At 46.7% G+C, this 576,716-nt stretch overlaps 8 protein-coding genes across 43 annotated transcripts; 2 read left to right on the top strand and 6 right to left on the bottom strand.

The window, feature by feature from the left end:
* Positions 1–148,927: 148,927 nt before the first annotated feature.
* MICALL2 (MICAL like 2) lies at positions 148,928–182,904 on the bottom strand. Of its 5 annotated transcripts, none has more exons than XM_043494169.1 (18): positions 181,655–182,904; positions 172,499–172,547; positions 167,565–167,706; positions 164,995–165,182; positions 163,744–163,865; positions 163,546–163,614; positions 162,475–163,119; positions 162,026–162,222; positions 160,886–160,964; positions 160,376–160,506; positions 158,597–158,734; positions 155,254–155,309; positions 154,754–154,877; positions 154,016–154,106; positions 153,484–153,557; positions 152,870–152,984; positions 151,005–151,051; positions 148,928–150,916 (listed from the first exon to the last, which is right to left on the bottom strand). In XM_043494169.1, exons 1-18 carry the CDS (start codon positions 181,795–181,797, stop codon positions 150,819–150,821), a joined length of 2,508 nt encoding a protein of 835 aa, XP_043350104.1. In that variant the 5' UTR covers positions 181,798–182,904; the 3' UTR covers positions 148,928–150,818. The 5 variants fall into 5 exon arrangements, with proteins under 5 accessions (XP_043350104.1, XP_038274810.1, XP_043350103.1 ...); XM_038418882.2 differs by having other exon boundaries at positions 160,886–160,961; positions 162,026–162,246; positions 181,655–182,902; XM_043494168.1 differs by having other exon boundaries at positions 162,026–162,246; positions 181,655–182,901.
* A 13,920-nt stretch (positions 182,905–196,824) lies between these two features.
* LOC119862329 (paired mesoderm homeobox protein 2-like) lies at positions 196,825–208,559 on the bottom strand. 5 transcript variants are annotated; one of them, XM_043494166.1, is made up of 4 exons: positions 203,185–208,559; positions 202,292–202,551; positions 200,121–200,278; positions 196,825–199,000 (listed from the first exon to the last, which is right to left on the bottom strand). In XM_043494166.1, the coding sequence occupies exons 2-4, from the start codon at positions 202,515–202,517 to the stop codon at positions 198,677–198,679; spliced, it is 708 nt and encodes a 235-aa protein (XP_043350101.1). In that variant the 5' UTR covers positions 202,518–202,551; positions 203,185–208,559; the 3' UTR covers positions 196,825–198,676. The 5 variants fall into 5 exon arrangements, with proteins under 5 accessions (XP_043350101.1, XP_043350102.1, XP_043350100.1 ...); XM_043494167.1 differs by having other exon boundaries at positions 203,777–208,559; XM_043494165.1 differs by having other exon boundaries at positions 202,292–203,962; positions 204,073–208,559.
* A 10,187-nt stretch (positions 208,560–218,746) lies between these two features.
* Positions 218,747–258,833, bottom strand: INTS1 (integrator complex subunit 1). Of its 7 annotated transcripts, none has more exons than XM_043494160.1 (48): positions 258,498–258,833; positions 257,343–257,439; positions 256,646–256,936; positions 255,671–255,867; positions 254,039–254,176; positions 253,002–253,161; positions 252,433–252,538; positions 251,919–252,105; positions 251,626–251,771; positions 251,175–251,316; positions 250,604–250,780; positions 250,022–250,130; positions 249,261–249,381; positions 248,380–248,457; positions 247,677–247,831; positions 246,309–246,405; positions 245,584–245,675; positions 245,139–245,199; positions 244,524–244,721; positions 244,059–244,188; positions 243,569–243,748; positions 243,331–243,480; positions 242,217–242,396; positions 241,903–242,007; positions 240,572–240,739; positions 240,330–240,441; positions 238,719–238,877; positions 237,004–237,150; positions 236,504–236,602; positions 235,935–236,059; positions 235,014–235,268; positions 234,386–234,545; positions 233,247–233,387; positions 232,623–232,803; positions 232,420–232,543; positions 231,516–231,646; positions 231,279–231,366; positions 230,325–230,551; positions 229,142–229,265; positions 228,454–228,587; positions 227,833–228,025; positions 227,465–227,592; positions 222,752–222,864; positions 222,047–222,160; positions 220,855–220,925; positions 220,162–220,253; positions 219,892–220,001; positions 218,747–219,349 (listed from the first exon to the last, which is right to left on the bottom strand). In XM_043494160.1, the coding sequence occupies exons 2-48, from the start codon at positions 257,398–257,400 to the stop codon at positions 219,234–219,236; spliced, it is 6,570 nt and encodes a 2,189-aa protein (XP_043350095.1). In that variant the 5' UTR covers positions 257,401–257,439; positions 258,498–258,833; the 3' UTR covers positions 218,747–219,233. The 7 variants fall into 7 exon arrangements, 6 of the variants coding, with proteins under 6 accessions (XP_043350095.1, XP_038274797.1, XP_038274795.1 ...); XM_038418869.2 differs by having other exon boundaries at positions 258,441–258,632; XM_038418867.2 differs by having other exon boundaries at positions 238,719–238,880; positions 258,441–258,558.
* Positions 258,834–259,868: 1,035 nt separating this feature from the next.
* LOC119862325 (lysosomal alpha-glucosidase-like) lies at positions 259,869–288,249 on the bottom strand. Of its 6 annotated transcripts, XM_038418876.2 has the most exons (21): positions 284,494–284,509; positions 283,993–284,101; positions 275,983–276,523; positions 275,540–275,685; positions 274,054–274,219; positions 272,553–272,649; positions 271,109–271,228; positions 270,692–270,810; positions 270,472–270,603; positions 269,071–269,181; positions 267,871–267,984; positions 267,248–267,332; positions 266,604–266,721; positions 265,904–266,037; positions 265,171–265,322; positions 264,752–264,900; positions 264,200–264,341; positions 262,778–262,876; positions 262,190–262,354; positions 261,591–261,737; positions 259,869–260,845 (listed from the first exon to the last, which is right to left on the bottom strand). In XM_038418876.2, the coding sequence occupies exons 3-21, from the start codon at positions 276,511–276,513 to the stop codon at positions 260,783–260,785; spliced, it is 2,790 nt and encodes a 929-aa protein (XP_038274804.1). In that variant the 5' UTR covers positions 276,514–276,523; positions 283,993–284,101; positions 284,494–284,509; the 3' UTR covers positions 259,869–260,782. The 6 variants fall into 6 exon arrangements, with proteins under 6 accessions (XP_038274804.1, XP_038274807.1, XP_038274805.1 ...); XM_038418879.2 differs by lacking the exons at positions 283,993–284,101; positions 284,494–284,509 and adding an exon at positions 288,131–288,249; XM_038418877.2 differs by lacking the exon at positions 283,993–284,101 and having other exon boundaries at positions 284,494–284,603.
* Positions 284,632–300,410, top strand: MAFK (MAF bZIP transcription factor K). 8 transcript variants are annotated; one of them, XM_043494163.1, is made up of 4 exons: positions 284,632–284,791; positions 294,881–294,904; positions 295,440–295,519; positions 296,791–300,410. In XM_043494163.1, the coding sequence occupies exons 3-4, from the start codon at positions 295,484–295,486 to the stop codon at positions 297,223–297,225; spliced, it is 471 nt and encodes a 156-aa protein (XP_043350098.1). In that variant the 5' UTR covers positions 284,632–284,791; positions 294,881–294,904; positions 295,440–295,483; the 3' UTR covers positions 297,226–300,410. The 8 variants fall into 8 exon arrangements, with proteins under 8 accessions (XP_043350098.1, XP_038274821.1, XP_038274824.1 ...); XM_038418893.2 differs by lacking the exon at positions 294,881–294,904 and adding an exon at positions 294,510–294,636 and having other exon boundaries at positions 284,642–284,791; XM_038418895.2 differs by lacking the exon at positions 284,632–284,791 and adding an exon at positions 292,834–294,636.
* A 10,019-nt stretch (positions 300,411–310,429) lies between these two features.
* TMEM184A (transmembrane protein 184A) lies at positions 310,430–329,007 on the bottom strand. Of its 8 annotated transcripts, none has more exons than XM_038420646.2 (10): positions 328,976–329,007; positions 322,380–322,576; positions 319,860–320,117; positions 318,115–318,280; positions 316,282–316,372; positions 316,113–316,188; positions 314,989–315,080; positions 313,816–313,985; positions 313,460–313,657; positions 310,430–311,843 (listed from the first exon to the last, which is right to left on the bottom strand). In XM_038420646.2, exons 3-10 carry the CDS (start codon positions 320,115–320,117, stop codon positions 311,593–311,595), a joined length of 1,302 nt encoding a protein of 433 aa, XP_038276574.1. In that variant the 5' UTR covers positions 322,380–322,576; positions 328,976–329,007; the 3' UTR covers positions 310,430–311,592. The 8 variants fall into 8 exon arrangements, with proteins under 8 accessions (XP_038276574.1, XP_038276570.1, XP_038276572.1 ...); XM_038420642.2 differs by lacking the exon at positions 328,976–329,007 and adding an exon at positions 328,815–328,903; XM_038420644.2 differs by lacking the exon at positions 328,976–329,007 and adding an exon at positions 328,338–328,467.
* A 1,768-nt stretch (positions 329,008–330,775) lies between these two features.
* Positions 330,776–334,728, bottom strand: PSMG3 (proteasome assembly chaperone 3). Of its 2 annotated transcripts, none has more exons than XM_038419389.1 (3): positions 334,600–334,728; positions 332,835–333,067; positions 330,776–331,316 (listed from the first exon to the last, which is right to left on the bottom strand). In XM_038419389.1, exons 1-3 carry the CDS (start codon positions 334,688–334,690, stop codon positions 331,164–331,166), a joined length of 477 nt encoding a protein of 158 aa, XP_038275317.1. In that variant the 5' UTR covers positions 334,691–334,728; the 3' UTR covers positions 330,776–331,163. The 2 variants fall into 2 exon arrangements, with proteins under 2 accessions (XP_038275317.1, XP_038275318.1); XM_038419390.2 differs by lacking the exon at positions 334,600–334,728 and adding an exon at positions 333,155–333,872.
* Positions 334,729–335,038: 310 nt separating this feature from the next.
* On the top strand, positions 335,039–576,178 carry ELFN1 (extracellular leucine rich repeat and fibronectin type III domain containing 1). 2 transcript variants are annotated; one of them, XM_043493536.1, is made up of 7 exons: positions 335,039–336,190; positions 339,052–339,239; positions 339,769–339,925; positions 401,009–401,286; positions 401,815–401,978; positions 499,306–499,477; positions 573,049–576,178. In XM_043493536.1, exon 7 carries the CDS (start codon positions 573,530–573,532, stop codon positions 575,918–575,920), a length of 2,391 nt encoding a protein of 796 aa, XP_043349471.1. In that variant the 5' UTR covers positions 335,039–336,190; positions 339,052–339,239; positions 339,769–339,925; positions 401,009–401,286; positions 401,815–401,978; positions 499,306–499,477; positions 573,049–573,529; the 3' UTR covers positions 575,921–576,178. The 2 variants fall into 2 exon arrangements, with proteins under 2 accessions (XP_043349471.1, XP_038276802.1); XM_038420874.2 differs by lacking the exons at positions 335,039–336,190; positions 339,052–339,239; positions 339,769–339,925; positions 401,009–401,286; positions 401,815–401,978 and adding an exon at positions 407,629–408,431.
* The last annotated feature ends 538 nt before the right edge of the window (positions 576,179–576,716 follow it).

Genomic DNA, 576,716 nt, shown 5'->3' with positions numbered 1-576,716 from the left:
TTAAGCCTAGTCTGTTACAGACCCCCAGGGGTCTGCAGACCAAAGGTTGAAAACCACTGTGATACAGTATAGTTGTAGTTCTGCTTTCTTAAGGCATATATTTAACTACACACACACACACACACACACACACACAAATGTTTTATTATTAGGGATGGACAAAATAACTTCCCCTGAATTATGAACATCTCGGGTTAGGACCTGAATATTAGTAGGCTACATAGGAGAGGTGGTAAAAAGAACAGAGAGGACCACATCCAGTGAAAGAGTGTGAAAATGGAGCAGAGAGGAAGGAGGGTAAAATAACAAATACAGAAACAGAGAGAAACTTGTGGTAGAAAAGAGACAACATGCCCTCTTGTGCCAAGCAAGCTCTGAGATGGCTCTTCTCTTCATGACAAGGTCCTTGTGCGCTTTGGAGAGCACCCCTCTCTTTGTTGCCTGAGCTTGATAATGGAAATCAGCTGGGAGACTGGCACTGACAGACCCTTGATTTGTATGTCTGCTGGCAGGATACTCTCAGCGGGGGCTTTGGAATTCACTCCCTCTTCCCCCTTTGGCCCAACACAGTCCAATGCTGTTGACCATGAGGCCCATTTACCCAGATTTTTACTGAGGGGGATGCCGGAGTGGGGCTTGGCGGCAGAATGTTTTTATTTGTATTAATGAAGATTGGTTGGCATGATGGAGCGTATTTTTGTTTTTGTTGTAAATACGCCTAGAGGGCATCTTATAAATGGAATTAATTACAGTAGGTAATTAATTAATTTAATTAAATACAGCGCACCGGTTTTCCTTTTGCGAGACAAACAAAATGGGCTATCTTCAGTGCTGGCTCACACCATGTGCAAATCGACAGAGCCCAATTTATCCTGCCTGCGACCCCGCTGCAATCAGCAGGGCTCCACCTGGGAGCCTGTGTTGCCAACTCCTGAGATTTTAATCATGCACCTCGCGATACTGGGCATGTTGGAAATAATTTTCCTAATAAGTTTATTAAGGTTTATTGTGACTCAGCTTCCCCATAAGAATTCCTTTATTAGTCCCAAAGGCCACTTGGGGTGTTGGTTCCACACAAAATACAGACATAAGCATACACACCCATTTTCTATACCCTAGGAACAATAAAGTTATAGGCATTGGCCAAAATACTTACAACAAGTTCAGGCCTGGGAGACCCCTTCCCATCATGGCGCGGCTCCAGAGGGGGAAGGAAAAGCTCTTCCAAGAACCCCTAGAAAAACCTTGCTTTTTTATACACTATAACAAACAAGTGATGTCATTGCCGGTTACTGGACCTTTGCTAAAGTCAGCTGAAGTGCTTTAGGACGGCACTCTGCTGCTCTCCCTTATCTCCCGTTGCCATATTTCCCTCCAACTACTGGACTAAGCATTTCTAACCAATTATTTACTGCACCTGGTGCCCAATTAACCATGTTTTCTTTATTTCTATTGCTTAGCCAATGCTTTAAGTAAGATAATACTGGAATTTCCAGGGTCACTACAAATTTAACACAAACAACTTCTCTTTCTCATGATTTCATTCTTTTTAATCACATGTTTCGGGCCTATCATGCATGCTAAAATCCAAACTCAATTTAAAACCATAGTTCACTCAGGCCTAATGTGGGCCTGTATTCATACATGGCACTTTTCCTAAAGCCTGAGCTCATGGAGTCATGTGATTATGTGAGAAGCTCAGCTTTCATTTAAAAATGAAAGCAAATTTCTTGTGCTCACGGTTGCTAATAAAAGCTTGAAAACGTAACCTGAGTGCACCCTAATGGCTTAAAAAGCAGAAGGCCAATAGAAAGAATGCCATTTATTTATTTATTTATTTATTAAAAAAATCATGATTTTTAAGCCAATCTTTTGAATTTTGGAACCTGACTTATGATATTTGAATGTTGCTGTTGATAACACACAAACTTGGCCCAGGGATGTTGATGGAAATGCACAGCAATAACTCGCCCTTCAAAAACCCACTGGAAAGGAAGGGTCTGGGAGCTCGGGCTCCTGTCATTCTACAAAACCACGCTGAGAGGCTCTGCCTCTTCCAGCACCATTAGCTTCATCCATGCCCAACAATCCCCAGATACAAAATGCACTTAAGTGAGCAGAAAGGACTGTCTGACTCCTTACCATGACATTTTTTTTCTGGAGGCAATTGCTCAGGCTAGGGGCAGGCGTTTAACATAGGAATAGGAGCCCACATCCACAGGCCCTCTCAGAGATGAGCGCATGGGAGACTGGGTGTCTTCAAGGGAAAAGGGACATATGGGTGCATATGTGAGAGCACGTGCACTTATCTCAGGGGGCATTGCACCTGGGGTTGGGTGTCTCATGGCACCTGTATGTTGGAGGGCAGACACAGTTGAGGGATGGGTGTGGAAGCAGCTGTTTGTCTCATGGAGGAAGTGTGGGTGGGTGGCATTTCCTGGGGTTGGGGGAGCAGGGATTTGTCCCTGGGGTGTATGCAGGGGGAAGAGGGGCATGTATATGGGAGAACAGGTGGCTCTATTACGGTGGAGGCAACCCAAAAGGTGGCCCCTGCATAGAAGAGAGCATGTCACCAATAGCCTCTTCCCAACCTTCCCATGAGCCAAGCTTGGTGGCCAACCCAGCCCCTGCGACTATCTCATTTGTGTTGATGCTTTGCAAAAAATGAAAGGTTTGTAGAAGAATTGCTGGATGCTTCAGAACTCCGGTCTGTGGAAATCACCTCCCAGCTGTCCCCTTGCCTCAAAGGCTTTCTTCCCCTTCCATCCATCATGGAAACCACTTCTCAGCTGTCCCCTGGCCTCTGAGACTTTCTTCCCCTCTCATCTATGCCAGGCACACAGCTGATTTTCAAGAGCATGGCAGAGTCAGCCTGACTGAGGCCAGTGCTGCCTTGCTCATAGGAATGGCACTGCTTTCCTCAGACCCATAACACATCTGAAAAAGCAGAGTCTAGGCATCACAGGGCACAACCATGAAAGGAAACACAAAGGTGGGACAGGCATGTGCAACCATGAAAAGGAAACACAAAAGTGGGACACGCCAGGAACTCTCCTGTGTCAGACACAGGGGCAAACCCCACTTCCTTTACTCCTGTCAGTCACAAGCATTCCTGGTGCTGAGAATCCTTCTGGCCTGAAATCAGTGATCATAGCCGTAACTGTGGATGGGATGTGGGTTCATGTGAAGAAAGGAATGATGTCAATGATTCTGTGGACGGAGCTCAGCACAATGAGAGCCTAGCACAATGAGAGCCTCACCTCTTTCAGGGCCTCAAAGCACTACCCCAATACAAATAGTAACTGTCACCTTTGAACTGCTGTCCACTGCACCAACTTCTATTTCATTCAGTCGAGGGCTAATCTCATACTACCCCCCAACCCCGAAAAGCTACTGTCACAGATCACTGGGGTTCTCAGATGACCTGCAATGGAAACAGCAGCAGGGAAGGAAATTTGAAAACTGATGACGAAACTACAAGGCATAAGCAGGCAGGCTTTTAAGACAAGAATTTCCCACAATCCTCCTCCACAGCTGTGGTAGCAGCCAAAGGATCATTTTTCTCCTGAATCGTTACAGCTGCTAAATCGCAACTAGCAGAACTTTTCAGGAATGTAAATTGCACCATCAATCCCAATCGCCTTCACTCTGCTCCAGAAGCCAGCATCCCACGCTGTCAACCCATTTCACAAGCCACCCGTATCCAGAATGACCTCTCCAGACACAGGAAACACCCTCCTCCCCAGTAACTAGAAACACCTCTTCTCTTTTCCCAGGCCTAGTTATACAACCAAAGGCATTCCATGTGCTACCAGAAACTCAAGCCACTTCCTGTGATCTAGATCTACAATGAGTAAAAGGTACCTGGGAAGAAATCACAACATAGTTAATGCCACCTTTCAAGAGGGAAACTTACCACTCACCCTAAACTAGCAGTTCTCAAACTGTGGGTTGGGACCCCAAAGTGGATTGTGACCCCATTTTAATGCGATCACCAGGGCTGGCTTAGATTTGCTGCGGCCTGGGCCGAAGACAAAGCTCAAGCTCCACCACCTGGGGCCAAAGCCCAAGACCAAGCCCCACCGCCTGGGGCTGAAGCCGAAGCCCGAGGGCTTAAGTCTGGAGTGGCAGGACTCAGGTTACAGGCCCCCTGCATGGGACTGAAGCCCTGAGGCTTCGACTTTAGTCTCCTCACCAGAGGCGGCGGGACTTGCGTGAGCTCAGGCTTCATTCCCCCCTGTGGGGTCATGCAGTAATTTTTGTTGTCAGAAAGGTGCAATGAAGTTTGAGAAGCCCTACTCTAAACCATTAAAAGGTTTGGCCAGTACTCCACAAAAGCCAAAACTGGATCCTACCAATCTAGCAAATTAACACCTGGTATACACAATTCTTTCCTGAGCAAACAAATAAAATAAAATAAAAAAAAAACCAACCACCGAAATCAGTCAAAAGACAGTTTCAGCTGCACCCATCCACTGCCAAGATGTTGGTGCCCTCCCGACCACATGTCAAACCTGGCTGTAGCATGGAAATGCATCATTTGTGTTGTACTGATAGGTCGTTTCCTCCTGTCCTTTGGTATGGAGTGGAAGTCAAGTCTCCTGTTCCTCAATCTTTCTGTGACATTTGATAGAGTAGACAACAGATGAAACATTCTGAAGATTTAACCATCACCATAACTTCTCCCTCTACTGAGGGAGTCTACCCTTAGGTAGTCCAGTCAGCCCTTACCCTGGGTGTTTTGATTCCTTATTGTTTTGGGAATTCAAATAGCTAGTTCTGACAAAAGAATGCAACAAGTCAGTAGGCTGACATGACCACAGCAACCAAAGTATCTAAGACTTCCAGGCTAGCTTACTCTAACTCACCATACTTGGGAATGTGCACCCAGGTCTTATACACCAGCTGATCCAATGGACAGAGGCCTGGCCCATGAACACCACCAGCTCTAAGAGCACATTACCATAGTGCTCCAGTCACCACAATGGCTTCCCATAGAATGGTAGGTTAATTCTGAGGCATTGGTCCTTATCCTTCAGGCCACCCATGGCATTGGATCAAACTGCCCAAAAGACTGCCTCTTGCTAAGGGATCACAACCTCCCTTGGCAGTTACATTCCATGGGAAGAATGAACCTGTCAGCTGCAAAGGGCAGGACAGGGATTCTTTGGCATCTGGCCCAAGACTTTGGAACCCTCTTCTGAAGGTGGCAAGAATGACCATGAGGCCCCACTGCTTTCAGAATGAAACACAAGACTCCCTTAGCCTAGCATTCCCACAACAGGAGCAACTCAGGAAGGGAATGGAAGGGGGAAGAGGAGAAGCTCACACACACAAAGAAAAAACGGGGCGGGGGGATTAAAGACTCCAGCAAGACTCTTAGGGAAGAGGTAGAAATGTACCCCACTCATTGGACCCTGTTAGTTCTGTTTTTTTAAAGGGTTTAGATACTAAAGAGATAAGTAAACCCCTAGAAGCTTAGACAAATAAAGAGATTGGATAGACAGGATCAAAACATTTGTATTAAACATACCATAACTTCCACCCTTATTCTGATTGCTGTAGACCAGTGGTTTCCAACCTGTTGTCTGCAGACCTCTGAGGGTCCGCAGACTATGTCTAAGGGGTGTGTGAAGAACAGTGGCTTTCAACCTGTGGGCTGCAGACTATGTCTAAGATTTCCAAAGGGGTCTGCACCTCCATTCAAAATTTTTTAGGGGTCTGGCAAATGAAAAAAGGTTGAAAACTACTGCTTTAGACAAGCATTAAGGTATGGTTTTAGAGGAGGTTACCATTTAATTAATATAGAAAATTCAGAATGAGATGGGAGGGGGAAGGGTGACCAGTGAAGGCTCATATGGTAATAAAAGATGACTGTAACTAACAGTTGTTACTCAGACATTGTTAATGACATTATAAGCACTACCATGTGCTAGGCAAGCTGTGACATGCACCCTAGTGGACATATGGATGATAAGATCACATGCTTATTTCAATCAAAGTGGTAAGTATGAACTCAGTCTGAATCAGAAGAAAGCCCTGTGTATCAGTGACTGGGGATAGGCTTTGGAGACTGAGGAAAAGGAGTCTCCTACAGTTAAAAGGGAAATGAAAGCACAGCCCCCAGCATAAACATTTTGGCACCAAGTACTGAGAGCACATGGGCCAAATTCTGAAATCCCTACCCAGGGCCCACTCCTTCTGCCTTTCCTGATTCAGGAAGAGCTACTCAATCCCAGTCTGCACTGAAGAACCAGGCCTTCAGTTTTAACAAGGTTTGGCAGTCTTTATTCATTAACTTATTGGGAGTTTTCCCTGACTAAGCACTTCAGGATGATAACGAAGAACAACATTCTCAAAGCCTCCATAGAGTTTTTCCTTTACTCTGATGTACCGTGTATTCACCTGACCCTGAAGTCAGGGATCTTGCTGTAAATGTATAGTATATTTTAATTAATCAATTCTGATTCATGTATAATAATATATCATGCTCAATACATTATGTGGGGGCACTTGCAGCTCCTCTTAACTTGCCCCTGTACCTGAGCACAGGCAGACAGAGTACAGGCAATTCATTGTCATTAGAACCACTGAATATAATCACCAAATTTAATGCTTTTATCATTGCTTAATGGATCAGTGAACAGAGGAGCTAAGGAAAGACAATTAGAAGCATTCATTTATGCTCAAAAATTTTCCATTGCCTTGCTTTTGTCTAAAGAGTTATTCATTCCCTAATTGTGAAATGTAATTTTGTTTGGAGACTTTTGTTATATTTGTTTTTTTGTGTGATTAATGCGGTTATTTGCTGTACACAGTTTCTTTTTCAGATCAGCCCATGTAATGGAATTCTCCAGCTGCTTTGATTCTTAAGTGGATGGGGACATTTCTTTAAGGGTCTCAGGTCATTTCCTGGACTCCTGAACTGTCTCCAGTGGAAATAATATTTCACTGGCAATATTCATTTCTTTAAATAGTCTCATGATGGCCTGCAATCCTGCATTCTTAGGGTCAGTCTTTCAGAGGGCAATGGGTCAAAAATGAAGTCATTTTTTCAAACTCCCCCACTCTGAATTTGGATACATGGGACCCCGACCTAAATCATCTCCCCATGCTTGGTTTAAAAAAAACCTCCACAACTGATAATGTACAAATCACAACCAGCCCCTGAGTCTGCCCAGCTGTCTTTGAAACCAGCATGAGACAAGATCAGAACCACTTCTCTGAACTGCTTCCCATTAAAAAAGGGTCTGTGGTGGGGTGGGGGACGGTAGGATAAGAGGGACCCAAGGCTTTAATAACTGCTGGATCTGATCAACAAGGTTTAGCAAAGTTGAAACTAGACCCAGTCTGGCCCAGCTCCAGTTGCGGGTGTTCCCACTTGCCTGCTCTTGCTCAGAGACATTGCATGCCGGGCAGGCTCATGGGAACTATTTTTGGTAGGTCGTAATAAACCACACCTGAAAGTTGTTTTTTCCACTCTAAGTGTTTAACTAGGAGGCCACCTGCTGTTCCATAGCCCCGCTGAGCCTGGACGCCGAGGCAGGGAGTGAGTAAATTGCCCTTTTAGCACGTTCTCTCTGACGGCAGGGTCTGAGTTCCAGGCCCCGATGTGAAATCCAGAGTGAATGAGAAAGATTGATTTTAACCAATCACTAACACTTACATAGAGCCCCTTATTCAAGCCTCCCAAACCTTGTCTTAGACTATTGAATCAATCCTGTCTTCACTTTCCCCCTGCCTTAAGTAACAAACCAAATCAGATGCTGGCACGGTCTTCTCTAATTGACTGAGCTGAACAAGTGCATCCTTGTCTCAGGATGTGGGCATCAGAACTGCTACATTAGGGAGAGACTCAATAAATTCCAGGCTATAGAGGGGAACAAGGAGACGTGCATGAAAAGAGATGCATACTTCAGACACCAAGATCCACTGCTTTGCTGGGATTACAGTCTGGAAACCTTTGAAGTGGTAACACAAAAGCCCAAGAAGGGTCAAAAGAGGGGGGTCGGCACTTTCCTAAGTAGGTCTGTCATAACATAGTTGGAGACTCAGGTGTTTCACGATTGACAATACTGCCCTTTTCCTATCCCTATGGGATAAAAGCTGGATTGTAGTAAGTGTGTAAGCTCCTCCAACCTGAGCTAGCTCCTGATGGGCGCCTTCGGGAATGAAGCGACTTCCCTCCCAGAGGGATTCCCTCTCCCAGAATTCCCTACATCCATGTCAGCTGGGAGATGCTAGTGTCAGAGCCATGTTGCAACCGCATGCAATTGGAGCACCTGTGTAAGAGGCACCTGTGCTGTGGATGCCTGTGTTCTCTGAGTACTTGGGGTAGGGGATGCTAGAAAGACCAGCAGCATGTGGTTCCTAAGTGTATCTGGATAGGAACATGTCCCTACCTATCCCTCTGCGCAAGCTTCTGGCTGGAGAGCTGCACTGGCATGGAGCCATGCTACAGATTTTCCAAAGGTGCAGCAGAGACCAGCTAGCGTGCTCCCAGTCCCCCCACACGTGGATTACACCTCCAGCCACCAGCTCATGCGAGGTTCACTTCCCCAGCCCAGCCCTGTTCCTAAGTCATGGGCACATTTCTTAATTCTCTCAAATTCTCCTTCCTGAAATCAAATACCCAAGGCTGCTGTGCTCTGCTAATGCAGCCTGGTTGCACTGCATTCTGGTAGCTAATGGACATGGCACCCAGAGTCCCTCTACTCTCACTTCCTTCATTGCTTCCTCCCTGTGGGTGAGAAGCAGCTCACAGATGGCTTTGCTTCTCCTTGAAGCCTTTGGGCTCGGTTCTCTGCTGCAGGTGGGGAGGAAAAATTGGGGAGATCCTCAATCCTGTGACACCCAGACCCAGTTAAGTTGGAGCAGCCTCTCAGCAGCTCTAACATCTACCATGGACATAAGGTTCTTAAGGGACCTCATGCTAGAGGAGACTAGGCATATGCATAGCTCTGCCATAGACTATTCCCACCCCCCACTCTGCTCCCATAGTGCTTTCGTATGCCCAAGGCAGGGGTGAGGGACAGCTGGCACAGGAGGTACCCCCACACGTAAGGAATTCTCGGTGGGCTACTTCCAGCCAGCATATGGCACTTTGCACTGCTTGAGCAAAGCAGCTGCAGTGGACTGGAGAATATGTCCCTTTATTTGTCTTATATATTTTCAGAAGATGGTTGAGGATACATGGCTGTATTTGCTGCCCAATAGTTACCTGGATAGCTGAAACCCTCCAGAACGATGTCGTCTCAAGTGCCAGAAGATGCGGCCCTGGACATTTTTTTGTTCCCCTCTGGCTCTGGTGACCTGGAGCGGATACCCACAATCACTTCCTGGTCTCCTGCTAACCCAAGGAATTTCCCCCCCACACCCTTCATGGCCAAAGAGCTGCTCACTGGCATCAGAAATGCTTTAATCATGTGACACCTCCTCCTCTCCTTCCCTTCCCCTCTCTCCTCCATGATGCTGGTGCCATCCCACCGGGCCACACACACCATCCTGACCGAACAAGCCAGCTTCTCCTTCTGTTGCCCATGCACTATGTGTTTGTGGGCAGATCCTTTCGGGCATGAACACTCTTCACACTTCAGCTTTTTGTGGGGGGTAAAATCATGTGGCTGCTTGTCATGTTCAGTTTGAAAACCACCACAATGAGCATGGCTTTTAACAGCATGGACCAGGAGCTGCTTCTGCTTTACCTTGGAGTGCTTTCGTTGTTAGCTGGACGAGGTCTCCACGAAGCTATAAGTAATAGCTGACAAGACTCGAAATACCTGGTCCTTTGGTTTTAATAGGGGCATCATTAAAATAAAAAATCTCCGGGCCCTCATTCATCTAACCTTCCCTGTTGCTCTCTCTCCTTCTTTACACTCCTCCCCCTCTCCACTCTCTCCGCTTCCCCCCTGCTCCACTCTCCTTCTTTTGCAGATAGGCATTAAAGCTCATAAACATGTGTTGAAGACATGCCAGATTAACAAGCTCCTTCAAAAAGAACAAAAGAAGGGGTAAGGGGGAGAGATAATGAGGAGGAGGAGGAGAAGCTAAACAGAGCAAGCATCCTTACAAATGAATTTCCCCAGCGGAGTCTAAATTATGCAGCAATTGCTGTGGTCACGAAATCCAGGGGAACTAGGGGTCCTGCCTGTCATGCTTTCCTTAGAGGAAGTGCCTGCTGTGAGGAGCTGGGACAGGAGTAACTATTAACTCTCTGGGAGCTGGCATTCCTACAGCACTCTCTGCAGGGGCATGCAGTAGGTGCAAGCTTCTCCTTAGCCTGCACCCCTGAACCATCTCTAGCAGTGCAATCTGGGCCTGATTCGCATTGGTACAAAGGCCCTTTTACACTGCAGTGCAAGTTACGGTACTAGAGTGGTGTAAGGGAACATTAGTATACAGGAGAATCAGGCCATCCCTGCTGAGAAGCTATGAGTTATTCCTTCTGGGATTAGTTTAAGGGAAAACTCTCTGACGGCCCACTTTTCAGAAGTCAATGTGACCTAGTGGATAGAGCACTGGACTGGTGTTCAGGAGACCTATGTTCTACTCCTGGCTTGGAGACTGGCCTGCTGGGTGACCTTGAGCAAGTCATGTCACCTGCCCGTGCCTCAGTTTCCCCATCTGTAAAATGGGGATGATGCCAGTGACCTCCTTTGTAAAGCGTTTGGAGGTCTACTGCTGAAAAGTGTGATAGAAGAGCTAGGTATTATTCTGTTATTTAACATCGGGTGCATAGATCAGAGGCACAGACAAAGGCAGCAGGTTGTGGCCCATCCCAGGCCACAGCAGAAGAAGTGTGGAAGAGCACAATCAAATCTGCTGGGGTTTTTTTCAATTTTTTTTTTTTTTTTTTTAAAGAGCAATCTTTCCCAGCTGCTTTCTGTTGGCAGCTGTGCTGAACCAGAGCCCTTCCTGGCATCCAAGGGGAGGAAATGCTGACTCAGCCCAGCATGAGGTCTGGACCAAGTGGATTCATCTTGGGAAGGACTGCACAGGGGTGGGAGCAAAGGGCTTTTTTTAACCCTTACACTGCTAGGTTTTCCAGTCCACCAGCCAAACGGGAGAAGTGTGTGTGTCTGTTGTCTCTTTAAAGCATTAAAATATGAGGCTAACAATGTGATGAATGAGAGGTGGGGACACTATAAGCTCTTTGGAGCAGGGACTGTCCCTTACTCTGCGGTGGTACCACACCTAGCGCAGTGGGGCTCATTTGGGCCCTAGAGGCGCTACCATAATCCAGTTACTTAACAGCATGTAGCATCCTGGAGATGAGGAGAAAAGCATCAGATTCACACTCCCTCTTCTCACCTAGAAACTTCTCTGCTCGTCCCCTTCACTCCCCCTCACACACTCTTCACTCAACCCAAGGTATTTGCTTGACGCTCCCTTCTGGGTCCTCTTCCCCCTTGCAGCCCCTACACTTGGAGTACCTCTTTTTCCTGACCCATCCAACATGGCTCACCCTTCTCCTTCTCAAAATTAACCTTTCCAAGGAGGCTTCTAAACTGTGCAATCCTCAACACGTGCATATTAAATTAACAAGCAATCCCATGACCATGTGACCTTGACCTTTCTCCTCCCCATGCTAGTCATCTCCAGCTGTTTACATTTACGGCCCTGTTTGGCCGTTGAGTAGTACCTTAGTCCATGAGTTCTCCCATTGAAACCACCAGTCAGTGAGCTGCTCCACCTGAGTGAGGGTGGCAGAACTGAACTCTTACACGAAACTTGTGGGGTTTCTTCCAACTCCCTCTGAGGCATCTGGTGCTGGTCACTGTCAGAGACAGAATACTGGACCAGATGGACCTTGGGTCTTATCCAGCCTGGCAATTCTTATCTTCTCAGGTAAGCTCCTTGTGGCATGGCCTCTATCCTTCTTTGTTTTGGACATCTAAGTCATTAAGTTAATAGTAATAATAGCAACTGAGAGATTACGTGAGACTGGGAGAAGAGGAAGGAGAAGGGAAGATTGTTTACAGCATCCCCCAAATTCCTCCTTTGCCCCACTGGTTCTGGAGTATCAGAAGCGAGGCATCTCCCCATGTTCATGGATTGTTAAACAGCAGAGGAAATGCTTTTCATTTGCCTCTCCTCAGAGTTTCCCTCTGCAGTAGTCACTACAGATCTGGGCCTTCCATGGGCCCTGGACTGTGTACTGCAGGCTGAAGTATTGGTGTTGACAAATCAACTCCACTTTAACAAGCAGACACTTCCCTTTCTTGGCCAAAGAACACACTCTGTTACTAGCTTGACTAATGCATATTGAGTACAGATCTGTAGGTTTGATGTTTCTGAGCAGTTTGTTGGACGGAGCTCCTCCGAGAGGAGTCCAGAAAATCAGAAATCCATTGGGAATCATGTCGTGAATAGTCATTACTTAAAATTTCAAACCTCTTTAAACCTTTAAAAAGGTCTCCTGATCCAAGCCAGGCAAGCCTCCACTTGCATCCAGTGCCACCACCCAGGGGGAGCTGTAGCAGGCATGTGTGGTTCCCAAAAGCAGAACCTTAATGATTTAAGTCTTAGATCCGAGAGAGACATGCCACTGGTGGAGTGAAATCACTTACTAGGGCTACACAGCCAGAAACAGGTGTGCAAAAATCAGCACCCAGACACCAGTTAGAACAACATTTTTTCCCCCTTGCATTCTATAAATCAACACTCTAATCTTTCACTGTCCAGCAAGATCTCTCACTGGGAGGGTGATAAATTGCCCTCCAGCCTCTGACAGCTGCTGGGAAATCACTCATGGCCTGAGACAAACCTCTAAATCTGACATTATAGAGTGTTGAAAGGAAGAATGTCTGTTTTTATAACCTACCTCAGTTATAATAAATATTTAAAATCCACATTAACATCCTCTTATAGTTACAATCTGCCCTCTATGGAACAGTGTCCAACTTAGATTTAATTAGCAGTTGAACCTTTCCAGCCCAAGCTCCTAGTTACACTGAAGATCCAAGTCTCCAGTGAAATGCCTCTGTTTTCTTAAACTACCTGCACCATAATAAATATTAGCCATGTCGCCAAGCAGCCCTGTTGGAGACAGTGCTCTTTTTGTCTTCTCGAAAGCTTACGTTTAATTTAAATGATAGGGTCTTTCCAGACTCCAAGGGGAATTTCTTTCCTGCTCTCCAGAACTTCGCCATACTTCACTTCCAAAGGCTGGTATATTCCTTTAGCACCAGGAGAATACAGGAATGGAAACATCTTGATGCTGGTAAGGAATCAGACAAAACCAAGCCTACTACTGTGATAGTTGCTCTTTGGGCTGTATCAGAACCACAGATTAGAGCCCCCTCACCGTTAAACTTTGGGGAAGTTCAGATCCAGATCCAAACTTTTGCAACTGGAGAGAGGAGAAAGATCTGGCTCTGAAATGTTGGCAGAGGAAAACTGAGCACTTTTCCATCTGACTTTACAATTTGTTATTGTTTGTTGACACTGTCGCAGTCTTTTGATGCAAGTAAAACAACTTTTTAAAAAAAATTTTTTTGATGCAAGTAACACACTTTGAAAGTAAAATGAGTTTGTTTGTTTTTTTTAGTTTCCTTCCCCTCAGAGTAAAAGTTTCTTTTCATTTGTGGCAAAATCTCACAAAACAAAAGTGGCAAAGAAATAAACATATGATGATTTCCTTCAGCTTTAACCAAATAAAGATCCCAAATGCTCCCATTTTGATACCTGTGCATGGTTCTCCCAGTCCTGCCTAGATGCAACCTCCTTATGACCATGATGGAACCACCAAATATAGACTTAAGGCTAGAGATGGGCCTGATCCAATCTCATCAGTGCATATACCCTTTGGGGAAGCTTGGATGTGGTTCTAGACCTGAACCCCAGAACTTGGACTTTACTATTCCTGTTTCATTATTAGGTATTTTTAAAGGTGTTAATTACTGTTGTATGTAATGGTAATAATAGCTAACTGTTATATAGTGCTTTTCGTCCATGGATCTCAAAGGACTGTAGAGAGGAGGCCCAACCCTTCTCTTTATGATGTGCTGAACTAAAATCCCTCAGCCCAAAACCCATGAACATTAGTGAAGTTTGGATGCAGACCTGAACCTTGAAACTTGGGCCCATCAGATACAGTGGGTCTAGTTCATGAGTGCCACTCGTTCATTTCTGCAGGAGTTGCACCCGTGTAATGGAGAGCAGAATCGGGCACACGTGGCTTCCTCCGAGTCTGTCTTGAGTTAGTAGCTGCCCTTATTCAGTTGCTGCACCTTTCACCATGCAAGCCAAAGAGGAAAGAAACTAAATCCTAGGAAAGCGTAGCATGTACACAAAGCTACCTCGGATTTGGCAAGGAGGGATGATCTGCAGTGCTTTTCTTGTGAAATGGTAACAGGACAATGGTTTGCTAAAGAGCCTCAGGTGGGCAACCCCCCTAAGGTTCTATAGTTAATAGGACAGAGGTCATGAGGCCTCGTATTGAGAAAGCATGATGGGCCAGCTGCCAGATATGCACATTGCCACCCTGCTTTTATTCTGTGAGCCCTCCATCCAGCTCAGCTGCCACTGAATCAATAACACCCCATCAATGGCAAATCAAGTCCTCCCAAATGGCACCCACTGCCCAAATAGAAATATCATACATTTCCATTACACATTTCATGAAGTGCACCAAACGTCTATGCACATTGTGTAAATAATGGGTCAATGGGTCATTTAGTAGCCAGATGCAGTCAGATTGTGCATTTCAGACTATTGCTAGTTTTCCAATTTGTGTTAAATTTATTTTATTAGATTGTCAAACATACATACACACACAAAGCTGCAGCCACAGACATATGTTAAATATACAAGCAAAAGCACTTACATTTCCTGTCCATCTCGTCAAACTATGGAAAATGCCCACAAGGACACGTAGCCTTTGAAATGTGTGCCCCAAAATATACAGCCTTTAGAATGTGCTCAGAGGTGTCAGCTTCACATTGTGAATTTACTTAGATCCACTGTTATTGTTCTTCCACCACCAGTGAAAAGGTAGTCCCTACAAAAACAGAACTAATAAACAGTGATATTTTCTATTATTGATACCCTGATTTTGCTGGAATTGAACCAGCTCTCTTATAAATTGCATCAGATTTCTTTTGTTTGAAGCTCTGCATGAAAACCAAAGTCCACTATAAACAGTGAAAGCCAATAAGGATAGATCTAAAATCTGTCTTGTACAGTGTTTACCTCAATGGGCTCCTGGTCCTTGACTAGACCTCCTAAGCACTATGCTAATACAAATAGACATTAAAAATAATAATGTTGAATCAAATGATCATGTGGGTTCTGGAAGGGAAGCTGCTCTTCCCCTAATTTATGGTCTGCGGTTGGATGGTGGGCAATTAGTAGCTTACTACCCTTCATGATCCTGCTCTTTTATGGATGAGGAAAAGGCTGCTGGCTCTTACCCACGCACAACCCTACAAAAGGTCAGAGCTGGCTTCCCGTTTTTTTACAACTCACCCCCAAAACTCTAATGGCCTGGAATCTGTTTGCAACACCCACCTTCTGTGTATCTTAGTCTACTTAGTACAGAGACTATCACCCCCATGCAGAAAGGGCCTGCGTATATACATAACCTCCTGTTTTATAAAGGGTTTACAGTCAGTGCATCCTACTTGCAAGAGAAATTACATTCTCGGGTGTTTAAGGTTTAATTTCAATGAGGAAAGAAGTGGTGTGTACAGAATGGAGGACATGTGGTCCCTTGGGTAGAGAGGTTACATGAGCCCCTGTTAGCTTTTTTAACTTTCGCTTTTCCAGATGTTTTCAGATTGTAAGGAGAAGCTACCATAAAAGCTCTCAGTTACACAGAGCCTGGGATGAAAGGTTACGAAACTGCCTCATTCTTCACTCAGTATGTGAGTCTGCATCGTTCATAGGACCAAGGGTGTAAATATAGTTTATAGATCTTGCTGCTCTGGCTCATTCTGGAGAATCAGCAGAGAGGGGACCTCTGTTAAAAGAGGACTTGGATCACACATGTGGGGGACAGAAGGAAAGCAGAGAGATAGTTCCACAGTCCTTGGCTAGAATATTTAACCTAGAGACTGATCAAGTCCACACCAGCTTAGAGGCCCATCTCTCCCACTACAGGATTCAAATAACTCCCTGTTGTCATAAATAGGAGTTATGCAGATCTCATGGCAGATCTTGTGGCAGGGCTCTGACACTCTTACCCCAGCAGCCAGAGACTATATGAAGGCAACACCAGCACTTCCATTAAGTTTGGCAGTCGTAGTCCAAACCAAAGTACTTCAGGACACTTAACACAGCAAGCAGAGGTTACTTCAGAGCCCTTGTAAACCATGGTCAAGCCAGGTGGAGTTTTTCTGTTCTTGTGAAAAATGAACACGTTGCTGGGTTAGGTGCTTGGCTGCTGGACCATTTACACTTCCATCATGTAGCTGGGAGAAGCGTGAGACTCATGCCTGGCCTGTTGTGGGGGGTAGCTAATCATTTACACTCAGAGGAGAAAGGGAACAAAAGAATGAAACAAAGTACAGACGCTCAAGACAGTGGAGATAGATCACGTTTAGGTCCCTATCATTGAGACCATTTTTGAGAGATGAAGTTTAGAGAACAACAGCATAGCCCTGTCCAACAGCGTAGCAGCTTTTCCATGAGTGATGTTTTCCCAGGCAAGGCCTCTAAGGGTATGTCTACATGACATTGAAAACCTGGGTATGTAGGACTTGAGCTTGTGGGACTTGATGTTTCCAAGCCCATGCTTGAATGCCCATGCTGCATTGTAAACCTGGGGTCACAATTGTTGGAGCTGGGCCTCACAGCTGTACTAGCGTGTCTATGCTGCACTATGCAGACCTCGGACTCAGGTCCGTGGCTTGAGCTGCATTCACAGTGCAAAATGACAGGGCTTGGCCTGAGTCACAGTGGGACTTGGCCTCTGACCCACTCCCCCAGCAGGGTCCAAGAGTGCTTGCTGACCAGAGTCAGACTGATGGGTGTGTATGGACAGAAGGGGAGCTTGGGGCTCAAACCTGAGTCAAAGCCCAAGTTTCAGGTGCAGTGTAGACATACCCTGTGTCTTCTCATTTTACAAATCAGACAGTGTTTTGAAAAATTACTTTTAAAAATCAGTTACCATAGACTAGGGACACTTTGTATCTTTCTAAATCCGACAGCTATGGCTAGAAAAAGTCCAGTCAGAGGGTGGTGAAAGAGTTTCAGGGATGGCTGAAGGGAAGAAGCTATCCACAGGGCTATAGGAAGTGGAAACACAGGCTTCCCATGGGATAATAAAAGAAGTGATATAGACCACATGGAGATAAAAGAAAAATGGAGATATGGGGTATTCATGGGATTAGCATATGATGGGATATAGGCTTCACATGGGGTAACAGAATGTGGGGACAGAGATTTTTCATGGGGAGAGAAGAAAGCACACAAGTTCTCCATGCAGATACTAGAAGCTAGTGTATAGACTTTCCATGTGGCTATCAGTAGGAGGGGCCAGAAACAGATTTCTCACGGAGATAACAGAAAATGAAGACACAAGCTTTCTCATTTGGAAAACAGGAGATGAACACTCAGGCAAATGGGCTTTGTAAAACCCTAGGGAGGGACACAAGCAAACCGTTTCCAGGTTCCAAAAAAAGAGCAGCAGAGATTGAAATGGGGGGGAAGGCAGGGAGGGCTGAACCCCCCCCCCCCCCCGAGAGTTCAATGTAGGAGGAGAAAGCTAGGAAGGTAGAATCGCTGGAGGAGGTCCTAATGGGCTGCCTTGTTATAGAGGAGGTCAGACTAGATGATCAGAACAGTCCCTCTTCTGGCCTTAATAGTCTATGAAAACTGAGGGGAAAAATTGCGACCATCGTACAAGGAGGGACCAAAATAAACTGGCGGAAGGGCTGGTCCAAAGCTTCCCACCATGGAATGAGGAAAGAAAAACACCAGAGAGTGCGTACACAGTTCGGTCTAAAGTGAGAGCAAGAGCTAAAATAGGTCAATCCCAAAGAAGGGGGAAAACAGCTGGGGAGTGTATGCGCAATAGCCTGAAAGGGAAAGAAAAAAAAACCCAAGGAAAAAAGCGATGTGAAGATAGGAGAGTGGGTGATAAGAGGTGGCTGGCTGGGACGAGCTGCTGGTTTGAAATTGGCAGGAGCTGCTTGCGAGTTTCACCTCCCAACAACGTCTCCTGGACAGTCAGTGATTTGCTAGCTGCAAACAGTGGCACTCAGTTCCCTTATATACAGCTATTTCCTGCAGATTGTATAAACTGAGTTGCTCCCCAGCAGGAAGTAGATGTGTACTTTCATTAATCAATGTCATGCTTCAAGAGAAATGCTGAGTTCATGCTCATGTGTCTCCTCAGCCTCTGGAGACCACGTTGCCTCTAGCCAAGGCTGGTAGTCACCTGGAACAGTTTTCGAGCCCCCCTGAGCAGCAGGAGTGTCCATTAACTACCATGGATCGGTGGGGATGGTTTGTAAACTCCGGATACATACAGAGGGGCCTGGGCACTTATTGGCCACTGCTTTCCGCTCTCAGAAATGGGTCATTTAAACAGAAAACTGTAAAGTGTTCATGCCTTGAAATGCACAGAAACTATCAAAACAAGCTCCTGTCTCCATGCCACAGACTCAGCATTCAAACAGAAACTCGGGGCTTGTTATACTGGAATGAACCCAAGGGCTCCCACAGATTCCTTTCCTTTTTCTGATGTTTCACACAATAAACATTTCATTTCTCCAGCATGAAAATGGACACACCCCAGTTACCAGGACAGCTTGTTTTGTTTGGAGTAATAGTTAAGGGCCTAATCCTGCCTCACCGATGTCAATGAGAGTTTTGTCATTGACTTCAATGGGATCAGGTCCAAAAGAGTCAAATGGTGCATTAGAAAAATAACCACAATCTTTACTATGAGAGACTATTTTGACCGCATGAGCAGATGGAGCCAGAGCATTCTCTCCAAAGGCAAAACCAGTTCAGACAAGTTGTCACATCGCTCCACCCACACAAGTGAGCGACAGCATGCTCAGACAGTGAAATACGAGAGAGAAGCATTGCATCACCAGAACGTGCTAGCATCGGCTGATCTGTGATCCACAGGGTAGGACATCATAATCAACCACAGCTGATTGGCCTTTTGTGGGTGCTATATATTCTGCACACAGCTGCAAGCCAGAGTGCAGCAGCATGACTGTAAGATAAGTAGCAGAGCTAGAGTTTGGCAAATTGGAGAGAAGAGGGGCTGGGAAATTGAAAATTAAGCAGCACTTTAAAGGCACCAAGATTATGATCTAGGAATCACAAAGATCTAAATAATGTCAACAAATCACTAATTATTATACTTAGCTTTATATTTCCAAAGCACTTTACAAACTTTAACTAATTGATCCTCACAAATCACCTGTGAGTTTGGTAAGTCTCATTATCCCCATTTTACAGAAGGGGAAACTAAGTCACATAGCGGTTAAGTGATGTGACTTGCATAAGGTAACACAGCAAATTGGTAGTAGAGCCAGGAAGCTGGGAGTTACTAGTTCTGTGCTCAATACACTAGTCCAAACAACCTGTCAAATCCAGGTGGTAGAGTCAGTGATTGAGGGAAAACTGAGGAGCAGTCACAGGGCAACGTGAGTTGTATAACAGAATCAGGCCTTGGTGTGTGGGGCAACACTTCCAGGACAGACTGAATTAGAAAGCAGCCTAATCAAGCACAATTCCAGGGCAAAGGGAGCACAGTACAAATACAGTGAGTTAGGATGTAGCCCTTTAAGTGCACCAAGTTAAGGAGTAGGTCTCAAAGCAAAGTAGTTTGAGTGTTAGACCTCAGGCTTCTTCAGCTAGAGACCAGTTCCTCAGTAGTTGCATAGACTACCCAAGAGAATAATCTGATGAACAGCCCAGAACTCAGTGAGCAGAGAGCTGTCCTAGCACAGGCGAGGTTACATATTGCAACTGCATGGTGGGGATAATTTTCCAGTCTCTGAGTGAAGGGTGGCTCCATCCTTGAAGCAGCATCACCTGTTGGCTGGTAAGCATGCCATACTGCTACAGATAAGAAGGAAAGTGCTAGCAGAGAGCTTGAAAATAGAGGAAAAATACACCTCTCAATGCCCTCTCTTTCCACCTGAGCCATCTGAATAGCTGCAAGGTTTTACCACAGAGCCCATGTGGGGCTTATTCCCAAACTCCACCTGAACCCTGCCAGGTAACTCATAAGTACCCTGTTAACTCCATCTGTGTGTTATCACACAGACACACACACATACATATTATATATACACACACTTACTTGTGCCACATCAACTGATTCCACCTGTTCCCTACTAATTAATGCTGCTTCTGTATTAAACTATAGATACCCTCATATTGGAGTGAGATATATGCCTGTCTGTGCATAGGTGGGATGTATGGCCAATCAATGAGCCCCACAGAGAACATGTATGGTCAGAGAATGGATTGAAAGTATACAAACCCCAAGGATAAAATGTGTTGCATATATGCCCAGCTAGAGAGATTCTTAGCTGGAAGCATTTATGCCAGCTAGAGAGACTTGGGGTTGGAGTGAGGGGAAACTCATATGCTCAGCTATCTGAACACTCCAGGGTGATGTGTTTCAACCCCATGCACAGAGTTTTAGCCATGCCCCCTCCTTGACTTTTAGGGGAAGTTACATCATTAAAAACTTTTTCAACTCTGAAAATATTCCCCTTGGTGGGTAGTAGGCATGCCTAGCAAGAGAGATGTATGGGTGCCTCTCTGTGATGATAAATACCCTTGACAACACTTAAAACACAATTTACAAATTCATCAATTTCACCAAACTCCCATAACCAACAATGGCCAGGCTAAAAAGAGACATTGAAAAATCCTCCCCTACCCCACTCACCATCCTCATAATTCTCCCCCAATCTCCAAAATCCAGGGACAATAGAGTAAGCCTCAAGCCAGCACCACACCTCCCCAACCAAACACCAGATAAGGCAACTGTCTGCTTGGCAGAGTCAAATAAGCCAGCAATATAGAAGAGGGTGTCATCAGCATATATATCACACACCTGCAGGAACCCACCCTCACACAGGAAACTATCTCAGCCTTTGAAAGGTCAAGAGCTGGCCTGTCCAGTCTGCTATGGTCTGCAGGGAAGTCAACACTACCCCATGATCAATCGTACTGGATCTACCTGGTATATCTTGCAGTGGTTCTCTGCCTTTTCTACACTGTGTCCACATGTTACAACAGAAAATAGATTTAGGATCCTTCCTTCCCATCACTTTCAGGAACATCCTCCTATCTCATGCGGCTGAGAACCCAGAATCTCTCTGTGGATGCCTGACTTCCATGCATCATCAAGACGAAATCATCTGTCTGTGCAACTAGAAGAGTTGTTGTGATGTACTCAAGTTGGTTCCCAGGTAAGCAAGTGTCAAGGCAAGCTGAGATAGGTAGACACTCTGAAAGTTCTCTTTTCACAACCTGTTACAAAGATATGAGGTAACTGCTGGCTAGAGTGTTGGCATCAAGTGATTATTTCTTGAGCAATGGCCTAACATCTGATTTAAAGGATGGTTGGCAACGTGCCCTCCTGAGGAAGGGTTGACAATCTCTATCAACAATGAGCCCTTTTTTTCTTCACTGGCCTTCACCAACCAGAAAGGACGTGAGTATTCAGTACAGGTTGTTGATCAGGGTGGAGGAAAAAAACAATCAGATTTTAAGAATTTAAATCAGATTTTTTAAACATTTAAATTAAATACAATTTTCAAATAAACCTATTTAAAATTAAATTTGAAGTTTACAACCTATGTTACACAACCTAACATAACTTATTACAATCTATTAAAATAATTTAAACTAAATTATAAAAAATATTAAATAGTACATGTTTGCTGCCAAGTTTTAAAGCACGTCACTGGTGTAGCACCTGGAACCACAGGTTTGTGAAAGTGCTAAACCAGCTTTTGACAGCAGCAGCCGCCTCTCTAAGTGCAAAGAGAATATTTACTTCATTTCAGTTTATTCAGCTAGTTCAGTCCAATTACTAGCTCATTCATTCAAAGTTAAGAAACATGTTGGGAGCTGAAAAAGCAGGAAAGCTTGTTATCCTCTTCCAATCTATGAATAAAAACTAGGTTTGAGAGGATGAGATCCACCAGTTCTAAAACCTTGAAGGGCATGGTGATCGGAAACAATCAGTTTAATCCATAAGTTACAGATAATACTTGTCTTATTTAAAAATCTTTTAGTTTTCAATGCAAAATGGTTGAGACATATGAAAACAAAGTTTATTAAGCACATATATATATTTTTATGTAGTAAAATATTTTAAACGTTTTTCTTGTGCATTTTTAATTTATTTGAATTTCTTTCCAAACAGAGCTTGACACAAATCACAAGTAAAAAAAAAGTAATCATCTAGTACATAGGAAATGCATCAATCATCATTTTCTAATACAATCCAAATATATAAATTCAGAATCTGAGTAAAGGTAAATTAAGTTATATAACTGCTTAAATAAATGTATATAGAGAAAGTGTATACTCCTGATCAGCAAAATGAAGCACCAAATTCAGTGCAAAGATTGTATTTAGTTGCAAAACAACATGTTTTAATGGTTACTAACCAATGAGAATCAACCTCTCTTTAGGAAAATTACTAAAAAGTACAAATGTAAAACATGATTAAAACTGATGATTTATATCAAGGTTTCCCACTTGCCAATTTAAATCATGATTAAAACCATTTATTTCAATCACTTTGATTTAACTCAATCTACTGATTAGACACCACCAGTTCCTCAGTGTGCATCACTGTCTGAAAGTCAAGGAGACAAGATTTAGTGTTTGTTCCCTTATGATATTACTGCGACCCACAGAGGCAAGACAGCTCCTCAGAATGGGAGGGATTTGAATCAATCACCAAGTGTAGACAGCTCAATCAATCAGGATGCCCGCCCCACAAAACAAATCCACTGTTCTAGACTTTGTAAGTGCTAAAGTGGAGACACAGAAACTTTTGTGTCTCGACAGCCATGGCTTAATACTTAAAAAAAAATCTTTATGTTGCAGTGGATCTGTGTCAGTCAGAGACTTCTGTCACTGGTGCTCAAGAATTCTTTCCTCTGTTTCAGGTGTCTCCGGCCTTTTGTAAATCAAGGTGACCTATGCAGCCGAAGCTAGAGAAGAAGATGCCTACGGGGCCACCTTATGAATGGTAAAGGAGAAGAGCACATTATAAAATCCCATCAAACCATTGATAGAGGGGTCTGTCAGGAGGGCAGTCTTCTGGAAATGCTCAGGTTCCATTAGTGTTTAAGGATGAACCATCACCCCAAATGGAGATTGCAAATCGAATGAGGCAATGGTCAGTCCATGATATGGGGATAATTTCCTAACTCCCCACCACCAATGTCAACCCACGCATGAGGTAGACAGTGTGGTTAAGACATAAGAGCAACCACCTAGAAGGGTCTGTCGGCAGCTTTGGTGGCCATGAAACCCTGAGCCGGTCCAGAAGAGTCATCATCCATGGGGATGTTGAAGTCACTAAGCTCCATCAATACTGGCGCCTCCATTCCCAACCCAGTGAGCACCCTCACCAGCTCACAGGGGGAGATGTGGGCACTCAGGACTTCTGAATATCTACCAAGGTGTTTCAAGTTGACCATAGAAAAACCAGGGCACAAAATCTGGAGCCATTTGAGAAAATGTGGGGCTTTCTTCTCTGCAGCAAAAGAGCTTTCAGAATGGTCTAAACCGCAGCACACCTCCTGTGATTTTTTTTTTAACTACTTCCCTGGTGGTTGGGCAAGTGTCCACTCCCTCAGCTGGGGTGCCCTAGCTTTGCTGATGCTCCGTAAAATGGCACCATTTGTTACTCATGGGCTTCACTGTCCTTCCAGTCTCTCTGCTCAGGATGTGGAAAAGGGTAAACACAGGACCTGGATGCATTCATAGCTCAGTCACCTATCCTGGAAGACCATATGGTGCAAGACACTGCTTCATACCTCGGTCCTTAAGCCACCATACACCCCTTTGGCCTCATGCACGGAATCTGAAAATGAAAACATCTAACTTAGGAAGGACTGTGATTGGCTAAGCAAGTGAGCGAGCAGTCTGCCTGCCTGCCTGTATGTCTGTCTGCCTGTGTGTACCTTCCTCTGTGTGAGCAGCGATTCCTGACAGCTAATATTTCACAGGAACCAGAGCCAGCTCTCTCTCACGCTCTCTCTCTCTCTCCTATTTATGAAGCCGAGGGTAAGTGTTTAATTAGTTGCCTAATTGCCTGGGTAATTGGTAGACATACTCAGCTCTCCAAGTAATCAGTCTGAACAGGCCTTGAAAATATCTGGCCCAATATTCATTAGTGCAGTTAAATCGTTAAACAGTTACTATGTTTGGTTCCTGACAAAGACCAGCTAACAGCTGTGTTCAGCACATCTCAATTGCATCCTCTCTGCATGGGACAGACAGACAGACAGACCACAGTGAAGCGGGGGGTGGGGGGGAGGGACACGACAGATGGAGGGGCAGAGCCCTGAGTGTAGTGGCTCTGGCCATAGAGATGTAGGTGCTGAGCAGATACCCACTGCTGCCTGGAGCCCGTCTCACATCGTACGGCCTCTCTCTTTGCCCCTCCGCTGGCTTGCTAACATCTGACAGCCACAAACAGAGGCCATCTGGGGAGGCCCAGGGGCGTACTCTATTGCAAGACACTGAGCTAGGAGAGGGGCAGGGAGGGTGAGTATTTGGCTAACTAGGCAGTGCCACTTGGCCCATATGGACCTGCTCTGAATGTTCTCCTTCTCCTTTCCCTGCCCCACTCTTCCGGCTGCTTTCTTCTTCCCCCTTGCCTTTCCCCAGTGCTAGCTTGGCAGTTCATCCCCTCCCACTCCCTTGACTGGCTGTTCCATGGATCCACCCCTCTCTGCTGCTGTTTAGGAAGCTGGTTTTGCCATTAGCAGGAGTATCAATGTGATTGTTGTCTCAGCAGTTTAGGAGGCTGCCCCTGGCCAGAATAATGCATGAAAGGGACACAGCCTGTCCTCCTCAGGCTCACCGACACTGGAACCCATCACAAAGAGCGTGCTTCGGGACATCATGGCCAACATGCCTTGGAAGGTGAGAACAGATCATGGTGTGGTCTTCCTTGCTCCCTGGGCATTCACAAGTTAGCAGCGAGAGACTCGTTTTTCCTGGGGAGAGAGGGGTGGTGGGGAGCCAAGTTCGCAACCCAAGCACAAAGCGAAGTGTCCAAAGGGATTATCCCACACACATCTAGGCTAAAGGTGAAGGCTTCAGTGTTACAACCCAAACTGCATTGTCACAACCAACAGGGAAGCACTTACTCAGAAGCTCTGTGCACTAAAGACCTGAGACTCAAAGCAAGAAGACTGCACTGGTGTCTCTCCTTGCCAGAGCCCCTCACATGCTGGAATGCTGGTTTCCTCTTGCCATCAGCTGGATAATCTGCACAAGCTTCCACAAAGTGTAGAGTAGGAATTAGCACAAGCAAATAACAGTGTCTATCTTTCCGAAGGATTAGCAAGCCCTCCCTTTCCTTCTGTCTCTCATTCTGGTTCCAGAACAGGCATTCGAGATCACGCAGTAGGACCATAGACAATAAGGCTCTAAGCCCAGAAGCCTTTTAGTATATTTCTGTGCTTTTCCAAACTGTGGAAAGAGTAGTTTCCCCCAAAACCATGTAACAGCCTTGCTCACATCAGCAGCCGGCTGTGGGAGGCCAGCCAGGCCGCATAACTTTCAAGACAGAGTTGGTGGCAGCATCCACAAACGTGTAAAGAAGAATGCACCTGTTTCGAACGGGACACTCTTTAAAAGATATCTGGCTGGAGAGACCTGTGCAATTAAATGCAGAAGGGATGGGAATCAGTGCTGCATGGTCTCAAGTCAATATGCCCTTCCTCCACCCGCCCACACTTTCTTCTAGATAGTATCAGAAGACTGACTGTATCAAGCAGTCCTACATGCTTCGTTTTCCACAATGCTGACTTGTTCCTGCTGCTGTAGGTATCCAGAGTTCACCTAGCTGGTGTGTGACTCCAGGAGCATATTGTTCCCTATGGCACTGATCTAGCAAAGGAACCTTAATCCCGAGGCAGAATTAGCTCCAGAGCAGGGAATGCACTGTCAATAGAAGTGGATTCCTAATCAGATTCTGCGCCATAGTTTTTCCAGTTGAACAGTTGGGTTCTTAGCCAACGGGCACCTCCGCCTGAAAGCAAGCACAGAACATGCTCTGTAAGGGACGAGGGAATCCAGAGCTGCCTTGTTCCAACATCTCAATTTACTAACATCACTGAACAGAAGGGAAGGAAGAGGCAATGTGGAAATTAGAGGAAGCCAAGGAAAAGATCAAAAGAGAGCAAGAGGGTAATTTGGGAGAATTTGGGTGTGTAACGAAGAGATGGAAGGATGGGAGATCAGAAAGGGGCAGAGGGGAGCCAGGACATGGAGGGTTGAGAAGGAGATAGAAACTGAAGCTGTCCCAATAGAGATCAGGAGCTTCCACATGCTGTACCGAGTTCGCACAGCTTGGGAGAGAATGACCCGATATGCACAAAGAGAGGAGAGAATGGGAGATTGGACACTATGGGGTGGGCAACCAATCATGTTGGTAGATAATGGAGGAAACCGAGAGGATGCATATACTCGATTTATGCACTACTATTGGAGCCTGTCTCAGCCCAATCGTGTGCACTTCACAGCCACTTGTAGTCAGAGTGCCCAGGCTATGCCCCATGTGTTAATAGTCTGGAGGGACAGAGAAATGACCTAGGAGCTGAAGCAGCTGGTCCTTGAATAGGCAGTCCATGAGTAGCAGTGGCCTGCCCCGCTTTGGCAGTGGTGGGCACTAATCTTAGAGGAAAACAGAGGGGGGAAAAAGAAAGGACCTGACCCATGAAAACAGGGTTTGTCTAGTAGCGCTGTCATGTTCCCCGTTCCAGAAGGCTTACAGATGCTATATGAGAATATTCCAGCCCTTCCTGCAATACTGGGAATGTAAAGCATTCAAGACCTCTAAGATCAGAGAATTGGGTGTGAGGAGGTTTCTGGAGCACCAGGGAGTCTCAGCAGATCATGATGTGCCTCCTGAGAAATCTGAAATTGGGGAGGAGCATGTCAGGGGTAGTTAATAAAAAGGCTTATGTCTATTATTCTGTTGAACAGCCCTTTGCACTCGGTGGTTTTGTTCTCTCCAACATCTGTAAGAGATTATGGACATCTTCGTAGGGGAGAACATGGTCAGAATCTATAAACACCCAAACGCTGGGGTGAAAGGGAAGTTCCACCTGGGTGGCCTATGTGACAGTGGTTTTTCTAATTACGAACAATAAGCGTTGGGAAAGTGGCCCCTTCCAGATGGTTACATCTCAGGAAGAACTGACAGTTTCATGGAGTACGCTTGTCATCAGATTCTCCCTGGACTGAAGTGCTGTGAGTCTAGCAACAGACCAGGCTGCAGCCCATAGTCTGAGCATGAGTTGGGGACTCTGGAATTCCTAAATTCTAATCCCAGCTCTGACACTGACTCCCCTCTGTTGCCTTGCACATGTCATTGCACTGCACTTTTCCCCTTCTGCAAAATTAGGATAATGACTTTTGCCCACTTCCCAGGGGTGTAGCCACTGATTGGGTAGCTTTTGCAAAGTGCTTTGAATAGCCTAAAAACTGGAGTGTCTGGAGGTGCTCAGATAGCATGGTAATAGGTCTGATGTAAGAACCTGAATAGAACAGAACTGCTAATAATCACTCCTCCTAGTTCCTCCTTCTTCAGCCCTGTTCTCAGAAGGTCAGCTTCTTAATTCCTCAAAAAGAAAAGGAGTACTTGTGGCACCTTAGAGACTAACAAATTTATAAATTTGTTATAAATTTACAAATTTATAGGTGCCACAAGTACTCATTTTCTTTTTGCGGATACAGACTAACACGGCTGCTACTCTGAAACCTGTTATTAATTCCTGACTCTGTCCTGGCCTTCCCCCCCTCCAGATGTCCTGGGTCCTCACTGAGGCTCCTGCAACAGGTAAAGCTGCCCAGTACAAGAAAAATTCTCAGGTGACTCATTGCCATCTCAGCTTGTCTTTGTTAATGCTGCATTTGCCCCTGAAAAAGGATCCTGGTTTTATAAGCTGTTAGAAGCGTAAAGATCCAACACTGTCTTAATATGCTGTTAGCAACAATTATCCCCTTCCCGACGAGGAGTTCTTGACTGGAGCTTTTGCATCGTCATCTGCAGAATACTTATAGCCTGGCTTTGTTTTTCAAGGTCAGGGATTTGTCTTCTTTGTTCTCAATGTCCATCATAGACACAGCTTACAAGACAGACAGAGAGTGAGGAGGAGACTGAGGTTCTTGGAGGCCATCAAATCTCAGAGGGTTCAAGTCTCCCCATATCATCCACAACATCCACCTTGTACTAAGCTGCCACACAACCCCAGACAGCCAGATGACCTTTGTGGGATGTTAGCTATTGCTGATTGCACTCTGTTTCAGCCTGAGATATGGGGACTTGTATTTTATTATCAAGAGGTCACTGGTTAGGATGGTGGAGTGGGGAGATGCATGGATAGGAGGAGGATGGTCCTTCATTCCTCAAATCCGAACAAGCCCCAAAAATCCAGACTTAAAGAACCCACATTCTGCATCCTCCAAAGGCCCTTCCTACCTCTCCCCTCCAGAAAAGATGGTGTCAGCAGAGGGGTGAGTGAGGAAGGTAGACAAGAAGGGATTTTCACTGAGGCACTTTAACTGCTCTCCCCTGCTGATTTCTTCACTTAAAAAAAAAAAAGAAAGAAAAGAAAAAGAAAAAATAATTACTTTTCAGCCTCTAACCTTTCCAGCAAGTGACTTTGTAATAAATAATCCACATGTCCCTCCAGTGCAATCCATCAGCAGGAGCGCCTAATTACTTTAGACTCACTTTGAAAACCCTTCCAGTGCCACTTTCAAATAAATAAAAAATTAACATGGAACTTGAGCAGAAACCCAGAGAAAGTTTCCCATTTTCGCTCATGTTACTGCAATTCAAAGCTGATGGGCTGGCAGAGAGACCTCAGACACTTAGCTCCCATGTTGAAAGGGGAGCTCAGTGTGGAATTCAAGGCTCAGGAATTCACCGCCTGGCATCTCCATAGGAAATCCACATCCCAACATTTGGATGCTCAGATCAACAGTAGGAGATGGATCAAAACCAAACTCCTGGATCTGAATTTGGGTAAGAGTTCAGATCTGGATTTGGGACCTTTTCTGATAGATTTCCACTGCATGCTCCTCAGTGTTCATTTTGAACATAGGTAGGATGGGGCTTTCTTCAGATGTCCAACAAGCTCACAAGGGTCTGGCTAATGGGTTCAAAGTTGCATTAACCTCTGGATCCCTTTTATCCAGAGGGAACCAGTTTAACAGAGACCGGCCTCTGCACAGCTGGGTGGGAGAGTCTCCAACACAGCAAGACTGGGAGAAAGGTTGATCAACCCTCCCACCTTCCAACAGCAAGGTGGCCATGTGGCTGAACAAGACACTACCTGCCCATATCGTCTCAACGTCCAACTTTCCCCCACTCCTATACCTGAGCAGAGAGCTCTAGGAAAACGAGCCCCAGGTGCCCAAAACTAGAAACAAAGCCAGCCCTATCTGCATCCATCTCCTCCAGCCATCTTACTTTCCATACATTGAGTCCCACTGTACCTCATGCAGCACCCGGCATTGGATCTCAGCTGGGTTTAAGCTACATCTGGCCTATGACCTCTCTCGTCTCAGACCCCTGAATGTTGGTCGCTGTTGCTACTGCCTGGGCAGTCTGTTGCACCAAAGGCCCAGCCGCGGAATGCAGGGAGAACAGCCCGTGAGACATTATCTCTGTATCAGACTTCATCCTGCACTGGGGAGATAGGAAAGGGACGAAGTAAAAGCTACATTGCTGACATTCTTCAGATCTCTCCTTTCCTTTCCAACTGTCTCCATGGATGGATTGCCAGACTGCCACAAGTATTCTATCGATTTAGGAATAGCTGGGCTGGGGTTAAGATTCGAGTGAGGGTTTGGGCTAGTGGCAGATAGAGGGTCTGAGCCTGAAGCTGCTGCACATTGATCTATAGGAGGGCTGCCTGCAGTGGCTGTACAATCAGGCTCAGGGTGGCACAGTAGGGAGCAGGTGAATGGTGTTAGCCAACAGGGGCTGGTGTACCGTACCAGTGGTTCCTCGGAGGTACAACAGAGTTTCCTTCTTGTTCAGATGAAAGATTAAGCTGAGAAGCAGGAGAGGTGTTCATAGATATCCTGTTGCTCAGAGGTGTCCAGGGGTTGGGGGTTAAAGAATCTTGTTGCATCTAGGGGCTCAGAAGTGATGGGCACTCAGAGCATTCAGGGATGCAGGAGCCGTTGAGTGTGGATGTTATTCCCCTGCCCTCCCATGGCACAGGAATGCTAGTGAAGGGCACTATGTTCCATTGCCCAGGGAGACCAGAGTTGGGTTGTGAATGGGATACTGGGGGTTATAGGGACTCAGAGATGAAATTATCACCTAGTAGGGCAGGCTTCCCATGCATTTGGATTAGCTATTACTTTCACTTGGCAGCTGTGTCTTTTCTGTCATATAAGCCAGTAATTAAGACACAAGAGTTGATGATTGGAAAGGCACATTCACTACCAGGATGAATCTCTTTGCTGGTGCCAGTTAGCCCCTGTAAGGAGGGGTCTGTATGTGGAAAGACAGCTGCAACCATATTGTTGCGGTATCATTGTAATGATAGTTATTTATTATTAGCCAAAGTTACCCCCAAATCCCACTAAGCAAAGCCAGAGATAGTTTAACAGCAGCTCACCCCTCTGGTAGCAGAATGCAGGAGCCTTCTAAAGAGCTCTCCCTCCTCTTCTTATTCCTTCTTTTCCCCCTTTCTCCATCCCTCTTTCCTTCCCCTCCCCTCGTCCCTTTGTGCATTCTGGATGGGACCAAACAATAAAAAACTAAAACAAAAGAAGCAAAATTAAGTATCTGAGAAAAATAGAACAATCCCTAGAACCTAGAAAGGTCTGATTTCATTGTAGGTTACCAGAGCCCAGGCAGAAGTGTGTCAGGGGAGGAAGATGCTTTCAAAACCTCCACAGGAGAATTAATTAAATGAATTTCACTCTGCCAATTGTTTGTTATTTTTGCTGACCTCACCAAGTGGATTAATATTTAATTAGCCTTTAGGAGAAGTGGAAAGCACTTATTAACCTGCTATGTCAATCTGTCAGATCTGGGGTCTCTGGACAGATGCTGCCTACCATGAAGCGATGGAAACAACAGGTTTGGTTTCTCATACATCCTGCCACCGGTCGACTTGGAAAAGGGGAGTTCCCTTGAAGCTGTTACCCTAATGTGAAGGAGTAAGGGCTAGAACCTGAAACAGATGCCCTGAATCCAAAGCCCAACCCAGAGCCACAGAGCACAGGCCGGCTAGATGCAGTGCACTGGCAGAATGGCCTTCTCAGATGCCGTGTGCAAGACTCAGGGAGAATGTGCAAGGCCAGCTGTATGCATGCAGCATGCACAGACATAATACCCCTTAGAGGGTCTCCTGGTTCCAGAGGCTAGTTGCCTATTACTAGGATGCCCCTAATGACTTCTCCTTGTGTAGGAGCGAGTCTGGGACAATGAACCGTCTATCTCCCTCCTCCCTAGTCAGGTCGCAAACATCTTTTCTCCTGCCATCGAGAGCCCTCACTGTCCAGATGCCCTGCAGTGACATTCACTTATCCATTTTAGATGCTTTGTGCAAAGCCCCAGGGCCTAATCTATTTATTTCAAATGCACCCAGGGCACCGCTGTGAACTTGGATACTTGCGCTCCTCGCACGAGGAGCTTGCTGTGTGCCTCATGCTGAGATGGTGCCCCCCAACTCCCTTCAGGCAGAACATAGGGGAATTGATCTTCTAGTAGCACTGGAAGGGCTTCAAGGAAATGAAATGGCACTGCATGACTGGCATTGGTTATTAGGGCATGACTGCCACTCCGTCTCACTTTCACTTTTGCTTTCAAAGTGGGACTGGCACAAAGCTATTTTGGTGCCCCTAAATTGGAGGAGGGGAGGAATGGCCCTGAAAACCTTCTTCCTTTGCCTGTTGGCACTCTATCACATGGGTATTTACAGTCATGACATATCGGGAGGGAAGGATAGAGCAGGGTGCCCTGACAATAGCAGTTAGGGAGCAACTTGCAGAAGACAGGATCTTTGTTTCTCTTTCCCACTGAATTTCACGTCTGCTCTTTCCAGCAAAGCCTCTGTGAAGCACATTTTACCTTAAAGCTCTGCCTGATTTAACAAAGTGTTTACAGTCATCATAATTATAGAATGTATTCAACCTGGTGTCAGTTTCTCCTAATTGATGTGAAGACATGAGTGGGTCCTGGGAGGCCTGGAGCGCCCCAGATGAACCTTATAAAAGAAACGCTCTGGCTAAATGATAGGAAAATAAAACAACAGTAAAAGGAGTGCAGTTAGAAATGACAAACACATTCCTGTTGGTGGCAAGAGCTCAAATCCATGACCCAGTGAGCCAGGTTCAGAGCTGAAGTAAAGCAGAATTCATCTCAGCTAAAGATGGAGCTGCACTTGCTTACACCGAGAATGGGTTTGGCCCTTTGGGTGCAGAAATGTACAACTTAGGCTCAAACTGCAGCTGTAATTTAGGAAATTTTAGGAAATTTACACACTACTTAACACTCATCTCACTAGTCTTTGAACTAAAAGTTACACTTAGTAAATGAAAGGAGAAGAAAAAAAAACACAGTCTGGAAAGGAAATTGGAACTGCCTTCCAAATTTGGGAGAATTTCTGTAAGACTAAATAGATATTTGGGCACCCATAGCGGCATTCCTTGAAGATCCTGGCTATGCAGCTCTATAAAAATACACACCCCAAGTGTATCTTCTTCCAGTAAAAATCCAAGATGAGATTTTGCTTTGGCCCATCTCCAAACTTCCCCAAAATTTGGGGTATTTGGGCGAGGGCTCTGGGGATGGTAGGAGTCTAAGCCCAAATCTGGATCTCGCTTATTGGCCAAATCAAAATTCTGGATAAAGATACCACCCATTTTGGGGTGCTCACAGTCTGGTTCCACATTTTGAATTTAAGGCAGTGGAGAAAACCTCAGCAGAGGGGGAGATGAAGAATGAACCAAGTCTACGGCAGGAGCGTTGGCTGTAGGCATGGCTTTAGGAACCCTTTAATTTTAGTAGAAAGTAGCAGGAACTACCCCCCCCCCCCCCGCATCAAAAATGGAATAAAGATTTGGGATGAGAGGGAGAGTTGTCCAGCGGAGGACACAGGAGAAGCACAGCCTGGATTCAGTTTCTCACATGCTGCCGAGCTGATCTGTGACGTCACAGTCCATACCTTGCAAACTCTTTGGCTTGCATTATGCTACCATACTCCATGTCTCTCATGCCACCCAGCCAGCACCCTAGGGACAGCCAGCCTGTATAACAGCACTGCATAAGGCTGTCTCTTGGAAGCCAACCTGGTCATTGCAAGGCATTGCCCTCCACCTCTTGCACACGTCCAGCAGTGTCACACTGCTCGTGGACAGAGTCTACTCTGCATTTCCCAAGCCTGGCAGAGGCAGCCTGGGCATTTGGACCGGGCGCCATTATTGCTGCTTTGTGACACAGCATATCATTTATTATTTTTAAATTAAAACCCTCCTGAGCTTTATTAAATAGAGATGCTGATAGGTAATTAAATCACAACTTAATTAAATCTGTCGGTTAAATCCAACCGCAGCAAGCTGGCTTCTCTCTGCAACCCCTGCGAGAGGTGTTGTGAACAGAGGAAGGCTAAACAATTTCAGCGCTGCCTTGTGCTCTACACCGCTGTCTCCCCTCCAAACAAGATGACCACATGCCACTGTGCTTGCCTGTTACTGGATGTGGGAACTAAACCTGCAGAACAGGGACCATAGGGGAACTTGATCCTGCAGAGGCCCCCAATTCACTTCTGCCTAGGAGCCGGAAAAGGCCGAAGAGGGAGTACATAGCACACTAAATAAGACCAGGTCTCCCATCTCCATTTACCTTGTGTACTTACAAGTAAGGCATTGGATCCAGGGGATGGGAGACTGACCACCACTCAATGCACAGGACTGTGTCAAATGCTGAACTCTGCTTGGACCCATACATACCCTCCATGCTCAGAGCGCAACCGGCAAGGATTTGCAGGGTGAAGGCCACAGTGAAGGTGGGCCAAAAAGGTGTGTTTTGCAAAAGCAAAGGCAGGCCAGGGTGTGAATCTGGGTTCCATTCCATCTCAACCCCCAACGTTTGGGTGGGAGGAGGGTTCGCACCAATCAACGCCAGGTTTGCCCTATTCCAGTGGCTTTGGGGTAGGGATGTTCTTTGACTGGGATGCTGTACTCTAAGCAAATCACCACATAACCCGAATGAGCCAAATTCTCCTCAGGGTTATCTAGAGACAATGGGGTTTCACTGGTTCAACTGGGAGGAGATTTTGGACATGTTTGGCCTCAAGGTTGAGAGTATGTTGCAAACCAACCTGTGCTGCCCTGTGACTGTAAAGGGAAAGCATTTTCCCTTTGGTTTCCCAAGTGGTTGCATAGTCTTGTAATGCCCCTTTCCCAGCCGGGTCTTTCCTGGGGGTTTCATAGATGTAAAGCTGTCTGCTAATCAGCCTGGTCTTGGTGACTGATTTAGAAGTTTTCCTCCTTTAAGGAACACCCTGTTCCTTGAATTCCTGTCTCTCTGGCTCAGTTATACAGAACAAGGGGCCAGAAGCCATCAACATGGAAAAATAACCCAGGCAGTTTTGTTAAGTCATCAGTCTGCTCATCCCAAGGAAAACAGAGCTCAGAAAAAATTAGCCCCTTTTTCCAGCTTCCAAACTTCAAAAGCTTCCGTCCTCATCACCCATGTCAAATTGCACTCAGCACTGTGGTTCTCATCAATCTGCATCGCTTGTGGGGAAGAGTTTCGCTGATGGATGATTTTACTCTTTGTGCCCTGGTTTGTATTAGGAGAAATGCTACTTTCTCTGGCACAAACCCCACCCACCGAAGACTCTTTTAATGGATGTTAGAATGAGAGACAACTCAGCTCATTCTGGAGAGATTTTTTCCATCTCTTTTGAAGCTTTGTAGTGGACTACACCTTTTTGGTTCTTTCCTTGGTCCCTATTTTAAGAAAGGCGGGGTCTTTGACCACATTGAACCATTGGCAGGATGAGCGACAACCTCAATTATTGAGACAGATAGACCAGAGCCAACATCCTGAATCTGAACCCTCCCAAACTTTGGACGTTTAGAAGCTGGAACCAAAATTTCTGCTTGGGGCACAGGTGAGTCATTTGTCTCCAAGCTCAAGAAGACTGACACACACACAAAGATCTATGCATCTGCTTCCCTTCCTCCTCCTCCATTGTGAATGCTTGGCTAATAACTGTGCTTAGCGGATTGATTGTTACCCTCAATTCCCCACCTTGACCATGTTGTGTATCTCATCCAGCTGTTGTCTTGTCTTTTAGTCTGTAAGCTCTTTGGCGCAGGGCAGGTTTTTTACTGTATATTTGCAAAACACCTGGTTCAATGGAACCCCAGTTTGTTGGCCTCCATTTGCTAATGCAATAGTAATATTAAAACAAACAATAATGGCACCAAGTTGGTAAGACTATGGACATTCTAAATGAGCTGCTTTCAGGAAGGAATTCAGGATGCTCAATAGAATCAATGAGAGTTTAGAGGATACAAGGAATACTGAGCAGGGAAGAGAAAGAGGTCTTTAGACATAGCATGTTGGGTTGTAGTTGAGGCCAGATTCAGAGGTTTTTTGATCACCTGCTGTTTAATATAATCAGGGCAACAGTCACCTGGCAGGTTCCACAAAGGTGGTGTGGCCAGCAATCTGCCCTGGTTCTACATGGAGTGAGGTTCTATCCAAATTCTCCAGTGTGATGGACAGCAACACCGGGCTGAAATGGCTTTGCCTGGCATGCTTGGCAGAATGGATTGGGGCCGGTGACTAGATAGGTAGTTACCTCCTTACATGGAGCAGCCGCTGGAAGGAGGAATGAGATGTGCTCCCTACACTCCTTGGCTTTTTACTGTCTTGCTGATGGCTTTTCCCAACACAGACGCCTGCTCACTTTTTGTTTCACCTCTTCCCCCTGCATCTTTGATTTGTGGCTTTATCCTCATGGTTGGGGGGTGGGAGGCCTGTACCAGACAAGGGCTCTCTGGAAATCCAGAATTTGGCAAAAGATCCCCAAGCAGAACTAAACCTAAATAGTGGGACTAGATTCTTAATGTGTGAATCTGAAACCACTTACACATTCAGCCAATTCACTCAATAAGTTTTCTGATACTTTCTGCTTTTGATTAGGCCAGAAACACCTGGAGGATGTGTTACAGTGTATATGGTAACACCCATTGTTTCATGTTCTCTGTGTATATAAATCTCCCCTCTGAATGCATTTTTCCACTGAATGCATCCAATGAAGTGAGCTGTAGCTCACGAAAGCTTATGCTCAAATAAATTTGTTAGTCTCTAAGGTGCCACAAGTCCTCCTTTTCTTTTTGCAGATACAGACTAACATGGCTGCTACTCTGAAATCTGGAGGACAGTCTCTCTCACGGTACATGGGCATTTCTGCCCTTAGGTCTGGCCAGAACAGAAAAGAGTTGAGAGGTGAGAATGTTTTATAATGGTAAATGGGCATTTCCAGCTCTTAGAAGTTTCTGGGTTCTGAGCTACTTCATGCTTGCAGTAGATTCCTCTTGTATTAAAACGGACTCAGGTCTCTCTGCCAGTGCTAGCTTTGCCTAGGGTCAGCATTCCTGCTTACAGATGAAGGTCTCCTAGCTGGGTCCACTGCTGCTAGGTATCCTCCAGCTTCACACTATTACTGATGGAGTTAAAGGAAGGGAGAGTCCCTCAGCTGTTTATTACACTAATCGCAACTGTTACCTTGTGCTTCCCTGCTTATCCTATCCCCCTGCTGTCTCTTGCCTTGAACTGTAAGCTCTTTGAGGCAGGGGCAGTCTTTTCATTGTAAGTCTTCCTCGTGTGTGGCACAGTGAGGCCCTGCTCCTTGATTGCGGCTTCACCATAATACAAACACTAAATAACTGTGATCTCTTAGTGCAATGTTTACCAAAACCTTTCCACAAGTGAGTGAAAAAGCAATCAATCAATCTGCCATCAGAACAAAAATAATTTTGCTCAGCATTGACAACTCACAATTTTATCACAAGTCGCTTAGTACAGGGGGGTTTAAGACCCCAGCTGATCCAATGATTCCAGGAGCTTATTGGCTTTCATTTAAAAAAAAGTCAGTTTCTGGCTTTCCTGGTGGTAGAAAAGTGTTTGAAAAAGTGAACCATAAAGGCTTAAAAATTGAAAAACAAAGAGAACCCAATGATACCCTCCCCAAACACCCCCCCCACCCCCAGGATTTTCTAAACCAATCTCATGATTTTTGCGAGCTCTGACTCACGATTTTTGTACTTTTGGGGTTTGCAATATTGCCTGCTGCTCCCATCAACTAGGGGCATTGGATCCTAAGCCCAGGGATCTGAGCATTAAAAGTCTTGCAGAGGATGGAGCAAAGAGAAGAGTGTCTAGGTTCAGGAGAGTGCTAGGCACAGGAACACAGCTCACAGGCAACATGCAGCTCACATTAAGAGCAAGCAGGAGCACATGGGCCACAGGTATCAGAGGGGGTCAGGAGAGAGCAGCACATGGTTTGCAGGCAGCTTGGTTCTTAGGAGAGCAGCACGGGAAAGAATATGCAGGTACACATTGTATACTTGCAGGGAGCTCATGGTTCACAGACAGTGCACTGCTAATGGGCGTGGCACAAAGAGGAATTCATGGTTTGCAGGCTGTGCATTACCTCACAGGGGCACAGAGGACAATTCCTGGTTTGCTAGCATTAGCAGCTAGCACTAGCTGCAAGGAGTGGAGTGTGAGATTTGCGGGCAATGCACTCTTACAGGTGTGGCAGAGGGAAATGCTTGGTTTACATCTGGGCCGTTGTGGTGTAATGTTCTCAGAATCAGTCAACTCTTGTGAGACTTGTTATATCTGGTATTTTGGATAAAGCCTCAGCTCCTGGGATCACAGGAATCTCAGCTTTCATTCATTGAAAAGAAAGTGTCTATTCCTCACGGTTGCAGAGAAAATATTCAAAGTGTGACCCCTAAAGGCAACAACACCTGGAGACAGATCAAAAGACCCTCAGTTATTTTTTTAAAAAAACCTCACACTTGAGTCAGTCTCATGATTTTTGGGGGCCTGAGACCTGTTGAATGTTTGGGGATACACTTAAAATGAGCATGTGGCAGTATCTGAGGAAAGTTAAAGCCCTTTCACTCGGACCAGAACTTTCTCCAGAGGGACAGCTTCCTAGCACTCTGCTGGGCTACTGAGCACAACGTGGCCTAGATCCCCTCAGGTCAGCAGCTATTATTTAAAGTTCACTCAAATATTGAGCCAGAAAAACAGAGGCTGACAGAGCCCAGAGTCCTTCAGTCATTCTGACTTCAGCACAGCAGGGGCTGAGCTGACAGGGCCACAGTCTTCAGCTATCCCAGGAACCTGGCACTGCCTCCTAAGAAGGGCCAGATCATCCCCTACCCCAGAGAGCAAGGCAAGCAGCACAGAGATCCAGAGACACACACCCCCTGTGAGGATAACCCAGAGTCTGTCCTCCAAGGGCCCATAAATTGGTGAGAAGTGAACATGGTGAGACCCCCATCAGGCTCTTTGTCACAGGGCAGCAACTTCGCTCCCAGCTGGTTTTTATTTGATCCCCTACTTATAGCATGTGCCTATTGCTGAACCTCTATTCTGGTCTATCGAGGTTCTCACACTGTCTTCCTCACGCTAGTATCCACTGCCCTGCAGTACTGCATAAAGTCTTGGGACTCCATTCCAGGCACATTAATACTAAGGAATAAACCCCAGCCTGGGCCAGGCAATATGGATTGTGCAGGCCCAGGGAGGAGCTGGAACATCCTGTTTTATAGCAGAAACTATTGAGAAGACAGAATCAAACAGTGCCTTGACCCTCTGAGAGCCTAACAAACTTCACAGGGATGGCGTCAGCCAGCATAAAGCACAGCTAGCTTCAGATGCATGCAATGCAAAGATTTAGAGTGTAACTCCCGGAAGCCACATACCAGAGAGAAAAGGAAAGAGACCCTAGCCCTCTTTGAGCCACAACACATCCCAATTCTCCTCTCAGAGCCCTTCTTCCCTTGCCAGATTTAGCTACTGCTGTCCCCCAGATTAGCCCTTTTATAGTGTGCTGGAGATAATTCATTCATTCCCCACAGCTGGCCCAACCCTGCATTCATCTTATCTCTAGCTGGAGAGTGACAGTTAACCCTTTCTGTGCCAACCAGAATGGTGAGAGATAAGGGACTGTACAACCCGGCACACCTCTACACAAACACATGAGCACAAATCTTTCTCCTGCTTCCTGCCTCGTCCTCCAGACCTTAGAGACCCCTGGGATACAGTTAGGGCCAAAGGTGGATTTTCTAAAGGTTTTAGTATTTTATATATTGGTTTATTTAGATCTTACCCTGCCCTCGCTCAGATAAAACTGCCACTAAAGTAAAAACTGCCTTCAGGATTTGGTCCTTAAAAGAGAATATTGCTTTGTCTCGGAGCTGTGTTATTACAGATGCAGCCGCACTGGCAGCATGTGGGGAATTGCAATGTTTCCTTGGTACCAGCAGGGGGCACTCTTACCAGGTTGAAATGACCTGCTAGCAGATCTCTGCTGACTGTGGAGAATGGAGGTATCTCCCTGCCACTAACTGGGACACCCTTACCAGGTCAGGCTTTGTAAAGCATTAGCTGTGCAGTGTTGTGGTGAAGAGACTACCAGCAAGCACCACTCTGCCCCAGGCCTTTAAGACACCCTGCATTTGGTTCCTTGTGTTCTACACCCCTTCTTGCTGAACAGGAAGCAACTGATTCTAGTGACCCCACTTCCCCGGCTGCAAAGCTTCCCGGCCTCAGTTTGCCATGCTTGGGATGTTGCACTTTTCCCTGCCTCATCTCCCCCCAGCTCAGAGGTAGCAGTGACCCAGTGGAGGGCTTTGATTTACCACCTCACTCTCTGAGTTGTCTCTGCTCATGGCAGCCCCCAGGTCTCTCTGTTAAAGGTGAGCTGCTGCTTCATCATCCACTAATCACTCAGCCTCCCAGTCACTGGATGGCAGGGAGATAGAGGAGTGAGAAGGGAGAGGTGGAGGATGGAACCATCAGACTCTGCCAAGGAACAACCAATTTGTAATGAGCAACTGGTGGTGAAATGGGTCTAGATTAGAAGACAGGGAGGGGCGCGATCAGGGCCAGGGAAGGATACTGGAGAGGGAAATTCAGGGTGAGATCAGCATTGAGACTGGACAAGGAAAGAAGCAGGACAGGACAGGTCCAAGAGCCGGGGGGAGGACATCAAAACCAGGGCAGTGCAGGAGCCCAGAGAACGGAGATGTCAGAGCAGAGCAAGGATAAGACAAAAAGAGGAGACATGGCAGCATAGAGGAGAAGGGAAGAAGCATCACGGGACATCCACGGACAGGAGAGGGGAGGGGACAGAACAATGTAGGGACAGAGGGGAGGGGACAGAACAACCATAGGGACAGGAGAGGGGAGGTGAAAACACAATGTAGTATGGAGATGAGGGGCAGAGCTGAGTCAGGAGGCAAATGAAACTGCTGCGGACTGTAATTAACAATGCCAAGATAATATGAATAAGTTCCACGGTTAGAGATCCTGGGCCTAAGTTTTATTTATAATAAAAAAAAGGGGGGGCCTGCAAAATGATTCCACAAATGTAGAGGGCAGGTTGAGGCCTCACTGCCAAGCTGGTCTCTGAGGAATTCTCCAGGTGCCAGAGGTCATTCTGCCTCCAGGACAAGGAACTTGCTAACTTTGAAGAGATGTTTGTTCAAGGGATGGGAGTAAACAGTAATGCAGCCAGTAGGCACATGCACTGGTCCTAGAGTTCTCAGAGCACTGGATTCTGGCATTATCTGTATGCCATGCACTCCCCTTCCTGCCACTCTTCCAGTACAGAGAGGAGCAGACACTGGGATATAGATAGAAAGTATCTATGAAGTTTCTAATGGGAAACAAAGCCCAGTGAGATGGCCAAGAGACAAGAGCTGGTTTGGGGCCTGATCTGTGCATCACTGGGCTGAAATTGTGAATCCCTAATCTGCTTCCAGCTCACAGGTGGGTGAATGAAAGTTCTGGGATTAATGTTTAATGCTCAAATTGGCAGGGGAGGGGCACTGATCAGGATGTTTGGATTCCCTCAACCCAATTGAAATAGACTTTCACCTGACCCAAAGCAGCAGCCATGCCGGATATTGGGGATGACCCTCGTCTCGGCATCAGCAGAAGGTTAAGGAGGGGTCACCAAGTTCATGATCCCCCCACATAATTTGCTTGGCATTACAAAGCATTGTGCACTGGTGCTGCAATAACAGATGAGTTGTCCTGTCCGTATCTGCTGGGGCGTGTGAAACTTCAAACCTCCTAATTGTTTTAGGGCCACCGAGGTGAGCTATTGGAACTGGGCGTCAGGGAGAGCAATCAAGTGAGAGCCAGGTCAATCCAGGCGCCTTGTTTGTATTTTGTTCCTTGTGAATGTGTGTGTGTGTGTGTGTCAGGGCACCAGCCTGCTGGAATCCCACACTGGGCTGAATTAGCTCCTGTGCTCCCTAGGGAAGGGAGATAGCAAGGCCGGGAGAGAGCGGGATGGGGAGAGAGATAAACAGACGAGGAGAGGCAGAGAGGGAGACAAGAGAGGGACCATCATAGGGGAGGTGTGCACATACACACAGAGGGTGCCTTCTGAGCTGAGAATCTCTATCACAAACAAGGACCATAAACATTAACAATGAAGCACACACAGAAAATCCCTGGGCTGCATTAGCCCTCTTTCTTCTCCTTTTCCTCTGGTGTGAAGAGATCTTACCTGAAATCCTGCCACTAATAGGAGTTGATGGCCTTGCTTTTAAAAGGCTACCTGGCTAGACAGACCAGCAGGTCCACCAGCCTGGGCTGGTGTAGGAAAGTTCACAATATTTGGCTAAAAAAATTAGAGGGGATATCATGGATGGGGGTGGGGGGATGACTGGATTATACAACATGCTTCCTTCACAAATCCCATGGCATCATTTGGATGGGTGCTTATTTTAAAATCATATTTATTCTTGGAAAGGAGCTGTGATGCTGAAACAACTTGGCCGCGTGCTGATTTGCACGTGTGTTTTTGCGTGATGGGATAGTTCTCCTGCTCTCTTGTATGTCTGCTTCTTTTCAGCTTGCAGATTTCACACAAAGCGTCCCAGCACTCTGAAAGTGATCAGCCAGTTGCATCCGTTTTATTTTTCACCGTAAAAGTCACCACAGTTTCCAGAAGTCCAGAGGGTGAGATCATGTTTCCTAAGAGATTCTGTTTAGGATCTGACCTCCTGGCTTTGATATAACCTCTTGCCTCCAGCTCATTAACGAGGCGCAGGTTCTCAGCAGAGATTTTATGAGGAGTTATGCACATAATGATTTTAGTTCACCCAGGAAAGCGATGGGAAATATCCAAAGAGCTGCACTGAATAGGTGGCCTGCTGTGCTTTGAAACCGAGATAGATTCCCCAGATGAACTTGGCTCTCCTATCTTCAGAGAATGGATGTCTTCATAATGTCTCTGTCCTCTAAGGGCCATTCCAGAGAGATTAAGAGCCTTTGGATGTTTATCAAGCTTCATAGTTGAAAGCTTCTAGATAAATATGGGCCCAAATCAGAGCTCTGTATCAGAATGTGCCTTAACTCTAAGAAAGCTCTGATCGGTATCTGACCATCGCTACTGGCCCTATCACTACAATTGGCAAACTAACCCCATCCTGATCCAAACACCCCTGAAGCTAGGGAAAGTTTGCATATGGATCCAGATTTGGGTATGAACTTTAGTGCTTTGGCCCCTCTCCTCTTTTTTTACCGATTCTTAAGGGTGGTTCTGGGATGCCAATCAGGGCAACAGGGTACCTGCAGTTATGGGACAAACTTTTATTTTTAGTATTTCAGCAGGAGAAGACCATCTTGTCCAGTCAGCCTTTCCTTATATAAATCCAGAAAATAATTACCCATTTCTAAAAGTATTATCTTAATTCTCAGCTATTCCCCCCAAAAATAAATCTAGATAATGCTTCCCTTACCCCAGTCTCCTGCCTCCTCCAAAACTGTGTCTAGCTGTGATTCAAACACCTTAGTGCTAAACGGATAGTGGTCCCCATGATTGCCATACCTGTTGCAAAATCCGGTGTGAGTTCTGCTCATATCCCACAATGGGCTTATGTTCTGTACTCTGCAGAAAGTTTTAGAGTATTATTGCTCAGCTTTCTCCTCTTAGTTGTATTTTATATTAGTGTGTTACTCCTAGTTTTCCCTCTGCCCAACTCCTTCTCTTCTGACTTGCAGAGGTGGAGTCATGTGCTATGAGAGATGGGCATGAACCAAATGCTTGCAAACTTCTGTGTCAGTTTGAAATTGATCTCAAGAAATTTAGGCCGCAAAGTCCAAGAGTGTTTCTAAAGATGCTCCCCACTAAATTTTTTAGCAGAAACAAAAGCATTCCCTCCTCCTCCTGGTGCATCTTACCATAATGTCAGGCACTGGGGAGGTGGGACTGGGCAGGTGGCTTCTGGTGCTGGATTCTGCTTCTCCAGTCAGTTAGGATCTTTGTCTTAGGAGTCCTAACCCTTCATTTTCCCTTCTTGTGAAAACAATTAGCGGGATCTTTAAATTTCTCTCTGCTTTGTTCTCTTAACCGGGGGTACAATTTTCAAAAGTGTCTAAGGTCCAGATCCCCAAAAGTATTTAGGTGCCTACTTCCACATCAATGGGAGTTAGGTGCCTACATAGAATCATAGAAATGTAGGGATGGAAAGACCTGAAGTCCAGCCCTTGGTGCTGAGGCAGGCCAAGTACACCTTGACCATCCCTGACAGCTCTTTGTCCAACCTGTCCTTAAAAACCTGCAATGATGGAGATTCCACAACCTCCTTTGGAAGCCTATTCCAGAACTTACCTACCCTTATAGGCAGAAAGATTTCTCTCATATCTAATCAACTCTCCCTTGCTGCAGATTAAGCCCATTACTTCTTGTCCTACCTTCAGTGGACATGGAGAACAACTGATCACTAACCTTCCTCTTTATAACAGCCCTTAACATATTGGAAGTCTGTTATCAAGTCCCCCTCAGTCTTCTTTTCTCAAGACTAAACATGCTCCATTTTTTTTAACCTTTCCTCACAGGTCAGGTTTTCTAAATCTTTTATCATTTTTGTGGCTCTCCTCTGAACTCTTCCCAGTTTACCCACATCTTTTCTGAAGTGTGGTATCCAGAACTGGACACAATACTCCAGCGGAGGCCTCACCAGCGCTAAGTAAAGCGGGACAGTTCCCTCCTGTGTCTTGCATAAGACACTCCTGTTAATACAGCCCAGAATGATATTGGCCTTTTTTGCAACTGCATCACATTGTGGACTCCTTTCAAATTGTGATCCACCATAATCCCCAGATCTTTTTCAGCAGCACTACCAAATACCTTGGAGCATCTGGGCCTAAGTCATTGAGAAGCCTAAATCGCATTGACGTTCATTGCATTTCTTTAACTAACAATGAACTTTCCCTCCAACTTGGCAAGTGGCCTCTAACCTGCACTTTACTCTCTCTCCTTTCACCCCTTCTGGTTACCCTTTAACTAACTCTTGCTGCCTGTTTCTCCAATGACGCTCACTCCTTTTAGGGCAGGTATTTGGTGTCTTTCTTCTTCATGCACCTACAGCTCTTTACAATGCCCCCTGGTGATTCCAACAAGAGCTCTTTCAACCCACCAGCCTGTCCAGATGCTTCCATGAGCCCTGCATCAAACATACCCTAAGACGAGCAGGATGGAAAGTGATAAATATTTTCATGAAACGTTTAGACTGACTATTTTTCATTTTGCGGGGGAGGGGGAAATTTTTCACAGAAATGTTCTGGTTTCTCAGTGAAAAAATGAATCATTTTCCATTTCGAGTAAACATTTTTCAACAACAGAATAATATTCAGGTTGTCCATTGGAAAAAAAAAAAGAAAATGTCAAATGAAACAACCAATTTCAGCGGAAGTTTTCCTTTAAAAGGCCAGTTTCCGGTGAAAAAAGGTTTTCACCAGGAAATTTTCAACAGGCTGTGACCAAATCTGATCCCTAGGGAAATAAGCAAGACAGTCAGGAACATGAGAAATCTCAAGGGTCGAAATCAATCGGAGTTTTGCCATCAACTTACATGGGAGCAAATTAAAAAAAGTCAGGCATAGCTGCCTCCTCCACACACCATCCCCATTGCCTCGGTCAGGCACAATTACCCACCATGTGCATCTCCCACCCATCCCCACTGGCTCTGGTCAGGCACCGCTACCTGCCACATGCACCTCCCACTCATCCCCACTGCCTCTGGTGAGTCTCCTCAGCTCTGTTTTTGTTTCATGCCACACCTCTTCTGCCTCTCCTCATTTAGAATAACAGCTCTTCTGACCCAGCTCAGGTGGGCTTTCCAGGCCCAGCAATTTGGGGACAATTAGGTCAATGTGGAAGCTTGGAGGAGAGGAAATTTACACCTCCTGCTGCCCCTGGAATGAATTACCAGGGCTGCTAATGGGCTGGTGCCCCAGTGCCTCATAAATCGTGTGATTGAGGCTGAGCAGCAATGTGCTGCTTTGATCTGGACACGCTGCCCTGCCATGAACAGGAAAAGGAAGAGGTGATTTTTCATGGATTACTACTCACTCCAACCTACAAGTTTTCCACTCTGCTGAAACTTTGACAGTGCCTAATAATCAATCAATGGGGCTTTCCTCTCTCCTTGCTTGGCTTCCACTCCCCTGCCCAACCCCCAACAAACCTCCACCACTACCACCTTAATGTTCCCATTTCACACGGACCCCCGGAAAGGTTTCCCATCCTCCCGCTCTCCAAGGCCAGCCCTGGGGGTTGTCTCACACATTCCCCCGGAAGAGAGAGGAGTCAAAAGGTGAAATGCAGGGGGAAGGGAGGGGACCAGCCAACGCATGCAAAGCAGAGAGGAAACTTTCTGCGACAAGGTTCAGTGGCTGTGAGCTAAACATCTCATCACCTGCTGTCTGTGCAGGGAAAAGGGATCAACAGCACCACATCCAAATGCCAAGGCAGGGACAATTCTTCACTAAGCTCATGTGCTGGTGTGTTGTTTCCGCACCCCCTGCCCTTGGCCTGCTTGTGCCTTTAGATCATAAGCCCTGCATGGCAGAGAGAGTCTCTTCTCTGTGTTTGCACAGCACCTAGCACAATGGGATCTCACTCTTGATTGGGCCTTAGCGTGCTACCATAGCAATAAAAGAATAATAATCTTAGAAGGCAGAAGCCTAACAAGAGATGGAAACAGTCTTTGCTCTGCCCCCAGACAAATAGCTTTGCTCATTGTATGAGGCTTCCATTGTCCCAAAGACGAGCAGGATAAACCTGTGACCCAGTGGCCTCTTTGACAGCTTCCTGAACAGAGCTGAGGTTTTTCATTCGAAGTGCGACACCACTGTGTGGTGTGACATGGGCTCTTTATTTCTGAGAAGCGACACTCCATAATCCCTGATCCCCCACCCCATCGTTCTTCTTTGCTCCTTGAATAATGCTTCCCCCTCTTGCAAATTTATAAGATGCCTTAAATGATCTATTAAAAACCAACCAACTAGAGAAACAAACAAAGCCCACCCTGAGGTCCCCAATGAGGTGGAGTGTATTGGCAGTTGAGATGCTGAGATGAAAACAAGGGGGCAAATAGTATTGCTGGTGGACTGTGTAGCCATGGGTAAGTCTCTAAATCTCATTCTGCCTCAGTTTTCCATATGTAAAATGGAGATGGTAACACTCACCCACCTCATGGGAGGGGTGGAGTTTAATCAATTAGTGTTGTTTGTAAAGTGCTGTAAAAGCCTCACTGGAAATCTATGGCAGATTGAAGTATTATCATTACAACGTAATTGCAATATACTGTTGCCAAGTTTGCTCTCTGATCTTATACAGTAACAAAGGCAGTTCTTCATGATGGAGGTTAGTCCTGCTGATCAGATCTCTTTTGTCACCACACATCCCCCTCCAGGGGTTAGCATGCTGATCTATTCCCCATGTCCAGCACCTGTCAGAATTAGCCCTCCCCGTTCACACACACATTCCCTGTATGTTATGCCAACACACTGGAGGGAGGGGGGGTATGGTACATGTTTTGTCCTGTTGATTGAACAACTCCCTGGAAGTTTACTGGTCTTTTCCTAATGAATTCTTTGAATTGAAATGTGTACCAAGTGCCTCAGTAATGAATCCAAATCGTGAAGGCTCGATGTATCTGTTTTTCAGTTCACTTCCACTGCTGCTAGACAGAATTAGCACTCATCTAACACAGAGCACAGACTTGATACAACCTTGTTTAGTACAATTGCTTTGAATCCATTATATTGACAATATCAATTTGTGTAATTCCTGCATTAGGATTTTGTACTAAATTGTTTTTGAAAGGAGCTGCTGACCTTGATTAGCTCTTTAATTGTGGTTAAAATCCAGAGTCATTCAGATACCAGACCTGTCCGTGTTAGAGAGGGACCTTGCCATGTGACAGTGAAGTCAATAATCACCAAGTTCCCAAGGACAGAGTTCCCTTGTTTTATAAGCTCTCGATCTCACCACTGCCTTAGTTTATCCCTGTCCACCTATGTTGATTGTATCCTGTGGGCTTTAACCAGCAGTGAACATCTTAAGAAAAAGACTGCCAAAATAAAGTGAAAATAAAATAAAGTCAAAATGTAATGCATGAACAGAAGTCCTAGTCCTTGGGTCAGGCTGGAATTTATCCAGATATAAATACCTAGATGCCCGTGCAGTTTCAACTGGATACAGGATTTTTCTTTACTTCCTGTCCTACCGGGAGGCAGCACAACTGTGTGCTGTCAAATAGCTGCATTCCATGGTGGGTAGGAAGAGATGTTTCCTGTCTACAGGGCTAAATCTTGCTTGCGTGAATTACAAAAAGTTGTCTCATTAGTTTTGGAGTCTTTAGGCAGGAAAGGGACAATAATAATGTTATTATAGCACCCAAAGGAAAAAAGAGGATCTTCCTTAGATTAATATACAGAAAAGCCCAAATGGGCAATTAGGTGCCCAGATACTAAGTGTAGATGCCTAAATGATTATTTGTACACCCAGAGTGACAATGGACATTCCAGATGGGATAGTCAAAGGGCCCAAACTCCTGCTGAAATTAAACGGGAGCTGGGTGCCTTATTATTTAGGTCTATTGGAAAACCCCAGCCATTTACCTTGAGGTCTAAGTTGGAAGCCTGGTCTCAGAGACAGAGGAAAATGTCAGAGCAATGTGGATGAATGATCATTCCCCATGTTTCCCACTGTCAGAGCTGGTTCTGAAAGGGAGGAAGGGGCACAGTGTGCTGGGATACCAGTTGGTTAAGCAGAAGTTTCAGGTTTTTTATGAAAGAAAAGGAACCAACCCCCAATATTTAAGTTAATAGGGAATGCGGCCCAAAAGGCAGCAGTAGGAGTAGTTTAGAGATCATTGTAAGGGAGGAAAAAAAGATCTGGCAAGAGTTACAGCAGGAAAGATGGAGTATCTCACTTTGGTGAAACTGAATGTTTCAATTAAAAATGATAGAGCCATGTTCTGTTAAGAGCAGCAGATTTTAATGAATTTTGTATGAATAGAAGCTGTTCGCATCCTGAAGTACTGACAAATGATCTGTTCTTTGGAGACCATGTGCTCCCCTAGATCTGTGTCCCATTGACATCAAATGGGGGTAGTGTGCATGGAATCAAGGGGAGAAAGCACTAAAAGATCCTATTAGGGCTTCATGTGATACATGTGCGTGCGGTTTGATGCTGAGTAGAACAATTTAATTACTAGCAAAGTGCAACATCTCTGATAATGTCACACTCACAGCACAGAGAGGGAGGGGCTAATATGTGGGAAGAGAGGGGGGAAATGGAGTGACAGCAAAAACAGAAGGAGAAAAAGAGAGAGAGAGAGATAGTGCGTGTAGAGAAGAGGGGATGGTACGAGACAAGCAAGAGCATAGTAAAAGAGAAGGAGAAAGAATATGAAAGAGAAGACTGACACAGAAAGAGAAGAAAGGGATGAAGGGATAGTGAAAAGAGAAATGGAGTTTGTGAAAGACAGAGGAGTAAAATAATGAGAGAGAGAAGGAGGAAGGGAGGGAGAGAGACAAAAGAGAGAGAGAGAGAGAGAGAGAGAGAGAGGAGAAATGTATTCTCTTTGCTTGAGAAAAAGATAATAAAACCTGAGGACTCTTGTCATGCCCAAAGAGCCCTGCTCTATTTACTGTTTCCTCATTTAACCTGATTAATTTTTAATAATGTTGAAATTTTCATTTTAATAATTTAGGTAAATTATTTATTAAATCACAGGATAAAGGGATCATAACAATTATGAATTGACAGTGTTACCTGAGGCTCATGGAAAGGTAAGGGTTTTGCAAAAGTCCTTGTTATTGGATAAACATGAAATTAGTAACAACTTCACATCAAATTCAAATTGCTTTCTTCCAAGTCTGAGATGGTACCCTCACTCCTGGAAGAGAACACGCTGGACAGAAAGAGTTATGCTGAGGCATTATGTGCTCCTTAAAGGGAGCAGTGGCTGACTAGCTGGCATTTCTCCCAGAGGGCACCAGGCTAGCGATGAGATGCTCTTCCCTCCAGAAGTGGGCAACAAGGTGTTTTACATGCCCGGATAGTATAGTGATAGGTGTTAATACAAAAATCTGGGTGGATGGATGAAGCTGACCTCATTGGTTGAAAATTTTCCATATAAACTTTTTTTTTTAAATAAAAACATTGCGATTTTGACTACACAAAAATTTTCACTGGAAGTGTCTGACTTTTCTCAAAAACTTCTGATTTTTCATCAGAAAACCTCAACCCCCAAAACATTCTCAGCTGAAAACTGATTTTTTTTCAGTTTTCCCATATGAAGTCAAAATTTTCCATGGAAAAGATCCTCGTTTTCTGACCAGCTCTGCTTACTACGTTTCAGAGTTTTCGATGAAGTGAGCTGTAGCTCACGAAAGCTTATGCTCAAATAAATTTGTTAGTCTCTAAGGTGCCACAAGTCCTCCTTTTCTTTTTTCAGAGTTTTCTGTTACTCATTATCTAACCTACAAGTGGTAAACTCAGTGTTATCATCCATGGATTCCCAAACTAGACAATTGTTCAGGAAGACTGAACTGTCTAACTCCAACAAAATACTTCTAAAAAGTTATTTATAATGCTTTCTAACTTTTTAAAGTGTTACATTTTCTTGAAAAAGTTCTTTCTGAAAAGAATATCCGAATATTGTCCTAAATATTTGCACATAAGATGACCCACAAATAAGTTTGATCTTCCTTAATTATTAATCAGTTTATAAAGCAAGTACATTTATAAGCATGTCCCGTTGTCTTGACAAAACTTTCTTATGGTTTTTAAGTCAGCTTGATCAAATTTTCGCAGCATGCCCAATAGCTGATGGTTTAACAAACAGAACACTCCAGGTGGAAAAGTAATGTTGACCAAAAGATACAATACTTTACAAAAGCTTAACTCAGGTTTGAGGTCTACTCATTTTATATTACAATAAACCTGATTGTGTTACAGCAAACTGGAAAAAAAAGTAAAATATAGAATTCTCCAGGGTATATAAGCCCTACATGAGTCCATGATCCTCCAGAGTTTATAAACAGCATGGGACTCTGTAAAGCTTATAAAGTCTCTCCAAGGGGCCTACTTTGAAGAAGTTCACAGAGCGCTCACAGATTTCGAAACACAGCAAATCGCTAAAATATGAATAACTGAGATTCAAATAATTCTCTAAGATGCTGGTCATCACTCAGAGAAATGGCTACATTTGGAGTTTCTAGACCAAGCTGTGTATGAGGATATATTTAAAAAAACAAAACCAAATATAATTTTGACTTTTATGTTAAAAGTACAACATAATACCTCATTCAATTACTCTTAGCCATCCCCAAACATTCTTCCCTTGTGAGAAAATGAAAGTTGCAAAGCCTTTATTGTAAAGGAAATTAATGTTTGTAGAGAAGGGATTAAAGCGGAGCAGAGCTAGTTGAAAATTTCCTGACAGAAAATGCTGAAATCGAAATATTTTGCAAGAATTTGTCAATTTTGTCAAAATTTTCTATGACAAATTATTGAAACATTTCATTTCAGTAAGGTCAAAGTGCTTCATTTTGACTTTATCATTTCAACTGTTATATTTAAAATATAAACGTGACACAGTCATTTCAACACTTTTTGTATCACAGGAAATTTCAAAATTTCAACTTTTGGTTCCGATTCAGGATGAAAGGAAATTTTGAAATGTGAGAATTTCCGACAAAATAGAAATTGGGCATTTTCACCAGCTCTAAAACTGATGTTACAATGGAAAGTTAGTTATCATAACCACAGAGGTAAGCTATCGCAACACAGCAATAACCAGCACCTACTCAGATGATGCAAAAAACAGGGGGGAAAAGTCTAACTTTAAGTTTAACCATTTACTCATAATCTCCTTAACCACCTTTCTCTATAGCATCTCTTCCACTTGAATTAAGATAATTTCACAATTTCAGTATGCCCTGAGAGGAACCCTGTTATACTTATGGTGTATCATGTAACAAAGCTTTTTTCTGGTGGTATGGAGAAGGGACTTGTTCCCTTATTCTGGAACCAGCCTATTTATAAGATGTTCTTTTTCTACAGTGAACTACTTCTCCTGAGGAGGTGGTAACATCCTAAGGTAGGCAGGAGGGTTCACTGTCATAGATCTGAGTGAGAGCATAATATTAGCCTATGTTTTCCCTACTGCAGAACAGAGAGAATCATGTCCTTGTTGAAGCCCACACTGGGATGAATGCACCAGGGCAGGAAGCAATTAATAATGATGTGCATGATCACTTTGAATGTCTCTTCTCACACTCCTTATTGGCGAACTTGTAATAGGAGCCTTCTCTCCCCCCACCCGCTCGCCACCCCTTTCACTTTCACTTCTGTGATCTCTCTACTAGCCCCGTTAGTATTGTTATTTAGTAGTAATAGGGCCTGATCAAAGCTCACTGAAGTTAAAGGAAAGACTCCCATTGTCTTCGACAGGCTTTGGGTCAGACCCACAGAAAGCCGCACGTGCACGTAGCCTGGAGAGGTTAAGAAACCAGGTCCCGGCCATGAGGAACATACTTTCTACTTCAGACAAATGCACCCAGAAATGCATGCTGGGGAAGATGTTTCCCAGCCAACAAAACCCAAGATTCTGCTTAGAAACCCATGTGGGACAATTCCATTGTTCCTGCAGCTCCCGAGCAGAGCGGTCCTACTGTGAGCCTTGTCTGCCATGGGTCTTCCCTGCATGCACCACATCACAGACCCCACCACCCCTTGGCTCCTGCAGGCCAGAGGCAACCCTACAGGAAAACTGGATGTTTGCCTTTAAGTTGCTCGTCACTGTTCCCCCCATTTTTTTTATTAAAAATAACCCCCAAACTTCTCCTCCCTGTCCCTTCCTGCCATGTTCCCAAGGTGCCAACTAATCTCTGATGCCCAGCTTGTACATAGCCACCTCTAATTGCTCCTGCATTTTCATCTGGTGTAAGTTCAGCCATTGCTGCAGCTGCCCCTCCTCCCCCCGGGAATTCACACCTTCATTATCACTCTTTACTGCAGAGCTGTCCGCAGGCTCTCGGCTCCGAACAGCAGCTCTGATAAAAAATAGAGCAGCTTTTCAGTGGTTTCAATTTTAATTACCAGCATCAAGGCAGCTCGCATTCTCACCAGGCTGCTTCGCACTAATTAAAGTGAGGAGGAGTTTATGGAAGGGACACCAACTCCACCTCACTCCCTCATCTATTATTTACAGACAGTAATACAAATAATTTCCAATTTAAACAGTCTGAGCCGGCCAGCAAAGAGGAGGGAGAGCGAGAGGCAAGGAGAAAGTCAAATAAAGAGCAGAAACTAACAGGATCAGAGGGAAAATCGACCCTTAGTGCCCCCTAGCGGGATAGGAATCCCCAGGTCAGAGGTGCATATGTGCTAGGAAGGCCAATGAAATGTCAGACATTTATGTCTTTCAGTGACCTGGCCTGACCTGACCAATGACACCTTGACCTTTTAGTGATGGGACTGACCAGCAGCGAAAGACCATTATGAAAAATTCTACCGTATACTACCGTAATTGCCTAAGACACTGCAGCGTTGCTCTTATGAGCTGTGGTAGTTTGGACCATCATTGCAGTATGCTACGGTACTTTGTCTTTTATAGGGGGAGGCACAAAATGATGACACAGACTTGGAAATTCTGACACGATGGGGCCAATAACTCCAGGTTGAAAGGGACACACAGAGCATTCACAAACAGATCCTGCCCCTACACCTTCTGCCATTACCAGGTTTTACCTGAAAAAATACATGCAAACGCCAGATGTTCAGCGTAGCTCCACAGCTATCAATGATTTATGCCAGCAAGCAAACAAAGACAGAGCCTTTCATTCTAGCAGTACCAGTGTGGAAGGGCGGGAATCCACCTAACTAAAGGGGAGGCTAAGAGGCAATGGGAAGACATCGCCTGTGTGTTTAGACAATTTATGATGCCATCAGAGTCTCCTGGCTGGGGTTGTATCTTGAGTAGATGAACGGGACTCTGAGTTTGATTGTGGTCATGTGTTTGACTAGTGGTAGAGCGGTTGTTGAAACAGCGGAGTATCAATTGCTCAAAAGCTCTGTTGCCACAATGCATCCAGTTCACTGAACACACAAAAGTCCTCATTCCAAAACCAGGCAGAAGCACCACCCTGAGTTAACCAAATACCACGAACCTTGAAAAAACAAACAGCAACAACAAATCTTTGAAAGTAGAACCTGTTTCTGATAGCACCTGGAGATGGTCCTGAGCACCACATGAAGGAACAGACCCAAACTGCCCCAAAGTCTGGGGGTTCAGCTCTAGGGTTCTGATTTGGGCCCTTTTATCTTTCAATGGCACTTGCTATAAAAGAGGGTCTGGAGAGATGTACCACTTTTTATAGGCTACATAAGACTGAGCCTTGTAGCACAACACAAGGCAACTGGTGTCACCTAATGGGATGTGAAACAACGGGAATGTTTAGCTACTGATTTAGAAAAATGGCTTTCTGGATACTGCATTAAAACCACCTTTTATATGCTCCCAAAATGCTGGGCTAGCCAGACAGATGTTCAGGTCACATATTCAATCCCAACAACTCCACAGAGACTAGACCCAGAAAGTTTCCCAAGAATAGCTGGGGTATATTCCTGTTTTGCTTCCTTCTTCTCCACCTCTTCAGTAGCAGGCAATGAGCATCACTAATCCAGAATGGTCTTTGTGTCCCCCTCTTCCCATGATGCACTGTGAGCCTGGAAGCTTTATGAACATGCTGTAGAATAGAAACATCTAACACTGGCCAGTGCTGGGCTAGATGGATCTTTGTTCTTTTCCAATAAAATAGCTCATAGGCTACTTCAAACAGAGAACATTTAGTATTGCTTTGCACAGTAGATGGTACCATGTCAAAGAATTATAACACAATAGTGTCTCAGCTATGTTGTTTGGTTGGTTCTTGCCAGTGTAGATGGGACCAACCAATATTACTGAACTTTTGTTATAGATCTTGTCTTAACAGGGCCCTTAAATTTTGCCATCTGTTGGCCACTCTCTGATCCCAGTGCTAATCTGGAATAACTCTATGGATGACAACAGAGTTATTCTGGATTTTTACCAGGCTTAGTGAAATCAGAATCAGACCCAGTAACTACAGGGGAAACAACTTCTGTGTAAATGAGCTTACTACAGAAAAGCATCTTCACAGTAGCACAGGTGTTGAATGTTTAATCATACAAGGCCTGATCCAACATCCATGTAAATCAATAGCAAAATTCCCATTTACTTCAATGGGAGCAGGATTAGACCCATTGCAGGTAAGTACTCAGTGACTGGTTCTCCTTTCACTTACACTAGCTTTACACATGTGTAACTCCTGTGACTGCATATGAAGATATTCCTGATTTATGCTGGTATGAGTGAGAGGAGAATCAGGCCCTTAATTTCAGTTTATTGGGTGGCTCAAGGGACTAGTAATGGAATACAGAGCCATTCACCTCTAAGTCATTATTTCAAATCTGGGCCACATTGGTGGTGAGTGAAAGTCATTAGCACCTGCCAGCTGCTTGGTGGCCTTTGTGAAATGAGTTGGTAGTCTCACTGTTACGAAAAAAAGTATCATTCCATGAAAACACCAGACATTTTGCAGAGTTGTGGGCAACTTGCAAAGTGAATCAATTGTCACTTTCCTTTTATTAAAACAAAAATTTCATTGTGAAAATGTTGACAATTCACTTTTGCACAAATGTGATTTTGTATCCATTGTGAAATTTCACTCTTGTTCCAGGGGCAGAAATGCGGAGATCATAGACCAGACTCAAGCACTGGAAAAGTGATCACTGGATTTGTTTGCACAGTCTGCCTTTTCCTTTAGTGCATATCACAAAAAGCACCATCACCACTGGCCGGAATTGACACCCTTTTCGGCAATCTCAATAGAGCAACCGAGGACTGAACAGACATGGGGACAAATTGTCTCTCCCCTAACAGCAGGTTCCAACAGATCAGGGTTGAATCCTGTTCGTTGTGGGAACCTGCACTCCTGCTGTCTGAGATCTATGTGATAGAAGACTTCCCCTCCCAGTGCTGCCACCTTCACCAGGACTAAATAAAAAACTAGAGACACATTAGTTTCGCTGTAAACCAGGCCCCAGATTGATGGTTTCATATTATACACTGACACAAGGCAGCATAACTTCTCTTTTACTGCTTTAGTCTCATCGACCACGGGGATTTGCACCTTGTGTACTGTACAGACCATGCTGCTCACAGTGCCTTTGATATCGCTGAGTTAAGGGTGGCGTTCTTGGGTTTGTCAATTTCCATCACAATCAAAACTTTGTTTTAACATGTGTGTAAGATATTATCGGAGAAATCCCACGCTAAGTGTGTGCTACTGAAATAGCAAACGTATATTAAAAGGATGGCAGTGTATGTCAAAAGGGAAAGGTTATAGGGCGCACACCCTTTGCTTTTATGGTTGTCCAATTAAACTCACAAAAGTAAGGATTATAGGATTGGGCCCATATTCTGCACGGGAGAGCAGTACTAACATTCACAGATGAATGAGAGCTCATGTGGTTGTATGTTTATGAGACTGTAAGTGCTGAGCACTGATAAGTTCCATTGACTTCAGCTGGAGTTGTTGGTGCTTAGCACTTCTAAAATCAGATCTGATTCTATAACTTTAGCTATACTGATCTCTCAGTCAGTTCAGGGATGTGAGAATATGTGGGTGGTTTTGTGCAGTAAAAATATTTACTCTCTGTGGCACTTCAGTGGTGCAGCACAGGGTACAGATTCGCACAGACTCTGGCCAAATATATAAGAGGTGAACATGTGTTTTAATTCGGCCGCATGCACAAATGCTTGGCGTATTTATGCCTGCATGTTTATGTGCTCAGAGGAATGTCTCTGTACAGCTCTGTCGTGGGTGGCTAAGTAAACATGTACATTTTTTAAAAAATTAAATAGGATGGATTGCTCATTTTTGTCTGTATTAATGGGAGATGGATTTTGTTACTTTCCATGTAGTGAAAAACGGACATATGAAATGGCAAGCAAACACTGTTCCCTTGGCCCAAATCTCATGATCTCCAGAAATATTATTTAATTGTATTTTTAGATTTTTGATCTTGTTATAAAATGTGCCTACCAATTCTCATCTAGGCACATATACAGCAAATAACTACACAAAACTAATAACAACACAAACTTAAACACAATGTGCCAGCTAAGCCAATGTTAATGAATGCAGACGAAACATAGTCCTCCAAACTTAGTGTAAGCAACTCATCTGTCCTAAGCCTGGAAAGGAAGATCAGCCAAAGTGAAAAGGTGTTTTACAACAGTTCTTGGGAAGAAATAAAAGTGCCCCGGTAGTTAGTGAATAAATGACTTTTCACCAGAGCTCGCAGAAAGACTGAGAACTTGTCTGTGGTGCTGAAAGGTCTTTACACCAGGCCTCACATAGACAGAAAGTGTCTCTCTGAAGAGAAAAAGGGTTTTCTAATTTATTGCTTTTATGGGATTGTTCCTCCACAGAGGCACAAATAGCAGCGTATCAATAAAGCCAGTCGTTTGAAGTTGGATATTTCCACCTCTGTCACAGCAAAATAATTAAAAAAGGATTCACAGGATCATAAATTGCACGCCACCAAGGATGCAGCCTCCTTAACCCTTAGAGTGCCACACCATGCCTACATCTGACCTATGCTACTCAAAGGCAAGAAACCTGTTATCATCAGCTGCTCATCCTCAAGGGGTTTCTTGCCTGAGAAGAGACACAAAACAGACCTGCCTACACTGTGAATGAGCTATGCTAGCTACGACATAGCTGTAGTTGGCATGGTTTTGGCCCACGTTCAGGACTGCGTGTGCATGTGGAGTTGTCTTAAATGCAAGCAAAAGCCATGCTATAGACTAGGCTTGTTAGCAAATGTCTAGCGTGTAACTATGTTGGCATGTGGTCAAAACATGTTGCAACCATGTCAGCTATTATGGTGTTTGGGAAAACAGTTTCAAACACGGTTAAGAGCTGTGGTGTGGAGAGAGACCAAAAGGGCTCAGCGTCAGTCACCGGACCGCTGGCTCCATCAACACTATGGAAAGCTAGGGAGTCCAGGCTGTGTGGACGTGGCTAGATTCTGGAATAACCAGCTTGAAAAAAACACATTAATGCAAAAGTATGTTTTTCAAAACAACTTGATTTGGGTCAAAACAGTGGCCCACAAAGTTGCGTTGTAATCACACTATTCTAATTTACTCCACAGTCCAGGTTAGCAACTCTTATTACATTTGGTGGGTCAGAGGAACTCCACTGAAGGGAGTCATGATATAAGTCTCCAGTTCCAAGCCCCAACAGGTCACGGGATGTTGAACCTGTCCAGTTATGTGACGTGAGCGCTATAGACACACAAGACAGAATGTTGAGCCTTAGGCCTTAGGTGCGGGGGGATACATTTGCGGGTGGAAGGAAGAAAACATTTGTGTGGCAGGTTGTTGTGTTTTTTTAGGTGAGGGGGTTGTTTTGTTTTGTTTTTAAAAGGGCTGCTCTGTTTTGCAGCTTTCGTAACGTTAGAGCAAGTCCCAACGGAGATGAATTCCTGGGTAGAAAGCAAAGGAGATGAGTGCAATTTAGCACAGGGTTCTTCATTTTATTACATGGTGCTGTAATGTATCCCATGTAGCTATGCACCACATACTGTACAAGAAAGGTGGTGTGTGTGTGTGGGGTGGGGGGGAATGTGTCCGTCTGTCTATCGGTGACATAACACAGAATTTGCTAGAAGTACTCAGTTTTCTGATCCAATCCTCAGACAGCACCCCTGGCCTTTCTAATACCTCCGTTTAGATGCAAAGGGTGGGGGTGGAATTTGTCCAGCTGAAGGCTCTTATGTAAACTCCCTTGAGGACAGTGAAGAAAAAGCCTCCAGGCTCCCCACTGAGGTGACGCAGTCACCGGGTTATTCTGAACTTCCGCTCCCCTTTTTTCTGACTACCAAGAATTCAAAAAAAACAGATGCCATCCATGGAGGAAGGATTATGGCAATATTCTCAGCAGTGGGAATGGAAATACTAGAACTCAGTTTCCTAATGGAATAGATGTGGGGATTTATGTCTTTCTTAAAGTCACATGCCTGTGAACTTGGGCCTGCATAGGTAGCTGCACATGCACCAAAGTCTTTTGGGCCTGGTTCTCTCGTGCTGGTTTTACACTATTGAAATGCCAGTTCAGGGGGGCTACTGCTGATTTACACTAGCGCAAGTGACATCAGGATTAGCCCCGTGAGTAGACAAGGGAAGATGTATTACGTTGAAATCCCAAGGTAGATGATCAAATATACTCAGGCATCCTCCTGCAAAGGAATGAAGATTTGCAGGGCATGTGAGAACTTTATAATCAAATAAATAAATAGTATTGGAAAACCCATGGTATAAGGGTCATAACTAAGCCTAGCTGGGTGCAAAGCAGTCCAATGGAGCCAAATTATGATCTCTGTTACATCACTGTCAGCCCAGAGTAACTCAGCTGAAGTTGTTACATCAGATTTCTACCACTGTGACAGAGATCAGGGACTGACTCAGTGAAGGTAATTTAAACCTTAAACCCAGCAGTATCGTTAGAAGGTAGAGCATAAAGGGGTGGGGCGATGCCGTACTTTAACATATCCCTTCTCACATTCTCCTAGTAATGCCCTCAGAGCGTAAGTTACACTAACAGACTCCATTAGACTCGGAGGCGAGGGTGTGTAAGTTACACATCAGTAAGTGAGCCTGAGTCTAAGGGAGTCCAGGCTAATGTCAATTTAGCTGCAGATGGGGTGGGAAGAAGATGCACATTACACCAAATAGAAACCATCAGATGCAGAGACTGTGAACCAGGCCGACAAGACTTAATGGCCCCTCGGTGCAGGAAGAGAAGTGGGTTTGGAGGAGAAGGGGATAGTGAGGGGTACAGAACTCCAATCAAACACAAGCTGCAAGGTCCCAGAGCGGAAGGAATAAATAAGGAGCAAGGCAGCAGCTGAGCCATACTACGTAGCTCCCCAGAGGCAGGTGCCAGATTAAAAAAACGAGGCATGGGCTGAACAGCAGTGTCAGTCCTGGTAAACAGAAGGAATAGAGGGAAGCAATGGAAATGTCCGACCCTGTGACTCTGGCTCTCAGTTACACTGACACCCCTTTGCATGGCTCTGACAAGGACCTGAACGTGAGTGTCACTGTGACCTTACTGTAACTGAGCATCCAGGCCTAGGAAAACCCTGGCAAACGCAAGGGCAACTTGAGTAAAGGAGGGGAAAGGAACAGAATGATAAAAGAAAGAAGCAGACAAGTGCAGAACAGGAAAGGGGAGAGCAAAAGGGGATGTGGGGAGTAGTGTCCAGTGTAAGAGCATCCAGTCCTGCCCCAGCATCTTGTCTGCCTGAGCAAATGAAGGCAAAGGCTGCAGATTGGCAACAAAATTCAGAACACAGTTCAACCTCCGTAACAATCTCGGTTTGTGTGTTTCATTTCAGTTTTTCCAAAAGGTCCCATTTCATAGACTGTTGTCATTTTTCCACTGGAAAAATAGCCCAATTCTCCTAGGAAAACAAGCCCATTTTCACTCAGAACAGTCCTTCTCAGAAGCAAAATTTCCTGACTTTGGAAGTTTTCCTTTGGACAGGAAAAATCAATTTGTCCTGTCAATATGAAGAATTTGAAATTGTGCATGTTTTTGATGTGATTTCATGAAACAAATGGAGAGCTTTATTCTGTATTCTACACCAGTTTTACAATCAGCATAATTCTACTGACTCCTGTGTGAGATCAGAATCAGGACATATGGGGATGATTTTCAAAATCTGTCTAAGGGGTTTAGGAGCACACATTCTGCTGACTTTCAATGGAACTTGCATGCCAAAGTGGTGAACATTTTAATGTGAAATTTCTCAGAATGGTCATCTTGTTTTGCCCAGCTCCATCACTGATTAAAATCCGAGCAAGGAAGGACTCAAGAGAGGAATACAAGAAGCAAAAGTGACCCAATTGCCCATGCTGCTAGGCTGGAGCAGAGAAGGGGGTCCAAGTGATGACACAATAGACAGATAATGGTTAACAGGCAGGAAGGCAATAACAGCTAGAAAGGAGGTGCTGAATATAAAATCTATAAAGAATAAGAGGAGAAGAGGATTCCAAATTCCAACATAAAATTGCAGTAACCAGTCATCTAAGTATTAATAATAATGAACAGTAAAGCATTAACAGGAACGACAGCCCCCATTGAATAGAAAATGGGAAAAAGTAGCCTCCAGGAAACAGCCACAGTATAATCAAGCTTCACTCCCTAAAGTTGAGATGCAGTATAATCAAGCTTCACTCCCTGAAGTTGTCTGTCTATCCCCTTCTCTGCTCCAGAGATGTGGGTAGATAGACAAGCACTAGTTCTGCTCAAGCTAGCATGCTAAAAACAGCTGTGTGGCCACAGTGGCATGGGTTGTGTCTTGGGCTAGCCGCCCAAGTATCTATCCCGGAGGTCAGGCAGGACTGTGCTGCCATTGCCATATTGCTATTTTTAGTGCACTAGCTCAAGCAGAGCTAGCGCCTGTCTGTCTACCCATGCTGGGAAGCGCACTCCCAGCTGCTGTGTAGATCTATCCAATAGCTTTAGCTATACAGTGGGGGCTGACTAGCCTGGACATGAAGGTCTCCAGGTGATTTTAGCCAGAAGAGGGAATGCAGGATTTCTTCGCTGGCCCAACCCTAAACTTCTTTCTCTCACTGAAGTTCATGGTCATTTTGCCCAAGTGTAGGAATTCAGGATTGATTCCCTAAAGTTCAAGGCAGCTGTGAGTTAAGCCTGAATGTGTCATGGCAGCTACATTTCCCTCCACAGTCATTATCCTACCAGTACCTAACCTTTGAGTTTACCGGAGTTTGCCCCATGTTATGCAAACCCAACTCCTGTGTTTCTTTATTCTCCTCCTAGACAGCAGGAAGAACAACAATTGCTGAACCGCACTGTTGCTTGGATAGTCCCTTCACCCCACAGTGTATACCAATCAAGGGAATCTATTTAAGGCAGAAGGAAATGACCTTATAGGTTTAGCTACAATAGCAGTTTGGAGGGTGCTGAGAGATGGAATATTCTGTCTTGTTATGAGTGCTGCAGGTGTGAAGTTTGCCACCAGCTCAGAAGGGCTGAGATGACCTAGCAACCAGCTGAGGTAACTAAAGCCTTGGTGTCATCCCTAATCTATCTGACTAAGGAATTTACAGGACCCCATCACTGTAGTATCTGAGCACCTCATAGTCTTTAATGTATTTATCTGCACAGCACTCCTGTGAGGTAGAGAAGTGTTGTTATCCCCTTAGCATCAGAACAATCAGTTTCTCTGCCTTGTAAGCAACAGCTGAGGAGATTCTTGTGGCCAGTGATGGGTAAAGATCCTTATGTTCAGTGCAGCTCAGCCCAAAAGCCTGAATCCTGATCTGGGCTATCCACAGGTCTTGGATCTGAAAACCTGGACTGGAAATCTCACAAGAACAGCTTTAGATGGCCGCTTCCAATAGTTCCGGAAACACCAAGAGAATGAAGGCATTTTGCATTGCTGGTTCTGGTCTGAGAAAGAACCTGCCAGTGAATAAGTTGAAAAATAATGGGGTGAGGGAGAAGAGGGAAACCACCGTTGCCCCTACTTCCTCCCTGAGAGGTTCTGTTTGGCTTCAGTATGAGTCTGGGGCATTGGCACGCAGGGGAAAGTGCTAATTTTTCCAACCCACTTCGTCCACTGCCACTTGACCAGCAGGGAGATTATTGCTATTATAATTTGTATTGTCACAGCATCTAGGCACCCAGGTTATGGACCAGGGTCCCATTGTGCTAGGCTCAGTACAAACGTGAGGACATACAGTCAGAGTTAAGGGGATGCTACTGGCCTGCATGACACTCATGGTGGTCTCCAGCCCACACAGGAAGACCTTCAGGTTTGTCAGAGCAGAAGTGGGTACGCCACCCCATCTACCTTCTGCAGAAGCCAATGGAGTCCCAAGGCCAAATCCTCTATGAACCGGATTTCCCAAGCTGAGGATTCCCCTGATGTGCCAGAGTGTGCAGCTGATGGAGTGTTGGCACAGCTGTCTCCTCTTTGACCACCCTACATCCCCCATATAGGGAGTGTTTCAGGGGCCCGGCCAGAGTGCTGCTGCGCTCCAGCAATCCCCAGCTGGCAGATGGCCCCAAGGAGCCACTACCAATGGACATGCCTCACAAATGCATACACATGAGCACCTGCCTAAGGATTTCTTCTCAAGAATTAGTCACATGAGCCAGTCCTCAACCGAGCACATTATACTGTGTCAGACATCCACTGGACTCTACAAGCTACCCCCTTTCTAAGAGGGATGGCAAGCAGGTGGGGAAATGTACAGCATCCTGTTTCACGAAGGATCTGTAAAGGTCCCAGTCCTGCTCCCATCGAAGCCAACAGCCAAACTCCCATTGCCTTGCAAAAGGAGGCACCAGACCATCTCTCATTCTCATACCCTAACCATCCAAACTTTGCGCCTGCGTGGAGAGAGAGAAAAACAAAGGGAAAGAACAGAGGGGAAATTAATTCTAGGCAGTTGAGTGGGTTCCTTGCTCAGTCTCAGTTTGGAGCAGGTACACATAATAACAACTTTTTAATAATAATTTAATTTATAATGGGGCCCCCTACCAAGGCACTCAAAGTGCTATGCAAACAATTAAAATATGATTACAATAAATAAACAACAATAATTAAAACATAATAAAACAGACAATATGAGAGCCAAGCCACATGCTAAACAGGAAAACAAAGCAGCATCTTTGGGGGAGAGGGATCCTCACACAATTCATCTTCCAAATCTCCTGTTGATGTTAGATTGAAATTCTCCCGTGAAGCTGTTTCTACATCTGCAAAGATTTTGGCAGCATCACAGTCATTTAAAAAAAATGGATTTTACACTGCCATAAATTAACCAGGGTTTCGTGAGGATGCAATATTCTAAGATCCACTTTAATCAGAATAAATTTCTGTCTGGAGCAATGGTGTCAGGCTTGTGTCATCAGCTCTGACTTGGGGAAAAACACACATCATTAGTTTTGGTTTTACATTGTGCAATGTGCCTAATGAGCAAAACTTGAAGCACAAACACCAAATTTGAAAGAAAAATTTAAAAAGCAGAGGGGGCCAAATTCAGCCTGGGTGTATGTCCCTTGGAGTAAATGGACTGACAGCAAAGATTGGCTTGACTCAGTTTGCACAACACTGAACGAAAAAATTCTTCCCCTGGAACAAACTAAATTCCAACTCACCAGCCCCCCCATCACAGGCAAAAGCCATAGTGAAATGATGGGCCTTGCATGGAGTGCTAATAGTTAACAGAGCCAGGCTCTGTCAGAGCAAGGTGGAAGTGAAATCCAGCTAGAGGACCCTCTTCTGAGAAAGTCTGGCTACCAGCCCCCCAGAGTGTTAAACCTAGGCTCTCTTCACTGGAGTCCCCCAGCTAATATCAACTGTTGTGGCAGCACATGAGGGGAAAATCAGCCTCTCAAACTCAAATCAGACAAGGCTTTCTCCATATTAGTAAAAACATGTTTGTTGTAAGACCAAGCCAGGTACTTTTGCTACCCAGGGACCACGAGACCATTTTCTTTGGTTTGACACACCTGAGTCTGATCTCCCAGGTTTTGCTTTGAGCTTCACGTTCAATCAGAGCCAAAAAGTCCAAGGAAACTTCAGTTGAAACTGTGTGGCTTTGACACAAATTCCTAATCTGGCCTGGGTTCATTCAGAACTAGGCCTGAGATTCTTCACCTGGCCTAAGTTTCCTATTTGTAATGAAAGACAAAACGAGGTGAGATCTATGCAGGCTGGGGCTTTGTTGCCAATATCTGGCACATAACAGCTCTTCACGTGTGCTTCCATTTTCTACTTCCAGAATGCTCTCATTCAAGAATGGAACAAGCCAAGAATATTTGCATTCAGAACTACTTCAAGAAGAGCTTAAACCTTAGCTCCAAGTGTCTGTTGTAAAGCCCTCTCCCAGTACTTACAGGCAGAAAGCTGATTCCAAGGAGGGGATGGTGCTATTTACTTGGGCACAGAATCCCAAATTACCGCATTTGGGCATTGAGTTTCCTCCCCCACCCCATCTTGATTATGAAACAGCAACTCAGAATTTCCGCTTTGCACAAAAGTTCCACCACCGTCTCTAGTGAGATTCCTCCCTTTATTTTTTCCTGCCCAAGAGGAATTCCTCTCGGACATCAGCATTGTGAGTTATTTTTCCAACTGTTCCATATGTCTGTGCAACATGGTACTTTCTTTAATCAGCGTTCCTGTAGTTGCACTGAGCCTTTCCACTCCTGGAGAGCAGTAGCTATGGAAAGTTTAACCTTCTCCTCCATAGACGTGAATGTGAGTTCCAAATCCTTGGTCTGTTGCATGTATACAGTAGGTCTATGTTTTCCTCCAGGAGCCTTAATAGCCTGCAATAATGTTTTCAGAGTAATTGAAGAGCTGCCATCTCCCAGTGGAATTTCTTCTTATTTTGCTCAGTGGTTGAGGTGTATTCAGACTCAGGAAAGCACCTCTTGGCCTGCAGCTCTGCCTCACCTTGCGCCACTCAGAGCTAAGAGGAAAATAATCCCACCCCATTTTACGGCTGCCCTTCCCAAGAGCTTCCCTTTGCCTCCTTTCCACCAGTATGGCACATGGGTTGGAAAAGCAATTATGCAATGGACAGAACAAGCTTTGTGTCAAGCAACATCACATCACCAGTCCTTCCCCCAGAAGAGAAGAAAGGAATTGCAACAGGGTGGCCACAGATCTTCACAGAGATGGAATTAAACCAGAAGTTATCCCCAAGTAATCCTCTTCCCACATAATGAGAAACCTCCCCCGGTCATCATGATAGCAGCATTTGCTATCCCACCCAACAAGGGAGGAATATGACCCCTACATGAAACCACTCTGACACCAAATCCTACACTCTAAAATAAGGTTGGAGGAAGGACGATCCAGTGGTAATGATGCTGGCTTGAGACTCAGAGGATCTACCTTCAATTCCTTGCTCTACTCACAGGCTTCCTGTGTGACCTCAAGCAAGCCATTTCATCTCTCTGTACTGCCATTCTCCATGGGGCTAACAGCATTGCCAATTTCCTCGGTGTTCTGAGGATAAATATGTTAAAGATTGTAAGGTGCTCGAACATTACACTGATGGGGACATATAAGCATGTATATAGCCTTTCTTCCCAGGTTCTCTTGACATCCCAAATGGAACTTTTAGCCCAAGTTTGGGAAGACTCATGGTTCTTGCTGTGGAAAAATTAAATCAAATGAAAAAAAAAAAGCCCGGTGGAGATGGCAAAATCTGGCTGTGAGTAAAATTACAAAATTCTGTCAAATGCACCTGACATTCCATGAGCAAATGGTTAGGTTTGGAAAGTTCTTCTGGAGTCAGGATCACCAGTCCTTCCTCTCCAAGTTGCAGTGACTGGGGGCATCATGTGTGGGACAGTCCATTAGCCAGACAGGATGGTGGCTGTAATGTCACAGGCCCATCTTCTAGAAATCACAGCCAGAGAGCTTCCGGCAGTGTACTTCAAAAAAGGGGTGATGCCAACACAGTGAGGGAATTTTTTCCAACTCCCAGTGAGCCAGACTCCTGAGATAGACTCGCAATGGTGTCACCAGCTCCTCTTCCCGGAGGTAAAACCCCAGGAGGTGCTGGAAGTGTAAACAACACCTCTCTGAGCACTGGCATCTCTGCAATCAGCCCTCAGTTGCCCAAGAAAAGTGCTAGAATCCCAGCTGGTGGAGACATTCAGAACCAGGCTGAACAAAGCACTCGTGAGCAGCCCATCGGGGACACTCCACGTTGGGTGGGGCACAGATACATGTCTTATCCATGAGCTACTTTCTATGGGTCAGTTACTTCCAGCTTTCGCACTCCAAAACAAGAAAGCGCCCCACAGATTCTACAAACTGCCTTGTTCATCAATCTCTGCTTCCAAGCCACTCTCCCCCCCACACACACACACACTGGACTGCAGAGGCCTCAGTTTCTTAGGGAAGCAAATTCTACTGAACCCAACCACCTACGCTAGCTGTCAAGGCCAGTGGCTGTCTGTCAACGTTTGGACGTTCTACCTCACACTCCATCATCATCCTAGTGAGAGGATGCAGGGGGCATCTCAGATGTTCTGAAACCTTGTCAGTTGCTTGGGGTGCAAGTGAGAAAAGGGGGAGATGTAGCTGGAGCAAGGAGAGGTGCTGGAAGCAGCATCCGCAGAACGTAATATAAATATAATATATAATATAAACGGGAAGCTAAAGGTGGTAGAATTTATTTTATGACAAATCCTAAAGGGAAATTATGCAAAGTAATAAAATAAAGAAGAATTATAAATGAGGAAGAGGAATGAGTGGAAATAGTGAATGACTTATGGGAAGGAGAGAAGGTGCAAGAGGAGAACTGAAGCAGAAGTACTGAGTTAAAAGGATAAGTCTCAGAAATTGATCAAAGGGAACTGATGGGCGGGGGGAATCTAGCCTGAGTACTAGCAAATAAGACACTCCACTAGATCTGCTGGTTGATAGCTGCACAGGTTTGTTTGGTGAAGTTACTAAACGCTATCATATAAGACTCCAAACTACCAAGGGGTGTGGGGCAGATGCTCTGTTCTTTTCTTGGTGTCGAGTGGCCAGAAATTTGGGGACATATTTACTCCTTCTTTGGCCCATAAATTCCCATCAAAGCAAGCATGAGCACTGGAACAAAAGGCCCGAGCTCCTGAACCCCCAGTTGATGGTGCTTCCTGAGGAGTCAGTCCCAAAACAGCCAGGGGCAGCCTCTCTGCCTGCCCCTTACATCACCCTTCCAGCCCCCACCTGGATCCTACCCATTGCCTATTCCTGATAACGAGACCATTTCACAACTCCCATCTGTGCCTTGCAAAGCACTTTAAAAGCCGTTCTGTCCCCGGCGTAAATGCATTTCATCTCTGCTCCAGGGACTGCTTTAAAGAGCCTATGACCACAGAAGAACAATTTCAGTACTGCTCATAAAGTTTATCCAGAGAGAGTGAGAGAGAACAGGGCTGCTCTCGGGTTTGTTTCTGGAGAATCCTTCAGAGAGTTCATTAGCCTCAGATGCAGGTGCAAGAGAAAGAGGAAGAGGGAAGCCCCTTGTTTAAGCCAGGGACTCTCGCAGGGTGCAGCCGATGGCAGAAGAAGCTGGTCCCAGGCCCACGGCCCCAGCTGTCAGTCTGAGCGATGAATTACATGCTATAAGAAGGTGTTGACAGGAGCAGCTGGACATCAGAGAGTGATGAAAAGAGAACAAAATTCATTCTGAGTTCAGACAGACTGGCTCGTTAGGGGCAGGGGAAGCAGAGACCAGAGCAGGAGCACTGCTCCACCTTCTGGACAACAGAGGAAGCATCTCCCAACTACTCCAGAGAGCCCTTCACTTCCATCCTCTGAGGTCAGTTTCTCCGACTCAGATCCTGGGTCTGAAGAAGAGCTCTGTGTAAGCTCAAAAGCTTGTCTTTCACATCAACAGAATTCAGTCCAATAAAAGACATTACCTCTCAGATCCTGGATGTCACTTCTGTGAGGAGGGCGTAGGTCCTTCCTAAGACGCTCACAGGTCTGAGAAGCTAAAGATGGAACAGATGTATCACATCACACTTCATTCTTTCCCCTGCACGAGGCAAGGCAGAATTGTTATCCTTCATCCAGTCTAGCCTTGTCCTAAGCCATGGACAGGAGTTAAATTCTAGATATCTCCAAAACAAATCCAGTTAAAGGGTTTTTTTATCCCACTTAGTTAAGGATGTAACTTGCAGGAATGAGAGAAATTGGGGAAATATCATTTGGATTCAAAACAATTAGCTCCGTTTTAATGCTAACTAAATGATGTGCTAAAGAGGAATTGTTTCACATCTGCTTTACATATGTACAGCAAGTGAACATGAAAAACATACAGCTAATAATTAACTGGCGTGACAATGTCCTTGCGCTGTTGAATACACTAACTGTCCCCTTATATTTAATGTATGAAGAAGTTTTGGAGCATCTGAGATTACTCCTAAAACTGAAAACAACAAAAAAGAGATTTTTTTAAAGCCAAGCTACTTCTTGGCATTCAGTGAAGTTGGCAGGGAGAAAAAAGTACTAAAATTTCTCCCTCCTCTACCATCCCTCCCTCTCTCCCCCCTACTTCTTCCTTCTGCCTCTGGAAAATATAAAGCCAAATTCAGAGAAAATTTCATTGAGGTTATTCAAAGAGTTTTCATGGAGTATTTACACAAGTGCTGTTCAAACAGCCTTTGTCTGTACATCCCTTGAAATCTGCACCCAATCTTTTCAGATTCAAAGCAACTTGCTCATGAGAGACAAAGGGGCAATGCTGACATGGCTCTCCCTGGAAAGTAAATTAGCGATTTCGGACTAAATGCAGGAGGGTTTCAGGATCACAGATTTCCTTCCAGGCTCTCACATAAATACTAGCTTGGAGCCAGGCAGAGGAGCAAGGCAAGCTTTCTACAGCTTTCTAGCTGCACCTCTGACCCCTCTGAGTGCAGCAGCACTGCCCCATTCACAACCACAGAAGAAACACTATTGCCTCCTAACTGGAGCAGGGAAAACACAGTTCATGCCACAGTTGCTAAAGGAATATTACTTAGTTAATAACCCTAGATCCTAATCAGTGGCAGAATCCTAAATCACATGCAGCAATGGTACTGCCACTCAGACCAAATGCACTGACTCCTGTGAGTCCTAACAACAGAATAATAGCAACAGCATCTAAATCAGAACAGTAAGAAGCAGGGCTCTCAAAGCAGACAGAGCAGCAGTGCTGCCCGCTAACCAAGGGGAGTGACCACAGCAATGTCCTAACTCACCAGAGTAACAGCACTGACCCCTAGAGTGCAAACTCTCATCTCACCCACATCTTCTGAGACGCTGGGCTTTGCCCTTAGCAGAAGTAGGGGCAATTAAATACCTCCCCCTAATATCCTTTCGTGGAGGAGGAGGAGGAGGAGAGGCTATAAGGACCTTGGTAACGTTCCCTCCGTTGATATACAATTTTCTCCGACTGGCAACCACCAGCATATTGAAAATGGATGCCATGTCCCTATGTGGTACTTGACAGGAGATGCACCACTCATTTAATTAGTAAAAAGCTTTGGACACATCAACAAAACCAAGGTGGGGAAGACCCTATCTATCAGACATTAACTTAGGGGAGCTTTTGCCATTCATTGTGGATGGTGCTTTCGGATACAAAGGGCATGTTTCTTCTTCAGGAACCATTCTCTGTTGGACAGCTCCCCTCAGTGATGCTGAGCATAGCAATAGGAACATCCAATGCTAGGCAAAGCAGGCTGGACCCTTGCATTCAGGCCTGTTTATTACAGACCCTGTGGAAGTAGGACAGCAGAGGTGGGCAGCTTTCTCTTGTCTGTATGTTTGAGTCTCAAGGTACTGAGCTTCCAGCCTAGAAGAGGGGATGGCTCACGACAGTTCACTTCACATTCTGTGTGGCAAAGAGCTGTGAATGGAGAGGGACTTTATTCGCAGCAATGGGGCTATGGTTCATCAGAGAACAGGCCATTTGCACCTTTCTAACCAATGTCAAGCTTCAGTGACATACCAGGGCTTTCTGGTATCCTCATCAAAATGTTTATATTATAGACAAACAGATGTCCATCACCCAACTTTAGTGACTCTCCTAAACTCCTAGTGAATACTATACTGAGATAGCTTCCACAAGAGTCCCCTCTAATGTCTGTTTGAACGAGTATTCTCCCAGCTTTTTCAAATGCACGGACAATTCCCGTTGGAGTGATCTCAGGAAACACAGGAATTGCCAGACTGGGTCAGACCAGTGGCCCATCCAGTCCAGTAGCCTGTCTCTGACAGTGGCCACCAGATGCTTCAGAAGACAGTACAAGAAACTCTTCAGCAGGCAGCTGTGGGGTAACTCCCACTGGGGAAAAGTTTTCCTCTTAACCTGCAGTAGTCAGAGGTTGGCTAAACCCTAAAGCATGACGGTTTATATCGCTTTCAAAATGCTTGGGAGGTTCATTGGTTCTTTTTAAGTAGCCTGTGGCAATGAGTTCCATAAGCTAACTGGGCACTAGTGTTTTCTTTTATCGGCTTTGAATTTGCCACTTTTCAGTTTCCTTCTGATGGGTTTGTTATGGATCATTTAAATTTCTCTGCTTAGACGAGTGACTTCATCTCTAGGAGTTAGTGGAAAGAGAGTCCACTATGAGGCTGCCCTGTTCCTCGAGTCCCACAATCCTGGAGTCTTATTGAATTACCTCCTTTAATTCTGCTGGAGTGATTTTGTTTGTAAGTCACCTTTAGTGCAGAAGGAGTAGCCTCCACTAGTGAGAAGATTAAAATCCCATTATTTGGTATTCATGTGTTATTAATATTTTTTCCATTATGTATTTATTTTAAAGTTGCTTGCACTGAATATAGAGTTTATGTTTTTAATATTTATTATAGATTCCAGTTTGTTTTTCTAATTGGAATGAATATAAAAAGAGAGTGGAATTTTTAATGGGTGTTTTTATACATAGGCATTCAAAAAACCACAGCCTCATAATTTGAATTGCACAGGATAGTGGCAAGAAAGCAGCATTTTCACCACAGGGTGTATAGGAATTGCTGTCAAAGACAACCCTACCTCCAGCTCATGTTCCAGGCTGTCCCTTGAAGCACCCCTATAATCTCCTTGGTAATGACTTACCATCCAGGCTAGGCTGAAAAATCCTCTTCCTTCATACAAAGCTACCCCTCATCCCAGGGACAGTTGAAATGTCTCAGTTCCACTCTGCATAGATATCAAAACAGCCAACCCCACAGATTGCAGTAATACTTTACCAACCCAACAGACAACAGTGACCTGCCATCTTGCAGTGAATTTGGTTCTCTGCAGAATGCTCTCCCTACGGAGTGCTGTGCATGCCACATGGTTCCATGCTTCAACCCTTATCCAGAGACAGCTGCAATGCTGCAGCTGTGGTGGTGGGGTGGGGTGGGGGCGAATAGGGAATGATGCCCTACGCTTACTTCTCATTGCTGTTGGCTGGAAAAATGAGACTGTTAGGAGGGGAAGAATGTGATGAAAAGGTTCCAGTGTGGCATCAATTTTTGGAGGAGGCATTCCATCACTCTCGGAGGGAGCCCACCTGCTGTTTCTGATCCACTCACTGGACACTCTGAGGATGTGGTTCTAAATCCTCACCCCTAGACTTCGATCCTGGATTGATCCCACAGAGTACCGCCCACTCCTCAGGATCCTTCATGTGAGGGGCTCCAGATAATGCCAAGGGGACTGAAACAATACATTAGATCAGTGGTTTTCAACCTTTTTTCATTTACGGGCCCCCCCAGAAATTTGGAATGGGGGTGCTGATCGCTTTGGAAATCTTAGACATAGTCTGCAAACCCCAGATTGAAAACCATTGATGCATGCAGTGCTTAATTTGTGCTGGGACTTGCTGTGGCTGAGTTCTAGGCTTGGCAGGTCATAGCCCCAGCACCTCTGGGCTCGCTCTCCGGCTACCCAGCTCTGAAGGCAGCGCCGCAGCCAGCAGCAGCACAGAAGTAAGGGTGGCAACACACCATACCATGCCACCCCTACTTCGGTGCTGCTGCGGGCAGCAGCACTGCCTTCAGAGCTGAGTGCCCGGCCAGCAGCCGCTGCTCTCTGGCCACCCTGCCAGAGCTTAATTTGTGCCGGGGCTTGCTCGGGCTGAGCCCTGGCACCTCTTTCATTACAAATTAAGCACTGGATATATGGTAACAACAACATTCCATGGACTCCTTAGACACAGTCTGCAGACCCCAGGGATCTGCAGACCACGGTTGGAAAACAATTCCATTAGAAACACGGACAATACTGCTGAGATAAAGAGAGGAATGGAAGGGAGTGATGAAAGGAGGACGTGGACTGGATAGAGTGTGTGAGAGAGCTGGAAGAAGCAGAAGGGGAAGGAGAGACAGGAGGAAAGAGGTGGAAAGAAGAAAGTACAACACGGAGATGGAGAAGAGAGTGATTCAGAGGGGAAGAGGGAGAGGGGCGGGGGCAGGAGAGAGCGAACAAAGAGTCAAATGAGAGAGTTGGAGAGGAACGAATTACAGAGTGAAGTGGGAGAGAGCAAACAGGTGGGTGGGAGAGTGAGCCGGAGGAGGAAGAGAAGGATACAAAGGTGGCAGTGGGTGAGATGGATGGGGAAAAATGGCAGAAAGAGGCAAAAGTGGAGAAAAGGCCAGGGGGGAAGGAGAAAAAGACAAAGGGAGACAGAAAGAGAAGATTTCGACAAACACTGCTGCAGCACATCCCGAAGCACTGGATGCATTTAACAGGGGGCTGGAGGAATCTTCATTTATCAGGAATTCAATTAAGTGGAATAGTTGTTATTAATTTTATGGGAATTATTTGTACGGGGGAGGCTGGAGTGCGGAATGGAATCCAGGAACCATTTCTTCTGTCAACGCCCCAGGTCAGGTAGGCGCAGGCAGTGCGATCTCACCAGTTGAGATATTAATGAGATGCCTCTAGGTGCAAATGATAGTTTAATAGGTGTTACTTAACGGGAGTGCCCCTCATCCACACACGCCAGCCTGCACAGCTCCTGAAGAATTGGCCACCTTGTTAGAATAAGTAATTAGAATGTAGGAACACTCGCTTTGACACTTTAATAAAGTGTCAGTCGTCATCAATTTAGTATTTAATAAAAATAAAATTAAACATTTATTACTTTCTTACAGCATTGTATTTAAAATACATATTCTGCAAATTTTCAGGATTTAAAATGAACTTCTCAGTAGGACTGTGTTCCCGAAAATGGGCCCTACAAGTTATTTTTGTTTTGTTTAGCCAAGTGGGGAGGGATGTGGCTTTGAATTACAAGAGAGACAGAGAATAGGGGTGGTGGGGCTATTGGATTATGGGTTTCTGTGGGGGTCTTGAACAGGTTCCCTCCTCCAGCTCCTTAGCATTCCTTGCATTTTTCTTGGGCTCCAAGCATGGTTTTGAGCAAACCCCCCTGGCTCCCTGACAATGCATATGGGCTAGGCCCATTGACAAGATGTGCATGCCATCCAGTGCAATCATCTATGAAGGCACCATGCAGCTGAAGGAAGGGGAACTCCCTCAAATACTGAGAAGGAATAAGAAACCTAGGACCAGCACCAAAGCTGCAGCACCATAGGGCTGCAGGCCAGGCAGGGGGACAAGAGTGTGTTCCACCCAAGCCTTTTGCCCTGCATTGAATCAGCTGCTAATTTAGGTGCAGATGAGGTGATGTGCTCCTGAAACCGTGCCTATGTAGGTGAAGTGCACCCCCTCCACTCCAACAAAGGCAAGCAGCCGCTCCTGGCAGTGGCCTTGCAGTGGGGTGTGTGTGTGTGTGTGTGTGAGAGAGAGAGAGAGAGCCATCATCTCTGTATCAAACAAGCCTGGAAAGAAGATCCTAAGCCCCGCTCCGCTCCCACACATACCACCCCCCCCCCCGACACACACATAAGTGGCCTGGATGCCTGGGCCAGTTCTGCAGGGGCCCAGCAAACACACTGCCTGTGTTTTGAAAAACAAGATTCGGCAAGTGAGGAAGAACAGGAGGTGCAGGAACTCCCTCTGGTTTAGGTGCCTTGGCAACACAGGGGAGGGACATTCCCTGGATATCAGCCCTACTAACAAGGGATTCCTGTCTTGGAGACTAATGAGGTCACCAACGGAAACCTAGGCAACAATTATTTAAATCTAAGCTCGACGACTCCTGCCGGTGTGGCGTGTGGGGGGGTGGGGGTTAGGGGAAGAGCCTTGGTGACATCTCCCCTATAGAAGTTCCCGTGGAGTCTGTTGGAGGGGCAGAGGGGAATGTCTCAAGTTAGGGAACACCAAATCCTTCCAAAGAGACAGGCAAATGCCAATGACTAACCGAATGGAAACTCCCGGGATCAGGGTCCCATGGAAATCAGTTTCCACAGCCCTTCGCACCCACAACCTTGCTGATAAAGATAATAAATAACATGTCAGTGATACATGCTGATCAGCAAACAGGTCTTCTGAGCCAGAGATGAGGGTCCGATAGGAATTGCCATACTGAGTAAGACCAGGAGCCATCTGGTCTTGTATGCTGGTGTGATAGATCCCTTTCCCCTACACTTCATCCATCCTTGCTAATTAGACTGCAAGCTCTTTGGAAGAGTTGTCCATGTTTGGACACTGCCTAGCACAATGGAGTCAAGCTACCATTTTGAAAGTAGCCGGGTGGGCGTCACAGCTTGACTCTCAAGCCCATGGGTCAGGTGGGCTTGTGAGCTTGAGCTCCAGCCCAAAGCACAATGTCCACATGGCTATTTTCACTGCCCTTGCTCAAGCCCTGGTAGCAGGAATCTGACTAACTGGACTGGGAGGTTGGTTCTCAGCTGTGATGTAGACATACCTTATTTGACTTGTGGCAGAGCTGAGAACTGAAGCCAGGTCTCCCAAGTCCCAGGCTAGTGCTCTAACCACTGTACCATCCTTCCTTTCTGTGCTTGACTCCATCCTTGACTTCAGTGGGAGTTTTGTACAAAATCTGGTTTGTAGAATTCACCAACCCAGCTGGTAAGGACCAACTTTTTCATAAGACATTGACATCTGATACAATTTATAATAATACTTTCCAGTTGTAGAGCTCTTTTCATACAAGGGGATCAAAGCATTTTGGAAGCATAAATTAATTAAGCTTCACAATCTGCTTCCCCACCCCACAACAACAAAGGCAAGATGGGTATAACAACATTGGCCTGGCAAATCGATGCACGGACTCAGAGAAGTTAGGTGATGCACCCAAGGTCACACAGCAAACCAGTGACAGGGCCAGGAGCAGAATCCAAGCGCCCCAGCTCCCAGGCTCCTGCTGTAACCTTTAGAAACAACAATGCCTTCCTTTGACAATTACCCCTTTCTATTCTCTCTCTGTGCGCCCTTCTGCAGTCAAACGGTGGAAGTGGGCAACACCCCACCTAAGCCATGTTCCCGCCTAAACATTTCCCAAGTTCTGAGGAGAGAAAACGTTCCCTTGGTCTGACCTCTCAGGATGGTCCAGATGGTGTCTAAGCATAGAGCTGGTTTCTGAGTCAGAGGATGCTGCTGACTGGCTAGAAAACCTACGTTGAAAGAAGCTCTAGGCAAAACCCAAAGGGCAGGCAGATCAGGCCAAGAAGCATTATAAATAGAACACATATAGGGACATGGGAGCCAAGCAAAGCTCCAATGAGAGACCCGGAGACTGTCACTGGAAGAATCATAAACCTGTAATGGGAGGTACAGTATGAAAAATGCAGCATGCTACAGAATGGCCACAGAAATCAATTCAGGTTTCTTCCCCTGGGGTTTGGTAACAGGGGTGCTGTCAGCTTGGAAAGAGGATGCACTGGGTGGAGGGAAGCTGTGGTGCTGTCACCATCATTTCCAGGTGAACTGTCATTTGCATTTCCGGGCATGAGCTACAAGGTTACCAGGGCTGCAGTGGGAGCTGCATTTGACTGAGATCCAGAGGTTTTGTTTATATTGCCCACTAACGGTGAGTTGGAGTCAGCGGTCAGGGCTTGACACTAGACTCCAGGGTCGGGCTTGGGGAGAGGTTCCCTTAATGGTTGAGAGCTAAAGTGCAGTGCACTTGAAAAGGCTGCCACACTGTGGCTGTGCGCGGTCTGACAGTAGCACTGGCAGATCCCCTGGGAAAACCTCTCAGTGTTGTTTCTTTCACAACATTTTCTCTCCTGGATTCTTCAGCATCCTTGTTAGACCATATTGACTTCTGCTTTTTGTGGGGAAAGGGTAAACAGGCTTCATCTGCCTTCTCACTTCTCTGCTCCTCCCTAGAGTGACCTGGTGTCTTAAAAAGAAAAGGAGTACTTGTGGCACCTTAGAGACTAACAAATTTATTTGAGCATAAGCTTTCGTGAGCTACATAAATTTGTTAGTCTCTAAGGTGCCACAAGTACTCCTTTTCTTTTTGCGAATACAGACTAACACGGCTGCTACTCTGAAACCTGGTGTCTTAGTACGCTCTCTCTATTCACAGCCATCGGCACTTTTAATTCTGAGTTCTCAGGACATCGTTGGTAGGAAAGGACTGGTGGAAGGGATCCTGCACTTTCTGCTACATCAACAGCAGTGCATGGCGCAACCTACAGTGGGGGCAAAACTTGCAGTGATCCCAGCACCAGCAAAACAAGCCTGCAGAGAGCCCTGCAGCTGTAGCACAATTGCCTCTGCAGCAATTGCCAGCACCAGCAACAACCACAGCATCTCAGCAACAGCGGCAGTCACAGCAACAATAGACACAACCGGCATGACTGTGGCAACTCCCCAAGCACCATCAATTACAAACAGCTGTAAAACCCACACACAGAACCAGCAGCTAGAATCTGCAATACTTTCACTTGTCTCAGAAAGAGAAACACTCCCAGCCCTGCCACAACAAACCCACCACTGACTAGAGCTCTGGGCACTAAGACCCATATCCAGATGTGATTCTGTCCCATATGAACTACACTGAGTATGTTTGGACCATGAGTCATTCCTCTCTCCCCTGCTACCAGCTTAACTTGGGGATAGTAATAGGGCCGGCTGCTATTCAGTATTTTTTTCAACGGCCTGGCAGTAAATACAAAATCACTTCTGATGGGTGGCGTGATAAATAATGCTGAGAACAGGGCAGCCCCAGAGAGTGATCCAGATCGTGTGGTAACCTGGGCCGTTTCAACCAAAATGTGTTTTAGTGCAGCCGAATGCAAGATCCTGCATGCAGCAACGAGGGATGCAGGCCAGACCTACAGAATAAGGGAGTGTATCCTAGAAAGCACTGACACTGGAAAAGATTTAGGGTTCAGAGTGTACAAGCAACTGAACCTAAGCTTCCAGTGCAATGCTGTGGCAAAACGGGCTAATGCGACCCTGGGATGTATAAACAGGAGTAGCAAGAAGGAGCAGGGAGGTGATTTTACTTTGTACACAGCATTGGTGAGCCCAGCACTGGAATGCTGCACACAGTTCTGGCATCCACATTTTTAAAAAGATGCTGACAAATTGGAGAGGGGGCAGAAAAGAATCCCAAAAATGATTTGAATGCTGGAGCAAATGCCTGACAGTGAGATGCTGAAAAAGCTCAATCTGATTCGCTTATTAAAAAGAAAATTGAGAAGTCACTTGATGCCAGTGTATAAGTGCCTTCCCTTCATGGGAAGAAATATCAGCAGCACACTACAGCACTACACAGCACTACAGCACTCTTTAATGTAGTGGAGAAAGACAGATCTGGACACTGGAAGTCGAAGCCAGGCACATTCAATTTAGAAATGAGGCACAATTTTTTGTTTAACAGTCAGGGTGATTAACCATTGGAGCCAACTACCAAGGGAAGCGGTGGATTTTCCATCTCTTGATGTCTTCAGTTCCAGTTTGGATGCTTTTCTGGAAGATCTGCTTTAGCTAAACACAAGTGACTGGGTTGAGTACCTAGCTGACAGGGTGAAATTCTGTGTCCTGTGTTACACAGTCCAGCCTAGATGATCTAATGGTCCCGTGTGGTCTTAATCTAGGAATCTATTAACTTAAATAGCCTCTCAAATAAATAATAAAATAAAACCTACAGTGGCTACAGGTCAACAATAAACTCTTCCTTCGTTTCTCCTCACACAGGCTATATCTACACCATAAGCTGGGGGTGTCATTCCCAGCTCTCTCAGACAGATCTGCACTAGCTCTCATTGAGCTAGTGGCTAAAAATCGTAGTTTAGCTGCAGCAGCATGGGCAGCCTTTCGCGGTAACTAGGTTAGCCATGCGGAGTGCAAACTCACCATGTGTATGTACACAAAACGGCTAGTCCGCTGCTCATCACAGCCCACGTGACCAAAGCGACACTATTTTTAGTGGCCCAGAGATTGGCAGAATCTCAGCATCCCCCACTCTACAAATTGTTCCAGTACTCCTGAAGCATCAGCTAAGATATAACAATGGGAGATGGCGTAAGTGACACTAGCGTGAAGTAGAGGCATTGTGGGATATTGTATAATGTGGAGCCAATTGCTCAACTACATTTGTGGTATAATATTAAAGATGTTCAAGAGACCAAATAACCAAGCTTAGCCAGAGTCACTAATTAGAGACAAAGCAGTACTGTGCAGAAAGAAAAGAGTTAATATTTTACCACTCCTCTAGGAAGCTTGTTTCTCATGCAGTTGACCACCCACAGAAAGTATGCTTCTAAACACCCCCACCCACCGCCAACTACCAATATTAATATCATAGCTGTTTGCAAGCTAAACACACTCGATACGTCACCCAAGGCTAAAATTTATCAATCGGCTTTTTACCTTTGTTTTCTTGTACCATGATGTACCTTTCCATATCTCTGGTTTGGATACTACTTTCCAAACCAGTAAAGGTACCTCCTAACGTGTGGCTGGACATAGAACAAATGTTTCTTGTCTTTGACTGGTTTCATATATTCCCAATGCCAAAGCTGACTTCATCTTTGCAGGATGCTTTGGGATATATATCTTGACATGAGTGAACAGCATTGTGGGAAAGACCTAATATAATTTGATTAACATAACTGCCCATGTGCTGGGTATAATACAATATTATAGTGGCATGCACTATGTTTATGTATTGGATAAGAAGGGCCTGTTTAAAGAAACAGTAGTTTTACCACATGAGTTTAGCACAGGAGGGTAGAAGCAATGTGGATTCACAAGAACTGCAGGTAGATGAACACGTGTTCAGGCCCTAACCCTGTGCACCTACAGGAGGTATTATTTCAAAGAGGAGCTTTGAGCCAAAACAGTTCAGTAGCTGCCCATTCTTGATTCGCAACACAACATGGCATCATTTGTCACTGAGAAAAGCATCCACTTCTTGAATTTGTAATGCAGGCAGCCTTAGCACCAGTGACTTCACAGGCAAATGTATACACTTGCCTCACCAGCAAAAATCACTGCAAATGCCTCTACTCTTGTTTACCTCTGCTGGGGGATCCTGTTAAATTCAGAACAAACCCTGTCAATGCTGACGTAGTCGCAATCAATAGAAAGAAAGTATTTGGCAAAAAGAAATAGTGCTATTTTGCTACTGAAAGTTTTAACATTTTTCTTTTTTTCTTTCCTTTTTGAACACGCGGCCATCTCTTTTCATCCTTACACCGGGGCACTGCAAATGTAAAACTGTAAATTGCAAGATTGTGCAAATACCACTAGTATCATTTGCATGAAAATTGGTTGCAGAGAGCAATTAGCACTTCATTAATAATCAATGAAGTGCCAATTTACACATTGCCCAAAAGCAAATTGTAAATTCAATTTGGTCTATAATTGAGAATTTTGGTACTTGGCTGAGATGGCTGCTCCAGCAAAGACTTGCGCAGCAGAGTTTATGAGTCAAGTCTCCAGTGAGGTCAGGTTCTTCAGTAATCTGAAGCCTAAACTGGGACCCTGTCCACAAATGAAATTTCAGATGGAAATTCGTCTCTGTACCCAGGGAAAACACTTGTTAATTTCATTGTCTCTAAATATTCACCTCCTCTGCACAAACACATTGATTACTGTCAGGCAACATTATTATTAATATGGCAGTGGCACTAGGATCTTTCCAAACCCAGAGGAAGCCTCTGTCTCGGCCCCAAAGAGCTCACATTCCAGTAGTAGTCATGGCACAAATGAGAGCTACAACAATAGATGGGGAGACTAGACTGAGGTCTGGACAAGGGGTAACAAGGAAGAGAAGTGGTCATTTAAGCATTGCAGCAGACATAAAGACACACCATCTATTTTGTGCCATCTTCAGCATATCAGTTAATGTCCAGATGCCTCAAATACTCTTCCTTTACTTCTGATTTCCTTGCCATGTGAGCATTCCCTGACTCTTTTTCTCTTTGCATTTGAGCTGGTTCTTTCCTTAGGCAAAGCTCCGTCACCAAAAGAAAGTCGCTTTTATTTTCTCCCAGCATCCTCCCTTAGGAGGGATTGTGACATCTGATAAACAGGTGCAGAAAAGGCAGCTTTCTAGGTCATGAACCCTCCAATGATTCTGTCCTCCATTTAATGCACACTGCAAGTCCTGCTTTGTGAAATGGGTCACTTTCCCATCTGAAGCCTAATGTTGTCTAATGAAACGCTGCTTGGATCTTGTGGATCTTATGAAATGCTGGGTGACCACGTAATAGGGGCATTTTCCGTAATAATTTTATATTATGATTACAATGGCACCTTCCATCTTGGCAATGGATGTAAAGTGCATTGATCTCCCTTCATGTTACTGGTGAGCTGGAGAAGCATTTTTATCCTTATTGTACAGATGTAGAAAGTTGGGCAAAGGGAGGACTTGCCCCAGCCCACACAGGAAATCTCTGGCAGAGCTGAGAATAGAGCACCCATCTCCCAGGGCTCAGCTCCATGTCTTATGCTTGAGAACATCCTTCTCCCCAATCAGGATCAGCACTTCATTGTTCTAGGAACTGGAGATACCCTCTGCAAGGCACATGCCCTTTCCCCAAATTGCTCGCCATCAAAGGCTTTGACCTTACAATTGGATCTGGATGGGGGACCTGTTGCTCATGCAGAATCCCATTGAAGTCCATGGAGTGAGAGGTTCTGATTGCAGGACCAGACCTGAAATGCATTTGCCAATGTGGCTCAGTTACCCCTGAGCAAGTGCTTCTTGAGGGTTTGGAATGCACTCTGAAGGAAGTTCTTTTGCACGTCCAGAGGGAAGGAGGACAGCTCTGTGATCAGTTTCCATCTGAAATGGATGTTATTAGTTGGTGTAATTAGATCCCTGACATGGGATGTACGGGACTTCTCAGCTTTCACCCAGCAACGTCTCTGCACCCTTCTTCCCGCCTGCTCAATCCACCTTTACCAAGAGATTGAATTTACAATGGACTTGAACACATTTAAATCCATTTATTGCAAAATTACTTTTCGATAATTACATCACTGCACTGACTGTGTTGCATAATGAAATTAGCATGAGAGAAATTAGAAAGAATATAAAATTATACAAAATATTGAAATACCTCTTTCCCCGTCTATCTTAGCACAGTCCATAGCTTAACTGGAAAACGAGCACCGCTCCAGGATGGGATTTGAATGCATCAAATGTAATTTTATAATGTCTTTTGTATAAATTAATTATAATGGTTATTGCTGCTTTACATTATTAGATTGAAATTTGCCTCCACTTCAGCGCATTGAAAGAAAGCAGCACCCATTTTTCTCCACAACGTCCTGAAAGTTCTCATGGCAAGAAGCCATTCTTACCGCTTAGAAACCACCAATGTGTGTTCAGGTGAAAGGTCTGGATTAACACTGGCCTGCTTTGGGCCCCAATCCCATAATCAGAGCCACAGGAGCAGACTCTTGTGCCTGTGTGCAGACCCATCCACTTCAATGGGGTACCGAGCCAGTGCAAAGACCTTGCCGCATGGATTCAGTTGTAGGACTGGGGCCTTTCAGGGGAATGTCACTGAATGGTGTTGCCGGCAATAGAGTGGCTCCAGGGGGTTTAACCGTCACACAAGCTTCAAATCTTAGACCCATAATTTTTGCACCCCCAATCAATCTTAGACGTAAAATTGCAGGCAAAAAATCAATGGCCGACTAATGATATAACAGAGGAGTCTAACAACCTGCAGATGCAATCAAATGGTTAAGCATCTATGTGCTATTGTTTGTGCCAGTAACTGATTATTGCCAAATTTGTTTGCAGGCACAAAATTGGAAGCCAAAAAGAGGCCCCTTTGAAAATGGTGCCCTTTAAAAGTAGTTTAAATGCAATGGTGAGGGAAGCTCTGGTGAGGAGAAAGAGAGATTTTGTTTCCGTAATTTTTTATGTCAATGGTTTTACATGCACAGTTTGCTTTATAACTATGTTGTTACCTGAGCAAACTGTATTTGTAAATAGCAGGAGAGTAGTTAGGCAGTTAACTATGCAATTGTTGTGGTGTACAAATCACAATTTTTGCATATACAAAAACTTAGACAGAGTTCCAATTTTGCTGCTGCTTACTCCTTGCTAGGAATTCTAATACTCAATTTGTGATGTTATTTCCACATTGAAGTAATCCAGAAACTAAAGGGTTAATGCATTATGGAATGTAGCACATGACTCAAATGTACTGACATGTGCCTGCCATGTTCCTAGTGGTCAGAAGAGCCTGCTTAGAGATGAAACTTTGTATCAGCTGTTGTACCCTTTACCTATAAAACCAATTTAAGCCTAAATTGGGGTGTGCCTGTAGCCCACTTTGAGAATCTTTTGGAAAACCTTTCATGGTAATCAGCCTATATTTTCCTTTATTTGATTTCAGCCATTATTCCTAATTATATCCCAGAGATCCCTTAATTTTGTATGGAAAAATCAAGGATGAGAAATGAAAAATATATGCAAATTATTGGTTGAATTGTTTCTAAATGGACTAGAATGTAAAACCTTTCACATGAGGTGTCAGCAAGTCTTCAAGCAGAGCTGTTAAAATTTTTCAAATTTCAATTAAATTTCAAAATAAAAAGCAATCGGGGAAACATTTCCATGAAATTTTCACAAAATGTCTCCCTCAGTGCTTCTGGGGCGGGGAGGGGGGTGTCTTTTTGTTCTGTGTTTGTATAGCATCTGGCACAATGGGGTCCCAGTCCATGACCAGAACGCCTAGATGTTACCACAATAAAAAAGAATACATTTGGATTTAAAAGATTTGAAATTTAAAATTTTGAAAAAACAGGGGAAAAAACTGATTTCCTCCCTGCCCCCAAATTTCTCCCCTTTCCCCCCGATCAGCTCTGTCTTCATGTTTATGGCACGAAGGTTCCTCCTGAAACTTTATGTCTTTCTACAACAGAAGGGAGGGAACTAAATGCATGGGTGAGAGAACCTCCCCACACTCTTTTCTGAATCACCCACAGCATATGTCCTATAGTAGTAGTAACAGCTTCCAACTGAAAACAGCAGCTTTCTGTAATGATTCCAAGGGACCTCATGTCTTACGGACTCTCCCAGGAGACATAACAAAGAAGGAAGATAAAAGCCTTCTGGGCTGTATCATCAACCCCCAAAATTCTTCCACAGATCACAGCCTCGTTCATGAGCTGACACTATTTTGGTTGAGAGAGAGCTCTATCTCAACCCCTGGGAAATAGTATCACCATATTTTCCAGTAAATGTCACAGGGTGACTGTTTGCCAGGAATATAGGACAATACGATGAAAAATACAGGAACAAGTCTATATCTGAGGGACAATGCCCTGCACAGAGTTGTGTGTGTTGTCCACAATCACAATTTGTATCCAATGTATAACCCCTTTGTGTGATTGCTGTTGAAGGCTTTGTGAGAAAGTATGTCCTATATTGACTTCATATGGGATGGGGCAATACAGCAGCAAATAAGGGCCATCCCATGGACTAAGAGTTAGGTGGGCATTCTGACTGATGTTCACTAACACAAAACAAACAAGGAGTCTGGTGGCACCTTAAAGACTAACAGATTTATTTGGCATAAGCTTTTGTGGGTAAAACCCTGCTTCTTCAGATGCATGAAGTGAAAGTTACAGATGCAGACATAAATATACTGACACATGAAGAGAAGGGAGTTACCTCACAAGTGAAGAACCAGTGTTGACAGGGCCAATTCGATCAGGGTGGATGTAGTCCACTCCCAACAATAGATGAGTGGTATCAATTGCAGGAGAGGCAAAGCTGCTTCTGAAATGAGCCAGTCCTTTTGATACCAGGAACCAGCTTGCTGCCTTGTTCCAAAACTGTGTCTGGGAAATCTCAGGGACCGGTGCCAGTCCAGAGACTGGTTGTTGAGAAACACTGCACTAACATATCCCATATTACAGGCCTGAGGAATTAGCCCCACATGCAAGCCCAAGCAAACTTTCTCAACTGAGCAACATGCTCTCAAAGCCAGGAATTTCACAACACCGTCTTTCTGTTAAGTTTTCAGGTTCCAAAAACAAGCCTTCCCCAGATCTGGACTAAGAAGAAAATAGTGAAGCCATTAACAATAAAGCACACCAAGCAAACCCAGCTCTGAACACCTAACGGCCTTTTTGGGTGAATGCTAACAAAATTAATCTAGGCCTTAGATTTCCCTGACTTCTCACTTCTGTTTAACCCTGTTCCTGTAATAACAGTGAGACAGATTTGCCAGTCAAGAAGATTGGAGCCCCCAAACCTCAGTTGGGGCTGGAGCCAGGGTAGGAGGCGGGGCAGAAGCCCAGCAGTTTATGGAGCATAATAGAAAAAAAGTTAATAAATCTAAACAGCACCTAATTTATTGATGAAGTAAGAAAGACCATTTAATGTGGAAAACATAAGAAAGATCAATAGGAGAGAACACAAATAAGTGAAGCTATTGACACATAAGTATTTTAAGCCTAATTGCAGGCATATGCACTTTCTAAGGGTATCTCACCTTCTAATAGCACCCTAGAGACTATGGGGTTAATTGATGCAGCTGTTTACTCCCGGCTCACGTGATCTGAATTGGAATTCCCTGGAGGATGTTATTAAACTAAAGTGTTTAATGAAGTGCTAAAGAGCGCAGTTTCTAATATTCTTCCTTTGAATGAAACTGAATAAAAAGAACAAACTTCTCTTTCTGGGATGGAAATTTCAGTTTAGTATTAGGCTAAGCTGTCCCAACCTCATGGTGGGGTGAGACCGGCTGAGGGGTGCTCAAACTGAAAAGATCAGTTTAATTTTTTATTGTGGTGAGGATTTGGTGAAACTCTCATATTGCTATTCTCAGGAAATTTCTCCTCCTCCCCTTCACTTGAACATAGCTAGTCGGGAGGGAGAATCTCTTCTGGAGCATCCGGGTAATTCGCTCTCCATGTTTATTCAGTCCCAAGGTCCCTCAGACACTGCCCCTCCATCCCTGACCCACAGGAGCCATCCTCTCCCAGAGCAAATTCAGCTTCCAAGCCCATTTGACTGTGTGGCCCCTCCACACCCACACAACATTATTACTGTTTAGTGAACACTCTCTTTGGGAGTGGAAAGGGGATTTGATCCTCACCTTCCTTCTCCAAAGAAAGAGAAAAGAAGGAGAGAGTGGAAAGTTGGATGGAAGACAGCAGGGATACAACAATCAGGGGTTGAAACGGTGTCAGCTGGAAGAGATACATAATTATTTCAGACTAACCTACACCCAACAGTGAATTAAATCACCTTTTCATACGCAACTGACAAAGGTATTGCATGTTAGATAAACTTCCAACTATATTAAGAGACACTGAGCCAGATGCTTCTCTCAGTCACACTGGTGCAAATCTGGAGCAACTCCTCTGAAACATCAAACAACCTAGCCTGTGAGTTCAGTGGATTTACACCAGTGTTACAGAAACTGGAATCTGGCCCAATCTTCTTAAACCTCTCAAGCCAAATTCTCTTCCTTTACTCCAGTGTAAATCTACACTAACACCATCAGCTTCAACGGGGTTACTCTGTTATAACTGAGAGCAGAATTTGGGCCTTGCTCTTTTGTCGCTCCCATAAAAAGAAAACAATGAAAATATTTACTGGAGGAAAGTTGGCAGGAAATAGTGAAAGGGGAAGCCTAAAGATTAGGAGAATTTCTGATGCCACAGGCCATGTAAATATTGCTGCAAAACAAGCACCTAGTTTTTCATTTCATTTGAATTTTTTCCCAAATAACACTTCCCATATTCCCACCAATCCTACTTAACACGCGGTGGCAAGGGCAGAGTCCATGCGGCTAACCAGCATGCAAACACCGTTTGAGTACAGCCAGGTTCATGCTGTATTTAAGTCTGATTTAACTCATTTGTAAGCCCTTGGATACCCTAAAGATAGCCACTAGCTTCTTTACCCTGTGATACCTCACTATTGGTTAACTCCCTCCAACACAGATAATATACAGGCCACATCCACCTATCCCAATGGCGCAGAGCTCAGTTTATTGCCCCTCCCCTCTGTACCCGGCACACAGAGAGTTCAGTTTCACCATGTGACGGCCTGATTTGGTATAGGAAGTGGAAGCAGTTAACACTGACACACAACCCAGGAGACTGGAACAAACAGACCTTCACTGCAGCCTCTGAGCTCACACTGCCTACACCCCAGCCAGATCAGGGATTTATTGACTTCCTGGTCCGTGCCATTGCTGGCTCTCTTAAAGGCAACAGCCAAGACGTCAAACTGGGAGCCTAAAGTCAGGCTCCTGAGACCAGATTTAAAACACTGGCCTGATTCTGAACACTGCTGAGCGCCCACTCAATCCTACTGACCTTTGAAAATCAGACAGCTGCCCAAATATGGACGTAGGAGTCTGACTTTAGGCTCCAAGGATTGAAAACTTTGGCCACAGCATCCTTGCTGGATAGGTACATACCAATCTTATCCTGCCCCATGTGCAGTGTTCACACTCATCTCCCCGCCAATCTCTGGGGCATGGAGGTCTCGCCTCTCCTGTCATCTCCCCACTGCACCATCCCACCCTCCCAATATTGTAAGAGTGCTCGCCTCCCTAGTCCTTGTCACATCCTCAGCCCTTGCTCTGTTATCCTCCCACCACACCTGCCCTGTATATTGAGCTTTGACCTCTCACATCCCCACTTTCAGTCCCCCACACCTAATATCATGAGCATGGAGCTTCTAATTCCCCCCTTTCCTGATTCCCCATTCTACACGTGGAGCTCTCCACTCCCCTGTTTCCATTCAGCAGTCCTACACCATGAACAAGGAAATGCTGGCCTGCAGTGTGGAGGGACCCCGATAGGAAATTGCTTGCGCTGTTTGGATTTTGCATTCTGAAAAGGGCAAATGGACAATGAATCTGATGAGGCCATAGGATTTCCCTAGAGCCGGAGGGTCTGTCAGGGTTCAGCAATCAGGCAATAAACTGATTTTTACATCAGAGGCTTAGAAAATAAGAACAAAAGCACTGCCCTCCAAGTTTAACCATGGAATCAGATTCTGTGTAGGGCTGCTCTAAAATTACCTCTGACTCCAGAGCGAGCTCTTCTGCCACAACTTGAGAAATGCTTTAAAAAAAAATCAGTGATCTTAGGAATCAGTGTAGACACATCAGGTCAGTCACCACAAGCAAAAATCCCCTGTTTTCTCCATTCTAATTCTGCCCCTGCCAGGAGGGCGTTGTCCCTTTTTAGAGCCTTCATGCTATTAAGTGCCCAGGACATGGTTCCTCAAAATAAAGATACTCTCCATCAAAGCCAATAAAACATCTGTATTGAATTGATTAGATGAGGTTTAGGAAGACTGGTTTGTCCCCTATATCTATCCCCCATGTGACAGAGCATGTGGATGGGAAGGGAGGGCGTATTTTCTTTCTGTTATTTAGGGGTAATCTGTGACACACGTCCACACACACCTCTTAAAGCTGAACCCTGTTACGATCGTTCCAAGGGATGCTGATGGCGGATCATATTCCTGCTGCCTCTGTCCCAGACCCGGGCTGTCTTGAGAGCAAGGCAGCAGAACTGGGAACAAAACACAAGATAGCAATACCAAGCACTGGATGGGGACCTTTTTGAAAATCCAAGAGAATGATAGCTATTGGGGGTCTGCCTCCTGAGGGCTCTGAGCCTCTGCTGACATCCGCGGGAGCTGTGTTTATGCAGCACCTCTTGGGAGTGGGCCTCTGAGATACAAATGTTTTATTAGCCTGCATAGGTCATCCTCCTGCCTGTGCAGAGAGGGGCCTATGGTATTTCCTAGTGCTTTTGTAACCCGCTGGTGAATGTGGGTTGCTGATCCCCAGAGGGGCTAAATTGGTATAGCTCCCAATGCAGAAGGATTAATTCAGGTTGTAGCAGCTCATGGTATTAGCTCAGGAAGTCCCTGGTTCAATCCCCCACATGTCAGAAGTCATCATGCTTTGTCCAGCAGTATTGTTTTAAATAGCCCAAACACTGGCGCTTCCACCACTTCCCCTGAATGACCAGGCCTCAGTCCAATAAATCCCATATTCCTGATAATCAACCTGAACTTCCATGTCTAGCCTTCCTGCTTCCCCCACCCTTCTTGTGCCACATTCAGCAAAGTCTCTCTTTTTCTGGTGTTTGAATGTATAGATGGTTATGTCCCTGCTTAGCAACCCCTTTCCTCAGAAATCTCTCCTCTGGCTCCCTAATAGCGGCCCTGACTCAGGGAAGCAGCACTTAATGCATAGGGTTCATTTTAAGCATGTGCTTGTGTCCCCTTGACCTCCGTCTGGAGTCAGGTTGGTTGCTCTTCTCTACCCACTTTGTCTCCATCCTTGAACTCCATCCCATTTGACTCCATATTTCTAATACTGAGCTGTCTAGCACAGCCACAGCCACATACAGAGGCACCATTATTTCCCTGTCCCCCCATGGAATTGATATCTCGGCAGATGCAGCCCCAAATTGCATTGCCCATGTTTGCGTTGGAAACTCAGGCCCAAGTAGCTCATCCCTCTCACTGTCCTCACACACTGTCTGGAATACTTGCTCCGAAATGTATTCACTGCCAGGGTTCCCTGCTGAAAACAGTTAGCTATTTCTGCTCACATTTCTTACCGTCCTTTGCATTATTTCTCTGTCCCCAACTCCTCCCAATTTACTACCACCTGTGAATTTTATTGACAAGACATTTTCCTTCTTTTACAGATCAATAACAAAGAGGTGAAATCCCACTAGGCCCAACACTGATTTATGCCTTGAGTCTTATCCTGTGCCTCTCACTGTAGTATCTGGGCTCCTCCAGCAGCTACAAAACTCCACTGCCAACTTAGTGCATGGTCACTGCTCATTACCCTTCATTCATGACCCAGCCACCGGACTACTAGGCCAGATTACATCTTACTCCAGACGTTTATTTTCCAGTGTAGTTACAACTAAAATCAAACTTGCCAACAAGCAATGTAGCATAGAACTAAGCAGCCTCAATCAACCGGGGATCTGTAATCAGGGTGTCAACTTGCAATTGGAAAAGGGGAATCTAGTAAGGCATTCCAGGCAATCTGTCTGCTGAAAGCACCAAGCGTCGTTATTACAAAAAATGATACCGATGAGAAAAAAAAGTTATGGCCAAAAGCAGTGCCATAGAAAAATGAGGAGACAAGATTAGAAAATTAACTATTGAGTATGAAGTCTTGATGTGTATTCGTTGAAGAATATTTATTGGCCTGGTGTGTCTTGCTTGCCTTCATAACAAATATCATATTTTTAAATAACTGAAGTCTGTCTTGCTCTCACTCCCTCCCTCTGTCTCGCTAGCTCTGTCTCTGCCTCTCTCATAGCAACTCTGACAAACCATGCGATTCTGATGGAAAATTCATTACTCGTCTTTTTTTCTTCTCCCATTTTCCCAGTCAGCTTCGCGCCTGATCTGTCAGCCTCTTCCATCCTGATTATCTGGAGACGCCAATTTCAAAGAGACATCTTAATAGTGATGTCAACGAATTAATTAGATGTGTTAATGAGCTAAAAGCAACCCAAATTAAATTAATGCAGTAATAAGCACAGACAGCAAAATTAGCTCCAATTTCTGTAAATGATTCTGAACTGTACACAACATCTCATCCTGCTAGAACATCACCATCCCCCAAAGCTAATCAAAAACTCCAGTGCAATTAACTGCTTAATTACAAAACACACACACAGCTCATAGATCCAGCAGCAGGAGGGGTGTGCTCTGCTATCAGAGCAAGAGAGAGAATTCTCTGAAACAAACAACACAAACCTTCCCCTGCAGTCCTTCAGGAGGGGCTGCTCCTCCAATACAGGGGGTGTGGAGACAGCAAGGTATGGAAAGGAGCCTGAACTGAGCAAGGCAGATACATAGGCAGCTCCTTCTCTTCTCATCCTCTAAGCCAGGTTGTCCTAGTCTCATGCTGCTCCATAGCTGTTCAGTCCACAAGGAGCCCTCTTGCTGGTTGGAACCAACTGTGGCAATAACCTGTGCAGCCAGGTGTACAGCTACCTGAACCTCATCCTGGAGGAGGGGAAGGTCCCTGCAGCACCCACCTTGCTGGAGAACAGCATCCAGGGCTTAGGTTGTTTATGGTTTGTGTCAGAATCTTGAGTTCCAACTAAAAGCCTAATTGTCCAGCACTGCTGATTTCCCAAGGGAGGGGTATGGGGTTGGGGAGCTGCTAATAGCTTTGCAGAGCAGCTAAGGTATCTGATTAGCTCTCATTGTAGCCAGAGAGGGAGAGGGAGAGACAGCCAGGGAAAGGAAAGGAACAGAGTAGTGATGGACACAGAGAAAGAGAAGGGGAGAATGGTGGCAAAAAGCCAAAAGCCAGGGGGAATGAAAATAACCAGAAGAAAGTGATGGAGAGAGACATGAAGAGGGATGAGGAGGAGAGGGAGAATGAAAAGAAAAAAGGGGGAGGGATGAAAGGTTTACACTCAAAGAGGCATATGTGTTTTGCCAGTGCCATGTGGACACCAGTCTGGAATGGGTACACTTGTGGAAACCCCACTCAGTTCTGGCCAGTTCATTAGCCTGCTTCCCCTCCCAGTCCCCACACTGCTGGAATGCCTTGGTGATGGCACGATAAGAAAGTAGCCTTCTTATCAAAGAATGGCAGTATTGATTTGGAGGTTGTAGTCATTAGCCCATTTAGTAAATGAGGAATATTTGAGGTAAAGAGGAGGGTAGAAATTCACTGTGACAAACAGAATCTGTGTTGGGGTTTGTTTGTTTTTTTACCTTTTATTGCAATTAGTTCAGTCTGTTAATAAGCAAAGGATATTTTTAGTTAATTTCAGTTCCAGTTAATTGATTCAAAAGGGAAACCCAGCAACTGAGTTAATTGATCCATGCATCTTGCACAGTAACAGCGAGGTACTCCCTTGGCAACTGTCATTGCAGGGACTCATAAAGGGAAGATATAAACATTGGATGGGGGTCCCATAAAACCACTGCTGAGGATTATGAAGAGACAAAGCATTGGGGTTTGGATTCCACACACTTGATCGCCAAAACTGAACCTTGGAAAACTGCTGCTCCATCACTTAGCTACAATAAATCCTGTACACTGAATATCATTGAGTCGTCTATTATTTCTGCAGACCTGGTATCAGTACTACCTCTACAGATCTGTATACTCTATCTGTACATTGCAGTATATGTATTAGCTCTATAAATCTATGCCTGTTGAATGCTTAGATCTCAGTGTCTCAACATGGATGATCTTTCCTTTTTCTCATTAGTGAAAAACATATATCCTCCTTTTCTGCCTTGCTGTTTTCTATATCAGTCGTTTTCAACCTTTTTTCATTTGCAACCCTCCAACATTTTTTGAATGAGGTGCTGACCCCTTTGGAAATCTTAGACGTAGTCTGTGGACCCCTAGGGAGCCATGGACCACAGGTTGAAAACCACTATTCTATATGTTTTGTGAATGGGCACGTGCACACACACACAGTCACATGTGTAGCCAACAACATGTGCAAACACACTCTCCCATTGGGGAGGTAGCAATTTTAGAAGCCGGGGTGCTGGGCATTATGTACTTTTGTGAGACCATGACCCAGTGGAAACTCCACTTGAGCTGTATTTTGATTGGCACCACTATGCATGTAACACTGTACTAAATTTCTCCTTGGGTCTATGGCTTCCGGAAAAACCAACGCATGTGTGAACAGAGCACAAAGTAAGCCATTTCCACTGAGGATAATGAATTCAGAAGGACACTGTCAACTTTTTTTTAAAGTGACTAATTTAAAAGTCAAACGTTCTGGGAGAGGGCTCTTGAAGTAGATTTTTTTTTTTAATCTTTTAAAAATGTGAGAAGGACTTTTCTGTAACACTGCTGGGTCTGTAAAGGCATTTTGGACCAGTCCAAGACCAACACTGGACATGTTCAGGCTAACCTTCCCTCCCCATTGTTAATATACACACACCTAGCAGCAACCTCTTCCATTTCAGCTTTGTTGCTGCTGTTGTCGTTGGTAAACACCCTCTTGCAGAGTAGTGCATGGGTGATGCAAATATCCATCTACTGACCAGTGAAGCTGACTAGAGACAAAGTGCTATCCAATGCACAAAAACATTTTTGATTTAATGTCTTTCAGTGACCATGACTGTAACTACAGTCATTCCAGCATTTTCCATGATTCATTACTTCAAGTTGACAGCACCCCTTTAATGCAAATAAATACATAGATACAAGCCTTTTAGAGTTGTATTCAGAATTCCCAGCATTGATGCTCTTTCAGCTATAAGAAAAGGAGTACTTGTGGCACCATCTTCCTCTCCAAATTTTTAAATTTGTTAGTCTCTAAGGTGCCACAAGTACTCCTTTTCTTTTTGCGAATACAGACTAATACGGCTGCTACTCTGAAACCTTACAGCTATAGTGTACCTGTGTTTGACAGCAGTTTGCTCCAATTTCAAATGTAATAGAATGCTCTGCACACTCTTAAATCCAGGCAAAGAGACCACATTTTCTTAGAAACTACTGATTGACTGCACCCACAGTTCTTCAGCCACAAGCCCCTGAATCTGCCATTGCAAATTACCTGGTATGATCCGATCGATAGTTAGGTTCCTAGCTATCTGATTAGTATGTGCATGGTGTACACTGAATGTGCGTATTGATAATCTGGGTTAAAGCCCAGTGCAAATCTGGCTGCTGATGTTGTAGGTAATTTCCCCTAACGGGATCCAAGAGCTCATTTCCAATCACCATTCTGAAAAACTTGGTGCTACAGCACTAATAAAAATTCTCATAATTCACTGTTTAGAGACCAATGATGCTTTTCTGAACAATTTCTTTCGATATTCAGATGAACTCATAACCTCCAAATCATTCAAAGGGCAAACCTCTGGTGTGCATCAACTAGAACTATCAAACATGGAAGGAATGTAATCCATAAATGGGATCCCATTGCGATGGGCACTGTGTGACACAGAGTAAAACATGGCCCATGCTCTGAGAAACTTGCGATCTGATTTGAAACAAGAACAGCTATTGATCATGACAACCAACAGAAAGAGGTGGCCAGGTAGAAAGATAAGGATTACCAAAGATAACCAAAATAGCATCACTCAGTTATACAGAAAAGTTGTGCACAATAGTATGGTTCGAAGTCATTGAAGGTTTTGTTAAAAATAAATATCTCCAACTGCTGCATCACCTGGCTGACTTCTTGTAGGCCTCACAGCAGAACCAGGAAGAAGGACGCTTAGGACACTTGCCTTGGACTCAAGAAACCACGGTTCAATTCCCTGCTCTACCACAGACCTCTTGTGTGACCTGGATAAGTCACTTAGCCCTTTGTGCCTCAGTTCCCCATCTGTAAAATGAGAATACTAGAACTGTCCTATCTTCCAGGGGTCTTGTAAGGATAAATATGGTAAAAATTATGGGGCACTCACATACCAGGATAATAGGGACCCTCTAAATACTTTGGATAGACAGAAAAGGGTCTTGAGGTGGGAAATGGCTTTGTGGATTAATTTAGGGATGATGCTCCATGCATGAGGAGCACTGTGGAAGAAGCGGATGTTCAAGGCTGCCATCATTGGCCGAGGAAAGGAAGTGGAGGAGGTGATGTGATAAGAGACAAAGGTGGATACATAGGGAAAGGCAGAGTTTCTTCATCTGTTAAACTGGAATTAAAGCCTATTTCACAGGTAGGTGAAGTAATATCTTTTACTGGACCAACCTCTCTTGGTGAAAGAGACAAGCTTGCTCAATGCACTAAGTTTGATAAGTGATGTGAGGTCTTCATATAGAAGGCAATATTCACGATATTATCTAAGGACTATCCTCATATAGAAGGTGCTATCCAAGGGTAAAATGTTTATTGCTCCTTCATTCCTCCACTGCTAGTTTGCCAAATTCCTCAGAAAGAGGACAGTCCAAGAGGCTAATCTCATTATCTCTGCAAAGCTAACCTTGGAAGGAGCTTTTTATCCCTGTTCCTTTACCAGAGAATGCAGTCCTTGTACACATCTACCTGTGCTTCTCTGAGACATTCTGTAGCTTTGAAGCCAGGTCTTGTGCTATCATAGGTCTCTTGTCCAGGATGTCAGAGCCAATCCCAAGGTTCAGATGTCACTAATGTTCTGATATGTGGTCACTTCTCAGAAGACAGACATGGATAGAATAAGCCGAGGCCTCAGAAGTTTGATTCGTAGTCTGTAAACATGTACATTGGGAAAGAATCTTCTGTCACCATCTGCTTGTAACTTCATGACCATGCAGTGCTTCTATGCTTTAAATCAGCAGTTCACAAACTGTGTGTTGGGACCCTAAAGTGAGTCGCGACCCCAGTTTAAAGTGGTTGCCAGGTCTGGCGTTAGGCTTGCTGAGTGCTGGGGTCCAGAGCTGAAGCCAGAGCTCCACCACCTGGGGCCAAAGCTGACACCTCTGGGCTTCTGCCCTGAGTAACGGGGCTCAGGTTAAAGGCTGCTTTGGCCACACTGGGCTTAGGCTTTGCCCCCTCAGGCAGAGGAGCTTCAGTGAACTCAGGCTTTGGTTCCCCCTCCTGGGGACATATAGTAATTTTTGTTGTCAGAAGGGGGTCATGGTGTAATGAAGTTTGAGAACCCATGCTTTAAACAATCAGTTTCTAGGAAATTTCTGTTTTACCCTTTGCTATGTCTTGCTTTACATAGGCCCTCTTCCCAAACCCTGAAGCTGTTAGGGAAATTTGTGCTGCTTGGAATGGTATGAGGCAGATTCCCACACACATGTGAAAGCTGTTACATACCTCCTGAAATACAGAGCAGTGTGCCACTTACTAACTTCTTTTGCACTATTTCAATTTGTCTTCAAGACTATGGAAAGAAGATCATATTTCCTGTATTTCCTTTTGGTTCAGAAAACTAACATTGTTCTAAAGTGGCAGATAATTGAACATACTTAAAAGACTTTTCGATTAAACAGTCACATCTGTATGCTTGGAAACCATCACCCTTGCTTTTATTTTAATGATACTAGTTAAAATGGAATAAAAACAACAATTTACTTTCATGTGGATTTTAAACAGATTATTTCAACTTATAGAGGCTAGATACTAGGTAGATTGGGGCTAGAGAGAGGGAGAGAGCTTTACAACTGTGGTATAACTAAGGGCCTATTTAAAATTAGATTTTTCAAAAATCACCAATTCATACACTTAGGTCCTGATTCCACAAAGCATTTAAACATGTGCTTAAAGTGAAGCATGTGTTCAAATGCTTTACTGAATTGGGGTCTTAGCATGAAACTCACAATATTAGCAGTATTTAGTTCTTTTGATGCATTTCCCCTCTCCACTCCTTTTTTCTAATGGGACAACATGACACTTTGCCCATGTGGGAAATCAACAAAAGCCAAATTTTGTTAGATGCAGAGCATCTTCAACTCCAGTTGATTTCAATGGGCTGTGAGAGCATTCAGCATCCAGTGGGATCAGGCCCTAGTAGCTTTACTAGCCATCGATGCTAGACATGTTACCAGCAACCAAGACCCATTGCTGGTACTACTCTGAGCATTGGAAGTTGATAATGTTTCTAGTGGCACATGCTAGAACCATTGCTTGCATCTAGCATTGGACATCCTGGGAAAAAGTTGAAGGGGAAAAGCAGAGTGCACTTAAACAATACCACAAGTTGCCCACATTTTAGAACACTGGCCCTCAATTCTGTTGCATATTTTTGAATTATTTATGATGGTTTGGGCAGGTTTCTGTGATCTATAATGAAATACAGACAAAGCACTTTTGAAACTAATATATCTAATATAAGGAGATAATTGTGTGTGTCGAAACAAACCTCAGCCATTGAGGTACACCTATTTCTTGATATACAGGATTTACAAACACAATTCCCATGAAAGCTAATGAGAAATACACATATAAATCTCTACACATCGAGAAGAAAATACACCCCACAAGTGCATTTCTTGAGGTTGTATTATCAATCTGCCATCTGGTTTTATTTATTCATGATTCCTCATTTTAGTACAATAACATTAAATACAGCTTTGGCTTATTAATATTTTTTAAATTAATATACATTTTAACTGGAATTTATCATCAACTTCGTCTTGGTTTGCCCTTTACCTGTTTCACTGTTCTCTCACTATGTTATACCAAGCTCACATGCATCTCACTATGGTTCACTCTTCAGGTCTTGGCTTCTGCTCAGTGTGCCTGGGGAGGTACCATCTTGCTCTTCCAAGTACCATGGAAGCCAGCATTTGTAAGATCCCTTTAACCAATTAGTTAAAATTAGTTCAAACCAAGCCCAATCCACTCACAAGCTAGTTTTATTTATCCCAGAGCCGTCCAGGCTGCCATGCGACTGCTCCAGTTCTCCAGAACTGTCCCAAGAAGGAGGAGCTGGGACATCTATAGCTGTTGCAAGGGACTCACCGTCTCCATCTACATCCTGTACATGCAGATACGTCACCTATCCCCTATAATCACTAGGAGGATCATTACATCCTCCAGGATGGTCAATCTTTACCATGCCGTGACCCCGTTTTTCCACACCAGCACCCGAGACCTCTCTCCCATCTAGCTAGGATCTAGCTGGTAGCCCCCATACACCCAGTTAGCAATATGGGAATGGCGGGATGGTTGCTACCTCTGACACCTGTTCACAACCTGCCTGGAGTCACAACCCACAGGCTGAGTGCTTCTGATGTAGATCGGTGGTGTCAAAAATCTTTTTGGTCATAAAGGGTATGTCTATATAGGCCTCAGCAGCGAACCTCCTGGCCTGGGTCAGCAGACTCAGGCTCACAGGGCTCATGCTACTACACTCCATATTGCTGTGTAGACAGTGTTTTGAAGTTGTGGCTTGGGCTGGAGTTCAAGCTATGAAACCCCTCCCCCTCCGTAGGCTTCAGAGCCAGAGCTCCAGCCAGATCTGCAACATCTATGCAGCTATTTTCAGCATGGCATCGTGAGCCCCACAAGCCCAAGTCTTTCAACCTGGGGGTGGGGGAGCCACCCCAGTGCTGCAGATTGGGTAAAGATTTTTGACACCACTGGTCAACACCCAAAGAGGGACCCTGCCCTTTATAAGGGAGCCTGCCCTTCCATATCTCCCAGGTTTGATTCGTCTCTTCATTATATCACCTGCTTTAAAATTCAGTGCCTTGCATAATGACAGGTTTCAGAGTAGCAGCTGTGTTAGTCTGTATTCGCAAAAAGAAAAGGAGTACTTGTGACACCTTAGAGCCTAACAAATTTACACACATCCGATGAAGTGAGCTGTAGCTCACGAAAGCTTATGCTCAAATAAATTTGTTAGTCTCTAAGGTGCCACAAGTACTCCTTTTCTTTTTGCTTTAAAATAGCACTTCCAGTCTCAGCTGGCTGAAATAAGAAAGGGTCATAATCTGAAGACCTTGCTCAGTTTTCACTCACTCCTTTCTCTGACAAAATTCCTATTTACTTCAAAGAATATTTTGCCTGAAAAAGGATTTTAAGACTTTGTCCAGAGTCTTCTACAGGTCCAACCCTTATAAAAAGTACTGTCCTTCTATAGTATTGATCCATAACTGTACATCCTACAAAAGCAATATTTTGGGGGTATTACTGTAGAGTTCTGCAGTATTTTCTATAGGGTAATCGTCTTACATCCACAGTAATCTTTCTTTTTCCTCCATTTCTATTGAATGCTGTTTTGATCTCCTGCATATCCCTCCTGAGTTTATATTCCTTCCTCTTTGTGTTCAGTTCTCTGATCGTGGCTTCTCTGTCATGTCGTGTGATTCATATTCTTAACATGCAGAGTAGCAACCTGTCACATGCATAACCTCTTTGCACCAAAAATGATCTTCGATCTAGATAAACTCCAAATGATGCCGGAATGCTTGATATTAATAATTTTTGTTTGTGTGTCAGTGTTCTCTAGAATCTAATTAAGCAATGTTTTGAGAGCATTATAGATGTTTGAACAACTTGGCAGAGCAGACAATGAGAGCTATTGACCTGCAAAGATAAATTGTGCTTGCAAATTCGAAGAATTCACACATCCACACTTCTTTATGCTATTTCTTCTGAAAATACGCATTCAAAACAAGGCTTTATTTTGTAATCATCTTGAAAGGCTTAATTGAGTATCTTTTTATTCTCTTCACTTTTAGACAGACACAGAAGGACAAAATAGAAGCACTGATGTGGCTAAAAGAAATGACAAAATAAAACAAAGAGCAGATCTACCCCAGCATTAGCAGCAGAATTATTCAATCCGTTTGACCCTGTTATAACTGAATAGGTTAAATTGGCTTTGAATGATGTAAAGATTGACAGGGTATAGGTCATCCTCATACAGCTACTTACCCTAATTTGACTTTAGTAATGTAAACGGAGGTGTCGGATTGGAGTGATGTCAAGATATATATATATGCTGATGCCAGGTCTGCTGTGGGAAGGTAAGGAATGAATGGTCTATCACATGCCAGTTACAAGAATGAAGTCACTGCAGTCGCCTGCTCTAGCCTGTAGAATAGGGAGGATAAGTGCTTAACACTTTTTGAGAGGATCTGTATGCCCACAATGGGAGCTGAGGGTGCTTAGTTGCTCTATGGGTGCTCTGAGCCTGTTTGCTGGATTGGGCCCTCCAGGATTATAGAAAAAACAAAGGAAGCTAAGCATTAGGGGAAACTGACAAAAGGTTAGATGGACTAGAAGAAAGAGTATAACGTACGAGAGGCACAGAGCTGTGACCAGATGTGGAGTATTCACATCAGCACTGCCCATCCATTAACTACTCAGGCTAATGTTCTGTACCCAGCGCTTGACCCACTAGGGCATCAGGAGCATTGCTAATGAAGGTAAGACAATCAGTTCATATATCGGAATATATCTCATCAACCTGGCATTTGGCCCCTAAGGAACACCAGCCCCCAGCTGAGCACTGTCACTGATTTGTTGAGACAGAATTATTGCGTGTACTCTTGTACGTTCTGCCTTTCTCCAGTCCTTCCCACCAGAGCCACTCGCTGGTCAATGGCCACATGTCCAAAGGGGAAGGGATATCAAGTGCAGGATAGTGCAGGGAGCTTAGTTAGGTCCAAGCTTAATATTTAACATCTTCATTAGTGGTCTGGAAGAGAGGGAAGCAGCACAGTGAGGAAATTGGCAGGTGATCTGAAATGGGGTGGAGTTATACACAGCACTGAGGACAGAGGAATAACTCCAAGAGACCTGGAGGAGTCAGAAATATGAGCAAAAACCAATCATTGAGGAAAGGTTCAAAAATATGGGAGGTTGTGGTTATGGAAAAATTAACACACCAATTACCTATTTAGCAAAAGAGAGAGAGGACAGATAGATACTTAGGTATCTTATTACTTTTTATTCAATACTCCGAGACAGTCCAATTAGCTGGGGGGAAAAGCACACCTGTCCAATTTTTTTTTGACTATTAACATTTGCTAGACATACCTAGTCTGTTAAATATGTGTACATCAAGAGGTCACTCAATTTAATGAAATCACTAGAAACCACATAGGTGTTGTAAAAATGCTCGCTCTGGAATGTGGTAACACCCTGCAAAATAGAAAGATCTGATGACTGTATTCCTGCAGAATGTCTTTTTTGAACAAAAGATAACTGTTGTCATGATTGTTTTGTTTCTGATATTTACATGGCAAGGGTTTGTACACTTATTAAAACTTCCTAAATAAAAAAATAGAAAAGAAAGAACAAACAACAGTTTGGAAAAACACAAAATTTGGAGATAAATCATCCAAAAATGCCAGTGTGATTCTGGTATGCATCACCCACTTATTACTGCAGGCTGCGCTAGATTGTCTACCATCTCTTGGAATATTGAATGCTACACCAGACAAAGCACTAGTACCTGTGAAATAAAGAACAATCTTGCATTGATAGGGAAGTACTAGATGACCTGGTAGGACTTACCTATCTCTAACATCTATGATCCATAGGTAGCCTTACCCCTCCGTTGCCTGAATGCTCCCTGTTCTCTAAGAATGGGAAACCCACCGCTCAGAGCAGCATAGCACAGATCCCTGGGGCTGAAGACAAGCTGAAGATGATGACCATCAGCTGATTGGATTGTCTTCCCAAAGGAATCTACACTGGTTCCTGCCAGGCTGATAGACTGTGAGTGATTGATTGCAATCGATTTCTTGGGAGCAGACACAGATGCAGCACCCAGGGTGTTGCTGTGTTAGCATTTAGTTTTAGGGAGGACAGATTAGGAGCAAATTTTTCTAGCCTGGGTTTGACACCCACTGTTATTGGCCAGGTCTGAGCAGACGGAAGGAAGATTTTTGTATCCCAACATGGTTTTACTGTGGCCCTTTGCATTAACAATTAACATTTCAAGTGAAACAATGCACCAATAATCACATCCTGCCTTTCCTTAAAAGGGTGCATGAGGCCCCCAAAGCACAACCGATGCAGTTCTGCATGGCGGAGGAAGGGGAACAGGCCATGGGAAGCCCACGGCCTGGGGTACTCGGCCCTTTTCCATAGGGCCACCTTCCGACTGCCATCGGGGAAACATTTGCAGAAAAGCTAGAGAGCAGCAAACTCTGTCGATCCACTAGCCAAATTCTCTGTGTCATATCAGGCCGTGGCCCTATTTCATTCCGAAGGAGAATAGCTGAGTTGTTCCGCTATGCCCTAGCTCCAAACTGGGGAAGAATATTCTATCCCCCACCTGCACAGGTTCCTGACACAGGGCTAGTTGCTCTCCAAGCTGTGTTAACGAATACTGTCCTGCAATGTTGGGAGCAGACACCTCCGACTACCCAAAATGAATTGTCATTAGAGGGATTGCCTAAGTAATGCATGTCATACTCCTTGTGAGTACAACCACTTCCTTGACGGTTCTACGGCCTGCGCTACCGCCACCGACACAGCCTGAACTCTCCTTACTAAACAGCTGTCCTCATGGGCTACAGATCGTTCTGGCTGCTCTATCTGATTTGGCTCAGTTGCATGGAGGAAAGGTAGTCGCTTGTGCACATGGTGGACAAGAAGATTCCACACAGCACTGAAATTTCCATAATAAAGTGTTTTAAACATCCCACAGAGGGATGTTTGTAGTTTAGCATTGCCCTGACCCATAGTAGTAGTGGCTCCTCAGTGGTTCTCAACCAGTAGTTTACGTACTCCTGGGGGTATGCAGAGGTCTTCCAGGGGGTACATCAACTCATCTAGTTATTTGCCTAGTTTTACAACAGGCTACATAAAAAGCTCTAGCGAAGTCAGTACACACTTAAATATACAGACAATGACTTGTTTATACTGCTCTATGTACTATACGCTGAAATGTAAGTACAGTATTTATATTCCAGTTGATTTATTTTATGGTTTTATGGTAAAAATGAGAAAGTGCTCAATATTTCAGTAGTAGTGTGCTGTGACTTTTGTATTTTTACGTCTGATTTTGTAAGCAAGTAGTTTTTAAGTGAGGTGAAAATTGGGGGTACACAAGAGAAATCAGCCTCCTGAAAGGGGTACAGTAGCCTGGAAAGGTTGAGAGCCACCGCTTTCAGAAACAGCACAGCGCCATCTGTTGGCTGTCTCTCCTCCTTATTCAATGGAGTGAAACTTTCCTCAAGAGAAAGCTCTGGAAAGCAGATAAAGGCCAAGGAGAAGTGCAGCCTTTGCCCTGCAATTTCCTACCCTCCCTTTTCCAGATGACATGTGATGGGAACGTCCTTTCCTTTCTCTGGCATTTCCCATTCAGTTGGCGTTCCCTAAGGACATGAATATGGGAGTCCAGCTTCCCTATCTCTTTCTATGGCTCCATTACCTCACTTTGGGTTGATTCCGATCCACTTTTGCATAGTTAATGTTTGGTTGTGTCTAGGGAATGTGGGTTTTGTGTGCAGAGCTTGATGTAGTGTTTGGCAGCTGGGCAATTTCAGTAAAATCTGAATCATAAATAGTAAGTAAGACAAATAGTAAATTGTCTAGTGGGCTCCTAAATTCTAACAATCCCTTCTTTACCACTCGGTTTGTGATCTGGGGCAACTCATTTCTCTTCTCTGAACCTCAGTTTCTCCAACTGTCAGAAGCACAGTGATACTTCCCATTCCCACAGGGCTCTAGTGTAGCTGGATGATGCTTCTTCTCTTCTAACAGTCTTTTTAAGACTTTCATGTGGCCCAGACAATGAGCATTCCTACTCTGAAGGGCTGTGCAACCTTGCTTTGTTGTTGTTTTACCCAAAAGTGACTGCTTTTAAGTTGTGCACAGTCTTCTTTCTGTGCATTGTTTGCATATCAGTTGAAGTGCTCTGGGATATTTCAAGATGAAAGGCTCTCTATAAATGTAGAGTGAATCACTGCTCAAGCTGGTTCCAAAATGCTATGTATTTTCTGTGTAAAATTTCTAACGGAATGAAGCATTTTTATTTCATTTGAAAATGTTTGGGCCATGTTGTGGTTTTCTTTTGATTCTTCAATAAAATAGAAACCAAAAGAAAAGCGTTTCCCCACCCCCAACCCCTTGCATCACTCATTCCCCTTCATTTTTCCCACTGGAAAAAGCAGAGGAAAAGGGATTTTTAAAAATGGGCGGAAAATTTCAGATTTTGATGAAAAAGTTGGAAAATTTCAACCAAACTGAATATTTTTGTTTTGGCGAAAAAGCCACTTTTCATTGATATAACCTTTCAACTACAAAAATTTCAACCAGCTTTACGGGAGCTAATCCTAAAAGGATGATTGTGAGACTCCAAAGAGGTCGATTTTCATAGGAGTTGCAGGGGCTCAGTACAGCCTGGTGACAGCCAGAAATTCCCAAATTCTAATCCCACTCTGGCAGACTCCTCTCTGTCTCAACTTCCCCATCTGCAAAAGGAGGATATGTTGAAGTAAAAAGAAAACGGTACAGAGTTTAAGCATAGAAGTTTCTGGTTATCAGGGAATAAGGTACAGATTATCAAGGGGTGTGAATTCGGTTTAGGAACAGGTGTCGTAAGGAATACATAATCTGCAATCTCTCCGATTGGGGGTAAAAGTTTAAAGGGTCAAAGTACAGACTTTGAGATATGGGGGTATGTTGTCCATATAATGGCTATGTTCAGGTGTGGAGTATAATGAGTGGATACGATGATGATGATGGATCTACCCTCATTTGGTGGGATTTAATTTTCAATTGCTTTAGGTTCCAGTTCATATGGTCCAATGGAAAAAGTCTCTCAGTCCCTTTCCCATAGTTGATGCACGATGTCGTACCGGCTCACACCTCCTGGTACTGTCGATGGCTGGTGATGTGTTCGAAGTAGATGTCCCTGGACCATCGGATGGTGTCCGAGACCATGAGGCGCCGCATGAGCCGTGTGTAGCGTCGACTGATCCCACAGCTCCGCAGCACACGCTCGTTGCAGGGGTCCCAAGCGTCCAGGGCTGCGATGATCAGGGCATCCATCTGCACCTCGTAGCCCTTCTCTCTCAGGGTGTCGACCAGGGAGACGTATTTTTCCAGTTTACGAGCTTGGGCTTCGCGGAAGGCCGGGGTCTCGAAGGAGACCGTGATGTCAACGAGGATGATCTTTTCACGTCAGGTCGCAACTGGCTGTCAGTGTCAGGGATGTTTCAGAGTAGCAGCCGTGTTAGTCTGTATTCGTAAAAAGAAAAAGAGTACTTGTGACACCTTAGAGACTAACAAATTTATTAGAGCATAAGCTTTCGTGAGCTACAGCTCACTTCATCGGATGCATCGGATGGCGCAGTTCACGGCGACCTCCCCCAGGCGCGGTGCGATGGCTTTCACCAGGCGGTTCTGGATGGCGTTGTGGTGCAGCTGCCAGGCTCTGGAGTGGGACTTGCAACTGCACAGGACGTGGGGCAGGGTCTCGTTGGAGTAGCTGCACTTCCTGCAACGCTTTTCTCAGTTCCCATGGCGGATGGCTCCGTTGAGCGGGACGCAGTTGAGCTGGGCGCGGTAGATGAACCGCCAGTCGGCGAAACGGGTGAAGCCGCCCCTGGCGTGGAAGTGGTTGCTGGCGTCCCACTTGCTGGTCAGTTCAAAGGCTTTACTCTGGTCCGGTTTATGCTTCAGGGTTTCCATGTACAGTGAACGGATAGCTGCCTTCAGGGTCCTCTCCAGCATGCCCCTGGCGCTCGGGGTGATGATGGTGTTGTCATCGGACCTGATCTGCGGCACCAGGACTTCCAGCTCCTGGCGCTCCTCGCACCAGTCCTAGCGGCAGCTGATGTGCTACCCCAGGCGACGCGTGGCATTGCAAGTGCGGGACCACAGTGAAGCGGTGTCGCGCCCATCCCATCCGAATTCGCCATCCAGGGAACCACTCAGGAAGTTGGCGATGTCTTGGTTGGAGGGGGCTCTGCCGATCTGCTTCTTTGTTGCGTCATGGAGGGCATTTGCTGTGATGTTCCTTACCATGGCGTACAGTACTTATTTACCCACCCCCATCACAGGGGAGGATGTTAATTAGTCAATGGCTGCAAATGGGCTTTGAAGTAGCAAAGTGCTCTATAAATGCTACGTATTATTGTTATTACACCAAAGCAAGAAATGAGAGGAGACGGGGATACAGTTTAAATGAAGCTCTCTGTTTACTGATAAAATAGAGCATCTTGAGCAGGAGGGCACTGGATTCTTAAGAAGTTTACACAGTTTCCAGGGATAGAAACAATTACCATCTAGAGCAGTAGCACTCACTGAATTACAATTAATTGAAATTTATACAAAAGTAGTAAACCAGCTACATTTTATTTTCGGTGGCCTGATGTTGAGAGTTCTGGAGAGATCCAGAATAACATTTATAAACCAGACCCTACTCATCCTAACCCCTCTTAATCCAAAACCTCAATGTTCCAAAATTGGGTTACATTGTATGTTCCCCATGTGTGTCACTTGCATACAGATGTTCTTTGCTGTTCTCTTTGTATAGCTGGAATTCTTCTCCATTCGCAAAGAAACAGCAATGAGCTGTTTAATATAAAGAGGATGTGAGTTTTGACCTAGAAACCTTAGTGTCGCTCTTATTCTGTGGCTAAGGATGACTCTGATTTGACTTCACAGGGATATTCCAAATCATCTCAGCAGGCTTCATCTGGATTGTATCGATCACACAATCTTACCTAGGGCCTCATCCTGTTTTCCAAAGGTTTCATTGAAACCAGTAAAAAGAAAAGGAGTACTTGTGGCACCTTAGAGACTAACAAATTTAACTGAGCATAAGCTTTCATGAGCTACAGCTCACTTCATCGGATTCATTCAGTGGAAAATACAGTGAGGAGATTTATATACATAGAGAACATGAAACAATGGGTGTTACCATACACACTGTAACAAGACAGTGATCACTTAAGGTGAGCTATTACCAGCAGGAGAGCAGGGCGGGGAGGGGAAACCTTTTGTAGTGATAATCAAGGTGGGCCATTTCCAGCAGTTGACAAGAACATCTGAGGAACAGTCAGGGGTGGGGTGGGGGAATAAACATGGGGAAATAGTTTTAATTTGTGTAATGACCCATCCACTCCCAGTCTCTATTCAAGCCTAAGTTAATTGTATCCAGTTTGCAAATTAATTCCAATTCAGCAGTCTCTCGTTGGAGTCTGTTTTTGAAGTTCTTTTGTTGAAGAATTGCCACTTTTAGGTCTGTGATCGAGTGACCAGAGAGATTGAAGTTTTCTCCAACTGGTTTTTGAATGTTATAATTCTTGACGTCTGATTTGTGTCCATTTATTCTTTTACGTAGAGACTGTCCAGTTTGACCAATGTACATGGCAGAGGGGCATTGCTGGCAAAGGATGGCATATATCACATTGGTAGATGTGCAGGTGAACGAGCCTCTGATAGCGTGGCTGATGTGATTAGGTCCTATGATGGTGTCCCCTGAATAGATATGTGGACAGAGTTGGCAACGGGCTTTGTTGCAAGGATAGGTTCCTGAGTTAGTGGTTCTGTTGTGCGGTGTGTGGTTGCTGGTGAGTATTTGCTTTAGGTTGGGGGGCTGTCTGTAAGCAAGGACTGGCCTGTCTCCCAAGATCTGTGAGAGTGATGGGTCGTCCTTCAGGATAAGTTGTAGATCCTTGATGATGCATTGGAGAGGTTTTAGTTGGGGGCTGAAAGTGATGGCTAGTGGCATTCCGTTATTTTCTTTGTTGGGCCTGTCCTGAGTAGGTGACTTCTGGGTACTCTTCTGGCTCTGTCCATCTGTTTCTTCACTTCAGCAGGTGGGTATTGTAGTTGTAAGAATGCTTGATAGAGATCTCGTAGGTGTTTGTCTCTGACTGAGGGGTTGGAGCAAATGTGGTTGTATCGTAGAGCTTGGCTGTAGACAATGGATCGTGTGGTGTGGTCTGGATGAAAGCTGGAGGCATGTAGGTAGGAATAGCAGTCAGTAGGTTTCCGGTATGGGTGGTGTTTATGTGACCCTAGATTATTAGCACTGTAGTGTCCAGGAAGTGGATCTCTTGTGTGGACTGGTCCAGGCTGAGGTTGATGGTGGGATGGAAATTGTTGAAATCATGGTGGAATTCCTCAAGGGCTTCTTTTCCATGGGTCCAGATGATGAAGATGTCATCAGTGTAGCGCAAGTAGAATAGGGGCATTAGGGGATGAGAGCTGAGGAAGCGTTGTTCTAAGTCAGCCATAAAAATGTTGGCATACTGTGGGGCCATGCGGGTACCCATCACAGTGCCGCTGATTTGAAGGTATACATTGTTCCCAAATGTGAAATAGTTATGGGTGAGGACAAAGTCACAAAGTTCAGCCACCAGGTTAGCCGTGACATTATCGGGGATACTGTTCCTGACAGCTTGTAGTCCATCTTTGTGTGGAATGTTGGTGTAGAGGGCTTCTACATCCATAGTGTCCAGGATGGTGTTTTCAGGAAGATCACCGATGGATTGTAGTTTTAGTAGTGATAGACTGCAGGATCAGGGATATATAATGCAATATAGGCCAGATATCGAGGGGTGGATGAACCCTTTTGAAAAAAAAATAGAGTGGTTTTAGTTGTCAACCATCCTTCACACAGAACTGTTCCAAGGAACAAAAAGTTCACCTAACTTTCTTAAAAAGTAGATTTCATTTTCATGTTCATATGACCTTTCTGGCTGCATGTGGAACTAGTAGGGGGCGGCTCTAAAATACCAAGAGACAGGCTATTCTTGTGGCATTCTGGCTTGGAGACTGGAAGTAACAGAAATCTATTTCTCTTAAGATTCATCGATCAGTTTTATAGACCAAAGTGGTCTGGATAGTTCAGAGATGCATCCAAATTTTTTGAGCGCTTATCTGACCTGAATCTCTGTTGCTGCCCAGAATTTCAGGTTATTATAACTACAGAAATGGCAGTGGTGTCTAGGAGTTAAAGCTGGGATCTGGGAATCAGGAAACCTTTCTTTTTATCCTCGTTCTGAAACTCACTCCCCGAGTGACTGTGAGCAAGTTACTTAATCTTTTTGTGCCTCAGTTTTCTATTCTGTAAGATGCAGCTCACATTTACTTACCTTTGTAAGTGCTTTGAGATCCTCAGATGACAGGATCTCTAGAAGCCATTATTAATAATAATGGATTATTATTATTATTATTATTCTTTTTGTATCTAAATCAGCAATAAAAATAATTTTTCAGAGAAACAAAGTACCCTATCTCTCAATGACAGATTATGGTGATGGAAAAATTATTCACAATATGAATCTGTTTCCAGTCTATTTCATTTCAATAAATTATAGCACTGAACACTTTCACTTATATTTTTACCAAAAAGGAGCCAACATGTATATTGACCCATAAACTGGGCTTGCATTTTTGGGCTCTTTTGTAGCCTCTCCTGGTTATTACTTTAAACCCTTTCACATTTCCAGATTGTCTCCAAAATTCAACATATGTCCACTTTCTGTGTGCAAACTGAGTAGTTAGACACACAGTCAACCCATTTGCAGGCCCAAATTGGTGTATGTGAACAATTTCAGTGTGCAACAGGCTGTGTCAATAATGCCCTAGAATTCCGCATGCACAATCATTTGCTTGCCCCATCAAAACTGGGCCATATCCTTTGAAGTGAAGAGCAACTCTCTTGCAAGGTAATTAGCATTTCAGAGGATCAAGTCTATAATTTGCATGAACAAGTTGGATTTATGTGCACAGATAAGGTCATTAGACTTTGTATTTTGCCTGCACAAATTTCTTTTGGACCTGCAAAATGTGTTAGTTGTGTACATCTCATCTTTTAAAGTATGACTCAGCTGGTGTAAATCAGCATCGCTCCACTAAGGCTGGTGGAGCTACACAGGTATATGCCAGTTTAGGATCTGGCCCTAAACATTTAGGTTATTTGATGGCAGGCATTCCTAGGGAACCGAATCTGTGCTTCTCTTCATCAGTTTTGTATGGCTCCATTGTATGGCATTAACACAACATCACTGCACTGCTGAGCAGAGAGCCGGATTTGTACTTTTAAAAAATAAATAATAAACAAATATGGAAATTGGTTGCTGCTCCCCAATTTGTTTGTGTCCCTCTTCCCCATTTCATGGTGAAAACTAGGAGCCCTTATGGGACAATTCCTACAGTATCACCGCAGCCTGTCCTTGGAGCTTGACATCTGATCACAGAGGAATGGTTCTACTCTCCACTACAGCTGATGCAAATGTGTGCTAAGCATTTTCTTGTGGAGGGTAAAATACAGGAATCCCTTCACACCCAGGAGCTGTGCAACTGCTCTCAGGTACACACCCACCTACACGTATACACATACACACACTCTTTCCTATGGTCCTTTCTTTCCCCGCCCTTTCCTCTGGCTTTCCGTAGCTCCCATCTCTCCCACACCTCCCTCTCAACCTACTCTCCCTCTGCTAGGTCCCTTTGCTCACCAGCCTCTCCTATCAGCAATGGTCACCAGCCCCTCCATCTCTTTCTTCTCTTCACTGTTGTTTATCCATTAAATTCACTCCAGATGGGGCTGAGATTTTCCTCTTTCCTTCAAGTCAGTGCCACAAGAGCTGTGTGTGAATTCTACCCATCGACAGGTGCAGGGCAGAGTGGAGCATATGCCATTGGTTTGGCAGGGCTTGCTGCAGAGCTAGCTTCTGTTAGTGTCTCCCAGGGCAGCACTCAGCTGGGACCTGGCACTGCTCACAAACACCATCTGTAATCAGCAGGCCGGCACCAGTGGAACCTTTACCCGAATAGTCAGTGAGGCAGATGGGAGCACCTCGCAGCTCAGCACTGTAACTGCATACAGCAGCCCCCACAGGGCCCCTCTTAGCAGTATAATGTGGGTTTTCCCTACAGTCAGAAGATGCTGCAACACCGACAGGTTACTTGGGCTGAGAGCCAAAGGAGATGTTCCTTGCCAGGGCTCCAGTAACACAGGGCTTTGATGGCAGCTGCAACAGTAGCCACTGGAGTGAGTGGATGCTGACCCAGTTGTCTGACCAGGGTATTAACCTTTTATAGCAGTGCTTCATTCCAGTGCCTGGTGCTCATTTACAGGACAGCACATCTCCCTAGGTTCCTCTGCAACCCTTCCACATTCCCTGGTGCGACGTCTGTTCAGACACTGGGACAGTTTCATAGGAGATGGAATCCCAAGGCCACGGGGACAAATGCGGATGCTTGTCTGGACACCACCCTCTAGAGCAGCGGTTCTCAAACTTCATTGCACCGCGACCCCCTTCTGACAACAAAAATAACTACACTACCCCAGGAGTGGGGACCGAAGTCTGAGCTTGCTGCCCTGAGTTGCGTGACCCAAAGCTCAAGCCCCAACCACCCCAGGGGGACTTGGGCTTCAGCTTTGTCCCCAGGCAGTGGGGCTCGGGCTTCAGCTTCAGACCTGGGCCCCAGCAAGTCTAATGCCAGTACTGGTGACCCCCTTAAAACAGGGTTGTGTCCCACTTTGGGGTCCCAACCCACAGTTTGAGAACCCCTGCTTTAGAGGGAGAGAATCCTGGGTCATGTGTCCTTAGCTGCTAACAACCTTCATTAGCAGGAGGAGAAGGGTCCATATGTAGCATAAAAGGTTAAAACAAAGGCAGAGCTGGGCCCCTTAGCCTGATTCCTAAACCAACGGATTACAGGCAATAGGAAGGGGCCAAATTCAAACCCTGATTTATTGAGGGCAAAATAATATTCACGCTCTCGGCAAGATCTCCCTTGGGCAACACCCAGCCACCCTCCTGTCCCGCGGGGCCACGCTCCTCTGAGCTCAGCTCCCTGCAGTACTCTCCGAAGCACGCGCCTGAGAGGAAATGGAATTCGTCATCCGAAAGAGGACACTCTGCCTTCCCGTCAGATCCCTGTTTATCCGGGACAATGGATCCCACAACGAGCCGTTCCTTACACGAATGGCCAAGACGTGGCCCTGCTCTGGAAGTGTGCAAAGTCTGCTGGGATGGCCCCCCCCAAAAACCCGCACCCCTTCATTCATCACCCTGAGTCTTCTTTTTCCTAACAGCCTCCGCCCACATTTCACTGTACTACAGATAACTGGGGGGAAAATAGCCGGCATTGTTTTCATTTCCCGTTTTTCAATGGCATTCTGACCACTTGTTGACCTCTGCCTCGTCTTCTCTGCCATGTTAGTGGAATTCAGAGCCTGTGCAGTGCCATGGGGCATGGTACGGTACCCACCTTGGAGCTAAGTTTGCCTGAGACAAGGCCTGGCTTTTGCCAGGGACTTCCAGTTGCTTTGCATTTAATGTGGCCTTTTATTCAATTCAGGTATATGGCTCCTCTGTATGCATCACTGCTGCAGTTTTATTGGACTTAACCCTCCCCTTCTCAGGGCTAGTGCCACATCAAATGCAATGCACCCATTGCTTGGGTGTCTGGATTAACCTGTGGGGCAAAAACTGGGCGTATTCATCCTGCAGACTTATCGCAAGTGTGTGCCTCAAACTTGACCATTCAGATTCTAGGGACAGCACTAGCACCAGTAGGACATTCTCCCTACCTGAGTGTTTGGGTCTTGCAGCTAACACCAGTACATTTGGGACTGGTCTTCCTGATCTCTGCATTTGCACTCTAAAAAAACCCTTCTAAAAAAACCAGGACATTCCTTCATCTCCCTTCTCTCCTTTATGAGCTGTTCCCCTCCCAACACCCCCTTTGATTTGTTCTCAAAATACACCAGACTGCAGACCATTGGGAAGGACTAGAAAGACCCATTGTTCCATATAATGTATCTTTCAGACCCTTTTGGATATGGGTTTGGCCTGTACAACTTGAACTAGATTTTTGTAAGGGGCCGTTGTCGGATAACACAGAAAGGCAGGCGGTACCCAGCCCACCACCCAATTTCTTAAAAAAAATAACCTGTTTTAATTGAATATTAGAAACGTAAAGGAGAAGTGTCTTGATTGTGTTGCTGGCAGCACTCGGCAAGCTTACCCGGGGAGTTCCTCTTGTGAGTGTGTCTCCCCTCCCACATGTATCTGACACTTAGCTTTTGAAAACTGCTTGGGGCAATTGCCTTGCTGAAGTGTGACATCATTTGTCACACACAGCAATGGAGACCGTCCAATGTGAGAAAGTCCAATAGCTCTCTCCAGAAATGGGCCCGACTCACCAACACATTGCTTTCAGTAGAACAGTGAGTTCTTACCTTGTGTCAGCTAAGATGTGGTCATGAACAAGAGGTCAAACCCCAATGAAGACACAATAGTTTGTAGCATTAACATGAGTTAGCAGTTCCAGGGAAACCCTGGGCTCTCCCCCACCCCCACAGCCTTTACCTTGACCTACGAGCTCAGTGATTTTCAACCTGGGGGTCCACAGACTATATTTAAGATTTCGAAAGGGGTCTGCACCTCCATTAGAAATTTTTAGGGGCTCCACAAATGAAAAAAGGTTGAAGACCACTGAGCTAGCTCATGTGACAACTACAAACTGCCTTGTCTTCACTAGGATTTGATGTGCTGTTAGCTACCATGCATTAGCAAACACAAGGGAAGAACACGCCTTCTTTCTGAGTGTGAACACAGCCAAAGTTTGAAGTTTGAAATTGGATCCAAGTCTGATCAGCCCCTCTAATCAAGGGTGTTTGGATCCAGGGTTTGGGTTCAGCTCAGGGGAGAGAAAGGCCAGGGCTGTGAAGTTCAGATATGGATCTGGATACACATTTCTTAACATTAGAGAATGTTCAGATCTCATGCTCGGATCCACCCCTTGTTCTCTCTCCTCCTGCTTTCCCACCAGAGCTGCAGACCTTTGTCAAAGATTCATACCACACGAGACCTGTACCAGACAACCTGCTGTGTCAGGAGGACATTTAAAACCTTCTTTGATCCTGTCTAATGGCAAAGGAACTAAACCTCTGCTGCAATATCTCTAACACCTTTCAGAAGATAATGTAATATCCTTGATAGTTACATCCAGCTTACAATAAAAGCACTTGCAGTGCAGAATGATATATATCACATTGGAAACTTAGTAGGAAATGAGTTTTTAGGTTTCCCATTTTGCTATGGTCTTCAGACATACCAGTTCACAGAGGTTTGATAATCTGATAATCCCACAGATTAATATCAATAGTCTTGAACGGGACTCTGAGACTGCACCTTTCGTTTCATGTTGACTCGCCTCTGCACTGAGTTTTCCTCATAGTCTAAACTGTGCTAACCTAGCAGAAGCCAAAGAACAGCTCTGCCCGTCTTCAAATGGGGTCTTTGTTCTTTCCTAGAGGCTCCCCTGGCCGTACCCTGAGTTTCAGTTCATGTTCACTGGGTTATTGGGTTGCAATTGGTCCACTTGCCTCAAACTCACCTACAGCACAGAGAATAGGTTAATTGAGCACTTGTCTATTGCACTCAGTTCCTGGATGCCTGCTAGCTGTGCAGGATGGTTTAGTGCCAGAGCCCAGATGGACACACAATCCCACACCACTCTGCAAAAATCTCATTCCTCTTTTAGCTATTGGCTTCCCCCTGGCCTTTTCACCCCTGGGAGACGTGGCTATGCCAATGTAAGTTCTCAGACCTGGTCTATACTAAAAAGCAAGGTGGAAAAATCCACACCCCTGAGTGATGTAGTTAAGCCAACCTAACACCCGATGTAGACAGCGCTAGGTCGATGGAAAAGCTACCACCTCTTGGGGAGGTGGGTTACCTACACCAATGAGAGAACCCCTCCCATTGGCATAGGTACAGCTGTGCCACTGTAGCGTTTCAAGAGTAGACAAGCCCTCAGTATATACTAGCCTCCACGTCCAACCCATGACCAACCCACGTCCGCTATGTCCAACCCAAATGGGCTGCAGCTGCAGGGTAACTCACAGCCACGTAGTTGGACAGCGCTACAGACAGCCGCTGCAGGTGACTCTTGTGCCTGGCAGGGGAGCAAAAAGCACCCAAAGCACTTGATCCCTCAGGACCCTGAACCCTGACATCTTAAAATACTAGTCACATTCGCTTCTCATGAAATTGTAGAGCAGTAAGAAGAGCATTTTAAATGACATTGCATAGGGTCTATTTCCTTTTAGTATGAACAAATCCTGGTCTCAGTTACACCAGGATCCATCCAGAGAAAGTGTACACCCAATGGAGTTACTCTAGATTTACACAAGTGTAACTGAGATCAGAATCTGGTTTATTCCTCATTGGATGTTTTTGTCTAACTAAAGTATTCTATTTGTTCTTTGCCAAATCCTGCAATCCATACTTAGGCAAAACCTTAAAATCTAAGTAACAATCTAAGTACAACTGCTCTGAGCAGGGGATTGGACTAGATGACCTCCTGAGGTGTCTTCCAACCCTAAAATTCTATGATTCTATGAAAACAAAACCTTATTTCTAATATTTAGACGTGGCAGAATTCAATTTTTATTTTTTTTATAATTCCAACTGATAATATTGATGTTTATTTTTTAAGCATTTTTTAAATTTTTACTGATTTACATTTTCACAGTTGTGGGAAATCATGGGAGTGGATTAGACAATAATTATTTACTGACAGGAGATGTTGAGATTCAAAAAGTTAAAGCTTTGTAACTGTTAAAACACAAATTGTCAACATCGCATGTTAAAATACACAAAGTAAATATCCTTAAATCGAATTTTAGTAAGTTCTCAAGCAGCACTTTTCTTACTTTGCCCTTCTGTAAATTTAGATTATCATCACTGGAAATATTTTTTTAATTAATTTGGGAGTGTGTGGTGAAATTGATGTTTATTGACATTTACCAATAAAAATCTAATCCTTCAAGCCTACTTATATTGTAGTAGCATCTAGGAAACCCAAGCCCTATTGTGCAAGGCATGAGACAAACATAGAACAAAAGATAGTCCTTGATCTGAAGATCTTAAAATCTAAGTAACAATCTAAGTACAACTGCGGTTTAGCACTTTATGATGTGAATATTTCACTACAGCTATATGGCTGGTATTGGGTTGATAGCTGTATCTAATGTATCTATCAAATATTCCATTGAATACATAGTACTGTGTACTATATAACCATGTGCTTCAGTTATTTTGCATGCATCACACATGCATCATATGCACATAGAATCATAGAAATGTAGGGCTAGAAGGGACTCAAGAGGTCATCAAATCCAGCCCCCTGCACTAAGGTAGGACCAAGTAGACTTAGACCATCCCTGACAGGTGCTTGTCCAACCTATTCTTACAAACCTCCAATGATGGGGATTCCACAAGCTCCCTTAGAGGCCTGTTCCAGAGCTTAATTACCCTCACAGGCAGAAAGCTTTTCCTAACATCTAACCAAAATCTCCCTTTCTGCAGATTAAGCCCATCACGTCTCGTCCTACTTTCAGTGGACATGGAGAACAACTGATCCCAGTCCTAACAGCCCTTAACCTATATGAAGACTGTTATCAGATCTCCCGTCAGACTTCTTTTCTCAAGACTGCACACACTCAGATTTTGTAAGCTTTCCACAGAGGTCAGGTTTTCTAAATCCCGTATCATTTTTGTTGCTCTCTTCTGGACTCTCTCCAATTTCTCCACATGTTTCCTAAAATGTGGCACCCAGAACTGTACACAGTACTCCAGCAGAGGTCTCACCAGCACAGAGTAGAGCAGGACAATCACCTCCCATGTCTTACATAAAACACTCCTGTTAATACACCCCAGAATGATATAGGCCTTTTTTGCAACTGCATCACATTGTTGACTCATATTCAATTTGTGACCCACTTTAAATCCCAGATCCTTTTTCCGCAGGCCTACCACCTAGCCAATGATTCCCCAGTTTGTAGCTGTACATTTGATTTTTTCCTTCCTAAGTGAAGTACTTAACCCTAAACTAAGTCCAAGCTCTTTAACACACAGGCCTTTATAATAATATACAGCAAGACACCTACACAATACATCTCACCTGAGATAAAACTATCAAAAAGAGAAAAAAGAATCATAGATGCTCCACACGCATATAGAAAGAAAGAAAGAGACCCCCCCCACACACACCCCTAGTGAGAGCTGTTTGCACTATCGTTTTTTAAATCTTTTGTGAGCTTTGAATGAGACCCAGTTTTCTCTGATAACCAGAATCCTGAAGCCAGTCTCTCTGATAAATATTTATCATGCCTAGCTCTCTAACCTCCATTCTTCCAACAAACATGTCCTGACCAATGCTCCGCCTGACATCCACATAGCCCCCTCCAGCCTCCTTCTCCATATCCCCTGGGGAATACGTTTCCATTAGCTTCAGAGGGAATTTCCCCTCCTCAATCAGAACCAGATTTCTCCCATGCCACGTAAATAATTTAGAAGCACAAGCATACTTGTGTGCAGCCCAGATCCAGTGCCAGGAATCTTGGGAAAAAGGCCCAACAATATTGTACCAGTCCGAAGTAATTAAAGTGCATCATTACATATAAATTTGTAATTAAACACTTTAACGTAATCATCCCACACAGCACGATTCCTGATGAATTAATTAAAAGAACTCCAGAAATTAATGTTTTACTTGTCACTATTGTTGTGCTAGCCTTAGCCATCTCCCTGAATATTCCTGCAGCATGTTGTGAAGTAATTATATAATTACTGGGGAATGGAAAGGCCCAGAGTCCCAACAGAGGAGAAATGGAAACAAAGTGGAAATAACACACTGCAAAAGGCAGAAGCAGATCAGGTCACTGGGCTGGAGAAAAAGCACCCTATTCGCCTAAGAAAATGGGGATGGGAAGGAGGACGGGCCCTGACCTAGCAGACCCTATTTTCCCAGGGCTGAGAAGAATAGGGGTTCCCTCAGCTATGTGAGAGGTGCTCAGCTGTGTGTGCAGGTACTGTTCACCAGGGTGCAGGGGTGTCGATTGGATACTCTTCCTTACTGTGTCTGTTGGCATTAGTGTAGTGTGGGGTGTACTTTGCATTTCTGTAGGACTCGGGGTACATTACAGGGTGTGTTGTGCAATTCCAGAGGCTATGGGTATCTGTGCACATGCAGGGTTCTGGTGTGTTGCTAAGCGCTGTACTGCAGTTGTTCTGTGTATTATTATTTTTACTACCATAACCCCAGTCAAGATTGGGGCCCTGCCATGCTCAGCCCGGTACATTCACACGGTGGAAAGCAGTCCCTTCGTAAAGAGTTTACAATCTAAATAGACAAGACAGATAAATGGTGGGAGGGGAAAGACAGGCACAGAGAGGGGAAATGACTTGACAAAGGTCATCCAGCAGGTCAGTAGCAGAGCTGGGAATAGCCTCTAGGTGTCTTGAGCCCCAGTCCTGTGGTCTATCCATGCTGCCTCTGAATACACACATTCTGAAGGATGCCCTGCATGGCTGGATAGTCTTTATTTCTGGTTCCAAACACAGAGAACAAAATGTGTCTCTTCAGACTAAAGTGACTTTCAAAACAAACTCCACGAGAGAGCCCAGTATGTGCATCTCCTCTGTCACAGGCTGCAGAAGCTCAGAGAACAAAACAAATGCCAACCTCTGCAGACAGGAGGAGTCTGCTCCAATACCTTTTACCGCTGTTCATGTGTGTGTTTCTTTCATCCCTGTTTGTGCAGTTGCCGTGTTGCATGTGTACTGACCGCAGTTGTGGTGCGGTTCATGCCCTGACTGCTAGGGATGGGCGCCTGGAGCAGGGGAAGCAGCAGGGAAGCATCTTCTCCCTGTGCTGTGGAGACAGTTGCTGCAGGGCAGGTTCCTCTCTGCCAGCCCAAACTCACACTGATCTGCTCTGGCAGAAGCCAACATGACCCGTCACAAGTCTGGGTTTCTACTCAAACCAGGTACTGGGCTCTCGTCATTCAATCGCAGCTCTGTTTCAATACTAGTAGTAACACGGATAAACTCAGGGAATGAACACTGTGCAGTAACCCAGATCTTTAGCCCCACGCCCAGTCCATTGGTGCTCGGGGGGTCAGCACTCAGGAGCCAAATTTATTGACCAGTGTTACCCACTTGGCTGCAACATGGCAAGCCAGGAGCCCTGGGACCCTGGAGGCTAACAGGCTTACTGCAGCGGTGAAGTGGTTAAGGCTGAATTCAAATGAAATTCTCAGATGCAGCAGAATCCGCTGGGCACTCAGGACTATTTGGTGGAATCCAAATGGGAGATTTCCTAAAAGGACTGAACCAACAGTTCTAACTTTCTGTCACACTTAATTACAAAGAAAATCTCCTCCTTCCTTCCCTGCACTGCTCTTCCCCTGGTCTCTCCCAGAACATGGCACCTATCAGTATGGATGTGAGGCTGGGCTGCACAGCTGGCTCTTGTAGGTCACTCTGAGGCACATGAACCTGGGCAAGTTCTGGCAGGGCCCAGATCGGGGAAGCTGTTGGAACGGAGCCACATTATTCCTCAGTGGGGTTCTCCTTGTTTTAACATTATTTTCAGCACCGCCCAGACATGTAGTTTCACATCCTTCTACATTGCCACTTGATCTTCTCCATGCAACGGAGACTGTTTGCAGACTGCTAAGCAGCTTTTGGCATGGGTCACATGTTTATTGTGTCTGGATCCAAAGGAGAGACACGCAGCCAGTAAAGAACCAACTCCTCCTGTCACCCGCCTCTGTTCTCCTCCCCTTTTCCAAATTGCAAGCAGGACAGGTAACAAACCTAGCTCACCAGTAGGACAGTGTATGAACATCTCAGAGCAAACACTGGCTGGGTCTCCACTTGGCAATAACACATTGGCCATTGTGCCAACTCCTTAAAGAGCTATGTTGCATCCACCATACTAAAAGTGCAGCCCCTCCGGTATCTCTGCAAGGCAGCAAGTATGCTGGTAAAACTTTCCAAAAACGAAAGTGTGCACCTTATAGAAGTTCCTGCTGCTCCCCACTAGCCTCACTGCTCCTGGGTTACTCCATGCATCTGAGAATGTTCATCCTCTTGGATCTTCCTCCCTGATCTCTCTGAGAAATGGAAGGACTCTAGGTTTTTAGGGTGTTTAGCCCTGGTTTAATTTTAATAGAAATTTCTCCAAGCCAAGAATATTGCTCTGCCCTGGGTATATGTCAGGTCTGGCACTTGCCACACTATGGAAAAATCTACCTGGAAATCTGTCCTAATTGTAGTTAACGATTGGTAAACATTAAAAGAGCCACATGTTCAGAAAAAGCATAAGGGATACCCAGTAAAGTGATATGACTAAATCAAGAAGCAAGAAGAGCCTTCATTGAATTTCCAGGAATCCTGATAACTCTTTTCCCATTAATTTTCTCTCCCGCACATTTCTGTGCCTCCAGCCTCCAGCAGAAAAACCATAATGAGGCTGTTCCCCCAGGGATCCATTGTCATCATTTTGCCATTGATTTCAGTGGAGGCAGGCTTTCCCCACTGGTACTTCTAGCTTAGCCAGACACAAGAAAGATCAGAAATCCCATAAGAAAACCTGTTCTCACGGAACTCCCAGCACAGTTTTGCAGACCGAAGACCAGGAGGTTCAGCTAGTTATGTAAGCAGCCAGACTTGATCACGCTGCCTTCTACATTTTGGAATTAAGCACAGGACTGGGAGCCTGGATTTCAATCCTAGCTTTAACACTCGTAGCACTTAGCCTCTCTGACTCAGTTTCCCCATCTGTAAAATGGGGATCATGATTAATTGAGAAGAAGATCTTAGTTAATGTTTGTACAGCACCTTGAACATATAAAGTGCTTTACCTACTAAATATTATTATTGGGAACATATCAACTAGATTCTGAATGTTTTTCAAGTACTCCCCAATTAATCTACCCAACATCTCTATGAGCTAGAGACCAAGATGGAAATCTAACACAAATAGCCTCTCTCACAAGATTTCTTGTTCTTCCAAGTTCCAGATTTGTCAAGCAGCTGAGACACTGCACACACATACCATATACAGTTTATAAATGTTCTTGCAGAGTATACTTGAAAGGGATCTCTTTTGGACATTCCAAATGGACAGTATTAACATGCAAACTCAATCACCTCCTATAGCTAGACTGTTAGGAGTGGCAGGTTCTGCCATATGTCATTGCCAAAGTAATTTTCTTGTTTGCAGTAAACTTTTTCATTTGACCGGTTACTTTGACAGCACAAGCTATTAATGGTCCCCATATGGGTATATGCTGGGAAACACAGGACTTTTGGGGGCGGGGAAGGGTAGATTAAAATTTTTTATTAAAGCTATTGTTAAAAAATTATATAATACATAGGTTGAGAAAAGCGTGTCTGTACATCTGGGTATAGTGCTTAGATTATCCACAAATACAATGTTTGTTTTTAAAGTCATAAGATACATATAGTGCATAATCAACAATAACCCAAATGTAGGTGAATACATTTAAGAATACAGTTTAGATATTAGCATCCAAGTATTTGTTTATATCACTCATGAAAAGTTATACTGAGGGTTGGTTGTGGAAAGCAAATATATCAATGAATGAAGATTGTCCCTCAGTAATTGAGAATTTAGGGTAGGTTGTCCATTTAGAAAATACAATCCATGAGGAAAGTATTTCAGTTACTTTCCCGACTGCGCTTCTCATCGGCACTCCAGCTCATCCCTCCTGGTATTGCCGATGTCCAGTGATGTGTTCTATGTAGATGTCCCTTGACCACCTGATGGTGACCGACACCATGAGTTGCCACATCAGCCGAGCGTACTGCTGGCCGATTCCGTGTTCTCTAAACACTCGCTCGTTACTGGGGTCCCATGCGCCCAGGGCTCTGACGATCAGCATGAGTTGTTTATGTGGATGAAGTCAATGGTCCAAATTGTTCTCTGGGATATACCTGCACTGAAGTTGGCTTCAGCAAAGTTACACCACCTGTACTCCAGGTATTGAGAGCAGAATCTGACTTAATAGTACAACACATTGTTTTCTTAAATTTAAACTAATTTATACTGTACATACATACACTCTCTCTCTCTCTCTCTATATATATATATATATATAAATCTTGTGGAAAGAGAACTACCAAATGCTCATGGCTGATCAACTGCAAGCTGAAATGAAACACCAATGTAGTGTTGACCCAACAAATGTGGCAGTAACCACGCTTCAGGAAAGGCAAAGGAAGCTGCCTCCCTCAAAGCAGATCCACTCAGAGTGGGACACGCTGGGGAATTCACTGAGCCATGCTGGGTATGCTACGGGTTTGAAGAAAGCCAGCTGTGCAATACAGTGCAGCAGCACAAGTGCAAGAATAGATAATGCCAAAAGAACAGGATGATGGGCATCGAATAAAACAGATGACACCTGTACATTGCCTCTTGCTACAAGCTAGCTTCATCCCTGGCATAAACTTCATTGATTTCATATGCTCACTCATGTGTGTGTATTTCTCTGTATATTCATCTGCATCAAAAAAACTATATATTTCAGGTATGTACACAGACACACATATACACACCGAGTCCCCCTCTACTGGTATAATCACACACATAATGGAATCCATTGACTGCAGGAATAAATTTGACCCTACCCATCTTTGTATGATTTTTAACGCTGTGTATCTTTTAATGCATGTGTAGGCCCATGTTTTTATTTCATTAGATGCAGAACACCATACAATCAGCTATGTGTGTGTGATTATCCAGGTACAGGAGAGAATTCACAAGTAGATACAAAACTCTCTGTGTGTACGCAAAGAGTCATACACACGTGTACCCACAAAAATAATGTTTTGGTGGGATGTGAATACACACAGAAACACACAAAGTGTGTGGGAGAGAATGGATAGGAGTGAATGCACACAAGAGATGAAAGGGAGCATGCAAACAAATACACAAGTGTGTATTTGCAGGTGAATATATACAACTATGCACAGAAGTTTGTGTGTGGATACTGGCATGTGTGTATACACATGAATATATACACTGCATGAAATCCTGACCCTATTTAAGTCAAATGGTAGTTTTGCCATAGACTTCAACAGGGCCAGGATTTTACCCAGTATGTCCAAGTCCAGGGGCCCAATCCTGCTCCCTGTGAAACAAATGGCAAAACTCGCATAAAATTCAGAAACTGTCTGGGGCCTTGTATGTTATAAGGAATAGCCAGTATGGATTTGTCAAGAACAAATCACGCCAAAACTTCCCAGGGTTACTGGGCTGGTGGATGGAGGGAAGCAGTAGATGTGATACATCTTGATTTTAATAAGGCTTTTGACAGTTCCGCATGACATTCTCATAAGCAAACTATGGAAATGTGGTCTAAATGAAATTACTGTAAGGTGGGTGCACAACTGGTTGAAAGTTTATTCTCAAAGAGTTGTTATCAATGGTTCACTGTCAAACTGGGAGGGTGTATCTGTGGGGTCTCAGAGGGGTCATTCCTGGGTCCGGTACTATTCAATATTATCATTAATTACTTGGATAACGGAGTGGAGAATATGCTTATAAAATCTGCAGACACCAAGATGGAAGGGGTTAGAGGATAGGATTAGAATTGAAAATGACCTGGATAACTGGAAAATTGATCTAAAATCAACAAGAAGAAATATGATGAAGACAATTGCAAAGTATTTCACTTAGGAAGGAAAAGTCAAATGCACAGCTACAAAATGGGGAATAACTGGCTAGGCAGTAGTACTGCTGAACAGGATCTGTGGGTTATAGCGGATCACAAATTAAATAGGAGTCAACAATGTGATGCAGCTGTGAGAAAGGCTAACATCACTCTGGGGTGTATTAACAGGAGTGTCATATGTAAGATATGGGAGGTGATTGTCCCACTCTACTCTACACTGGTGAGACCTCAGCTGGAGTACTGTGTCCAATTCTGGGCATCGCGCTTTAGGAAAGATGTGGTTAAACTGGAGAGAGTCCAGAGGAGAGCCACAAAAACTGATAAAAGGTTTAGAAAACCTGACCTATGATGACAAGTTACAAAAACTGGACATGTTTAGTCTGGAGAAAAGAAGACTAAGCGGGGAATCTATAACAGTCTTCAAATATGTTAAGGGCAGTTAGAAAGAGGATGTTGATCAATTGTTCTCTATGCCCACTGAAGGAGGAACTGCAGCAAGGGAGCTTTGGGTTAGCTATTAGGAAAAACTTTCTAACTATGAGGATAGTTAAGCTCTGGAATGGGCTTCCAAGGGAGGTTCAGGACTTCCTATCACTGAAGTTTTATAAGGACAAGCTGGACAAACATCTGTCAGGGATGGTCTGGGTGTACTTGGTTCTGCGTCAGTGCAGGGGGCTGAACTAGGTGACCTCTCAAGGTCCCTTCCCTCCCTACATTTCTATGAGTCTATGTGGAACTCCAGAGCTCTGCCACAGATTTCCTGTGACTTCCTTGGGCAAGTCATTTAATCTTGAAAGGTGCCTCCTTTCTCCATGTGTAAAAAGGGGATAACATCACTTCCCTACCTCACAGGGGTGCCAGGAGAATGAATACATGAAAAGATTGTGAGGTGATCGGATGCTACAATAATGGAGCCAGATAGATAGCCAGACAGATGTTTGCTTAGGTCATGAATATGCACAGGTATGCACACAGGTTTGCATCTGGGTACATGTGTTTGTTTATGTGTAAATAAGTACACCCATGGGTGCACATGAATATGTCTGGGTGCGGGTGTTTGTTATGCAAGTATGCATGGGTGTTTGATTGTGGACACTGGTATGTGTTTGCAAGGAGATGTGTTTGGGTTTGAGTACACAACAGTTCCCCAGAAAGCAGCTGTCTGGATGGAAGTGAGTTTCTGCAGGAATCCACCCCAGTGGCTGTGTGCCCAGGTGAGCGCTATGCTTGTATGCCTGCAACCCTGCCTGTATTTGAGGTTTTTGCCCTGTTTGCCAGAAGCACTTCCCATGGGAGCCACATCCCCCTGGAAGGGCGGGGAGAGCTGCTTCCAGGCCTGAACCCTGCCGTGCTGTCACACAAGGCACAGCTGAGCTGAGGGCCTAGAATACGGCTTGCACTCTAGAGCTGGGCTGCATCTCCCCCTCCCTGCCCCATGCACACTGACTGTGAGATAGACCTTGGAACGGGGCTGAACCTCAGAGACAGGGGGCCTTCCTCACCCTTCCCCACTCCCAGTGGAACAATTTACCTTATGGAGCAGGTCCAAGATATTAATTAAGATAAATCTACCTCAATTTTGAGATTCTCTTATCATGTAATTTATCAAAATTATGTTAATTATTTCTGTAGGGCAGCAAAATTATTACCTCTTCCATGTCTGATTTGTATTAATATTCATAATTTAATAATTCAGCATCCAAGCCATCTGGTTTGGGGAGCCACACTCCTTCCCCTCCCTTTGCCAGAGCCAAAATAGTCCATCCTCGCCGAGTCAAGAGCAACCCCAGTGGTTCTGAATCAAAAATATGGCACTGGCTCCCCCCCGCAGCTACCCTCGACTTTCGCCATGTAACTGCCCCTTCCCTTCCCTCCCCCTCTTCAAGTGCTGTAAGAAGGGCGCGCTCTTCACCTGCAAAGAGGAAGTGGCCCCTTTCCCTGGCGCTTGGCTGCGCCTCCGTCACACTCATTCATCTCAGCCCGGCAGGTGAGCACAGCTGAATTGACATTTTCCACACTTTGTGATTTTTACACTGTAATTTGACATAATTAATGCCTACATTACTGCTGATAATTTAGCTAGTTAATTAAACTCGGAGGAGATAATTAAGGAGAGGCTACTGCTTGGACTGCTAATTGTTTTTGTCATTATTTTAGGGGCCTGACAGCTGCTGGCTGAGTCATCCTCTTTTGTCAGCTGACGGGTCAGGTGACTGCGGCGTCTCCGAGCAGAGGGCTCAGGGCCAAAGGCGAGCGTCTCGAGGTTGTTAACGGAATCGACGGATCTACCTGCCTTCATCTGGAGCCGAGCCAAACTCCAGCATGATGCCTCATACATGCATAAGCAGCTAAGCCAGCCGCTCGGTGCTTTGTGCACAGATGGTAGGTAAATACCATCCGAACCGGACCCAGGATTTCTCCCTAGCCAGGTGAGAGTCCCTCGGTTCTCAGCTGAAACGCGGCAGGACAAAGTGCAGCACGCATTTTCTTTTAACCAGAGAACAACTGCTTCAGTGAGCAAGGCCAGGAAGATCAGCAACGGGGGCACACCACAGCAGAGAGGCCAGGGAGTATTATTTGTGTTGCAGTAGTGCCTAAAAGCCCCAGCCCCATTGTGCTAAGCTCTGTACAAACATATCACCAAAAGACTGTCCCTTCCTGGAGGGCAGCTGCTCTGGGTTCCTCCGAGCCCACTGCCATTCTGCACAAAGCATAGAGACAGAGGCCCGGTAGTCTCTTCTACATATTCTCTATAGCAAGCAGTAAACCCAGCGACCTCTGGAGCTAGCACTGTGCTAGGAAGCCAAGGCGGAGGAGAAGCAAAGACTGCAGCGAGATGCAGGAGTCAGTCAGCTCTTTACTGGTCTCTGGGTTCTCCATTAAGCCAGAGGGCTGGAGCATGGAGCTGGCGTTTTCCAGTGGCTGCTGTAATACACCGTTCCTAAAAGACCAATATCCTGGAAGCGCGTTAATCGCCATGCATAAAAATGAAGTGCATTCATGTGCAATCTGTCTGCTCTCATGGGATGTGAAGGCAGCACACACATAGGGCCAGCTCTAACTAGCTGGCAGAGAGCTGAGAGACACCTCACACTCCACAACCGCCCCCACATGGCCTAGATGCCCCTTCCCAGCAGTGCCAGGACTCTTAGGTAGCCGCTGTCTGGCAGCCTTAAAGGGACACAATAGTCAATTTATTAAGAGTAGAAATTTGATTTAACCTGTGTGTACCTTTGGATTTGAAAACGAGCCTGACCAGAAATTTCCTCTCCCTCTTCCTCCCTTAAATTGGGCAGCTTTATGTTTTTAATTGAACCAACTTCATGTTTAACATAGATCAGAACAGAATTACCCAAGTTGCAGCAGGTGAAAACGAGCTCATGAAGTGGAAGCAAGCCCAGGTGATCACCAACGAGATTGACATACAGAGGAGGGTGCTGTTCTGCAGCAAGACCACAAAGTGTTTGGCCCTGCTTGAGCTAATGGAGCCCTCCAACAGTCAGTAGATTCTTGCACCCTCAGCACTGACCATATGGATCCCTTTGCCTGCCACCAGATCCCAAGAACTTTGTAATAAAGGCTTCAGCAGAAAGGAATCCCCCTCCCCCTAAATACCTAGCTACCCATGAAAGGAGCAGTGACTAACCTCAGTCAATGCACAGCCTACCAAAAACCCATATTACTTAATGCCCAGGGCTTTACAAAGAGGAGGCCTTGTAAAAGGATCACTCACTGAATCAAAAAAACAATCTACTCACTAGACTGCAGGCTGGGAACTTGCTGCTTTAACTGCCTCAAAACTGAGATGTTGGGGGAAGGGGAGAACTCCCACTAACAACACAGGAAGTAATGGAGGGGTGGAGCATTGATCCAACCCATAGAGCTTTGAGTGACCCGATTAACCCCTTGGTGACCTCTTTACTACAGAGGGCTTCCTTTGCGGGTGAATTGGGCCCTCACTAGGTGCCAGTGTGGGTGGAAGTCACCTGATGTGTGTGACTTTACCAACTAATTTGCATCACTGTTGAACTTGTCCCATGGCTCCTGGAAGGTGGAATAAGATCTGCTGCTGGCAGTGGAAGGATGAGCCAATCAGGAAGTGTGTGAGGGCCTTGGGAACACTTGGGGAGGCTGCTAAACAACCCCCTCTGGGGGAGGGAGCATGCCACCCACCACGCCCTCTCTCGGATCCCTTTTGCTGCAGGAGGAAACATAGGCCAGCAGCCATCTCCCAATGCAGACATTCTCTACCAGCAGGGAAATGGGTCAATAGCAGCCTCACCCTATGGCCAGAGCTGATGGTGTCTAAATGGCATTGCTGCTGGGGGAGAAGGAATGGGCTACCAGCAGACACCCACAACAAGCTCTGCTAGTGGGATGCCAGCAGCCATTTGCCTTCCTCCACACACACGCACACAGAGGCTCCCAGGGCCCGGAGAGTAGGTAGGGCCACCAAGGTGCTCTCCTTCACAGCCTGCCAGAGCACAGCCTGCCGACCAATGGCCAGTAAGGCATGTATAGCAACACCCTGGCCTGCGATGGAGGTTGGGCTCACTTTATCCCAGCCGCAACAGGTCTGACCTGGCTGTGATAATACACAGGATATAGCACTCAAGTCACATTAGCACTAGAGATTGGCAAAGCACCCAAACTCTTCCCTGCAGACCCAGCTGTTGAGCAGTTTGGTTCAAAGAGGCTCCATTCACTTCTGGGTTTCTTTAGTTGTATAAATATCTCTCTCTCGTGCGCACACATACTGTTTCCCCCCCGGCTCTGCCCAAATCTGGAAGTGGAGAGTCAAAACACAACACAAAAGACTAGCCACCCTCTTCTTTTCTTCCTGGTTTCTGCTCCTCCTCCCAATCAAGCAGGCATCTCCTTCTCCCAGGCCCCTTCCTCTCCTCCTCCAAGTCACTTCTCAAATTACTCGTCTCTGGGGATGCCTTCAACCCCTAAAGCTTGCATCAAAGCAGTGTGAGCAAATCAGTTACAATATTTATCAAAATTCACAATATGAACTGCAGCATCTTCTAGACAAGCGTTAAACTCATCTGCACAGGCTCTTGGTTTCCATTGCTACTCACTGGACTGGATGCTGCCTATTTAGATGGTAAGGTCTTTGGCCCAATTCTGTTCTCAGACTGGTAGAAATCAGGAGTGACTGTATTGAAGACAATTGAGTTACACAAGTACAAGAGAGTTCAGAATCAAGCCCCTCATTTTTATGCTTGCCTAGGCCCTCTCTGGTGCTTTATTGATAATAAGGAGGATTATACCTGGAGGCCTGTACAAGATGATCATTAAATTATTTAAGATACACATTAGTGAATGGCAGGTTCTCAGAGTGCCAGCACACACCAGCGCCAGAGATCCCTCTGCTCAGCACAGGACCTGGGAGCAGTGGGGCTGTATGCCACAGCACAAAGGCTGCTCTAACTGACGTTGCCCGGGGAATTGCTGGAGCACAGTGCATTCCAGTCACATCCCTCCCTTACCTTCCACTGTGTCGGAGTTGGGGGGCAGGCAGGGATTGGGGTGTAGATTTAGAACCAGCTGTGCCCACTCTGTGCCAACTGGAGATCCCCCATGTTGGGGCCTTGGGGGAATGCTTAGTTGCCCACCTAGGATTTTACCATCTGATGGTGCAGAGGGCCCAAAAGGGGACCTAGGATCTGGCCCAGTACTTTTAATGTTAATAATCCAAGTCCCTTGACAATCAGCAGCCCTTCTTGCTACTTATAACCTGGCCACTTTGAGCATCGCCTGAGCTTTGGTTCCACACTCTGCCCCCGCTGAACGCCAGAGCTGAGTGCTTGGCCCCCAGTGCTGGAGTCCTGCTTGACATCTCAACTGGAAGATTAGGAGGAAGACTGGTCACTTCCCAACTCTGTTGAATTCCATTCAAATAATTTGATTAATCATCTCATTCACACTCCGGGCAATTGGTAGCCTCAAAAATCAAAGCTTTGGCTACAAACGCTGAAAAACTATGAAGTTACTATAAAGGCTCAGCCAAGCATATGGACCAGGCACCAAAGCAGAAGTCTGGAATCTAGAGGCTGTTTGCCGGGGAGGCTCAATAGTCTTTGTAAATACCTGTAAAGCTAGCAGCCAAAACATACCAGACATGTAACAAATTGCACAGGGGCTGTTTTCCTTCTCTAGCTGTTAGGAGTGGATTTTTTCTTTTCCTGCATTTCTATTTATCACAACTGAAAAAAACAAAGTATGCAAAAGTGGGTTTATATTTTTACTTTGCACAAAGCCATTGCAACCTTCCCAAAGATCGTAAGGATCACAGAGTAGTGCCCCTTTCATCCAAGCACCTCAAAGTGCTTTGCAAACATTGGTCCCAGTACTTCAGACACACACTTCGTCTGACATGAGTTAGTCCCATTGATTTCAATTAAACACATGTGTAACTATCTGCAGGAGCGCAGCCATTGGTTGAAGGTGTTTAGCCCCACAGTAACTGAGCACCTTAGAGAGTCATCTAATGTTTCCAATGCTCGTGATTTTATCGTGAATGGCACAATGGTTGATGTTTTTCTTAAAGTCCCTGGAGTCATGGGATTTACATGGGAATCTCAGCTTTCATTAAAAAACTGTTTCTAACCTTCGTGGTTGCAGAGAAATGTCTGAAGATGTAAACCCTAAGGTCTCAGGAACCAAAAGGAAAATAAAAAGAACCCCTAATTTATTATTTTTTAAATTCTTATGATTTTTAAGCCAATTTCATGATTTGGGACCTGGCTCAGGATTTTTTTTAACACTTGAGGCAGGCAATATTGTCTATCAAATATGCCCTTAAGGATAACGCTCTGAGGTTAGCAACTGTTATCTCCATTTTAGAGACGTGTCAACTGAGGAACAGAAAGTGACTTGCCCCAGGTCACACCATAAATCAGTAGCAATGCAAAGAATTAATCCCATGTGTCGCAATTCCCACTCCCTTGCTCTGCCTCCTAATCAACAGTGCCTAGCAAAGTGTGTGGGAAGAATTCTTCAGGGATGACACCAGGGATCAAAGATATATGGCTTCTTTTGAATGAGGGGGTTTTCCACAGTGCAATCACATTTATTGATTGCAATTGATTTATTTATTGATTTATTAATATCCCGGTGCACAATTCACCAGTAGGAGAAGCAAATGGAGTATCATTATTATTATTATTTGAATTATGACATCTTCTAGAGGCCCCACAATCTTAAATTAGAGAGAGCTCCCACCCCCAAACACCCACAATCTAAATAGACAATACAGAGGAAAGAAGGATCATCATCCCCACTGTATAGATAGGGACCTGAGGCACAGAGAGATTAAATGATTTTCCAAGAATCACACACGTGGACTGTAGCAAAGGCAGACTGACCTCAGCTCTGCAAATTCCCCATCCAGTGCTGTACCCACAGAGCCATAATCTCTTGGTGCTAAAAGGCACTTGGCCAAGCACTTGAGTGGGTTTTTTTAACGGTAACATTTGAGAACTAGTCGTTCTGCTTCAAAAAGCAGTTCCACCAGATTGGCATGGGAGGGATGGGTGGGCAGAGGCAACATGTGGAGCTATTGTTACTCAATCACCCCATATCCCAGGCAATCACTTTACTGAGGAAAGAGGTGTGTTTCAAACTCCCAGAATTGCACATCCTCCCAAAGATCTGAGAAGGGCCTGGGCCAAGATCTGATCATGCCCAGGGGTGCTTCCTTGGCTAGGTGAGAGACGCTGGCATTCCCACCCTGTTCCAAAAGGCAGCAAGTACACACCGAGTAGGGTCAAAATTCAGCACCCCTTCCTGGGGATTGGCTGGGTTAACATGAGCCCCAGCCTTCTCCCAACGACTGACTGTCCTCAAGGTTCTTCCCCCTTAGCATAGCTCAGTCCCATCCCCTCACTGCCTCATACACCTCCCTTCTTACTGTCATTAAGGCCTTCCTTCAGGGTGGAGTTAACGAACCACACCTGCCACCAGGAGACAGCAGGAGCCAATTAGCCAACCCGTCCCAGCAGGATTCTGACACCCACCAACCTGGTGAAGAAGTGGGTATGGAACAGCTTCCATATGAGGAGAGATTAATAAAACTGGGGCTTTTCATCTTGGAAAAGAGACGGCTAAGGGGAGATATGATTGAGGTCTATAAAATCATGACTGGTGTAGAGAAAGTAGATAAGGAAGTGTTGTTTACTACTTCTCAGAACACAAGAACTAGGGGTCAGCAAATGAAATTAATAGGCAGCAGGTTTAAAACAAATAAAATGAAGTATTTCTTCACACAACGCACAGTCAACCTGTGGAACTCTTTGCCAGAGGATGTTGTGAAGGCCAAGATTATAACAGGGTTCAAAAGAGAACTAGATAAGTTTGTGGAGGATAGGTCCACCAGTGGCTATTAGCCAGGATGGGCAGGGCGACCGGATGGATCTCTTGATGATCACCTGTTCTGTTCATTCCCTCTGAGGCACCTGGCACTAGCCACTGTCAGAAGACAGGATACTGGGCTAGATGGACCTTTGTTCTGACCCAGTAGGGCCGTTCTTATGTAAGGGCCCTGCTGAGTAAGGCGATGGTTCGGAGAAAGAGTTTCCCTTGAAATGAGAATAGATTTCACAGTCCCTCTCCCTTCTCTGCAAGCACAATGCCTGCTGGGACATGGGGGGGAGTGGGCAGTTTTGTGGAGCCCCTTATTCAAATACTACCATCGTTGAGACAGCTTCCTTTCCAGTGGAGGCAGATCTGCCTTCTTGCACTTAGAGAATCCCCCCCAGGATAGGAGCATAGCACCAGGGGGTAGCAGTACTACTCTAAGGAGGCCAAGCCTAGAGGGCGGGGCCCCTCCAGAGAGCTGCTTTCTTTTCCCAGCTCTGCCCTGGATCCACCCGATGACTTTCAGTACATCATACGACCGCTCTGTGCCTCAGTTTCCTCTTCTGTAAACGAGGGGCCTCTGTAAAGTGCTTGGTGAGCTAAGGATGAAAGCATACTCTAGAGAAACAGTACATATTAGCCCCATGATTAACAGAGAAGGAACACTGGTAGAGTCTCCAGCCATTCTTCACCCTCCCCTCAGCCCCCAATCTCTCCCAGTTATACTAATATCTCACTTCATTCCTTCCAACATCTTCATCCCAGCAGAGGCGCAAAAGTCCTGCCTCCCTCCTCCTCCAACATGCACACAGACACAGAATAGAAGGCCCCAAGCGCTGAAAGGGAAGGAGATGAAAAAGGAAGAGCATTAGGTGGAATGAGAGATAGCGAGAGCACAGCCATATCAGACGACTCCAGGCAAGATAACATGATAAATAATCAATCAATCTGTGCAAAATCCTTAAGTGCTTGATGTATCCTCCTGCAAATTGAATCACTTCTCCTACCAGGAAGTTCTCTCTTGTAAATAAATGAGAGCAGAAATGGCCCATATTGAAAAATAATGTTGTTAAAACCACTGATTAAGTTTTACACAAGCATATGAGAGCAAACTAAAAGGTTTTAGCTTTTTAATTTAAGAAATGAGGAATATGACATAATTTCAATTTGTGATGAGATAAGATGTTCTTGATATTGTGGCTTCAATTGGATTACATACTAATGTACTTTTATAAAGTGTCAGGCTAGCTGCAGATTAAGGTGTATGTATAATATTCTTTATTAACAATTTAATGGACTTGCTTTCACTCTATCTGTCTTAATCAGTGTTTCCAGTCCACCTGGGAGATCTAGTTACTGCAGAACCTGAAACTCCGACCTGATGAAAGAAGAACTCAATGATCTGTCAGTGTCAAAAACAAGAGGGAACCACTGATAAAAGAGTGTGGAGGCCTATCTTTCTGCTCTTGTCAGCACAGCCAGTTCAAAAACTTCACAATAGAACTTCTTGGAGCCACCCAAGGAGATCCAAAGCCAGGCTGTCATAGTGCCACTCCATGATGTGATGAAAGGCCTGAAGGCCAAGGCCTTTGTGAACTTCAAGGGACTCCCCAGCCAAGACTTTTCCAGTGCTAGAATATTACAGGGCCCCATGACAGCAACAGGAATCCCATGTCCAACTTTCCCGCCAGGAATTTCTAGCATTGCAGAGACTAGTAGGTAGTAAGTGGACTTCAAAGCCAGATACTCTCTAGGGTTTTTTGTCTCCAGGGGCTCTGCAGCTGGGTTCTCTCAAGGCTTCTAGCATTTCAGGGAATGAGGGTGATCAGAAGATATGTGTTTTATTGCTAAAAGTATAGCCAATTGCACGACTAGTCTTGTGGTTCAATATTAAAAACATTCAAGACACCAGATAACCCAGCTTAGCCAAATTTATTGTCTTAAGGCAAAGCTGTACAATACAGAAAGGGAAGAGTTAATACCATACCAAAGGGAAGTGGTTCGCTCTCTTTTGCCATGCCAGTTCACCTTCCAGAGAAGGTGTGCTTTGAAATACACCCCCAAAATTACCTATATTTATATCAGAGCTGTTTACAAGCAAAAAACACTCTGTACATCACCCAAGACTAAAATTTACCAGCCTTTTACCTTAGTTTTCTGGTACCATGGTATAACTTTCCATATCTCTGGTTTGGATACTACATTCCAAACCAGTTACCTGTGAAAGGTACCTCCCAGCCTGTACCAGGACACTGAACCAATGTCCTCCCCATCTTTTCTCTGTCTTTGCTATTTGAATTACAAACTCTTCAGAGCAGGGGCTGCCTGTGTTTGTACAGTGCCTGGCACCCTGGGGCCTGCAGGGGCTACAGCACTAATAATAATGGAGGGCTATCTCCAGCAGGACTTTGGTACCACTGCTGAGCCACAGTAAAAAGAACAGGGACTTCCATTCCGAGTCTAGGCCACCTGCACTAACTCCTCATCTCTTCCTCTGTGAGGTATATAGGTTAGGGTAAAACGCCTCCCAAAGTGTTAATGATCAGCAATGGGACAATGAGGCTGTATCACTACCTAGCTAGCCAAAGGCACCTAGCGCCTTGGTGTCTCAGTGCCAGTAGTATCACTGGGATAGTCTCTACCAGCGTGCCCCACCTTGTTCCCATATTAACAGGGTGCAGGTCCATTACTAAGCAGAGGAAACAGGAATGTTCCCAGGGAGAGGGAGCTGTAGAGAACCAGAGTTTAAAGAACATGCTCAGAGAGTTACAAAGCTGGCCATAAACAAGAGAAAGAGGCAGATAAAACCACAGGCTTATCTAGCCTTTTCAAAGGGATGTGTGTGCCTGTCAAAACCCCTGCATCCCCTCTAGGCCAAGATGGGCCATACCCCCAGCTGTCACATCCCTTTGTCCTGCAGCCTTCCTATTCCCAGGTCTGCTGCCTATGGTGTGGATACCCTCCTGCTTCCAAGCTCACCACCACCACTGGAGAGAACATCAACCCTCCAAGCTTTTCTATAGCTGCCCCAATGCTGCTCTCCACCAGTCACCCAGGGCAGCTCCATTTCCCCATGTCCTTACCAAGTTACTACACCCACACCTATCCCTTACCTCCTGCTCGCCAGGCAGCCAGGGAGGCCGCTGTTATCTCCACTCCCCCACATCTTTCTGGAACCTTCCGTAGCCTTCAGCTCAGCAAAGCACATGAGCAAATGTTTAAGTGCAATTAAAACTAATAGAATTTAGACGCGTGCTTCAGTGTTTTGCTGAATAGGGATTAGAGTGACCAGACAGCAAATGTGAAAAATCGGGACAGGGTGGGGGTGGGGAGTAATAGGAGCCTATATAAGAAAAAGACCCCAAAATTGGGACTCTCCCTATAAAATTGGGACATCTGGACACCCTAATAGGGACAGACAGCAGAACTGGGGCCTATTAGCGATGCTGTGTATGTGTGACCCACCATCCCGCCCTAAGTTCTGGGCAGAACTCCCCTCTCCTGCATTCCCTTCCGCAATTATGAGTGGGGTAGAAGAGGAACCTCTGTTTGCCCTCTGCCCCATTGGAGGCATTTTCATGTTGCAAGATCAGGGGAGAGGTGGGTGACTATTTCACACACACCTTCCCCCAGCACTGGTTCAAAACCTCCCCCCTCCCTCCCTTTCACAGTCTTCCCAACTACTGCTGCAGTGGTGGCATGCATGCACACAATGCGTCGATGCAAGAAGCCATGAGCCAGCAGCCTTGTAAATAATGTGCAATCAGGGGGGAAAAAATATCCTCCTTAAATCCCCCTGCGACGTGCATTCCCCGCAACACTACATTTCTGTGAGGGAAGCATCAGTTGGTCATAGCTGCAGGTGCTCCTGCACGGGGGAGGAGCGCAAAAATGAAGTTGTTTGCGGCTTTTGATTCCGTCCCTGGAATTATTTACAGCTGCAGGCAATATTAAACTATGTAGAGCAAGTGTCCTCATTTACATGCTAATTCATTTATACCCTCTGGATTGATTTCTCCAATTCATTTTCAGCCCACTAGCTCTTCTGATATGAATTATATTATCACCTCCAGAATGGAAGGGAAAGTGGGGAAAGTGACTGTAGGAAGCCACCCCAGCCCTTCTGATCCCAGATGGCCTTGGCTGTTCAGATGTCACATGGCCAACTACAGCTTTGGCTACTAGCTGGTAGCACCCTCCTCTGAGAAAGGAAAACCACTGCGGCTGCTCAGAGAGTAAATACATCCAAATCTAAACACACACACCAGGGGAAGTCATAAAACACACAAGACTCACCAACTGGCGGACCTAGGGTTGGTCTCTTCAACAGAGACTGTTTCATAACTCTGAATAGGAGAAGGAGCTAACTAATTTCACAGAGTGAACTTGAGGTTGACCCACAGTCACTGATAGCAGAAAATTCTGGAGCGAGTGAGAAATGGAACTGATTCTAACCTTCCCAAGGATCTTTTGCCCTGAGCTGGACTTTTAGGGCCTGCTGGACATAACATGCTCAGTCCATCACCCTTATGGTAGGAGAAGGAAAGAGAAGTTTGCTGCTGAGTGCTGGCTGATGAAAAGAAAGTGATAGAGCCAGTGAAGGGGAGGGAGGGAATCAGACAGAGGAGAGAAATCAGCCCTATACTAGTCTGTAGAAGGGAGAAAATGGCAGGCCTTTTCCTCTATCACAGTCATTGATAGATGCACATTAAAAGTCTCAGGCCCTTTGGACCAATATGAAATTCGTATTAAGAGATGAGGTTCTGAGAGAGCCCAGAGACAGTTTAAGTTAATAGACAAGGTTCCACTTTGGGACCATTTAGTTCTTCTTTTTATAATATATTTTCTTTAGGAACAATGGTACAACAAACAATATGTTAGATAACATTTCCAGGTCGGTGTTCTGTTGGTTGAGTGTGTTGCCCCTGGATCTGAACATAAGGCATGAACATTTCTTCCCACTATTGGACCCAGCAATGATCAGCCAGGGTTTTGAGATATGGAAGTGGTGACAGGATGGTTTGCTGGGTAAAATACCCTCTTCCTGTCTCTTTGTACTAATTGCATTCAGTAACTACTACTTTGTGATCAAGAATACATCCAGTCATGTAGAAGATGGAATTTCACCAGGTTTTTATGTCTTGAATGAGCTGTTGAGGGGGCCACCTCTGCTCATATCATTTCTGGAAAGTGCTCCACTAGCTCATAACCACTGGTTAAAATGCCTGCAAACCCTGACTCCAGTAGCTGATGGAGTCAGCAGGTGGTGGTCATCGTTAAGAAGAAAGTGTGAAGACAATGGACAAATTGCAATTATTTTGGCTGTCTGAACAGTTCTTTCCGACTGTGCCCATGAGAATCATTCTGTATTGGAATGAAGACTAGTAGGCATGGAGACCAAACAAGGAGGTGGCTATAAATGCAGCCAAATAGGAAATGAATAGACAGACAATGGCACACACATACACATAAGGATTTTGTATTTTTAAAACTACACGAACCCTTGTTTCTGGGGCATCACTCTCTTTTGTTGCAGTAACCCAACCATCTCTATCTTACTATTTAAGCTAATGGCATTTTTCTCTGTGAAACTGGATAGTCAGTGCTGTTGGGATCAAACCCTAAATGTCCGGGCGGTCTTGACACTTTTCCAAGAACTATTTCTGACTCGGACTCCTCAACAAAATGAAAGCTACAGAAACTAAAACAAACTGAAAAATCTCTCCCACCACAATAGAGATGGCAATTATTCCCTTCCAGTTACACCACTAGAGACCATTAACTTGGGAGGGCAGAGACACAGTTTTCCTTGGTACCCTTTATTTACCACTATTGTCTGACTCATGCCCCTGCCTGCCTCAGAGGAGTGTTTGAAAGAAAAGCTCTAGCCCCACCTCTCTGATTGTTTGGGGGTGGGAGGAAATTGTCCTAACTGGAACAATAGACTGTCCCTTCTTAATACTACTTCAAAGCTCCTTAGCCAGGAAAATTGATAATTCAGTCAAGTACAGTTTCTTTAAACTTCATCATTTAGCTCTTGAAACTGGGCTATTGAATTCATATAGTTCTTTGATCAAGACCAGTTAATTAAGTTATTCCCTTGATATGACTCTTATCATTTTAGCTCCAGACCTACATCACACTTACGCAATTCACATATTGGCTTTGATATGCATCCCGTAAGCTTCCTAGACTATAATCACTGAGTTTCTATAGATTCACAACTAGCCTACCCGGTTTCACCTATCACATGTCAAGGACTATTACTTGTAGGTACTTACATGTTAAAGAACCATTAAATGCATCCGATGAAGTGAGCTGTAGCTCACGAAAGCTTATGCTCTAATAAATTTGTTAGTCTCTAAGGTGCCACAAGTACTTCTTTTCTTTTTGCGAATACAGACTAACACGGCTGCTACTCTGAAACCTGAGAACCCAATGTATGCCTTCTGTGATATCACTGAAGTAAACAGATTTACATCTGGGGTGAAATTGGCCCAATGGCTTCTTCCATCAGAGTTTATCTTTAGTAACCCTTATAGTTAAAAAACCATCATATTTTTAAATATTACCTGCTATATTGAATCATTTTATAAAGAACATGGAAAGGAGGCTAAATGTTTATATCTCCCCAACACTTTTAGGCCTGAATGTCACAACTTTATTGCGCCAAGACCGACTAGTGCTTCCCGAATATTGGGAGTGCAGTATAACTATTATAGGAAAAGAGGGCAAAGGTAAAGCTGAGCTGTAAAATGAAAGTTGAGTCAAGAACAAAGGTACGTGCTGTAGGCTCCACTCACCAGTCTCTGAGGGGTATTCAGCACATTTGTTTAACTATTTTGCCCTCCCCTTGTGAAATTCTCCTGGTACTGCCTGGTTCTTTACAAATATTCCTGATGCATCATTCTGGGACAGCACGGATACCAAAAGCCCTTGTTCTGGGAGGTCGTTGGTATCTGTGTTGTCCCAGAATGATGCACCAGGAATATTGGCAGCAAATGGGAAGGCACCATGAGGATTTCAGCAAGTGGCTGGGAAAGAATGTTTCAAAAAGTTAGTTACAGACTCTCTGTGCTAACTGCTCCCCACCCCACATCCCAGCCTGGTGAGTTCGGGGCATTTAGAGATTCAGTCTGTGCTTAACCCTGCTTTCATTTGTTATTCACCAAAAAAAGCCCAACACCATGGACATAATGAGAATAAGCGTGAAGCAGTAACAGTGCCTTGTCTCACAGAAGGATACCTTTGAGATCCAGCAGCTATAAGTATTGAAATATAAATGCCTGGTAGATGATTGTCAGGCTGCTTACCTCAGAATTGCTTCTTCACATAGGACATTTTAAAAACCATGGGGGAACATCAAGAGCTTGATTGTTTGGTTCAGCTAACCATCTGGAAATACAGATGCTGCTCTGAACTACGCTGTCCTCTTGAGTCTAAAAACCTGGGTTGGAAACCTCACGAGAACAAGAGAAGTTCTTTTGTGATATTTTGGCACTTTGGGGCACGAGAGACCAGAGGTGTCTGTAACTATCACTCCATCTCCCTTCACCTTTAGACACACTGATTAAGCACTTTACAGCAGTTCCCCACCTCCAGCCCCATCCTAAATCCTCTCTAACCTGGCTTCTGCCACTGAAATCTCTCTCACTAAGGTTCTCCAGTGGCCTCTTTTAACAAAATCCCAGGACCTGTGCTCCAAAGCCTCACCTCATCCTCCTCTGTCTCAACACTGCCTTTGGCACCATTGCTTTCTCTCTCCTGCTTGACAGCTTGTCCCCTCTTGGCCTTTGTAATACTGCTCGCTCCTTGTTCTCCTACTTCTCTGGCCAGACCACCAGTGTCCCCTTTTGGCAGGTCCTCTTCCTCCCCATTTCCATGGGGATCCCACAAGCTCTGTTTCAGGTCTCTACACCCTTTCTCTGGAGGATGTCATCCACTCACATTACTTCAGCAGCCCTCTTTGTGCTGGTGATGCGCAAACCTATCACCCTCCAGTCAAATCCACATCCCAACCTGCCCCTCTGACGTCTCCTCCTGAGGTTCTCACCATCAAATTGAAATGGCCAAACCTGAGCTCCTAATCTTTCTCCCATGCTCATCCCACTCCTATCTTCACCCTACTGTCATCCAGGTCTTGTAACCTGAGGGGTCATCTTTGTCTCTTCCCTCCCCCTCATATCCAGACTCTGGTTTCTTCCCACGCAACATCACTAAGGTCTGATTGTGTGTGTCCATCTCTCACCCAGACCCTCATCATCTCCCTTCTTGATGTCTGCAATCTCCCCTTGCTGTCCATATAAAATGCAGCTGGCCAAGGTCCTAGCCCATTGATGCAACCATGTCACCCCTTCTCCAGCCCTTCTTTCTCTATTGCACCAAGTAGAACCTTCTTGTTTTCAAGTTCAAACTTCAAGGCCTTGTATAACTCTGCCCCAGACCCATGCAGCTGATCTAGTTCCTTGGCGCATCAGCCCCTGGTCTCAGCTACACAGTGCTAGCCTCGCCCCCCCCCCCATTCATCTGCTTCACCCACTACCAGCTCTGTGCCTTCTTCACCATCAGTCCCCATGTGTGGATCACCCTGCCTGGTCTGATTCCCAGAGCCTCTCCCCTTGCCTCTTTCAAATCCCCCCTGAAGGCCCTCTTCTTCCACAAAACCTACCACAAACCTGATGCTTAGTGGTCTTCTCATTCATTCTCCATTTCTCTCCTGTCCTGTGCTCCATCATATTGCACACAAGTCTCACTGATCAGTCACCTCAGCTTAGGGATGGGATCCCTATCCTCTCTCCTCTGCCCTTCCCTGCCATCTTATTATCCATCAGGTCCAAAATGAGTTTGTCAGCTCCTGGGCCGGGGATCCATGAAAGGCAATTCAACCAGCCACCTCTCCTGAGCTCCTCCCCTGTGCCTCCTGGCCCTGTTTTCCAGCCCACGCTGATTGGTTAAGAACATCTCCGTAGCGAGGGTTTCATCTGCACCAGGTTGCAGGTTCCATGGAGGTTCCTTTAGTGTGTTATAAAGCACTGGCAGTGTCGATACAGAGGAGGAGGAGAAATAGGCATTTGGGCTCAGCTCCTCAAAATGTGTTTAAGTGCCTAACTCCTATAGGAGCCTAATTACCTTTGAGCATCTGAGCCTTGGGCTTAGATGATAAAGAAAGAGGGAAACACAGCCCCAGCTTTGCAGCAGGCCCCTTTCCTCAGCCCTCCTTCAGCTCACTGACTCAGCCTTTCCCTGCTCACCCCCTTGCACCCCAGCTATCCCATCAAACCCCAAAGGGCAGCTATAGTGAAAAATGTAAAACCGCATCCCTTTGTTCTTCATAGACTAGCACCTCTTCCCCCCACCAGCAGCACCCCAACCAAGGCGATACGAGCCAAGCTGGAGTTTAATTTCAGCCTTTAACGTTTATCTGGTGATAATTTGCAAGGCGCTTATTCCAACCACCACCCCCCTCCCCGTGATGGGTGCCAGACCCACACCACAGTCCTGCTCTCAGCTCCTAAGGAAAAATGGTTCAATTTGTCACAGACCAATTATAGCTTCTCATCTGTCCCTGAATGACTCGTGGTGGCTAGCGTCGAGGACAAAGAGTCCCTCTGTGTGGAGATTACACATGGCTATTAACAAGAGGAAAAGTGTCCACTGTCTCACCTTGCTGGGGCTGCTGTCTCCAAAGAGCCAGGCAAAAGGAAAGGTTTGGTGACTGACAGCTGGAGGGAGGGCTCCTGAAATCCCTCCTCTCACTTGGAAGAATAGCCACGACAAACTTGGTATTCAAATAATATTCATGCCTGGCAGATAAAGTCCCAGCTAGAAGGAGCCGCAACATGATTGTCAATAACCTTCCCTCCGTCGTTTGCTACCAGGCATGCTGTGACACTGTGCGTGATCCCAGTCTGGGGGGCTGTGTCGGTTAGGGGAGCTTGCCACGCAGGGTGTGACATGGACAGAGAGTAGATGTGGGGTGGTTTCATGGATGTGTTTCACCAAACTGCGGGGGGGGGGGGGAACCTGGCATTAACACCAGAGCTACCCTTTAATTCAGCCCTGTTCTCCTGAGGCCTGTGTCAGGCCCCTGAGAAAATTCCACCTTCCCATAGAGAGGATGGTTGGGGTGATTCCCCTGGCAAAGAGCCCTTGGTAGAGTCAGTCTCCCTGACACCAGAATAGTCCTGAAGAGCAATGGCCTGGCATTTAGAATGGACCCAGCTCTCAGGTCCCGATCCCCCATCACAGGAACATTGCACTCCCCCCTCCTCACACTTGGTGCTGGACTCTGGGTTTAGCCTTCAGGACCAAAGTGCTCCTGGCCAACAACACCCTCAAAAGTGAAGCTGGTTTGTCCAGTGATTTGGTGTCCCTACTTGCTGATGGTGAAGAGAAAGCACGCGTGTGTGAATGGAGATGAGTCCCTCATCCTTCCCATGGCTTTCTGGGAGAGATTCCAGACCCAAGGGGGATGGAAGAGGGGCTGGTGTATTGCTCAGGCCCTGTGTATGTGAGATTCTTTCGCCATGTTGATCCCAGTTGTGCAACAGGCCCCTGCCACCAAGATAAAAAAAGAAGGGACCTTCCTGTTGAGGCCCTGTCTCTGCTGGGTAACAGCAAGATAAACTGGAGTGCTCTGCTTCTCCATCTCAAGCTGATTCAGGGTGCAAGACAGCAGCCAGCGGGCTCCCTCCTTCCATGTGGCTTTGATCCCAGATCTTCACTGGAAAAACAGGGAGAAGATGAAAGTCAATTTCCCTTTGTGCTCATGGCGAATAATTCAGAGAATTCCCCTTGTTTACTCTGAACCGTTAATGATCTGTCAAAAATTACCTCTGAGATTGTAATTAAAGAAACCTGCCGGGAGGGGTGGGGGAGAGGAGACAGACTGTAGGGAAGTGAGGGCTCCATCTCTAAGTCCTGATTGGCTAGAATGGGCTGTCAGCCCCACACCTCCCCTCCAGAATTCCTATCCTGAGCCTAGTGGAGTTACACACCCAGTGCGGGGCCCAGCAAATAAGGGGTGAAGAACAGCACTGCCGGCGCTCCCCTTTACATCTAGCTACGGGAAAACGAACTGCTGCACCCTGGTTACATGTGAATCAACATGGCAACACACCTCAGCAGGAGCCCACAGGAAATGAGTTCAAATCAGCTCCTGAAATAGCCGCAAAACTCCCCCCCCCCAAAAAAAATTTACCTTTCACCTCCCCCATCCCTGTCATGGGCTCTGGGAGGAAATGGACGTGGACATATCCACACACATTCTCTCTCTCTCTCTGGAGTATTTCAGGTTTCAGAGTAGCAGCCGTATTAGTCTGTATTCGAAAAAGAAAAGGAGTACTTGTGGCACCTTAGAGACTAATCTCTAAGGTGCCACAAGTACTCCTTTTCTTTTTGGAGTATTTCAGACTCCCTCTCCCTTACAAGCTAATGCCTGAGCTCAGAGCTCTGTGCTTGGTGGTAGGTATCACAGACACTAAGTGGAACAGAGTTTGCAGGAAGTTTCTCCTCAGCGTTCTAGTGATTCACAAGAGAGAACTAAAGGGTAACTTGCTTTGCAGCAGATGATAGGAGCGGATGTTGGGTTACATCGTTATTTAGGGGGTGAGAGCTGTGGGCAGGGAATAGCGGGAGGGTAGGAATTCCCCTCCCCTACCTTGCACCAGCAGTCCTGAGGTCGTATCCTGCTCACTTTACTCCCATGCACAGTTCTACTGCAGACAGTAGAACTGCTCCCATCAGACAGGCCTGCAGGGTTCACCCCTGGGATTTTCTCAGCATAAGCTTCTAACTGGAATAAAGCTGTGTCCTTTTTTCACCTTCACCTGTTGTTTGGTTTTCCTGGGGCTGGAGCTCAGCCCTTGGTTAATCAGAGCAGGAGACCTTCAAAGCCCTGAACTCAGGCCCTGCAAGGTAGGAAGAGGAATCACTCTAACTCTCCTGTTTTTAAAATGTAAAACTGCAGGTGTTTGCATTAGCAGAGCCTGGCCAGTCACCGCTGGGGATGATACACAGCTACATTGCATAAGATCCCTTAACCCACCCAGCAATATTGTTAATCTATCCAACTATACTCTTAGCCCAGCAGAAGAATCTGTCCTATCTCGGGGCCTCTCCTTTTGCCCCTCCACCCCCACGAACATGATACAGTTCTGTGGTGACCTAAAATCCTATTTTCGACATCTCCGACTCAAGGAATATTTCCAACACACCTCTAACCAACGTATTAACCCACAGGGACCTTCCTATCAACACTACAAAAAGAAGGATTCTGGGTGGACTCCTCCTGAAGGTCAAAATAACAGCCTGGACTTCTACATAGAGTGCTTCCGCTGACGTGCACGGGCTGAAATTGTGGAAAAGCAGCATCACTTGCCCCATAACCTCAGCCATGCAGAACACAACGCCATCCACAGCCTCAGAAACAACTCTGACATCATAATCAAAAAGGCTGACAAAGGAGGTGCTGTCGTTATCATGAATAGGTTGGAATATGAACAAGAGGCTACTAGGCAGCTCTCCAACACCACTTTCTACAAGCCGTTACCCTCTGATCCCACTGAGGGTTACCAAAAGAAACTACAGCATTTGCTCAAGAAACTCCCTGAAAAAGCACAAGAACAAATCTGCACAGACACACCCCTGGAACCCTGACCTGGGGTATTCTATCTGCTACCCAAGATCCATAAACCTGGAAATCCTGGACGCCCCATCATCTCAGGCATTGGCACCCTGACAGCAGGATTGTCTGGCTATGTAGACTCCCTCCTCAGGCCCTACACTACCAGCACTCCCAGCTATCTTCGAGACACCACTGACTTCCTGAGGAAACTACAATCCATCGGTGATCTTCCTGAAAACACCATCCTAGCCACTATGGATGTAGAAGCCTCTACACCAACATTCCACACAAAGATGGACTACAAGCCGTCAGGAACAGTATCCCCGATAATGTCACGGCTAACCTGGTGGCTGAACTTTGTGACTTTGTCCTCACCAATAACTATTTCACATTTGGGGATAATGTATACCTTCAAATCAGCGGCACTGCGATGGGTACCCACATGGCCCCACAGTATGCCAACATTTTTATGGCTGACTTAGAACAACGCTTCCTCAGCTCTCGTCCCCTACTCTACTTGCGCTACATTGATGACATCTTCATCATCTGGACCCATGGAAAAGAAGCCCTTGAGGAATTCCACCATGATTTCAACAATTTCCATGCCACCATCAACCTCAGCCTGGACCAGTCCACACAAGAGATCCACTTCCTGGACACTACGGTGCTAATACGCGATGGTCACATAAACACCACCCTATATTGGAAACCTACTGACCGCTATTCCTACCTACATGCCTCTAGCTTTCATCCAGATCACACCACACGATCCATTGTCTACAGCCAAGCTCTACGATATAACCGCATTTGCTCCAACCCCTCAGACAGAGACAAACTTCCCCCCTCTTTCCTGCTGGTAATAGCTCATCTTAAGTGATCACTCTCCTTACAGTGTGTATGATAAAATCCATTGTTTCACGTTCTCTGTGTGTGTATATAAATCTCCCCACTGTATTTTCCACCGAATGCATCCGATGAAGTGAGCTGTTGCTCACGAAAGCTTATGCTCAAATAAATTTGTTAGTCTCTAAGGTGCCACAAGTACTCCTTTTCTTTTTTTGCGAATATAGACTAACACGGCTGCTACTCTGAAGCTAGATTGCATGAGTCTGTTTTAATGTGGCCTGATCTTGATGAATCACTACTTCAAACACAGGCCAAGTTTCCCCACTCACCTTTGGCTGATGTAAAGTTAATTGTAGCGCAGCAGAAACGTGCCTGATACTGACCAGACCCGACAGGGCCAGGGCTCTGTACTGCATGCAAACGAGGGCCCTGCTCCCATTGACACTTAGGCGTTGTAGAGCTCCAGGAGGCCGTGCAGGGGCTTGAAGGTAAAAATGTGCAAGAGAGTCTGCAGGATCAGCCCAAGGGCTGGTAACTGGGTCTCCCCCACTGTTCTCTGAAACCACGCATCGTAGCTCTGACAAGATGCAGATAGGTCAGGCAGTGCCACGGGCAGCCATACTCATGCCCACCTATTCCCCCACCCCTTTGTTATCGAAACGAAGGCTCCAGCATCTACGGTTGGGAAAGCAAAGAACATCTGTGCCCAGTGGAAGAACTGCTCACACCCCGTGGGGTTCTTGTTCCAGGATTTCTACAGTGGTCATAGCACTTATGTACCATTTCACCATCCCATCCTTTATCTAGTCACCTGGGTCCCACTGAGCACAATGTAGATTGCTCTATGGTGCTGGGGACAGGACTATCGTGTTTATATCCCCCAAGCAAACCCACCATAGGTGCAGAATGGCAGAATTCATCACCGCAGGCTAGTACCCACCACTGCAGGGGCCACATGGCTATGAACGCTGGCACCAATCACACAAGCGCAAGCTGGAATGAGATCCAGGTTCTCCAGAGGTGACAGCGCAGCCTGCGCTGGCATCAGATTTAGGAGCTGAAACTAAATCCCTATGGCTGGAGATTAGTCATGTCCATCACGGGGGATTTGTAAGGGGAAGAAGGGCCTGGGGTAACATTAGCTGCGAGTTACAGCTTAGCCAGCCAAATGCTCTGGCTGTTGCCCCATCACTAGCCCCAGAGTAGAATGGACACGTGCCAGCAGTCCTACAGGAACTAGCTTTGGGACCAGCTGTTTGACGATCTGGAATTCCATGCAGCCAGTCTTTTCACTTGCTTCTATAACTGCCACTGGGGTAAAGGCAGGGGTCTGTGTGTCCCTCCCTCTTATACCATGCTTTGGAGAAACACAGACAGGATGGCCCATTGGTGCCTGCCCTATTTAGCCGAGCCCTGGAGCATCCAGCTAGGCATGTGATGTAGATAGAGTAGGACCATTGCTAGAACACTGGGTGCTGGAGACTGAATCTGGCATGGCAGATCACATCTGGAATCCGGCCTCTGCTCTGGTACAGTATCCAGTCCAGGCAGCTTCGGGCAGGGGAGTGAAAGGGCACTGCCTGCAGAGGCCAGAGCAAGAGACTCCATGATTCTGGAGAAAAACCATGGGGGGGGGGGGGGAGATCCTGGACACACCAGAATAATCTGACCTAAACACAAAGAACTCTCCAGAATGTTGAGGAAACTGAGACAGGGAAACACATACGGGTGAGTAATATTTTGTCTAGATCTATGTATTTCTGGCAATTGATAAAGTGTAACTGTGCTTACAATCCTGTGCAAAGTCACTCGGTTTGCTTCACTCTCACATTCCCCTGAAGAGGTGGCCTGTAAGCACAGAGTGCTCACATGGCTATGGGGGTCAACACTCATCCCAGGGGCTAGGGAGTTGGACCACAGGGTGTCAGCACTCAGGATGGGGTGCTACAAAGTGTGCTGAGAAACCCCAAGCCAGGGCCCGTGCCTGGATCCTGTCAAGAGCCTGCAAATTTAAAGCACCCAAGGTAGGCCCAAAACACAAGCGCCTGGAGAGAGTCAACCCAAGGGGAGGCCGACCTGGGCTGTGTGCGACCGAACATATGACAAACTGATGTAGAAGCAGCAGCTGTATCCTCCCCATAATATCGTAAACAGTGAAACATGGACACTACACCCCTGAGCCTGGCCAAAGCTGGAGGCTTGCCACACAAAATGCCAATGTTGTTATTGGGCATAAAGTGGAACAACTTCATCTGTAATGCAGATGTTTATGGTCGCTCCGGTCTACAGATTACTGGGGCCTTATGATTTTTGGACATGTCGCAAGAATGCCACCAGACATTCCAGCGAATGCCATTCTCCGGGTGGCTTGTAATATCCAGGATAAAATTCCACCAAGCGAGGGCTGGAGGTGGCCCCTCTATTACATGGGTTCATGAAGTCTGTTCCCATGTTGGACTCTTGGGCCGTCAATCCCTTGTGGCCGTGCAGGAACAGACCAAATGGCGAACGATCACTATGGCTGACTGTTTGGCTAAGCATTGAAACAGTAGCATTACCCTTTGGTTTAGTGATACAGGAGAGCAGGGATCCTACTTCAGCTGCCTTATGCCTCCATTCTCCTTCTTGGGCAGGGCTCCCCAGCTCAACTACTGTCCGTTTTCAACATTGTAGAAGATTAAACAGCAACCGAGCAATTAAGGAATGTGCTGTAGCAGGCAGGGATTTTCCAAGGGCAGGGGGCTGAAGGAGACAGTTGCCCAAGTCCCACTGAAAGCCAGCTAGATGAGGAACTTCTTCGAAAATCCCAGCCTGACATATTTATGAATTTTCTGGAGAAAGGGGGGCGTGAGCCGTAAAATGTCAATGCTTGCAAAGCCCCCAAAATTCTGTAGGTTAGTCATGGCCAGAAAGGAGGAGGACGGACTTTGAAGGGATTCTGCATGTGTGCCCTCTCCCCTTCCCAGGAGACAGGTAAGGGTTAGGGGTTCTTATACTAGTGCCCCAGCTAAGCCCCTTTATGGGGTTAAACTTTTCCAGGGCTGTAGCAGGACAGAGGATTTTTTAATTTAATTGATGCTTTGCAGAAGGCAAAAGCTGACCGTGAGCTATAGCTCAGTAGGAGTTGAGCAGGTAAGTCCATGCCAGCAGCTGGGGTATTTCTATCCTCCAGTATAACTAGGTGTGAATGAAACTTCTTTCACCAAGAGAAGCCCGTCCAATAGAAGATATTACCTCTCCTACCTTCTCTCTCCAACTCTCCTTTCTGGGGCTTGCACAAGCCTCAGCCCTACAAAGACTTAGGCAGATGCTTAATTTTATGCAGTGAGCCTATCTGGAACCATTAAACACTGGCACTACTCAACCTTGTAAAGTACGTGCCTAGTTCTTTGCAGGGTCAGAGCCACAGTCTGTACCGTGGAGCACAGGATCTGGATAGTGGGACAAAAGTCACAGCTGTGGGCAGGCTGTTGGAATTCTTGTGCCTTAATGTGCTCCTAGGGCTATCTCCTAACCCAAGGACTAGCCTCCCATCCTATTATTGAATGAGTATTCACACAAGCAACTTTCATTCTCCAGGAAAGAGAATTACGGCACTTTTCTAGATTAACCTTTCAAGCCCCTGTCATTAACAGGAGATAAAATGAATTGCTTCTATGGAAGCACGGGCTACAGGGCAAGATACATGGCTAGAAATGGACCTACAGGGTTGCATTTACCAGATCTGCTTCATTTGATGTAACCATTTGGCTGCTGTGGTTACAACAGACATAATACATCTCTGGTCAAACAAGTTGGATCCACTTTTGCCTCATGCTCCATCAACCAAAGCGCCAGCTACAGTCTGGTTTCCCAGAGCTTGGGTTTGGGGATAATGGGAGAAGCAGCAAGAGAGCAGGTGTAGCTTTCAGTCTGGGGGTGGAGAAGAGGGAGACGGTGACTTGTAAATCAAGTCAGTGAGGAATGAAGGCTACAGAGATGTGCTCTCCCCCGTTTATGAAAGAGCAGCAAAACATGCTCCAGCCTTGACGAGAGGAGCGAGTTACTATAAAGGCTGTGTTGGACGATGTACAATTTCATTACATGGACTGGCTGATTCCTGAAGAGCAAATGTCTCACAGGCAATACCTTCTCGCTCACTTGTTTCTAAGATCAGTATGAATTGCAGACCATCGCTTTAGTTCCACATGCATCAAAACAGCTCTTCTCCACCCCCTCCCGTTTCAAGTTACCTGTGAAAGGTGCTAGGAGGAGGGAACCCCCTTTGCACAAAACAGAGGCAAGGGCTAGCTTTCCCTTCTCGATCCCGTGCCAGCACACTGTACCCCCATCCCGGGAGGAGGGCCAAGTTCTATCATCACAGGCTATCCAGTCCTGGCCGATAAGGATGTAGTCCCATGTCCCGCAGCTCCACCACATTCACATCACAGGGCTCCAGGTTTTCCTTTAAAATTTTATTTATTGAATAGAAACGTATGCAAATATAAAGTGAATCCCCATATGCCAGCGCTGACTATACAGATACAGCACACACCCTACAGAAAAAGCATTAGTACTTCCTGAGCAAATCAGCTGTTCGCCACCCTGGGCAAAGCAACCTGGTCAGAGGACCATACTGCCACCTGGCGGAGAAGGAGAACATTACACCACCGCACTTCGAGGCACAAGTATCAAGCTGCAGACTTCAATCCCGAGAGTGAGGCGGTGACCACCTTCCAGTGAAAAAGTCTCTCTCGTGCAGGAGCAGAGCATCCAGCGAGATCCTAAGGAGATCTATTGTGATGGAGTAGGGGAATAAACGCAGGGAGATTCCAAGTGCTATAGGGGATCAAAGTAAGATTTGTAACCCCTCCTCCCAATCTTCATCCATGGTGCCCAGTGCCCTGAGTGACAGAGCTGTAGGCCGGATGTGTATGCATGTCGGGTCAGACGCATGGCTACAGTCCTTTTCTGTATGTGCAGAGAGGAGGGGTGAGGAGAGAGGCCTTGACTTGAGACTCCTTCAGCTCAGCAAAGGCCTCCCTCCTCGGCTGTCTTCCCCATCCCAGCCTTAATGCAGCAGACTCGGACCCCAGGGAGCAGCTGGCTCACCATTAAAGGAGCCTCAGAAGACAACTGTTTACCCCGCTAAGAGAATGTGGCTGGGGGAGAGGTGGGCGGCTCACCCCCATTGTCCATGTGGGCTCCTGAGTTACCAGCTCATTGTAAGAGGTTCTGCTGCCACCTCTTGAGTGACGAGCCATAGGCAGCGAGAGCTCCACTTACCAGCCCAGTCTCCAGGACAGCAAGCACTGTCCTGCCCCTTCCTGCGGAAGGCGGCAGGGAGTGTCATGTCATGGAGATGCCTGGCCCAGACAGACAAGCACCTTGTAGTTTGGAAAGTCAAAGTGCTGCTGAATGTCTCTGCAGCAGCCTCTCTCCTCAAAGCCCAGCGAGGGCCTTCCCATCCCTAACCTTCTCCCCATGTGAGCCAGATCCCCAGCTCTGTGCCCGCCCTCCCTTCCTAGTCTGTTCATGCTGGGGCCTGCAGTTCCTGATGCGAGAGGTCCTCTGTCCCTGGTGGCCCATGGCGACGACTCCTGGCTCCGCAGGGCAGGTCTGCACTGCAATAAGACACCCATGGCTAGCCCATGGCAGCTGACTCAGGATTGCAGGGCTATAAAATTGCAGTGTTGACCTTTAGGCTCTGGCTGGAGCCTGGGCTCTGGGACTCTCCCCCATCATGAGGTTTCAGAGCCTGGGCGTCAGCCCAAGCCTGAACATCTACACTGGAGTTTTATAGCCCATGAGCCTGTGTCAGCTGACACAGGCCAACGACAGGTGTTTTCCTGCAATATAGACACCCTTCGAGCTTCCAAATGTTTGTGGAGCAAATGTATGCTGGGAGGGAGGGTGCGGAACAGCTCCCCCTTCACGTACCCATCCTGGGCAGGAGTGCAGCCCATTCAGTGGCAGTGGGTGGTCAGGGAGCGGTCATCAGAACTAGTGTGACCAGAGAGCCAGCGAGCTAGCAGCCAGGGAGAAAATCAGCTCTGCTCAGCGGAGTGGGAGCCAGGCCAGTGCTGGCTCAGTGCAAGGCACAGCGCAGAATTCAAGCAAGAGTTCCCAAGTCCCAATCTCCTGACAGAGACTGCAGCTCTCACTCAGCTGGGTGGGTAACGCCTCGAGCTCCTTCTGGGAGGAGAGGGGAATCATGCTGCCCCAGCAGTCCTCATGCCCTGAATCCCCTTCTCTCAGGGCAGAGGAGCACTGTCTGACTCCAGAGAAGCAGCGCTGGGGAGGGACCATCTCCTGGACGCCACGGCCTTCCACACTGCCATGCAGGGAACTTCACTGCTGTGCTTTCTTCTTGCTTTTCTGCTTCCATATTTTGGACCAGCGGAACTTGTTTTTCCTCTTGTTGGGCTCCTGGCTCTCTGGAGATGCATCTGCGGGAAAAAGAGAGAGCACAGAGCATGAGGTCCTGGTCCTTACTGAAGCACAGAGCTGGTCAGTTACAACAGAGAGCGCCCTTACCCAGCTTCCGGAGCATGTCTGCCAGCATCTGATCCTCCTCTAGCTCTCTGGAAAGGAAGAGGACTGTGTTAGAGACGGGCACCAGGAATGCAGTGAGCCAGTACCCCATACTCCCAGCAGGACAGGGAAAACTCCAGAGCAAGCCACTGAGGGCTGCTCCTCTGCTCTGCCCTGCCACTGTAGGCCAGGGGTGACACCCCCAGATGAGGGCCCTCTCCGTCGCTTGCCCTCGCGTGCCCCCGAGGGTGTGCTCTGCCCTGCCACCCCGCCTGACAGGGGGAGACACCCTTGTAGGCAGCAGCGAGCAGTCAGAAACGGGCAGTTTTGTAATTGCCCAGGTCCCAGCGTATCTGCGAGCTCTGGGTGCAGAGGAAGCTGGTAACACACTCCCGAGGGCCCCTTGGCCAAGCCAGGAAAGGGCAGAGAGCAGACTGGGACTCCAGTCTGCATGTGGAGCGCAGCAGGAGACATGGCTGCAAAGGAGCACACATGGAAATATTGAAGTCAGCAAGACAAGCACCAGATTAACCTCTCGGCCCTTCCCCTGTGCAGGAGAGGGGGGCGCTCCAGGCAGAGAGCCATGCAGCAAGCCAGCGCTTCACAGCCAACCACCAGCCACAGGGGAGTGGGTAGGTGGCAGGCCCTACACAAAGCAGCTTCTCCACGCAGAGCGGGGCTCCCATCAGCTCCAGCGTCGGCCCACAACCCAGTCTCCATCAGGCACCCGCTCGAGGGGTGCTCAGAAAGCTCACAGGAAATGCTCTTCCTCTATCTTCCCCCAGAACAGCCCTTTCCCCCTGTCCCCCAGAAGATTCGGTTTCCTTCCCACTCCACTGCTGCGCTGCTCGAAACCACTCTGAACTTGCCAGAGCAAAAACATCCGGCTACAGCATTTTAACCTGTCGCTCTAAAGTTCCAGGGAAAGCCCCCGCTGCCCCCAGCCAATTGCTGGTTGTGGGCAGAGGCCAGGGTGTTTGAAACCCTCCCTCCCCTGAAAAATCTTCTCCCTGACCAAAACCCTGCCCCCTCCGCAGCCCAGAGATGGAGGTGCCCTCGTTATTAACACCCCCCACCAGCAGCCCTGTGAATCTGCACCAGCATGAAGCGTTCAGGATCCTGCAGCTCCCAGTCAGGTGCTTGCGGGAGGGTGGGGGGTGGCAGGGACAGGGAATGCGAGCGTGGGAGGGGGGGGGTAAGATCATCCAGGCTCAGCACATTCTGGGGCAGAGGTCTCTGTAGATGAGACTCATGGGCCAGTTGTCTTATTGGTGAGGTGCCAGCGGCGTAAATTACAGATCAAGGCAAGACAACTGAGTGAGAGTTACAGGGTCTGGCTCCACCAAGGGCTCCTGGGAGGCCAGGCCGCAAGCTAAGAGGAGCCCCTAGAATCCCAAACATTGCCAAACGAGACATGGGGACTGTTCTCAGTAAAGAGAAACCAAAACCACAAACCCAGCCGCCCGTGTCCCTCCCCAGCTCTGGGATCGTCCAGCTCCCAAGCTAAACTTTACAGCGTGATCCATGCTCTTGGCTTATACAGTAAATGGAGGGTTCCCAGGCTCATGCGCTGGAGAAGGCTTCCCAACTGCTCAGCTCCCTATCCCATCCCCGCCAAATCCTTCCATGGCTCCCGTCTCTCCCTTTCCTCCATCCCTCGCTATCAACAGCTTCCGTTCTGTTCACTGCCCTGTGCCTTTCCCCTCCTGCGCCACACTGGAAAGGGACATGGCAGAGGGGGAACTACGCAGCCTCAAACCTGACACTTTCTAACCTTCAGATCCTATTTGTCCTGGAACGAGGAGCGGTGGGATACAAGCAGCCTCTGTCTTGCCTTCCCCTCTCCCCACTGCCCCAGGGTCCTGTACCTGAGTCTGTCCTCATCCAGGCATTCCACAATATCGTTTCTGTCATTGACAGTGTTCAAATAGGAGCCCAGCAGCTCCTTCTCCCGCTTCTTCTCCATGTAGGTCTTCTGCTCCTCTGTGCAACACAAGGGGAATCGGTCACAGCAACGCTACTCTGGCTCAGTCCATGGCTTGCATGCTTGTTGTGCCAGACACCCTGCCTCTGTGCTACAAGCAAGACACAGGCCTACCTACAAAAGCAATAGGTTCCTCACAAACCCCCTGGTCCCCTCCCCCAGAGGCACTGCTCTCCCCCCTGGGCTGGGTTAGGTGGAGGGGAGGTCAGGAGGCCCTGACAGCCTTGCTCATCTTAATTAATTAGCCTCTTACAGTTTGCATGGCAACTTCCACCTTTTTTATATATATTTTCTTACTACGTGTTCCATTCTATGCATCCGATGAAGTGGGCTGTAGCCCACGAAAGCTTGTGCGCTAATAAATGTGTTAGTCTCTAAAGTGCCACAAGTCCTCCTATTCTTTCTGCAGAGTAGAATCCCAGCAAGATGCAGAGACAAGGGCTGGGACAGAGCTGCTCCCGTGGGGGATGGCAGCCTTGCTAGGACTGCCTCGCTTACCTGGTTTGTTCATTAGGCGCCGCAGCTCGCTCTCGATATTCCACTGCTTCTCCTCCAGCTTCTGCTGTTTCGATCTGCGAGATCCCAGAGAGGCAATAGATGATTCTCTTGCCTCACACTGAAGCAGGACTCTCATACGTGGCTTTGGAGCTGGAGGCGGTTCTCCAAACTACCGGCAGGACTCAGGAGAGGACCCAGCCAGGGCGAGAGGGCTCCTGGGCTGCCCCATGGCACTCGATAAGTGCTCTCTCTCCTAACACCCAGACATGGGGCTAGAGAGGGCCCATCAACCCTTCCCACCTGTGGCAAGCTCTGCCTCACAGCACCCCAGTATAGTACGGATTGCTTCTACTGTAGTGATGCTCCATTAGCTAGTACCCCCAGCTGCTGGCAGATAGACAAGAGATTCCTTCAAGCCTTCCTTGTCCCTCCCCCTCCCCCAGTAAGTCCCATTCTCCAGCCCCCCACACTGCCGGGGTCAGCTCACTGTCTATGGGCAGGGCAGACTGCCCGGCTTTCTGGTTGTACTCACTTGTACATCAGCTCTGACTCCAGTCTCAGCAGCAGCTGTTTCTCGTGGATCAGTTTGAACCAATCCACCATGAGAGCATCCTCTGAATCATCTGCAGACGAGACAAACAGTACGTCTACTCCCAATGCACTGACTACAAGAATCATCAGTGACCGTCCACCTAGAACAGCTCCAGATAACCTACGCTAGTCACAAGTAGCCTCAGATAGTTGGTTATGTATTGTTCCCATCACAGATTGCTCCTGTTACTCAAGCTATGGACAGTGAGCATCATGGGCAGATGCAAGTAAACTGGCCAAGGACTTTCCTCATAGGCTGCCCACTTCACCTTCCATGCAATCTGCCCCTCTGTGCCAACCTGAAAAAGCTTATCAAGTATTCTGACAACAGGGATGGCCCTGGGCAAAATCCATGACAGACAGTCCAATCTGGATTCCCTAAGACAGGTCAGGAGCAGCCTTTCAGTTCCTGAATTTCACTGACCCTTGGTCACCTGGCAATAGAGCAGCAAGTTCCTGGAACAGCGTGCCAGGAAATGGACAGAGCCAGTTGGAATTTCTTCATCCCAGGGTTTTATCTGGCCTCACATCTAAGCCATCTCAAGGATCCTACACACTGCTTGAGCTACTAGGATCAAAGCCACCAGCCCAAATGCATCTGTAGATGGGACACTGACTATGGGACTCTAGACTCATCCCTCCCGACTCTAGCTGAGATGGTCCCTCTGGCCTCCCTTACCTCCCTCACAGTCACGCAGACGCTTCTCCAGATCAACTCCCTTGAGCTCCAGCCCATCCAGCTGCTTTTCGATCTCTCGCACCTTCTCCTGGATTTCTTCTTCAGGGATGTAGTCTTCTTGGAGCTGAGGGACAAAGTCACAGGAGGCTAGAAACTAATACTACCTGCTTCCCGCATGCCACCCATCAGCCTGGGTAGAGCCAGGAAACAACAAAAGGAGACAGGCTGGAATGGACCATCTCCCCCTGGGACCACATCCTGGAGGCACCAAAGTCAGAGAAGATGTGGAGCTGGTAATTCGCAAAACAATGTGCCATGCTAGGAAGTCACATAGATCAGCATGGCACAGCCATCACCAGCAGTAGCATCTACCAGTCATGATGCAGCCCCTCCACCTCATCTATAACCCAGCCAGTGCAAGAAGATCTCAGCCATAAGATCAGAAGTGAAAAGGAGGGGAAGGATCATTATGATAGCCTTGTTTTGCCACTCCACCATACCTTGGTCAGGGATGCCACTTCATTGCTCTGGAAGATTTTTGGAGCTGGCGGTTTAACTAGAAATTAAAAAAAACACAAACACACACACGATATCACCTCTGTAGAGCAGCCACTAGGTGATTAGATAGTCAAAGAGAGACATGGTAGGTGAGATAATACCTTTTATTGGACTCACTTCTGTCTGTCCAATAAAAGATATTAACTCACCTACCTTGCGTCTCTTATCCTGGGACCAACACAGCTATAGCAATGCTGCAAACAGCTATAGATGATCAGAGACAGGAGCAGATCCAGTTCCATCCAATAGAGGGCAGCGACGACACACACACACTTCAGCCAGGACAGTGCAAAAAGCCGCTTCTTGCTATTGTCCATACCCTACTGGGATCAGCCGTTTCTCTACACTGGAATCCACGAGCCCCGTACTAATTCCCTGCTCTCAGTCCGTCAAATCATCGAATGCTGCAGCATGCTCCCTTGGTAGCCAATAGAGACACAGTCCTCTGGAGCTAAACCTGACGTGGTTCTAAAGGGGCCCAGGACAGCCCTGGCCCGGGTGGGGGTTATAAAAGCCTTGCACTGGAATGAGTGCCAAGCTCAGTTCTGAGCAAAACCGAAACAAAATTTTCCCTCAGCCTTGTATAGTTCCCAGAATGTTTATAGTGACAAAGAATTAACAAAGGGCTGGTCAGAAATATTGGACTGTCACCGTGCAAGTGCCACCGTAACCATCTTACTGGCCTTTAACAAAGAAAGCAAAGCTCAGATCAGTGCGCTCACAAGGAAGGTGCGGCAGAGACCAGGATGGGACAGATGGCCCAGTGGTTAGGGCATTAACCTGGTCATCAGGAGACCTGGGTTCAATTTGTTGCATGACCTCGGATTAGTCATTTGAGTGTGTTTACACAGCAAGACACCAAGCCTGGATTTACAGACTAGGGCCCTCTCCCTCTCTCCACTCAACCACTCCCCTCCCTGGGCTTCAGAGCCTAGGCACCAGCCAGGGCCTGAACATCTACACAGCTATTTGTAGCACAAGCCCAAGTCTGTAGACCTGGCTCTGACACTCCTCCCCAATGGGGGTGGCGGGGGGTTGCATGGAACACGAGACCAGGAGGCATGGACGTCTTAGAAAGGCGGGTGCTGCTTAAAATCCACCTGAGGAGAGAAGACAGCTACCAAAACACCTGCCCGTCCGCAGGGAATTGAATCGCAGGCGCCGTTCTGTGGCTGGTGTGAGACTAGCACTCCTAGCTGTCGTCACAGTCAGCACAATGGAGTAGGAAAGGGTGCCCCGTACTGCTGGGAGCTCACTGATTGCTCGCTAGCCCATTCCCTACACCATCGGCAGGGACAGTTTTGACTTGTCGTGTCTCCCCCTGCAAGTTCCAGGAAAGGGTGTTCGTCATCCGAATTTGTTTGTGATTGATTAGTTGCCATCTCCGGCCCCACACACTGCGGTGCTGGAGGACATCTAAACACCTAACCAGACAGTGCAAGCAAGTGGAAAGACAGAGCGACCTATAAAAAAAGCTCATGCCCATGAGCGGGGAAGGAGTGCGAGATTGGCAAATGCACAAGGAGACTGACAGAAGAGACACAATAAAATAGCCTAGGAGACCCCCGAAGAGCAGTCACGGAGCCCGTTACTGGAGCCCCAAACACACAGGCCTGAGACCACAAGCTAGGGAGGAGCTCGAGGGCAGCTCTCAGCCCAGCCCAACCCTCAGTGGCATGGGTTTCCTGGTTTTACTGCTTCTTCGGAGTCAGGGGGGAAGGAGGTGGTAACTGACCCTCTGCTGTCTCTGCACCACTGCTCACTCTGGAGCCGCATTCCGACACGGCCTTGCGTCAGGCGGTTTTCCCTTCTGGGCCCGGCCCCATGCACTGCCTGGCACTCAGCCCTGTATGAAGGTTCCTCTTGTGGGGAATGTCCTGCCGTGGGCAGCCTGCCGGTGGTGCTCCACAAATGAGGTGATCTAGCTTAGCGAGAAAAACATCTCCCAAGCAGCCCCCTTGGCGCAGCCTCTGCTGCGCCTCCCGTTAGGGTGGAGAGCCCCACAAAATCAGCTCTGTCTACGGGCTTGGAGCCAGTGCATGCAGCAGGTCACAGGAAGACACCACATCTGGTTAGCTCGGCTGTCTAATAGTACTGTACACGCTGGAGGCAAAGCTTCCATCCCAGGATCCCAAAGCAAATTCATTCAGGGTCACAGTCCGACTGTGATGCAAGGTTTATGTCCACGTTACAGACAGGGAGACTGAGGCAGAGAAAAGTTAAATGACTGCCCACAGAGAGTTAGTGGCAACGCTGGAAACAGAACCCAGGAATTCTGATTCTTAGCACCGTGTTCTAATCATAAGAGAAAACATTACCTACAACAAAGGAGATAGCATTATCTAGTATCAACCACAGAATGGAGACCTAGAATACTGGGACAGACAGACACGGTTAATGAAGGGGTAATAGAGTTAGCATTTGTGACCAGTCAGCTCTCTCCGTATCAAGAGATTCGGAAGCTCTAAAGGTCTCTTCATCTAGCCTCTAGAAAGGAGGTTTGAACCTCTTCCCTAATTCATAGCTCAGGACAATGGAAAAGGAGCGTGGCAGGGGGTGGTACAGGAAAATGCCATCTGTCTTTTCGAAAGGACAATCCAGAAACTGGCCGGAGCAGAGGCCTGTAGATTGACCTATGCAATGCCATCTCGGAGACTGGTCAATACGCTATTGAAAGGCAGCTGTTCATCATCAGAGTCTCTGTAAGCTCACAAGGCCATCTCCTGGAGAAGAAGCACGACCAGTTCAGGTTATTGGGCTCAATGGGAGGGCTTTAGTGGCCCGTGATGTGCAGGTCAGACTAGATGATCTGGTGGTCCTTTCTGGCTTTAACCTCTGCCTCTAAAATGCATCGTGTCGGTAAGTGGGAGGAATGGGTTTGGGAAGTGGGAGTAGTGGCCACCAAGATGTTCTAGACATGAAAGCTGAGCATGAGCCCGTGCACACTGAACAAAAATAGTATGTTAAACAGGTGCTAGCGGACATATGTTAAAAGCCGAATGAAGACAGGGCAGTTGTAGTTTTAATGCATGATAGCTAGCGAGGCCAACCCTTGAGCCGGGGTTTCCCTCAACCAGCTACCACAGGCTAAAAGATTCGAACAAGTTAGCTAGCTTGTGTTCCCTAACATGTTAGAGAGACAGTTTTTTTCCTAGCAAAGACAAGGCTATGGAGGTAGGCTTGACAGCAGAGCTCTGGACACAGCAGAGAATTAGTATCTCACTCGCAAGCACTGCTGACAGGCTGCCCAGAGGAGAAAACGGCTTTCTTGAGAAGGGCTCTTACCTGGAGCAGACACCCGATTTGTCTGGCCTGACTCCTTCTCCTTGGCAGGGATGGAAGGCTCTCCCCATTTTGGCCAGTCACTGCAAAGATCCTTGTCAGGGATCAGTTTCTTCTTTTGAGGCAGCGCAGCATATGGAACTAAATTAAAAAGCACAGACCTGGTTCTGGGTGTGAAATGCACCAGGCTTCAACTCTCCCCCAGCAAAATGAGCCAATCCCTGTCAATCCCCATCTCTAACCTCCAACTAAACCCTACTGGTAACCCCCTCCTCTGCTCTTAGTTCTAATGCCATCCCAGATCAACAGCAGTACTGGATACACTCTTCACCTGAACTACCCTCCATCTAGTTTCCATGATACATACAGTTCTACAATAGAACTTTTCTCCCCAACAGCTGGATCCCCACAAGGCAGTGTCAGCATTGGGCTCCTCTGCTGTGCACGCCCAGTGTTTGCTTCGGAATAATGGTAGATGTAATAATGTCCCAGACGCTGCACTGATGGGCACGTCAACAACCACGTCTTCAATTGCAATCAAGACAAACCCACAGTGTCACTGGCAGCAAGCGTTCCTTCTTCTACCCCACCCCAGCACACACGTCAAAAAAAACAAACAAACAAAAAAAACAAACAAAAAAACAAAAACCAGGACACATTTGTCAACAACATTTGAACACCCACCCCCAACTAAGAAGCCAGATCCCTTGGCATGTGCGAAGGGTGGAGACGGAGACGGCAATTAATCAATCACAAACAAATTCGGATGACGAACACCCTTTCCTGGAACTTGCAGGGGGAGACACGACAAGTCAAAAAACTGTCCCTGCCGATGGTGTAGGGAATGGGCTAGCGAGCGATCAGTGAGCTCCCAGCAGTACGGGGCACCCTTTCCTACTCCATTGTGCTGACTGTGACGACAGCTAGGAGTGCTAGTCTCACACCAGCCACAGAACGGCGCCTGCGATTCAATTCCCTGCGGATGGGCGGGTGTTTTGGTAGCTGTCCTCTCTCCTCAGGTGGATTTTAAGCAGCACCCGCCTTTCTAAGACGTCCATACCTCCTGGTCTCGTGTTCCATGCATTCCTCCATTTTTTCAGTCCCAGGGACAGCAAGATGGGGAAGGGGAGAAAAAAGTAACAGGGAGCAGGGGAAAAGAAAGGGATGGATCCTGACTCTAGAGGAATGAAGGGTAAATCCCAGCACCATCGGGAGAGTCTCCTTCAGAGCACTAGAGGGTTTACTGTAAACTGCTGCCAGGCCCCAGCTCCTTGCACTATCGTCTCTCACCAGTGCCATGGCTGCAGATAGTCAGGGCATTACAACTCCGGATGCTAGGGCCAACATGAAAGTGATTCCAAAGCAAAGGGCATAACCTCCACGGAAACGGATTAAAACCACCACCCACAGCAAAGACACACCAGAGCATGAAAGAAGCCATGGGACCATGAAGGGAGGAAGACAGTGGCCAAGTGGCTTCATCTTCCCATGCACACAATTATACAACTAGACAGTAGCCAAAACCTTGCCTCCCACCCAGCTAGGAGCGAGAGAGATTACATGAAGACTGGCTCCTCTTCCTCAGTTGAGGCTGGTCCTGCCAAGTGAAGACTGGGACCCAGCCTGGGGTGGAGGAGGGGAAGCCCAGGACGGAATTCTTCCCTTGTATTTCTGGTATCCCACACTCTGGCTGTATCTCCCAACCCATCATGCCACTGCCCTGAACGGCTGGAGAAAAGGTGGGCAAAGCTCCCTCTGTACTATGTTTATAACCCATCTTACCAGTGTCCTTATTTGTTGGCATGGCAATGGATGAAGGTGATTTCTCCTTCCCCTGTGCTGGGCTCAGGGCTATGTTGTTCGTCACCTTGGAGCTGTCCACAGGTTTCTTAGGAACACCCTGGTTGGAGTCTCTGCAAGGGAGAAAGATACAACTTAGAAAGTCACATATCTGCTGGGATTCGGTCTTCAGCAAAGCTCCTGACTCCACCGTCTGTGATCTTCCAACAGAAACGGGCCCCTCAAAGCAGTAAGATGGAAGATTCACCCATTCCAGGTGCAGTGAGTAGGAAGGAGCTCTCCTTCCCCTCAGTCCTGCCCATAAAAGCAAAAGCCAAGCAGCTCTTCCCACTGATTCCCTCACTCTGTCACAGCAAGGATTTAAAAACAGAAGAGTTTAATGCCAGAGTTTGGGTCCTCACGCATGCAGGCTTCTGACTGCGCAGCGGAATGAAGACATTCACACACCCTCATTCGCTCACCACTGAAAACTGATGGCTCTGGGACACTCACTTGTTGGCCACTGGCTTCAATATGGATCGCCAGGAGGCTGGGTTCTCAGACTTATCTTCACTGGCATTCACTCCTCCTATTGGAAGAGGAAACAGCAAGTAAAGAAACCTACAATTGACCCAACCAGCTGATCTGCTACAATCCAGATCCCTTCCTTTGCAGACCCAAAATAAGGGAATTCCAAGCTCCTTGTGGATCTTAGGTCATGACAACCCCTGAGCTGGCTACTTTGATGAAATGAGCCCAGGACAAGACCACACAATCGGAGAATAAATTGGTGCTCTTGTTCCTACTTCGTTCTATGCCAGCTGCCCATGCCCCACAGGTGAGAAATAACCTGTACAACATATATAGCACCTAGGATCCCAAAGCACTTCAAAACCTATACAGAAACCTCTTTATCCATGCAGAAATGCAGCCACACAGGAGATTAACTGGGGCAGCTGTTTAACAGTCTACAGTAATGCAAAACCGACTACTTAAAGCAGGATGTGAAAAATACAGTATCTCACTTGAAACTTCAGGGGAAACTATATGTAGGTGGCATATAATTATTCAGGACAAGGCTCAAAATACAGGTAACTCTTCCAGAGAAAGACATACAATCATAAGGGTTCAGGATATCAATTTTATGTTTCATCCCAAGTACAACACCTGCAGCAGAACTGGGCTTAAGACACCATGCTGAGTTGCTGGTTCAATACTGACTCGGAGGACCGAGTGCCACCTTCTAGACCACAAAATCACCACAAGGGTTCCTGGGAGGTCTCCTGTTCCCAACTAACTTGTGAGATCTCATAAAATCACAAGCCAGTATAGTAGGACAGCTAGGACACTTCAAACCCCAAGACATGACTCCTCAATGAGAGAGACTGCTCACAGGCTTGCCCCGAAAGGGACACCACAGATACTGTTCTCCCGGGGCAGATGGATCCATGTTGTGCTAGCTGTCCCAGAGCTCAGACAGCTGAGTGTGCGTTGGTGACTGGTACAGATGAAAGCGCCAGGCTTAGTGGTCTATTTATTGTCTAGATCTCAGAGAGCAGAGCCCAGAAGCCAAACTTCTGGTACGAGGTGAAATTAGCAGCATGTGTAACACCATAACCTAGCCCCCAGAACCACAAAACAAGTCGCTCTCACCTCTGGTGTCTTTCCAGTCAGGCTTACGCGCTGTGTCGGCAGGTCTGAGGGTGGCCGGGCCCTTCTCTCCATTCTGCGTGGCAGCCCAAACTCCTACCTTGTTTCCTGGACTTTTGGATGAAGGTTCAATGACTGCATGCTCTGTTTTTTTTGTATGGCCTGGTTTGTTGGCCTGTATTTTGTGATCAGGACTCTGCCTGGGGGAGACAGTGGGAGAAAAGCTGCCAAAGCAAACAGGAAGAGTCTTGTGAGCGTTTAAAGAGAAAGTCATCTTTACTGGCCTCCATTCCAAAGATCCTCTGAGGATCCTAACAACAGACTCTCTCCCATGTACCCCGCACAGTTGATGAAAGGGAGGATGGAAAGAGACCTGCTCTAACTACTCCCATTGTTTCTCCCAGCCTCCCCTCCTTCACGAGAACAGATGATTGAAAGACAGAGGTTCTTACCTGCTGGGCAGCGGGGAACCACTGGAACTGACCCCTCCTGGCCTGTTTGCAGTGGCATTTGATCCAGGAAGAGCCAGCATGAGATGTTGACGTGCTTTATCTTTCTCAGTGCCGCCTGAGTTTGCCCCAGAAAAGCATATGCCAAAGGTGGTTTTACTAGCAGCCTGAGAGGGAAGAGAAGGAAGGTCTTGATCTTTAGTAGCCGGTGATTTGGCAGTTGAAGACTCTGAAGTACCCCCACTGGACTCGAAGAATTTCTTTCGGGCTTGCTGCGTTTTTGCTCCTGATGCTGTCCAAGAAGATGAAGTGGTACCTTCATGGCAATCTGATTTATTCCCAGCTGACGAGGACCATGGAGCATTTAGGCTTTTGGGACCAGAGCTAGAATTGCTGCCAGCAGGTAACCTAGATGGCATGATGGAACTGGGGGAATCGGAGGTGGAATTGGTGCCTTTGTTTAACTGACTTGATTTCACCAATACCTTCTGGGGATCTCCCGAGGTCATAGTAGGTTTGTTCTCTATGCTACGTGGTCCAGAATTCCAGAGATTGGTTGGCTGTTGGTGGCTGGTACAGATGTAAGTACCAGGTTCGGTCCCGGTTTTGTAGGCCCCAGACTGTAGAGTGTTGGAACACTGTTTGCACCTATGAACAGTCACCAAAAAACCCCAAACTATTAGGAAACATTCTCCAGAGAATTGGGTGCCACAGAGATGAACTCAGCAGCCAACTGCAGGGACAACATTGCAGCCAACACAGGGGAGACATGGACACACAGTATTGGGAAGGGCCATCAGTGCAAGGAGCTCCACGTAAAAGCCAGACTGCTACCAAAGGGAGCAGTGTGAGTGCCATGCTGCCCCCATATGCCACGCTGCAAAACACACCCTATAAACACCAATAAGAGTGACCCACTCAGATCACCACCTGTCAGAGGTACTAATGACAGTGAGCCAGTGCAATGGGCTTCCCCTAGACGTGGATGGTTTTACCACATCAGGCCCCAAGAGGAGGCTACCAGTAACATCTGAACAAGGAGCAGTGTACATTCCCTAATGCTGCAAGTCATACCCCACCAAGCCGGCTCTGAAGAGCCTTTTTATTGTCCAAGAAGCAGCCATCCTAATCTCCAGAAGTTCACTGTAGGTGAAACACAGCATGTCACTGAGATTAACTACACAGCAGCTGTTGGAGGCTTTCTGTCCAGAAAGAGGTCAGGCTGACCCTTCACTGGGCATGGACCCTGCCTCCCCGCCCCTGAAACTCTACCTGAAGCAGTTCCTATGATAGAGCTTCCCATCGACCAAGTGTCGCTGAACCAGGTGCACGTGATTCCCACAGATGGCACAGCTGCTGCTACGAAGATTACCACTGTCTACCAGGATCCTTTTCTGAGGAAAGAGAAAACAGCAGCAGCGATAGCCATCAGCCCAGTACGAAGCCAAAAACATACCAGGCAGTCTTGTCTAAACTGGAACATTCAACAGCAGCAAGAAAATTGGAAAAAAATTATCTACAGGGGGGACTGGATGGCTCAGGGACTCGGCAACGGGACAAGGAACCTTTTAGCACAAGGTCCCTGGAACAAATCCAGCCTGGATTGACAGCAGCCAGAAGCCACTGCCATCTGAACACTGTTTGGTGGCAAATCTAAAACGATGCAAGTGGTCCCAGTTAAGTTCCTAGAGGTGCTAATGCCATTTAACAAACCCACCACCACAACCAGGACTAATCAGGATCCTTGTTGACAATCTCACTAGCAACACCAAGGACCGGGTGCACCCTGGAGAACTTGGTTATTGCCATGTTTTGCTTCTTCTGTTAAAAGATAAGAGGAGGTGGATTCTCTCTCTCTTCAGGGTTATAAATCTCTCGGTCACTAGCACACCTGTTGCAACTCTGCACATGATTAGGGTCTATACCACCATATTCTAGTGCTTGGCATCATTGTGGCAAGCCTCTAGTTACCCCACCAAGTTTGCTCTTGTATAGACGGTAGCATTTGTCACTGCCCTGGACTCTCGGTACAAATTAACTTATTAGGACATACAGCATTACCCTAAGGGCAGAAACACATCAGTGTTAAGAGATTTTATGCTCCCCCTTCTTGCCACCAGGCAGCATACACCTCTCCCTAGGCTCAACTAAGTCTGGCGTTGATCCCAAATGGGGAGAGAGTCAGCAGCAGGGCTGAATTTAATCACCAGCACAAGAGCATCTAACTCAGGGTACAGAGCCTGGATCTATCAGTTGGGTGGCATAGACACTAAACAAGACAAGTCCAATTGCCATCTGATTGAACATGAGCTTGTTGGTAACCATGCAGACGCCCTCTCACCAGCTTGGGGAGCACATCAGTGGTAAGTAGGGCCTCCAGGTTTAATCCCATAATGGGAGAGTTGGTGGATCATAAATGGTGGGTCAGGACTCAGTCCCCAGCTGGCTGAGGCCTTCTAGCCTGTCATGAGTGTCTCCAACGCCTACCAGCTGGTTCAGAGTAAGAGAATCCTGTTTCCTTACCGATGTCACTGGAGGATTTTCCTTTGGCAGATCCTGCCCTGGACTTGCTGGATTTATCTTGGCTGCAGCTGGTGGATGTGCTGGTGAACTTACAGGAGTCGGCTTGATGGGTTCCGAAATGGCCTTTTTCCCAGGTGGCTCCTCGCTTGATTCAGAAGTGGGACGCTTGATTCCAGACAGGCCTCCAACTGGCAGAAAGGACAAGGGAGCATAAGCCAGAAACATAGGCCTGGAAGTGATCTGTATTACAGTAATGTCTGAAGGTCCCCAGCAGGCCCTACTAGGTACTATATAAACACAGGGAAACCTGGGCTTCTCCACAAGCTTGCACCTGAATTTGGGGCAAGATGCAGCAAGTGAGTGAATAGAGGAGAAGAAGGTGCATCCGGCAGTAGTAGCTGCTGATCCTCTCAGTCTTGGAAGAGGTTGGGACTTTCTTAAAGGGCCATTTCTCTTGGGAAATTTGATGGAGGGAATGTAAAAAATACCTCTTCCCCAGGCTGGGCAAGTTAGTGGCCTTCAGCATATCTATCTTGGGTGCTTATAGAACCCCCATTACCAAAATATCTGAGTGCCTCACAATCTTTAATGCATTTCCTCCGTAAGGTAAGGCAGTGCTGTTATCCCCATTGTACAGATGGGGAACTGAGACCCAGACAGGCTGAATGACCTGCCCATGGTCACACAGGAAGTCTGTGGCAGAGCAGAGACTTGAACCAGGGTCTCACAAGTCCTAGGGTAGGCCCCTAATCACTAGCCCAGCCTTCCTCCTAAAGTCAATAGGCTTTTCCATGACAGCATCACCAGAACTGGGAGGCACCATGGGAGCCACTAAGCAGAAACAAACAGGATTTAATACTCAAAGACTTGGGATGCATTCGCTAGATATGAGAGCGATTTCCTCTCTCTCTTCCTTGTTTGGGGGTGGGAAGGACTCCCTAAGGTTGCAATAACCAGGGAGGGGAAAAGAGAACGGCCAAATGCCCCCAGAACTCCAATCAGGAACAGGGAACAACTGCCGGACAGCCCCCGGGAAGGGCAGGGAAAGACTCTCCCTAAGTTAGCTTTCCAGTTTGGTTATGACAAAGCCTGACTCCAAGTGGTAGGGCTGCTCAGCCATTTAGGCCATCCTGCGAGTGTGTTCTCTTCCCTCCACAGCCCCACCCCTTTTTGAACCATATAGTTCTTCATGCTCTCTGTGAGACGCAGCAAAGAATTATTCTAGCTGCAATTTTGGTTTTAACAGCCAAGTGAAGGAATAGCCATCTGAAAAAAAAGATTCCTGAGAAAGCTGTAAATACGCCACAAGAGAGGGAGAGCAATTCATAGAGCAGTATGAAAGCGGCCTCTTGCAGAGGAGACTCCGGCAAGCTAGCCAAACAAATAGCAAGCGCTATTTCACCGCAGGGACCAGCAGGGCCACAGCGAAAGGTCTAGATTCAAACTTCCCACTCCCAGAACCCAGTGCAAGCAAAGGGAACTTCAGTCCTGCTCTAATGTCAGTGCACAGCCTCAGTACATATCAGCCATTCCCTGGTCTCAGGGCTGCAAAGAATGACTGGCATCAGTGAGGAATATGCAATAAACAAGACACAGAAGTCAAGAGGTCACTGCCGCTGGACTTGAGAGTCTGCTGTGTGTCAGAGGGCACATTCCTCGCAGGCCTGTGGGTTTGGACACACACACTTACCCCAATGTTCTCAGCGCAACTGAAACATTTTGTAGGATGCTGGAGGGTACAAAAATGTGGTGTGTTTAATGATGTGGTAGGCGAGTGCCTCTGGGGATGGGAGGAGACCTCCCAACCTGGCACAAAGCCCACTGTGCTGCACAAGCACTCCGGCTGGCGTTCACTTTTTGACATGGATTTAAAAACATGAGGCAAAGAACGAAGTGGAGGATGGAGAGAACATTCAGCTATTTAAAAAAAACCTGGTTTCATACTCCAGATCCACATTCTCCAGCTGAAGCTCTACCTGCCTAGCCATTCACACCCCAAATGTCACCTCTCCAAAATGTCCTTTGGAGAACCCATGAGTTTGGCTTCTCATATTATTTTATTTGTAATAGTTTAAAGCCAGATACAAACCAGATCTATCATGATGTGCATGTAAATTCCGATGGATGATAGTTAATATACACTCGGTTATGTGAGAATAATATTCTCTGAAGCCCTTAGGCCGAGTCTACGCTTAAAAGTTTTACTGTGGAACTAGGTCAGGTAGGGCTGTGATTTTTTACTGACGTAGCTAAATTGGCCAACGCCCTAGTGTAGATGCAATTATGCCGGTATAACTATGCTTACATGGGGATAGCCTACACGCTCAGCTCCCACAGGAGCTTTTTGCCTAGGCATGTCAACACTAAATTTCAGTCTCTAAGTTTCACATAAGCTCGTTTCCTGGGTGCCTGAGGAAGGTGGGGTGCATGCACACAGGAGATTGTAACAGCTATCTGATTTGCTTAAATGTTGACTGCTTCCCCACTGCACTGGTGGGCCTGGGTGGGAGGACAAGGTGGAATTCCATCCTGAGCAGGGTACCTGGCACACCAGGGGATGGGCTACTTACTTGGTGAGCGTCCATGGAAATAGTTATAATACTGGGAGACGTAAGTGAGGATGCTCAGCCTGTCTGGCACCCTCAGAGACACCATATCCTCAGCATCCAGCAAGGCAGGAATGCCCAGCTGTTCTTCAGCCACTCGAAATGCCTGCAGTGGGAACAGAAGGAAAAGGGTCTGTGCTAGCCCAGTGACCGAAGCTGTCAGCCATCCATTAGGAGAAAGGTAAGAAAGCACTGTAGCACACAGGCCCCTATTCCTCCCCGGGGGAACAGCTGGGCTAGTTCAGCTCCTACATCATACAGCTGTTACGGGAACTCTGACAGTCACAACTTCCAGCCACAAGATTGGGAAATTCAGGCTGACAGCCCAAAATCCAGCCAGACAGGCTGGTCCCAGCTCATTCCACTGGAACTCAGCTGGGTTTCCCCTGCTCTTCCTTGGGACTGTTTCACTCTCTGTATATGTATATGTAGATAGAGAGGTTGCAGCCCTGCTGAGCCAGATGTTATGGGTCTGGACCTAGATGCTTGGCTTGCAGGTTTCAGCCCCATTCTTAATGCTCCCATTAGTAGGTAGTGATACTTGGGTCTTGTCTACATTGCAAGTTAGTGCACAGCAAGCCTGCGTGTTGTAGATTCACACCCTGGCTTACCATGCACTAACTTGCCACATCAACAAGCCCTTGGTGTTTATACACCACTTTTCACTCCAAAACCTTTACAAACATTAAGCTTCACAATCCCCCCCGTGAGGTGAACATCGTTCCCTATATGACCAACAGGCAAGCTACGGCAGTAAAAATGAAGCCACCTGGCTAAGGCCACAGAGGGATCAGAGGCAACATTAGAATCAAAGACTTCCTGGCTCCCAAGCCTCTGCTCAAATCATGCATCTCTAATTCGGATTAACAGCTTTGGTGCTGCCTAACATACCAGGTACTTGGGGCAAAAATTGCTCACCAGTGCTGCCCGGTGTACTAGTGCTAGGGGGACAGAAGGTAAAGAAATACAGAGTGACTTTCTTCCAACACTGAACAAGAGACTTCATTGGACCCAGGAAAAGAGCAATATCCCTGCAGCTACTCTGTCTCTCTCTGCTTCCCCGCAGTGCTTTGGCCGAGGCCCTTCTCCATCCCTCCTTTCTGGCTTAGAGAGAGAGCTCAAATACCCTCTCCATTGGAACATCCCCTTCATAATGCCAATGAGAGATCAGCATTTCAAAGAGCCAGACACAGGGCTACAGCCGAAACAAAGGATGAAAGTCTTAAAGACAGAGTCTAACTCTACGAGAGCCCTTCCTGTCTGGCACAGCAATATAATGGATCTGACCTACAAGCCAGCTGTCCCTGTTTAGCAGAGACAAACGACTTTTTTAACGAGCCAATTGCCCTATTTTTCATTGGGTCTTTCCAAAAAATCTTTAACTGGATGGTCAGAACACATGCTTATAGCCAAGTAGTTATGGCAGCGTCTATTGCCTAGCTTGTCCCAGGACGCACGGATACAGACTGGCCGTGCGATACGTGCGTCTACACTGCTGGTGCACGCTCGTGCTGGGAAACAAAAAGATGCTGTGGCTACACACACCTGTGTTTGTTGGTACTAGATCAGCTCAGAGCATTACAAAAAGATACATAAAGACAGCTGTACTTTGTGGAGATAGGGCCTAAGAGGGAAAAAGGGCCTTCTGCTGAATCAGTGTCATCAATGCCTGTAGCACAGAGGGGTTCCTTGGCCCTCTCCCTTCCTAATACTGAGATCTAACAAGATCACAACCCAAGGTGAGTTGCCACTATTCCAACTAACTGCCTGGGAAATGAGGGGCTTAATAATAATATTTATATAGCACTTTTCACCAGTCAATCTCAAAGCGCTTTACAGAGGAGAGAAGTGTCATTTTAGAGATGGGGAAACTGAGGCCCAGAAGTGACTTGCCCAAGGTCACCCAGCAGGCCAGCGGCAGAGCCAGGAATAGGTCTCCTGAGTCCAAGTCTAGTGTGCGCTCTCTCTCCATTAGGCCGCACTGCCTCCCTGTAGTAGTGAAGGAAAATGAACAAACATCTTCCCCTTATTTACATATTTCACTTCTAGTAACAAAAAAACAGCCCAACAGATCATTTTTGGCATCTGCTGAAAGCCACATTCTTCCTCGCCTCAAGACCTTGTATGGAGAGTTTCAGACTGGAACAGATTTTTCCAGTTGTGTAATAAAGCCCCCGAAAAGAAGCCTGTGAGCAGCGAGGCAGCAGCAGGATCTGAACAACAGGAGAGGAAACAGCTGTGGGAGAAGTTAGTCCCATACGTGTCCCAAGACAGTCACAAGCTCAAGGAGAGCCAGCCTGGTGGTGGAGAGGGCCACGGGTTGCCCACCCCCTCGATGTCTTATTAGCACAGGGACACGTTACCTTATAGCAACAGGGGAAGGAGGGAGGAGAGACTGAAAAATAAAAGGACATGAAGACCGCAGAGACCAAGAAATGGAGAAAAATACAGAGGGGGAAACAGACATGGGAGAGAAGAGACAATATGGACCCGGTGAGCGTACAGACATTTTCATTAATAAAACCAGCTGAGGCAGCCTGAACAGTTCATTTCAAAGACAGACAGACAGATAGCCAAGTTCCTCTGTGGAAGGGAAGCCCTCAGCCATGCACAGGAAGCTAACAGCCCTCTAGAACTTCAGAGCATCCTTGCTGAGCATCTGTAAACGCAGCTTGATGTGAATACTAAATGGGGAGGAGCGACTTCGTCAGCCTGGCACTGCTATAAGCCGGTGGCTGGTACCCAGGAAACCCTGCTCTGGTAATGCACAACACCCACACAGAAACAAGAGAATTACCTGACTTCCCCTACGGGACACATCCTAACGTACAGGAGTGGTGACAGAGAGGAACAGAGGGTGAAGGTCTGATGGAGGGAGATACAGGGCGCGAAAGGTTGAGATGATGGAGTCAAAAGACTCAGAAATGACTTTCAACCCCACATGAGCCCAAAGTTTTAAGGAGAGGACTCTCCATCACAGGTACAATACTGCTGCTAAGTCATAATTGAAACCCCCTTACTAATTCCTCCGCCCCATGCTACCACTTGCAGCCATGCTCCCCCATGATCCCCCCCCCACACACACACAGTGCTTGCCCCCTGCCCAGCAGCTCACATCACACTTGGATGTGGGAGAAACCTGGTGCAAAGGTGGGCAAGGACATCAGGGGACAGTTCCTGGGGGAGTAGGATCAGATACACATCGTGTGGGGCTAGTGACTCAAACCGGACCACCACCTCTGCTGTCCTGGCTGCAGGGCCATGCGTCACCCAAAAAGGAAGTAGCTGCTTGGACTCAGAAGAGAACAAGAGACGTGTTTGTTCACATCCCAGCCTCACTCCAAGCAGCAGTGAAGCGAGCATAGACTAGTGCCAGCCCTGAAGGGAACAGCAGCTGTATCTGCAGCCCATTTTTTATGGAGGAAGGCAGGAAATATTCCTTTCTTCAAGGGCTCATCCCACGCTTGGCTTTTGGAGCTAACGCAGGGAGTGGGTGGGTGACCTGAGCTCTATCCCTTTATGGAGGAAGGAGGGAAAGTGCAGCCCCAGCCTGACCAGTTCCCAAGCTGGAGTAGCAAATCCAGCAGGGACAAAGGCTCTAGAACTGCCCCACCTTCTCTCAGCACATAACTCTGCAGGGAGAGAGGTGGGGGGACCCCCTTACCCTCTCTTGCCACAAGCTACCTACCAAGTCCCCCTCTGATCTCTTGGAAGCAGCACACAGCCCATACATTAATGCATCTCCTCCCCGGAGATTTCTCCCTCCTTCGACCCCCAGCCCTTCTGCCCCAGTCTCTGTGGTCTCCCAGCTCGGGCAGGCAGAAGGGAAGGGGGAGTTTCCAACTCCCAGCAAGGGAGTCCACGGCCACACCCGCCCGACAGACACACATGGGGCAATGGGGAAACGTGGGCTCGCTCCTTCGTTACACAGAGCATACCATCCCTAAAGCCAAAAATCCAAGACGGCTGTGCAGGGAGCTCCCATAGAGGACAGGAACAGGAGCCCTCCTACCAGTACCTTTACTGAAGAGCCTGTGGCAGAGGAGAGCTCAGCCATCCCCTTAATTCTCTGCTCCCATACCCCAGCCCACTCCCCATTGCAGAGTACCTCCTGCGCCACTCCTCCAAAGGCCCCACAGTAGCAAGGCTAGTCTCCACTTGAAGCCTGAGCACTGGCGGGGTTACAAGAGATGTCCTACAGGCCCTGGGGCAGCGCTCCCAGCCCTGGCTGCCCAAGGCACAGAGCACATCCTTAAAACCTGCTGATTCGGGGAGCAGCAACACATGCTGCCATTCCACCACCAGCCCCCCCGCCCCCCCCCCAGCATTCATGTGTCTGCCTCCTCTACTCCTTGCAGTGTTACCTATCAGCACTTCAAATGCAGAGAGCTGCACGCCACACGGCCCTTCCAAAGTGCCTTTCCTCACTGCTTGCTCCATAAAAGAGCTCCCCCGCACTGAGGAGCCGGTGAGGATGGAGAATCCACAGGCTGTTCCATTGCACAAGCTGCCCCGCTTTTCATGGCGAGCTGGCAGAGCACTCAGTGCCGGGAGATGACAAAGCCCTTGTCTGGGGACTCCTGTCTAAACAGAGGTGACAGGGCACAGGCAGTTAAGAAAGCTGAATGGCCTTACGGTGCTTTACAATAGCCGGGGAAGTTGGAAAACGATTGCTAGAGTCACCAGAGCAGATGCACGTAGAATAAGCCAGCGGGTCTGAGTGTCGTATAAACATGCTCCATTCCCTGAGTTACTACCGGTTAACTGTGATCTGCTCCAGGCATGCACGAGTAGTAGAGCACCATGCAGAGAACACCACACCACAGGGGAACTGGGGCTGCCCTGGGCACAGCACACCGTGATTAACAGCAGAAAGCAGAACTGCAAATCCCACTTACTAGAGAGTTGTTCTCATAAACGTTTTCCTTACTCAGGATATTGAAGTCTCTGAAACACAGAAGAGGAGAAAAAAAGTTTAGCTGGGCATCGGTAATCCAGAGCACGCTACTTCCATTCCAGCTCCCCGAGACCCTCACAGCCTGGCTCTTTGGGAAGAGAGTGGCAGCTTCCTTCCCGCTTTGACTGCCACCAGACATACCCCAGCAATTCCATCGGAGGCCAGGTCTACACTACAGACTTATATCGGTGTAACCCCTTTCATGGCTCAGGGGCATGAAAAATCCACACCCCTGAGCAATGCAGTTATACCAACCTAACCCCCAGCGCTATGCTGGCGGGAGAGCTTCTCCCATCCACATAGCTACAGCCTCTTGGGCAGGTGGATTAACTACGCCGACAGGAGTAGCTTCTTCACTAAAGACAAGCCCTGAGGCTCCCTTTGGTAAAGGCACTCCAGTACCTCCTGGTGACAAAGGTGTGAGCTCAGCATGAGAGACTCCACCAGCACAGCTGGGACTTCCCTGCCATCTGCGACTGGAGCACGGTTTCAGCTCTCCGTCTTCCAGTTCTGGCCATGCTGGCCTCCCCACCCTCAGAGTGGGCTATGCCACGCCAGCCAAACATACTGTACAGATTCACGGCTTCTGCAGTGCGGGAGAGGTGAAGGCTTTTACCTCCTGCCTTCATTAAACCCTTGCTCCTTACCCACACCCCCAAGGATCACTGCTGCCAGGCAGAGCACACCTCTCGTATTTGTATCATCATCGCTCCTCCCTGCCGCACATCATTCCCCTAATGGTCACATGCAGATCCCTGTCCCAGCCTCAGAACTACCAGACCCTCAGAGACTTCCAGCATCAGAAGAGCCTTGGCTCAGGTCCTCTCTTCCTCCAGCAGCCTTGGCAGCAAGAGTCATCCCCCTCCTCCAGGAAAGCTGTGAATATCATGCACTTCTATGATACATCCACCTTCTGTGATATCAGGGAGCAGCAGGTCCAAGTTCTGGATTCAGATTCTGTCTCTTCCCCCACCCTGTTCTCTGCTGTTACATGCTCTACCAGACTTGGGCCTGAGCAAGAAATATTTTCACCTGCTGTACAACATGCAGATTAAGAAAGCAGAAATCATTTTAGAAATTGAGTTTGCTTTCTACCAACGATGCTGTTGCTCTTCTCAACCTGGACAGTGGCTAGCCAGTGCCATTTTTATTACTAGTCAGTTTCTCTCCAGTTATCACCATGCTACAGTTTTGGGGCTGAAAACATGCAGCAGAACATATATAGCATGAAGGGGAACTTCTCATTAATTACAAGAGAAAGAATTATTCATGACATCTTGCAAAAATTTAGGACAAAAACTTGGGTTTTCTTACATTCTCAAACAGCCTTCCCTTAATGTATACCAATTCACCCCACAAACTCACGCAACCATTTCTATTTAAAGGGAATAAAGGACAACTATATGAAAAATCCAGGATAAAGCTGCCACACACAGTTCTATTAATAGCACAAATGCATGAGTTTATATCACACACAGGATCATTTGCATGACTGCTACTGAAAATATGGGACAAAGTGTATCCTTTATATACTTAATACAAGACACGAACATTAGGCAAATAAGGGATGTCCCTTAAAATACGTGAAGAACAATCCCCTGCTCCAAACTTTCAGTGAGATTTGTCCTTCAATAACAGAGGGGTTTGAAAAACACCAGTTGCTGACTTCAGATTTCAAACAGATCAGAGTGGGTTGTCTTTTAAATAATTTCCTTTCATCTAAGGCACAAACCGCTACGTCTTCTCTATTTCTCTCATCTGGATCCAGGGTGACACCTTCCACGCAGAACTGAGAGTTCACCCACAGGAACTGGTGAGCTGGGCAGACGTAGAATGAGCTGGGGTTTGATGTTGAAATCCCACTTCTGAACTCCCCCAAGAAGTGCATAAAGACAAGGAGCAACCCAGAATCCTCCACCCGCCAGGCTGGAGAATGGAGAAAGACTTGCCAAACCATCCCATTCATTCCTTGTCCCAGTGGGCTCCTGGGTGGGGATTTTCCTTCCTTACAATAGTGGCTTAAAAGGAGTATTTATTTTATTTATTATTCTGCTTTATTAAGGAAGCAGACTGCATCACTGAGACAACAATTAAAATCATCCTGCTTCACCTCAGACAAACCATATGGGTCCCTCCTACCCCCAGCCCAGGGAGCCAGTCAGTTACAAGCCCTTCTCTCACTCTCACATCCCCACACGAGAGCTTGAATCATGCCAGTCAGTACAACTAACACCCAAAATACCAATGAAAACAACAGGCAGCTCTGTGCCATGGATAGCAGCATGCACAGCCAACTCTCCCCTCACTGCAGGCTGTTTTCTGCTCACACCCCCAGGAACTGCAAAGATAAATGTAAGATGAACATCAAAATCTGTTAGACTGTGGAATAATCTGTCAAAGGGACTCATCGCTTGAGTCATTTAAAGCCAGGCTGGACAAAGCACTTAAAAATATACTGTAGGGGAAAACCCCAGCATGGGCAGGAGTTGGAGAAGATAACCTAGCAATTGTTTTACATCTCCAGCTTCTCTGATTTTAAGGAAGCTTGACATAGTGCTGAGGAGAGAGAGACCAGGAGCTCAAGGAATGTGTCCTCTCACAGCAAGTCCAATTAGACTGCATTGAGCAACAGAAAGCACCACAGAGCCAGGGCAAGCCCAGGCTTTGCTCTGTATCTTTCAACCTGCCAAAGCACAGATGTGGGAAATGCAAAAAAAATATCTGTGCCAGAGGTTTAAAATAATGCCGGATTCATTGATTTGGCATCAGTCACATTCCCCGTCACCTCCATCTCACAAGGCTGCATTTCTGAATTCCATTTACACCAGTGAAAGCGGAGACAAAATCAAGGCCATGTGGGATGGAGCCTGGAGGTAAGAATTTGGGTTTCTCTCTGCTGAAGGATAATTGAAAAATCTGCTTGCAGTTCTCTCTGAAGAGAACGTACACAGCCAGGCTGTTTGGTGATTGTTCCACCTAGAGATCCTCACTAAAAGGCGTCTCTCCTCTTCGTGCCATGTACCCCAAATACTGTTTCCCTCATTGGCTAGTCATCTTAATGGCTAGTCTTATTAACAAGATTATATCAGATTTTTCCCTAGGGAGTTGATCTAGCTAATGCTCTTTCTAGTCTGTAGTATCAGTTGCTCTCTGGATCAACTTACCTATAATCTTAGAGGAACAACATGAATACAAAGGGATAACTCAACCGGACTACAAGATTTCACCACTGAGAAGACAAAGGGGAACTCAGTTCATTGGGAAGTGAAGAGATGGATTTACCAGACCCTGGTGGAAGGCTCGGGGCAGTGGGGAAGAATGGAGTTTGTTTGCTCAGGAAAGCGCAGTTTTAAGCCCCTGAACAAAGTTTTCATTCAGCTGGCTGAAATGGCCCCGCTCCCAAGGAGCTACTCCAGCCCTACCATCTCCAGCTTGCAGCGTTTGTCATGATCCCTCCTTAGCACATGTGTTTCCATAGGGAAGATCCTGTCTGCTCCTGCAAGCCAGCCATAGGATGCAACAGCACAAAGGGATTCCGCAGCTGCTCACCCTGTGACTGAGAACAGGAAGCAACCCAAAGGCTGCCTGTGGAGAAAGGTCCAGACAATGCCCCGGGTCTCTACATGGGGTTCCCTGGGAACAGTGAAACCTTCCCAGTTCAAAGGATCCCTTGCAAGTCGTAAAGGCCCTATGACAGCACAGACCTTGCATAGGAGAAACCTGACCTGTTCCTGCACAAACGGGACCGTCTCTTGGCAGCCAGCTCTTCCACATATGACATGCTTATGCTGGCTACAGCAAGGGCAGTGGAGCCCTAGGTTTATGCCCATGCACAGGGGGCCCCACACACACACACACACACACACACACACACACACACACACACACACACACACACACACACACCCCTTCGATCAGCCACCAAGCAACTGGCAGACCAGCTCAAAGGCCATGGAGAATCGGCTACAGATAAAAAGACATGGGTGAAGTCCAACAAGTCTTACTTTGCTTAGGGCTTCTGTGCAGCCTTGGCAATAGCCCTAAGCAATGGCACCTAAAATGCAAAGCGCAACTTGAACGGTGCTGAACTGCAATCCATGCTCATCCCTTTAGTTTGCTATGTAGAGGGACAAGTATGGGTGAGGTAATATCTTTTATTGGAGCATCCCAGAGAAACTGCTTCTGGGAAGACAGGTTTCAGAGTAGCAGCCGTGTTAGTTTGTATTCACAAAAAGAAAAGGAGTACTTGTGGCACCTTAGAGACTAACAAATTTATTTGAGCATAAGCTTTCGTGAGCTACAGCTCACATCTGATGAAGTGAGCTGTAGCTCACGAAAACTTATGCTCAAATAAATTTGTTAGTCTCTAAGGTGCCACAAGTACTCCTTTTCTTTCTGGGAGGACAGAGTCTGTTAGCCTCTCTAGTCTAGTGGCTCCAGGAATGCTTTGGTTTACTGATTTTCCAGGTAACAAGGAAGACAAGCAAATTGTATGACTCTGCACTTGTATGCAAATTCGCTGCAGCAGTCTGATTGGGCTTCCCTTGCCCAATCCACTCCATTCCTGTCTGCCTCCTAGACTTGCTGTCCCCTACGGAGCAAACTCGCCTGGCTGCTTTCATTCCAGCTAGCTGATAACAACCACGCTAAGGTCTCCTGGAGAATAAGAGCAGACAGATACTGTTCACAGCTCACCAGTTCCAGCTATCCAACTCTACCCAGCTTGCAGCCTGCCTGGAGATTTCATACCCCCTCTAAATTCCTATATGCTGACCTATTAACAGTTAAAAGAACAGGAGTACTTATGGCACCTTAGAGACTAACAAGTTTATTTGAGCATAAGCTTTCGTGAGCTACAGTTAGTTAGCAACCTGAGAAAGAATATCACCAATGGGCAGCAGTGAAGAGGGAAGGAAAGAAGACAGAGCTTAATCAAAACCTTTCCGCCAAAAAGTCCCTAAAACATCTGGAATTAATACCAGAGAGAGTGAATGACAGAGCACAGTTTCTCTGCTTTTCCAGGTTTCATAGTAGCAGTTGTGTTAGTCTGTATTCACAAAAAGAAAAAGAGTACTTGTGGCACCTTAGAGACTAACAAATTTATTAGAGCATAAGCTTTCGTGAGCTAATGCATCCGATGAAGTGAGCTGTAGCTCACGAAAGCTTATGCTCTAATAAATTTGTTAGTCTCTAAGGTGCCACAAGTACTCCTTTTCTTTCTGCTTTTCCAGACTCACTTATCGGTACAGACTCAAAACCCACTAACAGGACTAGCAACATATCACACCTCCAGCTGATGCCAAGGTGAGAACACTGCAGAGTTCACATCTTGGATCCTGCAGCTGGGAAGCTTCACCTTCTTCTGACAAGAATAAATTAATGCTCTGTATTCATTCCCCACTTATCATGGGCACAAACCTGCCTGTAGCGGTGCATGGACTATTTATACGGGACGTTAAGAAATCTTAATCTATTGGACTGAAAGGGGAATTTAATTCCAAATTCATTCAGTCCTGGGTTTCTTTCCTAACAAAGTCCAACATGCCCTAGTCTCTAGAGCACGTGGGGAATGCAGTTCTAGTTGTATGCAGGTTGCCCAGAGCACAGAGAGCATAGAACCTCTTGCCACTGCTGCCTGACCTCAGCTACATTTGGAAGGAGTAATCTTTCCGTTCACATGTTTTCCCTCTTCCTGTTTCCTGCCAGAAAAGACATTATATCAGCCTCCCCCTGACCTATGGACTGCAAACCCCAGAATAGAAAACCGCAATGTTGTTAAAGCTTTGCTGACTGCCTGAAATCTCCTGCTACTCCCCATGCCTCCCGGAGCAAGAAACACCCTCTCCATAGCATACCCCCGGAGCTAAAATATCATCTGTGTAAACCAAGAGAAGAAAACACGCTGCAGAACAATCTCTGCAGATTTACAGATCAACATTCAATCCGTGATTTATAGACACGAATTAGCTCTGTTGCAAGGATACCGAGCTCACAGATTCGCAGGAATTTAAAAGAAAATCCAAGCTTCTGGAGCTTCCCATGGCCTCCTGCAACTTCTGACACTAAGCGTGTAAAGATATCATCTCCACCCAGCAGCACCTTAACCTGTCAGTCGTACACCAGCTGCTTTGTTGTGTGACTCTGCTATTGTTAATATTGTTAAGGGAGACCAGACCCAAAGGCCTTGTCATAATTTCACCTGCACATGTCCGTCTGAGCACAGCGGCACCTGAAATTCTCTGCGGCAGAATTAAACAAAAAAAAAAAAAACAGGGAGAAATCACAACAAGTGTTTGCAGCTTTAGTGAACAGAGAGATTTTATTTAAAGCGTGTCTATCCCCTGCTTTAAGCATGCAGCCTAAGCATTATACGTACCTCCTGGCCTGGCCAACAGGGAATTTCCCTGGAGCTCAGATAGCCAATCCCCTGCCCAAGCGTCCATGTTTGATACGGTGTGACACACATTCAATACAAGGACAGCTAGGACGTGGCTAGGTCCTTTCTGAGTGTCTGGGAGCCACATAATCTGCTGCCACAGGCATTTACCATGTCACTGACTCTGGATTAAAGGCAGGCCGGGGAACATTTAGAGTCCTACAGAGAACCTCCAAGACGGTACACATGGTGAGATGGCAAGAAGTAAACAGAGCAAGGCAATGGCACCTGATGAAATAAGGGAGGAGAAACTAGTTTCAGAAAGATTGCCATGGACCGGGTGGCTGCTCCTGCCAGTCAAACAAGTCATTAATTTGCTAGTGACAGCCTCTTTAAAGCACAGAAGCAAAGTTCAAGGAAACCCACAGCACACAGGAGAGAGGTGAGCGGGGATGGATGACCACTTCCTTAGGTTAAAGCAATAAGTGAGACACCTGTAAGAGAGGCTTCCCCACAGAAAACTGAACAGACCACACAGGACAGCCTAGGCAGGAGGGCACAGTCCAAAGAATCAGAGAAGAGCCCCAAGAATAGAATAGAATAGTAATGCATCCGATGAAGTGAGCTGTAGCTCACGAAAGCTTATGCTCTAATAAATTTGTTAGTCTCTAAGGTGCCACAATACTCCTTTTCTTTTTAAGAATAGAAGAGACAATCTAATTCCTTGCCAGACTGACATGGCCTACCACAGGGGACCCAAGTACTCCCATCAATGTGACAGAGAAATTCTCTCCCTGCCCCTCGGCTTTGTTCTCTCACTTCTTGTGTTACTAGCCTTCAAGCTAAAATTACACAGTAAAAAGAACCCAGAACGCAACTTCAGGGGCAGCATTCAGCCCTTCCTTTCATAATGCAGCTGTTGAGTCTGACACCACCAGCAGCGGAAAAACAAGGCAAGACCTAAACCCTATGGGACAGCGGTGTAACAAGCTGAGCAGCCCGGCCTCCTGGAGATGCCCTTAGCGCATAATGAAGTCACTGGGAGTTGAGGGCTCCTATTCCCTCACAGGATTGGGCTCTAAATCGGCAAACAAGCAATTGGTGACAAGCAGGCAGCTACTGAGCTCTGTTTGTGGTCTGTCAAAGAGCTCTTCTGAAAGCAGCCACTCAGTCTGCGTTTCCATGGAAGAGGCCGTGGGACGGAGAAGAGGCAATCAGTGGAAGGAGTAGTTTCCTTCCAGCATGGCTCCTTTAAGCTCCCCAGCATGGAATCCTGCCTGGAAATTCCCAGGGTTTTTTTTGTTGTTGTTTTATTTAAATAGCATTTATTGGCCAGCTAATAACTGATGAAATTGGCATTTGGCACAGCATGGAAAGTGAAGCCTAAACAAATATTAACTGCAAAGAAGGAAACATTTCCCAACTGGTGTTTAAACTTGTTTAGCAACAGAAGGGACATATTTTAACTCTTTACAGCTCAGCCCCAGCCTTTCGCTACTCGCTGAGGAGAAGAAAGGAGTGCGAACGGGGAGAAACAAGCCATTGGCTTGAAGGCTTTCTGCTTTCATGACAGCACAACTAGTTCTGCTTTGGCACTGAAGACCATCTAACCAGGGCTGGAAGGTTTGTAGCACTGTAGATAGACTAGGTGGGGGAGGTGATATCTTTTATTGGACCGACTTCTGTTGGTGAGGGAGACCAGCTTCAGGTCTGAAGAAGAGCTCTGTGTAAGCTCGAAAGCTTGTCTCCCTCACCAACAGAAGTTGGCCCAATAAAAGATATCACCTCCCCCACCTTGTCTCCCTCATAGCCTGGGACCAACAGGGCCCACAGCTTGAGCATTCTCTTACTCTAACGCAGCTAGCACTCAGGAAGCCCCCAGCCACACAGGCCCCCCAACACGAGGTCACTGCCCTGCAGCAGGCCCAACTGGACAAGACCAGGCGCTGCCATTAACTGGACACAAACCCCTGCGCTAGGCAAATCACACACCTGAACTGAGCTAAAATAGCTGCTAACACCAGAGAGCACCTCATGGAGCTGAAAGAGATGGCACTCAGGACAGCGCTCCCACCCCATAAAGGCCACAGTGCTCAAGGGCAGCCCGAGTCACAGTTAATGCTTTGGGACACTACACTCTGACTCTTCCCCCATTGCCATGGTCCTTGAAACCCAGACTCACATGCCAACCCAGTCTCCCTTGCCCCCGTGCAATAGGACAGGACAGAGAATTAACTCACAACCCAATTTCTTCCAGCAGCCCAGGTGGCACTGAGGTGGGTACTATGCACTGAAGTTCCATGGGAAAGGCCATGATACCTAGCACAGAAAGACATCCCTGCCGCTCCCTGTCCAACCCCCCCTCCCCCCGCTACAGAAGAGAGATCCAGTACTGAGTGTTGAGAAACATAATTGTGCATGGGAAGCCTGAAGCGGCTATTAAGTCGTTCAGTGCATGGCCCTGCCACGATTTTCTGTGGGGCTTTTTTCCAGTCAAGTTTTAAATGACTCTTAATTGCTTTAAGATGAGCAACAATTTTTATAACCTCAGTTCCATGACTGCTCAGTGTTTCTGGCATAAATAATTTACAAGTGAGAGGACACCAGATTTACATGGGAGGGAGACAGAATTTGGATTGAATGCAGGAGAACTTGTAAGGCAAGATACTAGAAGGAACCAACACACAGGAGGAGGAGCACCTGAAGCTCCCTGTTACTCACATGAGATCTGGTTTGTGCCGATGAAGGATGGCACAGAATGCCAGGCCGTCCCGGAAAGAGGTGGTCATGTTGGTGATGCTGACATCCCGGTAGCCTTCACACTGCTGCTTGCACCACAGCTGCAAGTTTTTGATGGCTGCCATTCTGGGTAAGGGGGGCAGTCAGAGACAGGGGTTAGGCAAGTACAGGAGAGGCAAGACAGATCCGTGCTGCGGTGCTCCCAGTGGAAAATCTGACATCCAGAGCCAGCACTTAGCGATGCCAGGAACTGAAGAGCCCCAAACTCCACCAGCTTGGTTCTGTGATAGACCCAGATCCTTCACCTGCTGCAAAGTGCTTTTGCTACCAACCTCCCAGGCTGCTTCTGCAGGCAAGAAAAGGAATGCTGCAAGCAGCCCCCGCCACCGCTGGCACAAGCCCTCCCCCGTCACTGCTGGGGGCGAGTGTAGGCAAGGCTAGTTCCTGCCCCTCCCCCGTCACTGCTGGGGACGCAGGCGATGCTGGTGCAAGACTCCCCCCTGTCACTGCTGGGGGGGGAGCGTGTGCAGGCGATGCTGGTGCAAGACCCTCCCCCAGACACTGCTGAGGGGGTGCAGGAGATGCTGGTGCGAGACCCCACGTCACTGCTGGGGGGGGGGTTTGCAGGCGATGCTGATGCAAGACCCCACGTCACTGCTGGGGGGGGGGGTTTGCAGGCGATGCTGATGCAAGACCCCCCCGTCACTGCTGGGGGGTGCCGATGAAGCTGGCCCCAGCCCGGCTGTGTCTAGCGGAGGGAGCCCGCGGCAGCCCCAGAGGGTGTCAGGAGCTTCCCGACTCCCAGCCCCGGACGCGGGGAGCCGCCGCCGAGCCCCGCTCGCCGCCCAAGGCGCAGCTTGTCCTGCAGCCCCGCCAGCGGGTCCCGGCTGCAGCCTGCTGGGCGGGCGGGAAGGAGCCGAGCCGCGGCCCGATCTGTGGGCAAGAGGCGGGGAGAGCGCAGGGGAGGAGCGGGGGGAGGGATCAGGGCGCCCCCTCGGCCTGGAGAGAGGCCCCTTCCCCGGGGCAGGGAGCCGGCCGCGCTCCGCCGCAGCGCGGGTGAGCAGAGTCCCGGGGCTCGTAGCAGCGCCGGGGGGGGAAGCTCCAGCCCAACGCCCCCGACCGTGTGCCCGGCGGAAGCGCCGAGCGGGCGGGGCGGGAGAAGCCCCAGGGCCCCGACCCGGCCCCGCCGCAGAAGGGGGGCAAACAGGGGCAGTGCCCCGGGAAGGGTCTGAAAGGAGCAGAACGGGGGCAGGAGCGCACGTGGAAGGGCCCCCCACTTGCTCTGGGCCCAGGAAACCTTGATCCACCTGTACAGGCCAAGGCCTGCCAGGGAGAGGGGGTGCTGCTCTCTAGTTCTGCTCATTCGCTGCCCTGGGTGCAGGCCACCTGGCCCAAGCCAGGTGGAGACCATGGAGCTGCAGAACCAGCCCCCGGGGACCTGGTAAACCGACCTAGGGTGGCAAGATCAGGGAGATAGCTCATCAGATCCTGGAGCTAGCACAGCTGCTGAGCTGGGCTTTCTCTAGGCTGAGTTGGGTCAAGTGTAGAACTATCTTCTGGGGCAGCATTGACAGGACTCAGATTTCCACACCTTTATCCCTCCTCTCTCCCCTCATGTGTGAGTGCAGATGACATCTCTGCTGCAAAGCTGCTAGGGGCTATTGTGCAACTAGACAGAGATGTGGGGAACCATTCAGATGGTGGTTCAGAATCATGATATGAGTCTTCTCTTTGTCCTGTCCTCAGGCTGCTTCCCACCATGTCCATGCACATGTGATCACCAGAAAATTGGTGCTCAAGCAGCTGGCATCACAGGAGATGCTCCAGCTTTTTGAAGCTTTCTGCCACCATCACAGGTATTTGGGCCAGTGATTATCCTGTCTCCAACTCTGGTGCAGAGTTGATGAAGGCAATGCCATATAGCTGATGTGCACCAGGTGGTAGATCGACTAGCGGGAGCCAGAGCACATAGGCGACAGGGTCATTCTCAACTCGTTTGCCATAATTGATGACAATGTTAGGGGTTTAAAGGTGGCAAGACAAGTTAGATGAGCGAGGAAACATCTTGAAACCAGTTTCCACATCTGTCCCCTGTTCATACACTAACCCATCTGCCCATACATTTATGCATCCCCCACCTGCTGATTTTTCAGCAGAGTGACACCTGTTCACTCCATACATGTTTCCAATGAAAAGGCATGTCACAGTTCCATATAAACATGCACAGCCTGAGCAGCCCCACTGCAGAAACTTGACTGGTGTGCATCAGAAAGGAGCCTCAACCAATGCTGCAAATCTGAACACTTTGGCTCAAACTTAACTTCACGCCAGCCTATCTTTAGGGTTCAGAGTAGCAGCCATGTTAGTCTGTATTTGCGAAAAGAAAAGGAGGACGTGTGGCACCTTAGAGACTAACAAATTTATTTGAGCATAAGCTTTCATGAGCTACAGCTCACTTCATCGGATGCTGTAGCTCACAAAAGCTTATGCTCATAAATTTGTTAGTCTCTAAGGTGCCACAAGTCCTCCTTTTCTTTTTATCTTTAGGGTGTATGTGTATCATTGCCTTAGCATGCTGAAATCCATGTACGTTTGCTGTTACCACAGTAGCGTTGCTAGTTCAGCAGGTAGAGGCAGCTTGCATTTCTAGTTGAAGAGCAAGCACTCTCTTCCAAACACTACCTGCACCTCCCTGCTGGCTGTTCAGCCTGCAAAACCCTAGTAAACTGGAAGCTACTGGTGACACTGGGTGATGCAGGATCAGGGTAGGAAATTTAGGGAAGAGGATGTAGCAAACAGAAGCAATTTATATCAGAGCTGGGAAGCTACTGCTTCCACAGCACAATACAATTGGGTTTAGGGGGTAGGGTCTAGAATGGGGGGGGAGGAGAAGCTGATAGAATGCTGTAAAAACATGCCATGATAAACAGCTCTAGGGTCCATTCATTGTTACCCTGCCCTTTGTGTTGTCATTTTCGCCAGTGCAGAGTGGATGTAAAGTGACTTCTTCTGTCTTCTTTGCACTGGTGTAAATAAATGAGTACACAAGGCTCAGTACAACAGCAAATGGGCCGGGAGGTCTCAAACCAGCCACCCAAACGAGGCATATGCCAGTCAGCAGCTCCAGCCCCATATGCTCAAATAAATTTGTTAGTCTCTAAGGTGCCACAAGTACTCCTTTTCTTTTTGCATCTCTCATGCTGCCCCACAACTGAATGAGCAGAGCCTTCTCTGCTTACTCAGAGCCTAGATCAGGCAGAAGTGTGTGGGGACAGCAGCCAGAGTGGGCTTGTTGCTTCCCAGACACAGCTGCACACGAGTGCAACTGACAGCAAATCTGTGCCCAGAAGAGAAGGAGCTGTTAGATGCAGGAACATAAAGGCTAGCGAATGAAAGAATTTTACAAGGGGTAGTTGCATCTGAATTTAGGCCATTTTTTACACTCAGTCAGCAGTTAGTGACTTGACCCCCTCGCTTCCCAAAGTCCCAGTTTTAGCTCCACTGTGATCCACAAAACTCCCTCCATCCCCATCAGTACCTAAACTCTCTTGGCATCTAAGTTTTCAGGGTAAAAGTTCCCTAGGTTTCTGCCTTTGGGCATGCATACTACTGCCTCCCTCTAGGCATCCAAATGCTTAAGTCCTGCCTCAGCCCTAGAGTGATTCACAAATGGGGAAGACAAGCATTTGGCTGCCTATGTCACATGTGGGACCCAATCAGCTGGATGTGCTCAGAGGCCACCTACCTGACTGGGTCCTGTTCAAACACAGGTCAGAGGAGGAAGAGGAAGTGGCAGTGCCACCCTATAACGGTTAGCCCCAACCACTGGACTACAGAGCCATTCTCTCTCAATGCCTCTTCCACTGAAATACTTACATCACTGGGCCAGAGAGAGAGAATGGCTCTACAGGCCAACGGTTGGGACACACACCTGCTCCAATCCCTCTGTCCGTATATAGCCATGGGGAACAGCTTCAAGAGGAGCAAGTGAGGGACCTTCCTACATTAGAATAGCCCCTGGCTCAGTGGTTAAAGCACCCTCCTGAGACAGGGCAGATCCCTGTTCAAATCCTCTCTCGTTCTCAGGCTAAGGGGGGAAATTGAACCCAGGTCTCACAAATCCCAGGACCTTGCTCTATAACCAATGGGCTAAAAGTTATAACACTTCCTACTCTATCCATTTTATGTGGCACGAGGCAGGTGCCTAAATCATTCCCACAAGAAATGCCTTCGGAGCTTGATTCCAGCAGACAAGTTCCTGTTTGTGGAGCTCCAAGCAGAGAGAGGTACCTCCCTGCAGTCCAGATTTAGGTGCCTAGGTGAGAGGACAGGGCTTAGTACATTCCACTGCACTGGCATCTTCCATTGGCTAGTTTAGGCATCTCCCTGCATAGCATGCTGGCTTCGGTAGTTAGGCATCTCTCTCTCCTACTTCAGTGTAGAGATGCCTAGGCACCTAATTCAGGTTTTTTGGAGCACAATGGTGTTCCTATGATTTTCTACGTGCATAAAAGTTAGGCACATTACCACTTGGCATTGCAATACTTAAGTCCCCCTTTGTGAATCTGGGCCTTGGTCAGACGCAGAAGGGCACACCTTCAGCTGAGCCTCTGCCCCAGTGTGTTACACCAGGGGTAGGTAGGAGGAAGGGATCATGATCGTTAGCATCAATTAAACATTATCAACTTAAGAAACAGCTGGAAAAACAAGGAACTCACAAGAAACGTATTTGTATAGTTGACAAAGCAGCAAAGGACACAAAATAATGCTTTCGTCTAAGAGCTGCCTATAAATTAGGTATAAAGAATTAATACATCCAGTAGAATATATTAATGGCATTTCTGTGACATGATATGGATAATATACATTAATATATAAATACCTTACAAATAATTCACAGTGCGTTTCCATTTCATCAACAATCACCAGCCAATGTATTTACTTTATGGGAAGGATTATACATTTCATTATAAACAGCTTGCTGGGCATGTCAGCAACTTTTACATCTCCATTCACTTTATTATTAATGGGTTCCTGAACAGTAACAGCACAAAGATGCACACAATGCAGCATCAATATTTGATGTGGCATCTATAGTCTCCCATTTATCATTTATAACAGGCTACAAAAACATAAAACATTTATTACACATTTATAGATCATTTTATACTAAAACAAAGTTGTGTTATAAATACATTATTAATCCTGTGTGCCACTTATAGGAATCCCTTGTAATAAGGCCTTAGCATACGTTGCTCTACAACTAAAACAATCAATAGAACGTTGGGGCTGATAGGAAATATTGCACCCTCTGAGCCAGCTTTCTAGTGCTGCATGGCTTCGGCAAAGGAGCAGAAGGTAAACATCTGTTTCTGCTCAGGTTACGCTAGAAATGAATCAACACTTGATGAGGTCAGTCAGAAGAAATGCGGCATAAAACCAGAACTGTTTCACCCCATTGGACAGGTGTGTGGCAAACAAAGGTGCAGTTTCTGTGCAAATGTTAACAGAAACTTCCATGGCAGAGAATTCTGGCCCAGTTAAATATAGATTATCCAAACCAATTCTTAACCTCCATTTTCTTGCAAACCTGCGAAAGGCAATGGTTTCATTACTGCGGACATTAGGGCATCACACTCAGTCCTCTTCAGGGAGTTTGGGAAGTACAGGTTCTGCCAAAACGAGGAGGAGGGAGGCAGCAGATTTAAAAAATTCACTTGTAGGATTTCTTTTTTTTAATTCAGTGAAAACAGGGTTTTGTGGAGGTGAGCATTCCCCTGCAGTGTTTGCTGCCCAACTACTGCATCATTGGGAATGTGAAAATGAATTTAGCCCTGTGACCCCAGGGCCAGTGGAGCCCAAACATCTACCCGGCAATTATATAGCCCCGCTGCCCAAGTCAGCTGACGCAGGTCAGCTGCAGGTCTTTAACTTCAGTGTAGACATCCCCTTCATCACCTAGTCTAACCTCCTCTATCACACAGACTCTTAAATCTCACCCAGTTACCCATCAAGAGATGGAAAATCCACCACTTCCCTTGGTAGTTGGTTCTAGGCTGTGTGGACTGAGCAAAATTCAGGTTGGAGACACTTATTGGTACACAATAGGCATTGGGTTCCTATTACATGGTAAAGGTGATGGTAATGACATAAGAGATAGTAAGCTCATACCATATTATTACTAATGATTCAATAATATTGTGTATAAGCGACAACTACTTTGCTGTGGGTCTCATTTGTCTCCATGTTCTCTTTTGGTCTAAGTTCCATTTTCCTGGATTTGATGCCAGACCTTTGTAAATGTTGTTTGTCCCTGCTATGAAAGTCCAGTGGTGCCTGACTTCTCCAATGCAATGGAGTTCATTCCACAAAAGCACAACAAACACCTGCCGAGTTCTTTCCTAACACATGCCCATAAACAGTTTGGAGGACTTGGAAACATTGCTGGCTAGTGCAGCAGCAGCAGCCAGCCACAGCACAAAGCTATATATCTGCTGTCACTATTGACCAAAAATGCTTCACTTTTAACTCATCTTCTTAGTCCTAAATAACAGCATGATCTGGTGAGCACGTGCCAAGCATACCCTGAATGTCCACCATTGCTACTGACATCAGTTCCAGGCACTACTGTCTGCTGTCACTTCTTAAACTCATCCCAGTTTCCATACATTTTATCCCAGTGCTGCCTACTCTCCTGATTTTATAATTCGTCTTGCAATATTTGGTGCTTTTGTAAAAGCCCTAGCTCTGGAATCCTGTGATTACCTGAGACCTCAGCTTTCATTATAAAACTTACATTTCTAGTCTTCTTTGTTGTGGACGAAACCTTGGACATGTGACCTGAGTGCATCCTAAAGACACAAAAACACAAGACTACTAAAAAGAACCCCATTTAAAAAAAATCATGATTTTTATGCCCATCTCATGATTTTGGGAGGGTCCTGATTCTTTATTTTTTGAACATTCTGGGTTAGCAATACGGATATCTCGATATATCTCAAGATCTTTGGACCCAGGGTGAAAATTACAATTTGCTGACATGGGTAAGAGGAGTTATCTCAAGGACAGGAAAATCTTATCCTACCCATGTTGTAAAATTACTTGGCATTTAACAAAACTTTGTCTTCTCTCAGTTGGCTTATATATATATATATATATATATATATATATATATATATATATATATATATATATATATGGCTGTTATTTCTCCCAATACTAGCAGGGGCATGTTTTTCTTATCCTTTCAAAATTAATGACTTATTTTAGATTAAGGACTCAAAACAGGAAGGAAGTATCCATGAGAGAAGAGAGTGTGTGCGTCTCCTCTGTAACATAATGAATCATCTGCGCCTTACCAAAAGGCAGCCAGGCTGATTCCTCAGATATTTAAAAGGCCTGGGTCAGAGAAAACAAAGAACAATTTCATAGCTCCGCATGCCACTTGAAAAAGCTTTCAAACCAATCACTCATGATTGAGGCCAGTTTGCGGTTTTACCTGTGAAGTACCTGGAGAAAAATATAAAATTCAAGTTCAAACATGACTTCACATTGAAGGAAGCTGAAAGTGAAATAAGATACACCCAGAGGATGCACTTGTGTCAACCTGTAAATCCCTACGCTGGATGCATTGGGGATGCTTCTCAAGAGGAAATACATCCCCCAACCTTGGAGTAAGGAATCTTGAGCATCAGGAGCAAGTGACGCCCAGTTATTCTGGTGCATAAAGTGATTTCCCTTCAAAATAAATAAATAAAAGTATCTTACATGTGGGGGTGGGTCTCTGATCCTCACATCCCCAGAGGTCCCTCTGCCCCTCATGGTGAATGGGCCTGTCTCCACTCCTCTAATACCATTGCCTCTTCCCATGGCGTCAAGAGACTTCAACTGTTGCAGTGAGGTCAAGGACGAGACAATCACACATTCCATTTCTCTGGGATAGGAGAGTCCTAAAGTATCAGGTGTCCCTGCAAATGAGGTAAGCAGGACATTAAAAGGGTCCAGAAATACATGGTGGGGCTGCCACAGGATTATGTTGAGTCATGACTCAGTGCAACAAGTTTAACACACAAGTTTGACAATTTATTTTAAAAGGTGACAAGCCCAGACCAAAGGTATTAGGGTCCCTCTTTGACGGATCAGATTGAAATAAACAGACAGTGATCTCTGCACCGTCTTAAACAGAAATAACACTTCAGTTATGTGAGCATTCAGAGATCTTACCTCTGCATATCACTGAAACCAAAAATGAAACTTGGGTTTTCAAACCAGAACATGTTAGGTTGGGTGCGGTACTCTCTCCTTATCATGGATCACCATGGGAACACGCCCCTCCCAGTTTTACTCTTTCCTTCAAACTGGTTTGCCACTGCCATCCTTTGATTTTTTCACCTGTTGTCAGTGGAGCAGAGAGTAAAAGTCGGTGAACTGAGCTGATAATGTTTGTCAGTGATTAGATAGCACTTTCCGTCTTCAAGCTATACTACAGACATTAACAAATTAACCCTCACAAGCCCAGGCCATGTGGGTAAATAGGTATTATCCTTGCTTTACATACTGGAAAACGAACTATGGCTACACTAGAGATCTTACAGCAGCCAATTAATTAATCTGACCCCACCGAGCAGCAGCAGCTATCCCTGCAGGAGAAGCCCTCCTGCAGACGTAGTGCTGTCCAAACCAGACCTTAGGTCAGTGTAACTTATGTCGCTCGGGAGGGTGGCTTATTCACACCCCTGAGTGACGTACATTATACCAACATAAATGGTAGTGTAGACATAGCCTGAGGCACAAGTTAATGGACACAGCATTTCCGGTTATGGCTTATTAGAACAATCTATAATCCACCAACCCCCTCTTTTGTCCTGTGACTGCAGAGGTATTAGCAGGCCACTTGCTCTTGAGTCGTCCCTTAGATAATGGGCTAACTACTTATGCTAAACAATCTGTTTCACCCTGCGTTTAGCTGTGAAGGTAGCTGTTCCTTTCCCAGAAGAGCTCTGTGCGGCTCAAAAGCTTGTCTGTCTCACCAACAAAAGCTGGTCAAATAAAAGGTATGACCTCACCCTCCTTGTCTCTCTCCTAGCACATCAGCAGCAGAGCCATCGGTAGACATCAGGATTTCCTGGTCTCCAGTCTGTGGCTGCTTAGGAGACCATCATGTAATTGGCACAATACCAGCTTTAGCCATTTTTTCCCCACGTTCTTTTCTCTACAAACCTCCAAGTTGGAGGCCAAAGTATGAAACGAATTATTTCTAAACCTAACACTGTGCCAGCAGCACAGGTGCCGGGAAGAGCAGACTGGAAACCTCTAGAAGAACTAGCAAAACTCACCTCTTTACAAATACCACATGCCCCTGATGCATTCATCTAGCGGCATTGACACCAGCTTTAGAATGAATTATCTATTTTGCTTTTCCAGGTGGAAGGCGAATGGACATGTGGCAATAATGGGAACTCTGCATTGTGGAATTAGACCAGGGAAGGAAAATGAGCCAAATGCAGAGATATCCAAGTTAAATTTCATTTACTGGTATTCGATTGTCAATTCTTCAAGGCAGCAACTGCCATCATCTTGGGTCCTGTCCAATGCCAAGCATGATTTTAGAGAGACAAGGTGGGTGAGGTAATATCTTTTATTGGACCAGCTCCTGTTGGTGAAAGAGAGAAGCTTTTGAGATCCATAGAGCTCTTCTTCAGCTCCATGGAGCTCGAAAGCTTCTCTCTTCCAACAGAAGTGTGGTTCAATAAAAGATTTCACCTCCTCTACCTTGTTTCTCCCTTATCCTGAGACCAACACAGCTACAACACCACTGCAAACAAGCATGATTTTGACATTTTTATTCAGATTTAAATATCCAGGCATCATCTAGGTTACTAATGAAAAATATATCAAATCAAAACATCAGCAAATCCAAGCCAAAAATAGCCAGACCACAGAATCACAATGAAATGATGATTAATCATAGATTCATGCTTGTTTAAGGCCAGAAGGGCCTGTTACAATCCAGTCTGACCTCCTGCCAGGTCATAAGATATCACCAAGTGGTTCCTGCATCCAGCCCATAACTCTGTCAAGCTAGAGTCTATCGTTTAGAAAGAGAAGTATAACAGAAAGCCCTGGAGTTGAGGTCTACTCGATAAGCCTTTTTTTATTGACTTCTTTCAGTCCATTGCATTTAATAGATGGATAAATCCCCACCACACACAATTAGCAAGAGATCAGATCCAGTACCTTGGATCAACCCTAGCTCTAAACTACATTTCCAGAACTTTCTAGGGAAGTCCTGTCTTTTCTGTTAGGGAAAAGTGCAAGGGACATCTATCAACTTACCTGGCCCCATTATCTCTGAGCACCCTGTAAGGTATTTATCCTCAGGACCCCCTGGTGAGGTGGAGAAATGCTATTATCTCTATTGTATAGATAGAGAACAGAGGCACAGATACACTTAGGCCTAGATCCTCAATGGTATCTAGGTCACCTCAGGGGGAGCTATACACCTAAGGATCTGAGCCTCAGGCCTAGGATAGTCAGGAGTCCGATCAAAAGGGGACCTGACAGTATCCGATTAGATCTACTGACCAGAAACCCAAAGTCCAGTTACTGCGGGCAGGGAGGCGTCAAGTCATCACCCACTCCAGCCCCTACTCAGCCAGGGCCACCTTCTACCTGCGTCAGACAGGTGCAGCTCCCAGCCCTGGCTTTGCAGGCAAGTCCCTCCTGACATGGGCAGAGGTGGGGGAGAAAGGGGAAGAATAAAAGCAATAGGAGCAGGGGAAAAGAGGAGCAAATGGGGGCAGGGCTTCAGGGGAAGGGGCAGGGCAGGGGTGAGAATAGGGTGACCAGACAGCAAGTGTGAAAAATCAGGACAGGAGATAGGGAGGGGTAATAGGCACCTATATAAGACAAAGCCCAGAATATTGGGACCATCCCTATAAAATTGGGACACATAGTCACCCCAGGTGGGAAGGACAGGTTCCAGCACTTCTGCTGGAGTGTCCAGATTTTAAATATTACAGAGTTAGCAACCCCTACTCAGGCCTTGTCTTCACTACGGAAGAAAGGCATGTTCATAACCCAATGTAAAATCCTGGATACCCAAGCACCTAAATACCTTTGAAAATCAGGCCCCCAGCCTTTACATTAATCAGCTAACTCATGTGGAAACTACCAACTTCCTGGTCTTCACTGAGCGCTCACCTCAAGTTAGAGAAGGCCCAGTGTCACACGGGAGAAAGCCTGTAGTGGAACAGTAACCTGAATGCCATTGCCCCAAGTCCTAGGCTAAGGCCCGAATACTTTCTCTTGGTCTCAAAAAAAGAAAAAAATGACATTTTACCAACATGTGCCATGAACCAGACAGTTCCTTTGCAAATGGAAGGCAAAGAGTCCTTGCACTGAGAGCGGAAATTCACTTAGCTCAGGACGTGTCTACACTTAAAATGCTGCATCGGCACTGCTGTACGGATGCAGCTGTAGCACTTAAAGACGCTCTAAGCTGACGGGAGAGCGCTTTCCCCATCAGCATAGTTAATCCACCACCCCGAGAGCTTCTCTGCCGACAGAGCTGCCTACGTAGGGGGTTCAGTCAGTATAACGTCACTCGGGGGGTGGATTTTTCACACCCCTGAGCGACGTAGTTATACCGATAAAGGTCTGTAGTGTAGACCAGACCTGTGTGTGCCCTACCCAATCTCAACCCTGCTCTGCGGATGGCATCATTAGAGGTTTATCTCCCCTTTAAAGGCATTTCCAATAAACCCTGGAGAATCATGATTGCTTTAGATTTTAAAACTATTGATGTAAAAAAAAGGGCAATTTTATTACTTTTATGAAATGTTTTTCATTATTTGCATAATTGTCAAATGCTAATAGGACAATTAGCAATTATTATAACTTAATAATGAGCCAGCAATAACTGGCCGATTGTATTTTAATGAAATTCTTAATTGTTGCTAGGGGGGTCCCGAGGTTCTTTTGTCCAATCTTTTTCCATTAGAGACGCTGTTCACATGAACAAGGCGAGGAATAAGGGGAGATGAGAGCAGCTACTGTGAAGAGGCAGAAGGGAGTTCTTATAAAGAGGTCATTTTTATTTAAAAGGGAGAAAATGAAACCTTTGGACTTAGCAGCTTTAGGATCAAGTTAACCCCTCCCATCCTCCAAAATCCATCTTCATGTTTTGACTTTCAAAAGACATCATCCTAGGAAAACATTGCTGTCAGGTGACGCAGGTTGAAAACGTATTGAGGGGGGCGGACTCAGGATGGTTCATGTGCCCAATGCTGGCAAAAGTATTTACAATGGTAGCCAGCAGTGAATAGATGTCATTCGCTGTGCCAGCCAAGCTGCCTTGATCTTAGATATCACCACACTAGGCTATAGCAGGCAGTGAACAGACCTGTGGGAATAGTTCTCTCTCTCTCTCTCTATATATATATATTTGGGGCATATAGGAAGTGAAAGAGGGGCTCTCATCCCCTTTCTGCGCACACAGAAAAAGGTCTTTTTTTCTCTTCCTTAGGGTTAGAATGAAAATGTTGGTGCCTTTAAACATGAAATCCCAGTTTGCTGGCTATTACCAGTACCAGGTTCCGAGAACAGCCTTTACTTTCCACTTCATCACCTGGCATCTGTAGCCTGTATCACTGATTTCAGAGTAGCAGCCGTGTTAGTCTATATTCACAAAAAAGAAAAGGAGTACTTGTGGCACCTTAGAGACTAACAAATTTATTTGAGCATAAACTTTCGTGAGCTATAGCTCACTTCATCGGATGCATTTTCCACCGAATGCATCCGATGAAGTGAGCTGTAGCTCACGAAAGCTTATGCTCAAATAAATTTGTTAGTCTCTAAGGTGCCACAAGTACTCCTTTTCTTTTTTGTATCACTGATAGCACTGTGATCAAGCAAAGGGAAAGTCATCTTTGTCCTAGTTCCCCTCTCAAAAGTATGCTTCAGAGACAGCTGCGCTCTGAATCACGAAGACACAGACACAGACCCTGAGTTAGTCATTCCCCATCCGCGGTTCCCCTACAGCTCATTCTCTGCAGCCCCCAATGTGCATCAACAAGTTTTGGTACCTCCGGAAACTAGTCCCTTAAGCCGCCACTCCCAGGCTAAGGTCCACTTCCAGTGAAGACACACACCCCAAATACACACCTCAGAGAGTGAGCACAAGAGACACCCTTTGCCAGATACACATGCTAAGAAAGACGCACAAACAGCAAACACCCATGTACACAAGTCACCCCAACATACACAATGCTGAGAATGACAGCACACAACATGTATACTCTACAAAATACACAATATCAGTATTGCCAACCCCAAGGGTTAAAAAACTAAGAGTCAAGCTCCCCCCCATCCCCAAAAGAGAGAATTTTAAATAAATAAATAATTTTGAGGTTTGTTGTGCTTATCTCTTGGTGTTTGAGCCTTTAGGGGTTGTGTTTTCAAGTTTTTCTCCACAGGCTAGAGACTTAATTTTTTTAAAAAATAAAAGCTGAGAATCTCATGCAATAACATGACTCCAGGAGATGAGGCTTTAAGAAAAGTATCATATGACTGCAATCAAATCGCAGGAGCTGGCAACACTTCTCCTGTAATCCCATGACGGTAAAAAGAAAAGGAGTACTTGTGGCACCTTAGAGACTAACAAATTTATTAGAGCATAAGCTTTCGTGAGCTACAGCTCACTTCATCGGATGAAGTGAGCTGTAGCTCACGAAAGCTTATGCTCTAATAAATTTGTTAGTCTCTAAGGTGCCACAAGTACTCCTTTTCTTTTTGCGAATACAGACTAACACGGCTGCTACTCTGAAACCCATGACGGTAGGAGCTGGAGCTTTAGGAAAAATAGCAAATATCATGAGATTTGCAATAAAATCATAAGAGTTGACAACACTACAAAATGTAACATCTCCACACACCCCAGGTACTGTATACCCTTCTCCTGTGCCTATAGAGCTTTCTATGGAACAAGCTAGTATGGGAAAGAGAATGATTCAGAGTGCAGCTTTCAAAGGAGCCTCAGCCCAGTCTCTACTTTTGTACGTCATCACCGACATGAACATTTTGGTTGTGTATTAGCTCTCACACACACAAGCAGCAGAATTTCCATTTGTAAAACCCCTTCTGTGCCGGATGAGTATGCACAGGTGGGATTTGCCTGCCCTTGCCCTCACACATGCAAGTGACTGCCTGGGCACAAAGGGAGGTTAGAATTTGAATATTTGGCCAATGGACAACTAATCAGACAGAATCACCAGTCAAACGGTCGGGGTTGGTCCTGAAACAATGGAGTCGATGGGATCTCCCCTGCAGTTGTACAGCAGCAAACGTAGCTGGCATGAGCATGAAGAAGCAAATGCTTCAGAACAGCCACATAGCAGCACTGGGAATCCAAGGGCAGAAAGAGATGGGGGAAGTAAGATGAGATGTCAACAAAAGGACTGAATCTGAAGCAGTGGTTCCTATTATTTATTAGCTGTATGGAGATAGTGCCCCACCAGGACCCCTCTGTGCTAGGCACTGTACAAACACACAACCAAGAGACAGTCCCTGCCCTGCTGATTGTCGGAGAGCAGCCTTTGGACTGGGAATCTAAGCACTGGGCTGAGAAGAGATTAATAAAGGCAGGGCCATAATAGCAGTAAAACCTGGTGTGGATCTTTTCCCCAGCACAAAGATTCCCCTGAAAGGAGACCCTGAATGGAGACGCTTGCTCATATGCTTACATGTGTGCGCCAGCCTGCAAACATACGAGTACATGCATGCTGACAGACACTCCCCTATACATGGACACATGGGCATTTACATGTGCACAGGTAATGAGCTCTGTTATCATTCAGCCACCTGGCTCTTGGGCACTGAATCCACTCATACAGCATGTGTGAAATCAGCATGTGTATCCTGCAAGTAGCGTTACTGGCTACTCTGTTGTCATTGCTCAGCTCAAAACTTTCCTTTCTCCCACCAACTCTGCCTTTGGAAATGCATTTCTTCACTTCTGCGTGCTGGGCAACTTGGAGACAGGAACACATGATTCTTAGCCCACGTCTGACTCATATTCCTGGCCTAGTGTCTTTGCTCTCTGATCAGTGGGGGACAGAGAGGGAGTTTCCACAATACACCATGTGACTCTAGAACAGTTCTATGAACCAGTTTATTTTCTAGGTCTTATTTGATCATCATCCAACAGGAAGAAAAAGCAAATCACTTTAAAGGCAGCAGCATCTCTAGTAATCTAATACTTCTGCTCCGCATCTGACACCAGCAAGCTGGTGGTAGAGACCATGAATAGGGAAGAGTGCCAACTCATTGAGTCTGGTTGAGCAATGTATTATGCTTCCTCTTTCATCTCTTTTCATCTTACTTTACTTCTCGTACCCCTTTCCATTCATCACAGGATCTAGGGGGTGGAATGGTCACTGGTCCCCACAGCCAACGCAGAATTGGCCCTCAGAGTACAGTCTATCTCCTCTGTCCATGGCTATACTGGAACATTTTGACCAGACTGATGGGAAAGAACTGATGGGAACAAAGGGGCTCACCTTCCCCTGCCCACTAGCCCTATGCTAGGACTAATGACATTGGCTCAGTCAGACTGCAGAGAAGTCAGACTTTTGTTTCCCTTCCTCATCCTCAGAAGCTGCTTCAGATACTCCCCCCAACCCTTTGCAGACAGTGGGCTGACTGGAAGGACAGATGCTATGCCTCTGTAAAACAGTTAGCTCTGGTTAACACCAACCCCCCACCTCACGACACTCCTCTGGAATCTCCCGCACATCAGCACCTCACAGGGTTTGACTAGAAACAAATGTCCAGCCACTGGTGAATTTAGGAATTGTGGTCTCCCCCAGCGCACACAGCTCAGGCACCTTCTAAGGAGCTGTAACACCTGCAGAACCTCAAGGCCCTCTAATGGTTATGGGAGGTATAGAGGGGAAGGAATAGCCAGGAAGCCACAAGGCACCAAGTTGAACACTGGACAGAGACCCTAGCTCTAATGTGACCAGATAGCAAGTGTGAAAAATCGGGACACTTTTTTTCCAGGGGGAGGGATAGTTGCATATATAAAACAAAGCTCCTAATAATGGGACAGGCCTGACAATATCAGGATATCTGGTCACCCTACATGGCTCTGGACAGCAGGTGAGAACTCCACGTGGTCCCAAGAGCCATGCTACAGTGTGAAGAGCAGGAGTCTGCCTGCTTCATACTTCTCCCGTTCTACTGCCTAAGGGCTCCAAGGCCCCAGCTAAGCATCCAACAGCGTGCCAACCATCCAGGATTGCCCTGAACTCTCCAGGAATTAATCTTTAATTAAAGATTATGTCATGTGATGAAACCTCCAAGAATACGTCCAATCAAAATTGGCAACTCTACCAAACACAGGCTCATTGGATCAGAGCCTATGACAAAAATAGCTTAATTTGAAGAAGACAATCCAGAGTAGAGAGGTGACATCCTCCTGCTAACAATGCGCTAATGCATGTGTTCTAGTGAAGGGATCCTGAGAAATAAGCCTGGAGCAGGGGATGGGTCTGTCCCTGCTCAAATATGGAAGTATTTTAACCAGGGTATCTTAGACCCAAAGTCTCTGCATATGCAGTTGTCCCAGTTGAGTGCAGGTGCTGGGAAGTGTAATGCAAACGCCAATCACAGAGAAAGGAGTTCAGGCAACAGCTACCAAACAGGGAGGCACCAAGGGTAATCAAAGATGGACAAGGCTGGACAACAGCCCTCAGTGGGCTTGGGAAGCCCCTATAATGCCTCTGATGCTCCCTGCTCCATTCATGGTGACTATAGCCCCCTGAAGAAATGGATACAGTCTTTGTTTGGGAGCAAAGGTTGAAGGCCCAGAGGCTGGAGAGGTACGGGAAAGGGGATTGATGTCAGGATCAGTTTCAGGCAATATCCGTTTATGCCCAGAGCTCTGCTGGGTCTGGTTCTGAGTCAGGCTGCCCCACTGAGCTGCAGTGGGGGTCAATTACAGCCTCATGCTCTTGTGCCTTGACCCACAAGCTGGGGGTGCTGCAGGAGCAAATTTCCTCTGGCTGTGGCTGCCCCGGTGGCTTCAGCTCCCCTGCAAAGGGGAGGTCTAGGAGGAGGCTGCCCTTTGGGGCCAGTTGTTGGCCAGTGATCTGAGTATCCTTCCAGTGTTCCAACTCTAGAGCTCCTACTTGAACCTTCGATTTCCTGGGGGGCTTGGGGCTTCTTGTGTCCTGAGCCAGACAAGTCCCTAGTGAGGGCTCGGCCCAGAGCTCGGCCCTGCAGTTTCAGTTGTTTCCTCAGCTTCGCCCTGCGGTTCTGGAACCAAACCTAGGGAAACCCAAAGGAAAACAGGCATTAACTAACCATCTTTTTGCCTGCCTGCACTCTCACGTGCTGCTGGCAAACTGGAAAGCATTGGGTTTATAAAGCATCCATCCTGCATCTGTCTCCCCAGGTTCCTCTGGGAGAGCTGTAGCTCCAGGAATGCAGACAGAGATGGTTATACAAGTGAAGGTTTTAAACCAAAACAGAAATTTCAGGTCATGTCACATAATGGGGAAAAAAATCTCATTGCAGAAGTGTCCCTCTCTCTCATGCGCGTGTGCGTAATCTCACAGCAGATTCCCAAGCTGTCAGCCAGTTCTAAAAGGAGAATCCTAATCCCATTTACCCCCTCCTCCACCAAGGAACTGGACACTTTCACACGGGCTCCCTGCGCACCACTCCCTCCCTTATGAGCTGGGACCGCAGAGAAACCGGGGGACGTGAGCAGCTCTCTTACTCTGAGCCTGACAATGGGTCTCAAGCCTCATTTCCCCACCCCAGACCCTCCAGAAATGGGAGGGATCCACCACTCTTGTTCTCCAGAGACATGGTAGACAGTGGTCCAGCTCAGATCAGGGCAGATGTCAAAGCCGAGGTGAAGAGAGGGGAAACACAGGAGAGAGAGCAGGGGCTGTGCTGGGTAGATCCCACAAACTCTCACTTTCCCCCACCATGCAGCTGGGTGACATCCCCACTTCAACCATTTCCCAACCCTGAGAGGAGACTGATCCTTACTCTAGCTCTCCCCCAAGACCTGTGGCTGCAAAGTTACTACCACCAGAGCCAACAGGCAGGCGGAGCTGAGCCCAACATCTAAAGGTTCCCTCCCGCCTCTTACCTTCCCTGGCCCGAAGTGGGTTCCTCGGGCACCAGTGCCAATGGGGCAGGAACATCAATGGGGCTGGGAATAAGCACAGCGAAGATCAGAGCAAACAGGAGGTGATGGAGCCTCCTGCAGCAAAGTCCTAGCCCCCTGCCCAGCAACCCGAGAGGCTGGGTTCAATGAGCTGCCCTCCCGGCCAGGAGGTCGGGGAGAGGAGTTCATTGTAAGCTCTATAGACAAGGGCAAGGTGCTATTGCCAAACACTAGCCTGGAGCGCAGTACCCCATGAGCGTCCAGTACCTGAACCCTGGCCTCTATCAGGTCTAGCCGGAGGGCTAGGGCCTCCCTCATGAAGACGTCAGGGTAGCGCGTGGTCTCAAAGGCTGATTCCAGCTCCTCCAGCTGCCAGCTGCTGTAATTGGCTCGGGCTCGTCTCTGCTTCTGCGGGCGAGCTTCCTCTGGAGAAAAGCCACAGTGACTCCAAATGAGCTAGTACCCTCACCAGACCAGCTTAGGGGCACAAAGCGTGGGCAGCACACTTCACTGGGCACCATGCTAGCCCTTCCCCCTCCACTGGGCACTGTCCACCCTTCCCTCACCACCAGTCCCTGATGAAGAATGAGCCCCGTGCTCTCCCATACATAGCCTGTCCCCTTACCAGGGCCTTTGTCTCTCATCATCGAGACCGAGACCTTTCAGTCAACCACGCGAGGAGAGGAGACCTCTCAAGATACTTGCTGTTCAATTTATTGTAAGTCTAAAAAGCCTTCCACTCCTCAGTATCTAGATTTCATTCAGCTGATTTTGTCTGGGCTATTTCACGTAGTGTCTGAGTGCTTCACGATCTCGAACGTATTTAGGATGGGATGGGTGGCACGGAGGTTCTCATCGGTTTAGCGGTAGTGCCCTGGAACCCCAGCCAGGGACCTAGACCCCACTGTGCTAGGGGCTGCACAAACACGGAACAAAGAGACGGCCTGCTTGCGCTTGGGAGGGTGTTACAGGGTAGCTGGTTCCCATGGATACACTGAGCCCAGCTCCCCTGGACCAGAACAGATGCACCCAATCCAGCCAATTAAAGAGGCTAAGCTAGGCCTGGGCCTATCCAGGGCTGCTTGTGGCAGCTGGACTGAGACAGGCTGCACCTTGGGGAAGGAAAGCCACACCAGAGTGGAGCTAACTCCTGTGGTGGGTCCCCAGAGCGAGGGGTCAGGGGCTCATGGAATCAGCCCTGGGGCTGCTGCTCCAGCAAAACTCAGACTGGGAAACTGCCAGGAGCAAGATAGCCTGAAGCCTGAGGCTAAGGAATGCGTTAAAAGGCTGTTTTCTGGTTGTTCGCTAACCTCTGTTCAGGAAATAACCCCACTTGAAAAGCCTGGGCATGGCAGTGTGTGCTCTGGGGCTGGGCAGAAGCGCTGGCCCAGGGATAGATGGGCGCCTAACGCCACCAGTGAGCACAGCTGCCATCCTTCCACTTGCCACAGTACCCAGGGTCCAGCTAGGTAAGGTCTAGAGCAGGGGTGAGCAAACTTTTTGGCCTGAGGGCCACATCGGGTTTCTGAAATTGTATGGAGGGCCGGTTAGGGGAGGCTGTGCCTCCCCAAACAGCCAGGTGTGGTTGACACCTTCCCCCACCCCATTCCCTGTCCCCTGATGGCCCCCCTGGGACCCCTGCCCCATCCACCCCTCCCTGTCCCCTTACCGTCCACGGACCCCCGCCACCACATCCAACCCCTCCTCTCATTCCTGGTTGCCCCCCCCCGGGACTCCTGCCTCATCCAACCACCCCTTCTCCCTGACTTCCCCCTGCCACTCCATCCAACCCCCCTCTCCTTCCTGACTGCCGGCCTCCCTGGGACCCCTGCCCCCATTCAACCCCCCCTGTTCCCTGCCCTCTGACCACCCCAACCCCTAGCCACGCCCCCTGACCACCATCCCAAACTCCCCTGCCCTCTATCCACCCCGAACTCCCTGTCCCCTTACCGCGCTGCCTGGAGCACCGGTGGCTGGCAGCGCCAGAGCACCAGGACAGGCAGCCGCGCCACCCAGCTGGAGCCAGCCACGCCACCGCGTAGCACCGAGCACCAGGTCAGGCCGCGGCTCTGCAGCTGTGCTGCCACTCAGAGCATTGTGCCAGCAACGCAGTGAGCTGAGGCTGTGGGGGAGGAAGAACAGTAGGGGAGGGGCCGGGGGCGAGCCTCCGGGGCCAGGAGCTCAGGGGCCGGGCAGGAGAGTCCTGTGGGCCGGATGTGGCCCGTGGGCTGTAGTTTGCCCACCTCTGATCTAGAGGGAGGGGATAACAACAAACCAACACATTTTAGAAGTGTCTGAACTCTTCTCCTATACAATCACATCGCAACAATTTTGAATTCTGGTTTCTTGGGACATTCCAGGGGCTCAAAGCAAAGACTGTGCGTCCTGCTGGAAACTGGGAATTTAGCTGGCCCCTGGGGTCCCTTCGTCTAGCTTACCTGAGAAGTCCCCCAGCTCCCCCAAACCTGCGCCTTGGCTTGCCAGCAGCAGTGCTTGTTTGCAGGGCTCCGGAGGGCTGCAGGATTGGAAGAGCTGGTAGCTGAAAAGAGGAGCTGGGAGGAAGAGGCTGCAGACAGGAGTGGATGCGAGCTGGGCTGGGAAAGCAGGGCTGTAGAAGTGAGATGCAGCTGGGAGCGAGGACACCATGTATTCTGAGCCGAACATCCTCCAATTAGGGACACGAGCAGAGCTGCTGCGCCTGGGTGGAAAGGAGACAGGTGGAGGATTCCTGCTCTTCTGGCCCGTGAGAATCCCACTCATCCACCGGTGGGGAAGGGGAATGTGAAAGAGCCTTGCCCATTGAGGAGACCTGACTCCAGTTATGCTGCAGTCCAGATTAACCAGGGAGACATTGTTCCACTACCCAGATGCTGCAGAGAAAGGAGCAAGAAGCCCCAAACAAAGATACTCTGGAATGAATTGTCCATGGGAAACGTATCTCCCTGACCTCCATCAGCTAGAGATGGGTCATGCTCTGAAGCAGGAGGGGGTCTCTTTTGTTGGGGGGTTTTGGATAATGGGGAGAACTGACTTAGAAGCCTGAAGACCACAGGGTTTCTTACTCCTGAAGGAGACTTCAGAGCCTGCTGCCTGGTTTCCCACTCCCACAAGGGAGAGCACCAGCCACCTTCAACAAGACCAGAGGGTTGAGCAGGATTACTGCACTCAAGACTTGAAAGAAGGATTGAGATCGTAGCATATGGCTCATCCTGATGTCCTGGTGAGCTGGCTGGCTCTGCTGGGGAAGCCATAGCTGGCTCCTGAAGTTGGGACAACCAGACTTTAAAGGCTGATGGTCAGATGCAGCCACAATGATCCAGACCTCACTCACCTGAAACTCCTGTGGAGGGAGCATAACCCTGTTCAGCTCATGGCTGCCAGAGAATCATGGCTGCACTACACCCTGCTTGTTTGTCGGCTCAGAGGCAACATCAGAATAGACTCCCGATACTGCAGTATTCAGGGCCCAGCCAAAGCCAGTACGTGTGGAATATTAAAGCTGAAGAGAGATCTCTTCAGCCTCAGAGCACTTCTGGGGTCAATTCAAGGTTTCTAGCAGGGAGAGACAGACAGGCCGGTTCTCTCTCCAAACCACCTTACCCATCCGTAAAGAAAACCATGCCAAATTTTTGTTTGTTACTTACATAGCACCTACAGCGGTCTAGGTGACTACAAATAGTCACTCAGTAGTTTACACGGTGACCACAAAGGAGTCCAAACTCCACCTTCCAGCAAACCCCACTGACATGAAATTTGGAGAGGATAAATTATCAGTGCGATTTTGGTAATTTAGTGGGGGGGAAGAGAAAGAGACAAATGAGTTTGTCTGCACAGGAAGGGGAAAGGAAATGCCCCTCCCCAAAGCTAATTTCACCTCTTCACTCCTCAGCATTAAGTGTACATTGATATTCCTGAACATTTACCATGCTGAGGAGAGTAAAGTCCCACTTCAGAACCAACAGGATCCCCTCTTCCCTTAGCACTGCACTGAACACCCCCTTTTTGAGAGGCTACGTCAGCCCCAAAGGAGGGAACAGCCATTTGGAACATGGCAATCTTGACACAATTTGCACCAGACTCTGCTCCAGATGAGTCCGAAGTCACAGAAGCTGTAAAGGAAGATGAATTTCAATGGGCAGAACACTAGGAATGCCCCCGCCCCTGACCTCACCCCCACTCTCAGAGCACCTTTTCCCCACTGAAATCCTCCCCATCTTACCTGCACGGAGTGATTCAGAGATCTGCAGAGCTGGCTGAGTCTTGGACAGGTGAGTTCAGGTGTACTGGAGGATTTGAGCTGTCTGTTAATCCAGGTATGTCCAGGAACAAAGTGGAGACAGTCCTCACCCTGTTCTCTTTCCCCCACCAAAAGCTAAATGTCAGGTTCCAATTAAATTACTGTGGTGGTCGGGGAGGGGTCTCTGCTGACTCAGACGTCTCCAGTGAAACCGAGAGCTGGTCTGGACTTTCCCAGGTGTGTCCATGTAGGAGGCAAACTGCAGACAGAGTCTCTGATCACCCACTTGTGTCCAGCAGGTATGAAGTAAAGAAACTTCTTACCTGAAGCCTCTTTTCCAAGGCCCTCCTTTCCCCTCCCCTATTCAGACACTAAATTAACTTCTTCACTTCAAAGAAACTCTTCAATCAATTAGAGGGGAGCGTGAGCTGGGATTGAATTTCCAAGTAAATATTCCTACTAATGGCTCCCTAGCAGTGACCCAGAAAAGCTGTCTCACCTGCAAGAGGAGTTCACAGAGCTCTCTCTAAATAGGAGACAGGAAGAACTGCCACCAAGATTCCAGCTGAGCCAAATGAGACATCTGAAGCTACCTCCACTTTACATGGTATCATGTTCATTATGGAGGGAGAGCCCCAAGCTTTCCAGTCAAAAACATGTTCTCCTGCTGCTCTCCTGTCTCCATCACGGTCTCTCCATTTGCACAGATTACTTTAAATTTCTCTCTTGGGAACATGGAGCAAGGAAATGAAATCCCACAAAGCCAGGATATTCTGCCTTCCAGAATTACCCCAGGCCTAAGATTACTGGGCATTTCTCCTACTGTTTATTTCCAGTTGGATTTTGCACAGCTTCTCCAACAGCTACGGTATTAATTTTGCTCTTGTGGATTTGCAGGAAGAATTTAAAAAGTAACTAATGTTACTAATGTTAGTGTGTCCAGCAAGAACAAACAGTTAGTGACTAGAAATGAAGACAAGAGACAGCAGAGACCAGAGCTCATTGGAGCAGGGGGAGAAGAAACTCAGGAGTATGAATAGAGGACCGAGAGCATGGCTGGCTAGAGGAACCAGAATCTGAGAACAGAGGTCACTGGATTATAGAGGCAAAGGCCTGGGAGCAGTTAGAGGCCAGGGTGTGGGTGCAGCTACAGCCCCCCGAAGTGTTTGTGACTAGAGATGGGAGACCAAAAAGCAGCAAGCAATAGAGAACGTGGTTTAGGCTGGCTAGGGCCTAAGACCCAGATGCAGCCCAAGTCTATGGGGCAGACACATCTGGAGACAAAGGAATGGGAATATGACCAGGAAAACAAAGCCTGTGGAAATGTGCCTCAAAATGCTGGGATGGCTACAGCAGGAATACAGGGTCTTGAGCCTGAGGAACTTGGTCTTTGCACCATTTGGGTAGTACAGTTTAAATTCTTGAGTTCTCCAAGATTAAATGTGCCAGCACCTTAGGGAGCACACGAGAGCCTTGCAGGCTGCCTGGTCTCAATCTTCACGCTGTTACGATGACATGCCATAGCTACCTGGACTTCTGGGGCTCCCAGAATTCTAGAGAGGGCTGAGTCCAGGGGCCAGCAGTTCAGGTTTGATTGATCATCATACAAAGAATTACCCCTCCCTTTTATGGCGAAGGCTGTTCTCAGAGAAAGATGAGGCTCTGCTGTGACTCAGGCTTACTTCTCTCAGCTGGCTCCGCTGGGCTAGAGATTCCCTCCAGAACTGAACACGGGCCTCAGAGCCAGCAAGCAGCTTGAGACTTCCCCAGAAAGTCCCCTAGTCACAGGGAGGCACAAGGGTTTGTCTGTCTCTTGTAGCTTTCCCTTTCCGAACTGCCATGCCATTCCACCTCCCTTCCGGGTCCCTTCCTGCCAGCCTTTGAAAGTGGTTGGGTCACATCCCTGGAGCTCGGAGAGTGCCTCTCACTGGGACAGAGTTTGAACTGTAACCGCATCCCAAGTGGCACATAGCTGATTCAATTATTTCCATTTACCAAATTGATGCCTCCCCTCCCCAGCATGGACACCCCATTGCTGACAGACGGATGGCCTCTCTCTGTCCTGCTAACTCCAGGCCACCTAAAAGCAGTACAAGATAGTGCCTGCTTAGAGCACCTTCCTCCTCCCCCCACTTCAGTTCAGTTGCCAAGGAATGAATGACAGCCCTCAGCTGACCAAAGGAAGCTGGTCACTTGCCCACTCTGAGCTCAGCTGCAGGGCTTTAAATGTGCTAGGTGCTAAACAGCCAGGGAACAATTGATTCACCCCATCCAACTAGAGGAAATACATGTGGTGGCCTGAGGTGTAGGCACAAGCCAGGTTGTTATGCAAGAGCTCTCGATTACAGAGAGCTCCCCCTCCCCATCTCTTGGCCCACTCCCCCGTTGTTCACCCCACTTGGCTCCCCCACAACTCCCACTGTATTCAGAGCAACATCTGTTTTCTCGGACACCATAGGCACATGGTTGTGCTATCAGCCTCCCAATAGATCTAAACAACCCACTTTTGGCCATGGGGTGATTTTAATGTTGTACCACATACAGGATTGGGGAGGGGAGTGAAGGTTGGATTCCATTCCTGGCCTAATTAGCCCATAGAATAGTCTCCCAAGGGAAGCAGTAGGAGCTTCCTCATCTGGGACGTTTCCAAGCAGTTAGAGAATGAACTTGGGCATGTTCTGTAACAAAGGATCTTGCAGCAGCAGGAGGAGGAGGGGCCAGGTGACCTAGTGGATTGTTGCCATTTCCCATGGCTAGGAGGTGGAGAACTTTGAGATTTCACTGATAAAATCAGAACAATGGACAATTTCTTCTTCCCTTCCATGGGCAAAGCCCAGAAGCCAGAGCAGCCTGGAGAAGGGAGGAGAGATTATCCTCCTGAGCTATAACAGCGCTTCGATGCAGGGAATACATACTATATTCTCTGCAGCCGCTAGGTCAGGTCAGGCCACTGGACTGACTGCAGTTTAGCTCCTTGTTCCCCTTCACGAGCCTCCTCTTTACTAGGAACGGTGCCTTCTTCAGGCAGGAGGGGATCCCAGCTCTAGCAGAAACACATCCTGAATGCAGAAGCACAGAGCTTGGAAGGCAAAGCAAAGGCCATATAGGTGTGAGAGAACACCAAAGAGCAGAAAGTAACCTCCTCCCAAAGTAGTGGCCCAGAATGACACAGACACAAGTGGGTGGAAGAGACAAGCTTTCGAGCTTTGGTCTCTTCCACCAACAGAAGTTGGCCCAACAGAAGATATAACCTCATCCAGCTGGTCTCATCTCATGTCGTGGGACCACCATGGCTACAACCACACTTGCAATGGATGCAAGTGCTGAGCATGCACCACATTGCGACACCCTAACTCCACACGGGTGCTTTCAGTCAGCTGAAAACGTAGGGAAGCTGCAGAGAAAGCTCTGCTTTGAAGCCAGTAAATCTTTAGAGCTTGAGGGATCACACTCCACCCATTGGGCCTTGGAACCGGCTGGAGGGCAGTAACTGGGGCCCAGGCTTGTATGAAGGGTCAGCCACCAGCACAGTCTGAACTAACACTGTCCAGGGCAATGCCTGAATGATTAGCCCTTGATTTCGTTTGGATCCTATTGTGGGCACTAACATCTCACTCTGAAGCTGCAGTGGGAGTGAGCGATCGAATAAAAGCTACTGTTAGCTTTCTCGAGAAAGAAATAATCACTGTCATGGGAAGCCTTTCCTGCTGCCACCTGCTGTTTGCAGGAGGATTTGTAACCCTGCCATTGCTGCAACAGTGACAGAGCGATACCTGGTCTCCTGGAGAAGGAATTTGCCTTTCTTTGAATGGGGACAGGCTGAAAGCTGAGCAGGGCAACAGGGAGTCCTGCTAATTGGTGAGGCTTTAGAAACACTGAACAGAGGGAGCAGGAATGGGGGGAAAGGGAACAGAGGGTAAGATAGTCAGGGAGGGTGGAGGGGGGATACAGCAGGAAGGAGGCCATGGCAGACTGGAAAGGACAGAGCTGGGAGAAATGGGTGGGGAAGAGGGGAGAAAAGGAGCAAAGGAAGGAGAGAGAGAGAGAGAGATGGGGGGTGCTACAGGACAGTACTGAGATGGATTAGCAGAGCTGGGGCAGAACTAGACGTGCTAAGTGTGATATAGGATTATGGAAGAGTTGGGGGCAGAGAATTTGCACCCTATTTTCCCTATACCCTGGCTGCAGCCCCTCACACCACAGCTCTAAGAGGCTTTAAAAGACAGGAGACGGACAGAGCCAGCCTCGGCTGTGCCCGCCTCAGAGTTTACCATCAAACCTGCTGCTGTTTCCATGTCAGTTTCTCTCACAGCCTCCTTCCTAAAGCTACGTCTACACCTAAATCACTATAGCAGCGCTTCGGTGTAGACAGTCCAGTGACTAGATGGCTTCTCCCATCGCTGTCGCTAGGTCAATGGAAGAAGTCTTCCATCGACCTAGCACTGTCTACATGGGGGCGGGAGGTGGGAGGGGGAGGGTGGGTTAGGTCAGTGGAGCTACAGCTCTCCGGGGTGAGGATATTTTACATTGTAGCTTTGCCAGTGTAAGTTTTTGGTGTAGAGCAGTTTGACTCTACCTGATCTTGGTAAACGGCCAAGAGCATCTGTGCCTGCTCAGGTACAACGAGGTGTAACGGCAGCTACAGGTTGTCCCTACCCCTATCAAAGGGGTATATGCAGAACAACGATGCGGCAGATTTCTGCAACATTACTTGTCCCCAGAGGAAAAGCAACTTGCACAGAAGCCAGCCTGGTGTGTCACCTAGGGCAGTGCTTCTCAAAGTGGTGGTCCGTGGACCAGTGCTGGTCCGCAAGCCATTGGCTGCCAGTCCGCGGCGAGTTTCCAGGAAAGAAAGGAAGAAATAATAGTATAATTTAAAAATTGCACTGGAATTCCACCAAGAATAATCAGTCGATAAAAGTCAATATTAAATAATATTAATGTTTTCAGAAGTACATATAAAATTAATAATTGTGCTACAGCATGTTTTGCATGAGACATGCGAGTGCATGCTTACCCCACTCGTTCGCATAGAAAGATCCCTCCCCACCGGCAGTTACCACTGAGAAGTTGAATAAAGAGCGTCATACGGCTCTCTGCGCCTTTGTCATTTGGGACCCCGTCCAAACCTACGGATCTGAGAACGTAAGCACTAATTATATTATAAATTTTAATAATTATTTTCTATCCTATCCCGCCGTATCCCTTACGAAGTAGATAGAGACAACTGAGCACTACACACCTGTAGTCAAATAGACAGTCCTTTTACGAGCAGGATTTTATAATTGTACTATAAGAATTGATGTAAACTTATTTCATTCTGACAGCCACCCTTTTTGAGTAACAGAAAGGAGTGACCATCTGAGACTGGGATCCTGTTTCCAATATGCATTACAATTAGGACCTGTTATAAAGTTTAGTTAAAATAACAGGAGTACTTGTGGCACCTTAGAGACTAAAATTTATTTGAGCATAAGCTTTCGTGAGCTACAGCTCACTTCATTGGATGCATGCAGTGGAAAATACAGTAGGGGGATTTTATATACACAGAGAACATGAAACAATGGGTGTTACCATACACACTGTAGCGAGAGTGATCAGGTAAGGTGAGCTATTACCAGCAGGAGAGGAAAAAAAAAACCTTTTATGGTGATAATCAAGATTGGCCATTTCCAGCAGTTGACAAGAACGTGAGAGGAACAGTGAGGTGGGTGAAATTTACTGGACACCATTAAATTAGGCTTGAATAAAGACTGGGAGTGGATGTGTCATTACACAAAGTAAAACTATTTCCCCATGTTTATTTTCCCCCCCTACTGTTCCTCACATGTTCTTGTCAACCGCTAGAAATGGCCCACCTTGATTATCACTACAAAAGGTTTTTTTCCCCTCTCCTGCTGGCAATAGCTCACCTTGCCTGATCACTCTCGTTACAGTATGTATGGTAACACCCATTGTCTCACGTTCTCTGTGTATATAAAATCCCCCTACTGTATTTTCCACTGCATGCATCCAACGAAGTGAGCTGTAGCTCATGAAAGCTTATGCTCAAATAAATTTTAGTCGCTCAGGTGCCACAAGTACTCCTTTTCTTTTTGCGGATGCAGACTAACACGGCGGCTACTCTGAAAGAAAAAGTGAGACTTGGAAAGACCAGGAGACAATCAGAAAATGTCCATTGTATCGGATGCCAAACATGTTAGCAGCATTGATGATCTCAGAGGCGAGACTGGCACCCCTGAAGGCAAGACAACAATAGGATATAATGATGGGAAGCCCGACAATAACCTTCAAATGATAACAGCAGAAAACCCCAAGATTAACACCACTTAAGGACTAATGATTGCAAAATGCATGGACTCAAATAGGAATTTACTACTATAAAGCTGGGCTGTTTTGCCATGGAACTCTGGGTTCAGTCCTGCAAAGCCTTGGAGCATCGGATCACAACTGACAATGCCCAGCTCCTCACTCGTGCTCAATCTAACTGGCCGTTAGATTGCCTCAAGCTACAACAGACTGGTAACTATGAACAATAACTGGCAGGACTCGCTCTCTCTCTCTCTCTCTCTCTCTCTCTCTGTGTGCGTGAGAGAGAGAGAGACTGAAAAGCATATGCTAACTGTTGTATTTTCAATAAATGCGGCGTATTTGCCTTTTTCCCCTGAAAAGATCCCATGTGTTCTGTATGAGCATAACATCCTCGCTTCCTCCATATCCTTATATCGTTTCATATATGCTGTCATTGTTCTTCCCCTCTTCTAGAGTCAAACCTACGTGTTTCTGCCAGGAAGTTCTCAAAATTCCTCACTTTCTCACTCCATATCTTTCAGACAGGTAAATCTTATTTTTGATGTTCATTATTCATTCTTTCCACATGTTTAAACCATCTTAACTTTCCAATTATTATCCTGTTTGCAATTTAATTTTAACATTTATATTATCTTCTTATCCTAACATTACTTACCCTATTAATCAATGTTCTCCAACACATATTTCTCAATAAAAGCATTCCCACTGCATTTATTTGGATTTCATCCTAATATCACAAATTAAGTATATACCTGTGTAATGGAATTTATATTAATTATTTTTATGCCTAATTTACAGATGGCAAAGCGAGGCCCAATTGACATATTTATCAAGCAGAGACATCCGGTTGCTGAACACGCAAGTAAACCTGAATCAGACGACAGCAATATAAATGAAACCGAAGTATTGTCAACAAAAAGAATTCGTACTAGCTTTACTCGGAAATAGACGCCTCATACATTCACTTTGGTTTTGTAGCCACAAATGATGGTGGACCGCCAAAACCGGAGTGTGTTATTTGTGGTGATGTGTTGTCTAACGACGCAATGAAGCTGTCAAAGCTTGGTATTTAAATACAAATACAAGAGGTATTTAAATACAAAACATAATTAAATTAGTTCAAAGCCGAAAGAGTTCTTTGAAAGAAAGCATGTTGATTTAAAAGGCCATCAGAAACAGATCTTTGAAGTGTCACACATAAATACTTGTGCTTTGCGAGCTTCTTATAAAGTAGCGCTTTGCGTTGCTAAGGCTAAAAAGCCATACACAAATTGGTGAGACAGTAGTGATACGCTGTATTAAAAGATGTTTGCATGGAAATGCTGGGCGAGCCAGCGGCAAAGAAAGTGGCTCAGGTGCCACTTTCAAATGACACTATAGCTCAACGAATTCACGATCTGGAAGATCAGCTCATAGGCTAGATTAAATTAGCAAAGTACTTTTCTTTGCAGCTTGATGAACGTACAGACGTTGTTAATACGGCAATTCTGATGGCGTACGTGCGCTTTGAACATGAGGGTGATTTGAAGGAAGAGTTTTTGTTTTCTGCTTCACTACCAACAAAAACAACTAGTTCTGAAGCGTTCAAGACTGTGAGCGACTACATCATTAACAAACGTGGATTGGATTTCAAGTTTTGCGTAGGCGTATGTTCTGATGGCGATGCTGCAATGACAGGACGGCATTCTGGAGTGGTTACCCAGATTAAGGTGCTTGCACCCGAAAGCAAGTCAATGCACTGCTTCCTTCACCAAGAAAGTCTTGCAACAAAAAAAATGTCAACAGAACTAAACAGCAAGCTCAGCAAGGTCATAAACATTGTGAACCATGTAAAGGCGAATGCTTTAAATTCAAGACTATTTGCTGCATTATGTGATGATATGGGAGCTGATCATAAACAGCTCCTATTGCATGTTGATGTATGTTGGTTATCATGGGGAAAAGTCCTGTCAAGAATATTTGAGCTCCAAAACGAGCTTGCCGAGTTTCTTCATGACAAAAAACCAATTGGTCACAATTGTTCCGAGATGTGCATTGGATAGCCAAGCTGGCTTATTTGGCCGATATCTTTGCCATCTTTAACAATCTCAACACCTCCATGCAGGGAAGGATGGCTTCGTGTCTTACAATGGCAGACAAGATCGACAGACAGAAACGAAAGCTAAAAGCATGGAAGAGTGGAGTGTCAAGAGATCGTTATGACATGTTTCACAACTTAGCGACAATCATCGCCGATGCAGGTGAATACTCTGATGTTGCATCTCTATGAAATGTCATCAGTGAACACTTGACGAATTTTGGCAGAATGTTTTGAGTTTTACTTTCCAGCAGAAGATGATCCACGGAAAGGGACTGGATGGATCCGAAATCCATTTATTCCATCGAAAGATGACTTAACTGTCACTATGGAGGATAAATTGTTGGAGCTGGCTGTTGAAGAAAGATTGAAGATGAGATTCAAAACTACATCAGTTGCTTCCTTTTGGATAAAAGTGAAAGCAGAATATCCTGAGCTTACTGAAATTGCTCTGAAAACTCTTCTCCCATTTCCTTCAACATACCTCTGCGAGACTGGCTTCTCAACCATGAGTGTTATTAAGACAAAGTACAGGAATAGTATGGATAATCATCCTCCATTGCATATGGCACTGTCCTCAGTTGAGCCACGACTGGATAAACTGACAAAGAAGCAGGCTCACCTTTCACATTAGTAAAGGTTAAGATTTTAACATGCCTATTATTGTGTTAATAATTTTTTTTATAATATCTTTGTTAGGAGACTTTGCTGGTTTGATTTTTAAATATTTTTAATTTGTATTGTAATATTGTATTATTTGTTTACAAAATAAACAAAATTAAAATGTCTGCCAACTTTTATTGTATTCATTATATTGTTTCCGATATAAATTATATTACTACAGATGTTCAAATAATATTTTCTTGGATCATAAACGAATAGTCATTTTATACTATCCGCACAGACACACAGCCTTTCAGTCAGTCTTCAATGTATTTAAATGAGAACATCTCCGCATGTACGCCACACTCCCATTCCAATTAATACAGTGAAGAATGTTAGTTTTTCTGATCTGATGTGCTACATGCCTATGCGAAAATGATGATAATGTGGCACAAATATGGTACCAGTCTCTGGCAAATATGGTACCGGTTCCTGGCACATTGGGGGAAAAAAATTGCCAGTCCACCACATCAGATAGTTTGAGAAGCACTGCTCTAGGGGACAATGAGAAAGCGCTCACGCTCCCTGCTTAATGGCTACACTAGACTGTCTCTTCCCACTAACCTGCAAAAGCAAAAAGGCCTGCAGGCTTTTACAGGATTTCTGCCAGCTGCAAGCAAGGAGGTTACGGGACCACATACTGAGACCCTTGTTCTGGAGCAGACACACAACCAAGCCTAGGTACACGAGCAAACTGGAGTGCAGCCAAGGAGAGGTATGGGCTGCTCAGCCCAGAGTGACATCATGAAGGACGGGGCTGGCGTCCTGAAATCACAGGCATGGATGCAAGGACCAGAAACCACAGGATGGAAAGGGGGCTGGGGGAGGATATGCAGTGAGAGACCTGCAGGGAAGACGGGAGAGGGCTCTCTCAACACAGAGTTTTGCTCCTCAAACAGGAAAGACACACGGAACATCTGGACCTGCATCTCCTTTTCCCACCATTGCCCTTTGGTCCTGACGGACCACATCTTCTCAAATCCACCTGGAAATCCTATGGTCACATGCAATCCTAGCTACTCAGGCTGGTGAGTGGGCGAATCCTGTCCCTGGGAGCCCTGAACCCAGGAGGGCCATGCTTGTGTGTCAGTGAAGGAGCAGGAACTGAGTGTTTCCCCAAGGTGCCCTGGGGCTAATGCTAGAATTGAGCTCCAATCCCAAGGCAGAGCAAGAACTCAGCAGCAGCAGCTCTCTCCAGGGCTTGGAGGCAGGAGAATGAAGCTCTTGCCTCTTCCTCTACCTTCTGCTAGTGTGGGAGGAGACTGGAGACCTGCACCTTAGTTCCAGTCCCTGCTATGATCCCCAGGGAAGCAGTCGGGGGGAGGCTGAGGTGTTTCTTGGCCCTTCCCCTTTGGGCGCTAGTTCTGTTGGCCCCAGAGACAGGTATCCCCCTCCCTGCCGCCAATGCACCTCAGTTCTGACCTGAAGCACCCCCGCTCTGCCAGTCTGGACCCCCAGCTCTACTACTGCTCCTAAAGCCCGATAAGCTTCAGCCCTTGCTATTCCAGTCCAGGGTCTCTCCTTGGGACACTGCCAGTTCTGCAAAGCATTTGCAATGGCAGAGACTAAAACAAGACCACCGCCCTCCTTAGGCTTTTACAACGGTTCCACAGTTAAACCCAGACCCCAGATCAGGTGGAAGTTTAATGCATTAATTCATTGCAGCAGGGAGCCCTTGGAAAGATCCTTATCCACTTCTATATCAGCTCCAGTGTGGGGCTCTTCTCGATGGGTCCCCGGGTAACAAATAGCCATAGCTCTTGGAGACAGTGAAGCACTCCCAGTTGTGTGTTCTCAGACTGTCTGTAACTGGATCCCCCTGCACCAGGCTGTCTGCATTCAGTCCCGGATCATTTGCAGAGTAAAGCTGAAATATCCCTTCAAAAAGCAACTGGGCTGAGAGGGAGGAGGGAGCCCAATCACTCAGGCATCAGACTTCAAAGCAGGAAACACGGCCAGCAAGGGGCACTGGCCTCCGGCAGCGCTTGGCCAGAGCAGCTCACCCCTGATGAAAAAGAGCCAAGGCAGCATGAGGCCAAGCAGGTAGGTGAGCAGGACACACACAATACCCAGCAACTTCTCCCGTCAGGAGGCAGCTGGTTTGCTCAGAATCTGGGCCGGTAAAAAGCCTCCTAGTCACCTGTTAACCAGCAGTTTACGCGTCACTGATACCACGGCACCCAGCGACAGGCTGGACATGACGGGTGACCAGACACCAAACATCCCTGCTTTCCCAGGGCAAGCAATCCAGCTTGGATTGCCTCTCACGGGACAGGCTCAGAAGGATTTATCTACTGAACCGTATGGTTCAGACGCAGTTTCTACAGAAGCGTTCGTGTTTACAGACCTGGGATATACCAGGTAAAATGTTAGTGGTCTCTAAGTCACTGAGCGTCTCTCCCCAGCCCTGCGTGTCTGGTGGCTGCTCCACATGGGAGGGGAGTTCCCTTCTGGAGCTCAGACACTTCTCTCCGGGCTGGCAGCACTCAGGAGGCAGCAAACTCAGCCCATGGGCTTTCAAGGGAGCCATCCAATCCTGAGGCAGTGCCTCCGTACAAGCTTAAGGATGCTGGTTTGGCACCTGTGCCTCTCTCTACTGTTTTTGCTCAGAAGAGACCCTCAGCCCAAGGCAGATGAACCATGGTGGTGCTTCCACTGTGGCCATCCTGGGCTCCTCCATTAACTACCTATCTACCCCATCCCCAACAAATGAAACCATTTATAAACCTCTTCCCTCACTTCTCTACCAAGGGAGCTTTTAGATCACTCTCCCCAAAGCGGAGGAGGGGTTTACAAAGCCTGCAGTGGATAGCGCTGTCAGTTTAGCTCAGCTCTGCTACTCCCTCTTGGAGGAGGGGAGGAGAGAACCAGCTCAGCTGGACGGAGATGAAACACAGTTATAAACAAGCACTGATTAAAAGGCGGGCCAGTGTCATTGCATCAGTAATGCCGTCGCTAACCGTTTTAGAACTGTCACTTCTCCCGTCCCAGATAAGAGGGGTTGTGCTCCAGGCCCATCATCCCTGCATTCCACTCCAGTGGCAACATACGCCCCGCCTCGAGCTGTCTTGGCACTTCAAGGTGCCTCGCCTTCAAACCTCTCGCACAAAAGCCCCCAAATTAAAAGCACCGGGAACTCAACCTGAAAATTAATACTGGCATGCATTAGTGATCCTATTAGTCCCCTGCCGCAGCAGCCACACTGCATTCCCAGCCTCAACAACAGATCGCAGCTGGAACATCTAACTCAGTAATTGTAGTAGGCTCCAGTATTTATAATGTGTCCATCACCGTAGGATCTAGGCATGGGAGGGGTTGATTCAATGGAATGCACAGAAGGCAGCAAGTCGTAAGCGATGCCTCTTATTCAGTGAGATAAAGACGAACTCCAGCTAGGGTAGAGGGGCTGCCGCTGTCCTGCCAGATCAAGTGACTGCACCATTCACATCCTGGCCACCCACGTTTCCTCGCACACTCCCTCCACCTCTGAACTAACTTGCCGGTCTCGAAAGGGAATGGTTCAAAGCCAGGCACATGCAGTGCAGCTGCCCCCCCACTGCACTCTACCAGAAATCTTGTTTGTCCATACACCCATCTCTGCCAATGAACCCAGAGTGTGGCCAGGAAACACCTTCTGCTATTCCAGACTGGGACACCTGCAAAATGGCTGTTTGACAAACACACCTAGGAAACACCTTGTTTTTTGAACAGAGGCAAATTAGCAAATGCAACCAACAACATGGTGTTTGGTTTCGCCCATTTCAATGTTTAATTCATTTGAACAAAGACTTTGAGATCCAACTCTGCATCTGGGATTTTCAATGAACTCTTTCAGCAGGGGGGTTCAGGAGCGGGGTACAAGCTAACCCAGTGCTCGGCCAGTGTACTTCTTACTAACCTCCTCTCCCTCTTGCTGTCACCGTCCGGAGACATTTCCACTCCACCTGACACAAACCACTTTGCAATGGCTCCTCAAATCCTGCCTTGCAGTTCCTGGCTATTCCTGACCTATACCACTGGGGGAGACACCTGCTTAGTGTGATGAACTGTGAAGAGGTTTTAATGATACTCAATAAAGGGACTAAATTCAGAATAGCCAACAGATTTCATCTGTAACCTTTCAGATGCAAACCCAGGGCATTAATCCTACCATCACTGAGACCCTCAGGAAAAAAAACAAACTATTTTTATTGACTTGATCTTCAGCTTGTTTCTTCACTTAATTTATTTCTAGCTACCTGTTACAGCCCCTTCATTGGTTGTAAAGCAGATGCTTTGGAAGACAGGAGTACATTGCATCATGAATTGATGGCTCTAATCTCTTTATTTAAAAGCCCAGGTAAGAGACTGATGGGCTGTGGTTAGAGTTGTCTGGGGTTTTAGATACCTCCCCCTGCTTTAGCCTTCTCTTAGTGGGTTCCCTTCCCCTGTGAACTCCAGCCAGCGAAGAGAATTGGGTGAGACACACCAAAGGTGCCTCACATTTTCCCCAGGGCACATGAAAAGATGCCAGACTAACAGCCGTGGAGAGCGGAGTCTTCTACTTATCCTCAGAACAGGTAGAGAAAAGGCAGTGGCAGTACAGACTTTCCCACTGCTGCCTCAGCCCTGACAGAGGGAGAGTAGTTTAGGTGATGTCTACACTGCAAAAAAAGTGCTCTTAACTCTGGTTAGCTAACTTGGGTTAAGAACACACTTTTTTGTGCAGTGCAGACGTACCCTGAGGTCTTGGCTTCTCTGCTGAGAATGCTAACAAACGAGCCAACTGCGTGGTGCATCCTTGTCAATGAGGAACATACTTCTCCCACCAGCGCATTTCACTGCCCAACAGCAACCAGGGCGCAATGACCACCTCTACCACCTGCAGACCTAGAGGTGAAAGGAGCCATACCTTAGTCATTACTGATTACACTGTGTTAAGCCAAACTGCACTGACACCATTCCTGGGGTACGGCAAGAGACCAAGGGGAAGGAAACAGAACCGCCAGCATATTAAGCAGAGACTAAGAAGATGTGTTTAATTGTAAGGGGAGGGGGGAACCTACTAGTCTCTGCTCCTCCTACACTCCTGCGGTCATGGGTATCCACGCTGAAGGACCAAGCCACACGGCCTGCCCTTCAGATAAGGAGTCTGCCTGCAGCGATACTGGTGCACTGAGTAAATGGCAGAGTCCAAGGGAAAATGATTGTTGGATCATCAAAGATGCTTTCTGTGTATATCTGCTGCCATGGAGGGGTTTCTGTGGGCATAGCAAGGCACCTTTTGTTGACATACAAAAATAGTAATGAACAGCAATCCCTAATATGGCGGCTCTGGCTGCCACGGGCCAAGCACAGAAGGTCAATCTGGCAGAGGCTGGGCCCACCTACTTATCCTCCAGAATGGTTTTCTGCTTGTGCAGCAGAAGGAACAAGGAGCAAACAAACGCTGCTGGCAAAGGGGAAGACTCCACTTTGGCTGTAGAGGGCTGCAACTAGGTTTTCTGTAAAAGTCCCGTCTTGCGGAACAGCCGTCCAAAGGGAAGACGGAGAGAGAGCCTAGAGAGGACTCGGAGAAGGACCGAGCCAAACGCCGAGAAGCAGTAATGCCAGCAGAGAGCCTAATAGGAACTAGAAGAGTTTTAATTTAAAAAGGAATCACAAACAGTAACACTGAGTCTCTTGCTCTGTATAGATTTCTGTGTTCCCTCCAACATGCAAAGGACAATCCAGTGGTCACAAGCTTAGAGAGCCCCATGGCAACTCTCCCTTCCCCTATCCCAAATGCTATGGCCTCCTGGATGTGAGGTGGTGATTGAAGTCATAGCCACTGCCCAACAGGAAGTGGTAAATACCCTCCGAGATCCCAAGGATGTGGTCCCTTGTAATACACTGTGCTTAGAAGCCCCTTTGCTCTCACCGAAGTGATGTCCTAAGTAGGATCTATCCCTGTATTCCTTCAATCAGACCCCAGGTGTGAGCTCTCCTTCTGCTCAGCCTGGCCTTCCACGATCACTCTCTCTTGTCCCCCCAGCCCACCGGCTGGAATACAAAGTGCTTCCTCACAGCGATTCAAGTCAACCGGACAAATCAGTTCCCAGGGCATCGATGTTCACATCATGGCTTCCATATGCAGAACCTTCAAGGCCTCTGAAATCTGCGAGCTGGTGTCTATCTGTCCATACATCCCAACCAGAAAGGCCCTGTGCAATAACACTGCTGCATGCTCTGCGAAGGGGAAAAGAGAAGGGTAAGAGAACTGGTCTAACCAGCCCTGACTTGCCAGTAACAATCATACAGCACAGAGGAAGGGCTAGGACTAGTCCCAGCAAGAGAAACACCAGTGCAGCGGAACTAAGTTTTAAACTCTCCAGATGGGGAAAGGCAGTAACTATACACTATCACTCCCAGGCATACAATTAACACTCCAGACAAGTAACTGATGGGTACAAAGCACCTTAACTCAAAGAGGAAAACTGCTACATGATCAGAACTATTTGAGAGAGAAGCCAATGCTAGCAACATGGGGAGTCCCTGCAATAAATTCCTTCCGTGGCATTCAGAGCGAAGCTGCCACTGGCACTGGGCAGGCCAGCAGTAGCACTGAACCAAGCACCAATGTCTAGCGAGAACTTCCCAGGAAATTCCAGTTTCCAATACAGACAAAAATAAATCCGACACTGAAAGCAGTTGAGAGAGCCTCTGGAAAAATCAGTTTCCAGCCTCTCAGGGCTCAGTGTGCAGCAGCAAACGCAGAAGCCTAGACCTACCTTGGCAGAGAAGGGTGTATTCAGGCAGGTTTCTCAGCGCTGTCTGCACCACCTCAAAGTCTCGGCTGCCAAGGCAGTACATGAAAGTGGGGAGGAAGTCAGCAGCAATGCTGGGAACAAAACATAGCACCGTCTTAGCATCCCCACTCTTAGCATCAAGGGAGCATGAAAGAGTCAGAGCCGTACATAGGACAATGCAGGGCACATGGCTGACAGAGGAGGAAGTGACTCAGGAGAAGCCTGACATTCATGGATATCTCCATTTCTCACCTGGGGTTGTTCTGAATTGAGCGCAGAGCCAGGCTGAAGGCCAGATTCCGGCAGGACTCTTCTGAAGAACTCATCAATCTTTGCAGGTTACTCTGAGAGGAGACAAGGCTGATCAGCAAGAGATCCCATGGTGACACTGAGAACAAGCCCTTCAGACTTACATTACCACCCGTGCGGCACTGCTCCAGCCCGCTAACCATCTATCCAGCAGGTTAATGCGGAGCCAGGGTCACATGCAGGGGATTTCTATCTGTAAGAAGGATCAGCCAGTTGTGAATGCTTTAAGCATCCAGAGTGGTTTTTCTCTTGCTCTAAACAGAGCAATTGGATCTACATCCATTTCCCTGGTCCCTCACAAAGTTTTTCCTGCAGAACTGTTCCCCTTTCTCTCTAGACTGATATTACAGGGTGACGGACCCTGCATAATGGAGAGAAGGAGAGGAGACGAGTGTGTGAGAGAGCACACTTGTAAAAATGGCTTAGTACACACACTCATGTGGCAGTTGAAGGCCTAAACTAACTGAGAAGGTAATTCCTCAGAACTGGCCCACCCAGAGACACCGTGATAATGATCTGATAAAGCAGAGGGAAAGTAATACCTGAATAAACTGTGCAAGATAGACTCTGCTGCAAGGAATCCCCAATCACAGCAAGTGAATTTCCAAAGGCAACTTCTGGGCTACATATACTCACAGCAAAAAAGGAGAGAATTTCTGGTCTCCGTCTGGACATCTCATCAACATCACTCAGCACCTCCAGGATATCTGGGGGGAAAGCCACAGATGGAAAAGGGTAACCTTCCTTTCAACACAGTGGAGTCCACAAAGCTCCAAAAGGAACATTTGTCTCAAACACAAGAGTCCTCTGCTAAGCTATAGTCTTTAACCTGGCATGCAAAGCTAAAAGACAGAGATGATGCTTCAAAGAGGACCTTAGAAGGATGCTCTGTACTATGGATCAACACCTCCAGAACTGCCCCAGCAAAGGCCGCATTAGCTGCTAGCATTGCTGTCTATGGCAAGTTTCAGTTCTGGATCAATTTCTATTGTAACAGAGATTGATCTTTATATAAGGCCTCATACCACAACATCATGACAAGCAAATCTGCAAACCATGCACACGTAGGGATCATGTTCCCTATTTCTGAGTTGGGCAGCAGTAGGCTAACCCCACACTGTAATGTCCCAGATCAGGATAGTGAAGAATACTGGATGTAAATTATATTAAAAGAATCTTAGAGAAGCAAACTGTAGCTCCCTAGGATACTATGCTAACAGCCTGAACTTCTGTGGAGAGCACAAGGGGATTTTTGATAACGTAAAATGGGGAGCCGGAACTTTAAATTTTATATCTCATCCAAAAGACGGCACTTCCAGCAACACAGCACGCCAAATGCTGTGCTGGCACACTGGTTCAATACTGACCCTTAGCAAAGTACCACCCACTGAATCAACCACATCACTTCCCAGAGCACCTAAATTGTCCTGGGAGGTCTCCGTCCAAACACAGAACAGATTCAACCTTGTTTAGCTCATGAGATGCAACAAGATCACGTTTCATCATATTGGCTTTAGGAGATTTGCAGCTTCTCTTACAGGGACCGCATGGTTTAGAAGACTATAGGCTATGGTTTCAATTCTAGATGAAATTGTCTGGCTACTGGTGGCTTCCCTGCACAGGGCTCATGGCTGCAAACCAGCTTCTCCTGTCCCAGCCAAATACCAATTGAGCTGATTTTTGTCTATATGCTTCCTGTAGTTCAGGTCTAACATTCTTGGGAAGTGTGACTGGGAGCAGCTACCATGTTCCAGCCAAGAGGAGGTGGGTAGAGTGATTCCTGTCTGTAAAGTCTATGAGGTGCTCTGGGAAAGCGGTCTCCACTTACCCTCCACAGTCTGGCCCCTGGAGAGTCTCTTCATGTATGGGGCCATTTCTGCTGGAGTGAGGGGAGTGAAGAGGGACACACTGACCAGGGGCAGAGAGCCGGCGGCTGCTTCATCTAGGACAGAGAGAAATAGTTAACTCCCAGGCATGCGCTGCACATTTAAAATTAAGGTGAATCTGGCATTCCCAGCCAATGGATTACATCACTGTCTAATGTCCCCTTACCAGGGCATCTGCTCAGAGAGGGAAGGGAGAGGTAACTATCCTTAGCACCTGTAACACCCACAGAATTTCCTAAGGGACAATCCTATCAGAAGTCGGGATGATGTCTATGAGCAGGGAAGGAGCAGATGTATTCTTAAGAGATCTTCCTGAAGACAAGCAGAGGAGAGCAGTCTCCCTAGCAATATATACCTTTGATGCTGCTATTCCACTGCATTGGGAAGCTCCAAGAGTTATAACAAGTGAGAAGTCAGCATTTACCCCTTCCCAGGCACTGGTTTTCACTACTGCTGATCAGTTCCTCACAGGAATGTCTACGAGGATACAACCTTCACTCTCAGTTCCTTTCCTTCCCCCCTTCACTGTCCTATTAGAGCTGGGAGTGCAGAGCTCAGGTTGAAGTCCACATAGAAGCAACAGAACTCCAAAACATAGCACAGGGGTAGGGATCACTGATCTAGCCTAAAGAGTTACACACACTCACCATCCTTTTCTTCTTCAGAGCCTCTGTCCAAGACACCACTCTTACTGGGCAAGCTCAGCCCAGCCAGGAGAGATTTCAGCATCACTAGGTCACTGTTATCTGATGACAGGTCACTATGACGAAAGAAAAGGCATCTCTGGCGTAAAACAGCAACAATCAGCTCAACATCCGGGTGTGAGGAGAAGGAACAAGCTGAGGGTACATGTATGAAGGTGAATGTGTGGGGAAGAGGAGCAAAGATTAGTTTCAGTCACTGTGGGAGAAGGAGAATCAAGGGTAGAGAAGAAGGAATCAAGCAATGGACAAAGAGGCGTCAACAGATTAGACAGAAAACAAACAGACAGTAGCCAGAACTGCTGAAGCAACATTGCAACTCCAGCTCCCTCCCTCCAAGGGGGGCCAAAATATATTGTCCCATGTACCTGCAGATGGGACCCTGTATCCACTAGTCTGGGGGAGAACTCTGCAGCTGCCTGCCTGGAAACATGCAGTGTCCTATGTGTGCAAGTTAGGAAACCTAGGTTCTATTCCTGGAGTCTGTGAGAGCTGCAGCCAGTCTCTTAACCGTCCTGTACCTCATTTTTCCCCATCAGTAAAAGGGACACTATTGCTCATGTACCTTTTAAAAGCACATGGAAATCTCTAGGGGAAAAGCACTGTAATAAAAGCTAAATAGTAACTTTGCTCTTGTTGACAGGTTTCAGAGTAGCAGCCGTGTTAGTCTGTATTCGCAAAAAGAAAAGGAGTACTTGTGGCACCTTAGAGACTAACAAATTTATTAGAGCATAAGCTTTCGTGAGCTTCAGCTCACTTCATCGGATGCATTTGGTGGAAAAAACAGAGGAGAGATTGATATACACACACACAGAGAACATGAAACAATGGGTTTATCATACACACTGTAAGGAGAGTGATCACTTAAGATAAACCATCACCAGCAGCAGGGGGGGAAAAGGAGGAAAACCTTTCATGGTGACAAGCAAGGTAGGCTAATTCCAGCAGTTAACAAGAATATCAGAGGAACAGTGGGGGGTGGGGTGGGAGGGAGAAATACCATGGGGAAATACAGGTTTCAGAGTAGCAGCCGTGTTAGTCTGTATTCGCAAAAAGAAAAGGAGTACTTGTGGCACCTTAGAGACTAACAAATTTATTAGAGCATAAGCTTTCGTGAGCTACAGCTCACTTCATTGGATGCTCACGAAAGCTTATGCTCTAATAAATTTGTTAGTCTCTAAGGTGCCACAAGTACTCCTTTTCTTTTTGCGAATACAGACTAACACGGCTGCTACTCTGAAACCTGTGATTATGCAAGGCACTGAATTTAGCCGTATAGAGTGGAAATCTGTCAACTTCATGTAATGCATCCGATGAAGTGAGCTGTAGCTCACGAAAGCTTATGCTCTAATAAATTTGTTAGTCTCTAAGGTGCCACAAGTACTCCTTTTCTTCATGGGGAAATAGTTTTACTTTATGTAATGACTCATCCATTCCCAGTCTCTATTCAAGCCTAAGTTAATTGTATCCAGTTTGCAAATTAATTCCAATTCAGCAGTCTCTCGTTGGAGTCTGTTTTTGAAGCTTTTTTGTTGAAATATAGCCACTCTTAGGTCTGTGATCGAGTGACCAGAGAGATTGAAGTGTTCTCCAACTGGTTTTTGAATGTTATAATTCTTGATGTCTGATTTGTGTCCATTCATTCTTTTACGTAGAGACTGTCCAGTTTGGCCAATGTACATGGCAGAGGGGCATTGCTGGCACATGATGGCATACATCACATTGGTAGATGCGCAGGTGAACGAGCCTCTGATAGAGTGGCTGATGTGATTAGGCCCTATGATGGTATCCCCTGAATAGATATGTGGACAGAGTTGGCAACGGGCTTTGTTGCAAGGATAGGTTCCTGGGTTAGTGGTTCTGTTGTGTGGTGTGTGGTTGCTGGTGAGTATTTGCTTCAGATTGGGGGGCTGTCTGTAAGCAAGGACTGGCCTATATGCCACAAGGGGCCACAACAATGGTTCCCGTAACCCACCCAGCAATATTGTTAATCTATCCAACTATACTCTTAGCCCAGCAGAAGAATCTGTCCTATCTCGGGGCCTCTCCTTTTGCCCCTCCACCCCCACGAACATGATACAGTTCTGTGGTGACCTAGAATCCTATTTTCGACGTCTCAGACTCAAGGAATATTTCCAACACACCTCTGACCAACATATTAACCCACAGAGACCTTCCTGCCAACACTACAAAAAGAAGAATTCTGGGTGGAATCCTCCTGAAGGTCGAAACAGCAGCCTGGATTTCTACATAGACTGCTTCCGCCGACGTGCACGAGCTGAAAATGTGGAAAAGCAGCATCGCTTACCCCATAACCTCAGCCATGCAGAACACAGTGCCATCCACAGCCTCAGAAACAACTCTGACATCATAATCAAAAAGGCTGACAAAGGAGGTGCTGTCGTCATCATGAATAGGTCGGAGTATGAACAAGAGTCTACTAGGCAGCTCTCCAACTACAGCATTTGCTCAAGAAACTCCCTGAAAAAGCACAAGAACAAATCCACACAGACACACCCCTGGAGCCCCGACCTGGGGTATTCTATCTGCTACCCAAGATCCATAAACCTGGAAATCCTGGACGCCCCATCATCTCAGGCATTGGCACCCTGACAGCAGGATTGTCTGGCTATGTAGACTCCCTCCTCAGGCCCTTCGTTACCAGCACTCCCAGCTATCTTCGAGACACCACTGACTTCCTGAGGAAACTACAATCCATTGGTGATCTTCCTAAAAACACCATCCTAGCCACTATGGATGTAGAAGCCTCTACACCAACATTCCACACAAAGATGGACTACAAGCCGTCAGGAACAGTATCCCCGATACTGTCACGGCTAACCTGGTGGCTGAACTTTGTGACTTTATCCTCACCCATAACTATTTCACATTTGGTGACAATGTATACCTTCAAATCAGCGGCACTGCGATGGGTACCCGCATGGCCCCACAGTATGCCAACATTTTTATGGCTGACTTAGAACAACGCTTCCTCAGCTCTCGTCCCCTAATGCCCCTACTCTACTTGCGCTACATTGATGACATCTTCATCATCTGGACCCATGGAAAAGAAGCTCTTGAGGAATTCCACCATGATTTCAACAATTTCCATCCCACCATCAACCTCAGCCTGGACCAGTCCACACAAGAGATCCACTTCCTGGACACTACGGTGCTAATAAGCGATGGTCACATAAACACCACCCTATATCGGAAACCTACTGACCGCTATTCCTACCTACATGCCTCTAGCTTTCATCCAGATCATACCACTCGATCCATTGTCTACAGCCAAGCTCTACGATATAACCGCATTTGCTCCAACCCCTCAGACAGAGACAAACACCTACAAGATCTCTATCATGCATTCCTACAACTACAATACCCACCTGCTGAAGTGAAGAAACAGATTGACAGAGCCAGAAGAGTACCCAGAAGTCACCTACTACAGGACAGGCCCAACAAAGAAAACAACAGAACGCCATTAGCCATCACCTTCAGCCCCCAACTAAAACCTCCCCAACGCATCATCAAGGATCTACAACCTATCCTGAAAGACGACCCATCACTCTCACAGATTTTGGGAGACAGGCCAGTCCTTGCTTACAGACAGCCCCCCAATCTGAAGCAAATACTCACCAGCAACCACACACCACACAACAGAACCACTAACCCAGGAACCTATCCTTGCAACAAAGCCCGTTGCCAACTCTGTCCACATATCTATTCAGGGGATACCATCATAGGGCCCAATCACATCAGCCACACTATCAAAGGCTCGTTCACCTGCGCATCTACCAATGTGATATATGCCATCATGTGCCAGCAATGCCCCTCTGCCATGTACATTGGCCAAACTGGACAGTCTCTACGTAAAAGAATGAATGGACACAAATCAGACGTCAAGAATTATAACATTCAAAAACCAGTTGGAGAACACTTCAATCTCTCTGGTCACTCGATCACAGACCTAAGAGTGGCTATACTTCAACAAAAAAGCTTCAAAAACAGACTCCAACGAGAGACTGCTGAATTGGAATTAATTTGCAAACTGGATACAATTAACTTAGGCTTGAATAGAGACTGGGAATGGATGAGTCATTACACAAAGTAAAACTATTTCCCCATGGTATTTCTCCCTCCCACCCCACCCCCCACTGTTCCTCTGATATTCTTGTTAACTGCTGGAATTAGCCTACCTTGCTTGTCACCATAAAAGGTTTTCCTCCTTTCCCCCCCTGCTGCTGGTGATGGCTTATCTTAAGTGATCACTCTCCTTACAGTGTGTATGATAAACCCATTGTTTCATGTTCTCTGTGTGTGTGTATATAAATCTCTCCTCTGTTTTTTCCACCAAATGCATCCGATGAAGTGAGCTGTAGCTCACGAAAGCTTATGCTCTAATAAATTTGTTAGTCTCTAAGGTGCCACAAGTTCTCCTTTTCTTTTTGCTCTTGTTGTTTCCTATCTGGTTAGGAGATTGTGACTCCAACAATTTATTTATTTTTAAGGTGGACAGCAATCCCAACAGATGGCCCTTTGCCTGTGCATCACCAAAAACTACTGAATTTGCTGGCAGCCAATTAATGCCAGGTAGATGGGCAGTCACAGCTGGGAGGCACCATAGCAAAGGGAGCAAGGTCAGAATAGAACACTTACTGGAGCGGGTCAGAATGTTTCTGCAGGAAAGACACAGCAGCCTGGGCATTGCACGTGATGTACTTGTGAATGAACTGGACGAATTTGGTGATGAAGGCAGCCAGGTGACGTGAGGACTTCCTGTAATTCTGGAGGGATGGAGGGAGACCACACTTAACCAAAACCCCTAACACCCAGGGGAAGCCTGAAAGTCCACGTGTTGTCCTTCCCCTCCCCGTTCATGCACACTGCCATGTATTTGTACAAGCACATACAGTATACACACATGTAAAGTGTGACACACAGCACCCCGAGATGGTTAGATACCAACTTCTCTCCCTAGCAGTTGGCTGGCTGTATGTAGTCTGTAAAAGGTCATGTTCTCCTACCAGCAGCAGGCGAATGAAGGAGAGAAGACAGTCCCATAGCGCCCCCTGGTGCTCACTCTGGAACACCTGTGGCTGAAGCAGCTCCAGGATCCCCAGGACATGGATGAAGAAAGTCAGGTGGTTCTGTTGTCGAAACTCCTGGAAATTGAGATGTACCCGCCCATGAAGCAAAGCTGCGATCATTGGCAAGTGTCTGAAATGCAAAAGTAAAGCATTCAATTCCAAAGCCCTCCCAGAGCAATTGTGTAACAGAATCAACTGTAAGATATTCAGCTCATCCCTCTCCTCAGCCTCTGCAAGATTTCATGCTCTGATCCCTATGTCCACGATCAGACAAATCCCCCTTCCCACCACATTTCTCTTCTCTGCTTCCCACCTCCAAGAGACTCCTCTACTAGCAGAGGCATCACCTCATCAGGAGAGACAGCCAGCAAATGGCTTGAGTGGGTCTGCTGCTCATATCATTTCTTCTATACACAGGAGAATGCTCCAGTGTTATAATTAGGTTTGCAATGGGAATGTTGTTCTCGTTCTGGAGTGATTGCTAATACTGACACATGGGTCCAGCTGAAAGGGCTCCAGCCAAAGGCCTGGTGAAGAGAAGGGCCAGAAGGGCAGTACCTAAGCAGAAGGATGGGGTGAGCCACAGCTAGCTTCCTGCATGCCATGTTGGCATCCCACACACGGCTCTCAGCTGACTTGGAATCGCTGGCTTCTGCAAGGAGGGTGATGAATCTGTGAACCAGGGCATCAAGCTAGAAAGAATAAGAGTTAATAAAACAAAGTTCAATGGCTTGAAGCTGGAGGAGCAAGTCTTCAGCCTATCGGTGGGGTTCCAAGTTTCCTTTTAAGTAGGGAGAGGATTAAAAAAAACCTAAATTTGATTTTCAGGTAAGCCATCAACCTTCCAACTAGCAAGGGATCTACAGTCCCAAGTCCCTCATTTTTCCCATCTGTGAAAGCAGGAGCTGCACATTTCTCCTTCTCATATAACAACAAGGTGCCTAACATAACCTGGGAGAATGCATGCGTGTTAATTAAGCCTTTATATCACACAGGAAAATACCTGCAGTCTTTATATTGCCGGGGTTTAGACAAGGACAAAATGTTAAAAGTCCAGTGTGTTCTGGAGTTAAGGCAAGCAAAAGGTGGGAGCTCCACATGAGATCAAGGTGAAAAAGGTTACAGTCCAAGGCAGTGTGTTTGTTCTTTTTGCAACCTGCCTATCAACTCAGCTCCCATGCTCGTCACATGGATTTAAAGAACAGAGAAGCATACTCTGTTGCCTCTATGTCCCTTTACTCCTTACTTTGCAGGTACTGCTGTCTGCAGCCCCTTCCCTGGTCAGTAGCGTCTCAGGCATGGGCATAAGGAGCTCTGGCAGCTGCAGGTAGATCTGCAGGAGAAGGTCCTGGCAGCGTTTTCCCACTGAGCTGAAAGAGAAAGGAAATGACAATGCACGGTTACATCCCTAGGCCAAGGAGAAAGTGTCTGACGCATATCAGAGGCCTTAATATCCACACTCCGCTCCTCCCCAGCTGCACATACTGAACAGCTAGAGGCAAATAACTACAACCATCACCGTACTGCTGACTTAATAGCACTTCACTCTTAGATAGCCTCCTTAGAGCTGCCTGCCTTTCAGAGCAGTTCCACGGAGCTTTCCAGTGAGACTGACTCCGATTCTCTAGCAAAAAGCACTGCAATTGCAAAGCTGCCACTGGAGCATATGGCAACCAGTAAGTCCCTCTTAAAGTCTCAGAAAGCAGAGTTTCTGCACAACAGTGTTAAAAAATGCAAATCCTACCATCAAAGAGTGAATCCCTCATTTAAAAAGTAATCAAAGTAAAAAGTGATTATACAAAATGGCCCATTCTGACTCAGCACACCTGCTCTCCACATGGCTAAGTCACAGCCTGCATCAGCAGGGGGACAGTCCAGATAACCTAGAAAGTCTTTTCCAGCTCTACCATAGATGAGTCCAGGATTTAGATGGGCTTGATTTACTGACATACATGTTCTCTCTTCCTGTTAGCACTGCAGAGCCCATATAGCTATAGAGAGCAGGCTGGGCTCCATTCCGCCTTCAGCACAATCATCAAAAGAGTCAACTCAGTTCCAGCTGCAGAATGGATTACCAGTGATGATTTCACAGGTAGAGAAAACATCACTTGACTTCCAGTTCTGGGGAGATGGGAGGATGGCTGCAGGGCTGGCAGCTAGAAACACTTTTTGATTTGTAAAATGGAGAAATTTGATCTTGAATTACAGGAGAGAGACATACAGATGCCCAGAGTATCACATTCAGAGTCAAACTGTTTCCAAGCTGACACAAAGGTAACATACTGGACAGTTTCTAGATGCATTCTGAAATGCAGCGATCCTAGCAAAGCAGCCTTGGCAAGCCTCATTTGGGTCACGTGGCTGCCCAAATAGCCACCTAAATAACTGCTGAGTGTGAGCCGAGCTTCTGTTCGTTTCTGCATCCTCACCTGCTGCCCCACTGCTGGATACAGCCCGTCAGATACTCTGTTACTTTTTTAATACTCTCTAGGTCTCCATGACAACAGCTGAGCAACAGGGGTAGCCGTGATTGGATGAGCGTGCAGGAGGCTTCCTCTGTATCCTGGCTTCTGGTTTCGGACTCAGCCAAGATCAGCTCAACCAAACTGATCAACTCTGATGCCTTTAACCGGAGCACGAACTCCTCTCGACGTTTCTGTAACAGCACAGACACTCTCAAGGTGAAGCCAAGGGCAAGGGCTGGCCAATAACCTTAGTCACACGCTCTCAAACAGGAAGATAATCCTTTACATGACAAAAACTCCCTTTGTACCTTGCTTAATATTTGCACCATGCCCAGGAATGGGAAACCAGGCAAAATATAATCCCTCACCCCCCCCAAAAATGAGGGGCTTTGCACCTCCTTTCTGTACCCCAATTTTTCACAATGCATCGACTTCCATCCCTTGGCATCTGGCTAGAAAGGAACTGACAATTCATCCACTACACAAACTTGGACAAAGAGCTCCCCACTGGGGGTGGCTTGCATTTCCCAAACCAAAGGGGGAATTATTCTTTCACTCCATCTGTACTTGCCTACCGGGCAGTTAGTTCTGCAAAGGTGTAGCTATGTAGGGTATATTTTCACTATAACTCCTAACAGTCTCTGCAAGAGCTACCGCCAGACACTTGTTTTGCTGCAGTGAAAGTTTTACATCTGGGAAATTTACATTTATTTGTATCAGTTCTGAACCAAAAAACTGTGAATCACCATCTCCATGTGCAACTGCAGCACAAGAGATTACAAATGTGCTGGGGTGCTGGCAGCAAATCTGCTATTATACACCAGGTTCCCCCAAGACACCATGGAAAACCAGGCCAGTGTGAAAAGCACCTCCCCTTCTCCCATCCTGAGAGGGACTATGCAGGATTTAAACCACTACCTGAGGAGTTCTCTGGTCCCTTCCCTGCCAGATCCGAGGGATGTGAATACAGGCCCACAAAAAATCTAAGGATGCAGTCGGGTCAAACCTGCCAGAAGACAGAAAAATTTCAATGGGTTCAAGAGCAAGTTTGAGATTAGAGACATAATAGCCCTTTGTCGATAGATTCTATAAATCTCTAGCGCTTTGGAAGAAGGGAATGTCTGCAAATATAATATTGGTATCTGAAAGACTCACCTTTGCTCCCGGTTTTTGCAAAGCAGAATCCTGATGCACTGGTGCAATGTTGTCCAGCTGGACTGGTGAGTTAGAAGAGCCAACAGATATGGGCGAAAAGAGGGCACCTGAGATCCAGAGTAACCTTTAGTCTGGAGAGAACAGGGAGAGATGGAAGTATGAATCCATTTTAGGACACTTAGGTAGAGGGGATAGGAGTAGCAGAGGAGGGCTCAGATACACTTAGAACAGAGGATACAGATTGTGCATGGAACATGAAAAATTGAGGACATAGGATTAGAGCAGCAGTGAAGTCTAACAGTTAGAGCAAGTGATCAGAACCCAAGACTGATGAGTTCCAGTCTTGACTCTGGCCCTGCATGTTCCTGCGTAAGTAACCCTCTCCAAACCTCTGTTTGTCCATCTGTAAAATGGTGAGAAAAACCTAGCCGCAGGTCTGCTATGGACTAAGTAACTGATAGCTGTACAGTGCTGTGAGAACCTGGGAGAAGGGGGCTACAGAAATGTCAAGATTCCAGGATGGCAGTGATATGGAGTGCAAAATCCCACCCGGAGAAGAATTCACTACAGGCCCTCCTTAGAGACACACTGTCCTGCTCTGGAATTGGCATCACTGTGTATAGCAGTGGTCTCCAACCTTTTTATGCCCAAGATCACTTTTTGAATTTAAGGGCAACCCAGGATCTACCCCGCCCCTAAGGGAGATCCTCTAGGATTAACCAGTCGATCGTGATTAACCAGTTGGTGACCCCTGGTGTATAACGTGCTCTTAGCAGTGGAGCAGAACAGACCTCTTCTCCCATTAGCTAGTCCAGTGGAGCAGACTGAGGGATTCAGACTTGAAGACTGCAGCTCAAGAAAGGGGCTTCAATTTAAGATTCATTCCTGGCTGAGAGATTCGTACCGTGTTCCAGGAGAACAGCAACTTTTGCTGGAGGTCTGGGCAGCTGCTGATTACTTCAGGGTCCAGCATCTCCAGCCAGTCATTGAGAAGGCCCGAGGAGGGCCCTAGACGAGCAGCTTCAGCACTAAGAGCACAGCAGAAATATCAGGAAAGGTGCCACAAAACCAGACAGAGTGACCAATACCAACCATCCCGAGACTCACCTGCTGCTATCCAACTCCTTCTTCACAGGTGTCTCCTCTTTCTCCTGGAGCAGCAGAGAGCTCACCACAGCAATTGGTCTCATGGCAGGGAACCTGGCTGTGGTCTCAATGGTAACCGAGAAGAGGACAGTCAGAAGCTCCTCCATGTAAGGAGAGCGTGTTTCAATCAGACCTTGAAGGACTAAAAGAGGGAGAAAGAGACTTCTCTCAGAGGCTTTGGGAGGCAGCGTGAAGTTGGTGAGCCAGATGATTGTATCTTTCATGAAGCCGGTTCGTATTGCATTCCCTTACAGTGAATCTCAATGAGAGACAGGACAATCTTGGAACTTTCTACAGAAGTTATGGAGACTCTACTGTTCACTATGGAAGCAGCACCCAGCAGTATGCGCTGTTCCTCAGTTCCTGTCCCAAGCAGCTTATAAACCAATATGACAGAATGCAACAAAAGGAGGTAAAATGAGACAGGAGCAACCTTCCAGTAGGTCAGAACCCTTGATCGAGGAGAGCAAAAGCAGTCTCCCCAGCTCTGCACTCCCACTAAGCAGTAGAGCAAGCATGCACATCTGTGTTCTGTCCCCAATACCAACGGCAGTTCCAGAAGGCAAGGCAGAAGGATAGCCATACCTTTGCTGATGAGTTCTGGCTCCACATTACACTTCTCTCCAGATTTCAGGGTTGCAATGATGGCTCGTACAGTGGAGCTGATCACATCAGGATCACGACGGAATGCCAGTGCTTCTGCCAGGTGCAGGAACCCACCTCGAACTGCAGGGAATCACAGCATCAGTACCATTAAGCCACACCAGGGTCCTCCTTTAATCATTCAGCCCAGCCTTGCTGTGGCTTCTTTCATACAAACACTTCACATGACTCCTCTTTTTAAGAGCTTAACACCTGAAACCTGCACACACTAGTACTTTCATGCCCATCAAAAAACCCCAACAGAGTGCTGGTGCCAGTGTCACAAGCATATATGGCTAGAAGACCCTACGGTCTACCCAAAGGCAGTTAAGTCCAAACCTCAAGCTTGTACTTTTGGCTGTGCTCTCCAGATCCCCCAGCCTTGGAACTCTGGCCAGATGATGGACAGCAAAACAAACAATGGCGTGGAACTGTTTCACCTTGCAGTCTCTTACCAGTGTTAAATCAAGGACAACTACTTACACATCATCAATTCTGATATCCACAGTCCTGAGATTTCCCACAATCCCACTTGCCTGCTCTCTAAGAGGCCATCAGCTGATGGGCCTTCACTGCAAATCATCCTAATGAATAATCATTTTGGCTGTGTCCTGTCCCTATTAATGCCATTCGAACAACATGTGGACATGAACACAACCTAATCTCCCCCTTTCTTTTTTACTCTTGGGCATTTCTATATAGCTCACAACATGCTGAAACAATGACAACCCTCTCCATTTCATTCTCAGAAAGGGGGTGGAAAAACAGCCATATTGGACTCAGCATCAGGTTCTGATTTTGACCCTTCTCTGTCCCACTTTGTCCACTCTGGGATGCACACTCTGCTTAATAAGAAAAGGAGTACTTGTGGCACCTTAGAGACTAACAAATTTATTAGAGCATAAGCTTTCGTGACCTACAGCTCACTCCACCAAATGCATCCGATGAAGTGAGCTGTAGCCCACGAAAGCTTATGCTCTAATAAATTTGTTAGTCTCTAAGGTGCCACGAGTACTCCTTTTCTTTTTGCGAATACAGACTAACACGGCTGCTACTCTGAAACTCTGCTTAATGCCTCTTACCATCACTGATCCTATGCCTTGAAGAGTACTGCACAGCAAAGGACTTGAGCTGAGCACGCAGAGGTCCATCTTCCACAGCAGGATTCTCCAGCCATTGCAGCATCTGCATGAGGACTTTAAAGAAGAGCGAGGAGAAGGTGGTGTCTTGGGGTACGCAGCGCTGGGGAGAGAATACCAAAAAGTACAGGTGTAAAGCTAGGGAATGTGCAGCTGGGAGTCCTGGTGGTGGGGATTGTTTGTATGAAGATGACAAGGCGATAACGCCCGCAGCATGCATGGACACATACAGCAGACAAGCTACCTGGAACCCCAGCTCACTGAATATCTACCCTGTGACCTGCATCTCCCCAATGCACATCTGGAAAAAGACTCACTTGCAAGGATGCAGAACAACTACATAGATGGAGTTCAATGCCTTCCTTTGCGAATATAGTATATCTCATAAGGTAAATCTCTCCCTGCTCTGAAGGCTATTCTAGGGTGTTCCTGTACTGCAGTTACTAGTCCCCAAAAGCAAGGCTGCCAGTGCTACAGGCTGCTGGTTTTTTGAGAGGTCTGAGCTTAACTGCTCCCTTCCCCTCTGCCCCCAATTCCATGCTAGACAAGAGCCCACTCCCACATGGCTCACCTGGTACTGGCACAGCTGACGCAGCAGTGGGCAGGAGATAAAGTGGTTTCGGTGCATGGCCATCACCAGAGCCCCGCTATGTGGAGAGTTCATCAATGCGGCCACTGCCTGGAGAAGACGTACTGAAATTCCTGTCACCTGTGTGTTCCCTTGGCGGATGCGAGCCAATTCCTGACCTAGTGCTTGCTGTAACGCCAGGGAGATTGGGCGCGGGTTCGAATTCTGCCACCGGGGATCTGGGTTCAGTGGGAACAGCTAACAGAATATTGAAAGACGGCAAGCTTGTATGAGAACAAACAAACAAAAAAAAAAGGACCATCTGCACAATAACAGCCACTGCTTCAGGGAACTGGTTACATAGGGTTGTTCCCCGACATGGAGAAGTGGCTCTGACTGTGTACACTAGAGGAGACCCAACAGTACCTGCTTTCCAAATACTTTAGGGACCTAGGGAGGAACAGGCAAAGCAGTGTCTATATAGATCAAATAAGACTAATGATACTAATAGCCTGCATTTACACAGCAACTATTGTCCAAGGATCCACAAACACTTCATAAATATTACCAAATTAAGCCTCAGAGGTAGAGCCACACAGATAGGGAAACTGAGGCACAGCAGTTAAGTGACTTGCCCACAAAACTACTAATAGTGGCAGAATTAGGTCTCAAGCTCATGCTCTAACCTTAAGATTTTTCCATCAGTAATTCCATTATCTTTAAAACAGCATGGCCCCCACCACCAAAGATTTATAACTCCCTCCCTCCACGCACTGTGAAAGCAAGTGGCCAGAGTTCATCAAACCAGGCTTAGAATGTAGGTGTTGGGTCTGGAAAAGGCACTGCAGCTGTTGGGCCCAGGGATACAGACGGGAGTAGCTGCAGACAAACCTATTCTCTAAATAACAGATGCAGTAGCAATACCTGAAGGAACATGCCCGCCAGGTCATCTTCAGGACCCAGGACCCGGATCTGAGTCAACGCCCGGATCCTACTCTGTCCTTGTGGGGTCTCAGGACTAGTTTTGGGCTTTGGAGTGTCAGCACCATCTGCAGAGATTAAAGGAACACTGTTATAGGCAAGCGTCACCAATTGGGGCCCAAATGAAGAGATCTACCCCAGTTTTACAGACCCCAAACCAGTAGAAAGGTAAACTGCAGCCTTTTCTCCTTAGACCAAACATGAGGAGCTAAACAACATGGAGAAAAAAAAACAAGGATAGAATTTGTTGTAATAAAATCCTCCAGAGAAATCAGAATTCCTCTCCTAGTCCAGGAGTGGAGATAGGGAAGTTCTAGCTGGGGGTGGTGTCCATTGGTGGAGAAGTTTGTATGAAGGGGACTGATCTCCTTTTTCAGCCTGGGAGCAGCCTGAAGGACAACAAAGCAACCCACACTTCGGAAAGACAGACTGGGTCTGGGCTTGACAAAGGCTGAGGTGGAGTATTGGTCAGCTCTTTGTTGTGAGAGTGATTAGTGTACGTTGTGCAATACCTCGGCATGTTGGCAGGGAAGTGGTGAGCAGAGAGTGGAAGGTCTGCCCCCCCGTAGCTCCTCTCTCATGCTGAACCTCCACAAGATGAGCCATGTAATCTAAAAAAGGACAAAATATGAAGTTGGATACAAGACGCTGCCATGTGCACAGCTCCCATTCTGCAGAGAATTTACACACCCCACCGCATTCCAAGTAAGCAGAGAAACCCCAGCAGGAACAAACCCAGTTTCATAGACAGCCAGAAATCACCCACAAACAATCCCCAATTTCTCATGAGCTAAGCTAGAAAATGCTACACCCTTGAGAAACACATTCCAAGCCTTCTCATACAGGTCCCCATGGACAGCAGTGGCTGCTAAGGTGGCCTTGACAGAGGTCAGGCTGAGCTATCTTGGAACCTACAAGGAAGCTGCAAAATGATTCGAGCTAACAAAGGAGGTTTTAAACAGCAGGTCTAGAAAGAGACAGATTCCTAGACAGCCTAATCTTAAGATCTTACTCTTGTCCATGATGTTCTGCTCCAGCGTCTGTGGGTCGTGAGACACTGCCTGATCCAGGTACTGCAGGAGTTTACTCATACTGGAGACTGGGATCCCAAAGGACTGAACAAAGAGAAGCAGTTGCTGCGGTTCCAGATCCTGCAGTGCTGAAACACGCAGACAGGGCCAGTCAGAATCCTCAGGTTTCTGAGTCACTCACACATAGGAGCAGGACATGTTCGTTAGCAGGTCCATGTGGTTTTGGACATGCCATCAGTGACACCTTTACTAACAGGGCTGCACAGGACCTAAGCCAACACTGACAGCTGCTTACGAGTTTCTCTTTGCCCTGTACAGACACTGCACATATTTTCCTTCTTATTGCATCCTCCAGTTAATTCACTCCGGGGTTAATTTGATCCTCCATTTAATTTGATCAAAACCTCAGGAACCAAATCATTTGTATTAAAAATAACTGCCACCCTCTCTGTTGATGGCCGCAGGCAAGAATTATTGAATAATTCAATCACTGGCAAGAGAGAGCTGTCATTTAATTAGCAAGGAAGGGACAAAACCTCTCAATGCAAAGAACAGACAGCAGTGAAGAGCCACGTGATGCTAAAAGATGCAGCTATCCATTATATTATTCAGGCTTTGCTACTGACATTGTAAGCATTATCATGTGCTATGCAAACTGTGATATGCACTCACCCTAGTGGTCAGATGTATGTTTTCTGCAGCTTAATTCAGTCAAAGGAATAGAAATGGACCTGGTTTAAGTAAAAGGAAGGTCCTCTAATTCCACATCCCTTGCCCCCTTTAAAATAAATGGTAAGGCTCAATAGTCAAGCTGGCAGTACAATCCTAATAAGATTTTAGAGACCGAACGGTTCCCCTGCCTGGTGCAAATGCCAAAACCACAGCCAGTGCAAGACAGGCATGGACAGAGCTCAAAGGTAAGCAGAAAGAACAGCCTGCATTGGGCTGGGGGCTTGATGTTGGAGTGGAGAGCTGCCTAGAGAAGGCTCCTCCCACCCCCCTCAATTGAATGCTGTTGATTATTCACCTTCCACTTGGATTGAACTGCAGGAGCCTGATGCTAGTCAGCCCCAGTCCTTAAATGCTCTATACTAGTCTCCATGTACCAGTGCACCCCCTTCCCCCTCCCTCCCCCACCCCCAGAAGAGAAAGGGATTGAAGGTAGACAACACAGATTAGCATATAAGGAGTAAGTGAAGAGTTTACACCAGTGGTTCTCAATCTATTTACCACTGTGGGCCACATATACAGCTCTCTTTGGGTTATGTGGACTGCATCCACACAATATATATACTACCTGTATGGCCCTGAGGATATCACATGGGCCGCTGCTTTGTGCTGACTGGGCCGCACGTGGCCCGGGGGCTGAAAACCACAGGTCTACACACACTTCCCCGCTTGGACTAGCCCAAAGTCCCTTAGTCTCTGTTGGAGGGCAGTGGAAGTTCTTTAGCAAACAGCCTAGTGAAGCAAGGCAAGAGGCCTGTGTTTGAAGCCTCTCTGCTGCAAAGAAAGAAATCCAAATCTGCTAACAGACAGACACTGCCCTCTATTCCTCCACTCATCTACAGCACCTATGGGATAAAGATGGCTGAGACCTCAAAGGAGCTGGGCTAATTTTTCAATGCAGCATTTCCAAATCTTTCATTGGCTTTGGCAACCCAACCCCAGCACGTGTCCCTTGGGCCCCACTCACCTGCATCCACTAGGCGAGGGACCTCGGAGCGGATCATGCGCAGCTTCAGCCAGTCAGGAAGCAGCAGGGCCTCCTCTGAAGTGTCAACAAGAAAGGCAGTGGGGAGGGGCTTCTTCTCTGGGAACCAAATGTCCAGCAAGGCGCAAAAGTCACCTTCCCCTGCTTACCAGAACAGTTACAAAAGTTATTCCACGTGCATATTATACACAGATATACCCCACCCTTCTAAGTATAAACCAGGTCACTTCCTTGCTAAGAGGCCGCGAACCACCATCCTGCTTCAGCAACGAAAGACAAGCTTAAATTGGATAAGAGGAATGTGAGCCATATGCCAAATGGTCTGACTCTCACGCTACACTGGGGGAGAGAATTCCCAACTTTAAAATTGGATGCTGCCCATCAAAACAATGTTCAAACATAACCTGCTGAACCGAACAATAGATTTGAAATGTTCCCAACAGCTCCTAGGATATTTTGTGTTACTTGCTGAGCAGAGACAAGGTGCTTAAATCAAATAGAGAAAAAAGTAAAACGTACGTTTCTTTATACCCTTAAAAGGCTTGCAACTTGTGCAGCAAAACAAGAATTTGTAAGCCCTGCGCTCCCTGCCCCATATATATCCGCTGGTTGCTGCTCTGAATTGTTGTCTAGTCTAGTATTTAGAATGCAAGCTCTTTGGGGCAGATACATGCCTTGTTTGTGAAGTACCTTGTACGCTGCTGGGCACTCCAGCTATAACAAACTCCTGGCCCCAAAAAGGCTTACAGGAAAAGAGACAGGAATGAAGAAAGGTGGGACATACTGGGACTTGAGCCTGGATAACTTTCAAAGGCCTAAAGGGGGAGTTAGTTAATGGGCATCTCCCTCCCTCTCTGAGCCTTTGAAAATTCCCACACCATTTGGAGTGGCTAAAAGAGCCCAGATGGGAGAAAGAGAGGACAACAAATAGATCATCATGGCTGGCTTGCCTGGCAGAGTGGAGGGGAAATTGAAAAAAACAAGAGGAGAGGCAAACTCTACCTCACACTCCTTAGTCCATGCTCCTTGGTTTCACAGCAAGCAGTGAGCTAGACCTGACCGAGAGGCAATGAACCAGGGTGGGATGCAAGTTACTTCTGCACGTATGCCACATAGCCAGGTATTTGGAGCACCTAGTAAAGATGTAAAGGCAGTACAGAGGTGGGTTTTGTTGTGGCCTTTGATATAGACAGCTGAGGACCCTGCAGGGGGTACCAATCAATATCAGAGAAGCCTCACAAGAAGGCAACTCCTCAAGCACGGGGCATAGGTCACTTGCAGGTTTAAACTAGTGTAAATGGTGGATTCTCTGTAACCTGAAGACTTTAAAACATCATGTGAAGATTTCAGTAACTTAGCCAGAGGTGAGAGGTCTATTTCAGAAGTGAGTGAAGTTCTGCAAAGTGCACGAAGTCAGACTAGATGATCACAATGGTCCCTTCTGACTTTAAAGTCTACGCGTCTAAGTGTCCTGGCTTCCTGAGCAGTGCAGGGTGAGGACCCAGCTGCCTCCTTCTCCAGGATGGTGGAGGCTGGAGGAAGTTACATCAGAGCAGCGATTCATGTGAATCAGTTTCAACACGCATTACTAACCTTGAGGTGGTCCCAGCGTCAGCAGAATGACCATCGCATGGACCACAAGAATGTGCATAGTGGCTGTTTCCCCACTACTCCAGCGAAGGAACACCTGATCCTGGGATTCAGACTACAGAAGAGGAAAGCAAAATAAGTAACCATGAAAGAGAGTACAGAAATATGAACGCTAGGAGAGAGAGAGACACGTAGACAGCCGGAGGGAAGAGGAGGACCTCGATCTTCTTTGGGGAGATGCTTACCCAGCTGTACACCTCCTCCCCTTCCTTGCTCTGGCGCATGCGCTTAACATAGCAAGAGAAGATGGAGAGCAGAGCAACTAGCACTGCCTCTGACTCAGCACAGTACGAGAGTTTCGAGAAGAGATGAGACATGATGGTGGAGCGTTCCACTATGAGCCTGGCCACATCCTGCAGGGAGAAAAGACCTGTGAAAATCTTCACACAGGCACTCCTGCTTCACTCCCTAGCCCCCTCCAGCTTTGATTGTGGAAAAGCTTTTTGCCGACCTGGTCCTGCCCTGGATCAGTCCACTGGTCCATCTTGCTACATAAGGACCATGGGGATGTTACGGGTGGAACTGCAATCTTTGGGAGGCGTGCAACACTGGAGCAGGTGTAGCACAAATCATCTTCCTTACTTACAACTGCCCCCTCTGCTATGGCATATCCCTATTTCCATATACCTATAGCACAGGGAGTGTTACCAGCACTGTGCAGGAGGTCGGACTAGATGATCAGAATGGTCCCTTCTGACCGTAGTATCTATGAATCTATGTTTAAGTCAGGTGTAAGGTTTGTCATGGTTGTTGGAAGACTCAGAGATCCCATGATTTTTTGTTATATTTTAACAATCGTAACTTAAGACACCGGGCACGCGCGCACACAGAGCCTGGAGACACCTCAGCACGCGTGCACATACAGCCTGGAGACCAGCCCACATGACTCCCAGGAGGCAAAGAATGATTCAATAGATTCTCCATGAGACCTATGCCCCTACCACTGGGAGATCACCAGGGCAGCACAGAACCCCCACAAAAGACAAGAAAGTGCTGGCAAGGCACCCTTTAAAATCTGTGAACAATGAAAGATGCCAAGTACCCAAGATGGCCCAAAGGACATTTTAAAAAAATTCAGAACTCCTCTTTGTTTACTACAAAATGCACCTGATTTGTCATGTTGTTATGCCTCACTCCCAATTTCCCAACATTTATCATATACCTAGGTATTAATGGCAAACACTCTCCAGCTGGGTCCAGAGCCTGCACTCTCTATCAGGGTTGGGATTTTTTTTTTTAAACCTATCTATAGTCTCAAATTCACCATCCTACTGCAGATGGCTATCTCCCTCCCAAATCAGAAAGTCATGTGCAGTCTGACTTCCAACGTGAGACACCTGAAAGAAACAAGACACCCCCACGTGTAGCTTGTAAACTCATTAACAGGTGGTTAGTTTGTACAGCAAGTCTCTGGCTCAATTACAACAGATCTCTAAGTTACGAGCCTGTGGTCATTACAGTGCAGAGAGGTGTGAGATACAGTGTTTCCAGGTGATCCCTCAATCCCTTCTCTTACCAGAGAGAGGTCATTGTGCTGCCCCTGATCCTCTATGGGGGCATGCTGAGATAGGTACACCAAATAAGCACTAATGGTCTGAGGATCGGTCTCCATGTGGATGGCCTGGAACGAGAGGTTTTCCAGTTAGTGATCATTAGACAAGAGCAACAAGCAGTAGCAAGTTAGGGAACATCCCTTATCCCAATGTATACACACATCCCTTTGGTTTAGTTTAGCATCAACAGGGCAGAGGACACTCTGCTTTCGGAGCAGGCCATTCCTATCCCTGCCCCACCTCCCCAACACCTCTAGTTGCTCCCCATCACCTTTACCTGTTGCAAGGCAATGGATGTAGTTGCCCTAACACTGTCAAACAACGGCAGCCTCGGCAGGTCTCTCAGCAGCCACTGGTACCCCTGCAGGAGCTCAGAGTCACCAGAATCTTCCTCCATAGGGTGCTCTTTTTCCTCTCTATCACGCAATCCCCCTTCCGACAGCACCAAGGACAGACCCTGCAGGGAGACGTACAATGGACAAGCCCATGTATATAAAACCACCGCTGGGTCAGCATTTTCATACTGAACCATAAACCAAGAACCCAAAATGGAAACAGAGCTTCAAATTCCATCCACTAACAACCTGAAGGTGACGTGTATGCATCACAGAAAGAAACCTGGACTCTGGGTCACTGGGACTGGCCATTTGTGTTTTAGCAGCAACCAAAAGAACTCTCTACTTAACAGTTACCCTGGGAGAGGTTTCAGACTACTGTACCCAGTCATCACAATCAACACTGAACACAGGAGGAGAGCATCTCTCTACTGCCCTCATGGTACCAAGTATTTTCAGGGAAGTCTGCAGTCAACAGCAGTTTCCCCATTTACATTCTATTGGGAGTACCCCAAGGACAACTGATGATGATTTCCCCAAGAGCCCCAAGATCTATAGTCTGGATTCTGCACACATAGGATCTGCATCTTAATCCCAGCTTAAGTGAACATACTCAAAAGGACATAAAAAGAAAAACCAGCTGCTGAACAGAGGTGGTGTTTTAACAGCAAAGAGCAACAATCAACTTGGTACATTTAGGGAGATCTTGAGGTAGGCTACCCAGCAAGGGTGGCCTCCAATACATATTTACTGTATTATACCTGGACAATCTGCTTGCTTGGAAGGACAGGACTCTGCAGCCCTGCATGAGCAAAGGTGATAGCAAAGCACCAGCGTCATTTATGACATCCACGAAACAGGAGAGAAGAGTTCAAATGGACAAATGAGAATGGAGCAAGGTTCTTGCCTTTAGCTCAAGGGCAGCATGCAGAAAATGAGGAACAGCAGCTCCATTCAAAAGCCCCTCCATGCCCAAGTGCTGTCTGAACCACGTAAGTGAGAGACCCTGCCCATCATTCCTGGAAACCCAAACCAGTTACTGTCTGTTCTTCTTACCTTCATGGCCAGCACTCGGGAGGCCACCTGAGAGGAACTGAGGCGCCGCAGGAAGTAGTCCAACACCTCACATGTGGTCTGCTCATCAGCTCTGGGGCCCAAGAGCAAGTCCTGCAGGCGCCCAAGCAACTGCCTCTGCTTCTGCTGTCTCTGGAAAGAGAAGGTATCCATCCAATGAGATCATATCAGAACCAGGCCACTCAAATACCTGAAGCAACCAACCCAGGAGGCCACTTACCTGACGTTTCTTGGCACGCTGCTCTTTACTTTCTCCCTCCTCCTCTTCCTCGCCTGAGGCAGATTCATCAGCAGCATCGTGCAGCAGGAACTCGCAAAGACATTGCACTGGAAGAACATCCAAGGAGCCCTCACTGGACTGAACCAGGTCTGCTAGCCATGGCATTGATTGGGACGAGGCCTAGGGAACACGACAGATACAATGAGGGGCTGGAAAATCCAGGCGCTCCTGCACGTTTCCCATTGCACTGACTGGTAAACATCTCCCATTGGTTCTCAAGCAGCAGAAGGCAACCCCCACACTCCGGGGGAGAGAAATAAGCCACTTTTCCTTGCACCTGATTCATTCTCCTGCTTTCTATCCCTGCAGGTCCCATAAACCCAGGCTTCAGGCCCCTGCATTACTGGGATACCTCCCTGCAGCAGCTCCCACGCTTCCTCAAAGCTCCAGAGAGGCCAATTCCAGTCTCCCGGATCCTTAGGAAACCCACCTGCCTCTGAATGATGTTGAGGAGAAAGTCTGGGTGACGGCTGCGGCACAGGAGATGTCCTAAGTGGAGGGACTGATTCAGGCTTTTCACCTGCTCCAGGACATGTGGCGGAGGTCTGCGTGGGGGGCCCCTGCCAGAAAAACAAGGAGACCTTACACACAGCTAATCCCACCCTCACAAAGAGACAGGCACGCACTGGGTTACCAGTGCGTAAAAGCCACACGTGTGACAGAAGGGCTAGGAAGCGGACCAAATGGAGAGGGCACATCGCATTTGCCCTGCACGGCCACCGAATCCTCTCTTTCCTTGGCCAGTCACCATTACTCTACCGTCGCCCACCTGAAAGCCTCTGCCTGGAGCTCTCTGCCTCCAAATGAGATCTTCAGCCTTCTTTCTTCCTGTCTGAGGATGCCACTACAAGGGTGGGAACTCCCTGATTGTACCAGAGTGGAGAAGACTACTCACTGGGGGTCCAGACTGGTGAGCTGGGACAGCAAGAGGCTGCTGCTCTCTGTAATAGTCTGCTTCGTAGATGCAGCAGCCAGATGACCCTCAAATGCAAGAATCTCCTGCTTTTCCCGCTGGGATATTTGGAGCTCACGATTAATCATCTCTGTGCGGGTCTCCTCATCCGTCAGAGTGCAGGGGGGATAGGAGTAATTACTGGGAAGAAGAGGCACAAAAGTTATTTGACCTTCTGTGCTATAAATTCTGTGCCGAGCAAAGAGTCAAAATGCCACCATGTTCTTGGTTCAATCAGACAGCATGAAAATACTAATGGGCCTTCCAAATGTGGATGAAAAGCCACGCCCTTTCCAACCAGCCACGTCCCATGCATCCCTTGCTCTCACAGAGCCTGGCTTCACTGCCGATCTGTGACAGCTAAGGGAGGGGTCCTCGCTCTTTCTAGTATCAGCCCAGCTGCTGTCCAGCAGGTTTCACTTCCGTAAGCTTTGTGCCAAACCTCATCTCCCCCACCCCTGAGACAGAGAAAGGAAGAAGTCATCAGGTGCAAACTTGGTTCAGAAATCCATTCTCTTCAGGAGTGAGATGAAACTGAAAGAGCTAAACACCACTCACTTAGTCATGACCATTTCCATGAGCATCTTTAGTGTGGGATACTCCTCCCAGGCAGCCAACCCTGCAACCCAGGAGAAAAGGGCAGTCAGGGGATTAGACACCCAGTCAGGATATTTGTGTGTGCACAGAGCATACCACACTCCTGTCCCATCCCCACAGAGTGCAAGCACTCATTCCCTCACACACACACAAACAGAACAGGCACTCGCAACTAATTCCCCTGCTCACACTATGCTCTACTTACCACCTGATCCAAATTCCTTCTAGACCCCCAACCTACAGAACTCTGCTTACGCAGTGCATAAGCATCAGTGTGGAGTCATGCAACAACAAAATCTAGCCCATCCTCATGTGCATCTACAGCTGAGACAGTAGGAGTCAGCAGAGCCCCCTCCTGTGATACATTCCAGCTGTGCTGGTACTTGGAGAAGTGCTCATAACTCACCAATGTTTTCAGGGTTGAATGCGGCCACTACCAGGAGGAGAGGCCAAGCCTTCCAGTAGAGGGTAGAGATGGCTAGATTTGGAGGCTGATACCTGAAAAACCCATTGGCAGAACCAAGTTATTTGTATTCAGAGTTGTCTGTTCTAACCACTAGACCAGAGGTTCTCAACTTATTACACATTGTGGGTCGCAATGTGTTACCTGAGCCGCAGGGGCCGGCCGCCCTGACACCGACCCTGCTGGGTGGCGGGTCAGCCAGGAACCTGGTGGACCCCTGCACATGGGTGGGCCTTTAGCACACAGCTGAGCTGGGCCACAGTTGTGGTAATTGGGCCGCATGCGGCCTGTGGGTTGAGAACTGCTGCACTAGACACATTGCTTCTCTACTTAGTTTTTTGTTGTTCACATTCAGCATTGTTAGAGTCCTGCAGATATATCAGGTGAATACCTTACTCAAGTGAGTGGGCACAGAGACCTGGAAGGATCAGCAGAAAATACCCACACAGGCATAAATTTCAGAGCTTCTCCACAGGGAAATTCCGACCAAGTCCAGTCACTGGGAATCAGCTGCAGGGTACAGAGCCCACCCACTGCTCCCAAGAAATTCCCACCAGATCAAGACATTATTACAAGCTTACTCTACGGAAGGGTTCCAGTACTCTTGGAAACAAGGTGAACAGGGGCTAGAACTTTGCAACTACGAGTTTTGCAATTACAAGCCTTACCCTGGGGGCAGCTGGATGTTCTCCGGATGATGATAAGTACACAGATTTAAGACTGCATCAATCAGTTGGATTCTCTCCACCCTCAGGACCTCTACATCTAAAGTGGGAAGAGAACGAACAGGTTATAGACATGGGTACTTGGCTGATAGTTCTTAAGCAAACATGCTAATATGCTGTACTGAAAGGCTAACTTCAGATGATTCTACTGTCACAGGCTTTGATTGTATCATATGGGTTTGGGAACAATCAAGATCAGGAGCAACTCTATAATTAAATATATATTGAGTTTTTCAGCTAAAGATGGGTTTTAAGTTCTTTGATTAGGGAAAACATTTTTCAAACTTAACAAGCACTACACTATTTACTTCTACGGAACAGGTTTAGAAAAAAATTAGCAGTAAATCCACTCACTAGTTTAGGAGTTCAGAGAAGTGAAAAATGCCCTTTTTCAGTCCAAGTCTGCTGTCTAACCTTTCGGGGCCCCTCTAACTTACAAACAATCGTTTCAACACTTGAAATGATGCAGCATTTAGAGCATTAATACTTTGTGATAGATTCACCAATGAAAATGTGGTCAAACAAAGTCTAGTTTTTTCACTTTTTAGACTTTTGTGTTTACTGCCCAATCTCCAGTGTATGCTATGTGCTTTAGAGACGTGCTTTGACACCACCTTGAATTCTGCCCCAGACACACTTACAAACGTTCAACACATACAGATCAAATCATATGGTTATATTCATCTGGGTGACAGTCACACTGACAGACTTCATAACTACATCTGGTTGGCCAGGTGATTTGTGAAAGTGATCTGTCACAAGTCAATATTGAATATGAGCTATAAGGCCAAAAGAATACTTTAGTAAATCACCTTGACTTTTTTTTTTTTTTTAGGGCTTAGAATATTTTTAAATTGACTTTTATGCTCTAAATAACAGTTAAATTACTGGCTGTAAAAACATTAGTTTTCTCTGGGTAACAACAATCGCACTACTTAGCCCATATACAGCCAGTAATAAGCAAATAATAACCCACTGTGCAGGGGTGTTTAGCTTCATTTTGCAGACGGAGAATAGTGCAGGGAGGTGAGTGACTTGCCCAAAGACAGAGAGAGAGCCAGTGGCAGAAAGTTTCTGGCTCCTAGTCGTGTGCTTCAACAACTAAATCAAAACGCTCTTCCCAAGTCTAATGCAGATGCACTTACTATCTGCTCCAACCATTCTGGAGGTAGATCAGGGGAGCAGTGACACATGTGCACTGGAGACTCTCTTAGACCCACGTGGAGCAGGGACAGGAGTGCGACAGGCTGCCCATTCTCAATAGGGCGGGAACCGCTACGTCACCAAACCATTTTCGCACAGCATTCTTACCGTCTGCTTGCACAGCCGCCGCCCGTTTCACCAAGTGGTCAGCAAGCTCCATGGCGTCAGCAGGGCCGAGGGGTGACCGGGACAAGCCAATGACAAGGATCCGCATGAGCGTGTCTTCAAGGATAGGCACCTCAGAGCAGAGGCGCAGGAAGAAGCTGGGAATGAGAAATAAAGAGAAGGCAGTGACCCACTGCCCAAAGAACCTTCCCTGATCACAGCCTGGGGCTGGGCTCGCATTGCTTGGACGTGGAACCAGCATGAGCAGAGAAGAGCCACGGCAGCCCATGTTAACACCAAGGAAAATGCCCGCAATCCCTAGCTTAGTCACATATGAGAACAAGCCCCCTTCCAGAACACGGCTTAGTTTGCCTCCTGCAATTGAACTTTACAGACTCAGGTGGGCAGGCTTCAGCTCCCCAGCACCACATGCAATGCAGGGCCATTCTCCCTGCAGTCACAGCATCAACTGGTGTGGGGATGGGGGGAGGAGGAAAAGGGACAGGTGGAGACTGGAGAAACCCCATCTTCTGAGAATTCCAACAGGGATAATGAACACCTCAGCAGAGCAGAGGTCTCCAAGCAGAGGTATAAAACATCCTTATGGAGAGCTTAGTTAAGCACCAGAAATGTCTGATTTCTCCTCTTCTTGCTTCCACAGCTCTGCCCATGGAAACCCAATTGCAAACGAGGTGCATACACTTACTTGCGGTCACTCTCAGGGGGCCAGTTGTCCCATTTATAGTAGGTCTCTGGCTGTTCTGTGAACAGCACCTTGTGAAGACTGCAGAGAGAAACAATAATAAACTCTCAACTCTTGTTGAAACCCAGTGTATCTTTCCCCAGTGTGTAAAATTGAGAGGTGGTGGATGGAGAGCCGTAGAGACTGCAGCACAATACAATCCACAGAAGAATATATCATACCGGCGAGCCTCCCCACAGTGCTAACACGTCCCAATCCTACCCAGAAGGACTCCCTCCTCAGACAAGACTAACCAGGGGAACAGTTAGTACCAATGGCAATGGCGATGGGTGGTGCGATATGCAGTACTTCCAAGGAGACTCCAATAGCCATTAGGTAGGAACAGATTTCAGTTATTAACGACTTCAGCTGATCTGATTGATCTTTTGGTCCCATTACCAATGCCTCAAACCATCTAATCCCCTGTAGTATACTCTTGCCTCCAAGGGCAGAAAGTCTCAGAGACAGGTCTCCACTCTGTACAAGAACTTCCCTATCTAGGGACCTTTCCCTCCATTATCAGATCAGATCAAAACACAGGTCCAAAGGGGCTGTTTCCTTGACAGCATAATTGGAATGGAAATACTGTGGAAATCCTATCAGAAGCCTTTAGCATTAAAGTTTGTACAGAAGTGCACATGAAATCCTGAAGGAAAAGCAAATCCATCTCCCTACCACTAGGGCAGAGCATTCCTGCTACTTGGCTGCTGTGGAGGAGACACTCCAGTTGCTCTCATGGGCACACGCACCGTCTCTACGAAGCATGTTTAGTAGAGTCAGTGATGTGACTGGGGGGGTTTCCAGAGCAGGTTTGCTAGGAACCGCTCCATTCAACAACCTCATACCAGTGCACGTAGTCCTTCGGAGCCAGCTTGCTGATAGATGGAACCACTGTGTGGAGCCACCAGACAGCATCTCGCTGGATGGCGGCAATCTGGTTCTGGAAGGAACGCAGCACCTCCAAGTCTGAAACAGACATACCCTCAGGTCAGGAACTAGGCATGTATTTCACAGACGGCTCCAGGGAATCAGCGGTGAATAACCGAGAGAGGCCCAGCACACTAGACCAGCTAACCATCAGCACCCACCACTACTAACAGCACACACATTTGGTAGCAGAGGGGGATTTCTGGTACCACCCTTGGGAACTAGAATAAACCCAGGGACATTTTAGCAGAAATGCAAGGCTAAGACAAGGACATGCACAGGCAGCAGCTTTCCTGTTAGCCCAAATAGTTGGCTCTCAGGTATTTTATAATTTTCATAGCTGCTCCATCATACAAAAGCCAGGTTTCTGAACTGTCCCCACCACGCCAACTCAGTCCCCCTTTTCTCCTCCTAGTACATGTCTCCCAGTCACTGTTTTCTATGGCTATTACAAGCACCTCTGCTCTGAGTGATTCCCAATGTTGACTGTGCATCCAGCTGGTAGATTTACTAAGATGTGGCCCTTCACACCCCAACTCCACCAGCCAGAATTCTAGGGGTCCTCTCCTACACCCAGCCTCACTACTCCCAGCTGCAATGTTCCCCCATTGCCAGCACTTCTGGACATTCTCTATCCCACATGTCCGATGTTCAAAGGAATCCAGGTTAGGAGGCTTACTCTTTTTCTCTCCTTTGTCCCATGCAATCCCAGCCTCCTTCACCTGAGCCGTGATGCCGAGCATCATGGAGACAGCCAGCAGGTCAGTTATGTGGATGACAAACCGCTCCTAAAAACAGATCACGACGGTTGATATCCCAGCTGCATCTGGAGGATGAGTGCCCATCAGCCAAAGGTGCACCCACTGCCAGAGATGCCTGTAAAATCATGCAGGGTGGAGAGGCAACGCAGGGGTGCCAATGAGGGGATATTGGGATAGGAGACAGGAAGGAGGGTTCATAAGTCCAAACAGTGTGGAGAGGAAAGAGGGACTGGAACGTGGTCACTAAACTGCAAGGAGCCATAGCCAAGCCATACAGACAAGGAGAAAAGGGGACGAAGCATGTCCACCTGAGCAATGTCATGGGGCAAATAAGCAGGAAAAGACAGCAGGTAAGCCACGTAGAATTGAAGGGAGAGCAAGAGAGCACTGCATGGAGCGGTCAAGCCATCAGAGAAGGGAGAACGCCACAGAGTCCCTCAGGACACTAGCTGGAGTGCTGGGATGAGAAGCAGAGGTGGTATGACAAGATGAGGTGGTACCTTGAATTCCATGTCTGTATACTGGGCCTCCTTCCGCTCCTGCATGAGCCCCAAGCAGAAAGCCTGGAAGTTGATCTCATGTTTTGTCTGTTTGATGATCTCTCGCAGCAGTGCTCGCGAGGCCCGCAGGTAATCATCCTTATTAGTCAGCAAATCCTGGAACACCATCGCCAGGAACTGAGGCCACAAAAGAGAAGCCCTTTAGCGCCCAATATCCAGCAACAACATCCATGAACAGAGACTAGACACACTGAGTCCCTGCTGGTGTTTTCGCCGCACCAGGGCCTGAATGAATTCACTGGGAAGCTCTAATGGGAGAGCCACAGTCAGGGCGGTTTCTCCTGAAGACGACAGCACCACTAATTACAAAGACACATACCCAAAGCGTTTGGGAGTCCGACACTGCCTGTACACATTTGTTTCAGACAAACACTGTACACAGATTTCCAAATCAAAGGAAATACCTGTGCAGTTGGGGAGACTCCATTAAAATAAAGATCCAGTTTTAGCCACTCTCCCCCTCAGGTACGTACTGATCACACACACACACCTGTAAGGCTACTGTCCCTACCTTTGGTGCTAGCTCGGAGCTGTGCTGTAGCACTGTGTAGAGAATCTGCATGTTGTTGGGGTTTCTTGCATTTGAAAGTTCATTGAAAATCACAAACTTGACCATGGTGCCCAGGTTGTCCCTGTGAGCATTCAGCAGCTCTCTGCAAGGGGAATCCAGAATTAGCAGAGCATCCCATGGACCGGGGATTTCTTACTATTGGGCATACAGTTCTAGTCTCTCAGCTCACATAACAAACACAGCGTGACAAGAAGGGAAGACACCACGTTCTCCAGCAGAGAGAAAGGACTGTCTGCCAATCAATCACTCAGTATCAACATGTCCTCAAGAGAGGATTCTAAGAGACTGCATTCAATCAGCCCTCCCTTCCAGTTCTTTAAACAGAGGCTGGGCCCCTTTGCAAACATTGTACTGCATTCAGACTGTCACACGCTCCTAAAAACTTGCTTACCTGACACACAGCATGTAGTGGTTGAGAAGGACTTTGGGTTTGAGACGGATTTTGATAAGGTTGGAAATGACTTCCATGTCCTCAGAGCCATGTGTGTTGCAGTTCATACAGACTGACATTAGCAAGTCCTGGGCTGGTCTGGTCAGCTATATAATAATACCAAAAAGAGTCAACAACCAACCGCTATCACTCACAAAGTCAGAAATTCCTGGTCCTACTGGCCTGGCCTCCAGACTAGTTACAGTGTAATTACAGCCTCAATGGTCAGGAGAAAATGCCACCAACACTCTTACCTTTGGGTTCTGCAACCACATCTCAAGCCTCTGAACAGCCATCAGCCGGACCTCTTTATAGCCACAAGTAGCCGTCAGCAGTCGAAGGAGGTTCCTGGAGACGTTATCCATTGGCTGGCGCCGGTTGAGCTGGTCCCGTAGCATGTCCAAGACATACTCTTCCACACACTCTGCGAGGTCTTCGTATCTGAGGCACAATAATCCCACATTTGCTCAGGTCCAGACTCTTCCTTTACCTAGTATCTGCTGAAACACCTCCCGCACATAACCAAGACCTGGAAAGCACGGGCCACTCAACAGCACGGAAAACAAAACACTCTGGTATCCAGGAGTCGGCACAAACCATTCCAACGTCACTGGGCAATATCTGGGGGAGACCCTGTTTTTAAGGTGTGCCACAGGAGAGCTGGTTGGGGGATGCTCCCTTTGCAAGAGTGGTTTCTGGATTAGGAGTCCGCACACAGAGCTGCAATGCCAAAAGGCTCTGTGATTGGGGAGGGAAGGGGCACTGTACCTGGGCATAAGCTGTCCCTCCTGCTCTGGACTCATCTTCTCCTCTGCAATCAGCAGCTCACTCTGGCTATCTTCCTCCTCTGCCATGGCAGGGTGGGGGCTACTCCCTACAGACAGATGAACACACAATCATGAATGGACGTAACAACGCCTCAGCAACACCCTTTCCAAAAGACCTTTCACTAGCACTGAGGGATTCCGCTTCACGTAGCTCCCTCCAACAGCCTCTCCCCAGAAGTCCTCTTACCAGCGCCCCTGCACTGGTGTTCAGCCACACCTTGTCACTGCTTTCCCCAGTCTTCTAATTACTGCAACACACTGGAAGATCCACCTAGAGGAGCACTCAAATCCCATCCATTTCCTCCCCAAAAGTGACCTTCAGCCCCAGTGGTCCTTGCATCTCTCAAGGGGAGAAGTGGGTACTAGAGAGCAATGAGAGGTGCCCCAATCTCACCAAATAGAAGCATGCTGCCCAATCCACATAAGCCTTAACTGGGATCTCCTCTGATGAGCTGTTACTAGACCATCAGGCTAAAAATATCTCTAGGCTCTTCTCGACCACCTCCTTACCTGCACTAAGATCACCTCCACTGCGGCCAACTTCCCCATGCAACAGCATGCTCTTTGGGGGCATCTTTGTACTGAAGGCTGTCTGGATGTTATCCACAAATGTCTTGCAGTGAGGGCTGTCCACCCAGATGCGCTCTCCAAGCGAGTCCTCAATGTAAACCTGCCAGGGGGCAAGAAGCATAATATAAATGGGAGCAATGCTGACATTTATCCATCTTCAGTACTTACGTGGCCCAATCACCGAGATACGTGCGTGCCTCACAATCTTCACGTATTTATCCTCCCCACAGCCTTGTGACATAGGGCAGGGCTATTATCCCTGTTGCACGATGGGGAATTGAGGCCCAGAGACACTCGCCCAAGATCACACAGGGAACTGAGAGGACAGGGAACTGAATCCAGGTATCCCAAACCCCAGGCTAGTATCCTAACAACTGGGAAATCCTTCTTCCCCTAAACTATGTGTCTCCCCGCTTTCATAGCTAGTTCACATCAAAATATTTAAGTCAGCTACTGCTGCTGAACTAACGGACCTGGCTCTGTAGCTCTAGCAGCAAGAATCTCGTGCTTTTATACCCAGAGATCATGGGTTCAAGCCCCATGGACAAACCAGCCAGGAACACCACTGCACAAGGATGAGCTAACAGGGGAGGCAGTATATCTCAGAAGGGAGAATAGGAAGGCTAGAGAGAGGCAGGGGAGGAGCAGTGTTGCAATGTTGAATGAAAACCTAACCGCAGACCTTTGTTTGAGAAACATGGACTTCATCTCTCACAATCTCCCAACGCAGCCACCGGTCCTGTTGCATATCTGCCCCTACCTCAGACAGTGACCTCTTTTTTTCCATCTCCCCACAGCAATGATCCACTCTCTCCTCTACAGTATCACATGGTAGCAGCAACAAGCCCTCTGCTCCTCTCCAATGTCACCCTGCCCTCCCCACATGGTGACAAGCACAATGACATTGGCCAGCTCCTCTTGCCCCGCCCACCATGGCATCACCCAGTGGGAGTATTCTCCCCTCAGATACCATGTACCTTGACAAAGATCTCCGGCCAGTTCTCGTCCTCCTCGTAAGCCGCCATAAGAAGGTTACAGGCCAAGACGGACACCAGGCTGTTCCCTTTGGCTTTGAAGTTGATGGAGGCATCTCGCCGGAGGAGGCTACACAGTGCCTGGAAGATGTCAAACAAGAATCAATCCCTCAAAAGATAAAAACAAGGGAACACCTGTGGGTGACACTACAATGTTCCATAATATTTGGGAGTTGTATAGTCGAAACCTGAAAAGAACTTTAGGCCACTGCCTCTGTATTAGTCAGTGACTACTTCTCCTGCAGTAAACTAAGTGGGGGGAGTTGTGACATCCTGGCACCCCTTTATTCACCACTGTCCTACAATTAGGTTATGTTTAGTACAAAGTATGTCTTGTTAGGTATCATTCTAAAAGTATTGATCTGGTAGAAATAAATGTCTTGTTGGATTTGTGTAAAGATACGAAGTTTGGATACGTATGTGCTACTGAAATATGTTGCAAGGTTGAGAACACCCACAAGCAGCCTTTCAGGTAGATCCATAGAAAGTTCAAACAATGTTAATGGCTTATTGAGGAAATGCACACAAGCACAAGGATTACCCCAGGAACTGTGTACCATACAAACCTCTCAGAGATAGCACTACACAATGGGAACTGTTTGACCCAGGTCACAGCAAAAGTGCTTTCCAGCAAATTGGAAGAAGATATAAAAGGGGGAAATGACATCATGACTGCACCTCACCCTCCCTACAATAACACACCTGAAAGTACCGGAGGAAAAGGACTGAACTGCAGGGGGAAGTGCTGGTCCCAGACTAAAGGGATTTCTAGCCTGTGTATGGAAACTTGGTGGACTGCTTGTATCATCAGCCAGGATGAGATATTACTGATTCAGACCCTATCTAATACCATACACTTAGTTTGCACTTTGTTTTATTTCTTATGGTAATCTACTTTGATCTGTTTGCTCTCATTTATAATCACTTAAAAGCTATCCTTCTGTAGTTAATAAATCTATTTTATATTTACTTAAAACGCTATGTATTGTTTGAAAGAGAATAAATCTCAGCTCATGAACGAGAGTTGGTGCATGTCCACTTTCCTTTGTAGAAGTGGTGGACTGAGTTATAAATTTATACTGGTTGGGTTTTGACCAGGGCAGGATGGTATAGCTCTGGGGTCTTAGCCTGGGGAGCTGTGAGTATTTTGGCTGTAGCCTCTCTATTGTGGGTTCATGAGTGGCTGACCAGAGCATTCATGAACACAGAGGGGTGTGGTCCCTGCCTGTGGAGGTTGGTGTGAGTGTAAACTTGGAGGGCTTTGCAGCTTGTCACGATGTCACAGTTCAAGAGGGAACCTAGATTGGTGAGACAGAGGGCTCATCTGTACCTCAGTTCTTGGTGGCATCCCCCAGACACAGTAAAGAGCTGAGAGAAGGAACACACAGAGCAACCCACCACATAGTTCACAGTTACAGTTGTATTCATTCAGTCCAATTCTTGGCACCAGGGCAAATGCCACTGTGTTAAGAGGCTGCAATGCCAATCCAGGGGAGTCCACTGTGTTCTGAAGTTGTCAGCATAGTGAGGTGACATCGCATCACACTTGTTAATCAAAACAAACACAGCTCTCACCTCAATAACCCCCTCAGTGGCAAATATATTGGGTTTGATTTTTGCCAGATACATCAGACTCAAGTACAACGTGGGGTCAGGCTTGGCTCTGTTCATTTTCAGCTGCTTCGCAGCTCCACACAGCACCCCCTCAATGCGGTCATCATTGCCCTCTGCCTCAGCTGCTTCAATCTCATCCACCAACACTGTGGGGACAACTGCAATCACAGACAAATAGCTGTCAATACTGATCCCCATGCAGTAAAGACATGTCCTGGGAGACTTGAACAGAGTGGAATGGCACCCTGGTTGCTTTTCCCCACCCATGCAAGCTCTGCTGAAGACTCCTGTTCCCTTTTGCTTGTATTCCTTGATCTCTCTCACTTTGTCTCTCTTTCTGCTAGGATTTAACCCCACTATTGTATCGAACACCAGGGAGCAGAAAGACCTTCTGCAAAAAGACATGCAACATACAGGCCCCCAGAGATTTCATTAAAGTGCACAGTTGCCCCCCCAACACGTTAGTTACACAACAAAGAGCTATAACATGGGGTCAATGACTTCCCAAGGAAGAGACTTTTCCAGTGCTGGTATTGGACATCCACCTGAACTGAAAAACTAGATGGAGCAGTAGATATAAAAAGAGGGAGGGGAAAGAAGCAGGGCCAAAAGCAAAACACTATGCCCAGATGGGGGAAGGATGAGAGAGAGTTCAGGAGAAGGAATCCCACCCGGCACTACAATGTCAGGGCGGGAAGCCTGCAGAGAAAGTGTGCCTGCTTTGCACTGAACACAGGAGGATGTTAGCGTTACACTCCCCATGAGCCTTATGCCAACAGTGGCATCACTGGGGAAGCACATGGAATTCCCCAAGCACCAGCATACAGACCCCAAAAGGCTCCTCAGCTCAAATACTGCGTAGAAGAGCAGGACGTGACTATACTCCCTGTCTCACAATCACACAACTCCCGAGCAAAAACCAGAAAGTTGCTTTACCTTCAATTGGAATCACAGACGGTTCCTTTATTGAGGGTGAAATGGCCCGTTTCTCAGCCACTGCAGCCTCTGCCAGACGTCCTAGGGCACTCAGGGGAGGCGTGGAGCAGAGTTTGGGGCGTTTGGTCAATCCCGTCAGGCTGGATGCACTAGATAAAGCAGCAGACCCCTCCCGTTTACGCTCAGAGGGCAATCCAGCTGGAGCTGGTTTAAGCAGTGTGACAGCAGCTTTAGAGTCATTGGCCTGGCCTTTCGACCCCAAGGCGATAAAATCTCCCGGGGGAGGATGAGCTACGAAAGGAAAACAGAGATGAGACCACAAAGTCAGGAGTCCCTATCCCCTCCTTTGAGCCACAAACCCACCCAGTGCCCTGTGCACCCCAGGCCTCAGGACAAAGCAATGCAGAGGCAAACCCAAGGCAGATTTAACTGGAGGCTGGCACGAGGGGCAGGGCTCACAAGCAGCTGCTAGCCCTACCGGGAGGCCTGGGCGATAGGCATCAACAGCCCCACTGAGCACCAGCCACCTAGCTGGGCTCGAGGAACTATAAGAGCCTCCCCTTCTCCCTCCTACGCTAGTGGCCAGTGGCCCTGCTCAACCCAGACTGCCCTGATGGGACCCACCATACTAGGACCCCGGGGCTCCTCTGGGAGCAAGGCCTGCCCAACCCCTCCGCTGATAGAGGCTGGGACTCACCTGAGGGCTTGGGCACCGCGCTGGGACGGCGAACCGTGGCCGGCTTCGGACGATTCATGCTGCCGGGGCCTCAGCGCCACAGCGTCTCCTACAGGGTCTGGGAATGGAGACACGGGACGGGTGAAGGACGAGACCATGGCTGATAAAACCGCCCCCCTCCCCCCGCTACTCACCCAGCCCCCCCGGTGACCCCGGCCCCTCCCCCCGCTACGCACCCAGCCCCCCCGGAGACCCCGGCCCCTCCCCCCCGCTACGCACCCAGCCCCCCCCGGAGACCCCGGCCCCTCCCCCCGCTACGCACCCAGCCCCCCCCCCGGAGACCCCGGCCCCTCCCCCCGCTACGCACCCAGCCCCCCCGGTGACCCCGGCCCCTCCCCCCGCTACGCACCCAGCCCCCCCCCGGAGACCCCGGCCCCTCCCCCCCGCTACGCACCCAGCCCCCCCCCGGAGACCCCGGCCCCTCCCCCCCGCTACTCACCCAGCCCCCCCCCCCGGAGACCCCGGCCCCTCCCCCCCGCTACGCACCCAGCCCCCCCCGGAGACCCCGGCCCCTCCCCCCCGCTACGCACCCGGCCCCTCCCCCGGAGACCCCGGCCCCTCCCCCCCGCTACGCACCCGGCCCCCCCCCGGAGACCCCGGCCCCTCCCCCCCGCTACGCACCCGGCCCCCCCCCCCGGAGACCCCGGCCCCTCCCCCCCGCTACGCACCCAGCCCCCCCCCCCGGAGACCCCGGCCCCCCTCCCCCCCCGCTACGCACCCGGCCCCTCCCCCGGAGACCCCGGCCCCTCCCCCCGCTACGCACCCGGCCCCCCCCCCCGGAGACCCCGGCCCCTCCCCCCCCGCCACGCACCCGGCCCCCCCCCCCGGAGACCCCGGCCCCTCCCCCCCGCTACGCACCCGGCCCCCCCCCCGGAGACCCCGGCCCCTCCCCCCCGCTACGCACCCAGCCCCCCCCGGAGACCCCGGCCCCTCCCCCCCGCTACGCACCCAGCCCCCCCCCGGAGACCCCGGCCCCTCCCCCCCGCTACTCACCCAGCCCCCCGGTAACCCTGGCCCCTCCCTTCGCCATTCATTCCCCCACCTAACCCCAGTATTCACCTCCGCCGCGCCCCGCTCCCAGGAAGGGGGAAGGGGACCTGGGTTGCACCCAGCTACCGCTCAAAGCCGGGCCCGTTTACACCGGAACCGGAAACCGTCGCCCTGTGCTTGACCCGGAACCAAAACTGAGGCCGCCCCTGTCCGACGCCTCGATGGCTCCGGAGGGGCTGGGCGCCACCTGGCGGCGTGACGGGGGAACTGTGCCCGCGCGTCGCCACCGAGCGTCCAGCCGCGGGAACCGCAACCGCAGCCACTAACCCTCCGCGCGCCCCTCACACACGAGGGCTGCCCCTAGGTGACGCCACCTGGTGGCCCGAGCCGTGACCTACACCCCGCCTCGCCGCGAGCCCAGGGCAGCGCGGGAACTGCACCCACCCGCCAGCTCCGCAGCGCCCCCTGGCGGGCAACAGGCCCCTCTCGCTCTACGGCCCCTGGCTGCTGGGCAGCGCCCAGCCCACAGCACCTGGACGGGGGAACCTCCCTGGGCACCCACCTGAGACTGGGCAGGACAGCGGCCGGGGCCAGCGAGCCCATGCATGGCCCAGCACTGCCCCCCTCCTGCAATAGTAGCTGCACGTCAGCCACTGCGAGAGGCTCAGTTCCCCTCCCTGCCAGGAGGCAGGAAGAGCTGGTGCCCCCAGTGTACAGAGGGGCTCAGCTATGGGGCTGGGGTGTAATTCCCAGCTCTGGCAGACCCACAGGTGCTAGCTTGCTAAATATAGCAGGGTGACAGGGGAGGGGGCTTGGGCTCGCCCCCGGCTACAATCCCCTCCAAGATCCTAGGGAACGTACTCGGGTGGCTAACCAGGCTGCCTGTGGGCTAGCATGAGCAGTGCTCTCACGGTACATCTGCCCCCACGAGGAATCACGCCTCTCAGCTGCAGACGTACCCTAAATGACTTACCCAGGATCACTCAGGGATCGGGTGACAGCCGGGAAGTGAACCCACAGTCTCGCCTAGGACCAGCCTTTCCCTGCTGCACTGGGGCTGGCAGGGGAGCTTGCTAGGCTGCATTGCACAGTAGTGCTGAATGAATCTGCACAATCCGGGCTTCTCCCGTCATTTCCCCTGCTCTGATCTTGGCACATGCTGCAAAGGGCAGAGTCTGTTACATGCCGCCTCAGACCAGGGCAGCTTCATTATTATTGGAATCAAGGTTGTACCAAGATCCCCGTCAAGGATCAGGGCCCCATTATGCTGGCACCAGCCCGACCTGCACTAGAGACAGCCCTGCCCCAGAGAATGCACCGTCTGCGTCATAACAACACACAACAGGCAGAGGGGACTCACCACAGGGGGAAGGAGGGGAAGTCATGGTCCTGGGATGGACACAGCCGGGCCCACATGGGGCACTGCAGACAGGTAGTGTGTGCAGTGAATGCCAGGACAGCCTCACCCTGCCCCACAAACAACAGCCAGACAGCAGCCACCTCCACTCACCTTTATTCATCCCAGACAGAGTAGCACCAGGAGCGTTCAGGGGCCTTTTCCTAACTTCTCTCAGCACCGCCACCTGTGTCACAGCCAGACCTGGCTTGGGGCGGCTCTCAGCTTCCCTCTGAAAATCCCACCACTGTTGCTAGCGCTGAGGCTGCTCCCGCAGTGCCATGGGAGTCTGGTGGGCCTAAAGGTGGAGCCCTGTGTAGGCTGGCACTGCTAGCAGTGCTTCCCTCCCTCCCTCCCTCCCCCCTGGGGTGCTGCAGTGCTGTCTGTAATGCAGGAACATCTGGCTGGAGAAAGGTCAGCGCTAACGTGGCCTGCCGGTTGTGCAGTATAGCACACCCCCCACCCCAGCATGCTGATGCCCTCTGGGATGCACCGTGCCAGCAGATTGTGAAAGCTGGGTCACAGGAGACGTTGCTATGCAGCTGGTGTCGGGAGACAGGCGAACAGAATGGCTGACCAGAGCCTCCGACCAGGCCCCAGAGCCATAGTCCAGGGCACGGGACAGCCGAGTCTTTAAACACAAACCCTGCATCAAGGGCCAAGGCAGCGAGCATCTTCGGCGGAGCTCGGGGGCATCGGCAGGGCAGAGTTTTGGCTCTCGCTGCCCTGCAGGAGCAGTCCCCTGGGGACAGGGAGAGCCAGGAAAGGCAGGCTGAGCTCGGGCATGAAGCAGCTGTGGAATCCAGTCTGTGTCCAAACCGATGTGGGCAGAAGGCAGCCCTGAGCTGGGACCCGGAGCCAGCCAGCCGTGGCACAGAGCAGCACCCCACAGCCAGGGCCTTGGCGTGCGTGCATGCATGGATGCCCAGAAGCACCCCTCTATCCCCACCCCCGCACAGACACATATGGACGGACGGAGAAGCCTCCAGAGCCCAGCTCCAGGCGTGTGCAGCAGTCACAGCCAGCAGATGGAGAATCCCTGGCTGAGGCTGAGGTTGAGGTCGCTCACCGTGAGAACCTGCAGTACAGAGAGAAACTCAAGCTCAAAGTGGGACATGGGGGCCCCATGCAGCACACATCGCCAGGCTGGGCGCACCCCCCCATCACAGCTGGAGCACGCGCCATGCTGCCCCGTGACATAACAGCTGACGGTTTGGGGCTGGCGGAGGCAGAGCAGACGGGTGCTAAGGGGCAGAGCAGGGCAATGGGCTAGAACAACCTTCAGCATCTGCACCTGTCCACTCAGTGAGCACCTCCAAGTGCTGTGCAAACAAAGAGCTGAGCTCACAGCTCTGCTGGAGAGGGGCCCATGCAACTAGCCCCCTGGGGCACGAGGCACAGCGAACCCAGCAGTGCTGGGAATGGAACCCAGGCGTCCTGACTCTCAGTGCCCTGCTCTAACCCCTAACAGCCCTTACCCTCTCCCAGTTCCCTCCGCTCGGCGTACAAGCCCAGTCCAGAGCCGGGAGGAGCACCAGGTGCTCTGGGTAACTCCCAGACCGGGGGCTCGGAGGGCAGGGCCAGTGGGGCGAGGCCAGCTGCAAATGGGCAACAGAGGAGGAAGCTGGAGTGCCTGCCCTTCTGCACGTCAGGACCGCAGGACAGAGACGTGACCCTGTCAGAGCCAGAGCAGAGCGTGTGGCTTGAGGAAGGAGCCCGTCATCCCTGGGTGGGGGAGGGCACGCGGCGCACTTACAGGAGAAGGAGGCGGGTGTCGCTGGGCAGGGAAGGGACATACCAGGCGCTGGCAGGGACTGGGTTACCTGGTTCTCCAGGTAGGAGAAGGGATTCTCTTTGCCGTTGACGGTGACCCTGCTGGGCTCGTCCCGGACCCCATAGACACTCAGCACATCCACAGTGATGTAGGTGGCTTCCACGTTGGCGTGAAGGACAGTGGAGGTGAAGATGTTCTAGGCGAGATGCCGAGAGGTGGGGCCTGCTGTCGTCCAGACTACGTGGGCATTGGTGGCCACGGCTACAGCACCTGCACCCACACCTGAGGACAGCCCCAGCCCTCCACTGCTCCTGTTGGCCACGCCCTGGCTATCACACAGTCACCTCCCCTCCCCACCACCCAGGTGTGCAATTCAGGCTGCTCTGCCCCTCAGCCCCTCAGGCACTGAGACAAGCACACTGAGCCCAGCGCTCTCCAGCAGAGGGCACTGGTCACAGGCTCCAATCCCAGCTCCCCCAGCTGGCCAGGTCCAGAGACCACAGCCCCATTCAGGCAGGAGGATGCTGTACCACCTGCACGCCCACAATGGGCCAGGTGGCTCCAGCTGCCTGGGGCCAGAGCAGGCCTGTGGCTCTGGAGGGTGGGTGGGGGGGTAGCGCATTCCACCCCCAATGTGGGGCCCCCTACCTGCGTGACGTTGAACACCAGGTAAGAGTAGTCACCCGTCTCGAAGGTGTCCAGGCTCTCGCCGTCATCCCAGAAGAGGTCCCCCCAGGCGCTGGCATTCTGGGACAGGGCTGCGATCAGGCGCAGGGAGTTCCCGCTGCTCACCCAGGTGGTGCTCCCAGGTTTCTGGGGTTTAAGAGAGCAACTGCTGAGACCAGGCACTCCGCTGAGGAGCCCCCCTAGCTCTCCAGGTGTAGAGGACTGGGCACGGGGCAGGCCATAGCAGTGAATAGGCCACAGAGTGGAGACAATGGCCCAGACAGCACGGATCCTGCCCCCATCCTCCAACCAGTTTGTGCCAAGGGAGGCATCTCAGGAAAGCTCCTGACCCAGACCCCTGAGGAGCATCACATTCTCGGTTGCAGCACGGAGTCCAGCCCTGTCAGGGCAACCTCCCGGTGCTGCAGACAGTCCCGCGCATCCTGGGCAGGGCGAGCGACTCTCCTGACGTGCCCTGGAGCCGGGCAGCAGGCAGCCAGACGCAGGGATCTGGAGTGTGGGACGAGGATTATTCCTGTGCTCCAGATGCAGCAGGGGGAGCAGCCTCACCTGGGTGGGGAGAATGGCGCCCTCCCAGATGTGCAGGTTGATGTGGTCCAGCGGAGCAGCCATCTTCAGGCTCTCCCCACTGCTGTTCACGGAGGAGCCCTGCAGAGGCAGTGACAGACACACGGGATGCGGGCAGCAGGGTGGGCAAGAGGGAGCGGCTGTCTGTCCACGGGTCAGGAGACCACCCCCTCCCTGAGGCCATAAGCACCAACCAGGCCCATATCCACCACACATAGGGGGCAGGGGGAGAGCAGGCCACGGGCACTGGCCCTGGGACTCGTACACTGCACAGGCCCTGGGCACTGGTGCATCTCACACCCACCACACACAGAGCATGGGGAGCAATCTGGGGGAGCACAGACATGGGCATGCAGAGCAGGGGACGTGCAGAGCATGGGCACCAGCCCAGGGCTCATACACACCCAGGGCTGGGAGAGCGCAGAGGCACACGGGGCGGGAGGAAAGCAGAGGCAGGAGCACAGAGGTGCATGGGGGCACAGGGAGCGCAGAGGCAGGAACGCAGAGGCAGGAGTGCAGAGGTGCATGGGGCAGAAGGAGCACGGAGGCAGGAGAGCAGAGGCAGGAGCGCAGAGGTGCATGGGGCAGAAGGAGCGTGGAGGCAGGAGAGCAGAGGCAGGAGCGCAGAGGTGGAGGCGCGGAGGCAGGACAGCAGAGGCACACAGGGCGGGAGGAGAGCAGAGGCAGGAGCGCAGAAGTGCATGGGGCAGAAGGAGCGCAGGGTGGGAGGAGAGCAGAGGCAGGAGCGCAGAGGCACAAGGGGCGGGAGGAGAGCAGAGGCAGGAGCACAGAGATGCATGGGGCACAGGGAGCGCAGAGGCAGGAACGCAGAGGCAGGAGTGCAGAGGTGCATGGGGCAGAAGGAGCACGGAGGCAGGAGAGGAGAGCAGAGGCAGGAGTGCAGAGGCACACGGGGCAGAGGGAACACACAGGCGGGAGCACAGACACACACAGGGCAGGAGGACATGCTCAGAAACGAGGCAGTGGCCATAACCCTTTCCTCCAGTCTCTGATGGTGGCAGTGGTGCCCACCGGCTGGTCTGCAGGTGATTATCTGGGAAGGACCTTCTCCGACCCTCCGATTCCTGCTCTCCTAAAGGCCAAGCCCAGAGGACAGGACAGGAGGCTATTGTGAGCTTCCATCCCAGGGAAGAGCAGATCGACAGGTAGGGCAGGGCAGGTCAGACGTGCACTGGCCACTCCTGCCCCGCTCCCTCCCCATCCCCTCTGGCACAGGGACCCACGCCTGCTCTGATTTCTGATGCAGTCGGCACCCCGGTTGCTTTCACAGGCTGCAGGGCTCTGTCAGGTGAGGAGCCCTTTGCAGCCGGGGTCTCCATACCCCTTGGGTAGGGAAATGTACAAACCACCTTGTCCCGCCTTCCAGCATGCACTGCTCCTTACCGTATAGTAATCGTACCACACCCCTCTGGGGAAGTAGCCAATCACAGAGTCCACTCCGGGCTCCAGCACAGGCGTCACCAACAGGCTCCGCCCCCACAGAAACTGCTTGTCAATTGAGTATGTGATCACGTCCTGAGAAAACCTACAGCGGGAAGAGGGCGCCTTGGAGCTGACCAGCTGATGCCACTGACCTCTGGGCCCTGCAGCCTGAATGGGGCCAGTGCCCCCAAACCTCAGCACCAACAGGGGGTAGCAACTGCCTGTATTAGCAGCACCACAGTCTGTGATTTCATGCCTGCTTGTAAATCCATGGCATCAGCTTTCATGGATCCTGCCTGTGGGTAAGAAGGGCTGGGGCCAGGCCCACCCACAGAAAGGAGTGGAGGGGCCCCATGGGTCAGAGGGTGCCCGCCAGGGGAAGGGAGGGGGGCTGTGTTCACCTGGGGGAAGGGAGGGAGGCAGGCATGCCCACCAGGGGTCAGGGGGCCATGCCCCGCTGTGGGTCGCCCGTGGGGCAGGAAACCATCCAGAGCAGTAAGAGGAGTTTCTTACTCAAAGAACAAGGGTCGAGCGACGGTGTGGCCCTGCAGGTGTGCCCGGTGGAAGAGCGTGTAGAGGAAGGGCAGCAGGGCGTAGCGCGTCAGCAGCACCTCCTTCATGGCCGTCCGCGCCACCGAGCTGAACGCCACTGGATCCTGGGCCTGGGCAGGCCAGACAATCAGAGTGTCAACAGGCAGGACAGACGGACAAACGAGCTCTACCAGGAGTCTGTCCCAGGGAGCTGCAGAGAACGGACGACCAACGCCCCTTGACCGCTCCCAGCAGCAACCATCCCCCTGTCCCCAACTAGCAGTGACCTCTCTCTACTGCTCTGGACCCTTCCCCCATTCGAATGCAGCCCTCTGAGGATGGCATCAGCCCTGGAGCCCCCATGGATGCTGCAGTCCCTCGGGAGGGAGCCTCCCAGTTACCTTTTCATTCTGGGTGTTGTGGTTTCGGGCGAAGGGGTAGAAGGCTCCAAGCTGCATCCAGCGGGTGCATAGCTCCTCTGAGGTGGTGCCGGAGAACCCACAGATGTCCGCCCCAACAAGTGGGATCCCAAAGAAATTGAAGCTCAGCACCCCTGCAAATACAGAGGCATGGAGTCCAAAAGCAGCCAGGGACACCTGGAGAAGATCTCCCCTGATCCTCCTCGGGACAACACTCAGACCGATGCCCCGTGCTGTTCCCTTGTACAGACTGCGACACATACACGGCTGGGAATATGCCTGGGGGGGCTACCTCTCACCGACCGCAGGACCAAACAACTGCCACGATGCCTGCGAGCTGGCAGCCGGCTCCCATCGCAGCCAGTCCTGGAGCTGGGAGCATACTCCAGACCCTCGGCTGCCCTCCCAGAAGGTAACAGGGAAAGGCCCCATCTCAATTACAGGCCAGCGATAAGGTGCAATTCCCCATGGCTGTTTAATGGAGGAGCCGCTGCCCAGCACATGGGAAGGGAGGAGTCATCACGACCGAGGAAGACGCAGGCCAGTCTCTGGGGGTGATTCTGTCCCCAGAGAGTGAAGGCTGGTATCTGAGAGGCCTGCCTGTTGCTGGGAGAGCCACTCACCAATGAAGTGAGCTGTAGCTCACGAAAGCTTATGCTCAAATAAATTTGTTAGTCTCTAAGGTGCCACAAGTACTCCTTTTCTTTTTACTCACCTGAGACTGACCAGTACATGTCCTTCCACTTGCTCCTGTTGTCACCGAGCCAGTGTCCCGAGTATCTGCCTTGGCTGGGGAAGGTGGAGCGAGAAATCACAAGCGGGCGCTTCCCTCGGATCTGGATCAAGGCTCTGAAAGACAAGGTGGAGACTTGGGCACCGGGAACAGGCGGGGGCAGCTGTGAGACTCAAAACCAAGGGCACAACCAGTGCAGTGACTCAGAGCAGCAGCCAGCCCCTGCTCCACACCCAGTGCGGCTCTGAGACCCAGCCGCAGCTTGGCAAGGCGAGGAAATCGCCGTGAGGAAACAGCCACCCCAGCCTCACCAATGGGAGCTGCATGAAAACCATGAGGAGGACACAGGTCTAGGGCAGTGCCAGGACTTCCCTTGTGTAGCCCCAAACTCCATGAACCGGAGAGGTGGGGGTACTCTCCCCTCACCAGCCCCTGGGGCTTCAGACTCAGTTAAACTCCCGCCCTTGGGCTGTGAATGCAGCGTGGGGGGCCGGAGCATTTTACCCCCAGATCAGGGGCTCAAACCGTAGCCTGGAGCCAGTGCGTTGGGAGCAGACCAGCCTCCGGCAGGCGGGATGCCTCACGCTGGTGTCTCGGACACAGTTCTGTGGAGCCGTTCATTGACGCAGGGCTTGACCCTGCTCACTGGAGTCGACTGGCCGACACACGTGCTGGCCATTACCTAGCTGTGGCTTTGGCTTCCATCAGCCCGTAGAGGTTGTGGAGGTTGTAGTGCACGGAGGCGCTCTGCTTCGCCGAGGCGCACACGGTCTTTGCAGAGAGGGACTCGCCCAACACAGCTAATGGGGAGGGAGAGCGACTGTGAGAAGAAGCGCTGGGTAGACACCTGCACCCAGATACAGCTACCTGCACCTCACACTCTATTCAGTAGCCTCTGGGCCAGATCTCCAGGCTGCTCATATGGTACCAAGGGGCTAGGTGCTGGCCAGCAGCAGCCAGTGAGGAACCCCGCACCGGCATAAAGCTGGCAGAGCTGGTCACGGTTCATGCGCCAGCTGTCCCCCTGTGCGGGCATATCAATGGTTAAGTTCCTTAGTCAACACTTAAGGGCTAAAACTGGTCATGCAGATGTCTGAATACACAGTTAGATACCTATGTTTGAAACCTTAGCCCATGTGCACAACCCCGAGTGCTGGGAATGCACAGACAGCACACACGCATATATACACTTACACACCTGCATACATATACTAAAACCTATGGGTCAAATGAAGCCATGGTGTGGGTAGGCCCAGCTCCCAGTGGCACCAAAGGAAGTTACACCTGCTTGCACCAGCACAATCTGTATTTTATTTCCCTTCTTACCGGGCATGTAGGGAGGGTTATCGAGTTTCCCCGGGGAACAGCCATCCACCGACCCATCCTTGAAGTTGGATGGTTCATTCATGTCCTAGACAGAGAAAGTCAAGTTGAAATTTCATTCATAGGGTTTTGCTGATTATCAACTGGGAGCTGATCTCTTCTCAGAGACCAGACGCTGCTCACCTACACCCCTACGGGACCAGCCATGTGGCCAAAGCAACAAGGACCCAATGGGACCTCTCCACAGCTGTCCTTGCTTCTTGAGCCATTCGGCGCTGGAGTCCTAATCCACCCCTGGACTTGGGAAGCCAACTGCATTGTTGGTCCCAACTTGTTAAAACTCCAGCACATTCAGTACCTGGAAAAACATGCAGCCTGGCGCCCTTTTATCCAGCACAGTGAAAGCGTTCACTGGACACGCACTACATGTGCCTCCCAGTGTATATGTCCCTTCAGGGACACAGAGCTTGTCAAGGACAAGGAAACTGGAAAAACAGGAGCTCAGAGAGGTACAAATGCTTCAGGGATAAGTGAGACATGCACTGTGCTGAGGGGAACATGGGGGAGTAGCTTGGAGAGCCCCTGCCTTTGAAGCTCAGACCCAACAGAGGTAAGGAGGAACTTACGATCCAAAGCCCATCAAAGGGGACGCGAGCATGGAAACGGTTCAGATTCTCCAGCCACCACTGGTAAGTGTCCGGGTTGGAGAAGTCAGGGAAAGCAGTCAGGCCAGGCCACACCTATGGAAAGGCCAGAAAATAACACATTCTGTGAACCTCTCATCGGCCAGCTGCACCAAGCAACAAAGCACGTTCAGGGAATCACAGCCTACTGTACACCTGCAAAGATGGCAGTCCAGCCGCCCTCCACCTGTTAACGCACCACTGACCTTCCTTTCTGCCACTAGTGGCTGGAGCTTGAGACTTAGCCTGGTCCACTTTTGAAATTCCACCTTCTCCCTTGTAGAGAAGGTGAAATTTAAAATGCAGATGGTGAACGGGCAGCATTGCTGCTGAAAAGCCCATTTGATTTTTCAAGTTCAGCTTGAATATTCTAAGGTGCCAGCAGTAACAATGGGACCAATGGTTTTTTAAATATGGGGCCTGATTCTTCCCTACCTTGCACCCTGTGTAATTGTTTACACATGTGCAGAGCAAGCACATATCGGGTGTAAAGTACCACCATACTCTGAGTGAGTGAAGGCTCTGGATTTCACAGCACTTTACACCCCCACGGAATCAGGCCCATAATTTTTAGTTTAACGATCATCTGTTTTCCCCCAGTGCTTTTCAAACTTTCTTAAAGTACTTGAGAGAGAAAGAGAGCTATGCAGTAGGAGCCCACAATTTATAAGCCTGAGATGAGCTGGATGAGAAGTCACAATGGATTGTAGGTAATAAATGGAGCAACTCCACAGATTTGCTCACCGTGGGCAATTTTTCATCATTTCAGAAATAGGGAGAAATGTAGAGAATCAGACTGATAGTCTAGGGCCACACAAAAGATTCTGACTTCACTTGTGTTCATGTGACTCCACTGATTTCCAAGAGGTCACTCTGGAGTCACATGGGGGTGAGATCATAATCCGGCTCAGTATTTTCCCCACACAGCCTATTCAGCTCTCTTTACAGTGATATCAATGGGAGCTACACTTAAGAGAACAAGGAGAACATCAGGCCCAGAGCACACAGGACGGAAAGGTCACTGGACCATTATTTTCCCCTTAACAACACTAGGGGTGAAATCTTGGTCTCACTGAAGCCAATGGCAAAACTTCATAGACTTCTGTGGGGTCAGGATTTCACCCAAGTTGCTCTCCCTCTTACCTGTCCAATCAGCGTTTGCCCCTGAGTAGTATTTATGAATATGCCACGTCTCAAGCCTTCATCGTAAGGCCAATAAGAGCCAGGAGGATTAGTGCTGCTGATCCCAGGATCCTGGAAACATACGGACAGAAGGTTACACTCTCCCCGCGGTGTCCCTGAAGCCTCACCAATACACCCCAGTGTAACTCAGAGAACAAATGACTCATCCTGAGAGCCCTGGCCTGTCATACTCAGGTTGACTAAAGCTCACATGTTACTGCCAAATTGACCAAGAGGAACAGAAACTTGCTGCAGCATTTCCACTTGTGAGAAAGAATGTTGTATAAAGTGTTACTTCTCCAAGGATCAAGGGTTGGGTTATAGATAGATTTTTTTTGTTGTTGGCGGGGCAGGGAGGGAGGAAACAAGGGGGAAGGCCCCAAAAGTCCAAGGACAGGAAGCATCATCTCACAGCAATGCTGAGTATATGGCCAATGGAACAGCAATTAGTGGAATCACTCTGTTAGATCAGGGGTTCTCAACCTTTTCCATTCCAGGATCCCCAGTTCCATCAAGCTGGGGTTTAGCTGGAACCTGCCTCCCATTTACCAGTATAAGAGGGGCAGGGAGGTGATGACCTGGTCACAACCCCAAGGTTGAGAACCCATGAATCAGACTGATTGACAGATAACTGCATCAGTTTCTCCTTGTGTGATTGAGACGTTGGGAGGTTTACACACAGAGCAGACAGGAAGGCAGCGGAATAACATTGGACCTGTCACTAGAGCTTCCCTGCAGAAAAGGGGGAAATTCCAAAGGCCGTGCTCATGGATTCCAGCGGGGGTCCTAGCCACTCCTCCCAAGCAGAGGCCTGCGTGAGGCCAAAGCAGAGAGGGATAAGGGTGTGTGTGTGTTAAAAAGAAGGTCACAAAAGTACCTGATGCTCTTTCAGGCTATTGCTCAAAGCCAAGCATCATACTTGCTCAGAGGGTAAGGCATATGCTAAAAAACAAAGGGCTAGATCCTCAGCTGGTGTAAATCAGCATAGCTCTGTTGGCATCAGCACCAGCTAAGGCTCTGTGCCAAAATGTTTATCATTGAAATAGATAGAAGCAACTCATATTGTGGGGAGCCTGACACCTCATGGAGCAGCGAGTAGCTCCTGCTCTTGTTTGTATTTGCAAGGTGAACACAGAATGCATCCGATGAAGTGAGCTGTAGCTCACAAAAGCTTATGCTCAAATAAATGTGTTAGTCTCTAAGGTGCCACAAGTACTCCTTTTCTTTTTGCAGATACAGACTAACACAGCTGCTACTCTGAAACATCTCACATGCAGACTCTGGCTACATCTGCCTGAAGTTTTAGAAACGAAAACAATCCCAGTGTATAATTCAGGAAGAAGGTCAGAGAAGTCAATATACCAGGATGACGACGTAGTACTGGCCATGCTTGTGAAGGTCTTCCACCAACTGCGGGAGGGTGTCAAACTTCTTGGGGTCAAAGGTGAAGTCCCGGTACCCTTCCATGTAATCAATATCATTCCACTGAGCATCCTGCAAAGAAGAGATGCAGAATTGCATGGTGTGGAAATGCTTCTGCAGAGCTGCCTAGCCTCCCCTGGACAGCAGGTATTTGTTTTACCTGTGGTATCTGATAATTCCTCATGGCTTTCACAATCTGCCAGGTTTCATTGCTTGTCCCATAGCCCCAGCGGCACAGATGGAACCCCAGCCCCCAGAATGGTGGCATGGCAGGGAAACCTGGAACAACACAATTGGAATGGAGACAATGGCGAACTTGGCAACCCTGATGGAGGCGGTAATGACTAGGGCAATTCTGAATGAGAGGGAGACTCTGGTGGAGGTGAGGAAGAGGCAACACCCCTGGTGGCAGAGAACATCACGATGAATCTGGTGAGACAGGTGCTAATGTATAAATGTGACAGCAATGGTAGTGGATGGAGATGATGGGCATGTCTAAGCATATAAAGGAATGGTTATTCAACGGGCTGTCTTGGGGGTGAGATGCACAGGGAATGGCTGGGCTATTGATATTTACCTATCACCTGCTGGTACTGCTGGATAACCATGTTGGGATCAGGACCCAAGAAGATGTAAAAATCCAGAACTCCTCCAATGGTTCTCCAGGTCAAGGCAGGAGCTGGCTGCAGAGCCACCTCTTTGGAAAGTGACAGAATAGAGACAATGAAACAGTGAAACATGGCTACAGCATGAAATGGGGTCAGAAGTCCTGACTCAAATCATGACTCTTCCACAGACAAATGTGACCATAGGCAAAAATATATGTCTATAGCCCTGTGTCTCAATTCCCCATCTGTAAATCGGGAGTAATAGCACCTCCGTATTGCACAGGGGGCTCTGAAGGCTTAAAGGCTGCAGCGTGACTTGATATCATTGGATTTCAGGTGCAACAGACGTACAAAGGATTATTACAAATTCTGTTTTCTAGACCTGAAAGGTGTGCCGTTCTCACCGTTTCCATTCCAGAACTAAGCTCAATAGTGCTTTCTGTCTCTATAGCGTGGAACCCATTCCAGAGCTCACAGAACTGAATTATAAATTAAGAGCTGAATGCGAGAGCAATTGTCTGTTGGACTGAGGGCTTTGCTGGAAAGGGTACACTGTATGTGTAAATTCTCACACCGCCGATACAGCTGGCGCGTTTTCACAGCACTTCCCTGCCCAGTTATTCTTGGGAGTTCTATTGCAATAAAACACCCACAGCTGGAACTAACATGGCTCTGGTGTGAGGAGCCTCATAACATCAGGGTCCCAGGTGGCACTAACAGGGCACTGGTGTAAAGAACCTCACAGTGTCTGTGTCCTTGCTGACATTGGCCTGGCGCTACCATCAGGAAGCTCACCCTGCTGGAGTCCTGGCTGGTACCAATATGCCATCAGTGAGCAGATGCTCACAGTTCTGAAGTCCCAGCTGGCATGGACAGACTGCTACTTTATAGCAGCTCCCTGTGGAAGCCACAGCTGGCATCAGCAGGGTACAACTGTGAGAAAAGCAGCCAGCAGATTTATATCCCTGCCTGCACCAGAAGTCGCACTCTCCATGTAGTTAAAGGGCAGATATATTAGAGGAGAACGCAGCTGGACCAGGGGCATGCAAGAAGCTGGCTTTTCAGACTACAGTTCAGCAGCTGCCTGTGTGGTTAAACCGCTCGACAGTTGCTAAAGAACCTAAGTTTAGCCAGGAAACAGATGTCTGGCTCAATAAAGGGGCCATGAAACCACCTCTTTCTCTTTTACTGCTCCTCTTTGCCCCGAGTTCCTGAACTGCCACCTCAGGTCAGCCCTCCCAACCCGGCCAGCTCCAGTTCCCAAAGCCAGCAGGCCCCTTTTCTAGTGATAGGAATAGCACCAAAATCTATGAGATGCCACCATCAGGGCATGCAGGCTGGTGAAGCAGGGGGCTTCCCTCATCAGGCCCTGAATGCCTGCTCCACCCCAATGTAGCATAAGAAAGCACGTACCCATTGCATTGCTATTCAGGAGGAAAACACCATGAGCAGCTCCCCCTTCCTCCATCAGCAGGTAAAATGGGTGAGCTCCATAGAGGTTGTATGACTCCTGCAAACAGAAGTTGTCTGATAAGAAACTTGTTTTCAATATGTCAGGGTCACCCAAAGGAATGCAGAATGGATAACAAGGGAGGTGTCTAAGGAAGGAGAGTTATGAGCCATGGGGAGCAGCTGACAGATGCCTTCTGGACCCTCTTGGCTCAGCGTGATTTAGACCTTGGCTAGGCATGTCAGTTCTGGTCACCAATATGTAGGACAGTCGTGATCAGCCTGGAGAGAAAGGGGCAATGGGCAGCCAGGATCGTTGCAGAGTTTGCATCTAAAGGCCAAAGGGGCTTGGGGTATTTCAGCAGAGAAAAGCAAAAAAACGGAAGCTACTGTAACAGAAGGGATCAGTAATGGAGTGGGACAGGATGAGCTACAAAGGGCCTTCTAGAAGGCATCATAAGCAAGGGAATTATGCATAAGTAGGGCTGCCAGGCACAACTACCATACTCTCAAAGTGGCAAAGATACAAATGGCTGCCATGTGAGCCCATGATAAGAAATTAATAAATCCATGTATGGGACACAGTCATCTTTAAACAGAGCTAGAGGGGAGTGAAGGACACAAAGGTAAAATGGGGCGAGAGAAACCCAAAGGGAAAAGATGTTTCCTTCCTATGTGACCCAAGTTTGCTGTGTCTCAGCTCCATCCCTAATGGCCCGTGTCCCACACCAAAAGGAACTCTGCTCAGCTGGGGAATCTCTATTAACACAGACCCCAGACTAAGCTGGTGAGGTGACTCACTAGCCTGTGGGGATTCAAGAGTCCTCTGCTGCTGAGTGGAGAGGTCGCCTTTGAACCTTGTCAAAGGTAAGGAAGATTTCATATCCCAGCATGGCCTTCCCATAACCCTTCATGTTAACCACAGAGAGGAGCAGGGGGAAGCCCACGTACCGAGGGCTTCCTCTGGATGTTAAAAGACTTTGCAGACACTATAACATTCTTAGCCTGCCCACATCTCACTGTTATTCGGGGTCCAAAACACTCATCAGAGCTCTGTCTTCCTCAGAGACTCACCCAGCTTTGCTGAAGGAGTTGCCAATAGTCAGACTCCACCCATCAAAGTCCCGAGAGAACTGGGAAGCAGTAAAACCTCTGTGCACCAGAGTGGCACAGAGCTATCCTCAGAAGAGGGGCGTTATCTGCTCTAGAGGGGAGAGGATGGGCTGCCAAACCAGCACAAGAGGGGACTTGCTACACCAGAGCACAGAGGGGTCATGTGTCTGCTCAGAAGTAACCTGATGCCGGGTTCTGAGCTGGGCTATGGAAGGAAGCAAACGCAGTTATAGTATGTAAGGCAGCTTTGCAGGTTGGGCCTGTTCCACTGAGGGGAACCTTTGACAGGCAACAGCGGAGTTGAAATAGCAAGACTCTGGCCCTGCACGTATCACCGAGGGGACCATAGTACCATGGGAGGGACATCCCGAGCCCACAGCGTCAGGGTGCTCCAGTTGAGGCTGTGCAGGAAGCTGCTCCGATGCTCCCCAAGGCCGTAGAGGAATTTCGAAGGGAGGATGGTCGAAATCTGGAGAAACTGGTCAGCAAAGATCAAGGGAGCCACGGTCGTGTTTAACCTGGACGAGTGGTGGGAGGGGAGTGAGAGAAGATACAAAAAGTGGGCAAGAAGCAGGGTGAGGGACAGAGCAGGAGCAAGGGAAGGACAGAGCACGAAAGGACAAATGTCATTAAAACAATGTCAGCCGGCTCCTCTGCTGTTGCTAATAGCAATCATGGTACCTTCCCTCCAGAATCTCAAACTACTGCACAAACTAGGTTTCATCACCCCTGGCGCACAGACTTCTAGATTCTGTTACAAATCCCATGGCTCAGTAATTTGAGTGAACTCTCATATCCCAGCCAAATGCCGAGCCAGGACACAACCTGGCCCAAAGGTCAGCATGACTCAGTCTGATCCAGAGATTAGGTTTCAAGTCAAGGTGCCAGGGAAAGTCTCCTTGGAGATTATATTAAACTCTCTAAGCTACAGAAACAACACAGGAGTGAGGTTTCCTGATTGTCTAACCACCAGCAAACTACTCCGAAGAGGACCGGTTTAGCAAATACACAAAGTTTTAAACAAAAGTAAAATAAGGAAAGGGTGGTGCATTTGAGGTGGAGAGCAAAGCAAAGAGCTCTTCTCTAACATGCCTCGTCCTGCTAGAACTGGCCACATGCTTAAGGCTGTGGGCAGGTCACTGAATGAATCTGTGCATACTTACGCCAGGACGGCATTTGGCCCTTCCCCCGGCAAATCCAGTGTGTGTGCGCGTGTGCGAGAAAAGAGCCAGATTTACAGCCCTCACACTGATTTCTTCCCCAGAGTATCTGGCTCCTGTCCAAACTAGTGCCCCACAGGCCATCTGGTGTGCAGCATAAAAACAATCCCACTTAGCACTTACACAATGCTTTCTTTACATTTGGAAGGCACCAGACAATCACTAAGTCATTAATACATTACGCAAACAAGCACATTGTAAATGCAGAAGGACAGACTCTTCTCCTCTCCATGCCAAGCCACATCGTGCCCACATTGACCAAGTTCCCAGAGTCAACCCTCCATTCTTTCTACCCAGACCCAGGAAGTGATGTGCTCCTCTCTAGATTCTTATGCAGTGCAAATCCCCATGGTGTCTAAAACCTCAGTTCTTGAGGAAGAGGGAGACCGGCTGTCTCCCCCAGCCTAGAGGGCATGCTGACACAGCAAAGCTCATGTTCTTCCCACCCAAACCCAGGTGAATAAACCAAGCAGGTGGTGGACTTGGGCTTAGGAAAGGAGAGAGACAGTTCCTTCCTCCCTCCTAGCCTCAGCTCTGTGGTGCCCCCACAGGTGGAGCTAATGGGTGGGGTCAGCTGGAGAGAAGTTGGCGAGAGAGAAGAGGAGGGTGAACTCTTACAGCACAGTGCCAGAGGCTCTGCGCCTCAGCAGCAGGCCAAAAGGCTCCTTGGAGAACTCCAGGCTGTATATGGGATTCTCAGCTCTCTTCATTGCCTGAGGAACCTCCAGGGGGACTGCGAATCGAGGGCTTGTGGAATCCGTGATCTACAAAAGGGGGAAAACATGCCTTAAAAACAGCAAAGCAGGAGGCAAAGGAGTGTTTAATTGGCTCAGAGGGGTAACCTGCCAGCAAGCTAAACAGCTAGTGCCAGGGGGTACGGCTGCCATGTCTGACTTGACCCTAGACTAAGGCATGAGATGGGTTCTATTGCTGGTCAGGGGCTGGTGTCAGCCTGCAGAGACCAGGGGATTTAGTTAGCCGGACTGAGAGGCCCTACCTGGGACCCTTCTAGGCATGGAGGCCTTGACGGGAAGGGACACGCACCAGAGAAGGCAGCTCACCTTGATGTGTAACCGAGTGTCTGTTTCAAACTCCACGCTCAGCTGCAGCCTCTCAATGTCTCTGGGATAATAGGCCTTCACCTTCCTCCTCAGCAAACCCACCATTCCCAGCTCAGTCTGGTTCAGGCTCTCCAGGGCATAGCTGGGGAAGTCAGGGGGGTAAAAGCACCAGGGCACTCCGCTCCTGCTCCCCAAAGGCTGGTCACGTTCAATAAAGCAGCACCCCCTGCTCTCACAGAGCTCTTTCGTCACCACCACGTTCCTCTCAGGGTAGCAGTCAAAGCGGAGAGGCTCAGGAACAGCGCTGCATTTCTCCAGGGGCGTCTGTCCACACTGGCCCCCAGACGCCTGTCTGAGCATCCACATGGTGACTCCACTCAGCAGGACAGCTACCATCATCAGCAGGCCAACACACAACCACCAAGTGGACAACTTCCGAAGGTAGGGCGGCTTCCCATCAATGCTCTCTTCTTCAGCATAGGATTCTGTAGGCTGGGGGATGTCTGTTGCCAGCTTTTGGTAGGACTTCATCTTCCATGTGCTAAAATGAGGGAGGGAATAAAGCACCAAATGAAGGAACTGGCAGAGAAAATCCTACCTACTGATGAGGAGATTCTTCCACAGGAGAATAATCATCATGAAGAATAAGTGATATCAAACCATACCATAGCCCCGAGGTTGAATTTCCCTGCCTTGTCTTGCTGCCTACTCACTGTTTTTCACAATAACTTTAGAGCAACATACAATCACTGTAGCTCTGGTCCCTTTGCCGTAATACTTGCATTGTGCGGAACATACAGAATAACTCTTGACTCTGGAGACGGGTTTGAAGGCGGAAAACAGGACCCTGCCCTACTTGATCTGCTGCTCAGTGCTCTGCCTCATGTAGGGCCAGGCCCTGCACAGGTTCAGTCGTTGGGAGAATCTACCAAGAGCCCTCCCGTACACATTGTACAAGGAACAGCTGCTGTTTAAGTCTGCATTCTTACTGAGCACCTAGAGAAACAAAGAGCGCTACCAGCAGAGGTAGCTAGCTTCCTGCACAAGCTGACAGACCAAAGCGAGAGAAGTGGTGGGACACACACACACACACACGCCTTTCTAAGGATGTTGCAGTTGCTACTCCATTGTGTGCTCTCCAGAGGTATTCCAGCTATTTCTGAGTTTAGGGAGCGATAATGTTTCCAGGGTCTGTTATATGGGCTGAGCCCTTCTCAACCCACCCTACCACAGCTGTGGCTTTCCGAGATCCTTGTGAGGTGCTGAGCACGCTCAGCTCTCATTGAAAACAATTGGCATTGAAGATCTCCAGCTCCCTGGAGTACTGGACCTTTACATTGTAAAATCTTTGGGGCAGGAACGTGCCTTAGTCTCCATCCCATTATAAATGACTAAAGAACTATTTTGCAAATCTCACATACAAACATCTTCTCTGGGGCCTCCTTGCAAACAAAGGGCCTTGCTGAGCTGCTACTGCCACTGCAGGAAAGGGAGAGATCTCCCAACACCTTAAACTACAGCCATTATTTCTCTAAAACATAGATTTGCACATATACTAATTCAAACGCTTTTCACACCAAATCTGCATTCTGCAGGCAAAACAAAAGCACAGGGAAATTACTTTTCTTGATGTACAATTAAATATTTTATTTAATATATACACTGCAGTAGCACCAAGATGCCTCAATCATGTTGGGCCCCATTGTGCTAGATGCTGTATAGCCGTATAATAAAAGACAGTCCCTGCCCCATACAGCTAAGCAGTTTTATTTAATGCATATTCCCCAAGACACTCAGGACCACCTTGTCTATTGACTCCATTAATACAGCCATATGCCGATGCAAAACTCTGCAGCTGTGTGTGCAGATATTTGCATGAACAAACAGGTTGCTAAAATGCAGTAACCTGATCCATGCACCAAATGCCCCGGGCATGTATAAGCGCAGGGGTTCACAGGTGCAAATGGACTTGGCCTGCCACCTCAGTGGAGGCTGGTGGAACACAGGACCCCAAATTGTTATTTGAACGGATCACTATGATCAGTTGGTATTAAAAATCCCCCCTGCCAATGCACTGGGCCACCATTTCTCTCTCTGAAAATCCCTGCTGAACATACTTAGCTATTTTGCTCTCCCCTGCCTCTGATCCGGTGAGAGCTAAGAAGCTTACATACACCTGTCTCCTCTTGACATTGTGGTTTCAGGAAGACAGTGAGGTCTCCCAGATTGCAGCACTTCATGCCTGCTGTACCATAAACCTCCTAAAAGAAGCCCCACACGGTCTCTACCACTTCAGTCTATTAGCAGCGCAAAAGACCTAACTTCCTGTACATTTCTTGGGTACCTAAGAAAGTTAGATTATTTCTACCTGAATGCTTTTTGTTTATATTCTAAGTTCTAATAAAGCCATATTCTTATAAATTATGTCATACCAAAGTTTATTAATGGAAAAGGAGTACTTGTGGAGACATTTGTTAGTCTCTAAGGTGCCACAAATACTCCTTTTCTTTTTGTGAATACAGACTAATACGACTGCTACTCTCAAAGTTTATTAGGAGCTTTTCCCTTGTCTGAGTTCAGTGGGAGTTTCTAGAAAGGATTTCAAAGCCCATTACAAAAATGGATAGGCATTATTATACACATTTCACAAATGCACAGAGAAGTTGTGGCTTGCCCAAGGCCACATAGTGAGTGACAATACCAGGAACAGAATCCAGGTTTCCTGACTCCTAGTCCAACATCTTATCCATAGGACTCTGCTGCCTCCCCTATATAAATAAGATAGACAGATACAGACTGTGACAGGATATATCCCTGTGTCCACACCCCACACACTACTGGTAATCATCTTTGTGAGGTTTCATTTAAAAACTCATAATTTGCAGGTCATTATTGTCTTGAAAATTGTGTGTGGCAATACTGTATGTGAAGTTATGAGATGCCACTGTATGTTGTTGTTAACACATGTTCCAAACTGAGGTTGCAAAAAGAGTGGACTCAAACAAAGGAATGTGTGCATTGCTTAATTTGCATTTAACCAGTAAACAGTCATCAAACAGGTGAGGAAAAAGCAACAGGGAACATCCTTCTCTATAGACTCTATCTCCTGAATCTCAGCTGGAAATGGCTTTTAAGAGGGGGACTGACACTACAAAAAGGAGGGATAAACACTCCAAGACACCCCCCATCCCTGGTTATTGCATTCATGACACCAGAAGCAACCAAGGAAGCATTTGTTGGATTGGAAAAGGGGTTCTGACCTAAGGAGTTTGCTCAGTAAAACTGTTGAAAGTATGCGATGAGAAAACTTTGCTTTGAATTTAACATAGTTTGTTAAGTTAAACACTAGTAGAATTTTTATCTTTATCTTGTAACCATTTCTGGCTTTTATGCCTCATTACTTGTACTCACTTAAAATCTCTCTTTGTAGTTAATAAACTGTTTTATTGTTTTATCTAATCCAGTGTGTTTAAATGGAAGTGTCTGGGAAACTCCATTTAGGGTGGAAAATTATGTGTATATTATTTCTAGTAAAGCAATAACGGATTATATATACACACTTGTATTGTTCAGAAGAGGGCTGGGCAGTACAGGAGAAAAATCTAAGACTGGGAGTGAGTTGGGGTCACCCTGCAGTATAACCTAGGCTGGTAAGAGCCCAGGTGTAGCTGGCTGAAGCTCACACCCAGACATAGCTGGGACTGACTTGCATACTGGAGGTTGTTTGTGAGAAATCCAGGCTGGAGGCTACAGCAGCAAAGCATTGTAAAGGGTCCCAGGTTAGAGGGCAGGGATGACACAGCTTCTCATTAGTCTGGATTGTACCTTGATATGTCACAAAGACATATATAGCTAATACATAATGTACATACTACAGATGGGCCTGAGTCACAAGGTCCAGATCCAAACTTCCCTGAAGTGTGGGTGCATTCAGATCCAGATTTCTGCCTGGGACCCCTTTCCAATACACATGTACATATGCTTGCTTGCTGAAATCAAGTACATAATTTTACATTCTCCACCAAGGCTCTTCTTCTCTGCTACATTCACTGTAGAATACAGATTGAAGAGCTTCTTTCTGTTCATTAACAAAAGCCATCAGAGTCTAAAGATTACCATGAAAATGTAGAAGCCCTTCAGATTAACTGTGGATTTCCCTGTGCAATATGAATATCAGAACAAACAAGCCATAAAGTAGGGGCTGCTGTGAATTGGTCACTTCACCTGGGCATGGAATTTCAGATTTAAAACCATCTGTAGACTGGCCACAACAAGGAGAATCCTCTGCTGGACAGCTGAGCAGGTGGAAGGCTGCTTTGTGCCATTGCACTAATGCAAAGTAGCCTTAACAGAGCTGAAGATCTGGTCCTGTCTTGAACTGTGCTACTTATTACTGTGTTCAGAGATGAATCTCAAACCATGCTGGACAACCATTTTTCTGACATGGCTGGAGCTAGCCAAACCCATGCTACAAGCTACTTTTCTCTACATAGAGGCTAATTCTCCACTGCCATGCATTTTATGTAGCCATTTATACCTGTGTAATGTGAGCGGAAAATGCTTCTCTTCTGATAAATGGCTGCACAGGAGTAAATGGCTACACAAAGTGCAAGGCAGTGGAGAGTCAGGCTCATAGGGATAAAGCCTGCCCTATGAGTGCCAAAGTGCCCTAATAGTCAGTAGATTCAACCTCTTGAGGATACCACTCAAGTAAGAGGATCCTCAGGTGATGCAGAACGAGCACAGTGGCTCCTATGGCATCCTGCCTCCTGGCTACTGACATGGGGGGTGTGATTGGGGAAACCAGGGTTTGCCTAGGGCATCCCATGTGAGCCAACATTCCCTATCTGCCAGAATGTCCCCACGGGCCTCTGGAAGTCAGCCTAATTTAGATCAGCCATGCTGTGGCTGGGAATGATCCAAAGCTCAATGGCCCCATAATGGGGGAGCACAAAGATGACTAAAAAATTGCCTTTGAACCCTCAGCTTGAGCTGTATGTGTGCTCTTTAGGCACACTTCAGACCTTGGACCATGGTCCGTAGCATGGTAGTTAGTCTATTGCAGTTTTTGAACACGCTTTGTAAAATTGTGAGGTTTGACGGCAAGCAGCACTGATCCTGTGTTAGGCAGTAGCTTTATTTTAGCAGTACTAGAGCCAGTAGCCAGCCTAGCTAAGTCAGTTCAAAAAGGATGATTCTTAAAGTCCTCGGATACCCAGGAGAGGAAAAGAGGAGAAGCTGAGAATCAGCTCCCTGATTTTCTGCCTCAGCAAAGCTTAGAGCAGCCTAGGGATGCTGTAACTTGTACTACCTGACTACAGATCCACAGGGACCACATATCAGCAGGGGGACAGTCAATGCACTGTGATAGCCATTTCCCCACCCTGCTCTCAATATGTCTCCTAAAATAGGGCTGTGAGGAGGGGAGGTGTAGGAGCTGGGTACGCTAGCTCTGCACCTGCTGGAGACTCCCCTTATTCCAGAGGAATCCTCAACAGGAAACCTGCAGGTGGTTTCTGCTCCTTTGCACTGCTTGGGTAGTGCAAAGGGAGTGTCACAAGGCAATGAGTCTGGCTTAAAATATGAATTGCAGCCTCTTGATCTTTTTTTTAAATGTTTGGCCCGCAGATTGAAAAGGATTAATGTCACTGGCTTAGACAGACAGTTTCAAACATACGAGATCAAGTGCAGAGACAGATTGAAAGTCTGATTTTAAAACACTCAGCCCTTCATATGTTCTAGTTCATGGATTCTCAACCTTTTTTGTTCTAAGCCCCCCACCCCCACGACATACAATAAAAACTCCATGGCCCACCTGTGCCAGCCACAACAATTGCTTTTCTGCATACAAAAGCCAGGGCCAGTATTCAGGGATAGCAAGCAAGGCAGTTGCCTGGAGCCCCATGCCACAGGGCCCCCCACAAAGCTACATTGCTCAAGCTTCAGCTTCAGTCCTGAGTGGCGGGGATGAGGGCCCCAGGCGGTGGGGCTTCTGCTTTCTGCCCTGGGCCACAGTGAGTCTAATTCTGGCCCTGCTTGGTGGACCCCCTGAAAGCTGCTCGCAGCCCCCTAGAGGGCCCCGGCCAACTGGTTGAGAACCACTGTTCTAGTTAACAGTCCATGATATTTCATCATCATGGTCTAAAACTAAGTAGATGTATTGCTATTGAGGTCTCAAAGGTTGAGCACACTGTTGATATTAGATTCAGTTAGGGCAGTGTTGCCAAATCTCAGGATTTTATTGAGCTGCAGCCTTAAAGCTCTAGCTCCTTACGTCATTGACTACATGAGACTCTCGCTTCTTTAAAATGAAAGCTGTTTCTAGCCCTCATGGTTATAGAGAAAAACTTAATATGAATCCTAACAGCTCAAAAAGCAGAAGACAAATCAAAAAAACCCAACCTTTATTATATATTAAAAATCTCATGATTTTTTAGACTTGATTTATAATTTTTTGAACACTAGGGATTGGCAATATTGATGACTTTGTTATAGGACAACTGGATGAACCCCGCTGGCCACCACTGGCATTTCAGAGTCTCTTGACTCCAGCAAATAAAGAAAATCTATTGTAAAATTTCACCCCTTTCTATTATTGCTGTCCCAGATTGTATCTTGTCTCTCTCTCTGCTGCAGTAGTCACTCATAAGAGGAGGGGACTTAAAGTTTTCTAAGCACTATATAGAGATCTCCTTTTCTCTTACTAGACTCCAGTCTGATATATAATTAAGCTTGGAAGAATTCCATTTTTTTTTAAAATATAATTTCAACTGATAATATCAATATTTATTTTTAAGCATTTTAAAATCTTTTTATTGGCTTAATTTTCACAGTAGCACAAAATTGTGGGTTTCATGCTTTTTATTTCAAGTTTTATCAATTTAATTTTTCCCAGTTGTGAGAAATTCGGGCAGGGTCAGACAATTATCTAATGATAATAAGCACTGAAATTCAAAAAGTTAAAGCTTTATAACTATTAAAACACAAATTGTCAACATCACATGTCAAACTATATAAAGTAAATATCCTTAAATCAAATGTTAAGTTCTCAAGCAACATTTTTCTTCCTTTGCCTATCTGTACTTTTCAATTACTTGTGGAAACTTTTTTGTCGGTGTGTTTGTACCATGATATCGATGTTTACCAACACTAGCTGATAAAAAAATCCTTCCAAGCCTAAATATAGTGTTATATGGTAACTGGACACTTGCATTCTCCTCTTGTGGACATCAGTATTGCATAAAAGTCACACTGAAACTCAAGGAGGAAGTACTTTGAAATCCATGTGACTGAGAAAAAAATTGAAACTGAAAGCCATTTTCTACTCCATTGCCAAAAATATAAGGAGCATGGACACATCACAAGATATCAGAAATAATATGAGAAACTTCTATTAAAAAGCAAGGACGAAAAATTGCTTAATTCTAGAAGAAAGAGATTATTATTTGACTAGGTGCTTGGTGTTGTACGATACACAACAATAAAGACAGTCTATTCCCTCTGGACCTTACAGTCTAAAAAACATACACAGATGACAAATGGCACTGGAAAGCCCAGATGCAAATAAATTTAAAGGGAACCCCTTCTCCATATTGAAGGTAAACTCACTTATTAGTTTCAGAGTAGCAGCTATGTTAGTCTGTATTCGCAAAAAGAAAAGGAGTACTTGTGGCACCTTAGAGACTAACACATTTATTTGAGCATAAGCTTTCGTGAGCTACAGCTCACTTCATCGGCTGCATTGTATGCAGCCGACGAAGCGAGCTGTAGCTCACGAAAGCTTATGCTCAAATAAATGTGTTAGTCTCCAAGGTGCCACAAGTCCTCCTTTTCTTTTCACTTAGTATTGCGGAAGAAGAGATGGTGAAAACAGCTTCACAACACACGACAATCAGCCACCTCTTTAGAAATGAACAGTGCTCCTAAATATTCTACGGAAGCCCAACACTGCTGTGCAGCTGTATCCTAGATTCTTGAAATTGTAGCCTCCCTTTGGCACCACTTACCTACCTTGTCGTGCCCGGACAGCTATCTTGAACTCAGCCCCTCTAGGCTGCCAAAGGGGATGTTGATCAGCACTCTAAACACTGCATCGGAAACGTCCCACACTCCCTGAAGTCTGAAAGAAGTTAGGTAGAGCAGGCACCCTGCAGTTTACTGACTGGGGGGCTTTTCAGGCAAGACCTTGTATGCCCGAGTTCTGCCAGGACGTTAGGGTGTCTAGAGCATTTTTTTTTCTTTTTTTGCACAAGACACAGTTTGAAGCAAATTGCTTGTCTCTGGCCCCCCTGTGAAGCTGCTATCCCCCGCCCCAGAGGTGGCTGCACCTCCGCAGTAAGGGGTGGGTAGGGTTAGGGATGTTACTCATGGGGGTGAGCAATGCAAGGCAGATGTTGGGTAGTCTCACGCCACGCTCATATGCCCCCCCCCCCACCCTTGTACCAACTGCACTTCCGCATCCTCCTGCCCCCCCTCTTCCCTGTGCGCCCTCCCGCTCCCCCCCTACCGTACCCGCGCTCCGTCAATGAACGCGGTGGGCGTGGCCAGACGACGCGTCATGACGGGAGGGCGCGGCCAGATGACGCCAGGCGTGAGGCGCGATCCCGGAAGCGGCCCGGCCCCTGGTTGGTCGGCTCCGGGGCGGAGGGGGGCGGGGGGCCCCCGCGCTTGTTGTTGTTCCCGGGACTCGCACACACAGGGAGGGAGGCTGAGAAGCGCGTCCCCGCCACTATTCCCCCGCGCCGCGCGCGTCCCCGCCTCCACCGCCACCTTCCCCCCCCCCCTTCCCGGGCGCTCCTGACAGGCCCAGGTAAGACGCGGCCGTCGGGTCCGGCGCGGCGGGGCAGGGTCCGGCCCGCGCGGAGCCCTCGAGCCGGGCAAGGAGCGGCCGGGCACTTTGTAGCAGGAGCTGGAAATTCGCTGAGTCATCGTCGCGTGGGACACGTGGTGTCTGTCCGGACCGGACCGGACCGGACCGGGGGGTGATGCCGCGTCCGGCTCCGCGCCGGGGGGGGGGCGCCGGCGCTCATACACGTGGCTGCCCCGGACGGGGGCCACACCACGCGCTCGGCGCGGGCGGTCGGGCGGGGTGAGGAGCAGGTGGGGGGCGCTGCGGCTTGAGAACGGCAGATCCCGGGGGGGCCGCGCGCTGAGGGGGTGGGGGGCGCGCCGGCTGCGAGGGGAGGGGCAGGAGCCGGAGTGGCTCTGACCAGAGGGCAGTGGGGCTCCGGGTGGGGTGTGAGAAGTGGGGGCTGGCCGGCTTGGCACTGGGGGAGGGGCTGGGTGCGTGGAGTGTGGCACGAGGGAGAGAAGCGGGATCTGGGCCATTAATGAGGCTTGGTGAGGGGTCGGGGATGCTGCCCCCATCTCCTGGGGATAGGAGGCGAGAGGAGAAGGAGCTGGATGACAGTAGGGAGGGTACCAGGAGCATTTGAGGGGCAGTAATGGCTCATAGACTGCAGATGGCACAAGGGTCTTGGGGAGAAGAGTGCAGAAGTATATGGGATTAGCACTCTCCTGGGGGGACTATGTCAATGGGGCATTGGAGCAGGAAATCTGAGCAGAGAGGAGAGGCGAATGGAGAGGTAAATCAGAAAGGTTGGGAGGGTCTTAGGACCAGAGTTTCCAGCAAGATGAATAGCGGAGCCTGCAATGGTCTTTTAACTGAGCAGAGGGTGCCTGGCCAAAGAGGCCTTGGGACAGGAAGCTTTAACTAGGCCAGAGACCCCAATCCCCCACCTATCCTCTCCAGTCTGGAATGGGGGAGAGAGAGAGAGAGCCTGGGCAGGCATAAAGGAGGGTAGAGGGATGGTGGTTGGGAGTGAGGCAATGTCTACACAGCACTTTGGGCATTAAAACTTTTGTCGCCCAGGGGTGTGAAAAGCACCGGTGTGGACAAACCGATTTGTCAGTGGGAGAGCATCTCCCGCCAACTAAACTACCACCCCTCGTTGGAGGTGGTTTTATTTTGTCCTCAGGAGAGCTCTCTCCTGGCAACAAAGAGCAGCTACACTGCGTACCTTACAACAGCGCACCATTGTAAGGTGTGCAGTGTAGACATAGTTTGAGTGAACATTGAAAGCCTGAAGGGAGTTAATGTTTGGGCTGGAAGGATTGCATCCACTAGAACAGGCTGTAGTGTTAGCAAGCTGTAGGATTCAGCAAAGCAACTTTTCAGTTAAATCCTTCTGAATTTAGATAGTGCTGCTGGTGTAACGTCTCCAAGTTATGATGTTTTTTCTGAATTTAGCATTTGTGCATAGCTTATCTCTGAATGATTTTATTCTGTCCCCTTAAAGAACCCATGCAGCCCCATCACCAAGCATTCGAATGACATGCAAAGGAATCTGTATGCATGCATGTTGGTGGCCCACAGGAAGTACCTGAGGAAGGGCAACTGCTAGAATTTGTAGCTCACGAAAGCTTATGCTCTAATAAATTTGTTAGTCTCTAAGGTGCCACAAGTACTCCTTTTCTTTTTGCGAATACAGACTAACACAGCTGCTACTCTGAAACCTGCTAGAATTCAGACGCTCCTGTGAACCCTACTACTACAACATTAAAGGAAACTGCATATCCCTAGATTTTTTGGTAATTCTTTGCATTGTGTTAGCCATGACAAATGAACACACCTTCATATGACATCTTGGGCTGTTGAAACCCTGTGTAAGACACATGTTGCTTAATCACCTGCTCCGCATGGCCACCCATGAAACTGAAAGAGCCTCCTGGTTTAGACATGGTCTTGGTAACATAAGATGCCTAACATTTTGAATCAGAATGGCCAGCAGTTCTTGCTACAGACACTGGCATGTTTTCTATCACTGGGAAGGCCAAAAGCTTAAGCTAGTGGAGGAGGGGACCCTGTACCCACATTGTAGTGGTGGTTCTCATTAGCTTGTGCCATAGGACAAGTGTACAGATTGTGTCTAATTTTGAATGGTTCTTGAAAACAGTTCTAGCAAAGCTGTGCCCTGTGACTCTGAGTACTAAATATGACTGACTTTGAAGTGTAAAGAGAGCCTTGAGAATTCTGGATAAAATCAGTATGGGTCCACAGTTCTGAGTGGAGCACTGAGGATCTGGAAACACTGATAAGTGAGCATCCCTACTACTGGCAGTTTGCATCTCGGTGGCCTTTATCCTTCCTACAAAATACACTAGTTTGCTTAGAAAAAGAGTTTTTCTGGGCCAACAGTAACATTCTGTGCTGATGTGAGAAATGCAGGTTTAGTTTCCTGGTCTACTCTTTTCCTAGACTGGCTGAGAATGGGAATTCTGAGGAGACAAAATGTTCCCCTTCTGAGGGGAAGGAGATGCTTATTAACAAACCCCACAATCCTTTAGATACATAGAGGTGCGCATAGTCTCATGTCTGGCCTTTGGCCTGATGAATATGACTCTGTGAGGAGAGCTATACCTGGAAAGGGGAAACATCTGAAAATGTCTCCAGCAGTTCAGAGACACACCCTTGATGAAGAGTGAGCAGGGAGGGGGACTTTAACATTCAGAGCATCTGCTCTGCGGTAGATTTGCCTGATGACTGTGCAGGATACATCTGATCACTTTGGATTTTTAGACAGAGATAAGGGCGGGAAAACCTTATTCCTCTGTCTTCTTCAGACAGGGAAGGAGATGGCACAAGCTAGAGAAACATCCCCGCTGGGGGGACAAAGGAGGGGGGAATGGAGGTGTTCTGAACCTTAAAAACATGATTTAGTCAACTTTAGAGAGATCTGTTGCTGCTGCCAAGGGCCGTTTCCTCTATCTCCCTCCCCCCATTCCTCTGTGTGTTGCTTAGTGGAGGAGGGGGTTCTATGGATCCCAGCAGAAAACAGGCCAGGACATCTCAAATTGGGAACAAACCCCTTTGGGCAAAGGGACTTTGCAGAAAATGGAAAGGGCTTCATTAATTGTCTTGGCGTGTTCACCCCCTGGATAGCTCCTCACTAGAGCAAAGCTGGGTCTGCAAAGAAGAACATAGAGGTAGTGAGCAAATGCTCCTGTCCCACACAGTGGAAAACTGCATCCCTTTTTGTGGGATTTTGGGCCCTGTGTCTTTGGAAAAGGTGCAGCCCTGCTCCCAACACCAGCCCAGCCAGTATGTTCCATTATGCTGCTGCCATGGTTTAGTATTTAATTTATTTACCTTGCTGCTTTCGCACTGATGGAGCGGTGCTTGTCGCCTGCTCTCTTTCTCTCCCCTTCCGAGTGTAAACTAATGCAGAGGAGCCTGCCTCCTCTTGTCTCTTCCTAAACATGATGGACACTTTTATTATCCAATGACAGTTCATAGTCTGGGCAGGACCGAGGGGGAGGGAGAATTAACCCTGTTGTGTACCTAAAGAGATTCTCCCCACTGTATTTTCCACTGAATGCATCCGATGAAGTGAGCTGTAGCTCACGAAAGTTTATGCCCAAATAAATTTGTTAGTCTCTAAGATGCCACAAGTACTCCTTTTCTTCAGAGAGAATGTGGAGGATAATTATTAATGAGGATATGGTTACAGAGTGCAGGGGCTGTGCTGGATCCAGTTAGCAGGACACTTGGCAAAATTTGTCAAGGCTTTGCGCTCACACTTTGGCTTAATTGTGCTAAATGTTCTTTGAAACATTAGGGTTAACGCAGACCCCACTGCAAAAGTGCAGTATCTAAAAAATATGGAAGCAGAAATCCGCAAACTCTGTTTCTAGTGTCTGAGGGCCGTGCACTTTGCAAGTTTCCCCTAATTCTGTGCCTTAGCCTCCATTGTTTTTGCAACAGATTGGCAGTCTTAGACATTACAAAATGTATGTCTTTATTGAATTAACTGTAAATGATTGGTTCAGTATACATTGTCAGTCAGTGTTCAGGTACTCTATTGAAAACATATAACTATATTGGAAGTTTGAGAAATGAAGGTGGGACGCCTGGGGCTTTTGGCGGCTGAGGTGGCATAGTGTGCAGTTTTGTTTTGTTTTTTATCCCACAAACACACTTGTACTTTGAGTATTTCATAGCTAGATGCCTGCTAAAACAGTGCTAACTCTCTTTTATCAAGAAATCCCAAGCTCAGCACCCTATTGAGATGAATAAGCCTCTCACTTTTTGCTGAGCTATAGTTTCAAGCTGTCTAAAGACTCAGGCAGGTAATACTGCATTGGTTCATGTTTGGAAGACATTCTTGTGACTGTAAAGCCTAGAAACTCTCCTTAATGAAAGCAATGATCCTGCTGCTCAGTTCTAAAGCAAGAGATAGATGTGCAGCAAATTCCTCTGGCTTGCAACATTTGGGACACTGCATAACAGTACTGTTATCTTTTCTCCTTGCTAACTATCACTATATAGGCTGAGAAAGACGCGATATAATAGTTGGAGCATAGGATGACTAAGAGCCATGAATTCATAAATCCTAATCCCAGTTCTGCCATTAAATCCCACTGTGGCTGTGAACAAATCACTTCACTGTGCTGGGCCTCAGTTTCAGTGTCTGTAAAATGGAATATTTATTTGCCCCTGGAGCTGGTATGAGATTTAACTGAAATTAGTATAACATTATTTATCACTATATTTTATAAATGTACATGAAATCAGAGCTCTGTACCCTCTTTATATCTGTCTGCAGTACATCTGACCTCAGTAGCTCCCAGTCTCCCCTCCCTGAAACTCCAGGGTCTCTGTAACGTGACATACAGGCATGCTCTCATGATACCCTGAATCCTCTGCTCTGTAACCACAAGGGCTCTGCAGCATCTGACTCAGTTGTTTACTAAACCACTGAAGACTGTCTGATCCCTGTCCAGGCTTCCTCAGAGTCCTGTCCTGGCAGCAGTCTGTTTCAGTCTGAAGGTTTCTGAATCTGTTCTTTGCTTCTGGATGCTGGTTCTGATCCATAAGCGAAATGGAAAGCTGGCTAGCTGGGTGAGTGTTCTTGTGTAGCTTCTCTCTAGAACAGTAAACACAGTGACTCACCCCTCCTGTGTGTCTTCTCTCCATTCACGTAGAAGTTATTGCATGCTCTCTGTGTGATTCACATCATTGGTGTATCCTTCCCCCCTTCTCCGTTACAGATGAATGACAAGTGTCAGTTTGCCTCTCAGTGTGTGTGAGGATTGTTAGAGCAGGAGGAGGACTTGTGAATGATGGAGAGGAAGATACTCTCTGCATTCCACACTGCAGTGTCTTGGGAATCCATGCTGTGTCTCCAGGGGATGGAAGCACAGGGCTTAGGGTTTAAGCATCTGCCGTTCCCTCACCTGTCAGACCTGATGTCCTACTTGGTGGATGTGTCATGTGGCCAGCTTTGTAGGCATGGTTAACTGACGTTACTATCTTGCAGGTATGGCATGTGGAGGTGTGACGGTAGGGATTGGGTAAGTGTGTGCTTTTCACTGGATGAGAACAGTTGTCAAATTGAAATGCTCTGCAGGGGGCCAGGAATAGCGTGACTATTCAGCTTCTCACCACAGCAGCCAGGGCAGTCTGTCTGGCCTCTGACATAAGGGCAGGCTGTTGGCTATGGATTACTCATTCATGGTGACTAGCCACACTCCAGCTCCAAGTAGCCAGCCTTTTAAATCTTAAAGGAGACTTACAGGCAGAAGCAGCAAGAGTTGAAAATAGCTTGTGGATAAACAGAAAGTTTGGGTAAGTCACAGAACAATTTCATTGGAAATGATCTAGCTGGATTTCGGTATGGTTGGATAGGGTGTATTCCTAGCATAATCTTCTGTGCTTAATTGAGACTATTGATGATTAATTGTCAGATAAAATTGAGAATTCCTTCCTGCTTAAACTGTACACTTCTGTCTGCTCCTTAAGAGGGAAAAAGTTGTTGCAGGTTTGGGGTGAGGGTCATATAGTCTCAAATTACTGTACGTGCTGCTTCATGTGTGAATGGAAGCTAAAGAACTGTGGTGCTTCCTACTGGATAATTTATGTCCTTGCCAATGTTCCCTTTTGTACTAAAATGAGTTTTAACATCCAAGGCTATGTATGAACTACAAACAAGTGCATCCTTGGCTGCTGTTAGCTACACAGTGACTGCTGGTATCTAACCCCGTCCTCTGAAAAGTGCTTGGGGAGCACTGGAGTATGAAAAGTGCTATTCAAACCAAATTCTGATCTCGTTTGCTTTTCTTCTCACACAGCAGTGCTGCCCCACCTCATCCCACTAGTAAGGGTTGTCTTGGTTGAGTGGGTGGGGAAGAGGAGAGCCCCAAAGGAAAACAGTGGGTATTGCAGTGTGTGCCAAACTGAAACCATCAAATATGTGATCCTGGGCTGAATAAGCAGAGCACTTCAAGCTCTCATGAGGATGCTGAAAGTCAGATCAGAGCCATCTGGGGGCCAACTGCAAAGGTGTTGACAGAAGCAGGGCCGGATTTCCAATAAAGCATAGTGGGCACGTGCGCAGGCGTTCTAGGTGCAGCTTACCTCTCTAAAACTGTGTGCAAGATGAAGGTCAGCTGTGGGTGGGGGGTGCTGAAGATGCTGTGCCTACGAGCACATAAGGTGTAAATCCGGCCCTGGACGGAAGTGCTGTGGGATAACTTTATAATAAAAACACTAGCACTGTGGTTCTTGGTATACTTCCAATAAAAACACTTGTTTTAAATATAAATGGGAAACACAACCTTATAGAAACACTCGTCCCTTTACCAATGGCGTAATAACTTAGTACATATTTATATATCATCCAGAAATGTGCCATGCGGCTTACAGAATAAAAGTTGTAACATAGTCCCTGCTCCGAAAATCTTGTAGTCTAACTTGAGATAGGAGGCTGCAAATGCAGTTAACCAGGAATAGGGAAAGAAAATGTTTATCGTAATAAGATCACACATTTATATAGAGCCTTGCAGACACCCCTATAAGGTATGTGCACTGGACACCATTAAAAATTGAATGTTTGCAGCACTGTGTGTACCTATTTACAAAGGGGTGTTCTGTTTTTTTGCAGTCTGTATACAGAAAATGCCACATACTACAGTATATTTAACCACTTGTAGGTGGTAAATAGATAGTCATAAACAGCACCAACTGTGTAAGTATTTCCCCTCCCCCCCCCATACAGATGGGGAAATTGAGTCAGAAGTTAAGTAACTTGCTCGAGGCCTAAGAGTGCATAATTGCCTGTCAGGATTACAACCAAATTCATGGTACTAAGTCTTGTTCAGACCACACCATGTGATGATCACTGGCATAAAATAAATTTATCATGGGATATTCAGTCACTTGAGTGATCTTATTTTGGTGCTTTTAACCGTACTATATTAAACTCTCAAGTAGGAGTCTGTTCTCAAATAGCAGTGGACCTTGACTTCAATGTCTGTGCGTGAACCACTATTTGAGAATTGATGCTTATGCAAGAACCAAATTCCTGTGTGGGATCTTCTTCCGGATGCTGATTTTGCTCATTATTTACAGGTAATCTAGTGACCGCCACCTATAACACTTGTAACAACCTGGGCCCTTGTTAAATTGTTGTGTGTACTAGTGTGCCTGGTCTGGTACCAAACATGGAGGAGTCTAGGACCTTCCTCCGAGCAACAGCGTGGAATGTAAATAGACATCCCTTCAGCAGACATCCGAGCACAAAGCAACAGGTGACCAGAAGGGGGGTTCATCACCCAGAGTCGCAGGAGGCTTTTAAAAATAAGCAGAGTTACTTTGGGTGGCAGACTACCCCCAACAGTGACCCTCGGGGAAGTTTCCACCCTCAGCACTTGCTTTCCACAATATTCCACATTTCTTCCCCTCTCTGAGCAGCCTCTGAGCAGAACTGAGTGTTCAGTTTTTCCATCGACTGGTGTAGAAAGTGCTCTGAAGACTCACTGGGTGAGGATCAAAAGCCTTTTTGTGTAATCGGTGGGTGTGACCGAGTCATGTTCTGCCTCCTCCCCCCTTCCTTTCTTGACTTCCCTTTTCCGTTTTCACTGGGCCAGGTGCCGACAGCAGGATTGTGGTGTGCCCCTTTCCTTGCAGGGATTGGGGGGATGCAGAGGGAAGGAAGGAAGGAAGGGTTTCTGAGTCTGTGGGAATGTGAGCTCTAGCTCTCCAACTCTGTAAACAGCTGGTGACTCACTGCATAGCTATGGCACCAACTGACTGCCATGCCTGCGGGGGGGGGGCGTGTGCACGCGCGCGCGCACTTGAAGGGAGGGGTGTGCGGTGTGTTTTCTTTATACATTGGCAGCTCGCTGCTCCTTTTACTCCTTAGGACCATTTGGCCAGGTCTAGGAGCCCTTCCTTCTTCCTGTCTGTGCTTATGATGTGTGTTTGTGTCTCTGGCTTGAGCAGGAGCATGCTCCTGCTAGGCGTAGTTAGTGAATACCAAGTGTGACTGGGAAGTGAGGGAGAGGAGAACTGCAAAGGGGGAGAAGTGATGTCTGGATAGATATCTGCGTGTGAGAGAGAAGACTCAACCCTCCCTCAGGCTTCTTAGTTGTGCTGCAAGTTTTGTATTTCACATAGAAGAGAGGTCAGACTCCAGCTCCACACCCATCCCTTTTCCCCCTCAGTAAGTGGTGAGGTGCCCTCCCAGGTGGGTTTGTGATGATCATGAATAATGACCATTTGTCCAGGGCATTTTTAGTGCGCTTAGCTGAGTCTGCTCCTGCTGCCAGGGAGGAGGTGAGAATAGCCGGCACTGCTGTGAGGATGGGGTGTAATACGACACAATGCACCACCCTGTGTGGTGCCGCACAAAAGACACTGCATACCAGTCGCTTTAAGTGGCCCATTCATCATGAAACGTCTCTCGCTGGTCTGGCTCGTGTACTGCGTGATAGGAGGCAGTCGGGTGGGGGCGAGACATGCAGATGGAGAGATACTATCTCTGTCTCAGGCTGACAAAGAGATGAGGTGCTTTATTGAAAACATTCTGCAATCCAGGGAAATGCTTTTACTTTGTGATTTTGTTCTTTGTCTTTCCTCTACCTCAATGTGCATGTCACATGGTGAAGTATCTTTATTGGTACAATTCAAGCAAAAGCAGCCTGAACTGAGCCAGCCTCCTTTACCCACACAACTCCCTGTCATCTCCTGCACCCCACTTTCATATGCCTTTGGACCTCCCACCTCCAGGGTTGTTTGCAGATATGAATGAGTTTGTTTACTCTCTGATGACCTCATGATGTCTTTTCACAGACATGACCTGAAGTCATTATTGCTTTTGGGCTTCTCTGTTTCCATGGTTACTAGCTCAGGGTTGGCTACTTTCCCAAGGTCACCATGGCAACTATCAGAAGGGAATCATGCTTGGGATGCTTTGGCTGTATTTTTCATCAATGATTAGAATGTGTGACACGATGCAGACGTGGAAATGGGATGGGGCGGGGGGCAGAACTCCCGCCAGACAGTCTGTATGTTCTGTACACCCAGCACCACTGCAGCCTTTGAAATCCACTCCAGCTGCTTCTTGGGAGGGACAGACTGTGTCAGAGCTGGAGCCCTCGCGCCCTCCCCAGCTTGTGTAGCCAAGATGCTGGGGAAAGTATAGGCAGATGCTGTGATGTCACAGCTGCAGTGCCCTCTTCTGTGGTAGGTACATCATGAACAATCGCTCTGGCAATGTCATCTCTCCAACTTGGTGGTTGTGAAGGTTCTGGAACAAGGTCCCCCTGGACGGATTCTCTAAAGTGCTGATTGAAGGGGAGAAGTTAGCAGCGAAGGTGAGAGTGAAGGGCAGCTTCTCAGCAGAGGACATTCTTTATGTCAATGGATACTCCTCTAGGAATATCAGACAGGTGACTTCTCGCAGCCTTAGGGTGAGACGTGAAGCAACAGTCCTGATCTACCGGGAGGCACAGAAACTCGCCCCGTGTCTTAATAATTGGTTTTGCCTGCTTTTTTAAAAGTGATATATTTGCCGTGTCTGTGGCTAAGGGTTAGTAATGGAATACCTTTCTTCCCCAGGCTGCTGGTTCAAAGCCAATCCAGGTCAGTAATGACCAAAATGGGAGGGGAGAGGCAGCGATGTTACTGTCTGGTGGCTTTTCCGTGGCTTTTGTGAAATGAGTTGATAGTCTTAGTCCAGTCCCTAATGGCTGGATCTGTATATCTCAAAATCCTCCACAGGGCAGATGAAGAACTGACTGGCTCGTGGAGACTGAACTCCCCTCTAGCCCTTAGAAGTGAGATAGCACATTGCAACAGTAGTGTACAGTAGCCAGCACAATTGCTACTTGAGAATGGAATCCAGTATTGATCCACTTCCTCGCACTTTTTCTAAGCAAAAATATTACCAAGAATTTAAAACAAGCCCCATTTAACTGCAAAAAACCAAAACAAGCTGTATTTACATGTGGCACTTGCTGGTAATACAAAGACGACCCTCCCATATGTGGCTGGAGGAAGACACTCCTCTCTGAATCCTTTTGGTGGTCCTAAAGGTTGATGGGTCACTATGTCTTGAATGTTGGGTCTGTTTCCTTTCCCATTCCCTTTGAAAATCTTGTTGTGCTGTTTTTTCCAGTTGCAATTTCTGACCAGTTCTGTCCAGGAGACTGTGCCCAGGTTATGACGACTAATCCCAAACCGAACAAGGCATTAAAGGTAAGGTTGTGGTGGGAGCCTGACTGAGATGATTCTGGGTAAACGGGATGGGTCAAGGAGCCACATCGATAGTGCCAAAAGCCATTTATTCTCTGAGGGGTCCTGCTTGCAAATTAGTGTGTCAGAATGCTTCTCTGGTATCGGCTGGGAAGCATTTGTGAAGAAAGGATAGAGGGGCATTGATGATATAATGGGGGAGGCGGGGAAGACAAGAGTCTCTGATATTGCGCATAGACTAGAGTATCTGTGTTGGTATTAAGGAGACACGTCTAACCGGGTGGGGGTTGAGGTCTATTGACAGCATCGCAAAACATATTGTCTGCAGGCGTGAGAGATTGCTGCTACTAGGGGCATATGCACCTGGATAAGGAAGCTGCAGATTTGCAGATGTTACCTATAGATCTGAGTAGGCACTGAACTCTTCATAGACACACTTGCCTCATGGCTCTGATGGCACTTTTGCTGATCAGCCTTTAGAAATCCCTTCTAGTGTCTTGAGTCTCTCTTCCAGGTGCCCTGCATTCTCTGTAGATGTTCTTTTTACCCCTTTAAAGTTCTGCAAATAACTATGGATAAAAAACAAACAAACAACCTCTTAAAGGTTGAGAGAGAGTTCCTCTGTCTGCCTCATCTAACCTCCCTACTGTGGCCCAGTAAATGGGCCTGCAGCCTTACCACTTCAGGATGTGGTCTTATGAGCTAAATAGGGTTGGGTTTGGACAGTATGTGGATGGGAGACCTTCAGAAAAGAAATGCACAAGGTGCAGGAGGTAGTGGTGTTTGTTTTGGGTCAGTATTGACCCAGTGCCTCAGCATAATCCTGCAAGGCACTGTGCTGCTGGAGATAAGATGAAAAGCTATGGTCCTGACCCCTTGCGATAAAGATCCCATGGCATGTTTCAGCTCAAACAATTTTACTCCAGTCCCCTTGTAGTTTTCTCTGGATAAGATATCCATTGCTGTATCCCCCTGCAAATGGCTGTGTAATGTTGGCATAAAATATCTAGAACTCCCAACACAGTGGTTTGTACGCCCTGAAGATACTATGCTGAAATATCTGCCATGTGCCGCTGAGTGGTGGCTGCATTTCAGTGGTATGAATAGCCTGTAAAGTGCTTTGGGATCCTTCTGTCTGAGAGGTGCTATACGACTATAGTTGCATTACTGCAGGGTAGCATAGTTGCTTTCTTGCTTTAGCCAGGATGTCTGCTCAATACCCAGTCATGTTGCTTGTTGCTGACTGTTATCTCTGTGAAATGGATACCTTGTAGGTCAAGGAGGAGTCGGGAGAGAACGCCCCAGTGCTGAGTGACGATGAACTCGTGTCAATGTCTGTCCGGGAGCTGAACCAGCACCTGCGGGGTCTCACGAAGGAAGAGGTCATCCGCCTGAAGCAGCGGAGGCGCACACTCAAGAACCGGGGCTATGCTGCTAGCTGCCGCATCAAGCGTGTGACACAGAAGGAGGAGCTGGAGAGGCAGCGGGTTGAGCTGCAGCAAGAGGTGGAGAAGCTGGCCCGAGAAAACAGCAGCATGAAGCTGGAGCTGGACGCCCTGCGCTCCAAGTACGAGGCGTTGCAGACCTTTGCTCGTACCGTTGCACGGGGGCCTATTACCCCGACCAAAGTCGCCACCACTAGTGTCATCACCATTGTGAAATCCGCTGAAATCTCATCCAGTTCTGTGCCATTTTCAGCAGCATCCTAGTGCCCTAGATGGGGGAACTAGCAGCCTTTTGGAGGGATGGGGAAAAGGCTCTTATGCACCTTGGTCACTTCAAGAATTGGCATTTTAACAATTCCTTCTCTTTCAAAAGTGCAAAAATAAGAAAAAAATCTACAAAGGGAACGTAACTGGCTGCTCCTCTGTGAACTTAGTGGTTCCAGGAAACTCTTGTGGCTGGGATTTGAGCTCTGTACCTAGTTTGAGCTTTCTCTTCCTCCTCCCCCTGCCTACCCAACCCTCTTTAGGCTGTGGACAGCTTCTCAATTGGGAGAAGATACTGGAGGAGCCTTCGTTGTCTTCATGAATGACATTCAAGAGCCAGCTAACAGATGGACTGTCAAAATCATGTGAGGTGAATGTATAGAGAAGAGTTTCCTTCAGCGGCATCCAACTCCCATTAAGAAGTTACCTCACCCCACCACCACCATCGTCTGTCATAGCAGTGGCAGAGAAATAAACTCTGAAGCAGAGTGCATTCCGCCATGCACTGGGGGGAGGAGAGGAGGGTTGGTTATACAGAGGGGTAGTATGTTTGGGTCAGACCACACCAGTTAGGAAAAACCTTCCTGTCTTCAGCCCATACTGGTTACCAGTTTACATGTTTTAATGCACCCTATACCTGTGTGGCCTATAAAGCTAAATTGCAGCCTCCCTTATACAAAGCCAAGTCTACCAAGAGCTCCTTCCCCAAGATGTGCCTGTAAATTGGGTATATTTATGCAGTTTATTTCTTCCAGATGATCCACAGGTTTGTAATAGTGGCTTATTCAGGGTTCCTTGAAGCTCAGCGGAGGAAGGCACAGTAAAATTTAAGAAGGGAGGTATGTTGGGGGGCATAGAGAGAAATACTAGAAGTATTACTGGACTGAGGCAGAGTAGGTTACCGTGCGGGGGAAGTTGTTCTTCTGGAAATCAGCCCAGTGAAAAGGTGTTTCCGTAGAGCATGCTAGAAAGATGTGTTAAAAGCACTGAAGTAATGAGAGGGCCAATAGCATATGTGTAAGAAGATCAAAGCCAGCAGAGACTCCTGGATGACCGAGGTGGTGGTTAAAGCCTTTGCCTGTTAGAACAGTGACCATCCCAACCTCAGGGGCCATGTACACTGGTCTTTGCCAACAAGAGATGGGGTATGGGATGCTGGGTGGAAGCTGAAAAGAAGAAAGATTCTTAACCCGATCTCAGTCATTAAAGCTGGGTTCCAAAGAGTAGAAAAACCTATAGTGTTTTGTGTTGGGAGGGTTGAGAGAACCTGTCTGAAGACAACCCTGAAACTCAACATTTCTTGGGCGTGTGAATTATCCCAAAAGATGCATGGAGGGCAGGATTGGAATCAGTGGCTTTTGGGGGATAGTAAAATTGGGGTAGAGAAGTAGGACTTATGGTTCTGAAGGATAGTTGGGAAGAGGTAACCGTGGCTCAGCAGTGGGCAGGAAAGGGGAAGCCAAAGGGAGAAGAGTCCACTCTTCTTTAACAGGACTGAAAAGACATTCTAAGTTTCCAAGTCAGAGTGTAAATAGCTATGTTCATGTTAGTGTGTTTGAATTAGGAAAGAAAAGGGATTGCCTTGTGTTCCAGAGTAGGTCAAAGATTTGTGGGCTGTCAGATGCCTGTTCTAAAGCAGGTGAGAAGAGGTTGAGACTCCTGAAGTTTACGGTGACTGGAGGAGATGGCTGATGTTCATATTCAGAAGAGTTTGGTAGACTAGTGTTCCAGAGTAAGGTACAAAGGAGAAGATGGAGAAAAATGACTGTGTTCTATTTTAACTGAAAAGGATAAAGGAAGATGCTCGTATCATTGAAGGACAGAAAATTAGCATCCTAGACCAGTGTAGGATATTGTTTTTGAAGTCATCATGTGTCTTGAATAGCAAGAAGAATGCACAAGTTTAGTGAAGCCCTGTCTTTCTTCTAAAGACAAACTCATGTTGTTGTTGGCTCACTTTTACCCAGTTACTGGGAGTCTCTGGGTTTCCCAAGAAGGTACTTAAGTCAAGTAGTTGGAGAGGCAGAACCTGGTTCTCATTCAGTCCTAAACATCTACATTGATGACTTTACTGAGCCATAGAATGTGTAAGAGTAATGCTTCCTTGATGGCTTTTACCCCACCAGATTAATCTCCTCCTGGAGGAGGCAAACAGGAAGTTACCAACAAATATAGTTTGGATGGTATTTAGTTCCTCCACTTCCTTACCATCTCCTAACAGGCAGATTGATGTCCTGATACCAGTTATTGGCTCCCCCAGCAGAAGCTGAGGAAGAGAAGAGAAGACCCTTTTCATGTTCTGTAACTCAAAAGTATTTGGAAATCTTCCCAGATATTTAAAGAGCCACCATTAATACAGGCAACGTCTAGATTCCTAGCACTGTTGGGACTTGAAAAGAGAAAAATATCCAGTGGACTTGGAAATGACTGAATGTTCCCCATTTCTAGAATAGCTCCATGAAAGTCTTGAAGTTCCTGAACAGATAAGACCACCACCGCCCGGGGCATCCTTCACTGCACCAAGGAAATGAGATCAATGAGACAGGAGTGTAATGGGGAATTTGTATGTAATTCTGTGGGGTTCTCTTGCTGTTGGAATGAGATGAGGAATAGATCTGAGTTCTTTATTAGTACTTCCATTGTGGCTGAGCATTTTCCAGTTCTCTGAAGTGTGCCAAAGGCTTGTCCAAGTGATCGCTGATTTAGTGCTAGTAGGTGCGTAGTCTCTGATCACTCAATCAAGAATGAGACCTGGGTGTTATTAAAGCTGATACCATAACCATGGTAGGTAATCCATATTGGATATCCATAAGGACCACGTGGAAATATTTAAAAAGAGATATATATATATTATATACATTTTATCATACAGATTTTTCGTAATTTTTTTTTCCAAGTTTGATACTGTAAATCTTTACTAAAAGAAATTGCCAGTCCAGGGCTCCTTGGGTGGTGATTTGGGGGAAAGGAGGCGTGCTTGCTAACTTCAACAGGTGGGTCAGAATTGCAAGATAACCTAGAGGGAGTAACAATCTGAAAGCTGCTCACCATGTTGGAGAGAGAACTCCTTCTTCCTCTGGGGTTTGTTTCTGTTCCGTCCTGCACTTGCAAGCCTGATGCCCAGGGCAAGAGCCACATGAGGGAAATTGGGCCAGTGCTTGCAGAATCAGTAGGGGAGCCCTGTTGAAAAGGAGTGCTTATTTCTCTTCAACCCTCCTTCCACTCCCTGCTTGTCTCTCCTTTACTGCAGTAACTAGGGCTCCTTTCTCGCCCCTCTTATCTTGTCACACCACCGCTAGAGGGAAACGAGTCTTAATTTCATGAGAATTAGGCTTCACTTCTGAACCCCAGGCCCAGAATTTTCCTCCGATACCCACCCTGTGCATAGGAACCACAGTATGAAGGTGGGGACATTAGAAGCAGCCAGCGGTATGTCCCCGACCCACAGTTGGGGCGTTGTGGGATGTTTACATTGGGCAATAACAGGTCCTTCTTATCAGGGGCTTCTCTGTGCTCCTGTACGTGCATTTGTTGTGCTCCTGACTGGGAATAGTTTCCCACTAGAGAAGCTTCAGAGCCCTTTGAAGCAAGTTAGCATCTCTGCTCTTGCCCAGCTATATCTTCTGCCTGAGGAAACAACATTTAACGAGCAAAAGGGTTGTGTATTTTGTAATGCCACGTCTTTCTGGGACAAGTGAGGGAAGGCAGCAGGCAAAATGGATAATGGGTGGGAGGGGCGAGTGAGTGGCAAGGTTTATGTGCTGCTGGGATGGTGAGACATTCAAGCTCCAGCGCAATTCAAAGCCCGAGGGAGGAGTAGGCATTTTTCCCTCTCTCTGATCATTTAAACCTTGTCACGATTGTTTTCATTTAAAGGGAAAACTTTTGTGAGGTGGGTTTGTTTTCCTTTGTCATCTGTACTTCAGGCTACTGGGGTGTTTCCGTAGATGGTGGATCTTTTGCTTGCTTGCTTTCTTTTTTTTTTTTTAATGGTAGATCTTCTGTTAAGTTTTTATCACCAACTCATTCTATCTTCCATGGTTATTCAGTAATTTCATTTCAATATTTATTTTGCTGCTTTTTTATTATAAAATAAATTATTGATTATACCAAGTAATGTGGATTCCTGTTTGTAAGGCGTGTAGCCCTGTGTATGTGTCCACCACTGTCTCTTGACAGCCACAACGTAATTTATTGCTGTAAATTTAGCTGCAGTGACTGGGTTTTTTGTACCTTTCCAATAAAGCAGTTTCTGGTTTCAGAGTTGTGCTGGTGTGTGGTCAGCATTTTGGAGCCTGAACTAATCTTCAGTAGGGCACTTTCCTTATTTCAGCCTGTATGTTATATAGCTTGCTGGGGCCTGCTATAAAAAAAACAAAACAAAACACAACACTGGACTTTAAAAGGCAGGCTGGACACGTGCAGGTGTCACTCTGCTACGGCCTGGTGAGGAGTTGGAGGAGACCCAGGTTTCTTGACCACGTAGCAGCAACCTGTTTACCCCTGTGCTAAGCTGCTGGTTTGTCAACTCAACGCATCTCAAAGCCATGATTTTAGGTGCTTCAAGGAGCTAGCGTGTACTCCGCTCCCTTTATAACCAGCTTTCCCGCTGACCATTTTTGGTGCCCTAGTCATTTTGAAGTGGCATCTGGTTTAGCATGTTCCCTGGCCCGCTTGCTTCTACTTTCATGATTCATTTGGAATTGACTCTGTGTGTGCGCACATCTGTGTGTGTCAGCTCTACACCAAGCTGCACTTTTTGCATACACACAGTGGGCTCTAGCCCTGCAGTCTCTACCAATAGGCAATGTTTGTACTTTGATGGGAAGAAGCCCCACAGGAACCAGCATGTGCTAGCACTGCAATAGGTTGTATTCTTCTCTCTCAATTAACAGGGACCCAATTAAAGTGCTGACAGTATGTTAGCTACTCTGCAAGACAGCTCCTGTCCTGGAGAGCTTACACCATAGAATGTTTTTTCCTCGTGTGTGTGTGTGTGTGTGTCCCACCTTCCCTGTCTGTGCCCATCTAATGGCAGCACTTGCACCTGGGGAAAATATTTGATAGTTTTAAACTTCAATACAGTGTGTGTGTGTGGGGGGGTGCTTTCTTTTCCCCTTCCCATCTGTTTCTCATCTTGAAACAGAGCTGCCATGGGTCGCAGACCACACTAGCTGCCATGGGTCACAGACCACATTTTAGGAACTGCAGTTACAGAAAACAGAGGGTGATTGAGGTGGTACCTTTAATCCCTTAGTTCATTATTTGTAGGTAGCCTTAGGAGGGAGTTGAATGGAGGTTAGGCACTCCTTGCATGGGGCTTAGGCACGTGTTTAATAGACCAGGGCATTAATTAAAAAGGGGAGTTAAGGCAGACTTGATTAGAGGAGTACTAAAGCTGCATAGGAGCTTTAGGCCAGGATAAGCAGGTTAAACATGCTAGTGGATAAAGGCACTTCAGTGGGGTGGCTGACACACATGTGATGTGGCCTGACCAAGGAAGGCTTAGTTTTTGGTAAGACCAATAGGAGCACTGGAGGAGCCAGAGTGGCTGGGGTGGTTGATGTAGAAGTAGATTCTCCCCCCACCCCCAAACTCTTCTTCTGACCCAACTGTTATGTTGTGAAGACAGGGACTAGATTCAGTGATGGTTCAGTGTAGGAGGATGCAGCAAGCCTGAGAGGATGGCTGCAGCATTGAAGGAGTTAACTTCAGATGACCTAACTTGCCTCTGGAGTACAGTCAGAAGTTCAGCTCGTGCAAAAGATAGACTAGCCCCTTCCCCTGAGAATTGCAGGGGAACTGCTACAACCTGCAGGAGAGAAGCTTCAGTAGAACAGGGATGGAAGGTGGCCGCCCTGCTCTGTAGGGACCACGCTGGCTTTTAGTGGAGTGTAGGTCTCTCTCTGCCCCACTGTGGTAGTCCAATCATACAAAGCCACACCCAACTTTAAGCTTAAACTCCCTTAATTCTCAGTTTTGCTCTGTTTGTACAGTGCCTAGCACATAGTAGTGCTAGTCATGGACCAAGAGCCTAGTATGCTACCACAATATGTCCCTTCCCTAAAGAGCGTACAATCTAAATAGTGGGTATTCATCCACAAAGTGGGTATTTGCCCACGAAAACTTACGCTCCAATACATCTGTTAGTTTATAAGGTGCCACAGGACTGTCACTTTTACAGATCCAGACTAACACCGCTACCCCTCTGATACTTGACACCATGCAAGGCACTGCATTTAGCCATATGGACCGGAAATCCATCAACCTCATGAAGAAACTTTCACAAGTACAGACAGTCAGATACCATCTTCCCTTCCAAAGGCAAATGGATGGACATCGTACCAAATGGACTGAAGGTGAAAAATCCATTGCTATCTACAGACTGCACAGATCACAGTGAGAGATTATGCCACACACTATCAAAGAAACTGAGGAACCACCTGATCAGCATCCTCTACAGAAAACAGGAAAACATCAAAAAAAGAGCTCTCCAACCTGGAAACTCTCATAAATAACCAACTTTCCATACAAACGGACTTTACTAAAATAAGACAGGAGATCTACATTACACACTTCCTCTCTACAAAGGAAAAAGGTCTGAAAGCTGTCTAAAATCCTACCTGCCACATGGGGCCACAACAGCTGTACCCCTAACTTATCCAATAATATTGTCAATCTAGCTACACACTCAGCCTAGCAGAAGGGTCTGTCCTATCTTGCAAAAAGAAAAGGAGGACTTGTGGCACCTTAGACTAAAATTTATTTGAGCATAAGCTTTCGAGAGCTACGGCATCCGATGAAGTGAGCTGTAGCTCATGAAAGCCTATGCTCAAATAAATGTTAGTCTCTAAGGTGCCACAAGTCCTCCTTTTTCTTTTTGTAAATACAGACTAACATGGCTGCTACTCTGAAACCTGTCCTATCTTGGGGACTTTCTGCCCTGCCACCCCCACAAGCATGATACAGTTCTGCGGTGATCTGGAAGCCTTCTTTCGCCATCTCTGATCCAAAGAATACTTTCAAGATAACACTGAACAGCACACTGATACACAGATACCCTCCCACCAACAGCACAAGAAGAACTCCTCCACATGGACTCCTCCTGAGGGTCAAAATGACAGGCTGGACCTGTACATAGGATGCTTCCGCCGACGTGCACAGGCAGAAATTGTGGAAAAACAACATTGCTTGCCTCATAACCTAAGTCGTGCAGACCGCAACGCCATCCCCAGCCTCAGAAACAACCCTGACATTATAATCAAAGAGGCTGATAAAGGAGGTGCTGTTATCATCATGAACAGGTCTGACTACCAAAAGGAGGCTGCCAGACAACTCTCCAATACCAAATTCTACAGGCCACTTTCCTCAGATCCCACTGAGTAATGCACTAAGAAACTGCACCAACTACTCAGGACACTCCCTACACTAACACAGGAGCAAATCAACATACCCTTAGAGCCCCAGCCGGGGCTATTGTATCTACTACCCAAGATCCACAAACCCGAAAATCCTGGATGCCCCATCATCTCGGGGCATTGGCACTCTCACTGAAGGATTGTCCAGATATGTAGACTTTCTACTCAGAACCTACGCCACCCGAACTCCCAGGTATCTCTGTGACACCGATTTCCTGAGAAAACTACAATGCATTGGTGATCTTCCAGAAAACACCATCCTAGCCAACATGGATGTAGAGACTCTCTACACAAACATCCCACACACAGATAGAACACAAGCTGTCAGAAACAGTATCCCTGATGATGCCACGGCACAACTGGATGCTGAGCTCTGTAACTTTATCCTCACGCATAATAATTTCAAATTTGGTGACAATATATACCTCCAGACCATGGCCCCACAATATGCCAACATTTTTCTGGCTGACCTCGAACAACGCTTCCTCAGCTCTCGTCCACTCATGCACTTTCTCTACCCATGCTACACTGATGACATCTGGGCCCATGGGAAGGAAACCCTGGAAGAATTCCACCACGATTTCAATAGCTTCCACCCCACAATCAACCTCAGCCTGTACCAATCTACATGGGGGGTCCACTTCCTAGACACCGTGGTGCAAATAAGTGATGGTCACATTAACACCACCCTATACCGAAAACCCACCGACCGCTATGCCTACCTTCATGCCTCCAGCTTCCATCTCGGACACACCACACGATCCATTATCTATAGCCAAGCACTGAGGTACAACTGCCTTTGTTCCAACCCCTCAGACAGAGACCAACACTTACAAGATCTTCACCAAGCATTCTCAAAACCATGATACCCACACAAGGAAATAAGGAAACAGATCAGCAGAGCCAGATGTGTACCCAGAAGCCTCCTGCTGCAAGACAAGCCCAAGAAAGAAACCAACAGAACTCCACTGGCCATCACATACAGTCCTCAGCTAAAACCTCTCCAACGTGTCATCAGTGATCTACAACCCATCCTGGACAAAGATTCCTCACTTTCACAGGCCTTGGAAGGCAGGCCATTCCTCGCCCTCAGACAGCCCACCAACCTGAAGCATATTCTCACCAGCAACTACATACCGCACCATAGTAACTAACTCAGGAACCAATCCGTACAACAAACCTCGATGCCAACTCTGCCCATATATCTACACCAGCGACACCATCACAGGACCTAACCAGATCAGTCACACTGTCATTGGTTCATTCACCTGCATGTCCACCAATGTAACATACGCCATCATGTGCCAGCAATGCCCCTCTGCTATGTACATTGGCCAAACTGGACAGTCCCTAGGTAAAAGGATAAATGGACACATATCAGATATTAGGAATGGCAATATACAAAAACCTGTAGGAGAACACTTCAGTCTCCCTGGACACGCAATAGCAGATTTAAAGGTAGCCATTCTGCAGCAAAAAAAACCTTCAGGACCAGACTTCAGAGAGAAATTGCTGAGCTTCAGTTCATTTGCAAATTTGACACCATCAGCTCAGGATTAAACAAAGACTGTGAATGGCTAGCCAACGACAAAAGCAGTTTCTCCTCCCTTGGTGTTCACACTTCAACAGCTAAAAGAGGGCCTCATCCTCCCTGATTTAACTAACCTCATTATCCCTAGCCTGATTCTTGCTTGCATATTTATACCTTCCTCTGGAAATTTCAACTACATGCACCCGACGAAGTGGTTATTCACCCACGAAAGCTTATGCTCCAATACGTCTGTTAGTCTATAAGGTGCCACAGGACTCTTTGCCGCTTTTATTAATCTAAACAGAAAAGGTGAGACAATAGAGGGAGCCAGGAACAGGGGAGAGTATAAGGGACTACCACATCTTAGATGTGCTGGAGCTGTAACCACGCTTCTCATTATGCGCTTCGGGGGGTCCACTACCAAAACTGTGATGTATAAAGTGATAGGCAAATACCCCCTAGGACTTGAAAACGGGGGTAGCTCTCAACAAGGTCCGCTGTAGAGAATATCCACACATGGCTCTGATTGGGTTGTAGATCCCTAGCCCTGGTGGGTAAAACACCAGTGGACTGAACTGTAGTCCACCCCTTCTTTTGGAAGGGGCAGTAAAGGTACCCCAAAAGTTAGGAGGAAACAAGTCTTGCAGCTCTGGTAGTCATTGTCCACAACGAGGTGCCATCCCTGGAACCTGCCTCTGGCTTTTTCCAGTCACCAAGACACACTGACCAAGCCTGGAGTTCAGCTCTAGATTCATCTAAGGCAGGGGTGGCCAGCCTGTGGCTCCGGAGCCACATGCGGCTCTTCAGAAGTTCATTTGCGGCTCCTTTTGTAGGCACCGACTCCAGGGCTGGAGCTGCAGGTGCCAACTTTCCAATGTGCCAAGGGGTGCTCACTGCACAACCCCTGGCTCTGCCACAGGCCCTGTCCCTACTCCACCCCTTCCCCTGAACCTGCCCTCGTTCCTCCCACTCCCCCTCCGAGCCTCCTGCCTGCCCCAAAACAGTTGATCCAGAGGTGTGGGGAGGGAGGGGGAGGTGCTCATCAGTGGGGCAGCCTGTGGGCGGGAGCAGGGGGAGCTGATATGGGGCTGCTGACTTATTACTATGGCTCTTTGGCAATGTACATTGGTAAATTCTGGCTCCTTCTCAGGCTCAGGTTGGCTACCCTGGGAGAGGGGTTGTTTATTGGCATAAGAGCCTGGGACTCATCTGTGAGGAGAGGCAGCATTCTGTTTAAGATATTTCCTAGGTCTTTGTTCTCCATGCATGTTCACCACGCTTTCAACACTGAAATTAGGTCGCCCTAATGAAAGGGCAGCAAAGAGTCCAGACAGACCCCAATCATTGTAAGCAGTGGGTCATGCCTGCTGTTTAGGGGCACAGCAGCCACTAGCATTCAGCCTTACACTCAGGGCTGCTGGAGGCTGATGGCATGCTCTTGACTTTGGTGGTACTTCAGAGCGCATTCTTTAAGAACAAGAGCTGGCCTACATCTAATACATGAGGGCTTGGCCACAGTAGACAGTTGTCATTGTCTGTAGCAGGACTTGTACCTGCTGCCAATAGAGATGAATGCCCTGGAGTTCAGACTCCATGCAGGGATGTATGTTACATTAAGTTTATATTCTTGTGCAAGTCTTTATCCTAGCACATTAGGCAAGTGCTTTAACAGCTGTACTATAGTCACCTTTGCTAGCTGTCCTCACCCCAGTGGTTGAAGCAACCAACCTTTGTCCCAGATCTGACATAATTACCCCCCAGGCAGCTGGCGTAGGGAAGACCAACGTATTCAGCTCAAGTGACTTTGCTCATGTTGCTTCTTTGATGCCTGTACTGTAAAACTGAACAGCTTTGTCAGTATCTGCACAGGGCACCTTGTCATGTTTGGCAGCTGCTTTCTTGTCACGGAGCTGGAGCTAGACCTAGACAGGCAGCAGAATGCTCCCAAGACTAGATTTGCTGCATGCAGGAGTCCTACATAAAGCTCTAGCTATACCTCCAAACAGGCAGCCTGCAGGAAGCTGCTTCTCCAGCTGAGGAGGCAGAAGCAGTGCTGGAGATAATCGGAGGGAGGTGCCCAACTGTCTCAGCTACACGCTGCTGTTGGAATATTGCTATCACAGGCTTTCGGTGAGACGGGAAAGCGTCTCTGATCAACTCTGTTAACTACTGTCCTATCATTGCTGCAGAACACTGGTCAGCCCAGTTTGAGGCTGGCGTTGAGGTGGGTGTAATCTCTCTGACAACTCAGAGCACAAGAACGGAGGTAGAAGGGATGCAGAGGAGAGCACTGTGGTGTTCCAGCCTGGAAGAGGTGATGTAAAAACCAGCGAGATGGGAGGACTCCCCCCCAGAGCCAGGGCATCATGGTACATTTTGTCCACGCAGGCATTCCTAGTGCCCCAGTTGCCATAGTGTCTAGAGGCCGATGTGATGCTTCTGAATTTATGAGCGTCAGTGTTGGATGGCAGAGAGCTGCTGGATCACATCAGAGGCCCTCCCCGCCAGATGGGTAACAAGGCTTTGCCAAATGAAGCGCTCACTGGAGTGGTAATAGAAACATCCATTTATTAGGAAAAACAAGAACCTTATAAATAGTAAAATGCGGGATTGTTAAGTTACAATTTCCATTTCTCAGGCTCAAGGGATCTCAGAGCTGGGGAAACTTCTAGATTTTTTTTAAAAAGGGTCCACTTCTAAACAGAACCATAAGCATTAACTGTACATTTATTATATGGCAGCAATTTGAGGCACTATAGGTCCTTTTAAGACACACACAAACTGTCCCCTTCCCCCTATGAACTAAGACAAAGCGATGCCAATACCAAATGAGTTTCCAGCAGTCATTCTGGTAGGAGAGTGGAGTATGGACAGAAGTTAGTACTTCAAAGTTCTAAAATACAGGTCTGGTGGGATGTTATAGGAAGGTTCACAGAATGAGGTGCACTATCCGCTGTTGTTCAGCAGAGGGGAATTCATCCAGCTGATCCCATATTAGGACATTTGTCCCCACAAATGGTATTGTGCAGGTCAACAGCAAGAGGACACAGGCCTATTTATATTTCACTCACCAACTATCCTAGAACAGAGCCACTCTGTCATTTAGGTTCCCACCTCTGTTCCTTGACTTTAGCAAAGCTTTTGACATGGTCTCCCACAGTATTCTTGCCAGCAAGTATGGGCTGGATGAATGGACTATAAGGTGGATAGAAAGTTGGCTAGATTACCCATTGAGCCTGACAGTGATCAATGGCTCCATGTCTAGTTGGCAGCCGGTATCAAGTGGAGTGCCCCAAGGGTCGGTCCTGGGGCCGGTTTTGTTCAATATTTTCATAAATGATCTGGAGGATGGTGTGGATTGCACCCTCAGCAAGTTTGCAGATGACACTAAACTGGGAGGAGAGGTAGATATGCTGGAGGGTAGGGATAGGATACAGAGGGCCGTAGAGAAATTAGAGGATTGGGCCAAAAGAAATCTGATGAGGTTCAACAAGGACAAGTGCAGAATCCTGCACTTAGGACAGAAGAATCCCATGCACCGCTACAGATTAGGGACCGAATGGCTCAGCAGCAGTTCTGCAGAAAAGGACCTAGGGGTTACAGTGGACAAGAGAAGCTGGATATGAGTCAACAGTGTGCCCTTGTTGCCGAGAAGGCCAATGGCATTTTGGGATGTATAAGTAGGGGCATTGCCAGCAGATCGAGGGACGTGATCGTTCCCCTCTATTCGACATTGGTGAGGCCTCATCTGGAGTACTGTGTCCAGTTTTGGGCCCCACACTACAAGAACGATGTGGAAAAATTGGAAAGAGTCCAATGGAGGGCAACAAAAATGATTAGGGGACTGGAACACGTGACTTATGAGGAGAGGCTGAGGGAACTGGGATTGTTTAGTCTGCAGAAGAGAAGAATGAGGGGGGATTTGATAGTTGCTTTCAACTACCTGAAAGGGGGTTCCAAAGAGGATGGATCTAGACTGTTCAGTGGTAGCAGATGACAGAACAAGGAGTAATGGTCTCAAGTTGCAGTGAGGGAGGTTTAGATTGGATAGTAGGAAAAACTTTTTCACTAGGAGGGTGGTGAAACACTGGAATGCGTTACCTAGGGAGGTGGTGGAATCTTCTTCCTTAGAAGTTTTTAAGGTCAGGCTTGACAAAGCCCTGGCTGGGATGATTTAGTGGGGATTGGTACTGCTTTAAGAAGGGCTAGATGGCCTCCTGAGGTCCCTTCCAACCCTGATATTCTATGATTCACATAGGGGACATGGCCTCTTTTATAAAAGTGCACGTGTGACCCTAGCAATAGATTGATATGTGATCAGTGTAACCCCAGTAGGGCAGATCTGGGCGGGGGTTTGCACGCACACTTCCCACAGATGGGTCTGTGGTATTTAATTTTTGTAAATAGTTCTGGTTCTCTCCAGTCTAGATGAAGCCAAGTGCTAGGCATTAAAATAAAGCTGTTTCTTAAATTTAAGGAAGGGAGCTTAACAGCAAATGTTTTCAAGAAGAATAGTTTCCAGTAAGTGAATTCCAACCCTGCCAATCACAGTCGTGACAGTTCAATTCCCTGAAAAGAAATTGAATATGCCCTTTGGAATCCATTGGGCATTTTTGATCCACTCCAAGTGGATCATAGTCCTTTGAAGACACAAATAAAGAGGTTTCCCCCTCCCAGAAGCAATACAGGTGGCAGCCGTTGAATTTCATTTTAGTCCCTTCCTTGGGGATTATTAAATTTTAGGCAGGTAGGTACCAGAAAATAGCTCATTCATTCTCCCTCCCTCCCTCCCTCTCCTACAAGACTCCTGAGATTTCCACCCCCTCAAGTTTTAACCAAAATAAACTTTGGTAACTTACAAAATGTCAGAGCAGGAGGAGATGTGCAACTGACTTCCCAGTCTGCTTTCTCCCCGGGGGCTTGAGTGCCATTCATCTTTTTACTTAGGCCTAGAGCAGAGTCATGGTACGCAAAGCAGTTCTCTTCCCCTCCTCGCCTTTGTTCATCGGTGAGAGGACGAGCTGGACTCCAGCCTCCATCTTGCAGCACTGGTAGAAACTCTCAGGAGTCCTGGTTGCTTCCTGTCACATCATTCCCACAGCACCGATACAGATGCTAGTCATGCGTCAGAACACTGGCAGTGGGGCAGGTTGGTGGACACGAACCACTGAAGGCCCACCATAGGGGCCTAATGGGAATAGAGAAGAACCAAATCTCCAACATCAGCAGGGACAGGACAGCAGAAGTCAAGCACAGTTCAGCATCCCACCCCTCTCTGGTTCTTGCTTCTTTCCTTCCAAGCAACAGTTGGTCTTGGCTTCTCTGGTCCAGATATGTTGCTTTCTTTTGGATCCAGTCAGATTGCAGGGACAATGCGGTTTTAAACATCGCCCATGCCGCTGTCCTCTCAGCTCTCACCTACAGGTCATCGTCTGAGAGGATCAGCACTCTCTTCTCAATGGTTTTGCTTTTTTTGCTATTTTGCCTATCAGCTTTGGGTGCTGTGTGCCCAATCTGCCCAGGAGCTTTTGTCTCCGCCTCCTGCATGGACTGCTGGGTGTACTGCTGGTATGTGGGGGAGAAGTTGTGGATAGCATCCTGGACAATGTCCTGTGGGCTCATTGTCTCCTTCAGCCCACTAGAGATGCTCTGCATTGGGGCCACGTTTGCTGAAAGCAGAGATACTTGTATGAGTGATCCACTTTTAAAAGGAAGTGCCTCGCTAGACAAGGGAGATGGGAGGGCAGGAGGGACCAGACATAGAGGTCCTGAGCCTAGCAATGTAATAAAACCTCTGGCCAATAGGAAAGGAGTCCCAACATGCAGCAATCAAAGCACACTGTACACATTTTGATATGCCCTTGTAGAAGTGGAGATGAGTGAGTGGGTAACGTGAAACAGAAAGGGTTAAATCCATTGCCATCTAAATCCATCCACAGAAGAAAAGTTCCATGTCATTATTAAATGGACAACTAGAAATGTGGACCGAGATATCCTCCCCTGCTCTATACTCCAATCCTAGCAAAAAATAAAAGCTTGGTGCTTTTCTTCAAGCCATGAGCAAGTACAGCCTACGTGGAAGGTAGAAGGTGGGCAGCATTCAGAGATACAGCATGGTCCAAATACAAAGGGTGAAACACCTTTTCCAACAAAGGGATAAAATCCATCTCCTTACATGCTGCCCACACCAAGCCAACTGCTCTGACTCTCGGGAGCCCAGAGATCACAGGCAGGTCAATAGCCAGTGACAGAAGAGGATGCTCTGAGCAGAGTAAATCTTTCTCTAAGTTTCCTAGGAAGATGGGAAGCCATCCTTGCAGGATGCACATCCCACAACACCATTTAGGTGAAGGGTTTAGTTTGCCATTCCTGGGGGGAGAGGAACAAGAGGCCAAACTAGCCCCTTCCCCAACTCCCCCGCTTTTCACTCTCTTGCACATTCAGCCTTTGGAGTTTGAAAAGGACTCAAGGCCACAGAGCACACGAAGGACCAACCAGATACCTCCCCATTATAAAGAGTACAACTCCTTGAAACCACTGCCACCTACACCACAGAGGCCCTGCTCCAGCAGCAAAGGCTGGATGGGAAGTCTTCTGAGGCTATGCTACTCCTTGAGCAGCAATGCCGGTCCTTATTGGAGTAACACAAGGCTTCTCTGTTCCCATGGGCACCCAGTGTAGTAACTGCAACATTCCCATCTCTGGAGACAGAGGCCAGTCATGGGATTTAAAGTGGAGTTTGGGGCTTGGCAGGAGATAGCATCCCTTTTTATAAGGGATATTTCATCCACGCTGGTGGGCTATTACAGAGAGCAACTGTCATTATTACAGCAGCACTCAGGGGCCACACTCCATATCAGGGCTCCATTGTGAGCAGCAACCATGTCTTCATAACGCAAGATCAGGCAGCCTAGTTCAAGGCAAGAAGCCAGGACGACAAGCAGCAAGAGGGAATGGGAGAGGAACTCCATGACACATTTCAAGAGGTCAGCTCCAGGCACAACTTGATGATTTTGAATCCTTTTTGACACCGGGTGTTTCCCGACAACATTATCTGTAATATTAGCAATCCTCTGTCCCAGCAATCCCTCCCGAGAGGGCTCTTCCCAGCCATTAGCACTGCCTGAAGGCATCATGGGGAAAAGAGTCTAAAGGGAGGATTTAACAGCAGAGAGCCAAGTGGCTTTTAAGGCTCTTTACTGTTCAACTGAGAACAGGATCCCCACATTGCTTATGTGCCTGGGGCCCCTAAAGTGTAGGGAGGATGGCTTCAGAGGGTAGTTACCTGTTGAGTTTTCCTTCTTCTCTCTGTATACCTGGCAGGTAAAGGCATAGCGCAGAGCAATGGCGGCAAATAGCATCTCAATGCAGATTATGAAGTTCTGGTAGCCGGCAGCTACTGTCCCAGCTCCCACCTCCTTCCCATCAATGATTTGGACCTCAGGGATCACCCCACACTTCTCCAAGATGGCCAGCAGCATCCCTGTAAAGAGACGCAGAGAGGGGGTCAGTTCTGGTGTCCAGTAGGTTGTACAGCTACCATGGGTCCTTCCGCTGCCTCCCAACTCATTGGGTGGAGGGATCAGGTGCTGGGAGAGAAGAAGGGCCGTCCTCCTGGAAACCCCAAGCCCTAGGACCCACCTTGCCAGAAGGAGAGGAAGACGATGGCCTTGATGGTGAGGAACTTGAGTACTGGCTCAAAAGGGCGCAGGAGCTCCAGGGTGGCAAAGTAGAAGAGGAAGAGCGCGTAGAGGGCCATGCTGACAGAGAAGTTGTAGATAATGGTGATGTAGAGGTATCCACTGTGAATGCTGAAGAGAGGGAGTTACTGAGCTGGGCTGCTGGAACTACGCCCAACCACAGATCACACTGGCAGGTCGCCAGGAACAAGCTGCAGCCACTCCTTATCTGTGACACAGAGGCTACCTGGAGCCTACGGAGAACCAGATCATGAGGGAGTGTTACATACTGGAACTTAGTCTCTCCAGCTGCAGCATCTCCTCCACGCTTTGGATAAAGGCACCTGCAGCCCTATTGCAAGGGGCTGTGTTTGGCTGGGTGACAAATAGCATACAGAAACACAGGAAATTGCTACCATGGTGGCTCACTAGGCTAAGGGCTCCTTGGTAGCAGGATGGGAGGTTAAAGGTCCAGAAAGATCTTGGTCCAAAAATTAAAGTGCACAGCTAGAACAAATACAGTGGGTGGAAGCCAGCCACAGTCTAGTCCGGGAGTTAAAGGAAGGATGGGAGAGGCCCACGTTTGTGTATCTGGATTAACAGCATAAAAATCTTCCCTTGATTCTGAGGCCTCGCCTCCTATTGCACATCTATGGAAGGCATGCAAAGCCCTCCTCACCCCAGTACACGCCCCCCCAACCCATGGCCATGGTTACAATCACAGGGCTTAGAGCTCTTGGTCATACCATTTCAAGTTCACACACAGGAAAGGGCAACAGCCCATCTCTCCCCATTCCAAGGCTTGTCTGGGCCCTGTTGCTCCTGGGAGTTAAGATTACCATAGACCGCAACCCCCTTGAGCATTCGCTGTGCTAGGAAGAGCTCAATGGAAGAGCGGAGAGGGAGTCCCCAGTACAGCACGGTGCTGATCCAGCAGCCCCAAGGAAGAGCATTTAATTTCCCCATATCTGGTTTTCTTGTCCCCACCACTCCCAGAGCAGCCCCCTTTGAGAGAAAGTGCCCTGGGGATTTGGGAGGGGGAGGGGAAATGCCTTTGCCCATTCTTAGAGGAGAGGACTGATGCAGCCATCTCAGCCCGGGGCAATGGGCTGTCCCATCGTCCTCGCATTCTCACTTGAAGTCACCATCATGGTATTTCCCAAATGCCTGCAGGACAATGGTGAGGATCGCCATGAGGGGCTTCACAATGCAGAACTGCAGCGTCGCCTGCAGCAAGAGAGGAAAAGACGCCATGCTATTTCCAGCTCTGTGTTCAAGAGAGATCCCACCACGCTCCCACTGGAGGCACTCGCTGTTCTCCCAAGAGCTGCTGGGACCTCAGTACACACATTCCCACTCCACCTGATCCCAAGAGAAAGGAATTGAGTGTGTACTGGCCCCCCGCCACCTCCAGGATGGAGGGCAAGGAGCTCTGACATTCGGGGAGAAAGAAAGAAAGAGAGCAATTCCTCCCTCTCTTCAGATAGGGAGCAAAACACTTACACCACTAGCAAGGGTGGCCGGTGATATGGCGTGAAATAGACCAGCCCTTAGCAAGTGGCATGTCTGCAGCCACAGTGCACCTTACTGGCAGGATCCCTTCCCCCACATGCATCCAGCCTTCCCTGGCATCCCTGTGAAGTTCTCCAACCCAACCAATCACCACCCCCACCTGCCAGGTCTTTCTGTGGCCTTCCTGTGCCGAGAAATCCAGTCCTATCAACTAAAGCCTGCCCCTCATCAAACCCCCAGGAGCTTCCCCCTGGGCTCATTCATGAGCAGCGCAGTAAGGAAGCAGGGCTGTAGCCCCATGTAGCAGCAAACCCATTTAGGATACATAACTGAAGTTACCCTCCCTCCAGCCCAGGACAGCACCTGCACAGATACGTGCCAAAACTTGCCTGGTTGTAGGTGCCTTGGGTAATCAGTACCAATAGCTAAAGGAGACTGGGAGGACTAAAACAGGATCTAGGCACCCCAGTGGGAGGGGACCCTGACTCAGCAATGAGTCAAGAGGCAGAGCACATGACACCAAGCACAGCTGACTGCTGATGGCTTGGTGCCTAATGGGCTGGATGCACTACCTCACTTTGGAGGAAAACTCAAAAACTCAGGAGCAGGAGGGAAGCATGAACGCCTCCAGAAGACAGCAGGGAAGAACAGCCTGCCCAGAAAGACCCTTACAATTTGATGGACCAGGGCTCTCATTTAGCCTTAACCTACATAATATGAGCTAAACAGTCCAGGCCAGAAACCAACCTGCTTGCAGAATCTGAGGAACCCAATGGAATAGGACATTCCTTGCAGACAGCAGGTCCCATAAAGGCAACTGGACCTAGAATCAGAACACAATGAGAATTGGTGATGTCGGCCCTAGAGAGAAAGCCAGTGAAGGGGCCCAAAGAACGTGATAGGGACTCTGACTTACGCGATGGGCTTCCCCCGGATCTCAGACATGATGGTGCTCTCCCCTCCAAGGTACTCAAAGCAAAGGCTCAGGAAGCTGTAGATTACAAATGCTGACAAGACAAAGATGGGCATGTGAGCAGTGGATTGACGAGGCAGGGAGGTACTCATGGAAGAGCTACGTACATGCTACACATTAGTATTATTAGTTACTTTCTGGTAGTTAACCATGTCCTGCCTTCTGAGAACAAACTCTCCCTGACTCCTCCTGATGATGTAACAATCGCAGTGGGAGAACTCTGTGGGTGGAGCTTCCTGGACTAGTCTGACCTGTAATCAGCTCATTTTCTTGGCAGCTTGAGCTAGTTGAATTAAGTTTCATTAACAAACCCAATTTGGTATTTTTCCCCTTTCGCCTTCAGACTCTTACTCCAAACAGCATAAAACGCAATGGTGTCAACCAAACAATAACTTAAACTCCAGTGGGCTTAGGGCTCAAAGTGACCCAGTGTCACCTACTTCTTGGCTGAGTCCATCCGTTTCTCAACGACTCAAACCTTCATTTTAAAAATATTGCATTTCTGCCACAAATGGTGGCATTAAAAAAAAAAATTCCGTCCCAATACAACATGGATAGACAGTGCTGTGTTTTCTGAGTTTGCAGACTAGCTATAGCTCTGCGAGGTGTGATGGGTCCCTGTTCATAGGCCTTTTTGCTTCCTGGCTGGATTCCCACGGAGTTCTCTCCGCCTGGGATTTGATTTTATTTAGATGCATGCAAATGCTAAAAGATGGTGCCTGTTCATTGACACCGGGTGCCGTTGTATTTAAATTATCATACACAAAACCCCCAAAGCCCGTAAGTCCAGCAGCACCATTTATCATCACTCCCAGTGGTCCAAGCAACTTAAAAACTTCAAACCCCCTCCCCTAGCAGAGCTAGCCAGCTAACAAGCACATGCAGCGTGACTGGGTATCTCAGAGGTTGCAGATGAGAAAGACCCTAGTAGCTCATCTAATCAGGCAATCAGCTAGCCTGGGAGAGACTGCACAGTATAGTCCTGTTGAAACTGATCACTCAAGAGGGAGGCAGAGCCCTCCCACCCCCAGGCAAACATCTATTAAACTGCTGGAAACACAGACTTTGCTCTTGACATATTCTGAGCGTATTGATTGCATAGCAGGGAGTCTGATCTCTGGGATTTGGCATGAAGGGGGGCGGCTGGCAGTATCCATCCTTGGAAAAGGATTGGAAATATTTGCTGTTTGATGAAACCTGGCACAATCCAGAGACAAAAATTCTGTTCTTCAGAAGTATTTGGCCACAGGGATAATGGAGCCGATGGCTGTTTTATTCTGTTTTGCTCTTAGCCATCTCTGGCAAGGTACTGCTAGCTGCCCCAAGTGGAACTCCAGAGGTAAGTAGTTACCTCAACCCTCCCCTTCAGTTTGGTATGGAATTTTACCAGGGACATTAATCTCCCCACCCTGACTCGCAAGAGCCTTCTCCAGTGCCTCACTGCAGCTTAGGGGGCCCATCTCCATTCAGTACCAGCTTTGGTGACAGGGAGAGGAGTGGGTGTTGATCGTTTCCATTGGTCTCTGTGACAACAAACTCAAGAGTTACTATCAGGCAACCTGAAAACTCTCCCTGGGTTCCCTCTTGGACCCTGAAACACTGATCTGATTTGTGGGTGGGGTGGAGGGGGAGATGCCAAGTCACGCTGATGTTCCATTTTGCCTAGTTTCCACTGGAGGGGAGAGACAGACAAAACCCTTGTGCCCTCCATCACAGGTTCCTCCTGCACCATTCTCCTCCCAACCTGTACCATAGATGCCACCCCGCCTTGCTCACCTTCATAGCAGTCACGCACAGAGTTGAAGTACACATAATACTGGTGACTTCCAATGAGGAGGAGGCTGAGCCAGGAGTCAAAGGCGTAGATAGGCACAATGAAGAGGATGCGGATGATATAGCGCTGCTCATTAGGAATAGTGTAGTTCCTCAGGTGCATGTAGATCTGGAGAAAGGAAGAGAGTCCAGGCAATGTAGCGACATTAGGACCATAAGAGAAACCTGATGAAGAGAAGCCTAAAAGCAGATGTGGCAACAGCCATCAGGCCTCTGCTTTGTGGGTGCAGAAAGGAGCATCCCTATGTGGTTTTCCAGTCTTCATTTCCCTCCTGTCCACTTTTTGCTCCCTGAAACACAGCTACAGTGAGATCTCTTGACACCTGAATCAGAATCCATCCAGATACCCTGCCAGACTCCACCCGCCACCACATGGTCCTTGCAACCTGCAGGAAGCACATAACACATGCTGCCAAGACATTATGCAGAGGAAATCAGAGACTAGCATTCCTGCAGGGAGCAAGTGTGGGAGAATTAATCGCATTGTGTGGAGCTTTTATGCCTCTAGCCAAAGTACTGCCCACACCTCAGTCCTACCACCAAGCACCCTGCTATTCCAGTCCCAGTTCCTCTACAGCTTCGCCAATGCGATTTAGACCTGACCTGTCACATGGAATATAGAAGATTAGGGTTGGAGCACATAGATTCATAGATACTAAGGTCAGAAGGGACCATTCTGATCATCTAGTCTGACCTCCTGCACAACGCAGGCCACAGAATCTCACCCACCCACATCTCCTACTATTTCAGCTTGGGACTCCTAAGCAGCAATTACCAAGAGTACAAGAACTTTGCTGATACGGGGGGGGGGGGGGGGGGGGGGGGAAAGAGGGGTAATTCCACACCACGAAACAAGTGGGCTGAGATCAAATAACTCATTTCATATGTGACCCCAACCAATTTTAAATTTGGGTCTGCGGGGTGAAGTCAGTGTGTCTACCCCATTGCACCACTTGGCCCAGGAATTAACTGCCATATGAATACTAACGCTGGGCCACATTCTGCTTTCAGCCACACCAGTGTAAATCTGGAGTAATTCTACTGATTTCAGTGGAGTTACTCCAGATTTACACCTACATACCAAGAATTGGGCTCTGGGGACAAATATTTCAGTGGACACATGTGGACACAGAGGACACATGGCCTCAGACAGCAGGTGTCATGTGTTGTTAAGTGGGGAATGGGGACATTAGGAAATCCAGGCTCCCCAGAAAGGAGAATGGAGGACACTCCCATAACCTCAGAACTGCTGACGCTCTAGGAACTGTTACAGCTTCCCTCTGGGGTAAGCACTTTAGCTAAACACAGCTAAGAAGGGCGTGCAGGCAGCCACTCAGGGGAACTGAAGGACAAAGTCTGCTCTACCAAGCTGTTAGCACCAGATTTGAAAAGGCTGGACTCATCCCTCCTTGTAACATGCTGGTTTGAAATTGGCAGAGGCACCTGCTGTAGACACTATAATAGGTGGGAGGCCATAGCCAGGAGACGGAGATGCTTGGCTGTAAGTAAGGGAAGCAGTTAGAGACAAGGAAAGAGTCTGTAACTAGCTCAGGCATGGAGGCATTCAAGAATCCCGAGATTCAGCTGAGGTCCCGAGCAGCTCCCCTTGCCCTACCTCCCCCATCCCCATGTGTGCACACACCCAGGTCCAGGGGAACACCCCTCTCCCTACAGAGCCCTGCCTTTACCTGGTGGATAGTGAGAATCAGTGCCGACCACACGAAGATTCCGGAGATCACCTGCGCTGCTGAAGTGGTCAGGAAAATTTGCTGGCCATCTTGGGAGTAGTTCTGGAGGGTCCTCAGTGGGGAGTTGTCTTTAGGGGAGAGATGGCTGGAGTCTGTCAGAAGGACGATCCTGGTCTGCAGCGTGCTACCAGCCATGCTGGTCACGCCTACATCACCTTCAGTGGAAGCGGACATGCTGGTGTGTGTGGTGTTGCTCATCTGGCAGACAGGAGAGAGCAAAGGTAAATACAACAAGGAAGGTGATTAGAGAACAAAGACGCAGACAGAGAGGGGGCAATGAGCAAAGGTAGAGCAGTGGGAGGAGGAGAAATACCAGGAGTGGGGTAAGCACAAGGAGAGGAGAGAGGAAAACAGCAAGGGAAGCACAAAGGGAAATACTCAGCAGATGGGGCAGATGAACAGATGTTTTTATCCCTGACATCCTTTGTCAGATCAAGGTCTCGGCTAACATTAGAACCTTTTCCCAGTAGCCTTCCTCTTGAAGCAGGGATTTACTGAAATGCACAAGAAACTCTGGAAGCCTCTTTCCTGGGCTCTGCCCACAGGAAGGAGTAAATATTGCCCACAAGGCAGTTCCCTGGGTACTTCCAGCCAGACTCTCATGGGCATCACAGGGCTCTTACGAGAAAACTCGTTCCCATCAGACTGCCAGGCCCATTGCACAGGCCACATAGCCCAAAGAAGCAGCAGCTTTTGGGTTCTTATCCAATAGGGAAGGTCACCCACCATCACTCAAGAGTCTCTTAAAAACCAACCAATCACTACATCATCTGCTTCTTCGCTTCTACCGGGGATGATGCCCAAAACCCCCCACAAGCTCAGCAGAGCCACCGTCAGGAGCGGAGCCTCTTGTACACAGAGTCAGCTTGGTTCCCTGTCTGTCCATCCCTGCTTCATGCACACACTTCCTGGTCTTTCCTCCTACTCTTCCCTGGGCTGTCCTGCCAGGGGCTTGTCACACTTTAGGGAAGGAAAAAGGTCTCCTTGCACCTGTGCCCAGGTGAATTAGTCTCTGACCTGCTGCTCAGGGTCCCCTATGATCAGTTTCCCTTGCCGGTCAGAATCAGCGATTTAAGGGAGGGAGCAATGACCTGTCTCAGTCAATCAATAGAACCTCAAACCGTTTCCCACTCAGAGACAGAGGTAGAACCTTGCCAATAAATCACCAAGGCACCGATTGCCCAGGCAGAAATTCCTGCTGACATGCTGTGCACACATCACTGTTGCCTTGGGAATGGACTAGCAGCATGAAAGACTTGTGGCTGCCTGAAATTTTGGCCCCCATTCTCCTCGGTGGTCTAGCGCCAGGAGCGAACACTGGTGCTACCCTAGAAGCCAAAGGACTGGCACTGCCCATGGTTCCCAGAGCCACAAGCCAAGCAAGAATAAAAGCTACAATCATTTAATGGTAGGATATAAGAACAGGAATCTCTGGCAAATTACCCACCATTTCCCGCAAATTTCAGAGGGCACAGAAGATCAGGGAGCCGACATGAGTTCTCTGTTTGATCTCTGCCCATCTCAGATGGTTTCAAGACAGCAATCTCAGGGCCAGATGACACACAAAAAAACTTCAGGGAAAGCAAAGTGGCCTTATTCCACTATGGTTCTAAGATACAAAGGGCACCTTGATTCTACCCTTGGCTGCAATTCCCGCTGTGTTTATGTATCCAAGATCAAACTGGAATCCATGTCTCATTTTTAACACTTAAAATAGCTGTTGTATCTAGCTGTGTGGTCAGTGTACCAATGTCCTCCAACCCAGAGCCAGCTGCATTTCAGTGGTGCTGCATCTCATAGCTTGTCAAGCACTTTGGGATGCATGTAAAAATTCTATTTTGCCAACCCTGGAGCATAGCAGAAATCTCTCAAGACTAGAGTCCTGCAACCCAGCTGGGGCCAATCAGCCCTTTAGGAAATCTCCACCACCAATCACCACAATAGAGTCAGGTCAGTGTCTGGCAGGCTTCCCCTTCCCAAGCCAGACCTCATAAAGGCAAAGAACAAAGTATTTCCAGAGCAAACAACATTCTGGGCACCATGTCCCCTATGTCTGGGAACAGAGAGGACCGACCTCACAATACACTTCTTTTGATGGGTGGCCTCAGACCCAAAGGCCTCCAGACACCCCAGCTGCCATCTTTGGCCTTTCATTTCTTCAGCTAAACTGCTTGTGTAGCACCTTGTATTCCAGGAATCCAAATAGTTTAACAACACTTGGATTTGAAAAGAGTCTTTAACAAGTTTCTCCCATAAATGGATAAACTAATAGATTTCTCCTTTTCTCCATTAATTAACTGCATCTCCCTGAAGCAAACCCAGAAGCCAAAACTCCCACAGGCTTGTGGGAGAAAAGATCCATGTTAGAGGTTGATCCCCGCTATTAATAACTATTTAAATAATGTTAAAAGAAAGAATTCTCCATGCAACCCCCTTTTCCGCTCCCCGCACAATTCCTACCTTGCAGGAGAGGAAATTCAGACGGTGTCAAGCCAACAGCCACATGCACCAGTGACTAAAAATATCTCTTCCCCCACCATTGAGAGGGGAAGGGCTGGGTGAGAAGAATTTACTTGCAAGTCGAGAGGTCCCAATTGCAGGCGGTGTTGCCACTCACGTTGGCAAGGGCTCAGAGTTCACCCCCAGAACATCTGTACCTGGGAGAAGGAAAGAAGAGAAAGAAACAGATAGGTGGAGTGAAGGAGAAGATCGAGTTACCAAGCAGTCACCTGACTGCCAGCTTTCTCTGTGTAACAAAAACATTGTTGGATTCACAGCTCATTTCTAGCCCCCAGATTCAAGGGAGAGCAGGGAGCTGTCCTTTGGACAAACTGATACACCAGAGACCCCGCCATATAAACATTAACAGGATGGCACAGATAGCACAGGATTCGTGGAAATGTGAAGGAGGGAGTCAAGATTTTCTTTGGTTTTTAATAGCTATGCCCTTCCTTATTTGCTTTGTGATCAGCCCTGGAACAGCCTGGTACAGTAGCTGTGCGTTAGTGCTTGGACAGCTGGTGGCGGCCAGGCTGGGTCCAACCCCTCCTGCGTCCTCTGGGAAGGAGTGAAGCAGTTTTATGAAGCAATCCAAATGCAGACAATATTCTAACACAGGGAGGGAAAGCCTTAGCACCTAATCTATGAGGCATTGGTATAGCCAGTAGGTTGTGATGACACAGGAAGCAAGAGAGCCATATTACTATCTAGTCCTGTTTCTTCTATGTGCAGTGAGTCAAAGCAGGAGATGCACTGTAGATATCTCGACCCAGAAGACTTGCCCATGAAGGCTGTGATTTATGTATTGTAGTACCTAGGAGCCCCATTCAAGGGCCAGGACCCCAGCATGCTAAGCGTGGTACAAATACAGAGCAAGAATGACAGTCTACACAGATTCTCTCCCCTAAGCAGCTCAGGAACAGCTCCCACCCCTTTATGTGAACACATGTCTGAGGCAGGAAGGCCATACGGGATGCAAAACCATTTCGCAACCCAACGCCTGCTGGGAATCTGAATGGACAGCCTGAGCTCCACCAAGCACGATGTTCAGAGCTTTGCCAGGTACGTAAGGATTCTAAAAGCAGTCTTGAGACACACAGGGAGTTCCTGCTCCACCAGTTGTACTGGCGAGTTTCTGCCTATTTATTTGAAAACTGCACACCAGTAGAGAGTCTCAGGGCAGCTCTATAGCGTTTTGATTTTGGTCACAGAGTCGCATGCTCACAGGTGAGAAAAAACCCTCAACTCTCCAAAACTAAAGAGGAAGCCATCTTTAAGGCCAACTGACCCTAGGCACTTTGGCCCAGATCCTCAAGGTATTTAGGCTCTACCTTCCATTGAAATCAATGGAAGGTAGGAGTCTAAATACTTCTGAGAATCTGGGCCTCCATCTTCCTGCCTGCTCTCCAAACACTCAGCTTCTTGGATTCTGCTCTTTAGTTGACTCTGGATCAATAAAGTCAGTGGGAGTCTTCCCATTGGCTTTGGCTCAGGCCCAGAGACCTTTCAGGATAATAGACTCCTTCCCAATTGATGATGGGGCACTCATATAGGGCCGTACAAATGCAGAGAGTTCTACAGTTCAATTTGAAGAGCACCATAATACAGAACACTTGGGTGCACCTTCCATCATGGCTCATCAGACTCTTAGGGAGAGTGAGAAAAACTTCTAAAGCTTCTTATTAAAAGCCAAGATGTCTCACTCTGATAACACAATTATTCAAGAGAGATGCATCTCCCCAGAAAGCAGGGAAGGAACAGCACCATGAGCGGCCTGGAGAAGACACAGAACAGAACAAGACTCTTAAGAAAATAGGAAAGGAAAATGTTGCTGTCAGGCCCCAAGACAACACAACATGCCCTCCCAATCCTCCAAATACACAAGAACATTTGGGAGGCAAAGCTGTAGATATGAGGGCAATTAACATATGGACAAAAAAAAAAAAAGGAGATTAGCTCTGATGGAAGTGTGCCAAACTCCAGATGTGGTTTTACTCTGAAAAACAACTCTCAAAATGGCCTGGAGGGGCTCCATACTTGTATCTCAATCAAATCTGATCACTTTACAAGAGGAAGGAGGTATTTTTCTAACAGCCAGTATCACAAACTCATCCAAGGACCAGGCAGTCCAGCTGGGTTATTTCCTGCTCATGAATCACCTCCTTTAACAAACATTATGCAGATCACATCCTGCACTCACATCTTTGCAACCTCCACTGCCCCAATTAGTCTTCGTCACAGGTGCATAGGTGAAGTATGGCTGCAGAGGAGTAATGGAGCAGAGCTGGACCTGTATTATCTGCATCATGGGCAAGGATGGGGGAGAAGGAAAGAACCCAGCCTGCCAGATGTCAAAGTGATCTGGGTAAGACTGTCAGATCTTGGGTTCATTGGGCTGGTAGTGAAGGGACTTGGGGAGGGGGAAGGGAAGGAGGCATTTTTCACTTATGAGATGAGAAAAAAAGATTTGGAATCAATCATTGACACGTGACAACAATGGCAACCTCCCCCCCTTCCCTTATTTTAACATATACTTAGAGCAGAATCACACTTTCAGAGGCTACAGCACTTACTCCAGCACCCAGCATCAGTAAAATAATTAAGGCCTACATAAATGCCAGTTTTGTTAGCCTCTAAGGTGCCACAAGTACTCCTTTTCTTTTTATAAATGCCAGTGGCCTTTTCAACCCTTTGGGGTTAGTTTCGGTTATAAGTAAAATGTGTTTGGTCTCATCCTACTAACCATCTGCACACACCCCACAACTGATTTGACACAATTAGCAGACTGCGCCTCAGGACTGAAATACCCAGTGCAAGTGGCAGCTTTTAGTCTGCCCTGGGGGCCTGCACTGAAGCAACCCCCTGAGTGCCTCGCTATCCATTGCTTGAATCAGGGCAAATCTCCAAAGCAGACAGGCCTCTAGTCCCAACTCCATCACCACAGGCCAGCCCCCATCTTCATCCACTGTGTCAAGTTCTTAGTTCCATTCACTCACTTCCAACTTTTCTTTCCTAAACTGAAGGCTGGACCAGGCCATGGAGCCAAATGGAAGCCACAGGAGGCCCCTGCCTCAGACGTTTCATCCAACAACAGGCTGAAATGGCAATGTGATATTTAGTGCCACAGGCTGTGGAGCACGAGCTGAGCTCTGTGGAGATACTAATATGTGCCCCTGAGGCATCAGGCCAACTCTCCCTTGTATCCAGCCCTCATTGGAGTCTATTGTAAATTTCTGCTCCCCCTCTTTAACAGGAAAGATTTCTCTACCACCCCACAAAGCATACATCATTTCTTGGCCCTTTCCCTATTCTCCCCCCCAAACTGTGTGGAACTGAACCCCTCTGGCTGCCCTGTTAGGATATGACTCCTCCCTACCCCAAACTTGTACCACACAGCCGGAGGCCCAATCAAATGGCTTGGGCAGGAGATTTAGGCCAAATTGCCTAGTCTTAGCAGCTGCACACTGGCACATCAGCTGCTCTCTGGCTTTGATCTTAGCCAGCTGATGGAAAATGTTGTTATCAATAGGTTTTATTAGCTTTCCTAGCCCAGGCTGAAAAGGAGTAGGAGCGACAATCAGGAATAGCTATGATTACATAGCCTTCAATCCTGCTGAGATTACTGCTGTTGTAGGACTTAATTAACAGTTTATAACAACACTCATTAAAAACAAAAACCTCTGCATAGTGCCGAGTTAGAATTCCCAGCTCTGGAATGCAATTAGATACCAGCTGTGCTGGGTAACTGGTCATTTCCAAGCAGCTAAAGACCCATTTGCTTCCAAAACAGAACACAGAACAGCGGGAGAGTTTGGGAGGAGGCGAATAGATACAGCAACTAAGCAACTCATACCCTTGACAGACCATATTAAAGCCCACATCTAATGGAGGCCAGAGCTTAAATATGTCAAGCTATAGGTTTTAGAGTGGTAGCCGTGTTAGTCTGTATCAGCAAAAACAATGAGGAGTCCTTGTGTCACACTGAATCAAAAATTCCTTCAGTGTAAGACCACCACTTTATGGAGAGCATTAGACCATAATACTGCATACCCCAGTGTTCAATCACAACTAATATCACACAGCAGCTAACTCATCCCAGAACAAACAAATCCAAAATACAGATAACTTCATTTACGGGGTGACCCAAGGACAGAACTTTCTCTTAATCCTAATGAGGAAGGTCTCCTTGAAGTGTGGTCTAGTATCTTGAACATGGGATTGTGAGCCAGGATTTGTGAGTTCCATTCCTAGCTCTGCTTCTAACTCACCTGGTTTGGATCATCTGTAAAATGATTATAATACAGGTTTCACCTACCTCACCAAGCTGCTGTGAGGCAAAGTTAGGGTTTGAGACCCTCGGAAAGAAAGCATGACATGTTATTCAAAGTCACCCCATAGATGCCTTCTGGTTCTGATGAGTCGGTACAACTGAGTTTCAGCTTTGAAATTTCAATCTCTTTTATACTGTAAATTAAAATGAAGTCTACACGGAATACAGCTTATCAAGGCAGGATATTACTCATGCCTACAGCTTGCACCTTAATTGCACCCTTCAGAGTTGGGAAGGATAACAGAACTCCCATCAATAAGCATCGAACAACTAAGCTGTTCCTCACTCAAGCAGGCAGTTTTTACAAAGTATCCTACCACTGAATGGAGAAAAACCAGTCCTACTTCCCACAGAACAAAGCATACACTTTCCACTGATGAAAAAGAACATGCCATTCACCTGCCTCAGTCTTACTACACTACAGTCACATGACCTAGAAGGAAGTGCCCTTTAACCTACTACTAGACAAACACCAATATAAGTGAAGCACTAGATGTGCCCCACCCCAAGCCTATATTTGCTATAGGATAGGATTGGAAAGCTCCTGTCAAGCCAGTCACCAGCAGAAGCACAGATCTTTCCTCTTAGGAGACAGGTCGAGTTAGCTGGGTTTCTATGCTAGTCTCTGCCATTATTTTCAGGGCAGCCCACCACATCTTCATCCCTAAACAGATCCCATGCGTGACTGGTGAATGGCATAAGAATTTAGGGGCTTGTCTTCCCCAAAGTGCTGACTGCAGAGGCAAAGTCGTCTCAGCCACAGGGATCATCATCTAAAAGGAAGCCAGCTCTCAGGACTGGGTGCATCATAGAGCTGGGTGGGGACTGCAGGCCAGACATAGGCAACCCTGACAGATCTGTATGAGGGGCCCTGCAATGGAGCTGTGGAGAAGGTTGCTGCAGATTGGAAGCAAGGGGCATTGGTGGACCTGTGGGAGTGGCCAGCACTGGACATAGGGGCCGGGTGCAGGTCTGGACCCAGGGGCATTGGCGGAGCTGCAGGAGGGGCCAGCACTGGCCACAGGGGATGGCTGCAGGTCCAGACCCAGGGGCATTGGCGGAGCTGCATGCAGCGCTGGGTGAGGAGCTGGAGAGCACTGCAGGTCAGGATGGAAGTTCTCTGCTGTCAGGGTACCTGCTCCCTGCATCCCCCAGGTGGTTAGTTTCCAGGCCCCAGAAGTACCCAGCTCAGGCCAGACTGCACACAGGACCCCACCCCTCGGCCGCAGAGCCGAGGGTCCGCCCCTGCCATGGCCCAATCACTTTCTGGCTGGTCCACACACACCTGAGGGGCGCTCTGCCCCAGCTCACGACGCGGCTCACTCGGCTTTGGGGCCAGGCTGCTGGGGGAGGGCCCTGAGAAAGGAAGAAGAGGGTCAGGCGCTGGGGGGGGGGGGAAAATCTGTGTCCTCCCCTTTCAATAGCGCTCCGCAACCCCTGCCAGCCTGCACTATCTTGGGGCAGCGCTTCCCCCCCCCTCCATGCGCGCTAGATCCTGGAGGGAGCAAGGGACTCCCCATGCCAGCTGCTGCTGCTCCCGCCCCCACGCCGGCCCAGGGCTCCCCCTGAGCCCGGCCGCCTCCACTTACCCCGCCCGAGCCCCAGCGCGCCCGCCCAGCGCCTTGCTCCGGGAACCGATGCTCTTCAGACTCGCCCTGCAGGGTCCCTTGGGTACCTACCACCCCATCCCACTGAGCGCCTCCCTCTCCGGCACCTCCACCTGCCTTCCCCCGGAGTCTCCTCCCCCCGGGTCCCGTCACCGCCCTCTCTCCTCCCGCGCAGCTTCTCCTCTTCGCGGCAGTTTCGGGGGCGTTCATAGGTCTCTCCTCTAGCCCCCCCCCCCAGCTTCGCTCCCCCAGCGCCTGCAGCCCTCCAGAAACTCCCGCCGTGCACAGATCCTGTCCGGGCTCCCGCCTGCCTTGCCCCATACTGAGACAGAGCCCCCCCTGTTATCGCTACTCGTTCCCCCCCTCCTTCCGCGCCCCGCTGATCTTGCCCGGATCCCTTGATAGCAGACAAGGCAGGTTTGATTTCCAGCCTCCTATTTAAAGAGTTGCAGAACTTACATTTCACTCTGCCACGCTTCCCTGCTGTTTGATTTCACGCCTGGCTCAGAGCTCCTCCCCTCCAAACACCTAGGCAATCCTAATCGCTGCCCAGCCCCACGGATACTACACCCAGCAACCCCTCCCAAGAATGCCCCTTGGTTGTTCCCATGCTCGCCTACCGTATTTTGCAACAGCTGGGGATCTCCGAGTAGATCAGTGCATGATAGCTACCAAATTGTGCCTGGCTCTGGCTACTACCTAGGAAACCACACAGGAAGTGCCACTTGCACAAGGGCCAGCGAATAAACCCAATCTTCACTCCGTAGGCGTGGCAATATGGTTTGGAAAAGTTGTAATTTGTTCAGGGTTTGGAGAAGCACAATTCTTGGCCCTTGCAGGGAATGGAATGACAAGCAGATAGCTTGCCTTGCAGAAAGGGCCAGTGCATTTGCTGTTTATTGGGGCACACACCTGCCTTTGAGTCACAGTGGTACATAAAGCCCCGATGGATTCTTTCACACCCATCACCTGTCTCTAACTTAAAACATATAGGGAGACAGTAAAAAACCAGTTTAACTGACTGCCACTTTAAGGACCAGCCAGTTGGCTTCCAGCTTCCCAGTCTGCCTGCAGATGTGATGACAAACAGCATCTCTTAATACCGATGGTGGTTGACCCTTGTAGCTTTTAGGCATTTAGAACTGATACTCTTCAGAATATAAAAAGAAAAGGAGTACTTGTGGCACCTTAGAGACTAACAAATTTATTAGAGCCTAAGCTTTCGTGAGCTACAGCTCACTTCATCGGATGCATCCGATGAAGTGAGCTGTAGCTCACGAAAGCTTAGGCTCTAATAAATTTGTTAGTCTCTAAGGTGCCACAAGTACTCCTTTTCTTTTTGCGAATACAGACTAACACGGCTGCTACTCTGAAACCTGTGATCTTCAGAATATAGTGGTACTATTTTGTATTTTCATGGTGGGGGTGCAATTCTGGTTCAATTTGCAGGATGTCTTTATCCCCGGAGCTGGTAGTGGCTGCGAGTACAGTAAGGGCACAGTGTTCAAAAGTTCAGAACTGGGAACTGATTTGTATTTTTCAGTGGAAATTCCTAAATCAATACAGAAATAATATTGACAGACTTTAGGGCTTCCAGTCCTCCTTGGTCAGGAGAACAGGAAAGAATGAGAGTAGGGAATGTAACATGGGAGGTGGGGGAGACTCTTAGGATTATGACACAGATGCAAACCCCATGGCTCTGGAAAATATAATTCTGAAAAATGCAATTAATTGTATTTCCCTTAAGAGGACACTACAAGCATGAAGCTTTTAAACCTAACTTTTAAAATTATACTTTCTGATACACAATCCTTTCAATAGTATGTCTTGATATTTGAAAAAAATATTAAAAATGTGTAAGGTTTTTCTACTCCTTTACTGATTTTTATATTTATAAGGGTCCTTTCAGCCAGGGAGAAACTGACTAGAGCCCCCGTCTTGCAACTGGATCTAGGTAGTTGAGCCCTTGTGCCTATATGGAGCCCTACTGAAGTCAATGGGGCTTCAAGGCAGACACAAGCATTCACCAGTGAGGATCCAACTGCAGGATCAGGGATTGACCTATTCAGTGAAGCTCATCATCACAAAATAAACAAACTGAAAAAAAGAGACTAATATTTTGGTTTGATAATTTTTTTCAGTGACAGCAATGTTAAGTGTTACCCATCACTACAGTAGGTACTATATTTCAAACAAATATAATTGTCAAGTTTATGGTTTCTCTTTAGTGGCAGAAGACAGGGTACCCCACCATGGTATTAACTCACTCACACTGTCAAAACTTACAACTCTTTCTCATGGCCCCTAGTCAAGTGTCAAAATTCATCCCTATTTTAAACTGCATACCATTACCCCGACTTTATTCTGACTCCAAATATTTAATTTAAACTGATCATGGGGAATAAACAGGTAACATTAAGCATTTGCCAATGTGTATTTTTATTCATTCTACATCACATTTTACACTTTACAGTACAGTGTTTCATTATTACATCGCTTGAAGCCATTTACTTCTCTGGACACTGCTGCAAAACCATACACAGTTTTCCAAATATACATCCCCCACCCAATGTGATGGAAATGAAATTTCATTTTGTGTTAAGAAAAACATTCTAACTTCACTGCTAACTGCATGGGCTCCAAACTCAACAACAGCAGCAAAATCTCCCAATGTTCTACATGGTAGAGAAAATTAATGAACTCCTCAACAAGATCCAAAATCAGCATAAAGGCATGTTTTGTCCTTTTAAATAAACAGTAGTAGGTCACTGACTCAGGATCCCTTCCTTGCATCCAGACAGCGCAGCTTCACCACACTTGGCAACTTCGGATCAACTCCTGCAGTGCTTTTATTCCTTCCATGCTCTTGTCCTTCAAAGCCATAGCCAGGAGAACAGGTTTGTTCCCAGCTTCCTGAGACACAAACGTCACCAGGTTTTTAGCACAAACATGGATGAGGGGCTGAAAAGCAAAAAAACACAGTCCTTCAGTTGAGAGAATCTTCTCACCCTATTCATTCACTACTAATGGAATGCTCCTGGAGTATCTTTTTACTAAATATATTAAGGGCTTATCTATACTGGGCTGAAACTGGATTTGCTGACAAGTAAATGTAAAGACAGACAGGTCTTTACATTCACCACAGACGTTGAAATGGTATCATAGCCCTTGGTTAAAGCCCCAGAGTGATTTTGATAGATTAATATAAACTTTAAAAAAAAAAAGATGAGGCTAAGGAGGGCATTAGCAGGAGAAAAGGGATACAATTCCCTTTAATTGGGGTTTCTCTAACAAGTATGCCCAATTTGTCCAGATTTTACTTACATCCATCTTGCTACATATATTTAGCTGAAGTTTATTTTTGTTTCGTTTTGTTTCAACACTGGTTTGTGGGTTTTGGCAGCATGCATCACCAGGAAAGGCTAGGCAGGAAGTACTTCGTTCTCATGTTAATCAAAGTCTTCCTCAAGGTTGTTTAGATTAATTAACATACAATACAAAGGAGCAGATAATGGACATGTATGTAAAACCTGGGGAAATGATTTCTGCCATATGTAACAGGAAGAGCCACTAATTAACATAGGGTAATATCAGAAACTGAATATACTCTTCTGCTCCATTTTGACAAGTGCACATCACACCAAAGCTGTAACCATCCTGTCTACGGGCAGACATGACACGTCCCACATGAAGAAAAGAAAGCCTATTATTGAAGGGTGAGAACTACATAAAGACAAGGAGTACTTGTGGCACCTTAGAGACTAACAAATTTATTTGAGCATAAGCTTTCGTGAGCTACAGCTCACTTCATCGATCGATGTGAGCTGTAGCTCACAAAAGCTTATACTCAAATAAATTTGTTAGTCTCTAAGGTGCCACAAGTACTCCTTTTCTTTTTGTGAATACAGACTAACACGGCTGCTACTCCGAAATCTGTCTAATTAATGTTTTCCAAAATATATTGTTTTCTCTTGTTTCTGTAAAATAGTCAATGAGAACTCATTTTAAGCCAAAATGAATTGGATAATTGACTTATCTAGGGAATCTAGTGGCAAGCACAATTGGGGAATGGGTAGGAAGCTGAAGTTGATTATGAGAGGCAAAGATTTGGCGAAAAAGAAGTGGTGGGATGGGAAAACTGACTGGGACAAGCACCTGAGAAAGGCGAGTGAAGGCCATTACACTTGCCCCTGAACCACTGAAGTCAACGGGAGCTGCAAAGCACCATAAGAATAACCGAGTATGAAGTGACAGATCCCATATATGCCTTCAGTGTAGATTCAATTAGACATTTGTTATGTTAAATGCCAGTTGAATGCCCAAGCTTTATTGATGAACCACTCCTCCCCTAGTACAGGATTCTTTAATCTTACCACTGCACAACTACACATCAGCCGCTTAGCAGCCTGAGCAGGCTCGAATTTTGAGCTAGTAAGAGATTCACCCTCAATCTTCAGGACTACATGCTCTGCTTTGTACCTCATCTGTTCCCAGCAGCACTTTTGTGGTGAGTGAAGGTTTGCTGATGTCATTGGCTATTGTGCTGGGGTCCACAGAGACGAGTGTTCCCATGTTCCCATACTGCGTCACCACCACAAGAATGGAGTTGGAGAAGGCCGTGCACACCACCTCTGTTGGGACGCCCCTCACCACCTCCTCTCTCTGCTTTGAAGTCACAATAGGTTTTGCTGCCATGGCAGAGGTCTTCATTGCTGAGTAAAATAATATATTAGTATTAGATATAAAAACATTAACTAAGGGCCATAAAAAGGCTGAACATTTTATTAAATTTAAAATACCTGTTAAGTTGTTTTAATGATATAAATATGCCCAGAGAGGTAAGCAACAGGTGCAGCTGTATCAGGAACATCTGATGTCTGGGTCTATCTGACTCAGAAGTGAATTTTAACTGCCCCTCATTAGAGAGCTACACTTAGGCTACACATACATGTTGCTATTTATAAGTTTTTATGCCATTCATAGTTTGACACTGATTACAACTGTTTTTGTGTCCCATACAGCAGATCATATAGTCCTGTTAGGCTTGGGTCCTGACTCCCAGAGCCGAGGTCTTCTGGTTCCTGGTCCCCACTAGAGCATAGTTTCTCTCAAGCAGTGGTGTAGCCAGCATGGGATATTTGGGTGCACCCCGACTTCTGGTGAGGAGGGCAACTATGGGGAAGGGGGGTCGGGGAAGGCACGAGGGATTGGGGCCCTCCTTCCCTCACCCCCTGCAGCTACACAATGGATGGACCCTCTGGCCAGGGGCTCCCCAGGGCCCTGGGTGCGCACCCAGCTGTGGGAGGAGACGCTGCTCTCCAGCGCGCACAGCTCCCAGCTCCCTTCCAGGTCCCACCGCCCTGCGCCAGGCCTGGCTCCCCCAGGCAGTGGGCTACCTTTTTTGAAGATCTCCTCTACCGCTCCCGGCCACCTGCTCACTTGCCCTCCTCACAGTGGGGGATTAGCCAACCCGGACCCCTGGAAAAATGGGTGCTCCCGCGCCCCCACCCAACGCTCCTGCCAGGGAGCGGGGTGGGCGTGCCGGGGCTTGCCCCGCTCCACCCGACCCCGGCAGCAGTGCCAGGTGGGCAAAGCGGAGCAAGACCTGCACCTCAACCCCACCCCCTGGCAGGAACGGGGCAAGCGCTGGGGCCAGCGCAGAGCCGGGGGTGGGCTACGTGTTTACACCCCCTGCTCTCAAAATGGGCCAAATCCAAAACCATTTTGCCAAACTTCCCTGCCCCAAATGTTGCGGCTTGGGATAAAACGGGGCTCGCAGAACCGCCCGTCTTGCGCTTAAGGGGCCCCCCGTCTTTGGAGCCTGGCGTTCCCAGGCCAGCGAGTCGCTTTGGGCAGCCGTTTCACTTGGGCCGAAGATCCCGGGGGGCAGGAGTTGGGCTGATCGCCCCGAGCCACCATTCGCCCCGTGCCCCCCTTCGGTCGGGATCACCCCACGCGACCCTGGAGCCGGCTCCCACCATGATCCCAGCCCCAGACGCAGGGCGTGGGCAGGGTCCCACCACGGTCCTACCCGGAGGCTGGGCCGTGGAGCCCCGGGCAGGGTCGCGCCCGCCACGGGCCGTGGAGCCCGGTAGGGAGCCCGGGGCCCCGCCAGCTCCAGCTCTCGCCCCGGCCGGAGCTCGCGCGGCAGCGGCAGCCGCCCCGCCTCCAGGCCCAGGAAACCGGGCGCCATAGCCGGGGCCGGCGGCGACCGAGACCAGGGGCCTTCCCGCAGCAGCCTCACCCGGGCAGCTCCCCTCTCCTGCCCGGCGGCTCCCTCGCTCACCGGCCGCCGCTGAGTCCGTCTGTGCCGAGCCCCCCCCCCCCCCCAACATCCGGGCCCCGCAGAGAGGGAGCCGCCCCCACCCCGCGCGGCCCCACCCAGCGGGGAGCCCCCTCCCCCCCCAACATCCGGGCCCCCACCCCGCGCGGCCCCACCCAGCGGGGAGCCCCCTCCCCCCCCAACATCCGGGCCCCCACCCCGCGCGGCCCCACCCAGCGGGGAGCCCCCTCCCCCCCAACATCCGGGCCCCCACCCCGCGCGGCCCCACCCAGCGGGGAGCCCCCTCCCCCCCCAACATCCGGGCCCCCACCCCGCGCGGCCCCACCCAGCGGGGAGCCCCCTCCCCCCAACATCCGGGCCCCCACCCCGCGCGGCCCCACCCAGCGGGGAGCCCCCCCCTACATCCGGACCCCTCAGAGAGGGGAGCCCTCCCCTGGGTCCCTGCAGCACCACTGAGCGGGGAGCCCCCACTGCATTCAGGCCCCTCAGAGAGGGGAGCCCTCCCCATACCCCTTCCAACCACCCAGGGCCTTTCCAGCCCCACCGAGATGGGAGTCCCCCGCATCTCTCTGGCCCCACCAAGTGGGGAGCCCTTCCTGCATCCAGGCTCCATCCGAGCGGGGAGCCCCACCACATCCCCTCCAGCCCCCCTGCATCCTGGCCCCAACGAGCAGGGAGTGCCTCCCACTTCCCTGTTGGCCCTACTGAGTGGGCCACCTGCTCCTCCACCTCCCAATCCCATCTCTCCCAAGCCACACAGAGCGGGGAAGATCTCCATGCACCCAGCTCACCCTAACCCCCACACTTATCCCTCCCAGCCTCGCAGAGCGGGGAAGTCCCCTCCACACCCTGCTCCCCAAACACCCGCTGTCTCCACAGAATGGGAGTCCTCTGCACACCCCACTCCGTCCATGTCCCACCGGCCCCATACACAAGGAAGGCCCTCCAGAACCCTGCTCACCCCATTCCACATGGCCTCACTGAGCGGGGCAGACCCTTCCATACCCCTGCCCTACAGAACTGGGTAGGCCCCTTTTCAACCAGCTCATTCTTTACTTCCTGCAGTCCTACAGACCATTATAGACACTCATCATACCCCAAGGCAAATGGGGAGGAACCCCAGCTAACCTGACAGCCACAGACAGCCCCATCTCTGGCTTGCCTTGCCCAGTGCCTATGAGGGAGGGTGGTGAGAAGGAAGAGGTCTCTGAGCCAACAGATTCAATCCCTCTGAATATAGGCACAGCACTTTCTCCTGAGCCCGCTTTCCAGCCTAGCAAGCCAGCTTTGGTAGCCGCCCTGACCCAACTGTTGAAATGCTGATGTTCCTTGTCATTTAAACATCTCTAAGGCATCGTCTGTATAAACTCCAAGGACATTCTGAAATGGCCTTGACTTCCTTTTGAGCTATCTTCTGCATGTTTTAAGTTCTTTAATTGCTCTCTTGGGATGTTTTCATCTATTCACCAGCTACAGCAAAACTCATGCTGCAGAAAAGTCACCTGCTCTCTCCAAAGAATCCTAGCTTCCCATCGATGACCAGAATGTGAAGGTCTGTGTGGAGAGATGGAGGTTGGGATAAGGTGAATCTTAGCAATTTGGAATAGCAATTTGGAAAGCAGAGAATAGCAATTTGGAAATGGTTCCCTGTTCCATATGGGGTTCTGAGCATCCCCGGCTCTTCTCTTAGCATGTTGGCACCCAAAATGTTAAAGGTCTGACTGAAATTGGCAAACAAGAAGGAACTCAAAACCAGGCCTGTCACATTTGAGTGGAAGGGACTCTTCTTTGTTGTAAGTCCAGTGCTCCATAGTGTTTGCATCCATGGCTGTGTACATTGTAATGGCTGTTTCCTGTAGATTTGAATGAGTCATTCTGGATGGCAGGGTCTCTCTTTTGGCCATTGAACTTTTTGGGAATGTTTTCAGATGTAGGATGCTGGGCAGTGTGAGGGATCAGGCTACAAATTGGGTAAATCCTGCCTTTTGGCTTGTCATGGTAGACAGCATGGCTGATGTTATAATTATGTATTATTTGCATTATTGTAGTGCCTAGGAGGTCTCAATGTATGATCCTGTAATGCAAACAGTTGCATCCTTTTCAGCAGTTCCACATTCTTCTTCATGTGCCCTAATTCATTTTTTAACCAAAAACTTAATTTAAAGTAGCTTGTCTAGAGTGGCAGTGTGGCCAAATGGGTAGAGCCCTGGACTGGTTCTGTTCCCAGGCCCGACAGGCGACCTTGGGCAACTTACATTCACCACTCTGTGTCTCAGTTTCCCCATCTGTAAAATGCAGATATATGATTCAGCCTCCTTTGTAAAGGGCTTTGAGATCTACTGCTGAAAAGCCCTAGAGTGGGGTATTATTGATTGACAGCTACCACACACAGGTTTCATGATAGAAAACAGACATCGGTTTGACAGTGCAAAAAAAGAAATACTAAAAATGTAATACATATATAATAAACATCTCAAAAACTTCAGTTTCTTTTTGTTTTCCCCAAATTCTTGACCTTTGCTCAGCCCAGAATAACATTTTTGGCCTAGATATACATCCCTAAAAATTAGGATTTCTTAAAGAATATCCAATGCAACCTTCAGCACTGCTGAATGTAACACTATGAATTATATAAAGCTATATGACAGGTTTCAGAGTAGCAGCCGTGTTAGTCTGTATTCGCAAAAAGAAAAGGAGTATTTGTGGCAACTTAGAGACTAACAAATTTATTAGAGCATAAGCTTTCGTGAGCTACAGCTCACTTCATCGGATGCAGTGAGCTGTAGCTCACGAAAGCTTATGTTCTAATAAATTTGTTAGTCTCTAAGGTGCCACAAGTACTCCTTTTCTTTTTGCATAAAGCTATATATAATGCTAAAATAAATGTCCCCCAAACCTTTATTTCCATTTCCCCCCCCCCTCACATCCTGCCCTCCTACCACACACATCAATCTTGGCAACAAGAATTCTGAATTTCAGATCATCTGTCCAGACATCTTCCTTTTAAAGGCCTAGTGTTCTGAATTGTTTTTGCATGAAAAGTTTAAATGAAACGTTGAATGAATTTAACTGTTAGTCATAGTGTTGAGAGTGTCTTAATAGACCTCCAGAGGGCAACAGAGTTCCATGGAAAGGCTCCGAACAGACTAAAGTTGCTGCCTTTGCTTGATACACAGAAGGGGGAGTCTTGATACCTTATCATCTGGCAAATCCCCTGTTTTCCAGCCCTGTGAAGAACTGACATTTCTCTCCTGTTTACTGGAAGCATTCAAGGGGTTGCCTGTGTGACTGAGATAATGGCAGCTGCTGTCAATAAGTCCTCCTACCACCTCAAGAATGAAGTTTATTTCCACTGTACCTTCCTGGGAGGAGAATTTCATCTTATGAAAATAAAGGGCTTCCTGGCATCCTTTTTTTGCTGTGTCCTTGTTAACCTCTCCGGTCTCCTTTGTACATGGCTGGAGGACAGGGGGATCCATTTGATCTCAGGTCATAGGGAAACATCACTCCTACCTGCACCTGGGGGACAAGCATTACTTTAGGAAGTAGGAAGAAAAGGAGTACTTGTGGCACCTTAGAGACTAACAAATTTAGGAAGTAGGGAAACTTTTATCCCTTGAATCAAATGTTAACGCCACCCTGTCAAGGGCCTGTGGAAAGTCTCCAAGTATAACAACCTGTGACTGCATACCGGCAGACACCAGCAGGTGTTTGAACCTTGCATCTTCAGCACCAAAACCCCATAATCCCTTGTCGTGTATCCTAAAGAAGTATCTGTCAGTAAGTAGCAGGCTCTTTTTCTTGATGTGAGCCAGCCGCTACAGGGAGACTTAACATACAGCAAGCCAGTGTTGGGAGACAATTGTGAGCTTTCTCTGGCTCTTTGCCTGTCATTCTGCGTGTACTTGGATAGCTTTACTGCTGACAGGGATACTTGTCTCCACGGATGATACTTTGCACTTGTATATATCACTTTTCATCCAAAAATTTCCAACCACTTCATGAACATTAGAGAATTAACCTTCAGAAGCAGCCCTATGAGGCAGGAAATTAGTACTTCCATTGTACAGAGTGGGAAACCAAAGCACAGAGACATTCAGCAATTCACATAAGTCATTTACAGAGGCTAAGATAGAATCCAGGAGTCCCTCCCTCCTTCCAGTTTCCTGCTCTAATTACTGAGGAAATATGTACCACTGTCTCTGAGACTGTTGAGAATTGGTGAGACTGCTGCCCCGTACTCCCCCAGGGAAAACTGCCCACCATATTGCAGTTTTACATACAGTATTTGTTATTATTTATCTGAATAATTTCTTCTCAGGGTAATTCTTTTTAAAACAATTAAGTGTCTGTGTACTTTTAGATTGGAAGAGAGCTGCTTTTGATTATAATGTATTGTTTGTATTACTGTAGTGCCTCAAAGCCCTTGATGATCATCTGTCTGTTTATATGAAGTGGTAGGCAACCTCATGGAGCAGACACCCGGGCTCCAGAGTGCCTTAACATTTATTCCCCCTTCACTAGAAAACTACGCACCTGATGTTTCAGGACAACCATTAATAATCCCCGCTCTTGAGGGAGCCTCGCTATCAAAGCGTCTGGTTGGTTTATTAGTTTACGGTTTATTAGTTTACAGGTTATTACTTCTGTGGTTTAGATTTCTGTCTTGTATTTCTGTGCTGCAGAATATAGACTATGGGCCAGAACCTCAGCTGTGACTGAGCCCTGCTCTGCAAAACAGAAGAGTGGGGAGAGGAATTACTCTGCCCCCATGATCCTGAGGCTGTTTGGGGGTGGTTTGGGCCCCTGGCATACATAAGTTGATGGGCGGAACACTCCTGAGATACCACTCTGCTAGCCAAGGAGTGCCCAAGTGCTCTGTTCATCAGCTTGATATTCAGAGATTCCCTTAGGCCAAGGGAATCCCCCACGTCCCAGTTAGGAAGCTTTCTGGCTACCCCATGCTGCCTGGGTACTGCAAAGCAGCCAGGGGAGGAGCCAAGGAGGGCCCAATGATTTTTCCAAGATGATTCATTCTCCAACAGTTGGTTTGTGTTGTGGGTGTGGTATTTTTCTGATCTGGGAGTGCAAACAAAGCCTAAGGGCCACCTTCTTCCTTTTAAATAACAGCTTGTAACCATCATTATTGCTGAACAAATGGGGATCCCCTTATTTTTCTCATTTTGGGCCCAACTATGGCCTTTCTCCTGTGAGCAGTGCTGGAGGGCACCAGAGCTGTGATAACCAAGTGAAGCTGGCCAGAGGCTATTGGTGTGGGGCAGACATGGTGAGTATACCTCATAGCACTCCCTTCATCTGCTGAGGAAAGTAGTGGAAGGCACGTTTCATGGCAACTACTGCCAGAGGCTAGCAGGCATATGGAGAGTGGGGCCCTGCCATACCCCCAGCCCAACTGGTCATGTCTCCCTGGGGCAATGGAGCACTCTACAAACACCATACACAGAGGATGGCAAGCGCTTGGAGCCAGTGGGAGGTCCAAGTGTGGAGGAATCGGCCCTTTATATCACTGAGGCCTCTGGTGACCTAAGCCCCGACAAGGACCAGGAGAAGAGAGCTGGTAGAATTCAAGCTCTTATCAGGGCCCACTAAGGCCAGAGTCAAATGGGACTGTGGATGTGGAATTGGGCTGACACTGGCCTTAGTGTGTATGTGATGTGGCACCTCATGTGGTCACACTGGTTGCATAAGCCCAAGCCTGCCCCAAACAGCATTTAGTTTCTCAAAGATAGTGGCCAAATGGCACAGTAAATCCCACACGCATCTAACGTGGGGGTGAGGGGCCCTGGCATTGATTTGACTTGGTAGCATGTACAGGATCCAGCTGGGGTACAGGGAACCCACCTGGAGGATACATTCTAGTGGCAAAATGCTGGCTCCATGAAAGCCAATGGCAAAACTGCCATTGACTTCCATGGGGCCAGGATTCCAGGTTAGCAATATTGAGGTATCCAGGTCTTAGTGTAACCATGACCTTTTATGCACATGTGCATTGGAGGGTGTCTCTGTGCTCACTGGAGAAAGGAAGGTTGATGTGATGCCATCTCGTTAAATATTTTCTTGGACATTAGGTTTGAATTCTCCACCAGGAAATCTATAGCATGTTTTTATTTTCTCTTCTGTGCCTTTAAAAAGTGACCCCTCACCCCTATTCTATGCTTATGTGTGTTCCTTTGTTTCTCCGGGTGACTCTGGGGTGCACTGCTGCTGTTGTTACTAATATGATGTGACCCTCCTTTCCAGGTTCTACAAGAGCACTTTAGAAGAGGTTTGACCTAAACTCTGAGATCAGAGAAGAGCACTGGGGTATTAGATTTAAACTTGTTAAATTGAATTAAGCCTCCCACCAAATGATTGTGGCCTGCTCCAGTCCTTCTAATCTTCTTCCGAGTTTAGGATAATTTGTTTAGTTGTGCTGATCATCTGGAGGTTAATTCAATTGGACTTCAGTTATTTATTCATGCCCGGATTTGCTAAGTGTCACATTAGATACATGAGGTCTCCATTACAGTTATGAGACAGCTTCATTAGTGTGACAGAGATTCCATCTGGATCACTTCTCCCTTTCAGTCCAGTGACTGGCTGTCAGAGCTCTCTCTAGTGGGAGGAATCCTTACAGCTTTCCACTTTCATTTGTATCATAAAGGGACACAGTTGGTTATTGTGCATTGATTATAGCAAAAACACACTTCTGTATGCTGATTGGCTGGGAAGGTCTCACCAATAGTCTGAGAAACCTCAGTAATTTTCTAGCTCTACATTTGAAACTGAGAGCATAGTTGAAAAAACTAAAAGCAAATATCTTATAAAAGCAATTTATTAATAACATAGGCTTGTATAGCGCCTTTCATCTCAGAGACTCCCATGGTGATTTAGGGATCACTTTATCCATCAGTGAAATGCAGTCACTTCTGGGGTGGAACATAGTACCTGTTTAACAGTGCACAGCAATACTACACACACATTTAAGACAAAACTGAAGGAGAATACTGCAGCTAGTTGAAACTGCTGGAGGAATTCAGGTTGGCAGAATGTCGTTGCTCACATTGGAATGTGGTCAGGACACCTGGATTAACTCTTGCAAAATATGTCACTCAATTACAAATGTTTGGGTAACCTTGGATGTAGGTTTTATCCAAAAGCAAGTTCCCCTAGCAACACAACCCTCTCGTTATCATGATGGGACATTGGTTCAGAGATGAGTCAGTGAATTTTGTCATTGTTTCCAATGGACCAGGGTCAGATCTTTAGAGGAAAGAGCACCACCACTTGAATCACTAACAGAACCTGAAGAAAAGAAAAGCACCTCCCTGGTTAGCTTTTAATGCTACAGAAAATATAGTGATTATGTCTCCCAATCATACACTGCAAGTAAAGGCCAACAGATTCACTTTTATGTAGCTTGTGGGAGAGGGGCTTAGGGATCGACTGGTGGGACAAATGTGCATTATAGAGAAGGCCCTGGGTCAGATGCTGCTCTCACTTATGCTAGGGTGGAGTAATTATGTTGATGTCAATGCATGAACTCCAGATTTACCCCAATGGGAACACAATTTGGCCTCCTGTCTATTTCCCCCCTCCCCCTCCAATGTCTTTTTCCTATCAATCCTCAAGTATCTGTGTTATTGGCTGGTCAGGATGACACCATCAAGCATTAGCACAGGCCCTAGATACTGCTTCCAACAGTCCTGGTGATTAATGTCATTATTCATCATCATATCTTCTCTTTGTCTCTATTTTTCAATTAAATTGTAAACCTGTGCTGAGGATCAGTCATTAGCTTTCAAGGAGTGAGAAATGTTCCCTCACGTTTGGCCTCCTTCAGAAAGCACTGTCGTGGCTACACACCGTGAAATATGGTTTCAGACAGAACAATGCTCCAGAAAGCAGCTGGGATCCACATTACAACTCAGCCTGCTTTTTAGAAAGTTTATTTGTTATTGATTTGGAAGCCAAGTTAGTGCTTGTGAAAGGAGATTTCTATTTGTCTCCAGGACAAGTATATCTTTTGGCTGCTGCAGTGCAAGCTTCCCTGAGCAGGAGGAAAGAGGGTAATGCAGTGTCCATCTTTGTCATAAAGTAAGAAGCTGGCCCTTTGAGGGGTAGGAGGGAGGGGTTGGAATTCAGCTGCACCTATGCCAGACTTGTTCCCAGGTGAAAGGAATGAGTCCAGGGATCACATGATGGGAGCAGGTGACTCAGAATCAGGCCTGCTGGGAGTTATAAAGAGCAAGCCTGTGCCTATTTAGGGTGTTTTTCCCTAGCTCTAGTGTTAAAAAGCTGGAGGAGTACTACCTGCAGGAGTTGGTGAGGAAAGCTGGTGTTCAGAATGCCCCCCCCCCATGGGAAGAGGGCAGGTTAAGGCTCTTTAAAGCGCCTAAGTAGAAGCCCTCGCTCTGGTAGTCTTGAAAAGGACTGAGAGTCAATGGAGGGAAGCTAATGCAGTAGCTAGCCCTGAAGCCAGACCAGGTAGGTTCCTGCTACAATCACTGCTATTAGTGCTGGCCTCTCCAGTGAGGTTGCAACCAGGCTGCTAACTGTGGTGATGGATTTTTGTTAGGGAGACTCTTATGAACTACTGGACTGAGACCACCAATCCATTTCACAGAGACCATCTGATAGAAATGACTTTCTGTGCTGGAATGGATTTGGTGAGCTAAAGGTGCAAAGCTCCATTTTCAGTATTAGTCCTGAGTCATCCACTCCCCTTTGTGAAGAAACCGCTTGAAATGAGGATCTCCGACAAGCCTTCCCATGTTGCTCTGTGAATGCATCTCTGCCACACCCTGCTGTTTCACTCTTAAGCCCCTACACAATCCTGACTTAAATCTTCCTAGCTGTAGAAGAGTCTGGTTTTGCCATTGGCTTGAATGGAAGAGGCTCCAAGCAGTGAACCACCCCTGATAATCACACCAGCATGTGATGTGATTTGGGCTGTGATATGACCACTTTAGTCTAGGCTGAGACCACCAAACCTGCAGCCTGATCTGAAGCCAGGTCTCCAGAGGTGAAAGACCAGTGTAGGAGCCCCACTGCATCCCTGAATGCAGCTCTTCTCTTGGGGACTAGAACATCTCTGGCAGTGAGAAGGGAGCAGGAAAGCAAGATGGAGACCTGGGATAACTAGGAGGGCATTGGTGTGTTTGTGCAAGAGGGAATGCTTATGAAGAACCCACACATCCCTCCCCTATTTATGAAGCTGCTCCAGGGAGCTTGTTGATGAAGTTTATTTTGCTGCTTATCTCTGAAGTAGAAGGCAAAATCCACCCCGGTTTTAACCCCATGGATTTCACTGCAGTTACCTTAGAGACTTATTTGGCCCAGGCTGTCTAATACATGAAGCTATTACCCATCCTATTTGGAGCCAGAGACTTCCTAGATTCTTATTCTTTCACTGTGGGAGCTACTCCTTTTCCTTCAGCCAGTCTCCTGCTCCTCTTCTGCAGCATCTCTGGCTTGTGTATATGCTAAATTTTGAGTCCCCTAAGAATTCACTGCATTTAATATTCCTCTTCCCTGTCTTCATAACTTTTCATTTGTAGGTTAAGCTGCACCTGAGATTCTCAAAGCTTTCCTCTAACTTAACTCTGACTGGTTAAACTTTTAAATAAACCATTTTCACCTTTTCCCCTCTGTTGTGGGGCTCTATTATCTTCTGGATTTTTAAAAAGCAGCAAACATGGAAATGATCATAGATTGCATTTATCTGTGGAGAAACAGATGGACTCGCGTAGCGGATCAGACCTATTACTACACAGACATAATCTGCATCAGGCACAATGGGCCAAATTCATTCCTCGTGTAACTCCACTAGAAATACACTAGGGACGAATATGACCTGCTTGTGCTGTGCCCACAGAGACAGAGCTGGCGGAAATTTGCAGTCAGTTATGTCCATGATGAGTTGATGGAAGCTAGACCGTGTAATTAGGAACAGAATTAAGCACGTGATGTGCAGGCTTAGCATAATTTTACACACATGGTATGTGCTTACACAATGTCTACCTCATGCATAATCCATGTTTGCATATGTATATCAAACAGCCATACTGAATTTAGGCATATATCCTTTCACACACACCTTCCTTCTATGTACAGTATCATCACACACAAGATCACATGCACTGTGGGTAGATACATAAAATATCTCACTTACAAATACAAACTGATATCTACAGGTATATACCAACACTCATAAATATCCCCTATGCCCATGTAAACCATCTCATACAGGGAGGGCCAGAGCCTTGGCTGTAGCCAAAATAGAGAATGTAAATCAGTGTGTGAACATAAGAATGGCCTTACTGGGTCAGACCAGGTCCATCCAGCCCACTATCCTGTCTGTCAACAGTGGCCAATGCCAGGTGCCCCAGAGGGAGTGAACCTATCAGGAAATGATCAAGTGATCTCTCTCCTGCCATCCATCTCCACCCTCTGACACACAGGGGCTAGGGACACCATTCTTTACCCATCCATTAATGGCTATTAGCCCCGATTTAACCTCCATGAATTTATCTAGTTCTCTTTTGTGGTGGGGACAAAGCTGGTTTAAAACCTTCCTTGGAACAGCTGTGATCCATATGCTGCTGGGTACATGGCCTTCCCCTTGTGCAGTGTTAGAGCAGCCTTCAGGCTGCTATGAAACGTATGTAGTCCAGGATTGGTATGGCATAGGGGCAAGGGTGGGAGGCCCCAATATTTGTGGAGTGTGTGCGTGGGATGTATACTCCCCTGTTGGTTCTGTGTTGCTGAAAGAACACTGTTGTTGATCTTCCTGGGCTGGTTAAATGGCCTTGGCAGTGAAATGCAAAATGGTAACATCATGCCCAAGGGGCTGGCTCAGAAGCTCTTCCTTTTGCATAGATATAGGTGACTTGTACTGCAGTGTGTTCACAGCTGTCTAGCCAGCACACCCATGAGTCCTTGGGGAAAGCATGCTGCCACCTACCCTCAAAAAAGCAGGAATCCTTGGCAGGGACCATGTAAGAAGCAGAAGACCTTGAAGTTTAACCTTAGGTGAAGCTGGCACCCTGTACAGTTAGTCCTTAGGGAAGGCTGGCTGGTGTCCTTGACAGATAGCTTAAAGTACAAAGAAGCCCTATTTGGTGGGTAGCCTCCAGGGAAAGCATTCTTGGTAGGTACCCTTTATGGAAGGCAAGCATTCTGCAATTTGCCTTTAGAGAAGGGAAGCAAGATTCACTAGTAGGGGCAGAATAACCACAGCTGCTTGGATCCTATTCCCAGGGTATTAGGTACCTGGGAAGTCCCATGAAACCCATGTGGCTTTAGCAGACCAGAGTAGATTGTTACATGCCCTGTTCTCTGCTCTTCTGGCTCTCTCTAGTCTAACTAGGGAGTCAGTCTCCCTTCAGTGTTAATTCACTCATAGCAGGCAGCTGTTGGGAAGGGGAAGGCCTTCCTGAGAGGAAGGGAGGACAACACATCTGGATGGTAGCCCTCCAAGGAAGGTGAAGCAGGAACAACTGGCAGGTAACTCTTAGAGGAATGGAAGCAACCCACCTTGGGGGGGTTCTTGCCAAGGGAAAGGAAGCAGGTGACATTGGCAGGTAGTTCTGTATGCATAGGCGGAAACAACGAGATTCTGCTCAGAGCTTTGAGTTTTAAATCCTGCTCGTTAATGATGGAGGGCTAAGTGCTCTGAGGAATGTCTGTAAGGTATAAAAATGCTCATCAATCACTGAGCTCACAGCTCTGAAAATTGGTGATGCAGACACACTGAATAGGAAAAAGAGCAGCCATTTAGAGCAGGAAAGATTAAAGCGCTGTCATTCCACTGACTGTTGGCACATCACAGGGTATCAGGTAATCAAAGCTGTTCTAGCTTCTGGATACAGTTGAGATGATGTCCCACAGAGCATGCTCAGCCAATGCAGAATTCACAGGCACTTTAGGGACTGGAATCCATTTTTAAAAGTACTTTAAGATTTCTTTCCTCCCCTCTATTTGTATATTTCAGGTGGGGTTAATTATGTGACAGGGGAAATAGTTCCCTCTTCTCCTTTCTGCTTCTCCCCCCCCCCCTCCACTTTCTCATCAGTCTTGCCACAATCTTCTCCAGATTCAATTAAATAAAAAATTAAATACATTAAAAAGGAATCTTTTCTCTCATGGGTAAAGAAAATCTTGCACTCAAAAACAAAACAAAATAAATGACTAAACTCTGGAATTCAGTCAAATCCTCCCAGGAAAAGGATGCAAAATATCTTTCCACTAAAAAAATATTTTGACACCATAAATGTAAGACCAAATTTTCCTGTACAATCCCAGTAGAGTCGCACACAATGTATCAGAAGAAAATTTGGACCTTGCTTTGTACCAGCTTCCCCCCCAAGAGCTCAACTGACACTCTAGATTTGAAATGGTTTAATTTCCAGTTGTTGCATGAAATCAGTTCGACACTCTTCCACCAGCAATGGAGGATTTTAATATACTTTTGGTTATATAATGCTGTGTCCATGTCCTAAATCTTGTTCTGCACAGCCAGTGAGTAGGCAAACATTTGCAGATTCATAGGGGAGACTGCAGATATGGGGGAGGGAAGAATCCCAGTCTGCACTGACTGGAAAAGGGCAGAGGGTGTGCTCTGTGGGGAAAGCTGCCAGTGGGTCAATATAGTCCTACACAGTTCGTGAATTCTGGTTGTCCATGCTCAGCAGCGGGATCTCTAGACTGCTAGGTCAGCACTTCCACCCTTGTTTCTAATTCAGTACCCAAATGAATGGGCTGACTTCCAGGAGTGGTGGGCACCCAGAATTCCAGTTAGGCATCTGTTCCTTTGCAAAGCTTATTTGCTCAGTCAACAGCTGATTCCTTTCCCTGGATGCTCTGAATTTCTTCTGTGGGACACTAGGATGAAGTTTGCAGACAATACCAAGATGGGAGAGGTTGCAAGTGTTTTGGAGGATAGGATTAAAATTCTAAAAGATCTGGACAAATTGGATAAATGATCTGAAGTAAATAGGATGAAATTCAATAAGGACAAATGCAAAGTACATCATTTAGGAAGGAACAATCAATGCCTATGCACAAAATGGGAAATGACTGCCTAGGAAGGAGTACTGCGGAAAGGGATCTGAGGGTCATAGTGGATCACAAGCTAAATATGAGTCAACAGCATAATGCTGTGGCAAAAATAGCAAATGTCATTCTGGAACGTATTAGCAGAAGTATTGTAAGCAAGACACAAGAGGTAATTCTTCTGCTCTACTCTGTGCTGACACGGTCTCAACTGGATTATTGTGTCCAGTTCTGGGTGTCACATTTCAGGAAGATGGGGGCAAATTGAAGAAAGTCCAGAGGAGAGCAACGAAAACGATTAAAGGTCTAAAAAAACATGACCTGTGAGGAAGATTGAAACAATTGGGTTTGTTTAGTCTGGAGAAGAGAAGACAGAGGGGACATAATCTTTTATGTACTTGAAAACTGTTGTTACAAGAAGGAGGGGGAAAATTGTTTTTGTTAACCTCTGAGGATAGGACAAGAAGCAATGGGCTTAAATTACAGCAAGCGAGATTTAGGTTGAACATTAGGAAAAACTTCCTAACTGTCAGGGTGGTTAAGCACTGGAATAAATTGCCTAGGGAGGTTGTGGAATCTCCATCACTGGAGTTTTTTAAGAACAGGTTAGACAAACACCTGTCAGGGATGGTCTGGATGATAATTAGCTCTGCCATGAGCGCAGTGGACTGGACTAGATGACCTCTTGCGGTCCTTCCAGTCCTATGATTCTCTGAAGCTACCTCCCACTTACTTAGGCCAGTTTGAGCTCAGCCCTTGTACAGGAAGATGCATGGAGTCAGGAAGTTGTAAGGACACTGCCCCTGTGCAAGGCACAGGCATAACTGTAGTCCCTGCCCAAGTGCTTCCTACTAGTTCTCCCTAAAGGAGCATGGTGGCCCAAGGCATAGACTGGGCCACATCCTCACCTTCTCTTTTGCAATGGTTTGCAGAGCTGAGCATGTTGGATGGAGCAGGCAGCCTCATCCAAAGAGATGGTGTATGGTACACGTTCCTGTTTCCGCCAGGGAGCAATGGTGTCACCTGAGGGACTATCCTTCCCAGTGCACTCCTGGGGTGATGGATCTCTGCTGCCCTCAACACAGTCCAATGCCTAAATAGTACAGAGCAGCCAGCAAATCACATAAAGGAATGCCACATACCTGAGGGCTGTGCATGCAGGAGGGGAACTTTGGAGCAGAACTTGTCACCTTAACAGTGCAGCTTAAAGGCAATCAAAATCCATAGGGCAGCCAGCTGCAGTGGGAAAGGTTTGCTTGAAACATGAACAAGAAAATATATTTTGGGGCAAGTAGGATGGAAACTGCAAGTGCTAAGAAAATAAAATGAGCAAGCTGAATGTATGAATTACTATCTTATCAAGTAGGAGCTCTGGATCTGCCAGGAAATACAAGCTATGCTATATTACCAGGTTGTATTGTACATTTGGAACAACAAGAATCATGCTTGTTTGAAATTAAGACTAACCCAGAGGTGGTGAAAATCTACCATTGCACCACATAGTTGAGAGACAGACAATTTCTACTTGACATTAATCAATACGTGTGCACCTCTTCTAATTGAGTCGGCCCAGCCTTTCTCCAGGATCTGACAACAACAATCTAGCTCCTTTTCCCCTGGGCAGATGTGATTGCCTTGCTGCAGTAAGTATAGAAAACACTGTATATCGATCTGATTTCTCCTGAACATCTGTACACAAATTGCATTGGGTACAGAGTTGCGAGTACGTCCAGGCAGGATACTCTGGTAGCTACCTTTGCTGTGTGATCTTGAGTAAGACATTTAAGTCTAGATTTTTTTTTTCAAGTTCACGCTACTCACAGGTGGGGCCGCGTTCTGAAAAGGGCTGAGCTCTCATTCAGATACTTAAATACGGGGCTGACTTTCTGAAATGTTCCGAATCCAACCGTTTCCATTGTGACAGACAGCCTGATATTCAAAAGAGTGCGTCGCCCAACATGCTGAGCTGTTCTGAAAGTTGGAACATGTATTTTGGTGCCTGAGAGATGCACCCCTTTGAACACTCTGCTCTCAGTCAAGATGACATGGACAGAGGTTATCAGTAAAATTAGGATTAAAAAAACCTACCTTGCAGAAGGCATTGTGGGGATTACTTAACAGTTTGTAAAGTATTTTGAGAGCCTCAGATTAAAGTACTCTAGATGTGCAAAATGAGTGGTGTTTAACTCTGGATTCTCACTCACATGCACAGGCTTGAAGTGGTGGCCAGATTTAAGATCAGGAAATCTTATTGCAGGGAAAATGGTGGGATTTTAATCTGGCTTCCTCTAGTACCTGGAGTCTGGTCTCTAATAACTATGTTATTATAGGGTCCAGCTTTTTTTTTTTTTCCCCTTTGTCAGAAATAAGATTCAAATTTTCTGGATGTGACTCTCCTGCCTGAGGTTTCTCAATCTGTGCGATGGGAAATCTTATGAAAATTATGAAACCTTCCCTCCAAGGCAAAGTGGTGAGAAAAAATATACTAGGGAAGCTGTAACTCATGCAGAAATTGCAATTAAAGATCGGGAGCCGAAGCTGCTGTTACAAAAGGCCCAGAGGTGTTTAAAGACTCCAGGCAGAAAGGTAAAACCACTTTTAACCACTGAGAAGGCTCAATGGGGTTCTAGACATTAAAGGTCTGGAATGTGTGAATGAGGGCCACAGGGCTGAGCCGCTCTCAGCATTCAAGCAAGGAGCTACAGTGTAGTTTCTGAGCTGGAAATGGCTGAATAGAATGTACGGCAGATTTGAGGCTCATCAGTGGGGACTTTGTTAAATTTTAAAAATTGCTGCATTCTTCTGAAGCTGTGAGGCTGGTGAATATTTAATGATTTTCTGGAAGGGCTGAATCTGAATGAAGGAAATGAGGAGGGAAATACTTGACTCTCCTACTACCGTGAATGAGCTTAAAGAGGCTGCTAGGTCCCTGTCATCATGAAAAGCTCCTTGTTTTGATGGGAGCTTTAATGGGTTTTTCAAAAGACTCTTTGAATGCCTCTCCCTGCTCTATTGGAAAGTTATTTTTGAAACTGGAACGTTGCCACCTCTCTTTCTGTTCAATACTTTATTCAAAAATAACTTCAATTACATCTTCCCAACGTTCAGAGCAGCTCTGGTTACACTGGAAACCGGAGCCAGCGCTGCCCACACAGACACTAGGTGAAAGGCTCTCCAAAAGGCGAAACTCTACGACTGGGGAGTAGCAAATTCGCTCTTGCTGCAAGTTTAAGGCCCACATAAAAGACTGAGCAGCCCATTTGTAAGAGGGGACCATTTCTATCTTATCTCCCTGGGGCTCCACAGGCTGTACCCATTGTCACAGTAGCTAGGGTGTCAATGATTTGATGCTGCAGTGATCTACCTAATATTCTGGAAAATTAAACTAAAATGAGTGTAAGCTGCAAACTTCACCTGAGGATCTGGATCTGACCTTCCTAGAGTTTGGAAATGTTCAGGTCCAGAATGTGTGTTTGGCCCCCATCTCTAGGATAAACATCCAATCTTTCCTGTACACCTTTCCTTGACTGCCACTCCTGAAACAGCTGACAGGGCCTCAGTGCTGAAGGTACCACATAGCAAGATGACATGTCCTCACTCTTGCCAGGAAAGGGGGATTCTCCAACCAGGCCCAGTCCTGCTCCCACTGAGAGATCTGCCACCTACTTCAGTGTGCAGTGTGAGGCCCACAATGTGGTCTGGAGCTAAGGCTTGGTCTACACTACCAACTTATGTCAGTATAGCTAGGTTGCTTGGGGTGTGGATTTTCCACGCCCCTGTGTGATGTAGTTATACTCACCTAACCCCCAGTGCAGACAGCGCTATGTCCATGGGAGGCCTTCTTCTGTTGCCATAGCTACTGCCTCTAATAGAGATGGAGTACCTATGCCAGTAGGAGAAGCTCTCCCATCGGCGTAGGTAGCATCTTCACTAAGCACTATAGCAGTGCAACTGCGCCAGTGCAGCACTGTAAGTGTAGACAAGCCCCAAAACATTGCTTTTTGCTATTCAGAACAGAGACCAAACACCATAACCCAACAAAAGTACAAACCATTAGGCTGATTTTTAAGAAGCATCAAGGCTGCAGTACAGTGGCCAATATAGAGCATAGCTAACAAGGGCACAAGCAGGTTTCCAGAGCCCTTTTTCCCCTTAAGTGCATGCAATGCACCTCATCCTACAATATCATTTGGCCCTTAGTATAAGGAAGATACAAAGTCATATTCTGATGCCTGAAAAGTCAATTGCTGTGGACCATTTTCTTTCCTCCTAAAATTGTCTGACTTCTGCAATGGCTAAACTCTTATCTGTCCCCTGCCAAATTTTCTCTAAAGAGGTTTATCCAGCTTTCCAGCATGGTTTAGCATTGTTCATCCAGACCAGCCAGAAATGATCCTTTATTTTGCTAACATAATTAATAGCAATAAGCTGTCCATGGTGATAATGGTATTGATGTTCTAATGCCCTGCAGATAGAGCCTGGATTTAGTGCAAGTTGCATGCTAAGTATGGTGTTACTTGTCTACCTGCTCCCTTCCAGAATGATTTCTCTTCTTACAATCCCACATCATGTTCTGGAACCACACCACCTGCTGCTCATGTTAACCAAGGTATTATACATTTTAAAAACATGTTATATATTTTTGGCAAGAGAACGTTCCTATGTCTAACAGAAGCTGAAACTGTTATACTATTACCTTTGTTGTTTAATGTAGCAGGATTAGTTTCTCTAATGCCAAAGCAGGAGATGGGGCTCTTGTAAATAGTCCTCCTCCTAGCCAATTTCTTCATCATCTGTACCCATGTTTAAGCTGATTGGCATATAAACTACCACATCACCCAGCTAACATATCAAAATACCAGACTCTCCTCTGTTAGCCTTTTCCAGTGATTTGGATCAAATACACATGAGAAGTAAGGAAATTTAAAATCCATTCTTTAAAAAAAAAAAAAAATCCTTTAGCACACGTTTGGTAATATTAGCATGGATATTTATGGTAGGTAATAATTGTCTACGTATTTACGGCACTCAGTAATGCCAGAACTGGGGAATATGCAGAGTTTATAAACTACCAGGAGAAGAGAGAGCCACAGGATCTAAGAGAATACAGGATTTATCACGTCTGCACCTGGAGACATTAAACGTCACGTGCTCCTGACTTCAGATGCTCCATCCTATCTGACAGTTCTATAAATAAGCCCCGGAAAGCTTTTCTATGGCATTCACAGCTATGGTATCTTAGCACCTCACTGTACAAACTGTCAATGTGGTAGTGCCAGGAATTAAACCTATAGCTCCTGAGAATGGTTCCTTAATCACAGAGAGATCCATCCTCTCACCTGTGTAAGTTGATCTGAAAAAAAGTACAAAAATGGGCAACCAGTCACAGCTGATAGCAATGCTTAAAAAGCTGTGGATGGAATAGCTTAGAGTATTCAATGCAATGATGTGGGTAAAAAGGCAAATGCAGTCATGGGATATACAACTAGTGATATTGCATGTAAGACTCGGGAGATAACTTCCCCCTTTACACAGCATTCGATAGATCATTACTGAACTGCATACAGTTTGGGGCCCTGTACTACAGATAGAATAGATTAAAAATGGAAACAATAAAGAGCGACTAGAAGGGAGATGCATGAGAATTAAATACATGCAGCCTGGAAACATGAAGATGGGGGAGAAGGGAGGGAGAGGAGGAGGATACAATCCAGAGATGTAAGTATATAAAAGGATGATACAGAGAGGAGATGGAGAAATTGTTCTCCTTAATTAGCAACTGATAAGGCTAGAGATAAGGACCTAAACTGGAAGAAGAAAAATTCAATTTAAGTAACAGAAAATGCCTTTTAATGGTAAGATCAACCAGGGATTGGAGCCAGCTTTAGAAATAAGCAGTGGAATCCAAATCACTGGAAAAAAGCCATTTATGGCTTGTTCAGCATGTAGTGGAGATGGTCAAAAGATGATACTGATCAGTGACTGACATTGCTTTTGCGTTTTCATATAATGCACCCACAGCACTTTACAGACTATGCAGAGGGTTTAACCTCTTCAGCACCGCTCTACACTTCTCTCTGTGGTGGAAGTGGCAGCTGTTTAGCAGTGGCCACAATACACTACAGCCCTTCAGGAAGTAAAATGAAGGTGAATATCTCATTAAAGTCAATTATTAAAGAGACATAGTAGGGGAGGTGATATCTTTTATTGGACCAACTTCTGCTGAAGAAAGAGACGAGCTTTCCAGCTGTAGGCTTGGTCAACACTACATACTTCAGTAGAACTCCATCACTAAGGGGTGTGAAAAATCCATGCCACGGAACGATGTAGTTATATCGATCTTAACCCCCTTTGTAGACAGCACTGTCGGCAGGACAGCTTCTCCCACTGACATAGCTACTGCCTCTCACGGAAGTGGAGTTGTTAAACCGACGGGAGAGCAAGGGTGAAAGTGAGCTGGTACAGGCCGATATGGCGTACAGGTAAGAACCTGCACCGGCCCATACCCAGCCCACATTAAAGCGTTGCCGCGGCAGCACTTTAATGTCCCTGCCTTTTTTGCCTCCCCCGTCAGTGGCCCTGCTGATAGGGTCTGTACTGGCAGGGCCATCGGCGGGGGAAGGGGCAGCAATGTTAAAGCGCTGCTGCGGCAAAGAACCCTGCAGCGCTTTAATGTTCCTGTCCCTTTTAGGTCCTCCCCGCCATGGCAGCAGCGGCATCTGGAGCCCCAGGCCCTTTAAATCAACATGGGAGCCCTGGGTGGCACGGGCCAGCCAGACTGGAAGGGCTGGCTGGGCGACGCTGACCCACCAGCCCCGCCCCTTCCACCTGAGGCCCCACCCCTTCTGGGCGGCTGGAGCCGCCCCACCCTGTACCGGTAAGTGGCCGCAGTTACTTTCACCCCTGCGGGAGAGCTGCTGGTGCAGCTGCACCGATGTAACTTTGTTGTGCAGACCTGTCCACACAGAGCTGCTCTTTAGATCTGGGAAAGGTATGCAGAGCAGCACTGCGAAATGCCAGGTGGAACAGATTGTTTAGCATAAGTAGTTAACACATTGTACAGGACCATTCAAAGTGAAATGGCTAATTAACACCTCTGCAGTCATAGGACAAAAAGGGGGAGTCAGTGGGTTACAGATTGTTGTAATAAACCATAAATCCAATGCCTTTTATTAGGACTATGATTTTTAGTGTCTAGTAAAGTTTAAGCTTCCAGGCTTGTCTTTTTGAAGGTTTTGTGCAGGGTTCCTTTGAGGTAGAGGACTGAGGGTATGTTTATGCTGTGATAAAATACCTGTCTGGCCTGGGTCAGTGGATTTGGGCTCACAGGGCTATACAATTGCAGCATAGACACTTTGATTGGAGCCTGGGCTTTGGGACCCCCTACCTCACTCCAAGAGCTCTCAGAGCCTGGGCTCCAGACCCCCGTATGAAAGTTGGCACTGAAATGTTATAGCCTCACTGTCCAAGCCCCGCGAGCCCAAATCAGCTGACCGGTGCCAGCTGCCGGTGTTTTATTGCAGCATAGACATGCCCTGAGAGATCAGATATAAAGTGGTCATGAGTGAAAAGTGTTTGCTTGCAAGTGAGACGGTGTCTGTCTTTTATCATTTTTGTGTGTGTGAGCTCATTCAAGAGCATAGTGGTTTTCAGAGTGTCCAACCGTAGATGTTGGAGTATTTAGTGCACTGGATGTGGTACACCATATGTTGTAATAGGCATGTGTAGGATCCATGGATCTTGAAAGGTGTGTTGCAGGGGAGAGGGTGAATTGATCAGCATAGCAGTGGAGATATGTCTGCAGGTTTTGTATTGTTATGGCAGGATCTGCTGCCACTTTGAGTTGGTGGATCCTGATCTGTGGGGAGCTTGCTTCTGATGATGAGCTTGGTGAGGTTGGGTGGCTGTTTCAAGACCAGTAGAGGGGGTTTGGGAAAGAGATTTCTTTCAGAATGTGGTCCCCATTGAATATGGGTTGCTGTTGTTTAATGATGCATCATATGGGTTCCAGGGTAGGCTGTCAAGTGACAGCTAGTGGTGTCTTGTATTGAAGCACGTTCTCTTGGGGTATTTGGGTGGCCTGTTCCATGATGTGATCTACTTTACTGGTGTAAAGAGAAGGAGTACTTGTGGCACCTTAGAGACTAACAAATTTATTTGAGCATAAGCTTTCGTGAGCTACAGCTCACGTCATTGGATGCAGTGTCCTTGTTTGGTGAAGGCGGTTTAAAGTATGTTAAGATGCATATCTTGGACTTTCTCCTTGGAGCATATTTTGTAGTATCTGAGCATGTGGCTGTAGATAACAGATATGTTGACGTCTTTGGGATGGTTTACAGTATCTGTGTGGGGATTTGTGGGTTTCTTGTACATTGTTGTCCTAGGTTCCATTGTTTAAAGCTGATTGTAGTGTCCAGGAAGCTCACACTGGTGCAGAAATGTTCTAGAGGGAGTTTGTTAGATGGGTGGTGGTTGCTGAAATTGTGGAGGAAATCTGAGGGAGTTTAGGTCATCTGTCAAGAAAATGAAAATACACCACAAAACCATTGGTATTTGTCCAGAAATACTTCCTCAAGATGGCCCATGAAGAGGTCGGCATGTTGTGGCACCATCCTTATACCTAGAGCTGCTCCTGTGGGTTTGGACAAAGTGTTTGTGTTTGAATGTAAAATTGTTATGGATGAGGATGAAATGAATAAGTGTGGTAATGTGTTTTGGGGTGGATCTCTGAGTGTTGTCCATTGTCTCAAAGATATCTGAGGCAGGCAGGGATGCAGTCGTTGTGAGGGATATTCATGTGCAGTGAGGTGGCAAGGATGGTGTTCTGAGTGAGGCTGTTAATATTGTGGAGTTTTTGGAGAAGTTGGTTGTGTCCTGGAGGTAGCTGCGGAGGTTGTGTGGTGAGTGGCTTGAGGATGATTTCTAGGAGTCCTAATATTCTTTTAGTAAGAGTGCCACGGCCACAGATGATGGGTTCCTTTGTTTGTTTGTGTATCTTTAGAAGCCTATCCAAGGTTTCTGGGGTTTGTGAGGCTAAGGTTAGAGTTTCTCTTGGAGTTGTTTGAGATAGGATTTGATGATATTCTTGGGTTAATTGTGGTGTGGGGTCTTCTCTGTATTCTTTATAATAGGGGGTGTCAGAGTTGTTGTTTGGCCTCGTTAATGTAGTCCTCACCGTGGAGAACAACAATGACACCCTTTCTGTCTGTCTTCTGCTCCTTGCCAAATAGGTGATCTGGTCCTGGGGCACCATGTTGGCAGAGTCTCCAACCTTCCACTCACCAGTGCCAATCCAAACGGAGGTGGTTGAGAATGCCAGATACAAGGAGTCCCCACTCAAATGTCTGGGCAAGAAGCTGGAAAGGAGAGGATTCTCCATTGCGTAGGCCAGTTAATAGAATAGTGTGGAGGTCCTCCCAGAAGACTTCCAGCACTAGAATTGACTGGAATCCTGGAGAGAGAGGGTAGAGAATGTTACTCTAACTTCCTGCCTCACTTCAGCTTGGATTTTCCCACACTTCTCCCCTCAAAGTACTATGGCTTTGAAAGCTCCAGAGTGCTAAAACACTCTGCTAAAGACCTGCTAAAACACAGTGAGAACAAGTCTCATTTAACTCTACAGGGCTTCTTTTGTGGAGACACATCTCTGAGCACTTCATATTAATGTAACAAAAAAAAAAATTCAACAACAAACCCATTAATCAATCAGCAGAAACACCAGGAACCATACTATGTAAAAGCCACCATATCGACAAACTGTGATTTCCCCAGGTGAGCTGAAGAAACTAAAGCAGATTCTAGCTCTGATACAATTGTTAACCCATGGACTTCATCCGCCTGTATAATGGCAGAATGCACTTTCTCCACGCAATCATAATTGGATCCCTGGCACCTGAAGCAATCCCGTCTCTGAAGAATGAGTGTGAACAAGGGCATCAGGGGGTAATTGGCTCAGTGAAATATGAAGGTGTGTGACTGCTCAAAGCCTTGTGAACTAAAATAGAAACCTTTACAATCAGCCCCATGGGGAATGTAGGCTGACAGCAAGAACACGGATCGACTGATATGGCAGTTGACCTTATTTTTGGACTAAGTGTGTGATGGTGTTTACAGGGCAGTTGTTGATTTAACAGCCAGGTCTCTAAATTGACTGTTCTGACAGGGCCACCCATCCAGTTCAAGTCCTTTACACCCTTCCCAGAACAGGGATGGGCATTCTGATCCTGTACAATTCATACCACTGGCTCGATTTCATTATCATCTCAGCCTCACGTACCAACTGCACGAGTCCAGTCGCTGGTCCAGCGGAGAGGAGAGAAAGCTGCTGGTCAGATGCTGTCCTGCAGGGGATAGCTGAGCAGTCCAGAAGCTGATACCAAATGAACCTTATTCTTTAGCACCTGGCCTTGAGGGCTTTTGTTGGTGGTAGCTCACAAAGGGGAGAGCAATAGAAAACTCCCTTTTAAAGCTACATTCCACAATTTTTGCATTGAAACAGGAACCTCTCAAAACTTCTGTTCTTGGCTCTCAGTTTTCTTGTCCATCTTGCAAAGCCAGAACTCGCTTGGCCTTCACTGGGAGCTTGGGATGCCCAAGGAAGGCAGGATCAGGTTCATTTCCTGGCCCCTCTTCCATAAACTACAGGATTGGTCTTAAGTGCTCCAACTTACAACTGCGTCAGGGCAGGATATGGGAGCATTGCTGTCGAATACTATAGTAATAGAGGATATTAGAGTAGCTTTTCTAAAGACCTCTCTTGCTTTTTGGTCCTCCAGTTATCAGAGGGGAAGTGTAGTCCATCTGGAAAGCTCCCTCCTAACCAAGCACTCTACACCCCTGGTTGGGGCCAGCTTCTGTCTCAAGCTACCAAGACAAGCACTAATACCCCTGGCTCCAGTTGCATAATTGCATTTGTCACATGTCCGTGACTTGTTTAGGGGGTCTCAGTTTTTCTTGTTGCCAGCAAGCCTACGTGAACTGAGCCTTATTTGCAACAGGGACCCTGAGGGAAAGCAGGGACATCCATGCATGTAAATCCTTCAGTTCCACAGCAAAATCTCTACCTGACCCAGCAATTAGTGGCAGGGGAGAGCAGGAGCATCCACTCATGAGTGTCTCCAATATCCATCACATGTAGGAGAGGAGGTGGGAGGTCCTTAAAGGAACCCGACCAACTGCTGATTCACTGTTTTATGTTGATTGTTTTTAGGGCGTGATGTATCCACTGGTTTTTTGGATTGTCAGATACTAAATAACGTCTTGAATTTCAACTGATACTGACTGTGCAGAGGGGAATAAGATGTACCACACCATCTGTTGGAAATAGCTGATTCCGGTAGCGTTTTCAAAGCGAAGGGCAGATCCTTGTCTCGGGTTCATTGAGGTTTACACAGATGTGTGCAGCAGCTGTGTGGGAGATCCGAATGGTGTAAATGAGATCCGTACCTAGCTCACACTCATTGCTAGTGTCCCTGGAGCGCTGCTAGGGTGTGTGGTGGGTCAACTTTCTCTGCTTAATGCACCTGATGCCATGGCAGAAGGAGGGGATGCAGGGAGCAGCCTGACTCTGCAAAGGCCACGCAATCTGGCTGGAGCCTGTGGCTGGGGTAGGTAGGTTGTTGAGATGCTAAAGGGCCAAATCATTTCTGCACCTAAGCAGAGCTCTGTGTGAAGTCTCGGGGAGCGTATCCATGCAGGTGGCTTTGCACCTCCTCTGTGCTGAAGCTGCCAGGGCTAGATCAGCCTCAGGGAGGGTTAGAGCATTCGTCAGGGCTGCCCAGACGTGCAGCATTGCACGCTGGGGCATAGGAATACCTTGGCCATCATCCAGTGGGGGCTGTTGCCATGGACATCCCAGACAGGAATGAAATTCCACTGGAGTCTCTCTGGCTACTTTAAAGCAGCAGCCCAGGGCAAAGTGACTGCTGTGCAACACTGAACTTGGCCCTGTGCACCTGGCCCTCTACCCACTACAGGCTCAGAGCTCCCACAGCATCTAGAGGGGTCTCGGGGAATGGGTCCCACAGGCTTGCTTTTCACCAGTTTCAGAAACAAAGGACATTTGTTTGTCAGCTACACTGCCACCATTCCAGCTATTGGAACAAACCCACCTGCCCGGGACCCTCCTCTCTGTCCTGGTGCTGTAGGCTGTGGTCACTTAGAACTTCCCAGCAGCAGGGATGGATCCCAGATCCTCGGGCCTATCAGCACAGATCCCTACCACTTCCACTGAAGGAGAGTCTCCATTAGGGTTTAGCAACATGGGAGCTGTGACGCACAGTTCTGTAGCCAGCTTGCCGAAGGAAAAGGTGTGTGTACATCCTATCCCCAACTCTTTACAAAGCACTTGTACCAGCAGAGTGACTACAGCCTAAATCATACTAACACTCAGGATTCTGTTTTATACCATCAGAGCTGGTTCAATCAATGGGCCAAATTTTGCCCTCATTTACCGCTGGTGTAACTCCACTAAGAGCAGCATTTGGCTCTCGTGGGGATAGGGAGTTCTGCTCAAGCCCCTTCAGGCATTACCGACCATAGGAATGGGCAGGCGTCAGAGAGATTTCTCTCCTTTCCCTTTAGCTATTACGTTTGCTGTAGGCTGAACAGGGAGCCTGGTGGAGCGTCTCCATGGCAGGGTGAGATTAAAGAACAGAGATTGGAACTTATCTGACTTGTTTACTAAAGTAAAACGAGGACAGCTGGATCCAGGGTCTGTAACTTTCAGCATTTCATGGGGCCCTAGGTCTGCAGGCTAGCAACCAAGCTTCTCTTCCTCCTGGCTGTCTATCCTTCAGGGCAGCTGCTGACAAGGGAGCATTCAAGGGAGAGGACAAGCAGAACCTTGTGGGGAATCTGAAAGGCGGGCTGAAGACATTGCTGGGGTAAAACTGCCTTAGTTTCCCCAGAACCAGCCCACTAACCCTCTCTGCTGTGGCTAGGGTTAGTTCTTGCTCCTTCCTCTTTGCTGAGTTCTGAGGCAAGTAAAAAGCTCCTCAGAGCAGCGGTGCAAATAAAATCATCTTAAGATGTGGTGGATCCCTATTGTGCCAGCTTTACCCAGTGGTACTTCACTGCCTTTGGCCGTGCTACCCCCTGTTTACCTCAGCATGAGAGCAGAATCTGCTTTGGTGTCTCCAAAGCATCCTCTTCAGGCCTGCAAGCAGCAAATCCCCAGCAGCTGGGATGTGCTTGCTGGCATGTTGTTGCCCTCTATTGAGAGCTGCTGCTTCCCTACTGTGAGAGGCTGGATGTGGCTGGAAGTTCAGATACCCTCCAGGTCTCAGCCTAGCTTGCCCTGCTCTCTCACGGTATCCGAGAGTTCCCTCCTCTGGTGATAAACATGGCTTCCACATGTGCACAACAGTGAGTAAAGGATGGAGCAGCAACCTGGCCCGTGAGGCTGCCGGTTTCTGTCACTTTATGGCACAAACTTAACTTCAGTGCATGTGAGTAGTGACTCCTGCTGCTTTAGGCGTGTAACAGTGCATGTTCCTGGGGGAGTCAGGGGAGGCACAGCCTTAGGGGCTGATCCTGCTCCCACTGAAGTCATTGGGAGCTTGGCTGTTTACTTCATTAGGAGCCTGAGCAGGCCTTTGAGAGAGATTCCCAGTACCTTGAATCCTTGAGGTAGAGTCCTTGGCTATTGGCATATGATCTGGGCTAACCTTAACCAGCTGATGGATTACTTCCCAAATATGAAACAAGGCCAGGACTTTCCCTACAAGTGACTGTACACCAGCAATTAATCCCATCCCCTGTAGCACCAGGAAACAGAACCCTGCTGTCAATCCCCTGGGATATTCATAAAGCATTCACCTGAGTAATGAGCTAACCAGCCACTGGATGTCATTGTTGTGCCAAACAAATACATCAGAGAGTCTATTTCCGGCATCCAAAAAATGTAACTTTTCAATGTTCAGTGGGGGAAAGCTTTAAATGAATCTCATGGGCACAAATGGATTCGTCTTCCCTGAGGCTGATCACCTTCTTCTTTGCAGTTTATATTAAGGGGGTGGGGAACTGTTTTTTGGAATGAGATTTTTTTCGCTTCTTTATGAGCTGCCTGCTCTTCTTCCCCCCCACCCCACCCACCCAGCACCTGCAGCTAAATCCTAGTCCTGTCGGGCTGGCATCACAGCTGTTTCGGTGGCCCCAGAAAGGGGTGCTGTAAATCTAGAATTGTTGCAGGACCCGACAGAAGGAGGGAGCCTTTCTGTGCTGCTGAAAGACTGAAGAGCCCCTCGAGGTGGGCAGGAAAGATTCTGATTGGTCTGCGGTCAACTACAATGGAAGGACCTTAAGGAGGATTTCTTTGGACTCTGATTCCCCAGTGTAGACTCCTTTCTCACCACCCTGCTTTGCAGGCCCTGTCCCAAGACTCTCCCAGATGATTATGAAGATTCAACTTTCTTAGAAAAGAGGCTGCCAAACGTATCCCCAACCCTGGGGGAATTCATGTTTAGCTTTACAGGTTATGTTTCACACAGGGTGGGACTTCACCTGGGGATGATCTTCAACGAGAAGAAAGGACAAGGCTGATTGAGTTGCATGAGACGGAGAAAGGGGAAGAATGGCAAAAACTCATTAACAATGTAGCATAGGACAGAGTGGAACAGGCCAGAGGAAATTCCAGCCGGCACCTTGCTGAGAAGACCATGAATAAATCCTCACTGCTTTCATCTTATGTGTAAATTACGCTATTTTTTTATTATATCTCTGTCATTTTCTATTATTCCAGCAGAGCAGGAAAGCAAGGGAGGAAAGGGCTGGGACTGAGCTCTTAATGTAAAAAAGAAATAATCGCTACCTGGCAGGCCTGGGTTTGAGCGAGCTGTGGCTCCCACAAGTAGGCCAGAGTCTCCCTCTGCTCACATTCCAAACCTATGTCATTTCGCAACACTAAAACGTAACTGCTTTGGAAAGAGCTTGTTCTGTGCCAGCCTCGTTCTCCAGCCCTTCCAGGGAGGAGCTGTGGGAGGAGAGAGGGAAGGATGGGGTAAACATCAGAGAACAAAATTTCTCAGTGCAGTAATAACATTTTGCACATGCCTTCGCTTTCTGCTCATTTCAACTTGGCTAGCAATCTTTGCATTCATATGATACACGTATTCCACTCACCGGCAATCACATTAGGCAGGTGATATTGAATAATTCACTCGGTGGCTGCAGAAAGTTGTCATTTAATTAACAAGGAAAAAGCCAAAATTTCTGCATGAGACGGGAAAAGAGAAGAGCCTAAGGGAGACTCGTGATGATAAAAAGATGACTACAACTAAGTAGGTATTCAGGCTTTTGCTATTCATACAAATGGCTAGGCAGACACTGAGCTCAGTGTCACAAGCACTTGCAAGTAAGCAGGGATAGGCAACACAATTCTCCCCTAATTCTGCCCAAATGGTGGGGACTAACTTTAGGGGAACACAGAGGAAACCCTGGTACCGTTTGCCTCTCAATATTGTTACCGGCATTAGAAATTTTCTACCTTTTAACTTTTTCTCCTGCAGTTTTATCAGCTTCAATTTATTTATGGCCCAGGTAGAAATGCAACATTTTCTATTAGCTGTGTAGGGCCAAATTCAGACTTGCTATAAATGGCTGCAGTTCTGTTAAGTGGTGCCTGCCTACAGCAATGCAGAATTTGGCCCACCAGTCCTCCTCCTGCAGCTAACCACTTGCCAACAATAATATTTCTTTTCATTTGGACTAAGTATCTTAAGTGCCTCCTGCTTCCGACTTGGATTTTTTCTACAGTTAAAATTAAATTAACAGGTTCATTACTGCAACAGGAGAAGTGGGAGGCGGTGAAGCATCTTGATCCTAGCCATGCTGGGAAATTGACCACGTTTCTAAACTGTTTTTCAGATACACTAGATCCCCAGTGTAATAATACAAATACCTTCAAACTGAGCATCCTAAAACACTTCACAAACACAAATGAATGAAGCCTTGAAACTTCCATGTGAGGTCAATATCATTATCCCAGTTTTACAGATGGGGAAACTGAGGCATATGGAGGCAAATGACTGTGATGGAGGCAGTATTTGATTTGTAATGAAAGAGGTGCGGGGGCTCAAGCAATTGTTTTACATTCATAACTGATGCAGTAAGCCCAGTGGTGCTGGGGCTATGAACTGCCAAGCTTAGAGGTTCCAGGGCTCAGTCCTGGCAAGCCCTGACACAAAATTAAGCACTGGATGGAGGTGGGAATGGGACCCCAATCTCCAGACCATCCCATGAACCAATAAACTGTACTGTGGAAGGGAAGGGAATAGTAAATAGGTAGATCTATGTAAGGTCTGTGGCCTGAAGTGCTAGAAGGTAAGAAATGCTCTGCTCCCACCTATTGGTGAACAGGAGGAAGGATGACCATGATCAGCAGAGACTCTCATCGACTTCTCTGGAAGTTGGCTCAGCCTATTTGTTCAGACCTCTGCCAAGGAAGGCCTGCTCCCAGCAATATGGTTTCCAACAGTTTGGTCCAAGGACCTAAAGGACATAAGTCAACAGAAAAAATAACGTGATGAGGGGCTCTTCTTGGATGTACATTAATGGACTATAAGGAAGAAAAGAGGAGGCCTTTGGCTTCAGTAGTTCAGCTGTCTCAACAATCAGCTGCTGAAACAACGGAGGAAGGATGGTTACAGTGACAGCTTCATTTGCATAAGCTTTCTACCCAGAATTCCTCCATCATCACTATGGGAACAACTGTAAATGAACACAAACTCAGAAGTGGTTGGATAGTGGGACTAAACTAAAACAGAGGAAAAGGGCTCCTACCTTGTGAAAAGAATGCATCTCCAGTGCCAAGGAATCTGCTCAAGAGTGCTACATACCACTGACTCTTCCCTGAGGATCCTGTGCTGTTATGAGTGGGATTTAGTGGAAAAGGAAGGAGCACGTTAAGGGTATTCACCTATTGGATGTTCCAACTGGTAGACTGAGGATCAAGTTAATGGACTACTGCAAAGTTACTGGAGTGTATGTGTTTTATTTATCATTCATATAGACTTATTGTTGCTATGTTTTCCCAAGTCGATCGTGTGTTCCCTTTTCTTTGTTTCATATAGACACAGTGCTTGCACTAAAACATTAGTGATTAGGTCCAAGATCTCACAGAGGATGGGTGAAGTTCTACAGGACTGGAGAAGGGCAAACATACACCTATCTTTAATAAGGGGGGAATTATAGACAAGTCAGCCTAACTTTGACATCTGGAAAGATACAGAACAAATGATCAAACAATCAATTTGTAAGCACCTAGAAGATAATAGGGTGATAAATAATAGCCAACGTAGATTTGTCAAGAACAAATCATGCTAAACCAACCTAATTTCCTCCTTTGATAGAGTTACTGGCCTAGTGGTTGGAGGGAAGCAGTAGGTGTGATCTATCTTTATTTTAGTAACATTTTTGACATAGTCCCATCTGACATTCTCATAAGCAAACTAGGGAAAAGTGGTCTAAATCAAATTACTGTAAAATGGGTACACAACTGGTTGAAAAACAGTACTCCAAGAGTAGTTATCAATGGCTTGTCTTCAAACTGGGAAGACCTATCTAGTGGGTTCCCACAGAGACCTGTCCTAGTTCTGGTACTTTTCAATATTTTCATTAATGACTTGGATAATGAAGTGGAGAATAAGCCTATAAAATTTGCAGATGACACCAAACTGGGAGGGATTGCAGGCACTTTGGAGGATAGGATTAAAATTCACAATGAACTTGATAATTGGAGAATTGGTCTTAAATCAACGAGATGAAATTCAATAAAAACAAGTGCAAAGTACTTCACTTAGGAAAGAAAAATCAAATGCGCAACTACAAAATGGCTAGTAACTGGCTAGGCGGTAATACTGATGAAAAGGATCTGGGGGGTTATAGTGGATCACAAAGTGAAGATGAGCCAACAGTGATGTAGTTGCAAAAAAGGCTAATATCGTTCTGGGGGTGTAATAACTGGAGAGTCACATAAGACATGACAGGTAATTGTCCTGCTCTACTCAGCCTTGGTGAGGCCTCAGCTGCTGTACTGTGTCCCGTTTTGGGCACCACACTAAAAAAAGATGTGTTCAAACTGGAGAGAGTCCAGAGGAGATCAACAAAAATTATTTAAAGGTTTAGAAAGGTTTAGTCTTGAGAAAGGAAGACTGAGAGGGACCTGATAACAGCATTGAGATACGTTAGGGGCAGTTACAGAGAGGATGATAATCAATTGTTCTCCATGTCTACTGAAGATAGGACAAAAACCAATTGGCTTAATCAGCAGCAGGGGAGATTTAGGTGAGATGTTAGAAAAAACTTTCTAACTATAAGGATAGCTAAATACTGGAACAAGTATCAGAAGGTTGTGGAATCCCCATCGTCGGAGATTTTAAGAACAGGTTGGACAAACATCTGTCAGGGATGATCTAGATATGCTTCATCCTGCCTCAATGCAGGGAGCTGGACTTGATAACCTCTTGAAGTCCCTTCTAGCTCTACATTTCTGTGATTCTATGATTAAGGGTGCCAGGAAAGGTTTGTGATTCCAGAAATTATGGATTGGGACTCAAACCATTTAGTTACTTATCAATGGGACCTTTAGCTGTTTGAACCCAGCTGCTGACAACACCTGAGAGCAGGGTTGCATTTACATTCATTTGCATTATATATATAAAATCCTAAATGATATTAATTACAAAACTCCATCTGAACAATGAGGAGGGGATGGGGGACCATGGAGAGAAAGGATAAATGAGCTCAGTTTGAGTTAAAAATACAGAGGCAGATCCCTTCTCAGCCTGTCCATTGAAGGAAGACAGTGGAGTTACACTAGCCATGAATGTGGCCCATTAAGTGTACACACAATTCTTTACTGTAACATCTTGTTCCAAAAGTGGCACAAAGGGTAAGACCACATCCTGCCTCCTTATGTGGCAATAGGCTGTTGCTAAGGGAGATGCACCATCTCTGTTCAATGCAGTTCAGGAAAAAAATTGACATTAAAAAGTAGATCCGGCCCATGGGGAGAAACCAGGATATTTCCCCAGCTTTTAACCAATCAGGAAGCAATATATCCTAATAGACTGACAGGAACGAAGCCTTCCATTGTGCCTCTCCAGCGTCTCTTCAGCCTGTAGGTCTTTTCCCTTCCTTTTCTGCAGCCAGATGGAAAGTATTCCTTTCCCCCAGAGATCCATAGGGAGGTCCCATGGAAAGTAGGAGGGGTGGATGCACTTTCTAAGGTACAGAGGGGTCTGGTCTCCCTCTGTGACTGTGGGTGGTTCTCTCCAGTCTCCTTGTCTTCTCCCAGCCAGAGAAGACAGGTCCACATTAGTTTGGCTTGAGCTAGAACACTAAAAATAGCAGTGTGGATGTTGCAGCTCAGGCAGTCACTCAGGCTTTCAAGCCTATCTGACCCCATGGTCTGAGCTCAGATGGCTAGGCTGAGTCTCCACCAGAGGGCCAATGTGCACACTGCTATTTTTAGCTTGCTAGCTTGAATAGGGCTAGCGTGAGTCTGTCTACCCAGGTTGGGAGGCTTGCTTCCTGCTGCAGCATAGACAAGAGGCTGAGAAGCAGAGCTGATTTAATGGTTGAGCTGAAGAGAGGGTGCTCCATTCCGGTGGTCCTTGTAGCAATAATATGAAATAGTATCACCAAAGTGTCCCCTTAGCCATTAAATGCTACTAGTGATGTTTTGGGGTCCCTACATAGTCCCAGAGTCTTCTAATTTAGCTCTGTCTCAGCGAGAAATAAAAACCAAATTTCAGAGCAAAAGCAGATGAAAATCCAGGGGAAATTGCTGGCTTCCCGCAGCACTGACTCTGAGCTGTTTGATATTCTCTTTTTTTTTAAGGTTTGCTTGTTTTAAGGCAACATTAATTGGAAAGAAGTTGGAGTGTCAAATAGAAACCACTCCCTGAATAACTTTGCTAATGAGCATGTTATTAAAGCAGGGTTAGGAGCTTCCTAGAGGACTTTAGCTGGGTAGCATTACATTAAAAAAAAAAATCATGAAAACTAGAGGGAAAGTCTGCAGTGATGAATTTAGAAAAGTCCAATGAAAAATGGCTTTGAAAGGTTTAAGCATGCAGCTTTTGAGCTGGAACTGACTCCTTCCATCCCTAAGGACTCTCTTCTGCAGGTAAGAACATTTTAATGAAGTAGAAGGAGGAGAGTCCATTGCTGAGCTGCGGCTCCTAACCTAGCGAACCTGCTCTCTCAAGTCAGGAACACCTCTGCATTTCTCCTTAATCAGCAGGGCGGGATGACCATTCCACCACCTTCACCAAAATCGAAGGGCCCTCCAGCAATGCAGCTTATGTGGGACAAAATAACACCAGTGCAGGCCCTTAGAGTGTGTGAGGACACAACAGTGCAGGCCTCTAAGCAACACAGCGTGTGCTTCCCTAAAATCACTTGTGGCTAGTAATTCATAACAGAGGGCCAAATCCTGTGATGTTTCTCCACTTTTATCTTTGTCTTTACTCAGAAAAAAAACTGCATTGTCTTCAGTGAGAATTTTGCCAGAGTAAGAACGGCGGGATTAGGCCCACAGTTGGGGCTTGATCTTTTGAGGGGCTGAACACCCTCAGCTCCCACTGATCTCTGTTACAGAACTATTCCCTTCATCACTCAGTGACTAGGCCCATTCAAAATCAAGGTGCGGTGGGGTGGAAGCAACAAGTGACACGGTTGTGGCTGTGTCCTATGAGGCAAATGTAGCTGGTCCAAGACAGGCAACCTTCCTGCACTCACGATGTGGATGTTAGACAGGAGTGGCTAATGGGAAACATCTTGGACAGGTTATTACATGGGTTGGTGTCAGATGCCCAGATTGCTTCTGATTTTGGCAGCTTTTGAAGCAGGTCATGATCTCTTTTTAAGCAGCTGAAGGTAGGTACATATTCAGTGACTCAGTGAATAATATGATAGCGAAAGTGACTCCAGGTTCTACTCCTCAGGCTAATGACCCCACAAGGATTTAGGGAAGAAGAGTTGTTCTCATACTATCTGTGCATTTGGACAAAGTATTTTAGCAAAGCTTACGTACATGCAACAGTAGCTTGCAGAGCTACTAAAGACCTCTGCTTGCAATCCATAGAGGCCATAAATTGCTCGGACAGGATCATTCCGGACACAACAGGAACAGGATAGACTATGGAGGCAGGCTAGGGTACTGGATTACTAAATCCAACAGCCAGAAAGAGTGCTTGTTTGCTCAAGGCCACTCATTGCTTGCATTATTTTGGGGCATGTTTTCAGATTGATCTGCTTTGCCTGTTTCTGCCCAGATAATTGAAACTTGCAGACACAAGTTTCTTTTCTGGAACAAATGATTTCATCGCCTTTACAGTAGATGGTCAGAATTCATGTCTTTGCAAAGCCCTGCCTGACAGATTAATGTAGAACATGCAGGCAACCAAGCTGTGATTTGGTTCTGAACTAAGATGGAGAAAGCAACTTTTTTTTTTCTCCTTTTCAGGATATTTTGGTGGGGAGTGGGATGTTTGAGGCCCAAATTTGGATTCTCTTTGCTCCCCACACTCTGAGCTGCCACTAGCAATCAGGCAGAGTGACAGCTCTGCAAAACTCTCCAAGTTAACAAGTTCAAGCGCTGATGATTAACTAGATTCACAAAGTTGATTGGAAAAAAATAGGGATATAAATAAATATTCCTGGAGATATTCCACCCCCTGTAGTCATGAACTTTGAATAATTGGAAGGAATTATGCTGAGTACTAATCAAAAGGTTTTTTTTTTAATTTGCGAATTACGGCTGGGGTTCATCAGTGTCAGGCTCTAATCATCTCAAGACATCTTAATTGACCCTTGGGAGTTGTTTATCTGATGCTGAAAGTTTTAGATGGGGAGGGGGTCACATAGTCACACAAAGAAATGCAAAAGAAGGAGCAATGACAGAAGTAACATCTCACATGGTTTGAAAGTCACTTGACTTAGGGGAAGAGTTAGATTGTGGACCACTTGGACACATGCATTGACCATCTTACTGCTTTGCCTCTCAACAGCGACTCATGGATGATGGGACTGATTATGACTGCTCCATTCAGTCCTGCATTTGTGGTCCAGATCTTTCTTTTCTTTTCTTACTGCCACCCCTCACTGTAGTATCTGAGCACCTTCCATGTAAAATTGAGAGTAACAATGAAGTCCCCTAGGTGACTTATGGCTCTCTGGCATTTCTCCCTTTTCCATGGTAAAACTCTGCATGGGGCAGGCATGGGGATTTTGGTAGGCTTGGTGGATAGAAAGGGGTGTTGGTGTTTGTCATTCTGATGACAGAAAAGCTTTTTGAAAGGGGAAGGTTTTGCAGCGTTTCCTAAAGCTGGTCAGACTCTGATGCTTATCTTCAGAGCCCTGTTCCATCCAAGCGTGCCTCTGTCCCACCTTTTGAGAGCAGGGCAATCAGCAGGGATGGTGAAGCTCTTGGAATTGAGGGCACATATCCCCCAGGTGCCAGCAACAGGACATGACCGGATGTGAGCATTCATGCCACGGGAGGCTGAGAGGACAAGCTTGCCCATTCAGGGCAACTCTCCTCTGTGCGCAGGCCTTCCCTCAATGAAAAAGTCTGCTTAGACTGAGAGATTTTGGAGACTGGGTTCAGAAAAAATCCACCCTGTAATTCCATGGGAAGAAACCTCTGCTTGACCAAGAGGCTCAGACATGTTGGACACAGCACCACAGGGAATGGAGACATGTCACTAACCTCAGTCATGCATACGTGCGGCTATACAAGTCATAGATTTTTAAGGCAGACAGGGACCACTGTGATCATCTAATTTGACCTCCCCTGCCCAACACAAGCCAGAGAACTTCCTACATTCCACCCAAGAGCTTTGGTGGCGCTCAAGCATATCTCTTAGAAAGACATCCACTTCCCATGGAAAGACTTCCATGAAAGGAGACTCGACTACTACATCTATTGTTGAGCTGTTCTGGTAGTTCTGCAAGTATCACCTAGCACTCTGCTGCCACATGCAGGCATTTTTCAGTAGTTAGTGCGGAGAAACCCAAAGCAGCCCATTTAAATAAGCATAAAAAACCCTTGGGCTTGCAACCGCCCCCAAACCTCACCACGCTTAAACAAAATGCAAAGCCCAACGTTGCTTGTTTTCAGATGACTCCACAAGCCGCCGGGCTGATAAACCTTCTTTTGTGATCCAGCCACTAGAGGGAGACAAAAATGCCCCTGGCTTACTGTTCTGTCATCAGAATGACAAAGACCATCACCCTCTTCTTTCCACATGTTCACCCTCCCTGCCTAGCAACCTTGCCCACACTGCGTGGCATACAGCCTATAGGATAATGTGAGCTTTAGTTTTGACTTGCAGTATGGCCATGTTCGGGTTGCTGTGGAAACACTGCATTTGAACTTCTTCCCTGCTGTCACAACATTGCATTACAAGGAACAAGATAATGTTGTCTGTTTTGCTTTTTATTCAGCAAAAACAATGTGAAGGGCACAGTTGTATCCCAAATAACTGAGTTTGCTAAATATACACAAACATGCAAGACCTAGCTACACACATATTGCTGCTCTGACGGGTTTCTCGCAGCTTCTAAAACACAGAAGCTGGTGAGCACCACTAGAGGGCTCACAAAGTATTTAAAAGGGGACCTAGGCTCCTGTCCTCACCCGCTTAATTACATGCTTCCTACAGGTAGTTACAGTCTTTTAAGTCCTTCAATAAAATATAGCACTAGTGGGTATTTTACAGTGGGTATTTCTTGTTTGGCCCCAGTTTTACATGCCTCTTGCCACGGACTTTCTGGGGCATCTTGGTTGAGGGTTTATGCCTGAAGTGTGTGTATGGCTTTTTTTTTTTTTTTTTAGAAAGGATCCCTTCAAAATTCTGCAGAGGGAGAGGCTAGATATTGCAGAGAGAACAGTAAATTAAATACTGGGGAAGCAGAGTCAAGACCTGTGGCTGGATGACCCCTGTGAATCTTTGCTTGCTCCATCCTCTGCTTGCAATCACTCTGCACCATTGGGGTATATGACGGGTGTCTTAGTGATTCCATTTTCAGAGGCAACATTTGTCCCTGGTTTACACAGTTTTTGTACCTGTATAACTATGCTAGTCAGGGGGGTGATATTTTACAGAAACAATTAGACCAGTAATGTGCATGCAATTATACCAGTATAGAAATGCTTTAGATCTGGTATAGTTTATTTCTTTTCCTCTATGGAAATAACTATTGTGGTATAAAGCCCCTTTATACAGCTATAACTGTATAACATTCATGTTAGAGAGGTTGTACTGCTTTAACTAGACCAATACAACTTTTGTATAAAGAGGAGGGCCTGAGATGTGAGCATGGTTTTTGAATAAAGGAAAGCCTATTTCTCATCTATAACAGCTCATTTGGAATGGTAAATGTTTCTGGGGATGCGCAGAAGCCATTAGAGAAAGCCAGTGGCTGCATTTCCAAGGAAGCACAATAAATAACTCCCCAATACAGCTTTAAAATTCTTCATGTTGAAGAAATAAAATTTAATGCACTACCACCTTGTTTGAGCCGTAAGATGGCTGCCACTTACCCCTACTTGGCTGCAGTTGATTATATTGCAAACTTGCCAGTGGGTGGGTGCATCAAAGGATTAAAAACAAGTGTGAATGCAGTTGTCTGAGGCTGAAGCCACTGCAGATGAGCTGCTTAATGGAGAGCTTATTGGGAAGCTGGCAGGTATAAATAGGAAGCACAGAGGTTGGGGAGGAGGGGGGTTGTTGATGAAGGAGCCATGCAAATGATGAGCTATGTGGTAAAGAGAGACAAGATTAAGTTCTCCGTGCTGCAATGTTTTTTATGCAGTGCAGTGGCAGAGAAAATGCAGTCTCGTTGGAAATAAATGAGCCCAAATGAAATGCATGATCTGTCTCTTTTTGCCTCAGTCGTTATAAAAAACAATAGGTTGGTCTTCCTTCCCCTCATCTCCTGCACCTGTGTAAGTAATTCAGGACAGGGACCACGTGTACCTACCGCTGTGCAAGGCTGAGCAAAATGGGGCCCTGGGCCTGGCTGGGATCTAGGGTGCTACCACAATACAAATATGAAGCAATAAATAGTGAGGCTGGCAACATCTCCGAAGGGAAAGTCTGTCTGTCTTGCACTTTTTAAGAGCACAGACCTGAAAGCTAATTGAACAAAGATATTGGTTGACACCAACCTCCATGTTCTTGCATCAATAGATATCAGGTGAGCATGCTCTTACTCTCACACATACACTCTCCAGTGTGGCACAGGGCCTGGGGTAGGAAATGAACTGACTGGTCCTATGGAGCTGCAACAGTTCTCACTGATCTCCTCATGGGTCACAAGCTGGAGACCTACCCAGAGGCTGCAATCCGGTCACAGTTCAGGATGGGCTTTTGAAGCTCAGCTGCTGCTGTGGTTCCCTCCCTCCCGCATCCCCCCAGAGGGGCACACATTGTAATAGGACTGAAAGAAAGGCTTGGAGTTACTCTGTAGGCAGGGAGCATGTGTGATTTCTTTCCGCAGCTTTATTTCCCAAGCCCTTCAAACTGAAACTGGAGAACTGGGAAGCAGAACCCAGCGGGTTCTGAGCTGGGGGAGAGGCTGCCATTTAAACCCTGGGCATGCACCCTCTCTCAGCAAGTAGGCTGTCGCTGCCTAACATCAAGGAAACCACAGCTCAATATGCTTCTCTGCATTTGCCAGCATTTTATAATGCTTGTCAGACAGACTGAAGCTGTGAACTTTTGCACAGTAATCCCTTTCCCTGTTTCCCCTGCCTGGAGCTGAGTCTGCAGAATCCAGCTAAATCTATTCCTTTGTTTCTCTGGCTCTTTAAGCCTCTTCTCTTTATTTATTTGATTTCTTTTTTTGCTCCCTCTGCACAAGGAAACAGCCCTGCCATCTGCTCGCTGTTTCCCTTTCTGGGTATGTCACCCTGAGACAGTCTAACAAAACGAGTTCCGGTTCCCCTCCAAGACAACCTCTTCCTTGGCTCTAATTGCTCCCTTTTTTGCAGAAACCTGATCCTCAAACTTCTGCAGGAACGTCTATAATTAACGGCTGTCAATCCCCTTGGAGAACTAGTGGATTCCCTCCTCCTTAGCCAGCCAAGGGAGACGGAGGTTGCTTGCACTGCGGAGCAGCCTGGGAGATAGTGCGGGAGAGATCAATTCCACTGGGGATTCAGAGCCAAGGGAAGGGATAATTGGAACAGGCCTACTTCAAAGACTGGCCTTGCAGCCAAGAGCTAGCTAGGACTCTCACTGAGCTCCTTCTCTTGCCTCAGTGAGCCTGCTTGTCTTGCCTGACTCACGGCAGATCAGTGAGGGTGGATTTCGTGGCGGGGATGGGAGACTGGTGTGAGTAGGCAGTTTCCACTCACTGTGCGATAAGGCTTCCTGTTGAGCTCAAATACGGCTATGGCAGACAGCCAACATGGAGCCTTGCCTCTGTCACTCTTCAGCCATGTGCCTCTCGGCCTTTGGCTCTGTGTACATTGGACTCTGCACCATTCTTTGGTGTTGGGCGGAACTTCAGGCTCTGATGAAACTCGGGTCCAGTGAAAACCCTTTCAGACACGGTTTGGTGGCCAGGGAGGAAGCCCTGTTTCTACAACCACATTCAAGTCTAGCAACCAACCTAGGCCTCAACTTCTTGTTTGTAAAGTTTTCAGACTATGCTGGCCAGTGAAACCCTGGAGCACATTCTGTCCTCAGCCACACAGGGCGTCCGGGGGGTTGTGCTGTGCATCTGAGGGCAAGATTTAATTCCACAGTTCAATTCCCTTTTGTGATCACAGTGGTCACTCACACTTCACTCTTTTGCTTCTCAAAAATGGCACAAAGCCGAGTGAGTCCTGCCAGTCTCACGATAGCCCGTTTCTTCTGGGGCCTGCTAAAAGAGCAGGCTCCCTCACGTCTGAGGAGACGAATTCTTCTCAGTCTCAGGGCCCAGGCAGTTTTCAGTGACAATGACGGAATGGCCCATTTTGCCATACTTGACTGATCATTTTTCACCTCATCTTCACCATCTCCCATTTTCATTTTGATTCCAGGATAATATGTATCAGTTTATGATATGCGAGCATTCAAAAAAACAGAACCAAGCATGAAGCCTGGATGTTATTGGCTTGAGGCACATATTTATATGTAGTTATTTGATCATTTTCTTTATTTTAATTCTCATATCCCTGTCTCCTTTTCCCCCTTATTGCATTTCTACCTCTTTTGGGGGGGGGAGGGGGGGCAGCTTTTGAAATAAGTATGAACTTTCCTGGTAATATTTTTTAATAAAAAACATCATTTATGATGATTTTTCTTTGCTACTAAATGTCATCCTCCTCGTCTGATTTGTTATAAACCTAGTTTAGTGCCTTCTCTGGGCTGGGATTGGAATACGAGAGGGACTGTGCCAACTGTGGCTGAAATTGTGTTTTGCGTGCTTTCTGAGGTGAGGCCCAGGCTGACAGGCACCCTGCCATAGGGACTGTCGCAAAGTCAATGTGGGGGGCAGGGAGGGGGTGGAAGGTCCCCGCTTCTTGCTCACAGAATATTACACTAGAGATGCAAAATCTCTCTTGAGTGAGCTAGTGCATCTGGCCAGAGGTGGATTGTCCCTGACTCTGTATATACTTGTGCTCTTGATAGCCCTATTCTACAGCTAAGTTTCACTAACCCATCCTGGCCATTGGTCTTGAGAGGCCTTTTTAGGCTACCTCCCACCTTTGGGGATCCCTCCCATCTGTGTCAACCCAGAGCACCCACACCCTCAGTCATTGCCTGTCTGTTACCCTCCTCTCAGGCAGCATTGACAGCTCCTGACCTCAGAGACCTGTTGGTGAAGCTCCGACATCTCTTTCCTCCCACTAGACTGGGGAGCCAGGAGGTTGGAGTCAAAGTGCAACGGTCCAAGCAGAAAGGGAGGGAGAGAATCCAATCTCATCCTGCTGCCAGACAGGACTGAATATGGACAGATAGCGCTTGGGATAGTGGTAGACTCTGTGTGTGTGCATGTCCAGGCTTGCTATAAGGATGCTCACCAATGGGGCCCTCTGTGGCCACTGACATTGTACACGTATAAGGCTTCCAGCACTTCCCAACATTTGGATCAGTCACCCTTCTCTCCCATTTGCAGCAATCACCTTCGTGATGGTGACGGTGAGTGAACCAATGGATGATGCCTTCCTGTGCTCTGGGGTTGCCTTTTATAATAGCAGACTGAGATGCATTGGCAGAGCTGCATGGCAGAAGTTTGCACTTCACCTGCCCACCTTTTACCTGGCTCTGTTAGTCCCTCACCTTTACAAACATGAAAACTCATTCCAAAGTGATCAGAAAACCTACAGATGAGCAATTCAGTGCCCATTTAGGGATGTTACACCTTCCAGCTTCCATTCATCTGATGGCTCTGTGCCGCTGCCATTTGAAGAGGTATATAATATCTAAGATAGTGATAGCTGACCCTGCATCTCTTACTCCCACAGCAGCCACAGAGAAGCCAATAGGGCTACTTGTCTGATGCAGGATCAGCCACTCAGCTCTCACCTATACACTTACATCATTCAGATTAAAAGTCCAGACAGAAACATCTAATAGATGCCCACGCTGCTGTATGTAGGATCATCATTTCATGGAAAAGCCTTTTCAGCAAAATGCATAAAAATAACTAATGGTATTAATATAAACACATATCTCCACTGCTGTTTAAAGCTGTCACTGGGTTAAAAAAAATAGTGGCACTGCCTCCCAAATGCATAGTAATTATGTGGCAAGTCTCTTCATTACAGTGTGTCAATCAAGGGGGGAGGTAACTACAAATAAAATAGCTTGGCTGCCCAATGATATTCCCAACATGGAGCTCCAAGATCCCGCCTCTGTGCAACATTTCTTAAGATCTGTGTGAGTTCCAAGTTGATTGGATTACAAAGTAGCCACAGAGAGAAGAATTGCAAGTTTATTTTTAAGGATGGAAATAGCTCTGTAAAGTTCTGACAATATTTCTTTTCTTTTCTTTGTTTTTCTTTCTCAACATTCATATAATAGCTCTCTCCCAACCCCTCTGTATATGCAGGACTAGGCTTTGTCAAAAGTAATTTGAGAGAGTGAGTTAAGAGGCAGGGAAAGAGGAATTAATCACTCCTCATGGCCAAATCCACACGTATCACATCCACGCAAGTCATAATACATCATCAGATTTCAGTACACGGCTACCCAGTGGCAGGCACAGAAATACATCCTTAATCTCCCCTGCTCTGACTGTCCGGTGCATTCAAGCTGGAATTCATGCAGTCTTTTGTTTCCTCACCCTGACCTTCCCATCAAATCTGTTTCCATATTTGCATGCAATCTTCTATCTAAGAACTCTACACCTGCAAGCTGATTTCAATGCCTCCTTGGTGGATTAGTCAGACTGCCTTTGCCTACCCTGTTTTGAGTCAGTTGCAGTGTGAGATCTGCCCGCTGTTGTAAACTCACTCTGAACAAACCTTTGGGCATATCAGTTTTGCAAACTCACTCTCCAATGTCTTCAGCCTCCATTGTGGCCCCTGCCCCCCTCCCCATGTAACTCCCACCCCTCATGGCCCCCATCCCGCAGCACATAAGAAGGTGCATCACTTTACTCATGCCAATAGTCACCATTGACTTCAATAAGACTACGTATGTGAGGAAAGTCATGCATGTGCCTAAGGGGATGGCTCACTGCAGAGTTTTAGCTCAGGTATTTGGCAGCCAAGTCTGAGCACCCAGGTTTGCCTAGCAATGCAGTACCTAAGTTACTGTGTCCTCCCTGGTGCTGCCCTCCCCCCGGTGTGTGTCACTAGGATTCTTTGTGCTGCAGTAAGATGAGCCACTCTATGATTCTTTCCCAGGGAACTGTGGGAGAACGTGTCCTTCTAGGCACACAGAGGGAATTGTGGGAAGGCATTGGAGGACTACCAGCCCTCAGGTTATTTAACCCGAGTCCTCAACACAAAGTGGGCAGGTTCCCATCCTGAGTGAAAGGAGCACCCAAGCTGTAGCCTCTGCCCCCAGCCAGGCCAGCAAACTGGGGTTTATTCCATAGGCACCAGAAAAAAATAGCAGGTGCTTAGCACCCACGGGCAGCCAAGCTGCCTCCCCCCCCAAGCACGTCTCACCCACCAGTGGCCCCGCTGATCAACTTCTCCTTCTCCCTCCCAGCTCTCCTGCCCGCCACAATCAGCTTGGGGAAGAGCTGGACTGGGGGCAGGAAGAAGCAGGGTGGAGTGGGGGCGGGGCCTAGTGTGGAGCGGGGATCAAGCACCACCCAAGGAGTAGAGAGGAAGTCGGCGCCTATGGTTTATTCCACCAGTAAACACAGGGGAGAAGGTTTTGTGTGTGGATTTGTGTGTAGAGGGGGCTAAGGGTAAGGGGAGTAAGACCCAGGTAAGAGCCCAAGACATAGCCTAAAGTGTTTGCAGGACTGGGACCCATGTCCCTTGGGTAGGCTCTCAATTGAAATGAAGACATCCTTCTTTCCAGCTGATTTCTATCATGTGTCCCTGGTGTGTGTAATCTGGGTGCTGCAGGGTTTGGGGATCATTGTAACACAAGCAAGCCTTCCAATCTTCAGCCGCCCTGTGCTTTCCAACAGGGGCTTTGTTCCTTTCTCTAGTGACTGTAAATACCTCCTCCATTCACCCCCTCTCACCACCAGCCTCTGAATTCCCTGGCCACTGCGCCATCAATTACGCCATGAGAAGGCTGATCAATCTCGTGTCTAAATGCAATAATGAGACCCTGCTTTTCATCACAGGAAAGAAAGAGACCTTTCCTCTGATTAATCTTCTCTTTTGAGCCGGGAGCAGGAGAACGGCTACAAACACCTGAGCCTCAAGGACTCAATTTCAGTGAGAATCGCAGAAATTTCTCCAGCTGGCTGAGGGGGGCTTTCATTTCATCTTATTCTGCTACAGCTGCTATCTACACTACAGCTTTGGCAGGGGAAAAGATCCCATGGGAGATACGCGCCACATTCATTCTTCAACAGCCCGGATCCAGCCCTGGCCTACTCCAATACACTGACTCTCCTCTTGTGGCAGAGGATAGGCAAGGTGAAATGAGTTTCTCTCAGCAACCTTCCTGCCCTTTATTCACCAAGAGTAACTCTTTCCCCTTCCCCCATCTCTTCCCTTCCTTCCAATCTGTCTCCCTACCTGTTATCTCTAACATAGCTTTCCCCACACACTGGGACACTGGCAGGGAAGACAGGTTTTTTAATGGCCATTATGGAAATACTTCAGAGCTTTGTTCCTTGAGCTTTCTGCAAGACTCCAGTTGTGGTGCCAGAGGAATGCATTTCCTGGAGCTACAAGTTCAAATCCTACCAACGTCAACACATCTCATCCTTCTTCCAACGTAGATACACTGAACTGAGCTTACAGTGTGAAAGTCTTTTAGGTACGACCAAAAAAATATTCCCAAGGTCATATTTTGTGGGTACATGTCAGATCCTAGGGTACTTTCTGCAGAAACCTGCTTCTCTCATCAAACTTCCCCTTCCCCCAGGATAACAAAGTGGGGTGTTTGCTGAGTTTTTGCCGCCCACCCCGCCATCCCCAGAGGAGGCTGCATTTTCAGTGGTTCTGTCTGAAAGTGGTTAATAAGTCATTTTTGGCATCCTTTGGTTTGAAAGATGCTCTATAAACAGATAACATCACTAAACTCCCTTATTAAAGATAACAGAGGGGCTCACCTGCTCCTCCCAAGGACAGGAGAATTTCCTGTGGTGAGCAGGGCTCTCTCTCCAGCTCTTCTGTTACAATTTAAAAGTGGTACCTTGGCTATTTAGGTTAATCCCAGATATATTCCCCCCATGGATGTATCCAGGTGCTACCATAGGCCCTGTTTCCTGTTTAAGGGTGGCACAGTGGCTGGTTAGGTTAATCTGGGCTGTGTTAAAGCCCCCTGTAAAGCATTTTGTGATTTTTTTTTTTTATTAAAGGGATTGAGTTGTAATGCATTCTCCAGGGATACCTGGTTACATATCACCTTGTCAAGGACTTTTCCCTGCAGACTTGTGGGTGTGGTGGCAGCTTGTCTCATTTCATCTTATCGCACTCTTCTTGTAGCATGACTTTGCTCTGCAGGCATGACATCATTCGCAGGGTGAAATAGACAGAAGTTTGGATTTACAATTCCTAATTCAGGCCCATAATAAATACTGGGAATGTCATGTCCCCAGCCAAATGTTACACTACTGGATAGACATGGTAAGCTGCTGCCATGCAAGAGGTCAGCAATGAAAGGCCTGTAGTGGAATGAAGCGATACTGGATATCACCTGTCAGACCAGAGGTATTGCTAAGGTGCCTTTCTTTGTGATAGCTCAGCCTCTGTCCTGTTTCTGCTAGATGATAGGGTCTGCTTCCTATAATGAGGGAGTCTGCACCATGGTAACTCCTGAACACTTGTCAAGACTGCTAACTAGACCTATAGCTCAGTGATACATTCTCTCATTCTGTGGATCTTGTAGGTAGCAATTATCTTACAGAATTGCTTCTCATCCAGCTGTGTCCTGGGTGCCTACCTGCACCAGCTCAGTTTAGCTCCTGGGTCCAGAGTCTAGGTGTGGCATCTTATATTTTATGCAAAGCCTCCAAAACAGACTCTGTTTTCATAACATCCTCCTTAATAAGCAAATGCCAGCTACAGCCAAAAGGAGGTTGACACCCACCACAGCTCTGCAGATACCAACTAGCAGTGAATCACACATCACAACTTCCCCCTACCTCCTCCACATACCAAGTGGCTCTGAAGGACACTTCAGGGACCAGCCCACCCACCGCCTCCAAGCAGGAAGTACTTGTCATGGTAATTGCTGCTGGACAATATAATTCAAACATTTGATAGTAAATGCTTTGTGGAAGAAGTTGACTGAGTCACCAGCTCCTTAATCAGAATGGAAACAGTCCAGCTCTCCCAGTGACTATACTGCTTCTTGAACAGCAGGCCAAGGTCAGGATCACCAGCTGACATTTTCCCGCTGTCTCGTTCCTGTGTTCACTGGAAGCTGTCCAGGCACTTGCCAACGCCCTCCAGGCAGGACTCTGGTTTGGGCATTGACGTCGTCATGGGCAACAGCATGAAATCATTCTGCTCCTGTGGCCACGTCTGCCTCGCTAAGCCCATGCCGGAGGAGCAGGTCTCCCGACTAGGTAGGAGATGGGAGTTCTGGTTGTGGTGGAAGGCTTGGTTTGGAGTGTCACTAAAGGGTGAGCTGCCAAAGACTTCATGTTCAGGTTTTATGGTCACCTCATGAATCTACAAAATTGGGTTGGGAATCTCATGAGTGGGAGATCTCAGGAGGTTTCAGATAACTGGGTTTGAGGCTCCTCGCTGGAAAGACTGAGCAAACAAGCCTTTCTCATTGTCATTTCTGCTTCCAGCTGGAGGGCTGGAGACTAGAAATGAATAAAACTGGGTCAGCCCCTGAGAGAATGAGGCATGGTTTGAATCAGTGTTCCCACTTAGCACAGCCCTACCTCTGGACCAGTGAGCAAGGACTCCTGAGAGCAGGAGTTCAATGGAGAGAAGTGCTTTTCCTCTCCTCTATTATGGATTGCTTTTCTGCTTGAAATCCCACCATCTTTAGCTCCATCTGCCTGATGTTTTCCAGAAAGTGCCAGTAGAGGGAGCCTGCTTTCTTGCTACCTACATTGGAAAGGTGCTTATGAGGCATTGACAGGGCTCCTGGCCAGCGGCAGAGTGCCGGTGCTCACCAGTGTCAGTGTGCTAGAGCCTAGTGCCTGAATAATGCACACAAGGGCCTCAGACACATTAAACCTCTCTCTTTTTTTAATCTTTACTGATTACCTCTAATGACACAGTGTAACTCAATCCTGACCCGAAGCAGCACCTGTTGCTCTAGTCCAAGCAGCTCTGCCCATGTATCTCAGTTCTGGCCTGCAACACCCTGTGCTATTCCCCTGCTGCAGCCCCCACACTGCTTTATGACTGCACTGTAATTCTGTTTACAGCCACCCTTACCATTTCAGTATTCTGTGTGTGTGTGTGTGTGTGTGTGTGTGTGTGTGTGTGTGAAACAGAAATACCTAGTCATGCAAAATTGGGCCAAATTACCTTCATGTTTTTTCTGCTGTAACAATTATCCGCTAAGAATGAAGCCAAACTCATCTCACTTGTGTGTGGGGATGGAAGGAAGGGGATAAGCAACATTCTGCGTACGAATGGTGGAAGCTAGCAGTGATGAGGGACCAAAGCCTTTCGGGACACACTTAGCACAAGCCTCATTTCTGTAGTGTCTTTGTGCCTAGTCCAAAGATGGAGCACTAGAAATGCCTGCAACAGATAGGCTGAACCTATAGCCAAGGCTGTTCTCGGTAGCTGAGGTGCCAGAGCATTAGCTCAATCTTCTGCCCTTAGCTCTGAGGTAAAGAAGGTGCTTTGGTTTAAAAGGCCCGTGCAGAGCACAGAATCTTTCCTTCCCACAGTTCATTTCCTTCGGGTTTGAAAAATGAAAGGGATCCTTGTTTCTGTTGGAAAATGTGACCCTGCTCCTGCTCCTCTGAAGAGGCAAAGAAAGGTAGATACCTCCTACGCATCCATCCTGGAGTGACTCAGTGAGGGGAGGGAAACATCCAGCTCTGTGGGCCTCATTTTCTGTACACTCACACCAAAGCCACAGCAGTGACTTCAGAGGAGTTACTCCCATGTAAACAGGTTGTGAAAGTGCAATCTGGCCCTGAGTCAGTCATCTGGAGATGAGCTCCTTGTAACTCAGTGGCAGTCTCTCCTTTATCTGGCTTGTATCTTTTCTCTCTCATGCCTTCCCTTTGTGTCTCCTATCTTCCTTCTCCTCCTCCCTCCATTCTCCTCTTTCTACATAACTGATTAAACTGACCTGAACTTTCATACTGTAAACCTCAATTAACATCAGTATTTTGGGATATAACCCTCCACCCACCATCATCCCCCACCCTCTGTAGGTCATTAAACTACCTTCTCACGGGGGTAATTTCCTCCTTTGCTTTAAGAAAAGGAGTACTTGTGGCACCTTAGAGACTAACAAATTTATTAGAGCATAAGCTTTCGTGAGCTACAGCTCACTTCATCGGATGCATTCTAATGCATCCGATGAAGTGAGCTGTAGCTCACGAAAGCTTATGCTCTAATAAATTTGTTAGTCTCTAAGGTGCCACAAGTACTCCTTTTCTTTTTGCGAATACAGACTAACACGGCTGCTACTCTGAAACCTCCTTTGCTTTGTGATCCAATGGGATATGTCACCTCTAACATCTGTAGCAGCTCAGAGGATGAATACCTAATGAGGACTCGAGCTGGTCCTGTGCTAGAGAACAAACACTGTGGACAGATGGTTGATCATTACCCATTTTTATTAATTACTGCCTCTACAGTCTTTAATTTGGTCCATATCGGAGGGTCTCCTCATCCAAGCAGCAGTTTCAGATATTCGGTGGGGGAGAAATCCTTCTCTTAATTAAGCTGAATGTCCTGTTCCTTCTAGTCTGCTTTGAGGCCTAAAGATTGTTTTCTTTAAATTAACTTTCTCTGAAGAAAAAAGGAAAAAATGTTTTATCCAGCTGTTGTCCAAGTAGACAGCCTTTCTACTCCATCTTTCCATTTAATTGTAACTTCCGGAAGATCTGCCCAAATAAATCTGACGTTTTAGTTTCTGCTTTAAATGACAGTTGGCTGGGCAGGAAGCTATCCCTTGGAGGGAATGCTAGACCATTGAGACTTACTGGGACAAACTGGATTTCAATGGAGCTGTGACAATTTGTGCCAGCTAGGGACCTCCTGCCTTGTTTTTCCAAAAACCGAGACAGGACAGGACAAAATCCCTGGATCCAAATGTCTCTGACATTGAGGACATTTGGATCCCGAGCTAACCTTTGTGCTCATCTCTGTCGCTCACGCATGCATGCTTCCAAGGCTGGGGCCATGGGAGCTTGGAGAAGCCGGCCGGAGGATTTGAGAGCACCCCCTCCTAGCGTAGAACAAATAAAATGTAATTACTTTGCCACATTTGTGGGAAAGCTGGATCATTTTCATTCACCACCTCCCAACATTTTAATTACTGCACGTAGTTCAGTGCAAGTGCAATAGCAGGGCATGATAGTCTCCCACTTGGTTCAGACCAGTTGTGAGTCATTACATTTCCCTCTGATTTTTGTTGGAGGGATATTTTTCCCCCCTCAGTGTCACTTCCCTGCTCATCTCCATCTCACACAAGCCAGGAAATGTATTTTCAATGTATTAATTAAAATGTCTTTGCGGCAGAACATCTGCACTCAGAGCGATAGATCACCGAGTTGTGTGCGTGTTGTGGGCTTCCAGATAACTCATTGCTTTGCATAATTTATTCTTGCCAACACAGCAATAATTTTCATAGCCTGTGATCCTCAAGTATGTGATTATAAATCAGAGGTCTGACTCCATGTGACCTAAATGCTGGATTATAGAAAGATAATTCATTTAGCAACGCAGGAAATCTGAATCTCGCTCACCTCTAGTCGAGTGGGTTAGGAGGTCTGACATCAGGCATTTTGTTTTGTTAAATCCCATTTTGTGTGAGCAATGGGTCTTTTTCAGGTATCTGTGACTGGCATTAACTTAGCAGGTAGATGCTCTCTGCCAATGATTATATTCAATTCCCTTATAGTATGGCTTGTAGCTGGCTAGTTTGAAAGATAAATAGGACATGAAATACAGAATTTCCAGTCAATAAAAGGAAACCTCAGAGGCTTTTTATATCTTGCTTCTGTCATACTTTGTTGGTGTTGTAGCTGCAGACCATTTGACAGCTGATCATAAACCTTTTGCTTCTTCTGAGAGAATTAAATTAAGAACATTTAATTTGATTCCAAAGAGATTTCCCTACATGATGAGCAAAGTAGATCCGTTATTGGCAGCTACAACCAAAATTGGATCACTTTAGAGGTCTCTCAGCCTATGGATTAAAATTGATTCTGCCTATCCCCTTCATCTTTTCCTCATCATGAGCCAATTACATACTCTCCATCTAGCAGTAGTGACTCATGGGGCCTGATTATGTACATTAACGCACCTCAATTGCCTTCAGTGGAATTACTTCTGACTTGACACTGCTGAGAGTGGAGAATCAGGCCCATAGTTCTGTAAAAGAATTGCCGTGCTACTGAAGGTTGCCATCCCTGGAAACTGAAGTCTTCGATTTATCACCAGAGCAGGTACACAAGCATTCCCCATAATGCCCTGCTAACTTGTCTCATACCTTACCCAGAGGGACTACCTCCAAAGGTGAGAGTAACTGCCTCTATGGGCTATTCAGTCATTGGCTTCTCTACTAGATAATAAAACTGGGATTCATAACCTGTTGGATTTCTTTTGCGAGATCTGACACCAACCATGCCCCAGATGGAAAGATGCTGTATTCTTTGCTGGGTGTGTTTGAAATGTGTACCACTTCCTCCTTCAGGAAAAGGGGATACCCCCTTAAAGACTTTGGATCTGAGTGAAATAATGAGATGGTAGCTCGCTGTCTCTGTGAGGTCTGAGGCAGTAGTGCTTTTGCTTTCCAGCCAAGGCACAGTTCTGTTCTACCCCTTTCAGGTAACAGAGTCATCTGACGAACCTTCGGTGGGATCCTGCCTTTCTATCCAGGGCTCGTCTCCAAACAGCCCATGCATCCCCCAGGATCTGGTCATTTCTTCTAGAAGGGGTTCATCCTGCTGACAAGTTAGCTCAGCCTCTGGGCTGCAATCAAGCTTCCCTTCCATCAAGAGAAGCTGAGCTCTACTCTCCTCCCTGGTCATGCCTGGACGAGTTCTCCTCTTTTTGACTCCCCTCTCCATGCCTGACCTTTGCTGCAGGTTAGTGGGGCAGGGCCAACTGGGTCCATGTCCTCTCATTAATCCTCTTGTTACCAGTGTGGGACCTATCTGCCCTACCATAGGCAGTATCTAGCATGAACCACTTGTCCTTTTCTTCAAGACTGCAAGTGTTCCAGGTATTTCTCTTGTGTCTTGCTCCCGGCCAATAGGCTGAGATGCCTCAAGTTAGGACACTGGTGTGTCTTAGAGGTGGTTGCTCCCAGTGATTTGATGAAGTAAATAAATTGTGGCACAGAGAAAGGGGTGTGGATTCCCAGGAGGCTAATAACTATGACAGCAGCCCCAGCTTTGTCTAGGTTAGACCATACCGAGAGAGCACAGACTGTGAATTAACAGGAGTCTGTTCTTGGCTTGAAGATCAATTTTACTGGTTTGGCTGGAGGAACCTCATCCACCAATTATCACTCTGGCTCCAGCTATTTATGGTCACCAAGGTTTAAAAGATAAATTTGGCTGTATGGGGATCCTTCCTTAACCAATATCTCACAAATGTTACCAAATGCTTACAGGCCTATAAATACCTTGGACAGATAGATTAGGCAATACAAATCAGTGCTTCCCAATGTCCCACAGTATTGGCACTTCTGCCTATACTGCACTTGTCCTGCTGGTGGGACTCCCATTTATGTCAATAGGAATATCTCATGCAGATCCAGGGTAGAAAACAACCATTTTATAGTATGATAGTTCTATTGCCCTGTCAATGATTCTTGCCCCATTATCCCCCTGAAAGGTGAAATGGGTTTAGCCATCCTCATCAACAATCCTGAGACTTAGTTACCAAAAGTAATGGTTTCTGAGTGATTTCTCCCTTCCCTTTTTCCTCTTCCCATAGCTTTCCCTGCACCTGTCCTCATTTGGGCAGGTAAATCAGGTTTTTGAATTGAGGATACAGAATTCCTCCAAGCCCCCTATGATCTGAGCAATATTCTGCAAGGGTCTAATTGTAATGGTAGATGAAGGCTCCTCCAATGCTAATAGTGACTCTGCTTCTAGTGACTGATTTACCAGTCTAAGCAGATAAGCTGCTGTTTTTGTTTGGTTGGTTTGTTGCTCTTGCTGGTTTGCTTTGGTTATACAGTATTAGATGAACTCAGCAGAGGTAGCCAATTTTCTCAACAACACCGAATGAGTCTGTATCAACTCTCTTTTATTGGAATTAGCTGGATGTGTTTGCTCTTGACACTGGCACATTGCACCACATTGTACTGCAAGGTTTTGAACACTGTCAATGAAAAGAAAATGACCAAAGTGACGCACTCAGAGGCCTAGTGCTTTGTTTTTGTGTCGGTGTTACTCCCGGGACTCTAATTTAAAAGCTGCAGTCAGATTGGCTTAAGTACAATTGAAATGATTAATGTTCTGGCGATTTCCTCTCCATGGTGCTTGGGGGGAAAATGACCGGTCTTGTGGATAAAGGTCAATCCAGATTTCCTACTAACCCTTCTGGGTGTACTAATGATTAGACTATTTCTCTAGTCAATGTTAAAATAAGAGCTGGGCCTGAACCAAATCCCTTATTGCGAAGTTTGGGGCGTTGGAAATCTGAATTCCTGTCTGAATTTCTGGCGTGGGCCCATCTCCAGTTATGATCTGTACTCTGCTCATGTTGTTTACTGCTGTCGCAGTCTCCTGCTTTGCAGACTCAAAGGGCCTGATTTTTTCCAAACATCAGAGCATCATAAACCCAAGGCTGTGGGCAAAAGTCTGCTAGCAATTGCATACCCAATTTGTGTGCAAATTTCCAGCACTGTGTGCACAAATGGACATTAGATGTCCAGTTGTTCATTTGCAAACACAAATACCCAACTTGCATGAACAATTGTGGTAATCAGTCATGAAAACTGAGTGTGTCATTGCATGTGCATTTTTTTCCACGTGGCTCTTAGCTTTCAGATGCTTTGAAAATCAAGTCTAAAGACCCCACTGGGGTTTATCTTCCAGGAGTTGGCATCTCTGGTGTGTTTTATTAGCTGTATAGTTACATGGCCTTAGTTGGTATTGTGCTACTTTATTTTGTATGGAGACAAACCCAGAGACAGTTTAATTCATGAACACTTACTCAAAGGTGTCCTTTCATTTACTGCTTTTATAATCAGCAATCTATAAATGCTCAGTGCACCCAAGGGGATTGCTAGGTCTGAAGAGTTTGCATATGTAGTGGAATAACTGTTCCTATTGCCAATGTGCATCAGCTGGCTTGTTTTTTCCTGATCTCAAAGAAATACCATTTTAGCTGGGGGCCTTTTCTTTGTCCTTTCACTCTCCCCAAAGCAGTTCACATATTTATTGAACTGAGTATAATAATTATTCTTGGGGAGATGTTGCTTTGAACCTAGAGTTGGGAAGCAGTGCCTTAATTCTAAACCCAGTTCTTACATAATCACCTCTGTGGCTTTGTGCAAGTCATTTAAACATTCCATGCCTCCATTTTTCCCTTCAGTGAATGGGGCTAATAACGCGTACACGAGTACTGATTTACAGATTGCTGAGGATTCATCAGTGACTGTTTAGAAAGGCCTTTTGAAGATGAAAAATACTATATAGGTGCAAAGTTATTCTATTCTTATTATACATTGCGTTTATATAGCCCCTTTCTTCCAAGGATCTCTAAGCATTTTACTAACATGAATTCATGCAGATACATATCATTATTCTAGCATACTATATATGAGTAAAGTGAGCCCAGAAAGTTGTAATTTACCTACGGTCATACAATGAGGGTAGCCAAGCATGGAACCCAGGAGTCCTGAGTTAAGAACCTAGCAATTCTAGTAATTCAGCATCCTTGGAATAGTCACCTGTGGCAGGGTGGGCTAGGTCTGGAGGCTCTCTGCTGGAAGCCTCATGGCCCTGCACCACCCTGTCCCAGAACAGAGCAGTGAGAAGTCTTCCAGACAGCCTAGAGTGGCTGCAGAGGAGCAGCCAATCAGAGGAACTAATGAGCAGCCAATACGGGGGCCAAAAGGGCCCTATATAAGACAAGCGGCAGAGCAGAGAAGTTTAGTTGCTGTGTGGAGCTTGAGGAGTGAAGACTCGGTGATTGGCTAGAAGATCAGCAGTACTATGGACTGCTCACTGCAGACAGGACTGAAGCCCAGGGAAGGCTGCTGAAAACCGGGTGTCTGGCTGGTGGGAAGAGCAGCAGGACCAGCAGAAGCCCAGGGGGACTAAGTATAGAACCTGGCCAGGCCAGTGAGGGTTCTGAGATGGGCCCTGTTGGTCTGGCTGAAGACTGAGCCCAGGCAGGCCTGCTGAAACACCATGAGTTGTAGGTACTGAGATGAGCCCTGTCTGAGTGGTTGAAGAAGGCAGTGCCTCTGGGAGAAGTCTTAGAGCTACAGCCCTATACCACAGATGAGATAAGAAATTGGACTGTATACCCTGGAAGGGGGGACAGGGTATGTGGCTTGGCCAGGGGGCTGAGTTGCTGAAGACCAACCAAAAGAACCATCAACCAGGGGGAGGGGTGTTTGCGAGAGGTGGGTGCCACCCTGGTATCAAAACTAAAATCAGAAGCAGGCTCACAACTGACTAACCAAAGGGGGCTGTCTGTGAGAGGTGGATGCCACACCGAAAAAGACTGTGATTGCAGATATATTGGCCAGAGAAAAGGAGATGCTGGTGAGAGGTGGATGCTGACCCGGTTACATCACCCCAGAGAAGCAGTGTTGGAGGCCCCTTTGCTTGGGGCTTTTAACTCTAGACTGGTCTAGATACTAGAAAATGTCTCATAAGGAACAATCCTGCAGAGGCAGGGAGAGGGAGCCAATGACCTAGCAGATCTTGTCCAGCTCCAGCTTTTGCAAGGCTGGGCCAACAGCATCAACTCAGGTCTGTGGCAGGTTTGTAGAGTTGGGCTGATGGTTTGCATGTAGCTGCTCTGATCTGGGTGGGCTCAGGGGGAATGGGTTCAGAGGGAATAGTTCACTGACCTATTGATAAAGGCAAAGGGTGGGATGCTTTTTAGTCCCCCCCCCACCCCCCAATGTATTTAAAAAGAATACTAACCCGCCATGTCTGGTATTTATTTTCCGGAAAGGTCTTGACTCTACCTGAAGATAATGAAAGTCCTAGGGACTAAGAAAGGAAAGCACTTAGGACAGATGCTGATAAGGATTTTAGTGGGCTTGCTTGGTCAGGTGATAAAGAAGGCAGCTCTATTGCCAGACTTCCAATCCATATAGTGACGTTAATGTCGCCCTCTGACACATGGGAAAGAGCAGGGCATAGCAGAAGCAAGATGATGTTTCAGAATACAGGCGCCAAATGAGAATTTCATTGCAAACCTCTGCAATCATAGGGCTAAAAGGGACTGCAAAGGTCATCTAGTCTAACCCCCTGCCAAGATGCAGGGTTTGTTGTGTCTAAACCATTCAAGACAGATGGCTATCCAGCCTCCTGTTGAAAACCTCCAGTGAAGGAGTTTCCACAACCTTCCTATCATGTATTGTCCTAGCACCTTGCAATGACCTCTGGACTGTCCCACCACTACTGCCATCTAGATCCAGCCTAACACAGCCCAGCTCCTGCCTTGGTCCATTCCAACACCTGCCATAACCCCTACTCCACCCCAGCCTACCAAGCTGCTATACCTGCCATCCAGCCTTGCACACAGTTTTCCCCCGAACCTGCATGGGGCCAGCATCTCTGCTATTCCCCTCCCTCTGGCTCCCCTGCCAGTGTCTTAAATCTTTACAAAGTTAACAAGTCTCCCTCTGAATGCCTTTTACAGTGTTTGCCAATTGACAATGTCAAGAGCCCCTCTGCTATACAAGAAGCACTAACATATTAACTAATTCCATTCTTTCCTTTAATTCAGCTGTTAAAATGCATCTTCAGCACTGGGTGGTATTCCTGAGCTTTATAAAGTCTCCTTTTAGCATGGATAGGGTGAGATTGTCTAACCTTGCCAACAGGCATTCCATTCCGTAACAGTGATTATACTGACGCTGCCACAGGTTGGAATTCAAGGTTGTGTAGCGCTTCCCTGAAGAAGAGCTAGGTAATGGTGAGCCAGGGGAGAGAGGAAACCTCTGAACTTTCCCCTGTTAGGCATTGATGGGTACTGCCTCTTACTGGGACCTCCCTTATGTGTTAACGCTTGTTTTGTCATACCTCTCAAGCATCCACGCTTACCCTCATCTCACTCCAGTCTCCCAGGGCTGGGCAATTCATTCAGCTGAAGGTTTGGGATGGTGATAGGGTCTGCTATGCTGTCTGCTGCATCAGTCAGAAAAGTTATAGCATTGCTGACTGGCAAATGCCAGGAGGAGGGGGAGGAACTGAGACCTGCATATGGGGAAGGCAATTTTCAAACTCAGGTTCCTGAACTGGATATTCAAATGCTACCTTGGCATAAGCAAGAGGTGTTTTCCACCAAACTGCCCATTTTAGCATAGGAATGCAGGATTTGGCTGTCCTGTGAAGGCACCCAAGTTTGAAAGTTGGGCCGACACCTGCCACACTTCTACAAATGATTTCTTGAGAATATGCTCCATTTTGGACTCCACACATTAACTAGAACAGTTACCTGCACAGGTAGCCCATACACTCAGGTCATTCAAGTCCAGGGAGGAGATAAAAGTGGTCTTGTCAGAAGCTATTGATGCAGATTTGGGGCCAGTTTTCATAAGGCCCAACCTATGCTTAGACTTGCCAGAAAGTGGGGGTCGGGGAGGGGAGGAGAGACGGATAATTATTTAGCGCGCTCACACTCTTTTACTATGAAGTTTTTAGTAAAGCAGATATTCTCCAAACAATAGTCTCTGGAAAATGCCAGCCACCCTGGTACACTGAGCATGCATACTTCTTTCTAGGACTGCCTGACTTCCATTCTACCAACCAGGTTAACATGACAGAGAACAAATACTCGGGAGGTTAGGATCCATCTCTCACTGTCAGAATGACACTTGTCCTCCAGCCGTATCCTTGGAGGTGACATTTAAGGCTGACGTTGACTCTTCACAAATAATCTTTCCATTTCACATTAAACTTTTATGAAAATACACAGAGAAGCCAAGACAAGGTGATGAAACTGCAGAGAAGAGCTTGAATTTGCATTGCAGAATTTCCCCAAAGGAGCCAGTTGCTCGTATCATATAGTCTGTCTATCCTAGTCTATTCTGTAGTGCCTATCTTGTACTGTATGCAAACTGTCTTCCTTGTAACAACTTGCTGTGAGCTGATATTCTTAACTAGTGTATGATAGTGTAACTGTGTGGGTGGGAGGAGGGAGAGTGCATGTTTCAGGGGGATTTGAGGGTTGTGACAGTGTTGGGTATAGCTCTGGAAGCAGGAATGTGTGGGAGGCCATATGGAGGTTATCACTGGAGAAAGGCTTTGTAGGAGCAGTCAATGTTTGTCTCAGTTTGAGGCTGCTTGGGAGGCAAGACTTTAGGGGCAGGTGGGTGTTGGTGGGAAATGTGATCCTATGTTGGAGGTCCGCTCCATGTAGACGTAAGGTAGAACAGGGTACAAGGTGTAGTTGTGGGTTTATTTAGAACTGGGTATAGAAAGAAATGAGGGTCTGTGTGAGACTGAGCATGTGGGACTAGGGATTGGAAAGCATGTATGTGGCAGGCAGTCAGTACATACCTTAGGCCCTGTCTCCTGACAAGGCAGTGATAGCCAATTGATTGCATTTATCCTTTAAGATGTGACCATTATCTAAAGGAACCTGAAGCAAGATTGGTTTTTGCCTAGTTTTGTAGCCATGTCTGCAATAGGAAGGCAGCTATTAGGACTAATAAGAAACTTGGTTACAGTATTCACTCAAGGCCCAAGTTCTAATCCCAGCTGAGCTACTGACTCATTGTTTGGCCTCAGGCAAGTCATGGGACCTCCTTGTGCTTTAGCCAACCCAGCTGAAAAATTGGGTAGAGAGCAAGAAATTGACTGCAAACCACATGCTGTGTCTAAGCTAAACATCCTGGATAAAGAGATGGCAAAGCCAACTTTCATGGGAAGTTATAGGGTAATTCCTCCTATTTAAAAAACAAATGATTATTACTATAACATGCCCAAGATAACTCCATGAAGAGAGCCTTATCTCACAGGATGGCTCCAGCTACCACTGTGTAATTTCTGTGCAATCTTTCTACACAATATTGCACAATATTACACTGCATTAGTAAGGGTGTGTGTGTGTGTGTAACTGCTCAGTATCTTTCTATGCAATACTTCACTGTCTTACTGGCTATTATTCTGACTGCACAAAGGCCCATTGAAATTCATGGTGTAAGTCACCCATTTGTTTCCTTTGAGCTTTGTAGGATTGTTCTATGCAGCTTTACGCATATCATTTTTACTATGCAAAGTGAAGGTAATGGCTTTACCTGCTTTCTTTTAAAGCCCTGAGAGCCCCGAAGGCTGATTTTTTGATTATTTGTTCTAAGGTTTGGGAAGGGGGGAATCTGATCTCCTAAGAAATTTATGATCTGATGCTGTGTAAATAAAAAAGCGCTTTCCACATACATTTCCTTAATAAAAAATGTGGTTCTTGTCTGGCAGTCTTCCAGCCAGGGTTCTGCCTGATACAATGGGTGACAACTGAATAGCAAAGGGACTTTATTATGCAAGACAGTCTGGCTTTTATGGTGAAAGCACAGGACAGGGGATTCCATCGGTGATACTTGCTTGCTGCATGACATCTAGGCCTAACTTTTCAAAAGTGGCCGCAACATTTGGGAGCCTCCATGTTTGTGTCCCCAATTTTAGTCCTCTGGGGTCTAATTTGCAGAGGTGGAGTTCAGGACAAGTTATAGGTACTCAGCAGCATGTCCTCAACACTTCAGACAAACAGGTCCTATGTGTCTCAGCCCGGGCACCCAAAATCAGTGGCCACTTTTGAAAATGTCGGCCTTAATCTCGCCATGCCTCAGTTTCCCCAGCTGTCAAATGGGGCCCTGATATTATTCCTGTTTCCTGATTGGTTGATTTGCAGTCCATCACAAGTTACCAGGCTGGTTTGTTAACATTGCATCCAAATAGACAATTTGAAATTTGTGTCAAGATGATTAGCTACAGAACACATTTTGAATTGTACAGTTGCTTGTAACATTCACAGTTTGAGAGGTCTTGCGAACCAAATTTATTCGCTGAAGGAATTTGTGAATAATTCTGAGCAACAAATACATTCAGGAACTTTGCATTCTCTTCACAGGTAATTTTCAAACAGGAGAAAAGGCAAAATTCATTGATTGAATTATTCACTCAGCTACTTGTTTGATGGTCCTCAGGTGGAAGGTTCTATACTGTCTCTGTAATATTAACATGTTTAGGCTCATAATGTAATGCATTATGTGACTCTTGTGTGCCCTAGACTCTCAGAATCTTTTTTTAATTCATCATTCTGTTACTCAAAATGTTAGGAAAAACCCCAAATTTGAAAGTGTGGTTCCTGTAGTAAATGATCACGGTTCTTTGCCATTGTAGAGCAGTAGTGGGTTTATCATCTAACACACTCCCACCCTCGGGCCTCATAAAATGTCCCCTGAAACCAGTGGAAGCCGTAGCATTGATTTCAATGGGTATAGGATAAATCCCCCCCTAGAACCATTCTGACAGTGGGGATGATATAATGGACAATTCTATTGCCAAAATCTGAAGTAAGGCAACAGTGCCACGTTGGGTTGGACCCGATAAGAATATGGGTATGGCAGGGAGATGGCACCTTCCAACTGAACAAACGCAAATCAAGCCTTTGACATTTTATTTCCAAACTTCAGAGTGCATTACAAACAATGGAAGGGAGGGGAATGGGCTAGTTCAGGGCACTGGTAAGAGTCTTCCACCTCTATAGCCTGGGTTGGTAGTTACGGACGGTTTTTACCATCCTCTGGTTGCTCAGTGCCCTAGGTGCAATAAGTTTAGTGGTCTCAATCCAGTTTCTAGTGAACCAGTGTCCATATAACTGGATACCTTAGTGCTTCAGAGTAGACACCACCTCACCCAATGGGAGAGGTTCTTCTACCTCTGTAGTATCCCATTGACCTAACTTCCGCCTCTTGGAAGAATTCTTCTTTCAAACTAGCACTAACTGCACTGAGGCTAGGTTGGCATAGATCCGTCTCTCCAGGGTGTGGCTTTTTCACACCCCTGAGAGATGTAGTTATGTCCCATGTAGACCAGCATAATCCACTCTTGCTGGCAGTCTCAGGATGTGTCTACACTACAGCAGCACAGCTGTAGCACTGCAGCTGCACCACTTTAGCATAGACACTGTAGCATGACGAAAGGGGTTCTTCTGGGATGAACTAAATCCACCTCACCGAGAGGTGGTAGCTAGATCAACAGAAGAATTCTTTGGTCAACCTAGTGCTGTTCACACTGCGTCTTAGGTTGGCTTAACTATGTTTCTCTGGGGTGTGGATTTTTCACACTCCTTAGTGACACAGCTAGGTCAATGTAAGTTTTAGGTATAGACCAGACATCTGCTATCAAACCAAGAGAATGGGCCTAGGGCTGGTCTACACTGAAAACGTATATCAGCAGAGCTACATCTCTCATGGGGTGCGAAAAATCCACATCCTCTGAGAGACACAGCTATGCCAGCCTAACCCCTGGTGTAGACAGTGCAAGGTTGATAGATGAATTCTTCCATTGACCTAGCTCTCAATAGCTTCCATTGACCTGCCTCTCGGGAAGGTAGATGGACTATAGGATGGGAGGCCCACTCCGATGGCTATAATGAGTGTCTGTACAGTGGAATAGCTGAGGCATTGTAGCACTTCAGTATAATTTAAGTGTAGCTCTATCTGTAGAGACTGAATCATCCTTCCAGGTCATGGTTGGGCACATTGGCAGGCCAGTGTGCTAAAGCATTCCCTGTCTTTGCCCATAGTGTGCTTAAACAGAGAGGCTCTGATGCCACACCTGGCCTCTTTCACTGGCACCAAACTGACTTTCAAAAAAGTTTTTGAAGACACAATGGAAAACAAAATCAAAACCAAATATAATCTATACAAATGCATCCAGGCTGCCAAGTTTCCAGCAGATGTGATTTGCCATGGTGCGATATTAGCACGCTGAAAAATTGGAGTAATGATGTGCGGAAATATTTATCATCACAGAGACTGAGCAACTTGCAATACAGCTTTCTGAAATATAGTCTTTGTGCAAACATGGTAATTCTTTTCCCCCAACAAGAGAGTGGCTTTTTTCGGAACATTTTAAAAATACAGTAGGGTTCTAGTTCACTTAGACTAAAAGCCTGTAAAATGTCATCTTTTGTTTTCCAATTAAGATGATGATTTTAAGATAGAGCCTAAAACACACACACACACACTCTCAAACACGCACGCTCAAGCAAGCAAGCATCTAACGTTTGGGGGGGAAAAACATCTTTCTGATGTTGCACAACTCCCCTCCTCTTTGGCGTGTTGCTGAAGAGTGCCCTTGAACCCTTTCATTCTGTAACAGCACTTCCTGATGGCAGAGGAGAATTGGCTTCATAACATGGGCTCATTCACTCATTCAGAAAGAAGAGTGTTTCTATTCCCAGTTTTTCTTAGAAGGAAGTGACTGGTGGAGATTCAAGATGCAAGGCCAGATCTTCAGCTGGTGTAAATAGACACAACTCCATCAGCGTCCATCACTGGAGATCTGTCAATTTACAACAGCTGAGGATGTAGCCCACTGTATTTTTATTTGCTCTGGAGCTGGTGTATACTATTATATCGCAAGCAACATTTTCCATTTTTTTATTGAAAGCACATTGTCAAGATATTTTATTATATGTATACACACACACCCCCACACACAATCAGTAGTTTTATGCATTAGCCTCTTGAAACTAAAATCTGCATCAAGGCCAATTTGACTTTCCTCTGCTGGGACCCTATAATGGTTTGCTATTGTAATGGGTCCCACCTGTGCTGCCTTTTGACATTTATTATTTTAAACTACTTGAAGCATTTGCTTCTGGGGGAAAACTCTTCTGCAATGGAGTGTGAGGTTCAATCAACTTCAAGGTGCGCAGCTATTCAGCTGATTTACATTGGTAGCCAGACTAGGTTAGTTCCAGTTTGAGATTATAAGAGATTGAACACTGCAGACAAAAATGTAAGAAATACAAATGTCCCCTTTTTAGTCTTGTCTATGTCAACTTTTAACCATTTTAATTTTTCTTTGAGCACAGAGGTTGTTTTATTATCATGGTAGCACCAGCCGATTTGGGGCTGGAAGGAGCCACTGTGCTAGGTGCAGCATAACCACAGGGCAATAGACAGTCTCTGCCCTGAAGAGCTTACAGTCTAAACAGACAAGACAAACAAAGGATGGGAAAAGAAACAGAAGCACAGAGAGGTGCCCAAGGTCACATTACAGATCAATTGTATTATTCTACCCAATTTATTATCCAACCCACTTTGCCCAGTTAAATGAGCCACTGACTAGCCACTGTTCATCATGTACATCTTTTGCCAATTACTTTATCCAGTCTCACATGGACCAACTGAGGTGCAGAGGACAGCATGAGAAGTGTGACAAATAGCTCTCTCATTGCTACTCCACCTGCACATAATCGGCTGAAACAGTATAAGTTTTATTAATCACTTTCTATTGGATATTGCTTGATAAATTAGGTTAGGACTTTTTAGAACCTGCTGTGGAAACAGTGTGTCTATTCTTCTGTTAAGGGGAAACTGTCAATCCAGCTTTTCTGACCCCTGATATCTTCATTGTACCATCCTGTCCTCCCCTCCATGAGTGTAAATAGATCAGTCATCTGAACCAGACTATATCTTATTTTACTTCTTCCTGTCTTTAATAATATTATTAATGTCTGATTTAGATCTTACTAAATATAGGGCTGGAGGCTGCATAGTGGTCAGTTCCTGGTGGATGAATGCATTTGGAGCAGCTTATTTAGAAGTCCCTATTTTTTCCCCCTTCATTTATCTTGATTTGTAACGATGTTGTTCTACCAATAGGCCCTGTCCCTGCACCTGCCACCCTAGCAACACTTACAAATTATGTCCTTGTAAAATGTTTTTGTTAACCTAGAGGAGCATGGGATGGGTTTTTCAAAAATGCCTAAAGGGGAATGAAGCCTTGAAAGCCAGTGGGAGCGAGGTACAAACCTGACCTTTTGAAAATTCCACCCCTAACAAACTGATTGTGTCCAGGGATAAATAAAGTGAATGATAAACACTGACCTTGGTTGAAACTCCCCAGCCCACCTACTTCTTCATAGGGCTGAGAGAAAAGATGGGCCTTGCAGCCTGTTGATCTCCAGCATAGCAATAGAGCAATACCTGTGCTTACAGTCATCTCCCAGGGGCAACCTCCCATGGGGTTTCATGGATCTACCATTTTGAGGGCCTGATCCTGCCTTCCCTTACTCACCTGAGTAGTCACAGAAGCAATACTCGTGTGTTATGCCACCCACTAATGCTGCTGGCAAGGAAGCTGCTGTACCAAACTAGGCTTTGATTAGCTGGCACTATATCACAGTGAGAAGGGGGGGACCAACAGGGGAAGATGCCAGAGAAAAAGTGTTGAATGGGGGAGTGTGTATGCTGCAGTGAAAACATTACTACACATAGTTCACATAATACTGTATCCAGAGGTGGGATCTGACTCAAAGGAGGCCTGGAGCCACAGACCTCTCTGTTTAAGAGCAGGTAAAGCAAGAGAGACACAGGACAGTGCTAAACCGGCCGGCTAAAAACTGCACAGGTATCTGTGTGTCTCCTTAGAACATAAAGCCCAGGATCCCTGCACACACAAACCTGGAATGCCTTAAAGACCGAGTCATGAACTTGACTCAGAAAGGTTAGGTGGTGAACAGTGGCTTGTGTGGCCATCTTTTGATGGCCTGTCTAGGGGGAATCCCAATGGCAGCCACTATTAACAGGTTTCACTCTACTTTGTTTAACCCCCCCCCAGTCCCTGACCAAGGCATTTATCAAATGCTTCAGAGATCCATGGATCCAAGCAAAAGGCCCAAAATAGCTCACCTGCTTATGTTGCTTGGAAGAAAAGTTATGGGCAAGTTACTTAGGGGCTGGATCCATCACCCATTGAGTTGATTGGGGGGTTTCTATTGACTTAACTGGGGAAAAGGAAGAACCCTGAACTCCTCTGAGCCTTGGTTTCTTCCCTCTGTAAAATGAGGCTAGCAGATTAATGGTGATTATAATTATAATAATGATTAATACACCCCATTTGTAAAGTACTTTCAGGCCTCTGGATGAACAGTGCTAGGCAGCATGATCCCATGGGCATGAGTGGAGTTCTACTCTTGCCTCTACCATTGACATGCCATGAGACCTTGGGCAAGTGACTTAACCTCTGTCTCCCTCCCCCATCCCCACCAAAAGGGGGGTAATTATAGCTGCCCAGCTCTGTAAAATGCTTGGAACTGAAAAGGGGCATATAAAGGCAGGTCTGTACAATGCTCAGCCCAAAAGGCCCCTGGCCCTGCAGGTGCTGCTGCAATACAAACAGTAATGATTAATGATATTCCTCTCGTAGTTTCAGGAACACATGAATTAGAGAGAAGAAACATGAAAGCACAAAGATTTCAAATAACCATACAAGGAGAAGGCTTCCAATAGGGCCAGAAGGTCAAGCCAGGGCTCCAGAGCAGAGAAGTCTTCTCAAGTAGAATAGCACAGGGTGCATCTTGCTGGACCAATGGTTCTCAACCTGTGGCCTGAGGGCCACTTGTGACCCAATCAACACAGAGTTGTGGCCCATGTGACATCTTCAGGGCCATTCAGGTAGTATTGGATGTGGCCCCCATAACACATTGTGAACCACATAGGGGACCCACGATGGTAAATCAGTTGAGAACCTGGACAGTCCATTTCAATTGCTTCCCTTTGTTTGGATGCAGCCTTTAGAAGCCTGTGTTTTTAACTTGACTAAGTGAAAAGCCAGGTTGCCTGCTGTCATTTGGAGAAGCGCCACCATCTCGCTTGTTCCCAGGCTGGCTCCCAGCTTTATTCCATTTTGCCTCATTTCTTGGCTGTATTATTATTATTATTATTTATTATTATTGAGCCAAAAGAAAGAAATAAAGAAACCCAGCTCTTCTCTATCTCGCCTGCCTCTTTGCACCCCGCACCCTTTCCAGGCTGCCAGGGCCAATGCTGCAACATGCCTGACTCAAAGGCTTGTGTGGCAAATGAGCTGAGCGTTTCTGGTGTGTTTGGAGGCCTCTCTGCGATAGACACAAGTTCTCCAGCTCATTGATTTCCGGAAATGAGAGGAGTAATGGAGAGGAAAGCTGCTCTTTTACTCCTAGACAAGCCAAGAGCCTTTTTCAATGGGAGATGCATTTTCTCTCAGCTAAAGGTGTATCGATTTCTTTGTTTGTCACAACAAGTAAGTCTCGAGGAACATGTCTGAGCCGCGGCGAAGGGGTGAATTATTCTTGGGATCTTGGCTAATCCCGGCTTTATTTCTGCCATTGGTTATTAAAGAGGCCCCTTGTCACTTCACCACACGGAGAAGAGGGAAGGGGCCCATTCGCCTTGGATTTCCTTGGGGGGCGGCGGCGCAGGAGGGGGGGAACAGAAAGCAGGGAGCGCTGGGAGAGGCCAAGATCTCCATCAGCAGCGATCTGCCCCCAGCTGGAAAAGCTGCTCTCGGAGCCCAACGCGTGGTGAAACGCGTGGGACAGATGCAGGCAGCATTCCCAGTCGGCAGTGAAAGGGAGGGGGCTCCTGGGGGGCTGCTACAGCAGGAGCTGCAGCCAAAGATTTTCCCGCTGCGGATTTTCCCTTCCTGCGGGGAGAGGTCCTGATGGGATTTGGGGTTTAACAAGAAACTCCATCCTCACCTGGGGTGGGGAGATGTGCTTACCTCCCCCTGCCGCCCTAGGAGTTATTAGAGACACGGGGGCTGGGGATCAAGCACCCTGTTACTGCTCCACCTCTTGGCCCGTCCCCGGGCATCCCAGCTCTTCCCTTTCCCCAGCATTGCGAGCATTGCGAGCCGCGCTAGCCTCCCATCCAGCGCGGGGACAAGCCACCCTTCCCCTCCTCCCCCCTCCCCGGGCTTGCTGTGGGCTATGCGGGTCCCTCCGGGCTTTGCAGCGGGCTGAGCAACGTCCATGCAGTGTCATTTGCTCCTCCGGCTCCGTGTGCGGCGAAACTTCCGCCCGCACGCTGGGGACGGGAGAGCCCAGCCCCGCAAAGCATCCCCCCGCCTGGGCTGGGTTGTGCCAGCAGCTCGTTTCCAAGGAGAGTTCTGCTGGAGGGACCCGGGATGGCGCTGGGACTCCGGGGAGGGGCCGAGCCACTGATACAGGGCGGAGAGAGGGGCCGCTCCCAGCCCTGCTAGCCCCTGGCTCTAGACTTTCCTAGCCATGACTGCCCCTTCCTAACACCCAGCCCACGCTTTGCCAGGCCAGATCCAGCCCCAGCGCCGCGCCCCCGGCGAATCCCCAGCGGCGGGAGGCTGGTGATCCCTTTCCTCTCCCTCCGGCTCGTCCCCTTCTCTCCAGGACGATTAATGGGCAGCTGCTTCAGCCTCGCGTCTCTTCCAGACTGCGCCGGCCGGAGGAGTGCGGTGGATCGCTAATTACCCCGGAACCGGCCGGCTCCCGGGCCTAGCCAGGTTGGGAGCGGGAAGGAAACAGCGGCCCGAAAAAGTTACCCGGAAAGTTTGCCGGGAGCCCAGAGCCTGAGGACCGCGTCTGCGCCTCTCCCAAGCCCGGCCCGATGTTAATCTCCCTCCCTCCGAAAGTGGGATTTTTACTACAGCGAGCGAGCGACATGCAAGGTAAGGCCCCGGGAGGAATCCAAACCCAACCTGCCGGCCAGCCTCTCCCTAGGGCCGAGACATTTTGGGCTGGGGACTGGGGGAGGGGGCTTTCCCAGCGGGGAGCTCTTCCCTCCCTTCCCATTTATAGGCAGCCTTGGCCAAACAATCTGATTAGAAGCGTTGATGCTTCAACTTCACCTAACGCTCCATTGGATCAACCCGCGCCTTGTGCTGAAGTTACACACCCCCTTACCCCCCCCCAGCCCCCGCCCCGCTCCCGGCCCCTCCCCCCACTCGGACTCCTACATTAAACCTTTGATCACGCTCGGCAAGAATGTGCTATTACCTAGGCGCGGGGCATCGCCGCTGCTGGATGGCCCCTCTCCAGCCCCAGACCCTCCTGGAATAGATTTAAATAAAACCCCACAACAGCGGAGCCCAGCGCTTTCCAGCGAGGCTCGCCTGGCATGAATCCCGTTGCATTTCCTGGATCTTGGAGGTTCCTTGCTTGACGCAGTGAGGAGCTGCAGCCTTCTCTGTTCTCAGGCCGAATCCAGCCCTGGGATTTGTCTGTTTGAAATTTGCCGTCTGGAGTGTGGGAGCTGCCGGCACGGGGGGGGGGGTGGATCGGCCGGAGAACGTGTCCCCCCAGGGCGGAGATCAAGGACCATTCGGCCCGGCCGAGGGACCCCTCCCCATGTCACAGGCAGGTAGGTGAGCCGGGCTGGGTAAGACTGCGAGGGAGGGGAGGGGGGCCAGCAGCCGGCGCCTTCCCTTCCTGTCCCTCCCCTGCCGCAGTACCGGGGCAGCGGGCGCTCGCTCGCCTTCCTCCGGCGGCTCCGGGATCGGCTGGCGAAAGGGGCCGCTCCGCAGGGCGGTGCGCCGGGGGCAGCCAGCCCACCCAACTCCGCGCTTCCTTGGCAGCTCGTACCCCTTTCGTAGCCAGCGCTGCCTCCTTCCCCCCCCCCTTGTCGCCCCGCCCCATCCCGCGGCAGATGTTGCTGGAGATAAGCCCGGTCTCCCGGGCCTCTCCCGGGCGAGCGCTCCGCTTGCCGAGCCAGCCTGAGCTGCTCCTGCGCCCTGGGAGAGGCGCCCAGGCGCCCGACCGGCCCCCTCCCGAGCACGCCCCTCTTTGCCGGCAGGGCCGCTGCGAACGGCCGGTGCAGCCCGCGGGTGGCCACACCGGCTCGCCCAACTTTCCGAAGCCCGGCCCGGCTGGCGGGGCGAGCTGCGCGCTGAACTCGGCTTGCCCTCCGCTCGCTCCCCGCCAAGGAGTCCCCGGGGCTCGGGGGCGTCCCTGGCGGCTACCTGGGCCCTGGCTCCGGGCAGGTTTCAGCACCGGCGGCCGGCGGACAGCTCCCAGCGCCTCTACCCTCGCGCGTCTCAGCCGCGCCAGGCAGGGTACCCCTGCGCCTCGGCAGAAGCCACGAGCCCCAGCCCGGGGCAGAGGGGATCGCTCCCCAGGGCTCCCCAGTTCCGGAGGTTGTGGAGTATAAAGAACTGGGTATAAATCCGCTGCCTGCAGCCCTCCTCTTGCTCCCCCATCCCCAGCTCAGAGGCTGTCCCCGCTCCGCCTCGCTCCTAGCCGGTGTTAGGTTTCTCCCTCGCCTCGGTGAAGCCAATGGTTCCGCCTGCATCTCCCTGCACTTTAATCAGCCTTAAAGTAGCTCCCTGAGGCCTCGCCCCTAGGAAGGTTAATGCAACTGTTGCCTTCAGCAAGGTCTGGTGATCCGGAGCTAAGTGCGATCCAGCGCCCAGTGCTGGGGGGACGTGGGGGGTGTGTGGAAAGTTGTAGCCCTTTGGAGGCGGAAGCTCGCAAGGCTTCGCAGGGCTCACTGTCTGCCGGCAGAGGAGGGAAGAGTTTTGCAACCCTGGCTAAAGTGTGTGTGTGTGAGCGCGCGCGCGCTGTGGGGGCGGGTGACTAATAGCGATATGCCCAAATGTTGCTTAACAGCCGATTGAAATCTTCCTGACAGGTTAACTTGTGCTCAGATAAAGCTGTTTACTGATCGCTTTGGAACTTGTCGAAAATGACTAATGACCTGACGGTTACTATTCCTGAGAGAATGCAACTCAGCGCTTGTTAGTCCTGCAAATCCGGAGGGTTTTGCTTGGGTTTTCACATTCGGCTTTCTCGGCGTGTTTGTGTGTGTGTGTGTTTTATCAATAGAGGTCTTTAAATCGCACGTTGCTAATTTGCTTCTGAGTTGGCGGCGCTCGGCTCTAACTCGCCAAGTGCCCTCTTTAAAACGAATTCTATTGTTGCAGCCAAAAACGTGCCGCACCTATAGTTTTACTTAAACAAACAAGCACGGGGAGGCGGGGGGGAGGGAGGGAACGAGGAACTCTCTCACAAATGTGGGCTTGGATTTTAATCACCTCTTATCCCTGGTCCAACAAATATGTGACTCTAATTGAAATGGGGACTGCAGAGGGTTATAACCTTGTTAAAGAAAAACATTACTATTGAACCTAAATGCTCGTCTCTTCTTGGCATCTCATCCTCTCCCCCAAAAGATTCCCCTGGATTGGCTAAGTTTTAAAATCATACTAAAAGCCGGGCTTGGACAGATGGACAGTCCATCTCTTTGATTGGTCTCCAGTGGGTTTTCTCCTCCATTAGATTGTGTAGTTTCAGGTTGTAAAAGAGATGTCGTTGCTCTCCGATGAATGCATTGCGGCTTTAATTATGATGACAGATGTTGCTGCAAAGTTCCATCTCGGTAACAGAATTAATGATAAACACAGAGGGCCGAGTAGCTTGCCAATCAGGGAGCCCATTGTTAAGCCGGAACCAGAGTTGCCAAACAATTTTCAGGATGCATTTTAATGAAGTCAGGCCAGTCCCCCTTAGCCCAGTGCCCAGAACCCACCTCAGTGTGAATTGGATCTTTAAACTGGGTCTTAACACACACGCACACACACACACACACCTCTTAGTCTGGGCTCTAGGAGAATACTGGACAGGCGATGCACACGGGTGGCCCCTTGAAATCTCTTCCCGTCCATTTAAAATCTCTGTTGCTTTACAGCTTGACAGCCCCAGAGTTGCTGTACTTGATGCAGTAAACGAGTCATGTGGGTCCTGCTCTTGATTTATTTAGAGCTTGTGTTTCCTTGTGTGCGGTGAAGCCCGTGGGTCCCTGGTCGGCCTCGCTGTTCTTGGGAGCTGCGGGGAGAGATCGCTGTTACTGTTACTCTCCTTCACACTCGGTTTCACTGGAACAACACCCAGTCCTCACTTCGGGGCTGCCTTCGATTTAATAACGCCTTCGATCCTTGGCAAAAATAGAACCGGTTGACTCGCAGGTTGCTGTTTTCCTCCCTGTGGAAATGTCAGCTTCTCTGCGAACAACTTGCCACCTGCTCCCGCGAGGAGCAGGGAAGCGACATCTATGCACGGATTCAAATCCAGCCCTTTCACGTAGAAACCCTCTCCCCAGCCCGAATCCAATTCATCCCAGCCCTGGCCGGGGCTGTATCCCGCGCTGCTCCAGCTCCTGTGGCTGGGCCATTTCGCAGCTGATGGGGCCGTTACGGTCCTTCTGGCCGCACCGTGTCCCCCTTCTCCGGAAGGAATCGCTTGGAGAGCAGCATTGGCTGCTGCCCAACGTCCTTGGCCGGCTGCGCGCGTCGCTTATCCCTTCCCTGGCCCTACCTTCTCCTTCCAGCCTGATTATCGCCGGCCTCGCGTTAGCCAAACTTTGCATGCGCTCCCTTTGCATTCTCCCCGGGGCAGAGCCCAGCAGCAGCGCTCCGGGCGTCTAACTTTACCGGTTTGGCTAAATAACCCGACGGCTCCTGTCTCCGGCGCCCTGGGTCCTGCCGGGGGGCTCATTGAGGCCGAAGTGTTTGTTATGTGCGCCCTGTTGAACTGGTGTGTCACACTGCGGGGACAAGTGCCATGGATTCGGGAGTAGAACTCGTGGGGACTCGGGAGTTCATGACAAAGAATCATGAACTTCTCCCGATCCGAAACGCAGTTCGACAGCGCGCTGCGCGCTGATCCCCTCCGGCTCTGCTCCTACGCCGAGCTGTCAGGGAAGCCGCGACCACTGCCCTTCCAAACTACGCCACTGCCCCTTACCGCCTACTATTAGCCTGGGCTTTCTCCCCTGCCCTGCAACACACCCAATTCCACCTTCGAGAGAATCTCTCTGTTCCTAAACCGTTGCTCCGTGGCAGGGAGCTTTGGATTTGGAGCGTCAAAGATGACCCAGTTTGTTCTTTCTCTTGCAATGTGGGACTTTTCAAATTGCCAGAGGTTTCCTTCCCTTTCTTAGAGCCTTGGGCCCCTTCTCAGCAATCAACCCGACCCAAAGTTTTTGGCCTATCAGTCACGCCCAGTTCCCTAAAGACCCGAGCCCAAGCTCTGGCATACAGTGATGTCACTCAACACACAGACTTTTCTGTTGTGGTGATGTCACTGAATACACCAGTTCTGCTGTTGCAGTCTCACTTTCCTAGGAGGGCTAGACAGCTTCCAGATTTGGGTCCCCATCTCCTTCCATCGTCCATCTCTCTCCAGCTCGGCTTGGTATTTTGCTCCTGATTAAACTCCGTATCAATTACTCGCTCTCATTCGAGTTCTGAGGGCATCACTGAGGCATTAGCCACAGGGGCTCAATCGCTTTTCCTAATGTATCTTCGAGTAGCATGCGAACAACCAGCCCAGAGGTTCAGTTGTGTTACTCCCAGCTGGACGGCTTTCCTTCTCTTGATTTCCACTCATAAAAGAGTGCTTTTGTCAGGTTTTCAATTTCTGCTATCAACAGGATTGCCCAGTGTGGGGAAGGTATACAGCAACTCAGATCACAGTGACCTTTTAACTCACTCTCCAGCAGAGTCCACTTTACTTGCCCTTTCTGTTATTTACGGTCCTCGAGATTCAAGCGGCAGACACCTTCTCTCTGCACCAGGGCCAACCTCCTTCTGTTAGTTTGATGCATTTCATTGCCAGTTTGCACTGTATTAAACATTTAAAAGTTTGCCGTGGTGAATAAAGAGTTCATTAATATAAATTGATTCCAGTGTTTCAAAGACGGTGCCACCGTATATATAAATGACATCTATTAAGGGAGCCGTAGAGTGAGCAGTCGGTGCCTGGCGAGGTGAATTTCGAATTATTTCAGAATGTTCCCAAATTAATGGTTTGTTGCTTTGAAGTCTCCGGCAGCGCCAAAACACAGACGCCGTAAAGGAGGGTGGGCGGAATCAAGATGCCTGGAAGGGATTGCAGGTGGCCGTCTTGGTTTAGAGGTTCCTCAGCTCACCTTGCATTTACTGTATAGATAATTAAACAGCTTTTTATCTCGCTCCCACAATCTTAGGAGGAAGCTGCATGCCCAGGACCGAAGCGGGGTGGGTAGCGGATGCTACTGCGCTTGCTGATCCAGGTCTGGCTAGGTCTGCAGGGAAAGCGGAGTTCATCTGACCCCCTATGCCCCCAGCCACACACAGAGAACAACAGAGGTTTTCAGTGCAATACTTGGGGCGCGGCGCTGGGAGAAGAGCCTGTATTAGGAAGCGAGGGGAAGAAAAGACAAGGGGAGTATTTGTCGAACGGGCCTGCAGCGTTGGCTTGTCTTAAAATCTTTATAGCCGCATCTAGTGGATTTCCAAAGGCAGGGACCGCAGCCAAGAAGCGCAACATAAACGAGGTGACAAGGCACGGCCCACAAATCTCTGCGTTTAGTGAGCATCCGACAGGATACAACACTTTCCATACTTTGCAGGAAAAGGCCAAAGGCCGGGAATCAGGGAGCCAGGTGGAAACAGACAGGGGTCCCAGCCAGGCAGACACTTTACAGCTTTGTCTCTCTCACACAGTACTGGCTGCACATCCCTGTCCCTCCTTCCCCCTCCACACCCACTCACCCCTCCTCCCCCCCGGATTGAACCTGGAAATGATCTTGCTTGGACCCTTTACTCTCTGCCTGGCCGCTCAAAGCCCTGCAAGAAACTCTGATTGCGGGCACTGAGCGCTGTGTAGGGGACTAGGGTAACAGCGGCTTTGTCTTTGCGTCTGGAACAGGGACGAGGGGTGTGAACCCATCGCGGTGCCTGTACAGATCTGGGGTAGGACACCTAGTGATTGTTGTCCCCCTGCCCCTCCTGTTTGCAGTGCAGTTCTTCCGCGGGCTGTTCTTCCTCCGGCTCGCCCTCTCCCCCATGCACCAGGATTTATCTCCATTCGCGGTCTCTGGGATTGAGTCAGCTCCTTTGTATGCCGCTTGAATTGGCCAGCTGCTTTGTAGAGTGAGGCTGAGATCGTGCTGTGGGTACAGAGAAAAAAAAATCAAAGCCTGGGATGAAAACGGGACAGGAAGCAGGAGCTCGGGGGGGGGGGGGAAACAAAGGGTAAAGAGCTAGGGAAGGGGAGCTCCCTGGGGAGCTGGCTGGCGAGCCGACCAAATGGCTCCCGACGCAGAGAGACGGGCTGCAAAAGAGGGTCTCCCTCCCTAGCCCAGGGGCAGACTGACAGACCCACTCCATCACGAGGGTGGTTGGGGACCGCAGGTAAGGCCCGCCAGGAGGGGACTGGAGTGTGTGTGTGTGTGTGTGTGTGATCCACTTCTTAACACGGAGCGATCGGGAGCGGACAATGACACGTGGCGGATGCAGCTAGCGGCAGCCGGGTGTGGGGAAGGCAGAGGCAAGTCCGGGTTAGGGCGACCACGGTGATGGGCGCGGTATAAAGAAACGAGAGAGATGGACAGGATGAGGACAGGACAGGGGCTTATCAGCTGGGGAGAGAATCTGCTCCCCAGCTGGCCCTTGTGCTGCAGACACCCCCCCCCCCAATCCTTCCCAGGTCTAGAGGGACAGGTCCCCACCGGCTAATGCCACCCGGGGTAGCCTCCATACCCAGCATCCCGGTCTCTGCTGGCCTCCCCTTCCCCATTTCCAGGGGCATTTCCTTGCTCCCTGGCCCGCGTGTCCCCAGCTCTCCGGGGCGGGGCTGCGAGCCCGAGCTCCATTCTAACGAGAGAGTCGCTGGGAATGGGCGAGGCCTCACTCGCTCTGCCTCCGAGAGGCAGGGGCCGGCCGCGGGATCGATGGGAACGCGCCGGGTGAATGAAGCTCCATAAAGAGCCCCGCGCGGGCGTTAGAGAGAGGAGGAGGAAGAGCTGGCAGCAAACCCGGGCTGGCGGGGAGCGCAGGTAAGGAGACGGCTCCAGGGCAGGGTAACTCCTGCTTCCAGCGCAGGGCCCGTTCCACCCCGGACAAACCCGGGGGGGGGGGGAAAGGGAGGCGAAGGCAACAGGTGTGGGGGTGTCCCCGGGGCTGTGTGGGGCTCCACAGCTGTGGGTGGATATTGGCCAGACCTTCCAAATCCCCGAGCTCGCAGCTGTTTGCATTGCTCCCAACAGGGCGGTGCAAAGCCAGGCCCTACAGAGGTGGGGGTGGGGTTTCACCCTTCAAAATGTGGAATTGCAAAAAACTTCCAGGAAGTTTCTCCGCTGGCTCCCTTCTCCCTGCAGCCTTCCCTTCCCTCGTGGCCTTTCGGGGGGGCTTTGTTTAAGATAGAAAGACAAAGCAGGGGGAGTAGAAGTGGACGAGCAGGGAGGCTAGTGGCTTTAACGCTCCAAGGGCGGAACAATCTCTTTCTACCAGCGCTGCATTGAAGTGGCTTTGCAGGGTGCACGGTGTATGTGTGTCTAGAGCGATAATTATTTGAGTGCTGTATGCCAGGCACGGACAGAGCCTTTCTCAGCGGCATCACCTTTCAGGCACCCGGGCAGTGCTAGCAGAGCAGGAAGTCTCCCCCTGCCTGGCAGGGCAAAGCACCGGGAGAGAGGAACGCAGCCATGGAGCAGGGCTCCCTGTGGAGGAGGAAGCGCAGGGCTGTTATCACTCACATAGATAGTTCCCATAAGGGGTGCAAGTCCCTGGACTTGCTTGGGAGCTGGTGCTGCTTTCCCCAACGGCGTTCAGATCTGGGGACTCTTTTCCCTCCTTCTGACACGTGAGCGGGGGCCCCACGATGGATTCTCAGTAATATCCAGGGGGGTTAATGGGAGCAGGCTTCCCGGCGCGTGTTTGCTGATGTTTGCACCCTTGGCTACACAAAGCGAAGGGACAAGTCGCTGGAGCTTTAAACACGAAACCATAAGCAGGCAGCTCATTCCCTTCTGAAGGGAAACCATTTGTACTAATCTTAAATGCGAAATCTCATTACCATGCGAAATCGAAGAAAAGAGCTCCGAAGGCTCCCCAAAGGCATCGGTTTGAGCTTGTAACTCGCTGCATCTTCATTACACTCCAGGGCGCAGATTTGCGGGTCCCTGGGCTTGCAGCGCAAAGGCTGGGGAGAGCTGGAGGAAAGGCGCTTATTCCTCGCCTGGCTGCAGGCCGGCGTTGGGAGCAGGGTCCCCGGCTGTCTCCTTTCTGAAGGCTCAAGAGCGCTAATTGCAGGGTTAGGGGGCTGGGATCGCTGGGCGGGCAGGAAGCGGAACGAGGAAGCCCTTTGCCACTGGGTTCCCGACCCTGCAGGGACCTTACGCGAGACCGGCCGCTCCCTGCACAGCGAAGTTTGGTGGCTGAGTGGGACATCCAGGGCCAGGCCCCAGTTGCCAGGCGGATCTGGCTAAGGGGAGGGAAAGGTCGCGCTCCCTAAACCCCAGACGGATGATACCTTCTTTGGGAGGCCTGTCTTCGGCCTGCGAGACAGCAGTGCCCCTGCCCCGCAGCTCCGGGCTCGGGCTTTGCCATTTTCCCCGACCGGCTCCCTCCAGCTTCCAGCTCGCCCCTGCCATCTGCAGAGTGGAGCCAGGGCCCGGTGCACCCGCACTGGATGTTTTACCCAGACTGGCAGCCACGTGCCCCCAAGCAGGACTAGGCTGACAGCAATGGATCAGCGTGATTTTGCCGGGCCCAGTCTGCAGCCTGGACTGTTGAGCCAGCGCCTTGCAGGCCGCCTGCTGTACCCTGGGTAGAACTCTGGAGCCGGGGAAGGTTGTAACGCAGCCCGGCCCTGAGAGGCCAACGCGCTGTCTGCAGCCAGGGCAGGACCAGCCACGCGTCCCACGGGCTGCCCAGCAGCGCTTCCTTAGGAGCCGGCTTTCCCACACCTCCCCCGGGTCTCCCTCCCTCTGTTTCTCTCTCCCTTCTCGGCAGCCAGTGGTGCTACGCAGCGGTGTTTGGTTTTGCACTTCCCTGGCTCTTGTGGCCACAGACACTCGCTGCCGGCCTCCGACTCACTCACCGACCCCTTTTGGTCTGACGCTCAGACACACTGTGGACACTGACACACACACACACACACCTGGACTCTCCACACCCGTCACACTGGAGCACCCCGACTCTCTCACTCACACACAGTGCCACTGCGACACCCCACACCCACTGGATCTCACACACCGTCACACTGCACCCCGACTCTCTTCACTCACACCCGATGTGCCCTGACACACACACACACCTGGACGCTCAACCACACCGTCACACTGACACCCCGACTCTCTTCACCTCACACACAGTGCCCACCTGACACACACCGGACTCTCACACAGGCCGTCACACTGGCACCCCGACCTCCTCACTCACACTGTGACACTGACATACACACACCTGGACTCTCTCACACTCACACACTATGCCACTGACACACGCCGATTCTCTCACAATCCAACACAACGTGACATTGGTGCACACACCCGGACTCACACACTCCCGCACGCCTTCGCCCGGGCACACCCACACGGACTCTCTCACACTCACACACCGTGACACTGACACACACACCCCTACTCTCTCACACTCCAAAACAACGTGACACTGGCACACACAACCCGACTGTCTCACACTCCAACACCCCGTAACACGGAAATACACACTCCTACCCCTTGGTGTAACCACGGAGCCTTTTAAAGTAACAGGAATGCGCGAGAAGGGGTCACCTTCCCCTTCCCGTAACACCTCCGAGGCCTCGGGGTGAACTCAGTTCGGGGCCCTCCAGCTGCTATTTCTCCAGCCAGAGCCCCGGGCTGAGGCTGTGGCAATCAACCCGCAGGAGCTCAGCGAGCACCGCTGCTTGGCTTCATTCTCCACTCAGAGCAGTCACTGAATTGCGACTTGATTTTTTCCACCTTTGAGTCCCGACCAGATGAGATTATGGATTTGGTTGATTTCATGCAACTGGGGGAGGGAGGAGTCAGAGAGAGAACTGGATCCCCTGGAGGGGAGAAAGAAAAGGAGTACTTGTGGCACCTTAGAGACTAACAAATTTATTAGAGCATAAGCTTTCGTGAGCTACAGCTCACTTCATTGGATGCACCTGGAGGGGAGAGAAATCGTATCTAGATAAGAGCTTGTTCTCCATGTCTGCTTAACGCAATCATGTTTGATCATCAGGCAACACAAGATCTAACGCCTCACCAGGAAGGATTAAGTAGGAAAGGTCAGGCTTCGTGTTCCTTTGATGTGTGAGGCGTATTATTCTGAATGTTGGGGATTATTTGTTTGTTCCCTAGTCCAAGCAGAAATAAACACACACACACAAAAACCCCTGTGGTCACTGTTCCAAAGATTTGTATAATCTAAATCTGGATGTGATGCTGCAGTGTAGGGAGGGCAACAAAGCAGCATCAATAAAGTCTTGTCTGTCTCTGGGCTGTAGGGTTTGGTGGCCAGCAATCCGTGCAGCTGCATCAGTGCAAACTCCTGGGGGGGGGTGTCTTTTTTTTTAAAGTCTCTTTTTAAATCTCTCAGCTCCACCATGATGTGCACTAGCCTTTGCTGGCCACCAGCTACTGAATTGAGGCTAATCCCAAAGATGGGCAAGGCCTGGGATTAGGGGGTTACCCAGCAAAGGCTAATCAGGGCACAACATGCTGGAACAAAAAGACTTAAAATATTAAAGATAACAGAAATGTCTTAGTAGAGCCATTTTTGGTAGGTGTCCTGGCATTGAAATGAGAGGATAATGGTCTGATGTGTCAGCTCAGGAAGGCTGCTCCATGTGGAGTGAAGGAAATCCCATTGGTTGGGCCTGTGTGAAAAGCAGACAAATAGGGTGTCCTGGTGAAATATAGGGAATGAGTGGACTATGCAGTCAGAGAGAAACTCAGAGAAGTTGGGAGAGGCAGAGGTAGGTAGGGCTTTGAGGGCAAGGACAAAAAGGTTGAATTTGCAATGGAGAAGGAGAAGCCAGTGTAAGGATTCAGTGGTGTGTGTATGTGACATGGACTGAGAGGCCAGGTCCATCATCCTGGAGACTGCGTATTGTGCAGAGTGGAAGGGGGAAGGAGAAGAAATTCCTGTGACTAAGGCAGGAGATGAGTTTTAGCTATCTGAACAGAAAGAAGAGGTTTTGATGGAAGAAGTAGCAGGACTTGGACATCACCCCATGGGAGGAGTGAACTAGAGGGAGTCTGAGCTGACCACGGGGTTAAGAACCTGAGTGACAGGGATAGCAGAGGTGTGATCAACAGCGACAGAGCACAAAGTGTGTGGGGGCGGGGGTTGGAAGGGGAAAAACTGGGAGTTCAGGCCAGGCATCAAGTCCTGATGGTGAAACTCCCAGAAGGAGATGTCAGTGGGAGAATGAAAAAGTGAGGTAGGCTTAGGAGTCATCCGCTTTGGGATGGTCATTAGATATGAGTGTGAACAGATGAGCTCACCCAGGAAAAGGGTGGTGAGGGGGAAGAGAACTCTAAGAGCAGAGTTTGGTGGAACTGCCACTGAAAGCAGCAGCAGGAGGAGGAGGACAACCCCACAAAAAGACAGTGAAGGGCCATGGAGAGATAGGGGAGAGACAGAGGAGCAGAGCTGTGAGAAACTGAGGCAGGGCAAGAGGTCGAGCATGACCAACAGTGTTAACAACAGCTAGGAATCAAGGAGAATGCCTGCGCACTGACCCTGAGACTTAGCCAGGAAGAGAGCATTGCACATCTTGGTGGGAGCAGTTTCAGAGGAGTGGATAGGGTGCGAGAGAGGATGGAGTAGAGGGGGAAGATGGGCGCTCATTGGGTGAGTGTGGAAGCAAATGTGTGGGCAGCACCTAGCACAATGGGGTCCTGCTCCATGACTGGGGCTCCATGCTACTGTAACACAAATAAATTAGAAGAAAGGAAGTGGATGGTAGCTGGAGTGGAAAGGGAGGGACCAAGGGTTAGCTTTTTGAGGTTGGAGAAACTGAAATATGCATATTATGGTGTGGGGAAGAAGCCAGAAGGGAGTGAGAGGTTAAGTGGGGCAAGGTGGAGTGAGTGGAGCAATGAGGTCAGGAGAAAACAGGGGCAGGTGAAGGAGCTGGAGGTAGAGTATCCATGTCAATCGCATATAAAAAAATCTACCAAATCAGCTGGAGGTTCTCAATCTGCCATTTCAGTTTAGCCTGGCTAAGACAAAACCGTCTGTAATACCCTTCTGGCATGATCCCCAACATGGGCGTTAAATGTAAAACTCAAGAGGATACAGCAGCCTGAAAAAATATTCTGAAAGCCATTTGTGGAAATGAAATCACGGTGAGCCACATTTGTCAGAATAGCTCCTCTCTTCGACGAGGCTGAATGGTATTTCTAGCTTTGGATAGCATCAGGGAAAAACTGAAGACAGAGGTGTAAAAAGAGATGGACAATCTGAAAGGCTGGTGACCAAGGGAGGAGAAGTTGTCTTGGCACAGACTAGAGTGACCCTCTAAAGAATATGCATTTGATAGGCCAAATCCTGCAGCCTTTACTCATGTGAATAGTCCCTGTTCCACATCATGAATATTCCTACTGACGGCAATCGGACTAACATGGTGGTAAGGGCTGTAGGACCTATAACTAATGCTTTACAGAACACAATACACACATACAACATTTTAAATACTCTATAGATTTGTCCAGTGTTCATAATAACACTTAGTGAGCAAAGCCTCAGCAAGTATAAATCAACGTAGCGCTATTGAATTCAGTGCAATTATGCCAGTTTACACATGCTGAGGATCAGGTATGGCCCAATACGTTTGAAAAATATTTACATAGTTTGCATCCTTTTATAGCATTTAAATCTAGGAGTTGGACAAGTGTAATCTTTTGTAGCTACGTCATTTTAAAAGTCAATGGTAATAAGTATATGGAAATGTATGTGATATACTGTATTGGCTTCTATCCGCTTTTAGGTTTATTACAGTAAATGCATAGATTTCTTGTGCCAAATTCATTCATTCATCCAATTAAATTGAGTTAAACCATGGGCATATTTGGCACTTTGTTTCTCTCTATACCTTTGTAAAATGGGCAGATGGCGATAATAAAATTTTACACTTGGTGGCATCGTTCATGGCAAAGGTTCCCAATATCCTTTTATAAACTGTGTTCATAAATTGGTATAGTATATGTGTATATTCATGTACATAACAGTAGGATGCATTGGCATTGTCTATGTATTTTGTCATACACATTGTGTGTGTGTGTGTGTGTGTGTGTGTGTGTGTGTGCGTGCACATACATAAATAATACATTATTTTGCTTATGCCACATTACCTGGCAAGTGGAGGATGTTTTAAACAATTTTAATTGGGACTCTCTTCCTCCGGAGCATGGTGTATTTTAGTTACCAGGAGTCCAACTCCAAACTCAGAGACAGGTAATACATGTGAAGTCCCTGCTTAAATAGCTTCAAGCAGTTTTTCTAGGCCTAAAAAGGCCTACCCTTCCAAGGGTAGAAGCAACTGTTGTGTGGGCTGTTGGGTAGCTAGGAATCTCCTATTAATGTCCTAGAAATAGGAACGTTAAGCCACCGGACAGTCCCAAGGCACTGGTCCTTGAACTGCTCTAGTTCAGACTTGGATATTACCTGTTCTGGGCCCAGAGCCAGAGTTTTGGGGGATGATTCACATTTTTTGCAGGAAGGAGGTGGAGAAAGGAAATACATTTGTGGTAGTATGATTTATTGTTTTAAAAATGAAGCATCTGAAGCTGTTCAGACGTCTCGATTCTTTGAATAAGTCCTGTGGAGCTAGGTTAGTTGGCCTAGTGTTGCAAGGCAGTTGAACGCGCATACTAAACTAATTTATTACACAGCTCAGTAATTTATCACATGGAAGAGATGTCTACATATGGGGTGTGTGTAATTGCGGAGAGAGGATATAGATATAGAGGATAAATTTTAAAAATGGTGAGTGACAAGGACATCAAATATATCTTGGGATTCTGGTGACATTAAAATAAATTGTGAGTTGTAAACCGTGAAAGAGATGTGATGTCAAAGAAGAACCCTATAATGTATTTATATCCATGGTCCGGATTTGCTGTTTTTTTAAGAAAATGCATTAATTCAATTACACATTTTAAATTAATGTTTGCTCAAATTAGAGCAAGACCATTAACTTACTTTTACTGCCTCTTTATATTTATTTTGCTTGGCTTGTGGATTTTGTTTCCAGTTTTTCTCCTTGCTTCATGAGACTCGTAATAAACAGCTGTGATGTGCAAAACATGAACTGCCATTTCTCTGATAATATCTGAGTGATGTGTTATGAATATTTCTATGCTAGCAGGCTATCCAGTATGAAGCAAAGCCAATCATTAGAGAGACAGCCCAGTCTTCCAAGATTCTGAATGTCTCCTACTTAGTGGCCTTAACTCCCTCAGAGCTCAATAAGAGATGAGGGTGCACTGCAGCTCCCCGGAGCCACTCAGCACTTTGCAGGATGGGGCTCTGAGAGCATGAGGCACAGAGAGATGAATCCTGTGGGCCAGATTCTCAGCTAGAGAGATTTTCATGTGCTGTTTTTTTTTCTCTAGTATACCATACCCCTTTGTTATTGATGAAGATCTCTTGCAAGTTATAAGCTTGGGCCACATTTTTGGCTGCAACTGCCAGTTCTGCACTTTACATGTGCAAGACAAGAGGGATATTTGTGACTCGCTGGTGCAGATTTGGAGACCAATTGAAAACGGCCTAGATGTTGCTCCATTAAAAAGCAAAGCTCTGTGCAATGTCACTGACTCTGGCTCTCCTGACGCTGAGTTCACCTACTCGCAAAGGTGTCTCAAAGCAGTTTGCTTCACTATCAAAACCTTTCATTCCTACTTCATCCATAAATGTGTTTCTCTCTCTCTCTCTCTCTCCATAACTGTCACCTGAAGCTTTTTGAGTCCTGAAAAAAAGAGTGGGAGAAAAGAACAGTGCATTGTGCATACATAATACATTGTAGCTCATTTCTGTAGTGATATTTATCTCCACTTCGGAGGAGAGCAGGGATAACTCACGAGTACCTACATCACTCAGGAATTATCCCTTACCCACTCGTTTCTGAAGAAAAAATGCCCTCCAGAGACTTGCTATTATAGTTTTGCTCTATATATCCCTCCTATGAGGAAAAATAGCTTGAGATAGCTATATATCTGGTATACATGCAACATAGCCATATAAATGTTCTCTCTGCACTTACACAATTCAGCTGTCAGAAGATTACACCTCTCTTCCTGATCATCTTTTGTATTCTCCCCCATCTCCTCCTTTTCACATCCTTCCTCTGGTGTTTTCCCCCCATATTCTTCCTCCAATTCAGTGTCAGGAAAGAAAGGCCATCTCCAAAGACCATCACAGCCTGTTGCTGTTAGAAACTAGCAGCAGCAGTGACTCAATTGACTTTAGGGGTGAGTGAATTTCAAATCATTAAAGTCCAGAGGCAGCTTACAAATATGGCAAGATGAAATTCACATCTATAATAAGTATAGTGAAGAGCTGGAACTGACCAGCACCTAGTTGGGGATCCCTCTTGGGCCCACACTAGACACAAATGTTGTGGTGACCCTCCCTCGTGAAGATGTAGTTCTGGCAACTTTCCTGTTTGTATGGGGAAACAGGCCCGCAGTGAAGTTGCGGGGCAGGTGTGATTTACCAAGCCCTTGTCTAGAATAATAACTTCCAAGTTTATAAAGCCTTCTATCTGAAGATCTGAAACCACTTTAATTAATCAACTTATTAATTAATGTAAAGAAAATCTTACAACACCCTTGTGAGGTAGATAATTGTTGTTATCCTCATTTTACAGATGGAGATAACCTCTGTGTATCTAAGCTAAGGCCAACAATTTCAAGCTAGGTGCCCAAATTAAGATGCTTGACTTGGGCTCGATTGTTTCTATCTTTCTTAATTAAGGTGTGCTGATTTCAGTAGCTGTGGCGGCTCAGTATGTCCCAAAGTCTCTCAAGTTGGGCATTCCAACATTTAGGTCCCCCAAAATAGCAGAGACCTTTGAAGATTTATGTCTAAGGGACTTGACCAAGGTCTCACAGCAAGTCTGTGGCAGGACCAAGTCTAGAATCAAGGTCTCTAGACTCCCAGTCCTGTGCTTTAACCAGCAATCCATTTTCCTGCCAGATAACATAAACTGTTGAAAGTCCATATGTCATATGATGTTAGTGTCATAATCTTTATTCACCCACCTTTACCTTTAAAAAAAGTTTCCACAAACAGAATCTGGCTTCTAGTCCTGTATTCCTGAAAGCTCCAGAAACTTTCTTGATTGTGTACATTTTATGCATAAGCTGGCATCTGATTGGCTGACCCCACAGAGCAAGTCTCTTCAGTATGCTAATCAGAATACGGCTTTTCAAGAATGCTACATTGAGCAAATGTCACTCTACAGCACTAAAAATCCATCAAACTGAATGACAGCAGCTGTAATCATCAATCATGTGGGCTCCTCAAGATAAAGTCACTGCAATAGAATATTGTCGCAGGATAAATTTCTTGACTTCACCTCAGCGCTGATTCCTGTTAAATGCTGCCGGTTCGCCAAGATGTTTAGCAGGCAACTGTAAACCTGTGACCTGTGTTCTAGTCCATTAACGTTATTATGTATCTAGTCTGTCTCCCAACGAGGCAGCCAGGTCAGTCTGTTTCCAAACATTCCAACCTTTATTTCTGGCCACAGAGCTGGGATCTTTTTAGTGTTCACCCACCTGACACCCAGGTAGATGAGTTTGTTGGCTGCACTGGTGAGGAAAAGCAAGTGTGTCACCAGTATAGTGACTGCCCAAGGCGAATCCTAAATCCGCTCCTAAGCAAGTGCAGTTACTCTTCCTGGAGCACAAAAGAACCCACCCCCAAAATCTGCTAAAATGTCTAATTCAGGTAGGGCTGAGCACCACAAGAAAGACATTGATATGAAACAGAGCAACTCTGTTGGCTACTGCTGGCATTATTGAACAGAAAATCTGGGTTAGAAGAGTGCCTATTGCAACTTCACCTTAAACCCAAATGATACTTTATAAAACAAAAAAAAAGGCACTTACTCCATGTCCCCTCTGCCCCCAAAGTCCAGGCGAGACGTCTCCTATAGACTCATAGCCAGCTGTGGCACAGAAAGCAGGTAGTGCATCCATCAGCAGTTAAAGGAATAGAGCTGCTCATGTTGCCGTCACTGAAGAGATTAACTCCTGCAAAAAGGGGGAGGAAAAGGCACTGGGATCATGCCGTGCTGAGCTTCATCTTCTCTCTGGGAAGCTGTGTGGAAGAGCAAATCCCATGTCCAGCAGGCAGTGGAAGAGAAGAGGAGATGCCCCACAACTCCTAGATAGTAGCACTACAGGTTCTGTTTAAAACTGATAACTAAAATATAACCTCTTGCCTTTTCTGTAACTCCAACCCTTGAACTTTTAACATTGCCTGAATTCGTCTGCTAAGGGCACAGACTTACACAGCTGTAAACAGAGGCCGTGGGAGCCAGGCTGTCAATGGTCCCCAGCCCCTGACTTGGGGGAGGGTTGCACACTGTGGTAGGGGAACCAACAGAATGAAATACAGACAGGTCCAGCATTAAAGTTCACCTGGAATCCCCTTGCAGCGTTGGAAATGATACTACAGAAAGCAACCATCTCTGTCCTCTCCTCGATCCATTCCTGCTTGTTATATGTGTCAGGCATACAGGAGTGCAGGCAAACCAGATCCTTAGCCAGTGTAAATGGGTGCTGCTCCAAGGACTTTAATGGTTCCTTGAGAGTCCGTGCTGGCCAGGATCTGAAAGATGTGGCCTGCTAGTTACAGCTTTGATACTTCCAGTGTGTACAGTGGGAATGTAGCTGCATTATACCAACAAACTGTTGAACATCTTCCTGAATGGACACGGGCTGGACCATGGCCTGTAGCCTGTGTATCTAGGAGTTACTTTGGACTGTACCTTGACTTTCATGGAACACCTCACTGAAAATACCAAGACCTCACTGAAAATAAAGACAAAAAAAACCCCAGTCTGATCAGCAAACTAGCTGGTTCTACCCATGCACAGGCTCTAAGAAATTCTGAGCTTGCCTTTTGCTATACTGTTCCCCAGTGTGCCTCAGCTCTTTTTACACAGGATTAGTAGACACTAGGCTGAATGAAACCAGGCATGTAATAACAGGTGCTGACCGATCAACCTGGCCGGACTGCCAGTTCTGTCCAACATCACTCCTCCTGACACCAAGTGACAAGTCCCCATGCAAAATTTGCTCCTTAAGCTCCAAGATATTGCCGCATCTAGCCCTGTTTAAAGATGTATTTAATCCACCGAGCTGCCATCTTAGCCCAAGGCACCTTGTTTAGACAATTCCTCCAAGGAACCTCGCTATCACCGCCAGATGGTGTACTAGCCAATCCCATCTCATGACAGAGTCAACAGCCCAGCCCCTGGGCTTTGATCTTCCACACCATCTTTGGGTAAAGCTCAATTGCTTCAGATGTGGAGTGATCCAATGACTATAAGGGAGGCTTTTGTGTCTTCCCGCTTTGCCACTGTGGTCAGTTAGAAGACATAGGTCACATATGGTGGGTTCCACCCATCAGTGTGTGCTGCCTGGTTTCCTCATGGACTTGCACAGTGCTCTTCCCTCAGCTGTTGGATGGTTCAGACACTTAGGCTAACACTTTATTTGACTGCATACATGTAATTGCAATATAATATGAAGCGGGGTCGCACCCAATTATTCCAGTTGAATATCGGACCCTGAAATTTGCTGCCCTGGGCCCAAAAAGATGATAGAGGTGAGGCTAATACCCCTGTCACCTGATCATATATTTCACTTGCTGTTTTTATCCATGCCATGCAATCTGATGCCCATAGATGCCCATCCCTTCTGTACTCCTTGCCCCTGGATCTGTCAGTTTGCTTCCTTCTTCCTGCTGAAGTGGGGTGGAAAATTTAGGGTGCCTGACCTGGTTCCTATTTACTATTCCCTTGTTTTAACATTTTTCATGAGCCACAGAGATTAGTGTTATGAAGTCTGGAGAGTGAGAAATAAAAGGAAACATCAATAAATCATCATGTTTCGTCAGCTTTCCTAATTCACAAAGTAACCCAAATCAGAACACAGAGTTTGCATAAGTGATTCACATTAAAAGAAATCAGAGTGGGCTGAACTTCTTAAAACTTCCAAGCAAACCAGTCATAAGCAAAACCAATGACACCACAGAGACCAAATACTGGAGATGTTTTTAACATTGCATGTTATTAGGATCGGTTTGCTAAGCCTAAATTTTGCTAATAGTTTTCTGGGGAAGGTCACCTCCATTAACCTTTCTTCTCCCTGTTGAGTTGCAAAATCATTTGTAGCTTGTTTCCTCCCAACTGGTTTTAAGAGAAAATATGGAGATTTTATTTTCCTGTGAAGATCTATTGGTTGCGTCCCATCCTGTTTTGATTCCCCCCCCCCAACCATTATCTTAATAACAGGAACAGCTATAAAAATACTAAAATGTTTACATATCCCCTAGCTGCTTTGATAATGCACTCTCTGGTGCACTGTAAATCTAATTTGCTAGGGTGAGCAGAGTAATACACTTTTCATTTTAATTAGTTCAGGATGAGTTGGAACCAAGCACACTTGTGGTCTTGTTCTTCCCTTCTCCACCATTCAATGTTGTGGCTTCTATTTTCTGTAGGGGAAAATCCTATGTATTGTTGTAAAGCCTGATCATATGCCACAGAATAATATGAAGACAGATATTCAAATGCAACCCAAAGCTGCATGTGGAATAGCCCCTCCTCTACTGGTTAGCCTACTCATTAAGTAGTGCACAAATGGCCTGCTATAGGGAAGAGATTAGAAGTAGCCTTTAAGTTCTATTGTACCTTCTCTCAGAGAATCTCATAGTGGTTCACAATAGTGAATTGAGCCTCACTGCCCCCTGTGATGTAGGTACAGCTGTTCCATTTTACAGACAGGAAACTGAGAGGAGCAGTGACTTGGCCAGTGTTATGCAGTGAACCAGAAACAGAGCTGGGGCTAGAACCCAGATCTTGTGACTCCCACTTCTGCATTTTAACCACCAAATATGCATCCTTTCTTTGTCTCTGATTGTACAGAACACTGCATTCACTTCAATGGGATTTAAGTATGGGCTAAACTGAGGCCTATATGGATATGTCTAAAGAGCCCACATGGGAGCCAGCCCAGGTAGATAGAATCGGGCTTGCAGAGCTCACACTAGCACTAAAAATAGCTATATAGACGGCACTTTGAAGTTGGGGCTCTGGTTCTGAAGCTGAGGGAGGGAGGGAGGCTTCAGTGCCCAAGCACCAGATGAAGCCACAACTTCAGAGGGCTGTCTACACAGCTATTTTTAGACCACTACCTGGAGCCTGTCGACACAGGCTGGGTGGCTTGGTACCGTGAGCCGTGTAGAGAGAGCCTATGTGTACACATACTAACATGGCCACTATTACAGTGGGTTTTCAGCTTTATGATTCTGTAGACCAGTGAGCAAGAGATCTTCCCCTCCCCACCCAATACTCTGCATTCTCGGTCTGCCTTGGTCATCAGTGTATATAGTGTCAGAACCCCTGCAGTGCTATGCAGAATAATTGAAATTAGAGCTGAATGGACCCGCTTGCTCCTCTGATTAATCCTTTTGCCAATTTAGATATATTTCCTACAACACATTCTCCAGTGCTTTGGTCATGTCATTTCTAACTGATTTGAGTGATGTATACATGCTCATTGCATTGCTGAACTCCTTTAATCTGATCTGCCTTTTGAAGGAGGTTTAGAAAGTGAAGCCATAAAGTAAGAAGTCCAGTAAAGAATCCCCTAGGTTTTCTAAGGCACAAGGTTAGCAGTGGTAAAAAGCTTCCTTTCTGCTGACATAAGGAGAATTATGCTGCATAAACCACAAATTGGCGTTATTCAGAAATAGTGGGTTTGCTGCATTCAAAACCCTAAGTTGTGTACAATTGGACTTTGTGCCCATAAATGCATGGCTGAAACCATAGCAATAAAAATACTTACGAGTCAGTAATTGGGATTCAGCCAGGGCTGCTTAACAGAAAATAATCTTAGATCAGGGTACATGTAATGAGCTCATTGTTGCCTTCATTGGAACATCTAGGTCTAAGCATCACAGCATCACTGTGAAGGCAGGGGGTGGGAAATTCTCTGGGGTCCTTCCAATTAGATACAGGGTGTTGGACCAAATGATCTGGGTGATTCCTTCCAGCCTTGTACTCCATGACGCTAGTATGAGTCTACCTCCTCTCCTCCTTATATCAGTTAACAACATTTAGCAAAGGAAAACAGACACTTATACAGCACCTCATGTCCCAGAGCACTCTACAGACTGGCTCTTTCTCTGCACTTGTTCTTATAACAGTGTCACTAACCACTAAAATGCAGCTACTCTCTTGTGGGGTGGAATGTAGAAGCTGTATAACATTGTTCAGTGACAATACCAGTGGATCAGGACATGTGGTGAAGAATACTTTACTGATTGAAACTGCAAGGTAATTTTTAGTACATGGAAAATGTAGTTTCCTACACTGAAATTTAGTCAGGATGCCTTTGCTAAAATTGTCATGGGCTCTTAAATGACTACTCATGGTATTACACCCCTTCCACAGGATGGCACTTTCAATCACACAATGCCCCCAAACTCCATGACTGGGCACTGGTTCAATACTGACACAGAGGTGAGAGCCATTTAATTATTCTGCAGCATCTGGTTTCCTCTGAGGTCTCCCATCCACATCCTGACTGGGCCATGCTGCTTAGTTTATGACATCTCATCATAGCCCATAGTGGTGAGACTGTAGGACAGAAGAGTAATAAAAAAGAAGAAGGAAGCTAAAGTAAAATGAAGTCAGATTTATGTGTGACTATGACTCATTTAAGTTAGAATGGATAGTTATGTATAAACCATTTAAATATTTCATCCCTGGAGGAGCCCAGAATGAAGATTGTAATATGCATGCATATGTGATGAGCAAATGGCAAAGAGTTATGTGAATATGGTGCACTAGCAAAAGTAACTTTTTAACATTTTGTTTTAATCCAATCCCACTGTATTCATAGTGAAGAACAAAAGCCGGGTGACCCACTGAATGACTGGTTCCTTGGCCAGGATCCTCCTCAGATTCCTCCACTAGTTTCTTTTCTTCTTCCCCATCATCCGGTTCCAGCACCCTATCTCCTGTTCAAGACCCTGTGCTACTCTTTTGCTTATAGATATGTCTAGACTGCAAAAAAAAGTATGTTCTAACCAGACTTAGCTAACCCATATTCACTACCTGGAGTTAAAATAGCAGTAAAGCTGCTGGGCTTTTGATTTGGGTTAGAAGCTTGAGCTTGACCCCAGGCTGCCCTATAGGCTTGAACTTCTGCTGCTAACCCGAGTTAAGAACATAGCTTTTTTTTTCCAGTGTGGTCATTCTCAGACCCTATATTTCTGCCTTTGTATCTCCCACCTCCTCTTCTTGCCCTTTTTGCTCTGCCCAGTTCCCTCTCTTTGCGTTCTCCTTCCATACTGCAATTTGTGCCAGGAGCTTCCTCCTACTGCTGGCCTGCATGGCTCTCTGCATTCAGATCCCTCCTCCTTAAAATTCAGGTCTTCTACCAAGCCCATCAATGCCTGCCCACCTCAGTAAACAGGCTCTGATGGACCTAATAGAAAAAACAAAGCAACTTGCTGTGCTCTAAGAGGTCACCCTCCCTCCTCTCCTCCCCCGTGTCATTTTGTGTCTGAAATGGTTTGTCTGACTAACTAGCGTACACTCCTGAGTGTCACTGACTGAGAGGCTGAATGCCCTCGGTCCCCCAGAGTTCAGTGGGAGATGAGGGTGCTTGGCATCATGCAAAAAATGATGCTCAACATCTTGCATCGTGGATTTCAATGGGAGTTGCAGGTTCTCATTAGGAGTTTAGTTCCCTAAAGGATGAGGCCCTTTGCACCCAATCCTGCGAGGTGCTGAGCACCCTGAAGTCAATGGGGGTTGATGTTGCCCACCACCTGGGTGGAGGTGTTCCACACTTCACAGGATTCGGTCCTTCCGTGGGGGCAGGGACTGTGTCATCCACCATGATCTGTACAGCACTGAGCATTCTGTTGGCATTTAATTATGATGATTCTTTTTATTTGTTTCTTGGGAGCTGTTGGTGATGCAGGCTGATAAGATGCAAATTTTATGGCAGAGAAAGCTTTTATATTAAGCAAACTCCTGGATTCAAAAGTGTACCATGAAGGTACAATAAATGGGCCAAATTCTTTCTGCCATGCCACACCAGTGCAACCCCATTGAGATTAATAAGGTGACTCTGGTATAAATGGGGGAGAATTTGGCCTAGAGTGTGTATATCTATATCTGTGTATATCTATATATTTAGATAACAAAGTCTACCCTTATAAAACACACTTACTTATAAGTCTAAAAGAAAATGGACATAGAAACTGCACAGATTCCTTCTTGTTCCTAAAATACTTAGTTTTACTGGTTTTCTATGGCCAGGATTAAATAGATGTTTCCCATTTCTGCTGTGGAAAATGCACTCTGATATCACTAAAATGGGATTCTGTAATCTTCAGCAGCTAAAGCAGTTAGTTAGGGTCTAAGGATATTTTTTATCCTAATTCTGTCCTTTCTTACTGAAGTGTAGGGTTCCTAGCAATGAGTGATTCAGGGCTTATCACCTACTGTATTGCACTTTAGTTGGAAGTGCTGTAAATACCAAGCCTATACTTACATGAGAGTAGAAATGCATGAATTTTTCCAGATCAATAGGAGCTGAAGATTTTTGTTAAAGGTGTCCCCAGCTGCAAATACTGAGATACGGCTCTTACTAAGAGCTATAAGAAGTCAGAAACCCATGTGCAAAATTTAAATATGGATTTCATGCTTCAGAATGCTGCCTGTATACAATGATACATTCTATGTGCAATCCTGCCCTTAGATACCCAAGAGGTGTCTAAGGATATCTGGCAAACCTACATGAGGGGGATATTTAAATTGTTCTCTTGAGTAAATTAACTCACCCCCCAAATCTATCTCAGGGGGAAAAGCTGCGTAAATCAATATCTGCAGCATAAATAAGCTAGACGTACTCTGCCAATCATCAGAAAGTGGAAGGGAAGTGAAGATAAAGAAGGAAGTTCATTCAAGGAACACACTATTCTTGTGTGCTATGATTTCAAATCAAGGGGGCTTCTTCTATTCCTTAGTAGGTATAAATCAGGGTCAATGAATCAATGGAGCTATGCTGATTTATATAAACTGAAGATTTGGCTTCAAACATGTAGTCTCCTAACTGAATGCACAGCTTGACACTAAATTTGGTTTGATTAAATATATGTTTATCCATAGGTCTAATGACTTTTCCCATATAGTCAGGTATAGCCCTGGCTAAGTCCAATGTGTGGACAGTCACCAGTCTGCTATATTGGACCCAACCATTGGATCCCATGTGCTTCCAAGCCAGCTGGGTCTGGGCAGAGTCCAGACTCTGTCTCTAGCCTAGCCTCTCAGGCACACTCCTGGCATGCCGATTCTCTCTCTGGCCTTCTTCCTTGGGATATGATTCTCTGCACTCCAAGTACCTTAAGCCCTAAGACCAGTGCTGAATGTCCTAAGTCCCTCCAGTAACTTATGCATATTCTTCCACAGGGCTCCAGCCTTGTGGGCCTTCTGCTTTATAGTTAAACTCTCTGGGGACAGGTAAAGTATTGAACACAGACTTTGCAAAGGAATTTCTTAAATACACACACTTAACTCTCCTGCACAGTTTACAAGTTATCTCCCCTCTGAGTCTTCACCAGTCCTCAGAGTCCTTGGGTTTGGTCAGTGTCTTTGGGGGGTGGGGTGCCAAAGCCCCTCCTGCGCCCACTCCTCCAGATTCAGAATGGCTGTCCTGGCTTACAGTACATCTCTTTTTAAAGCAGTCTCTTGACAGCTGGAGAAAAATTCCACTAGCTCTTCCAGGCATGTGCTCAGGCATAGAAGGATTCCAAGCCCTCTCCCCAACCCAGCCACTCTCCAGGTAGGTTTCTGTGAAAAGCTAGTCTACACAAAGGCCCTGCTAGCAGAAATCTCCTTGTTGAAGCAGGTGAGAGGGGCTGAGGGGCCTTTGATTGCTTTATCACATCTTTCCAAACTTACCTCCTCACTACATGCCAGGTTCCTGCTATCAAATGGATGATCTAATTCAGAATGACTGTTACAAGTTCAAATAGTGTTCATAAAACCACATGGAATCCATAATTGCGCACATGCATTCCCCAGACTGTCGTAGCCATATACTATATATATGAGAGGAAAGATGGTCTAGCCTATGAAACTCTGAGACCGTGGTTCCCTGATCTACCACAGACTTCGTGTGACCTTAGGTTTCTCTGTGCCTGTGTTCCTCATTTGTACAATGGGGATAACAACACTTCCCTCCCTCACATGGGGTGTTGTGAGGATAAATGCTTTGAAGTTTGCCAGGCAGTAAGATACTATGGCAACGGTGGCTATATATATATACTTAAAATAGATTGGCTATATGCCAGGGCAGACCAATAAAGTTAGGGAATACCCTTCAAATTAGTGCTGGTAGTGGGTACACACTGAAGGAAATATAAAGATAATAAATAAGACTGACCTATTATTTATTGCCTTTCAGGTTTCTTTGTTCTAAGGAGCCAGCAAAGCTTGCTTAATAATAACACTTAGCACCTTTATAGCATGTTACAGATACAAACTCATTGAAAGTGTGATTTTGTTCTGATGAGGGACTGTCTAAAAATGATACTTCCTTACACACAGAAAACAGATCTGTTGAGTAGAGTCTAAATTGCTTACTGTAGTAACAAAAGTAAGTTCTTAGTATTTTTTATGGCTGTTAACCCTGCACGGTAAGTGTCACGTTGGGAGGGAGAACTGAATTCTCCTCCGACTCACACGTCATCAACAGAAATTTTAGCTATGCTCCAACCACAGGACAAGCCCTATCCTTGCTTACCCTTGAGTGACCCTATGGAAAACTGTGGGGGACACCCACCTGTAATCAAGGACAGGGATTTAGCTTGCAGAGTAGTCATCACTCACTCAAAAGAATCCAGCATGATTGGCAGAGCCCAGGTTCAGTTTGCAGGGGTGATGGTTAGGAAAAACCTCTCTTGACTCATAAACTGAATATGTTTGAGCTGGAGCTCATTGTCCAACACTCAACACACAACTAACTACACCAGGCTATATTTATTTCAATTTTAATCTTCTTGGCACCCTTAAGAGAACAGAGAAAGTGAGTGGCCTGACCACTAACTAGGCTGAGAGCTCAAGGGTTTCTGGTTTTTATTCTGCTCACTAGATCATCACGCTGCCTCACTCTTATTAACCATACACCCAGACATCTACACATACTCATCTCTTTCCCATATACATGCCTTCAATACAGTGGGTAGTGGCCAGTGCCCCATTGTTAAATATACACTGGAGCATCAGTGGAATGAGGTCAGGGCATGTTGTCTAAAACTCCAAACTTTGAATGGAGCCAGAGCTGTAATCCAGCAGCACCTACTCCCATATGGCTGGTGGACCAGCATCATCATCCACAAAAAGAACACACTGGTTCAATCCTGTTCCCTCAGCCTCTCCCTCAAACCACACTCATCTGCCACCCAGCTAATGCGGGCGGGAGAGCCCAATACAATATGTGCGTATGTGATTTTCACACTATTTGTACACCATGTAGCTCCATACTCCAGTTTGCAGGATCTGGTCCCAGTGCTCTTCACTGTAACTGGTCAATCGTGCCCACACAGACAGCAACATTCTACCCCTTACCACTACCCATGTTCCTCTGTGCCTCATCTGATTCCTGCTGGTTCCCGACACAACCCTCAACTTATCTCTCAGATCAATCAATAACCCACTGCCTGGTTCTGAGGGCAGCATCAGTCAACTATTGCCATTGGATTAAAACACTTGGGGTGAAATCTTGGCTCCATTGAAGTTAATAGCAAAGCTACCGTTGACTTCAGTAGGGTGAGTGTTTCACTCTTAGATCGCACGATCAGTCTCACTTAGTTTGTAAGCTCCTTGAGGCAGGCATCTTTTCTTCCTACATGCTTGTAAAGCACCATTTATGCCTCTGTTGCTTTATAAACGACGATATGGTTTCCTTCAACCAATACACAGCATCATTGCAGAAAGGAATCTATAGTTTACTGGTATTTCCAGCCTCGCGCTGTGTAATATCGTACCTTTCCGCAGACTGTGAGCATCCAGGATCACTGGAATTCTCTACCTCATAGTGGGTTCTGTGGCCAGTATTAGCATTACAAAACATGCTTTATTTACTATACATATCAGCCACAAAATTCTCTACCCCCCACCTCGGAAATTGCCATAGAATTCAGATGCCCAGCTTGTAGCTAATGATTAATAGTAAAACAATACTCCACTCCAGCATTACTTAGGGAAGCCATCTAAGCATTGTACAGTGAATAGCAGCATTGATTGAAATGATATTTAATCCCAGTGAAGCACATGATACATGGTCTAGGATTTCTAGTATATTCATTACATAATGTGCACCACTGGGATTAAATATCTCTTCTGTAAAGTTGTCTAGATCTAGATCAATGTTGTTTTTTATTTTGCAAATGATCCAGATGCTGAATGTGATTATCAATGGTTCTTTAAAACTGACCATTATGTCACCAATTATGAACCTCACAGATACACAACTGTAACATAGTCGGAAGACATTGGTGGGTAAGAAGATGTGTATCATAATACAGCTGTTCTTGCTATTAAAAATGCAGTTGAAAAGGATGTGACCTACCATCAATTGCATTAACTGACTGCAACAGTAGGTCCAATATGACATTCTGAAAAATGCTGTCTGTTTGTCATGGGGGGGAGGGATGGGATTTGAAAATGTAGAAAAAAATGTTTTGAGAGCCCTGGCTATGATAAGCTGACAGCCTAAGGCCCCCATTCAGGTCAGTACATAAGCATGTGAGTCATGTGATGGATCACATGCTTAAAATTAGGCATGTGATTAAGTACCTTGCAGAATCCAGCCCTATATGATGTATATTAGACAATACCTGAGTCTCAGTTCTGAGCTTAAGCTCACACTTGATCTAAATGCATACTTGTGCTATAAGCCACATTTATATTTCCCCTGATCTTTGGCCTTACTGGAGACCAAAACAACCTTCAGCATAGCTTAGAGCAGCCTAAAGACTGCTCCAAGTTACACTGGCTACCGTAGTTCTCTAGGAATCTCTCCACTGGCTGAGGATTGTGCAGAGTACTGTGCACTCTGGCCTTGTCCCTCCCACTCATGGCCACACCCTCCAGGTGCCTTGTGCTGAGGTATACTCAGCTGGCTGCTAAAGGCAGCTTTAAGTGCCCATTGCACTAAAGAATGGCTCAGAATGGCTGAACATCTGGCCTGTGATATTTGATACACTCAGGAAGATGTACAATGCTATGGATTAAGCCAATTTGCCTTTGAAATGGCCATTGTACATTGTTTTTGTAATTACAAAATGTTTGGTTATACTTAGTGTCTAGGTGAATAATCATTTTGCAAGGACTTCTTCCTAAAATGTTAGGGAAAATATGCTAACATAGTACCAGCCCTATAATGACCCATGGGAAGCCACTCTCATTTCTTTGGACTTCTGCTGCAATACACCCAGGGAACATAAGGAATGGAGAGGTAGCCAGTTAAGTTCCTTAGATTGTAAGGTCTTTGGGGGTAGGGACCATATTTTTTGATCAGTGTTTGTCCAGTGCCTAGCCCAGTGGAATCCCAGTCCATGATTGGCACTATCACAACACAGGGAAGTAATAATAACAACAATGAAAAGAGTTTCAGAGTAGCAGCCGTGTTAGTCTGTATTTGCAAAAAGAAAAGGAGTACTTGTGGCACCTTAGAGACTAACAAATTTATTAGAGCATAAGCTTTCGTGAGCTACGCTGTAGCTCACGAAAGCTTATGCTCTAATAAATTTGTTAGTCTCTAAGGTGCCACAAGTACTCCTTTTCTTAATGAAAAGAGTTGTTTCCCTGTGATCACATTGGTGATCCATAGTAAAGTACAGAGACACTGAAAGCCTTCTTAGAGGCAATTCTGTTCTGATGTGTTTACGTGCTCAGCCGCATCTCATCAGGGGAAATATATATCCAACAGTGAACACCAGCAGACATGCATGTAAATCAAGAGGGGGCAGGAATGGTCTTCACTTGTCCTCCAGGGTTGCCATAGCCTCTGTGCTCATACTTTATGGAGCTGTCCAAAGTTGTGAAATGCCAATACTTTCCCTATACGCCATAAAACAGGGAAGTACTAAGGGAGACAACATCTTCTGCCTATAGACACCAGCGGAGCCTATTTATTTTCACCCTCTGTTCATTTGTTTTGCCCTACTGTGGCAGGTACATTTTTTATAGTAGCTGCAATTTTTACACAGAGCATTGTATTTTGAGAATTTGGCACTTACAATGAAAGGAAGAAGAAAAGATGCACCTGGTTTGTTTGCCTGATAATATCCTTTAGAGAGCTAACCTTGCGATTTCCGTGGATTCCATTCACTCACCTTGGAAATCATTTAAAAAACAAAGATATGTTTAAAAACCAGAAAAGATCCAAAGGGAGTGAGATGCCCAAATACCATTGAAATTCTGTGGGACTTGCTCCCCGACTTGGTCTAAAATAGCCCAGATTTGATGACCTGCTAGGCACGCTGCAAAATCTGTTCCATACAGTCTAAGGAGAGGCCTAAGGTGATGCTTCCCATAATGATGAAGGGATGGAAAAAGAATTTCTATAGGTGTGAAATTATTTTTTTTTTAATGCTGGTGGTATTTTATTGGATCAATAATGATGTGTCAGGGTGCCTAGAGCCTAAATAAATCCCCCTTTCCTCCCTTTTGTGACAGCATTCTCAGGGGAAATGCCACTCCTTGATTCTTGCGATGTAATGATAATGGAATGATAAATGATCATTTTAAGTTCCCTAGCCATTCCCAACTCTGCCACTGACCTGCTGAGTGACATTGAGCAAATTACTTTCCCTGACTTTGTTTCCTTTTCCTCTCTGTTAGATTCCAAACTTTCTGGGACTAAGCCTCTCTCTTGCTGTATGAGTACAGTGCCTAGCATGATGGGGGTGGTGATCTCATAAAACTAATTAGCAATAATGATGATCGCACCTCTGAAAGGTCTGTGAGACCTCAGCAGTGAACTACCTGCAGGGGAAGGTACAAAAATGACTTTCGTTTCTCTCTATCTGTACCATTTGACTGGCGCTTGACCTTGATGCTTGTGTTCTCATGCAGTAGTTTGCGGTGAGAAATGCTTCCCAGTTGCAGTTGATTATGGGGGCGTAGTAACCTTGAACCTGTTGCCTAATCTAGTGGCTATGCAGGCAGAAAAAGGCTGCAGGTCTTCAGCAAGCACAGCAGAAATGACTGGAGTGATTTGCTTGGCTCTTCCATGGCTCTTCCATGCTTTTCTTGCAGCAGACTGTTTCAGAGATATCTGTTGCCTGGCCTTGGGGGGAGCTGAAATACTTCGAGAACAGTTCATCCCTGGAGACTTCCATCAGTAAACAAACAAGGACCAGAAATCAGGGTCTTCTGGAACCAAAAAACATAGGGGCTGGTTCAGAACCAGGGCTTCAAAATCTCTTCTGTCTTCCCTCGACCAAAATAATAATAATAATAATAATAATTCAGAGAGCTTCAAGGAAACTAGGTTTTGTCCCACTGCTATTTATCCCAATTTATTATGGCACCAAACTGTCACAGAGTCAAAGCACGGAATAGGATAAGCAACGGCCTTCTCAGGAGACGAAGATGCACTTTCTCTTTGTGGAGATGCGAATGGATGAGAGTGTTGGCAGGTAAATGACATTTTCCTAGCATTTGTTTTAAATGTGGCCTAACCAAATCTCCATGATCAAAAATCTTGCCAGAAGGGATCTTTCACTTCTAAGTACTTCTCTAATAGCAGACACTTCACAGTAGTCAACTCTAGATGTCCACACCTGGGAGAACGATACTGTCTCAGCCCAGAGTAGCAGAAACAAGCACTATTTAGGTTGTCATTATATTAGCACTCTGTGGCACTGTGGCCGTGAGATCTGTCACCATATATAGGGATTTTAGTAAAGCATTTGAGATTGTGTCTCATGAAATCTTGCATGAAAAATCAATTCAAATTGGCTTGTGTAGAAGCACTGCTGTGTGGACTGAAAACTGGCTAGATGACCCTAAACAAAGAGCAATGATGAATAGCAATGTACTGAATTGTGGGAAGTGTCTGGAGTGGAGGCCAAGAGAAGCTCAGTGTTACATAGCTCTGATTGAACATCTTCAGTTCGCATGAGAGGAAATAAACAGGACATTGAATGGCATTTGCAGATGATGCAACACTGGGATGAGTTGCAAATACCCAGTTTGGACAGAGAAACAAAGCAAAAGAATTTTGAGAGATTAGGAACAACAGAAAATAACCAAGTGAGAAAGCTACAAAAATGAAGGTAGCGAATCTGTGGGGAAATAATCTGCAACATGTTTACTTAGGCTAAGTCTACACTGCACAGTTAGCTGAGTGACTGGCACCTGGGTGTGAGCAGCCACCTTGCAATGCCCTACTTGTGTCACTGATGAAGTGAGCTGTAGCTCACGAAAGCTTATGCTCAAATAAATTTGTTAGTCTCTAAGGTGCCACAAGTACTCCTTTTCTTTTTGTGTCCTTAGTGTTTCTGCACTCACTCATGTATGTCTGGGGGCATATTCCATGATTGTTCATGCTGAGATTCTCTAGGATTCTTTCCTAGTCAGTTGTGTCCTTTGCCGGAGAACTTGTCAGTCATTCAGGGGAATTGTGGGAAGGTATTTGAGGACTATCAGCACTTGAGTGATTTAGCCACATCCTCACTGCAAAGTGGTTGGGTTCCAGCCTGAGTTCAAATAGAGCCTGGGTTCTAGCAAATCCGGCCCCCCCCCCACCACCACCTCCACCACCTCCACCTCCACCAACCTTGTAAACTAGCCTGAGTTTATAGCAACTGCAAACATAGGTCAGAGGCTTTTCTGTGTGGATGGTAGAGGGGTTGAGGCTAAAACCTGGATAAGAGCCCAAATTAACAGTGCGGTGCTGACATACCTTTAACAATAAGGAGATACATAGGAAGCAGCAATTCTGGGAAAGGCCTCTTGGTGATAGTAGACCACATATTAGACCTGAGTTTGCAGGCTGACTTGGAAGTAGAAAAGGCCCAAATAACTTGGGACTGCATAATCAAAAGGCATCATTTCCTGGAGCAGGGAAGTAATAGAGAAAAACTATCGGATCTGGGGTAAAATCCTGGTCCCGTTGAAGTCAATGGGAGTTTTGCCCCAATGTACATAGGATTTCACCCCGATGCATACATTCCTGGAATAGTGGGCCAAATTTGTTCTTGTAACTCCACTGATTTCAGTGGAGTTACATGAGGGATGAATTTGGCCCATTGCATTCAATTCTGGCACCACATAAACAGAGCTGGAGAAAGGATCAGGAGACTGCTGAGTGTGATTTATGAGGGAAGACTAAAAGTGCTAACAGGCTATAGTTTGGCCGACATAGGGGGATATGACAGTCTAGAAATGTTTGAAGGCTGTAAATGCCAGGGATTGAAAGGGCTCACTCAGCGTAGTATATGGGGGGAGAGGCTTCAGAAAGGATACACTAAGGCAGAATAGAATTCCTGATAGTGAGTTTTGTTGTCCATGTAACAGGAAGATAGTGGAAGTCCCAGAGCTTGGGGCTTTTTTAGACTGAGACTAGCCCCCATCCTAGAAAACATACAAAAAGCAGAGCAGTCCTGCACCAGTGACAAGAGGGACTGGTTATTTTCCCTGCTGAATATTTTCTATCTATTTCTCCCTTTTTCTGATTTCTGTTTGAACTCCCAGTTCTCAGGATTGATTTAAACCACCCCGGGTTGGAATTTGTGAGCCCTGAACACTGAAAATATATGACCGCATCTAGGATCACTGGAATCGCCATGGTGCCAGATTACTGCTGGCAGCACCCAGACATGCTCATAGCATGGAGGGGTGGTAATGGTCAGGCCATGTGCCACCATGACCCTGTGCATGCCCAGGTCTGAACACCATGATATCAGCATTAGGACTGGCATCATACAGTGAATTCCTGCCACTCCATGTTACCTATGCATGAGGCAGAGGGGAAGGGGCAGGATGAGGCCTGCCCCAAAGGTTAGCCCTGCAGTGTTTTATATGGAGAGGGTGTGTGTGGGTGTGTTTAGTCAATGGTGACTCTCAGTCTGAGTTTTTCCCCGGGATATAATGAAAACCAAAAAGTTATAAGAAAGTAGAGATACTGACATTTGAAGAGCACCTGCCGATGGGCTCTCTTCCTTTTTTTCCTTTTACTAAACTTAAGTTTCAGGGCTTAAGAGTTTAGCCATTTCAAATCTCATTGAGCTGAAATTTAGCATATCATTTCCTCACCGACCATTGTTCTAAACACTTACAGTTATTCTGGGTTTGGAGAAAGCAGCACAAATGAGCTTATTGCACCCATATTTCACCTCAGATTTCTCTCTCTGAGCACTGGGCCAAAAGAATGGGTACTCAGCTGTCCGGTCTTGAGGTGTTTGGGAAGAAAATGTGCGAGCAAACGCAGTAGTGCTTGCTTTGCTGTGACGCTGCAGCATTAGACGTATCAATTTTACTCTGTATTTATGGGCTTTGGTCTATTTTGCGTCATTAGTAGAAGGGCGGGTGTTTGGGATGGGATGGATAGCCTAGTGAATGGGAACTGGGGAGTTCTGAGGTCAGTTCCTGGCTCCTGCCACTGACTCCCTGGATGAACTTGGACTAGTCTCAGATTCTCATCTGTAAAATGGAGATAGGAGCTCTTCCTTTGTCTCTCTCGAGTCTACCTAGATTATAAAATGTTCAGGACAGGAACCCTCTCTCGCTATGGGTATGGCCAGTGCCTAGCACAATGGACTCTCAATCTGAACTGGTGCTACTGCAGTACTTCTAATGCAATGTTGTTGTAGCCATGTTGGTCCCAGGATATTAGAGAGACAAGTCGGGGAAGTAATATCTTTTACTGGACCAACTTCTGTCTGTGAGAAAGGCAAGATATTACCTCACCCACCTTCTCTCTCTGCTACTTCTAATAAGTGGTGGTGTTTTAACCTTGCAAATTCCCATTCAAGTGAATGGACACGCTCTGTACTAAATTAAATGTGCTTTTGCTGACACTCAGTCATATTGCACTGATGATACTAATGGCCTAAATTTTCAAAAGTGGCTAGAGATTTTGGGAGCCTCAATTGTTAGGGTGTCCATTTTGAAACACTCTAAAAGGGTTCATTTTCAGGGGGCTGATGCTGAGCATTTTATGAAAATCAGGGTCCTCTAGGTATTTCAGGTTGGACACCCAAAACCACTAATCACGGTTGAAAATGTAGGCCATTGCATACGCCCAGTAAGATAGCTGCTGACCAATACATGTGATAAATCATTAAAACGGGACATACATACAGAGCTGGTCCCTTTCTTCATTGAGGATGAAGACAGAGGATCATTTTTGTTCCATCCCTGCCCTGCCTACCTACTGCTGTGCACATATTAAGAAGTTGGAACAGGGGATCTTCTCTAAGAATGGAACATGGCCATGGCTATGAAGTACACAAAGCAGAGTTTGGTTTTGGAATTGAGCACATCCAAAGTTTTGAGGTGCTTCTATCTAGGATTTTGTGTCAGGCCTATTTTTAAAAACACTGCAAGACCGAGGCCTAATGAGTGGAGTTAGGGACAGATTATTATTTTATATATTAATCATATTTATTACAATAGTGCCTTAAGACCAACCAAGAATGGGGCCCCATTATAGACACTGTACAGACACAGAGTAGTAGACAGTCCCTTCCCTGAAGAGCTTAACCTCAACCTGCCCCTCTCCTCTGAGACCCCATAAATAAAGGGTCACACCATCCCTAACTCTAAATATCTTAGCTTTGAGTGGGGACCATATTATGGTTTGTTCATTGGTACAAAAAGTACCAAATCTCTCCCACTTCATTTACTTGGTATATGCAGTCTAAATTCTGACCATGGGTACTTGCATGCAACTCATGCTGGGCTGAATGGGAACTGTGCACAGATATCGGAGGGCTGTGAACTCAGAGGCTCTACAAATATTGCCAGATCCTATTGATCAAAGCTATGACTATTGTCTCTATTAATCCCAGAGTAGCAGGCTCTCCATATCCTCAATAGCATTTTGTTTAGATTTCTATGAGTCTCTTCTGTGTAAGTGCCTATAACTAGGGCAATGATGCATGAGTTTTGAAATGTGGGGTTACGTTTAGTAATGGACAAAAAAATCCATAGAAAAAGGGATATTGGAGTGTCTGACTATGTCTTTCAGATCTTGAAAAGAGTGAACCAGATTCTGTTCCCAGCTGCAATGGTATTCATTTGGAGCAGCTCCATGGACTTCAGTACAATTACTCTGAATTTACACTGGTGTAACTGAGAGCAGAATTTGGCCTGATAATTTTATTTATGAAATTCCTAACTGGGTGGACGAAGGCACTCCAAGGTCTCTGAGCCACAGATCAAGGCAAATCGCACGTCATAATATGTTAAACAAATAATGATAATGCAAACCGCAGGAAAATAGAGAGAGGAGGAAGGGAAAATACATTCCCTGCCTGGGAAACTGTTGGATATTTAGAACCAGAGAAGACCTAGCTTAGAGGGGAGGGGATTTCCTAGGCTCAGCTCCCCTGAACTCTGACATAAATTGCTGCTTGATGGTCTGCTTGCCATGAGTCTCGGATTTTGCGTGGTGCTTTTGTGAATGATTTCTAGCTGGTGGAATAGCTCACTCAGAGTCAGGAAAACAGGAGTTAAAATGGAAATCATAGATGTGAGAGATGGGAAAATACCGTGTCACTGTATTAAGAGAACTGCACAGTAAGAAATATTTGTTGCATTATTAGGAACATGTATGTTTCTAATAATATATATATGTTTCTAACAATATATATATGAGATAGGTAATTTCTTTCCTGGAAACCTTTCAGTTAATAATAATTATGAATGGGAGAGTACGTTCCTGATTTATAGGGGTACATTGAATGCAAGAATCAGTTAAAGTCATGTTACTGGAGAGCCCCTGACTCTACTCCGGCTGTTTATTTGCTGTTTGGGTAATAAGTTAAGACAATGAGGAAGCGTGCTGAGCTATTTGGCAGTGAAATGAATCCCAAAGGAGATCTCTACAATATTGTTTACTGGCGGGAAGCCTCATATGCCGAAGGGTCAGGGTTTTGCAATTCTGTAAAGAATCAGGTAAACAAAAAGTCCCTGTTTTAACACTGGCTTCATGACAGGAAAATATGACGAGGATCATTAGTGCAAGGGCTATCATCCTCCAGTCAGATTAGTTTTCTCGATCTTTTGAGGCAGAAAGTCTGACAAAAATAATGGCTGGTTCCTGTTAAATCAGATACAGTCAAATAATAGTGATACCAGCAAGATTGAGGTTTGCAAGATTTAGTTCCGAAGGGAAGAGAAATTATAGTTCTGAGCCTGCATGTGGCTATACCAGTTGTATGGTTAGGTGACTTGTTATGCAGATAAACAGGCCAAAATAAAAGGGCTGTGCAGGAAGAGATGGCAAGAAAAATAGGAACTAATCAGCAGAGGCAACCACTGTAATAATGCACTAAACATGGAAAATTGCATTATATTAGCTCCTCTTTCTCAGTATATACATGAGACACAAAATCATCAATCAACAATTCGCTGTAACACTACAACACTGCAGACTTTCGCGGGGAAGGATTTTTGCCGGGGAAGGAGTTCACGATGCTGAAAGGGCAAAGGCATCTTCTTGCCCCTCTAACAACAAGCTGGCCAAAGTGGGGCCTGACAAATGAGCGCAGCCCATTGAGTTCTAAAATGTGACTTGAGGAATAGGTCAGTCTGTGCCTATCTTGGATGCTTCTATAGTTCCAATCATCCTAGTATTGAGGTGCTAAAGTGTCCTGTGACTTCATTTTATGGGGGAGGAGAAAATGAGTCCGTGGCAGGGTTTTTTAATAGCATTCTAATTTGTTTGGAAATTAGGTATGGCCCTCTGACTCCCAGCAAACTGCTAGTGCAGCCCGGGTATTGCAAGATTCAGGAATCCTGCTGACATTTGTATGGGATTAGACTAGTTTGCCTTGAATAAAGATAATATCACCAGAAGGGAAGAGAGCCAAATTTATACAAATGTAGAAGCAAATTAAAAAAGAAAGAAGGCAAAATCAGGATAAAAAACATCCAAAAGTCAATATTAAAAACCCTGTTTCTCTTCACTGTTTTGATCAGCAGCTCGAACCATGATTAGTATATAAATCTGTGTGCAGCTACAGGATGTTGGAAAGTTACTGAAACTGCCACTTACTCACAACCACTGGGTATGAAAGGAAGGATGTGGCTTCATATGCAAACTGTTATGTATTGTCCAACCCTATGTTCCTCCTCTTCGAGGAACAAAGCCTGTTAGGTGCAACAACAACAAAAAGAGGTTGTTCATAGCAGCATGAATGAATGCTGAAGAGAATCTCTAAAACTGGCTCATACAACATGTAAGCAAATGTAGTCACTCTTCATGGGGAAGACAATGGGCCATTGAAAATACCTGGGAAGAACTTTGACCATAACAAGTACCTCTCCAATGAGAACAGAGCTGCTCTTTCTTCTTTATATTGATAAATGCAAAATAATGCACATTGGAAAACATAATCCCAATGATACATACAAAATGATGGGGTCTAAATGAGCTGTTACCACTCAAGAAAGAGATCTTGGAGTGATTGTGGATAGTTCTCTGAAAATATCTGCTCAATGTGCAGCAGCAGTCAAAAAAGCTAACTGAATGTTAGGAACTATTAGGAAAGGGATAGATAACAAGACAGAAAATATCATAATGCCTCTATATAAATCCATGGTATGCATGCATCTTGAATACTGTGTGCCGATCTTGTCACCTCATCTCAAAAAAGATATATTGACATTGGGGAAAGGTACAGAGACGGGCAACTAAAATGATTAGGGATATGGAACAGCTTCTGTATGAGGAGAGATTAAAAAGACTAAGTCTTCTCAGCTTGAAAAAGAGATAACTAAAGGGGGATATGATAGAGGTCTATAAAATCTTGACTGGGGTAGAGAAAATGAATAATAGAAGTACTTCTTCACCCCACACACAGTCAACCTGTGGAACTCTTGGCCTTCACAATATCTCCTGGCAAAAACTAAACATTCAAAAAAGAACTAGATAAGTTCATGGAGGATAGGTCCATCAATGGCTGTTAGCCAGGATGGGCAGGGATGCAACACCATGCTCTGAGTGTCCCTATTCTCTGTTTACCAGAAGCTGTGAGTGGATGACAGGGGATGAGTCACTTGATTGCCTGTTCTGTTCATTCCCTCTGAAGCACCTGGCATTGGCCAGTGTTGGAAGACAGGATACTGGGCTAGATGGCCATTCTTATGTATCTGTCATTTCTGAACGACAATATAAACTAATGGCAAAATTTTCACAAGCATTCAATATTGGCCTAATCTGCCCCAATTGAATGTATGGTAAAATTCCCACTGATGACAATAGAGGCAGAATTTTACAGTTTGTAAGACCAGGAGGGACCATTGTGCTTATCTAGGAGGATCTGAGATAGACCAAGGCTGATGCATCCGATGAAGTGAGCTGTAGCTCACGAAAGCTTATGCTCTAATAAATTTGTTAGTCTCTAAGGTGCCACAAGTACTCCTTTTCTTTTTGCGAATACAGACTAACACGGCTGCTACTCTGAAACAAGGCTGACCGTTTCTGAAAATTCCATTCTAGACCAATGCCTGATACAGCTTTACCTTTGCTCCCTGCAGCATCATTATCAAACAATGCACATTCCCTGCCTTTACCATATTCCTGAGGTCAAGTGGAACATCTCATCTAAAATTGCTGCCCCCTCTGACCTAGAAACCACTTACAGCTTCTGGTAAAGGTTAAATGGACAGAGCTAGGCATGCCACTCTCATCAAACTACATTTTCAAACATAGGTGCCTAAAGCTGGCATTTTCAAAAGGGACCTAAATGAGTTAGATTCAGTAAAACTCACAGGGACGTTCCAGGCCCTTTAAAATCACAGCTTAGATTTGCATGGAGGAACCTAAATAAAAGCATCCTATTTCTTCAGAAAAGCTGAGCATTCAGCTTCAACTGGGAGCTGAAGCTACCTTTCACAACCACACCACTTTCCTATAGGTACCCAAATATGGATTTAGGTGTCCAGCTTTAAGGTTCTAGCTTTGAATGTTTTTGGCCGTTAACTCCTGCAAGAAACCCCCACAATGATATTTGGATGATGCCTGTGATCTGCATCATCTCTAGGAGGTAGGTAACATACGGCTGTGAAGGGTTGGATTACAGAAACCCCCTTGGGACTGCCACCTGATGTGCTTTGACTATCTCTGAGTCAGTTTTCCCTGCCAGCTTAGGACTTCAGTGCCCTGCCTGGTTTGAGACAGACATGTTTGCCTACTGCAAACACAGCCCCAGGTCTGAGCCATGTCCCCCAACAGCTGCAGGTTTAACTGAAAACAGCTTAAGAAATGTTCCTGTCTCTAACACTCAGGTGCCCAGCTCCCAATGGGTCCAAACTCCAAATAAATCCGTTTTACCCTGTATCAAGCTTATACAGGATAAACTCATAAATTGTTTGCCCTCTATAACACTGATAGAGAGATATGCACAGCTGTTTGCTCCCCCCCCCCTTGCAGGTATTAATACATACTCTGGATTAATTAATACATAAAAAATATTTTATTAAATACAAAAGGTAGGGTTTAAGTGGTTCCAAGTAATAACAGACAGAACAAAGTGAAATACCAAGCAAAATAAAATAAAACACACAAGTCTATGCCTAATACAGTAAGAAAACTGAATACAGATAAAACCTCACCCTCAGATGTTTCAATAAGCTTCTTTCACAGACTGAACACCTTCCTAGTCTGGGCACAATCCTTTCCCCTGGTACAGCCCTTGTTCCAGCTCAAGTGGTAACTAAGGGATTTCTCATAATTGCAGCCCCATTTGTTCTGTTCCACCCCTTATACATTTTTTGCACAAGGCGGGAATCCTTTGTCCCTCTCTGGGTTCCCACCCCTCCTTCTAAATGGAAAAGCACCAGGTTAAAGATGGATTCCAATTCAGGTGACACGATCATATGTCACTGTAAGACTCCAAGCCCCCATTCCTCCTAACCTGACTCACAGGAAGGCCTCGAAGAAAACAGAGCCATCCACAGTCAATTGTCCTGGTTGATGGGAGACATCAAGATTCCAAACCATCATTAGTGGCCCACACTTCGCATAATTACAATAGGCTCTCAGAGCTATACTTCATATTTCTAGTTTCAGATACAAGAATGATACATACATACAAATAGAATGACCACACTCAGTAGATTATAAGCTTTGTAATGAAGCCTTACAAGAGACCTTTTGCATGAAGCATATTCCAGTTACATTATATTTTCACACTCATTAACATAGTTTCATAAAATCATATAGAGTGCAATGTCACAAAGACAAACTGGCACGTCAGCAAATAGCACAAGCTGGGATGGTGTCTCCTTAGCCTTATAATACAGTCATACCCGTTTGCTTAAAACAAACAAACATATTTCTGTACTGACCAGGACTCTGTCCTTGTGAACTCTTTCCTTTCTCTTCCTTAACTAACTAAGTGGGCCCCAGATTGAACTAACAGCTTCAAGCTGCTTTATTCCTTGAAGATGGACAGAACTGCTAATTTAAACTGCTAATTTTAATTTTAATTTAATTTAAATCAAGTTTCTGTTAGACAAATTTTCACCTGGTTTTGTGTGCGTGTTTGTTTTTTATCTCTTGGGACAAATGGTTTGTAGATAATATGTAACGCTTCAGTTTGTTTCCTTTAGGCTTCTCTGTCGGTCTGTCTGTGTGAACACTCGTACAGTGGAACTCCATCTCTGAAAGTAATTTTCACTGAGCAGTATCACTCTAAACTGTAGATCACTATCACTGATTGGAATTGTGATCTGGTCACTGAAACGCATTGAAACATTCTTGAACTTTCTATAAACAGAGGTCCCTATATCTGCATCTACTCTAAGTGGATTCCACCAGTCAGCCCAATTTTCAAACCTGGGCTGCTTAGTAGACATGTAAATCCCACATATAGAAACCCAAATCAACACCCAGATAAGTAAAATGTTCTTCCCTGAGTGCTGAATTTCAGCATCTAAATGTGGGATTTGAACATCCTATTAAGATAGCCACGTTTGAGACTTGGAGCAGGAGGCTGTGCGTGTGCGTAAAGTGTAATAGATGGCTCTGACCCAAATCTATAGTTCAATTTGGGAAAATGTTGGGGGGTTGAAATCTAGCTGTGGATTTTACTGCTTGAGATCAACTCAAATGCAGTCCCATAGATGCAGATAGATGCATCAAGAATTTATGATGGTGAGCAGCGAAACAGGCTCTTTGTTTTCGTGAGTGGGGCTGTTGGCAGAACTTGAAAGGAAATGGGTTAAGCTGAAAGTGGGCTAGGCTTTGCCATGACACTCCTAGACTTTAAAGCTAGAAGTAGGGTGACCAGATGTCCTGATAAAATTGGGATTGTCCTGATATTGAGCAGTTTGTCCCACGTCCCGACCGAAGTATGGTCGGGACGCTATTTTCCTGATATTTTGTTTCGGGCGCGTCTTTTTTTTCCCTTAGGCGGCGGTGACAGGCAGGGGGAGTGCTTTTTCAATTGTTACGCTTACCCGGCACGTCCAGGTCTTCGGCAGCATTTCAGCAGCGGGCACTTCAGTCGCTGACGGGCTTCGACGACATTTCGGTGGCAGGTATTTCTTTCTTCGCCGGCAAGATTTATTTTCCGCCTCCGAACGTGCCAGGTGAGTGTAACAATTGAAAAGGCACTCCCCCTGTGGCGGTCCCAATATTGTGTATTTAGCGTATTTTGTATTGGTGTATTTCTGGTCACCCTAGCTAGAAGGGACCATTGGAATCTTGTAGTCTGACCTCCTGCACATTGCAGGCCACAGAACCCCTCCAACCCACTTCTGTAATAGACCCCTCACCTCTGGCCTAAATTACTAAAGTCCTCAAATTATGATTTAAAGACAGAGAATCTGCCATTTACTCTACTTTAAACCTGCAAGTGACCCCTGCCCCAGGCTGCAGAGGAAGGAAATAAGCCCCCAGGGTCTCTGCCAATCTGACCCAGGGGGAAATTCCTTCCCAATCCCAAATATGGTGATAATTTGGACCCTGAGCAGGTTGGCAGGACCTACCAACCAGAAACCTGGGAAAGAATTCACTGTGATAACTCAGAGAACTCCTCATCTAATGTCCCATCTCTGGCTGTTGGGAATTTTTGCTACTGGCAGTTGCTAATGGGCCACAAATTATAGGCAGCCCCATCATCCCCTCTCCTCCATACATTTATCAAGCTCAGCCTTGAAGGCCAGTTAGATTCCCCCACTGCTCCCCTTGAAAGGCAGTTCCAGAATTTCACCCCTTTGATGGTTAGAAACCTTTGTCTAATTTCAAGCCTAAACAGTTTATATCCATTTGTTCTTGTGTCAACATTAGCATTTAGCTTAAATAACTCCTCCTTCCCTCTAGGGTATTTACAGAGAGCAAACATATCTCCCCTCAGCCTTCATTGGGTTAGGCTAAACAAGCCAAGCTCTTCAAGTTGCCTCTCATCAGGTAGGTTTTTTGTTCTTCAGATCCTTGTGGTACCCCTTCCCTGTACCTCTTCCAGTTTGAATTCATTTTTCTTAAATCTAGGAGACCAGAATTGCACACAGTATTCCAGATGAGGTCTCACCAGTGCCGTGTATAATAGTATCAACACTTCCGTATCGCTGCTGGAAATACCTCTCCTGAGGTAATTGTTTAGGTGTTGGGCTATGCCTAAATTATCTTTAATCTCCATCTCATCCTGACTGCTTCTTCTTTGTTTGTTTTTCTTTTTATTTATATGGCTATAGCAGGGGTTCCCAAACTTGGTTTGCAGCTTGTTCAGGGTAAGCTCCTGATGGCCGCGGGATGCTTTGTTTACCTGACTGTCTGCAGGTACAGCCACTCGCAGCTCCCAGTCGCCGCAGTTCACTGTTCCTGGCCAATGGGAGCTGCAGGAAGCGGTGGTCAGGCTCGTGCCGCTTCCCGCAGCTCCCATTGGCCGGGAACGGTGAACTGCAGCCACTGGGAGCTGCGAGCGGTCGTACATGCGGATGCTCAGGTAAACAAAGTGTCTCGCGGCCTGCCAGGGGCTTACCCTGAACAAGCCGCAAACCAAGTTTGGGAACCCCTGCTATAGAGCCTTTTACAATTGGTTTTAATTCCCTTTGCAAGGTCCAACTCTGCTTGGCTTTTTGTAGTTCTTACTTTATCCCTCCACTTTCTGACCTCCAAGAGATAGCTCTCCTCACTGATCCCTCCCCTCTTCCATTTCTTGTAGGCTTTCTGCTTTCTCTTAATCACCTGTTTGACATGCTTGCTCATCCAGCTTGGTCTGTAACCCTTCCCTACACATTTTTTCTGTTGCTTGGGATGGTGGCTTCAGCTAGCTTCTGCAACTTGACTTATAGTAATTCTAAGCCTCCTCCACATTCAGATCCTTGAGTTCTTCAGACCAGTCCACTTTCCTAAGTAAGTCCCATAATTTTTTAAAGTCTGCCTTTTTGAAATCAAGGACCTTAGTTGAAGACTTCTTTTTGTTTACTCCTTACCCTGACCTGTATCCTTCCACTTGCATCTCGGTTAACATGTGTGGCTCATCCTACCATGTTTGTTTTAGTGTAATTTGGAAGGAAAGAGTGTTGGCTGTGCACAGAGATTTTTTTTCCTTTGGGGATTGGGCTTTCCACCCAGCAACTACATAAAATAATCTCCTCACTGGTAATAGATAAATTCTGAAATACTTTATTTATTAATGTCTTCAATATGCATGGGGTTGACTGTCTATGTGGATGTTTCTTTACAGTGTATGTGCATGATTTCTGAGAGCGCAAGAAGGAGGAATTAGAGCTGGAATAATGAGCAATACTTTTACTGTTCCCCGCTAGAGAAGGGACATGTCTACCGCCTCTGGGTTTGATCTGCTCCGCAGATCTCTCCCACTGTTCCCCTCTATAGCAGCCACGGGGCAGTGATGGTCCATCACCAGGTATTTCATCCATGTTATGTTCTCCTCACAGCACCTTTTCTCCTTATACTTTAAGAGTATGTCCACACTGCAGCAGCAAGTCTCAGAGCCCGGGTCAAATGACTTGGGCTCACACTAGAGGGTAAAAATAGCCATGTAAACATTTCTGCTTGGGCTGGAGCCTGGGCTGTGAAACCTGGTGAGGTGGGCGGGTCCCAGAGCCTGGGCTCCAGCCTGATTCTGAACATCTACACTGCTATTTTTAGCCCTATAGTGCAAGACCCATGAGCCCAAGTCAGTTGACCTAGGGTCTGAGACTCTCTGTTGCAGGGTGGTTTATTTCAGTGTAGATGTACCCTTAGACAGCCAGAGCTGGTTTTGGTTTTCTCCATCCAAGCCACTCACACGTTGTATCAGAGCACACACAACCTCTTTAATTAAATGTGGCATGATGAAATGCCAGTGACAAAAAGCATCGAGACAGTTTGTATGCCACCAGATGTTGTGATGTCAGGTTCTAACCACCCTTAATCGCCACCACAACCAGATTTCACCTTTCATTGGTTACCATTCTTGCTGTCTGTGTACACACAGGGGCACATTTTCAGCCCCAGCGCACCTGGTTTTGTGCACTTCAATTCATGTGTGCACCAGCTAGCATCCACAAGTGTAGGTGTGCATCAGACATGCACGTGGAAACCTCGTTTGCATACACAAATTAGGTGCAATCAGTTGCAGATCCAAAAGTGGAATCACTAAAATGGAGACCGGGGCTGAGCATTCCAATGCCCTTTAATGTTCCAATTTATAATCCTCTCCCTAATTATCCAATGACAAGCTCAATAAAACAAATCACTATAATTTCATACTTGTATTCCCTGATTTTTTCAGTTTACTTAAGAATGTAAGGGCCATTAAAGAGCTCTTTCTCACTTGGGGTCACTTTCAAATGGATCATACTTATAAAATGGATTTATGCTCCTATCTTGTGTTTTTATCACAACTTTCCTTGCCAGTTTTGCTAATTACCCAAGACGTTTTGTTTAAACAAGTGCTGTCTCCCTCGCACTCCATCCTTTCCTAGATAATCCAGCTGTGAAGTCATAATGCTGAGTTTGTGGCATTCCCATGGCAACTGACTGTGATGTCACAAACAGGGGATTACAACTTTGCTGGAGGATCAAAGCAAAGACAAGGGGGCTGGGAAGATGAAACACTTTTCTTCTGACACAATATATTGAAATAAGGAGTGAGAAAGAGAGACAACTGAGAATTCTGAAAGTTCCTGGGAAAATAAATTGTTCTTTTAATGTTCCCCTTTCCCCTAAGTTAGTTTGATAAATGGCTCTATCTGAGGCCTAGGAAAAGACCTTCTATTCCATTCAAACCAGCTGCTAATTTCATTAGGTGGAGGAATCCATTTAGATCGCTTGTCAACTGAGAGCTAGTGGGACTTTTTCATGAATACTAGATGACAAGGTCTCCTGGATTCCTGTGGATCAGGACTGCAAAATCAAGCTCCATAAACCCTTTTGTCTGAAGAAAAGGAGGACTTGTGGCACCTTAGAGACTAACAAATTTATTTGAGCATAAGCTTTCGTGAGCTACAGCTCACTTCATCGGATGCATTCAGTGGAAAATACAGTGGGGAGATTTATATACATAGAGAACATGAAACAAGGGTGTTACCATACACACTGTAACGAGAGTGATCACTTTAGGTGAGCTATTACCAGCAGGAGAGCGCGGGGGGCGGGGAAACCTTTTTTGTAGCGATAGCCAGGTGGGCAGCAGTTGACAAGAACATCTGAGGAACAGTTAGTCTCTAAGGTGCCACAAGTACTCCTTTTCTTTTTGCAAATACAGACTAACATGGCTGCTACTCTGAAACCTTTTGTCTGAGCATCTCTGAGCACTTTTTAACAGCAACATAATTACACCTCATAATACCCCTGCATTGTGGGTTAGCTGGCTTGGCAGACTTTTATTTTTTGTTTTGTTTTTTATAATTTAATATCAGTTTATTTTTAAGCATTTTTAAATTTTTTATTCGTTTTCACAGTTGTGCAAAATTCTGGGGTTTAAGCAGTTTTTATTTTTGTCCATTTAAATTGTAACCGTTGCAAGAAATGATGGGGGTGACCAGATAATAGTGTGTGTCATGCAATAATCCTTTAATTACAGCAGACCTTGAGATTCAAAAAGGTAAAGCCTTATAACTGTTGAAACATAAATTGTCAACATCATCTGTCAAACTATGCCAAGTAAATATCCTTAAATCACACAGTAGTAAGTTCTCAAGCAGCACGTTTCTTACTTTGCCTATCTCCAAATGTTGATGATTATTGATTGATATTTTTGTGCATGTGTGGTGAAATCAACATTTACTGACGTTTGACAATACAAATCTAATCCTTCCAAGCCTATGGATAAGCAGCCTGGTCTCTGCTTTACAGAGGAGGTAAACTGAGGCACAGATGGGAAAGTGACTTTCCTGAGGTTTCTGTCTTTGGTATTTTTAGGTCTCCAGTCACTGTGTTATCCAGGCAGGTCACATAGATTTAAGATAAGCATAGCAAAGAATGAACTGGAAGAGTGGCAGTGAATGGGAGTTAAGCCCCCCTATTGTTATTGGTGCCTTTGTAAAGCTCCCCTTGGTTCTTACCATCCTGAGATCACTATGGGTATGTCCATACTGCAATAAAATACCTGCGTCTGGGAGCTATCAAGCAGTGGTGTAGATGTTGGGGCTTGGGATGGAGTCTGGACATCTACACTCCAATTTTGTAGCCCTGCAGCCTGACCCTGTGAGCCCGAGTCAGCTAACATGGGCCAGGCATGGGTGTTTTACTGCAGTGGTGACATACCTATAGTGACACATCAGCCTGCTGTAGAGAGGCAGTGTGGTCCCAGGGTAGTCCGACTGGACTGGCACTCAGGAGATCTGGGTTCTGCTCTGCTCCTGACCTGCTGAGTGACCTACAGAAATCACTTACCTCCTCATCTCCCTCTTTGTTTAAGTCACCTATTTAGATTGTAAGTTCTTTAGGGCAGGGACTGTCATTTTCTATGTATTTGAACAGCACCTAGCACAGCAGGCTCCCGATATTGCTTTGGAGTGCTGTAGTTTTAATAAGAAACATAAGAACCCAAGAGTTCCAGTCTCCATTCCCCTGATCTAATCACTTATTCACATTGTCCCATCTCCAAATGTGAACAAATATATTCATTCCTTGCTTTCTTTAGTGTCTGTTGTCTTATGTTATAGTATTAAAAATAATGTAATGTCATATACACATTCCCAGCTGACATGAAAATGACTTGAGGACAATACCTCATTTCACACTTCAGGACAAATCAGGAGAGAAAGTCAGTTGCTAGATCCATTCTAACACAAATTAAGTGAGACATCTAAAATGACAAACCCCAAATTTACATAAAAATCAGTTATTTGGCTTCCCTGTGTAACTTCTTTAGCAAGTAATAGAGAATCAGGCAGACAGCAGAATCAATCCGTTTATTTTATTTTTTCTAAGTTAGGAATAAAAACGATATTTCAAAGCCAGCAGCGTATCACCCAAGCAGTAAAGGGGAAAAATAGGCACCACAGCAGAACATCCTGTCCTGTCTCACAGCTTCTCAGATCATAACTTCTAAGCTGGATTCAACAGAAATAAATGTTCATTAGTTCCAGTGGTGGCTTTTGGAAACACAGTTAATGGAACAAGACTAAAAAAAGTGTTACAGTTTGACAAGCGCTTAAATATTTAATGATATGCACAGCGAAACCCAAATGGCTGGGAGTTCATAGAACACCTGCAGGAAGCTGTGCCTTTTGTTAAGAAGAAATAGAGTCCCCTTGTGTACAAAGGGGGAAAATTAAGCAAATGATATTTGAGCTACTCGTTAGTAAACAAGCAACTCCAAGGCATTGTGAGTTAAAAGCACCAAGAACTGAAAGTGCATCCCTTCAGCCCACTTCTGTAGTTAAACAGCAGAGCTAGCACTTTCTGCGGATTCATGTGTCTCTCTCTGTGTCTATACGGCTTCTGGTTTGAAATAGAGGGAGCAAGCACCCACATTCTATTGCTTATTGGGCACTGTAGAAGAATAAAACTTGTGAGAGCATTCCAGTTCTTAGAAGGAGATACCTGGGTGGGTGCCCTACACCAGTTGATGAGAGCACTGAGGAAAATTCGTAACACTACACACCACAGAGACAGAGGAGACGAAGGGACTGCAGTGATTAAATAGGATCTGCTGAAATCCTTCCAAAGCAGGCTTAAGAATTAAGAGCCAACAATGTCATATTGAGGGTCATTCCCCATAGGATTCCTCAGGCCCTATGTCCGGAGTTTTGTGCCAATGCTGCTTGGTCATCCCATTTTAGATCCCTCTGGGGAGGAAAAACCATGACTCCAGCAGAAGCCAATCTGGCTTTGTGCAATGAATCTTTCACTCTTTCGCTGCTAAGGCAAATCTCAGACCTCAGAAACAGGAGCCCAGAAAAGGTCATTGGCCTGAGGGGAGGAATTGAACTGTCGGTGTATGTTTCACATTTGCTCTGAATTCAGGCATTGTTGGAAACGTAATGACAGGGAGAAGGTGGTGAATAAAGGAGTCAATAAATGTAGCTGCTTTTGTTTGAGTCTCATTCATACCAGAAGGTGGGTGTTTCTGTATCCCTGCCAGTAAGAACAGACTATCAGCAACAGCGATGAATAAGTATATATCAATAACATCATGTGACTTGGAAGGTGTACAGTGTCTATTCTGTGAGACGGGGCATCCAGATCTTACTATTATCTATTTGTTTTGCTGTAGCACTTAGAGGCCCCGGCCCCATTGTTATACAATCAGATAACAAAGTGATGATCCTTGCCCCAGTGATGGGGTGTCCACCCCACACTAGGCCTGAAGCAGTAAATTAGTCACTTAACCTATAAGCTACACCTAGAGGACAGCCAGGGAGTGCTATGGTCTAATTGGCAGATGATTGGCTGTGGGAGGAGCTGGGCCAGGTTTATAAAGCCAGGAAGCTGGCAACAGAAGGGGGCTGCAAGGAAGCAGTCTGCAGTTACTCCCTGGGAGATGTGTTTGAGGCTACAGAGTTTATAATCTGTAGTTACTCCCTGGCAGGAGGGAGTTTGAGCTGGTACAACCAGAGAGTGTGGGAGGAACCAGAAGGAGTCCAGGAAGGAGCAACAGGGTCTGAGGGAAAACAGCCCACAGAGGCCAGTTATAAGGTGCTTGGACTGGAACCCAGAGTAATGGATGGGCCTGGGTTCCCCTACCGGCCACTGGGGAAGTGGTACCATTAGGGCAGTGCCAGAGAAGACTGCCCAAGACTATTCATGTAGAGGGACTTTGATACCCCCGGAGGGGGAAACCACATAGTGACCTGGGCAGAGGGCAGAGTCATGAAGAGGAGGCTGCAGTTCCTGGAATGAAAGTGGGGCCATAGAGAGAGGAAAAAGTGGAGTGATGGAGTGCCACTTCCAGAAGGGGCATCAGCTTGGGGGAGAGCTAATCCCCAGAACCAGCAGGAGGCAGCAGTGTCCAGGGGTGAGTAGCGCTTTCTGATACAGCCCTGAAAAGCTTACAGTATAAGACTAGCTGTAATAAGAGACAAAGGGGCACAAGGCACTGATAAGACAATTGTGATCAGCACGATAAGCAGTGGTCACAGCAAACCAGCCACCTACCATCAGTCAGTAGTTTGGCGGCATCATGGCAGAACTGAGGAGGGATTTGAGAGGACAGCATGGTGGCTCCGCAGATATTTGATGGGAAACAACTCCCATGCATACATGTGTTGTAATGATTTTGTTTGTTTCAGTATGTGTCTTGTTGTCTCTTTCGCCATGTGAATGAACGGTCTCCAAATCAGGAGACCTCTCCCTGTTTGACTCTTAGTGCTCAGCTCTGACCCAACTCTGCTCCCACTGGTATGCTAGGATTTTCATCTCTGCTCCAGCTGTAAACGCCTCTGGGCAAGGACCATGTCTTCACATAAGTGTGCACGGTGCCTAGTTCAACCTGAATGTAGCTTATGGAAGCTACTGCAATAGAACTATATTTATGTATCATGTCTGCACTGCAAAGGGCTATGCACACCTATGGTATTGCAGTAACAAATAATCCCTGTATTTGAAAAGAGAACTAGGAGAGGACATGCCGCAAGCATCAGGACGGATGTACCTGGAGGATAGACAGATGCCGTATATGAAGTCCGCAACTGTTGCAGACTGTCTGCCATCACTCAGTCCCTTTGATCCTCCCAGTAACCAAGCCAACCAGCTGAAGAAGCAAGCTTGATTCCTTTCATCCCCCGGCAGAGAGACAAAAGCCAGCAGAAAATTATCTTTTCCCCCATTCCTATTACAGACCAAGGGCTTCGTCTTTCAGACAGACAAACTCTTGAGCATGTGAGGTCTCATTGCAAATGACATGCTTCTCTCTCTGATCTGGTCTCTCTGTGGAATTTTTCTCACTGCAGCCAGGAAGCAACGGTCACAGCGGGGAGACTTTCACAGATCATTAGAGCTGAGTGTCCGACTTCACAAAGCCATCAACCTCAATCAAAGCAAATTAAAAGGGAAAGTTTCCTTTAATCATTGGCAGGCACTCACATTTGTTAGCATTGCCAAATCTGTGGAGAATCACACACAACCCTACGCACATAGGTCCCTATGCACATAGGTCATCTCCATGGGAAAGGAAGCTTAATCAGCCCATGGTAATGAAATGAAATAGCTCCTTAGCCCTTCCATTATTTATTTGTAGGCCCAGCAGCGGGGTCAGCAGGGTCATCACTGTTAGCTCCATGTTTCATCACCGCTATCGTGTCTCACCCTACAGGGGGATGTGAAGAAGGAGGCCTTTAGTTTACCGTCTCTTCAGATGAAAGTGGGTGGACACAGGATCCTGCCTGGCTGGACAGAGCCCACAGAAGGTTAAGAAGCTCCTCCTTTCACAACCTTGAGTCTCAGAGTAGGAGACGATGTATACAAAGTTTATAAACTGACTAATCACTGGACCTCATCCTTGGCTAATGCCTCTGGAGCACTAAGTGGAAACATTCTTCTGAACAGAGGCAGCCGATGACTATAACCTGACTACTGGAGAAGGTGTCACAGAATCCTAGTTACTACATAAGACCTCTACTCCACCAATCGTCCCAGAGCTAGCAAGTCACCTGAAATCTTTGAGATGTGCCTTGCCTTTCACGCCCTCAGCTAGCTGCCATATGCTTAAACATATGTGAAAACATGCTCCTGTGTTCACAATACCTACTCATACATACAATCACCGAGCACTGACTCATTCACACAGAGTCAGGCCCACATGTGCATGGACACACAGACTGAGTGCATCCACATCCAACTGCCTCTGAAAACATTAAATACATGTACAAAATGCACCCACATCCATAAGTGACAATACATGCATATGTGTACACAAACAGCTACAGTATATATAATGCATGGTCATTACCATATATGTGCACAGTAATGAGATGCATATAAAACATATGAACATGCAACATATTCAAATGCAGACATGAAAAACAGTCTACAGTTGCCAACATGCACCTGCATGCAGGGCCATGAAACATGTCCTTCTGCATGCACAACAGCCAAAATGCACATGTGTGGGCGCACACGCAAATACATTCTTAAATATGTATTTGCGATGTCCATGCATACAAGAAACAAGAGCTGGTTAAAAAATGACATTTTCAAAAGCATTTATTAATTTATTTGAGTGAGTGAGTGAATGAAACACTTCTAAATTTCCCCTTACATTTTTTGGATTTTCAGTGTGGGAAGAAATGTTTCATTTTTCAAAATCCAGCAACTGAATTTTTTTTACCAAAAAACCTGAAAATTTTTAGAAAAATTCCAGGTTTTGTTTTCTCACTGAAAAGCCATTTTTTGGTCTTTTAAACAAAAAAATGTTGATCAGTTCTGCTAGAAACCTATACACATGGATGGACACACACATGCACACACACGCATGTGTGACTGTGTATTACATATATACACATACATGCTTGTACATATAGCTGCAGTTACAAAACCTACACACAACTGTCAAAAAAGCGTATGTTACCAGTGACAGGAAAGTCACAATGAAGTTCTGCTATTAACGTGTAACAACCCAGGGAATGCGTAGTTGAGATGAAACAACCAGGTTGCCAATCTGACCTTAGCTCGTGCCATTTAAAGATAGAATGACACACAGGTGTAAATCAAGATGAGAGAGCATCCTACTGAATTTTCAGTTTGATCTCTGGTTTTTAGGGCTGATCTTTCTTTCTCTCTTTCCCAATCATGGTTTTCTAAGAAAACTACATAAAAGAAAGGGAGAAAAAACAGCTGAAACAAGCAAGTTGCCTGGAACTAGAGAGTTTCCTTTTGGAGCTGCCTTCATCGATTGGGTAAACATGAAATTATGGTCCTGGACTGGAACTGATCCTCTAGAGCCATGTTATTCGGCTGGGGAGAGGTGTTTATCTCTGCTTTTCAATGTGGATTATTTTTATGATGGATAGTAATAGCTTCTTTGGCGGTATTAGGGTTTATTATGTCAGGATTTATTTAGGCACAAAGTAATTGGACCACATTGCAGTCGTATAACTGGCACCATTTCATTCTGCTAAAGTGAAACACAAGAGGCCATTTCTCTCTTTGTTTTCTCTGTTGCTGATTCTGAGGCAGTGTCTCTCCAACAGGCCAAGCCTACCAAGATGATGTCTGTTCACTGTCTTGGGGCCAGATCTTCCAAACAGGTTTTCACAGGTTCCCTCACGGATGTTGCAGTAGGTTTAGAAGCAGGAGGCTCCTCAGGATGGGTGTGTGCTACAAACACCACAGCGACACAGCTGCAGCTGTGCCGCTGTAGTGCAGATACTTACTACAGCAAAGGAAGGGGGTTTTCCATCATGGTAATAAATCCATCCCCTCTTCCATTAACCTAACAGTGTCTACACACTTAGGAATACTTGTGGCACCTTAGAGACTAACAAATTTACTAGAGCATAAGCTTTTGTGAGCTACAGCCCACTTCATTGGATGCACTGAATGGAACATATAGTAAGAAGATATATATTTATACATACAGAGAAGGTGGAAGTTGCCATACAAACTGTAAGAAGCTAATTAATTAAGATGAGCTATTATCAGCAGGAGAAAAAATTTTTTGTAGTGATAATCAAGATGGCCCATTTAGACAGTTGACAAGAAGGTGTGAGGATACTTAACATAGGGAAATAGATTCAATATGAGTAATGACCCAGCCACTCCCAGTCTCTATTCAAACCCAAGTTAATGGTATCTTGGTATTAATATTAGTATGCAAACTAGATATGTTAAATATCCTCACACCTTCTTGTCAATTGTCTAAATGGGCCATCCTGATTATCACTACAAAAGTTTTTTTCTCCTGCTGATAATAGCTCATCTTAATTAATTAGCCTCTTACAGTTTGTATAGCAACTTACATCTTTTTTGTATGTATACATATATCTTCTAACTATATGTTCCATTCTATGCATCAAATGAAGTGGGCTGTAGCCCACAAAAGCTTAGGCTCTAATAAATTTGTTAGTCTCTAAAATGCCACAAGTACTCCTGTTCTTTTTGTGGATACAGACTAACATGGCTGCTACTCTGAAACTTACACACTTAGGTTGGCTTAACGACATCTCTCAGGGTCACAGATCCTAGCAAGCCCCCCTTTCTGGCCACCCACCAGGACTGCTCTGTATGGAATCCCAGCCTCTGTGCTCGGGACCCTGGGGTGTTTCAGGCTCCTGGAGTGTGACCAGAGCCCAGCCACTCCCCCAATGTCGGGGTCCCTAGATCCACTCTCAGGGCACAGACCTTGTATTTGTGCCCCCACCCCCCACAAAGTGTCAGAAGCCACCATTCAGCCACTTAGCCCCTCTGGCAGTGCTGACCCTTCACACATCCCAGTACTTAAACATCCCTCTCTCCCAGAACTCTACCCCTAAGTAGAGAAGTTTCTGGTTGACAGTGTAACTCCCTTAGGGGCATGCAGCAGTTGTGAAGCAGTCCAAACACACCCACATTGCCAGGCTAACATCTTTATGCTCCTCTGTATTTAATCACATAAAGCACAGGAGAGCACAGATCATAGAAAACAATCAAATATGCTAAACACATGCCTATCACTAGCTCACTCTTCCTTTGGGAGATCATCTGTGTTCCATCAGGCAAGAAGAATCCTTCACCCCTTGCCTAGCCTGTCCCTGCAGCAGCTTCCCTCCTCTTTTCTGGTGCAAAATGGCTCCCCCTGCAGTTAGTTCCTCCCTTTATAGACTGCTGCTGGGATCACTGGCTTTTTTTGTCTCCCCTCTCCCCCTCGATGATGTTCAATTACCTCGAACCCCCTCTCCCTTCAGACCAGAGGAGGAAGTGTTTTCTCCCAGCTAGAGCAAACCCATTGTCCAAAGATGTTTAATTTTGAATAGACCATCATGAGTGCTGATGACTCACCATTCTGTTTGGCTTGGCAGAAACATGATGCAACCCTGTTAACTAAAAGTGGGTCCACATAGATATAGACTTTCCACGACACAGTAATTTCATGATACAAGTTCATAAAAACATCTATAGTTCAGAAGCCATACAGATAAGACACCCCCCACACCCCTCCCCCCAAAGTCATCAAACTCAGGAAGGCACATAAAGGACCATATTGGTCAAGGATCTACCTATAAGAAGCAAGAGACCCTCACATATAGGTGTTGGGGGAGGACTCAGGGGGATTGATCACAGCTTTGAAGAAGGAACCCAAATGCTCAGAAGATCTTTGGGAAAGTAAGAGGGTTTACAGCACCAGGAGAGGCACGTGAGCAATATGCTGTGTCAGCACAGAGGTATCATGTTGAGCTGGATTTATTGGTTCAGATGAAGAACAACCAGTTGGCCACTGTCTTTTGTGCTGAATGAATTGCTGGAACCAAATAAGGATCAGGAAGTATTAACGTCCAGACCTGCATCTTGTGTCAAGAGCTACACCATTTTGTCACATCAAGTCATTTTGTATTAGGAAAGCACTTAGTGGCATCAGTGACTCCTAGAAGCCTTCAGAGATGCAGAAACTTTGGAACTGCTCCACTGTGTCCTCAGATGTGAGGATTTCTGGAACCATTCCTCACAGTCAAATACTTTTCCCCCTTTTAGACTCCACAGAAAGTCAATATGAAAACCTGATTTTAAACCAATCAGTGTTGAAGCAGATGCTTGGTGCCAAGTAGGATTGAGTTGATAGGTCTGGTGGCAGCAGGGGTGCATTACTCAGTGCCATGAAAAACTCTCCAGGAGTTAGGATTGGTATAAGCCAAATCTTCCTGGGCTTGAGGAGGCAAGTGAGAAGATGGCTCAGATCCTTTGGCTAAAAGGTTTGCATATGCCAAATAATAATAGTGGTAACTCTCCCAGACACAGAACGCAGAGGGAAGACTCATCTGTGAAGGACATTTTGGAACATATTTCTCAGCCAGCCTCCAAATTTGCATGCTCACTTTTGTGCACACAGCTGATTACTCCTTCAAAAGTGATATATACACTGTATGCCACCTTGGACTTCACGAAAGCTCCTGGGTGCCTGGAGCAGAAAGCGGCATAGCCACTTTTGTGGATGAAGTTAGGTGAGGTGCTGGTGAGCACTCTTAACTCCCATTGGCTTCTGGGAGAGGTTGAGAGTGCCCAGCACCTCAAAGGATCAGATGTGAAATGAAAAACGCTAAAACCAGACTTAGCTCCAAAGAAGAAACTTCTTTTAGCCTAGTGAAACCAGTCCCAGGTAAAAGAACTGGAAAATTGTGTTGGCGGGAGGAATGTGTAATGTTGTTGTTATAATTTGCATTACTGTAACACCTAGGAGCCCCTGTCACAAACCAGAAACCCACTGTGCTAGGTTCTGTACCAGTACAGAACAGAAAGACGGTCCCTGCCCGCAAAGAATTACAACCTCCGTAATGTCATGCTGCGATTGCTTTGTACTGTTCTGGTGATGCAAAAAAATTGTACACCCCACTGAGCTGGCCAGTTAAAGCGAGTGCAATGCCACTTGGCATTAATTGACACCTGTGTCATGTTGCTGGAGTGGCACAAAGCAGCGGGAGCCTGTGAGGGAACCAAGCCCTTTGTGTGTATCTGCGAGGGAGTGATGTTACTGTCAAGTGGATGGGCTTACTGAGAAGACCAGGGGCCTTCCGCTACAGAGAGCTAATAGAGTTCTCCTTCAGTGGATGGGTTTAGAGGCCTGTGGCCTGGAAATGGACCAGCATTCTAGTTCCAGCTCTCCGAGTACATGTGACCTGGTCTCAGAGCCATTTGGCCCGCAGCCCCCAGCTAGACTCAGCTACTCTCAGCGGCTCTAATCGGTGTGATTCCAAGAGCAGGGATTCTCCAGGGGCAATGGCAGGAAGAAGAACACTGCATACAGCAGCTGCACATTCCGTTAATTTAATGAGGGTGGTGGTGGGGGAGGGTTTTTTTTTACAAGGTGGATGGTAAAATAGCTATTTTCCATTGCCTAATAAATCCCATCAGAAAGGCAGAAAATGTGCAATCTCGCCAAGCCTTTTCTGACGCCTCCTCCCATTTACACATTCCCCATTCTCTGCTGGGAGCTTTGGGTGGGGAAGGGGGGAGGGATGCCTGAAAACATGTCTGCGACTGATGAGAGGCCCTGCACAGTGTAGCCGCGGCCTCCCGTGATTGGCCAGAGCCTCCACCTCCTGCTGGGAGAGATGCACTCTGGCAGCCCCTCGCAGATCCAATTCTCACTTCATCTGATTGCGGTAATAACAACTTGCACAAATTTCCTGCCTCAACCTGAAATCTTCCAGCTCTGCAATGCAAATAATGTAATGTGTGATGAGGAGGACGATGACGAGGATAATAATAATAATGATGATGCCTTTATTCAATGAATGAGTGAATCAAGCAAGCAAAAATAAATGGCATTCAGGGCCTGAAAAGCAATAGGAAGAGAAATCAGGAGGACATGCTGGGGGAAGGGGGTCTTGGGGGAGGGTAATCTTTAGCAATGGGATCTGCTAGAGAGAGGTAAAGCGTCTACCTGTTCTCCAAAGAGCTCCCCATCCTCACAAGTCTATTACAGCCATGCACACTCATTTTCCTTTCCCTTTGCTGCGCTCCATTGGCTGGGCTGCTCCTCTGTGTGTCTGGAGACCTGGCAGGGCCTGTTCTCTGCCTGCGTTCCTTTTGCCCTTGTGTTGTGTCCTCTTTGGACACGTGTCAAAGCGTGCCTGGTTTTAGGAAAAGGAACAAGGAGAATTTGTGGCTTAGAGACTAACACATTTATTTGAGCATAAGCTTTCATTAGTCTCTAAGGTGCCACAAGGACTCCTTGTTCTTTTTGCTGATGCAGACTAATATGGCTACCACTCTGAAACCTGGTTTTAGGGGTATTCATAGATGGGGTGATAGCCACCTTTCATCTCCAGTCTGTGCATTCATCCCTAAAAGCTCCAGAAATCAATCTTACTCTTCCCTGTCATGCGATTGCCAGCCATCGGGGTGGTCTCTCTCCTCCTTGCCGCATTCTTCTCCCTTTCTCCTCTCTTTCAGTCTTTCCCTTCTTTTCCCCCAACTGCTTTCCTTTTCTGCATCTCCTGCCCTCTCCCTTTTACTCCAGCTGCATCTCTCTGTCTCTCTTTCCCCTTTCTACCTCCTCCATTCACTTCCTCCTCTTCTCCCCTCTCCTCAATTTCTAGATGCGGATCATTTTGGTCTTACACTCCCAGTTGTTGCTGCTGCTGTGAGGAGTGGTTTCTCTGAAATCCCGGCTCACAATAGCTGGCTAATACAGTAATTCCACTGGAGTCCTTTTAAAAACCTAAAGCCTTGGCGGGCAGCAAAACTCTCCTTTTAACTTGGTTTCCTCTTTATCAGGGATTCATTTCAGACAGGATTTCCTCATGCACAGCTCTGCCACTCTCTGTTCGCACAAAAAGGATTAATTCCTTCAACAGGTGAACACGTTTTACAGCTCTGATGAGCAGGATGTATTTCCCACTTCCTGCAGGTACTTGGGGGATTTAATCATGTAACACGATGCTCCTTTTTGTCAAGCGCGTGTTTGAAAGCATTGCATGTTCTCCTGTATCTGCACAGAGATCTCCCAATGCCCTATTTTTTACCCAGTAGGGTTTCCCATGAAAATTCTCCAATATCTAAGGGATTTCCCTACTCTAGAGGCATGTTGTGCCTGGATTTGAGCCGAAGTTCCGGTTTCTCAGTCAGCAGTGGGCTGGAGTCTGATCTATTAAATGCTTTCCCCGCAATACCATAGGTGTTGCCTGGTGCTCTGAAGAAAATGCACTCCCAGCCCTGCACAAGGGTGTGGGGAAACCGTGCAAGGGCAATCCTCACACATCTGTGACTGCAAGGACTGCTCCAAGTTGCTGCCTACAGTGGTGCAAGCCTCCATAGAGAGGGGAGGATCAGAACCTTCCTCTGCACTGGCTAATGGAGCTGATCCTGGGTGGTGGGGAGTGTACGCTCCACCCTTTCCAAGGATGGTGTGGTTGCCCCACTCTCACCGCCCAGCTCCCTGCAGGATTGTGCCTGCTTATAGCACAATACCAGCACAACCCATGGAGCTGCCTGGTCAAGCACACTGGTGGGCAGTGTGGGGGCTGCATGCATTGCTCCTGCCTGGGTTGTATCCAGTCTGGGGCTCAGCAGACCTATCCTCTGCTCCTGCTCTGGCATCTTTCATGAGCATTACATTCACTAAGAAAAAGAGAGGTCCTCTTGGCCTCTTCTGACGTGACTGGGTGGATTTGTATTGTATTTAAATATGTGTAAATCTGCCTCTGGCTAAAATATGCAAAGGGCAGCTCTGGGAAATTGATTCTGACTTGCAACTGCGCTGGAGAGTGGCACTTGGTAAATTGAATCCGAGGCATCTTCCCTCCCTACCGTCACCTCACCGCGACACCTGCAATGGGGTTACTGTCAGGAAACTCACACAAATAACAATCAACTCCCGAATGGAGTGGCTGCGCATGTCCCTGATGCAGGGTGGGTGATAGCAGAGTCCCTGTCCTTATTAGCTTGGAACAGCGCCCAACCTTCCTGGCATCCTCTCTTCTAGGTGACACCAATGCCTCTACAGCCTAGTGCAGGTGCAGATGACAGCTCTCACTGTACAGATGTTGCGGTAGATCCTGGCTCCCTTGGGTAGGTGTGTAAGCATTCAGGGAGCCCTATGCAAGGGCAGCTGAAATCCCATTGCTCCCACTCTTTTAGTGCAACCCTGGGGTGCTAGAGTCAATAGCCATAGAACAAGGGGCAAAGTGGGCGTATGGCCCTGCCCCCTTTCTGCACTAACTGAGGGTTTGGCTGTCACTCTGGAGGAGAGCAAGATGCACCATTTTAAAGGATGCTGCAGTTTCTGCCCCTGTGTGCGTTTCCCCTGGTGCCTTCAGAGGCATAAAGCGTGTGGGGTTAGAATATCTCCAGCTGCTGGTGTTAAGGTTCTGCTCACCTGGTCTTCAGAGCCCCATTGTGGTCCTTATTTCTCTGCTGGGTCACCAGATGCATGCAGAGCAGGCAATATTGGTTGTAGGGTGCTGGTTCTTTGCTATAAGGACTAAGGCCGGAGTAGCCTTGGTAATATAATTTCCTTGCTTTTGCATTGAGTGCAATGGCAGGTGGCTTATCTGGAAGTCCATTCTTTTTTGCTTTGAGTGCCATGGGAAAGGATGGCATTGACTGAGTAGGCTTGGCTTGTGGTCCTTTGGGCTGGGCAGATCAGATCTGGGCTAGAATTTCTTTGCTAGGCCACCAGTTTCAGAAACAATAAGAACAGTCCTGATGGAGTAAAGAATCTCAAAGCACTTCACAGACATTTAACTAAGTTGCCCAGCACTTTTGTCTAACAGGGGGATGTTGCTAACAGGGGACACCGCAGAAAACTCTGGGACAAAGAAGCAACATGGCTTGCCCAAAGTCACGCACTGAGTCAGTGGCAGAGTTGGAACTAGACTCCAGGTTTCCTGACACTGAGTTCTGTGGTTTACGCACTTATTAGTTATTCCAGGAGTGCCTAGAGGCCCCAGCTCAGATCAAGGCTCCTTGTGCTGCGTACACAAGGTCAGATACAGTCCCTGCCCCAAAGAGCTCATATTCTAAGGACACAATCCAAAGCCCAATGAAGTCAATGGAAAAACTCCCACTGAGTTTGCAGGAGGGGCAAATGTTCTGGGCAGAACCTTGGCCCACAGAAGGCTGTGCCTTGCTCCACAGTCAGCTGGGGGGTGGGCAAGGGTCTGTTTTGGTACATAGTTTAGCAGAAAAATTGCAAGTGTATATATTGGGCCAGATCCGCTGGGGTTAATGGGGCTATGTCTATTTACTGGAGCTAAGGATCTGGCCCATAGATTCATATAATACATTGCAGCTTTGTAGATCCACAGAAGAATCACACCAACTTGTATTTGGGAACTACTGCCGGGGTGGAGACAACAATTGTTATTCGGCGGGGGGGAAGGGAGATAGAGTTAAAAATTAATAAAATAATAGCTGTTGAATATACCTTTAAGGGGTGGTTTTGTGCCATGACTACATTTGCCCACTTCTAATAAAGTGAAATAAATGAGCATCTATTCCAAACTCGGTGCTTACATTATTTATAAATGCAATTTCTTAATTTTGGGGGTGATGATGTCTAAATCTCCCCCAAGTCTCCAATTGTCTAAGCCCATGTACTGTGTGCCATAAGTCTCCTCTTACTGCCCACCGAGCTGGTGGCTGGGACCCTGGACTCTTATCTTATTTAATCCTCTGCATGCTCCATTTCAGTGTTCGCAGCTCCAGAAGTGAGCACATCTGTACTTCCAAAATAAAAGCTTTTACCCTCAGTCACATCCCAGAACAGACCAATGAGGCCCAAACCTTGGGTATGTGTTGGCTGAGCAGGGAGCCTTAGAGGGAATTCCATCTTGTTACAGCTAATAGCCGGGTTTTGGAAAAGAACAGCAGGCCTATTTTACTATGCGTACGCAGTACAAGGAGCTTTCCTGAGGGAACTGGTCCTTCAGGAGAAACTAAGAGACACGAGTTGGCGGATTGTAATGGAGTCTATTGGAATATCCACTTGGGAACTAGCTTTGGCTCCCCGCTGGAAGGGGAATCTTAAGGCTGCCTATGGATACGGTGGCATATTTTGTCTGTCTTTGTCGTGCCAAACAGATTGGCACTTTCAGGAAGACAGATCCAAGTGACATGAGAGGTGTGTGTGGAACACAGATAATTATGTGCTTAACATTATTAGCCACATGAGCCGTATAACATCTGATTCCTAGTTTGCAATTCAGGGTGCTGATCTTGAGTCAGAAATCCCCACATTGTCAGCTGCTGGTTGATCACCTCTCTCCCTCCATACCACTGAGTTCAGCAGGGATGCTTCTGTATTTTACTGTGGGGGACTGAATACTCAATGTATTCTTCACAGAGAGCCTTTTGGTCTGGAATTCACTTCTCTTTTTGGTCTAGCAAAACAAAAAAACAATTGTACTGGCCTAGAGGGCCTGGTGCAAGGCTCATCTGTTTGCTCTAACTCTCGAGGTCAAATTGAGGCTGTCATTCAGGGGAGATCATTTGGGCTGACAAGTTCTATTGAATTGTTGTATATATTGCACATGAATCCAGAGAGTCTCTGATGGGCGCACTGCGATAAATATAGTCACAGCCAGGTCAGCGTCTGGGTCCTGGATAGCCTCTGTTCCTGACCATGTGCTTCCTTTAGCTCACTAGTGTGATAACAAGGGCTATCATGTTTTGGTTAGTTAGGTTCTTGTTCACTTTCACAAGCTCTGCAAGACTGAGTGTTTGTAGCACAGCAAACACCAACTAGTTCTGGAAGCCACACGCAGGATTGAACTTGCAGTTATTTCACTCCCAAAGGCAACAGCAAGGAAACAAGGCTTGAAAATAGGTTGTTTTCATGGTCTGATGCAGAGTGCATAGCCTTTGCAGTGTCTAGGTATGCAGAACATATAGCTCCTTCTAAGAGGGCTGGCACTCTTTACACTGAGAGGGTCCTTCCTTTGTTGACATTGGTTCAAGAGCTCTGAGCTTGGAAAATTGATTTAGCCTTTAAACTTAATCCTTCTTCTCCAATATTCACCCTTGCTCCCAAATCAGCCTCTGTCTCAGGTCAGGGAAGCAGGATGGATGCTCAGTCTGCTCCTGGGCCATAAGGCAGTATCACAGTCCAAAGAGGACTGCTACCAGGCAGGAGGTTGTCTGGGGAGGGTGAGCATTTGTGGGTACCGAAAGAAGGGAGAAGTCATAGGCGGATGGAGCCCTGCACACCATGTTTTGTGTAGGACCCCAGGAAAGCATCTGAGATACACAACTGGCAGTATTGTACACAGAATGGGATTGTCGGGGACACTGCTTATGTGCCTGGTAATGATAATCCAGTGGGAAATGCTCTTGTTACTGATCAGTCACTGATATCCATCCAACAGGGATCTTCTGGTTTTAGCCTGTGGGCAGATTTGGGTAGAGGGGGATGCCAGCACTGGGATACTTGCAAGTAGCGCTCTTAGGTCAGTGGCAAAAACCAAATGCAGATCCCTCAGTCAGAGATGCTCTTGGCCAGGGGTAATCAATTGTTTTTTGTCAAGGTCCAAAGTCCAGAGGAACATTTTTTTCACACTGCAATATTAATAATCATAGAATCATAGGACTGGAAAGGACCTTGAGAGGTCATCTAGTCCAGTTTCTTCCACTTGTGGCAGGGCTAAGTATTATGTAGACCATTCCTGACAGGAGTCTGTCTAACCTGCTCTTAAAAATCTGCAGTGATGGAGATCCCACAGCCTCCCCAGGCAATTTATTTCAGTGGCTAACCACCCTGATGGGAAGTTTTTCCTAATGTCCAACCTAAACCTCTCTTGCTGCAATTTAAGCCCATTGCTTCTTGTCCTATCGTCAGAGGTTAAGAAAAACATTTTTCTCCCTCCTCCTTGTAACAACCTTTTATGTACTTGAAAACTGTTATCATGTCCCTGCTCAGTCTTCTCTTCTCCAGACTAAACAAACCCAATTTTTTCAATCTTCTGTCATATGTCATCTTTTCTAGACCTTTAATGATTTTTGTTTCTCTTCTCTGGACTCTCTACAATTTGTCTACATCCTTCCTGAAATGTGGCACCCAGAACTGGACACAATACTCCAGTTGAGGCCTAATAAGCACAGAGTAGAGCAGAAGAGTTATTTCTCATGTCTTGCTAACACTCCTGCTAATACATCCCAGAAAGATGTTTGCTTTTTTTGCAACAGCGTTACACTGTTGACTCATATTTAACTTGTGGTCCCCTATGACCCCCAGATCTCTTTCCGCAGTACTCCTTCCTAGGCAGTCATTTCCCGTTTTGTATGTGTGCAACTGATTGTTCCTTCCTAAATGGAGTACTTTGCATTTGTCCTTATTGAATTTCATCTGATTTACTTCAGACCATTTCTCCAGTTTGTCCAGATCATTTTGAATTTTAATCCTATCCTCCAAAGCATTTGCAATCCCTCCCAGCTTTGTATCATCTGCAAACTTTACAAGTGTACTCTGTATGCCATTATCTAAATCATTGATGAAGATATTGAACAGAACCGGACCAAGAACTGATCCCTGCAGGACCCCACTTGTTATGCCCTTCCAGCATGACTGTGAACCACTGATAACTACTCTCTGGGAATGGTTTTCCAACCACCTTATAGTAGCTCCATCTAGGATGCATTTCCCCAGTTTGTTTATGGTCATGAGAGACAGTATCAAAAGCTTTACTAAAGTCAAGATATACCATGTCTACCACTTCCCCCCATCCACAAGGCTTGTTACCCTGTCAAAGAAAGCTATCAGGTTGGTTTGACATGATTTGTTCTTGACAGGTTCATGCTGACTGTTACTTATCACCTTATTATCTTCTAGATATTTGAAAATTGATTGCTTAATTATTTGCTCCATTATCTTTCTGGGTACAGACGTTAAGCTGACTGGTCTGTAATTCCCTGGGTTGTCCTCTGTAATTCCCTGGGTTGTCCTTATTTCCCTTTTTATAGATGGGCACTATATTTGCCCCTTTCCAGGTTTATGGAATCTCTCCCATCTTCCATGACTTTTCAAAGATAATTGCTAATGGCTCAGATATCTCCTCAGTCAGCTCCTTGGGTATTCTAGGATGCATTTCATCGGGTCCTGGTGACTTGAAGACATCTAATTTGTCTAAGTAATTTTTAACTTGTTCTTTCCCTATTTTAGCCTCTTCTGATCCTACCTCATTTTCACTGGTATTCAGTATGTTCGATGTCCAATCCCCACCAACCTGCTTGGTGAAAACCGAAACAAAGAAGTCATTAAGCACCTCTGCCATTTCCACATTTTCTATTATTGTTTTCCCCCTTCATTGAATAATAGTCCTACTCTATGCTTGGTCTTCCTCTTGCTTCTAATGTATTTGTAGAATGTTTTCTTATTACTCTTTATATCTCTAGCTAGTTTGACCTCATTTTGTGCCTTGACCTTTCTAATTTTGTCCCTATATACTTGTGTTATTTGTTTATATTCATCCTTTGTAATTTGACCTAGTTTCCACTTTTTGTAGGATTAATTTTTGATTTTTAGATCATTGAAGATCTCCTGGTTAAGCCATATAATGATAGTAATAAGTAAATAAAAAGATTTCAGGGTCCGTTCAAAAGTTTCTGGTGGTCCGGATTTGGCCCATGGTCTGCTATTGACTGCTCCTGCTCTTAGCTATCCCTGTAACAAAGATCTCCTCCCCCCACACCTTCTCTGGTCTTATGTCAACTGCTTCTCCCGTTCACATTTTCTCTCTTCAATGAGTTTGATTCACTAATTTTCTGATAAGCAAGAGTTCATCGCTGAGTCTTAAGAAATTAGCGACAATGCCAACTTCTCATGCCAGGGTAAAAACAATCCTAATAATTTAAGCAATTAGTTAATTAGCCTCATTCACTTAAAAGCACAAAGCAGCATAGGAAGACTTTGCCACAGATTGTTTTAGAGGAGAGTTCATGTTCCTACATTCTCTTCATTTTCTGCATCCTTTGCTTTTCCCCATCCATATCCCTTGCTCTCTGATATAGATACCAGGCCCAGTCTTGCAATCCTTACTCCTGGAGGGCCTGATCCTGCTTCCATCAAAGTTAATGGCAAAACTCCCATTTGTTTCAGTAGTGCAAGACCTGGTAGTCAAAACTCACTGAAGTCACATGGTCAGTGATATTTGTCACCAATTTAGCACTTTCCTCCACCCCCCAAAGTCTGCAGAACAACTAGTGCAGCCTATGAAGACCTGTTCACTGCAGCACTTCTCTGCACATTATTTGGGGCACATGGTAAGGAATGAAAACATGTGGTACTGTTTCTAATCCCTGATTGGAAGACTGAAACTTTTTTGTCTAGGGAAAAATTAATAGTGAACAGCGCACAAGAGTGAAGAAGCAAATGCCACCCTCCCACCAGTCCTAGTGATCAGAGGATTCATTCATGGCAGCTAGAAGCTGTGAAACATTTAGCACTATTCACAATCATTTTGACACATGCCAGGTGATTATGTAAATATGCATGAATAACAAATTATATGGTCCCATTGATAAAAGTTAGCTGAACTCACTTTAATCACAAATAGTCACAAATCAATTTTTTTAATATTTAACCAGCTCTAATAAGAATTTCACCAAGTAAGGCCTGCAGGATTGCTCCCTCTGTCCTGATGATCCAAGAGGAGTATTGATTCGGTAGCCACCCTGACCTAAGTGTCTTCTGAGCCTCTTCACTTCTGTATTGTGCCTCCCATATTAGCCCTTTCCACAACTCCATGTGGGCTGCTAGTCCATGGAGCACACAGCTCCTTGCAGAGTTAGCTCTGCCATTAGAACATGAATTGGGCAGTCAGCTGTGAAGAAAAAGAAATGCAGCCAAAATGTCATCTCTACATCACACTGCGATCTCCAGACTAAGCTCTGAGAAGTCTGCATCTGCCCTTATTGTGTTCTTCCATCTCATGCATGCAATGCCCTATGGAATCCATTGCATCAAACATGTCTTTTTCTGAACTAAAAGAAAAGGAGTACTTGTGGCACCTTAGAGACTAACAAATTTATTAGAGCATAAGCTTTCGTGAGCTACAGCTCATTTCATCGGATGCATCCGTACAGCTTATGCTCTAATAAATTTGTTAGTCTCTAAGGTGCCACAAGTATTCCTTTTCTTTTTGCAAATACAGACTAACACGGCTGCTACTCTGAAACCTGTCATTTTTCTGAACTGTGGCCCTCCCCCATTGTCATGAGGTGTTCAACTGACAAGGACTCCTCCTTCCACTGGATGCCCTTTCCAGAGACTCTGTTTTCAGTGTGAAACCATAGCAGAGTCTCGAAAGCAGGACAAAGTGTGGCTTTTGCCTACAGTACTACTAACAGTCCTTCATCAGCTGGCTATTCCAGCTCAGTGCTTTTCATCTCATCACTCACAAGAACTCCTGCCTCTTCCCAGCTAAAGCAGGTGTTCAGTCAGTTAGAACTTATTAAGAATTAAAAGGAGAAAAGATAGACATGGATTTACAAGGGGAATTATGAAAGAAATATTATTAGGGCTTGTGCTTGGGGACTATGAAAGTGTAGAGGGTCAGGTCAGATTAGCCTCTCCATCCCAAATGAATTTCATCATCAAGTCCTTCTTCCTCTATGCATCTTTTAGTGTCTTGACATATTCCAGGCAACGTGCACTCACTTCTGACAGCGGATTTCCTGTCCTGTTTAGAAGAGAGTGCAGCATTTGCACACACTAAAACACACACACATAAAGGTGCACATGCTTACATTTAAACACAAAGGTGGGCAAACAGCCTCATTCAGAAGTATACATTTGTGCTCACACACAAACAAGTATGCATGCCTGTTTGCACACTCGCAACCTTCAACAAACACATACACATGCATCGGCCCATGTACGCACAGCTCTCGGTATGGTTGTGGTAGGTCCTGACACAGAAGGAGAACATTTGTATTCTCCAGCACACCTGCAGGTCACTCAATCTGCCAGTCCTACATCTCCACAGGCAACCCTTCACCTATCCAGATGCAATAACGTTTTCCTGGATATCTGTCAGGATATCACAAGCTAGAATGGCTAGAATGGCTAGAATGGCTCCCTGAAAAGAGATTGACAGGCTGAACTGAATAGAATTCATTTTGAGCTGGGAAACTCTTGGTTGGGCAGGAAGGAAAATATGTTGGAATTTGTGAAAGGGCAGGAGCCACGTACATGTGAAAATAGCAACGCCTTCTGTTCACACACATTTCTCTATGTGCATGAAGGAGAGACGCATTGCATGTGTAGCTGAAAAAGAGACCTCAATTAGTTTGAAGTTGCACAGAGGTCACTGATCTGGCTTGGGAGATTTCATCTATTCAGATCCCACATTGCCCATAGGCCCTGCAGGAACAGATCTTTGTGTCTGTCAGCATAGGATCACAGGGGTGTTTGTGTTTTCCTGCCTTCCTGATCTAGCCACCACGCAGCTGCTCACTTAAGTCTCGCCTCCCTCTGTGTGTCAGTGACTGGTTGTGTGTGCATTGGTGGGGTTGAATGGCCCATTCTATTAAAGCATGTTTGGGTGTTTTCTAGAGGCTGCACTTGCACAGGCTGCTCCTGTCTAGGTGACATTTAGGAGCTTGCCTCTTCTATCATCCTTAATTTGGGGAAGAAAAAGTTCCCTTTGATTTAAAGGGATTTAAAGGGACTCCAGTGTAAATCCAGAGTAACTTCATTGACTTTGGTAACTGTAACCGAGAGCAGCATTTGGCTCAGCAGAACGGAACAATGACACTTCGTTCAGCAAATAGCCCCATTTCTGATGCTCTTCCCAGTGCTAGGTTTCAGCTGTCAGCACTCAAGTGCACACTGTAGTGTCATCTGCTCTCCAGTCATCGGAAGTACGTGGACTCAGCCCGTCAGACCCTGGACTAATTCGAACACTGCCTTTCTCTCCGTCGGTCTATTCTCTCTCTGTCTCACCTTCTCTGTCGCTGTGCCTCTCTCTCTTCTCCTTGTTCTCCTCCCTGCTTGCCGGGGAACGGGGTGGGGAGCAGCACAGTGCTGTTAATCTCAGAACTCGCTGGAGAGACAACCCAGCTGGACATGCTTCCAAGCCAGACTGTGTCTCTGCGGCTCCCTTGCTGAGTCTGCAGAGCCGTTGCTGCGTTAGGGACCCTTTGACATCAGTTCGTTCCCCCAGCCCTCAGCTGCCTGAGCACAAAGCCGTCTGTCGTGGCAACATGCTCATCTAGTTGAAGAATCATGGGCGATGGGGTCACCTGTTCTATTACCCTCTTCCCTCCCTTCCCCTTTGAATCATTTGGTTGAGGTCAGTGTTCAAGAGTCAAATATTTGATTCATTGTTCATAGGGGGCGTTGAATGAAATCCGATTTCCTGCAATATTTCTAAAGATATCAGATCTTCTCAAATGGCTCATCATCCGTGGAAGTGATAGCTCCAAGCACCTGGGAAAAAAACCTTCCGTTGTAACAATGTCATTGTTTCTATTCGAGGCATCAGGAATTCCTCAAATCTACTTTCCCTACATCCTGTCCCTAAAACATGGCTATATTAGCCCTACCCCCAGACAGCTATGTTCACCTAGACTATGAAGTGCAGGAGACCAACGTGCTTGAAGCCAGTCTTGTTACTGTGTACTGCACCCAGTACGCATGCACACTTGCCACAACTGCAGCCTCAGCACTTCGGTGACTTTGTTCACTCGGTGCCTTGGGCGTGACAATGACCTCATGCCTCTTTCAGACTGGCATGACCCCATTAGCTTCAGGGGAGTCCTCCCCAGTTTACCCTGGTGTTACTGAGAGCAGCATTTGCTACCCTCGCATCGCTGGCTGCATCTGCCACGGCAGGGATCGCTCCCACTCGCCACAAGCCGTCGCACGCTGAGCCAGCTTTACTCACGCGTGTCAGCACAGTTGTCACTTGCTCGCTGCGGCGATCATACACACTGCGTAGTCACCATGGCCAGGCACTCTGCACACGCTCTGCCCAGCAGAGCGGCTCGTTATACAAGCACTGAACTCATGCAGGCTTAGTTCATTGCACGGCACTCGCCGGAGCCATGTGGTCTGTACTTGCCACTCGCTCTGTCCTGGCTCTTTACATTTCACACACACTGGGCCCAGCCCAGCTCACATTAGGTACTTATCACAGACACTCACCCTGCCCCTCTCCTCTTGATGACAACTCGGTTTACACTCATGCTCTGCATTACACGTACTCATCTCATCTGCAGTTTCAGTTCTTAGGATATGTCTACCCAGCATAGTTAATTCAGGCTCTTAGTCTTAAATCTCTAAACCCCTTCCCCTCCACCAAAAAAAAATCCAAACAAACACAAAAACCCAAACAAACAAAAAAACCCCAACTTCTGACCTGGTTTTGGTGGTGTTTTAAGCCTGGTCCAGCTTACCCACCTGGGGATGTGGCTTAGAACCCAGGTTCTGCTTGAGCTTGGGGTAGAACCCACCCACTTTGCAGCAAGGATCCAGGCTAAATGCTAATCATCCTCTAGTGATTTCCCACAATTCCCCCAAAGTACAGACAAGTTCTCAGGCAATTGACATAGTTGACCGTGAAAGAATCCTAGCGCATCTTAGCACAAAGAAGCATGGGATATGGCCCCAGACAAACATGAGTGAAGACACAGTGATGTCTTTGCAGTGTGGCTGCTCACACTCAGGCTAGGCTAGGCTAACCTGGGTGCTCAGCCCCCAAGTGTTGATCATCCCAGTTAACTGTGCAGAGTAGACATAGCCGTACTCACCACAGTATTCGCTTTAATTTTCCACAGCTATTCACACTGTTCACCATGCCCCTGGCTCTTACTCATTGCACACTTGCCAATTCTCACAATTTTAGCACAACTCTTGTGCTACTGGATGTTTTCCTTAAAGTCTTAGCTCCTGGAGTCACGTGAATATGTGAGAATCTCACCTTTCATTTTAAAAAATAAGTTTCAGAATTGCCAACACCAAGTGTTAAAAAAATAGCGAGTCAGACCCTCAAAAGACCATGAAATTGGATTAAAAATAATGAATTTAAAAAATAAATAAATTGGGGATTCTTTTTATTTTCCTTCAGCCATTTGCACCTTGAAGGTACACTCAGGTCAGGTCATGCTTTCAAGCTTTCCTCCATGTCTATGAGTGGTAAAAATAGATGTATGTTTCTAAAGAAAAGCTAAGATTCTTACCTAATCACAAGACTCCAGGAGCTGCGGCTTTTGAGAAGAACTCCAACAATAACAAGATTCATGATTGAATTGCAAGATCTGTCTAGGCTGATTAGTATATAGCCTTTGTGGCTGTGGGGGAAAGGTAGATAAAGGCTCTAAAACCAGAAAACACATATAAAGAACCCAACCTTTTTGTATTTTTACCATCTCCTGATTTTTAAAGCAATTTTGTGATTTTTGGATGCTTGGTTGGTCATACTGCCACCCTAGCAGTCCCCAAACAGGGCCCAATCCTCCTCCTATTAAGTTCATTGGTGCTCCCAGCCGTTCTGTCTAGGCACCCTCTTCAATCACAGTGCATGCACTCTGTGCTTATCTTTACTTTCCTTGACTGGCACTAGCTTGTAGCTTGCCACTACTGCATTCACCACAGGATTCCATTCACTCCATTTCATTGCATTCATCCTGCAAAGTGCGACATGCCAGGTCAAGGCCACCCAGTTAAAATGACTTTCAGCTGCCCTTTGTTTTTTCTTGATGAGAGCCTCTGGATTTAAAGGAGTACTTGTGGCACCTTAGAGACTAACAAATGTATTTGAGCATAAGCTTTTGTGAGCTACAGCTCACTTCATCGGATGCATTCAGACACATGACTGCTACTCTGAAACCTCCTGATTTAAGTAGCTCGATCAGCTCTATTGCAGAGGAGCGGTTCCAAAACCACCACTGACAAAACAAAACACTGATTCTCTTGAAGAAAAGAGTGATGCACAGGAGCACTGGCAGCAAACTTCATTTTCTGGCCCCAGTCGCCTGCCCTGGGTCAGAGTTACAAAAGGTAACACGTATGGCAACATGATATGGTTCAGTGTCCATTGAATGCAGTGGTTACTCTTTTTTAATTCTACACTGCTTTTCACAGTGCCGCTCTGGGTGTTTAGCATATCACCCCTGTTTTGCATTCACTTCCTACAGGTATAAAGGATGGTACAAGGTTGTGGTGGACCATGCCATTGTGCAGTTGTCCAGGGAAAGGCCTTCACCACAAAGGTAGCTTATTTTTAGAGCCGGACTAAATGTTTTCATCTAATAGGTATTTTCCTACAAAAAGGACACATTGAACTATCTGAAGATTTTTGCAGGAAGTTTTTTTTTTCTTGTGGGAGGGGGGATCATTCAGTATTTTTCATCGAAATGAAACATTTTGTTTTGATTAGATTTGAATCTAAATGTTTTATTTCATTTCCTCATTTTTTTCCCTACTGCCTGCCCCCCTCCCCCATTTTTCTATTGGATGGGAAAGAAACGGGGGCGAAGATAGGGAGCCATCCTCCCCCCCAAAACCTGACAAGTTTTCACTTCCATTAGAATCAAATTGAAATGAAACCAAAACCATTCATTTCACTGACAAATCAATGCAGTGAAAAGTTTTGAAAAGAAGTGAAAAGAAGCAAACATTGTTTAATTTCCTGTGAAAATTGTCAAAAGCAACAGTGACTATTTTTGACCAGTTCTACTCATTTTCTAGGGGGATAGCCACCCCCTCCCCATAAGAAAAATGTCTGACCTGAAAGAGATCTCGACCATAATATTTCGGAACCTCTTTTGTAGGCTCTGTGAGATGGTCTGCTCTGTGCTCTGGGAACAAACAGGGGGTGCGGGATGATATGGAACTGGAGTTTGAGTTGGTGTTGCACTGGATGCATGTGGATCATTTTAGTCTCCAGATCTGCAATTTCTTATTTCCGAAGGGCACAAATGCTTACCCCTGAGGTTAATAAAACCACTCACCCTGGCTGGAGCTGTGAGTGACAGTTTGAAAGTCGGTGATATTCTCCTGGGCTCTCCTATTAATCCACAACTATTTTTATTGCACTGTTTTTTATTGCTTTCCACACTTGCATTGCTTTTAGTTTTCCATGCATCATATCCCTGTCTGCTTTCCTACACATATGTCTCTTGTTGGAATTTCTTCTCCCTGCCTCCAGCACTTAAATAACTGAGCAGTGTTTGTGTGTTTCCAGCAAGTAGCCGCTGAGCTTTAGAAACACATTAACTGCCTGACCTGGTTCCAGCCAGGTGTGAAAAGATTCACTGGCTCTGGTTCAATTCCACCCTGTGAGGAAAGGCAGAAGGTTCTTCACCTCTCCACTAGTTCACTTAATTCATGTCCATCGATTTACAACATATATAAATAAAAAGAGGGTGTTGGTAGATAGAGGAGAGAAGAGAGAGCCTGTCAGGAGAAGAGTTCTACAGATTAAAAAGCATTCATAGGACATTCTGTACTAGGAACTAGAGAAAACCCCTTCAATTAGCCATCTGCTTGTGGACTTGAGCAGGAAAGTGGATGACAGCTAAGAGGGCTTTGCACAATTTCAGGGGATATGGAAATGGGAAAATAACTGGCAGCAAAGGGACTCATGGGCTCTGGTTCCAGGCAGCATCGTCAGATAGACAGAAAAGAACGTGTCTGGCTGAAAACAGAAATCCACTGGGCTACTTGGGCAGCTTGAGTGTGATGTTCCAGAAAGACAAGGGGCTTTGCTGTGGGGATGGTAGGAACCTTAAGCCCACCCTTTCACCTTCCCAGCATCTCCTGGTATTAATCTCCCTTCCATCTCATTGTGGACCAGATCCTGAAGTCCTTAATCAGGATTCACTCAATGGAAGTTTGCCTGAGGAAGACCCTGTGGTCCTGTAATGGTTAACAAGGAGCTATCCTGCTCACCTGACAACTGGGAACTAAAGTGCTTTGGGCCAAGACTTTTATTAACTGCCCAGTCCCAAGAGGCAACTAGACCTCTTCAGAAGTTACCAGGTGGAGTCATTTTTCTTCTCTGGAGAGATTCAGTCATGTCCCCTTTGTGTGAATTCACAGAACATCCCGGGACATAGTATAAAGCCAGAGAATAGGGACGTGAGAATAAGGGTCACAATCTGGCAAAACATGCCATGAAAGCAGATTCCTCACAGCCTGAACAAATGCAAATATTACAATAATCTCTTTCTCTCATTGTGCTTCTCAGACTGGGGTCTATGGGCCACAAGGGCTCTATGCATCCCTTCCTGGTTACCCATAGGATGACATATTTTGGGGCCTATGTAATGAGGATTGGGATGTTTTGAGGAGTAGGGGGTTCCGAAGATCTTTCTCTTAAGAAGGGATCCCCAAAATGATCGTGTTTCCCTTAGCTATAGTCTTCAGATGCTGAGCTTCGTTAGAATGACCCACTGAGTTCCTCAGCAATGGTGAAAAACACCATAGCTTGCAATAGGGGCACTACTGTGTTTTGGACCTGGGCTGTAGAATATTTTTTGTGCAAGGGATGGTTCAGTGCCCTATGGCCAAAGTCTGCACTGACCGACATCAGTGGAGTGGCACAGTGGATAGCCAGTACAGAATCTGGCCCTGGGTGTTTAAGAAATTATTAGAACCGATGTTCAGAACTTACCCTGAGTAAGGATAGAATGAAGGGAAGGGCAAGTCTGTGTTTGCACGTGTGCATGTGTGTACGTGTGCATGGAGTACAGGTGAATACACAACTGCATGAGTCAGCCGTGAGTATGTGTGAGTGCATGGCAAATCCCACACTGTTTCCAGCAGGAATCGCCCTCTCCCAGGCTCACTTTTACAAGATGCTTTACCCGCCACAACGGTTCTGTGTAATGGGAATTGCTAAACGTTTTCTATTCTCAGTGCAATATTTGGCAAACCCACTAGAGAAAGTTTTCAGTAACCAGTGTAACTGGGGTGAGCTCACAACAACAGACCCTGAGCCTCTGGAGCATGAGGAGGGAAGGAAATGACATTCACCCCAGGAACTCCTGGTAGAAGGAGGCATGTCAAAGAGCCTCCCACCTATTCTGAGTTTGCTATTTGCTACATTTGATTTCCATTGGTAAATTGAATAAACAGCTAGGAGCGTAATGGCTTATTAAATCACCTCTGAACCTGCACAGCCACGCACTCCCCATCCCCCAGACTTCCCAGCTGACTCCGCACTCTCTCGTGTCACTCACTGTGCAGGAAGGGCTATTTTTTTTTTAATCTCATCACCATTTTGTGAAACAAGCACAGGACCTGGGAAGAGAAGAAACAGCTGTTTTGCTTTATCAGGCTTGCTAGCGTCAGCTCTTTCCTCTTCCCCACACGCTCTTCACCTAACTTAGACAATTATTTAACAAAATATGCAAATAGTATAATTACTGTTATTTGTTTAGCTGATATAAGCATTTGAAATGCAAATGTCAAGTTGGGGGGTTTTTTTGTTGTGCATTTCTTGGTGATTTTGTTGGGGTTTTTTTCTCTACTGTTTGCAGTTTGATGAGTTCCTTCTTGTCCAAGGGGGAAAAAAAAGATAATGTGATTTCTTTGCGAATACAGCAAGAGATGCTGAAGAGGGATTACTCACAGTAACTTCTCTTGCTTAGCCGACCTGAGTGGGAGGAAGGATTCATTACAGCCCAACAGAAAAATAGAGGAAATGTCTTTCACTTGACTGCTTTATGTCTGTAGAGGGAATCTCCTTCACAACCTTGCTCAGGACTTCCCCTCATGAGGAGTCATGGGGTCAGGCAGAGTGGAGTTGACAGTGCCAGGACCCATGTAATGGGTTCACAGGGACCTGTCACTTACAGCTCCAATATGCAGGGGGAAAGGCAGGGAGTTTTAAAGCAAGCACTAGTTCACTGGAAGGTGACAGTTTCTGTGCTGGAGGGTTGAGACTTAGAATCATGTTACTGGCATGCTGATCTGTGGGCTTTGCAGGGTGTGTGAGTCCCTACAACAGTACTCGGGTGTGTTGGTGGTTATATGCCAGAGATCCTCCATCCATGCCCCTGACTGGGATTTTGGAACAACCAAAGAGCCCTCTAATCTATCTATCACCATCACCATGGTTCAGTCCTTGCCCCAGGAAAGCCAGTGCAGGTTTTCTCCTGAGCCCAGCGCACACTGGGACAGGACTTGGGGAGTTTAGTCAGTCTTTTGGGCCTTCTTTTACCCTAGAGATTCTTGCCTAAAATTTCCCACCGTAGCTACCAGCTGCTCCGCCTCCCCACAGGCAGCAGTAGTTGGAGTAGGGCTCCCACAACTGCCACCACTTTTACCTCTGTGTCATGTAAACCTACTCTGAGCAGGGTTAGGGGACACAGGAGTTAAAAAGGCAGTGTCCTTGGAGCAGCATGTGCACTAGGCCCTCCCTGCCCCTCCCAGTAAGGGGTTTTTACACACAAGGCTAGTGTCGACTATATAGTTGCTAGAGCTCATAGTTATATCCCTGACTTTGCAAGGACATCAGTGCCTTGATTTTGGGAGCTCCCAGTAACTGCATTCCCAATACAAAGCTGCTGGATTCATAAACTGGAGGCATGCCATCTGGGACCTGGTGCTAGCACCCTGTTGTGCAGGTCTGATTGGCCTCAGTGGATTACCCTGCAGTTATAGTGAAAGTGAAGACTGTGTCATTATTCAGGCTTCCATTCAGCTATGTCCCACCCTGTGTCTCCTGAGCAAATTCTTTCCTCTTAATGCGCTTTCTAGGGTTGGAATCTCCTGCTTTTAAAGACAGTACCAGGGATTATCATCAACAGTAGTGTGAGCCTAGGGACTAGGCAGAAAGAGGAAGTAAACACAACTAACTGTTTCACGTCCTGCAGTCCCAGCAGAATACATTCACCTCCCACTCAGCAGAGACCCTGTGAAATATAGAGAGAAACACACAGCAAATTCTGTTATTATAGGCAGCAAGTCCCACCCCTAAACAGCATAATTATACCAGTACAAAAACCATGTGATGGAAAAACCTCATTGCCTTAGGCAAATATTATGAGATGGGGCTTCTCGCTTTAGTTGGCTCAGTTTTCAGGTACCCAACTTGAGACACTTTGGACCTGATCTCCAGAAGTGCTGAGCACCCAGAACTCCAGTGTACATGACCTGTCATTTAGAAAGGCAAGGTCTCCAAAACTGGTACCCAATAGTAGCAACAGGTTCACTGAGCTGACAATAAGGTGTGCGTTTTGCATCTGTGAGTTGGAGTTGTGACCTTTGTGCAGTGCTACATTGTTGTTTACTGAGTGGTTGTGAGGTACAATTTGTGATACGCTGAGGAGATGATTGGTTGTTGGGGTACCAGGAAAGACGCAAGCTCCCGACACTTGGGAATTGGTGACTATTGTGCACTGGACACTCATGAGCTTGGAGCCTGACATTTGTGAATCGCAGTGCGCTGGGAGGATGTTCAGACAGCGAGCATTAGTGGGTAGTCACACACTGAGACCCTGCCTGTTTGAGTCCCCATCCCACTACAGAGACTTACGAGTCAGTGCCTCGCTCTAGGTTCAGGTGTTGAATCTGAACAGTTAGAACCACTAGCATTGCCACTGGCTCCTGATACACATGCTCTGGAAGACCAGGCCCTAGGTTGGAACTTGAGGCTTGCTCTTATCTTAATTGCAAAGACAGCAATCCAGTATCCTTTGGCAGATTTCAGACCCCAGCAGACTCATGTAACTGGAGCCAGTGATGACTTGTCAAGGCCACAGACCATCTTTGTCTCTCCATCTCTTTCTGTCTATTTCATTTGGTCTCTTCCCCATTCTCCTTTTCTTGCTCTCTCTGATTCTCATTTCTCCCTTTTCTTGCTCATGCTTTCAGTATGGCTGAGCCTCACTCTATGCCCTCTGTCTTACTCTCTCTCCCAGTTCAGCTGCTTTCCAGTCAGAGGAAAGATCTCAGGATCCATCTGGCTTTGAGGGATATAGCTGTGTTTGTTTCATTATTGTCTCCACTTCCTGTCCATTATCCAAGCCAATCTATATCTACCTGTGACCAGGAGACTGGAGCATGCTAGGAAATTCCGTCTCCAGGAGAAATCATAAATAATACATTGTTGCAGTCAATACCCACAAGAAAACACTGACTTTCTACCCCCATCTGATGAGGGATGAAGCTACATTAGTATTCTATCTATCTGTATTTAAATTCCCTCATAAGCGGCAGGTTCAGTGCTATTAACATATTTCAATTTGAACCATTCTTATTTTAATTAGGTTTAAGTAATTAGTACTAATTCATCACGATTTTTGCTCTCTACATATTTTTAGTTGTTTACATCCCTTGCTAAGTAACAATTTGCAGTGATTATGTGCCACTTGTTCTTTCTATTTACATACTCACCTTAACGGGCTTTTTCCTCTGTGTAAGTTTCAGCAGATCCTCTGAATTCCCTCTTAAGTTGTTTCTGTGTTGTCAGTGATGTAGAAACCGGGACATGGAAAAGAGAAATGATCCTGCTGTCTGCCTGCCTCTTAAGCCTCTGGTGGTGCCATTGTGTTTAAGCACATGACAGCGAAGCTGACTGCTTCTGTGGAGTGGGATGTCTCTCTGTCAGTGTACCAGTAAAAGGAATTTGGCGAGCGTATCCTCCTTCCCATATCCTCCCACTGTGCTGCTTCTGATGTTACGGTACAGGGAGGGCAAGATTTTCAAAAGTAACTAGTAATTTTGGATGGATTATGTACTTTGATGCACCCAACGTAAGACACTTTAAGAGGACCTGATTTCTGGAAGGTGCTGAGCATCCATTCTCTGGAAGTCAGCTCCCTTGAAAGTCTTTCAAGTTGGGCTCCCAAAAATGGGCTCCCAAAATCACTAGTTACTTTTAAAAATCTCTACTTTCCAAGACTGCCTGGTACATTAATAAATCTGTCAGTTTCCCAGTGTCTTCTCCGGAAGATAATCCCTTGTTTCATCCTCTTCCCTTACTAATTCCTCTTCTCTTTACATTTCTGAGATTCTCAGAATTCCAGAGCAAACAGTCTCATGGTATCTGGCTGTTTTAACTGGTTTGAAGCCCACTTCTCTCTCTCAAAGCTAAATTTTTTTAATGTAACTTTTTCACTGAAGTCTTATCAGTACATCCCATTCTTGTACTGTTAAAAAATATCATTAGCTGCCAGAATATGTACATGTGCTATATTCAGAAATGCTTTGTGTTGGCCTAACTGCCCTCCTTGAAGTCAAAATAAAACTCCCATTGACTTCAAAGATAACAGAGTCAGGGCAACACTAAATGCTTTAGAAAATCCCATCCTTAGCTACTGTCATTTTAGGTTTAACACATCTACACAGCAGCTGTGAGATGAAGCTAAAAACAAAGAAGAGGTAACGTGAAAAAAGATCAAACAATGTGAATTGAACCCAGAGAATATAGATGCTTGATGGCCCATCTTAATAGCTGGGATTCAGTGTGGGTGCAATTCCCCTCTTGTGTGGCAGGCAGGGGCAAGGCTCCCTACATCACTTTAGCACTGCCGAGGGGATGCATAAGAGAATGTGCTCGCTAAGCAGCTGCACACCAAAGAAAGAGTCTCTGTGTAGGATGATCCCACATGGGCCAGCGAGAAAGGCCACACTGGGGAAGGGCCAAGGGAGGGGCCACATATCCATGTTTACTCAGATCCTGTTATCCTAATACTCCAGCTGCTCATACACTGGAATTGCAACTGCCTCCCCATGCTCCACCCACACAAGCCTGAATACATGGACCCGAATATATGGAGGGACTTTCACCCTATGCAGCTTTTAATATCCTTACCTATGTACAAAAGAATGCTATACCTTACTCCACTGACAGAAAGGCACCCAAGGAATCTCTACAAGTGCACACTGGCAGACTTTTTGAGTCGGCCCAATTTCATCTTAAACTGTCCATTCATCCACTTCTCCCTTCATCGTTGTCGCAGGGTGTGAGGATATTTTGTCATGTAACCCAAGAAAGGAGACCATCGAGTTTTAATGTTCTGCAGTTTGTTTTGAAATTAAGTCCGGTGCTCCATTTCCACAACTTGCTGCACAGTGTTTCATAAATCACTGCAGGAAGGCCAAGTCTTCCATGTCCTTACTGTGGATCCAAGTCAGCAGAGCTCTTACACACACACACACACACACACAGAGGCTATAGTCCCATTGACTTCACTGGCATATAAGCACATGCTTAAATTTATGCATGTGCTTATGTGGTTTACTGAATAGGCATGTGCTTAAATTTAAGAAAGTGCTTAACAATTTTTCTGAATCAGGGCATGTTCCCCTGACTGGGACAACATCTCTATTAAAACTCTGTGTTTTAGCATTTGCTATTTCAGTATCACTTATTTCTTAGATTATTTCCAGCAGAGAGAACTGAATATTACTTTTCATTCCAGTAATATTTTTTGTAACCGTTACTATTTTCTGACAATACATCTGTATTTTAGGACAGAACCAAATTACATGTTCTAAGCTCCCTTCTCCATTGCTATTTCTCCAGCGCTACTTATGAGTCAGTAACATCAAGGCCCATAATCTGAAAGAGTATAATAGAAGCTATATTAAGGCTTATTCTGTATTGCTATCAAATTACATGCAATAGCACTGCTGCTGGCGCATGTTATTGTCTCACTCCATTCTTCCTCTTCCATTTGGAAGTCAATTGCTTTTTCCCCATTTATCTTGATGGCTTATTCTGTTAATTCTGCTCAAACTCTCTATGCATTTATAAATTCTACCTGTGGGTCCTTTCCACTGAGAACTCTGGAGTAAAATTGTCTCCAAATCAGCTAGATTTTGAGATATTTCCATTTTATTTATTTTTTTCTGTTCCAAACTATACAGCGAGAGAGAGGTACAAAAGGGAGTTGTGAAGAGCCTTCCCAGTTTTTTTTTATTATTATTTTTTTATTTTCAAAATATTTTTCTGAGGCCTATAAAGATCTTGACAATGGTCAGGCTGCTGATGTGCTGAGACAACTGCCTATCATGCTGACCAATATTGTCTCATTGTTTCCTTGTACTTGCCTGTCTGTCTATTCTTCTATTGTCATTTGTTTTATACTTGGATAGTAAGCTGTTTGTTCTGTGGTTGGACAGCACCTAGCACATTGATCTCCTGGTCTATGACTGTGGCTCCCAGACACTAGCACCATACAAATAATAATTAATATAGTATACTTTTCTTAGCTAGGCTACTTTCCCAATTGTTGAGGCCTTCTGGGGCAAAAATTGGAGGCTTTCTAATTGTGGTAACTGGTCTTACCCTGGGTATTATTCCAGTTTCATTTTGTATGAGAGTTCAAGTGCCTAACTCTCCATTGCCCTGCACCCTGTGAAGTCATTTGCCCCAGTACAAAGTGGGTGTAACACACTACCATTCTGATTTGGTGGCATTTTATAGCCACTCTACACTGCTGTAATTGACTCCATACAGGGCAACAGGGAATCAGGTCTCAGATCTCTAGTGTTCCCACAGATAAAGGATGCTTCTCAAGATTAGATTCCTTACACTTGGTCATGGTAAAGCCTGGGGAGACTTGGAGATTCTCCTTTTGGATTAGTGTGAATCCTTTTTCATCTTTATGCCTGTCAGCTATTGTGCTTAAATTTGCTGCCCAATACTAATATTTAAGTTTGGGAAGCCTAATACCAGCCTGCTCCACAGGCGGCCATATAAATTCTTGTTGACTCAAAGACTTTGTATTTTAAAGGCCAGCAAAATTCTACTTGAAGTTTTTTCTAACTTATTGAAGAAGATCTTAGGTATTTTTATAGCTAGCATATAAAACTAGTAGAAAAGAGGCAGAAGCCAGTTCATACAAGTGACACATCATCCACTTAGCAAGGTAACATACATTTGATTCTGGGATATATCCAGTTCATCCCAAAATTTTTGTGAGAGCGGCTTGTGGAATTAATCTGTTGAATGAGTTAAATATATCTGTAAAAGTTATATTTTGTAGATGTGCAAGAGAACAGATGTGCCTTTATATATCTGGTTTAAAATCTCTCTGGTTTAAAATACAGATACCTGTAGTATTCTCATTTGCTCTAATTTTCTTTGCAAGTAGCACCATTGCAAGGGCAAATAGAAGTGTCCTCTTGGGGAGTGTTTATTTGGTGAGGGAACCATCTACCAACACATTAGGTCTTTGGATAAAGTATTTGGTATTTATTTAATTTCTAAATGTGAGACCAAATCCAAAGAATTTGAGAGCTCATTAGGAAAACCACTCAACCCAGTCAAAGGCTTTCTGTGTATCTGCAGCTACTGACAAGTTGCTGTTCTTTATCCAGGCTGAGTGGATGCAAACCATTATGCATTGTAAATTCTCTGAAGGCTGTCTTCCAGAAATATAACCTGCCTTTATGTGTCAATTGTTTGTTTATGGTATCCAATTTCTTTGCCAATATTTTGTCCTAAATTTTAATGTCTATGTTTAGAAGTGAAATCAGCCAATAGAACCTATGCTTGTTTGTTGGTTTTCCTTCTTTTGTATCAGAGAAATGGTAGCATGCTTCTAAGTTTCCAAGTGTCTGCCCTTTTTTGTATTTCTGTACAAACCCTATTCAATAAAGAGATCTATTCCTGGAAAACATTTTTTAAAAACTTAGCACTAGAACTGTGCAGGAACCAGAATTTCCATTTTGCAGGAAATTCCATGATTTCAAATTTTGTTTTTATTGTGAATTGGAATTAAAACAAAGTATTTCAAAATTTCCCATGAAACAGAATTTTTTTAAATACAATTGTTTGAGATCAATCAAAATGTTTCATTTTGGCTATGGCATTTACTTTTTAAAAACAAAATATATACTATAAAGAAAAAATGGAAACAAAAATTGAAATGTTCTGTTCCAAAATTATCAGAGGAACATTTTGACTGTATCAAAACATGATTTTTTCTATTTTTTTTTCCAAAATGGAATTTCATCAAAATTAATTTGTTCTCACAGGAAGTTTTGGTTTTGACAAACCAGTATTTTCTGACTAGAAAAACATTCTTTCTGAAATTGGTTTGACCAACTCTACTTATCAGTGAAGCCATCTGGTCCCAGGTGTTTGCCTAGTTTTAAGGTATTTGTAGCCATTTCAATTTTAGTTTGGAATAGCATTTTCTCTGACCTAATTGCATCTTCTTTTCTAAATAATGTGTCTCTTCTGAAGAATTTACATGTTGTGATATATATAAATTAGCATAGAAATCCTCAAAACCTGATTTCACAGTTCTCAGATTTTTTTTTTATTCCCCATATCCGTTTGAATTTAATTTGACAAATAACTTCCCTAGGTGCATCCTTCTTAGAAGGTAAGCCAACCTCTTTTATCTTAATGCCCTTTTCATAGAAAAATCTTTTGACTAGTTTTATTTGCAGCTTTGCCATTTTACTCAGCAATATATTAAGATCTCCTTTTACACTTATTAGTGTTCTGTGTTGCTTTTGTTTTCCTGTGCCCTCATGTAGAGCTTCCAGTCTTTTTATTTCTTTCTCAAGGAAGGCAATCCTCTACAATTGTTTTTCTGAACTCCTAGAAATCTTCCTGTAATTACAGCCTTCAGTGCTTCCTATAGGGTAGCATCACTAGTAACCCAGAATCATTTAATTTCATATATTCCAGAACATCTTTATAAATCTGTGACAGTAGCTTTGTGTTCTGTATTAGGGCACTGTTTAATATCTAGTGCATTCTTTGCTTTTCCTCCTTTATATTGTGTTCAATAGCCTACACAGGGGATTGTCTGAAAAAATATTGACTTTGTAAGTTTTATGAACTTTTATATGAATGTTTTCAATCAATATACTTAATCTCTGTTATGGAAGATTAATATTGGATATTGAATGAAATTGTGGAATCTTTCTCGAGAATTTAATTCTGTCCATACATCCACCAGCTGTGTTTCAGAGCTTTCTTTTGACTAGTACTCATTATATTTTAAAATAAGAAAAATCCCACAATTTTATATGCTGCTTTTCATCAGTAGATTTCAAAGAGCTTTCCAAAGAGGTCAGTATCATTCCCACTTTACAGATGGGAAACTGAGGCACACAGAGGTAAAGTGACTTGTCCAAGGTCACACAGCAGGTCAGTGGCCAAACCAAAACTAGAACTCAGCTCTTCTGTGTCCCAGTCCAGTGCTCTATCTATTAAGCAACACCGCCTATGTTAATTAAAGCTATTAGAATTCCAAGAAACTATTTTATAAGGATTATTGGTCTCACATATATGTATATATATATAGGAGAATCAATACTATGAGTCACTAACACCAGAATTGTGTGCCTTCTATTAATGAATATCAGACCAAGTGGATAGAAAGAATACCTGTTCCCAAATAAGTGCTTGTCAGTGGAGACAGCATTATATAGAAGCAACATCTATCTATCCATCCTGAGATCATGCTACTGATAGAATAGTTGGGTTCTTGCCAAAGATAGAATATACCTAGTGATGAACAAATGGATCTGGCTAGTTGCCCAGCTGTAAAGTAATTTTCTTTTTTAAGGGTGGGTTTTGGTATTTTTTTGTTTTTAGTAAGTAGGGAGAATTAAATAATACTATACACACACAAACACACACACACACACACACACACCAATTATGTTAATAGAATACTACTAAGGTTGCAAAGTCAAGCACTCAGTATGTGATTATGTAATTAAAGACTGTATCATAATGTATGCAGACAATATTGCCTGTGCAACCTTACTTCTGACATTTCCTAACTTTCAATTTTAACATGGTGGGGTTGTTTTGTTTTTTTTTGCCATCACTGACCTGCTGCTAATTACTCAATACCATCTCAGATTCTAGGTAATTATTTGGGATGTGCTAAATCTATTGCTTATGTCTGTGTGTGCTTAAATCTAATAAATAGTAGTTTTAGATAAGAGCACGCTTACTTGTATCAATCATTCATCAGCTGGAAGCTCTGTGTTCTCATTGATTTATTCCTGACACTGCCTGGAGTGAAACAGTTAAGTTACCACTGCTTTGGGTTCCGAAAGCCCTGGGTCAGATCCGCACTCCTGGTTCCTCTTCCAATTGGCCTTTCCCTTCTCCCTTGCCTATTGGTTTCTAGTCTCCATCCTCAGGTTCCTTATCCAATCTCAGTCATGCCCACTCCCCCCCCCCACCCACACACACTACTTCCTTGTCCCAATTCTCCCCTACCTTCAGCTCTTCATCTGATTTGAGTGTGTTCCCTCCATCCAAATGGCTCCCACTTATCCCCTGTTTCTTTCACCAGCTCCCAGTCCAAATCTCCTTGTCCTGCACCCCCAACTCCCATTGCCAGTTTCTTTTCCCAGCCCGTCCTAGTTTTTCTTCCTGCTCCTCCAGTCCCAGTCCCACCAGCCTCCTTGTCCACATCTTTTCCTTTCTCTCCCCCTGGTCTGGCTTAGCTTCCTCCTCCAAGCATAGGTGCCAGCAGAGAGGGCTATTGAGAGCCCAGCAGACACAGGCTCCCTGCTCTTGGTTCCAGTGCCCAGCCCCACCCCAGTTTGGAGCTGCTGAAAACAGCCATTCCAGGAAAAACTCAGCTTCACCGCTGTAGCTCTGGGCTGGAGCATTTTCAGTTGCCCTGTGGGGATGGTCAGCACTAGGAGCTCTAACAGGCTGGAGAGTGCTCCATAGGGATGGAATCTATGGAGGTTTTAGCTGTTAAACTCTCTAAGAATTCTTTCCTGAACGTGGGTGAATGGTGATTTTCCAAGGCTTATAAATTGGCCAAATTTGAGCAGATTTTCATTAAAATGGCAAAAAGACACTTCCGTAACACAAAGGTTGCTCCCCTGACAAATTTCAAGCCCCTGTTCCAAAGCATGGGAGCATTAGAGCAGTTCAAAGAAAGGGTCACCAGAATTTTTTAACATGGGCAAAACAACATATTTTTCTTAGCCTTGTTCTCAGAAGTGGTTGAACTGTTTTGATTGAAATCCAAACAGTTAAAACTTGTCAGTTATAAGTAACTGAAAGAGGGTCTTGTAATGATTTGTAAGGCAACCTTAATTATAGGCAGTGCTACCAGCCCAGCCTATCAGATATATTGCCCACTCTTAAACAATACAAATATTTTGCAGCTGGCCAACTAGCCTGTTCCTTTCATTCTCTACTAGGGATTTTATAATAGTAACTTGGAACAGAACCCAACATTTTCATACCAGCAGCCCTAATTCAGATGTTAGTTACTGATCCAATGCAAATTTTGCATAGATGATAAAGGAAGGGGAACAAATTTGTCTTCCCCATGCATTAATGTATCTCAATATACAAGAATACCAGAATTATAAACTCGCAGCACATTCTCGTCCAATAGGTTTTCTGTGACACAGCCATATTTTCTTTTAAAAAAACACCTCCTTCTTGACCTGGAATATACAGAAAATATATGACCAAGATTTTAGGGTAACATTTTCAGAAGCATTCAGCATTGGCCTTCCTCTGCTCCTATTAAAAATTGAATTCAATGGGAGCAGAATGAAGCTAATATTGAGCATTTTTTAAAATCCCATCTGTAGAGTTCACCTCTATTCCTGTCCTCTGGGTTCTTTCTGTAGTGGAGAGCTACTGGATTTACCATGGATGAATTAGCTTCATCTTGATTTTCCAGAAGATCCAGGAAACCACAGCAGCTTCTGAAGAACGTCAAAAGATCCCTAAATAGAATTTGATTCCATTTTATCTAGGTTATTACATTGTGCCCAACACCATAGCATCTGAGTGTCTTCCAGTAGTGCATTAAGGAATGTGATTACACAACTGTCACATATTTGTTCTCTCATCCCCTCCCAAGTGGAAGAAACATGTACAGTGGTGTGTCTTGTTTAGGTAGGGTTTTAGGTTTTGTTTTGCTTTGTTTTGGTTTTGGTTTTGGAGAAGGAGGGGGTTGCTTGTTTTAAATGTACATGTTGCTATGTATTTATAGCAAGGACAAAGAAATGAGGTTTTCTCTTGGGGTGGAAGGTGTTGAGATTTGTGATGATCCTTAGCTACTGGGGAGTTCATTCCAGTATCCTATACCAACCCCTGAGAAGGTTCTGTCTCCTGCACAAACTTTACCCTTATTGTGGAGAGTTCCATTGTGCCAGAGAAGCAGAGTTGTGAGAGTCTTGTAGGAGAACATAAAGCAAAGGAAGATCCTTTGTCTTTCAGTTATCATTTTACAGGAATAAACTGCATCCATCAGCTGAATAACGTAGCTGAAGTTGACATACTTAGATCTACTCACCGCGGTGTCTTCAGTGCGGTGAGTCGACGGCTGATGCTTCCCTGTCGACTCCACCTGCGCCTCTTGCTCCAGTGGAGTACCAGAGTCGATGGGAGAGCACTCGGGGGTCGATTTATCATGTCTAGACTAGATGTGATAAATTGACCCCTGCTGGATCGATCGCTGCCTGCCGATCTGGCGGGTAGTATAGACAAGCCCTTAGGGCCTAAATGGCACCACAGACAGCAGAGAAGAATATGATTTTCTCCCTCCCCACCCCCACCCCATTGTAAATTAGTGTCTGTTATGGTGGTTAATTTGAAAACCTGCCTCTTTATTTTGGAATTTCACACATTTTGTTACCACCTCTCTTGGTGGTTTGTCATCAGGTGATTTTAGCAAAAGGCTGTGGTGTGCTCTTTCTCTTTCAAATACAAGCTCAGAGGCCTCTATGGCAAAGATTTCCTTTAAAAAACTATTTATAAAAGGTAAACACCTATCTCCTCTTCCTTCCCCTCTCAGGCAGACCTACTAGCCTCAAATTCGATCTTCTCACTCTGTTTTTCATAGTGCCCAGTTTTTCCTGCACCTTTACAATTTCGGGTTGCTCTCTGTTGATTTGAGCTGCAGCTGGAGTTTCTTTGTCCTCAGTACCCCTAATGTGGCAAAGCCTTTTTTGGAAGTTCTCCACACCATTTGGAATATCATTTGCTCTTCTGTGCACAGAAGCAGGCTGTTCTCTAACCAGGCTTACACCTTTTTGCATGTCTTTTGGGATTTTCAGCGTTGCAGCTTAGGATTTCCCATGAAGTCCTTGCCATTATAGGCCTGGGCCATGAGCAGGCTATAAGGGGGCAATTCTGCCTGGCAGCAGACCCTGTAGAAACTTTGCACTTCCAGCTCTGCTCCCTGGGCACTGAGAGGTTACCATGTTCTTGATCTAGCAGGGGTACTGAAAATTCAAAGTGTCCTGGTGGCAAACATTTGGCCCCCACCAAAACTCCCATTGGCTTCAATAGGGCTAAGATTTCACCCCTGGTCCTGGTAAGCAGAGTTACCTAGTTATCTTCCAGACTTGTGACCCAGACAGTATGACTTCTTCTTTATTTATGCCTGTCTTATTTTAATGTATTAAAGGTGCCCATCCCAGTCTCTAGGCAGGGTAGTCAATTGGCGGACCATGGGCCAAATCCAGACAGCCAGATGCTTTTGAATGGACTATCATTATTGTTATTAATTTTTTTATTATTTTCTCTGGGTCTGAACCTTGACTATACCTTGACCAAAAAATTTGGACCATGCCAAAAAATAATTGCCTACACCTGCTCTAGGTTGTGTGAATAATAGTGTCTAGCTCATTTCAGCTATAAACCTCAAAGCACTTTATAAAGCACTTTATATCTGTAAAATGGGGATAAACAGAGACTCGAGGAGGGAAACAACTGGCTCAAGATCATGTAGCAAAGCAATGGCAGAGGCAATAATTGAACTCACATCTTCTGAGTACTTGTGGCACCTTAGAGACTAACAAATTTATTAGAGCATAAGCTTTCGTGAGCTACAGCTCACTTCATCGGATGCATCCGATGAAGTGAGCTGTAGCTCACGAAAGCTTATGCTCTAATAAATTTGTTAGTCTCTAAGGTGCCACAAGTACTCCTTTTCTTTTTGCGAATACAGACTAACACGGCTGCTACTCTGAAACCTGTGATCTTCTGAGTGGCAGTCCAGTGCCCCTGGCCCACACCACCTCCCCTGTGGGGTGTCAAAGTGCCCTGAGCCAGTGGTTCTCAACCTTTCCAAAATACTGTACCCCTTTCAGGAGTCTGATTTGTCTTGCATACCCCAAGTTTCACCTCACTTAAAAACTACTTGCTTACAAAATCAGACATAAAAATACAAAAGAATCACAGCACACTATAGTATTACTGAAAAATTGCTTATTTCCCATTTTTACCACATAATTATAAAATAAATCGATTGGAATATAACTATTGTACTTATATTTCAGGGTGATAGTTGAGCCTGTTTATCCCTTGTGAACCTTGTCTGAAGTCCGAGCTCCAGGCAGAAGGGCTGAAACTGAAGACCTGCCAGCCAGGGCTGAAGCATGTAACTTAGCTTCACAGCACACCCCTAGCATGGGGCCCTGGGTAATTGCCCTGCTTATCTCCCCCAATGCCAGCCCTGCACTTGTGACCCCTCCTAAACCTATCCTGTGACTGCAACCCTCAGGTTGAAAAACAATCTAAATGAATTGAGTACCCCCGGAAGACCTCTGCGTACCCCTAAGAGAACATATACCCCTGTCGAGAAACACTGCCCGGAGCCACTTTAACTTGTTCCTCTTTTTATACTGCTCTTGGAAAGCAGTACTGCCAACTCTTGTGATGCTTAGCACAAGTGTTGCATTAATTGGTGTTTTTCCTAAAGGCTCTGTTCCTGGAGTCATGTGACTATGTGAGAATCTCAGCTTTCATTTAAAAAAAAGTAAGTCTCTAGCCCTCATGACTGCAGAGAAAAGCATGAAAACATGGCCCCTAATGCTAGACGACAAACAAAAAGAACCCCACATTTATTGTTTTTTAGATCTCATGATTAGGGTGGGCCTGACCCAGGAGTTTTGAATGCTTGGAGTTGGCAGTACTGGAAAGGGTCATACTTAGTAAGAGGCGTGGCCCTGACCAAGCCTCCTTAATGAAAGGCCACACCCAATTTTCCTAGGGCACACTTGAAAAACAGGCAAGACCTGCGCACTGAATTATTTCTTCCCTTTCTTCCCTGGGATTATGAAGTAGCAACTATCTTGGTGTAATTTACTCTCTTTTGGAGAGGATTAGATGCATCTTTGTGTCAGATGAGAATGCTGTAGATCAGATGAGACAATCAGGTGCCAGGAGTTCCCATCTCTCAGTCAGATGCTCAGACCACAACTGTGAGTGTGTGTGAGGGAGGAGAGGGGAGATAAAAAAATTCTATATCTCTGCCTCTTGTCTGACAGATATTTTAAATTCTATTCCATCTCTCTTGTGCCAGTTCATTGTAAAGTATTGGAGAACCTGGCCAAAGTTCTCTAACAGACCGGGGAGAATTGGAAACAGTTCTGACATTGTCCTGCTGTGTCCTAGGATGCTCTTGAAAGATGGTGAGTGGTCACTGGAGATAAAGGTAAAAGTTCTGAAAGTATCTTAGGAAGAAAGGTCCTATTTTCAAAATGACTTAGTCACTTAGGAGTCTGTCACTTTTGAAATGAGATTTAAGCTATAAGGGCCAGATTTTCAAAGGTATTTAGATATCCAGAGGTGCAGCTAGATGGCTAGTGGGATTTTCAGAAGCATGTAAGTGCCTAACTCCCATGGGCCTAGGCACTTCTGAAAATCCTGCTAGGCACCTATCTGCATATTTGGGTGCCCACATACCTTTAAAAATCTGGCCCTGAGGTGCTTTTGAAAATATTACTATCAGTGAATAACTTCTAGCATAGATAGATAAATAGACAGATAGATTGATTTAGCTTCTTTCCCATTTGGGAATTGTCCAGGAGCAGTTTATGATGGTCTCAAAAATATATTTTTATCAACAATTATTTGCTGAATAATTTTCACTGTTTAATCTTGCTGTGCAGCATCCTCATGAGCAGCTTGTTGTGTGGCGTTGATATTCAAAATCTGAGCAGTGTTGGTTAGCTTTGAGTGGAGGGTTTCTGTTCCATGAATGGGTGAGCTCAGTCCTTAGGCTCATCAAGTGCAAATCCTCACGTTGGCAATTCAGATTTTGTGATCTGAAATTATTCGCTTCAAATTTGTTCTTTACTCTAACAAACGAGTTCACTGGCAGGAATGTTCAATTATTTGTTGAAAGCCAACACGACAGTGAATGTAAGCCACGGGTGAGTGTGTTACAGGTGCTCCTCGGCGTCCAGTCTGCAGAAATCTGAGTCTGTGATAGTCTTAACTTTGACTCTTTAGTTCAAATCGTAGCAGTTTGTGCTGTTAGCTTTAGAAGTCCCCCTTCCAGTCTCTGGTAAATCAGCATGGCATCCACTATATGGACCCACCCTGCTGGAATTCAAGCAAATATTCAAGAAAAGGTTGAGGTATTGTCCCAGCTCTGACTATTTTACACACTTACACCCCCCCCCAGAATTATGGTATACACCCGCCACCATCTCACACACACACTCAGTCACTCTCCCCCACCCCAACAGGAACCATGCTGTACCAGACAAACTCCTCCAAATAGGATCCAGGCAAAGATGTTTGCTTAACACAGCAGCTCTTTGAAAAGGCAAATAAATAGACAGCGAAGCTACACAGACATGTCACTGTGCAGTGATTTCCGTTTTGCATTTGAGTTTGGTGCCAGCGGACTCTGACTCCACAACTGAGATCAGAAGGAAAGGGAGAAAGCAATTGTTCATTATTACAGTTTCAAGTCAGGCATGTGATGGAAATCAGTATTGGAAAATATACAATCCTATAAAGACAGAGGCTGGTTCAAAATACCTGCCACTCCCGAGCCAAGTAGTAATTAAGGCCCCAGCCCTGCAATTTGTGCCTATTCAACACACCATTGATGGGGATCTGCATAGGCTCATGGGTCAAGGGGTCTAAGCACTAAGCATTGGTCCTACTGAAATCAAGCAAAAACTCTCCTTGACTTCAACAGGAGCAGGATTTGGCCCTAAATATTCTTCAGGATGCCGAGCCAGATTCTGCTCTTAGTCTCACTGTTGGTGTCCCTGTAGATTTAGCTGGAATTACTCCAGCTCTGTATCAGTGTAACTGGCAGCAGACCCGTAGTCGAGCTGGTTGGCAGAACAACCATTTAAGAAGTGTCAGAAATAAACAAATAACAACCTAGAGCAGCCTTGCAAGGAAAAGAATCACTTCGGGAAGAAAATCAAAATCGCTGTGATATTTTCAAAAAGAGAGCTTGTATGTAATGAAACCTTGCTTATGTCAAGGTGGAAAAAGCCAAAACCGATTGATCTTTCAGCCATATGGAATATTCTCCTCTGACTCACAATTGCACTTTGATAGATGCCGAATAACAGAAACTGCAATGGGTCTGGCTCGTTTGACCTGACATAAGCAAGGCTCAATTAAATATGTTTTTTTAAGGCTGGGATGATTTAGTTGGGGATTGGTCCTGCTTTGAGCAGTGGGTTGGACTAGATGACCTCCTGAGGTCCTTTCCAATCCTGATACGCTATGATTCTATGAGCTTTCTGTTTTCCAAGCATTTCTGGAGGTTGCTTTTTTTGGGTAATGATTGCTTCCCTCAGAAAGTGAGCTAGTTATCTTAGGCCAAGTTAATGACTGGTGTCAATCACCAGGGCTGAAATTGTCTCTTTGGGTAGTTGGTTGTTTTGGGAGTCATCTGGTTGCACTCCAGAAGGGGTTCAATGATGGTAGTAGATGTGAAGCAACTGGGGGTTAGGAAGGGAGAAGATGGGGAAGGGAATGTTCTACTGATTTAGGGACAGGGCTCAGTTTCACAATCTGCTGTTCATATGTCAAGCTCAGGACAGCTCAAGGCAGTTAAGAACAAGAAATCCCAATTTTTTACTTAATCCAAAGATGTCCAGCTGTGCCTTATAAGTACCAATCTATTACTTTGCAACTTGGTAATTCCAGTGCAAGACATAATGATAGCTAATCTAACTGCATGGGGTAGTGGAGCTGCTCAGCATTACACAAACATTAGACAGATACTTCAGGCCTGAAACTGCTGGAGGAGACATGTATAATAGAAACGTCATCACAGGAGCCCAGGGTTGCCTTGTATCCACAGGGTGGTTTCTGCCCAGAGCTAGAGCTGAATATCTACCTGTGTATCTGTTGTCTTTAGTGCCCATCATCTGAGAATCTAAATGCTGATTTTGTCCTTTGATTCCTGAATGATGATCTTAGTTTTAATTTTCTAATTTCTCAGGCCCTGGTCTTAACCCCTTGAGCACAAACCATTCCTGACTAAGAGAGAGGATGTCACAGGGCTCTTATCACCCGCAAGCCAGTTACTACACCTCAGTGGTATAATTAATGATCAGGGCCCACTGCATGGGCATAATTAAAATTCCTGCTGTGTTTTTAAATGGTTTGGAGTCAGCCTCGTGGCTCACTGCGTGCGCAATAGCCAGCCAGTATGTAAGCAATTCCTGCATTCTTTGGAGGAGGCCTAGGGCAGCAGCTGAGAGAGGCAGGCGTCCAGGAAGGAACTAGGGGCTCAGTTCTCCTCCCAGTAAGGCTAAAAAGAGAGAGAGATGGTGGCAGCGTACTGAGCCTTTGGGGCATGTATAATTCATACACATTGAGAGGCAATTGATGATTGAAGTGGCTCTTCCTGCTGCTGAACTGAAGTGTTCCAGAATGAGACTTGCGCTTCCATCCATTTGCACTGTCCCAGCCCCTCCAGAAGATAAACAAGGTAGAAAAGAAGACAGGATGAGCCCTTCTCGGGACTGAAGTCTGGGCTCATTCCAGACCAGTCTGCTAACGGCATTCAGGGCAGCCATAGGGACCTGCTAAGAGGTTTTGAAAAATTGGGTGAGTACCCTTTTTGGCTTCTTTCTAATGGCTAAAGAAGGCTTGGAAGGGGAGAGTATGTGAATGCATTACTACCATTTGTATATACTAGTACCATCACCGAACCCCTTCTGGAGTGTAACCAGATGACTCCCAAAACAACCAACCACCCAAAGAGACAATTTCAGCCCTGCTGATTGACACCTGTCATTAACTTGGCCTAAGATAACTAGCTCACTTTCTGAGGGAAGCAATCACTACCCAAAATAAGCAACCTCCAGCAAATTGGGACGGGGGTGGGGGGTAATAAGTGCCTATACAAGACAAAGCCTCAGATGTCAGGGCTATAAAATCAGGACATCTGGTCATCCTAGTGTGCGTGCGTGTGTGCACATTTAGGAATAGGATGGAGGATTGGGGAGTTAGGTTCTTGTCTGCAGTTTTTCACCTCAGAAATGTCAAGGATGGTCTTCCCTGGTCTTTCTAGATGTCTCAGAGCACGCATATGGGAGCTCTCAGAGCTCACTGAAAAGCTTTGGAGTGTTCAGTCTTTCCCAAAGACATCATTTCTGTTGTTAATTAGGCATTGAAGAGAAATAGGTTTTAACAAAAACAAGCAACAGATTGTTTTCAGCAGCTTCTCAGCAGCTGAGCTCTCCCTCCACTCTCATGAGGGTATTGTTTCACTAATTATCCAGCTTCCATCGCTCTTGTTCACACTAGGGTTTTCCTGAAATTCTCCCACCATTGCACGATCACCATACAGCTTGGCGCTGAAAGCACTAGCATGCACCAGCCACTGGCTTTGCAGCTGCCGAGTCAGCTCCCAGTGGTGGAGCTGCATTGCTGGTGATGCAGCAGTGGGAGATACTATCAAAAATGCTAGTAGCAAAACAGCCCGAGAGTTTTCCAAGGCAGAGAAGGGCTGACTTTCTAATAGAAGAAAACAAGCAGGGGGGAAACCCTGTAGAGGAGAAGGAAAAAGAAACCCTTCGGGCCTTCTTTATACATCACACAGGCAGGAATACAAAAGGACACACCCATCTTTTTTTCCTTTTTTCAGGTCACCTTGAAAGAGCGAGAACAATTCGGTCGGCCTTCTCTCCCTCAGCCCCCTCCCACTAACATACTAAGGGCAACGGCTCCCATCCTCCCCAGGCTAAAACTGGAGAGTCACAACATTAGTCTGGTTCTCTCAGTATCACGGAGTATTATTCATTTAAAGACTTTTTTAAAAGAATTGAATCCATGCAGAGTTTGACGAGCCCTTCAAGTTCACTTGGTCTGATGAATTGGTTGGGGTGTGTGTGTGTGTGTGAGAGAGAGAGAGAGAGAGAGAGAGACAGAGAGAGAGAGAGATCTGCCTCTCTCTGTGTTTGTATCAGTCTGTGTTTGTCTTCCGCAGCTGCAAATCACTAGGAGCCTGAAGAGGCTTTCATAAAATCCTGCTAGGAGTCAATCTTCAGCACCAGTGTTTCCCTTCACAAATACATCGCTAATGCCGGGGGAACTCCAGGAGCTTGGTGGATCATTTAAAAACAAGAAGGTGTTATTAATTGAAAAAAACATTCCTTACAACTGTCCAGATAGAGAGAGGAATGGAAAGGATCCTGTCTCTTTGCTGCCATCTCGCTTGCTCTAATGTCTGTCCCATCGATCTCCTATGTGCTCTGCCTCAACAGCCTGATGTATTGCCCTGGTGCTTCCCTCATCCTCTGGCTTTCTTATTTCTGCCTTATGCCTTGTGTCTCATTCCATTCTACAACCCATTGTTCTGGTCTCCGTCAGCAGTCAGGCAAGAAGTCCTCGCTGCCCGGGGTACAGCATTGCGCAAGGGGCCAGGTGCATTAGATGAGGGGTGGGAGTTCACCTTCCTCTGAAGAATCTGGCACACACCGCTGCCCAAGGCAGGACACCATTGGTTGAATCTGACATTACTGTATTCCTGGACGATGGGGCAGATCCCTGAAGCTGGTGCAGTGAGAGGTAAACCACACTTCCCTGGCCAGCCTGGTGCCTCATGTCTCAGTGAGGGTGGGTGGAGTTACCGCAGCGGCCCTGCAGCAGGTGCTGTGTGTGATAGCCTCTGGGGTGAACTTGGACCTAGATGATCCCATAGAACTATGAAGTGTTTTAGGCCAGAAGGGGCCATGCCCATCCAGACCTCCAGCATCACCCCAGCAAGAGCCCCTCTCCTGGTGACTCTTGGGAAGAAGGCATGGCTCGCACGGTTAAAATGCCTGTCATTTTAGTTTAATCCATTGTTATGATGCCAAGCCCTTTGTTTCACTGCCCATTTTTGCCATGTCAATGACAGAGCTAAGCAAATCATGGTATAGGGGAGAAGGTGGGCAATGATCTGTGGATGTTCATTCAAATTTGAAAACGAATTTAATTTCAGTCACACTTATGGCCTCCTCATGTTTGCCTTCCATGCATGGTCCAATAGCACTGCTACACCAGAAAAACAAATGTGATGCTCAGATGCTGACCTACTTGCCAAAAGCAAATTTCAAATTGGATAGTTGATTGCCAGATTTGAAATTCACAGTGCTGTGCCATTCCATTTCATAAATCATCCGACAGGGGAACAGAAACAGTACCACTTGGGTTATGTAACTAATGAACAGGGCATGAATTTCAAATAAAAAATATTTCCAATGAACTGCTAGAGCGATATTTGCACAGGGGAAAAATTGCAAATCAGTTCTAATAATAAATAAATATGAGGACTTTGCAGTCTATGTGTGGACATCCCATGGATTGAAAAAGAGGGGAAAACTGACATAGATATTCATTACGAATTGTTCATTCAGCTCCAATTGCTAAGATCTAACCATTCTTAAAAGACTATGCGATGTCTTTGTAAAGTGCAGTTAAGTTCCATATAGGGACCATACCAATAACTTTTTGCTCAACAGATCTGCTCCCTGAGTGTATTCTGCTCAGGTTGGTACCAGTAATAAATTGTACTACCTTGAACTCCTACCATCTCTGTTGCGCCCATCCCGCTGTGGGAGAGTGAGCTGGAAATAAATCCGATTCTGGCTTACACTTCTTCAACAGAATTATTTACTAAATTCCACTTGCAGAATCTAGATTTTGAGGTATATAGAGGTATGCACTTCCATCGCACCTTAATTACACATAGATTAGGCCTCTCTTGAGTCAAGGTTACTTATGATGAAGAACGAGCTGGAAAATACCCAGTTTTACTTGCAGATCCTGGTGGAATTTGCAAGGCCTGCAAATCTTTGTTCCTCTCTCCTAAGCAAACTTGGTATGGAATCCCTGAGAGGTAATTAACCTGGAATTCCCCAATCTCATTTTTATGGGCTGTTTCCAAAATGGAGCCACTCTTTAAAGTTTCTCTTGTTCAGCTTTTTTTCCACATAAGGTCTATCTGTCTCTCAGATACTAGATTCATTATTCCAGAGTCGTTCTCATCTCGTCTATGATTTTCCGCACTGACATTTGCTATACTCCAAACACTGCTCCTGCATTCAAATACCTGCCTCGCCTCTCCAATATTGGTTCCACTGTTAAAAGGCAGTCGTTGCTTTTGAGTTATTGTCCTTCTATTTCCAGTTTCGATATTAGACTTCATAACTGACCTCCAAGTATCTGTTGCTTTTCATGATACCTCTCAACCTTGTCTTTCTGATTGATTATCCAACTGTGTTCTCCATTGTTCTGATGACTTGCAGTTTGCCTGGTATATGTCACTGACCTGCTCCTGCTCTGTAATGTTAGCCCTTGGTCTTTCACAAGTCTCTAGTGTCTTCCAGCCTCTGTCTCATGTCCCAGATCTCTGTCACAGGTCCATCCATCTCACAGATACCTTTCTTTTGTCTTTTCTCTTCTGGGAGGAGGGGAGGTATGTTATCTCTCTGAAGCCCTGTCCACAATGGGATCAGGAATGTGCTAGTTAAAACCATGTTTAAAACACTGTTGTTTCTAATGGGGTTCTAGCCCAATTTCTCTGACAAGTACAGATGTGGATTTTATGGCTGTATACAATAAAATCATACTGCAGACTATCTGGTCAATGGCATGGTTTGGCAGGCAGAATTCACAGAAAAAATCACCATCCAGACAGGTCAGAGGAACTGTGCGAGAACTCTGTGAGCAACAACTGTATTTAAACATGCTTGTAACTAGCATGCTTCTGACCCCACTGGATATGGCCCAGTACTTGTCCCAGATCTGTCTGTCTCTCGCTGCCTGTCTCAGGTTGTCCATCTCTCTGATATTTGTTTTATGTCTGTTGATCTCTCTGTCGATCTGCCCCAGGTCTATCCGTTGCTCTGATGTTTAATTCACTGCCCTGTTTTCCTAAATCCTGCACAGAATTTGTTTTTCTTTCTGAAATATTTCCTGTTTTTATGTCTGTCCTAGGTCTCCTTTTTGCTCCAAAGGTCTCTTTCGATTTCTTCTTCCTCTAAGGACTGGCTTGCTTTCCTGTTAAATTTACTGGGTCCAACAGCTGATCTTGTTGCTAATTGATGTCCCCTCTGTCTTATGTTGTTTCATGTCAGATGTCTTTGCCATTGTATCTGATCCACTGTTTGATAGCTCTGATCTCTCTGTGGTGACTGATCCATTGCTTTCATTGGCACTCCTGTATGTCCCTGATGTATCTCCCTCTCATATTTTTTTTTCTCCAGTTCAAATATTGGGCTTCGTGACCCATCCTCAAGGATCCCTAATGTTGAGTCCCCTGTGCCCGTCAACAAATGCACATGATGATTAGGCAACATTCATGACATCAACCGAGAAAAATCCACTAAGCCGCAGTTCTCTGATGTCAGGAACCAGCAGTGAGACACAGGCACAAAGGTAAGAGGAGACTTTTTCTATCTCACCAAAGGAGAAAGGAGTAAACTGCAATGAACAGGCAGATGTGGGACAGCTGGGGAATAAGGAAAAGCAGTGTAAGGGGATCATGCAGATATAACAAACAGAAAGATCAAATCCATTCTTGGTAGAGGTCAGGTACATGGAAACAGAGCCTGGAAATGATGTATGAGGGTGATTTTATAGCTTTAGATTCCAAAAGAGAAACCTTGGGCCAGTTTGAATCCTGGCACAGATGCAGGCAGCAACCCGGATATGTTTCTCTCTCATTCCTTTCTGAAAACCCTTAGAGCCTGGGATTGTTCCCAGAAGGCCTCTTCTCTATGTGCTGTCTAACTATGAATCATGCTCACATCCACAGGGAAGCAATGAAAGGGTGAGATGATTAGCTGTGCACTCTTCTTGGGCCTGCTAGAAGTGAAAAATGTCATGGTGAGAATAGCACTGTAACCCATGTACTTGGCAACATTGGCTGAAAACTGGGTGGCATCTAGTGGGCCAGCCCAGTGTGGAACCTCAAGGAGAATTAAACAAAGCACTTTCAGAAGCATGCTGTATGCTACTCTAATCCACCCTCATAGTCGCTGCATCTGTGTGTGCTCGCCAAGGGAACCACATCCAGAGTATCAGAGATGGCCATTTGACAGTGTTCAAAATTCAAACTCTGAGCAAATCTTCAATTGAAGGCCAGGTACAGTGGCCACTTTTACAAAGTCAGCCATCCCTATAGTTAACAAAAGAGTGGTGGAGATCTCCGAATTATTGTCTTTGGTGAGTTTAGGGAAACACTGCAGGACTGCAGACTCCCCCGTCTTCCAATGAGATGCAGCTAGTCGAAATAGCAGTCGAGAAACTCATTCGGCAAATTTTGCCTTTGTTATTTGCAATTCTCTTTGGTATTCAACTGCACTTAACGGAAATCACAAGTGAAGAAGCAGGAACATATGCATTATACATGAAAGTGGCCAGTCTGCAAGCTTCCAAACTGGTCATTCCAGTTGGTTAATAGGTAGCTGCACATGCCCTACAATACATACATTACTTTGTGGTCAAGCACATGTATTCGCTGAGTATGAAGCAGCTAGAAAATGGACAGATCAAAGTGAATTTTTGAAATACTCCTTCATTTTCCTCCTCTCTCTCACACACACACACTATTCAAACAGCTCTGCTGTGCAATAGCGGGGGATACATCTTGACTCATGAATTATGACCCTTCTATCTAGAATGTGGCTTTTGCGGAGAAAGTTGGGTGGGCTTTTTTTAAGATTGGATTTACATTCTGTCATTGAATTTAGGGATTACGGGAAAATGACTTTTCCAAAACCAAAGTGCAGTATCTGCCTTTACCCAACTTGCACAAAACTGTGGTTTTTTACAAAGCAGAAAGAGAACATTAGGTTCACATCACCTCTATAATTTAGTTTTCTAAGATTAGTCTTTTCAATGTGTTGGCTGTTGAAATATCTGGCTTTAGAAATATTTGTGTTTCTTGTCTCCACCTCAAGACCATTTTAAAGGCTTTCATTCATCCATTGAGAGAGATAACTGTTGTATAAAGGCGCAGAGTGAAGTACTCTTTTTTTGCAGGGTGTAAATTTTTTCGCACTGTTATTTAAAATATGCTTTTAAGAGGACAAAAGGGAACAATTTAATGAAAACAAATTTGTATCGGAAAATGCACAGCTGGAGAAAAAGATTTTTTTGCATTATTGCCTGGGAAGACAGGCAAATTTGAGCAAGGATGGAATTAAAAAGTGAGCTGAAACATTACTTAAATGGGTTGTTGAGAATGAAAAGAATAATAACTTCAGGAATAAGCTTTGCTTAGAGCCTCCATTTCCAGTCGAGCCAGGTTTATGGCAACTACCTTATTTTACCAAACTCCACTTTTTTATTCTTTTCAGTAAATGTAGCACTGGTGAAAGGTGTTGCTTCGACAGCCCTGGAGACAGGCCTGGTTTACACCTAAAACATAGGTCAACTTAGTTACGTTGCTCAGGGCTGTGAAAAATGCACATCCCTCAGAGACATAGTTAAGCTGCCTAAGCCCCAGTATAGACACAAGTATAGCTACCGCCTCTTGAGGGAGTGGATTTACTACAGGGACGAAGAAAGCCTTTCCGTTGCCATAGCAAGGGTCTAGACTAGCGCTACAGCAGCATAGCTGCAGCCCAGCAGCTGTGCCGCTGTAGTGTAGACAAACCCTGACAGATGGTTATACAGTCAGCAATCCTAGGGATAAACAAACAGAAGTCCTGGAAACACACGGCCAGAGGCAAAGGCCAGATGGAACAAAGAGGTAACAGTCAGGGAGGGTAGGCAGGAAAAGATAGGAAAATTCCTTATCCAGGGGCAACATTTTCAAAAGCACCTAAGTCTCATTTTCAAAAGTGACTTAACCACTTAGGCTCTGTTTAATTGAAAGTCAGTGGGACTTCAGCACTTAAATCCCATTAGGTGCTTCTGAAAATTTACCCCCGGTCACAAAAACATGGCTACTGGCTAGGCAAGACAGACAGACAGCAATCTGTGTATTGATGCAGACAGACCTGACCGAGGCAATGAATTACAAACATCAGTGCTAAGACAGCAGACCTGGGACAGGAAGAAAAAAAGACAGTTTTGTTATCTTAGTTTATAAGCCCTGCATCTTGAAGGCATTTATATCAAAGACTCCCGAAGGGCTTTCTCAATTGACTGTTATAAAGTCTAATGTTGAGTTATCAAGGATGTAAAATGGAACTTGCCGCAAAAGGAGGATAAGGGCTTTATTCCTGCCACAAAATAGGAGAAAACGAGCCATTTGAGAATTATTAAGCCAAACAGGTTGGGATGGGCCTCTTTGGACACAACAAGAGATGGATTTTGCTCACTGCAGAATGGTTAATTATGATGAATGGCTTTCCTCTCCCTCTGTCTATTCCACCTCCCTTCTGCCCCAGCCTCGGCAGCAACTGCGACAAGCAGAGCTGGCCAAATGCTGCCAACCCAGCGACTGGGAACATACCTTCCAATGAAAGCCACTTGTTGGCTTTGGCAGAATTTGCAGTCTCTCTTCTCACTTCCCGCAAACATTCGTGCAACCAAGTTTGTATTCACGGGCTCTTTGCAGCAGGAAGGGAAAGTGCCACGAATTCTTGAACAGATGAGTATTAACACAAGTATTAGCACAGCCATCCTGAGAGCAGTCAGTGACCTGTGAGTCATCCCATCAGAAAACAGCGAGAATAGTGTGTGACTATTGCACAGCACAAGCTGGTGAATTTTGGATAGCGAGTACTGGAGGCTGAGGAGTAACCCCTAGGCTGACATGTTTCCATAAACCATTTGCCAAATGATTTCACGCAATGAACAGATTAGTAAAAGTCGAAGCCTTCATGTGGGGAATTTGCTACATTCATCAATTAAATTGTTTGTTATGAACAGCTTTGCCCTATCTAGCTCCAGGATTTCAGCCTTGTAATTTTGCTGGCATAGGGTACTGGCTCCACATCCATGAAATCTCACTGCCAACCTCTTCATCCCCCACTTTTTCCAGGCCATCAGCAGAGAAAACCCTGCCAGTAGCCCAGACTGTGGCCCTTCCCGTGCAAGCCATTCATTTAAAATGAAGGATCTCTCAATGATTCCGTCTGCTAAGTGACGTTAGGAAAGGAAAGGTTATAGCACCAGTTAGTGCTGTGCCCTCAGAATATAACCTCTTTATCTAACGGGCTGCAAGGAAGGAGGCATGTGATTGGCTGATGGAGGTTCTGAACCACTTCATTTTTATTAGAGGACTAAAAAGGGCTGGCTAAAAATCGTGGCCCTCTGACAGCAGCTTGGTAGCCTGTAGTGTGAAATGAGATAATGTCCAGATGTCCCCATACATGATCAAAAACGTTGCGGGTTTCACGGGGGAGACCAGCGTTTCTGAAATTGGGAGTCCTGACCCAAAAGGGAGTTTCAGGGAGGGGGGTCACAAGGTTATTTTAGGGGGGTCATGGTAATGCCATCCTTACTTCTGCGCTGTCTTCAGAGCTGGGCAGCCAGAGAGCGGCGGCTGTTAGCCGGGCGCCCAGCTCTGAAGGCAGCGCCCCGCCAGCAATAGCGCAGAAGTAAGAGTGGTAATACCGTACCTGCCATCCTTACCTCTGTGCTGCTGCCTTCAGAGCTGGGCCCTCAGTCAGCAGCCACCTCTGTCCAGCCACCCAGCTCTGCAGGCAGCAGCACAGAAGTAAGCGTGGCAATACCATACCAGGCCATCCTTACTTCTGCCCTGCTGCTGGTGGTGGCCCTGCCTTCAGAGCTGGGCTCCTGGCCAGGAGTCACCACCCTCCAGCTGCTCAGCTCTGAAGGCAGAGTCACCAGCACAGCAGCACAGAAGTAAGGGTTGCAGTACCACAACCTCCCCCCTACAATAACCTTGCAACCCCCCGCCCCCTCCACAACTCCTTTTTGGGTCAGGAGCCCTACAATTACACCACCATGAAATTTCAGATTTAAATAGCTGAAATCATGAAATTTATTATTTTTTAAATCCTATGACCGTGAAATTGACCAAAATGGACTGTGAATTTGGTAAGACCCTAGTCATAAGGTTTCCCCTTGGCCTAAAATTCTATGAAATGACAAATACTAAATTAGTATTATTTAAGTCATGCATGCCCGATGCATGCCCCATTTATATATACATATATATGGGGCATGCATAGAGTGTGGGATTAATCTCTGAAAAAAAGTAGAAACTGTACTGTTAAAGACATTTAAAACCAGCCTGGACAAAGATGTGCTGAAGGGGATAACTCCCATTTTCAGGGGTGGGAAGGGAGATGAACTCAGTTTTCTCCTCTATAACTTGAATGAGTCTTTGTGGCACCTTAGAGACTAACTAACACGGCTGCTACTCTGAAACCTGTCATTATGCAAGGCACTGAATTTAGCCATATGGAGTGGAAAATTTGTTAGTCTCTAAGGTGCCACAAGTACTCTTTTTCTTTTTGCGAATAAAGACTAACACGGCTGCTACTCTGAAACTTGAATGAGTCTGTGATCTGATATCTATGTGTAAAGTATTAGGGCAAATATCTGCCACTGTGGCATCATAGGTAGAGAACAACAGAAACTGGACTTGCTGCTCCCCAACTACCCTCACCGAGTGTTAGGGTGTCAGATTCTGATGCACACCCCTCATATTCTACAGTCAAACTTTCTGTGCTGTCCAGATCAGACCCAGATTCCCCTGTGTCTAGGAAGCAGGCAGTACCTGATGCCAAATAGGAACATGAAATCTCCTATGACGCATGTAGCCAAATATGCAAATAAGGTATATGGGAGAGGGGGATAATTCCTTCCTGCTACTCACAAGGAATTGGTTTACAGCCTGAAGCTCTGATTACTTTTATCGTAGCCTGCCTAACAGTAACTACACATAGCTCCTAAAATTACCCAGATCTTTTCCAAATGCAGCCACTCTATTGGACTCACTGACCTTTGTTGGACTCACTGACCTCCCAGGGGAGCAAATTCCACAGGCTGCCTTTATTATTGTGACCTGGCCCTAAAGGCCCCTGCTCAGACACACAGGAGACACAGTCCCTTCCCCCAAGAATGTGTTTACCTCCCAGCACCAGAAAAAAAGGAGGAGATGTGTGACATCTTAAATGTCTGCGATGGGAAACTTCTCAGTGCAGTAACCCAATCCCTCCTGACATTCTGGTCCTGTGAGACAAACCTGGACAAGAAGGGTGTAACCATGATACCAGAGATAACCACTCCAGCAGACTCACCGGCAGAGAGCCTGAGCCTGGCTGCAAAAGTGCCTCTGAATCGAAAGGCAATGCTGACAAGTAAAATTCAGACAGAATGGTTTGGCTGATGGGATTAAACTGCAGCTCCCCCCTGGAGAAGGAGAAGCACATGGTCTCACACTGAGACCCACAACGAGACAGAGAATTTGCGGGGATTTCAGCACGGCACTGTGACCCAGAAGGGCACCATCCATAGCTCGCCTCTTCCCCACGGCCTGAATCTTCCTCTGAGCTTTTTTTAGTTATTTGTTAAACCAGCCTGTTTGGAAATTAGCCATCAAAGCACCTTTCCCTCGCACTCCCATCTTCTGTGCCTCTCAGCCTTTGACATTAACATTGGAATGCCTGCATTGGATTTGAATGGATTTTAATAACCCCATGCAGGCCTACATTAATAAACCAGTGTGAAAGGCAGCACACAGCAGCTGAAAATGAGCTCCTGGAAACGTAGCTATAAAACATGTACATTGGTCTGCCTGTCAGATAGACAGAAAGATACATATGGCAATAGAGAAATAGTCTATCTCATCTATCTAATCTGTCATCTCTCCCATCACGCTCACACTTGAGTATCTAGCTTAGTCTAACATCTAGACCAGGGGTAGTCAATAGGTGGACCGCAGGCCAAATCCAGACTGCCAGATGCTTTTGAACAGACCCCAAAATCTTTTTATTTACTTGTTATCATTATTATTATTATTATTATTATTTATTATTATTTTCTCTGGAGTCTGGACCTGGATTATACTTTGACCAAGAGATTTGGACCTTGACAAAAAATAATTGACTACCCTTGATCTTGACTCTGGATACAGAGCCAGATTCACTTATGGCAGCTTCCCCCAGTGTAGACCCTGACATAGGGCTCTTGGGGGCAGAAAGTCTCCTGGAGAAAGGTTGCGGTGGCACAAATCTGCAACTGTCCTTCCACCAGAGGGCCCATAAGGGGCCAGCAAGGCCTGCTAAGTGAGTGGGGCTGGCGAGGATTAGGGGGCATGATTGATTCTGCTAATGTCTACTGCAGCCTCTACCGTCTGGGCTATTGATGCAGAAACCCAGAGGGAAGGTGGAGATGGGAAACACAGTTGCCCTCTCCTAGTGAGAGCCTCTCCCCTACGGTGCAGCACTCAGGCTGGCATAGGGAGGTGGAAGCAGCCAGAGCAGCTCTGGCCTGGCGCCTGAGAAGCAGGATTGAGCTAGCAGTATTTTTATATTTGATGATTAATATAAAATGAAGGCCTTGGTTTAATACAACCCCATATGTCAGGCGTTCAAATTAGATACAGTGTAACCCAGCTGAGATGCGGGGACAGTGTATAAAATATAACAGGAAGATTAAAAGGTGTCCCCAGGCAGAAGAGGATATTTATTTATTTACAGCCTGATGCAGTACCTGACAATCGTGTAGCGCCAGAATTGACGATGCTGAAACCTCTTCCACGGCTGTCCTGAGATATGAGAACTAAACATGCCCCTGGCCTAGACGCGATCCTATTAGCTTTCCTACGGGAGTCGCCTAGACTCATTGATTGGGATGAATACAGGCTGCAGGATCAGACCCTGCTTTACCACCTTGCTGATACCCTGCATTCTACCTTGCCTGCTTGGATTGGAGGGAATGACACGCCTTCTTCAACGGGCTTGTAGAGAGCACTTGTATCTTGACTTCTTCAGCTACAGGCTTGTCATATACTCTCCTGAGTCTCCTCTTCCTCTTCTGAGAGCAAAGTGCCACAGATTTGCCCCCTTTTAAAAGAGATGCATCTTTTAAAGACTTCCATGGTTGGGCAGTTGAGGCTTCTCTAACTCGTGCTGGGGACTGAACTAGCCCCAGGCTGGGCCCAGGTTCTGGGCACTGCAAACATGCTAAAAAGTCACTTGTCCTGCACCAAGTGCAACTTCACTTGACTAGAAATTATAGGTCCTTGGTGGGGCCAGTTTGAAAATTGATGCGTTGCCTGGGGGCAAAACTATGGTGGTTTCTATTTGGTATTAAATTCTATATATGTAACCAATTATGGTATATAACACACAGCTGTAAAGAGTGGTTTGGGGTGCCCAATATGAGACACCTTAACTTTCTGAAAATTGGACCCTTTAGGGTGCCTCACATTGGGCATCCAAATCACTAGTCACTTTTGAAAATTTGGCCCAAATTGGCCTCCTTTTTTTGTTTTTTTTTAAAGAAGAAATTGATGCTAACTACCAAGTGATATTAAAGAGGCACATTTGCCCTAAGTAAACGCAAAATGGTTTGATGCATGGAAAGCATTTTCCATTAAGATCATTTGTACATAAAGAGCTAATAGTTTGAGATTATGATTATAATGACAATGATTATTATTGTTAGTTTGCCTTTAAATGGTGCTATTTTTACCCCATAGTTCTGTCTTTGGGGGAAGTAAATAAGCCTTATTAAAGAAGTCAATCTTCCTCTACAATTCCTCCCTCTCTTTTCATTTCTTCCTGTCTCATCCCGTCTATATTTCCACCTATCTCCTTTCTTCCCCATTCTTCCCTCCCACCTTACAACCATTAGAGCAATTTTTCAAAGTGGAATTTTGATGCCTAGGAGCTTTAAAAATCCCTCCCATCATCTCAGCAGGGTGAGGTCTGGGCAGTGCTTGGATGGGAGAATGCTAAGAGAAAATCAGATGCTACTGGAAGTGGTGTGGCTGGAAGTGCAGTCTTTCCTCTGAGTCTGGACTGAACTAAGGCTCCAGCACTGGGTGATTGTGCATGGTGCTTCAGGATGGTGTTGCCTGTTGGAGGATATATAAAATCTAGCAGATCTTTAGCACTTGTAGCCATTAATGCAGCCATGGCAAGATTAACCTCAGTTTTTGTCCCATCACAACTTGGGTAATTAGTAAATTGCTTCTTGTTTATTTATATTCCCCTCCCATTTTAATAGAACATAAGAATGGCCATACTGGGTCAGACCAAAGGTCCATCCAGCCCAGTGTCCTGTCTACTGACAGTGGACAATGCCACATGCCCCAGAGGGAGTGAACCTAACAGGTAATGATCTAGTGATCTCTCTCCTGCCATCCATCTCCTCAGGCAAGGAGTTCCACAGGTTGACTGTGCGCTGAATGAAGAAGAACTTCCTTTTATTTGTGTTAAACCTGCTACCCATTAATTTCATTTGGTGGCCCCTAGTTCTTGTATTATGGGAACAAGTATATAACTTTTCTTTGTTCACTTTCTCCACACCACTCATGATTTTATAGACCTCTACCATATCCCCCCTTAGTCTCCTCTTTTCCAAGCTGAAAATTCCTAGCCTCTTTAATCTCTCCTCATATGGGACCCGTTCCAAACCTCTAATAATTTTAGTTGCCCTTTTCTGAACTTTTTCTAATGCCAGTAAATCTTTTTTGAGAATGAGGGGACCACATCTGTATGCAGTATTCAAGATGTGGGCGTACCATGAATTTATATAAGGGCAATAAGATATTCTTGTCTTATTCTCTATCCCTTTTTTAATGATTCCTAACATCCCATTTGCTTTTTTGAGTGCCGCTGAACACTGCGTGGATGTCTTCAGAGAACTATCCATGATGACTCCAAGATCTTTCTCCTGATTAGTTGTAGCTAAATTAGCCCCTGTCATATTGTATGATTGGGGTTATTTTTTCCAACGTGCATTACTTTACATTTATCCACATTAAATTTCATTTGCCATTTTGTTGCCCAATCACTTAGTTTTGTGAGATCTTTTTGAAGTTCTTCACAGTCTGCTTTGGTCTTAACTATCTTGAGCAGTTTAGTATCATCTGCAAACTTTGCCACCTCGCTGTTTACCCTTTTCTCCAAATCATTTATGAATAAGTTGAATAGGATTGGTCCTAGGACTGACCCTTGGGGAACACCACTAGTTACCCCTCTGCATTCTGAAAATTTACCATTTATTCCTACCCTTTGTTCCCTGTCTTTTAACCAGTTCTCAATCCATGAAAGGATCTTCCCTCTTATTCCATGACAACTTAATTTACATAAGAGTCTTTGGTAAGGGACCTTGTCAAAGGCTTTCTGGAAATCTAAGTACACTATGTCCACTGGATCCCCCATGTCCACATGTTTGCTCAAAGAACTCTAATAGGACACAGTATTCTATGTATGGTGTGGTTGTTCACTGTTAAACAGCTGTTGTGTTCCACCTAGAGGTGGCTGCAACTCTGAGGTAAATGGAGGGATCTCTACATATGCACAGTGAAGGCTGTTAAAACATTTAGGCTGACTTTGAGGCTGAGATTCTTCAGAGCCATCGTGGAGAGTCAGATACCCAGTCCTGATTAACTTTAATTGCAAATCCCAGAGGCAGCTTTGAAATGCTCAGCCTTAATGCCCGAAAGTAAAATGCTACCCCCTGTTTTGAAACTTATGTGTGTCAGGCAGAGATGGTGTCTTTTATTTATCTGTAAAGTGCCTGGCACTTATGACTCTGTAGAAATAACAGAAAAAGTGGAGATGATGTGCTTGCTGTGCTATTACGTGGTATTCCCTTTACTCAGTCCAAGAATACCTGTAATACTGTGGTAATGGTAATTAACTCTGTGTATGTATTAGTAAAACAAACTGCTTGGAGATGGCAGGGATTATATAAAGGTGAGATATTATTATTCTTTTTCCCTTTGATTGTGTCCTCTCTCTGACAGGAAATGGCCTCATGCTAATGGCTGAATAGAACAAATTGGAATGGGTGGGACCAGCAGGCCAAGCTTTGTGGCCTCGAGAGGGAGAAATAGGGATTGGATGGTGCAGACTGGTCCTCCAGTCATCTAGCTCATGTCAAAGTCCCGCATGCTGCTCCATGAAATTAATACTGAATAACATTCCTCCTTGTCCCCACCCAGCACAACAGATGTGCTGTGTATGAAATGCATTAATTCAATACCGCTGGAGGCAGGTCACTGCCTGTGGATGAGCAAATGATGAGGGAAGCTCCCAAAACGCACTCCTCCCAAGCTCTAAGGACATTGGCAGTGTTGCATGGATGTATGGGGGAGACAGAGATGGGGGCGGTTTGTGCATTGACTGCTTTGAATCTTGACCACTGGATGTTAAACAAGACCCTGAAGTTCTTGGTGCCGCTGCCTGGCTCTCTCCTGCTATACACACAGTGAGACAGTTGGGAAACATTTGAAGGCACAGTATCCGACCCTGAACTGAAGGGGTAGGCAGATTTTGGGGAGGGTGAAAGAGCAGCTAAGTTCTGCGAGTGCCATCTTACATGTTAGCCAGCAGACGGTGCTCCATGGAGGTTTCTGACTATACAGAATGCCAGCTCCATGAGGTGCTCCACCATGCTACCAATGTGCTGCCTCCTTCCAAATGAGATGTTGAGGGATAGGTCCTGGGGGAACTCCCATGCAGTCTAGATAACTAGTCAAAATAGCAGTGTAAAGTCTAGAATCTATCCTTTATGAAGGGTGTTTGCAGCCCTCCTGGATGGCAAAGAGAAAGGAGTGGAGCATGCTCGGAGAGAGGAGTTGGAGCCATAGCAGCAGGTCCGATGCTCCTGCCTCATTAATCTTCCATTGTCAGTAATGGTTGTTGTATTGTATCCGTCAAAGTGTTCCTGTATCATCCGTGTATCTTCGGAAGCCAAGCTGGCAGCAACCTCAGAGCAGGGGAAAGTCAGTCCTGGAGAAAATAACCAAGGTGGTAACGAGAGAGGGGAACCTGTCAGGAAAGGGGAATTGTGATGGAGGTGCACCGGGCTGACACTTTCCCAGTGAACCTTCTCGGTTTTCCACAGCACTGTGTCATGGTGTTAGATTCAATACAGCCAGCCCTTTCGGATACACCGGGGCAATTTCACATCATTTAGATGCAACATCCTCCAAACGTCTTTTTTTTCTTTTTCTTTTGAGTGTCAGCCAAATGAAGAGCGAGTTATGCAGTCAGGCATGTGTGAAGAATTGTCACAACTCTCAGTGCAGGCAGAAAATCCCACTCTTGGCCACCCACCATCTCTCTGCTGAGCACGACGGTTTATCTGTAGCTAAGCAGAGAACTGCCTGTCCACCTGTCTGATCTGGAGCCGATGGCGGCCATTGCAGTGTAAATTAACTCTTACCGGTGCTCAGGCCGCTAATCAATTGTTGAAGCAATGCAAGCGCACAGACACAAAGGTAATAGACTCTGTGTGTGTTGCTTGTATCTCTACTGCACCCTGGAAAGAAGGCATCGATTATGTTCCCCACCCCTGAAATTCAGTGGGAACAACTGTTCTTTGTCTGTCTCATAACCACTCTCCTCTGACTATTAAAATAGGATTGAGTTGGGGATTTTATAGCGTCTCTCATACCTCAGTCTACCAATGATCTTCACATACTAATGACTCAGATACAGGCGGCAGTGCAGAGATCAGATAGACATATGCAGCAGCCATTATGTGCTTAGTAATACTGTACATATAACCTTGGATCTCAGAAACTGCCCTTCCTGACTGGTACCAGGCCACAGAACCCAGCCAATGATTCCTGCATCAGGCCTGTAACTTTGGGGTTTGCTAGAGCACTTCTTTTAGAAAGACCTCCAGTCTCGATTTTGTTCAGTCTCCAAACCTGGTCCTAGGAGAATGCCAACAAGGGGGCCAAGTGGGATGGTATGTTTTCTGAGGTGTTTACTGAATTGCTGGGATCTGAAGTGAGACAGCTAATTATTTCACATAAGCTAATAAACAGCCATCAGATGACAATGCAGTGCTGTAGCCATGTTGGTCCCAGGATATTAGAGAGACCAACTGGGGGAGGTGATATCTGTTATTGGACCAACTTCTGTTGGTGAGAGAGACAAGCTTTCGAGGTTACACAGAGCCCTTCTTCGGGTCTGGGGAACATACTCACAGTGTCACAGCTCAATACCAAGTGGAACAAATTGTTTAGAGTAAGTAGTTAACACGTATTTCAAGAGACCACTCAAGGTGAAATGGCCCTTTAACACTCCTCCCGTCATAGGGGAAAAGGAAGTGGGAGGGGCAAGGCAGCTGGGGGAATTGTTACTGGCTTATAGATTGTTGTAACAAGCCATAAATCCAGTGTCTCGAGACACTGCTCCTGCAAATAAAGATGAGTAGAGTTTGGTGGGATTTAAGAAGCCTAAATCCTCTCATACTGACTCCTGAAAAAGGAAGCCTTGTAAGGGACCATTCGAGATGAAATCCCTTCTGTGCCACGCCATGGCTACATTATAGCAAAGTGATTCTTCTGTGGCTGCTGCAGTTTGGTGGGCACAGATAACTGCAGATACATTTTATAACATTTGGGGTGTCAGTATAGCTGATTTGCTGGTGCAATCCAGGTGCATTCAGTTGGATACCTAAGTATCATAAAATGCACCTGCAGTTATTTGCAGGTGCAAAGATGCAGGAGCATAATTGCAGTTTGCTCCAGAAAATTGGTTGCTAAATGAGCTAAATGCTAAAGTGCACTAGCAAAATTTTGAGAGTAAAATCTGAGGTCTAGTTAAGATCAGGCTGGAAACGAGGCCCTGTATCTCATTACCAATCCAGTCCATGATCAAATATAATCTAGGAGCAATGAATCCAGAATCCAAGGCACACTGACCTTTAATTGTAAGAATGGGATTGAGAACTGAAAATATCAGGATCTGGCCTTTTAGGAAAGGATATTTGGAAAGTGAACTTAGAGGGTTGAGCACTGTAGAGTTAATTGGGAAGTCTCTCTCATGTTTACTCAGCTCTTAGACAGGTAAAACTCCTATTGACATTGCTTGAGTAAGGACATCAGGATGTGACCCTTAGAACTAGGTGGCTAGAGCTAAGCAGCCGGGTTTCAGAACTCCAAGACCCAGCTGTTGCCAGCAGGACCAAAGCAGTACAATGAAGCAGGCGAAAGCTTTTCTGCTGAAACTGCACTTCATGATGATCTGTCTCTTCAATTCAAAACACTCGTTTTGAAAAAAGAGTCAAAAGTCAAATTAAAGGGGCTTTGTTTCACTCTAGTTCAAAGAAAATAACATCCTGGAGTTTAGTTGGCACTGAGTTCTCTGACAAGTCCTCGGGGCAGCCCGTCACACTGTTACCAAGGAAGGCAGGCATGGAGAGCAGAAGACAAGGAGGGAGAGTTCTGCTTGAAGAGTTTTGGGGCTCACCTCAGATGCCTGCCACCCCTCTACAGCTATTTGGAGACATCCTGAATAAAATATTAGTGATCCTGGGGGCAGAGGAGCATTTCTCAAGTTCTTATCCTTAATACAACACGCACAGCTCTCCTTTTAACTCTGAATTCTCTTCAACTGATCTTCTGTGCTTGGGATCCACTGGGACCCAAATACTGAGTGGTTTGTGCTTGAGAGAACAGCACAGTAATAATGAAGATGTTTTCTTACTCTTTGTATTTTCAAGTGATAACTGCACATCCCATTTTTACTTCTCCTGCCTCTCCCTAGCAGCCGCCGAGCCCCAAGTAGGTACAAATGGCTCTTTATGCTGCTGGGCAGGAGTGAGAAAGAAGCCAAAAAGATGAGAACAATCTGTATGAGATCATGTAATCCATTGTGTGTGTGAGAGTGAGAGAGAGAGTGATCCACAGCGGGCCTGGGTGGAGAGAACAATGAGCGAAGCCAATTTAATTTCCATAGCCATCTTCCATCCCGATGATCTCCCAGTTTTTTCTGGGATTTCAAATAACATCTAGGATTGAAAGGCAAAATTCCCAGCCTCCTCCTTTCCATTAGTATTTAACTCTAGATGCTCAGTGGAAAAGACTCAGGACCAATTAAAAAAAAAAACCTCTCAAAAGTGCATGCATATTTCTGTGCACTGGTTCTCTAAACTGTGGGCCTTAGTCATTTAATCTCAGGTCACTGGTTATCAGTTCCACCAGCTAAGTGCCCTGCCCATGACCATTAGTCATTAGACTCACAAGATGAAGAGGCTTCTTAAAGATAAAGTCCCTGAAGCAGTGTCACTGTCACTGTGTAAATCAGGAATAACTGCTCTGAAGTCAATGGAGTTACACTGGTGTAAATGAGGTCAAAGTCAGACTCCATGTCTTTAAACTTCTGGTCTGGGGTTTGGCCCAGCAGCAGTTAATGCTGCATCTCAGAGGACTCTCCAGGAATAGATTCAGATAGCAGGGAATGTTAAGGCCACGTCTACACTACCACTTATGTTGGCAATACTTACATCACTCAGGGGGTTGAAAAAAACATAAGTTACACTGGCATAAGTGCTGGTGTGAACAGTGCTATGTTGGCAGGAGAGTTTCTACTGCCACTCGTTGGGTGTGGTTTAATTATACCAACGGGAGAGACATCACAGCAAAACAACCACCTATACCACATTACTCTCGTAAGTCATGGTCCATGAACATAAAGAGAGAACTGGGAGTCATGGTCTAGGATTTCACTGGTAACAGTGGGTAAAACAAGGGGTAAGGTTGGCTCAAAGAAGAGGCAAAACCAGACTGCTTGGATTGGCGAGCATAGCACAGTGAGGCCTGGTGGCTAGGCACTTTAGTGACACTCAGATCTCATAGGCAATTTGACTTCACAAGTGGCTCCACCACATGGTGTTCCATCTTTTCCTGTATGAAGATTCAGCATCAGCTCTGTGCCTCTACGGGTATGTCTGCACTGCACATTAAGTCCAGGGCTGTGAGACCTGGGCTTGTGGACTCAGTGTTTCCAAGCCCACACGTGAGCATCCACACTGCATTGTAAGCCTGGATTTACAATTGCTGGACCCAGGTCTCACAGGTGTGCTAACGCATCCATGCTGCACTATGCGGATCTTCTGACTCAGGTCTGCACTGCAAAATGACAGGGCTTGGACTTGTCCCATTGAGTCACAGTGGGACTCAGGCTCTGAGCCCTCCTCCCAGGTCAGCAGGATTCTAAGCCCCAGATCCCAAGTGCTTGCTGACCCGAGTCAGGCTGATGTATGTGTGGATAGAAGGGGGCCTTGAGCTCGGGCCAGAGCCTGCACTTAGTGTGTAGTGTAGACACAGCTTTAGGGTCTTTAGAACTCCTGCCATCATCTCTTCCTTAAACTCCTCCAAGAAGTCTTCCCCAAAAAGTCACTCCTGCCTCTCCTCCCTTTCCTGGCTCCCATCACTGTGGCTTCTTCCATGCTCCCCCATATGCCTGAAGCCACAAAGTCAATCTCCATGTACATTCTTCCTTTCCCATGTGTTGTCTTCTATGTATGTCCTTCCTCATGGCTTTGTAATGACTGGTCTTCTCCTTCTATTGCCCTTCCCTTTCCTCCTGCTCTCTCTCTCAGGACTCAAGTCTATAGTTAGTAAGTTTATCTTTCCCCATCCTTTCCTTTCTCTGACCATCCCCCTCCTGCATCTCGCAACTTTACACCCACCTTGTGCTGCTGTTCCTTCCGTGACCTGATGTCTTCTACTCTGCCTTCATTGAGCCCTTACCAAGTTCTCATCTTCTTCACTGACTCTGCTGCTTGACTGGAATAATCATTCTTTGCCCTCACTGTCGCCACATCCTCGGCAAATCCTCTTGCAGGACAAAGATGTGATCGCGGTATCATCAGCCTCCCTGTCCTGAGCAAACCATGGCCGGGTTGTTCCTGAAAGGACTGTGGGATTGGTGGTGATAATTGCCAGGAAGCTTTTTATTTACCATGACCTTTATGACATTACAGTAAATGCGTTTTGGAGCCTGAGATGTATAAAAATAAACTGCAGGGAAATCAAGACAGCTAATTAGAAAAAGGTTACTGCTGGGCTCTCTGACTGTCAGCCCTTTTGAAGTTCTCCTTCACACAGCCTGATATGCCTGTGATTCTCATGCTCACTTTAATAACTGTCTTGGTTACCACAGTGGCGTCATAGCTCGATGTGATTCAGCATTTGTAAGCCCTGTGAAAGGCAGCCCGCCCGGGAAACAAATGTCCTATAACCTCTCACTTACCAGCATTAAAAGAGATTTAATCTTACAAACTGCTGATCAGCATTCACCTTCGGTTTGTTCACGGACCAATCTGGAGCATTTGGTTAATCCATTGAACAGACACTGCCATGTCTCACCGGGTGGAAACTAGGCAATACTGTCTCCTGATCAACCTTCTCAACATGGACTATGAGCTAGGGGGAGACAAACTGAGGCCAGAGAGCTTCAGTGAAGTCTTTCACATGGAGCCAAGCCTTCCTCTTTGAAATGGGCCTGTCATCGGCCTCTTTAATATCACCTGCTCCGTTTTTCCACAATTATACAAGATATTCCAAACCTTCCTTTGGATCCCCTGCCTTCATCCCTACTGTTCTAGCCACCACTGGCAAAGCTATACTTCAGACTTCCGCTCTGCATGCTAATGGCTGAGGTTTATAATTGCGTATCCCATAGTCAGGAAAGGAATAGTCATTGAGGGCCTGATCCGGAGAGGTGATGAGCCCTGGGAGTTTGCCTGAGTGAGGACCTCCGGATTTACCCCTCTGACTTTAGTGAGCATTACAGGTGCTCTGCACCTTTTGGGAACGCCATGAGCAGATTTCATTAGTCACCGTCATCAGACACTTTTCTTCCCCTAACTTGTTTCACTCTGTGGATTGATGGCAAACATTTCGCTGGGAGCATAAAATACGCAACATTCCAAATGCCAGCAGCACAGTTTGTTTTTGATTGGTCAGACAAATCACATGGTATCATTTCTGTTCCCTGCCTGAATGAGCCCACGGGCACTCCCAACACGAATGCACACATGTGCAAATTTAAAGTTGGGTGTCCATGAACGCTGGTGCTAGTGAAACTCCATCCCTCAAAAAGTGAGCCCACAAGGGCAGGGACACAATGGCAGAAGCCATTCCCGCCACGCGCCCCTCTACCCCCACCCCAGCCTTGTCCTCTCTGTCTACATCTAGAGTGGGGTAAACTTTGCTTGTAAAAACAAATTTCTGGAAGACCTATCGATTGTCACCACAAGTTTAAGGAGCTGGCTTTCCACACAGATCCATTGCTTTTGTGCCACCCAGAAGGTGAGAAACTGGCTGCAACAAGCCAGCAGAAAATTCTCCTGTCAGAGGGGAGCTCTCTGGCAGTGCAGATGCACCAGGTCAAAACCCTGGAAGGGGCATGTTGGCATGCTAACCTCCCCAGGTGCAGTGTATTAAATCCCTGACATCCGTGAGGCAAGTCAAAACTGCCAGGAAGCAGCTCAGGCTCCCACCCTGCTCCAAGTAGAGCAGAAGCACAGGAGAGAATCCAGGCCACGTCTCTAGTTAAGGGTGAAGCTTAGACCCCAAGAAGGCCCTGTTGAGTCTATCTGAGCAGCTCAGCATTGCGTGTAAACAAGGGAAGAAAAGCCTGAAGACTGGGCAGGGGTATTTCCTCTATCACAGCCTGTGGCTGCTGGGAATGCAATCCTTGGAAAGGAAATCCCAGACACTGCTCACCTTCTCCAAGCTACACCGGCTGACCCTGATTGGCAATTCTGTTTGCAGTCTATTTCCCATTGTCACAGAGAAACATTCTTAAATATCCATTAGGGTTGCCAACCCTCCAGGATTATCCTGGAGTTTCCAGGAATTAAAGATTAATCTCGAATTAAAGATTATGTCATGAAACGTCCAGTAATACGTCCAATCAAAATTGGCAACCCTACATCGTGTATGAATATCTCTGAGCTGTGTCTAACATCCTCCGTCAGATGGAAAAAGGACTTCTCTGGGGTGGAGAAGAGAACAGCCTCCTAAGAGCCAGAAATAGCACCAGCCACAGTGATTGCCCCAGTGTAGCCCAGGGGAGACTAGCCCAGCCAAAAGTGTATTAAAATTACAAACTATCATTTTAAATTGTAATGGGTTTCCTGGTCCCACTTGCAGGTTAGGGGCTCTGTAGGAAAGAATCTAATCTGGGCATTGCTAGAGCAGTTGGTCTGCAGAGAACCAGCATAGCGCAAAATGGGTGAATTGGGCTTCTTTGGGGAGCAGCCTGTTTTGTCTCTCTCTTTTTTGGAGTGCTTGTGTGTTGTCCTGAATTCTAAGAAATAAAGGGGGGGTACTTTGCAACCTTCCAGCAAGAATATTGTGTGTTTTTATATAACTTGTCTGTGTATATACCATGAACATAACACAGAGAGAGGGGCAAGGGGGACTGATTGCTAAGGGAGGGGGTGTTGGCATTGCCATACAGAGGGTGGTTCGATAATGAAAAAGGGTAGGGTGGGCTAGCTAAGGGGGCACTGTGCCCTGGCAGGAGACTTTAGTGGGTGAATGAGGGGGTGAAGTTTTGTATGTCTTAGGGAACATTGATTGTAACCGGTCATTGGGTAACAGCTAAGTAACGCCATGACTTTGTGTTTATATCTCTTCTCCATCCACTCCCACCCCTATCTCTTCACACCTAGCGTAGTGCTCACTTCTTGTGCCAGGGCTACTGCTGGAATGTGAGATCATCGGAGCAGGGACTATAACTGCTTATCTGTTTGGAAAGAACCCTGGACAGTTAGGACACGAGTGCTGTATAAATAACAATGATAACAATCTCTCCCTCTCCCCAGACTCTTTCACTTCTCCCTCAATCCTTCTACCTCCCCTTGCCTCTCTCTCTTTCTCTCTCTCTTTGTTTTCTCTTCCTCTTTTCCACTCCTCAATCCTCCTCTCTTCTCCTTTTCCCTTTCCTGATTTTTATCTTTCTATGCCCACCCTGCAGGTTTCTTCTCCCTTTCCCCCGCCCTTTGCTCCCTCTTTCCACTTTCTCTCTTTGTTTCTTCTCTTCCTCCCTCCTCCTGTCCCAGCTTTTTGCGCGTCTCTCTGCTGTTTCAGCATGATGCCTGCTGCTGGCATTGCCTCTTCTGGAATGTTAATTTACCTTCTCATTTCATGATAGAATTTACACAACATTTGTGTGACTTAATTAAACAAAACACAATCAAACCAGGAAAACCAGAAAGAGACACAGGCAAGCAGCAATTTCCCGCTCTCCAAAGCCTCTGTCTGTCTCTAGCTCTGAGTGCAGCCCCGTCACAGTCTGCTCACATTGCTCAGGTTTTCTATTACGAACCTTCTGCATCTCTTGACTGGATTTAACTCATTCCACTGGGACCCGGGTACAGTAGTTCCCTTTCCTGCCAGCTTTACTGCCTGAACCTGTGGCTGTTCCATCTAGTAAGGGCAAACCTCAAGTAGTTTTGTGGTTTCAGTCAGACAAGCCCTAAGATGTTTGGATGCTCCTATTAATCATCCCATTTCTCTCTCTCCATTCTTCCCTTCTCCACATATGGTACCATACTGAGCCTTTCCTCCTTCTGATTCACGGCTCTCTCCCTTCAGCCCCCAAGAAGCCTTTTGCACCCCCCACCGGATTCCTTTTCCAGACACCCAACTGGTTTCCTTAGCCCCTCAACTGTCTCTTCCTAATTTTAAGCAGGCATCCACCTTGACTCCCTCGCCCCTACCCCAACCAACTCCCTGCCTTTGTTGTCATCCTGTCAAGGGCTTCCAGGTTTCTCACTCTCTGCTGGAATCAGGGCAGATGCTCTGTTCCAAACTTCGCATTTCCCAGAGCCTTCCCACATGATCAGAGACATGCCAGAATGCATGGTCTCTCCTCACCTTACAACCCCAGAGCTTACAAGATTTGCAGACAGGAGCTGGCTGAGCCCAGTCTGAAACACGGGGCAGAGTTAGGAGGGCCCAGGGGAAATGTGTGTGGAGCAGGCCCTGCTGCGGTAAGGAGATCTATAGGGTACCAGGCCACTCCACTACTCCAGGCAAATAGCCAAGCACTGTGCATGTCCTGTGGAAAGAACAAGAACAATTCATTGGCCACAGTCACTCTGAAGAACACGAAGAGGACTTTTTACTGTGACCTGCTCAGCCCAAGGACCTTGAGTAGAAATATGCTTTGCTAGAGTATTTTTGCACCTTCCCTCCCCCTCACCACCATACCCAACTCCAGTGCAGGTGACAGAACCATCTATCCCCACCTGCACAACAACCATAATGGCAGCTTGCCCTTGTGAGTGTTGTTCCCTCATCTTCGTCTGTGTGGCTTACCTCTCTGAGGGACTCTGTACTAGCCCAGCCTCTCCCTCGTTAGCTTGCTCCCTCCTCCTCATCTGTCGTTCTCTTCCTTGATGTTGTCCTTTTTCCCATGTCCCCAGCTCCATTCATATCACTAACATTAACATACCCTTCCTTTCACTTCCATCTCTCGCTCCTTTTCCTCCCCTGAGTCAGTTTCCTCTTTCCTCCCTCTTGGGGGTCAGGGATGTCTCTCTGACACTGTTTCACTTCACTCCTCTATGACTGGCTCCCTGGCTCTGTAAATGTATTCTGTGAATCCATCCCTGCCCTCCAGCAAGCCGCTCGACTGTACATCTGACAGTTAAAGTGGGTCAGTGAATATGCAGGGAATAGAAACAAGAAGCAAATGCAAGAGATGGCGACTGGCATGTTACTGCGTGAGCTGAGGGGAAGGAAAAGAGAAGGGGAGTGAGATGAGGATGTTCTGAAAGTGAAGATTTCAAGGGTTTGTTTGTTTTTTTAAACTGTACTAACTACGAATAATGAAATCCTGGCACTCGGGGCCCTCTTCTTATCTGCAATGGAGAGAACAGATCTGACCCTCGGCATAACCTCAGCCCTAGGTACAAAGCATTCCAAGGGCTATTGAAAGGTGGGGCTGTGTCATGTTAATGGAGGTTAGTGTCACTGGGAAATCCCTACATCAAGAAAACCGGCTGGAGAGGGCAATGCCTGATGTTAATGCTCAGGCTCCTGGTCTCACACTGCAAGCGGGCTGTCTCCAGGCCAGGCTGCTATCCAGCCACATTGAGAAGGGCTGTCTCCATACACCTTATCCTCAGGTGTCCTACTGTGGCAGTGGGTCCACTCCATGCTTCTAACCCTAGTCCCCTTTGATTGCTAAGGGGGAGGGGTGCAGGACTAGTCCTGCGTTGCCATACAGAGGGTGGTTCGATAATGAAAAAGGGTAGGGTGGCCTAGCTAAGGAAGCACTGTACCCTGGCAGGGGACTGGGGGGTGGAAGGCTGTCTCTGAATTGAATTTCTAGCCCTAGGCCACCCCCCCCCCTTTTACTGCCAACACTGCTTCCTTGGTATTTGGGAAGAGAGATTTATGTATCAAGGCTCCAGCATAATGGCTAAGTGATTTTCATGGTTCTGAGGATGTTCTGCTCGTTCTCCTTGGAGTCCCTTCAGAGGGTTCCTCTTCTGAAGCTGAGCTGCAGACTTGGCAGATGTGACATATCGCCAGGGAAGGGATGGCTAGGGCATAGGTGGCCGTGTTTTTGGATACAGTTCCTGCTCTTTGGATGTTCTGGGTGGGCAGTTGGGGAACTGAGCATTTCTATGACATGGCAATAGAAGGCCAGGTTCTTCTCTCAGTTATACCAGTTTAAATCCAGAGTCATTCCACTGAGTGTCATTCCAGATTTACACTGGGTGTAACTGAGACCGAGATTCAGCCCAGATACTTGAATCCATTGAGTTGGAAATGTCTGATTTTGATATCAGTGGAATTCTAGGGTTTGTCTGGGCTGATGTTCCTTGCTGCGAGATTGGAAAGCTAGCTGAGAACTTGGTCCTGGCCCCTCCTTCTCATTCCCAGGCTCAGCTGCTAAATCATATTTCTAATATTACTTTTGTAATGTAGGCAATTGCTGCATTATCCGCTGGGAGGTTAGGTAACTGCAAATGGGAGGGCATGATTGTGACAAGAAGAAGAAGGTGGCTGATGCAGATAGCAGAGGAGGTAGTCTACATGAAAGTGAATGAGAGAGGACCTTGTCTGCATGAATGGGAGGGGAGATCATTCAGGACACACTGTTGCTGTTCAGATGTGGTCTGTGCTATCAAAAGGCTTCAGAATCCAGCCTACTTTATTTCTAGGGTATATAGAACCATAATACCTGGGCACTGATGTCGGCTTCCAGTCTCTAATAGAAGATGAATTAATGGTGCAATCTAAAGACTTTGGTAGTCGTAATCCCTCTCTGGCTGATATCCAGCATCTGCATGGTGGGACAATTGAACTTTCTTTCACCCTTATCGGTGCTCCTGTTCTCTGTTGCTAGTAACAGCAATTTAGGAGAAGGTGGCCTAGCTAGCTCCTTTCTAATGGCAGGTATTTACAGAGAAAGAAAACCAACTTACAGTCTGTAGAAGTTACAGGTGGTACTCAGGAATGTCTGTCTGTACCAGCCACAGACAGGGAATGTGTGTGTTTCAGTAGGAGCATTGTGAGCATCTCTCATCAGAGCCCAATCATGTAGGGCCTAAAGTGACTAGGGATTTGGGGTGCTTCAATGTTTACATGCCCAACTCACACCCCTTTGAAAACTAGTTTCTTAAGTTGGGCACCCCCAAAAAAATAAGGCACGTAAAATTACTCATCACTTTTGAAAATCTTGGGCCAGAATTAGATGACAGCAAACATTGTAGTGGATCAGCCCATTGACCTATCAATGGTCAGTACCCAAAGCTGAAAACATCCCACATAGCCATTGGGGAGGGGGCTATTCCTTCCTGCAACCAGCCCACTCCCTAAAGCATGAGGTTTAATTTTCCTGTCATTAGTGACAGTGGCAGATGTTAATAACATACATACAATTCCCCAGCCCTTAAGAAAAAAGGTCTGCCACATAGTTTGCCCCTCAGTGCCCCTCTGTAGCAGTGAAATCAGCCAGTTGACCCTGTGCTGTGTAAATAAGCATTTTCTCTTTAAATGCACTGTCTGCCAGTTTCATGGGGTGACACCTTGTTCTTCCATGCTGGGTTGGGATACAATTCTTTAGAAATGCAATGATCACTGCAGTGTCTTCCCAATACCACAACCACCCTAGTCACAGTGGGTTCTGCAGCCTCTACCTCCCCCAATAACCCTTTGTTAAACAAAATTTGGCTTTGGGGCCTACATGACTTAATATTGTTCCTTTAGTCGTCTGATACAGCAACCTAGAACAGAAAACGGGAACGTTGCAGCCAGCTCCATGACTGGATCTGTGCATAAAGCATTGTGCCTTGTAGAGCTGCCATGTGTTGATTTGTAGAGCAAGTGTCCAGATCCTGATGTTGTTGAATTCTAGTCTGCACTGAGAAGTCCCCTGTTAGAAACACAACCACCACCTTTTGGCTAGTGCATGAAAACCAGGCTTTGTAAACTGCACTGAGCAGTAAGCTAAGAAGTTAGGTATCTGAGTGGGAATAATGTTGGATCTCTGTTTTCCAGCTGTGGGCACAATGACTAGCTGGGGTTTGGATGACTCAGGTTATCCATAATGTGAGACTACTTATTTGCTGCATATCCTGTTCAACAGGGGGAGACGGTTGGTAGAATATCTCACGTGCACTCAACTATCAACCTCCTAAGGATGAGGTTTAGACTGTCCTGCCACTTACCCAGAATGCTCCCACCACAGAGGACCTGGAAAAAAAATCTATAGGATGGGCCAACTTTCACTCTCATGAATTGTCCCACCAGCTCAACAGCAACTACCCTGATAAAGGAAGGCTAGAACTTCCTTGTGAAGCAGAGAATGAGTGATCCAGTTCCTTCTCCTTGGGGGCACATTTGATCCAGATGAGGTACTTTATATCTGGATCCTTCATTTCACAGCTCTAGTTCTTCAGACCATATGTACTTCATAGCACGGGAATAAATTTTAGCTGACAGCAATTCTGCAGAATTTCCCGTGCATGTAGCCAATGCACCTGAAGCTGTTCCCAGATGTCTCTCCTTATTAATACCCCCTTAGCAATTTTCTGAGGACCAGCCTCCATCTCCAGCGTTAAGAATGGTCCCTTCTTTTTTGATTTATGGATATTAATCCATGCCAGCAGGCAAGTAGCATGACAGGTCTTTACAATATATTCATTATTAAATTGGTTTTGTTTCTTTCCCTTCCCCTCCACCAAAGGTCCTCCTCTGTTATTGCTCTATAACAACTACCAACGTGGAATATTCAGTACTCAGTGCTAGATAAGACCTCATTGGTGTGAATTTCCTCCCAGCAGTGCCATGCTAAGACTCCAGCAGTGCCCCGCCAGTGTCAGGTAAAACTCCAAATATGCACCTCCACTCAGACCAGAAATCCAGTGCTAACAATGGTGTAGACACTGGTATGGACAGGGGTGCAGAATATTTTAAGCACCACAGCATGAAAACCTGCTTTTGATGCAGACTTAGAGCATGAGTTTCCGTGCAGCAGTTCCTGAAACAGCACCCAGATAAAAATCCAGCATCAGGAGCTGCTTCTGCAGTAATTTGGATTCTGGATCCAGATTAGTTTTGTGTAACACTGGGCAGCCCTGTGACTCATGGACTAAAACTCCTAGACTCAGAGTTCGATAAAACAACATTAGCTCCACCAGCTCCAGCATCCAATCCGCTTGAGTCATTTGCTTGCCCTTGTTTGGTTCCAGAATACTGTGTTGTACCTGCAGGATGGTCCAGCGGTCAGGGCACTGGCCCTGGATGTGGAAGACCCAGATTCCATTCTCTGATCTTCCCTGGACTGCCTGTGTGACACGGAGCAAGTCACTTAGCCCCTTTGTGCCTTAGTTCCCCATCTGTACAATGGGAATAATAGCGCTCCCCTACCTCACAGGGGTGCTGTGCTGAGAAATACATTAACAAGTGCGAAGCGCATTGAGATCTACTGATGAAAAGTGCTATATAGGAAATGATCATTTTATTAAGGATATGACAGATGAGCAGGCAGCCGGTAGGCTGCGGGCTCCTTGGAAGAGTGCCGTACAATGTCCTGGCAATGGAGGAAATTAGAAGCAATGCCTTGGGGCCCTGTAATTTATCAGCTTTACTTGGAAGTTTCAAAATGTTACTTTTTTCTTTTTTCTATTTTTGACACTTGTGTGAAAAATTAATCTGCCTGGTGCCCGCCTGGCAGATCCCAGCGCTCCCTGCGGAGTCCAGAGACAGATGCCTGCAGATTCCTGGGGGCAGTCAAGCTCAGACATTCACTCTCCTCCCTGTCAGACAATACGGGGTGAGTGAAACCAAGGCAAGGTTGGGGGAGAAATCCTTGGGGAGGGTGGGTGACACATGGCCAGGCACTCCCTTTCACATGGCTCTGCCATGCACCCTCTGGCTTTGCTGTCTGTCTGTGCAACTTCCTGACAGGGAGCCAAGTTGCTGTTTGTTTTGGGGGTATTTCTACAATCCCGCTGTGACAAACATGGCATGTGCTGTCAGGCCATGAGAGTGACTGGTGCTCTTCTAGGGGACTGGCTCTCCTTTACTCTGCTCCTGTGCAAGGATGGAAGGGAAGATGAGTTAATATGCCTTGAAGCCACCTTTGCACTCCCTGTGTTCTGAGCTTCGCCAAGCTCTGCCCTGGTCTCCGAGAACTGCTCTGACTTACACTCTGCTTCCCAGAGTCCCCATTAGGTCCTCGGAAGCAGATACCAGCTATAGTGAGCAGCTATAGTGACCCAAATCCCATATGCCAGGGACTGGGGAGCAGACTGGAGTAGGGCCCTTACACCAATTCTACACCAGTCACAGAAGCCCTGTGCACAGTGGTATTCGCAGAGAGCCATTTCTGCCCACGCTAAGTCCCCTTTACAATGCCAGAGTGGCATCAAAGTGTAACTAAGAATCAGGGCCCTATACGCCCAGCCAGCCTTCATGCTGTGAGCTCTTCTCAGGGCAAACTGGGTTCCCCATTATCTGCCAGTGCCTCTGTGGCCTCCACCTGCCCTGGCTCCATGGTACAATGGCAGGGGAGGGAGTTTGGAAGGCTGCAGGGCTCAGCCATCTCATGCCTCATTCTGCTGCACTGATTCTTGGGGATGGAGGCAGGTGGGAGTAGGAGGCCTGGGTATTGCTTGCTAATATTTGCTAAGGTGTGGTCATTTAGGTTGTGGAAACAAAGCCAGGAAGGGAGGGATTGCCCAGAAATTACATGAAAAGTCTAGTGTTCAGTGTATCTTTGCTCCTGGCCAGCGGCCCCCACATTGTCCCTGGTGAGTGTGAATACAGGTTGGCCACAGACCCTCACACCATCAAGGCATGTCTAGACAAGGGGAAATGGCTGTTTTAGTGAAGACATTCTAACTGTCATAGAGTCATAGAATATCAGGGTTGGAAGGGGCCTCAGGAGGTCATCTAGTCCAACCCTCTGCTCAAAGTAGGACCAATCCCCAACTAAATCATCCCAGCCAGGGCTTCATCAAGCCAGGCCTTAAAAACCTCTAAGGATGGAGATTCCACCACCTCCCTAGGTAACACATTCCAGTCCTTCATCACCCTCCTCGTGAAAAAGTTTTTCCTACTATCCAACCTAAACCTCCCACACTGCAACTTGAGACCATTACTCCTTGTTTTGTCATCTGCTACCACTGAGAACAGTCTAGATCCATCCCCTTTCAGATAGTTGAAAGCAGCTCTCAAATCCCCCCTCATTCTTCTCTTCCCAGTTCCCTCAGCCTCTCCTCATAAGTCATGTGCTCCAGCCCCTAATCATTTTTGCTGCCCTCTGTTAGACTCTTTCCAATTTTTTCACATCCTTCTTGTAGGGTGGGGCCCAAAACTGAACACAGCACTCCAGATGATGCTATAGTAACTGTAGTAATGCTAGCATTACTACAGACACGGCTTTGCATCTCGCGTACACAGGTAAGTCATGTTTAAATGTGTAGAGCATGACCTGTGCTAGACACCTGCCTCCAGGTAAGTTTAGGTCCTGGAGCACAGTGCAAACGCCATACCCACAAAATTGCAAAATACACAGGGTCCTGCACCACTGTCCCATCTCCCCACTCTGCATGCACTCAGCCAGGTTACCAGCTCTCTGCTGGCCCAGTGCACGTGCACCTGTCCCATTCAGCATCCTACGCTGCTTTCCTTGTGATTTACCTTCTTGCTGCAGTACTAGTCATTCTTTTACAAAGCTCTATCATGTCCCCTCCTATTCATTTCCTCTCTAAACAGCCTTAATCTTCAATCCCTCCGCATATAGTAGTCTTTTCAGATCTCTGATCATTTGTATTGCCCATGTCCAGACTGCTCTGTATCTGCTGTGTCTTGTATATGTTCAGTCTGACTTCCTATATAACACAGGCCAAAGAATTTCATCCAGTTGCACCTATAGCAAGGCCAAGACATTGCATATATTTTATTTTAACTATATAACTGTGATGAATCAAATTTCTCTGAACTGCCCCTTTCAAGTTCTTGGAGTCTGCTTTCTGAAGGGACAGCTGCCATTGTGTGAGCATGCTACAGAGGAGACACCCACACACTGCACTCTCTCACATAAACTTTACTTTTGTCTTTCTTGTGTTGTTTTCTTTGCCCTTTATCCAAAGGAAAATGTTATTCAGCATGGCATTATATGGCTACTTCCTGGATCACTCAGCCAGCTTAGCGCCCATCCCCACACCATGCCCTGGGGGGAGCTGACCCAGCCCAACCACCAGTTTGGCACCACTCCCACTATGCATGCGCCCAAGCCACCAGCTCTGCACAGCTCCCGTAAATCTGCATATCTGCTCCAGTCAGGCTGTAGCTATGCCCTAACCTGGGGTCACAGTAAGGGGAGCAGCGGGACTGCAGCTAAAAGCAGAGGGGTGTCCTCCCCCTCCCTTCCCAGCTTGGGTAAGCAGGGCCCCCTGCATTAATCCCGCTCCTCCCTCGGCCAGGGCAGTGAGTGCTACCCTCCTGTTTTCATCTGCTTTAATCACTAGCCCCACAACTTTCCAGGTGCCTCCACCCACACATCTCAGCCTCACGCAGCTCCCCATTATGAAAGTGCCTAGAAGCAGCAAGACGCTGGCAGCTTGAGGAGTCCAGGAACAGTTGGAAAAATATTTGGGTTTCTTTAGGTAAAAAATGCCTCTATCCCAGCAGCAATATGGTGCTTTTGTTCAGCAGGCTTTTAGCGGTGATTATTGTTGTTTTTCAGCCTAAAACCAGAAGTCCTATTTATAATGTATAACATATGGATTAAGCCCTTTTTTTCCCCCTGTAACCAAACGTTTAAGATCTGCTCTGAATTTGACAATCGGGAAGCAGAGGCAAAAACCTGTCATCCTACTCCACCTTCAAAGAACCAAGCAGCCCGAAGTGTTTAACCCTGCAGCTTCCAACATGAATGTCACACGAGTGCTCTGCCGGGGACAGGAAGTGCTTTGGCATGGTCAGAGAGGAAGGTTGAACTATTCACAGCGGTCCAGGGCATAGGTGGGGAACACTCTAAGGTGTAGGCAGAAATGATTGAGGGGTGAGTTCGGGAGCTCTCTGGGGCGTAGGGCCGAACAGTCCAGCAGTGTATGTGGGGAGTGCGCCAGGGTGTGGGTGGGAACAGTCTAGGGGCATAGATGCACAATACTTTGAAATGTTTGAGGGTGCTCTTACCTGCTGCATACCCTCATTTTCCCACTTTCCACCCCCCCTTCTCATTTCTCTGTAGGTTTGGTCTTGCATAGGATGAGACAAGCTCTCCTGTCCAGCATTGACATGTGCTGCATGCCCAACACCCTCAGCCCTGTGCACGCAGGAGGGTGGAGATCAGAGAAGGCATCAAACATTTGTCTCTTGCCTGGCACTAGAGAACTTCATCATTGGGCCATTGGGTTGGCAACCACTCCAGCTGGGTGCTGTAATGTGCAGCAGGGCTCAGGAATGTTAAATGGTAATATGGACCATGCTGGTGTGTTGGCATAGCATTGTCAGGCACATTAACATGGGGTGCCCCATGTGCTGACACGGGCATTGGCACGGAACACTGGTTTATTGGCATGGAATACTTGGGCACAATGCTATATTGGCCAGGAATGTTCTCACTTGCTGGAGTGAAAATGTTCGGTGTCGTGACACAGACTGCTCTAGCATGGAATCACAGCACACTCTGGGCAATGGAGGGTAACACGCTGATGGGGGGTGGCATGGAATGCACTGGTTTGCTGTTGCTGACTACTCTGGTACACTGGCATGTACCACTTTGATACACTGGGTGCATTGATACATTCGAAAAAAATCACACTCAGAGTGGCCAGCCAACAGCCCTTCATCTGAAATAGGCATCAACCTGTGAACCAACTGGGGGGTAATGTGCCCAACAGGGAAAACGGGATCCCATTTAGCTGCGAACGCTCCTGTACCACGCACCCACCCCAAATTGAATCCCCAGCATGCCTGCCCTTTGAAGACGCTTTTTGTGCCAGACTTTGCTGGGAACTTTACTGTTGTCATCTTGGCTGCAGTGAGGTCACTGGAGGTCCCCGGGGCTGTTGGCCATGGTGGGTGCGGCCACGCTGTGTGTGCGCCTTTTATTACAGTAGTTATTGTATCTTATCTCACAGTGTTTCTCTCTCCCCCCATCCCTTGCTCCCCCTGTTTAGTCATTTTCTTAATTAAATATAGATTATGGCACTGGGAATAAGGGATTATTAATTATTCATAAGCTACTTAGAGTTGAAAGGGTATGCAGAGCAGGGCTTATCTTGTGTCTGGCTCTGCACCGTTGGCATGTCAAGCGCCAGGGCGAGTCTCTCTGACCCGGTGAGGCCTTCCCTTAATCGCCGCACCTGCCATGTGCTCTGCCCTGTGGGTTTCTACAGCAGGAAGCGGGCTCTGCCCCATGCTGCCCCTTTCGTGCTGAGTCTCATCAGCTCATCCTTTTTTGCTGCGGTGCCGCCCGATTAGCCCAGGCCACGGCACGGGGTCGTTCCTGAGCCTCTTTCCCACAGCATCTGAGAGTTTTTCTCCTGGCTGCCTCTCATCCTCCACTGGTGTGAGAGCAGTGCCAGCGGATCTGGCTCCCCTTCCCCAGGTGGAAGAGTAGAAATGTAGTAGGCGTTTGCTCAGCAGCAGGGCCCCTTGCAAAGTTTGCGAGGTAGAGCTTCCCCACACCTGGGTAATTGTTCCCTGAACCTCCGCTCACCCTGGGGATGTTGTTGTCAAGCTGTCAGGAGAAGAAGGGGGGAAGAAAGGAAGGCATGGGGAGCAACCATATGTCTGTAATTATCCCCTGAAGCCAGCTGCCTGCTGGAGGCTAGCATGTTCCATAAACAGGCCCAAGTGGAGGAGCGCTCTACCCCAGAGAATGGCTGGGGCAGGAGCTGTGCTTCAGGCATCTTTCTCGGCTACAGGCTTTATAAATAATGGAGCTTTCTGACATCCGGGCTGTGATGCGCCAGCAGTAATCAAGACTTAAAGCCCCTCCTGCCCTTCCCCTCTCTGTGGAGGCCAAGTGCCTGGCTCTCCTAGCCGTCCAACTCATGGCAGATTCCAGTCAGACTTGTGATGCCCCTCAAAACAGATGAGATGGACATCTGGGGAGTTGTTGGCTTTGCTCTGTTTCAGGAACAGCCTCGAAATGGGGATGCCCACCGCCTCACTGGGCCACGGAAGAACCACTGTGGACTTGGTTCAAACACTCCCCAGGCCAACAAGCAATGGAGCTGATTGGTTTATGTGGCCTGGGGGAGCCATGTAACATTGGAAGGGGGCTGCTATGAGATTGCCTGGGCAAGGGGCCTGTGTAGTACAGTGGAAGTGAAGGGTGGGAGGGGTGACTTGCTCTTTAGACTGGATGTCCCCAAGAAGGGTGCATTGGGCAGTAATGGGATAGATGTGACCAAAGGGCTGGGATTGTCTGCAGAATTGATACTACAGTATCCTACATGAGTAAGGGGATGGGATATCAGGACAGATCTCAGGGAAAAGATCGCCTGAAGTGAATGGGAAGAGTTGAATACATGAGGCCCTGGATTCCCTCCATCTGATTTGCATAGGGAAGCAATCTGAGGTAGTGATGTGTTTGCAGATCAGTAGCTCTGTTCTTGTCAAGGGCTGAAGGCTTTAATCTACTAAAAACCCAAGACACCCGGCCCTACCAGTGCACCACAGCAGTTAACTGTGCTTCAGCACCATAGGAACCCATTAACATCTCCCTCATGCTCTCCAAGCTTTCTTTCCATCTGATGCTGTTCTTGATGCTCAGTTGGCTAGCATGTTCACCTCCATCAGTACTAGCATGCCAGGCGGACTGTCCAGTATCTTTGCGCATCCCATTAGGTAAGGGCTGCTACAAGCTGCTGGATGACAGCCCTGGGGCCTAAAGTCCTTTTGTCAACACAGATCAGTGATGGTGAAGATTTCTGCCAAAGTGCCAATCCAGTCTTAGTTCAGAGGAACCACCTCTAATGCTACCAGCAGAATCTTCTTTCCAGTCTGACTCAGAGTATGTCTACTCTGCAATCTGGAGGTGGAATTGCAGCACATGTATACCCAAGCTAATTTTGGCATCAATGGTGGTAGCCCGGGCTAGCCCTGCGAAGGACCCTGGGTACATACTTGATCAGCTAGTCGGTGCCCTTGTGGCTTCACTGATATGTTACTTGAACTAGCTTTGAGCTAACTGCTGCAATCCCATCTCCCGAAGACAGTGTAGACAGGCCTTCAGTCTCACTGGCCTCTCTGCTGGGACCACCTGTAAACACATCACCTGTGATGTGAGGTATTCCTGTCCACTGGGTCTCAGGCTGAGACCAGCTATTTGTTTCTCACTAGCTATTGAACACCTACTGGATGGTCATGGCCAACCCAACTTGGATTCATGCTGGTGGCCTAGAGGAAAAAAGCTTCCTATTTCCATGCTGATGACCTGAACCACCCTGTCCATCTAAGATTCTTGCTTTACTTTCCTCCCAGAGGTCCCTGTGATTGCTGTTCACTACAGCATTGCAGCTGAGGCTTCGTTCCACTGGGTCCTGGTGATTTCAGCTGTCTCACTTGCAGCGCTTCCGTAAAGCCCGTTTGGGGTCTGGCAGGGTGGAGGAAGATGAGTGCAGCACTACCCTGGACACAATGCACAAAGCCAGCCTGAGTTGTCCCTACAGAATGTGACATATGGGAAAGTCTGAGAGCAAGCTCATGCCACCCAATACTGAGCACCCCATGGCACTGAGCACCCCTTGCCTCTGCCTCTAGAAACCTGGCTGATTCTATTGTTATAACCCCGGGCACCAGGTGCAGGCAGGATCCAAGGGGCATCTGTAGCATTTTACCTGGCAAAACTGCAAATTTAGGGCCTGATCCTGTGAGGTACTGAGCACTCCAACCCCAACGTAGTCGGTGAGAGCTGAGGGTGCGCAGATCCTTAGGAAGCACAGGGAACACTTTACGGTCAGGCTCCTCCAGCATGCTTGTGGCAAGAGGCTTTTTATGTCCTTCGCAAGCCTCTTTCCCAAATCCTCTGCCAATGAGCTGGGAAAGCCCAAAGACTCGGCAGCTCTAGAGGGGGTGATTAGAGACAGTCAGTTGCTTGGGGTCCCCCTGGGATCCCCCCACAAACAAGAAGTGGCTATGCCAGGGAACAAAGCTGGAAATCAGTAAAGCTCCAGGGTCCCTGATCCATGAGGTGGCAGGGATTGGGGACAGGTTGACACTGTTGTTGTTTTAAAAACTCCAGAATGCATCAACCATTCCCTCAGTCTCATACACACATGGTGAAGTAATGTATTTCTACACCCACACTCAGCCATGCTCACATGCACCACACACACACGGTGAAGCAATGTATTTCTACACCCACACTCAGCCATGCTCACATGCACCACACAAACATACCCAAGTGCTGCATTCTGACATGCACTCTCACATGTGCCAACACACACTGAGACAATGCATTTCCCCCCCCACACACACACACCAAAGTGATGTGTTCCTACACAGACCCTCAGACACAAACACATACACATGCACACAGAAGTGATGCATTCCTACAAAGATGCTCGCGCTCTTGCACATACACCCCGTGAAGCAGTGTATTTTTCTACCCACGCTCATCAGATTCCTGCCCAAGGGATGCATTACTACACACAACCACATGTGCACACTGAGGTGAGGAATTCATACAGACACACGCGCTCTCTCTGAAGTGATGGGCCCCTTCAACAATCTGTTTCTGAATTAGTCCACATTCGTCATGAAAACTGAATTCTCTACCATCTACCTACTGTCTGTTTGGGAGATCCATTCACCACTCCTCCACCCCCGTCATTGCCCCAGCCCTGGCTGCTTGGTATTTAGTCAGTTTTTGTGACTAACAGAGTAGTAGCGCTCTCCACCAGCTCGATCCCTTTCAATAGTCTTTCAGTTATAATTAATGTTTACTGTGTAATTAGATTGATTTTTTGTAATGTATTCAGCAAGAGGAGGGGAATTCGCAGACTGAGTTAGTGGTGGGGGACTGCTGCTGAGATTGCAAAGTGTGAGAGGGATGGGTCCGAAAAGGGGGGGGGCAGCGTGGTGGGAGAAGAGAGGAGGCAGATAGTCCATGTCCACCAGGGCAGGGCAGGGTATTTGAAGCCTGGTTGAGGGTTGGTGGTGGGGTCACTGTTACCCAGAAACACTGTATTTACAGCTTTCAGAGTAGCAGCCGTGTTAGTCTGTATTCGCAAAAAGAAAAGGAGGACTTGTGGCACCTTAGAGACTAACACATTTATTTGAGCATAAGCTTTCGTAGTGAGCTGTAGCTCACGAATGCTTATGCTCAAATACATTTGTTAGTCTCTAAGGTGCCACAAGTCCTCCTTTTCTTTTTGTATTTACAGCGCACGTTTGAGGGCTGGCAGCTGCGGTGGCGGGATGTGGGCGTTTACGCTGAGGCCAGAAGGGGGCAGTGGGGTTTGCTTGCTGAAACACCTCAGGGGTCAAACCCTAGGTAGTTGAACCTGTATGAGAACTTGGGCTCCAGCTGCAGCCGATGCGCTGAGGCAGGCTGGTAGGGATCACCGACCTGGGGACCAAGCAAAGCTCTAGCACCTCTCTGCGCCATGCAGGTGGGGCAATGGTTAGAAACGTTGCTGCCGGCCACTCTTGCTGCCGAGGTTCTGCGTGTCTGCATGCTATGCTGTTGGCTTGGTGCCCCCCCGGTCTTCTCAAATGCCTGCGGCCCCCTGACTCTCCCTGGGGATGCCACAAGCGACAAGTCGGAGGTGGGGGATGGGATGGGCCGTCAGTAGAACCAGCAGTACTGTTCTTGTTACAGCGGGTAGTAAGACTCTGATCTTACATTAGGGCAGCGAATGGGAGGGACTGCAGGGTCAAGAGGACAGGTTTCAGAGTAGCAGTCGTGTTAGTCTGTATTCGCAAAAAGAAAAGGAGGACTTGTGACAGCTTAGAGACTAACAAATTTATTTGAGCATAAGCTTATTTGAGCATCCGATGAAGTGAGCTGTAGCTCACGAAAGCTTATGCTCAAATACATTTGTTAGTCTCTAAGGTGCCACAAGTACTCCTTTTCTTTTTGAGAATAAAGACTAACACGGCTGCTACTCTGAAACCTGTCATTATGCAAGGCACTGAATTTAGCCGTATGGAGTGGAAATCTATCAACGTCATGAAAAAACTCATACAGATACAGACAGACATCATCTTCCTCTCCAAATGCAAACAGATGGACATCATACCAAAAGGACTGAAGGTAAATTAAATTTGTTAGTCTCTAAGGTGCCACAAGTACTCCTTTTCTTTTTGAGGATCAAGATGGAGTGACAACAGGGCTTGCAATGCAACACAGACAGGACTCCAGGCTTATGCTATAGGCTTGAGCAGTCATGCAACACCTATAGAGCTGTAGGCAAGGTGGCTACTGGCAGCAACAAACCTCACAGCTACCCAACTGCTCACCTTGTGTATGTGCTAGACGGAGTATTACTCACTCACTGTACTTCTTGCTCATTCGTGCCACTGGCAATGCCATAGGCAAATGCATAAGATCTCCTTGGCTGCTGTAAGCAGTGTCATTCTGTTCCTGTGTAAGTAAATGTCGGGGCAACCAGGTGTAGAAGCCTAAGGCTTGGCAGTGTTCAGTAGAACTGCCTTTCGACTGTGCAACTGAGATGAGCCCTGGCCAAAACCAACTGCAGCAGGCAGCTTCCCAAATGGCAGGGGATTTCAAAGGTCCTGTAGGCTGTTAGGCTCCTGGATTGCCAGTGAAAGTCGATGGCTGTTCATCGTCTGTCTCCCCCTCCATAAAGCCAACCAGGCGATGCAGAACTGGGAACTGAGATGTGATCATTAGTATTTCATCACATGGCCCGGCTGACGGGTGTTCGTGGCAGCCTCTTGTCATTGACTCGAGATGTGGGCGAGTGAATTTCAGCGCCGCCTGGTGCCTGTGCCCATGATGAAAATTAGGGCCCTACTGATAGAAGTAACTACCGGAGTTTCCCTTAGTGCAGGTACTTGAGGGTTGTAATTTGGGGAGGTGAAAAATCAAGGTTCTGGCTCTTTGCCATCCACAGCTGTCTGTGATTTAGCTAATAATTTTGTCAATCATCCACAGCAAATGGATTTGTTACACCTTGTCTTTCGCCATATGAATTCTTGCAGCCCATTCACGTACCTCTGCAGCCATCTGGGGTGGTGATAACTTACTGCAGCGGGTGGGGATACCACAGAGACCTTGTGCAAATGCTAGAGAGGTGACTCTGAATTACGGATGGTTACCATGGAGATTTTGTGTAAATGACAGAAAGGGAGTTGCATCCACGGAGCCAATGATCCCAGAGAGCTCTGGGGCAAATGCCAAAGTGGTAACTCTGCTATTGGTGGTCCCACAATGGGTTGGCGTAAAGGAGAGAATGGTAACTCTCCGGCCTTGCTATTGCACGGTGCCGTAAAGATTATGGGCCAGACGTTGTTCTCAGTGGCACTGGTGCAATTGCAGGTGCATAAATCTGACAGTCAGGCCCTTAATATGTATTTGAACCTGTTTTTCTTAGGAAGAAGTATCACAAAGTAGTCTCTTGCTTGCCTCCGGGCTCTTCCTTGTTAGTATGGCTGCCTCTCATGGCTTTTTAATTTTTCTTTTTTTTTCAAGCTGTATTTTGTTTCGTGTTGCCTGTTAATTATATGCCCTCTGAGTATCCTCCCCACATGAATAGTTCAGAGGAGCCCACAAAGCAAGCTCAGGGCTGCCCAAACGGAGAGCGCTGTGACAATCGACGATGAAAAGCAACCATGTCGCGCACAGGTGTTGTTCAGCAGCCACAGATGTTAGACAATTTTCAATTAAAAAGCCCCTAAATTAAAAAAAAATCATGAGACAAGCTGCGCATTCTGCAAAGACAAAGGAGCAATCCGTCACTAGCGAGGCGCTGGGCACACTCTCTCTTCTGGGCATCAGAACATTCAGCTGCGCAAACAATGCAATCGGCTAAACATCTGCAGGGACTTTGTGTTACAATGTTGTTCGGAACATTTGCTTTCTGGTATTGGCAATGGGCCTTTTGCCCGCGGGTGTGTAGATGAGGAGTGTTTGCTCATGCAGTCCTAGCTCTTGGGCCTGACTCTCCTCTCTTTTACGGTTGGGTGCACGTAGCATATAGGAATTGGGTATATCCCTTTAAATAGTTTGTGAGCCCTCTCGTAGCGCTCACTGTGTTTGCATTTGCTTATACTCAGTAGGGAAAGTATTTGCCCACCACCATGCCCGGTATTTGTACTATTCTGGCCATCTTAGGCACTTCTATAGCCACTATCACCATAGTATCGGAGCACCTTGCAACACCCTTGTGAGGCAGGGAAATATTATTATTCCCATTCTAGAGATGGTGAAGGGAAGCACTGAGAGACGAGGTGACTTGCCCTGTGTCACCTAGGATGTCAGAGCAGGAATGGACCCCTGGTCTCCCACAGGCCAGACTAGCGTTGCAACCACTGGGCAATGCTTCCTGCCTTCCAGCAAAATTGTTGCATAAGAGTAAAAGACAACAGCATAAATTGTGAGTAGCTTCAATAGAATTACACCATTGTAGAACTGCTGGCAATGGGTGCAACATAGGGCAGGGGAGACATTGAAGGTGAGATCAGAGTGAGATTTTACCTATTCTGTGACGTCAGGGACACATGGGTTGAATCCTCTGCCCGGGCTGGCTCAAATCCTGTGTGACAGTGTAGTTTGGCAGAACAAGGACATGCATCCGAAGGAAATCAATGCTGGCCCTTTAAGTACTTAAACCAGTTTTAACCAGCCAAAGGTGTGTGGTGCCAAGATGCTGGTCCCACATCACCAAGAACTGCTGAGTTGTATCCTTTTATAGATGTTCTTAGCCGCCTCTGACCCTTAAACCGCACCCTTCTCCTCCCCTCGGAAGCCCCATAGTGTGTTGTCATTTAAAACTGGACCGGAGAAAACTCTCATGAATATTCTTTAGGGGGAATTCTTGCATTCACAGGGGATGGGCCAGGTGGCCTAACAGGTTTTCCCAACCCTAATGTGTCTGTTTTTGTGCACATATGTGCTCAGAGTCGTTTGTCGCCAGGGCACTGCTGTGAGGAAGCTCTCCGCACTGGCATTACCCTTGCCAATGTGTTATCTCGTCAATATCTCCCCTGCCCTATGTTGCACCCATTGCCAGCAGTTATGAATAAAACAATATCCAATTATTCCTCGCTATTTCCCCCCCTCATACAATATATCATTTTTTAATTTAAAAAATGCCTGGTGGAAGCATAACAGGCTATTAAATGTTTGGATCCGTAATTAACATCAAACCCCTGACTTAAAATCTTTATGGATTGAGCGAGCTCCATTAGCTGCTACATGAATAATACCTCCATGCTGCTCAGAGTTCCACCAGGTTAATATCAGCTCGTTTCTGTTCAGAATGTTCTAGCTGAGGGAAGGCCCACTCCTCTCCCGCACCTCTTCCCCCAGGAGCTGAGCTCAGGATCTGGGCCATTTGCAAAAACAAAACCGTACCAAGCACACACAGTTCTGCCCCTGGGGAGAGGATGAGAGAAAATGAAACGGATGTGACTCATGTCACTTAATGCAGGACTGGAAAGCACCCAGATGAGGGCTGGATAAGAACCGATACAGAATAGACAGTCACCCCCCAAAACAAACCGCTACATGTAAATAAAGTAACCACTTTTCTCAGCCAGTGGTATGAATAGCAAGAAAAAAAATAACCGTGCCACTCGCTGTCTCTAGCGAGGATCGGAATAATGAAGGAGAAACCCCCGTCAGCGTGGAAGAGAGGCAACTGATACGGACTTCTTTAAAACGAGGAGGAAGACAATGAAACTTGTTTGGGAATTCATGGCACGTTTGTGCCTTGAGACCCCTCCCCCACCCCAAATAAAGGACAGAGAGAAAGCAATTTGTCTTCGGATCTATGCTGGTGCCAGGCGAGGGGAAGGCCTGCTACAGGCGGGAAAGGGCAGGCTGAGATTGAAAACAGAGCTAGAAGGGTTAGGGGCTGCTGTTCACTGGTTCCAAGAACAGGGTTTTGCATCATTCACATGGCACAACATCACAGTAAAACCAGGCGCAGCTGTTCTTGGGCACATTTCGGTGTGTGTCAGAGGTTGTATGACTCCACACATCCCACTTGTTGTTGGACTGGAGGACCCTGCCTGCAATCATCTCAAACTGCCTCTGCTTGACATGAGTCATTTATATTCTTAGGCCAAAATTTGCAGTGCCACAATTTTTGGATGCTCAATGTGACAGACCTTCGAGGGTCCTGGTTTTCGGAGGGCAGATGCTCAGCCCTGGAGATCTGAATCCGCCCTGAGCTGTCAAACTTCACTTTGGGCACAAAGAGGCTCCATCATCCCTGTCTATCCTGGGCCTCTCTTTATATGTCCTCTGTGGTGTTCAGTCCCATGAGTTTTCCCTCTCTAAGCACTGGTCAATGGAGGAATTCTTTCATTCAGCCTTTCTGAGGTGTTCTTCTAGCTGCCTCTGGCATGCCTGCTATGGCAGATACTCTGGCTTCATTCTGAACACGTCCCAGATATTTCCATCTTCCCTTCTGGATAGCTTGAGGCCTTGTCTAAACTACAGAGTTTTGTCGACAAAAGTTATGCCAACACTCAAAGAGCGCTATAATAAAAATCCATATTGCATGTTCACACTCGCTCCCTCTGTCGGCAGAGCACGTCCACAGTTGGGGCACTATTATCGACAGTGTGAGCAAGGCACTGTGGGTACCTATCCCACAGTCCAGCTCGACACCTTCTGTCACTAGGTCTTGTGGGAAGGCCGAGCAGATCGCAGTGCATATTGGGATTGGATTTAATGTCCCATGATGCATTGTTTTCTGTCCCAGCATTGCATGGGCTTCCGGCTTTCTTTCGCATCATTTTTCAATTGCCCTTGTTTCCTGTGCACGCCGGCATCTTTGTGAGAAGGGATAAATCCCACACTGCTCTCCTATACTCTAATAACTGTCTTTAAGACATTGTGGATGGCAGTGCAATTCTTCAGTTAGGAACTTTGTGATTAAGATTCCCTGTTGCCTGACAAGCTGTGTGATATGGATAGGGGCAACTTTAGCTTGCTTTTGGCATTCATAGAATAGCTGCAGACAGTGGACCGTCACTTTGGGGCTTGGAAAACAAGGTCTGGGATGATGAGCTGTGGCTACAGAACTTTGGGATGCAGAAAGCCACCTTCCTGGAACTGTGTGCGGAGCTCGCCCCAGCACTATGGCACAAGGACACCAGCTGCCCTAGCGGTAGAGAAGTGCATGGCAATCGCTGTGTGGAAGCTAGTGACTCCAGACTCCTACCAATAGGTCACATATCAATTTGGAGTCAGGAAGTTGACCGTTGGGGCTGCGTTAATGCAAGTGTGCAGGGCAATTAATTGCATCCTGCTACGAAGGACCATGGCTCTGGGAAATGTGCATGAAATAGTGGACAGCTTTGCAGAAATGGGTTTCCCTAACTGTGGAGGGGCAATAGATGGCACACATATTCCAATTTTGGCACCAGACAACCTTATAACAAAGTACATCAATAGGAAGGGGGTACTTCTCCATGGTGTTGCAGATGCTTGTGGATCACCAGGAGCGTTTCTCTGACATCAACATGGGGGTGGTCTGGGAAGGTTCATGACGCACGCATCTTCAGGAACACTGGCCTGTGTAGAAAGCTACAAGTGCGGACCTTCTTTCCAGACCAGAAGATTACAGTGGGGGATGTTGAAATGTCCACAGTGATCCTGGGAGACCCATGTATCCCTTACCAGTCATGGCACATGAAACATGGACAACAGTAAGTTAGTGGTTCAACAACAGGCTGAGTAGGTGCCAGATGGCAGTGGAATATGCCTTTGGCATATTAAAGGTGTGCTGGCAATGCCTTTATGGCAGGTTAGACCTCAGTGAGGATAATATTCCCATGGCCATAGCTGCATGGTCTATGTTGCATAATCTTTGTGAAGCTAAGGGTGAAAGGTTTGCTCAGGAGTGGAGGGTTGAGGTAGAGCACTAGGCTCCTACAATTGGGGAAGGAACAAAGCAGCTCTGCCAAGGAACCTTCAGCAGAGGATTGCTGAGTACCTCCAGGAAATTTTCCTGGAGATCTCTCTGGAGGATTCCTGTGAAATCCCGGTGTGCATCAACAGCTGTTCTGCCGTACTGCTTAGCTGCACAGGGAAATGTCCAACACACAGAAACACAGCCAGCCATGTACATTTCTATACCCTGAACCCACCTCCGCACTACACAAACCACAGCCACTTACCAGGTATCTCCTCTCCTGCTTCTTGCTTGCCAGAGAGCAACTGATGAGACTGGCTAAACGCCTCCAGAGTGCTGAACAGATCCTGGCTGCTTGCCCCACCAGGCAACCCTGCCGGGAGCTCCACATCGTCGTCTAACTCTACCTCTTCATCAATGACTTCATCTTCTGGGTTAAGTCCTCTTTCCGCTGTCTGTAGGCCCGCTGAAGTATCCATGGGGCTCTTGGTGGTGGAGGTGTGGTCGCCACCGAGGATAGCATCCAGCTCCTTATAGAACCGGCAGGTCTTAGGTGCAGCACCAGAGCAATGGTTTTCCTTCCTCGCCTTATGGTACACCTGCCTCAGATCCTTTATCTTCGCTCTGCACTGCAGAGTGTCTGGATCATAGCCCTTTTCGCACAAGCCTCGAGAAATCTGCCCGTAGGTATAAAAATTCCTACGGCTCAAGCGCAGGTGGGACCGCACAGCCTCCTCTCCCCATATACTGAGCAGATCCAGCAGCTCCGCAGTGGTGCAAGCGAGAGAGCGTTTGTTGCGATAAGCAGCCATGGTCACCTGGGAAGATGCAATGAGACCTCTCCACGCCAAGCCAACAAAAATGAAATTTTAAAAATTCCCGAAGCTTCTAAGGGGGAGGGGCAGATGGTTGTTTACCTGTTTGCAGGGCAGTGGAGTTCAAACTGCTGACCAGAGCGGTCCGGATGGGCATTGTGGGACACCTCCTGGAGGCCAATCAAGCTTGGTGTCTATATTGGAACTTTTGTTGAAAAAATTTTTGCACTAAAAGCCTTATGTCTCTCACTGGGGTGGTTTTATTTTGTCACCAAAACAGGGAAGTTTTGCCGCCAAAAGTCGCATCACGGTGTATATGCATTTACTGTTTTGTCGATAAAAAGCTGTCTTTTGTTGACAAAACTCTGTAGTGTAGACAAGACCTCAGAGACAAGGGGGTTGCTAAACTTTCTGACAACCTCGGCATTCGTTATAAATTCATTCAGTTTAACATCTAGTACTTTTCAGAGGCATTTGCATTGGAAGGCAATTAGACGACTATCTGTACCTTTGATAGATTTCCAGCGTGCACATCCATATGTTGAGGTGGAGATAACATTTGAGTTGAAAATTCATAGTTTGGTCTGTAATGGCCAAATAATCTTGTTTAAGCTGGTGACTGCAGCTGGCACCTTGCCACTTGTGACGTTATTTCCTTCTGGACATCCCCATTGTCTTGCCCATTCTTGCCAAGGTATGTGAATTGACTCACCTCTTATATTCCTTTGCATGCTAACATAAAGCTAGAGTTGGGAGTCGCTGGCATTCTCATTAGATCTGTTTTTTCATAACTGACTACCATGTATGACTGCACAGAGCACCTCCCTCATTCACACCACACCGATCCCTGTGGCAATTGCAGCAGTTGCTTATCTGGAAAATTAATATTAGGAGAGTCTCTCTTGCATATGGATTGCTGTTTGTCAGTGCACTTGGAGTAGGAGAAAATAGGGAGGAGCCAGTACCATGTGACCAACCAGCTCTCTGCAGATCACCAGCAAGGTCTCTGCTGGCTAGAGGTGATCCACGGAACCTCTGTCTTATAGCAAAACCTGGATGAAAGTTATAATCTGCAGAGCGAGAAAGTGTCTAGCAAAGTCCTAGTGATGTTATTTCAGCTCCCCTCTTCTCCCCAATCCATTCTGACATTAACCTTGCCCTAGAACAGGGTTTCTCAAACTGGGGTCCGTGAGGATACTCCAGGAGGTCCCAGAGTAGCAGCCATGTTAGTCTGTATTCGCAGAAGTACTTGTGGCACCTTAGAGACTAACAAATTTATTTAAGCATAAGCTTTCGTGAGCTACAGCATCCAATGAAGTGAGCTGTAGCTCATGAAAGCTTATGCTCAAATAAATTTGTTAGTCTCTAAGGTGCCACAAGTATGCCTTTTCTTTTTCCAGGAGGACCGTAAGTCATGTCCCGGGCCACTGATCAACTCCTCCCCCCCGCCCCCAGTTCCTTCTGCATGCCGCGGGGCATGCTCAGGGGAGGGGGTGGAATGGGGCCGGGAAGAGGAGGAGCAGGGGTGGGACCTTGGAGGAAGGGGTGGAGTGGGGGTCCTCAGGTTGCTAAAGTTTGAGAACTGCTGCCCTAGAAGAAAGGACCTAATTCTCCTGGTGCAAAGAGGGGAATGCAGCCTTCATGTTCATTTAGGCCTTGGCTATCCCACCTGGCTCCATCTGCGTTGGCAGGGATTTCATCCGGGTCAGGACTTTCATCTATCCCCATAGCACAGACCAGGTCATTCTGGAGTCTTTTCGCACACCTGGCTGCATCTGAGACTTCAGTGGGGGATCCAGACTCTGAGCTCTATACAGTGAGGAGCACAAGATAGATCAATAAATAGAGTCTGATCTTGAGAGGTACCGAGTTCGCCCAGAGGCCTGGTCTCATTGGGATTGAGCATGCTCAGCATCCCGCATAAGGCAATCAGGAATGAGCAGCATTGGGCTTGCAAACTGGAAGATGAAATTAAAAGCCCATCCTAGACACTCCTGGAGGACCAAACAGTAGGGGCCTGATTAAAAGCCCATGGGAGTCAATGGGAAGAGTCTTAGCAGCTTCAATAGACTTTAGATCAGGTACTAAATTCACAATGGATAGAGGCCTCTGGAATGACAGACACTCCAGGGCAGAGCTATACCATGAACACAAACACTGAGGCCGGACATAGCAATGCCCAGAAGCTACAATACACTGTATAACACCACCATGGCGGTGAAAAAGGAGGACTGAGGCAGGCTGTGCACCAAGGCCTAAGATAAACTTAGTCCAAGTTCTGACCAGAAGTGCCTCTGTTCAGGTGTGGGGAGAACCGCACCTGTCCTGTAGCATCCTGGAGGGATAAAGGATGATATTTTAATCAGCTGAGTTTTAGTAACCTCCCCCATCCCAGAGTTTTGCTGAGCAATGAAGCTGAAAATTAATTGCTTACAGGGTTTATTTAGAGAAGTTTGGCTCTTTTTCCCCCCAGCACAGATTTACTGAACTTTAAATCAACAGAGCGTGGCTTGCACAAAACAGAAAAGGCAGGGCATGCACTGGGAACTTCACCTCTCCTCTCTCCATCAAGCTCTCTTTCCATCTCTCCATTCATTCCTCTGACTCCCCCTCTCCCATCCCAATGGGAGCAGCTGCCCTGATCTGGGACCCCGTTAAGACTGCAAGGCCAGTGGTCAGTCTGATTTCAGCTTCTCGGTTTTAATCCATGCCCACTGGTGTATGCTCGCTCAGACACAGCTTCAATCGAGTGTGTTCTGCTGAGTCAGGTCCGTGTGGAACTTGGCCTTTACAGAAGACTGCAGCTCTCAGAAACAAAAGCCAAGATTTTATGGATAAATATAAAATGAATTAGGAGGCAGGTTTTAGAATAAAGAATTGCTTTGGAGTCCGGGAGTAGTATTAATTTATCTTGAGACTACAGCATCTCTTAATACCCACTAATGTAACTATGCACAATCAGCAGCCCAGCACCCCAATCCTGCCAAATGCAGGCACAGCCAAAGCCAGGCATGGTCAGTGGCACAACACCCCGACCTTGCCAAATCCAGGGATGATAAGTGTTGAAACAGCCTATTTCTTTAGGCTCTCTAGAGACAATATTCATTAGAGCTAATCAAACGTTTCCCAGTGGATCCAGCACGCCCTCATATTTAGGGTTGGGCATCAGCATGCATTTCTATGTGAATAGAATGATTGCTGGTTATTTTTACAGTGCTTTCGTGTCCTGGGCACTGTACAGCATAAACAGAAAGCCATGGCCCCTACCCAAAGGAGCGTACGTCTGAGCCACGATGCAACAAACAGGGTGAACAATGCAGAGGGAAGGTAGAAACGCAGTAGGATGGGGCAGATACTTCAGCTAGGCAATAACACATTAGAGGCTTCAATTAAAAGGGCTGTTTATGGGAATTATTAGTATTGTCTCACTTCTAGCAAGCAACGGCACAGGAAGTGCTTTCAATGAATACACAAATACAGGCAAGAACGTGGTCAGTTACGCATCATGGATGTGCAGTACCTGGGCCTGAACCTCCATTACGTTGTCCCAGACAGAGGAAGTCCATTTACCAACAGCAGATGGGCATGGCCAGTGCTTAATTTATAATGAAAGAGGTGCCGGGGCTCAAACACTTTTTTTTACTTTCATAATTGACGCGGCAAGCTCAGAGGTGCAGGGGCTATGAACTGCCAGGGCTCAGCCCTGGCAAGGCCTGGCAGAAATTAAGCACTGGGCATGGCCCATTCTGGCAGCTTTCTAGCATGACAAACATAGCTCAGGTCTCTGGGGAGAATTTGTCATAAAGCTGGCATCAGAGCCAGCTACGTCATTATCAGTGTTGTGGGTAATCGCTAGATTTTCAGTAATTCACTCAGCTGGACGTTACATAGAGAGGGTTTCCATGTTGCTATTTTTCCCACCACCAAGACTGCACTAATATTGTCCCTGATTCAGCAAAGCACTTAAGCAAGTGAATTGGGGCCATTTTCACATCATACATGTTCTATATAGTGAAGAACCACGGTTTGGTTAGTCCCTGCTGTGGTGTCCGTTCCTCTCAGAAGTGATCCTGCTCTGAGTGAAGTCAATGAGTAACACCCATTGTTTCATGTTCTCTGTGTATGTAAATCTTCCCACTGTATTTTCCACTGCATGCATCCGATGAAGTGAGCTGTAGCTCATGACAGCTTATGCTCAAATAAATTTGTTAGTGTCTAAGGTGCCACAAGTACTCCTTTTCTTTTTGCGGATACAGACTAACATGGCTGCTACTCTGAAACCTGAATATTTTGTTATTGAGCTCAGTGGGTTCAGGGAATCTCCCCTTTTTACAGACTAAGGGCTCTCCTATTTTGGAGCTCTGATTGAATTGTGTATTTTGAAAATAAAAACTTCCCCTCTGGTTCTATTGGGCAGGAAGCAGCTCCAGCACCTCAGCGTACAGGAAAGGGGGAGGAGGGTGAAGGAAGAAAGAAAGAGGAAAATTATAAAAAAGGGCAAAACAAGGCTTCTGAGTGGGACACTGAGTGCAGAGCAGGAAATCTAATGTTAATAAACAGTGTGAAAAGTTAAGCCACCACCCAGCACCAGAGCACCCTTGATATTATTGTACATAAGAACGGCCATGATAGATCAGATCAAAGGTCCATCTAGCCCCGCATTCTATCTTCTGACAGTGGCCAGATGCTTCAGAGGGAATGAACAGAACAGGGCAATTGTGAGTGATCCATCCCTTGTCATCCAGTCCCAGCTTCTGGCATTTGGAGATTTAGGGATGTCCAGGGCATGGGGTTGCATTCCTGACCATCTTGGCTAATTGCCATTGATGGACCTGTCCTCCATGAACAGATCTAGTTCTTTTTTCAATCCAGTTTTACTTTTGGCCTTCACAACCAGGGCCAGCTCCAGGCACCAGCGAAGGAAGCAGGTGCCTGGGGCAGCCAATAGAAAGGGTGGCACTCCGTCCGTTATTGGGGCGGCAAGTTCGGGTCTTCGGCAGCAATTCGGCGGTGAGCCCTCCCTTCCTCTCCAGCAGCACTTCGGCACCAGCTCAATCGGGTGTTTCTTTTTTTTTTCTTTTTTCTTCGCCGCTTGGGATAGCAAAATAGCTGGAGCCGGCCCTGTTCACAACATCCCCTGGGAACTGGTTCCACAGGTTGACTGTGCGCTGTGTGAAGGAGTACTTTCTTGTGTTTGTTTCAAACACGCTGCCTATTAACTTCATGGGGCGACCGCTGGTTTTTGTGTTATGGACAGGGGTAAATAACATTTTTCCATTCACTGTCACCACACCATTCGAGATTTTATAGACTTCTATCATATCTCCGCTTCGTTGTCATGCCTAACCTAAATAGTCCCAGCCTTTTTATTCTCTCCTCATACAGACCTCAAACCCCCTAATTATATTAGAGTAGAGCCTAAAAACCACAATCGGGATCGAGGCTCCACTGTGCAAGGTGCTCATCATACATGTGATACGAGCCAGTCCCTGGTCCAAAGAATTGACAAAGGAAGTGTTGTTATAATCCCCCTTTTAGAGATGGGGGAGGGAGGCACAAAGAGATTAAGTGACTTGACAAGAGTCACATAAGGATCCTGAAGCAGAGGTGGGATTGAACCCACGTCCCTAGAGTCCTAGTTCAATGCCTTTGCCACAAAATCTGTCTAATCTTTCCTAATAGTCTGGCAGGATCTTTACCCCAGCCCCCCAAAATTAAAGTGACTTTTCGAATTGTATCTGGCTAGATCTCTTTCTCTTGCCTCCCTTCCCTCCAAGCGAAGACTTGGTTTACTTCAAGCCCTTTGTGTCCAGTATCACAAGCAAACTGGCACAGGTGAATGCTTCTTTGTAGAAATAACATTCCATCGCTTCATCCAGCAAGAAAGAACCCTCTTGTATGCAATAAGTAAGAGAACGTCTAAATCATTAGCAGTAAACATGATCTATCTTTAAAATATAGTCACGTTAACAGTTATTGATCTATAACTTTTAACCAATTTATTTTTGACAGTGTTGGATTGAGTCCTAATTTTAGCTTTTTATGTTCAGTGCTTGGCAAACTCTATCCTATCAGTAAGAAAACAGACCCTGTGGGCCAATCTGTGCCTTCCACTCGAGCTGAATGATAGAGGAGTGAAACAATATTTTTAGACAGATCAGTTCCTAACTCAGGGTAGCGGTGGCCATTATGCAAATCAAGCCATAAGAAGTTTAAAAGTCTGGAACTATCATATTTCTTTATTTCATTAACATCAGTGCAAGTGGGAGAGTTAATATGAACCCATTCCGGTGCTTATACGAACAGTCCCTCTATCATTTAACAAGATTGGTGATTTCCCCTAACGAGTGCTCACAACAGCTGTATTGGGGGCACCTGGGGCTTTTTATGTTGCATGAAGCGGATGGGGTCTTGGCAGCAGGCAGTGATCCAGAGCACCAGGGTGTGGGAGGTGGATCCATTACACGGGCCCAGTCTCCCAGCACCTTCCTGAGCTGTTTTACTGACACCATCTCCCCACATACACAGCAGCTGCACAAACAAACGTATGTATTTGTACCTTCCTTTACACTACCAGTTCTACACAGGGCAAACAGGTCAGGTACCCCCACAGGAATACCCTGCCAACAAAAACCCAGAGACTTACAAACCAAACCCTCCACACAACTGCACTTTCACAGATGTGTACATAAACTCACAAACACACACACACAAATCCTCACCCCTACAGCATGGACATATACTCCTAACCACACATACCAGTGCTTACTCAGAGGCGCGCGCGCACACACACACACACACGCATACAGGTAATAGAATAGACTTATATATGCCATACTTTGCAATTCTGCAGCACTTTTCAGCTGAAGGTCTCAAAGAATCATACAAACATCAGCTTCACAACACTCCTGAAAGTATCTCTATTTTACGTGTGGGGAAACTGAGACACGCAGCTGTTATGTGGTAGCATAGAAGTGTAGGACTGGAAGGGACCTCAGTAGGTCATCTAATCCAGTCCCCAGCACTCAAGACAGGATTATATAATAACTAGACCATTCCTGAGAAGTGTTTGTTTAACCTGTTCTTAAAAACCTGCAGTGATGGAGATTCCACAACCTCCCTCGGCAATTTGTTCCAGTGTTAAACACCCTGACAGGAAGTTTTTCCTAATGTCCAACCTAAACCTCCCTTGCTGCAATTTTAGCCCATTGCTTCTTGTCCTGTCCTCAGCGGTTAAAGAGAAGGCCACATGGCAGGTCAATGGGAGAGTCAGAAATGCAATGCAGGAGTCCTGAATGCCAGCTCCGCTGCACTAAGATCTCAGACAGCGGTTCTCAACCAGGGGTCCGCAGCCCCCTGGGGAACTGCGAGACCTTTCAGGGCGGTCATGGAGCCCCACAGCTGAAACCCAGTGTCCCGAGCCCCAGCACTGAAACCGGGAGTGGCGCAGGGCTCAAGTCAGCAGTCCCCCCTCCCACCCAGCCAGGAGTAGCGGGGGTCTGAAGCCGGTGGCCGCTCCAGCCAGGAGCAGCGCACAACCCGCCCCAGCTGGGAGCAATGTGGGGAAAACGGCACCACCTTCCCCCACCCCCTGACCAGCCAGGAGTGGCCCAGGGTTGATGCCAGCACCCCCTGCCCCAAGCCAGGAGAAGCAGGGGGCTGAAGCTGGAAGCCCCAGCATGCCCCCCCGAAGCTGGGAGCCGCACTGGGAGCCCCCCAACCTGGATACAGCCCCTAGCTCCTCCCTGCCTGCACCCTGAGCTACCCCCATGCCCACATAGAGCCCCTAGCTACTCCCTCCCTGTACCCTGAGTGTTTTCAAACTTTTTGAACTGAGTCCCCCCTTGAACTGAGTTATATTTTTGATTGCGTCCTCTCACAGCTCAGACAGGCTGGGTGGTCTCCTGAGTGAGTCGGGGGTGGAGGTGGTGCTCCCTCCCTGCACCCCGCTGCGTGGATCTGGTTCGAGCCCAACCAGCGCTTGCCCCCCAAAATAGAGGTAAAACTATGCCCAAGGTGTCCCCCCGCCAAAGCCCTGAGTTCCCCCCACCACTGCTGAGCCCTGGCATTTTTATAGCATGCGGAGGGGGGCCTCAGCAAGAAAAAGGTTGAGAACCCCTGATCTAGGAAACTCAGTCTCTTGAAATATGAAAGTAACCAATAACAACTTACTGTGCTCGGGGGAGAATACTGACTGACACTTTACCAACATACTGCCACTTCCTCCCCTTATACACACCAACATACTGTGCAATACTCACAAGCAAAGAACAAACCACATGTACACACTCATACATACATGTATATTTACGTAGAGCTTTATAAGAACTACTGCCGCATTCTACGGTAATGAGCCACCATGCTCTAGTAACTGTTATAAACAGTAATGTGCAAGAGCATTACTGAAGGATACTGTACCTTTTAGTGTACAAACTTTTAATTGATTTTAAAATACATAATCCATCACAATTAAGAAAGGGATCAGGAAGATGTTATCATGCATAAGCACCTAAAGATAGCATTTAAAACACAATTAACAACTCAGTTAAATAATAATAGGAACAGAAACGTGATTAATTATTGAATCATATACACAAAGGAATAATGATACCACAACATATGTGAGTGCTAGAGGCCAAACATAGCAATATTATTTAACTACCAACCACTAGCAATAGCTCCTATAGCGGACAATATATGTCTCAGGTTAGAAGTATCTTTCCAATTCAAAGGAAAGAATTCCTTTGAATTTTTATAGCACCTCTTAAAGAAGTGTTATCATCAGGCCCATTTTACAGATGAAGCAACTGAGGGCACGTCTACACTGAGTTTTCAAACCTGGCGGCAGCAAGTCTCAAAGCCTGGGTCTACGGTGCAAAAAACAGCTGTGCAGACATGGGGCTCAAGCTCCATTTTCAAAGAAAGACCCCTCCTCCCTCTCACTCACGTTCCTTCTCAGGCCAGGCTGCATGGTGGAATTCAGACCCCAAGCCTGAACGTCTACACAGTCCTTTTTAGTGCCAAAGCCCAAGCCCTTCAAGCCTGAGTCTGTAGCCACAGCCTCTGAGACTCTCAGCTGCCGGTTTTCAAACGCAGTGTAGACATACCTTCAGGCACTAAGAAGTTTAGCGATTTGCCCAAGATCACAAAGGAAATCAGTGATCAATTTCCAGGAATAAAACCGAGATCTCCTGACTCCCAATGCCATGTGTTGGCCACAAGACCATCCTGCCTACCGCCTCAATCAGGGAAGGCTGTCACTACTTTGTTGAGATGGGAGAAGGATTGTAGCAGTCTCCCAAAATTCTGATTTCAGAGCTACCCCAGGCATGCAGCCTGCCCATCCACAGCACTTTGGAGAGACCATATACCAGCTCCTCCCAGGAGCTAATGCACCCGGCACTAATGCAACTGGCAGCTGATTTTCAGGCATGGCTTTAATTTATAGGATATTGGTTTAAATTAAGACAACCTTGCAACGCCTTGTCCCAGCCTATTAAAACCAACTCCTCTTGTCGGGGATCAGCACACACCCTAGCAGCCAAATAGCTGAGCCAGAAATCATCCATTGTTTCTTTAGGTAGGAACAACTTTTGACATGTATACCCACAGGACAAGTTCCATTAAAAGCTATAAGCACAACCAGCCCATACAGGACAGCACCAGGCCGGTGGGGAGGAGGTGGGAGGCGTAGCCTTACCATAAAACCATTTGCAGGCACTGCGTAAGAAATGGCACAGCCCAATGCATGAATTAAATCCAATTCAATTCACATTGCTCGGGGGTGGGAGGAGGTTTAGCCTGGCTGGTGAGCAGAAAAGAGAGAAAAAAGAGGAGGTGTCAGAGCTGCTTAAAACAACCCCTGCTAGCTGAGCAGTGGCCACGGTGAGCTAAGATTCTCTGCAAGGGGAACAGGTGAGGTTTCCATTTAGGCAGCTCTAGGCCCCCTGAGAAGGAGCGTGAGTGAGAAGGAGGGAGGGAGGGGGATTCGTTCTTGGAAACTGTGCCAGCCACACTCTGTTGTTTGGCACAGGTGATGGGCAGGAGTGGGCACAGAAATGTTCTTCCTAAACCGGCTTTAATCTCAGACCTACACACGAACACAAACACGGGTGCATGATGACATGAACATTGATGCCCTCCCACATGAACACAAGCAGGGTCTCACACAACCATGTATGCATACATACATATGCAGACACACATACACAAATGGCTGGGCGTGAACACATGTACACATCTGCTCTCACACATATGAACCCAGACACATTCTCATGCATACAAACAACCATGAACAGATACACGTATGCAACCAGGTGCACACACAAAGCATGCATACACACAAAGTGTGGTTTTTACAAAGTGGTAGTCATTTTTTCTCTTCACAATGATAAACGGACAACAAACACCTCACACACAGTGAGCATCAACTCCCAGTCTCTCTCAGGAGATGAAAGGCCCAGAATGGTGTGCAGTCCAGGCAGCAAGGGGTGCTGCACGAAAACGCTCCCCTCCTGTTCAGAACTCCCACGCTCCATGTTCACTGGAATGTTTGGGTGGTTTGCAGCTCCAATGTGCAAATGCAGACATTTATTTCCACTTAATTAGGAAAAAACAGCAGCTGGGATCCAGTTTCTAGCTCCAGCTCAAAGTCAGAGCCTGATGTGGGAGCAGGAAGCGAAAGTGTGTGAGGGAGATGAGGGAAGAGTGACGGCGCTACTGATGGGAAGAAGAAAGGAGTGAGAGGAGAGAGTGCTGGAGAATGAGAGAGTTAACAGAGAGCAGAAACCAGGAGGGAATGCTGTCACAGAAGTGAGGTGCATTGTGAAAGGGAGAGAGACAAAGAAATTGAGTGGAACGCAACAGAAAATGAAATCAAACGGAAGGGAAAGGCGATAGGAAAGAGCTTGGGCAAGAGAAATCTGAACCGATGGGAAGCTGGTTATTCAGCAAGTCAGATCATGACAGTGGAGAAGGAGGAAAAAAGAGAGCAGAGATTCTGACTAAGGAAGCCAAGCCATGCAGAGATGGATAGGATGGGAGCTGGGAGCCTGTACAGAGCAGGGTGAGAAAGAGGACATGCGTTTCTTTCCTGAGTGCAGCTTCAACTCCTGTCTAATAGAAAGGTCACTGCAACATAGATTTGATTAGCAGAGATGCATAAATCATGGCCAACTCCTCCATCTTCATGAAAAGGCCCTGGCTGGCACCATGTGCTGACAGTGTGGAGGCCCATGGGCAATGAACTCACAGCTGTGCTTCATTCATCCTGGAAGGCAGGTGTCCCTCTTGCCAAAAAACTCCATCAAATTGGCCCCCTGTGCTGGCAAACTCAGCAGAGAGGCCCACGACTGTGTAGACAACTCTCTCCCTTCCCACATCTAGAGGGGGCCTCTCCAAGTCTGGAGGGTGGCAGAGAGCTGGGTGAATAACAGGGTTTTTTTCAGTTCATTGGCAATTTCAAAAAGTCAGGAAAATGTATCATTCGGGGCCAGCTCCAAAACGAGAATTTTTGAAATTTTCAGTGAATCCAAAAGTTCAAAACATTGTTTTGGGTCGAACAAAACGTTTCGTTTGGACTGAGAGCAAAAACATTTCATTTCACTTTTGACTGCTTCAAAATATTTTTTGATTTTTAAAATTCAAACGAAAGAAAAGCTTGAAACCAAAAGTCGTTTCAAACTGAAAAAAGTCAAAAAAGTTTCATTTCAAAAGTGTCGCGAGGAAACACTTGGATTTTCTTTTTTAAACAATTTGCTGTCTGCGAAGGCAAAACCCACACACAGTCACAAACGGATCGGATGTTACACAGCCTGCATTCTTTGCCAAAAAAGAAGGTTTGGCCAAAAAATTTCTCCCAGCTGTAGCATGGGGCAGTGTGAGGAGCCCTTTACTCCCATGAACCTGTCTGTGCAAGCCTTCCACTTCCAGCACTGTCCGTGAGACACCTTCAGCACCGCAGCCCTATCCCTGTTATATTTTCAGTTGTCCCAGGATGCCCTCTTTGTCTTTGTGGCCCCACCCCTTCTCTGAGGCCTAAGGGTGGAGCCACAAAAGGGAGCCACCCACTTCTTGGAAGTCAAGTAAGCCGACGCCTTCCACCAGCCCCGAGGACGTTCCCTGTGCGCGTCTCCAAGCTCTCGGTGCTGGGTTTGATAGTGCCGTGCCCGCTAACTCTGTGCTTGCATGCAACCTTCCTTCCCGAGGAGGATAAGGCTGCATTGCACCAGATGAATTTTATCCTTCCCTTTAATATCTTTCCTTTATTGTTTTGTGCGTTGGCCCCGTGATGTTTTATTGCACCGAAGCACATAATACAAATGAAAAACAAAAGAGGAAAGTTTGAATCGTTTTTAATATATTCATCCCAGTGCAGAGGAACGATGAGCCGTCTGATTAAATCTGTATGCTGGAGTTTATTAAACTGCCATAGCCTCTCTCCTGCTCTCTCTTTTAAGCAGGGACAGTCTCATTAAAATGAAGACGCTCTTCCCCCACCCCTGTTACTAGTACCTGCTTCAGGCCAGCTCCAGGCTGCTGCTGCCTTGCAGCCATTATTGAGAGGCAAAAAGAAAAGGAGTACTTGTGGCACTTTAGAGACTAACAAATTTATTTGAGCATAAGCTTTCGAGCATAAGCTACAGCTCACTTCATTGGATGCAGAGAGCTTATGAATGAGCCTGCTCAGTTGTGTTTTTCCCAGCAGCTCGAGTACAGAAGTGATTGACACCAAGGTGGACATTGCTGCTATGCCCCCAAAGGGCTGGGAGGCCCAGGAAGTCACCTGCCAGCACCTGATTAGGAGTCAGAGAGAATGACTGAGACAGACAGCGCCAGGATAGTTAGATAGGAGGAGGCAGGGAGCAGGGAAGGAGCATGGGCTAGTGGTTGGAGCAGGGGACTAGCAGTCTGCAGCCAAGGCTTTGTTCCTGATGCTGCCCATCACTCACTCTGTTATTTAAACTCTTTGTGCCTCAGTTGTCCCATCTGTAAAATGGAAGTGTTGATAGTTCTCTCTCCTTGAGGGTGTTGATTAATGCTGGGTGGGAAACAGACTCCACATCCTGCAAAGCTTATTGAGCTGTCAGAAAAATTCCCATTCCACACTGGGACAAAACCAGGGCCTTTTGAAGTTTTTGGTGACGAGGACTCTAACCCGGGTGTGAGAGACCAAGGTTCAAGGTCCTGTTTTGAATCAGGCAGAACAAGGAACCATCTGGGTCTTCCACATCCCAGGTGAGTGCCCAAACCACCACGCTAATGGCTATTCTGGGATGGGGGTGTCTCTCTCTCTCTCTTGCTCAGCAGTTCCATCCTGGAATAGCGACACCTTCTCCAATAAGAAAAGGAGTACTTGTGGCACCTTAGAGACTAACAAATTTATTAGAGCATAAGCTTTCGTGAGCTACAGCTCACTTCATCGGATGCATTTGGTGGAAAAAAAACATTTTTTTTCCACCAAATGCATCCGATGAAGTGAGCTGTAGCTCACGAAAGCTTATGCTCTAATAAATTTGTTAGTCTCTAAGGTGCCACAAGTACTCCTTTTCTTTTTGCGAATACAGACTAACACAGCTGCTACTCTGATACCTTCTACAATGACAGTGTCACAAAAATGTCGCTGTCGACAAATCAGCATTTGCCAATGAAAACATATTTTGTCTGAAAATTCCTGCCCTGCTTTGGGCTATTGATGTATCCTAAGGAAATCAGAACAAAATAACATAAGTAGCACTGAGCCAATGGGCAGGCCCCTGCATGTAGGGTCAGACGCTGCTGTGGCTCTGAAATCCCTGTCTTTATCTGGAATCTCTCTCCTCCCTCTCCAATTACTGAAGATCACACCCAGATAGATGTTCCTCTCTCCCAATAAAGGTTTTTCTTGACTCTCACCCCATAATGCCACCGGGGCTTACCCAGCCAGGGGTCTCTCAAAGGCAAGGTGAGGTACTACTGTAATTGGGCTCTCGGTCCCAGCAGACCCAGGGAGTGAGGGAAGCAGGCTCTGACGGCATATGGCAGACCAGAGATTCTGCCAGCTGACAGCCAACTCTGGGTCCTCCGCTGCCCTCTGCCAGGGGTGATTCCTGCACGTTCTACAAGAACAGGCCCTGTGGACCGCACCAGCCAGAGTTACTATCCGCTGAGGGAGCAGCTCACAAAGCAGGTTATTCGTACACATAGCAGTTCCAAAAGGCCAGTAATGCTGCTGCTCCTCTTCCCCCTCCTCAAGCCTTCAGAGGCAGCTAAGTCTGTCACACACAAGCGATAACAGTGTTAGGCCATATAATCCCTCCTTTACTTGACTTTGGGTTATTTTGAGCAGGAGATTAAAAGAGATAATCTGCATCACCTGAGATGCTGCACTTTCTATCTCTGCCCCCTGTCATCAGTTTCTGAGGGCCTGGCTCATTAGCGCATAGAAACCTCCTCACCCCCTCCCTCTGCCACTCCTAAGGCCAGCTGATAGCCTAGTATAGTCGTGCACCTGACTGTCTGACACTAGCACCGGTCAGCTAGTGAAAAGACTTAGGCCAGGCTCCCCGTCATACTGCCTCCAATACATAACACATGGCCCTTGGCATCTGGCCACTACCCAGCACTTTATGCCGGGCTTGTCAGGAAGCCGGGCTTGTGCAATGGCTCTGAGAGGGGGGATGGGAAACGAGGGAGAACCCAGCTGTCGCATCTTGGCTTTAATCAGGATTATCTCTCTTCAGCAACTCTCAGGAAAGAGCCAAGGGCAGCAGAGGGACTGGAGCAGAAGTCTCCATTCTTAGGGCTTTAAGGTTTTTTTCCCCCCCCCTTCCCGTCAGTGGGAAGCTCCCATCCTGATAGTGTAAGTCTTGCCATTGGACGTGGTGAGACACTGGATTCCCCACAACGGGTTTGCCATTCATGTCCAGAGCCAGTTTGATGGGCCCATCCCACACGCCCTACAAGACTCAGGCAATGTCTACACTGGCAACTGAATGACAAAAGTTTCGTCTTTCAGAGGTATACACCCCTTCTCCGCGAAAGACAAAAGTTTTGCAGATGACAAGCACCGGGGTGAAGAGCTCTTTGTTGGCAGGAGAGTTCTCCTGCCAACAACGCTGATGCAGCTCGTTGGGGGGTGGAAGATTTTTGTCGGCAGGAGAGCCGACAAAGAGCAGCTACACCGCACACCTTATAGTAACACGGGCCTTTCGCTAAAAGCTACATAATGTAGACCTAGCCCCACTGACAGTCCCAGATTTGGCAGCCTGGCTAACGCACGGGACTGAGGCCAGAACCTAGAGGCTTTTATCGGTTGGTCACCAGTTCAAATCCAGCTCACGCTGACTGTGGTCGAAAGCTGTGACTGATGGGTATTGGGTGGCCTGAGTTTGGTGCTGAGATAGTGATGGGCACCAAAACAGACAGGCAGGTATTGGACTCAATCCAGTTCTCATGCAGATGGCATTGATCGGCACAGTAAGGAGACAAAGGGACATGGCCTGTGAATTCCTGTCACTTCGGACCAGGGTTGAGGCACTGTGGCAGGGCAGGAGGGGATCCGGCCAATCTGCTGCCTTGTCGTGATGATTATAGCCTGTTGCAACACCCCATCCCGTTTTTTATTGTAAACTTTTACAGAATGTCACACCCTTAAAACAGGGAACTACAGAAGGGGTGGGCAAACTTTTTGACCCAAGGGCCACATCTGAGTATGGAAATTGTACGGCAGGCCATGAATGCTCACAAAATTGGGGGTTGGGGTGTTGGAAGGGGTGAGGGCTCCGGCTCGGGGTGCAGGCTCAGGGATGGGGCTGGAGATGAGGGGTTGGGGGTACAGGAGAGTGCTCTGGGTTGGGACCAAGGGGTTCGGAGGGCGGGAGGGAGATCAGGGCTGGGGCAAGTGGTTGGGGCGTGGGAGGGGGTCAGAGGTGCAGGCTCTGGCCAGGCAGCTCTGCGCGCTGCCCTGTCTGCATGTGCTGCCCCTGCAGCTCCCATTGGCCGTGGCTCCTGCCCAATGGGAGCTGCAGGGGTGGCGCTTGGGGAGGAGTAAGCATGCGGAGCCCCCGGCTGCCTCTACGCATAGAAGCTGGAGGAGGAACTTGCTGCAGCTTACATGAGCCACGGCATACGCAGAATAGGGAAAGCCTCTGACCCCGCTCCCAGGAGGTAGCTCGAGGGCTGGATTAAAATATCTGAAGGGCCAGATGTGGCCCCCGGGCCATAGTTTGCCCACCTCTGAGCTACAGCCATGGTTTTCAAATGGGACAAGACCACACTCTCTGCCCATCAGGGACAATCCTGCCTGACAACACCAAACCACTGAGAGCAGAACTACTGATTCAATGTATTGGTAGTGAGCATTTACCCCACTCTGATGAGACTGTTCTCAGGTCACTAAAGTGCCAGTTCAGGAAAACACTTAAGTATGTGCTTAACTTTAAGCACACTCTGAAGTCCCAATGACCTCAATGAGCTTTGTTGAATCAGGGCCTAAACCAGCACACTCAGTGACAGGGAGCATAGAATTCAATTCTCATTCCCTTTCAAAGGCGAGAAAGAGATCAAGACTCAAGTGTGAGCATCAATCAGGCAGTGGTAACTTTCTCGCAAAGCAAACACCCACGTGGCATGCCCATATAGACACACGTGGCATGCCCATATAGAAAACACGTGGCATGCACATATGCACCCAGCCTGCATGCCCATACCCACGGCAAGCACACACCTTCACGGGCTGCTGTTCTCATTTCAAACATCACTTGACTAGAATCCATCTGCTACCCTGGAAATTAATAGCAATCATTAAACAAAAAGAGCTGGCGAACGGAAGCCCGAGGTGAAAAGCAGCTCTTTCTGCCAGAAAAAAAATTAAAACTATTTAGACATACAGCAAGTCATTTATTACTGTGGAGTCCTCCCTCCACCTGGGGTTGAAATCTCATTACAATTTGTCCAAAACAGATGTTACCCTTTTAGCAGTAGATTATTAACAATAAACTCCATTCCTCCAGAGAGGGTGGGTGTTCTGGGTTAGCTTGGTTTTTCATCTTGGGTAACCTCCATCTGAAATGCTTATGAAAAAGATAGCATACTGGCATATCCCAGTGGCTTGTCCTTTAGCTTTCCACGTCTTTTGGATGTTATTGAGTTATCCAGCAGGGATACAAAGAGGCCTAGCATGTGATTCTCACTCTCTAGCTATTATGCATTTTTTTTGTAGTACAGTAAAGGCTCCAACCAAGACTGAGGCTTTGGTGTGCTAGGCACAGTACATACACACAGTAGGAGCCAGTCCGTGCCGCCCAAGAGATTGCAGACTAAAGAGACAGGGCAGACGAGGGGAAACACAGTACTACGAGGTGAAGTGACTTGTGTAAGACCATATGGCGGAGGCAGGAATGGTGTGCAAGTCAACTGAATCCTAGTCCATACTCACTCCCTGTAGCAGCATGCCCACCTCTGGTTGCAGGAGCGTGAGCATTTCCTATACAACCTCTTTTTTCAGAGCTTTAACTCACATCAGACCAGTGCCCCCCCCCCCCCAGGCTGGGATCTGGCACACAAATGGCCACACTTTTAGCAGGCCACTGCTTCCAACCTGACTTTTTTGCAGGTGTGTTGGGTTTGCGCCCTCAAGACGGGGAACCGTGCATGCGGCTGCTAAGCTGTGAGTACCAGTCAGCACCTGCGTTCACAGCTAACTAATCGGCATTGGCAAAGGCGGGCTTCCCCCGCCCCCAACACACAATTAAATATGTTGTACCTCAGCCACCTTGCTCTCATCCAGGACCCAGGATCCAGGACGTTGGCAGAAGTGCTGAACATCCAAACTGGAAAAAATAGAGATGCACAGCTGGGTATCGTCAGCAGCTTGGAAACACCTCACCCCCTGCCTTCCTGGGAGCCCGGTACGCACATGGAACAGGACCGGGCTGGAGCAATCCAGTGCAACTAAGCATTCTTCCTACAAGCTCGACACGCAATTGCAGAGCAACCCCAACATAGGGCAAGAGCACAGGGCTACCACAAGCTCTGAGAAAGGGGCAGAGCACAGTTGTGCAGCCTTTGGAACAAGACAGAGTCACATGTCAGTGACAGAAAGTCACAAATAGGTGCATGCTCACACTTGCTCCAGGAGGGGAAGTAAGCTGAGCTAGCCATCTACCCAGTACCATTTACTTCCCCTTCTGTGCTGGCAAGTACCTGTGTGGCGGGTAGGGTGGGAGGGTGGAGTCAAGGTATCTCCCTGCCCCTGCCCATCCACTCCCTGCCATCGGTTGTCTGCTCTCCTCCATGCTGGAACGTGTGATGCAGGTAACTTATGTTGGGGAGTAAAGGAGCACCTTACATTTTGTTATTCCCTCATATGGAGACATAAGGGGGCTCATGACTGAGCCCATAATTTGCACTGCTGTCCTAACATGCACAATCGTGTCTTTTGCCAAGGAGAGGGTGGAAGGACTCGGTCAGGACTTGACTAGTAACTATTTAACACAAGTTTCAGAGTAGCAGCCGTGTTAGTCTGTATTCGCAAAAAGAAAAGGAGTACTTGTGTCACCTTAGAGACTAACAAATTTATTAGAGCATAAGCTTTCGTGAGGTACAGCTCACTTCATCGGATGCATTTGGTGGAAAAAACAGAGGAGAGATTTATATACACACACAGAGAACATGAAACAATGGGTTTATCATACACACTGTAAGGAGAGTGATCACTTAAGATAAGCCATCACCAGCAGCAGGGGGGGGGGAAAGGAGGAAAACCTTTCATGGTGACAAGCAAGGTAGGCTAATTCCAGCAGTTAACAAGAATATCAGAGGAACAGTGGGGTGGGGGAGGAGAAATACCATGGGGAAATATGACAGGTTTCAGAGTAGCAGCCGTGTTAGTCTGTATTCGAAAAAAGAAAAGGAGGACTTGTGGCACCTTAGAGACTAACAAATTTATTAGAGCATAAGCTTTCGTGAGCTACAGCTCACTTATGCATCCGATGAAGTGAGCTTTAGCTCACGAAAGCTTATGCTCTAATAAATTTGTTAGTCTCTAAGGTGCCACAAGTACTCCTTTTCTTCATGGGGAAATAGTTTTACTTTGTGTAATGACTCATCCATTCCCAGTCTCTATTCAAGCCTAAGTTAATTGTATCCAGTTTGCAAATTAATTCCAATTCAGCAGTTTCTCATTGGAGTCTGTTTTTGAAGCTACAGTCCATTGGTGATCTTCCTAAAAACACCATCCTAGCCACTATGGATGTAGAAGCCCTCTACACCAACATTCCACACAAAGATGGACTACAAGCGTCAGGAACACTATCCCCGATAATGTCACGGATAACCTGGTGGCTGAACTTTGTGACTTTGTCCTCACCCATAACTATTTCACATTTGGTGACAATGTATACCTTCAAATCAGCGGCACTGCGATGGGTACCCGCATGGCCCCACAGTATGCCAACATTTTTATGGCTGACTTAGAACAACGCTTCCTCAGCTCTCGTCCCCTAATGCCCCTACTCTACTTGCGCTACATTGATGACATCTTCATCATCTGGACCCATGGAAAAGAAGCTCTTGAGGAATTCCACCATGATTTCAACAATTTCCATCCCACCATCAACCTCAGCCTGGACCAGTCCAAACAAGAGATCCACTTCCTGGACACTACGGTGCTAATAAGCGATGGTCACATAAACACCACCCTATATCGGAAACCTACTGACCGCTATTCCTACCTACATGCCTCTATCTTTCATCCAGATCATACCACTCAATCCATTGTCTACAGCCAAGCTCTACGATATAACCGCATTTGCTCCAACCCCTCAGACAGAGACAAACACCTACAAGATCTCTATCATGCATTCCTACAACTACAATACCCACCTGCTGAAGTGAAGAAACAGATTGACAGAGCCAGAAGAGTACCCAGAAGTCACCTACTACAGGACAGGCCCAACAAAGAAAATAACAGAACGCCACTAGCCATCACCTTCAGCCCCCAACTAAAACCTCTCCAACGCATCATCAAGGATCTACAACCTATCCTGAAGGACGACCCATCACTCTCACAGATCTTGGGAGACAGGCCAGTCCTTGCTTACAGACAGCCCCCCAATCTGAAGCAAATACTCACCAGCAACCACACACCACACAACAGAACCACTAACCCAGGAACCTATCCTTGCAACAAAGCCCGTTGCCAACTCTGTCCACATATCTATTCAGGGGATACCATCATAGGGCCTAATCACATCAGCCACACTATCAGAAGCTCCTCACCTGCACATCTACCAATGTGATATATGCCATCATGTGCCAGCAATGCCCCTCTGCCATGTACATTGGCCAAACTGGACAGTCTCTACGTAAAAGAATGAATGGACACAAATCAGACGTCAAGAATTATAACATTCAAAAACCAGTTGAAGAACACTTCAATCTCTCTGGTCACTCGATTACAGACCTAAGAGTGGCTATCCTTCAACAAAAAAGCTTCGAAAACAGACTCCAACGAGAGACTGCTGAATTGGAATTAATTTGCAAACTGGATACAATTAACTTAGGCTTGAATATAGACTGGGAATGGATGAGTCATTACACAAAGTAAAACTATTTCCCCATGTTATTTCTCCCCCCACCCCACCCCCCACTGTTCCTCTGATATTCTTGTTAACTGCTGGAATTAGCCTACCTTGCTTGTCACCATGAAAGGTTCTCCCTCCCCCCCCCCCCGCGGCTGGTGATGGCTTATCTTTAGTGATCACTCTCCTTACAGTGTGTATGATAAACCCATTGTTCCATGTTCTCTGTGTGTGTGTATATAAATCTCTCCTCTGTTTTTTCCACCAAATGCATCCGATGAAGTGAGCTGTAGCTCACGAAAGCTTATGCTCTAATAAATTTGTTAGTCTCTAAGGTGCCACAAGTACTCCTTTTCTTTTTATTTAACACAAGGGAATTCTTTTTTTCTTCTCTTCCTCTACCTAATGGTTCACTATCAATTTAGGTCATCCCCTGAAGGCAGGTTTTTGTAAAATGCTAAATAGGATGGTGGGTGGGATTATCAAACAGAACAGGGAGATTTGAAAAGACAAAATTTTTTTTTGGTTTTTTGGGGGTTTTTTTTTTTGTTTTTTAAATCTTCCTCTGCAGCTTTAGGCCAACACAAAACGGAGTAGCATTGTGCTAGCAAACAAAACTCAGAAAGTGAACCTTCAGCATATTCTAAAGTGAACTAGACTAGTACAAGCTGAATGAAATGCACAAAAGCGAGCAAGAGCGAGACAAGTAAACTAGCTGTCTGCAGTTCTTTCAGTTATAAGCAGCTCCACAGGTATTGGTAAGACAGGAAAGAAGTTTCTTAAGTATTATTTTTATCATGACTGAATCCCTTTAAGGAACTGATTTTGTTTCTCCAGTTGTGGCCGAGTTTGGACCTTGGTATCAAATTCTGTCCAGGATTTATATATCTGTTTGTGATGCAAGCTTTTTTGCTGCTGTTGTTTTTTCTTTTAAAGTAGAACCTTAAAAGGACACCATCAATTTAGAAATCAGTCTTCGGTCTGACACTTTTGTTACAGGTAACCCTTGATAATGAAAGAGATTAGCAGATTTAATATATTTCAGATTGTGCATTTGTTAACACTTCATCTATAATCAGTTTCACTGTTTCCCCTGTATAGTCACAAGAATCCATACCTATGGATCCAATTGTGGGATTACAACCTGTGTCAGTTTCTCCATATCATATGGGTCTTTCACACAGCAAAAAAGAGGAGAATCACTTTGTAAAATACTAGGAAAATATGATTATAAAAGCCACACAAATTTGCAGGACACCTCAGGGGCAGGTATAGGACCTAAACCTGCTTTAAATTCATTTTTTAAAAATTGACTAACTCTTTTAATATTTTAGCTCCATTGTAAAAAAAAATTCTGACCAAAGAGACAAGGTGGGTGAGGTAATATCTTTTATTGGACCAACTTCTGTTGGTGAGAGAGACAAGTTTTCGAGCTTACACAGAACTGTTCTTCTGAACAAAAGCAGACTTTACTGTCAAATGATTCATACGGGCCTTTTACAAAAGAATAGATTTAAAAATTCAAGCAGTAAAAACACTGTTCAAGTAACAGCAAAGGTTTGAGTGAAGACAACAGCACAGAGAAAAGGGACAGTTTAGCTTCTTTCACCATGAAAGAACAATAGGGCATTTGTTCCCTTGTTTACCTCTTAGCTCACTCCATTGTACTAAGGCATTGGAGGAGCCTTAAGCAAAAATGCCTTAATTTTTATCATTGTGGGGGAAATATTGGGGCCAGTTCACCACTCCATTACTCCAGTTTTATGCCTGTTTAATCTCAGCATAACTTCAGAGTAATGAAGCTGCAAATCAGGCACATTATTTCTAAATACGAGACACATCTGGTCAATTTTAGGGGAATTCTCCCCTATTGAAAGATATCTTTCCTTTCTGTCAATGTTATACCTGCATCTCCCTGATTAGAGTTCTTGGCTTCTCCTCATCCGCTGAAATCTTTGCACTTTCCTCTAATTCTTTTCTTCTAATGGTCATGCTTGTTGCTTCTTTAAGAGCTGACTGCTCTACCATAAGCTCGATATGACATTTACTCTGCCCATGGTGATATTTCAGGAGGTTGGTTTAATGCACAGGTAACCAACTGCTTTTAGAAGGTCAGTTACCCAGGAAAATATTCTATGTATTTACATGAACACTTTATATTATTCTGCTCAGTGATCTGCAGCTGTACTATCTAGGGCTGCAATCTTGTTAGACCTGGAAAGCTAAGCAGTGTGGGGTGGAATACAGCAGCATCAATGACTGCAAATGAGAGCCAAGCGAAAAATCGGTATTTCCGTTCTCTGAGAAATTCCAGTATTTTGACATGTTTTCGTCCTGATTTGGGATGAAAAATTGAACTACTGATTTTTTCATGGAAGGAAAAGTTACAAAACATGCCCATGCGAAAATGTCTAGTCATTTCTAAATGGCAATATTTTGTTTCGGTGTTTTGTGTCTCATGAGAGTTGTAGTCTAGCCAAGGAGTCTGGCCCATTGGAGAGAATAGGGGCATGAAGCACCTGAACTACAACTCCCATAAGGCACTACAGCACTTGAGGCAAATGCAGTTTAATGTTGCGCTGACCCAAAATGAAATATTTTGTTTAGAAATATTTAAGCAAAATCAAAAATTTTCTGCTGAAAATTTTGATTTTATGGAAACTTCTGCAGACTGGACCCTCCATTGTGAAAAGGGACAAGTTTTGAGCTCCACAAACTGGCATTCGGTAGGCCTGATTCTTCACTACCCTGCCCAGAGCATGGTAGTGCTCATGGCCACCAGTCTGAAGTGAGTGTGAAATGAACCAAATCACACTGGAAGGGGTTGACCTCCACTCGGCACTCATTTCACATGTGTCAATGACAGCTCCTCTGAACTTCCACTGCATGGGAATAACCTACTGGGCCATATATTGCCCTCAGTCTATATAGAGAGCACCTGCTTGGGTCCATGGCACTTCTGCATACAGACCAAGGGCAACAGAACTGGCCTATCTCTGTTCCAACTCCTTGCTGCCTCCACCTCTCTAGCCCCTACCTCTTCTGTGCCCCGCCCCACAGTCTCACTAAAAGCCTTCTCTTGTGCATCAGCCTCCCTGCATCTCTCTGCTTCATTGTCTCTTTAGCTCCCTTCAAACCTCAGCTGAAAACACATCTTTCCTCCCTTGCCTCTGCCTCTTAAATAATAAATAATAGCAGGGAGAGAGAGTGAAATTGACTGGGGAATGCTATTATCTGACTCTTGGAAGCATTTGGGGATCAACAGTACTTCATTTGTAACGAAAGAGGCACCGGGGCTCAAGCAATTTTTTTTACTTTCATAACGGGACCGACACAGCAAGCCAAGAGGTCCTGGGGCTATGAACTGCCAAGCTTCAAGGTGCCAGGCCTCAGCCCTGGCACAAAAGCCGTGGGGATCAAGTATAGAAGACAGGCCATGATGCAATGTTTATAAGAAGCATACAGGATCTTTTTCAGGGGAAAAGGCAATACACCACGTTTATTGAAGATACAACAATTAGCATATGCATTCAATCACACCACATACATACACACACACACACACAGTCCCGCCAGCCAATGTTATAGTTACCAGTCCAGAGTCCGGATCAATCTAGTGGCCAGCTAGGTTGATCATGGGGAGGTAGGAGCCAGGTTCTGTTGGTCGTGACACGATGCTCTGGGGAAGTCTTGGCAGGACGAACCCAAAGTTTCACGGCCAGGCTCCCTGTTTATATAGGGATTATATATGATGTAACCAATTGCTGTTTGACAAGTGCTTGTTTTCTGAAATTATCCTTCTCATCCTTTATCTTGTTCTTTCATCAAGCCTCTCAGGGAGTTATTCTAAGCTGGTTTTGATCACCGCTATCTTGTCCCCATTGATAGGTGCCTGTCTCATCTTTAGAGTCGCCAATCTGTCCTCCTCTGACATTTCAATAGGGACGTGTTGCAACCTCCTGGCGCCCTTGCATCTGTCTCCAATTTCTCCATAGAACATCTGTTCAGTGATGGCCCTCACACTTATCTCTTAACACACATTCCTCATTCACACCCAAAACGGAACTAATTTACACAGAACATTTTGAACAGGAACATCAAGTTGCAATGCAAAAGAAAAAGAATCGCGGCATTCTTTTACATATTTTAAAATGCTAAACCTACAATAAAGCGGTGACCCTCAAAGGTGTGTTACTGCATTGAAATCAGTCCAGACACAAAGAAATTCTGGCTGATGCATCTCTACCAATGGCACATTAGGCCATTCCTTTCTGCTAGTCAGAAAGGGTGGCTCGCAGGATACGATCAAATCATACATCAATACATTTAATACATGCTATATTATTATCTTATTATTCTTTATCCTTCATTCTAAATTATACAAAATACAAACATAAAATCCTACTACTACAATGATGCAAACCCAAGATGTGCCGTATTGAGCTCTTAGCAAGGAATCCAAATGCTACCTTTGTACTGAAGAGGAACCTGGATTTGATTGGCCTGGGCACCTTTATTATTCGATGGCGTGGCAATGCTAACTGATATCACCAGGCAGGAGGAGTGTAAACTGATGCCAGGAATATGAATTAGAAGAAACCCTGCCAGGGAGCATTCTTTCCACACATGACATATACGGAATGGACATTAAGCTATTTAGGGGAAACTTCATCATTAATAAATGTTTTCTCTGCCATCTTAGAGCTGTCTCCTCATATTATTTTACACATAATGAATAGCCTGGGTTCATTTTAACATTTGGTCCCTGTTAGCCAAATTTTCCCTCTCCACCTCTTTGCACGATTAAACATTTATCATTTGTAATGTACCACTGCCGTATCGCTATTGCACTCTTTGTAGTACGGCTCCTTCATTTACTGATAACCTGACCTTTGTGACTGTGAAAGAGGATCTAAGAGAAGCTGACATATGGCCAGATGGAGTCAGAAGGTAGGGAGACAAACAGAGGTATAGAAGAAAGGATACGCCAAAGAGAGAGAGAGACGGTGTGCGCTAATCTAGCTCTTTGCCCCTAGTCAGTAAATCTAATCCACAGCTTGAAATAACTCATTCAGTAGAATAATACAATTAAGAATCAAGTGCCAGAGACTGCATGTTATTAGATCTGCTGCCCAGATCCCTCACCCCACCACTCCCCTCTCAGCTGCTTTGTTTATTTCAGTGGTGGCTCTCCTTGCAGCTGCCACTCTGGTCTAATTTACTGATGCCATTAGTCAAGAGATGGAAACAAAACCCAACCACCCTGCTGGTTGTTTCTGGAGCCTGGGTGATGCCCCTTTGGTCTGAAGAAACCTGGTTCTGGAGCTCTAGGAGATCAGAAATGACGAGTTTGATGCTCTCAGTCCAGTCCCTACTGGATACTTGTCCGCACAACAAACCACAGCTATCCCTGGTTGTGAGAGGTGCCATTGACAGGTATGTGTAAAGGCCCAGGAATGGAATAATAAGGGTGTTGCCGATCAGGACTGAGGAGCAGCAAAGCTGTGTGTGGATCCAGGGCTTAGCAGGGCTATCACAGGTCAGGAGTGAGAAGAAGGGTGATAGAGAAATGTACAGAGCTTGTTTCCTGGCCTGAGTGTCCCATTTTCTCAAGCCCCGAAATTAAACATATTCCCTCCTAAATGGAAATATAGCAGTATCCATGCTTTGCTACCGGCAAAGAGTAAAGTCCTCCTGAGATAAGCTTAGCAGAGCTTCAGCTGTTTTAGTTAGGGAGATTAACGGCTGGTGCCTCCGGGTGAGACTTTTGTCTGTGGTAATGTACAGGACCCATTCACAGAGTCCATCTGCAAGCTGGGGGACTGTATGAAGTGTGTTCTATTGGCTGATCATCATTTAGCAGACAGCAAAGGTGTCACTGACAGCATATACCTGATAGAATGAAGCCATATTAAACAAAAGGGCAAGCCATCTCTGGTTTCGATTAAATTAATCATGTCAAATCCGTGGGTATTGTTATCCCAACTCTAGGGAGGCAGTGTCTTTGTTCCTTTTTATTTGTTTCTTTATGATGGGTAAACAAGATCTGGAATGTTTTATTTTCTGTTTGGTTTTTACATTAGAAATGCAGGTTCTTTCTCCCCTGTTTTTCCTTGAAGACTCGATGGATGACTGCAAAACTGGTAGAATTATGACCTCACAAGTACCAAGTGAGTGAAAGAAGAGTCGTCGGGGGAGGAGGGACTTATTAGGCAGGCTGGTTAAACCTGTGGAGATTTTGTTGTTTTTTTCTCAACACCAACTCAAACAGCAGGGAGCAAAGATCACAGAGTGAGATTCAACACTCTGGACCCTTTCAGTGGAGGGCAGGGAGAGCTAACTTCCCCAGGCCTCCAAGGAGACCTCCAGCAAAAAATTATATGAGATAGAATAGGGCTGATTACTAGCTGGTGGAAGTTGGTGGGGCTGCCTAGACTATGAGCTATTTTACACCATTTTACCCCAGCTGAGAATCCAGCCCACTATTTCTAAAGGAAGAGCAAACAGAAGGAAACGCTTTTTGTGAGAAGAACACCCCAGAGCAGAGCAGAAGCTGAACACTTCTATGCCTTCTTTATCCATTATAATAAAACAAAATTAGTAACCCTTTGCAGGTCTCCTTTAACTGTTTCCCTTGCACTGCAAGATGCGCAGCCCCTTGCCTGACATTGGATCCCACCCCAAAGACGGTGCCGGGAAGCACGCTCCCAAGTGCCAACGAGATGAGCAATTATCTTCTTGGTCCAAAACAACAAGGCCTACGTCTCAGCTCCCCAGTCATGTCCCGGCAATCTAATAAAGAGGGAGATTAGCCCCTCTTTCCTCTGTTACATCTCCTTAATGCTGTCATTTTATTCACACTTTGCAAAGCAAATAAACCAGCAAATTGCTTGCTTTAATGAGCTGGAATTAAACTCTGCTGCCGATAGAATGCCTTTTCCAGTTTCTGCTGTTGGAGAGAAACCAGCTGATAGGCAGCATGCAGACAGCAAACACCCAGCATGAGCATTACTGAACCTGTTCGAGTCACTTACAGTCAGCCTTCTCCATCCCAGTTAGACTTGGGAGGAGCTGTGGTTTTGTCTCCAGTTTCTCCTTCCCTGGAAGCTCCTACTCCTTTAGCCAAAATACTGCTCCGTGCGCCACATGCCACAGGGCTGAGAGATAAGCCAACATGGAGATCCAGAGCTGAACCTCCACAAGATTCAAAGGCTGGGTTCAGAGCCACTCTGGGGGATAGATCCAAGTTCAGACGTCCCCAGAGTTTGAGGGTTCAGCTCAGAAGCGCTGGTTCAGGTAAAGTGGGAGCTCGGAGATAGGGGAGGCAGAGACTCGACCCATCAAAGAGAAGGAAGGAACTACCCAGGATTCTTGATTCCCTGACCTGATCTCCTGTGTTGTGCTGCTGTGCTATGGGCAAACAGTGGGGAGTGAAGGGATTCTTGCAATGTGTGTAAGGTCAGACTGTGCCTTTAATGCGCAGGCCCATGTGGGGGCAGTATTGTGCTGAACCAAGGCAGCAGGAGCTCCAGGAGGTATTGAGTCTCGGGGAGGTCCCAGCACACAGGGTTGGGAGGTGGGGTGGCACGCACTGCCCTCCATGGCTGGGGGGAGGGTGCACTTCTCACACCATTTTCGGGGTGACTTGCTCCCCAGAGAACAAGTGAGCGATCTCTGAACAGGGGAAAGGGAGGAGCTGCAGTTGTGGCTGGCAGCTGTCCATAAATGGAGTGGAGAAGGCTCTTAGGGCAGCAGAAATCTAACCACACGAGTAAGCAAAAAATCTAAGCCTAGTCAGCCAATTGGCTTGTAAAGCACGTCAAGAGCTTTTGGGTGAAAGGGGCCAATATACAGAGTAAAAAACATCAGTCATGACTTCCAACCCCACCTTAACTTACCTGCCCCTACTGAGAACAAGCTGTGAGCTTCTCTTCTGAGTCTGCTTTGTATCGGGAGAGGCTGCAAAGGGGAGGGGCTTACAGGGCAGGAAATGGACCCAGAGAGGAAGCCCAGAGCCCACATGGCTTGTGAACAGAGATTACATTCAGTGGCATGTGTTTACAACGTGAGCTCCAGATGAGCACTCCCCATCTTCTCATCGAGGGTTCCAAGTGCTTTAATTCAGCCTCCTACCATCCTGTGAACCAGGGAAGTAGTTTCATTGTCCTCATTTTATTGAAGAAGAAACTGAGGCCAGGAAAGGTTAATTGACTTGCCCAAGCCACAAGGGATACAGTGGCATATCTGAGAGTATCATCTACGTGACTCTCAGACCTGGGCTGTAGTCATTAGCCTCTGGCTCCTTCCATTAGCGAAGGGAAGATGTAAGGTGTTTGAGGCTAATCACTGAAACACCCGAGGGCAGAATTCCTTTTCCATTCCATGCTGCCTCCAAGGCCTAATCTACACTAGAAGATGGTTGCTGGCATAGGTATACTGGCAAACTCTTCAGTTATAATGCCATGCCCCAAACAAAATAAGCTATACCAGAAAAAGCACCTTTTTTGCTAGTTTAACTGCGTCCGCTCTAGGGCTTTCGCTGGTATAGAAATGTTATAAAAAACTCCCCTAACATTACTAGACGGACAAAAATTTCTTGGATAGATCTGGCCTACATATGGGACACTTTGGTCAGTAACTTCTGGCTTTCTCCAAAGACATTATCAACGTCTCTCCAGTTGGGGGGACTTGTGGCTGGATATTCCCCTCTCACAAACAGTTGAAGTTAGAGCAGATTTTGTTATTCATGTAACGTGAAATAAACTGTTCCATTTTGGGATATTCATTGTTCGCTATTCAGTAAGGACAAATAAACTGTTTCACTGCTCATTATTACTGGCCTGTTTACCAGGCTATAGAGTGTGACTGGTTAACAAGGGTCCTCAGCTTTGAAAAACATTCTGTTTCATATTCTGTGAGTCTGAGATGGAAAATAAGGGCCAGATTTTAGCAGGACTGCTTGCAGCGTAAGGTCCTGCTCAATGGGAGGATGCAGAATCTAGCCTGAAATTCCCACTGTTGCCATGTTTCATACTACTCATTGACCTGTCCCACCCAGCATAGAGTCACGTAGCTACCCCAGTGCTGGGCAGGAGGGGGAAAACAGACTGGATTAGTTAGAAGTGCACGTTAATGGGCGACAGCTCCACTGCCAGACAAGTCCTAGGGAGTAATAGCAGCTTAATTTTTCAATCTGGGAAAGGACTGGTCCAAGCAGCATGCAGCTACCCTGGGAAGAAGACAACTTCTGTGTGCTTTCCCATGCAACTAGGTTCTACCCTGCACGGATCAGATTGGGGTCTGAAAGCCAGGCAACTTGCTGGTTTCTTTTCCACTTGTGAGTTATGAACCAGTTTGTTGGCTGCTTTCAAATGATCCAGGTGTCATTTCTTAATACCTGGGAGCAGAGGACCTGGGCTGTAGGCTAGCTTTGGTGAGAGCTCTACCTGAATGCTGGGTGGGAGTATAATAAGTGAGCATATGAAATTTGCGGAGCGTGTCTGTTCCTAGGGACAACCACCTATGTGTTCTGCAGAGCCCTTGGTGAAAGAGAGAGTCCCTCTCCTGGACCCACCTTCCCTCCCATGTGGTTCTCAAGATATTTCACTGTGTGGAGTTTCAGGAAGTGATTCATGGGCCACAGAGGGGTTCCCAGACAGCAGCGTGAGTACTAGTGTTCTAGCTGGCAAATATTCACAGCAAGCCTTGACCCCACTCTGAGCCCTGGGCCCACCCAACCTAGTTCCAGATTTGCTAAATTTTGCAAATGTGACAGAAGAAAACTCACAGGAGATAAATTCATAAACTACCACCCCTATTAAGGCCCAGGACACCACACTATTTACCAGTGATAGCTTCACCGGGTCCTGATAGATTCTGTTCTTCATCCTACTGTTTCCTGGGATGGAGAACTTCCAGACATGGCTTCGGCTCCCGCAAATCTCAAGGGTCTGCTAGGTGGGCCAGGAAGCAGCTTTCTCACCCAAAGGTTGGCAGTAAAGGGAAAGCCCCTTTCTCCTTCAAGAGCAGTAAGCTTAGAGGCGGTTAGTGCCCCATAAGGCACAGCATGCTAGCTAGTGAGTCCTTCAGGGGTACAGCTGGTTTCAAAATGTGATTTTTTCCACTGGAAATGTCAACTTTTTGTTCAAAAGCCAAAACCTAAATGTTTTTGGCCAAAATCTGTCAGAAACTGAACAAATGTTCAAATTTCCATTTTCCAATTAAACATCATTCTTGGAGGAAAGCAGAAACACTTTCTGCAAACATTTTCCTTTACTCAAAAACCCAGAAAACGTTTCAATGGAAAATGCTAAACAGTCCTACTCAGAACTCTGTAGCAAAAGTTAACTAGGAATTCTGAAGTTTTTCTTAGTACTGTGACATTACCAAAGTCCTCAGAGGGTTCCCTGTCCACTCTCCTGAGTCTTACAGGGAAGCTGATGCCCCTGGCCTTATAGCAGAGACAGCTATAGTGGGTAAGGAAGGGTCTCTTTTTGCCCTTTGTATATGCGTTATGCTACTAAAAGACTGGGGGAGTGACCACATGGAATTTCCTCCACCACTGAACATCCAAGGGAAGAGATACTGGAGACAGCAAAACGGGGAGGAGGGTTGGAAGTCACCCCCACAAAGACAAGTATGATGGGGAGTGGTGAGGATTGTATGTTCCCTGGAAACAAACATAACCTCGAGTTACCACCCAAGTTCCTAGAAACAGCTTAGGATTCCAGTGCTGGGTTTTATCTTAGGTACCCAGCAGCTACAAGCACAGTTAGAGAGAGGCAGAATTTGAAAGAAGTCTCAACCTGCATCCAATTAGTGGGTGAAATGCTGCCATAACTGAGGTCACAAAGGCCAGGATGTAGATGGCTAACTACCAGCTTTGTGCACACAGATGTCACATCGTTAGACATCTAAATTCCAGCGCCCAAAATTAACTGCAGGCTCAATTATGTGTGCCCAAAATTAACTGCAGGCTCAATTATGTGTGCCCCCACTCCAAATAAATAAATAATGGAAGCCATGTTAAAAAACCTGGTGCCTAGTGCTAATGGAAAAGCAGGGCATGGAAAGCCAGTCCTGTCACTGCCCCAGAAGCTGCTGCAGTGTGACAAATGCTCTTAAACGTTATTTTGTCTCACTTTTGTGGTTTTGGTTTTGTTTGGTTTTTTTGCAGGTGAATCCATTGACCAGACCAGGGCACCGAGAGGGACGGACAGACAGATGCACAGAGAGGCAGATGGAGAAGAAGCCCGGTGCCAACCTGGAGATGGGCAGCAAAAAGAAAACAAGGAGAGGTACTGTAGAAAGTGAAAGAAAAGCCTGTCTCTAAACCAGAGAGAGTCCCCTTCCAAGTACCTACCCAGCCCTGAGTGACTTCAGCGGAAGCCCGACAAGATGCCAGAAGGGCCAATGACATAGGATTGCCCCCCATAAGCCTGTGGTGGTGGCACCCTGTGGGTGGTCACTGGGCAACTTGGACAACGAGGTTCTCCTTTTCCTTGGGACACTTCCCACTGTATCCAAACCATGAGGAGAAGGGAGAGAAAAGCGAAGATGCCCAAGGAACATTAACCCAAGGCTTCCCTCCTCTCCGACCCAGCACTCATCCCTGCTTCCAGCAGATAAGGAACTCCTTCTCTGCGTTGCCCTTCCAGATGGCAGGTCATCAGTGGGCAGTGACGTCAGCGTTGTGTGTGTGCGTGGCGGCCGTCTCTCTGCTGCACACAGGCGGGGTGCGGGCAGACTGCTGGCTGATCGAGGGCGACAAGGGCTTCGTTTGGCTGGCTATATGCAGCCAGAACCAGCCCCCTTATGAGTCCATCCCTCAGCAAATCAACAGCACGATTGTGGATTTGCGACTGAATGACAACAAGATCAAAAGCGTGCAGTACTCCTCACTCAGCCGCTTCGGTAACCTGACATACCTCAACTTGACGAAGAACGAAATCTCCTACATCGAGGATGGTGCCTTCTCAGGACAGTTTAACCTCCAGGTGCTGCAGCTTGGCTACAACCGCCTGAGGAACCTGACCGAGGGAATCCTCCGGGGCCTAGGAAAGCTGGAGTACCTCTACCTCCAGGCTAACCTCATTGAGGCAGTCACCCCCAATGCCTTCTGGGAGTGCCCCAACATAGTGAACATTGACCTATCCATGAACAGGATCCAGAGACTGGACAGCAACACCTTTAGGGGCCTGAACAAACTCTCAGTCTGTGAACTCTACAGCAACCCCTTCTATTGCTCCTGTGAACTCCTAGGCTTCCTGCAATGGCTGGAAGGCTTCACCAACATGACGCGCACCTATGACCGCATGCAGTGCGACTCCCCGCCAGACTACACTGGCTACTTCTTGCTAGGCCAAGGCCGGACCGGTTACCGCAATGCTCTGGGCATGCTCTCCACCCTCTGCACTGGGAGCTCCTATACCATGATACCTCGCTTTATCCCACCCAGGTACCAAGTGACCACAGCTCCGTCAGAAAGCCCATGTTCTGAGGAAGAATGTTTCTCTGGGGACGGCACGACACCCCAGGTCTCCCTCCACACGCCCGTGGGTGAGACGGAGATGCGCCCCAACATCCGAGTGAAGCATCTCACCCACAATTCGGCCACGCTGACGGTGCAGATCCCCTACCCATTCAGCAAGATGTACATCCTGGCACAGTACGAGAACGGCTTCTCTTCCGTCGTCACCAAGCTGAAGAAGCAGAAGGAGGACATTGAGCTGACTAACCTTGTAGCACAAAAAGACTACACCTACTGTGTGGTCTCCCTCCACCACGTCTTAAGGTACAACCACACTTGCCTCACCCTCTCCCCAAACAAAATGAGCAGAGAGGACCCAGTGCCCACTCCCTCCACTGCCACCCACTATATCATGACGATCCTGGGCTGCCTGTTCGGCATGGTAATTGTCCTGGGGGTGGTGTACTATTGCCTCCGTAAGAGGCGTCAGCAGGAGGAGAAGCACAAGAAGGCAGCTGGCAGCATGAAGAAGACCATCATAGAGCTAAAGTATGGGCCAGAGATGGAGACAACCAGTATCACTCAGCTGTCCCAGGGGCAGATGCTGGGTGGGGAGACCGTGACCCGCATCCCCTACTTGCCCTCCGCTGGGGAAGTCGAGCAATACAAGTTGATAGACAGCAGCGAGACCCCCAAGGCCACCAAGGGCAATTACATGGAAGTGCGGACAGGGGAGCAGCCCGAAAGACGAGAGTGTGAGCTCTCCATGCCTCCTGACAGCCAGAGCTCCGTGGCTGAGATCTCCACCATCACAAAGGAGGTGGACAAGGTGAACCAGATCATCAACAACTGCATTGATGCCTTGAAATCAGAGTCCACCTCCTTCCAGGGGGTGAAATCAGGGGCGATTTCCACTGCTGAGCCTCAGCTGGTACTCTTATCAGAACAGATCTCTGGCAAACATGGCTTCCTGTCCCCCGTGTACAAGGAAAGTTACAGCCACCCGTTGCAGAGACATCACAGCATGGAGGCAGCTCCCAAACGCTCCAGCACTTCCTCCAGCGGCTCCATACGTAGCCCCAGATCCTTCCGCTCTGAGGGCTCCGGCCACAAGTCAGAAGCCAAGTACATTGAGAAGACATCCCCAACCGCAGACACCATCCTCACTGTGACACCGGCGGCGGCCATTCTGCGAGCAGAGGCAGAGAAGATCCGACAGTACAGCGAACATCGGCACTCTTACCCGGGGTCACACCAGGGGGAGCAGCACGACAGCATGGGTGGGCGTAAGCCCTCCATTCTGGAACCTTTGACCAGACCCCGCCCCAGAGACCTGGCCTACTCTCAGCTCTCTCCCCAGTATCACAACCTGAGCTACAGCTCCAGCCCAGAGTACACATGCAAACCCTCGCACAGCATCTGGGAGCGCTTCAAACTCAACCGGAAGCGGCACAAAGACGAAGAGGAATATATGGCGGCTGGCCATGCCCTGCGCAAAAAGGTCCAGTTTGCCAAAGATGAGGATCTTCACGACATCCTAGACTACTGGAAAGGTGTGTCTGCCCAGCACAAGTCCTGAGTCCTCACGCAGCTCGTGACTTAACACTAACTGGACCAAAAGAAACCTGCAGCAGCTATTTTTATCCAGACTGTCTTTCAGACAAACAAACAAACAAACCATAAATTATGAGAAAAATCTATAATTAGTCTATATAATATATGAGAGAGAAAGATTACAAAAGATCTCATGTCTATGAGATACACACCAAATTTGAACACAAAGACTCTTAAAAAAAACAAACCTGTGGAGTGAAAAAAAAGTTTTTGATTTTTTTTTTTAAAAAAGAAAAAAATATAAAAAGGGGTGGAGGTTGGGCAGCGATTTGAGGTCTGGAGTATTCCAATGTTGCATCGCATGATTCCCTATTCCGTGATTTTGTGGATTCTTTGTGTATAGTTTGTCTTCTTCTTTCTCCTTCCCTTCCAAACAAAACAACAACAAAAAACCAAAAAGAGACCAGAAGGAGAAAGTTCCTTTGGGCTTTTTGCAAATGGAGTCTTCCAGCTTAGACTTTCATCCAGTCGAAGGCTCATTCATGTCTTTATTCACTGGGAGGTTTTACCACATGTTGCATTGTAAACCGAAGTTGTCCTACTGTACAGAGAAAATTTCTATATTTGCAATGTTTGCTGTATAACAAGAAAGAGAGAGAAAAAATAATATTACATCTACTAAATATATATATATATATATATATATATATTCACCTGTTTGTACCAGGTTTTAATCATGGATTTTTGACAAAGAGGTTGGATTTGATTTGGAGGGTGTTTTTGTTTGTTTGTTGGGGGGTGGGGGTTGATGCTGGTGTGGG

The sequence above is a fragment of the Dermochelys coriacea genome, chromosome 10, assembly GCF_009764565.3.
Source record: "Dermochelys coriacea isolate rDerCor1 chromosome 10, rDerCor1.pri.v4, whole genome shotgun sequence".
Lineage (NCBI taxonomy): Eukaryota > Metazoa > Chordata > Testudines > Dermochelyidae > Dermochelys > Dermochelys coriacea.
This window is presented reverse-complemented; position numbering and strand designations above follow the sequence as displayed.

Bases quoted from the DNA above. Each gene is read 5' to 3' on its own strand.
- MICALL2 (XM_043494168.1), bottom strand. From the start codon at position 181,797: ATGGCAGCCATCAAAAACTTGCAGCTGTGGTGCAAGCAGCAGTGTGAA. The intron at 165,183-167,564 runs GTAAGTAGCCCA...CCTTTCTGCCAG, and splicing joins TTTCCATGGACGCTCACCAA to TTGGAGGCCTGTCTGGAATC. The intron at 150,917-151,004 runs GTAAGGGCGCTC...TTTTTCCCGCAG, and splicing joins AGACATGCTCCGGAAGCTGG to ATGCATCTCCAGAGAGCCAG.
- LOC119862329 (XM_038418888.2), bottom strand. From the start codon at position 202,613: ATGAGTGGGATTCTCACGGGCCAGAAGAGCAGGAATCCTCCACCTGTC. The intron at 200,279-202,291 runs GTAAGCTAGACG...GCTTTTCTCCAG, and splicing joins GGAGCTGGGGGACTTCTCAG to AGGAAGCTCGCCCGCAGAAG. The intron at 199,001-200,120 runs GTACTGGACGCT...GGGTTTCCCTAG, and splicing joins TGATAGAGGCCAGGGTTCAG to GTTTGGTTCCAGAACCGCAG.
- INTS1 (XM_038418867.2), bottom strand. From the start codon at position 257,400: ATGAATCGTCCGAAGCCGGCCACGGTTCGCCGTCCCAGCGCGGTGCCC. The intron at 232,804-233,246 runs GTATGGCTATCC...TCCCTCTTTTAG, and splicing joins GCCAGAACTCATCAGCAAAG to TCCTTCAAGGTCTGATTGAA. The intron at 232,544-232,622 runs GTGAGTCTCGGG...CTGTGCTCTTAG, and splicing joins AAGGAGTTGGATAGCAGCAG to TGCTGAAGCTGCTCGTCTAG.
- LOC119862325 (XM_038418879.2), bottom strand. From the start codon at position 276,513: ATGAAGTCCTACCAAAAGCTGGCAACAGACATCCCCCAGCCTACAGAA. The intron at 270,811-271,108 runs GTAAATATCAAT...GTGTTGTTCCAG, and splicing joins GCAGTACCAGCAGGTGATAG to GTTTCCCTGCCATGCCACCA. The intron at 266,038-266,603 runs GTAATGGCCAGC...CTTGTCTTTCAG, and splicing joins GAAGCCAAAGCCACAGCTAG to AGCCTTGATCCAGATCCGAG.
- MAFK (XM_043494162.1), top strand. From the start codon at position 295,008: ATGGCTGGATCTGTATATCTCAAAATCCTCCACAGGGCAGATGAAGAA. The intron at 295,099-295,439 runs GTGAGATAGCAC...TGTTTTTTCCAG, and splicing joins CTCCCCTCTAGCCCTTAGAA to TTGCAATTTCTGACCAGTTC. The intron at 295,520-296,790 runs GTAAGGTTGTGG...GATACCTTGTAG, and splicing joins AACCGAACAAGGCATTAAAG to GTCAAGGAGGAGTCGGGAGA.
- TMEM184A (XM_038420646.2), bottom strand. From the start codon at position 320,117: ATGAGCAACACCACACACACCAGCATGTCCGCTTCCACTGAAGGTGAT. The intron at 313,986-314,988 runs GTGAGAATGCGA...CCCTCTCTTCAG, and splicing joins TACCATGATGGTGACTTCAA to CATTCACAGTGGATACCTCT. The intron at 313,658-313,815 runs GTGGGTCCTAGG...GTCTCTTTACAG, and splicing joins CTTCCTCTCCTTCTGGCAAG to GGATGCTGCTGGCCATCTTG.
- PSMG3 (XM_038419389.1), bottom strand. From the start codon at position 334,690: ATGTTGGGGGGGGGGGGGGGCTCGGCACAGACGGACTCAGCGGCGGCC. The intron at 333,068-334,599 runs GTGAGGCTGCTG...TATTTTACTCAG, and splicing joins AGGAGAGGGGAGCTGCCCGG to CAATGAAGACCTCTGCCATG. The intron at 331,317-332,834 runs GTACAAAGCAGA...TTTGCTTTTCAG, and splicing joins TGCTGCTGGGAACAGATGAG to CCCCTCATCCATGTTTGTGC.
- ELFN1 (XM_043493536.1), top strand. From the start codon at position 573,530: ATGGCAGGTCATCAGTGGGCAGTGACGTCAGCGTTGTGTGTGTGCGTG.